At 44.2% G+C, this 576,716-nt stretch overlaps 1 protein-coding gene across 4 annotated transcripts; it reads right to left on the reverse strand.

Moving 5' to 3' along the window:
- Window positions 1-71,897: 71,897 nt before the first annotated feature.
- CMKLR1 (chemerin chemokine-like receptor 1) lies at window positions 71,898-389,871 on the reverse strand. Of its 4 annotated transcripts, XM_086943086.1 has the most exons (4): window positions 389,651-389,871; window positions 196,300-196,388; window positions 121,355-121,435; window positions 71,898-76,168 (listed from the first exon to the last, which is right to left on the reverse strand). In XM_086943086.1, the coding sequence occupies exon 4, from the start codon at window positions 76,163-76,165 to the stop codon at window positions 75,038-75,040; it is 1,128 nt and encodes a 375-aa protein (XP_086799212.1). In that variant the 5' UTR covers window positions 76,166-76,168; window positions 121,355-121,435; window positions 196,300-196,388; window positions 389,651-389,871; the 3' UTR covers window positions 71,898-75,037. The 4 variants fall into 4 exon arrangements, with proteins under 4 accessions (XP_086799212.1, XP_086799211.1, XP_086799214.1 ...); XM_086943085.1 differs by lacking the exon at window positions 121,355-121,435; XM_086943088.1 differs by lacking the exons at window positions 121,355-121,435; window positions 196,300-196,388.
- Between the last annotated feature and the right edge of the window lie 186,845 nt (window positions 389,872-576,716).

Consider the following 576,716-nt stretch of genomic DNA (forward strand, 5'->3'; position numbering starts at 1 on the left):
CATTTGCTGTGGTCTGGGCGCTGAAGAAGCTAAGACCCTACCTGTTTGGGACTCACTTCCGGGTTCAGACAGACCACAGGCCCCTCAGATGGTTAATGCAAATGAGGGGTGAGAATCCAAAACTGTTGAGGTGGTCCATTGCTCTACAGGGGATGGACTTTACGGTGGAACACCGCCCTGGCACAGATCACGCCAATGCTGATGGTCTGTCCAGATTTTTCCGCCTTAGTGATGAGGACTCCCTAGGTTAAGGGTAGTTCTCCCCACATTTCAGCTGGAGGGGACACGTGTTAGACCTGACATCATTGGCTTGAGTCTCTCCTCCATTTTTTCTGTTTGCCTCTACTGTTTTACGATGTTTAGCTGGTATATGCTTTGGGCGCCGTGTCACTGCTGATCAGTGCCATAGCGCAAGTGCTCCCTCTGTTAAAATGATGTATCTATTGTATCCATGTTTGGCTTATTTGGTTTACTGTCAGTCCCTAGTCTAGTGCACCAGGAGTGCCGGGGCTTGTAAATGCAAATACCGCTCGTGGGCTTGCAGCACGTGTTGTGCCACCCACAGGAGCGGCCTTGTAAATGAATGTCTACGGGTCGGTCATTGCGAGACCCACGTGCAGTCTTGCACTGTCACGTCAGCTGCGCAGGTATACCTACCTGCCAGCCCCTCCAACCTTCCCTTAGCTTCATGTTAGTCACCCCTATGGTAGGCCCGTGGGCAGGGTGCATTGTAAGAGTAAGGTAGGACAAGCCTGACCAAGTTGGCATGTCCTGATAGTGAAGTACCGCCATCTTAGGGCTTCACTATTGCGAGGTAGCCTGCTCTCCGTTGGATAGAATGGGCCGCCGGGATTATTAACGCTATAATCCTAGCTGGCTCGGGGAGCATGGTGCAATGTCGAGTTCGGTATCCCTGAACTCAGGGTTTAATTACGCATCCGTTGGTATGGATGGTTTTTGGACTCTGGGTTCGAAAATAGCACTTTTAGAAAGTGTCTATTTTCTTGTCTAACCATATCTGGTCTCTGCTGGTCTGCGTGTATGTGACAGGAGCTGGGTGGCTCCGAGAGGTCTGGATGAGTCAGTGTGGGATGAGTGGGACATTACGTCGAGAGTAGGGGGAGAGTAGTTGTTGATAGCCTGCCTTGCCTGATACAATGCTGGCTCCACCTCCTGCCGAGCGACGGATGGCTCTGTACCTGCCATGGACGAGGCTGAATCCACCTCCTGCGGGGCGTCTGAGGACCCGGCCCGGCTCAATGAATAGGCCAGGTGTTACTGCCTAGCTCCACCCACCATCGACCGAGGGTGTTGGGCAATCCCCGGCATAGACAAAGGGATCAAAGACGAAAAGGGGTATAAGAGAAGGACCCCTGAACTAGGAAATCAGATCACTTCTGACCAGGAACCCTGTAACCAAGGACAAGAAGCCCGCTGATCTAAAGGACTGCCTACCCCTTCTGCCGGTGTGCTGTTGTTGGGGGAATCCTGCCGTGCTTCTTTATTTTTGCCAAGGAACCAGGAGAGAGGAACTGTGTGTGTACTCTCACGCTTGCTAAGAAAATCTCCAAGGACTGGAAGAGTGCCAGTCTCCTGCCGAAGTCACAGGGCCAAAAGACTTCACCTGCTAAAAAGTGCTATCCGCTGGAAGTTTGAATCCAGCACCTCTGAAAGGAACAGCAATCACGACGACCGGACGCTGGGCCCAACCGACGCCAGCAGCGACGCCAGTGAGTAGGAGTACGGCTCTAACTCCAGAGGACCTCGTGTCTGCCCCGCTGCTGATCGCATCCACCGTGTGCCCTTCGACGCCGTGAGCGCTGCTCACTCTGTGCAACTGCATCATCGACAACGCCTGCTGAGGCCTGATCGACACCGAAGACGCGCCGCCGGATTGCTCGACGCCGCTGATCATCGTGTGCTTCATTTTCCTAAGGTACTGTGTTGTTGGGGGTCCGTGTGGCTCCAGGCCCGACGCAGCGCTCCTCGCGGTCGACGCCGAACCTTTGGATTAACTTTGCCTCGACGTTGTGTAGCTCCCGTGTGAGTTACCCTGTTGCTAAGAACTTTGTTTCCAAGAAGAAGATTTGCTTGTTACTAAAAGACTTTTGTGCTAAAGAAGAAACTACCTTTGAACTATCCTTTTTCCTTCCCGATTGTGTACAGTTTTGCCGTTATTTGGTCTTGTGCTAAGTCTTATATAAAAATACTTATTTTTATAATACTACTGTGTCGTGTCCATTTGTAGTGTATTCACTTTATTACTGTATGTGGTCATAATTGCTTAACACACAGCCTCTGAGATAAGCCTGTTCTGCTCTGCCAAGCTACCAAGGGGGTGAGCAGGGGTTATCAAAGGGTGTGATCCCCTTGCCCTGACTAGAAAAGGAGTGTCCCTATTTGTCAGAAGTGTATACCTCTGCCAACTAGAGACAGCCGGGTCTAACAGTAGCCATTTGTAGCCTTTGTAAGGTTCGAGTTGGTCGTGGTAAGCTTGGTTCTAACTATGGTACCGGAGGCCAGAGAGGTCATCTTAAGAGAGCGCACCCTGTCCAATGGCTTCCGCACCTAGAGGCGTTTATGCAAGCCAGAATTGCACGTAATCAAAACGTTGATTTTTCATCTGATGATGACGAGGAGGAAGAAGACGATTCAAACACTTCACTTACACCCAGTACCCCTGTCAGCAGCACACTCCTTGTGAGCCACACTAAGAGTGTGGGAGAGAGTGAGACATCAATGCGGAAAAGTTCATCAGCGAGCGTAAGTGGGTCGAAGATATCATCATCATCCCGTAAATCCTTGGTCCAGGGCAACATTAAAAAGATGTTGTTTACAGAAGCGCAATATGAACGCAACCACCCAATGACGCGTCTGTATAACACTAAGCTGGCTAAAATGCTAGCTCTGGACCTTCTCCCTTTTTCTTTTGTAGAAGGGGTTGGTTTTCTAGAATTAGTGGCAGCGCTCTGCCCTAAATGGAAGGTTCCTAGCCGGTTCTATTTTGCCCGAGTTGCGGTTCCAGCACTACATGAAGATGTTCTGAAGGTGATTGGGGCAGCTTTGCAGAAGAGTGCTGTTCACACTATACATCTGACAACAGACATGTGGACCAGTGGCGCAGGCGCTGATTACATGTGCATCACTGCACACTGGGTCTCTTTTTCAGGGGCTAAAGCAAAGCTAAACACAGGTGTTGACACGGACATTGTTTTTAAAGCTGCTCGGAAACATGCAACACTAGCCATGTTTGGTTTGGAGAAACGTCACACAGCAGAAAACATTTTGGATGTCTTTAACACAAAGGTCCTTAACTGGCTGTCCCCACTAAAACGCAAGGTTGGTTATGTTTCCACGGACAATGGCGCCAATATAGTTAAGGCCATGAGGGACGGTTACTATTTCAGAGTGCCGTGTTTGGCGCACTGTATAAACCTGGTTGTCCAAAAATTCTTGGGTAATGAAGGCAGTGCAGCGTACAGTGTATTGGACACCTGCCGAAAAATGTGCAAGCATTTCAGCCATTCTTTTAAGGCCCGGAAGCAGCTGAGGAGCCTGCTATATCAACGTCAAATGCCGGTGAAAGCACTCATCCAGGAGGTGGTAACACGTTGGAACTCAACCTTCTACATGCTTGAGCGTCTGTATGAGCAGTATACGGAACTCGATCAATATTTCCTTACAGAGGGTACAGAGGAGCTGAGGATGGGTGGGCCTCAATGGAACATAGTTCAAAGCCTGACACGCATGCTTCGTCCTTTTGAGTTCTTCACGCGTGCAGTCAGCAAGGAGGACTCTAATTTGGGAAAAGCTATCCCATTGTTGTACATGCTGGAGGACCAACTGAAGGAGGTGTGTTCTGTGTTTGAAAAAGATGACAAAAACCAAGACTCTTTGCTTCTGGCTGAGCAATTATTAGAGCTCCTACAAGGTGATGAACGTCTTAAAAAGATCCACTCAGAACAGCATTACATTTGTGCTACTATTCTGGATCCACGCTACAAAAAGGCGCTGGCAGGCCAAGCATTCTTTCCTTTTGATGATGAACATGTTCCAAAGTACAAACGTTGGCTAGCCTTGTCAGCCAAGAGGTGTGAAACAGAACGGCTGGAAATTGAAGGAAATGGCAGTACATCAGCAGGCCATCCCCAGTCAAAACAATCCACTTCTGCACCTGTGGCTGTGGCACAAGTGACTTCTCAGCCGTTAAAGACACCGGCAACCGGATCATCTGCACGAAACACAACAGAAACATTGGAGGCTGAAGAGGATTGGCTAGCTCTGCGTGGGTTTGGTTCTCAAAAGGTCAGAGGCACAGCAAGAGCTAAGCAAAGTGGAGGAACCTTGGATGAGGATCTTGAGTCGATGGTGAAGGACTATCTGAATGACTCAACAGAGGTCTATGTTAATTCTGACCCATTGGCGTATTGGCATGGGAAAAAAGAATTGTGGCCACAGCTCACCAACCTGGCTTTAAACTACTTTTCTTGCCCACTCGCAAGCGTGTCTTCTGAACGCGTTTTCAGTGCTGCTGGTGGCATTGTAACTCCCAAACGGAGCCGCCTCTCGCCCAAAAATGTGGAGAGGTTAACAATGATCAAGATGAATCAGCACCTCATACCACCAGAATTCAGAGTACGAGAGAGCGTGCCGGATGAAGAGGAGGTGGCCAGCAACATAGATGAGGGAATTTCTACTCTGTCAGGTGACACTGAGCTCACCCTTCCTGAATTCGCAGAGTATGATGACGAAGCCTTATTCTTATTCCTGGACCGTGATACCGAGCCCTGAAAATGAGACAACGAATCAATAACTTTCTTTTTCGTCCCTATTCACTTTTATTCCTGTGTGTCTGTCTTTCTTTGTTGTGCACAGTTAATATATTTCAAACTTTAATCAGACAATCACAAAATCAAGCCCATCAGCAGAACTGTCTTCGCTGGTTTGCTAATTGATTTGAAGTTGCCGCAGTCTGCATTCCTCAGGTTCACAAGTTCAGAAGAACATGCTCCTCTATCCTCCTCCTCCAGACTCCTATTTCCATCAAACCAGAGGGCTGGTTTACGCCCAATGAAGAAAGACTCAGCACTTGTGGGGGTGTTGTTGTACCTCTTTGCAGGTGAGTTGACGGCTCTGGGACCATTGTTGGGAAGCTCTAATACCGGATAAAAGTGTTTTGGACCAAATCCCAGGCGGAAATTTTTTTGTGTTTTTGATGACATGCTTGCCTTTGAGGTGCTCTTAGGGGGGGTTCCGTCTGTTTGTGGGTGAGTTTCGTGGTCTGGGAGCACTGCTGGGACACTCTAATCTTGATTGCATTTGCTTTTCAGGAAATCCGTCGTGGCAACCCCGACTTATGGCCTAGCTACGCAGTGCGTTTGGACTGAAGGCCGAGAAATATTGCAAGTATGAGATTTTGCTTTTGGCCTGTTTGGGGGTGTTATGCTTCTTGGCGGGTGGGTTGGCGTGTCTTGGGGCATTCCTGGGAAGGTCTAATACCGGGTAGAAGTGGTTGGGACAAAATCCAGGCCGATTTTTTTTGGGCTATTTCTGACATTTTGCTCAATGTAGCGTTTTCGGGGGCCTGTTTGGGGGGCTTCCTGGTGTTTGTGGGTGAGTTTCGTGGTCTGGGAGCACTGCTGGGACACTCTAATCTTGATTGCATTTGCTTTTCAGGAAATCCGTCGTGGCAACCCCGACTTATGGCCTAGCTACGCAGCGCGTTTGGACCGAAGGCCGAGAAATATTGCAAGTATGAGATTTTGCTTTTGGCCTGTTTGGGGGTGTTATGCTTCTTGGCGGGTGGGTTGGCGGGTCTTGGGGCATTCCTGGGAAGGTCTAATACCGGGTAGAAGTGGTTGGGACAAAATCCAGGCCGATTTTTTTTTGGCTATTTCTGCCATTTTGCTCAATGTAGCGTTTTCGGGGGCCTGTTTGGGGGGCTTCCTGGTGTTTGTGGGTGAGTTTCGTGGTCTGGGAGCACTGCTGGAACACTCTAATCTTGATTGCATTTGCTTTTCAGGAAATCCGTCGTGGCAACCCCGACTTATGGCCTAGCTACGCAGCGCGTTTGGACCGAAGGCCGAGAAATATTGCAAGTATGAGATTTTGCTTTTGGCCTGTTTGGGGGTGTTATGCTTCTTGGCGGGTGGGTTGGCGGGTCTTGGGGCATTCCTGGGAAGGTCTAATACCGGGTAGAAGTGGTTGGGACAAAATCCAGGCCGATTTTTTTTTGGGCTATTTCTGACATTTAGCTCAATGTAGCGTTTTCGGGGGCCTGTTTGGGGGGCTTCCTGGTGTTTGTGGGTGAGTTTCGTGGTCTGGGAGCACTGCTGGGACACTCTAATCTTGATTGCATTTGCTTTTCAGGAAATCCGTCGTGGCAACCCCGACTTATGGCCTAGCTACGCAGCGCGTTTGGACCGAAGGCCGAGAAATATTGCAAGTATGAGATTTTGCTTTTGGCCTGTTTGGGGGTGTTATGCTTCTTGGCGGGTGGGTTGGCGGGCCTTGGGGCATTCCTGGGAAGGTCTAATACCGGGTAGAAGTGGTTGGGACAAAATCCAGGCCGATTTTTTTTTGGGGTATTTCTGACATTTTGCTCAATGTAGCGTTTTCGGGGGCCTGTTTGGGGGGCTCCTGGTGTTTGTGGGTGGGTTTCGGGGTCTGGGCGCACTGCTGGCTATATATACTTTACTTTGCAAGAGGTTTGAAGCAAATCCATGGTGGCAGAGGGGAGTTAGGGCCTAGCTGCAGAGCGCGCGCGGAGTGATTTGGGAAATTTGTGAAAAATTGACTAAGTCCCCATTTTTGTACTTTTGCTCTTTGGCTGTTTGGGGGTCTTCTAATCGTTTTCTCCTGGGTTGACGGCTCTGGGGCCATTGCTGGGAAGCTCTAATACCGGATAAAAGTGTTTTGGACCAAATCCCAGGCGGAATTTTTTTTGTGTTTTTGATGACTTGCTTGCCTTTGAGGTGCTCTTAGGGGGGGTTCCGTCTGTTTGTGGGTGAGTTTCGTGGTCTGGGAGCACTGCTGGGACACTCTAATCTTGATTGCATTTGCTTTTCAGGAAATCCGTCGTGGCAACCCCGACTTATGGCCTAGCTACGCAGCGCGTTTGGACCGAAGCCTGAGAAATATTGCAAGTATGAGATTATGCTTTTGGCCTGTTTGGGGGTGTTATGCTTCTTGGCGGGTGGGTTGGCGTGTCTTGGGGCATTCCTGGGAAGGTCTAATACCGGGTAGAAGTGGTTGGGACAAAATCCTCGCGGAAAAGCCTTTTGGCACTTTTTGTAACTTAGGGTTCGTTAGGGTTAGCCCTAGCAGCAGGATTGCATGTGTTTCGGGGTGTTCTAGATTTTTGCAACTGAGTTCTGGGGTCTTAGAGCACTCGTGAGAATGTGTAATTTTGGTTGCAAGTCATTTGAAGAAAATCCATGGTGGGAAAGGGGGGATTTGGCATAGTTAAAGAAAGCCTTTGCCACTATTCTTAACTTAGGGTTCGTTAGGGTTAGCAGTATTTCTATTGCATGTGTTTGAGTGGGGGGGATTTCGAGTCTTGGAGCGATGCTGGCTATGGCTACTTTTGCTTGGTTGCTTGCAAGTGGTTTGAATGCAATCCACGGTGGGTAAGGGGTAATTAGGAAGGGGGTACTTCGGCCTACTTTTACTTTCAAAGTAAGTTTTGTCACCAGTTTTCTGCTAGGCCTCGTTTTTTGAGATTTGATTGGGGGTCTTCTACATTTTTGCGACTGGCTTTAGTAAGGGTCTGGGTGGGAGCACTGCTAGGAAGATCTAATTTTGTTCTAAAACACAGTTTACAGTACACCTAGCTTGAGGGGCAAGATCCGCTACATTAATTTGCCCATACTTATATATCCTTCAAAAGGTGACTCAGAGTACGCACTTTCAAAAATATTGTACTGTCTACTAGGAAAATCAAATTGTGACTTTTTGCACTCCACAGCCTACATACCTTATATTTATTTATCAGTGGTGTTGTAATATTATATCACTTCCTGTTTTTCGTTGAATAATTACAGGCCGGGTTTCAGTCTCTGCAATGGGGAAAAAAGGATGGAGTCAGGCTTCACAGTAGCGAGCCACAATTCAGCATCAGGCAGGCAGTGGACAGGGTGTCTTCTGGTGACCAACATCGATGGACGAAGCGTCGGCTGCAATGGAGGAGTGCCGCTAATAAGAGGATTTTTTTCCTGCAGGCAACTTACTTACCACTTCCAACAGGAGCACTACAACTACATAGATACAGTATCCCTTGCCTTTTTCTCTGACTGTGACTGCATTTCTTGGATCTCTCTCTGCTTCTAAATTGATCCCTTAACACATCACTTAGTCCACTCCACTATCACATCTGCACCACACATAGTCATTTGTAAGTGCTCCTATGTAATTCGCAAGTCGCAGCACGCCCCAGGCCGTAGAGGACTGGGATGGCCCCAATGATGAAGCATGTCACCAAGGGGCAACCCTGGTGAGTGAGGGGACACCTAGAAAAAAAGCAATTTCTCCTTTTCTATCTACTATACCTTCCAGACCAACCCCACTGAGTGTTGTTGTGAATGGATTTATAGTGACCAGCAAGGCTCTCGGGTATCTGGCTACAGAGACCTTATGTTGAATATCGTTATCAATAATTTATTCCACACAGGCCCTGTACTGTCGCATTCTTTCTTCCACAGTTGTCGAATGTACTACTTACTTTTCACTGACATGCATGCAGTAGTGCATGCACTTTCAAAGATTGATGGATAGGTTTGTACCCAAAGAATTGTTTATGTTCAATTGTTTGTCTATGCTGTGCTTTTTTTTACAGGGTGTCTTCTGGTGACCAACATCGATGGACGAAGCGTCGGCTGCAATGGAGGAGTGCCGCTAATAGGAGGATTTTTTTTCTGCAGGCAACTTACTTACCACTTCCAACAGGACCACTACAACCACATAGATACAGTATCCCTTGCCTTTTTCTCTGACTGTGACTGCATTTCTTGGATCTCTCTCTGCTTCTAAATTGATCCCTTAACACATCACTTAGTCCACTCCACTATCACATCTGCACCACACATAGTCATTTGTAAGTGCTCCTACGTAATTCGCAAGTCGCAGCACGCCCCAGGCCGTAGAGGACTGGGATGGCCCCAATGATGAAGCATGTCACCAAGGGGCAACCCTGGTGAGTGAGGGGACACCTAGAAAAAAAGCAATTTCTCCTTTTCTATCTACTATACCTTCCAGACCAACCCCACTGAGTGTTGTTGTGAATGGATTTATAGTGACCAGCAAGGCTCTCGGGTATCTGGCTACAGAGACCTTATGTTGAATATCGTTATCAATAATTTATTCCACACAGGCCCTGTACTGTCGCATTCTTTCTTCCACAGTTGTCGAATGTACTACTTACTTTTCACTGACATGCATGCAGTAGTGCATGCACTTTCAAAGATTGATGGATAGGTTTGTACCCAAAGAATTGTTTATGTTCAATTGTTTGTCTATGCTGTGCTTTTTTTTACAGGGTGTCTTCTGGTGACCAACATCGATGGACGAAGCGTCGGCTGCAATGGAGGAGTGCCGCTAATAGGAGGATTTTTTTTCTGCAGGCAACTTACTTACCACTTCCAACAGGACCACTACAACCACATAGATACAGTATCCCTTGCCTTTTTCTCTGACTGTGACTGCATTTCTTGGATCTCTTTCTGCTTCTAAATTGATCCCTTAACACATCACTTAGTCCACTCCACTATCACATCTGCACCACACATAGTCATTTGTAAGTGCTCCTACGTAATTCGCAAGTCGCAGCACGCCCCAGGCCGTAGAGGACTGATATGGCCCCAATGATGAAGCATGTCACCAAGGGGCAACCCTGGTGAGTGAGGGGACACCTAGAAAAAAAGCAATTTCTCCTTTTCTATCTACTATACCTTCCAGACCAACCCCACTGAGTGTTGTTGTGAATGGATTTATAGTGACCAGCAAGGCTCTCGGGTATCTGGCTACAGAGACCTTATGTTGAATATCGTTATCAATAATTTATTCCACACAGGCCCTGTACTGTCGCATTCTTTCTTCCACAGTTGTCGAATGTACTACTTACTTTTCACTGACATGTATGCAGTAGTGCATGCACTTTCAAAGATTGATGGATAGGGTTGTACCCAAAGATTTGTTTATGTTCACAATTGTTTGTCTATGCTGTGCTATTTTTTCTTGTCTCCCAAAACCTTTCCCTAAAACCCCCGTACCCATCCATTTTTCAAACCCTAACCCTCTTCCCCCGGGCTGTGTGGTTTTGATTGATGTGGGACTAAATGACAGCAATAAATCCACACACTTGCTGGGGAGGATAAGGTGATAGCAACAGGCTGGTGAAGAAATCCGAGGATATTTTCTTACTCTGCTTGACAAAGAACCATTGCTAATGTGAAAGAACTTCAACCGAATTAGTAGTTATACTTTACCATTTGTTAGGCTACAATGTGGCACTGTTCTACTGTACTTCTGTCACCTGCTATATTCTCAGTTGTACCGTTGAATTGCTCAGGAGGACAAACCAGATTTCATTTTCTTTTTTTTCATAGGCATGCAACTGCCACTGTGTCACACCACTAGTACCACCGCTATGAAGAAATTTTATCCGACCAAGATTGCCAACCTTATTCGCTGTTTCCCGTGGAGCCAGCCCTGGGTCTAGCCCTACTTTCAAACACAAATTACAGGTAAGATAAGCGTTTGGTGGTTTAGGGGTATAATGGAGTATTAGTACGAGAGACGAGAGACTGAAGGTAGTACTACTAAAGTCCTAGGACTCTTGGATTCACTTCACTTAGTCTGTTGAAAACATTTGGGCATTTACACTTAAAGGAAGAAAATGGAACTAAACTTTCAGGAAAACAAAGTCAACGTTAAACCCCCACCCAACAGGCAAGCAGTAAGAAACGGGTATGCTCAGATAAAGTTTGAAAAAGTATATTTATATCCCTAACAAAATAATCTCCCGCAAGACCCTCCCTAACCCCAACGATTGTCCTTCAAAAGTCCCCAAAAACCCAACTCCCAATTCCCACCCCCCAAAAGTCTCTAAAAAAGGGGCAAGGGACACTATGGGTGGATGCTGTCAACTTTTTGGGCCAGGGCATCATGCTCCTGGCGGAGCAAGGCGTGCTCTACGCGGAGCCCCTCCAACTGGTTGGAAAAGTGGTGGAGCTCCTGCTGGAGGCGGGACACCATCAGGGTACTGCGGCGCAGGCGTGCCTTCAATGCCTTGTAGGTGCAACGGCTGTGAGAGGAAGCTGTAGCTGTTGTCCTTGCTTCTCGGCGGTGGCGTTTGGCTTTGGCAGCCCGGCTCAGTCTGGGTGGACCACTGTGCTGGGTGGCACTGGCAGCCCGTGGGGGAATGGAGGCCGATGCAGACGACGTAGTTGTTGTGGTCGACTGCACACTTTCTTCGTCCTCCAGGGCCACCTGCCGCCGATATTCTGCCACAGTGGCATCGATCCTCCGTTGCCGGGCCGCTCTAGCCAGCTCCTTCCTCCTTGTTCGTTTGGAAGGAGAACCTATATGAAGAAAGAAAGACATAGTCTGTAACCAATGCTCTTTAAGATTAACTCAATCATTCAGCAGAAATTTGTGTTGCACTACAACTAGCAACTTGCAAACGCATTACATAACTTTTGAGGCCAGTATCTATCTAACCTCACACTTCTTCATCCTTGCTCTAACATTAGTGGGAGTTTAAGGAACAAATTCTACGAGCACTATGGACTTCCATTGGAGTCGACTATGAAAGTACACCAGTCTTATTCTTCTTCTTGTCTCTTGTTTTGGAAAATTGGTACGTTATCTTCTGCAAGCCGGCATAATGCCAGCGCAGTAAACTTGCACCCGAGAAAAAGAGACGCACGCCATGAGGAGTGACCTAGACTTGCGTTGCGTTACTGTACCCGTCCAGTACATGCAGGTGGTGAAGCTCTTACTTTTCTATTACGGGTGGCACTGAGAATACTCTGTTACAACTCAAGGGCTACTGCTTAATTAATTTAACTTTCACCCTACAGTGGAAATGAGTACTAGAAATGGAAAATTGAAGAAGATAAATAATCTGATTATCTATCACTTCACATGGGATGTTTTTGCTTATATATGGGATGACTTTAGGTGCTTTGCTTTTTATTGAGTGACCAGTGATACATCCACACATGAATGACTGAGTACTACTAAACTTATTAAGAGAGGTAGGGAGTGGCCACCGTAATAACCGGATCTATGCAGTGCTTGCAATACAAACTACTGCTACTTATGATGGTAGTATTTGGACAAAATTAAAAGTTCTTTTCCTTGCCTTTCCTACACTGGAACGGACGTGCGGGTGCAGTGTTACATGCTCTTCAAAGTTACACTTAGTTCATCCACTGACCGTCTACTCTCTCTAGATCATGGGTACTCACAAACTTTCTCTCGGGGGCTACATTTACAGTGTAGTTTGGGGCCGAGGGCCGCACTGGTGGGGGCGGAGTCAGAGGGGGCAGGGCTAAAGCAAAACGATAACTTGTGACCATGAGGTTGCACACAGGTCCCTGCAGCAGATGCCCTCATCCACTGAGCCACCAGACCCAGCATTTACATACATCTCTCTCCCTCCTGCTCTCCCTCCTGCCCTCCCTCTCCATCTCTCTCTCCCTCCTGCCCTCCCTCTCCCTCCCCCTCTGTCATCTCACTGTGTGTGTGTCTATCTGTGTCAGCCTTCAGCCCGGGTTGAGACCGCTTCCTCAACGCGCATACACAGACAACAACACCAAAGTACTTAACAGGTCTTTAAAAGACCATTACATATTATTGAGGCTTTGTTTGTTGTAGCGCCCCTGCTTCTCCACCCTGACAATCACTGCTTGCCCGGCCCCACAGAGCAGAGGCTTTGTTCTATTTCACCTCTTTGTGGCCTTGCATCTCCACTCTGCTCTGTGGGGGCCGGGGGAGCAGTGATTGTCAGAGTGGAGATGCAGGGGCGCTAACAGGTGAAATACAAAAAAGCCTCTGCTCTGTGGGGGCCGGGGGAGCAGTGATTGTCTGCAAGGTCTGCGCACCGCCAAGGAAGGCTTGCCGGGCCACCACCGGCCCGCGGGCCGTACTATGAGTACCCCTGCTCTAGATACACATATGCTATCTAAGAGTCAGATAGTAGCATGATCCAGGTATATGGACACATTCAGTTTCTGTGTCACCCACCCAGGCTGTTGTCCTTCCACCCATCATTGCTTCATCATTCACCCAGCCATGCATCTCATATTCTTGCCTTCCCAGCTAGTCTTCAATCTCAATAAGTAAGGAATATATAAGAGCTTACCTCTGGCCGCCACCACCACCGTCTCAACTCTCACAGCCGCCGCCTCCTCCCCTGAAGAATCGCCCTCCGCCTCCGTGTCGAGCACCACCACCTCCACACTGGCCCCGCCACCAGATGTTCCACCTACAAAGTACATTTAAGAATGTTAGAATAAAGCACTCACTAGTCTTTGGTCTAGGAATGAAGACATGTGAAAACAATGTAATTTGTGACTGTCTACGTTAAAGTTAAAAAAAATGTCCCTTTTTCCAGGGAAGGTTGTCTTGCTGCACTTTTTGGCACAACTGATGAAGGCTGTTTTTTTAACACGCACCATTTTTCCCCACACAGACAGAAGATGGACTTCTAACAACAAGATCAAGTTGAAACCAGGTGAGAGCTCGGCTCGACCACAAGAAATGTCTTCAATTAATCGTCAGCACTAACCACTTTTCCATTATCAGTTAAACGTTTAGTTTTATTATGACTTCATTTTAATAAATGTGTTTACTTTTAATAAAGCTTTTAAACTTAAATACAATCTGTGTATTTTGGTCCAGACTAGAGTGACTGAGCGAAAGGTTTTGTAATTTTTGCAAGCATGAGTCCAGATAGAACACTTCAAAAGACATTATGGACAATCCCAGAGGACTGCACTAAGTTGATAGAGCTATTGCTGACTAGAATCATGGGAGTTTCGCCAACCGTGCAATCTTAGTTAGCTACACAGACAGACTAATAAGAATAATCTAGTAATACCGCAGGGAGTCATAGTAGAGGCAGGATAAGAATTTAGATACAGTCTACAAGAAGAGCAAAGACAATTTTGAAAAAAGTCAAATGAGGAACGCTAGGAAAAATAGGTACTAGTCTAAAATGAAAACTTACTGGGGCCAGCAGAGGAGCCCTCGCCTGCCCGATCCTGGCCCTGTTGAACAGCATCCGCCGCCTGCTGCTCCTGTGTCCTCCTCTCGCCCCTGGGGGGAGCTGACGTACAACATGAAAGAAAGAACAGAAAACATGGATGATTGTTGCTTGTCAATGTCAACCAAATCAAACATTTCAAAAGAACAATAACAAAATATTTCCGCGAAATTATATTGATTAAGGTTAGTTTTCATTTATTTGCGGACCTGTGACTTCGAAAGTCACGTAACTCACTAAACAAAGTACTGAAACGTTCACCTAGGACTGGCAGGCAGCAGTCCGCAGGCAAGACGCAAAGTGACAGACAAACTCCATTGTGATTTCAGTCAGATCAGTGACAACACTAACAGTTGCCTGCTACATTACCAGTCATTTAAATAGTCTAACTATCAATCCACCGCCACTATTTTTCTTATTGTCAGGGGTACAAAGGAAGGGGCAGATTTAAGCCCCTTGCGGCTCTTTTGCGCCGTTCTTGCGTGACTTTTGTGACGCAGCAGCTAAACAAAAAAGGGCGCCATGGTGCGGCGTATAATATTATAACAACGTGACGCATTTGGGAGATGCATCCCGTTATAAAGCCCTGCGCCATCAGGGGGCGTTCCGGCGCAAGGGAGGGCATTCCTGCGCTGGAACATATCCTAATAGTGGCTGAGGGAAATCTACAAAATTTCAATCAGTCACCTTTAGGACAATGATGCGTCACACAAACCCTGCACCTGCTTGAAGCAGACGTACGGCTTGACCCAGCATTGGGGAGATAGGGTACCCCAGAGCATTGCTGGAGCTGCGCCATCGTTGCGACGCAACTCCAGCAGTAAAGCTTCGGTGACGTTTTGGGCCCATGGTGCGCCGCATTGCAAATACGGCGCACCATGTTTGGTGGTGGTAGCGGGCCGCACAATTAATGGCGCATCCCTGCTACTTTGCAGGGATGCGACGGTAATTGCAATTCTACCCCTTAGGGGCATACTTACTTACGCGTTCTGGCGCATCTCCAGAGATGCGCCAGATCAAATGCGTCACGCAAAACTACCCTTGCGACACGGCAGATGCGCCTCATTTACAATGCGGCGCGCCCTGGCGCAAGGGTAGGCACTTGCGTGACGCATCTCGTCACGTAAGAGCAGCGCATCGCTGGAGTCACGTCGCCAACGCAATGCAACTCCAGTAATGCTCAGGGCCACCCAATACTTAACATGCTGTGTCAGTCCTTTCGCCTGCTTCGAGCAGACATAAGGAATTGAATTGACGTAGCAGCGTCGCAGAAGTGCCTGCGTTAAATCTTGTAGATTTCACGCAGGCAATTTTGCGAGGCGCACAGCCGCCGGACCGCCCACCCTGCGTACTAGGAACGCACCCATTGTGGTGCAGGCCCATGGCTTTATAACGTGACGCATCTCCCTAGATGCGTCATGCTGTAAATGACTCGCAGGGATGCGGCACGTTTACGCCGCTGTTGCGTCACGCAAGGCAACGTAAGCGTGGCGCAAGGGGCTTGTAAATGTAATCTGCCCCTTAGTGTCTAGCATTACGCAGTTCTGTAAAGTACACTCATACATAATAGTTACTCAGGCCAATGAGACCACGAAATAGAAAACAAATAAGCATAGTAGCAACGCCACTGAGAAGGAGAGCAGTGCACCTGAAATGCACAGAAGATTTTGAAATATAAGTTAACTACAATGTAATAGTCATCTGCGGCATTATTGGCTTGCTCCATGTAAAAAACAAATATTTGCAATACAACAACACAGAGCAGGAGAAAACATCATAGTAGTGAGTGATTAAATGGCTACTACTACTCACCAAGCCCGGGGATCTCCAAGCCGAGCTGGTCCAGCAGGTCGCGCTCGCGGTCCAGGAGGTCCGTCCAGCGATGGGTGACCTGGCTGTAGGTGCGCTGGACCCCGTAGAGGTGGGATATGGCCCAGCACACCTTCTCCCACCGCTTCCGGCGCTCCCGCATGTTGTAGCCGCCGGCCGCGATCCTGCCGCCTCCCGCGATGGTCCTGGGCAGGCGGCGCTGGACGAAGTAGACCAGCGCGCCCACTTCCTCCGGGCTGAATATCTCCCGTTGCGTCACCTGCTCCCCCCTCAATCTCCCGCATGCTGTCCTGGCACTGGGTCCAGCACTACTCCCCGCCGCCGCTGCGGCCCTCAAGTGCCTGGGCAGCTTCACGGCGCCTGGCTTGACCATGGTCTGGGCAGGTAAGGTAGGAAGAAGTAGAAAATTAAGAAAGAATAGGATAGGGAAGAAGAAAAGAAAAGAGTTTTAAAAAGTAGTTTAAAAGTAAAGAAAAATAGCAGAAAAGACAAAAATATACAGCTAGGAAAAGAGAGGGATAGATAAGAAGCAAAATCGTAAAAAAAAAACTGAAAACAAGCAAAGGATGGCAAAGATACCAAGAGGATTAAACACCATGCCCAGACACAGGAAATGAATGAAAAACAAGATGGCCGGCGCCCGTTCACGAGCGCGAAAGTAAGTTCGCGCGAGATTTTCCTCGCGATCTCGTGCGAACCTCTAGATTTCCCGCGCGATCTCGTGCGAACCTCTACTCGCAATGCGCTTACTGCGCGAGATTATACATAGCGGGCGGAAACGGAAATACGTCACGCTAACAAAATGGCCGCGCCCGTACTCGACCTTAGGGTAAATTCGCGTGTTGCGCTGCAAGCGGCTCGCGAATACTGCAAAAAAACTCGCGAAACAACAAGCCGCAAAAAAATAAAATGCTCATTCGCACGAATTGGCGGCTTCCGCGGTCGGTTTCGCACGACGCCGCGCCCCGCAAATAGCGCGAAAAAACCGAAAAACAATTTCAGCAAAAGCAAAAGCAATAAGCAGGTGCAAAAGGTCAACCTCATGATTTGTTACGATTCTCTGTAGTGCTTCCTGACGGGGCCCTCCAGAATTCGGTTGCCTGCTTGCAACTATTGTGTGACCCTGCTCTGACCTTAACTGTATGCCACAAAGGTCCTGATTTACAGCTAAAGGAGCAGACAAGCAGGTGCCAGGCTGGAACTTGAAATTCTTTCAGTGACACATTAATTAGCCCCTAATTCATTATTGTCAGTTGGGGCAGGGCAGGTGTTGTTAATAAACTAACCCCAAATTAATTCATGTCAGTTCAAGCAGGGCAGGTGGGCTTGCTTTTCCCCCCCCATCTTCTACAGTGATGATGAACCAGAGGGTGGCCTTGATGTAACAGAGGGTGGCATGGGTCAAAGAGAGGGTGCCAGTGGTGAAACAGAGGGTGCTGGGAGGCTGTGATGATGAACCAGACGTAGAAACAACATAGTCGCGACCGTTGCGAGCCGACAAGTAAGTTCGCAATTGCAAACTAGTACCAAATCCCCGCGAACTGGCAGAAACCCTTGCGAACACAAAAAAAAAAAAATCCGCAAATTCGCGGGAATTCGCGGATTTTGCGGATTGCGAGTTCGCAAATCCGCAAAATTCGCGAACGCGAGATCCGCAAAATTCGCCCATGCTTAATGATGAGAGACCTGTTCAAATTCCTGCTTCAGAATACCGGACTTTACGATTGTATACAGAAGATCCTAGGTTTCGACAATGCATTCCCTATTTATTTCATCTATTGTTTGAAAGGGATCTCTCTGGATTGTCTTATGCAGTGAACCACATCTTGAAAAGTGGTATACAACTGCGAAATATCTCGGCAAGGGACTTTATGGATAAAGTCAATGTGCAAGACAGTATTTTGGATTCTCACCTGATTAATCTCATGGCTTGTCAGCGTGGTACTAATGAGTATTGGTACCGCCGTCATGGTGACTTAAAATGTATGTTGAGGAACTTAGGAACTCCCACATGGTTCCTCACTCTCAGCTGTGCTGAGTATGGCTGGGAAGACTTACTTGAATTTCTACGACAGGTAAATGGAAACATTGAAAATATTTAATTTAAGACACCCGGAGAACTGTGCTCTTTGGATCCTGTGAATGTTTTCAGGTACTTCAATCATAGATTTGAAGCTATGATGTCTTTCTTCACGAACAAGAAAAATCCACCTCTTGGAGAGGTGTTGGATTTCTTCTGGAGAAAGGAGTATCAAGCAAGAGGTGCTCCTCATATACATATGCTACTATGGATCAAAGATGCACCCAAATTTGGAACAGATCCGGATGACTTAGTGATGAGTTTCATAGAACAGTATGCTACGTGTGCTGTTCCAAAGACAAACGAAGACAAAAGTCTAAGAGAACAAGTTTTACGGTTTCAAAGCCATCGTTGTGGAAAGTACTGTCGTCGTAAATTCAGAAACAAGGACAAATACTACACCAAATGTCGTTTTGCATTTCCACGGTCGGTGTTATCAAAAGGAAGAGTTAACAATTTGATGTCATCGCTGCGACATAATGTGACGAGGAAATCACCCAAAAACACATACAATTTGAAAAGAAACGAAGAGTCCAAGTACATCAACGACTACAACCCAGTGATTTTGTCCATGTGGAATGCTAACATGGATATACAGTTTGTGGCTGACAACTGTATGGCTGTGGCTCGGTATGTGACGTCTTACATCACTAAAAAAGAAAAGACAGAACTGAAGGATATGTGGGAGGATATTTGTACAGTTTCAGTCTGACGATGTTGTCACATCGAGAAATTGGAGCTTACGAATGTTCTGACCGGTTATCTTCAGCAAGTCTCTATGCCAAATCTAGGAGTATCATTTGGGCGACTCTTGGTCTTGCTGCAATGCGTAATCGAGTTCTGAAACCTGTACGGGAAATTGAGTATTTGGCGGAGAAGGAGCCAAACAGTACAGATATTTTGAAGAGCAACATGTTGGATACATATTATCCAAATAGAAGCAGTCACCTGGAGAATGCTTGTCTGTATGAAGTTCTTCAAAATTACGTTTTCAAGAGGAACATCAAAGAAGATATTGATAAAGGTGTGTATGCTGTAATTGGAAGTGAGGGATGTCTGGTCAAGCAAAAAAAATGTCAATTGATAAATCATCGAAAATTGGATTGCGAATCTCCCGAAAGAAAAGAGTTTTTCTATTTAGCTCTTTTGCAACTTTTCAAGCCTTGGCGTGCAGAAGAGGAACTGCTTGGGGATTTCCTCTGTTACGAAGACTCTTTCAATGCAGCCAAGGAGTCCATAGAATGTCCTGTTTTTCCAAAATATCTACAAATGTTGAATGCAGAAATTGAGCAGGAAGCAACAATTGCAGCCGAGATTGCTAGAGACAGTTCTCAGGACAGTCAGAGTTCTGTTTCATTGAGTCAGGATCCACTAGGAGAACCAGTTATTGAAAATGAAGCTGCCACTGCCATGATTGAAGTGGAAAGAGCCATGGCACATGCTCAGAAGGATGCGGTTAACTTAGAAGAATTGGAAAGACAACTTAACGTTGAGCAGAGGAAAATATATGTCGAAGTTACCAACCAAATTGAGCATGGATTAAGTCATGAGAAGAAAGAGTGCTCATGTACGTCATTGAAGCCTGTCCGACTGTATGTGAGTGGAGAAGCAGGAACTGGAAAAAGTTTCCTTATTAAAGCAATTTCATGTTATATGCAGAAAAGGACTGATTCATCACTGTCTTGTGTTGTGACCGCTCCAACTGGACTGGCAGCTCATAACATTAAAGGGATTACTTTGCATCGGTTACTGATGCTGCCAGTGGAGCATGATAACAAATTACAATACCACAAGTTATCTGGAGATGCTTGTTGTGAAGTATCTCGAGTTTTGAAGAAGATGAAACTTCTTATCATTGACGAAGTAAGCATGGTTTCCAATCTCATGCTTGCTTTTGTGCATTTAAGAATGCAGGAAGTTCTTAAAACAGAGTATGATGTGTTATTCGGTGGCAAACACATCATTGTTTTTGGTGATCTTCTGCAGCTGACACCAGTGAAAGGACAACCAGTGTTTAAACTGCTTACACATGACAAGATACCAAGAAGTGCCTAGGGAGCATTGGCAACGTTAACATATGGTTAAACTTCAGTTATGCTGAGCTGCGTGAAAATATGCGTCAGGCGAAGGACGAAGATTACAAGAATATTCTACAAGATATTAGAATCGGGAGAGTGACTGAGCGTGGTAAAGAAGCTTTACATGCACGCTTACTGTCAAATTTATATCCAGAAGAAGACGTTTTGCCAGAGGATATTTTTCAGAAAATTACTGTGAAGAAATATGGAATATGTTTGATGCCAACTCTTGCAGAATGTTCCATCTTCAACAACAAAATGTTGAATTTAGAAAAACAAGAGATTGTGAAACTTGAAGCTATTGACAAAATAGAGCATATGGGAGCAACAATTATTTTGTCAGAGAATTTGAAATCTAAATTGGATTCATTAGAGAAGACTATATCTAAAACTGCGGGTTTTGAAAAGACTTTGAATGTGTGCTTAAATTGCCGAATCATTTTGAGAAGGAATTTACATGTTGAAAGAGGTCTGGTAAATGGATCAATGGGTAATGTTGTTGATTTTGAGAAATACAGAAATAGAGATGGAATTGAATTTTTAAAAATTAAATTTGATGGCATTGAGGAAGTACAGCTAATTGGTCGTTGCTCTGCTAGGTTTTTGCTTGTTAAAGACTTATATTTTCGCCGTAAGCAGTTTCCTGTTTGCTTGGCATATGCGGTGACAATTCATAAATCGCAAGGTTTAAGTGTAGACACTGCTTTAGTGAATATTGGCAGTTCTGTATTCAAAGAGGGTATGGCTTATGTAGCATTGTCACAAGTCAACACTTTATCGGGTTTGTACTTGATTGACTGTGATGTCACAAACATTTGTGCAGATCTAGATTGTGTTAAGGAATACAATAGGTTAAGAAGAGAGTATGCGCCACATTTGCCTCAATATCCTTTGATTGAGAAACGTGTGGTAGGCCGGAAACGAATAAATATCAGTAATAGTAGGGAGGTTGTAGCAAAAAGAGCAAAAGTCGATGAACCCAAAAGTGGAAGCAGGAATAAAATGAATTCTGTTGAAAATGTTGTTGGTTTTAAATTTGAAAATAGTTCTGGTGTCAACTGCTATGCTAATGTAGTTGTTAATGTTCTCTTTTCACTAGAGACTTTCAAAGAACAGATTGTGATCAATTCGGAACAAAGTTTATGCTGTTTGTTGAATTCTGTGTTAGAGAAATGTAGTGCTGATAAAACGAGAGTAGAAAGTGTGTCTGAAATTTGTTTTCTGTTAGCCGAATGTTCAGGTCAAACAGAATTCTCTGAAAATATTCAGCAGGATTGTCAGGAGTTTTTAATGTATATGCTTGATGTATTGCAAGATGAGGGTGTAGATGTAGATTATCTATTTGGCCTTTCTTATCAATGGCAGCATGACTGCGAGAACTGTAGGCTATCAAGTACTACTAGTGTAGACTCAGAAAGATTTATATATTTAACTTTGCCTGACAGTAAATCAGTATCCTTCAATAAGCTAGTAAAGGCAGCCGAACAAAACATGGAGTGCAGCCAATGTAAGTCTGGAATGCTGTCCTCGTTAATTTTACGAAGTTATGGCCAGTATGTCATTTTAATGTTCCAACGATGTAGGCCTGATGGAACTAAATTGACAACTTTAATTAATAATTTTGTGGCTTCGCAGTTGTCAATATCAGGAAGGACTTTTAAAACTACTGCAATTATATATCATAGCGGTCCTTCAACTAATTCAGGACATTACACAGCTTATTTGAAATCTGGAAACGGATGGTCATTTTGCAATGATTCTGTTTTATCTTTTAAAAAAAGATTGCCTTTCCACCTTCAAAATTCTTACCTGGTGTTCTTACAACCAAAATTTTAGGAAAGGAAGCTTGGGATTTGTTTAGAGGAATTTACAGAGGTTCTAATGGCTCCTACTATATATGGCCTTGTGGATAATTGTAGTACAGAGCGAAAACTATTTGTTTTTATAAGCAAAGTCAAGCAGCAGTTCAAAAAAAGGAGTAGAGGAAATGTAAGTCTGCAATGCTGTCCACATTATTTTCGAAAACTTATGGATGAAATGACATTTTACAATTTCAACTACATAAACTAGAAGAAAATAAGTTGTCCAGTCTAATTAAAAATGTTTTTGCTACACAGTCATCGATTTCAGGAAGAACATTTGCAACTGCACTTATTACATAATATGCTGGTCCTTTGACAACATCTGGATATTACACAGCTTATTTAAAATTTTAAAAATGGCTATTCTTTCAGCAAACATTACTAATTGAGTATGAAGCAATGTTGCCTTTTAACTTGATTTTTGAAGTCAGAATTTAGGGTAGGTAATTGGACGACAATGATTCTAGGTGTTGCTGTAACTTAGTGTGCTGGTTCAAATTGCTTTGTATGTCTCAGTTTTCTTAAAACAATTGAGTTTATCTTTCAGAAAGTGGCAGGCAGAAAATAGTAACAGCACAACTGAGTATAAGCTGTTCATAGGATATCCTTTGACGTCATAGAAAGTAAGTTACTTTGGAGAAGTTCCTATTTCTGCTTATTTATATTATTTGGGTTTTTTAAACACAATCATTTTGATTGTGTTTTTTTCCCCGCTGTTATATGATGAATACCTTCAACTCACTGTTTTCAGTGAAATTAGATTTTTTCTGATAACAGCAAAAATAAACCATTAAATATGTTTAATTAATTTTCTACTTTGAATTGTGATTTTGTAATATGTATATGGATTGGTGTGGCTCACTGATTAGAGGCGGTAGACCCAGAAGCAGAGGTCGGCCTGGGACCAGGGTTCAATTCCTGATGTGGCAGGATCTTGGGCCTTGGTCAGCGGACTCGATAATTTTTGCTTCGGTGCCTACTCCAACCATGGGTCCCACTCAGCAACTTTGGGTAATAGCTTGCCTAATCTCAACTAACAGCCCCATCAGCGCCGGGGATGCCTGGCATCACCTTGGGGATGCTCAGGAGGGTTTGTCTCACAGGGAAAGCCAGGATGGGTTCCCCAGCAAAATACAGCGCCGGGACGCTTCTTTGCTGGGTCAGCTGTACGCTTTACTAGTATACCACATTTAACATTTAACATTCATTTTGTCTTATGCTCACTCTTTTTTTACCATCTTGTATTAATTTAAATTTTTTTGTTCTTTCTTACACAGATAAAAAGTATGAAAATGACAATACAGTACGGTAATGACAATTATAAGGTAAGCGTTTAGTACTTTTTATGTTACATGTCTATCAGATTTAACTTTTATTAGTTCCTCTGCTTCTTTTTTTTAACCCTTAGTTTCCTGTCTTTGCTACTTCCTTCATTTTTTTTCTATTACTTATTTATACTACTCTTTTCACTTCTTTTTTCAGTCTGTCTTTCAACAGTAACTGTGTGTTACTCACTCTATTTTTCTTTCTTTTCACATTACTCTCTGTTTATTAATTCGTCTTTTTAAAAAAAATATTTTTTTTACTTCGCTCCCGGTTCGCGTACTCGAACGATAACCGGGAAGCGTATCAATAGAAATAGAGGATGCTAGAGTGCTAAACATTCTTGCAATTTTTTTGGAAAAGGGAAGGTAGTTCTGAAAATAACTTTTTTTTGTTATTTTTGATGTTTTATATTTTTTTTGAATTTTTTTTGAGGAAGGAAAAACAAAAATGATTTACTTCAAATGGCTCAACAGGAGCAACAAAAAAAAAATTACTTTCTAGGACGTTTTGGCCATTGATGATTTTCAAATGATCTATTTATTAAAGTAATACTCATTTCTCCGCATGAAATTAATTTTCCACACTGTACACAAGTCAATCTCATCTGCCCAAAGTTCTTTTGCAGATTTGGAACCGTTTCCCTTGCCTCTGACTCACTTATTGTAAAGTCATTGGTGGATGTTTTTGCCGGTCGGGGGTTTTCCACCAAATCTCGAAATTGCGCTTTGGAATAATTAAGAGGGTGCCAAGTCTCCATGTGCCGATGCATGGTATGATTTCCAAAGCTATATTTTTTTTCGGTCCCTCTCGAGAGTGTTTTTTTGCAGATGAGGCAGGTAACGTACCTGGCATTAACTTTCTTTTCATGAGAAGGAAAAGAAAAAAATTGCCAGATAAAATTCACTTTCACACGGGACGTTCTTGGCATTTCTTTCAGAAAGCCACCTGTCCCTTGCTCCTGTTCCTTGTCTTCCTCTTCTTCTTCTTCCTGGTCGAAGATGACCTGGCTAGTCGGTCCTCTCTTCTTTGGTGGTGTTAGAGGTGGTGGAGATCCACCAGCTGCAGCTAATAGAAATGCCATGTCTTAGCAAACAAAAACAGGTCTTTCTCTCATAAAAATGAAAGTCGGAGTGAGGAAAAAAGGTGGGACTTTCATCATTTGAGAAAACAAAATGTTCTAAACCAATGAAAAGTGTTTGTTTTACGTCATATGATCAAGCGTTCCATCATTAGGAAACTAAAAGTAAAATCAACCAATGAAAAGTTTTATTAACTAGTCACATGACCTGTTATGCTTACGTTCCGCGTTCCGCGCCGCGCCTCGGATCGATTCCAGGGTTTTACGTTTCGCGCCTTTGTTCGCGTTCCAGAACGCTTCCGGGTGCGCTAATGCAGCACGTCATAAGGGGCATTACGTAGTAACGCAATATGTTGCGTTTACGGGACGCGTCACGATGTGCCTTTCTAACGCGGTATTTGCACTAACGGAACGTTTACCGATTCGCGGACCGGCAACGAAACAAGAAAAAATAATTTCAACTATAATATAAATTGAATTAAAAAAATATAATACAAATATATATAGAAAATATTTGTGAATTCGAATAAAAATATATGTTACAGCTATAGATATTAGCTTTTAAAAAACCAATGAAATTCACTGAAAAAACCATAGGTTATAGACCATATATAGTTAGTGATTCGCATTTACAAAACCTTAATTTACTCGCACAAAACCATAGAAACTCGAATATATAGTTAGGTGCAATAACTATATATCGCGCACCCGCAATCCACTGCTGATGATGTCACATATTACATCATTCATGACATGGTCAGTGACATCACTGATGACATCACTGATGACATCTCAAATGACATCACTGATGACATCTCAAATGACATCACTGATGACATCACTAATGACATCTCAAATGACATCACTGATGAAATCACTGATAACATCTGATTTGACATTACTGATCACATCACTGATGATATCATTCATGTGATAATACGATCAACCTCTTCAGACTCTAATATAACCTTAGATACAATCAGTGTAAACAGACACTCACAGACTGTCACTCATCCATGGAGTTACTCACACACCTAGTCAGTCATTGAAAGAATCAATCACACCTCCATTTCCTCAACTATACAGGTATACACACCTTACTTAATCAAACATATACTAACACATATTTACTCTCTTATACAATCAATGATACAAGTTCACAATGATCCATACAGCCACTCACACATTCACTGGCTCTTATGCACAGTTATTTATATATGTCAACTCTCACATGGACTGTGTTTTACATATGTACTTATCAATCCAATCACTCACCAATACACTCATGGAGAGAGTCAACCACCCATACAGCTGTTTCCACATGCACTTTTGAACCCATACATCTAGTGAATCAACTGCTCACACATCTATGCACAGAGTCACACACCTCCCAGCCACCCCCACACACACACTCACTCTCCCATACAAATATTTGGGCAACCAATCAATAACCCATATAGTTACTCATATAGCTACTGATCAACACATGCAGCAGTTTACAGAACAACAGACATAATGATGCACAAATTAAGACAGTTTAGTCACTAACCCATGCACTCAGTGAGACTCATTTAATCATTCTCTCATACAGTCAGTCATGCACCTACTAAATCCTTCATCCAGACACTTATACATCCACTCATTCTTCAATATGTAAGACATATTTTAACTTTACAGAAACATACAGTCACTGGATGTTGTCATCAGTGATGTCATCAGTGATGTCATTTGAGATGTCATCAGTGATGTCATCAGTGATGTCACTGACCATGTCATGAATGATGTAATATGTGGCATCATCTGCAGTGGATTGCGGGTGCGCGATATATAGTTATTGCAACTAACTATATATTCGAATTTCTATGGTTTTGTGCGAGTAAATTAAGGTTTTGTAAATGCGAATCACTAACTATATATGGTCTATAACCTATGGTTTTTTCAGTGAATATATATATATATATATATATATATATATATATATATATATATATATATATATATCCACAACAAAGTTTGCCTGGTATGAGTAAGCCCACTCGAATGAAAAGTTGTAACCTTGTTTATTCATCGAAGGAATCAGCGTTCTGTTGACAGCACACTTGCCTCGCACAAAATAAAGTCCTGAAAAGCCCGACGCGTTTCATGCCGGATGGCATTTCATCAGGAGCTGCAGGCTTGGAGAAGAAACAACGCTTGGCAAGGATGAATCACCTTTTAAATGTTAGTTTCCCGCCCTTGTGGGCGTGGCCACACTGTGGCCTTTTGCATGGTGTTGCAGCCCCGCTGGGACGCCAAGCGACGCCTCGGCATCGGGGCGAGTGAAACCTATTGAAGGAAATAAAGGGTGGCTGTGAGCAACGCACAATGACTATCGCAAACCCACTGGGGTGTTTTATTTGGGACACTTGACGCTGATTCCTTCGATGAATAAACAAGGTTACAACTTTTCATTCGAGTGGGCTTACTCATACCAGGCTGACTATCGCAAACCCACTGGGGTGTTTTATTTGGGACACTTGAAGACAAGCATTGGCAAACTCACTGGAGCAATACTATAATCACCACAAGATCCAGAAGGCCACAGTGTGGCCACGCCCACAAGGGCGGGAAACTAACATTTAAAAGGTGATTCATCCTTGCCAAGCGTTGTTTCTTCTCCAAGCCTGCAGCTCCTGATGAAATGCCATCCGGCATGAAACGCGTCGGGCTTTTCAGGACTTTATTTTGTGCGAGGCAAGTGTGCTGTCAACAGAACGCTGATTCCTTCGATGAATAAACAAGGTTACAACTTTTCATTCGAGTGGGCTTACTCATACCAGGCAAACTTTGTTGTGGATGTTAAGGCGGCGCAGTCTGAGTCGCGAGTTAAGCCCCACTGCACGGTGTTGCAGCCCCGCTGGGACCCCAAGCGACGCCTCGGCATCGGGGCGAGTGAAACCTATTGAAGGAAATAAAGGGTGGCTGTGAGCAACGCACAATGACTATCGCAAACCCACTGGGGTGTTTTATTTGGGACACTTGAAGACAAGCATTGGCAAACTCACTGGAGCAATACTATAATCACCACAAGATCCAGAAGGCCACAGTGTGGCCACGCCCACAAGGGCGGGAAACTAACATTTAAAAGGTGATTCATCCTTGCCAAGCGTTGTTTCTTCTCCAAGCCTGCAGCTCCTGATGAAATGCCATCCGGCATGAAACGCGTCGGGCTTTTCAGGACTTTATTTTGTGCGAGGCAAGTGTGCTGTCAACAGAACGCTGATTCCTTCGATGAATAAACAAGGTTACAACTTTTCATTCGAGTGGGCTTACTCATACCAGGCAAACTTTGTTGTGGATGTTAAGGCGGCGCAGTCTGAGTCGCGAGTTAAGCCCCACTGCACGGTGTTGCAGCCCCGCTGGGACGCCAAGCGACGCCTCGGCATCAGGGCGAGTGAAACCTATTGAAGGAAATAAAGGGTGGCTGTGAGCAACGCACAATGACTATCGCAAACCCACTGGGGTGTTTTATTTGGGACACTTGAAGACAAGCATTGGCAAACTCACTGGAGCAATACTATAATCACCACAAGATCCAGAAGGCCACAGTGTGGCCACGCCCACAAGGGCGGGAAACTAACATTTAAAAGGTGATTCATCCTTGCCAAGCGTTGTTTCTTCTCCAAGCCTGCAGCTCCTGATGAAATGCCATCCGGCATGAAACGCGTCGGGCTTTTCAGGACTTTATTTTGTGCGAGGCAAGTGTGCTGTCAACAGAACGCTGATACCTTCGATGAATAAACAAGGTTACAACTTTTCATTCGAGTGGGCTTACTCATACCAGGCAAACTTTGTTGTGGATGTTAAGGCGGCGCAGTCTGAGTCGCGAGTTAAGCCCCACTGCACGGTGTTGCAGCCCCGCTGGGACGCCAAGCGACGCCTCGGCATCGGGGCGAGTGAAACCTATTGAAGGAAATAAAGGGTGGCTGTGAGCAACGCACAATGACTATCGCAAACCCACTGGGGTGTTTTATTTGGGACACTTGAAGACAAGCATTGGCAAACTCACTGGAGCAATACTATAATCACCACAAGATCCAGAAGGCCACAGTGTGGCCACGCCCACAAGGGCGGGAAACTAACATTTAAAAGGTGATTCATCCTTGCCAAGCGTTGTTTCTTCTCCAAGCCTGCAGCTCCTGATGAAATGCCATCCGGCATGAAACGCGTCGGGCTTTTCAGGACTTTATTTTGTGCGAGGCAAGTGTGCTGTCAACAGAACGCTGATTCCTTCGATGAATAAACAAGGTTACAACTTTTCATTCGAGTGGGCTTACTCATACCAGGCAAACTTTGTTGTGGATGTTAAGGCGGCGCAGTCTGAGTCGCGAGTTAAGCCCCACTGCACGGTGTTGCAGCCCCGCTGGGACGCCAAGCGACGCCTCGGCATCGGGGCGAGTGAAACCTATTGAAGGAAATAAAGGGTGGCTGTGAGCAACGCACAATGACTATCGCAAACCCACTGGGGTGTTTTATTTGGGACACTTGAAGACAAGCATTGGCAAACTCACTGGAGCAATACTATAATCACCACAAGATCCAGAAGGCCACAGTGTGGCCACGCCCACAAGGGCGGGAAACTAACATTTAAAAGGTGATTCATCCTTGCCAAGCGTTGTTTCTTCTCCAAGCCTGCAGCTCCTGATGAAATGCCATCCGGCATGAAACGCGTCGGGCTTTTCAGGACTTTATTTTGTGCGAGGCAAGTGTGCTGTCAACAGAACGCTGATTCCTTCGATGAATAAACAAGGTTACAACTTTTCATTCGAGTGGGCTTACTCATACCAGGCAAACTTTGTTGTGGATGTTAAGGCGGCGCAGTCTGAGTCGCGAGTTAAGCCCCACTGCACGGTGTTGCAGCCCCGCTGGGACGCCAAGCGACGCCTCGGCATCGGGGCGAGTGAAACCTATTGAAGGAAATAAAGGGTGGCTGTGAGCAACGCACAATGACTATCGCAAACCCACTGGGGTGTTTTATTTGGGACACTTGAAGACAAGCATTGGCAAACTCACTGGAGCAATACTATAATCACCACAAGATCCAGAAGGCCACAGTGTGGCCACGCCCACAAGGGCGGGAAACTAACATTTAAAAGGTGATTCATCCTTGCCAAGCGTTGTTTCTTCTCCAAGCCTGCAGCTCCTGATGAAATGCCATCCGGCATGAAACGCGTCGGGCTTTTCAGGACTTTATTTTGTGCGAGGCAAGTGTGCTGTCAACAGAACGCTGATTCCTTCGATGAATAAACAAGGTTACAACTTTTCATTCGAGTGGGCTTACTCATACCAGGCAAACTTTGTTGTGGATGTTAAGGCGGCGCAGTCTGAGTCGCGAGTTAAGCCCCACTGCACGGTGTTGCAGCCCCGCTGGGACGCCAAGCGACGCCTCGGCATCGGGGCGAGTGAAACCTATTGAAGGAAATAAAGGGTGGCTGTGAGCAACGCACAATGACTATCGCAAACCCACTGGGGTGTTTTATTTGGGACACTTGAAGACAAGCATTGGCAAACTCACTGGAGCAATACTATAATCACCACAAGATCCAGAAGGCCACAGTGTGGCCACGCCCACAAGGGCGGGAAACTAACATTTAAAAGGTGATTCATCCTTGCCAAGCGTTGTTTCTTCTCCAAGCCTGCAGCTCCTGATGAAATGCCATCCGGCATGAAACGCGTCGGGCTTTTCAGGACTTTATTTTGTGCGAGGCAAGTGTGCTGTCAACAGAACGCTGATTCCTTCGATGAATAAACAAGGTTACAACTTTTCATTCGAGTGGGCTTACTCATACCAGGCAAACTTTGTTGTGGATGTTAAGGCGGCGCAGTCTGAGTCGCGAGTTAAGCCCCACTGCACGGTGTTGCAGCCCCGCTGGGACGCCAAGCGACGCCTCGGCATCGGGGCGAGTGAAACCTATTGAAGGAAATAAAGGGTGGCTGTGAGCAACGCACAATGACTATCGCAAACCCACTGGGGTGTTTTATTTGGGACACTTGAAGACAAGCATTGGCAAACTCACTGGAGCAATACTATAATCACCACAAGATCCAGAAGGCCACAGTGTGGCCACGCCCACAAGGGCGGGAAACTAACATTTAAAAGGTGATTCATCCTTGCCAAGCGTTGTTTCTTCTCCAAGCCTGCAGCTCCTGATGAAATGCCATCCGGCATGAAACGCGTCGGGCTTTTCAGGACTTTATTTTGTGCGAGGCAAGTGTGCTGTCAACAGAACGCTGATTCCTTCGATGAATAAACAAGGTTACAACTTTTCATTCGAGTGGGCTTACTCATACCAGGCAAACTTTGTTGTGGATGTTAAGGCGGCGCAGTCTGAGTCGCGAGTTAAGCCCCACTGCACGGTGTTGCAGCCCCGCTGGGACGCCAAGCGACGCCTCGGCATCGGGGCGAGTGAAACCTATTGAAGGAAATAAAGGGTGGCTGTGAGCAACGCACAATGACTATCGCAAACCCACTGGGGTGTTTTATTTGGGACACTTGAAGACAAGCATTGGCAAACTCACTGGAGCAATACTATAATCACCACAAGATCCAGAAGGCCACAGTGTGGCCACGCCCACAAGGGCGGGAAACTAACATTTAAAAGGTGATTCATCCTTGCCAAGCGTTGTTTCTTCTCCAAGCCTGCAGCTCCTGATGAAATGCCATCCGGCATGAAACGCGTCGGGCTTTTCAGGACTTTATTTTGTGCGAGGCAAGTGTGCTGTCAACAGAACGCTGATTCCTTCGATGAATAAACAAGGTTACAACTTTTCATTCGAGTGGGCTTACTCATACCAGGCAAACTTTGTTGTGGATGTTAAGGCGGCGCAGTCTGAGTCGCGAGTTAAGCCCCACTGCACGGTGTTGCAGCCCCGCTGGGACGCCAAGCGACGCCTCGGCATCGGGGCGAGTGAAACCTATTGAAGGAAATAAAGGGTGGCTGTGAGCAACGCACAATGACTATCGCAAACCCACTGGGGTGTTTTATTTGGGACACTTGAAGACAAGCATTGGCAAACTCACTGGAGCAATACTATAATCACCACAAGATCCAGAAGGCCACAGTGTGGCCACGCCCACAAGGGCGGGAAACTAACATTTAAAAGGTGATTCATCCTTGCCAAGCGTTGTTTCTTCTCCAAGCCTGCAGCTCCTGATGAAATGCCATCCGGCATGAAACGCGTCGGGCTTTTCAGGACTTTATTTTGTGCGAGGCAAGTGTGCTGTCAACAGAACGCTGATTCCTTCGATGAATAAACAAGGTTACAACTTTTCATTCGAGTGGGCTTACTCATACCAGGCAAACTTTGTTGTGGATATATATATATATATATATATATATATATATATATATATTACCTACTGGCGTTCGCCAGAAGATAGTTATAGTCAGGACCTAGTTTCCATAGGAAATCCGCAACATTCTATTTGGAATAACTTTGGTGCCAATCGACGAATCTTCACGAAATTCTCCAAGAAAATGGCCAGCTGCTTCCATGAAAGTTTGTGGGTGATTCGTGAAGCGGGGGCCGAGAAAAAAGGAGGGTCCCAAAACATGTTTTCCCCATGCAATTTTCCATAGGGACCTTTAGCCAGGGCTACAGCTCGAACGACAAAACAGAATTACACCAAATTTGGCAGAGAGGTTGAGTTCGGTTCGCAGATTTAGCTTTTTGTTAAATGGTCTAAATCAGTTCAGTAGTTTCTGAGAAAATTACAAGTAAAATCATAGCGATATCTAGAGACAGAGTTCAACACACTGACTGAGATCCGTTCAATTACGAGCGCGAGCTGCAGGCTTATTGGCTGTCAAGTGTCTTTCAACACTCGAAACCAGGAAGTGTTGGCGGCCATCTTGTACCTCGGTAGAACCGAGTCACAAGAAAACAGTAAAACAAAGTTGAGAAATAAGGGAAGGGGGCAGGCTAGAAACATTCTGACCCTCTAGGCTTGCTCAGGTGGTCGTACATGGATGTTTAGGCACTATTTTTTAAAAAGAAAAATTGCGGCGCACGCGTAGGGAAATCCGAACAGTTACGAGCACGAGCTGCATGCTGATTGGCTGTCAACACTCCCAACCAGGAAGTGTTGGCAGCCATCTTGTTTGTCGCGAGAACTGAGTCACAAGAAAACCGTAAAACAAAGTTGAGAAATTAGGAAAGGGGGCAGGGTAGAAACATTCTGACCCTATAGGCTTGCTCAGGGGGTGGTACATGGATCTTTAGGCTCATTTAAAAAAATAATTTTTATAAAAAATCGCAGGGTACGCGTGCAGTACTCGTACGCGGTGGAAAAGGTGGAAAAAAAATAGAAGTCCGCTTTATTCATTAGGTCCCAGGGGGCAAATTACGGGGGCATTTTCGTTCCATAATGGGGGGCTTGTAAGGTGCCCCGAGCACTGGGGAATGCCACTTGTCTGGTTTTAAGTTGAAGTATGCGGGGGTTACGGTTCTACTCCCCGGAGTCTCGGGGAGCGGCACCCCTTGGGCTTTTAAAAAAAATACATGTTTTGAGCCACTCCTCCCTCTCTCCCTGTACACGTGGCGGGGAACGCCACCTTTCTGGGGCAGTAATATGTAAAATGACCTTCCAGCTCCGGGTACCTGCACTGTCTGGGGTTTTTTGTTAATGCTGGGAGGGCGTCGCGCGGCTCCCTTAGTAGAACCATTGATGGTCCTGGGGAGCACCATTTCTAAGGTGTGTCGGGTGCGTACTCCTGGGACACTGCTGTTATTATGGTATTGCCGTACTGTCGCCGCTCCCACTTTACCACAGCAAACAGTTTTTCTATTTGAAAGAGAGAGTAAGTTAATCTGCTCTCTATTTCAAGTAGGAAAGGAGATTGGTAGGACGTGGGGAGCCGTCTGGGATCGTGAGGGAATTGGGGCTAAAAGAAAAAAAAAGAGGGCTATATTATCAAGCAAGGACGATACATAATCGCCGCTTTTATCCGCAGGAAACTGCAGCTAAAGCGGCGATAATGGGCTTGATAATATGGCCTTGTGAATTCCCATAGAAGGCCAGGTTAACACCATAACCTGGGCTTCTATGGGAAGTCACAAGGGCATATTATCAAGCCCATTGTCGGTGCTTTATCGGCAGTTTCCTGCCGATAAAAGTGGTGTACCTTTGTAATATATTAATACTCATATTTTATCAATATTTATTTGAAACGTAGTGCGGAGGCGCCAAACGTTGATTACGTCCTCCGTCCACCGCCATTTCAGTAGTTTTTCACTGTCATTTCTATTTTATCTGTTACTTTCATTTTACAGGCCTCCTATTTTCTCTGTGATCAATGAGATTTCCTGCCACAGACACCAAGGTGTTTGTCCTTGGCTTCTGATGTTATACTCCGTCCACCGCCATTTTAGTAGTTTTCCTCCGTTCTTTTTATTATATCTGTTACTTTCATTTTACGGTCCTCCTATATTCTCTTTGATCGATGAGATTTCCTGCCACAGACACCACAGTGTTTGTCCTTGGCCTCTGATGTTATCAGACTTGGTCACACGTATACGTAAAAACTAATTTGAAGGACGTAAGCCACAGCCATTACATTGCGTGTCCGTGAACACAAAGACATTATTAAGATTATGTGTTTATCATGCCTGGTAAATGCATAGTAGTTTTAAAAGCATGCGTGGTAAAGCTATATGCGTGCTAATGGCTTAGTGGTGACGATCACGCGTGCTTATGACCGCATTGTAATGGCTGTTTCCCCCCAGGACACTGCAGCAACCGGGTCTTGGCGTTGTGGACTCCAGGGCAGTAGGCCGTGGGCCAAGCAGCTCCTCATACAATATAGAAATCTTTGTGGGGTGATTGTTTCCGTGGTTTGAGGGGCGTGATTGAGGTCCACACATTTCATTTTGTAGTGGGGTAAGTTTTGCACCGGAAAATGTGGCATGAGGTTTGTAAATGTGGTACACATTGTTTCGTATTATTTTGATTTCTTTTGTAAGTAATAGTCTATCCAGAGGAAATATAACTCAGTAGTTTTCAATCCTAGTCTTGAACATCTTACTATAGTATTTCAACATTTTTTTATTGTGGACTTTCATACCCCCCCCACAAAATAAAAGAAGTATGTAGTTTTTTAATTAACTTTTATTAAAACAATAACTGTAAATGAAACTTAATTATAACTATTAGAAGCAACTAGAAAAATAACTTTAAAAAAATATATTATTAACAAATTGTGAAATGGACTCCAAAAGATGTCCGATTGGTAATCTGCAAAACAAAAAAGAAAATTAGAGTTTAGAATTATGTAGTTGTGAGTAAATGAGCTGAAGCATTACAAGTCAAGGTAACTCTACGGTTTTACGTGTGCAGTGTGCCTGGTACAATTCACTTCTGTTATAATGCCGCCTTTAAGTGGTGTCTATATGGAAGTGCCTACTGCGTTACTGACAGAAAAGTGGCACAACTGGATTGTAAAGATGCAGACTTATTTCTAATGCATTGCAATGAAGGCTTTGTAGATCTAGGCCTCTGTGTTACCGTTGTATAAACACTGCTGCCAAACACTTCGGCCAGTTGAATTCACAACTTCTTTTGAATAATTCTTCTACACGTCCAAGCAGACAGCAGTGTCTATAAGTTTAAGAGAGAAAGAGAAATGATGTCACAGAGAGTGAGAGAAAGAGATAAAACAACATTAAATCTGCTTTGCAGAATCTGGAGTTTACATTTTTTCTTGAAAAGTCAGATGTAGATTTACAAGCTCCTTGCGTCACTTTCCCCATGTTAAAAGTGACAGAAAAGTGGCATTATAAGCTTGTAGATCTGTTTGTCAGACTGTTGTAACCTATCTGTTGTCACTTGTTGGAGGTAATTATACATTTCTACACTGTGAAGCTGCTGCAGACTATTTCGTCTTTTGGCATGTTGCCCCTCTGCCACACTAGGGCCCTGGTCGACTTTCTTTATGCCAGGCTAATGCATTTCCAAGCTTTTCCTTTCGCCAAACTAACCATCCTGTCCACGCAGTGTTTTTTATTTGTTTAACTCTCTGCATTGCTGGACCTCTGTCGAGCTAACACACTAGTGTGATTTCCTGCATGACTGCCCCAGGCCACAGTGTCTGTCATCTATACTTACCTTTTACTGGCCTTCAACCTCACCACCAAGCAGTCTTTTTACAACTACTGTTATTGTTGTGAACACCAGCTGGGGATAGTTTTGGGTGGGAATATGTTGCTAGTAGCCCAGTTTCCACAAGTCAATTAAGTGAAGGAGTAAAGGTGTTTAGGAATTACGGTCTAGTTTCAGAACTGGAAATTGTTAATTGGCAATTTTGTTCTCAATGTCAGACAATACGGAGACAACTAGGCAGATAATGTGTGTTCTAGTAAGAGGAGTCAGTTACCTGCAATTATTTTTTAAACATTTCTAAAATTAGTGATGTAACATTCTGGGATTGAGCTGCTTCTCAGGTCCCAGTAGTAATTCCTCTGGTGCCTGTGGTAATTCCTCATTCTCAGTCCTCTAGGCAGTGCTGCAGCTGTGTCTCTGTTCATACATCAATACACTTTAAACCATAGCACATAAGTAAAAGACTCATGTAGGTGAGGGACATTTACCGATTCTAAAATACCCAATTTTACTGATTCGGTATTTTAGAATCGGTAAATGCTATGTAGGGAAATATTCGGTAAGTATTACCAAATTGTTAAGATTCGGTATTTACGGAATTGGTATTTCCCGATTCGGTATTCCCCATTCATTCCTATGGGCCTGGAGGCCCATAGGAATGAAAGGGAATTACCAAATCGGTAAATACCGATTTGGTAAAAGGGGGAAAACATTGAAGGGTGGCAGGGTGTCACTTTGACACCCTGTTGCACCCCTCAATTGTGTATGGGTGCACATGTGGCACACATACATGCCCTAAGGGCATATACGTCTGCCACAAGGCACTGAAATAATTTGCATGAAATTGCTTTTTTGGGGATTTCCGTTATTTACCACCAACTTGTAGTTGGTGGTAAATAACGAATCTTAACATGGGAAAAGCACTCATTTAAGTGCTCCCTACATTAAGAATTCGGTAATTTCCCGAATCGGTATTTAAGAATTCGGTAAGTTACAGATTCCTTAAATTACTGATTTGGTAAATTACTGAATCCTTAGATTAGGCCCCTACATCAGAAAAGCCTAATACCCGCCGGTAAAGGCCGAAATTCAGTCATTTCGGCCGTTACCGACCGGTATTAGGCTTCCTACATCTGGCCCATTGTCATTTACATCACCAGTAGATCTAACTCTGACAAATGCAAGACCTATTGCATTGCAAATGTTTGTTTGATTTGACATCATTAATCACATTGTTTAAATATTGACAGGACTTCTGGATTAAATGTTAAGTATAGGTCAGGTTGAGTGAAGTCATTTAGGTAAACGAGGTTTTGAAATGGGCAAACGCAGGAAAACCTGGGTTTTTATCTCAATGCCTATCCACTGTTCCACGTGGGTCTTTTTGTTTGCTCCACCCCATCCTGCCAGCAGAGATGATCACATTATTCCTCTCTGTTATGTTTCTCTGCTCATGTTCTTTCTGCACATTGCACTCTCAGCATGGAGCTGCCCTCTGCTCCCTTCTGCTCCTTTCAGGCTCGGCTGCTTTGTGCAGCTTATAGAGCTGCTGCTTGTGAAGCAACTGCGTGTGTGTGTGTGTGTCTGTGTCTGACATATAGAGAAGCTGTGCGCAAAAGGGAGGCGTCCCTTGCATCTCTCTACTGTATGTCTTTATGATGTGTGCACTGCTCCAGTTAGAGATCTGTCAGTGCTTTGTGTCTGCTGCCCTGCCGCTGACACTAGAGTGTGTTCTGGCTCTGCAGGGGGAGCGGCGCGAGACGTCTCCCCCTGCGGATTTTTGCACAGATGGTAGGGTCCAGGAGCGCGAGGCAGGGAGAGCGTTTAGGGCAGATTAGACGGCGTTTTTTAGTGAGGAGAGCAGGCGTAGGTAGATAGAGAGGGCGTTTGTCAGTAAAATCAGAATCCCACCCACCCACCCCTTTTTAAAAAAAAAAAAAAAAATGCATGATGTACTTGTTGGAAGGCTGGTACATTCATGAGTTAAGATTTCTAATCTTAGTTGCCACTTCAGGATGCGTTTCCCAATCAGATGGCTGCGGCATAAAATCCCCAGGGAAGAGAAGCCTAGATCGGGCTCCTATAGTTATTAGTTAGATAGGGGGAATTAGACACAACAATGGAGGGGAAAAATGGAAGGAAAATGTTGGGGAAGTTATTGATGATTAGTTGATGGTTTCGGTATAAAGTCCAAATTTTGAATGAAATGAGATAAATAAATAAATAAATAAATGGTTTGCGTTCAAATGCCAAAGTTACATGATTGATGATCTGTTGGGAAATTTTATGATTATTTATATCCTGAATAAAGTGGCCTTTTCTGCTATAACAAAGCGAGTGGTCTGAATTCATGGGCAATTTATGTGTGTCTTGTTCTCTGTCATGGAGCTCACCACAGCTCGATACTGAGAATCGTTGTGTCATTCATTTGGCATAGATGCTAGTCCTAGTTACTAACATGCCTCACGAAAACATACCGAGGAAGCAGATTAATAGAGATAGAATTGCATTGTAGCTTTCTGTGCTGAGTGTGTTTGTGTAAATGTGTGTGGAGACAAGCGTGCACTGCTGCTTATGTCCATGCTGCAATTGTTGTGTTTGTATGAGAGACGCTTGCGTTGCTGCTTCTGAACTTTACCCAAGGTATTATCCATAATGGACCACTATTCTTCTTGCTGTGCTACAGCACCCTTGTTTTTGAATGCAAGTGCACTGCTATTGTTCACTCAGCGCCCGCATTAAGCGTATGCGTGTGCGTGTGTACGCATGTATGTTAAACTTGCAGCCACTGTGGGGGGTGGGGGCATGCACTAAAGCTTTAAGTGCACGTTTTTGTGTTGTGAGCATGAGGGAATCCTGCAATGATGTTGTCTGCGCAGATCCTGACCAGTGTGTGAAGCAACCTTGTGTTGTAGCTACCTTGTTGTACTTGTATACGTGTGTTGGGAGAGGGGGTTATCTGTGTACCAGCTGTGCAGTGTTGGTATAGCCATGTTAGTATGCAAAGCATGCATCAGAAGCGCCAGAGTGCCCGCTTGACCCGCCAACAAAAGTTAACGTATGACCTATACGTTGTTAATGGCACTCCAGCATGTGTCTCCAGAGTCAGTAAATGTGCTCCTTTGCATACCTGTAGCTCTCTGTCAGTGTGTGTCTGCATGAGCCTCCTGCCACTCCAGTCATTGAACTCATGCCAGGCAGAGTCTGCCTGTGCCTTTCAGCAGCACTCAGTTTTCACATTCTTCGTAGTGATATAACAATAAGCAAGCAATGTGTGTCAGCACAAGCCTAGCTCCCACTCAGTTTGCAAGTGACTTTAGTGTACATCTACAGCTCGCATCTCGGTACTCTCCTCCCTTTTCTACAGTCTACTCTCTCTCGTTCTCCGCACTGCATTTTCTCTCCTATCTGTGATCTGTCTTACATTGTCAATGTAAATGGCTATGACTCATAAGACTGAAAATGAATCTTCATTGATTGGTTGCAGGTGTGCATTCGCCCATTGCCTCCTTTTTGCATTCAATCACTCTCTCATCCATGTTGTCATATAACTCAACTTACTGATGTAATCTTTGTCTTTTTCTGCTTATGTACCCATCTATGTTTCATATAATTTTATATCCAAGTGTCTGAGTGCACATTTTTCACCTTTAAACATGTATTGTATTTAGTATTGATTGCACATGTACAACTTAAAACATTTGGTTTATAGTAGTCTGATATTGTATCAATGGTTCATATATATGTATTTATTTAATTTATAACACGTTATAGAATTCAGTGAAGGTGTGACAAGATTATTACAGTTATTTCTAGTATTTGACATCATTCATCAAGAAACCTGCCCTTTTTAAAATACTTTACAAAGCGTACTTTAGCTTGGTACAGCCTTGTTCTGGGCAGAGCACAAACTTCAACTTCCTGGGAGATGAAAAGGTGAGTTTTGATTTCCTTACATTAATAATGAGCCTTAATATGGTAATATGGCAGTAGTGGCAAGCTAGGCATCATTGCATCTGCATGTATTCTGTTATGATTTTTGGCACAGCATTCAGGGCCTGAAGTAGCTTGAACTGAACAGGATTGGCCGCTTATGGCAGGATGAAATAGTTTAAATTCAATTCAATTCAAAAACTTTATTTCGATCACTGTAGATCATAAAAGTACTACACAAAACAAAGCACTTACAAACACAAATGATACAACATAAAACTTTTGAATACTCTTTTGTCGGTCTATTACAGTAGCAGCAGCGTTTAAAAAAATCATTTAAATAGACCACAGACATTCACCATAAAATACTTTTGTTTTAAAAATAAGATGTAAAATACAATAAATATCTTCTATAAATGCTAAAAGACATGTCAACTACAGTTTGTCTAAGTGGCACAATACAGTATGAATGGACCCTACAGAGGGTGGCAACTTACGGACTACCAAGAGATCACTTGGCACGTCTGATCCACATTGCCATTAGGAACTTGGCAATACAGAATACAATAAAACAAGAAGTGCTTGACTGCTGACTGCAGTATTCCAAACGACTCCTAATGCTTCCTAACTTCCAGGTTTCTGCAAAGTGAAATTATCTGCTTAGCTTCAAACTGTCTATTCAGAGGGCAAAAAAATAAAACGTGCTTAAGTGTCTCAGATCCTCCTTGGCAACAAGTACAGTTTCCATCCATCATGTCCATTTCTGTGTGCCACGTAGTTTTAAAATTGTTGCAGGTTGGCACCCATACCTGAACTGTAGAGATAGCTTCCTTGCTAGTGGAGGAACAATTTCATCAATAGTGCTCTCAAATAAGGGGGTCCGTTTAAAATCAATAAACAGAGAGTGATCCTTTACAATTTTGTATATTATCCATTACAACACTACCCCAATAAACAGGTTTAAGACTGGGTTTTTGGATCTGACACAAATACTCCAGAGAGTTCCAGTATGTGCCAAGGCTTAACCTCAGTAAAATGGCCTTTACAGTGCCGAGCCACAAGAACTTACTTGCATATTTTGTTGACATTAGGTAACAAAGGCTCATCCTGTAAGACACAAATACTGCAATAGACCATAGTCGATGCCAGAATATGAGCAATCTGAGCTCAATTTTGTGGGTAATGTTTTTCTGGACCAAATCCAAATAAAGTGGAGTCAATGGGGTGCTCTCAATGAGGTTTAACAGAGATCTAAAAAGATGTATGTTCTATTGCTAACAGATTGTTGAGTTTTGTGCACCCTCATATCTCCGCATCATGTAAAACCGATCCTAGAGTTTTAACAGTGTAAAACTCTAGGGCGGGAGCCACCCTGCTGGATATGGTTTTCCTGTGCATTTTTGCTTTGTTTACCATTTGTTGTACCAGGGACAGCTGTGCCCTTTCCACCTGTGGAGACCAACATGGGTTTCTTGCAAGATTCATACCAAGATAGTCAAGCTCAGCCTTACTTCTTCTACAGGGATATTACCCACAAGCAACTGCCTCCTATGCTGGGTTGTTCGTCTGGTGGAATAAATCATATTTGTTGGTCTTCGTTATAATGTGGGGCCATCCGTGATAATATCACCTCTATACTTCTTTGAGGCAAGGCTGCAGCAGCCTGCAGTTACGTGTGCAGTGTGCTCCACTGGCCCACATCACCTTGACTCAGGATTCTCCTACTTGATAGAGTGTGGATTACTGTCCATAAACCCCACACAGGGAGGCTTAAACAAATATTGTTTTTAGACACACCTCCCAATGTTTACAGGGATCTTTGACCGTCCTCTGATTCCTGAGTCCCACTGTTTCTGTCGTATCAAATGACACCAGGTTACATGCGCCGAACCAATTTCCCTTTTTTAGCCTTGAAAAAGTCATAGTACTTATTGTTAGTACTGACGAAACACGTGTCGGCTGTTTCCTATCAACTGTGATTTTATGGATCTACAAAGAAAGAAAATACAAATTTGAACCCCTTTTCTGCTCCTTTGTTTTGTCCAAAGATTGAAAACATTTAATACAGACAACTTAAGTGTTGTGGACACTACAAGTTCAAGACCTATTAGTCTTTTTCTTTACATGTGCTCTAGGATTGTGCTCTTTTTTGACCTTCTCTCTCTAATTGTACATTTGCCAATCTTTTGATTGTCATTGGTCCCTCTTGGTAGTGGGGGATAGTGGTCTATGCAGCACTCCGTCTTTATAAACTAAAGATTTTCTACTTATCCAGTATTGTTGTTCATCTCATTATTGCTTGTGTATGTGTGGTCTTTTCCAATTTGGATACACCACTACTGTTCTCCTTATTTCTCAATGTGCAGACACTATTGAACCACCAGTGAATCTCTGCCAACATCGCCGCCAACCACCAAGGCAATGTGCATGATTCATTCACCTCCGACAGTCCATCATCAACCAGCGCTTCCAAGATGGCACCCACGTAAATGCACTGCCCGTTGTCTAATACCAAATGCACACACCACACACCTCAAATCCCCAATCATGCAACTCAGAACACAGGAAATGCACATGTCACAAGCTTGCATACAACATTCACACCCACCAGACACAAAAGCTTAACTCACTGTGGGAGCGTGGCCTAGCCATGGACATTAGCCATCAACGGCATGGCACCTCAGCCACAAATTAGCAGAATTTAGGAAGCGGTGTAGACCAGGCATGTGCAAAGGAGACAAGTGACTGATGAATGAGAATGTACACAATGCCAAATGTGGCGTGAATGTGATGAACAGACTGCGGTATGCAGACCGCACACACATATCCATGTGGACAAACACTGCTGGTGTTTGGAGTGTAGTGGACAGTGGATCTAGTTTTGTATTGGGCAATGATAATCAGTTGTTGACTCATGTATTAATATATGTATGATAAATCACTATAATTAGATATGTCTATGCTTAAAAATTTGCATGAATTGTAAAAAAAGTATACTGATTGTTATTTATATATATTTAAAAAAAGTGACAAAAAGCCACATTTGTGAGAAGAAAAAATAATAATTAAAAAGAAGTTTTATGAAAATACACATCATGCCATCTCAATCTATTTGATAACAATGTGTGACAGATTTTTTTTAAAAAATACACACATAACCCGGTGTATAGGCCAGCTTTCATAAAAAGTGGACAGTGGAAGCAACCATGTCACCCCTGCCAATGGGGAAGATCGTGGGACTCTAGCTTGTTACATTCCCCAGAAAAGCGTGAGTGGAGTGGGCTAGCCGGGCGTACACCAAGCCAGCCTTGGGGTATAAATAAAAGGCTTGCAACTCTGGGCGTGGTCCTCTTCCGGAATGCCCAACGTCTCTGCCAGGGCGGTGTCTCTCACCCAGCTATGATACAGACACCGTCACCATGAGTGGTGTTGCCTGCGATCCTGTGCGCCTGCTGCACCCCGGGCCGCTGGTCCCCGAACCTGTCTTACCCGCCCATGAGCATCCAGGCATCAATGCCCACCTGCCAACACCGGTGTGTGTCGAAGTGGGCCCACCACGTGCAGGCATAAGCTCCAAGGCCGAGGCCCGCGACCCTGGCAACCTGCTACGACCATCACGCCCTCGGCCAGCAATGCGGCAACACAGCGGACTAGTAGGTCACACATTTGGAACTGAGTCTTGATTACACCATGGCCAAGCACAATAATTATGTCACTATACAGCCTTCAACAAGGTGCCAACAGTTCTTAGTCATACATCACAACCGCAAGATTCTGGGGGCCCATGCAGACTACTGCTCTCGGTCTACACTGCGCTTGAGTAGGTCACTCAATTGGAACTGATCATCGATTTTTTCTAAGGCAGAGTACATAATTGCACACAAGGAGAGGCTTAAGAGGATGACACATTGCATTTGGGAGGAAAAAAGGATAATCGACACGTGGCTGTGAGCCACCGCTGACCGCTGCACTGCAGTCTAGGAAGTCACACATTTGGGACTGAGTCTTGATCTAGTAAGGCGGAGTACATATCAGTGTACCGGCATCTTCGAAGCTGCATCCCTTCTCAGCCCTGGTGCCATTAAGTCTGTTCTACGACATTCATGGACACTCTTCAGTCGTACATTGGTGGGTTCTGAGTCTATGAACTAGGGGATAGTTTTCATCCTCATGTACCTGATACCGAATTGGTGGTGCCAACGAGGCTATCGCTTTCTACTCCTCCATGTGCTGCTTCTGGATAACATGAGACCTTTGCATCATGCCCTGGAGGACACCTTCCACTGTCCCACGCAACCCTCCACCACATTCAGCTTCGACATCAACGAGGACCCGCTCAGTCTGTGTGGCCCTACCTCAGTGGACTGCAAGTCACCGTCCCATGGCAGGCTGCCTGCACCGGCCACTGTGCTTCTGGGGCCACTAACTATGTGCTGCTCAAGTCAGGGACCCTTTCTTCTATTATGTTGGATGACCTCTGAGAAGGTGGTCTTGGGGTCTTCGTCACCATGTGTATGTGGCCCTGCACTTTCCGCTGCCTCCGGCCTCAACTGCGGTCCAACCGGGCTCACACATCCAATCGTGTCCTGACCAGCCCGGACGTGGCATCACTGCAGGAGGCACATGCCACCATCGCCAGGACATTTCCAACCGGCATCTGCCAGAGTCGAAACAGTGGTACTGGCAGACTGACGGAGCTGCTCCCACATGTCATAGATGCCATCATCTACCTGTTACCCTGCTCGGCACTCCAGGTGCCACTGACTCAGTGCACCATCCGCAATCCATGGACTTTTGCTGATTGAGTTTTGTGCTGTGGAGAGGTTGCGCAGCAATGCCACCTCAGGCAGTGTGGGAGACCTGGGACATTGATGAGGAAGAAGATGCAGGTCTAACACACCCCACTGCATCTGCATCATGAATATCCTGAATGGACACATGCCTAGTCATTTCCATCACATGAGCGTGCTCAGCTCTAGAGCCCCAACCTCAGTACACTGCAACTCATGGACACTTCTGTTTGCATGTTGGGTGACCTCTGTACTTGCTCCGGCTCTCTCCATGTTGTCCTGCAGTTGACTCAGTTATGCAGGTGTTTTCAGTTTCCTTTACACTGGTGTCCACTGTTCAAATTGTTGCCAGCACCAAGCGCTCTTTGCGGTCTGGCTTACACTCACCCCACACACATCCAGCACAGGCGTCACTGTACATGTGGCCCTGCCAATAAATGGGCCGGGCGCACATGCCCATAGCCAGTTCAACATAATATCTGCGTATGTCCCTGTGGTCTTGTTGTATGCATGAGTGCCCTGGGCCCTACAACATTACATTGTGCTTGCACAGCGGGTACAGACATGTCACCGCAGGCAGCGGTTAGGAGCTTGGATATATAGCTTTGTTGTCACCCACTCAATTCATAAGGGGAGTGGCCTGGGCCATCGTACGCAGAGCCAACGTAGGTGTGTGACTGCTATTTTCATGCCCCTGGGCATGGCCTGCACTGTGACTGTGCATCTGCCTCTATGGCAGTGTTGGTCTCCTTTGTGGTTAGTAGGTGGTCCCTGAAGGATAATAAACACCCACGTATGTGATCTAGTTTGCCTTCCATGGGTTCAGGCCCCACCCGCACCTATTCATCCACCTCCGTTTGGCGTTCTGACACCTGGCATTGGGGTGCCATATGTGGCTCAGTGAAGTGTTGTGATCCAGCTGTGCTTTCTTCCTGCTGTGTGGTCTGTTGCAGGGTCTGTGTTCTCCTATAAGTAGCTTGGCTGCCCGGATCCTGGTGGTGGGATGCGTGGGATTTCCACGGGCTGTTGTAGGGTGTTGGTTTGAAGGTGTGGTGGTCCTCTCCGGCATCTCAGATGAATGGTTTTCTGTGCTCTGCTGGAGGTGTTGTGTGTCCTTCCTCAATGTGAAGTGTGAGATGTATATTAACATTGTGTTGACATGTATGTTGGCGCATTGTTCTTGTTTACATGCAGACTGTATGATGATGTACATTGTGATTGTTTGGCAGTTGCAGGGTTTGGATGCGGGACCGTGTACATTTGGACTACATGACGGATGTGAGGTTGTACGCGTACATTTCCATTTCAAAGTTTCCAGCTCTGTCAGATGTAGTAAGCCTGTTTCTGTGTGTGTGCGGAGCCAGTTGTGTCCTCTATTCTACAGTGTCGGGTTTGCACCTTGTACCATATTGTGTAAATGTGGGCGTGCTGTTACTGCTATGTGTGTGTGCTGCAGTGTGCCAGGGGGATCAGGGACATGATCCAGGGTCATTGTGGGTGTGCTACACCTCATTGTGCATGTGTGCCATTGTGCCCATCTCCCGCCGTCCCCCCAGTCCCTGGTCGGTACTCACCCTGTTGATGCTGTGTCAGATCCTCTCGAGCTGTGTCTGTACTCCCTACTCCTTGCACTGTCTCCAAACTGATGACTGTGGCTCCCTTATCCTCTTGCTCCTCCTGTGGCTCAGGACTCCCACCTTCTGTCGCTGTTGTTGCCTTCCTGTTGGCAGCGGGTTTGTGCCTGGTTTAGGTTATCACGTCATTCCAGCGCCACTTGGCCTCCCCGATTGGCCTCCTCGACACTCCAACTGCATTCCCAGTGTGTGGGTCTGTTGATGGTAGTGTTCTGTCACCCTCGTGACGCAGATCTGGTTAAGCTGCGGACTGCACCCTGTCTTCCTCTCCCTCTTCTCCCTGGCAGTTCTCGTTGTTCCTTGCTGGTGGTCTGTGGGGGTTGTGGAGTTCGCGTTGGCCTCTGTGTTTGGTCAGGGTGCATCCATGTTGCTACGCGCTTTGGATTGTTTCTGGTGTGTTGTTTCTGTAGTTTTAATTGTGCATTTTCCCACCAGACGGGTGGGATTTACAGGCCTGTCGTTGGTTTACACTGCTTTATGTACAGCGATTGGCCTCATTGCAAGATTTTTTGCATTCTCATTTCGCATTTTTGCGGCAGGCGCTGATTTTAACACAGACATTTGAAGCGTTATCTGGAGGCTATTGCATGGTAGCGCCGTGTTGAGAATGCTTTGTTAACACAGAGTAATTTTCCAGCGATAGGCTGCTATGTTGTAAGTTGTGTAAAGTTACTTTTGCGATGGTTATCACACGTTCTTGAGAATGTGCCCCAACATTTCTTGTTCATTTTGACATTTTGTGATGGTTCTCAAATCACCCAAACTACTATAAGCCTATGAAACCTTTGCTACATGGTCCCAAATTCGTTAACCCACAAAAAATTGTCAAAACTTTCACAAAGAGAAATAGATTTATGAAAACTGTTTTTAATTTGTTTGGTACAAATCTGCTCCATAAGTGAACTTGCACATTGTGCATTTTGGCAGGAATTTTCACCCAGGACTAGTACTCTGATTGTGCATATGGCTAACAAATGCTCTTTTATCCTAAAGAGCTCTCAAAACAGGCAATATGTGCAGGAATACTAATGTTTTAGCAACTTACATTTATTGAAAAGTATGGGTTGTTAATGTTAAGGTCAATGTTAACTGGTATTTATATAGCGCCTAATCACCGGCAGGTCTCTTAGCGCTTAGAGAAGAGTGGCGAGAAACTACTAAACGGTGTCATAAACAGTGCATGGATGGGAACTAGACCGTATTCAGGGCCTCTCTGAACAGGATTATTTTGAGCTGCATCCTGAATGGGAGGAGAGTGGATTCCTTCCAGAGGTGTTCAGGTAACTGGTTCCATAGCTGTGGGACCAGGACGGAGAAGGCTTTGCCCCCTTTTGATGCGGTATTGTACCGTGGGAGGGACAGACGGCAGGCCTCAGAAGACCGCAATGTATGGGCTGGGACATAGCTCTCAAAGCGTTCTTTAATGCAGGTTGGAGCTTGGCCATAGATTGCTTTGTGGGCAATGCAGAGGCCCTTGAGGTTTGCTCTCTGCCTGATGGGGAGTCAGTGCAACTTGCACAGCAGCGGGGTGGCATGAGACCTTCTTGGAATCCTGAAGGTCAGCCTGGTTGTGTCGTTCAATACCACCTGTAGTCCGTTAATAAGTTTCTGTGGAAGGGCGATATATGAGGCATTCCCATAGTCCAACCTCAAGACAAAAGTGGCTGACACTATCATCTGTAGTGAGGTAGTGGAAAGAAGAGGGACAAGTTTCCACAACTGCTGCATCAGGGCTGTGCAGGTACCAACCACTGAGGTGACCTGGTTGACCATGGAGAGCTCAGAGTCGACTTTTATGCTGAGGCTTTTCATGACTGGCGCAGGTAGGGGGTGGCACCTAGCTCTTGGGGCCAAAAATGGTAATTCCAGGGGTTGCTTTTGGTGGGGATAACAAGGACTTCTGTCTTATCCGGGTTGATTTTCAGTGAATTGGCTGTCATCTAATTCACTGTAAATCTGAGAATGTTTTGTTCTAGATTATGTGCATGGGAGGAATTGTCAATACAGAGGATGAGTTGGATATCATCCACGTAGTTGAAAACTCGACAATCCAAGTTCGCTAGGGCCGCTACCCGTTGCTGCAACTATATGTTAAAGAGAAGTAGGGACAGGGCAGAGCCTTGAGGGACGCCGCAATTAAGAATGCCTTTGTCCGATACCAGCTCGCCCAACTGAATTCTCTGGGACCGGCCTAATAAGGAGGATTCGAGCCATCGGTGTGCCAGTCCGTGGATGCCCAGGGCAGTGAGTCTGGCCAGTAATTGTGCATGGCTGACAGTATCGAACGCCGCTGATAGATCTAATAAAATCAGGGCGCTGGGTTTTTTACTGTCAGCTATAACTCTGAGCTTGTCAAGTACTGACAGCATCACCAGCTCAGTACTGTGATGGGCTCTAAAGCCTGCCTGGTAACCCTGGAGGAGCTGGTGTTCCTCCAGGAAAGATGAAAGTGTTTTAAGGACATGTTGTTCCATAACTTTCGCCAAATCTGGTTCCCCCCTGGATACTTGCCCACTGAAAATCATCAAGCAGTGTAGGGAGACCTTCCTACCACCGCTGCTAGAAATAATGAATCTAGCCATGAGAGACGGTATCTTCCCTTCGGAGTGGAAGAACGCAGTAGTGAAACCCCTGCTAAAGAAGGCCTCCCCCGATCCGGCGTCCCAAAAAACCTCCGTCCAATCTCGCTGCTTCCTGCTCCAGCGAAGATGCTCGAGGCACACCTTAACAAGCATCTCGCTGCCTTTGTGGAAAGCTCGGGCAGCTTGGACTCCTCCCAGCACGGATTCAGGAGGGAACACAGCACCGAGTCGGCCCTCACCATCGTACTCGATAAGATCCGCACGACAGTGGATGGGGGCCAGACCACCCTCCTGGTCCTGTTAGATCTAACTGCGGCCTTCGATACCCTCTCCCCCTCAGTACTTACATCTCGCCTGAGGGATGTGGGGGTGAAGGGCGCAGCTCTAGATCTATTGACTTCCTTCCTTGTTGGGAGGGAACAAAGAGTCAAGCTGGGTGAGTTCCTATCTCCATCCCGACCAGTGCTATGTGGGGTCCCTCAAGGGTCGGCTCTTAGTCCGACCCTATTCAACATCTATGTGACCCCACTGGCCAGACTAATAAGAACTTTCGGGATGGAGGTAGTCTCCTACGCAGATGACACCCAAATACTCGTCTCTCTTTCCCATTCAGATGTGCAGACCGCCTCCAAGTTTAGATCTTGTATGGAGGCGGTTGGTCACTGGATAATTCAGAACTCACTTAAACTGAATGGGGAGAAGACTGAGGTGATGGTGTTTGGAGGGAACGAAAACATCTGGTCAGCCAGCTGGTGGCCTGACTCGCTAGGAATGTGCCCTTCCCCCACAACATCTTCTAAGAATCTTGGGGTGATGATAGATCCTGCCCTGGATATGGGCAGACAGGTGAGTAGAACCATCTCCACCTGCTGGGGCTTGCAGTCCAGAAAGCAAATAGCTGTCGCACTCATTGGCTCACGCCTGGACTACTGTAATGCGCTGTTTGCGGGGCTAAAAAGGAGCCTCCTGCAGCGCTTACAGGTAGTTCAGAATGCCACAGCCAGATTTGTTCTGGATGTTCCCAGACGCTCCTCGGCCACGTTGGCCAGGAAAACGCTGCACTGGCTACCGGTAGAACACCGAGTACGGTTCAAAGTCTTATGCATGACCTATAGAGCCATTGCAAAAAACAGCGACATGGGAGTGGGTTCCATCATCTCCCACTACTCTCCTGGAAGGAACTTGCGTTCCTCCGGGAAATCGCTCCTGACAGTTCCTCGCATACGAAGAGCCAAGTGGGGTGGCAGGGCCTTCTCCACCCTAGCTCCCAAATGGTGGAATGGTCTTCCTCTGGATCTTAGGTCCCTACCCTCCCTTCAGAAATTCCGTAGTGCCCTTAAAACTCACCTCTTCTTGCAAGCCTATGTGTAAGGATGTATGTTCCAATTTTCTGATTGTATTGTTAGGCTCCTTGATACCTGCGGGTTATTGCTTTGCGCGTTATACATTTTTATCAAATCAAATCAAATCAAATCAAATCAGGAAGGTAGTTGGGGAATGGGCCTTTAGTTTTTAGGGTTAGCCGCGTCTGCCCCTGGTTTCTTTAGCAGGGGAATGACTCTAGCCTCCTTTAGGTTAGATGGCAAGTAATCAGTCTCCAAAGAGTTGTTTAACATGGTGAGGAGCTGTCTTTTCAGCCCGGTAAGGGCCATTCGAAAAATCTTAGGAGGGCAGGGATCTGCAGGGGAACCTGATTTGGTCCGATTCATCAGAAATGCTAAAGAAGCTGAGTCTAGTTTGGGAACAGTGGTAAGCAGCTTACAAGTGGGGGGGCTTGGAACTGAAGTAGGGAGCTTTGATTGATAGGAGTGTTATCAATCTCAGAGAGGATGTCCCTGACCTTCTGAAGGAAGAAGGATTGGAAGGCATTGCAGTCAACAGACTCAGCTGCCGATTTCTGTTGTGACTTTTGACTGAGTTCTTTCAGGATTCTGAAGGTCTCTTTCTGTTTGTTCACTGCGACAGAAATTCTAGTCTCATAGTACTCAGCTTTTGTGGTTGTGATCGATTTTTTGTATGAGGTGAGTAAAGTCTTGTAAATTTCCAGCTTGCCTGGGTCATTGGTTTTACTCCACCGTCTCTCGGCTTGGCAGAGTTTTTGCTTCCTTTCCCTCATCAATTGATTAAACCAGGGAACCCCTTTACCCTTGTTTCTGACCCTATCCCTTTGCTCTGGTGCCACTTGATCTATGGCTGCACGCAGACTACCAGTGAGGGTTTCGCTTTCCTTGTCTAAGTTTCCAATTTCAAATTTAGGGTTGGGGAGCCTAAGTAGCATTTCCACTAGATTCACTGGCTCAATTTCTTTCCAGCTCCGCACCCTTTTATTTTCTTGGGGTGGCTTAGACAGTTGGCTTTCCATCGGGACCAGGCAGCTAATTAATGAGTGGTCAGACCAAGCACAAGGGCTGATGTCTATTAGACTAGCCGGTGGTTGCGAGTCCAAACGAGGTCCAGGATGTGACCTTTGGTATGGATGGGGCCATCGACCAGTTGACGGAGCCCCATCAAGCTCAATGTTACCACAAATTGGCAGGCTTGGGTCTCTTTTGGTACTTTAACCCAGTGATAGTTGAAGTCCCCAACCACAAGCAGTTGTTGATACTGTGTGCAGAGGTCAGTAATAATCTCCGAAAAGAGATCTTTGAAGCAAGGGGTTGACCTCGGGTAATAGTACGCTACCAAACGAAGAAGGCAGGAGTTTTGGAATTAGATTTTAACCCCAAGAATGTCTGCATTATCAATATTCTCTGCCATTATTTTGGTAACAATTACCTGCTTTTTAAAGAAGATGGCCTCACCCCCTCTTCTTGATTTATCTCCACAGTTATGCCACAGGGCATCGAAATCTCCCTGTAGGGCTGTGATAATGTCTGAGACTGAGATGTCACCTAACCTGGTTTCTGTGAGTGCCAAAAGGTCTATGTCCCCATCCTGAAGGAGTGAAAAGACTTCAAGGTGGTGTTTTTGCAAAGAACAGATATTAACCTCATCCGTGCGGTGCCGATTTACCCCCGGTGCTGGGCCCTAATGTAAATAGGTGTGAAGCTACTATCTTGCTGCTTAGAGCATAAGTACCTGAGGCTAAGGACTGTAGTTCTTTCGTAGAGTACAACAACAATTGGCCAGGGGTCCTGTCCCCTAGGCCCGGTCGGATGCGGACGGGCGCGGATGGGCCCGACGGGCTTGACTTTGGCATGGCTTTCAGCGTGCCAGCGGTGCATCCGCTGCACGCGTCTACTCCAGGATGGCAATACTTATAAGGCACCCCTAAGGTAGGTCTAAAATGCCCATAAGGAATTTTAAAGTAGTACAGGTACATTTAATGTTGTCCATATCCGGGAAATGAGAAACCTCCAAAGCATTTTTTTTTTGCTGTGGTAAGTTTGACCTTTCCATAAGCTAACAGTGGTTTACACTATTATTACATTTAGTAAGTACTAAATTCATTTTGCAGGAAGGACTCATTTTAATAGTGATTTAAAATCCAACTGAAGGGTCAAGCCAGATTTTATATTATTATATTGAAAATTGCACTTTTAGAAATATGTAATTTTTCGGCCTAAACAAAAGAAGCCTTTCTTCCAGTGTCGCATGTCACCTGATTGATATGACTCCCCTGTGGCATGATAGGGGTTGTTCCCAGACAGTGGACAAAGGGCTTGGTGAAATTGGCAGTGTTTCACTATCAGGACATGTCACACACACCAGCACATATCCTACCACTGCACCCTACCCATGGGGGTCTCTTGGGCCTATGATAGGGGTGACATACATGTAAAAAAGGGAAGGTCATGGCCTGGCAAGTAGGTGAACTTGCCAAGTCGACATGGCAGTTTAAAACTGTGTGCAGACACTGCAGTGGCATGTCTGAGATACCTTTTCAGAGCTACTTATGTGGGTGGCACAATCAGTGCTGCAGGCCCACTAGTAGCATTTGATTTACAGGCCCTGGCGCACTTAGTGTACTTTAATAGGGACTTGTCAGTAAATCAAATATGCCAATCAGGGAGAACAAATTGTAAGAACAATTTACACAGGGAGCACTTGTACTATGACACTGATCAGCAGTGGCAAAGTGCCCAAAGCATCTAAGCCAGCAAAAAGGAAATCCAGCACACCATTACAAATACAGGAGGTAGAGGCACAAAGTCAGGGGAAACCAAGCCAAACATGCCAAGTCCAACAAAAGACTTTCACTGAGGATACCTTCTTTTCAATAATGCCAGGACAAAGACTTCAGATTCAGTGAACATTTGATAGAACAATTTTAAGGCTCACAAAGTATCCTGTTTTGTAGTATTAAACCTGCTAAGATCTCAGCAGTAGTAGTAAATAAAGTTTTTTGTATTAGTCAAAAGATTACAATAACACGCATAAAACAACACCGTCAGCATACGTTTTAAGTGATTGTTAAACAGTTCTACACACCTGATTAAATATCACTGTATAAAAACAGTTTGCTTAAATTTAGTCCCATGAGTTAAATCAATGTATAAAAATTAAGCATGTGCGGAAAATCCGTTACGCTCGCGGATTTTGCGGATTTTCGGTAAATTCGCAATCCGCGAGATTCGCAAATTTCCCGCAAAATCCGCAAATTCGCACGCAGCGGATTTTTTTTCTTTGCGGTGTAAGTTCGCATTTGCGAACATGTAGGTGCGGCGGGCAGCAACAATCTCGCACTCGCGAAATTACAAAAATTGCAATTCCGCACAAGAAATCTACTAGCAAGCAGCATAGACCTTCTGAAAATGATTATTTTTATCAGAATAACTCCTCAGGTTGACATTTGCCTGCACTTTTTTAGATTTGAGGCCTTTTGATTTTCTTTGGATAACTTTTGGATTAGAAATCAACTTTCTCATATAAGCTTGGTGGGGCATTAAAGTTGATGTAATGCTGCTCTGCAGAAAAACGAGTTTTGCAAAAGTGAAAGCAGGGTCAAAAGTTCAAACTCATCATTAGTAACCGTTCCCTGTAGTGCTTCCTGACAAGGGCCCCTCCAAAGTTCAGTTGCTAGTTGCAACAATTGTTCAGTTGCTAGTTGCAACAATTGTATGACCCTGCTCTGACCCTCACAGCAGGCTCATAGAATAGCTACAAGTAGGCCACAAAGGTCCTGGAAAAAAAAATTGCACTGCAACAGAAAGCAAATTACAGATAAGGATGCAGGTGCCAGACTGGAATTTTAAAACAGTGACACATTAATAAATCAACCCCAAATTAATTCATGTCAGTTGAAGCAGGCAGGTGTGCTTGCTTTTTCCCCCCATAATCTACAGTGATGATGAACCAGAGGGTGGCATAACGCATTGATGTACCAGAGGGTGGCATGGGTAAAACAGAGGGTGGCAGGGGTGAAACAGAGGGTGCTGGGAACCTATGATGATGAACCAGACGTAGAAACAACATAATCATGACCGTTGCGAGCCGACATGTAAGTTCGCGATTGCGAACTGTTACAAAACCCTCGCGAACTGTCAGAAATCCTTGCGAACTGGCAGAAATCCTTGCGAACACAAAAAAAAATCCGCAAATTCGCGAGAATTCGCGGATTTTGCGGATTGCGAGTTCGCAAATTCACAAAATTCGCGAACGCCAGATTCGCAAAATTAGCCCATGCTTAATAAAAACAGTGTGCTTCATTCCCAAAATTAATACTTTATTGGCCTGGTCAAAGAATTTCATTAGCATTATTATTGCACTATTGCCACGGACACTAAAACAGTGTGTAAGTACCTCCACAGAAGATCTTATTTTTGATTTTTTTTAAATTGATTGCAGATACTTTTTTCCTTAGATACAAGAGTTTGGGGCAAATGGAAAACATGTGCAGAAGGGTTTCTGTTATGAGTCCACAGAGTTGGGTGCTGAGTTTCAGATACCCTCGAATTCATAAAAAGGGATATAAAACCGTCGGAATCTTAAAAAGTTAATTTCAAGGTAACTTGGCAAATTTAACCCTAGATACTCTTGGCTCTGTAGGGAAAAAGTAACTAAGTCTATGTGATTGTATTGTTTAGATAATGATTATGCCAAGGCAGAATCCCTCTGTCTGAAAGTTCAAGTCCCACAGATTAGATTTTTCCAAGCCAGTCAATTTAACTTTGACAGCGATTCCAGATCGGGTAATTTGTCAAATTCTATGTTTGAGGATAAAATTTACAACTCTAAGGGCCACAAGAATGACCATTTCTTTTTGCTACTCGCAATTTGAGAATTTTAGCGACTCACAATATGTGGCTCACAAAAAGAATAGTATTAATATATCTCAGACACATTTTGTGATCCCTATTGGCGTTGCAAATAACCTGTCTCATCAATATTCATGAGGCAGGTCGCACTTTGTGACCCATTGGGAATGCGCAATAACCTAGAGATGGTGGCATGCTGGAATTAGCACACCCCTATGTCTGTGTTAACTTTTTAAATGAAGCAATTTTAATTTTAAATGTGGCCATAAGTTCTTATATTTTGTATATCTTACTTCCTGACGGATTAAGGATTTTAAAGTTGATGGATCCGCTCTTGCACATTCACAGGAATAATTCAGAGTGCTTCTATTATGAAGTGACATTAAAGATTTTAGGTTTAGTTCAAGCCTGATAGGGGTGTGGAGTAGTTGGGTGGAGATGAAGGAGATTATGTACATGTTGCATAAATGTTTTATCAAGACTGGCTATGGCATTATGTTTTAACGCAGGAGATGCATAAAGCAGATATGATATAAGATTCATGTTTAATGCTTTGAATGATGGCCGGATTGATCTACCTCCAAACAGCTTTGCACATCTTCTAACATGTTTGTGATTGTGGCTGATGTGAGCTTTCTGATGCTTAGATGGTTGGTCTATGATTTCTTGCTATCGAAGGTAGCCCCAAGATAATTGTATTGAGTGACTATTTCAATTGAAGCATCTCCTAAGAGCCACGTCACAGACTTAGGTTTCTTCAAGAAGATCATAAGTTTTGTTTTTGACAGATTAGCAATTAGTCCATTCTTTGAGTTCAACTTATTTAAATGTTTTATCAGGTGTCGTAGACGTTTTGGAGTTTGCAACAGTAACACCAAATTGTGGGTGTAGATGAGATAGGATATTCTTCTACCTACCAACTTAGGGGCCTATTACGATGTCATCCAGAAAGACGCCAAACGGGATTCAGATTTGGCAAATCTGATTCAGAACCTATGTTTCCAACTGAATCTGACACTTTTCCGGACAACCGGTTACGATGCAAGGAAACCGTTTGGGCTGTCCAAATCGGTTCTGAAAGGCATTCAGACAGCCCGGATCGTTCAGGGCCGATTTGTACAGCTCTATAGACACAATTTCCAAATGAGAAATTACTATGACCTTTTAGGACAGCAGTTCCGATTCAATATGCCCAACACAAAACAACTGTCAGAATCAGACTTTGGGGGCCGGTAGCAGGCACCCCTTCTCCTGTAGGCCTCCGGTTGGGACCCATGAAGGTACCCATGAGACCCCTCCTACCAACCATGCACAGTGTGGCAGGCACCATGGGGTGCCTGTCACAGGGTGCATAGTGTTCCCTAACCACCCCTTTTTTCAATGGGAGCCTGTGTTCTCATTCTGAACACAGGCTCCCATTGAAGTCAATGCGAGCTCGACCGAACGATACATGGGAGCGTCGCAATCAGATGGTCGGACTCGCATAACAGGAGTCGGTCAGCAACTATTCCAAAACCGATTTGGTCGGAAGAGTTTCCGAATGACATCCTAATTGTCCCCAAAGGTGGAATGCCCAGATCTGAATTAAGGAACTCAGTTAAATCAGCGATGTACATGGAAAATAATAAGGGGGCCAGAATGCACCCTTGTTTGAGGCCATTCTCAGAATTAAATGTAGATGTCAAGACATTATTGGTAGATAACTTTACCTGCAAACATGTGTCAGTATGTAGTTTGACAAGGAAATGCAATAAACATGGGTCAAGTTTCCACTTCTTAAGCTTTGCCTATAGTCTTTGCCGATTCACTTTGTCGAACGCAGTGCAATAATCCACAAAGCTGGCACATAACGTTGTTCATAGCGCTTCATTATGCAGAGCGGTGCAGCATGGTGTGATCCGTTGAGCACCCTGTTGAGCACCAGTGACTGATGCAACTACAGAGGCTCTAGCACTGAAATCCACTGCTGAAGGAAGCCGATTCTGAATTTTTCCTCAGTGGGCGGCTAAAGGCAAAAAGCAGAAAGGCACGCCACTCTCTGCATTCCGCTATCTGCCTCAACCAGCTCGATTCATCTCTCTCTGCCTCTTGATCACGTGCTACCATGCTTTGAATCACTAGAAGTCCCAGATTTTCCAGCTCAGCTCTGATGCTTTCCTCCAGCCTCAGGACGGACGACAGATAATGAGCTGATTTTACTAGGTGTACGATAAATATTCCTCAAACTTTTAGTGAGATATACTTTTCTGGAGTTTGCAAGAAATATTTTCTACATATTGTAATTGGGTGTGATGGATGCTGACACCTTTATTAATGTTCTGACATAAATATTGTTTGGTGAATCCTGTTCCATAGACGCCACCTAAACCTTGGTCCTACTGTAGTCATGTTTCGTTCTAGGCTTTCAACGCTCTCACAGTTTTTTCTTCACCAACATTATTGTATCATTTTAAAGAAAATGTGGGATGGTAAGTACTGGAACACAACAGTGGAACAAATAATAGGCTCAGGTGATTTTTATTTTTATTTTCATTTTAGCTTTTTGTTGTTGTAGGGTACCTGAGTGGGGGGGCAAGGGACAGAGCAAGACTTAGGCAGGTGTAAGGGCTGCTGATTGCTGGAGTTTTAGTTGCCTCATGGAAGCCCTTATCCTTAGGATAGGTGGAGTCATTTTCTATGTGCTACATGTTTTAGGTGCTCACTTTGTCCATTCACATTGTCATGTGTTATCTGTATTTGGTTACTAAGTAACAAACAGCATCACATTGCTCAATTCTGACTTCCGTTTGCTTAGTCCCTTTTTATTTTTCCTGCTTTCTTGTGTATAAGCACTGTAAATCTATTACTATTTCTGTTGACTTCTCTCTTACATTACACTCTTTTCACTGGCTTCTAATTGAACACTTTCCCTTTACAACTTGCACTTTAAGTTGTATGGTCTTGCTTTTATTCATATTCTCATAGTTGTAGTATACTATGTTGTTCTTTTCTGTGGTGAAACCAATTTAAAAATTCAAAGAAGATAAATGAATTGACATTCATGTGCAGATTTGGTGTTTGCATTACATTCTGGTTGGACCTTAATATCAGAAGCAGTCATTTGCTTAAAGTCTGTGGTCTTTCTGAGCTAGGATCAAGCATTCACTTTCCTTATCAAGCAACTGTACATTATCTTATTATTGCTGCTAAAATATAATTGGGTACAAATTTCATGTAAAAATATCATGATGCAAAGTATTTTGTGGAACAGGATATTACAAGTAAGAATATGTTATTAAGTGCTTCATATCATTTTTACTATAGTTCGACATGAGGTGTTTTTAAAATTCTTTTGTTCTGTTTTATTACTTTTTGAGTGATAAGCTTTTATTAATTTAGTGGTAATTATGCATAATTATTTTTATGTACAGTTTATTTTTGGTTCATTAATATATGTAAATATGTGTTTGTGATTTTTTTCAATTTATGTATTTATATGCAGTTGTTAGGTTTGTAGAGAAATTGAGCGGGCATTGTGTTGAAATATACTTATTTTATAATTGTTAAGAAATAGTTAATTTCTTTCATACTTTTGAATATTGTTAATTTAATGTCATTGCATAAGTTATTTTATGAAACATTATTTAATAACATAGTTTAAAAAAGTTTTAATTCTTAATTGGTTCATTAGATTAATGATTATGTCAATTATTTAATTTTTTCAATAATCTAATATTCCTCAATTGTAATATGATTTAGTATTTTTATATCATATTAATAGTATATGTTTATAGTATTATTATTCTTTAAATTAATGTGTTTTATTATTTGTTTAGTATTTTTTTATTTGCTTTTGTGGGTGTTAGTACTTTAGGATAGTAGGGTGTGTGTTTTTTTTTAATTTATTATGATTTAATTTATATTTGTTAAAATATATGGTATGTTTATTTTTAAACTATATTCATTTTTCAATTTAATTTAAGAGTGGAAATAGTTAATGTGACCCTTCCAAAACCCAACGTTCTTCCTACTGTTACTTAGGGTGGAATGGGAATGGTACATCTGACCTCTCCAGTGTCCCACCTTTCACCTTCTATTGCTCTGGTTAGAATGCGAAAAGTAAACATGAGCCCACCAAATCCCATCATTTTCTCTACTGTTACTCAAGTTGGAGTGGGAATACTAAATATTGTGTTTATAAAGTCCAACATTTTCCCTACTGTTGCTCAGGTTGAAATGGGAAAAGAAAATCTGACCTCCCAAGTCAACCACTTCCTCTACTATTGCGTATGGTGAATTGGGAATAGTATATCTGACTCGTCCAAAGTCCCAGACCTTCGCTACTGTTGATGAGGTTTGAGTGGGAATAGTAAATGTGACCCCTTCAAAGTCGAACACATTTGCTACTGTTGCTCAATCTGGACTCAGAAAAGTAAATAAGAACCTTCCGAAGTTGGAGTGGGCATAGTGATTTTGACCCTCCAAGAGAGGTAAGAGAAGCTGCACTGGCTAGTTCTTAATCCTGATTTTTGCACATTGGTTTAAAAACTGAGCACCTTTGATTCAAATTGTCACATTTAGCTCTGTGTTTTGAGGGAACTGTGGTTATTGTTCTCGCCCTGGGGGGAAATTGAAAACTGCCATTGCTCTATCTGATTGGATACGGGGAAACCAATCAGGAGAGAAGTAGGCAGAGCCTATTAGAGTTTGCAGACTATTTTATGCCAGCAGCGGTGTGGACACGCTGCGGACACATGCAGCGGGAGTGCCAGCAATACGTTAAAGGTTCACCAAAGGCAAGCCCATCTGCACTCGTCCGCAGGCAGCTGGTTCCAGAGTCCAGTCATAATGCCCATTTTATTTCTTAATCATCAGACGTACTTACAAAGATGAATTCTAAAATGTATCAACCAGTTGGGTCTTGGACCAAAAGACTCAGAAAATCTGGGGACACAAGGAACCACCAGAGGTAAGTACCCAGGAAACCCAGAGAGGCTGTGTGCAGAGTGGAAACACAAGTCAATGGGAAAGTTGTGGTTGCAGTTTTCAAGAAGAAGGGCCCTTCCCAGTGGGCTCGGAAGAAACCCAGTTAAAGACAGAAGGTTGGAAAGTCATCCCACCCATGGATACCCCAGGAACCAGGATACCAACACCAGGGAAACCAGGGGCATAGGTGTGAAGTGACATCGGATTGGAGGACTTCAGGAAAGATGCAGGTGGCGAAGAAGGTAAAAGAGTCTGGTAGAATCCAAGGGTGGATTCTTGACCAGAAGAACCTGCAAGCAGAGGTGACAGAGTCCATGCCACTCAGAGGTGACCAGGCGGCATGGAAGAGTAATGACCTCCGACGACAAAAGATGTAGGAGTGATGACGGTGAGCTTGTGGGTCAGCTGTGAGGACCAGGTGATGCTGTGGAGAATCAGGAGCCTTTCACCAGCTGTCCCACGTTGGAAGTCGAGAAACAGGGGGTTGGTATCCGGAGGGAGCACCAACAAGCCTTGGCAGCAGCAACAGGTGTGGTTAACAAAAACAGAGCAACATTGGGACCAGCATTGTCCAAAGGCCTCCCCAATTGTGGGAGAGTCATAGCAGGCCGCGAGCAAGCAGGGGAGCCCACTGGTGCCAAATAAGACCCTCAAGAGGACCCACAGGCTGAAAGCACATGAGTTGCAAGAGGACCTCAACCAGCTCACCAAAGATGCAGGCCCACGGTGCAAAGGATGCTGTGAGGACAATAATCTTGGCAGGAAGAGAGGCTGGAGGCTGGCGCTTCTTGTAGCTGGGAGTTGTGGTAGATGTCTCCCTTTCCATGATTCTGCAGGTCTCCAGGACAGTGGCCACCTGCTTCGGGCTTATCCGGATCGTAAGGAAAATCTTGGTTCCTTTCATTGGAAGCTCGTAAAAAAGTGGTGTTGCTGTAATACTGTCTAGACTGGATTATTGCAATGCCCTTTATTTAGGCATCAATAAAGGTCAGCTGTGACGTCTACAACTGGTGCAAAATGCCGCAGCCAGGTTGGTGATGGACATTCCTAAACATCATTCGGTCTCTTCCTCCCTTAGGTCACTATACTGGCTACCGGTGGACCGCAGAATCATGTTTAAAACTCTCTGCCTCACCCACAACGCATACTATGGCCGGGGCCCGTGGGATTTAAAGACCATTTTTCAACATTATGTGCCTTCTAGAAACTTGAGGTCTGCAACAAAGAACTTCCTTGTTGTTCCTAGGGTAAAAAAAGATGAGATGGGAGGGCCTTTTTATTTGCTGCTGCAGGTGCTTGGAACTCTCTCCCGAACTCTCTCTCTTGGGGCAACAGGAACACTTACTTTTTCGTAAAGTCCTCAAGACATGGTTGTTCCCCTGAGGGTTGGTTTGAGTGGGAATCAGTTTTGCCTGCATGATGTCTGTTCTTAGCGCCTTGATGCCCTTGGGCTAAGTTCACGCTCTAAAAGTCGCACATTTATTCATTCATTCAAGATCTCTGGAGTACAGAGCCAACAAGACTTGGCAATGGTGCACAGGGGCTCTACTCCAGCGATTCTGACAACGGATACTGGCCTCAAACTTGCTGAGAGGACAGGTCAGGGTTCACGGAAGTTGCGCAGTCAGTGGGACATAAGGAGCAGCAGACCAGTCAGCTTTGTTGCTGTGCCTGCAGATGCAGGGGAGTGGCTCCTTCACTCCAAAGGAGATAACTTCTGGTGTTGTGATGCCCACAGGCTTTGAGAGTAACTTGGGAGAAGCACAGGCACAGATGTTGAAGAAGACTTGCAGAACAGGGAGACCAGGAGCAGCAGGAGTCTTCCTTACTGCAGTCTCGGCTCCAGGCAAAGTCCAGCGAAGCCCAAAGGTAACCAGACAGCCAAAGGTGAAGTGGTTTCGGGGTTGAATCTTGTCCTTCAAAGAATCTGAAGAGCAACCCACAAGTAAGCCCTTAAGTACCCTAGGGAAAAGGTTGGAACAATTCAGGGTTCCTTCCCAGAAGAGGGGCTGGACGTATGGGGGGATACTCCCATGTCCGTTGTCCAGTTGTTTCATGCCAGAGCAGGAGCCAAGGGCTCCCTGAACTGGCTCAAACTGGAGTATGCACGAATGGCACCAAATGTGCCCTTCAAAGAAGACTGGTGTCATTGGCAAGCATCCCAATCCCTGCCCAATATACTAAGCCCTGTGAGGGAGGTGGCAAACCTCCCTAGAATAGGAAACCTATTATTCTACCTTCCCCTGTTTGAGCTCAGCTCAGCGGCAGGAGGCCAGAATGGTATCTGGGGTCAGTAGAAGCACTAGCTTACTGGCAGACCCTGGACAGCTATTACCGGGAGTACTGGGGGCTACCCGGAGGAGCCCCCAGGGCATGGAATCATACCTCCAACACTTGTAACAGTGTTGGGGTATGATTCCAACACGTTTGATACCAATGATGTTCAGGTTCGGCACAGACAACATATAGCGAGCCAGTGCGTAATGACGAATGGCCATTAATTATATAAAAATGGCTGACTTCACTTACAAAGCCTGGAAAATCTACTCCAGGGTTTGTAGGGGGTGTCCTGCTCATGCAGGGCACACTCACACTTATAACATAGCACCCTGCCTTCAAAATTGAAGGGCCTGCTTTAGGAGTGATTTATAGGTTTTAAGTAGGGGTGGGCAGAATTTGCGTAGTCGCACTACGCAAAGTTCCGCGAAACAGTGAAAAATCTCCGTGAACAAGCAGAAATTCCTCAAACACGCGGAATTGCTTGTTCGCAATGCTTTTTTCCTGTTCGCGATCGCTGTTCTCGGAGAGAAATATCTCGCGAACACGCATTTTGAGAACGCGAAGAAGCAAAAAATTCTGCAAAGCAGCGGAACGCAGAATTTTGGGTAATTTTGCCTTCTCCGCGAAACGCGAAATTACACGAATTCTGCAAATTCCGCAAGCGGAACGCAAATTACCGACCAGGCCTAGTTTTAAGTGCAGGGACCTCAGATGTAAGAAAACGTATAGCTGTCATAAGTGATGCTTACACATGCTGCAAAGGCAGGTCTGTAGTCACAGTTTGAGCGGTCTCTCATGGGTGGCCTAATACATGCTGCAGCCCATGGGAGATCCATGGTGTACCTATGCCCTGGGTACCTTAGTACCATATACTAGGGACTGAGAAGGACATACCAGTAGTCAATTGGGCATGTACCAAAGTACTTACCACTATCAAATTTAAGGAGAAAGCTCAGTGACTGGGGACCTGATTAGCAGGATCCCAGTCAGACTAGTCATAAAACAGAATATCACCAGCAGAAAATGGGGGTAATCATGAACACAGATCCTACTTTCCTACATTTACTGTGTACAGCTGATTCCTTGGAGCACATATTCAGCCAAATGTCTCTTTCTCATAACACTTTGTGATATTAATTTCTAATAGTGCCTGCTGGACTTGGCCATTTCTGCAGAGTCATCCCCAAAAGTTTTGCCTTCATCTTCCTGGTTTCTGAATCTGTTTTCTTTTGCTTTTGGGACTATGCACACTTTACCACTGCTAACCAGTGTAAAAGTGCTTGTGCCCTCTCCTTAAAACATGGAAGAATTGGCTTATACCCAATTGGCACATGTATTTACCTTGTAAATCCCTTGTAATGTGGTATTGCCTGTACTCAGGGCCTGTAAATTAAATGCTACTTGTGGGCCTGAATGTGGTATCCACTTAAGTAGCCCTTTAAACATGACTCAGGCGTGTCATTTCAGCGTGTGTTTTAAACTGCCATTTCGACCTGGCAAAATAATACTTTTCACAGGGTCTAAACCTGCCATTCTAATACATATAGGTCAACACTAGCAGCCCAGGGTGTACGGTGCAGTGTATTTAAAAAGCAGGACACATACTTATAAAGTTTTTCAAGTCCTAGAAGTGAAAATACTGCAATGCCTACCTCTCCCATAGGATAACATAGGCGTCACTTTACTACATTTAATACGCTGTAACTTCCAATTGGAAACAGATAGGAAATTAAGTCTGGTGTCTTAAATGTTTTATTTAAGAGCACTCTTTAATGGTAAGGTTGTATTTATAATCACAATTCTGAAAATGCCACTTTTAGAAAGCTTGCATTTTCTTGTCCTAAATAATTGGTGCCTGCACCCTATTTGTAGATCACTTGACTTGCTCTAGCTGGCAGTTGGATTTTGTGTATTGTCCTCAGACAGTGATTTAATGGGGAGATAAGTGTTGGAAGGATGGGCTACTCTGAATTAACGAGGGGAAGGAGCTGTCACTTAACACACTTCCACATCATAAAGGCAATGCCTGACCACTCTCGTAAAAGGATTGTCACAAGTCTATTGTGACCCCAGACAAGCTGGGACCAGGAGGAAGGGAATACCGACACCTTGGGTGGGAACCTCTAGAAGCTTCCTCCACTTCTAAGAAGTGTAAATGCTGCACCTGAGACCCCAACTCTTCAGTACACTCCCGGACCTGTGGACTCTGCCAGGAAGAAAGACTGCTGTGCTTCTGAAGGGACTTCTACTCTGCGGGGCTTTTGCTCGGGAGGACTGCTTCCCTGCTGTGCTGACCTCCTACCTGCTGCCCTCTTCTGTAGGTGAGATGGACTAAACCAGTGACCCCAGATTGACCCCAACAGCTGGTTGTCTGTCCTCCTGACTACAGCCTCAGAAAGGGAAGGCTCCAATAACTTTAAACCCAGCACCTGGACTCTGCCATCTGTGAGTCTTATCCTGCAATTAAAGCCACGGCAGTCCTAAACCCTTGAAAGTGGGCTTGTAGGTGCTCTGTATCTCCTCTGCTGCACTTGGTAACCTGAGCAGAACCGACACATTGCCTCTGTTGCATGGACTTTGCCTACGCAAGCACTTTGCATAGCAGCCCCATCAGAACTACTGCTGAAGTGTGACATATCCAGGATGCAGGCCCTTGCATCGCAAGCCTCTCATCAATGGCAGCCTCGACAAAGACACAGGCCTGCACATTGCAAGCTCTGCAGCTTCTTCGGAACCAGCCAGTGACACCCCCTCAGTGCAGGAACCTCCTTAATGATGATGCAGGACCTCGCATCACAGCCTTGCAGCTCCTCAGAATGAGGCTGCATCATGTCTCCCACCAGGACCCTGCATAAACCCAGCTGCGCAATGCATCCTTGAGGCAGCACCGCAACTCTTCACAAGCAAGATTACAGACACTAGTTTAGCGGATGTAGTTGGCTCCCTTTAGCCGGCCTGTGCTCAAACGCGATTTGCCTGAACTTGTGACTTTGTCCCAGTCTGGTTTGACCAGATATTCACAGATTTTTGGCGATATAGTCACTGAAATCTTTAAACTCGCATATCTCTGGTTCTACTGATTGGATTTTTGTCATTGCAGTCTTGATTTATTTATTTATTAAAATGTACTCTATTTTCCTAAATTGTTGTGGGATTTTTCTTGTGTTGTATTTTCACTTTATTACTGTATGATGTGCTGCATAAATGCTTTACACTTTGTGTTGGAAAATGGCTCTCTATGCATGGTCACCTCCAAATATTTTGCATTTCTCTTCCCGTTTTTATGACAGCGTTTTTGTTGGCTTTAGGACTCTAAGCACTTTACCGCTGCTAACCAGTCCTGAGATGCATGTGCTCTCTACATAAAACATGGAAACATTGGATCATACCCAATTGGCTTATTTAACTTACTTATAAATCCAACAATTAAAAACACTACATGTGCCCAGGGCCTATAAATTAAATGATACTAGTGGGCCAGCAGCACTGCTTGTGTCCCCCATTTAAGTAGCCCTCTAACCATGTCTCAGGCTGCCATAGCAGAGCCTGTGTGTGCAGATAACCTCTTGCCAGACCTAAACCTTCCCTTTTTATACATATACGTCACCCCTATGATGGGCACTGAACAACCCACAAGGCAGGATGCAATGTAGTTAAAAGATAGGACATGTACTTTTCAGTTTTCATGTCCTGGTAGTGAAAAACTCTCAAATTCCTTTTTATTAATGGAAGGCCTATCTCTCCTATAGGATAACATTGGAACTACATTATTACAGTTTATAAGTATAATTCCCATTTGAGAAGTGAGAGACTTTCCAAGTTTGGTGTCTCTGGACTCAGAATTGAAAATCACAACATATGTTAAAGTCAGATTTTGAATTGCACTTCTAAAAAAAGCCACTTTTAAAAAGCAGGCATGTTTGTACTTTGGACATTTGGCGCCTGCTGCCTGTCTCTAATCACTTGTCTGGGGTTAATGACAGCTGGGTTTAATGTATTTTCCTTAGACAGCCACACACAATGGGAGCTTAAGTATGACTTATTGGGCCATCCTGGGAGGGTAGGAGGGAAGAGCTGGACTCAGCCTCACTTACACCAAAATAAGCTATGTTCTGTTTCTACCCAAAGGGCTTCATACACCCTGTAGTGCATCTGGTGACAGGGCAGGAAGGGAGAACTTATTTGTACTTCAAAGACCTGTCTTTGAAGTCTATCCACTTCAAAGGCTCTACTGGGTATCAGTACTGGACCTCTGACACCAACACTACAGTACACGTCTGGACTTGTGTAGACTCTGACAGGAAGAACAGCTGTGCTGCTGATGGACTGTCTCTCTGCTAGACTGCTGCTTTGCTGGAGTCCTGCCTTGCTGCGCTGCCCCAATGCCTGCTGTTCCCCAGGCTTGGTGAGAAGGATTGGACCTGCATCACTTAAATCCAGAGTGACTCCAAGTGGTCCAGAACCGACGCAGTGCTGCCTTTGCATGGATCTAAGACTTCACTCCTCCTACGGACCAGCACAGCGTGCCGCTCTTATCTCCACATCTAGGTTGATGGTGGCTTCAACATCGATAATGAGAAGTTCACATTGCAGCTCCTGCACCCATTGGACACGACGCATCGTCGCTGTTGTGTGGATAAGAACAATACATCGCCACCCCTGTGAGGATTGATGTTGAATCATCCCGCATCTTCCTAGATGTTGATGCAATCTGGATCAAAAAACATGTATTCAGCGGACCTAACTGTGTTCCTCTATCTGCCCCACGCTCCATCGCGGTCAGCCTGCACCTTTGACTTTGTCTGGTCCTGTGCGATATCCCACATTCCAAGTGCTATTTTACAGTTTAGTCATTAAAATCTCAAGTTCCACTTATTTGATTTCTGTTATTTATGTCTTTTTTATTTATTAAATTAAGTTCTTCTTTTCTAACCTGGTGTGGAATCTTTTTGTATGGTGTTTTTACTGTGTTAGTGTTTAAAGTGTTGCACAAACACTTTACAAATTGCCTCCAAATTAAACCTCACTGCTCTGTGCCTTGCTAATAGAAGGTGAGCAAAGGTTAATTTTTACGTTTGCCTTACACTTACTCTTACTAGGTTTGTGGTTGCTGCCTGACTTAATCTCATATCATAGTCAACCAACAACCCTATTTCTAACACATTGGCTCTGAGTTAAGCCTGACAGCTTTGTGCCAAGCTACCAGAGGGCTGATGACTGGGTAATTTGGGGTTTGACTTGCCCCTCATCCTGAAAAGGATTGTGGGTGTTTGAGTAGAGGTGTTATCACCCCCTCCATATAGTAACCCAATTTCTTACAATGCCCTTGGCATCTACTTTGCATTGTCTCATTACCCAGTAAACATCTCATTCCTATTTCCAGTTGGCTGCTGGCAGAAAATCTAAAGGAACACCCGGGAGAAATATTTTCTAATTGAAAAGAAATGGGACGTTGGCGTTTGAGCTGCCAAAGGACCAACCCAGTGTGGCTTAGGCTGTGTTTCAAACTCTTTGATTCTTTGTATTCAATAACTCTAAACTGCCCAATAGGGTGAACGTGCTGGGCCACAGGTATCATTACAGGAAGGGGAAACAATGCTTCTTTGTTACAGAGGCATTTTGGAGGAAATGTTAGATTATGAGGGTGTTTTAAAGGAAACACCACTGAAGAGGTAAATAAAAAAAAACCTGTAGCAACAACAGAGAAGTTTACTTTTGATGAATGCTGGTGATTCAAACTATCTCCAAATGCAGGGGTGCTTCTACTCATTTGATGCTGACCCATGAGGGAATAAGAAAGATGGGAAAAAGAGATGCCAAGAAAGTATGGTGTAACTGTTGTCCTCCTTCAATCAATGGGGGTGGGGAGAAGGAAATTTCTGATCCATCCAGTTTCCTTTGGCTCAAATCTTTCAATCAGTAGGGGGGTGGATCACTTGTCCTGCCAACCTGGATTCCTCAGGTATTCGGTACGTCCCTTGGTAAAAAAGCCCTCATGCACTCGAGATGGAGTCGTAAATAGTGGTATATCTTGATTCTCCGCTATGGTACTCGAGTGTCTGCATAATCACGGGGTTATATTGTATGCAGCCTCCACCAGGAGGTAGTCTTCCAAGGTTATGTGCAGTAGTGTCCAGTGATTAGTGGAAGTGGTGAAGTTTAAAATTACTCGGACAGCCAGAAAGTAAATTTATTGTTCCGGATTCGAGTTAATAATGGTGAAAATATTCTTGGTATGCGTTCAGAGAGTTACTAGGGTTCTCTACGCTACCTATTTTCGTGGTCTAAAAGGTCGACATGTTTCAGCCCTTATTTGTCAAAGTGATCATTGAGCTTTCTTCAGGACCGGGGTGTGAAGGTGAGAAGGCGACGTATTAATCCTTTCTTGTTGGAGTCAATTTTTGTGCCTATAACATAGAAAATGTGTCACCTTGGGGGAGGGTTAAGGGACTTGTTCTATATACATTTTAAAATAAACAGCCAGCTCTGTGCTGGAAGTGAATTAGCTACATCCCCATGCATTGCTTAGCCCTTGTCCTGTCTAGAGTAACCACATACCCAAGCCCTACCTTTTGTAACTGTTGACCATGAAGATTCTATTTTTAGTCCTGCAAATAAATTGGAAATGTTAATGATGAAGGACGCAAATGTGGTTTTGTGGCCAACTAACTGATATTGGAACCCAGAGATCAGATTTTAAAACCAAGAATTAGCACATGCCTAAAAATGTTGATGTGCTTGGAAAAATCATTGTCTGTAGTGAGCATCAATATTTTGGGCTCCTGTGTAATGAAAAATGTTTGTTCGATCCTTCATTGTTTAAAGACAGCAAATGTCGAAATAGGTAAGATCCCTTCTCCTGTTTATGACATACTCTTGACACCACTGTAACAATTCTCTTAGGTACATCATGAGCCCAAGAACGGAGGACACACTGGCAGAATGAATACATATTCTATTTTCCATAGGTCCTGTTGGAATCCATCGAAATTCAAACACAGTTTTCTCAAACAATGTGTTTTGGAGGAAAGTGTGCTTTTGTGTGATTATCCACACATTTCAGTTTTTTTTACTGATTAGGTGACATATTTGGACATCTCAGCACAGATTTGGCTGCTAAACACCCCTCAGTACAAATGTTCTGATCACCCTAAACATGCTGTTTAGATGGATAACCATGATTGGTGAATTTGACATTTAATTAAGGCCTCAGTAAAGGGCACACTAACTGCATTAGTAGCAAAACGTCACCTGCTGCATGTGAAATGCTGTATATCTTTGAGTTACCTAAATGAGAACTTTCCAAACATGTCACCAAGCCTGTCCTAGAAGTCCTGGTCTGCTGTAGGCAAAGCTGGTGCAAGCACGTCAGGATGAACTTCGTTTAGATTCTTACAAGCCTATCTCTAACAAAAAGTAGGTTTCCTATTAAACATCCTTGGTAGATCTCAAAACAAAGGTGCACAATATTTAAAAGTGAGACATGCCAAGAATATAGATGACATGCTTTCAGTAACATAATTCAGAAGTGCTTCTTATTTCAAAACTCTGCAGGCTGAAACAGTATTTGTGTGTGCAAAGGCTTGCTTTATGTATGAAATCCTTATTTTTAATAACTTGGTCCAGGAATAAGCCAGATATAAAAATCACATCCTTTGGTGAACTTAGATGTTTAGTATTATTGTCATATAGATGAGTTTTAGAAAGGTCACTATATCTCTCCCTAAGCCCTGCCATGCCATAATCTCGTTCTGTAAGACATTCGCCTCCTCTAGAATTGTCAGCTCTCACCAGGATCTGCCTGGAAAGCAAAGGGACCTACTGAGATGCCCTGCTGGGAGATTCCTATCAACAGGACATGTTAAAGGTGGTTATAGTGATTCACACAACAAGGTAAATGTGCCTGCATTTATCAGGGGAATATTAAGGGAGGGGAAATATGCTGAGCTTAAGTGACACGCAGAAAGCATAAGCAGGAACTTCTAGAGAAATATTGGTATGTTTTAGTCTATCTTCGAAGCCAGCTTTACCACAGAAACATTACACTTTTCACAAATGGTGTTACCAGAGGGTCGGACGAGTATGAAGAGGTTTTACACTGCTGAGGATGGAGGTACCTCAGTGTAAAAAAAAGCACCTAGATGAGAGTTTTTGGATAGATTTAGTCACAGGTAAAGGACAAATGCCAGTTTAAGGACACAGAATTGAAAATCAGTGGAGACAGAATTATGGCCATCCATCAATACCTCCCAGTATCATGTGGCTCTGACCACCTGGCAATCAGAACACTGCATGGAAAATTTAGAAGCTCCGGAAATTAAGACTGCTTGCCTTAGTAAGAACTGAGACTTTGGATTCTTCTTCTTTTTTTAATCAAAAGTGCTCATATTATGTTGCAGTGGGTCATGCAGGTTGGCCTCCTGATGTGCATTGGGAAATCAACAAAAAGAGGGCATCTTGAAAGAGTGATAAGCAAGCCGAGTGAGTGTGTACGTTAGGTTGTGCCTAAGAAAGATGGGGGTAGGAAAATCTTTCTCTCCGCTGGATCTATGGCTTCGAGCCCTCAGAAAAACTCCTGGAATTTAAAAAGCCATCAAAATGTACTTGGAGGAGCTATCTAACATTAAAAAAATGTGGGACTTAGGTTTGGTGTTCATTCTCTATGGGCATGAACGATCTGCCAAAGCTACCTGGGAAAGGCGTGATATTCTGGTTTGTCTTGCTCAGAAGGTTTTTGTGCAAGAAAACACAATCTCCAACTGAACTTTCTGCAGAAGTTGTCTGCCCTTATGAGGCAGTGCTCATCCAATGCTGCGGTGCTTGCCTTGTACGTTTATGGGTACCAGAACATTGACTAAGTCTTGCTGTACTGTGAAAGGGTGGGCAAAGGCAGACAAGTGACTTCTGCAGTGAAATCTGTTCAGTGCTTACAGTTTTCAAGATTGCTCCGCTTGCACCTTCTGCCACCTAAACTTAAAGTTTCGAAGGGACCTCATTTTAAGGGCCTGATTTAGATCTCTGCGGATGGGTCAATCGGTCACAGCGGTGACCGATATCCCTTCTGCCGAAATTTAAATCCCATTATGACCTAGGGGCTTTTATATTTCAGCGGACGGGATATCCATCACTGCTGTGATGGAGTAACCCGTCCGCCAAGATCTAAATTGGTCCCTAAGTCCAAAACTAAACTGCTGACGGGTGTGAACAGCCAGGCTTTAATCAACAAGCACTCTATCATAGACAGCCTGAAAGTGTGGCTATCACCCAGTCACACACACATTAAAGAATAACATTGGCATTGGCCGATCCTATTTATTTTTTATTTAACATTTTGTTTATTATTTAAACATTCATGACTCCTGATCCCCTACACAGATGGTTGAAATTCTGATTTCTTTTGAATTAGCCATTTCTTTCTTTTACTACATTGTTGTATTATACATGTAGGGTCCGATTCACAGAACTAACGTAAGACAAAATCCTAAACGTACTACTTTTGGTATTCACAGAAGTTAGGATTTTGTCTTAAATTTGTCTTAAGGCAAAATTAAGAGACTTAAGACAGACTTAGGACAAACTTAAGACAGACTTAAGACTGACTTAAGACAGACTTAAGACAGACGTAAGTTGGGATTTTGTCTTAAGTCTGTCTTAAGTCTGTCTAAAGTTTGTCTTAAGTCTGTCTTAAGTCTGTCTTAAGTATGTCTTAAGACAAACTTAAGACAAAATCCTAACTTTTGCGAATACCAAAAGTAGTAAGTTTCGGATTTTGTCTGAAGTTAGTTCTGTGAATCGGCCCCGTAATTTTTTCACTTTAATGTTGTGTTAGTACTGTTAACACATTTTATAGCCATTTCCTCTTTAAAAAACCTGTTAAATTTGAGTTACAGTAAATGGGCATAATAACAAGATTTCCGGTTGAAGCATGTTTTTATATTTATTTTGTATTGATTCAGCTAATTTAATGCAATCTTAACCATACCTGCCCCCCCACTTACCCCAGTTAACAATCCCTATTTTCACCCTTAGATTTAGAGTGATGGATTTTTTTTTTCAACCTATTTGCCTCTCAAATGCACCAACAAACATGTTCCTAAACAGGTTTCACACTTCTAATTCAGTACAGATTCCGGTTTCATAGATTTTTCTGTTTCACAATAAATAAATGGGATATATTCCACGTAAAATAAAAATCATTTAAGGATATGATTTAATGCAAATCCTGTTGGAAGAAGTGCAAAGATATTGAGGGTAATTGAATCTGAAACAGAATTTTATAACCATTTATACATTTGATCTGTTAAGCAGAAGGGTCTTCTGGAAAGTTCTGGGTTCTCCTAGCAGTCCATGCTTCAGAAAGGTGATTGGAGGGTGTGCAGAGGCAGGCAATCACAGAATTTCCTCATGAAAGGCTTTCAAATTGATGTCAACTTATTTGTGGTCCTCCTGGAAATCCGTGTCATTAAAAGGGCGCTTGTGTGGCATCTTGCTGGGTCTCCCATGACTTTATGTCTTCATAATGGCAGAGAGACCAGAATTCCACAACCTGCCGACTTCAATTTCAAGCACATATTTGATGCACTGATCTCCATTCATTGGCTTCACAGACTTAGAATTTTGGTTCACAAGGCACACCTTTGCTGACTAAGAAATATAACAACTACTCTCCCATATTTCCTTTTTCCACTTCCAAACTTCTACAACTCCCTCTCTTCAGGGAGACATGGACTGGAGAAAAGACCTTCATCATGCTGTCTCTCAGGGACCCTGGACCTCAAAGGAACTTCCACAAGACCAGGGCACAAGTCCTAAAAAAATTGGTGGAGGGACTAACCAAGTCAGGCAGCATGCAAGCAACATCATGACACGTGCTATCAAAGCACATGACGTCATGATTCATAACATTTCACGTGACATCACAGGAAGTGACCTCATTGGAAGTGATGCTCTGATATGTGTATGTTATAACATATGCCAAGTGAAAATGCAATAAGATATGTTTTTTAAAAAGTTGTCTCCTGCAAAGAATATCATGTAACATGCAGATCACAGATTTTTCTTTTATGTAGAGAGGTAAGTGGATTACTGCTTTGACCACAGAGATCCTTTTGTTACTTGCAGTGAATACATTGTAATCCTTCCAGTAGACCACAGTGAGCTATGAAGGGTATTTGACTCATACACCTTCTAACCCAGACTGTCTCATGTAACACATCTTGTACATTAATTTACATACATATGATTTATTTGGAATGGATAACGTGTATGTTATATAAAGCGCTCTGACACTCTTCATTGGGATGAGTAGCGCTATAAAAGAAATAAAATAGTGCTATTTAAATTGTTATTTGTTTAAATAGTGAGATAGACCAACTCATCTTACATTCTTAAAGTGCTTACACTTATATACAACAAATTAAATGCAGGCATCTCTTAAGTGCCTGTGAAGAGAAATAAGGAGTGTGCTTTTGTTTCCTCGCCGGTGCCTTTGCAAGGTTCCAGGACGCCTCCAGTCCCATACTCGATCAAAAGGAAGCCTGCTGGCCCCTTAACCTCAGTCTTTATCATTGCTCAGCTTGAGGTGAAAAAAAACCCTTGCTGCATGCACTTTGCTGCTGGAAATCGAAAGCAGACATTGTGCAGGAGCTGATGAACTTGTCCTGGTGTCTCAAAATTACACAGGGACAATTTCAACATATTTCTGTGGGGCCCAACTTCTTAGCAGGGTGTACGGTTTCCACCCTGTGAAAATAGTGAGTGGATGCCATGTACGAGCATGTACCCCCGACTTGTGCCCTGCTCAAGACCACAAAGAAGTGCGATTTTGTGCATACTCTCTCCCCCACTTTGCACGGCATTCCATCCATCTCAGCACCATCACATTCTCAGTGACGAGAAGTCACATTGGTGTTGTGCATTGTGATTCACAAGAGTTCAACATTTCTTAGTATTAATATCAGGACAGCGAATTGGTCCTTTAACCTATAAAGCATGAGAAACCTGCACAAATGGCTTTGTAAAGACGTACAGATCTAAGACTATTTCAGTTGGAATAAAATCTATATTTTTTGTATAGATCATGTACAAAATCGCAATAATTAACATTTTATTAAATATTTTCAGTCTTCTGCTGCAATACATCTTTACATACATAGCCTTTGGTTTGATGTTGTGGCATATTACACTTGAATAATGAGTAGGTAATCATACCCCATCTCATCAAATTATTACCTCATTTGAATTAATTCTGGTGAAAAAGTTTATCCCTACGGTAAGCAGCCTTTACAACACGGGTATTACCACGCGCTGCTATTACTACGCTGCTTTTACAACGCAAGTGCGCTGTTGTAATGGCACCCGTGGTAATAGCCCGTGTTGTAGTGACATACAACCATCCCTACATATTTCCACAAACATTGCTAATATATGTCAACATTAGTAATGGTGAACTGTAATGCAGCTCATGAACTAAAGCCGCCACCACAAAAAGTGAAGAACAGGTTAGAGAGTTGAAAGATTGCAATGCTGTTTCTTGATAAAATGAGAGCAGCTTGATTATATCTTGTAGCCAGTAAACATTAATGGAATTTTGTGGCAACGATAATAATTGATTCTCCTATCTTACATATTGTCCTTCCATATGAAAACAATTTCAAAGTAGTCAAAGTCCTCTTAGATATAAAATGCTGTTACAGTGCTTGTCTTGTGCCTGCAAAAAGCAACTTTGTATCTGTAGTCAAATACACCTAAAACTAATGTGTTATATAAAAAGAACGTAAAAGTCCAATAAAAAGAATGCTTTATACATCACATGCATCAATAATACCAAATAGAAATATTTAAGTCATTCATTTCAGTTCTTTGGATATAAGTATTTGCTTTTTCTTTACTTTAAGACACCCTCTTCCTTCCTATAGCTTGGCGGATCACTTGCATTCTATCTAAACGCGGTAAGTCATTGGATCTGTTATTCAATGTACATACATCCCTCTAACAAGATCAGAGTAGCACTGTTTCTTTTTCTGTAAGTGAAGACATCTTTGAGAAGCTTCTGTGGGAAATCCGTGAGTGCATCACCTCCTCACTCAAAGCGTGTTCCAGCCTTGATAATATGTTCATCTTAAATTTCTTGAAATCCTGACCCATAAATACGTAAAGTATTGGATTCATGCAGCTGTTGGCTGTTGCAACAGCAGTTGCAATGGGGATCCCAATGCTTAATGCAGAAAGTGAAATACTGGCATGCTTAATTTCCATAATATTAAATATATGATATGGAGTCCAGCAGATGAAAAATGCCACAATGATTGTTAGAATAATTTTGAATGGTCTCCTAGACTTTGAAAGTTTGTTTCTTCTTAGTCTGAGTACAATTGTAATGTAACTACCAGTAATGATGATCACAGGAATAAGGTACCCACAGATGAATCTTGTATATACCACAGCCGTATGTCTCATTTCCTGTAGACCATCGCTCCTAATAGATAGGGAAAAGTTATTGAAGCACCGGGTTTTATCCTCTCGATATTGAACATCACGGAAGAAAAGTGATGGTGAACTCAAAAAGAAGCTAATTGCCCAAGCAACCAGGCAGACGAAATATGCTAACCTTGGGCTGCGATGGTTTTGCGACCAAACAGGGAAGATCACTGAGATGCAGCGATCAAGACTAATGATGGTTAACAAGAGCACGCTGGTGAACATATTCAAAATCATCACAAAAGAGTTCAACTTACATAAGGCCACTCCAAATATCCAATGGAAATTCATGGCTGTATATACAATAGTTAGCGGGAGGAAGAACGTGAATAGGAAGTCGGCAATGGCCAGATTGAGAAGCCAAATTGTGTTGACTGATTTTTTCATCTTGAACCCTATGATGCCGATGACCAAGCTGTTTCCGAGGACCCCCAAAATGCAGACAACACTGTAGATCACAACGGTAAATATCTGCATAGCAATCTCGTGCTCACTTGTTGACTGTTGCGTGTCATCATCAATATCAGGAATGGTAGGATAGTCAGTGTCATTGTATGTAATTTGATAAGATGAGTTTTCATATTCATCCGTATACGCAGCTTCATCATTGTAGTCAAATGTGAATAAGGTTCTGCTCTGCCCATGCATTATCTGCAAAAAAAGAAGTACATTTTTTTAAAAATACGAATTATATAGGACATTCACTGTACATATCCTTAACAAAACATGATTTTTTTAAAAAAAACAGCTCAATGTGTTTCATTATGCTCATACATTGTGGTTTGGTCTGGTTTATTTATCGCATATCAAGGATAGAATATGCGCATATTCCTCTCTAAACCACCTACCGCACAACTGGAAGAGGCTTGAGCAGCCATACAACCCACACACACACTGAAGATGCTGCAGAGGCCATGGCCAGAATCCTGCTTTGAGCTTAATACTGGAGAGACCAGTCTGGAAAAACGGAAGACCATGGTCCCAGCTCTGGATAATTTCTGTTAGATTCAACAATCTCCTTTCTCTCGTCTCCTCTAAGCTGCATTATCCTCCTCTGCAGCCCTGACCGGTGTGATCTGTTCAATGGAGGCAATAGCCTCAGCCTCCCTTTAGGCTCAAGAAACAGAGAGCTTTCCTGAGGTATTATCACATGGCTGGAGTCAGATCCCAGACCCATGCAGCTCAGCTTATGTCGAGGTCTAGAGGTACCAAGAACATCTATATTTTCCTCTGTCCCCCCAAATCAATCTTCCAGTCTGGGTTTAAACAGACATCACTGTACCCAGTGCCAAGCTTTAGGGCGACGTCATTTGCGTGATATGCTGAGACAAATGAGGAGCAGTCTGCAAAGGTCTCTGCGGGCCCAGCATTTTTCAGTGGAAAATAATAATGATAAGATGCCTCTGGTGGTTAATGCACTGAAGAGAGAGATCAGTGACTTGTCTAGTCACAATGTTGTCTCATCTTAAGTAAAGTAGCGTTGAGCGTTAATGTTCCTGCTACAAAGCATAAAGCGTCACATGCCCATCACAGATTTCTATTTTGTGTAGATAGATAGGAGGGTTACTACTTTTGTCACAGAGATCCTGTTGTTACTTGTCGTGAATAAATGCAATCCTTCTGATATAGCACAATGAGCTATAAACCTGCAAACAGAGCTGCAAACAAACTGCAAGGCACAGGGTTAGAACCTCACGTTTGTTTTCAATTTTCGTTAGTCTAAGCTTTCTAGAAGGATTCGTTTGCGTAGTAATACGTTCCTATCACAATGAAACCATGTTGTAAGTTTTAAATCTTGAGTTTATGAGGCAGATTTACTGGGGCAAAGTTTTGTCTTGGAATCTACTTTCTAAAACAAATTCTGATTTGCAGTTGAAAGTAGTTCTATAGTACGGCAAACTCGTGCCATGAGATACTTTATCCTACTTTATCTCAAAGATTTTGATGCTAATCCCTATCTACTAACATTGATAGAAAGGGACTTGCATCAATAAACTTTACCTCCTTGAAGAAAGCATAACTTTAGATAAAAGTTTTATTTCATCCAAACTTTCCACATGCAAAGTTGGAAAAATGTTTAACTTTTGTAAAGCACAGTATTTTGTATTAGAAGCGTACACTCCCAGTATAACACCTATGCTGGATATCACGCACACCACATTACATTATGGTGCAATGGTGTTTGTTTTTGGTGAAAGGCAGAATAAAGTATACCTGCACTAGGGGAGAGTTAAACCGAACGATATCATAGTGCATATGGTGCTGATGTGATCAATCCCCTTCATGCAACATGAACAGGAACTTTTGTTACTGCGCTGTGCTGCAAAGAAACATAGTCGATTCGCCCCTCCGTTTCTCCAGAGCAGACATCATTTTTCTTTTTGTTTATTTAATTGAGCAGAATTAAACCTTACAATGAGCAACTTTAACAATACAAGCAATTATTATTAATTTGTACAACTAAAATTCAATATATCATTTTATCTTATAGCTGAAATCCATTTCCCTCCTTTCTCATTGCCTATAGAAATATCCCCTGTACCTATCAAATAAGGTGCAAAGAGCAAATAATCTATACTAATATAATAAAGAGAGAGCCGAAACCTTTGAGGTGGGTAATCTCAGGAACCACAGCACTAATCACAACACCCAATACAGCATTGGAAAGGACAGTTGCAGCACAAGGACATAGGATATACGGCTGCCCACCATATACATTAGAAACGTAAAAGAACCTTAGGCATTTAGCAGTCCTAAAGTTAGGACTCCTAACTTCTGTGAATACCAAAATGAGTAAGTGCCTTCTGTGAATACCAAAATGGTAGTAAGTTTAGGATTTTGTCTTAAATTAGTTATGTGAATCGGACCCTATGTTTATCAACATTTAGATGACATCTTAGCATGTTGTTCCTGTGCATGGAGGATGTAGCCAGGAAAAATGGTGAGACCTCAATAAATATATGCAACTAACTTAAGACAAAATGTACACTTGTACATTTAACTTTTATTTTGGGCTTAAACAGTACCCATGCAACATTCGACACCGAGGTGCTCAAACTGTTTAAATATTTCACCATAGTGTTTCAGGGTGTGATTGACCCATAATGTTAACAAACTGTGAGTTTTCAAAATCTTTCTAATTCAAACAACTTCATTTCATTCATTGGTGTTGCAAATTTCCATCTGAATGTAGAAATAATGAAACACATTTATGTGGGATTTGCGTCGCGCTGGGACCACTCAAGCTCAAAATGCAGTTTATGAAGCCATGCAAGGCCTTGCGTGGTCCCGAGTTGCTTCATAAATCTGGAGTTACGCGAAGCATTACAAATCGCTGAATTGCGGTACTCTGCCCAGGGAACGCATTCTATGAAAATTGCATGAGTGTTCCCACGCAACGCTCATGGCGTTTGAGGCATTCCCTGATTTACTAATGCACCAAACATGAATTCCCAGGGGAGGTGTAATGAGAAATACGTTTATTTCTTCTTGTTACTTCCTCTTTCTATGTGTAGTGAATTCTGCACACATAGAAAAATGAATATGCCTCTCAGGATTGTTTTTGTGCAGGAAGATGCCCTTTCTTGCACAAAAATATTCCGGCATGCAACACAGGCACCCTTGCACCATGGTGTAGGGTGCCTGCATTGGCGCTAGGCAGCCAAAACAGCGCCAGTGCAGGGACAAAGGCAGGAATGCACCATATTATTTTTTTTTTAAATCTCTGTCAGGCAGCGCAAGGGACTTGCTGCGCTGGGTGTCTTTCCCCTAAATATGCCTCTATATTTAATAACACCAACATATTTATTCTCTAAGGTCTATGGGGCCTATTCATGAAGGATTTGAGGGGCATCTTTGATGTCCAAATCATATACTGAAGATGTATTATCTGTCATCAAATTCTGCATCACCAGGCTCTCCGCACATATGCAATTTTTGAGAATATACATGATAAGTACATTTGCGTAATTTGCTTTTGCGTAGTTACACAACATTTCAACAAAATTAGGTGTAAGTAAACAAAACAAAACTTCATCATTTAGCATTACATTTTAACAAGAAATGCATCCTTGCATGAATTGTTAACGCAAGGACACACTCTTCTCTCGGGGATTTACCAGCACCTTCAGAACCAGGGGCATACCTTGCAGCAGGACACGCTGTGAGGGAAACAGCATTTAGCTCCCGCCAGACGCCGTGAGGGGAACGGCCTTTGGACTACAGAGCCTTCATTGCGGACTACTACTCCCAGAAGCCCCAGCCCCGGGGCCCGCCAACAGCGGCATCAGGCAGCACCAGGGCCCTATTAAGCCACAGCCGGTGCCCCGCAGCGCGGGACGCGCTCTTCTCTCAGGGGTTTACCAGCACCCCCAGAACCAGGGGCATACCTTGCAGCAGGACACGCCGTGAGGGAAACAGCATTTAGCCCCCCCAGATGCTGTGAGGGGAACAGCCTTCGGACTACCGAGCCTCCATTGCGGACTACTACTCCCAGAAACCTCAGCCCCGGCGCCCGCCAAAAGCATCATCAGGCGGTGCCAGGGCGCTATTAAGCCACAGCCGGTGCCCCGCAGAGCGGGACGCGCTCTTCTGTCGGGTGTTTACCAGCACCCTCAGAACCAGGGGCATACCTTGCAGCAGGACAAGCCGTGAGGGAAACAGCATTTAACTCTCACCAGACGCCGTGAGGGGAACGGCCTTCGGACTATGGAGCCTCCATTGCGGACTACTACTCCCAGAAGCCCCAGCCCTGGCGCCTGCCAACAGCATCATCAGGCGGCGCCAAGGCCCTATTAAGCCACAGCAGGTGCCCCGCAGTGCGGGACGCGTGCGGGCGGTGCCAGGCGAAGCCCGGGCATAGGGCAGGCCGTCTGTGGCCATCCGGGGCAGGACGTGGCTGGGCTGGGCCACCCCTCTAACATTTGCTTCAAGGAAAGGTACTGTCTCCCACCAATCATTTTGTTAAGTAATCGTGGGAAAAAAAGAGAACCGAGGTTTGTAAACCCAACGGAGGGGGAGTGGCGACTCTGGACTCTTATTTGGTGAAAGTTTCTAGCATGCTCAATGAGGAAATCGAAAGAACCGAAAGGAGGCTTTCCTTGGACCCAGGCCGTCCTGTTGACGCCATGGTACATGACATTTCAGAGGGTATTGCCTCCCAGCTATTGACTCCATCCCCAGGTCTATCACGGGATTTGATAGACCCGGTTGAACCACCCAGCATATCTCTGAGTTGTCACAACCAGCCCCAAAATGTATTCCCCCTAGGTTGCATTGAAGATGCCTCATCCAGTTTTTCCCCCTCGCCCACCCCACCCATGAGACGATGTACAAGGGCTGGTGGGTTGGTACCCCTTAGCAAGGTTAAACAACAGAAGGGGCAAGGATTCCAAAAGCAAAGCCTAAATCATCCAGACAGCTACCTTTAAACATCCAGCCATCACTGGAGGATTTATCTAGTTCACTCTGGGTAAATCTTAAACAGAAATTAGACTTTACTCTGGCTCCCATCATGTCCAGGCTAACTTCTATTGAAGACAGGGTGATTGCTTTGGAGCAGAATAGTGGGCCAATACCGCAGCATAATGTACCTTCCGCAAGAACAATATTAGTACTCCAGGAGCCTGTTGGGCAGTCAACCATCCCAAAGGTGCAGATCCCTTTGATGCCCACAACTCAGTCTATATTTGATCTTCCTCTTGATGCTGAGGGTTTAACCAGCAAGGACCTAGCCCTTGAATGAGCTGCCCCAAAACACCCTAGCGAGCTGGCAAATCTTGAGAAAGGGGCCCCTCTTGTTACCCTTGCAACTTGCCCGACCGTCCCGATAGCCATTCACAAACCCTTACTAGAAAGAGAAGAATTCCAGTTTATCCCTGAGGCCCTTCCATTAGTACTTGTCTTGGCTAATGCTCCTCCTCTGGGTCCTGGTCAAGTGGAAACTGCAGCCACTTTAATTGACAAAGCAATGTATTGGCTGACCAATAACATGAGGATATCTGTAAAGGGCAGCCAGCAACTAGCCAGGGAAATTATAATGGCTAGAAGGGTGACATGGTTGGGCAATCACACAAAAAGATTTGAAGGCGATTGTATAGCTATGAACTTTTCCAGCCCACAAGTGCTGACTAATGTGCTGGGAAATCTACACCCCCCCAACAAAGGGATTCGGTGAAAATACCACTAACCCTAGAATTTTTTTATAATAGATCTTGGTGTGCAAAGAGCTCCAGCAGGTCTAGGCCAAAATGCCCGCACGCATACCTGCCATTCGGGAGGATGACCCCATCCCTGTTGGATGGGATTAGTCTGAGGAACCGGTTTGGGGCCCTCACCGATATGCAGGAATGCGATTGACTACAGGGTGACTCTAACAATATTTTGAGAAACATTCCTTCAAATGGGCGAGTGAATGACCATCGGGCACAGGGTAATGCAGTTGTCTGTCAAGATCCCATGACACCGGCATGTCCTTTTGTAAGATTGCTGGCCAATGCAGGGACCACTCATGACACTAATTCCCCCCTAGTGACATGTTTTAATTCCATCAGAGAGGGTGGAATTTGTACAACGAATAGTATTTCGCAAAATTCTCAATTAATTAAGTCTAATACTGTCAAGCACACATTAGTGAGGGAGAGTGACATGCTGGGAGGAATAGAGAGTCCCTTAAATACGAGTATAACCCTGCAAAAAAAGGAAGGCTTGTCTCTGCTTTCATGGATTCTTGTGGGAATTGGTAACAAGGTTTTGTCTCCTGAATGGTGTTGTTTCATAGATCAACAATACATTAACATTTTTCAGGAGTCTTAGTCAGTAGCCCCAGTCTTTCGCGTGGGATTTCTTAATTTCTATGTCACCGCAACAAAAAAATCAAAAGGCCGGCCTGCAGGCGGACTGGTGATTTGGGTTCGCCAGAGCTTACGATGCAAGGTGCAACAAATTGGGTCTCTAGTGAATGATATCGTGATGATTAGACTTGAATGGACCCATGGTTATAGCGTGGCTATTTTTAATGTCTATGCCAGGGGGTTAACAGGGGGGCATACTTCTGAGGTAATAGCCGCTCTTGACACTCAACTTGAGGCTCTCCCGGAGCAGATTTTTCCGATAGTGGGTGGAGATTTTAATACCACTTATGAACCACTTGGTCAAGAGGACCAGGATCTCTCGGCAGACCAGGATCTTAGATGGGGAATCCCTAAACTTGATGTGCCTGGTATAAAAAGATGGACAGCTGCAGCCATTCAACTAAAAGCCTTATGCTTTGAAAGAAGCCTTAGAGCAGCAAACGGGAGAACCCCCTCAGACCTGCAGGGAGCGAACACATTTGACAATGGACGGAACAGCAGCCGCATTGATTATCTCCTGGTTGACATAAGACTATGGCATTGTCTAGTACACATGGTCATTAAACCCCGGCTGGAAAGTGACCATAACCCTCTCTGTTCGATATTCCAAGCCCAAAAGGGGGCAGAGATGAGCCTCCAAGAGGAGGGATAACCACACTAGACATTGTTGCTTCAAATAATATGTGCCATGTCAAATGGAATAAACTTATTGAGAACCCTGCAAATTTGGACGCACTCAAAGCAGAGGTCGTGAGCGAATTGGCTTGACTTAATCCCCAAATTAGTAGCCCAGATTTTCCCCTAATTATGCTAGAGGCACACTCCCACCTCTTTTCTAGGCTTAAACCCTTTTTTATTAGGGCTCTGAACCCATAAAATAGAGGCACAAAGCCGTCAATGGCCAGGTGGTATAATGAGTCATGTAAATTTGCTCGTCAAAAATTGAGTGTGGAATTAATAAGGACAAAGAATCCCACCAGAGTGAGAGAGGCAAGGGATTTGTATAGATACGCCCAGAGGGTGGCAAAAAGACAGTGGGATGAGGATAGGTGGTGGGACTTGAGATATGCTTGTGAAGCTAATGATTCCACGCAATTTTGGAACATTATAAAATGGGACAGGGGAGGACTAGCAGAACCTCCTCAAAACAATGTTGCTCAGTCCCAGTGGCTAGAATTTTTTAAGTCCCAATATGCTCTGCCATCTTTTACCAAAGCCAGATTTTTACCATCAAAGATGTTAGTATAGCATTAGATTGTGTGACTGTTGGCAGAGTTCCAGGCATGGATGGCATCCCGGCCGACATTTTTTTAAGTGATAGACCGTCCTGGTGCCAATATTTCGCACTTCAGTGGCCAGGGGTGCTTCCATTCCATCTTCGTGGAAGGGAGCTGAAATAATTCCTGTTTTTAAAAAGGGTGATAAATCCCTCCCAAATAATTACCGGCCCATTAGTCTCATAGACTCAGCACAAAAACGTATTGGTCGATTAGTACAAAACAAAGTTCAGACTTGGGTAGAGGAACACAACATTTAATCTCCATTTCAAGCCGGCTTCCATCCCTGCACTAGCTCTATAGACCAAGTCTTCTATTTTATTACACTCTATTGGAGGAACGTGGTCTTGACTGAAGGGTTACTTTATGCAGTCTTTGTTGACTTGAAATCGACTTTCAATTTAGTCCCCCGCTGTAAACTTTGGAAAGTTCTTGCTGAATTGGGAATGGCCCCTAAGCTACTGACCATCCTCGTTCGCTTACATGAGAGCGACTTTGCTGGAATCAGAAGGGGGGCACAGGGTGAGGTTACTGACTCATTCCCTGTCGAGTGTGGTGTTCGGCAGGGATGTGTCTTGGCCCCCACCCTGTTCTCGTTATATATAAACAGAATAGTTGACCATCTTTGTAGTTCCCCCACTGATGCCCCTGTAATAGCTGGGGTTCATGTACCTGTCCTCAAGTTCGCGGACGACACGTTGATTATATCACGGACTCCGAGCGGGCTGCAGAAGGCTGTTAACGCTTTTGGGGACTTTTGCCAACTGCGCGGATTTGAGATTAATACAACAAAAAACAAGGTCATGTCCCTCAATCAGCACAAATCTTTTAAAGGTAGAATTTTTCTGAACAACACACCCTTAGAGCAGGTGGAGGCTTTCACCTACCTAGGTATTCTACTCCAGAGTAACATGCGTTGGAAACGTCACACGGACATGGCCACTTTAAAATTTCATCAGCTTGCAGGTGCCCTATTGTCTAAACACAAATCCTCTCTCACAAAGCCAATAACACCAGCTTTGGAGATATACAGTATGAAAGTGTTAAGTGCTACCCTGTATGGATCCGAGTTATGGGTTTTACCAAAGCACCCCTACTGTTCCGCTTTTACTTGATTTAGGTAGGAAAAATGTTGTAGATATAGCGAGGTTACGCCCACTTTTGTACTGGAGGCGAATCTGGACCACCCCCAAACTCACACACTATGTTCAGGCTCTGAAGGACGTGATCTCGGTAGATCACTTTCATAAAATCCATTGGCTCAAAGAGCTTAGATCTCTTTTAATAAAGTTAGATCTAACCCTCTTATGGGATGAACCGGACTCATCAACCTTTCCCTCAAAAAAACAATTGAAAGTAATATACTGGGAAATAGTCTTGACATCATCCCATAGAGCCAGTATGAACACTAATTGTTATGTTATGTTATGTTATGTTATGTTATCCTGATTTATTGAGTGCACAGCTGCCCCAGCAAAGGGGCGTCCTGGCGCTAGTGCAGAACAAAAACCGGACAGGAGATGGAAAACACAACACAGCATCAACAGAACTAAGGGGCTATGGGGAAAAGAAAGGTTTTAACCGCCTTCCTAAAAGCAAGGAGCTCATCAATGGCACGGATGTGGACGGGCAGAGAATTCCACAGTTTGGCGGCAAGGATTCGGAAAGAGCGGCCGCCAATCCTGGATCTCTTGAATTTAACTGGTCGCTTTTTAAACTATAAATCACTGCCTTTTTGTGAAGCATATTGGGATATCATTGAGAGCCCTTTAGATCGTAAACTGTTTTTTCAGTTTAGGGTAGGATCCCTACCAGTCAAAGCTTTTACCTACAAATGGGCGCAACCCCCAGATAACAAATGTCATAAGTGTTTAGACATGGCTGATACAATAGCCCACGTATTCTTTGTATGCCTCCTCTATGCTGGCCCACGACGCAAATGGCTGAGACCCACTTGCTTAAACCTGGGCACCCGGAGGCACATAGAAGCTCTAAGGATATTAGAGTCAGATTGTACTCCGTGTATAGTTGTTGTTGTAGCCACATTTTTAAGGTGGGCTTGGATTATACGTACACGTTCTTTACTGCCACCCGCTGCTAGCTAGCACAATGAATGATGCTATTAATGCTCTTCTTATTTTTATGAATTAATTTTTATTGGATCGTATATGAATTTTTACTTGTTTTTTAATCGACAGTAATCATTGGAATTTAATAATTTCTTATCTTGTGTATGGTTATGTACTATTTATTGTGTCTTGTGATAGATGTATTGTGCGTGCTTTTATGACTCACTGTCGAATAAAGCTTTTTGGAGCGGACACATTTAGTGCTGAAAAAAGGGCAAAAGGGGAAAGCACCACAAACTGTAGGCACCCACTGTCTGTTTGCATGTGTTTGCAGTAAATATTTTACAGTAAAGGGCACATGCACAGCACATTTGTACAACAAATGGTGCTTAATTATGAGAAGTAGTGTAATCCTGTAATTTCGGTAATTTTGCATAACACGTGTAACGCATATTTGCTGAAATTATGCGTATTACACCAACAAAAATTAAAAAATTAACGAAGGTCTACTACACATGCCCAGACTTCAGATTCCCAAGTAGGAGAATGAATGTGGGACAAACGTAAAATAAGTTGAACTCTCCAATGAGGCTTATTTCTTGTACACGCCTAACTAATGGGTGTCTTAAAATCCTAAATGGCTTAGGGTAGCTTTAAAGCAAAGTATTTGTTTTAGCTTTCCCACCTCTAGCACGCGCAGCTCAGCTCACTTCAAAAGGATTTTAAACTGATGAGTTGATTTGTTTGAGAATTACCTTTTCATAACAAAAAGAAGCATGGCTTCAGAAGTCTTCCAGGCAGGCATTCTCTTAACACAAAAAGGAAAGGGGGAAGCAAGCTACAGCACATCTTAAATCATCAACCACAAATGAGCTTCGTAGCTATGTCCAGAATGAGAATGACTGTATTCCTTCCGATGAAAAAACAGATGCAGGTCCAATTTGGACATTCCAGAATTCTTATCTAAGTGCCAAGGGAAGGGGAGATCATTCTTATCATTGAAGAGGAATCCTCACACACAAAATTGTGTCCTCCTTCATCATCTTCATCCTCTCCCCACCACAGTAGGACAATGCCACCAGTGCGGACTCAACCTCCTGTTGGAATCAGGGTAGGAATGAGTTCTTAGATAAAAAGCTATTGGACAAATATGGGATCCAGATCAGTCTGTTAAGAATGCCTTGCAGTTCCCCTGCTGTATAACCTCATTGAGTGAGGACTGCAGGTATGGTTAAAAACCATGGCAAGATGGTGTATTTAGAACAATGGTTCAAACAGTCGCTATGGTTAGGCCAACATGTTTCGGCCCAATAAAGTAGCTGTAACGGCTCTAGGGCACTCTTCAGGGACAAGAATCCACAGGTATATCCTGGTGGCCGCTTTTACGAAATATGTGATGCTAAAAACATAGGATACACCCAGGTGAGTCCTACCTGTGGTGGGAAATCTATTTATGGACCGTAAATTTCAGTAGATACCAGCCTCCTATACAAAGAGGGGGAGGATAGCCTTTATATTCACACATACCCCAAAAGGTACGTCTTGCCTTTACACCTAAATATACCTACTCCTTGCTTCTGGTACCACTAAGTTGTTAGCTGAAGTTGTCTATCCCTCCAGAGATGTAAACAGTGAAAGGGGGTTTTAAGGTATGCATTTCATTAGCCACAGGAGTTAGATGAAGCACACATTATCGCATGTCTCAAAATCAACATATTAAAATGGATAGCTCATGTGTGATTAGACCAATGTTTAACAAGAGATGTAAATTACTTGAAAAGTAACCATTTCACAGCCAGAAAGTGTCAATGCAGATATATGAGAAAGCTGGAGGGATGACATAGCCTACATACTAACTTTGGAAATCTGGCCCATATACAGAGAAATAAGCTCCACACAGTAACAATTCTGACTTAAAAAAGAGGGAGTTAGTAATAGATTGATAGAGTCCAGTATAAAATGATTTTCAGAAAAGAAATTGTGGGGCAAAAGCATATCGAAAAGAACCGATGTAAAAAATTGCATCTGCTGAAAAACAGAATAAAACACAAATTGTGGCTGAAAGTAAAAATCAAACAATGTTGTGCCTTATAGGGCAAAGCAGGTTGCCTGGGAACAGGGACAAGAGGGGCATCCTCCTGCTGAAGCAGAGTGGATGATGTACAGTGTACAGTGATGTAGTTGTTAGTCCTGTCAGCCTTAGGGTGGTCTTCTTCAAAACATTTTACCTTACTCCTCTATATTTTTTGTAATCTCGCTTTTGTTGGCCTTGGGCTCTGTTCACTTTAGCACTGCGAACTAATGCTAAAGTGCTTCTGCTCACTGCTTAACATTGGCTTATCCCCAATAGGCATATTTAATTTACTTATAAGTCCTTAGTAAACTAGTACTGCATGTGCATTGATTGTACCACCCACATAAGTAGCCCTTTAAACCTGCCTCAGCACTACTATTGCAGCCTATGAGTACAGAATTAAACTGCCATTGCAATCTGGCATAATAAACCCTTTGCAACACAAAAAGATGATGGACACAAAGCTGAACATTGTCAAACACCCACCCCCAGTCACAGATCTGGGTTTAATTCATCGTTATTTTGTTCACCATACCATTCCAGTTTAGACCCAGCCGAATGCAAATCAGCCTTGACCTTGCTCCTTATGGGAACAGTCCAGCCCGAACAGCCAGGCCACCTATCTATCTATCTGTCTATCTGTCTATCTATATGTCTATCTATCTATCTATCTATCTATCTATCTATCTATCTATCTATCTATCTATCTATCTATCTATCTATCTATCTATCTATCTATCTATCTATCTATCTATCTCTCTATCTCTCTATCTATCTATCTATCTATCTATCTATCTATCTATCTATGTGACATTTATTAATCACATATATCACCAGACGGTCTCATAGCGCTGCATTAGCAGTTACCATAGGTCACAGGGAGGGCGAGCTGAGGGAGAGGTGATTAGAATAAAAAGGTTTTAAGGGACCTGCAGAATTTCTTGTGGTCGCCTTCTGTTCTGAGAGGGATGGGCAGTGTGTTCCAGAAAGTAGGGGCAATTTTGGAGAAAATTCTCTCTGCACCGGAAAATAAGCATCCTGGGACCAGTTTCAGCATATGCAACTCAATCTTGACCCAGTTCCTCATTGGAACAGTCCAGCCCGAACTGCCAAGCATGGTCCTCCCTTGACCAGAAACAAGCATTCTGGGACCATTTTTATAGCATTACCCCATATCAGCCAGTGGCGCAGTGAGCATGGGGCCCATGTGTGGGCATACCCTTTCCACTTAGGGTGATAAAAGCAAAAGGAACAAATGATGGACTGAATGTTTAACAATGCAAACATTCACCCCCAGTCACAAAGATCTGGGAATAATCCATCATTCTTTTGCTCACCATGCCACCCCAGCTTGGATCCAGCCATATGCAAATTAGTCTTAACCCTGTTCCTCATGGGAACAGTCCAGCCTGAACTCCCATGCCAGACCAGAAACAAGAAACCTGGGACCAGATTCGGGGCATCACCCTCATTAGCCAGGCTAGCTTGAATCCAGTGGTGCAATGAGCACTAGACCAATGTCTGGGCATACCCTTCCCACTTATAGCGACAAAAGCAAAAGGAGCAAAAATTGTGCGGAATGCTGAACAATGCAAACATTCAACCCCAGTCACAAAGACCTGGGTTAAATCCATCATTCTTTTGCTCACCACACCACCCCAGCTTGAGACCAAGGCATATGCAAATCAGTCTTGATCCTGTTCCTTATGGGAACAGTCTAGCCTGAGCTGCCAAGTCAGGTCCTCCCTGGACCGGAAAAAGCATCCTGGGACCAGTTTCAGGGCATCACCCCTCATCATCCGGGCTAGCTTGAACCCAGTGGTGCAGTGAGCAAATGATCCACATCTGGGCATACCCTTCCCACTTAGGGCAACAAAAGCAAAAGGAACAAATGATGGACGGAATGCTGAACATTGCAAACATTCCCCCCAAGTGACAAAGACCGGGAGTGAATCCACCATTCTTTTGCTCACCACACCACCCCAGCTTGAGACCCAGGCATATGCAAAGCAGTCTAGCCAGTACTGCCAAGTCAGGTCCTCCCTGGACCGGAAAAAGCACCCTGGGACCGGTTTCAGGGTATCACCCCTCATCAGCAGGACGAGCTTGAATCCAGTGGCGCAGTGAGCACATGATCCACGTCTGGGCATACCCTTCCCACTTAGGGTGACAAACGCAAATGGAAAAAATGATGGACGGAATGCTGAACAATGCAAACATTCACCCCAGTCACAAAGATCTAAGTTTAATCCATTGTTCTTTTGCTCACCACGCTACCCCAGCTTTGACTCAGCCATATGAAAATCAGCCTTGACCCTGTTCCTCATGGGAACAATCCAGCCTGAACTGCCAAGCCAGGTTCTCCCTGGACCAGAAACAAGCATGCTGGTACTGGCTTCAGGACATCACACCTCATTAGCCAGGCTAGCTTGAATCCAGTGGTGCAGTGAGCACGGGACCCACGTCTGGGCATACCCTTCACACTTAGGGCAACAAAAGCAAAAGGAACAATCATGAACATGTTGCTGAACAATGCAAACATTCACCTTCAGTCACAAAGATCTGGGTTTAATCCATTGTTCTTTTGTTCACCATGCCACCCACTCTTGGACCCCGCCTAATGCAAATCAGTCTTGACCCTGTTCCTCATGGAAACAGCAAAAACAACAATTGATGGACGGAATGTTGCACAATGGCAAAACATTCACCCCCAGTCACAGATCTGGGATTAATCCATCGTTATTTTGCTCACCACGCCACCCCAGTTCAGATATGGCCATATGCAAATCAGTCTTGACTCTGTGCCTCATGGGAACAGTCCAACCGAATTGCCAAGCCAGGTCCTCCCTGGACCGGAAACAAGCATCCTGGGACTGATTTCATGGTCTCACTCCTTATCAGGCAGGTTAGCTTGAATCCAGTGGCGGACTTAGCACAGGACTCATAGGGCTTTATAGGAATCTCTACTTAGGTTAGTGAGTGGCACAAACTTACAGTCATTTGTTTTATTAATGTGTTGTTATATTTTGTGTTGTGGTATATTGTATTAATGTAAAAGTTGAGAAGTTTTCTTTTTCATGATATATTGAAAGGGCATTGATTATGACTACAGGAACAGTAAAATAAATGCAAGTGCCAAGCAAATGTATTCACTTGACTTGGCTTTCTAATGAAGAAATGTAAACAATTACAGCCATTTTTCTGTTTTGTGCAACTTGATAGCAGTCCAAAGTGGCTATGGAAAAGTCCAGAAACCATCAAGTTTGTTTATTTTTAGAAAGTTGGCATTATCCTGCCTTGGCCATTTAGTGCCTGTAGCCTGTCTCTGACTAACATGACTGGGAGTGGTTACCAGTCGGGCTTTGTGCATTCCTCCCAGACAGCCATACACAATAGACTGCTTAGGTGTACCTGGTTGGGCCTTCACTGGCTGAACAGGAGGTTGGAGCAGGGCACAGCCCGACTTTACAATTGAATGGGCTTTATCCTGCCTTCGCACAAAATATGGAATACCTCCTGTAGTTAGTCTGGAGCCAGTGGAAGGGAGCCAGAAAATGTGTGCACTTCAAAGGGAAACCTCCAGAAGCTTCTCCCTCTTCAAAGGAGAAAGCAGGTATGAATATCGAACCTAAGGCAGCAACTCTTCAGTAAACCCAGGCGACAAACCATTCATGTTGATTTTCAAGCGCAGAACAAACACCCGAGGCTAAAAATTAACATGAAAAGGTATGACTAAGTGCACTCTTTTGGTCACCTTGCTGAGTTCTGCTTAGCAAAACTCTGCAAACTCCGCCCAGGCTTACTCTTCAGTACACTTCTGGACGTATGGGACATTCTGAAAGAAAGAAGAACTGCTGTGCTACTGAAAGGACTATGACTCTGCTGGATTTATCACGAAAGGTATACTGCTTACTGTGCTGACCTGCATCCTCTTGTGTTGATGAGAAGGATTGGTCCTGCAACCTGTATGCAGAACCACCAGAATGAATCAAAGGGCAAGTCACTTGAAACTGGCACCTGGACTCTGCAACTGTGAGTCCTACCCTGTCTTATGGTGCTACCCCAGTCCCGGACCTTTGGAAGAGGGCCTAAAGATGCCTTGCCAGCCCATTTCTGGATCCAGAAGAACAGCAGCATGCTGTGTGGCTCAACCATGCACAACCGATGCCTCGCCTCTGCTGTGTGGACCTTCCTGGCACCAAGAGTTCGCACCACAGCCTTGCAGATCCTCTGAACTGACACATCACCTCAGCTGCAGGAAGCATCTTTTATGCTGGACTCTGCATTGCAAGCCCTCATCAACAAGAACTTCCATAACAATGCAGGACCTTGCATCGCTGCCTCGCAGCTCCTTGGAACCCATGCATCGACCTTGGCTGCAAGGTACATCCTCAATGCTGGACTTCACATTGCAAGCCCTGGATTAAATCCTCAACGATGATTCAGATCCTCACATCCAACTTTGCAGCTCCTCATAACCTATGCATCCGCTTGACTGCAAGACGCATCAACAACGCAAAACCTTGCTCTTCAACCAGGATTTGAGGTATTCTTATTCAGGGAGCCTAACTAGGTACCTGTAGCCAGCCCTCACTACTTTGCGACCCTTCTGAACTTACAACTTTATCCCAGTCCGGCACAACCAGGCAGCCACAGTTACCACTTTACGCTTTTTGGTGCAATTTCTGCTTAAATATTTATAATTGCATTTCCCTAGTTGTACTGATTGGATTTTTGTCATTTTGGCCTTGTTTTATTTATTATTCTTTGTTTCTAATCTGGTGTGGGATTCCGTTTGTTGTGTGTTTTCACTTTCTTAATTTTTGAGGTGATGCATGTATACATTACACATTGCCTCCAATTTAAGCCTGACTGCTCTGTGCTACGCTAACAGAGGTTTCTGCACAGGTTAATTTGGGGTTTGCTTGTGACTTCACCCTGGCAGGAATTGTGGTTCCTGCTTTAGTAGGAGTTCGCCCACCTCAACCAGTAACCTGATGGCCTACAATGGAGAAGTGGATTAGGACCTAGTAAGGGTTATTTAGGTTTCAGGGAACGTTGGCATTAAGGGGTTCTAAGGGGTAAGTAGGATTTAGGGAAATGTAGGCATAAGGGGAAGTTATGGGTTCAGGGATTGGTTGAGTAAAAGGGTAGTGAAGGGGTTTTCAGGGAAGGATATCATTAGGGGAAAGTAAGGATTTTATAAGGTTCGTTCATGGAAGGGTACTGGTAATTGGTAGTAAGGGGGAATTTGAGTTCAGGGTTTGGAAGCATTTTGGGTACTAAGGGGTTATTAGGTAACTGCTGGATAAATTAAACAATGTATGTGAAAAACAACTTTTAAAATTCGACATTTCCGGTACTGTCAAAGCTAATAATGAAGGACGCATTATTACTTTGACAATTTCAAATCATCTTTAATGTAGTTGACATTGTAAAAGTCAACTTTATTACATACAAGCTGAAAGCCCAGTGTCCTACTAAAGGTATAGTGGACTCATTATGGTGGGACCTCTACTTAAATTCCGTATTGGTAAATTTAAAAAAAAAGAGATACAAAGTCAGTTCTCTAGAAGACTATTTGACTTGTCCACATGGTACAAGATGTAAAGCATCTTTTTTTACCCCTTAAAAACTTTTTGGTTCGGGTGAATAATGTTCAGTGAAACATCAATGTGCTGCACAATCCAGGAAAAGAGGTCCAATGTCTTATTCCAGCTTATGCTCCTAGATTAAAGCTTCAGCAGTGCACAGTACAAAGTTCCATATTTTCACATACTGTACATACAACATCCAGGTAGGAAACACTGCATTGCACTGCAGTGTACGTTCTTGTACAAAAGTGAAGAATTCACAGGGGAAACTGCTGCAGTAACCCATCTAAACATTGTAAACAGATTTACTGCACTTCATGCAGTTGAGTGCTGTGTAAAAAATTGCAGTACAGTGTTGGAGCGAAGGACAGAAAATAGCACTGCGCCAGATTTAGCAAGAGTCACGCACAAAACATCGGACTGCTCTGTGTAACACTCACATGGTGCAAAGGCGAGCCAGTAGTATCTAGCCTAGGATTTGTTCTGAACTTGTACTGGAGGTACAGTAGGTGTAAAGCACACACGTTACCAATTTGTATATCATGGGGTACTCGCTGGAGCCCCTTGCCTGCGCCTGATTTTACATGGCATTAGGATTTGGGATAAAGCCAAGTCAGGCCATTTTAGTATAACTAGTTTGGTGCCAAAACCAATGCTTTTTGTTTTTGCCCGTACCAGAAACACCTCCTTGCCAACATTAGCTGGAAGAAAGCACAAAGGTTTGGGCATTGGGCGAGGGTCAACTTTCAGAGCAAAACAGTGTTTGTGTCCTTGTTTATTGCACTTTAAGACACGTAGCATTTATTTATTTATTTATTTATTTATTTATGGGTTTATAACACGCCGGCATCACACCCGAATGTGTATCTCCGCGCAGTGCTGTCTGAGTGTGGTAAATTTAAATTACCTATACTTAATTTATGCGGTAAAGTTCAATAAGAATAACTCAGTCAAAAATAAGAGGCAGAGTCTGTGGCATCTGAGTTTATGAAGGTTTTAATCCTTAAAAAGGAATTGGTTCGACCAGGTAGCATGATCCATCACCACAAGGGTTCAGGAAGGGAATGGATATGGACATGTACAATGCTTTATTAACAGAACATCATATATATAGTAAATGCATTACAATAGTGATAGATGCAGAAGGCGTAACAGCTGAGAGAAACGAGATAAGAACACATGTACGTAACAGAAGGCGTGCATGAGGGCGTACACGGAGGTGTATGCTAGACACGTCACATAGAGGTGTCACAAGTGGGTGGATTCATAGGGGAATCCTGCAGTGTCAGCAGAAATACATGGCAGAGATGCGCGCGCAGCAGCATGACGTGTGATTGACGTGAAACCGAAGGGTGAAGGGGACTTGACATTTAGCCCTACATGAGGAGACAGAAGTCTGGGGTGTCAGAACAACCTAATCCCAAATCATATCTAATATCTTGTGTTTGAGGAACTGTATTATCTAGAAGGAAAGGTCTCTCGGGCAGAGGCTATTCTATACTGACTGCTAGTGCGTGCATATGTGACTATGTGTCTACGTGTAAAGCAAGGGGCCATGGGCCTACCATGGTAACAGGAGCAGGAAATTACTTGCATGGAGACAGAGAGGCCGGGCCCTTTGCTCTGCAGCTGGGAAGGATGTTTTCCTAAACTACTAGACAGGAATGTATTTTCGAGGAGCGGAGCAGATAACTTGAAGGCTGAATACAGTCTTGGCAGGCAAGCAGGTCGAGCCAGGCACCGCTCGCCGCGCAGGGAGTAAGTCAAGGGTCAGGAAACAGCAGACTGCAGCTTTCAGAGACAGAAGGCAGAAAGGGGTTCGATGGCAGGAATCAGGGCCTAACTCACCAGAGCTAGTGAAACATGAAAGTGCACCATGTAAAGACGTTGGCAAGGCACACTTAGGAACTGAATATCCGACCCATTCATGGTGGATCTGAAAGAGGACATGTTAACGTTGGACGCAAATGTATTTGCGTCTTCATAGCTGGAAGTGGAGGGAACATACATGTACTTGAAGCACGTACATGGAGCCGTTGGGGTCTACGATAGGGGACACAAATTACCATAAAAATTCATATTACCTCATTCCCTCCTTGTCCCCTACGGACCCTTCATGAGATATCAATCCTCATTAATCTATCAATCTGTTCATGTAACATCATTTGCTCTTCTTTCTTCTTACGGTGTTTTGAACGTGGACTTGAATGAGGAATACATGATGTGGCGCACAAGCCGCAAATCGCTGGCCCACATTGTAGACATAGACAGCAACTGAATACTATGAGAAGGGCAATACCTAGGAAGGATAGGACCTTCCATCCCCAGGCTGACAACACGCTCCAGAACCAACCGGACCAAGTCCAGGTGCCTGGATTCTGGTGTATCTGACTCGCAATCTTATGAAGACGGGTTATGGCTCTATATACTGATGGCGCGTTTTCTGGAATGAAAACACAGCAGCTCGATCCGATGACTCTACAAGCTCCGCCCCTATCGGCCAGGATGACGTCAAGGACAAGACGATTTTGAAGAACAACAATCCGCATAGCAGACTGCTCCTCTGTTAAGTTACCTAGGGCGGAAGTAGTTTCATTCACTACTGCTTCGAGGGTTCTGGTTAATTTTCGTATCAGTTTACTATTAAAGACAGCACCTAAGTAGGGAAAGAAACCTTTATTGAAGTCTGTATATTGCTCCCATGCCGTTTCAGTATAGTCGACAATAGGGAGATCTCTCTGGGGTCTATTGTGTACTAGATGGGAGTCCCTATGATAATCAGGAGGGGCTAGGAAAACAGGTGGCAGAAGGAATGCAATGTAACAGGTACCATCCCAATCGAGAGGTAAGCGTATATATGCGGTATGACCACAAATGAAATAGGAATGCCGGGAAGCTTTAAATGTAGACTTGCCTTTATCACTGAATTCGATCACAGTAGTACATTTACTATGACCCAGGTGTACTGAACCATTCTTTCTGACACATAATTCACCTTTGACTGGTAATACGGACATAGCGGGCAAGACTGGTGCAGTTTCAGATTCAACGTTCAGAATCATGAGGTTAAGTGTAAAGTTGCCTAATCCATATACTTCATTTTCTAGATCAGTCCCTGTCCTTTTGGGAAGACCCTCCTTGTCAGGGAAACATACTTTATGCAAAACGGTGTTCAGATTTCCCCATACCCAGTTGCCCTGGTAAACTACGGAATTTGAATCTAAGGAATTAATCAAACTAAACCATGCACCACAGGAACCATTGTGTGTGAACGGGTACGGAAAGAGGGGCAGAACTCCCTTGTATTTCTGATAGGGAGGGAGTCGGCCACATATCCAACAATTGGTAGCATTGCTGGTCTGATGGGAATGATGTAACATACTAATGAATGTGTTGTTGCGCAGCGCAAGTCGGTAAGATAACTCATGCGGGGGCAGTTCACTGAAAGAGTGCTCGGCAGTGATATTGAAGGAAGAATGTGTACGCTTGAAAATAGGATAGTATATATGCAACAGTATACTTGCAGCAATAATCAAAAGACTCAGAAAAAACATAATCAATAGTGTTGCGATACAGTGGCTGCGAAGTGATTTACAATATTCACGTTTCTTGAGCTGTTTCTGTCTATCTCTCTCTCTATTGGGGTCTAGGGGATACATGTCAGAGACTTGTCTAACCAATTCACCTAGGGGAGGACTTAAACAATTAAACTGTCTGACTTGCTAGACCTCAATTTAGATTTATACTCCTGAGAAGAAGTTTTCTCAACCAGGGGGAGTTTTGAGTCAGTCTGTGGAGGAGGGCAGGGCTGAGAGTTCAAATCTGGCGGCAGTCCATGGTATTTCTTTACATGACTCGAGTGAAGCCAGCCCTTGCGGCCCTCCACTTTTATCGCGGTCCTTGTAGTCAAAAGTACTAGCTTCGGCGCTTGCCAACGGGGCTCCAGCGGACTTCTCCTGTCGAAGTTCCTTATGAATACGAGGTCCCCCGGAACAACTTCATGTGGCTTCACCTCGGTGTTGTCGGGAAAGGCTGCAGCAACCTGTGAACGACATGATTGTAGTGCAGACATCAAGGAAGCAAGGTAATCTGTCAGCATGTTACAATCAACATTGGTTATTTTTCTCGGCAGAGGCGTCCCCCACATATTCGGTGGCCTACCAAAGACCACCTCGTACGGGGATAGCCCTGTTCTTGAGTGTGCGACCATTCTCATAAAAAAGAGCGCAACTGGTAAAGCTACTATCCAGTCGACGCCTTTCTCTCTACAGATCTTGGCAAGACGAATTTTCAGAGTCTGATTATGATGTTCCACGAGACCTGCTGCCTCGGGATGTCGGACACAGTGGAACTTCCATTGATAGCCGAGCAGGAGAGATACCTGCTTCATAAGCTCGGACGAGAATGGCTGACCGTTATCTGAATATACGATGCGGGGTAAACCATATCTGGGGAAGAATTCACGAACCAGCTGCTTGGCAGTGGTCGGAGCAGTGTAATCTGGGACTGGATATGCTTCTGTCCAACGGGAGAGTGCACATACAACTACGAGGACATATTTGAATCCTCGACAACGTTCCATCTGGATATAATCCATCTGGAGGACTTCAAAAGGGTGATCGGGAGGATGAAATCCACCTTGCTCTACGGGAATGCTTTTACCCGGGTTGAACTGACAACAGATCATGCAAGTACGCACTTTCTGTTTGGCTGCTGCTCGTAAATGTTTATTGAACCAGAGGTTTTGAATACTGCCTTACATGGCTTTTTCTCCTAAATGTGCAGGACTGTGTACTGTGTTAATGATTACTTGGACCATAGAGTCAAGGAGAAACCATGTAGATTTTCCCTTCGTCATCCATCCCTGTTCTGTCTGGACCCCTCCTAGTTCAATCCATTTCTTGATTTCGTCTGGTGTAGCATGTGTCTGTATATCAATTACATCTAGGGCGGGATCCTTAACTGTCATACAATGAGTCGGTGTCTGGACTATTGTCTTTGTCAGATCAGTTGCGTGAGTCTGAGTCTGAGCTGTATGTTTTGCTGTTCGGTCTGCCAGGTCGTTCCCCTGGGAAATTGTATCTGTAACTTTCGTATGTGCCTTGCACTTCATGATGGATATTGCTGTAGGCAGATGTATTGCATCTAACAGAGTTTGAATGAGGGGACCGTGCTGAATTTTGGCACCGTGAGAGGTCAAAAAACCTCTCTCTCGCCAGAGCACTCCGAAGTCGTGTACAACTCCGAATGCATAACGTGAATCTGTGTATATGTTAACTCTTTTGTTCTTGGCTTGAATACAGGCTTGAGTCAGAGCGATGAGCTCTGCTGCTTGAGCCGACAGGGTGTCAATACAATTTGTTTCTATGACTTCAGTTTCTGTCGTGACTGCGTAGGCGGCCACTAATTCTCCTGTACTTGTTCTCATGCATGAACCATCCACATAAAGTGTCAGGTCCGGATCTGGTAATGCGGTGTCTGTCAAGTCTTGTCTGGGTTTCGTCGTAATGGTAATGACTTCAATACAATCATGTGCCAATGGGTCTGTCTCACTTAATGGCAAAAGTGTAGCAGGGTTCAATGTGTTGCAACGTCTGATTTCTATGTGTGGCTGAAACAATTCATAACCTGTCAGTCGTGCTATCGTCAAGTGCTGGGTCTGTGTTCGGTTTAAAAGAACTTCCACGGAGTGTGGAACTTGTACTGTCAATTGTTGTCCTAACACTATGGAATCGCTTTGTCTGATTGCTAGAGCTGTTGCTGCTACAGATTTCAAGCACGCGGGCAACGCCTGGGCTACCGGATCTAATGTGCTAGAAAAATAAGCACACGGTTTGTGTGAACCTGCTTGTTCCTGAGTGAGTACTGACAATGCAGTACCTTCACGTTCTGTAACAAAAAGTGTGAAAGGCTTACTGTAATATGGTGTCGCTAAAACTGGTGCTTGACATAAGGCTTTCTTTAAGTCGTCAAAAGCTTGTGTATGTTCCTGAGTCCAAGGGAGGGCAGTCGATGTCGCTGCCTCCTGGGTTGTCAACTGTATGAGTGGTTTCGCTAGAAATGCATACTGAGGAATCCATTGTCTACAGTAAGAAGTGAGGCCTATAAAGGCTCGTACCTCCTTTTGTGTCTTGGGCTGTGACATGTTTACAATTAACTGAATGCGATCAGGTGTTAGCTGTCTCCCCCCTTTGGACAGCAAGTGCCCAAGGTAAACCACTTGCTGAACACAGAATTGCAACTTCGAAGGGGACACCTTGTGTCCCTTGTCAGCCAGGAAATGCAAAACCGTCAGTGACCCTTGCTCACATAGTTGTTCGCTGCGGGCGGTGATCAGTAGATCATCGACATACTGTAACAGGGCAGTGTTGTCAGGCATGTGTATACTGTCTAGTTGTCTTTTCAGTGCTTGGCTATAGATGCTGGGGCTTTCTGTGAATCCTTGAGGTGCACGTGCAAATTTGAAGCTTCGACCATTTAAACAGAATCCGAAAAGGTATTGGCTTTCTGGATCAATTGGGACACTAAAGAAGGCGTTCTTCAGATCAATTACAGTAAAGAACGTCGCTTCGGAATCAATGGCAGTCAATAGAGATGAGATGTCTGGAACCACGGGATACTGTGGTACAATGCATTTATTCAATTCGCGCAAATCGATGACTAATCGATAAACTGGGGGTGCATTTGGATCAGTACGTTTAAGAATCGGAATGATAGGGGAATTACATAGATTCGAGTCAGTTTCAACAACCACTCCTTGTGCAATGAGCTCGTCAATGATTTTCAGTAAAGCCGCTACAGCATCTGGGGGTAACTTGTATTGTCGGATTCGTGGTAGTACTACTCCTGGCCTGAGTGTGACTCGATATGGTGTAATGTGCATACAACCTACATCAGTGGGGCCTTGTGCCCATAAATGTGCAGGAACATTCTGTAATCTGGGATCAATATCTCTCAACACATAGTGACCCTTAAAGTCACGTAAGAACAATCTTACTCCTTCCGGAGAACAGCAAATAACAGCTCCTAGAGCTTTCAGTGTCTTGATACCTAACAAGTTTTCTGGACATGATTTCGTCAATAACAAATCGGTAGTGCGAGACAACGGACCAACTAAAAGAGGTACTGGTTTCGATACTTCATTCACAATAGGTTTGCGTGAAAATCCAAGGGAAACATTCTGGGAGCCTGAGAGGGGTGCCCCTGGAACCTCGTCATGACTTATAGTTGTCCTGCTTGCCCCTGTATCAATCAAAAACTTTCTATCTTTCCCTAATACTTGACTATGTACGTAAGGACCCTCTTGATCTACAGGAACCTCAATAAGAGGCAAGCCAACTTCCCTCTCTAGGCTGTTTCATGTGTATCGCTGATAATCGGGATAATCTGTTTGTGCATACTGGTACATCTGTTGCGTTGCATGTTGTGTTGCGGCAATGGGCTGTGGCTGTGGTACCGCTACGGTCTGCACTGTCTGTTGTGAAGCTTGCATAGGCTGGATATTCTGTGATACTTGTTGTTGGGCTTGGTCCTGTCTAGGAGGACGCGGTCTTTCTTTAGTTTTACCTGTAGTTATATTGTGTTTCAATACTGCACAATTGTTTATGTAGTGACCTGGCTGCTTACAATAGTTGCATGTCCCTTTAACAGGAGCTGCTGAATTATTGGACTGTGTCATACCCTTTTTATTACCGTCAGCTGGAACTGACTGAGCAACTAGCATTTTCATTTTCGAGTCTTTCATACGTCTTTGTTCATGCTCATGTTCTTCCGTAATTCTATTCTGGTGATACTGTAACATTTGTAACATTTGTGAAGGCGTGTTTGCTTGCCATGTACTCTCGACTTTCAGTACTCGGTTCTTAACCTGGGGCAGGGAATTCTCGACCAATTTGGATACAAAAAGATATGGATATGACTCGCTACTTGCTTTCAGGCCACTATTAATAACAAAACATTTCTCAAATCGGGAATAAAAATCACTAGTGTCTTCATCGGGTTTCTGTTTGCAGGCTGAGATTGCATCCCAGTCCTCCTTTTTTGTTGCTAACAAACGTGGCAAAACCTGTACTAATAATCCTGGTAATGCTTTAGTTTTGTCCCCAAGCCCTAGGCCTGGGGTTCGAGTATTTTGTCGTTCTCTAATGCAGCCCAATCAATCTTTTGCTCTCCCACCTCCCATTCTTTTTCTTTCAGTTTCTCGTAAATACCGGCAGGCAGTAATACTTTTAATATTTTCATAATGTCGGGATAGGTATAATCACCCATGAGTAACATGTCTTTTATTTCACGGTGAAAACCTGCAGGGTCTTTGTCGTGACTAGGCACCAGTTTCTTCATTTCTAATAGTTCCATTTTTGTTATGGGCGTGTACACAAACACACGTCTAAAGGTATTATCATCATTCCTAACTGGATGCACTTCTCGCAAGGGATTCTGTCTGTCTATGTAATACATTTTTCTTTCTACGGGTGGAGCTGGAACAAACTGCGGATTCAGGAAAGCACTATACTTGTGTCGATGTTCTAGAATTACTTTAATTAAGTCGGTACCTAGACCTCTCCATTTATTCATGAGTAGCTCTATTAGTATATCCGGTAGGGGCCCCGGATCAGAATGTTGGCTTTTATACAATATAAGGAGGTGCTGTATCATGTACATACCAGCTAGTCGCTGTTCGTCTGGGGAAAGATTTAAAAAGGTCTGCGCTAATGTGTCATTACTATATTTATCAGAATTGTCAGCCCATTGTACGGCTGACCTGGCTAGTTCTTGTTTGTCCATGGAATTGAGTACATGGTACCCCATTCGTTCTTGAAGTATTCTATCAGTAGCCTGGAATAGATGTTCAGGAGTCTTCGGATTTGACATAGCAGTGTGAAAGAGTCTCTTACTTTCTGGACGTATCGGTTTATTAAACGGTCTACCCCTCCCTACATAGGCTATTGTTCCTCTATCTTCTGTCTCTTCCTCTGGTTCCTCCTCTGAGGATTTATTTGCATCGGATTCTGCTTCCCTTTCAGCTTTCGCTTTTGCATGGAATACTACTATTTCTTTACGAATCTTTCTGTTCATGGCCTCTATACAATTTTGTTTATCATGTTTTCCGTCTGAAATATTCTGGCTCCATGCAGTTAGTACCTTCATCTCTTCTTGATTTACACCAGGCCTGTCTCGTTCTCTTATGAAACAGTTTATGAGGAATCTTAGTATTAGGCTCTGAATATCGACTTTCTGATGCGCCATGGCCTCGTGAACACATTCCGGACCCTCCCCCGTCTGGACGAACTGATATATCCTGTCTAGATTAGCTTTTATTCCTGGAAACAGAACTAAAAAGTCGGCAGCACGTCTTATACGTACTGAGGCTAATAACATGTAACCATCTTTGCCTGGTATGGGGTCATATCTACAATATGTGATAAGTTCTTTCGCTTTTTCACTGGTAATCGGTTTTGGAGTACGTTGCATTGCTAGTTCTCTAACATCTAATCGATGTACTGGTGGCGGGGTCTGGAAACCTCCTGATGCACCTCCTGAAGCGGAGGCTTGAGCATGATCTGTCGGTAGGGCCGTGTCAGGCCCAAAAGGATTTTGCGGATTAATAGGGTTAATGGGGTTTGCAGGAAGTGGTGGAGGAGTGTCCTGTCATTGGGGATAGCGGTCAGGGGGTGGTATGCGTGCAGGCGGAACATTGGTATATTCGGGAGCTACATCGTCTAAATAGGAAGAAAGGAAAATATCTTTTGTGGTCTTGTGACGTAATTTAGTCGGAACCAATGGAGGGGGCAGATCCTTCGGTATTTCCGGAGTGGCCTTAGGTAAACCCTCGGCCAGAAGAGGATACATACCATTCATAAGAGTGTTTCGTTGTCGGTCTACTTGTTCTGCTTTTACTCATATCCCCTCTTCAACTAATACGTTTTCTCGGGCTTTGTCTGAATCCTCTCTACTTTTCTCTGCTTTTCTGAGTGCTTTCTCGGTCCGTCTGTGGGATTCTTTACGCCATAGTTCAATGGCATCTTTCTGTGACTGTCTGGCTTTCTTTTTCCATAATGCTTCTTCTACTCTCATGATGCACTCGGCATCCCATGTCCCTGTAGCAGGCCATCTCTGATTCTCTGCTAAATCTTTGGTGTAATCTACCCACAAATCGAGATATAATACAGCATCTAAGCCGTGTTTGTGGTACATAAAATACCCTGGAGTGTCCCTGGGTGGAATGGGAACAGCTTCCTCTAGTATCCCTTTTCTAGTTCCTATCTGTTTCAGTTTGGAAAACAGCGGCATGTTTCAGCCGTACTACTTGGTACTTGATACTTACTTGGAGCTTGGACACAACTAACACAATAAACACGATAATGTAGATCGAACAATCACTCATACCACGACATTAAAACACATTTTAACATTTGAAAAACAAACAACAATAACTAGAATAAAACTAGCTACCTGCATACTCGATATACTGCTAAACAGTACAGATACACCGCTAAACAGTGCAGACCGGGTCTGCGTACCCAAACCCGTCTTGACCGGGCACCAATTAATGCACCCGTCTAGATGCGTCCCCAGCAACGGTACTCACCGGGAAGCACGGAAACGGAAGGCCTCGGAAACTCGACACTGGACTGGACCGGACTGGACTCGACTCGACTCATGACGTAGGTACTTCGGAACTTCGGAACTGGTGGGCCTCTGAATACCTCGGACTTTGCTCTCTCAGCTAGGCTCAGGTCGGGATCCTCCGCACTCCTCACCGCCTCGTCTGGGTGTCGATCGCAGCCTCAGTCACCTCCGTTGGCCTGAGGGAGATACAGGAAATCCTGCGGGTACGCGTAGTTGTCCGTCCGGCTGTGGCAGGGGACCGGGCCTGCAACGCACCGCCGGCGCGTAAGGTGGGGGAGGGGTCCCTGTTCGGGCGCCAATTATGTGGTAAATTTAAATTACCTATACTTAATTTATGCGGTAAAGTTCAATAAGAATAACTCAGTCAAAAATAAGAGGCAGAGTCCGTGGCATCTGAGTTTATGAAGGTTTTATTCCTTAAAAAGGAATTGGTTCGAACCAGGTAGCATGATCCATCACCACAAGGGTTCAGGAAGGGAATGGATATGGACATGTACAATGCTTTATTAACAGAACATCATATATATAGTAAATGCATTACAATAGTGATAGATGCAGAAGGCGTAACAGCTGAGAGAAACGAGATAAGAACACATGTACGTAACAGAAGGCGTGCATGAGGGCGTACACGGAGGTGTATGCTAGAGACGTCACATAGAGGTGTCACAAGTGGGTGGATTCATAGGGGAATCCTGCAGTGTCAGCAGAAATACATGGCAGAGATGCGCGCGCAGCAGCATGACGTGTGATTGACGTGAAACCGAAGGGTGAAGGGGACTTGACATTTAGCCCTACATGAGGAGACAGAAGTCTGGGGTGTCAGAACAACCTAATCCCAAATCATATCTAATATCTTGTGTTTGAGGAACTGTATTATCTAGAAGGAAAGGTCTCTCGGGCAGAGGCTATTCTATACTGACTGCTAGTGCGTGCATATGTGACTACGTGTCTACGTGTAAAGCAAGGGGCCATGGGCCTACCATGGTAACAGGAGCAGGAAATTACTTGCACGGAGACAGAGAGGCCGGGCCCTTTGCTCTGCAGCTGGGAAGGATGTTTTCCTAAACTACTAGACAGGAATGTATTTTCGAGGAGTGGAGCAGATAACTTGAAGGCTGAATACAGTCTTGGCAGGCAAGCAGGTCGAGCCAGGCACCGCTCGCCGCGCAGGGAGTAAGTCAAGGGTCAGGAAACAGCAGACTGCAGCTTTCAGAGACAGAAGGCAGAAAGGGGTTCGATGGCAGGAATCAGGGCCTAACTCACCAGAGCTAGTGAAACATGAAAGTGCACCATGTAAAGACGTTGGCAAGGCACACTTAGGAACTGAATATCCGACCCATTCATGGTGGATCTGAAAGAGGACATGTTAACGTTGGACGCAAATGTATTTGTGTCTTCATAGCTGGAAGTGGAGGGAACATACATGTACTTGAAGCACGTACATGAAGCCGTTGGGGTCTACGATAGGGGACACAAATTACCATAAAAATTCATATTACCTCATGAGAGTGCAAGGAGAGGGGGCTCTAGTGCTGAAACAGAGTGGTCTTGAGACTCTTCCTGAAGATTGAGTGGCTGGTACACTGCCTAAGGGAGAAGGGAAGGCTGTTCCATAGACGTGGACCCTTAACAGAGAGGGCACGTCCTCCCTGTCTGGTCTTGCTGAACCGGGGGATCTCCAGTAACAGCTGGTTACTAGAGTGCAGGTTGCGCGAGGGGCAATGATGGACAAATTTTTCAGCTAGATAGGACGCGCCTAGATCGTGCAGACTTTTGTGCACCACACAGCAGGTCTTAAATTCCACCCGTTTCCGGATGGGAAGCCAGTGGAGCAGTTTAAGAAGGGGCCGGGATGGAGTTCTGGGGGGGGCATTTGTCACCAAGCGTGCTGCGGTGTTCTGTACCACTTGGAGCTTGTTTAATACGCCTTCGTTGGCTGCTAGGAGAAGACCGTTACAGTAGTCCAAGCGACTCAACACAAGGGCCTGAACCAAGGTCTTCCTTGAGCTGTCGGGGAGGAGAGGAAACACCTTCCGAAGGAGGCTGATGACATGGAAGCAAGACCCCACTGTGACGTTGACGTGATGTGCAAGAGTGAGGTCATGATCAAGGCGGACCCCCAGATTTTTCACCACCTGTTTAGGGGAGGGGGCCGCTCCCAAACTAGTAGGCCACCAGTCAGGGGTCCACAAGATTTTAGCTTCCCCACGTGTGCAAACCTTTTGTATCCTGAACCAGCATTTCTTACATGAACCTTTCTACAGGTAATGTTCTCTGCTTTTTCACTGCAGCGTAATATTCATATGGATTTGCATACATTGCATACATTGCAAGACTGAAGGCATAAGGGAATAAGCTACCTATACTTGTGTAGACCATTGCAATTTTTCTGCTTTACGCTCAATAAAAAGAAGAATGCAGGTGTAGCTGATGCTCATTTACTGACAACTAGCAGCGGCCGGCACAGGTAAGCGCGGTAGGGTGGTGAGGCGCAGGGCAGGGAGCAGCAGTGGTGAGGTGGGGGGGTTGGTGCAGGGCCGGACCGGAAACCAAAACTGGCCCTGGCAAAGTGTTCGGCCGCCCCCCCACGGGGGGTTGGCGGTGCCGCCAAACTCTTTGCCAGGGCCGGTTTTCGGCCGAGTCTGTTACAGGGCCGATTTTGCAGCTATGCAAAATTGGGCCCAAAACTGGCCCCCACCCGTGCGGCCCACTGGGGAATTGCCTGGTGCCCGCTACGGCCAGTCCGGCCCTCTGGGGAGCCGGCACATAACTGATTAGGTGTTATTTATTTACTTAATTATACCTATTCCTTCATCTGTCAACTTTCCCTGGCACCCACCCATCCCACCCATGGCCACCACACCGCCCTACCACTTTTACCTGTGCCAGTCACTGCTGATGACATCCGCACAAGACATTCAGTGTGAATTAACATTCATCCTTTTCGCATTAGTGACGATTACCGAAAATGAATACAGCTTTAAAACTCTTGCCTATTTTTTCCAGTTGTTCTCCCAAAAAAATGCTAAAATAAGATGTAGTAAAACGTTAATGTAAAAGACAGGTTTATGAAGCTACAGAGCATACTTGTCCACATACCCAGTTTAATGGCTGTAATGTGCACTGATTAAAGAATTCATGTCATTCACTTCCGGATTCCACAATGATCAAGAGGTTACATTTGTGCAGCCTAGAAATAAGCATTCATTGCACATCAATACCACTGGAAATTATATCTGGGATAGGGGCATGGGCCGACTCCTGGTTGGGTCACTCATTCTCTTAGGTTCCCTTTTTTCCCTGTTGTCTAGTGGTCTGTTGTGACCAGGGGGAGTACTTGTCCGTGCGTCATTCCCCAAAAATAAATGTTGCTGGTGTCTAGTGGGGTGGACTCCCTGTCTGGAGATGGCCCATAGGAGCTCTGCCTAGGATTCCAAAGCTGCGTTCTAGCATGCCAACAGCACTAGAAAAGGGTCATATGGCCATGTCTAAACTGGGGTGGTGGAGTGAGCTAAAGAACAGTGATGGATTAAACCCAGATCAGTTGACTGGGGATGAGTGTTTGTATTGTCAACGCTCCGTCCATCATCACCTTTGGTTTTTCTTTTTCGCCCTAAGTTGGCAGGGTATGCTCAGACATGAGTCCCTTGCTCACTTTGCCACAGGAGTCAAGCAAACCCGGCTGAAGACGGATGTAATGCCAGAAACCGGTCCTGGGAAGCTTGATTCCAGTCCAGGGAAGCCATGGCTTGGCAGTTCGGGCTGGACTGTTCCCATGAGGCACAGGGTCAGACTTATTTGCATATGGCCATGTCTGAATTGGGGTGGCGGAGTGAGCTAAAGAACGGTGATGGATTAAACCCAGATCAGTGGACTGGGGGTGAGTGTTTGTATTGTCAACGCTCCGTCCATCATTACCTTTGGTTTTTCTTTGTTCGCCGTAAGTTGGCAGGGTATGCTCAGACGTGAGTCCCTTGCTCACTTTGCCACTGGAGTCAAGCAAGCCCGGCTGAAGACGGCTGTAATGCCAGAAACCGGCCCTGGGAAGCATGATTCCGGTCCAGGGAAGACATGGCTTGGCAGTTCGGGCTGGACTGTTCCCATGAGGCACAGGGTCAGACTGATTTGTATATGGCCATGTCTGAACTGGGGTGGCGGAGTGAGCTAAAGAGCGGCGATGGATTAAACCCAGATCAGTTGACTGGTGGTGAGTGTTTGTATTGTCAACGCTCCGTCCATCTTCACCTTTGGTTTTTCTTTGTTCGCCCTAAGTTGGCAGGGTATGCTCAGATGTGAGTCCTTTGCTCACTTTGCCACTGGAGTCAAGCAAGCCCGGCTGAAGACGGCTGTAATGCCAGAAAACGGTCCTGGGAAGCTTGATTCCGGTCCAGGGAAGACATGGCTTGGCAGTTCGGGCAGGACTGTTCCCATGAGGCACAGGGTCAGACTGATTTGCATATGGCCATGTCTGAACTGGGGTGGCAGAGTGAGCTAAAGAACGGCGATGGATTAAACCCAGATCAGTTGACTGGGGGTGAGTATTTGTATTGTCAACGCTCCGTCCATCATCACCTTTGGTTTTTCTTTGTTCGCCCTAAGTTGGCAGGGTATGCTCAGACGTGAGTCCCTTGCTCACTTTGCCACTGGAGTCAAGCAAGCCCGGCTGAAGAAGGCTGTTATGCCAGAAACCGGGCCTGGGAAGCTTGATTCCGGTCCAGGGAAGACATGGCTTGGCAGTCCGGGCTGGACTGTTCCCAGGAGGAACAGGGTCAGACTGATTTGCATATGGCCATGTCTGAACTGGGGTGGCGGAGTGAGCTAAAGAATGGTGATGGATTAAACCCAGATCAGTTGACTGGGGGTGAGTGTTTGTATTGTCAACGCTCCTTCCATCATCACCCTTGGTTTTTCTTTGTTCGCCCTAAATTGGCAGGGTATGCTCAGACATGAGTCCCCTGCTCACTTTGCCACTGGAGTTATGCAAGCCCGGCTGAAGACGGCTGTAATGCCAGAAACCGGTCCTGGGAAGCTTGATTCTGGTCCAGGGAAGACATGGCTTGGCAGTTCGGGCTGGACTGTTCCCATGAGGCACCGGGTCAGACTGATTTGCATATGACCATGTCTAGGGTGGCGGAGTGAGCTAAAGAACGGTGATGGATTAAACCCAGATCAGTTGACTGGGGTGAGTGTTTGTATTGTCAACGCTCCGTCCATCATCACCTTTGGTTTTTTTTTGTTCGCCCTAAGTTGGCAGGGTATGCTCAGACGTGAGTCCCTTGCTCACTTTGCCACTGGAGTCAAGCGAGCCCGGCTGAAGACGGCTGTAATGCCAGAAACTGGTCCTGGGAAGCTTGATTCCGGTCCAGGGAAGACATGGCTTGGCATTTCGGGGTGGACTGTTCCCATGAGGCACAGGGTCAGACTGATTTGCATATGGCCATGTCTGAACTGGGGTTGCGGAGTGAGCTAAAGACCGGTGATGGATTAAACCTAGATCAGTTGACTGGGGGTGAGTGTTGGTATTGTCAACGCTCCGTCCATCAGCACCTTTGGTTTTTCTTTGTTCGCCCTAAGTTGGCAGGGTATGCTCAGACGTGAGTCCCTTGCTCACTTTGCCACTGGAGTCAAGCAAGCCCGGCTGAAGACGGCTGTAATGCCAGAAACCAGTCCTGGGAAGCTTGATTCCGGTCCAGGGAAGACATGGCTTGGCAGTTCGGGCTGGACTGTTCCCATGAGGAACAGGGTCAGACTTATTTGCATATGGCCATGTCTGAACTGGGGTGGCGGAGTGAGCTAAAGAACGGTGATGGATTAAACCCAGATCAGTTGACTGGGGGTGAGTGTGTGTATTGTCAACGCTCCGTCCATCATCACCTTTGGTTTTTCAATACCCTGCTGCCTACAGAGAGGCTCTAGTACTCTCCCATTGTTAGTAATGCTCCCCTGCTGAGAAGTTCTGGTACTCTCCCTGTGAAGTGCCTGCACTTTTTTTTGTGTGGAAACATGTCATTGATATTATCATTCAAAGCTATCAAACCAAATGGCAAGTAAAGCAGTCGCCATAGAGTTACACTTGCTCGGCCCTGTGTCTTCTTTCCACCTCCCTCCCACTATCCGATTCAGATCAGTCTATTTATAGGTTTTATAAAGTGCATGGCTACCCAATGACAGGTTCCTAGCATGGCAGTGCCACAGGATGCTGGTACAATGACCCTCCTAGTCCAAGTGGAGCCTACGTTTAATGCACTTGGGCCGGGTGTCTTCACTTTACCCCCATGGGTGCTCACTGGGTTTCATCCGTTCACCATTAGACAAAATAGCTCTTTCCCCCCTTGACCAACATTGTAGGTCCCCCAGCCCATCCTCCCCATACTTTGGTGTATTTTCTGGTATATACTCTGCCCTCATATGCCAACTTTTCTCTTATCCTGCACATTTATATTCCCTCCAACCATTCTTGTAGTGTAGGGCAGGTTGTGCTGCCCCATTGCAGGACAAGTTCTCTCTTTGCTACCATGTATCCCAAGTTATTCAGCAGTTTATTGTAGGATATTGCATCAGAATCTGCCCAAATGCCCAAGAATGCCATTGGTGCTTTAGTGCCTTAGATTTTCCTGTGCTACCCAAACAAATGATGGACGGAATGCTGAATAAATCATACATTCTCCCCCAGTCAAGATATTGCACAGTAATTTGGTGTTCAGGATGTATTTATGTATCCTTTTTCACCAGAACAAATTAAAACCCATACCCCTGCAATTCTGTGTGTCACCTCCACTACCCACGCAACCTTTTTAGTAAACAAAGGTTTCATCTCACTTTACAGGGATTTCCTCCCCAGACACGAGAGCTGGTGAGGAGAAGCGGATATGAAAAAAGAAGGACCTAGAGGAAAAAATGCATTACGTGGAGGCTCGCCGGGAGCTGAAACATCTAATCTTTTAATGAAAAATTGACAAATCATTTGTTGGCATGTATTGCTATTTTGGCCGATGGCCCGTGTTTTAGTCTGTCACCTCATTTTCCAGCACAGTTTGTCCGAAAGTAGATTTCTTGAACTCAGAATGCATATATTGGAGTCGTAGAGTGCCATCAACTTTAGACTGTCGGATTAATAAAATACTTCTGCATCGTTTTTTCAATATCTAGCAGTATAATTTAGTGTGGAAATTCGAGCTAGCAAGACAGCTCAGTGTGTTGAATGCTCACTGCTGAAATCATATGTGTTTTGCAGGTGATACGTACTAATCCAAGATAAAGTATTCCATATTTGCTTCCTTCCATACTTGAGTACCTTTAAATTTGCCAATAACAATCCTGGAAACCTACAATATTTAGAAAGAGCCAAAAATGTGGTATTAATTGGCATACATTGCAGGTTGAAAATAGTGTTGAACTTTTACATAGTTTAAATAGTTGTGTGACATTTTGTTTCGCTTTTTTAAATTCTGGGTTTAGATTCTGATTTTGATTATTTCAGTTCATGTTCAATTGCACATTCTACATTTACTTTACTGCTATCAGCAATGAAGTCATGAGGGATGTACTCCTTGTTATCACTTGAGATACTGCCAGTTGTGCAATAAATTGTGTGATTTCTTATTTCATATGTGTCCCATCTCCAAAATGAGATAACATTATCTAGCAACTTTAAAGGGACAACAATCATCATGGCATGATTATCTTTCCTTTGGGAATCGCCCAACTTTCCTCATTAATCATCAACAGTACATTTGTAAAAAATATATATATTTCCCAGGATTTTGTAACACTGATTTTGATAAGTTAGAAGCTCGTTCCAAATTGTTGACAAAAAGATTTCCCTGCCCCATTGGACTCCTTTCTCTAATCTGTATGTCTACGTTCCACTTAATTCAATTTGTTAGCCACTCGTGTAACAAGAAAAGATAAGAGTGTAGTTGGTGACACATCACTGGCACTTCTCGCTCTCCTCATCCACCCTGGAGAGGGGTGAGCAGTTATCGGGTGTCACTGTACTTTCCAGCAGTTCCGGTGCGGAAGGATACTAAACAAGAGCCAGAATGGCAGCAATCAAGAACAGATCACGGCCACTTGAGAAGGTAAATGTGGGCGGAACCAAAGCACATTTACTGAAAAAAAAACATTGGCAAAGACAATTGGTCTGCCATTTTGGTAAATGAAGCGCTTCTTCCTTGGTTGGTTACCTTGTTTGTGTGGTTGGGTGAATTACTAAATATAAAGTCAGAAAGATTTGTGTCTGACATCCTTGGTGTACTCCTAGATTACTAGTGAATCATTTAAGGGGAAACAAATTGTAAGATAGTTGCCCACGTGGGCACATTTTGTCATCTTGGAGTGGTTTTTTAAACAGCTAAAGAAAGAGCATTCTATGATGGTCACTATGCAATTGCTCACATGCATGCTTTAAGAAAAACGTTTCAAGATGGATGATATGTGAGCACAAGCAGTGTGGCCGTCTTGAAATAGCTTTTCATAAAGAATAAGAAAAGGCATTCTCTCTGTGTGTGTGTGTGTGCACATGTGCACACAAAGGCAGTCACTTTGGAATGGTTTTGAAGAGCATTCAAAGAAGTCTGCATACTGATGATTGGTGGAGTGCGGGCACCAAGTAAACTCTTGGGGCAGCCAACAATTAAAAAAATAAAAAAATAATTACAGCGGGGTGTAAACGGGGATAGAGAACAAAGAAAACAAGTAGGACTAGAACAAGATAAACAATGCACTGAAATGCAAAGTCTTAAAGCCAGCAGTAGAAAGATCCATGTCATCCAATCAAAACACAGGGAAACCAAAATGTCCCTTGGGAGGGATTCACATATGAATTGCAAGGAAACCATTGAATCAGGAGGTTAGAAATGAGTTTGATGCGAAAGTCATCCATTTATAAGTATGGGGTTAACCCTAAGCTCAATCTAAAACAATATTGGGTACACTAGTCCTGATTGCCAACAATAGCCAGAGCTGTCTGTAGGTGAGATCTAAAAAGACATCAAAGTGTTATAAGAATACATAATTTGAAGGCCTCCAGGGGGCCCATATAGGTGGCATTTGTGTTAGCATGACCTTGAGGTATACAAATACATTTCACAGTGTATGCTTGAGGTAAGAGCTGGGGGAGAGGGATAGTGGTTGGTGATTTAGTTTAATCTCAAATTCCAGGTGATGTAAAAATATTAACAGATAAAGATTTCTCCTGAAGATGTGCCACCTGATCATTACAATTATATTAGTTATATAAATGTACTTATATGTAGGGGAGATAAGGTGCTTGCAGCTTTCCTTCCCTCCCACTCATAGCCACCAGCACCGGTCAAGTGGTCCGCATCATATATAAAGACGTCAACCATAACAGAAGGTCCACCCGCTTGCTTTATGCATTTAGTGGCAAAAAGTTACATAACACCTTTGTAGCGATAGTGCTTAAGACATAATTGAAGGAATTTCACCTAGAAACTTGAAAGTAAGTCTTCTGTTATGTTTGATGATGTGATGCATAATGTGAGCAGCTGAGGCCTTGCTCGTAGCAGTGATAATTATTCAGGATTTAAAATGAGTACAATATATAAACTGTAAAAGGGAAGACTGTTCTACTAATTTATGTAAAGAACATTGTTGCACCCTTTTCAAATGTTAGATGTTAATAATGGCACACAGGGCAGAGAAGGGAAGCCTATCTTGGGTCTGATGAACATAGCCACTATTCTTGTGAGGCCATGAGAGAAATAGAGAGGCCAAGGTCAGACAATCAAACTGAAGAAACAGAAACTGTCTGGTAGAGCCAAAGGTTTTGAGTTTAGAAAGAAATCTATGATTAAAACAAAGTTGTTTGAGGGCCAGCACCACAGCAAATTGGATGGAAAGTGAGTGGTTACCATCAAAGAAGCAGTTTGGTATCAGTTGTGCTGGTAGTTGGCCAACCGAGCGAGTATGAGTGAAACCCCCCAAATTATGATTTGAGTCATATATTAGTATTTGACTGCTCTAGACCTCATTAAGCTTGTGTTAAACAGTCCCAACACCAAGCAAAGTGTTGAGGTCTGGACATCTTCAGTCTCAGAATCTCATATGAAGTTTGATATGAGGAGCTAAGCTGATCTAGCATTGTATAAAGTTGTACAAAGCACCACTAAATAAGTGCAGCTTGTTTTGATCCCTTGTGGACTTCAAAGAGTGCCAACAGCTTACCTATGCATGTGTGTTTAGGAGGCAGGTTCTTTAGTGTTACATCATATGTGCAAAGCATTCCATACTACCAGGTGGAATATTGTGCAGACAAGTGGCAACTAGTATTCTATGGGTGTCTGCGCTGAGTTGGCAACAGTGAAATCAGAACACTTGTATTGGGCGTGCTGAACAGAAGAGGCTCAGTGGCATTGCACGCAATGCAGAAGACTTGAGTTCAGACCAAATTACTCCGTGGGTTGCTTGCGTGGATTTGATGGCAAGGTTGATATGGCTGTATGTCAGGCTAGTTATTGACGATTTATATATACTGAGGTTAAGGAATTTAAGGTTTATGTTTCTCCCAAAAAGGGTATGAGAGCGTCAGAACGTGCATAAAGGAGCAGTAAGGGAGAAGTCTGGTCATGACGTCCATAAGACAAACATGTCACAGGAGAACGTGCTTGTGTTGTTGCTTGTTCTGACAGGGAAAGAGACTTTGGATTACAGAAGGCTAGAATTGAAAGGATTAGCAACAGGTCAGGACTCATATTTTCAAACTCTACTAAGTAACAGCAGGAAACAAAAGTCTGTTTGAGTTGGAGCTTGACACTCAAAGTTCAAATAGAGGTGATGTAAACGTTGTAGTGAAGATTAGATCTGTCTAAGGGGGTGCATTCCTCAGTGAGCCTACCCTTATGTGCAGGGGGACTGTTAACCCTGTAGAAGGAAAGGCTGGCAACATCTAATCGTTTTGGCCAATTAATGTGATCTAGGTGAGGTGGATCCACCTTTCATATCAGGCGAGGTGATTAATATTATTGGTTGTTTTAACCCTATGAGCTAAACATAAGAAGGCTGTTAGAGTATGACAGGCATGGTGTGTGGAGCGACAGATACATGTCGGGAGTGGGAGAACCAAAAGCAGAAGCAATAAGATAGGACATATTGAGCAATTGCATACTGAGCAAGTCAGTTGATTGGATGAGGTGGTGATGAATGAGGAGGTTAGATCCTAATCGAGCATGGCAGCATCTGCAATGAAATGGAGAAGATCAGGGGGTGCTGCCTGTGTTGTGAACATGATGTGAGGAAAGGTTTGAAAATGTAGTAATATTTAATTTAAATGTTGTCGATAGGGTTGGGGGTTTAAATTCAGATTCAAATGTTATTAGAAGGGTTGGGGCCTGATTAGAATCACAATATATTGAATTTAAAATAAATTAAATAAAAATATTACCATGACAGGGTGTAACTGCATCTGCTTTGAGCATTTGGGGAAGTCCTGAACAGCAAATGATGGAGATGGTTTACTTTTCCTGAAACACCATTTGAATTCTATTTCATTCAAGTAGTGTGGTCAAGGGTGTCAATGCAGACATCAGATGTGTCAGTATCGAAGATTCATACTACTTTTGACCTAAGCAGTTAAGACTGAATAATGATGTACACATGTTTAATAAACTCTGAAGGGATTTAAAAAAAAGGTTTTGAGAAGTGCATTCCTGATGAAAGGGTCAAGGGGCGTTGCTCTGGAGGAAGAGTACACCACTGATGTCAGTAACCAAAGTGAAGAAATGGTTCCTGACATAGTGTTAGACAGTATATTGGCATGCTAAGTAAGGAAAAATGAAGACATGCTAGAAGTGGAAAGGAAAAGAAGTGGCAGGAGTGGAAGGAAATGCACAGAAATGGGAAAGTGATTCTCTAAGAGAATTGTATCCATGGTTCAACAGCATTTGGAGATGATCAAGGAGTTAAGGAGAGAGACTAATGTATTCTTCTTGCTTAGATGACATATAGAAAGGATGGGGCTGAGGGGTTACTGTCTGATGTCCCAAAGTGCAAAGCTACTACATGCCTTCTGAACCTATAACACCCTACTCCCTAGAGCATCTACAGAGGTGGTAGGCTTGGAACAGGTTGGATGGGGTAAGCCAGTGGGTAAGAGATTGTTGAAATGGTTAAACTAATTATTTTGCTCTTTATCAGGGAGGTAGTTTCTACGGTGGGATGAAACTTTATTATAAACAGAGGTGGCAACAAACCTGTCAGGTGTGGGTAAATAGGGACATTGGTGTCTGTATGAACGAATGTTGTTATATTCTTTGATGGTAATGAAGCAATGATGGTGAACCAAAGGGGGGCTGAACAAATCAGAATTAATGTTGATTATAAAGCCTGTACTGGAGGTACAGTAATATTTATATTGACTGATGACAGTAATGAAGTGTGAGCATATATTATGTCAATAACAGCAATTATATAAATAGTGACTGAACTGAATGCATAGGACACAGTAATTCAAGCATCTCAAGGCTTTAATTACAATCTGATCTGAGCTGGGATTTGTCATGACAAAGGGGTTGGTAGAATTGACAGTTCTAGAAATACTATCTGATTCAGCCGAGACTTTGAGCAGCTGATTTCTGTCTATGCCCTTGACTGAAGAAAGCACATATTTACAGCATGTCAGTGAGAACAAAAAGGGCCTCATTTTGATGCTGGTCGGAAAGCCTCCAATCACAGGTCAGAGGCTTTCCGACTGACATCCAGTATTTAAACTCAAACCGCCTTAATACAAAGGCGGCAGTCGGAGAATGTTGCCTGCATTTCGCCGACGAGTTTCGGAGTTAACCTTGGTCCCAGCTTGCATAGCTGTTTAGAACAGCAGTGAGCAGACTGATCAGTAAAATACTGGACATAGACCCACCTGTGGGCGTAGCACAATTGCCTGTTGGTCCTTGCAGTCCGTTAAATATTAATCCCAGTGGATGCCGCCGTTCTGTAAGTGTGTCAATTCCCCAGTGGGTGAGTTGAAATAGGCAAGCTGATACCGCTGTCCCTCTGCACCACAATAATGGCCTCCACAGTCTGTTCATCGCTCGTTTTTCCATGCGGTGCAGATCCGCCATCTATGCCGGCGGGATTCCTTCGCGGCTGAGCAGGCCGCTAAACATCAAAAACAAGGTTTGCCAAGGTGAAGGAACCACACCAGCAGAGTTAACACACGTAATCCCAGTGGATGCCACCGTTCTGTAATTTCCGCCCTATCGGGTTGAAATTTTAACTTTGTTTGTGGAGGCAGCGCACTTGTGTAAAAGGAACTCTTTAAGTCTGATGGGCATACGAAGGAAAACTACTATATCCAGAATGCCTGAGTGTGACGCCCACATGGGCGGGACTTGTAATTGATTAAAAGAGATGTTCCATACTCACCTGCTTCCTCATTCATTGCGCCAGTGATCAAGAGCTCTGTTATAGCTCGAAACGCGTATGGCAGTATCGAAAGGCTTGAAGACATGCTGACACCCCTCCACCTGTGGCATCGAGTGCAGTTACCCCTGCGTGAGTGTCAAATCCTCAAGGGCAACTTTGGTGGAGAGAATTAATGCGGCTAGTCCAGTCGCGGATTTGCCCCGCCGCTGAACAAGCGGATCTGTGGTGCTCTTGCTTGCGAGCATTCCCAAGAACGTGGGGGGCCTGAGCCATAGAGAGATTGAGGGAGTGATCAGTGGTGCCCTCGGGACCTTCCGCCCTATTGGGTTGAAATTTTTGACTTTGTTTGTGGAGGCAGCGCACTTGCATAAAAGGAACTCTTTAAGTCTGATGGGCATACGAAGGAAAACTACTATATCCAGAATGCCTGAGTGTGACGCCCACATGGGCGGGACTTGTAATTGATTAAAAGAGAGGTTCCATACTCACCTGCTTCCTCATTCATTGCGTCAGTGATCAAGAGCTCTGTTATAGCTTGAAACGCGTATGGCAGTATCGGAAGGCTTGTAGACATGCTGACACCCCTCCACCTGTGGCATCGAGTGCAGTTACTCATGCTTGAGTGGCAAATCCTCAAGGGCAACTTTGGTGGATAGAATATATATATATATATATATAAATATATATATATATATATATATTATAAAACGTGTCAGCATTCATTCAGTCTGAAGCATGGAAAGCACTCTGGTCATCCAATTTCAGCTGTGTTTATTGCAGACCCCCAGCACCCTCCAACAGACTCGTTTCACCTTGCAGCTTCGTCAGTGTCGGCGAACAGAAACCATTTTATCATCTATCGTTCTCACATGTCTTCAGTAGACAGTGAAAAAGGACTTGTCGTATTTGTCCCAATACGGTGGCCATTTTAAAACATGTTTATAGTAGGACAAGCCTTTCAACAATAAATGGTTACAAAAAGTGCAAGTGCATAATTAAAAACAATGACTTTTTACTATATTACGTGAACAATTCATTCAGCATCGAGGGTAACACCAGGGAAAAAATAGAACAATGCTATTTCACTTTTACGGGCTGCTCTTTAAATTCTTTTTTATCACATTAAGAAATTATCAAAAAAATGCGCTAACCTTTAGCGTCTACCACATAGTGTTTCTAGTGGGAAGAATTTTGAATGTATCTTCTGTTGGCTGCCATACCCAACAGTATCTAAGAGAATCTGTGTTCCCCTCTACGTTGCTAATAGTGCCCTGTATGGGCTAACTCAGCTTTTGTCTGGCCCTGTATGGGCTGTCCTGAGTGTGTTAGTTTCATGAAAGTAACCAGAGGTGCGTTAAAAATAATAACAACAATCATGACGGAATCTACTCTAGAGGGAATGAGAGAAATACTGAATACATCTATCTTGTTGCTAAATGTGTGATCCTACACTTTAGGAGATGGTCTTTCCCTCTCTTTCCCTCTATTGGTAAAAAAAAAAACAAATTAGTTAGTTGTTTCTCGTGTGCTACTCAAAGGTGGACAACCTTGGAGCGATCATTTACATGCGGCCGTCCAGCCGCAGAGTATGCACCACCCCGTTATCCTTGGGGGTCACGGCAGTGAAGCAGCAGCCGTACATGGAATCGAGGACGGGCACTCTTGCGGGGTCCATACTGGACTTGATTGGTGCTTTCCGCTCCACACTTCCCATAATGCACAGTCATAGGTTTCAATAACGTTATATTAAGTTGGATATTTCACTCATACAAAACGATAGAAATTCCCATTATAGTTAGTTCAGCTAACTATAACTCGCGCCCCCGCAATGCACTGTTGATGATGTCACATATTACATCATTCATGACATGCGACATGGTCAGTGACATCACTGATGACATCTCAAATGACACCACTGATGACATCACTGATGACATCATCCAGTGACTATGAGTTTCTATAAAATTTGAATAATTTGTATATATATATATATATATATATATGCAAAGGTGTATTAAAGAATGAATGGGTGTATAAGAGTCAGGATGCATGATTAAGTAGGTGTCTGATTGACTGTATAAGTGAGTGATTAATTGTGTCTTACTTAATGCATGTGTTAGCGACTGATACAGACACACAGTTTAGGTTTTCAGATGGTGGTTAACCTCTTCGCCGCTAATGACAAGGGTAACTCGTCATGGACTTTCCATTGATTTCAATGGAAATTATATGTGAAAGAAGAGTAATGCCTTAGCAGCCAAGTGGTTAAGCAGTTGCATTGTTTGGTTAGCAGCTAAATGAGGATCTATATGATTGTTGGGACGAATGTTGGATTTACGCCTCAATGAACAAAAATCCAACATTCGTACCAACAATCAAAAATCAACTGTAGCAAGCCATTCCAATGAAATGAAACATTCTGTCTCACAACTCAAATACATGATTTTGGAAGTTATCAATAAATTTGAGGGGCGTGACAACAACAAATACTTACTCCAAAGAGAGAACTACTGGATCTATAGACTTCAATCCATGAAACCTCATGGGTTAAATGAACGGATCGAATTTTCCTGCTACCTATAACACCTTTGATGAACCCCCTGGACGGGGACATTAGTTCTGGACAGTCTCCTTTTTGTAGCATTAACGCACCTATTATATTTTCCCCATACCTTATTATACCTTTTTGCTCAAGTTGCATTTATCACATGTAACATTCACTATTTGTGCGTTTATTTTATTTCTGTACATATTCGTAAGCACCCTTGGTTTTCACTCACAGAACACAGTATTTTTAACTCCATGTTTCTGATCACGTGACCGGCACATCGGGTTAGATTCACACTTCCGCATTAACTTTACACGCCACTGCCGAGCGTTTCTCGACCCAGGGTGAACACGTTTGGAATTCCCCATTGATTATCTTCTTTAAACGTAAGTTACCACAGCACCGCGTTGGATTACCAACAAGAGCCGAGCACATTTGCACGGACCCCGTTACATTTAGAATAAGCAGTGCTCAGCGCTCGTTTTTAAACATAGAGGTACATCGAGCAGCATTGCTTTAGAAACTTTTGTTTTACCTAAGTAAACTCGGCATTAACCAATCACGAAACACCACTACCTGTGTCTCACCTGTTATAGAGTTGCTCTTTTCACGTACACGAACGGAAACCATCTAACAGCACATTTTAGTTTTTTATTGTGCACCCGCCCATTGATATCATGCAAAAGTTATCGTATTTTCAGGATATGTATTATTATTGTATGTATGATGGTATATTTGTTTAACATTGAGGAGGAATATACATAGGTGTTTTCTTATGTCGTTTTCTTTAGATGCTCCCAGATGAAGGGCAGCAGCCCGAAATGCATTGGAGCTGGAGGAAATAATTACTGATATTTATGATTCACACTGAGTATGTGGGGAAACATACTTCAATGACTTTATTGAATTGAAATATTACCTACCAAATTTGAACAAATTCGTGAAGATTGTTTTTTCAAGAGTGTCGAGGTACATAATCCGCTGATACCAGTGTGCCCTAAGGGATGCAATCAATTTTCAATTGACAGCACCTCGTTTCTCATATTTTTATGAAACATAAAATTGTTATTATTGTTGTAACTTTTCTGACCTATTGTAAAGGGCTCTGAAACCTACGGGGCTAGCCAGCACTATATAAAACTCTTTAAATAAATAAATAAATAAATAAATAAATAAATAAATAAATAAAATAAATAAATAAATAAAATAAATAAGATTGTTATTCAGTGTTCTTTTCCACTACCAAGAAGAATTTGGTAATTGTACTAAACCTATAACTCATCTAAAAAAGTTCTTCAGGCAAGTATACAAAAAGGTTATTGTGTATATTTCAATAGACGCTGTAGTTACTTGACTACTGGATTCTGTAATTAAACAATCACCACTAGATCTGAATTGTGAGCCCTGCTTACCGTAGTGTAGGTCACGGTCAGTAGTCATTAAAGTCTCACAATCACGTACCGTTGGATTCGAAAGCATGGAGTTGGTTGCACCTAATCAGAGGGAGTACACAGAAATAATCACAGACTTTAAATTCTGACATCCTCAATCATAGAATCAAGACCCCGTTTCACTGTTAAGTCCTGCTGAACCATGGTGTACATTTAGCTACGGAAGCACAGAGTCTGATGCACCTCAAAGAAGAGAGTTGTGTAAAAGCAAGCAGCAAGTAATATCGGACATCGTCCATTGTGGGAAAAGACAGCGTACCACTGTTGAGACCTAGAGCAGGTTGTACCTGGTCGAAGGGAGTACCTTCATCTCCACTCTCAGATTCAGTTCTAACATCGTCCATTGTGGGATCAAGACACCGTTCTACAATTGGTACCTGTTCGACTACTGTGTTAGTAGTATACAGAGCACTCCATGCAGCTGGGCCTCAGGCTGTGTTATTAACAAGGGGTAACCCAATTGGAGTCAAAGGACCTGGGAATCAAGTCTTATAGAAAAAATTGGTCCTTGATGTTAATTCAATATATGTATTGTAAACATAAATTAGATATTCATTCTACTTCTGATCAACCTTCGATTGAATCTGTTATGGTTGATAATAATCAAAACAAAACAAACATAATTAGCCCGAAACATTTGTTGATGCAGAAAAGCCACACCTGAAACAAAAAACTCTGTTTCTCACCAAGTTCCGGGAGACTCTCTTATTTATTATACACTTTGAAAAAATATGATAGGTATTTACAACGTAAAAAATACACAGTTATTTACACAAGGGATTCACTGTCAAAAATTGACATGCAAAGATAAGAGTGATAGTAAGTGCTTGTGTGTGAAAAGCGACCAAGGAGGTCAGTGAGAAAATAGGTTAAAATACAGTAAAGCTTTTTGGACAGAGACTAAGGTTCAATCCTTAGTGTAGGACATGAGCGAGCCTGCCCTTGATGTTATATTCGCAAAAAATGTAATTCTTTCTTGCTGGCACGTAATTGAAAAATCCTCCATATTCTGATTGGTACAAGGGAGAGGGGCTTAGGAAGAACAATGCAGGTACAGGCTCAGTAGAAGTGTGTTGATGTTTTGACCCAAAAACGAACATGGTAACTTATTTTCTCAGGGGCGGGTCTTCATCAGGACGGGGGAGGTGGGAACCCAATATGCACGAAAACAAGGTAACCCCAACGTGAGTGGGCACCCTTCAATGGTGTGCCACTAAGTGCGCAATCAGTCAGCACCCCACAGCTATGGTATAATATAAGCGGTTGCAATGTCAGCACCACGATCGATATCATGCCCAAAATCCAAACGGTAGATAGATTTAAGGATGTAACTTAATGTACATTTAGGAAACGTGAGCCATCAAACTTCGCTCTGTCCGCACACGCTGCCTCTAAAGTCGTGACTGTCAGGCTGGGCGCTGTGTGCCTGTGTAACAATAGCCTACGTTGATCCCAGGAGCCTTCCGACGTCGCAGACCTCAGTCCAGGAGCTTCTGCCAGCACGTGGTGGGCCCTCTTTCACATACGGCAGTGTACCAGTACGCTGAGAGCATCATTTACGCAGCCACCTTTGCTCACGGCGTCAACCTCGTGGCGGTGTAAGCTACGCAGACCCAGCAGACACGTCCGCCATTCCGAAACAAAACCACACCCAGAGAAACATTCCTTTTATTCATACCCCTATGCTAGCCTTGTGTACCTCCAGCCAGTCCACTACGCTAACAATTTGGGGAGGAGGGGACACGTACATGCTATGTTTCCGTAATCTTCCCCACTGACTGCACTATCATGGTTGTGTCCACTGTCTACTTCACTCGATAGACCATCAGTGTATGTTGACATGCACATGTCTGTGCTCTGCATACTCAAGTCTGTCCGGCACATCCCCTCAATACTTTGCATTGTATACTTTTATAATCGAGAATCACTTGCCACCTTCACACATACTTTTCTCCCACCTCTCCCTGCATTCTGCATTGTGTGGCAGAGGTGCGATGCCATGTTTGGTTTATGTACATGACTAGACATGGTTCCCACAGTACATAGTGTTGTTGTGTCTGCTACATGTACATGTTGTTTGTCATGTTGTATGTGATTATATTGGGTAGCACGTTCATTCACGAGCAGTGGTTTCTCTCACTTACATATCACTGTCTTAAAGAAGATACAGAACTTTTTCTCACAGGTGAAAAGTGCAACCACAATGGCTGTCATTCATTACTATGCAAGAATGTCCAACTGGACGACGCTTCTGAGCTTACAGCCCCCAATCTTGCCTGCTTTCTTAAAAGTACGCCAACTCTCACAATCAGACCAACATTCACACAGTTTTCTAATGGCAGTTATCTGCCTCTCAATAACATGCACTTCTACGGAATGTAAGCTGGCACACCATATGACCTTATTGTTTCAAACAAGTAACCTCCTGTGGCAATGTCTATTCCCACACACAAAGTAACTCCCAAACTTCAACTTGGCCTTCAATCCTACTTTGAAAACAGATTTCATTAAACTGACCAAACTGAAAGCACTTTTGTTCAGATCAGAAGTGTCCCTCACTTCTGCAAAATAAATGTATCAACTGCAGATAGCATGAACTTCAAGTAAAATACAGTCCCTTTTAAATACGAACCTCCCAACTCTCAAGGTCTGGCACACTTTTTTAACATGGTGTCCTTCGGCCTTGTCACAGGCTTTCAAACTGTTTTCGGTATAATACCAGACTTCATTCATTCGATCATATTCGGAATAACAGGAACAGTGCCCATGAATCTCGCGGCCATCCTACTACTTTTTTGCTTGTAACAAATGGCTGCGCTCCCTGTGGTAACAACCATGTCTGACAGAATACGCCTCAACGCAAAGCTACATCAATACTGTCAAAAAATTGAACAACTTTCTGGCTGCCTGCCTCTATCTATTATCGGAGCCAGCTACAACATGACATTTATTTACACATATGCAATCTGCGTGCAGCCATCTTTTTATTGCAAAACTTGCCCATTAGACTGCGTAATGGATGCATGCCTTGCCAACATCCCAACAATCGCTCCAGATATCTAGCAGGTAATGGAGTATATGGAAAACCATGAACTTGATTGTCCGGGAAGTGGAGAAATGGCGGATGCAACGTAAAAAGGTTTTCTGGCGGAATGGGATTTCTGCACAGCCGCGAAAGATCTCCTGCAACGTGCAACCTTTCAACCATTTCAAATTGCCGCTCCATCATTCGAGGAACATTACTGTCTCTTCAAGGATATGACTTGGATCGCTTTGCTTTTCTCACACGGCAACAATGGCCTCTTGGAACATTGCGCATCTCAAGTCGCTGAAGAACTTCCGGACTGCAATCTCCAAGACTTGTAAGAAACTCACGTTATTCTTGGATTGATTTTTTCCATCTTTTTTTACTTTTTCCTTTAAATGTTTTAATACACTTCAATTGAACTACTTTCACATAATAATTTTCTAAGTATGCTGAGACATTTGAACTCTGTTTCCATCATTGCCCCTTACATCTCCACTTTAACCAGGGAATGTATGGCCTATGCAAATACGCCATTTATGCCTGCATGTTATCCACAAAGCCATTTCACACAAATTTACTCATCCTCAGCCTCTGCTCACAAGCTGGCGATCAAGATAAAAAAACACGACATTGTTTAGGAACTGGTTGGCACAGTCTGGTAATCGTATCCTACCCTTATTTTCATTATAGAATTTAGTCAATCATGTCTAATAGCTATTGTTTATGTCACATGGAACGGTAACATATAATGTGGAATTCACTGATATTGAAGCTTCGGTTTGAATACAACAGAAGTGGTTCGAGTTTGCCTCAGCTCGATGCCTTAGCTCTAAGCAAAGGAATGTTTTTTTGAAACAGCTGAAGACAACAATGTATGGATTGACGAGAAGTGTACCGAATGTGCTTCTGAGAAGCGCAATGTTTGTGTTCCTCCTCAAAGTTCTGGTGTGGGTAGAACTATTACCAATTCTGACATGCACCAGATTGAGTCTACTGTAGAAGAGATTGCTGACTGTTCTACTGTTGATAATATTGTTCTACAAAAAAGGAGTACCAGGGTACATAAGAAGCTTAGGGCCATATGTATCCACACATTTCCCCATAGACACAGAATAGGCAAAACCCTTTGATACATCTGGCCATTGATGATTACATTTTGCAATATTTTTTTGTTTTCTTAAAGGATGCATGTGGTAATCATATCCTGCCTTTATCTTCATAATAGAATTTAGTGTCATTCAAGTCTAATAGGTTTTGTTTATGTCACATGGAACTGTAACATGTAATGTGGAATTCACTGATGCAGGAGCTTACATTTGAATACACAGAAGCGATTGGAGTTTGCCTCAGCTGGATGCCTTTGCTCTTACATCAGTGAGTCCATTTATGGCACTTAAATAAAGACACTTTTTATATAACTTTCAGACTCCATCGCTTTATTACACACAGCCAATTTCTTAGACACACCTGATTTCACCATTTCTCTTCTGTGGCATGGCAACATTCTGCATTATATTCTTCCCAATTATTTCTTTATTCCTGCTTGCTAAAATACTGCATTCGAGTCTTCAGACCGGTAGGGGTGAGTAGTTTGCTTCCCACTACCTGTATACTATAAACGCATACTCGTGGAGAGGTGTGGCTCACTGGTTAGAGGCGGCAAACCTGTAAGCAGAGAACGGCCCGGGACCAGGGTTCAATTCCCGACGCGGCAGGGTCGTGGACCAGGGCTCAACGGACTCGATAATTCTCGCCTCAGTGCCTACCCTAACCTGGGAAAACACTCAGTAACTCTGGGCATTAAGCTTGCCTCATCTCTACAACAGCCCCCCACAGCCGCCGGGGATGCCTGGTTTCACCCTGGAGATACCCAGAAAGGGACCATCTCACAGGGAAAACCAGGACGCGGTCTGCAGCGCCAGGATACTCGGTTAGAGTAACAGTGCACTTTACATGTACCCCACATTTACATTTACATTTACATACTAACACTACTTACACACATATGCTACAGCGCCCAGTATTCTACACTGCCCACAACTCATCACTTTACAGCAATCAGCTCATGGCTTAGACTCACGGTTCCATCCCTGAGTCTTCTGGTCGGTAGCAGTGAGTACTCACTCACGCTATATTCTAAATGCACACTAACACCACCTGAATAGCTATGCTACAATGGCAAGTATGCTACAGCGCCCAGAGCACATCAGTTTACAGCACTCAACTCATGGTTTAGGCCTACACTTTCATCTCCGAGTGTACCAGCACCTCACCTCAGCACCATCTCACTGTGGCAAAACAGCACTTTCACACCGGTAGGGGTAAATACTTTGCCTCACACTCCCTGTATAGCACACACTAACCACCCCACAGAGCTCGCAGCACTCCTACCCTCCTCTTTCCTATATTTTCACCCTTTTTCCCCTTACTTGCTTCAAAGGAATCACAAAATGGCTGCCAACACTTCCTACTTGCCACCGTTTCGCAACGAATAAGCAGCAAGCTCGTGCTCGTAACGCCTCAGCCAATCAAATGGCAGAATTCCTAAATATCAATATCTGTAAATTCTGATATTCTCCAAAACTACTGAACGGATTTACACCAAATAAACAGAAACGTGCTTTCTAGACCAAGACCCTTCTCCCTGCCACATTAGGGGTAATTCCGTTCAACCTGTAGTCTTGTCTAAAGTTTCCTATGGAAATTGCATAGAGAAAACTCGTATTGGGACCGCCTTTTTTCTTAACCCCCCTTGATGAATCACCCCCAAACTTTGAACATAAGAGCTGATATGAATAAAGAATCAGTTTCATGAAGATTCATCAAACAACGCCAAAGTTATAAGCAAAACAAACAATGCTCTTCCTATGGAAACTTGGTCCTAACTATAACTACCTACTGGCGACTAAACCTGATTTTAATCTATGTGGTTTTTAACTTAAATGAAATTTAGCAATACTGACATAAACTTAATAATGGTGATCCAAATAGTGTATACAAACACAAATACTTTTAAGGTGTCACTTGTAAATTAATGTACATACACTATGTTTTCTTTCCTTTTTACTTAGTGGGGTTCATTTGAAAAAGGTCTGCTTATGGGGGGTATAAGAAAGACCTTGTAAAGATTTTATGTTAGAGGGTATCACAGGTTATATACACAGGTAATGTAAACATTATATAATAGCTTTAATTGAGTGAATTTTGTAGACACAGTAGAGCTTTTCCTAATTATAGATTAGGAATTTAATCAAAGAACTGCGCTATTTTGAATTTAAGGTGACAGTAAGATGCAAATTAATGTCTGGTCAATGCTAAGCAGTATTCATAGTACTGGTAACAAAGGATGTTATACTATGCAAATGATATTGACAATATGAAATTATATTATACAATGCGAGTATATTCATTCCACAATTGTTAGACAAATTTGAAGATGTTGCATTAAGCAGATATTAGAAAATGTCACCGAAAAGTTTTTTTAAAATGCATTTTATGGTTTATTATAGATATTTATTGCACTATTCACTTTGTTCAAATACATTTATATGGGTTTCAGCATTCATGCTGCTAACAATGAATTATCCGTTTTTCTACAGTTTTTCAATTTTTTGTATATTTCTATATTTATTGTTAGGAAATATGTTTAGGTTATATAATGTGTTGATACAGCCAAATAACTCGCTTTAAATATATTAATGCATATATTGTTTCCACGCCTTAAAAGAAATCCTTGTATAGTATGTTTTCAATGTCTATGGAAGAGGACATGTGACTCACAGGAGGAAGGTGCATTTGAAAAATCTTTAAAAAGTAAAGCTGGCGCGGTGCTCATTGTGTGATCAAGAGCACTTGATGCTTGAAACACGTCATCTTTGAGAGGTTGCAATAATAAAATCATTGCCTAACCTGAAGCCGTGGGGTCTGTCTCTTCATTTCGCTGTCTCTGTTTACCTGAGGGTTGATTGCAATGCGTAACTGTATGGACTAAGGTACTTTTGACATTAAAGGGCTGAGTGCTCTACGTCCCCAATGTGTGCAGCCGCCCACGACATATGTATCCTGCATAAAGCATAATATTCTTGATTAATATTCACAATAATGTGCTCTCATGACCAACGCTTTTCTTGCTAATAACAGTCACGACAACTGAGTTATCTTGGGTTACATAGGACTGCCAATTATCTATGAAGTAATACATATGTCGTGGGCGGCTGCACACATTGGGGACGTAGGGCACTCAGCCCTTTAATGTCAAAAGTACCTTAGTCCATACAGTTACGCATTGCAATCAACCCTCAGGTAAACAGAGAGTTGATTATACACGCACGTGTAATCACGAGCGTCAGCAAAGCGATATTGTCCCTGTAAACTGCGGACACGCTTTCCACATGCAGTAACGTAAATCAGCGCCACAATGCTGCAAAAACCCACGACCCCGAAAGGTATAATTGTATTGGCAATAACATCAATTGAAACTACATGTCCCAGCATGCCCTAGTTAACCAGAGGGTGTGCTCATAGGCTGAATGTATTGAAATAATGAAGGGACTAATCACCTAAGCTACCGTGAACAGGAACTACGGTTCGAAACGCGTAGGGGTGTTTGTCACGTTTTGAAATAAAGAAACTGCAAAATCATCAAGGTGTGTGCAGCGATTCCTTGGTATTCCACGAAATTGGGACACTGTCCTGGTCCCATCGCTGGCACCTACTGATCTGTGCTCCCGCTGCGACAGGACAACTCGTGAGATTATATATATATATATATATATATAGATAGATATGGATATATGTGTATATACATATATTGCATGATATCAGTGTAAAGCAATATATTTTTCTGATATTTTTGTACTTACCATTATACATATCGGGAAACAATATTTTTTGTAATCAACATTTTTGGATCAATATTTAGGCATCTCAATATTGTTGGAATCGATATTCTGTCATGGATCTTCCTGAGGATCAAAAATTTCATTATTCATATATTCAGTTAAGGAGAAAGTCCCATTGTATAACATTCTATGAAAATTGTAATGTCAATGTGATGAAGAGCAAACTAAGGTGTTTGGCTAGCTAAAGAAAGACATAGTACATTCCTCTGCCCTACCTGGTTTGTGCCCTCATTTGCTCTCTTTTCCTAGGGACATTGGTGACTGTCAATTTAATGGTAGCAATCCTGGGCCACCAGTTTAGAAACACACAAGTTGTTCCTGCTTATGCATGCATCACTCCACCCAGTCTTTAAAGGACAGTCTCCATGAAAATGCACATAAGTACAGTGTAGTTTATATATCTAAGGAGACCATCCATTGTTAGGAAGAGGCAACCAAATCTTGATTTGTAGCAATAGTGACCTCTCCATATGAATTGGAATGGACTATTTACTTAGAAATGTGATAATGTGAAAATCTGAGCATCATTCAGCCAAAAGATGGCAGAATGATGCACTGCATTTGGTTCAACGTTGAATTACTGGGCAGACAATTATTATCGTGCATGTTCTTAAGGACCAAGTATTTTACCTGCCAAGAATAATTTGCTCTTCAAGACATAATCAGAAGCAATTGCATATTTTTACAATTTGAAAGTTCCTAAATTATCATTTCGGATAAAGCATCTTTTCATCAATGTAATGGCAAAGGTGTAATGGGACGTATTAGTTTGAGATGAGATCAGAATGTGCATTTGAAGACATCAGGAAATATGACAAGTTGAACCCATTTCTATGGACAGGGATGATGAAGACGATTGAAGCTAATTTCAATGTGTGAAATGAGGCCTTAGTCTTTGTGCACAAAGACAGATGCATAAGGTGCTATTCGGCTTTGAATTAGTGAGGGACAGAAATTTGGGGTGAAAAACGAGGGCTGTCCAAAAACGCGGGTAGTAGAAAAGTGTAAATATAAGCAAGTTTACAACTGAAACACTCATATAATCATGGTGGTCATGGCTGCTGATCTACTGTTAGTGTCTTTGATGCAGGCATCACTGGAAGGTGTTCAGATGCCTTACAAAACCCTATTGTCAGTCGAGAATGAATTGAGAATCCTATACCAGACCAAGGAAAGGGATGTGCCGCTCTAAATGGCAAATTGTGTGCTCTATCTGTATGCAGGCATATGAACTGGTGCTCTATGGTCTACACATACCAAAAAGATAAGACCCCAAACAAGTATGCTGATTAAGTATGGCCAATCTGAAGAGCATTTTAGGTTTGGATGGGGAGAAGCAGTGCCCATTGTGTACCTGGGAGGAGAAGTTGTATAAAGAGAAAATTAAATGGATGATTAATGCGTTCCACTCTCTAGGAGAAAGCTCCCAAAGCATTAGGGACACCGGTTCATCCTTTTTGTCTTTAGAAAAAGAAGCACCTTCTGGTCTGACATGCTTTCATGGAAAGGATGTCAGGAACCGAATGGTATGACAAGATCTCCTTCTATTCCGATGATATTCTGTTATATTTGGCTAGGCCTCCCTTTTCACTTATAAGTGTCCTCCATATCTCTGCGCTATTTCAAAAATATTCCAGATACACTATTAACTTGGATAAAACCCTGATCTACGTCTTGAGTGGTGATCCTCCGAGTTTACTGGTGGGATGTGATACTCAAATAGTTACAGACGACTTTCAATATTTAGGGATGTATATTACACCGGACTCCTCCATATTTTATGAATGTAACCTACTGCCCCCCTTACATCGCCTTAAGGCAGATATAAGTCAGCGGAAAACACTACCCCTCACGCTTTTAGGTAGAACAGCCCTCTACAAGATGATGCTGCTCCCACTTTTTACGCCATATTCAGTCCCAGTGAGATACTTCCAAGTAATCGACCCAGAGGTTAAAGCCCTGCTCTGGAACCAGGGCACCCCTTGTATTGCCCGTACAAAACTGACAAAGAGAGTTGGTACAACGGTGGCATTGCTCTACCTTATATCATGATGCACGATCGAGAATCCTTCCGCTACCTCCAGGCCAGAAATACGTTATATAAAGTCATTCCCAAGGGTTCGGAAGTGCTAGTTTTCTAGCCTCTGGAGGAAAGCTTGTTGGATGACATACTCCCTGAGAAGGCCATCTCATTGACCTACTGCAAAATCTTCAATCATACTCTAGATGCTCAGGAGAAAACGGGTGCAAAGTGGACTGATGACATAGGGGACCAGGATGATGACGACTGGAGAGATGCATTGGCCTCCCCGTGAAGTAGCAATCCGATTATGATTATGGCTAATACAACTCAAATAGATGCACTGTACATATTACACTAGCACAGTTCTGGTGAAAATGGCCCTGTGGGTGTGGCCGGGAGGGTACCTATATTCATCAATGGTGGCACTGCCCTATCCACCAGGAATACTGGAAAAAGATCATTGCTGGAATGTCTCTTATTTGTAACTCACCTATAGATGGTTCCACCCATAAACATCTGGGATGCCACGGATCTGTCACGATTTGAGAAGAGCTGAGTTACTTTGGGCTGTATAGTCGCGAAGCACAACATAGCTAAATCATGGAGGGGAGGAATTCAGTTACATACAAGGATTGGGCGGCGGAAATGGATTGGTGAATGCAGGCAGAGAGGGTGGTATATGAAAGTAGGGGTTGTCTGCAAAAGTGGGCTAAAATCTGGGGCCCTTGGAATGAAAGTAGAGGTCTGTTGGGTACTCCTGTTATACCCCCTTCCTCCCTTGTGGTAGCTGATGAAGATAACTAAATGTGTTAATGTGGAACGATGTTACCTGCCTTTTGTACAATTACCCAACGCCTATACATGTATCTACACTATGTATTGTGGTTATTGGAAGCCTAGATGCAATTTAATGCTCTCTGGTTTTTTCTTTGTTGGATTTGTATGTTTTGTGTATTATTTAGAATAAAAAGATTTCAACAAAAAAATAAAATATGCTAACAATAGTCACTAAAGTCAAAACGTGAATCACATATATGTATAGAAACACAATATTTGAAGTTTGTATTTTGAAATTAGAATTTTATATTTTTTTATTTTTGTAATTTTGTATTTGTGAGATTTTGGGTTGTTGTTTTGGAAAGGTGAAACTCTCCTCAAGCAATCGCCATAGATCCGGGGAGGATGAACCACAAAATGTCTTTCTAAATTAACCTGTGCTTATTCCTCTGGTAGTTTGGCACAAAAACCGTCAGGCTTAACTTATAGGCAATGTGCAAAGTATTTGTGAAGGACATAAACAGCAATAAAGTGAAAACAAAACGCACAAGAAATCTCACACCAACTTAGGTAAATAGAGTAAAATTATTAGAGACCAACATGCCAAAAATCCAATCAGTAGTAGTGGACATAATACATTTTAAAGATTTCAATACAATTAGTGCCAAAAGGGGCAAAGCACGAACTCAGGGTAAGTGGTCATTGTGACCCAGGACACAGTCACAAGTTCAGGGTGACTGCAATGTAATACTTGCAAGGAACAGGACCAGGTTTGGCACACTGGGAATTGTACCTTATGTCCTTGGTATGCAATCTGCATGGCATTGCTTTGCAAGGCTTCACATTATCTGGCTTTGGTTCCAAGGAACTGTGAGGGCTGCAATGTGAGGTCCTGTATCAAGATGAATCACTATGAGTTGGTTCCAATGAGAAGTGGAGAGAGCTGTGTGGCAGCTGGGCCAGTGTATCTGAAGTACAAGTGTGGTAGATGACAGGTCCACCACCCATCCTGCCAGACATTGCCCATCCTGCCAACACCCAGGCTGTCTGAAAGGACAACACAAAGGCAAACTGCCAACTACACCTATGCATGTGAACCAGGAACAGGCTGCAGACACTATATGATTAGGGCAAGAAAATTCCAACTTTCTAAAAGTGACATTTTCAGAATTTACTGCAAATCTGACTTTACCACTAAAGACGGTTTTAAATTAAATTTCTCAGACACCAAACATGACATGTCTGCTGGCTCTAAGTTATCACTTATTAAATGTAATAAGGTAACACAATCTTATCTTATGGGAGATGTAGGCCTGTGAACAGTGAAAAATGAATTTGTGAGTTTTCACTATCAGGACATGTAAAACTTAAAAGTATAACTCCAATTATTTAATACAACATACCCTGCGCTATGGGCTGCTTAGGGTCTACCCTAGGGATGTCTTATATGTAATCAAAAGGAAGGTTTAGGGCTGTTAACCTGTTGCCTGCGCCGCAAATTCTGCGCTAGTGCGGAACGTTCCATTGAGCGAATGAGATAGGAACGTTCAGCGGACGCGCCCAGCACTAGCGAGGTAGTGCACGCGACGTCTGTTGAACGTTCCCCGCACTTAAGGGGTTAAAGGTTTATTTTGCCAGGTCAAAATGGTAGTTTAAAACTGCACACACAGGCTGCAACAGCAAGCCTGAGACAGGATTAAAGGGCTATGTAAAATAAGTTCTTAATCCCCAGAAGAAGCACTTTCTATGCCAGCCCTAAGTATATGGTATTCCACTTTGCTAGGGACTACAAGTAAAATAATAGTGCCAATTGGGTGTAAGCCTATTTCACCACGTTTAGAGAGAGCACAAGCTGGTTAGCACTGGTTAGCAGTGGTAAAGTGCTCACAGCCCAAAAATTCTACAAAACAGGTTTAGAAATAGCAAGGGTGAGGCAAAACGTTTGGGGATGACCCTGCAGAAAGAGCCAATTCCAACAGTTTTGAAGTTTGTATTTTGGATATTTGAATTTGAAGTAAATTGATTTCAAATTGTGCATGTCGATATTATATTTGTAATTATTATTATTTTATGATGATGATGAAAATGTTGAAAGTTATATTTTTCAACAAAACAGCTGGAAACATTCAAGTTATTGATGCCATGTCTATTCTAGGGTGAATAAACTATGTGGGGGGCCCATAATCAGTAAAAACCTAGTAGTTCACCAAACAATTCTGTGCGTAAATGTTCCAGGCAAGTGGCAGCTACGGCTAAGCTCATTATTATCATCATCAGCATTATCATCACCATTGTGTTAATGTTAATATACGCAGTAGTAAGTTTTTAATTGCTGTTATTATTAATATGTACCATAGAACTTTTTAATAATTATATTTTGTTAAAATTCTATTAATAAATGTGTTCCTTTCTCATTAACATGAGTTGTAAAGAGCTCATCTATAGCCATGTCCCTTTTGATAGGTATGTGACTTATTGTCTTCTCTTGCAAGATTGTCCTTCCACTGCCAACTTTTAGATATGAGGAATGCTTTTCTCGTAATCATTTTCAGAATGACACTGTTGGTATGGGGTCCTGGAAGCAACAAATACTCTGTCTCCTGGAACACACTGATGGATGAAAGAAGATTATGTTCCAAACTGTCTAGTCATGTCTAATCTACAAAACGGTTTTATGGAGTCCCCCATTATTTCCTTTGAAGACCTTCAAATTATAATATGATGTGATGTTCAGACTAGAAAATAGCATTTTACAACTTGTTTCGTGTTCGCCATCACAAATTGATTGAAAGCAGGATAGTGTCAGATATTTTGAAGCTGATTGCAAAGTGCATTCTTTTTTTGTCCTTCGTTTGTTTCACTCTAAAAGAGTACAGCCCTTTCCCATTTATTCATATTTAGACCTGCAAGTACATTTTATCACTCATAGGTAATCTTGCATAATCAGAAATGTATTGACCTACCTCCAGCTCACATCATTTTTAATTTATTTAGGCTGACGCCATCATTTTGACGTGCGTGTGAATTATTGGTTGGGATGGATGGTATTCCACAGCAGGTAATAATTAACTTGTTAAGTCCAGTTAAAGTTGTTAATTTAAACCTAAACGTAGGGCCTGGTAGATATGGTAGAGACAAACAGGCTTCACTTTGAGAAAATGTGCATCCGTTGAGAAGTGCCAAAACTGTTAAAAAGCCAATAAAAGAGCATCAAAAAATCCCTCCCCAATTTAGACAATAGAGTTACATTTCATAAAAAAAATTCAATAAAGGAAGCCAGAGATATGATTTGTTACAGAATAAGAAAAAATGTTGCCAAAAGCAAATGGTACTTACTGATTGTGGTAGACATATGTTTTCAGGCTGACTATAATGGAGTGCAGGGGGATACACTAACCAAGTTTAAACAGGTAGGAAGTTTTACCTTTTTTTTGGAACTCAAAATCTCTTAGCGGGATCAAGGTAGCAGGCTGTATTTGAGAAGCGCTCATGAAGCTGTTGGTTTTGGCTGGAAAAGCTTAGGTTGGGAGAAACTCAAAATTCATGCCCAGGGAAGTCCTCTTGCTGATCAGGTACTTTTAACGCCTTCCCTGGGCATAATTTTTATCTTCAACTTAGGCCCTCATTACGATGGCATGCGTACTGCCACCGGCAGGCCATTGGTAGTCGTCTGCCCACCATCTAGGGCATCAGTCCGATCGCTGCATTATAATGCAGCTGGTTGAAATGCAGAGATGGGGGTAGGACCACCAACTCCAAAAGGATCAAAAATCCCGTCAGAACAGCGGTCGGATTCCTAATCCCTACAAAGGGGGCAGTGCCTGCACAGGCAACACCATTTAGGATATCCCTTTCCTACTGCCTGGTCATGACAGCCCCAGGCAGCCAGAAAGGGACTTTGGCAGCCCCTAGCAGGTTCCCATCATCCCTCAGCCTCTACTATGAGGCCTGGGAGACACATTTGGTGCCCCCCCAAAACATCAATGCATCGTGTGTCAGGCACCACATGGTACCTGGCGCACAGTGCATGGATGTTTGAAAACATCCTTTTTTCAGCCGCAGTACAAGCCGCATTATAAAAAGAGATGTTTCCAACTGCCTGCACGGCGGTCTCATTCTAATATGGCAGGTGGGACTGCAGACTACTTGTCAGCCAGTCCCATTCCTGCTGCAATGGCCGACTGACCGACATTGTAATTTGGCCTTAGTCTTTTTTTTGGAGCTCAGAATTCTTCAGTCGGGCAAAGGTGCAGCTGTATCCAATATTGAGCGCAGAGCAGAGAAACTTCTTTTCTCACCCCAGTGAAGACACGCCTTGGGCCGATATGCTGAGGTGTTTGGTCCTGGTCCTCCAGTGGTTGGAATACAACACGTTTTTAAGTCCCAGGATAGGGGAAGTTGATGTAGACACAGTCACGGGTTCTAGGGTCTCAAGAACAGAAGTTAGGGATCAAAATTATTTCCAGCGAAGGCCACAAGCGGGGTCCAGGGCAGGTCCAGTTAATACTGGCCATCTGGGCACTTCAAGGAAAAGGCTTCTTTGAGCATGTTGTGGACCAGGAGCTACACAGGAGGTCGGCACACTTCATTGTTCGATATTAAGGAAATACTCCAAGTGGCAGCCTTTCTACTTAAGGAAATTCAAGCAAAATCTACTTTAGTCTGATCATCTGAAATCTTCATAAGCGTACACATGAAATGTTGCCTGGATAGATTATGAGGGAACGTTAATTTCTTGGGGCCTCCTCTAAATTTCTCTGGCAGTGCTAAAGGTATTATGGGTAGAATGTGGGTGTATGTCTACACATTAGCCTTCCAGTCTTTTATAAGAGATAGAAAGGCCCAAGGGTCAGTAACAATAGGTTCTGTAGTTAACAATACTTGACTAGTGTCTATCTTGTCAGGTTTAATATATAACCAGTTTATTCTGTATTAATTCCTTTTGTAACCTTGTTTCTCAGACCCTATTATACTAAGCTGTTTGTGCCTAATTGCCTCATCTAGATTCTGAGATGCATGATATCATCACAGTCCCTGAATGCACAACCTGACTTAATCTGGATTACGGAAGCATTCATGTCTAAAAACAAAATAAAAGTTTCATAGATATTGTATATGATATACCTGCTTTCACACTCTAATTATTTTCAACTTTCTATGCTGCAATAAAAAGTGATCTTTATAATGATCTGTCATATATTTAAAGTTGATAGAGTAGTTGTGACCAACATTCTGAGTTACATGCTGCTTGCTAAAGACAGCCACCATCATCTACATTATGCAATAACTTTCCCTAGTTCTGCGTATGTTAAATTTAACAAATTGATAGCTGAAATGTGAAAAGAATTCATTATTATCATATAGATCAAAAATAATTTTCATACCATATGTGTCGCAACAAAAAGTTATTTCTAATAAGAAAGCTATTAAATGAATATTGGGTTCTTAATTCCAATGAATAAACCTTTGTGGAAATAAACAACATGCAAAAGAGAGTGTGTGATGCAAATAGATGACTTCTTGTGATAATAAACAAAGTGCAAACATGGAGTTTGTAATCATAATGGAGGACTCCTTGTGTAAACAACAAAGTGCAAGTCTATGTCCTCTCTGATTCCAATGATGATTTGTGTTGACCTCTCAGAAAAGCAGATTATACAAATTGTAACAGCAAGTCCTGCCTGACCATGAAGAACCTTTACTCTAGGCATTCAAGATGGTCACTACCATTTGCAAATGCCTGTGGTTCCATGGGACATGTAATCTTTCTTTCCTTCTCTCAGGTGTTCATCATAGTGTGTCTCTCTGAGAAGCGAGGTTTCTGTCCAGATGGCACCTATATGCTGTACATGACTCCAATCTCTTCTGCTCTTCCACAGGTTCAGAGTAGAGCACCATGATGAACATGAGTGCAGAGTTAACTGTGTCCTGTGTTGCTTCATGACAACCACTGACACCTTTCCTCTGTAAGGTATTTTGGGTGACAATGAAGCTGTTTTTCAAAGCGATTAAATAAAAGACATCATGGAGAAAAAGTGCAATATTTTTTAAATCTGTGTATAAATGATGAAAAGTTAGATATTGAATTAGATAGTATTAAACGTATTTTTCACAAAACCTGGTATTGAATTTGAATTTATGAAGCCACAGATATAGGCAGACGTGTATCACACAATTATTAATAATGGGATCCCCGAACATGTTAGGAGAAGTGGGTTAGGGAACTGCTACCTGTCAATCAAGTATTGGAAAAGAGTGCAGGCATCACATACATCAACCATCTGAGAGGCAATTGTGACCTGATTCACAAAACAATCTATTTTTGATTACATGATTTGTTATCATACCAGCTGTATGCCTGTCTATGACCTTGGGAACTTTAAAGAAGTAATTAATAATATTAAGTATATTTTGGGGATATGCATAATGGTCACAAACCTACCAGTGCAAAATGTCCACATTTCAACCAATCTGCATTTGTTGAGCTGCACATTCAGTGAAATCCCTCATAACACTGGCAGAGAATGCTGGGGAGGTTCATGAAATTGGCCAAACATTGGACACCCCTTACAAATAATTCACTTAGGTGTGAGGTTAGTTGTGCAGGTAAGTTTGGGAAATATTTCCAAATGTGTATGCCTGCATTTAAAGTTTCCTTGTCCTCAGTTCCATGGGTCACTCCTCTGACACACTTTGGACAAACCACTACTTAACTCGTAATGCTTATGTTTGACCCTTAACAGACATTGTAGAAGCTTGCAGCATTACTCAATTTTCACATGCTGATGACAACCAAATTGTGTTTTACTTGTCTTCTACAGAGGACAAAGTCAGTCCTGTGCTGAGACCATGCCTAACATCAGTGGCCCTTTCGATGAAAGAGAATTGTTTAAAGCTGATTGGCAATACAACTTAGGTTCTGGTGGTTGGTACCCAAACTCAGCTCTAGGGGCTGTCAGACTGGCAGGAGGTTTTAGGTAGGGGAAGAGGTGTTGCGCTGCGGACAGGGCGACTGACACCAGACGCTGGGGCTCATGGTTCGATGCCCGGCTCCGGCGGCAGGGGTCTGCCCAGCACCATGTGACTCTGGGCAATAGTTTGCTTAATCTTATCAACGCCTCCCAGCACCGGGATGCCTCCGCGTAGCTGTGCGCTTTACAAGTACTGGATTTACCCTTAAGCAGGTTTTTAAAGTTCTGGCCTGCTCCTTGGATGGGAGACTCGGGCTGGGTTCCCAGATCAACAAGGTGTCTGATACGTGTTTTGGGCTCCTTCAATGCATGTTTAAAATTTTGGGCTTCTCCCTGTTTCTGCTCAAAGAACTGTTATGCATGCTTTAATAACTTCACATCTGGACTAAGGAAATTAGTTGTATTGGGGAATTTTGAAGTCCCTTTTAAATAGACTGCAAATTGTGCACTGCCGCCAGTCATCTTCGCCATGTTCCTTGGCGTGTGTTTCAGTTTCCACCCATCTGCATGAACATCACTGACTGACCGACCATCAATAAACAGGTCAAGTTCAAAGCACTGTGTTGTATGTAAAAGGCTATGGCTCAGAAGGCCCCTAATTAAAGAAACAGCCTGTTCACCCCGTATATCTCTTAGCTCGTGTGACACTCATGCAGCGTGGGCCTCGCGACCATCCCTCCGGTGAAATTGGCATAGCAGGGAGGATGTTCTTTCAAATACCCAGTTCCCAAACTCTGGAATACGCTTTCCCTCTGAGTCAGAACTGCCACCTCTCTTGACATCCTTCGTAAGAAATTGAAGCCCTGACTCTTTTAGTCAGTGGTTGGTGCCCTTTATCTTTATAACCTTTCTGTGTTAGCGCTGGTTAGCCCTCTGGGCTGCCATGCACACTATAAATACATTAAATAATAATACATGCAGTAGCACAGTAATGAAACAGTAAGCATTCAAATCATGGATGCCAACCTTTCATAATCCAACAGGACACTTGCCCTTGGACCCAGATTCTGATTGATCTCCCAGCTGCATGAACTGCATACCATTCCATCAGTCATAGATCAATATTTCCTTATAAGACAAGCAATTGTGTGACAAGGCACAATGCTTGTTCTCCTATTTCTACATGCAATATCAACTCATCTACATAGTCACCTCCAAAATCCACATGACACTGGTGACATGACAAATGGTCCAAATACTACTAGCTGTGCTTGAACTAAGCACACACAGAACAGAGACAGCAGCGCAATCATCCTTCAAAAACACAAAACAGACACAAGAGAGGGTCAAGACTTGTGTGAGGCCCTGCCTCTGGCAGCTGTATGCTTCTAATTATTATGGCGGCTCTGGCACAAGTTCACTGTAATACACTGAGTTATTGGTTAAGGGGGGGTGGATACCCCACTCATGTAACAATCACAATCCGTGCCAAGGTAAAACAAAAAAGTAGTTAAATTAACCTGTGCTTACCACTCTGGTATCTTGGCACTAAACCAGTTCGGCTTATTTTAGAGATAATGTGTAAAGCATTCATGCAGCACTCAAACAGTAATAACGTGAAAACCCAATATAAGAAAAATCCTCAACCAATTTAGAAAGCATAGAACACATTTTAATAAATAAAATGATACCATAATGGCAATAATCCAAGTAGTGGAACTGGAGATATTCAATTTTAGGTTTTAAGTCGATGTAGTGCCTAAAAGCACAAATTTGCACTTGTGGCCATCTGGTCACGCTAAAGCAGGGGAAGGTCACAAGTTCAGGCTACCCCTGATGAAGTGTGGGCCGCATACAGGGACCAGGTTAGTCCCGCTCAAAAAGTTACCTTCTCATAGTCCAGTGAGAAGAGTCCTGGTTGTGATAGAAGAGGCTGTGCTTAGCAGGGAAAGCATCACAAATGGTTCTCACTGTAGCATGAACAGCAGGTCTGGTGTAACGGAAGTCATAGCTGTAGCCCTAAGATCGGTTTGAGCATTGCAGATGGTCGTTGCTGAAGCTTCGCATTGGCAGTCATTGCGGACTGTCGGTGCTGGAGCCAAAAAGTGCAGAACTCTTGTTGCCGGTCGTCACTGGAGGATGCTGTAGTGTGAAGAATCAGGTTCACCATGGCTTTGTGTTAGCAGTCTTCACGGGCGGCAGAGTCTCAATGCGAACAGGTCTGCTTGGGTTCATGGGGGCTCAAAACATCAGGATTTCACCTTTCATCACAAGAGGATCTCAACAGATGCCAGACAAGCATCCAGGACCTAGTGTGGCCCCCCTAATTATCTTGTGACAGTTGTTGTGCATGGACCTTGCTATATATACACAGAAGGGAATGGAAAACCCTCTAATTTTAATCAAACCTTGCTTTGAGAGGTCTCTGGTCCTGTACTTTCTGGGACTCTGTGGACTTTGTCTCCAGGGCCAGTGACACTGGCCTCCCTACTCTCTCTGGGGATAGTAAACAGTGGACATGCTGGGAACCCTTTTACAGAGGCTTCCCATGGACCTCTGTGGATCAGCTCTGGCTGGAGGTGCCCCGGGAGGTAGAACCCTAGACTGCTGAAAGACACACAGGTGCGGTGATAATGGCCCGGATGCTGGGATAATTGGAGTCTAGACAGGCATTGTAGTGTACCTTGAGATCTGCGGTATGCTGCTTCTTGAAGACCCATAGTCAAAGAGCTATCAAGAGGTGAGGGGCAGCAGTGGGGTCTCTAATCCTCTCTCTCAACAGAGAGAATGCAGTTTAAAATAAGCTCCTGGAAAATGGCTACAAATGTAGAGGCCAGGAGGCCATAGCTGTTACTGCTGGTGGCTGGAACACACTACTAGGTGGACAACCTCAACAAACCCCAATGTAAAAAGACCCAACAGGCCTCAAGGTAGTAGATTTTGTTTCTCTCGCTCTTGGTAGAATTTGCTCGGTGGGTTCCTGGTGCTGCGGGATAGAGAAAGCCTCTGCGAAGTCCTGTGATTCTTTTCATTATTTCACTGGCGAGGGCCAGTGCCCCATAGAATGAGCTAATTGGATGTACCTTCACACCCAGGATTTATTTGTCCATGCTCCCTGAGAGGACCAGTGACCTGGATGACAGTACCATTGATCTTGCAGGCCTGGGAGAAAGGAGCATCTTCACAAGCTGCAAGGGAAAATCCCAAATCTTCCCTGCCCGGGGGAGTCCTCAGTCCTCACTACAATGGCCCTGTGGAAGGGGAGTTCCCTAAAGATGCACTGACGCTGCCTACCTCTCTCCTTGCTCTAGCACTTGAAGAAGGAGTAGCGCAGAGAGTGAAAAAAGGGCGCCAGAACAAAAGCTACCTTTGATGCTTGACGTATGAGAGGTGCCAGGCAGGTAGGGAGACAGCCTCAGTGTGAAGGCTGGGCTACTGCAAAGTCCAAAAAAGAAGTACAGGTTGCCTAACTGCACGGGTGTCCCACAAGTGGGACCAGACACACTCCTATAAGAAAAAGAGAATGGACTTTTTCTTCTAGAAAAAGGAAAGCAAACCTTTCCAGGGCAGTAGTATGACCACGTAGAAGCTTAGAAGGTATGAGGAAGGGGAATTATTGCATCAGCTGAGGGCGCCAATACAAATAATTGAAGCACAATGAAAGATCCTTGAGTGAAAAGCATGCAGTTCCGAGGAGCTGGCCATATATTTGCTCCACTGTCACCAATGTCGCTTCTCTAAGTCTTGTATAGGAAACGCTTCAGAGGAAGAGGTAAGATTGAGAGCCGCAATGCTGGACAGGTTCAGACCCTGTCTGGAAAACAGATACTTCGCCATACATCGGCTTCTGTGGAAGGTATGAGCCATATAGGCAGGTGCTACTTTGAGCATCCATTGATAAACCCCATCTTTCCCCAAGTTATGCACAAGTGACCGGAGCCATCTGGATCTCTCAGTTGAGTGGAAGAACAAAAATGGACGATGTGAGCAGATAAAAGTGCTCTATATAAGTGGCAGCATCTAGGATCCCCTTCTGTAAGTCTGGGTTCTCTGCACAAATACTGAAGGGTTCCAAATAGCGTGCAAAGACGAACATGAAATATCTTTGATCCCAAAATAAAGAAAACATTTATCCAGGATTATTTCACCATTAAAAGGACATACCTCAGTATAGCCCTGAATCAGGCACCGAAAGGAAATAGAAGGGAAACAGAACAATGTGTTCTTGATCGATAGCAATACAAGGAGGTCCCATTAAATACAAAAAATAAACTCAATGGGGCAGATTTACAAGCCCCTTGCGCCACTTTTACGCTGCCTTTGCGTCACTTTTGTGACGCAGCGGCGGCGCAAAAGATGCACCATGGTGTGGGGTATTTACAATGTGACGCATCTCCCAGATGCGTCACGTTGTAAAGCCCAGCACCAGAAGAGGCGTACCATCGCAGGGGGAGGCGTTCCTGTGCAGGAACGCCTCCCAAAAGTGGCTGAGTCACTTTTGGGCCCATTCCACATCAAAACCCTGCGCCTGCATGAAGCAGGCATAAGGATTGACGCAGCATTGTACACATAGGGCCCCCCTGATCATTGCTGGAGCTGCGTTGCGATTGCGACGCAACTCCAGCAATGACCCGCTTTTACGGCACAGATGCGTGACGCATCTGTGCCGTTTTTGCCCCATGGTGCGCCGCATTGTAAATGCGGCGCATCATGGGTGGTGGAGCTGCGGCGCACAATTACTGGCGCATCCTTGCCGATATGCAGGGATGCGCCAGTAATTGTAAATCTGCCCCAATGAATGTACAGTTATTATAAGAAGAGAACAAGTTCCATATCCTCTTCCATCCGGCCTCGGGACACCCCTCCTTTGAACACAACCTCCTCTACTTACTACATTAAAAATCATTGCAAATATAGCAGAGATCTCCCGCCCGGCACACCGTCACTTTTTTTGCCATTTTTCTTTATACCCGTCAATGACCTGTTGCATCTGAAGTGGGAGACAGGTGTGTTGGAGTCACCTTGCAATGATGAGTATAGTATACTAGTCGGAAGCTTAGCGATGCTGCTACTACTCTTGGAATAGAGAAGACATCAACTCTATTTAATTGAACTGAACTGAATTTAAAGAGGTTCGAACACTGCACCTCTCTAAAACGGATATCATACCAACGTAGATCACCCCCACACCCTCGGCTAACCAAAACAGGAGCATGGTAAGTAGCCCTGCATGAACTGCAAAGACGGATGTCATTCACTGTGGCTCCGAATGCTTAAATGCATTTTTTTCAACTCTGTTATGAAAAAACAAATATTCTTTCAGCTTGAGGTGCCAGTGAAGCAGTTAGCACAGATACATGCTATGAAGAAATACTGCTTCACTGAATCATAATACTGAAAGATTGCTCTTTTGGGAAAGATTACCTTTTTCATCTCCATGACCCTGAAGAGGCTGACCTTCAAGGCGGGAAGGAAGATTGATAAAATGCCTTTCAAAGCCAGGCATAGATATTTAGCTAGTGCTTCCAGACTGTGCATATGCATTAGCCAAGGCTATTTTACAGCGCTGATCTACACGGCTTTGGCTTGTGATGAGTTTGAAGCTTTGGCCTTCGTGGGATGCCTTCTCTCCCTTTACAGCTTGAAAAATGTGTGCAGGCACTAGTTCAGAAAAAAAGTCAGTGACAGCGACAGCCATCAAAAAATTGTTATGCTACACTCTGGCAGGTGCAGCCGGCACAGGTAAGAGTGGTGGGTTGGCAGGTGGGGCAAGGTGGTGGGGGAGTAGACAGATGACTGGATAGGATAAAATGAAAGAAAAAATAAATAAAACCACTTGCCATGCAATCGCCGCACTACTGAGTCAACAAGTGCAAGGTAAGTCGTTTTATTTATTTTTGTATTTAATTTTACCTATTTTGTCATCTGTCGACTTCCCCTCACCCCGTCCTGCCTCACCGCTCTTACCTGTACCTGGCCGCGTCTACACTGTGGCATGACTGGTCAATGCAGTGTAAAGGGAGGGAGGGAAGGACAGGTGGTATAAACGGAGGGAGGGAGCTAGAAAAGAAGGAAGGATTTTGCATACTCACTTTCTGATAATATAATCAATTTTGGAAAGAGACCTACGTTCTAAGAGGTCCGTGCACAAAATACTGAATTGCAGGGGGCCACAGAATCACCTGCTTTATTATTATTCATTAGGCTGGTCCCAATTTGTGACCCCCTGTGAATGGCTGTGATGGCTGGTGACCTGCAAGGATTAACAGACTACCAACCCTATGATTGCAGTCCTAAATGGAACATTTTCTTTTTTAAAGCAGCAGGTATTCCTTGAACAAACAGTGCTGTTTCTAAAAAATGAATACTTTTTTCATTTTGGAACACTTCAAAAGAAGCAGGCAATAGAGCCGTGGACCACTGTCTTACCACTAGGGCTGCCAACATGATCCAAGAAGCATTGACAAAGCAAATAGGTCTTGGATACAAGATCACCCCCATGGATCGCATCAACGGAATCGGAGGAGGAATAGCCCTCGTCCACAAGTCCACCCTCAAGATCGCCACCCACACAGACGACACCCTCAACACCGCCGAACAACTGCACTTCCGGATCCACACCGACCCAACATCACCCTCAGAGGAACACTCATCTACAGAACGCCGGACCCCGGGCTCAGTTCAGCGACTCCATTGCCGACCACGCCAGCACCCACGCACTCGCATCCACGGCCTACATCCTCCTCGGGGACCTGAACTTCCACCTCGAGAACAACGACGCCAACTCCACCACCCTGATCAACACCCTTGCCAACCTCGGCCCCACACGCTGGATCCCGTCTTCTCCAAAGGCTCTCACGTCGCCTTTGAGCACACCACCGAACTCCACTGGACCAACCACATCTGTACCGGGTTAGTTATATACAGACACAGCTTAGATCAACGACATAGAAGAGGGACTAGCATGATATGAAGCAGTGACCGAGTTGGCTAGATCAACAGGCTAGAAAGTAAGAAGAAAAAGTATAGAGCACACCGAAAAGATGGAAAATTATTTGTCTGCTATTGGCCATATCATGACATGCACATGGTTATTTTATAAATGTTGTTGTCATCTGCAGATGGTATGACAAACTTTTAACCTCATAGCTGCTATTACACATTCCTCCCCAGTGCTGCGCTGTCCATTAGAACTAGTGCTGAATGGACGTTCAATGGTCGTGCGCAGCACTGGGGAGGTAGCCCTGCTGACGACCATTGGCCGTCAGCAGCACTTAAGGGGTTAAATCACAATAACAAAACGTGTAGTTTTGTAATCCTTGCAGAAAGATGAAATGCTAGATGCAATCGTACCTTAGTCCTAAATCAGACTAAAAGAGCATACAATTTAAATCTGACTCTGCTCTGGGTAGCACATTTATTATTATTTACTGAAAATTGAACTTTTGCTGAACAGAACATAATGCACTGCACTAAAAACTATTTCTCCTCTAAAAGTTTTGATGACTATTAGGTGTAAATTCAACTTTGCCAAAATGGCCATTCCACCGCGTTGTACATGATAGGGTCTGAGTTTAGGCAAAAGTGATAGGCTGAAAGCCATTGCATGATTTACATATTAGGAGTTGCCAGCTATTATCAGTTATGATGGTAAAACTCTGCAATTTTCAAATTGGTAGGGTGTGTCTTATCCATTATATATCACGAAAACATCTATAGTACATTTCCACAGAATAAAAAAAATGAATATATATATATATATATATATATATATATATATATATATATATATATATATATATATATATATATATATATATATATATATATATATATATTTTTCACCAAAATAGAAAGGAATGTCTGCACACATCCATTGCTTTATGTTTGGCTTTATTCACGAGACTCAAGAAGCCCCATTCACCTACGCGTTTACTGTACAGGCTTTACAGTTAAAGCATTTAGTAAAGCCTTTTTGTCTGGAGGTTAACCCTCTTTTTTCTTTTTATTTTCTTTAAAATGACTGTTAACCAATTTGTCTTGCAATGAGGGGGTTTTCTGAATGTGACCAAAGGATGCTCACTCATTTGGTCACCAATGTCTGGATCTTTTTTGATAATATTCCAATATTTATTGAGGATCCTTCTTATGTTTTGACTCTCCTTACTGTAAGTCATAATCATTCTGATCGGTTCTGATTTGGTTCCTGATTCAGTTTGTTTTTTATCGATCAGTGTTTGCGTTCTTGTAAGTTTTCTGGCTTTTAATTCTTCTTTTTTGACATCGTTATAATTATATCCTCGTTTCAGGAATCTTTTCGTTGTTTCCTTGTATTTTAGATTCATTTCTTCTGGATTTGAGCAATTTCTTTTCATCCGGATGAATTCTCCGTAGGGTATACTTTTTTTCAAAGTTGTAGGATGAAAACTGTCACCATGTAAAATACTGTTTGTTGCAGTATTCTTTCTGTGGACAGTAGTCTCCAATTGACCATTATCAATGTATACCTTGGTGTCTAAAAACACAACTTCATTTTCACTGATGACTGATGTAAATCTCAATCCCTGGTCGTTGTTGTTAAGTATGTTCAGATATTCGGAGAATTCGCGATCAGTACCGGTCCAAATAAGGAACAGGTCGTCGATAAAACGGAGCCAAATAACTACCTTTAATGTGTAGTAGTCATTCTCTTCATCCCAGGCTATAGTTCTTTCCCAGAAGCCCATTGCCAAATTCGCCTAGCTCTGTGAAAAAGCCACGCCCATTGCAGTTCCACATCGTTGGGCATAGTATATTTTATTGAAGAGAAAGACATTGTTATTGAGACATAGTTCCGTCATATCTTTAATCATTTGCCAGTGTTGATGTTCTTCCAATGGTTTCTGTTTTAGAAAGTAATCCAATGCAGTCAATCCCATTTCATGAGTGATGGACGTATAGAGGGAGACTACATCGATAGTAGCCAGTTTGTATCCATCTACCCAAACAATGTTCATTAGATTACGTAGGAAATCTCCTGTATCTTTAAGATATGATGTTAAGGTGGGGACAAAGGGTGCCAGAAATGAATCCACGTAAATGGAAAGATTTTCGTACAATGAACCACAACTTGCTATGATGGGTCTGCCCGGTGGTTTTCTCAATGTCTTATGCGCTTTCGGCAGAAAGTACATAGTGGGCATAACAGGATCTTCATTCATCAAAAATTGTACTTCTTGGTTGGTTAGTAATCCCGAGCCACGCAAATTTGGCAATGGGCTTCTGGGAAAGAACTATAGCCTGGGATGAAGAGAATGACTACTACACATCAAAGGTAGTTATTTGGCTCCATTTTATCGACGACCTGTTCCTTATTTGGAACGGTACTGATCGCGAATTCTCCGAATATCTGAACATACTTAACAACAACGACTGGGATTGAGATTTACATCAGTCATCAGTGAAAATGAAGTTGTGTTTTTAGACACAAAGGTATACATTGATAATGGCCAATTGGAGACCACTGTCCACAGAAAGAATACGGCAACAAACAGTATTTTACATGGTGACAGTTTTCATCCTACAACTTTGAAAAAAAGTATACCCTACGGAGAATTCATCCGGATGAAAAGAAATTGCTCAAATCCAGAAGAAATGAATCTAACATACAAGGAAACAACGAAAAGATTCCTGAAACGAGGATATAATTATAACGATGTCAAAAAAGGAGAATTAAAGGCCAGAAAACTTACAAGAACGCAAACACTGATCGATAAAAAACAAACTGAATCAGGAACCAAATCAGAACCGATCAGAATGATTATGACTTACAGTAAGGAGAGTCAAAACATAAGAAGGATCCTCAATAAATATTGGAAAATTATCAAAAAAGATCCAGACATTGGTGACCAAATGAGTGAGCATCCTTTGGTCACATTCAGAAAACCCCCCTCATTGCAAGACCAATTGGTTAACAGTCATTTTAAAGAAAATAAAAAGAAAAAAGATTGGTTAACCTCCAGACAAAAAGGCTTTACTAAATGCTTTAACTGTAAAGCCTGTACAGTAGGACTTTCTTGGAAATCGTTAAAAGATCCACAAGGCAAGATCTTTAACATAGAGGACACCATAACTTGCAAAACTACTCATGTGGTCTACATCCTAACATGTGCATGTGGCAAGAACTATATTGGAATAACCACTTGTCCACTACATAAAAGAATTTTGGAGCACATTCGAGCGATCCAAAATGGAGATATGTCCTATGCCATTGCCAAGCACATGTCACTACATACTGGAAAAAGCTGGAAGGACATACGCTATAGTGGCATAGCAACAATACTCCCCAATGAAGAAGGGGGCAACCGGAAACTACATTTGAGGACACTGGAGTCGCGTTTAATTATACAATCAATCAATCAATCAGTGGCACTTATAGAGCGCGCTACATACCCATAGGGTCTCAAGGCGCTGGGGGGGGGGGGTGCCGCTACTGCTCGAACAGCCAGGTCTTCAGCTTCTATACGCTTCTATACGCTTCCAAACTAAGACTCCGAGAGGATTGAACATGGATGATGAGATGCATGTGCATCTCTAATGACTCTGCGAAACTTGAGAAATCTAACAGACATTATTCACTCGGACTTCATAAAAATATGTAGAATATCACGAAATTCATTGTGGGCACTTAGCCCTACATAAGATATATTTGAGGACTGGACTCTCTATGAGGGGTTAAATAAGGCACTAAGCCAATACATGAAGAATCATAAGCATAGATTCCAAACTAAATTGGTAGTTGGTGTTCTATGCGTCGGTATAACTAATATATCAGTTATATGGAAGCATTCCATGTACTAAAACCGACATTTATAATTCCTGAAATGATTGTCTATTGCCTCAAATATTTTGTTGATAAAAAAGTAAAAGTGATAAATATTTGAATGGGTTTATACAAAGAAATGCAAAGCTTAAAACGTTTCAAAACGTCCACATGTATTTGTTAAACTACATCTCCCAGGATGCTTCATTGTTAGCTGATGGGTAGTGAATGTATAAATAAGGAACATAGAAAAAAGACAAGTGGCAACACTGTGATCAAGACCTGCGGTCGAAACGCGTAGGTGAATGGGGCTACTTGAGTCTCGTGAACAAAGCCAAGCATAAAGCAATGGATGTGTGCAGACATTCCTTTCTATTTTGGTGAAAAATATTTCGTGGGGACACGTTCATCCCTGCTGTCTGGCACCGACTGTAATGGTGTGCGCTGTCTATGGAACGAATTGGTGATTAATTATATATATATATATATATATATATATATATATAAATATATATATATATGTTACCTAGTAACATATATATATATAACAACTATAGTTATAGTTAGGACTTCGTTTCCATAGAAAAATCGCAACATTCTATTCCCAATAACTTTGGAGCCGGATGACGAATCCGTGAAATTTTAGAAACTCGTGAGGCGCTCCAGTCAGCTCCTATCCTGAAAGTTTCGGGGTGATTCGGCAAGCGGGGGCCGAGAAAAAAGGGGGGTCCCAAAACATGTTTTTTCCATGTTCATTTCCATAGGATGTTTGAGACAAGGCTACAGCCCGAACTGCTGAATGGAATTACACCAAATTAGGCAGAAAGGTAGCCCTTGGTTCAGAAAGAACTCTTTTTGTTAAATGGTGTAAATCCGTTCAGTAGTTGCTGAGGAAATCAAAATTAAAAAAATATCGCTATATAGAGGCGCGCTGGATCCGCGCACCCTGCCCATCACGAGCTACATGCTAATTGGCTGTCAACACTTCAAACCAGGAAGTGTTTGCAGCCAAAAAGAGAAAAACTAAGGCGCAAAACAAGAAAAGGGGCAGGGTGGAAACACCCTGATCCCCTAGGCCTGCTTAGGGGTCTCATAAGGACCCCCAGGGCCAAAAAAAGAACAGATGACAGGATAGGATAAAATGTAATAGAGAATAAATAAAACCACCTACCATGCAATCGCCGCATTGCGAGCTGGCAAGCGCAAGGTAAATAATTTAATTTAATTTTGTATTTAATTTCACCTATGCTGTCATCTGTCGACTTACCCCCACCCAGTCCTGCTCACAGCTCTTACCCATGCCGTCCGCGTCTACACTGTGGCATGACTGGTCAATGCAGTGTAAAGGGAGGGAGGTAAGGACAGGTGGTATAAACGGATGGAGGGAGCTAGAAAAGAAGGAAGGACATTGCACACTCACTTTTTGAGAATATAATAAATGTTGGAAGCAGACCTATGTTCTAAGAGGTCGGTGCACAAAATACTGAATTGCAGGTGGTCACAGAGTGACATGCCTAAATAATATTCATTAGGCTGGTCGCAATTTGTGACCCCCTGTGAATGGCTGTGATGGATAGTGACCTGCAAGGATTAACAAACTACCGACCCTATGATTGCATTCCTAAATGGAACATCATTTTTTTAAGCAGCTGATGCTTTTTGAGAAAACAGTGCTGCTTCTAAAAAATGAATACTTTTAACATTGTGGAACACTTTAAAAGAAGCAGGCAATAGAGCCGTGGACCACTGTCTTACCCCTAGGGCTGCCAACATGATCCAAGAAGCATTGACAAAGCAAATAGGTCATGGCAATCCGAGAGCTATAGGCATTGTCAATGTTAATGTGTTTGTGTACGGCATACGGCGAAATGAGCGATGGATCCACGGATCCGGCCACAAAAAAAATAAAAAAAACGAAGTGCTTCTTTAATAATTAGCCCCCGGGTGGTCCAAGCCCCGGGGGCATCTTCAAAAATATATGCGGGGGTCCAGGGGGACCCCCACAGCCCGGGGGACCACCACACCGGGGCTTTCTAGAAATATTTGCGGGGGCACATAGCCCTCCCGCAGCCCGGAGGACCGCCACTCCCGCCCCGGGGCTTTCTCTAATTATTGTGCAGGGGGGCACACGGCCCCCCACTGGCCCGCGGACCAGCATCCCGGGGCTTTTTTTAATTTAAATAAATACCTGTGTGGAGGGGCTAGAACCCCCCCACACGCCCGGGGACTGCCACGTCCCCTGGGCACTAATATGTAAATTTGGGGGTCCGTTAAGGACCCCTGAGCCCCGGGGAGTGGGGACCACCGCCTCCCCGGGCTCTGCATGTAATGTGAGGGGGGCTGAATGGCGAGCTTTCAAGAGCCCTTGATGGCCCTGGGGTCCGCCACCCCCCTAGGGCTGGTGCCTGCAGTGTCCTGTGGTGCCCACCCATGTGACACTGATGTTTGCTATGACAGGGTGGGAGCATAAATGGCCTGAGGAGGGGGGCCACGCAGCCCCCCTCCAATGTTTCATTAGAAAACGCTCTCCTGGCATGTTGCAAGATAGGGAACTAATTCCCCCTGAATACTGTGGGGTCCCAGGGGGCCAACTACCACACCAGGAACCTCCAGTATGCGCTAGGGAGCTGCGTTGCAGAGAGGTGTTCAGAAGCCAGGCCCTTTTTACACCTCTCTGCAACGCAGCTCTGTGGTGCTTAATGGAGGTACCTGGTGGGCTAATTGCACACGAGGGACCCTCAGGATTCAAGAGGACTTGATCCGCCAACTTAAAATGCGCCACAGAGCACCTTTGCACAGTGATGAAGGGAGGGAGCGGGCCTGAGGTGAAATGTGTGCAAACACGCCCTGTGGCACGTTTTAAGTTATCCCTGTTCAATCCTGAGGGTCCCTGGGGGCCAACTAGTCCACCAGGTACCTTCAATAAGCACCACAGGACTGCGTTGCAGAGTGTTGTAAAAAATGGCATGGCCTCTGAACACCTCTCTGCAATGCAGCTCCCTGGCGCATACTGGTGGTACCTGGTGGGCTAGTTGGCCCCCAGGACTCTCAGGATTGAAGGGGAATTAATTCCCCAACTTAAAGCGCGCCACAGGGAAGTGTCCAAATGACCCGTTTCGGCCGCCAGACTTGCGGCCTTGATCACATGATATTTATATATATATATATATATATATATATATAATCCACCCTTAGTTACTAAGTAGCTGAAATAGAGTCAGATATAAAGGAGCAAGGGTGATGGTTTGCAGAATTGAGGAAACTCATAGCTAAGGTCACATGCAGAAATGCATCTGTCACTGGGTTTTGAGAGAATGAGCCCGGGTTGAAGAAGAAAGAGCTGGTAAAAGCACGAGCACTGTGTAGAGTGTTTAAAACAAATAAAAACGTTCTTAAAACAGCTACTAAAATAGGAGCCATGGATGGATATTAGTACTTCGTCCATGCTCTAGAGAGGGCTAAACACAAGAAGAGGCATTATATATGAATGCCAAAGACAAATGAGGAGAAAAAATAGGAGTGCAGCGGTGGAGCGAGCAAATGGTAAACCTCTGAGCAGACTGAAGACCATGGATTGAAAACAAAATGTGTCTTTGAGACAATGCATGCACTATCTAGCGAGACCTAAAAAGAGGAAGAACACCAAGGATGCCCCTTTCTCCCTGCAAATCAACTTGTTTTGTGATCGCAATTGTGGTTGTAAACTATTGAATCATTTCTTTCAGTATTGAAATTAGGAGGGAGTGGCCCTTTCTATTTGAGATGCAGAATGTATTGCAATAGTCCCTTTATTATTAATGAAATTTTTATGCCTCAGAAAATAACGTTTACACATCAAAAAAACCCTTTTGCAGTCGCAAACGCTGTTAGTTTGCATTCACGGGCTTTATGATCACAAAAAGGCATATGGCTCACATTTAACCATTTTTCTGGTTATGCTTTCAACTCAGGCGTTCTGGGGTCTATGCATCCGTAGAAAAGGATGGACCTCCACAGAGAATCTTAAAATTGTAGCAATTCAAACATGTTTTTCCTGGATTTGTCAATCCTTCCAAGGGGATGTTTAATGACCTAACACCGCTATAGCCCCCAACATATACAGTTAAATCAACAAAATGTAGCAGTGGGTCACAAGAAAGGATTGACGAACTATGTATCTGAAAAAACAGGAGAAAGTACCAAAATTAGTGGTAAATTTAAATCAACTTATTACGTGACTAAGGGCCCGATGTAGGTAATTCTAATGTATCACTTCTAAAATACCGAATCATACCAAATCAGTATTTAAGAAGTGGTTAATTAGAGGGGGGGACATGTAGGTAATTCTGAATCGGTAAATACCGAATCTGTAAGATTCGGTATTTACCGATTCTGTAAATACCGAATCGGTATCCCCCATTCATTCCTATGGGCCTTGAAGCCCATAGGAATCAATGTGGAATACCGAATCGGTATTTACCGATTCAGTAATTATTTATTCTTGCAAGGGTGCAGGGGGTGTCACTTTGACACCCTCTAGCACCCCAATTACAGGCTTGTGTGCCATGTGGCACACATACATGCCCTAAGGGCATGTCTGTGTGTCAAATGGCACAGGTGTGCATGCACAGATGTGCATGCACACCTGGATTCGGTATTTTACCACCCAAATGGATTGGGTGGTAAAATACCGATTCTGTAAGGCCTGTGGGACTCAGAAGAGTCCCACCTACATCAGGAACTTACCGAATCGGTAAAAAAACCGATTCTGTAAATTTACCGAATCTGTAAAATAGGGCCCCTACATCACAAATGACCATTTACCGGTCGGTAACGGCCGAAATCGCCCATTACCAGTTGGTAAATGGCCACCAACATCTGGCCCTAAGTGACATTCTACTAATCAGCCGGGTACTCTTTCCATGTGAAAAAATACCCATCAGTTGTCAATCGATACCGGCCTATTCATCATCTGGGATCCTTCACACCAGGAAGGTAAGATTTTATACCCACTGCAGATTTGAAAGATGTATGTAACTCATCTGACCTGCGAGGCCCAGTGATTTCTATAGAGTATCTGTGTGTAAAGTGACAACTGTAGAGCAGTGCAAAATAACGTGAAACAAATAAAAAGTGAAGAAAAGTGTGCTTCAGTAGCTAAAATTTGATAGTGAAGAGGCCAGGAAACTTTAGTAAACACCAAGTCGATAAAAGAGTGCGACAATAGTAGTTTCAACAAATAACTACTACTCAGTGTATAAGGTCAACATGTTTCTGCAGACTAAATGGCGCCTAAAAGGTATCCTGCTGCTTTCATCAGGACCATTATCGCTACTGCTCCAATTTTTAGGTGAAACAAAGAGATTTATCACCTGGGTATCATGAAGGTCATCATTCTCCTGGATGGAGGGCAGGAGAGAACAACTCCATCTCACCTGGCCACAGCGCAGGTAAATGGAGTACCGCTCTTCCTGTCAGTACTCCTGACGTCCTTCTGGGCTGTCTCGGGGAGGACGTCCTCCTCCTTACATCATTTGTATGAAGAAGAAGAGTTTTCTCCAAGGATAACCCGTCTTTTCAGATCGAGAAACAAACAGACCACCCAACGTGATTTCTCCTATAATGAAACTGTCCTTTATCTACTTTTGAAAATTGCATTCGTGCATGTGCACTCATATTCTGCAAAGATGGAAATTCAACCTTGCTGTTACAGAGCATGCCTCAAAACTTTGTTCAAAACAACATCAATGCCTTTTCATGAGCTGTGTTCAACCTGAAACAGCAGCTATCTGATTAGTTGCATTTAAATGAGATTTTAAGTTGTAAGAATTGCTAGTCGATTAAGGAAGTTCCCCAGCAAAAAAGCAGCACTTTGATCCTGCACTGAGCCTATTTACAAATGTATTTTCCTTCCACTACGCCTATCTTATACTTACACTTAAGGACCTCAAAATATTTTATTGAGCCACTCATCTACACATCCATGATCAGCAAAATACCCTTCAAAGTCACCTTTACCGACGATATGTTGATATCCTTTTTTTAGCTGAATTATTCCATAAAGCAGACTTATAATCTTAATAAATACCCTGAATCACCTTCATTATTTTTTTCCTCATCTTGGTAGTATTAGTCATTTTTAGGATACATTTAGCTAATCAATATGTATGTTTCATAAAAAGCAGAAAGTCTAATGGAGAAGACTTGGATATAAAAAAATCAATGGTGCTTTAACTGGGACATACAGGGTCTCTCAATTTTGTCAGAAATGTAAAATCAAAAGCCCCTATAATAGCTGAAACCGTACGTTGTAGAAGGTTTATTCTGAAATATCCTTTCTGTAGCTTTTAGACCTACATCAGCTCAGACTGCAGAGGAAAATCTGAAGCAATACTTTTAAATCTTCCAAGCGGTTCGTGCCAATCCTTTTATGTCTCTAGCACTGCTTCATGCACATCTATATCATGAACTCAGATAAAGATCAGACATGCCCATCAGGGTTAACCAATTATTCTTCACAGTTAAGGGTCAGGAAGTACATGTGGGAGGTGTTCAACCCCCCGCCATTGTACAGAATCAAACTATGGCATACAAATAAAAAAATAAAAATAAAGAGAGATCACACGAAAAGGCGAATCCCTTCAAAGCTCACCATTGATTTGTATTGCTCTTCCTTTACTGCATGAAGGTCAGTTCTTTCAAGGCCTCTGTACCTTCATTCACATGTGAATTCTCAAATGCTAAACTTCACCTCTTACCCCATCGATATTAACATGTTCACTCTCTTCCTCCATTAAAAAAAACATGTTCTTATCTTTCATTCATAAGGAGAGGACACAAAAATCAGCTATGCCTTAAGATACACTGAACACCATCAACATATGATAAATGTCTACTGGAGAGAAAAGGGGACTAAACCCCCAAATCAAGCATTCTAAAATGAAGTTAAACTCCTTTTGTCTCGCAAGTCTTCACAAATGTCCATCTATGTTTCCAACTTCTCTGACGCTATTTAAACACTGCACCCAACAAATAAAACCAATCTGGGATTTCACCAGCACAGAGGTCTATCTATAAACGCTCAGCTCAAGGTCACCACGTAAAAGCAAATTTGTAATCATTGTGGAGCTAAAACGAGTGCTTCCGTTATCTCTTTCCACTACTTCAATGTGATGACTGCTTTTCTTTCTCTCTATTCCACTCCAGAGTAGGCTACGCCAGTCCTTTCTGCTCCAGCATCCTGAATAATAACTCCCTTGTTTCAACAAGAAAAAAATAGTTCTGTTTTCCTTCTTATTGGTTTTAATTGAACGCATTGCACCTCTCTGTTTCTCAACTCTATGCATAGGCCACCTTTCTATGCTAGGATTAATTTCAAGATAACTCACCCTCCATCCTCCAACTACACCATCCACAGTCACATCATTTTGCTGCCACAGATTGTAAACTCAGGAATCAACTTCTAAATCTTTCAAACGCAGTCTTAAATACAACCCGAATGAGCATAATACAGCTGGCAAGTGTAGTAGTGTCTACAATTATATTTCTCTAGGTGAAGAATACCAGTGATAGGATTTCATGTGACGGGCAATGAGTTAATCTATGATCTCCATATACCTTTAAAAGACAAGTGTGAGACCCACAGGTCAAAAGTATCCCATTATTCTGTACAGTAATGGAAAGGAAAAAATGAATGAAATATGTTACTTGATGACCCCATACACTGTGAGATGGCTTGCTTAATGATACTGCTGTTACTGTGGACTTTATACACATTGTCACAAGTGAATTGACCAAGCGTTCCTTTTGCTATGCCAACAAACCAAACATATATTGTCACACATACCTCGCAGAGGGTACGCATAGTGAACAAATAGTAACTATTCGATGATAGTTAAAATGTACCCAGGCCAGTGCAATAGTGGATGGTCCTTTGACTCAGATCTATTGAGAATTCAATGATATTACCAACCTCCAAGACAGACCTTTGTCCCATTGTCTTTGGTAGTATCACACAGAAAGATTATCCACATTTATGGATTATAACTAAATATAGTTATTCTATGACCATGGCCTTCAATGGTCATGAAAGATGGTGTCCCCCCAATGTGAGTCATATGCTAGAGGTAGGAGCACACTACCCACAGCTGTACCTTGATGCTCTTGATGCCTTGAGGTCACAGCTGGTGTCCCAGATATTAGTTATACTGACAATCATCTGAATTTTTAGAATGGACTATCAGAATGTTTAACTTTCCTATCATCACAATAAAAAAAAGAGAAGAACTAAACGAGGAGTACCTGCCGCTTGGCACAGCAGAAGGCTTTTATCCATCCATCCATCCACATAACCCCTATACACAGTAATTCATCCACATACCGCACACTCTCACCCTCAACCCCCCCCCACACTTCCATACTACCGATGTGCCCATCCTTCTACTCGTAGTCATGCTAACATCTATTCATTCCCATTACGTACGTTTGAACTTTTGAAGCATACAGGATGATCCATGCGAAAGACATTTAAACTCTCAAGATCGATACAATAAACGCGTGTTTTTTCTTTTCTAAATATTCATTAGGGGTAGAATTTCCTACAAGGTCACATTTTTTTCAGATTTATCAAGGTAAACAGCAAGCTCCATGATTTTCCAGCTGAAACATTCTGTTTCAAGGATCCCAGAAATCCTTGAACCAGGCCTAAATATATTTTTCTCCCTTAAAAGCATGCCTGTATGCCATACTATTTGCTGTGTTTGCGCACACGCTATATTTGGATTTGGAAATGGTCTGACAACCAACTGGAGGAATACTGTACACTAAAATGTGGTCATTACAGTTTCATACCCTAATAAGGACATTATTGTAAGGTTTTACATAGTTATTGCAGTATATATTAAACCAATTGAGATTCGACTATTTTCTAATTTTATATACATTTTGGTGTCTTTGATTATGGAGGTATACACGCTAATCGCCATTAAGTATGCTAAATGTTTGTGTCTGCCTTTCCTTTGAGTTTACGGTTTAAGAGTTTGTTTTGGCAGCCCGATTACAAATATTTATCCACTGTGGAATGGGTCAAGGACAAAAGTTTCCACTTGCTAAAGACATATTTCTTGGAAGCTCGATCAATGAATCGACAAATGATAAAAACAAAATGCAATTTAAAAATAAATCATGTTGTCGCTGACTTGTGCAAATAGTAATTTGGAAAATCATAAAAAGGCTATCTGAAGAACTTGAACGACATATTTTTTTAACCATGATTGTTTAAAAAGAATGTAAAAACAGCAGCCTTTTGCTTCTGAGGAAATTTGAAAGGAAAGATCAAAGATTCAATGAGGAAAGAAAGAAGAAGTAGTAAAGGTGAACAGATAGAGGACGGGAAAGAAAGAAAGAAAGAACGAAGGAAAGAAAGAAAGAAAGAAAGAAAGAAAGAAAGAAAGAAAGAAAGAAAGAAAGAAAGAAAGAAAGAAAGAAAGAAAGGAAAAAAGAAAGAAAGAAAGAAAGAAAGAAAGAAAGAAAGAAAGAAAGAAAGAAAGAAAGAAAGAAATATCATGCAGAGAACTTAAGGAAATGTGGCAATCAAGAAAAGGAAAAAAGGAAATCAATAAGGTACTTAAGTCACTCCTCTATCTTTTGTCTGGGCTCCATGGATCTGCAAGAAATATTCTGTGAAGAACCAAAATTGTATGCTTTGTATTTGTTTGGAGAGTGTTGTAAAGAATTGCCAATTGGTGCCAATATTATTAGCAAAACAAAAATTACTTTTCACGGTAAATTCTGAACTAAAAATAATAGCATAGGCACTATATATATATATATATATATATATATATATATATATATATATACATACAGATATAGTTACAGATATAGATATGCAAATACCTACACAAGGTTCAATAGTGCCTAAAATGTTTTGCGTTCTTAATGACTTTGGCACCGTTCGACAAATCTGCATAAAGCTTTCCAAAAAAGAGTACATAATTTTTGGGTCATCGTGATAAGTTTTGTGCAGACCTGTCAAACCAGAGCAAAGAAAAATGGAGGAAAGAAGGGGCATATCAGCAAGGCGGCGCTATGAAATTATCACCACTTTTGCGTCCTTTTTCGGGCAAAAAGCGGCAATAATTTCATCGCCTTATCAGCAAAGACACGCAATCTCATGTTTTACTGATTTAGCGCCCCTTACAACAATGCCCAGTGGGTGTTCCGTGCCAAAATAAATGGAGAAATGTCGCTAACCGAGTTTCTCCAATTATCAAGCTGAACGCAAACAAGCAGAGTGATAAGAAAAGTAGTGCTTACACAGTTATTGCTACTTTCCTTACGCCTGCTTGTAATCTGATTTAGCCATGTAATCCAAAGGGAGGTGGATTACATGGCTAAGACCACCCAGCCCTATCAGCAAGGTTTCGCTGCAATTATCGCTGGATTTCCAGCAATAATCACACTGTTTTCCAGGTAACACATGGATTCCTATCGCTTGGGAGATAAGTGTTGCTGATAGCAATCTATCTCCGCGATAGAATCCTGCGATAACTATCCTCACGCTAAAAGCACTGAGCGATAATTATCGCAGGCCCTTGCTGATATGCCCCCAGATCTCGAAAATCCTGTTTCTCATTTTAATTCCCAATTTTCAGAAAAAGACGGCAGAATAGAATTACACCAAATTTGGTATGAAGGTTGAACTTTACACGAGGAAGTGCCCTTGGCCACTCAATCATTTCAGAGAAAGCTACGTTTAAAAAGGGTCCCAAGATGTGCAACTCCGGGTTTGCTGAGTTCCACAAATCCAAATTGGCTGAGGGAGACTTTTTTTTGTTTCTGTCTGCCATTTTGGGTTGTCAGATCTGGACTCTTAGCCACAAAATAAAGAAAATACAAATGTCTTGCTGCAACATAAGGAAAGCGTGATGTTTCTGCTATTTAAACAGGAAAGGGGGACTAACCGCCCGATTCATCAAAGAAAATAGCGCTCGCAAAGGGCCAGATTCTGAGAATCTGGCCCTTTGCGAGAGCGATTTTTGCATTTGGGATTCAGCATCCCAAATGTAAAAATCGCTAATTGCGATCTCGCAATTTTGCCAGGAATTACATTTAGGAATCTCTATTTGAGATTCCTTAAATGCAATTCAACATCCAATTTCATTTTGCGAATTCGCAATTTCTTGCCGCAATTTACCGCGAGGTCAGACCTCGTGGTAAATTGCGAAAACTCAGAAAAATGCATTTAAATGCATTTTTCTGAGTTGCATGTTACACACACACATGTCCTTTGGACATGTGTGTGTGCAACACCTGTGTAAAGTTTCATTTGAGGGGTGCTACAGGGTGTCCTATGGACACCCCTGGCACCCTTCAAATCGCTATCTTATTTGCGATTAGCAAATTGCTAATCGCAAATAAGGAATACTCCCCATTCATTCCTATGGGCCTTTTGGCCCATAGGAATGAATGGCGAGTTATTCCTTATTTGCGATTAGCAATTTGCTAATCGCAAATAAGGAATATGTAGGAATCGCATTTCTTCATGCAATTTCTACATGAATCCCGTTTTGCGAGTCCTTAATAGCTATTCGCTATGAATCGCTATTAGGGCCTCGCAAAACGGGAGTATGATGAATCAGGCTGTAAATCCGGCATTCTGAAACAATGTGAATGGGCACCTATTGGGCAGGGTGCGCACATCCTGGCCTTTGTGGCAGTGCGCCAAAGAGACTCCCCAGTATTTAAAATCGAAAAAGGTCAGTCGCTTTTGCAGCAGGTTCCGCTGATTCCACCATTGCCGGTTTTGAGGTGCCCAGTGCAGTTCTGTGGATCACAATGAACTCATGAAGAAGTTCATTAGGTCAGAACGATTGGTATAGAAATCTATAATATAAGGAATAGGGCTTTTGAAGCCCTTTGGAAAAAGTTTAGAGAGAATCTCAAAATTGTAATTGCAAAAAAGTTTGGGACAACAATGAACACAGATGACACGCTTCATGTATCACTCAGTAGCCATGGTTACTTGCAAATAAACCAGGAAACCCAAAACAATGTGATAAAGCTGGTGAATGTGGGTAAAATAAATACGGGTGAAATTAAATAGGAGGCTATGATGACCAGACTTAATAACAAAATAGATAAAACAGATAAAACTGCACAAAGTAGTCATTCTTCAGACAAACCAGCGCAGCAATAGAAACAGAAGAAATACTCAGGATCTTCATAAGGTATCAATGGTGACTCTCATACAACAATGCAAATGGGGAATGTAAAACACTGCTGTCTGTCCCGAGTCTTCTACAGTGCTCAGTCCATTTGATATGGAGTCCATATGCTCAAGCCTTTTGAGCTCTCTTCTTGCCATCAGATTAGAGATGTCCTTCCCTTTCGAGCCGAGTCTTATATGCTCCACTACTTACCAGCAGATGTCCTACAGTGCGTGTCTCAATGACTCGAAATGGTACCCGGGAGGGCCCTGGTGACTGCTCAATTGATGCGACTCCTATAATAAGGGGTGCGATTCTTGATGATCTATGTAGTTTGACCAACACATATAAAGTCACGCGGGCACCAAATTGCATAGATCACGTTTCTAGAATTACAGTTCTTGAAACATTTCAAATTATTTATCACACTCGGATGGATGAAGGTTGTTGAATTTTGTCACTATATTTGAAAGATAGGCATTGCTCACATTTGTGGTGTACCACTAGGGAAGGTAAACCCCATTGTGAATTTAGTGTTGTTTGACTGCTTTCAATGGAGCAGCACTCACTCTATTATCCTTCAGGTGTGTACCTCTTTCGAAAGGCTGTTTTTTTCTGCACATGATAGTTGGTCTTTTACTTAGTTCCAGAGTTAAAAACAATATTTTTGAAATCACTGTACTGAATGTATTTGCAGAGATTATACATATCACCCCTCCCTCCCGTATTCAGAGCTCTAGGAGTTCATCCCTGGGATTATACAACGCTCTCAACCAGGCTTGCCACTCAGCCTCTTGAGATAACCTCGGTCCAGCAGAGGTAGTATGAGAGTGTCTGATTTGTTGAAAAAATCCTCCTTCCTGCTACAGTTCCTGTAGATATGTAGAAATCGGCCAAAAGGGAAGCTGCCTTTCAAATTCCGGGGTGGTGACTTTGATATGGTAGTAGTGAATTTTCTTTCTCTGTGTTTCGTATAGATGGATGTAAAGATATTGCCTTCATCAGGCTTTATCTTCAAGTCCAAATGCCTCAATCTTCAGCAACCCAACGTCAACGAACCCATCTCCGGAGCCAGCCTGCAGCCCGACTGTCTATGACCTTGTCAACGAGACCTACTCACATGAAACAGGACTTTGTTAGAATTTAAACTTTCTACCGGGACAAACAAACCTGGTACGTTCATTCTATCCATGCCCCATCACCATTGTCGACCTTAACTTTTGGCTTTCACCCAGTCTACTGCAACCAGATAATTGCGATTGACCTCTGGTTATACTTATTTGATTTTAGTCATTTTGGGGTCACTTTCTTTGTTAAAATATCATTTGTTTGACATTTTCCATGTGTTTTGCTTTCGCTATATTACTGCATGAGTGCTCCATAGACACTTACACAGTTCCTCTATATTAAGTCTGAATGACCAGAGGGTTAAGCACAATTTTATTTAGGGATTTTTGTGGATCATCCTGACAAGTATGTGATTATTACTTGAGTGGGGCTCTCACCCATGTCAATTAATAACCAAATTTCTCACACTATATTTCACAGGAAGTTGTGAAATACGGAAAATATGTTATAGTTAATTGTGAAATATTGGATGCATCGTCACAATGGCAGCCTCCAAACCAATCTGCCGAGCTTTGTCATTGTCAGCCCCATTAGGATTTTGGGGCTTGTTTGTCTAAATTAAGTGGTAAATTTAGCTAAATTAGGTGGCAATAAAGGTACATTCTCTGTCAGTAATATTGTCTTCCAGTTTAGATAAAACTTTTTTGTGGAATCTGAAAATTATATGGCAAATTATGCATTAGATATGGTAATTCCATAATTATGGACAAAACAATGGCACCACAGAATCGTATTAATCTATAGTTGTAGGAAAAAGATATTCATGAAAGGTGAACAGTAACATTCTGATTTAAATCAAACAGGTTCATTTTGATTAAATTCTGTGGCATATGGTCTTATGCTGTCATATGTGGGCTCTAATGACATTTATAAACCGTCTGCTCATAATGTACAATATCCCCAGAACCTCTCAATGTCAACATTGAACCACATTAAACAATTGTAAGTAATCTATCTATCTATCTATCTATCTATCTATCTATCTATCTATCTATCTATCTATCTATCTATCTATCTATCTATCTATCTATCTATCTATCTATCTATCTATCTATCTATCTATCTATCTATCTATCTATCTATCTATCTACCTATCTATCTATCTGTCTGTCTATCTATCTGTCTGTCTGTCTGTCTGTCTGTCTGTCTGTCTGTCTGTCTATCTATCTATCAATCTATATTACATATGTCCAAACAATGCATTTTCAGGCATAGAGTGGCACATACATTATGTAAAAGAGGAAGGAAGGATCTCTGGGTAAGTCCCAAGTTTTAGGTGAGGAGCAATTCCTTTATATTGTACACATTATCAACAACAATCCAAAACTGCTGGCCTCATATGTCTATTTTGCTAGAGTAATTTTCAAGGACAATATAAATATACATATAATAGCTTTTGTATATACCTCTATATAATTGCCACAATGTTCATGAATGCACTTTTGTATTTAAAATATGTTGTCTATGTCTATGCGCTGTAATGACTAGCCTCTGATTGCACACACTATTTAAACACTGTTATTGGTTCCTAATGTCATGTGAACAAGGCTACTGTGATGTGCCGAAATGCGTCATGCTGGAGACGATGGGACAATAAACCACCTTTGCATATAATTAAAGCGTTTTCGTGTGGTCTGTACCTGTGTTGACGTTGGCATCCAGGACCAATAGGCAGTAGTTGGAATCGAGTTACATTTGGGCGGTACGCAGCCCTTGCCGCCTTTACAGACCCTCCTTTCACAACGGGCTGCCGGCTATGCGGTCGAGCGCGGAAGCGAAGAAACAATTGACCCAGAAGGAGAAACTGAGCTGACAGCCCCCCCATTGGTGTATCAGGAAGACTGACTAATCTACCGGTGGACTTGAAGGTATCGGTGTAATGACCCTGCTGGAGTCTGACGACGCCGGAGGTAATCAGCCGAAGACCTCAGGGGTAAGCCGGGGTGAGTACGTTAGCCCACATTTGTGAGCCCAACCATTTGTGCGGCAGAAAGGATTTACACGCGCTAGTTATTTCAGCTGGCCGAGATACCGTAACAGAGGCGGTCTCGGCTAAGGAATTGGTACATTATCCCACTTAATATGTCTACATCAGCAGAGACCTTAAGGAACCGGGAGGCATTGGCGGACGCCATGTTTGTTAATTTACCTGCATTGAAGGTTATAACGGACACTGCTAAGACCAATAAAACTACTATTGATCTTAAAGGCAAACTGAAAAAAATAGATAAATTATTAAGGACTGAGACGACCAAGTGGTGGGAAAAGCGCTCATTGGAGAAATATATGGAAGTGGGACGCGTGCCTAGGGGGTTGAGGGTTCTCATAGCGCCAACTTTTGAAAACCCCAACCCCCTTATGCTAAAAGAATGGGCATCTAACAACTTGGATGCTTCGATGAATATGGTCTGCTTGTTAATCAAATATGCGGAAATTGATCGCAATGACATTTTGAAAGAAATAGAACAACTAAACAAAGAACTGGATTTGTTTTGAATAAAATAAAGAGTAAAAAGCCCTGTAAACAGACCCGGTCCTGCTCTTCTTATGACCCTGCTGCAGAAGGTTTTTCAGCAAGGACAGCGTGCAATGTGGGCAGAAAGCATTACTGTAGAGAGCCATTTAAAAAACAGCTGAAGAAGCGCATGTTATGTCTGCAGCAAAAGAAACTCATTAAAGAAAGAAAGGATGTGAAGTAACGGCCAGAGCTGCCGATGTTGGAACTAGGGAACCAGGTTCGAGTCTCGGCATTGGTTCAACATCGTGTGATTCTGGGAAAATCACGTAATCTCACTGTTTCTACGAAAAACGTAATGTGTTCTTGTGTAACCTAACTGGGTTCATGTAAAGCGCTTCAATACCTTCGGGTTGAATTCGCGCCATACCAAACTATAAAAAAACAAAAACAAAAAAAACTGCTCCTGGCCAAAGGTTCCCAAATGGCATTGCCATTCCATTCAATGCTTTATTTCGGCAACTTGTGTCATAAAAGCTTCATAAGATATTTAACCATAAATTTACAAAATACAGATATGAATTAAAAAAACATAATGAGACAGACAATGTAAACAATTGTTTTAAAACTGTTCTCAGAGGTGCCATTATGGATAGTATAATTGTCGAAATTACAGTTTACATTTTTTGTAAAAACATCTTGAATAAAAAAAGGTATAAATAGTTACATACCAGATAGTTTAAAAATCGGTAAACAGTCTAAATATCCACTTTTTTATTTCGACAGGCAAAATTTCGGAGGGACAGAATATCGAAATAAAGAATATCGACGACCAGAATATCGAACTGATGGTAAGAAATATCGGGGCATATTATCAAGGACTGGTATTAAAATTATCGCAGTTTTATCGGCAGGAAACTGCAGATAAAACGGCGATAATGGGCTTGATAATACCCCCTTGTTAATTCCCATAGAAGCCCATGTTAACACAAGAACTTGGGCTTCTATGGGAATTAACAAGGGTGTATTATCAAGCCCATTATCGCCGTTTTATCTGCAGTTTCCTGCCAATAAAACGGCGATAATTTTAACACCGGTCCTTGATAATATGCCCCATCATTTTTGTTAATATCGAAGTTAGTAATATCGGTAGCAAAAATATCGATGTTACTAATATCGATATTAATATTAGTGTTATGTATTTTATTTTGTATGATTCTTTTTATAATTTTTGTTACTTATTCTACTAGTTTTAAAATATATGTATTACATTTTTGAAGTTAGTAATAATTTATTTAAGTAAATTATGCGATTTAGTACCGTAGCGGGTTGTGGTTTTATAGGGGAATAGGATGGAAAGTAATTTATTTATAGTAAATGAATTAAAAAAAAAATAGGAATTTTTCAATATTTTTAAATACATTTTGCATTTTAGTTCTGTAGCGGGTTGTGGGTTTATAGGGGAATAGGGTCTTAAGTAATATAATTGTAATTAAGTAAATATGCAATTTTTATTTATTGGTATTGATAAATATTTTTATGTTAATTAATTATTAATTGGTAATTATTTTTAATAATTGGTAATTCATTTTTATTATTTGCTTAATTGGTAATTATATAAAGTGTTTTAATGTATTATTGAAGTGTGTTGTGAGGTTATAGGGTAATAGGGTGGGAAGTAATTTAATTGTAATTAAGTAAATATTTTTCTTAGTGTTGAGCATTGATAATTAAATTATTGTTAATCAATTATTAATTGGTTATACATTTTTACTAATCATGTTATGTTTTTAATCGTTTCTTGATTATGAATTGGTAATTACATTTTATTTTCTATAGTTTATTGGTATTCATCAATAATTTATTTTTAATTCATTATTAATTGCTAAATGTTTTTTAATAATGATTGTTTTTTGGTATTGAATGTTCTTTTGTTGTTATTATTTGTTAAGAAATGTTTAATACTTATTAATTAATTGTATTTATTTTAATTGTTAATTAATTATTAATTGGTAATTATTTTTAAATAATTATTTATATGCATTGTTAATTTGTTGTAATATAATAACTAAATTTTTCTTTTCTACCCCAAAATTATTATTTTAATTATTAGTAAGTTGTTTTGACCCCTATGCTTTCCAACACTTTCCCTACTGTTGCACCCTCTGGAGTTGGAGTAGTTTTAACACTTACGCTATTCAACACTTTCCCTACTGTTGCACCCTCTGGAGTTGGAATGGTAATTTTAACCCCTACGCTATGCACCCTCTGGAGTTGGAATAGTAATTTGTACCCCTACGCTATCCAGCACTTTCCCTACTGTTGCACCCCTTGGAGTTGGAATAGTAATTTTAACCGCTGCGCTATCTAACACTTTCCCTACTGTTGCACCCTCTGGAGTTGGAATAGTAATTTTAACCCCAATACTATCCAACACTATCCCTACTGTTGCACCGTCTGGAGTTTGAATAGTAATTTTTACCCCTATGCTCTCCAATATTTTTTTGTTTTGTTAATGTAGTGTTTTATTTAAAAAATATACATATATTTGTTCTAGTTTTGATATATTTATTTATATTATTGTTGTATGTGTATGTATGTATTTATAATTTATCAAACGTTTTTAACAATTGATAAGTTATTAGAGTAATTAAGTATGTATATTATATTTTATAGGTATATGTTTTATTTGTATTACATTATAGCTATTACTTATTATTTAAAATATATTTTAACTATGTTTATTTCAATTATATGTATTATTTATTTAATTTTATATTATTTTTAAACATTAGAAAGAACGTTCTTTTTTACAACGATATTTTTTCTCTCGATATTTTTGTTCTTACATTAATGTATATAGGACTTCGATATTCCTGAGGTCGATATTCCACCTCCGATATTTTTAACGTCGATATTCTGTCAGTGATTCTTAAAAATCATTAAAAATATAAGAACTTAACATCCTGCCTTTTGTAATCGTTTTGGGAAGCTTGATGTGGTGCCTATTTGAAACCTTATTGTAGGTGTCGGGTAATCTGTTATACAGTGTCAGTGCGTGGAGTGCAATCTTGTTGATGGGTCTGACAGTCGTTATATGTTTGGCGGGTTGCTAGGCTGCATCTCATACCCAGTGAAGTTAAGCCTCCTTCTCTCAATGCTTTCTGCTTTATCAGCCAGGCTTGGCCAAGAAATGTGGCCACACTGCACAAAAATAGTGTTCTTGGGTCCGACCTAAGAATACGCAAGGCTTCCCGATGGTTTGGTGGGCCCAGTTGGCGGCAAATAGGTTTTAACCATTTGCACCTTGGTACTTTGTATGCTGGGCAAACAAACATAACATGGGGGGCACACTCTGAGAAGGCGCCACAACAAGGACAATCTGCTGGTGTCTGTTTCGAGGAGTGCCACTTTGTACTTGCTGCTCCTATTCCTGGGTACCTGAGTTAAGTCTAAGTAAGGCTCAAGGCCTCTAGTTTGCTTGTACTGGAGGAAATGTTCTGTTAACTTCTGTGTAACCTAACTGTGTTCGTGTAAAGCACTCCAATACCTTTGGGTTGAGTTCGTACCATAACAAACTATAAAAAAACAAAACAAAAAAAAACAGCTCCTGGCCAAAGGTTCCCAAACGGCATTGCAAACTCGAGGGCAGGTGGGGCATGGGGTAAGATACCAGGGAATTACCTGGTGACCCTCCAAGCCCCTACAAGGGGGCTTCAGTTGTTAAAAAATATTTATTTAATATTGTTCATAGAATCCTCCATAAATATAAGTACTATGTTTGAGCGCTGTGTTTTTAGAGTCGAGCTGCTGAGACACAAAGGACGAGCAATGAAGGGGATCTTATAAAGTCAGCTTCGTGAATTCCGCCAGTTTACCTGCAAGGTATGTCAAACTGGTGGCTCTCATGGCTGGTAGGGCCAGGGTACTGCCCAGGATATGCACAGCATCACACACTGCTTCCTCCGATGGGCTGGAAGTGTCATCAAAATATGAGTAATTAACAAGGCATGTTGGACCACTGCCTACGAGGAGCTTGGAGGTGAGGAGCTGGTGCAGTTAGATATTACGGTATCTTCAGGGCTGGGGACGAATCACCCCCAGGACACCGTCTGATTTAGAGATATTTGTTATGATAAATTGCAAGACATCATTTTCCAGAAGAGCCAGTATGCGGGGAGTCCATCAGACATGAAAAATTACAATAGTTTATAATTCAGTGGTAGTTGTTTTATCGTCAATGTAGGTAAGAAATGCTGCTTGTTCCCTGCTGGAACTTATACCTGTAATAGCATAGCAAGGTTGCAATAGGTCATGTGCACAAAAGGAAAATGGGCCTTCTTCTGACAGTTTGGTAAAAGCCATCTATGTTTGGAGTCCAGTGGTTCGCTCACACCCCTGAGGCCCGGTGCTGCTGCACCTACAGCACTATCGATAGCTACACTCCTGTATACCTTTCAATGCAGTTTACACATGTTTCTCAAACGATGGTAGTGACCCCAGTTATCTATTCAAGCTGTGTAAGGACCTGCTGTAACAAACAAGCAATTACGCGAGTTTGAGCTATTCGCATTGCAAATGACAATGCCTTATATTTATATTTTGTTTTTTAAAACATAATTAAAAGGCATTGTTTCTTACAATGCCAATAGCTTAAACTTGCATAAATGCTAGACCTATAACATTGCAAATGCTTATTTAACGTGGGGATTGTTGTTTGGAAACTCCTTTCATTTTCCATCAGAGAAAGAAAAGTAAAGTGAATTGTTAGAAATGACTGAAATAAAGCACAACAGTGATTCAATCATATCTGTTTGCAGTCCTTTGCTACTTTTCCTCGGTCTTCTGTCCTGTTTCTCCGAATACTTTTTATCAAATCAGTCACGAATCTTGCAAATTCCAAGATGTTTGCTTCGAACTGATGTACACCTCCTCCAACAGCTGATAATAAATAAACTGCCCGAGGTCAAAATTAAATAGTGCTGTCACCATTGTAGAAGATGCATAATGTTAAGATGAACACAAAGGAAATATAAAAGTGTGGGCTCTCAGCTATGTAACAGGACATGTTGTGCAAATAAAGCTTGACCTTGCTCTGGTTGTTACTGGGACGGAGGCCAATTTTATAATCTTAGTAGTCTTTGCAGGCAGCTGTGTTGAATCAAGAAAGAAAACAACAGTTGTCGAGTTTTTTTAGAGGGTAAGGGTTACTACCTGTTACCAACATTTCCCCTGTTCCCTCTACAGCAAACGTCTCTATTGCAGGGGTCTCCAACCTTTTCTGTAATAAGAGCTACATAGGTTCAATGAAAAATATCCTGAGCTACTAATGCTAGTGATAGTGTAGTGACCCCGAAGGATTGTCAACAGTGGTCGCTTCAGTGTATTTGGTGGGGTTGCCAGCGGTAAAGGTATAAAAGCATTGTCAATTTTGAATGCATCTATGTGTAATACATAACCGGTATATATATATATATATATATATATATATATATATATATATATATATATATATATATATATATATATATATATATATATATATATATATATATATATATATATATATATATATATATGTATTATATAGACCCCCAAACTCAATGTTCCCTATGTCCCTGAGTGACCAAATTGCCAATTTGGCACTCGAACATCCCAGGGTCTTTCTAGTAGGAGATCTAAACTACTGGTATAAAGATACCCTCGAGGGCCCTCAATCGGCTGAACTGACTGATCTTATGACTAACTTGAACTTCACTCAACTAGTTCTTTCCCCTACCCATTGCAAGGGTCACATCTTAGATCAGGTGTGGTCTAACACCACCTGCGTAACTACCTCTACCATTGTGCCAGGCCTCTGGTCAGATCATCTCTTTCTTAAATTCAAACTATGCACTATCCCTGCTACAACTACCGCACCAGCGGCTGGCGGGTTAGCCAGGAACTGGAACGCAATGGACAAAATAATAATAATAATAATAGGGGCATTTGTAAAGCGCTGAGTTACGCACACCGGTGTGTCCCCGCGCTAAGGTGAGAGAGGCGGAAGCAGGGATTTTAACTGAGGGGCGGGCAGTCTACCTGACATATAGGTAGGTTTTTAATTTAGCACAGAACCTAGTTTCTGCCGGTTCTAGACGTAGCTCCACCGGAAGTTTGTTCCAATGATTTGCCGCTGAATACCTGTACGATCTACCTCCCATGCGGGCTTTCTTCACCTTGGGGATTTTTAGCAGCCCCCCCCCGCCGATCTTAGTGCTCGAGCAGGTTCATAGGGCTCAATCAGGCTCTGCAGTGGCCGAGGTGCCCTGCCATTCAAGATACGATGGCAGGTGCAAAGGGCCTTGTACTCTACTCTGCTCCTCACAGGGAGCCATTGTAGCCTCTGCAAGGCCTCCCTCGAGGGCGCCCTTTTGGGCAGCCTGAGGATCAGGCGTGCTGCCGCGTTCTGCAGCACTTTTCCCAGGTGCCCCCAGGTACAGCAGGTTCGCATAATCCAACCTTGCGGTCACCAGTGCTTTTTTACAGTCATTAGCTAATACCATCCCACCGTCTCAGAGTGAGATTAACTCCTCAGTATCCACTCTTACTGGCTGGTTACAAGCGGCCAGTGATCTTCATGCCCCTTCTAAAAAAGTCAGACTGGCAAGGCGGGCTAATGCTAACAGATGGTTCTCCTCCGACCTAAAAATCATGAAACTAGCTTTGCGACAGTAAGAACGCCAATGGCGCCGCAAATATATGCCTGAGTTAAAACTGAAATATACAAGGGCCAGGAAGGAGTATATGATTGCCATCTCCGCTGACAAAGCGGCTTACTTCTCGTCCCGAATCCTAGAATCTTCAAATAAATCTAAGGATATTTTTTCTATCCGTAACGAACTGACACATTTGGACAACGTCCGCCCCAAGATAACTCCCACCCAGTCTCTCTGTGATTCACTCAACACCTACTTCACTGATAAAATCACAGATATCAAAGCTAGCATTCTCCAACCGTCTTCCCTTCTTACCACGGGTATGACAATCAAGCCTAACAACGGCACCCTTAGCTGGTTTTCACCTATAACCCTGGACCAACTTCAGGAACTTATGACAAGAGTAAAATCTGGTGCACCCTCAGACAGCTGCCCTCCCCACATCTTGAAAGAGTGTTTCTCCACACACCCGGCCCCTGCCCTTACACTCCTGAATGACTCCTTGTCCTCCGGCGTAGTCCCTTTAGCGTTTAAAGAGGTCACGGTCATCCCGCTCCTAAAAAAACCCGGGGCTGACCCAGCGTGTAAAGCTAATTACAGACCCATCTCTTTACTGCCTTACTTGGCTAAAGTCCTGGAGGCTCATGTGGCTAAATGCATCTCCAACTTCCTTGAGGAGTCCTCCTGATTTGATTCTCATCAGGCAGGTTTTCGGCCAGCACACTCAACTGAGGCAGTAGTCACTACAGTTCTGGATACGCTGTGAGATTGTGCTGATAGACGCTCCCCACAGGCCTTGGTGCTCCTGGATTTGTCGGCCGCATTCGACACGGTCGACCATAACATCTTGATCGACCGTGTCGGACAGGCCGGCATACGGGACACGGCGGCTTGTTGGTTGAGGTCCTTTCTGGAAAACCGCAGTCAAGCAGTACGCCTTGGAGACCTAACAGGTGCTAAACAACCCATCACATGTGGAGTGCCACAGGGCTCCTCCTTATCACCTCACCTATTCAATTTATACATACTTCCTCTGATTCAGACCCTTAGAGACGAAAAGGTGAGGGTTTTTAACTACGCCGATGACTTACAACTACTGTTCACCATTGACAATACTGAAAACTCCATTCTGCATTTTCAGTCAACCATGCGATTCATCAAATCTTGGATGGACCAAAACCAGCTGAAACTGAACCCAGGGAAAACCGAGTTGGTTCTTACTGGGGACCGCTCCAAGCATTGGGGCCCACATTATTGGCCTTCCGATTTAGGTCCAGCTCCCACACCCTTTTCATCGGCCAAGACACTCGGAGTCATCGTTGACTGCGAACTCTCACTGAAAGCACAAGTAGGCCAGGTGGTCTCCAAGTGTTTTTTACAGCTAAAAAATATTCAGAAGGTCCGTCGCCTACTCACGCCCGAGGCAATCACCCAGGTCGTGATTTCCACCATTCTGTCCCATCTGGATTACGCGAATGCCATTTATCTAGGTCTTCCTAACTACTTATCTAAACGTCTCCAGATGGTACAGGACTATGCAGCGAGGCTAATTCTAAATCAGCCAAGGTGGCAGGCAGCCACTCCCCTACCTAGGAAATTGCACTGGCTCCCAGTCACTCAGCGCTGTGCCTTTAAAACTGGCTGTCTGATATTTAAATCTTTGTATTGTAAAAGCCCTAAATTCATTGACCAATTAATCATCAGATACACACCATTGCGAAACCTACGCTCACTCCATCAGAGCCTCCTGCTGACGCCTCCCTTCAAACTTAAGCGCGCTGGAGGCCGCAGGTTCGCAACACTTGCCCCTCGCCTATGGAACACCTTCCCTCTGGAGATTCGAAACTGCCAAGACCTTCTCTCCTTCCGGAAAGCCTTGAAGACCTGGCTCTTCAGACAAGCACTTTAATAACTCTCCAATACTCATCCACGCTTATGTTACTGTTGACTTTAGCGCCAAGAAACCAATCGTTGATAGAGCGCTCAATAAATATCTTAATAACATAACATAACGTATAGCTGGAACCCCCTGGCACCTATGTAATGATACGATCAATACATCTCTCCAATTCAAATGATAGTTTTACATTCATTTTGAAAATGTAACCATTTTTCTCCAACCATCAGCTTATGAGTTCTAAAAACATACATATTTTCATCTCGAATATATGCTTTTTAATTTTGGCACACAAATAATAATTCAACCAAGCAAAAGTTTTATATTAGTAAGCTGCACACAGAAGAGCTACTTAGAGGTAACTGTAGAGCTACTGGTAGCTCACTAGCTACTCATTGGAGACCCCTGCTCTATTGGAACAATATGGTAACATTTTGTTTCATTTATTAAGTGTACACCAGGGGCAATATTATGAAAGTTGCCATTCAGCAATGCACTGCATTGACCAGGGGCTTCAAACTTTTCTGTAGTAAGAGCTACTTATGTTCAATGAAAAACTATCTGAGTTACTAATATTGTTGGTGTTGTAATAGTGACCACAAGAGACAAGTTTACAAAGTTACACTAGAGACCACCATTTGCAACATAACACATGATCTCCTCCGTTCATCAAGCATGGTTGCCAGCAGTAATGTAAAAAAAAGTCTTTGTCAATGCGGGATGCCTCTGTCTAGGTAATACATAAATTCCACTGGCTCGAAGGTAATAATATCAGTAATAAGGCTCCACAGTGCCACATGATTTATCAATTCTATAACAGCTATTTTATCAGTTATATATAAGCTTTAATTATATTTTGAAAATTCAACCATATTTATCCAAATCAATCAATCCGTCAAGCATTAGTTTTGTTGAGTGTTTGGTTTCCCCTTGAGGGAATCCAGGCACAGTCAGGCAAAAGTCAGCTTCATAGATCTACGAATACACACATTTATGTCTTCAATACTTGTTTTTTAATTTTGATAGGCATACGATAATTCAACCAATCAAAAGTTTCTAATTTAGGATGTTGAGCTGAACAAAGGAGAGCTACTTACAGGTTGCTGGTGTGGTACAAATAGCTCAAAACTACTTGTTGGAGATGCCTGATATAGATATTTGCAAACTGTAGCTCACTGTACAAGCGTGCCACATGCCACATGTTTACCAAACAATACAGATTCACTCTGGTGTGAACACTGGCCACTAGCGCTCCACCTAAGGAAGGACTGTGGGGCACAGTTTGGGGTGACAATTCCACTGTCCCATTGTTTTTATGTTTTGTGACCATCTGTAAATGTGAGGAATAGGGTAATTGGTTGCTGGGTTGAAACCCTACTCAATTAACACAAACAATTCTTGCAAGGGTGAAAAGCAAGCAGTCCCCAAGTTATCCTGTGCTTAACTGTTAAACCTGTTATCCTTAGGGTAGTCTACTTACAAAACGTTTGCCTTCACCCTCATATTTTGCTGAACTAATTTTGTTGGCTTAAGGACTCTGTTCACCTTTCTGTGATTGTGCTCACTCCCTAAAACATGGTAACATTGACTGACACCTGATTGGCATATTTATTTTACTTATAAGTCTGGTCTCTAGTAACGTAGCATACCATATACCCAGGGCCTGTAAATTAAATGCTGCAAGTGGGCCTGCACCACTTAAGTAGTTCTTTAAAATATGTTGAGGCCTGCCTTAGCAGCTGCATGCATGAATTTAAAGCTGCATGCAGTTTTAAATTCGACTTGCCAAAAAAGCCTTCTTGCCAATCCTTAAACTCCCCTTTTAATACATTAATGTCACTCCAAAGTAGACCCTAGGTAACCCATAGAAAAGGGTGTATTGTAATTAGAAAATCAGTCATGTACTTTCTAGTTCTCATGTCCTGGTAGGGAAAATACCCTCAATTCATAATTCACTATTTTGAGGCCTACCTCTCCTGTAGGAAAACTTTGTGTTGCCCTATTGAAGTTAATAAGTACTATCGTTTGATTGGGAACAGGTAAACATGGTATGCTTGATATCTGAGAAATTATAATTTAAAATCCTCTTTAATCTTAGATATAGAATTTAAGTGACAATTTTAAAATTCACACTTTTAAAAAGTTGACATTTTCCCGACCTAACTATTTGGTGCTTGTAGCCTGTTCCTTGGTCACATGACTGGATGTAGTTGACAGTTGGACTTAGAATATTCCTCCCAGACAGCCACACCATAGAGGGATTAGATGTGCCTGGATGAGATATCACTGGCACGATGGGGTGACGGAGCTGGTCAGAGCGCAACTTGCAACTTAATAGGTTGTACTCTGCATTCAAACAAAGTGCTTGTCACCACTACATTGTTCATGAAGCCAGCAGGATGGACAGAATACTTCAAGAATCTCAAAGGAAATTCTCTCTAAACTTTTCTACTTCAAAGAAAGCACTAGATATAAAAAAGGACCCTCAGACCTACTCTTCTGTTCACTTTCTGGACTTGTGGAAGGACTCTCAGAAATCTGCCTGCTACTGTTGTCTCTGGTGAACCTCAGAACACTGCTTTGGTGCACCTGGAAGGACTGCTCTGCTGGCTCTAGCTTGCCTTGAACCCTCAGAGCCCTGCTGCTTGAAGCCCTGTTCCACTTCTTTAAATCAGGACTACCAAATTGACTCCAGGGACTAGTTGGCTGCCCTCCTGATCAGAGCCTCAGGGAAGGCAAAGGCTACAACCATCTGAAACTCACACCTGGATCCACCTTGAGTCAGTCCTAAGCCCCCAAGTGGTGCCATATAGTCCTGGGCCCTTGGTGGTGGTGTTAGAAGTGTCCAGATAGCCAAAATCTAAAACTTGGGATTCAATTATTATTTTGCCTAAAAACGAGACTTAGAACTGGGAGAAGACCAAGGCCAATCTGCTCGTCTAGCCATCCATGGTACACCACCAGTCAGCTTGACGTTGCGGCAGCTTCCACTAAATTCTTCTCCACAGCAGCACTTCCTGGTCAGCGGTCCTCTGCTAAAGGGGTACCTAGCCATGTGCAATTCTTGTCAGCTAGGCCTCCAACCTTGTCCCACTGGAGAGTTTTGAGTGCCAAAAAATATACTTAGTCCAAATGTCGAAAATGTCACTGTAACTCCGTCCAGTGGTTCCCCGTCAACTATGTCATCTCCTGGAAAAACCCCTGCACCTTTGCCCCGCTCAACTTTACCTTCTTAGGCAACTTTTTAGTGAAATTTCTTCTAAGTCTAAAGGCTAGCATCGACCAAGCCCAATCCACTTCATGTATCTGACTTGAACTCCATCACGGTTGGCCATATTTATCAACTTTGACCCGGTCCCGTGCAACTAGATATGTGCTTTGATCTTTTAGGGACAAGATATTACCTTAAACTTAAAAAATAAATAACTCAGTGTCTCCTAATTGGATGTTTGTCATTTTGGTGCCAAATAATTTATTAAAATGTAACTCTATTTTTCTAAAGGGGTGTGGGATTTTTCATGTGTTGTGTTTACAGTTTGTTTGCTGCATATATTCCTTACACATTGCCTCTAGGTTAAGCCTCATTGCTTTTGTGCCAATGTACCAGAGGGTTAAGTACAGGTTAATTTAGTGACTTAAGTGGTTCACCCTGACAGGAATTGTGGCTGTTGCTTGAGCACCCTTCAGACCCCACTGAACCAACAACCCAATTTCTCACATTAACCCTCTGGGAGCTAGGTATAATGCAGTAAGGTTTAACATAGAGGCAATGTGTAAGTATTTACGCAGCACTACAAACAGTAATAAAGTGAAAACATGACGCAAGATAAACCCCACAGTAATCTAGAAAAATAGATTAGGCTTTAATAAATAATTTCGAAAAAAAACAATTAGTAGAAGATGAGATATGAAATTTAAATGTTTTGAAGCATGAAACGCCTATTTTGGTTATTTGATAATAGTGGACCAGGTCTGTCCTGTTCATATCTAGGACCCTAATTCTATATTCCCGATTTATGCCCTTGTGAGGTTATAATCAATAATATCCTGATAAAGGCATAAGAATCAGATCCATATTCAGTAATAGCCTATGCAGTCCAAAGCACAGCACGGCTACTCCCATCGACTCCTAGAAAGCACAACGCGTTCTTTAAACAAACCAAGCCTCCAGCAGCCCGAGAAAACCCCCCAGCTTTTTTTTTGATTTGAACAAGAACTCCTGAAGTCCAGAAAGAACTGTTAGTTCTTAGTGACGTCTTATGTCCAACCTTACGTCAAACCCGGCACTTTCCAAGTATAAAATACCAACAGTTGCCTTAAGCAAACACACAGTGGTTTGGAGCAGAGCGGCCATCTACTTGCCCGAGAGCCCAGCTGATGCGAGTGCCCACGGAAGCCGCCCCTCCTGTTTGACGCACTGAGAGAGAAGCTGTCTTTTTCTCCAGCCGAGAAAATCCAGCTCCGGTGTTTCCAGCCTACCCTTGCGGGTTGCTGGAATATCGAGTCCTGAGGAAAGAGATACCAGACCTCCCACATTCTATTACCAAGGTACAGAGCTGACTAAACCCTTGAGAGAATTCTTGATGCAGATTCTTGGCAAAATAATCTTAACCAACTTAACTTAAACTGCTACTTGCTCATCCCTTCCCACGTATTAGGCTTAGGTCAGGTACACTGGGGTAGGCCTAGTTAGAAGCACCAGTTGAGTACGTTAGTCAATGTATCTATGTATGTATATATTTTATCCATTTTAAAGTATCATAGGGCTAAGAAACCATATCAATGCTTTTACAGTATTATTTCATAATACTACTTTTCCTGTACGCACTTTACTTTACTTTAAGTATTGCAATTGTGGCAATTCACTTCTTTTGCATGAGAAAGAAGACTGCTCAATAAAGAACACCTTTTTATTGAAAACGGCCGTCTCTCTATTTCTCTGCACTCTGGTGAAACTTGGGGGCAGATTTATGAGGCCCTTGCGCCACGTTTACGCCGCTGTTGCGTCACGCAAGGCGGCGTAAACGTGGCGCATCCCTACGAATGATTTACAACGTGACGCATCTAGGCAGATGCGTCACATTGTAAAGCCCTGCGCCGCTTGTGGGCGTTCCGGCGCAGGGTGGGCGTTCCGGGGCAGGTGCGCCTCGCAAAAGTGGCTGAGTGAAATCTATGAGATTTTACTCAGTCACTTTTAAGCCAATGCTGCGTCAAAAGCCTGCGCCTGCTTGAAGCAGGCGTAGGTCTTGACGCAGCATTGTTAAAATGGGGCACCCCCGAGCCTTGCTGGAGCTGCGTTGCGCTTGCGACGCAACTCCAGCAATGCGCCACATTTCCGGCACAGATGCATCTGTGCCGTTTTTTCACCATGGTGCGTCGCATTATAAATGCGGCGCACCATGGCTGGCGGAGCTGTGGCGCACTGTGGCGCATTTTAACTGGCGCATCCCTGGGGATGCGCCAGTTACCATAAATCTGCCCCTAAGTATGCACTGCTGACTGAGTGAAATAGGTGTCTATTGTTTTCACACGACTCTAGAGATATACTATTATTCTGAGGGAGCAAAGTTGTCATGTTTATGCAGTTGTCGGAAACTGAATCCCTTCTTGTCTGAGCCAGGTGAGGTTGTCCCTCCCTTTTCATTCAAGAAACTTTCCAGTGACCTCTGAGCTAGCTGGCGCAAACCTAAATTAAGTTTAACATAGTCAGTAGAGACCTAGATGACCTCAGTCCTACGTCTACACTGCTGTTTATGTTATTCCAATGCGCAGAGCATTGTGGGAAAATAGGAACTACACTACAGGTCCAAGTCACAAAGTTAGACCATGATGGAGCGCAGGCCGGATACAAGACTGAGTTTAGTCTGCTGTTAAAGTACCTTGTGTCTGGGCAGCAAAGAACACAAAGCCCTTTTGTGAGCCTGAGCGACAGAAGCGTAAAAGAGCCATTGATGGGAGCTTGCAGGGCAAAGTCATGCATCAAAATGTGTTGTGCTGCGTCAGTTCCCTGGGAAGCCGCTAATCAGGAACTGCAGTGCAGGTGTGGAAATTCATAACGCTGCATCGAAGGTGATGAAGCCACTGGTACTGCAAGGACTTTTGTCTAGATGCGTTGTGCTGAGTCAAGATGGACTGGTTTGTCAAGATGCATAGCCCTGGGTCGGTATTTATGAAACCAACAAACAGGAGCTGTAATAAATTGTCTGGAATCGAGGTGCATCGAGATGTGTTGAATTGGGCTGGTTGTTGGCATTGAGATGATTTGCAAGAGGTTGGCTGCCTGAAGAGCCTCTGAAAAGAAGCTGTGATACACAGTTATGAGTCAAGATGCATTGAGTTGCATTTGAGCTGAGCAGTCTGTTGTGTCCCTGTAGCTCAGAACAGGAAGTTACCCAAGTGACCCTTGGAGACATTCTGGAGGGTCTAGGACCTAACAGGCAAGGTGGCCTTAGCAGGGCATTCCACAGCAGCAAAGCAGACCTTGGGCAGTAGGGCAGTCCTTCGTCAGTGGGGCAGACTTCACACAGCTGTGCAGTCTTTTTTTGTAGAGGCCACAGGTCCAGAAGTGATCTGAAAAATGGGTCTGTGGGTCTTCTTTTTAGTTCGAGCCCAGGCAGCACACAAGCACTGTCTGCAAGACCTGCTATATTTGATAAAGGTCTTTGCTCCCGCCTGCTGCTTACCATTGGTTCAGTGCAGTGTCGCTCTTCTTTGCTGCCTCATAACTGGTTTAAGCAGTGATATGTCTCTTTTGTTTTTTGCAGAGAAGCTGTACACTCCTCCCAAACCCACTGCCTGGTTCGGGAGACTGCGCCTACATTATTGGCCAGGCTCAACCTCTCCCTGGATCACTTCGATTGCCACAGGGGCCACAGCGATCAACTGCTGAGCCGGGTTCAGACATACCAACCTCCCACTCTACTCGCACCAGCTAATCTACCATCGCCTACACTGCTCTGCAGCATGCAAAATGGCAGGGTCACTGGTGCTCAGAGCCAGCCATCTGGCAATAGTAGGTGTCCATCATGCCAGTACCGCTGTTGCTCTCACTAAATGTAGGAATAACTAAAATTAGTCTGGTGCCCATCATCGGCAAACATCGGCTCAAATTCAGCACTGCTCTTCCCAGACTTCGCTACCTACTCCTCCCTGTTCTTCCTCTTCCATCAGTTCCTCTTGCCATCTCTCCCATAGGCTTCTCTTCCCATTCTCTCTACTCCTTTATGTCCCTCTCTCACGTTCTTCCTCGACTTCTCCTACCCACTTTCTCTTCAGTCTTTTTCCTGCTTACATCTCCTCCCCATCAGTCTCAATCGCTCCTCCTGTTGTCCTCAGTATCTAGCCCCTATTCTTTACTCCCATCTTCCTCCTCTTTCCCTGTCTTTATTACCATCCTTCTCTTGTCTCCCTCCTAATATATGTACTATAAACACTCAGTAAAGCTCTTTATATGTTTTTCCGCCTTCTCTATAGGATTTCCAGTGCTCTCATTACCATTAAGCCTCTTTCTCTTCATATCTCACTACTCATAGTTTTCCTCCCTCTTGCATCCCCAACACTCTAGCACATCCCATCCCTCTTCTACCCTCTTCAACCTCTGCCTGATTCTAGTTTCAACCATTGCACATTTCTTCCTTCTCTTTACTCTCTTATTTTTTCACTTTTCACATTTTTCTCTTTCCACAAAATAAAAACACATTCAAGTACATCTCGTGCACACAAAACACAAATGTGCAGTCATCAATCAGATAGACTCACGTACACACAAACACACAAGGCCACTCTAAATATTTCTACATTAATACATTTTAAAGCACATTCCTCAAGGTACTCAAAATCTCATTAAAACTTTATGTAGGTAGGTGAGGTAACCACATTGCACTCCGCCCGCACTCAAGGGGGGTTTGTCTGGTGACGTCACACAATGCCATCACTACAAACTGAAACAGTGTAGGCTACACCTGTGCACACATGCGCAAACATACACACACCTGCATACACAGACACAATTTCTCCTCATTTGTTCTTTGGGTGATCAAATAGCATAAAGGCAAATTCTGGGCAGTGACTATAAAAATTCAAGGAAAAGGTTAAAAATTCAGGACAAGCATTGAGGTTAATGGGTCAATTTAACAGGCACATCTTACGAAGTCACACAAAGGTATAAAAGAAGGTAAATAGTTTGGCGGCAAAATTACGAGTCAATAAAGATGTATGTTTTTTTGTGTGTAAAACACACAAAACTAGGAAACCGACACACTGTGCAGAATTTAACCGCCAACATACGGGATAGCTTCATGCACATTACTAAATGTGTGCACATAATATTATAGGGGGAAGTGATGCCAATGTGTCAGTCGCCCTGGCATTTGCAATGTAAGTTACAGGCAACAGAACTACTTGCAGGGATGTGTAGGCTGCAAGAGAAAGACCTGAAAGCTACTAAGCCATCCTTCCAGGTCTGTTGCCTATGACCCAGGCTTCAACGTACAAATAAAGCTCAGTCACTGGCCTACAAGGTTTTACCTCTGCACTTCCATTGGGGCTGCTGTGATGTGCACAAGACAAGACAACCCTCCGAGCTTTCTGGCTGCTCGTGCCAGAACAGATACAGTGTGCGTAGCCCGTCCTGGGTCCTTGTTGTAGAGGATCATGCAGAAGGGGGTGGCAGGTAAAATGCACTAATGAATACAGTGGCATGGGTGCATTCTTTTTTCCTCATTATACCTGCACTGCTTAATGGGGTAGAGGAGGGGGAATCAGCATGGGACAAATGCTAAAGGATGCAATAACCTGGCAAAATTGGTAACAGCTTGAAGGCAGAGACTTGGCATAATATTACATCAATAAACTTTCAATTGAACCCTCTCCTTTCTTTCCTTCAATTGACCGAGTCCTTCCCCTCCACCCTCTGCAAGCCTCCTCCCTCCGAGTCTAGGTTTCATGCCTGTCTGCTTTAATCTCTATTATTGCACTCCTTCAACTTGCCCACACCTCCTTTCAAAAATCGCATTTCATTCTATCAAACTATAATCCCTGCGCTTAACATTATCTAATATTCTCCAGCCTATTTATTCATGCCATGTAAAGTGATAAATTGAGTGGGTTTGATGAGGGGCGGAACTAGCCGCGCTAGGAAATGGCCGCGCCATAGGCGAGCTCTCCAGATCAAGCTCCTATCCTGCAATAATCCTGGGTTACTAGCTGTTAGCTGCTAATAATTTTTAGCCACCCTGTAAGAGGAAGGTGTGCGCTTTCCATCGATACCTTTCTTGAGAAGATCGGCCGACGTTGACGGAAGAGCTCCAGCACTCATCGGGAGCTTCGGAGACCTTGCCCTGCTGTGTGTGACGGCGCTAAAATAATGCAAGCCCGCGGCTTCGGCATCGGAGACAAGGCCGCGTCGAGCCTCAAAGGCCCAATCCCCGCTGCTGATGGCTGCTGCAAGAGAAAACCAAACTGTACCCCCTGACTGGCCTGATTGCGCTGTGGAACAACTGAAACCCACTAAGGTAGGAAAGGCGGAGTGCTACGGGGCCCGACCGGCTTGTGAGGATCGTGAGATGGCGGCAGTGTGAACCACATGGAAATGCCCGGTCATCAGATCTCCATGAACCTCCTGATAATGGGTCGTGACAAACACTGAAAGAACCGCAATTCAACTAGAGTATACCTTTGCACGACGTGGGGCTACACTCTGTTACCTGCAGCTGGCGCAACTAATTTGACACTAGAAGTTAGAGGCCTACTAGGCCCTCTCCATGCGCTGCTCCTGTGGTTACCTCTCCTGAGGCACTGGGATCGCGCTGCTGGGGTGCAAAGCGCTAGACACCGGCAGACACCATCTTAAATATTGCCAATAAACAGAGCAAGCATATGCAAGCCGGAGAAAACACAGTCGAAGCTTCCTTTTGATAAGCAGAGGAGAGTGACTGCACCACCTGCTGACCGGCCCACACCGACTCGAGATGCCGCGTCCTCCCCGACTACACAGTCTGCGGTGGATGTACAGGCGATGTTTGCTACTATTCAATCCACCCTAACCGATATCGATGGTAAGATTGACTCTTTAGCATATAGGGTGGACCGCATGTCTGAGCGACTGGACAAACACACGGAATGCATAGGCATGGCCGAACGTCACATATCTGACTCAGAAGATGCAGCGCGACAGCTTGAATTAAAACAGAAAAAAGTAGATAAGCTTATGCAGAGTCTGGCTGCCAAGACGGAGGACTAGGAGGCGAGGTCTAGGCGCTGCAACCTGCGCATTTTGGGCATTGCGGAGACCACCCACACAGGCAATATGGCGGCTTATGTCGAAACTCTCATGACCACCATCCTTGGTAAAGAAACCTTTTCTCCTGTCTTCATAGTGGAGCGAGCACACCGCACGCTGGCACCACGACCGGCGGTCGGGGCAAAACCACGTCCAATTGTGGCCAAACTATTAAACTATAGGGACAGGGACGCAGCGCTATGACGAGCCCGTGAACTTGGAACCCTCACGCATGAAGGCATGAACATTTCCATCTACCCAGACTTTACCTCACAGGTCCAAGAGGCGAGGAAAGCATTCTTGGATACCAAGCGGAAGTTGAGGGAGAATGTTGTCCAATATGCAATGATGTACCCAGCTTGCCTGAAAATAACTTTGGAGGGGAAGAGTGTGATCTGTAACACTCCTCAGGAAGTGATAAAGTATCTGCAGGCAAATCACCCCCATGTACTGAGAGGCAGATCTCCACGTGGCCAACAGATTGAGCAAGGCCACCTCTCGGATGTAGAATGAGGATCTACCTTTCTTGGATTTAAAATACTTAGACTGAGATTATTATTGCAAAACGAATGCGAACAATCTGTGGAATGTTCTTTTCTCTTCACTATGTATCCTTTGCTAACTGTCTCTCTTCCCTCCTGCATTTGACTCTGGCAGTGTGTTAGAGAAATGTGAGACATGATCACATACCTGCATGGTGTGGCAAGAACTCCTGACTGAATATGTAGGCTTATACGCTGTACTAACCTGTAACTATTCACTCGCTATGTAGCAAGTAAGGCTTTATCACCCAGCGTCTCGATGCTGGGGTTTATGGTGGGCGGCTACCGGCCCCCCTTGTGTGATCCACGTTGGTTGCCCTACTTGAGGGACCCATGAATGGACAACTTGTAACTATATGGGTACTCACTTGTTTTTCTCTTAGTTTTGGGCAGAAGATCGGGGTACTAGGCTTTGTCATGATTGGGATGGCGGAGTGGGTGGGAGGAGGGGGCAGGGTTCTGGTTGCGATCAAAACAGTCACTGCACGTTATTATCACATCACTACTTATAGTTATAGCAGATTCTATACCCGTATAAAATGCACAAAGTGTCTCTATGTTGCACGGTGGTGGTTCAGCAGTGATGGGTAAGCGATTGAAACTACTGACGTGGACGTGGAATGTTCGAGGTCTTACCAGTCCCAAGAAAATCTGTCAGATATTAGCATACCTAGATAGGCATGGTATAGACATAGCGCTTCTACAGGAGATGCATTTGCTTCCTAGTAAAGCTAAGACAATTGGGCATAGTTGGGCAGAGCACTCAATATCGGCCACATACTCCTCCTATGCCAGAGGGGTGACACTCCTTATTCACAGGGGGGTCCAATTCCAACTAGATCACACTGCTCCAGATCCACAGGGCAGGTTTATAATCGTTACTGGCACACTGGGGGGGACGAGAGTGGGTATCGTAAACACATATGGTCCTAATATAGACGACCCGGATTTTTACATGTCCTTATTTGACAAGCTACACGATCAACGGCCTGTAGAATGGATCTGGGGCGGGGACCTGAATGTTGCTTTGAATGCCACTCTAGATCGATCACATGATACGATTGAACATCACAAGTGAGTAGTAGATGCTCTTCTCAATGGCATAGATGAATTTGGCTTACATGATGTCTGGAGAGAACAACATCCCACACTGCAAGAAAGCATACACTCATCCACTGCACACAACAGTTGGTCAAGGCTTGACTATTGGTTGCTAGCTGACCGAATGTCCACATGGGCTACTGACATATCACATCTCCCCAAAACGTTGTCGGACCATAAGACAGTTCTCTTGACATTGGATATCCCCACATTTGTGCCACCTCCCTTTGTATGGTGCTTTAATGTGATGGCACTGCTGGACCCTTTGTATAAAGAAGCATTACATACAGCTGTGGAGGATTTTTTTACCATCAACAGTAAATCGGTGGATAGTGCATGCACACAGTCGGAAGCATTCAAAGTAACGATACGCGGGGTATGGGCATGACTGCAGGAATATTAAAGGACATACGAACGCAAATACAGAACTGTGAACATGACATCAAAACGTTAGAAGACGATTATGATATCACGCATGATGCGGCTACACTAGGGGCGATACGCGAGGCAGTCACACGATATAATGACTTAGCGGAGGAGGAAATACGTTACACATCCAAGCGTTACAGAGCACGCAGATTGGGCAAGGGTGGGAGGCCGGGTAGAAATCTAGCGCAGAAAATACGCACCAGCCACAAACACCACGTAATTACGCAGATTGAGGATAATGAAGGGAAACTACATTATGACACCCCGGGGATTCTATCCATGTTTGTTAAAATTTATGGAGATTTTTACACTGCCCAACACACGGCCACAGAACCTAAAATTTTGCAATACATTAAGGACATAGCGCTGGTATGGCTCTCTGGATTCAAGCAAGCCTGGCTGAAGACGGCTGTAATGCCAGAAACCGGTCCTGAGAAGCTTGATTCCGGTCCAGGCTGGACTGTTCACATGAGGCACAGGGTCAGACTGATTTGCATATGGCCATGTTTGAACTGGGGTGGCAGAGTGAGCTAAACAACGGTGATGGATTAAACCCAGATCAGTTGACTGGGGGGGAGTGTTTGTATTGTCAACGCTCCGTCCATCATTACCTTTGGTTTTTCTTTGTTCGCCCTAAGATGGCAGGGTATGCTCAGACGTGAGTCCCTTGCTCACTTTGCTACTGGATTCAAGCATGCTCGGCTGAAGACGGCTGTAATGCCAGAAACCGGTCCTGGGAAGCTTGATTCCGGTCCAGGGAAGACATGGCTTGGCAGTTCGGGTTCTCATGAGGCACAGTGTCAGACTGATTTGCATATGGCCATGTCTGAACTGGGGTGGCGGAGTGAGCTAAAGAACGGTGAAGGATTAAACCCAGATCAGTTGACTGGGGGTGAGTGTTTGTATTGTCAACGCTCCGTCCATCATCACCTTTGGTTTTTCATGGCTCTCTGATACACATCAAGAATACCTAGCACTACCGATAACAGAAGAGGAGACACTTGCGGCCATTAAAGCCTTACCGAACGGAAAGGCCACGGGACCCGACGGGTTTACTGGAGAATTTTATAAAGCTTACGCAGAAGATGTAATTCCCCATCTACTCGAAATGTATGAAGAGGCACATAACACTGGCGCCCTCCCATAAACGCTTAGAGAAGCGCTCATAGTGGCACTTCTAAAACCCGATAAGGACCCATCAAGGGCGGACTCATACCGACCTTTGTCCGTAATTAACACAGACGTTACAATATTAGCCAAAATTATAGCCACAAGACTCCAACCACTTATGTCCACGATTGTCCTGCCAGACCAATCGGGCTTCATCCCAGACAGATCCACCACTCATAACTTGCGAACGATATTTGCATTGCTACATCAGTTAAATCCAGAGCCGTAGCTGTACTACTGGACGCAGCCAAAGCATTTGACTCGGTGGAGTGGCCATACATGTTCGTTATTTTGCGACATATTGGCCTCCCCTTGCGACTGTTGACATGGCTTAACCTACTTTACACAAACCCCACAGGCCGTATTAAAGTGAACGGCCATATATCCGGACCGATACCCATCCAGCGAGGTACACGGCAAGGTGTCCGCTTTCTACCTTGCTATTCTCAATAGCTCTGGAACCCCTTGCTTGCAAAATACGCCAAAAATATGCCCATACGGCACTCCGATTCCAACTGCGGCCCATTAGTGTTTCGCTATATGCAGATGACATGGTCCTCTACATCCGGGACCCAGAGGCTAACCTCTCCCCTGTACTACGCGAATACGTGAAATTCAGTAGACAGTCAGGCCTACATATAAATTGGAGTAAATCTGCAGTGCTGCCTCTGACTATTAGCAGCAGCGCACCACAACTAGACTTCCCTCTGGTGTGGCAAGCTCACCCAATTAAATACTCAGGAATTTGGGTACACAAGGATGTAGAACTAGTGATCAGGCAAAATTATGGCACGACTATTGACCGCGTGGAAGAGCAGATACAGAGGTGGATAGCACTTCCCCTTTCCCTGGCTGACCGGATCTCATTGCTAAAAATGGTGATACTTCCGAAATTATTGTATTTATTTGTAAATATACCGATCACTCCTCCTGTATCAGTTTTTGCTAGGCTACGCACGATCTTTGTGTGGCTGATTTGGGCAGGGAAGCAGGCTAGGATTGGCCTCCGCACGCTTACCCTCCCTTATCATGCAGGTGGTTTCACGGTCCCAGACATATATCTCTACTATCTAAGCGCACAAGCACAGTTTGCATACTACTGGCACCACCCAGTACCGTATATGCCGCATTTAGCAGTGGAACATGGAGATGCGTATCCGATACCACTCATGAGCATCATATCACATACTGGACCTCACCTCACACTGCAGGAGATAAACACCGTACGCACCACATCTCAGGCATGGGAGAGACTCGGGCATCTGGCACATAAAAGTCCTATTTATGCCCCGACTCTTCCGTTAGCTTATCATTCTAGATTATCAGTTACGATGGAAAAGAACAATATGGCGCTCCTGGAGCAAGTGGGCATATCGCTGCTAGGAGACCTGTACCCAAATGGCACATTTATCACACAAGAAGACTTAGCATATGTAAGCCACCAGACACCGATCTTTCGCTTTTTGTACTATAGAATACGAGCAGCTGCTCGTGAACTGTACACCTCCTTCCCTGATGAACCCCCTACTCTGCACTCGCTACAATTGCTGCTAACTTCACCAAGTCATGCACACATCATATCCAGACTATATGAGCAAGCACAGGCGGAGATAGGAGCTGATACAGTCCGAATGCGAAACAAGTGGTCGGCTATGCTGGATGAACCTCTCTCAGAGGATGACTGGACGGCGTGCTGCACACTGATCACACTCTTGACACACAATGGGAATCTACGTCTTATTCATTATAAATATCTTCATCAAGTATACCACACTCCTCTGAAATTGTTCAAACTTAAGCTGCGTGATGATACAAGGTGCAAGCGATGTGGGATAGATCAGGCGGATTTCGCCCACCTTGATTGGTGCTGTGAAAAGGTGGGGAAGTACTGGGCCGCAGTGATCAACACTGTCACTAATGATGTTGTGTGGTATCTCATGCACACCCAGGTTGTGTTTGCTTGGCCTGGATGGGCCGCTAAGAGCAAAGAGAAAGAAATTGGTGTCCATACTATTATTATTAGCGAAACGTAGACTATCCATGCACTGGGACAACAAACGCACTCCAACGATTAGGGACTGGTTAGTTGACACAACCTATTGCAGAGATAACTTTCTACTGTATGCTGAGGAACTGCCTACAGGCTCTAGACCATCTGAAATCTGGGTGCCGCTATCTGACTATTTACGTAGCAACCCAGATCTGTCAACAATGGTCTCTGACACCACGTTCCAGTCCTAGACCTTACTATCTGTTATCATCGCTAAACATGACTGAACTGTCAGGATCAATGCTTGTGCTATAATTATGACATTGTGCTAACTTTATATGTTACATAATAGATCTAAAGATGGAACTCTGAGATATGTGTAATTGGTGCTCATAACTGATGTATGATCTGCTTTTTCTTGTTGTATAAGACAAAATCAATAAAAAATAAATAAATAAACAAATAAATAAATAAATAAATAAATTGAGTGGGTTTTACCATCAGAAGCATAAAGTCTGCCCCTTCAGACTCCCGACACCTGCAGCTTTAGCCACTACATACCACTCTACAGCACAAAATACTACTCCACATACATAGACTCCATGGCGCACAATCCTACTCCACATCATTCCAGTATACACAATACCACATAATTACTATCCACATAATTCCACGGCACACCATGCCACATAATTCCACTAAACAAATCCAATCCACACCACACAATTCTTTTAAACACTATTCTACAACTAACAATTCCAATCCAACACATTCCATACCACATACATCCACTATACTACAAACGAAAATACATGGGTAGAAAACATTTTAATTTACAATGCCAATAGCTCTAACTTTCACAAATCCGAAACCTATTGCATTGCAAATGTTTGTTATATCTGGTTCCCAATTTGAAGTGAAAGAAGCTTCTGGGGTTACCCCCTGCAGAGGTGTCTGGAATCTTCGGCCTTCCTGCCTTGGTCCCGGTATGTCTGGGAACACAATAGTCTAGTGTGAAATCCATTGTGTGTGATTTCGGCCAGAGCCTTTTAAGTGCAAGTATGGTAGGTGACAGTTCCACTGCCCATCAAGTCAGCAGGACCGGACTGGCCGTCGCGGGCATCGGGCAATCCCCCTGTGTGCCACAAGGGTGGGAGACGGTTTTGGGCACCTAGGGGCCATTTTTGGTACAGTGCCGTTTTTGCAGCAAAGCTGCAAAATCGGCCGTGTAACAAAATCAGCCGAAAACCGGCACTGGCAAAGAACTCGGTCGCACCCCCAACTGGGGGCTGGTCCAGCACTTTGCCAGGGCCGGTTTTGGTTCCCTGTCCGGCCATGCAAGTCAGAGATTGCCCATCTTGCCAAAATCCAGACCCTCCTTTGTGACACCGTCTAGGAGGTATATACATGGGCCAAATACTAACGACACCTAGTCATGTGGCCCAGGAGAGGTTGCAGGCACCAAATGGATAGGATACGAAAATGCCAACTTCCTAAAAGTGGCATTTTCAATTGTATCTCAAAATCTGATCTGATTTTATCATTAATAGGGTTTTAAAATTACAATTCCTCAGACACCAAGCATGACTATCTTACATGCTCCCACAATAAAGTTATCACGTATTAAATGTAAAAAAATAACCCAATGTGATCCTATGGGTGAGGTAGGCCTCACAGCAGTGAACAATAAATGTGTGGGTTCTTTATTATCGGGACATGTATAGCTTAAAAGTACATTTCCAACGTTTTAAATACACTGCATCCTGCCCTGTTTAGGGCCTACTCTAGGGGTGACTTTCAAGTAAATTTAGTATGCTAATCGGGTACAAACCAATTTCACCATGTTTAACCCTTTCGATGCTGAAGACGAGCTCAGCTCGTCATCACCCACGGGTGGCGTGTGCTGATGACGAGCTGAGCTCGTCATGTATCGCGGAAAAGGGAAAACAGCCGCACAGCGCAAAAATCGCCGCGGCAGCGATGCGGTTAAGGGAGAGGGAACAAGCACTTTGGCACTGGTTACCTTAAAACCAGCAACAACGGTTTCAGAAAAAAGGAGGGTTGAAGGCAAAATATTTGAGAGTGATCCTACAGAGAGGGTCAGGTCCAACAGTAACCTTTAGGTGAGGGGGTTTACCGCGAGGGATGAGGTACACATATGCACAGAAAGTTACAGTGGGCTGATCACACTAACTGGATTGTATGCTTGCCAACCACTGGCCATTTCAATTGCTGACCAGATATTTGTGGCCATGCATACATTTCCATTTGCAGCAGAGGGAGTTGAAAAGAGGAATCCTTCCCTTTTCAGGAACATGTCCCATGTAATTTAGAGTATATATCATTTGGCATGCACAGACACTAGACAATTCACGTTTCATAGTATGAAAAGGGTAGTGAACAAGGACATTACCTGTTCTGTAATATTTGAATGATCCCGTGCCGTGCAGTTCTGTTAGCAGTACAGTCAAATGTACTTCATCAATTCCCACATTCTGGTCAATTATGTATGCATTGCCAAATACTTCTGACCTGAAACAGATTCTTGTGATGATAATGTTACTGCCAGGCTATTTGTTTTTAATGACTGTGATTATGCATATAACGGAAACCACATAACTCAAAATTGCATGTTAATTAATTTCTGAACATTAGACAGAACAAGTCTGAAACAGTGAGTGGCAATATCTCTTCACTTTTTTCGACTTGTTCTGTTTAAAGTTGGTGTATTAACTTAGAGAAAGTTTGTGCTAACTGTTTGCATCTTAAACTAGACCTGGGCAAACGTTTTATTATGCTGGAGTAATCAGAGTAATTTAAGAGTAATTTCAGTAATTCTGTTTTACCCTCGTGATGCAAAATGACTGGAAATTACTTAAATGTTCCCGTTCCCATAATTTTTGGCAAAAATGACAAACCAAGAGCACAGGAATAGAGTGCAGGTGCCTGCCAGCTGCTGCTCTTCCTGTTCTGTAACATTTACCGCCATTAGTACTAAATGCATCCTTGGGTGCATTTTGCATTAAGAAAATAGCGTTAAATTTAGGGTTTATCCCCCTTAATCAGTTTCAGCTTTAATTTCCGACAACACAACTCTGAAACACTGATCATAGTGTATCTGTTTGGGTTCTTTCTTTCTAAAAGAATGCACTAACTCAGAGAAATTTCGAGTTAAATGAATTTACTTTACACACTTCAGGCACATAAACAAAACTGGACACTAGGTTTTGCACTGAGCCAGTGAAGCAAATGATGATAAGGCTCTTCTTAAACTCAGTGCAAGAAAACCTGCATAGGACCTCAAAATGCAAGACTTTTAACAGTAAAATAGTTTGCCGGCCGGCCGTTTAGTAAGTTTATCTTATAATCTGGGAATAATATGGAAGTAGAAAAGAGTCTAGAATGTACTAACTTTAAACTTGAAAGAAGTCACAAATTACTCAAAATGTATCTATATTATACTCACTGCGGATGTAAGTCATTTACTTTGATACAAGTGGCATTGCAAGAACAAAGTAATAGGAAGTGACAAACTGAGATGGCATAGTGTGCAAAAAAATAATAGTTTGAAATGCCACCCAAAATGATTGCCATTGATGAGACATATTGAAAGCCTCCTCCTATTAACTTTTGCATGTTTGTTGGAACTCCCTAAGAGGTCCAGGGTATGCGCAGACGTGGGTCCCATGCTCACAGACTCCACTGACTTAAGAGCCCCTATCAGGGTGAAAACAGTCTTGGGTTGCTTGTGTTCCAGTTCAGAGAGGACCTCGGTTAGCCGTTTGGGCTGGACTGTTCCTATTGGAGCAGGATCAAGACTGATTTGCATATAGGTGGGTAAAAACTGAGGTGGCATGGTGGGCAAAAGAGCAACGCGTTGGAATACTACCTCAATGGTTAGACTTATTGCAAGCATCCTCTCATCACCTTAGGTGTGTTTTCGTTTACTAATTCAAACAATTAAATATCATCCGTCTGCACTAAAGATGAACAAAAATAAGGAAACCAAGTACTACATTGAATGTCTGATTCTATAGTGGACTTGAATGTTTTAATTCTAAGCACTCATAAATGTTGTGCAACAAACTGCAGTTGATATTCTTAGGAACTATCCCGAATGATTAGTTCCATATTGTACTCCTTTTGGGAGTGAGGCGTATTGTTTGTAATATCCCTCCTGAATTATAACTAATATATTTAATAATGTATGCCCCTTGATACTGATGTGCGACTTGAACATACCTACCACCAGCATTGAAATACACATGCTACATTGCCCTGTCCACTTTTACTCTCCATCTCCCAATCTCTTTCGTCTTTCTGCCATAGCTCTCTCTCCTTATCCCCTGTTCCTCCACCTTTTAAAAGTACCATTTCGGTTCCCTCTGTACTCTCACCCTTTGCCATCACTTCTTTCCTCCCCTGTCATTTTCTCCTGCCTCTATCGTTCTCAATTGACCGCCTGATTGTTTTTTATACACCTCATTTCCCTTGCCTTTCGCTTTTAAAGTTTCCCAGCCATTATTGTTACACGTTTTCCATTTAGCACCTACAATCTATACTTAGTACCTCAAAGGTAAAATGTCCAAATGCAGTAAAATATAGAACTCTATAACCTATTAACATCTGACTTTGGAGAAATTCATACCACTGCTTCCAACCACCACATCCCTGCCTCTCCAAGTCTTTATCTCCCCCAATTTCTCCTCTGCTCACCCGTTCCTTTGCTATAGGACTCTTTTCCCTTTTCTCTCTGTCTATCCATTTCCGTACTTCTTTCCATCTCATTCTATTTCTTTCCCTTTCTCCAACTTTTTTTCATTCTATTCTCTTTCTTAACTCACTTTCCCAGTCCATATGTTCTCGTTTGCCATCTATCATACCACTTTACCATTCATCTTCCCCAGGGATTTCAAGTTGCCAAATGTAATGTAAGAGACGCCAATGCATTGCTTTTCTTGTGTCTTCCAGCAGTCATACTTTTGAATTTCGCAGATAAAATGCAAAAAATAGAAATGCCAAAGAAATTCAGGACTGGTGGACTTTTTGAATTGGACTAGACAGGTGAATTCTTGCATCCACCCCTTTCGTCTCCTCACCTCTCTATTTTACCATCTCTGAACTGTTTCCCTCATATAACGTCTCTCCCCCTTCACCTTCTAGGTCGTTGTTCCTGCGAATGTTTGTTCTGATTCCAGTTACAAGCATTAGCATTTTGAATATATACGTCCACATGAGAAAACAAAGCAATTTTATTGCTTACAATACTAAATGAAAATCCAAAGAGGAGACAGACACTCTTAAAAAGTATTCAAAGTTCATTTAAAGTCCCAAAAAACATTTGCTATCCCCTGTGTGGGTTAGAAACCATTTAAAACTGGAGAACATCCGTGAATGATGACTATGAAGCCCTCACTAAAAGGTCTTTTATTTCTCAGGTAATTATGTAGTAGTCTACAAGATAAAGAAACATCCCAGATATAGTTAGATTCAATGTCTTGTATGTGGACGCAATATGCACTTTCTGTCTTCTGACTGTGAACTGAGAATATCCCATGATGTTTCCCCCCCGCAGACTCTTGCCTAACTCTGCCCGGTAGTGACTCAATCAGTTCCATTTAGTTGTAGGAGCAGCCAGTTAGTCAGTGACCAATGAAGGACACAGTTCACTACATGCATGGACATGCTATTTTACTTCAACCATTTCTGTGTCAGTATAGTCATACACACCTGTAACATCTGCATCACAGCTGTCACGGATCCATAAAAGGTATCATTACGGCTACAAGCTGTCTTCGTATCATATCATGAGGGACACCGTGTACGAATCCTAAACATTCATCTAACCAAGTAGTGGTGCATTCTGGGAATTGATGGCATGCTGATACTTTACATAAATTGAACGAAGAGATCTACAGTTCTGGATTACAAAGTTACCTAAAAGAAGCAACTTAAATGAAGAAAAAATGTTGTCCCTGAAGACATGGAGCCATCAGTCAAACTAAAGTGTCAATGTCACAGAAAATCTATCATACCTTTAAGCAAAGTCAAGGCAACTTGACATATAGCACCGTCAACCTATGCCACAACTGGTGCAGATACAGTACAAATGAACAACAGCGCAGGTCAGAAACCTTTACATTTTATCAATTAACTGCAACACAGTCAAAATCAGCAGGAAAAAAAAAACTGGAGCCCAGCCATGTTATGAGAGGGCAATCGTGTTTAGTAACTTTGGTAAAGCTGGTAGTACATAAGGCCTTAGATATTGTCAATGCATACAATCAGCGCCCAGCAAGTAGCCAATATTTAGAGGGAAGGTGAAAAGTAAGTAAAATTGTATAAATTGTGTACATACCAGAGGCAAAGCACAAACAATTGTTAAACCCGAATTATGAATAAAAGTGTCTCCATCCCACCGCTCGGAAGTGACTCCGTTCGCCGCAGCAGCCTCCTGTTTCCTATCACTGACTGCTGGACCGGAGGTACCTCAGCTCTAACTAATGAAACTCCCACAGTGTCTGCTCAGCGTCAGAGCCCTCCAGGAGCATCGGAGCTACGTCAAGCTGCAAACACGAGGAGACTTACTTGCAGGAGGGGCTTTGCTCCAGAGAGTTGTCCTGTTTGCTAGCAGCCTCTGACCTTCTCCGAGTATCTGTCCTGTTGCCGTCTTCCTCCTACAAAGAGGGAAATGCATGTTTGTGTTACATTCTGTGCTGGCAAGCGGCTCGGTAGGGAAATAGCTACAGATGTTTTGCTTCTGCTAACAAATCTTGGAATGGAAATCTGTTTTTCTGCACAGAAATTTGTAATGGGAACGCTGAATTTTGCAGCGAAACACATGCTTATTACAACAGGTGCAAAGGGTTTTTTGTTTCAGAGTTAGCTGTGTTGGTAGCAGTAACTCAGAATATCAGAGTGAAGTTTGTGGTAGTCGTTTACAGTAGTGAAACATATCTGTGCTTACTGTATAATATTGTGTTGTTGTCTAGCCTTATGTATTACTGGTGACACAATAGCAACGCGTAGATAGTTCTGCCTGGGGAACTTTCTGTGCCTTAGTTTGGTTCGGCGACATTAGCTCCCCCTTCTGAGCTCTGCAGGTCGGAATGGGGGTCAATGTAGTCCACGAGTTTTCCCCAGTTTTTAAAGTTCGGAATCACACACTTTTCCCACACAAATTTCCTTGTACAAATGTTGCTACGTAAATCCTGGCTAAATGTGTTGTAGGGGGAAACCTCTACGCCAGTGCTTTACTTCTCATCAGTCTTACCCTGATGCAGCCAAAATCAGGAGAGTCAGGATTACCTAGGCCCTCAGAATGAAAGTCATCAGTAAGGGCAGTACATTGATTGTTGATGGCCAAGGGCATGAATATGTCCGAGACAGTGCATTGATGTGCAACCACAATCCAGAACCTGCAATAAAACAACAGGGATACAAGGAACTAGGGGGCAGATTTACAATAACTGGAGCATCCTTGCATATTAACAGGGATGCACCAGTTATTTTGCGTGACTCAAAAAATCCCTTGTGCCACCATGGATGCGCCGCATGCGTAAGGATAGACAGATGCGTGCCGCATCTGTCGGAGTAAGGGTGACGCAGTGCTGGAGTTGTGTTGCAAGCGCGGTGCAACTCCAGAAGTGCTCAGGGGTGTCCTATACCAAATATGCTGCGTCACTCCTTACGCATTCTTCAAGCAGGCGTAAGGATTTGGCGCAGCGGGGATGTAAAAGTGACTCAGTAAAATCTCGTAGATTTCACTGGTATAATGTAGCACAGGCCTTTACAACATGACGCATCTAACTAGATGCGTCATGTTGTAAATATGTCGAATAGAGGCGCATTGTTTACAGCACCGCTTTGTCACAAAAGTGATGCAATGGTGGCGTAAAGGTGTTGCAAGGGGCACTTAAATCTGCCCCTTGGGCCCTACTAAGGTACTGATCTACCCTCAATAGAATAACGCCAGAGTGCAGCCGGATTACAAAAAGAATCAATTTCCGTTCGGGCAAACAATGTACCCGTCCTCCCAAACCTACCTGATTTCATTCATTCAAACCATCCAGTGGAATGAAGTGTTGAACTGATCCTTTGCTGCTGGGACGCCCTCCGTGATCTGCTCGACAGAGGTAACACGTGTTTCTTATGATTTGCAAAAAGTATTCTTATTCTGGACAGGTGCCCCCCCTCTCAGTGCTGGTGCTTTAGGACTACATGAATATTCAGCATGAACCATGTGATGGGGGTGCACTGCTTTGTCATGGAGCACAATCCCAAAATCTGCAGTTCAGGATGTCATACAGATGTAAGCATAGACAATTGTGAGCCTCAAGTTAAACCCAGTCGGCTTCATTGAGCCCATGGGCAAAATGTAGACCACATCTGGGAAAACTGCCTCAAACTGCCTCATAGGTGCTTCTTACTTACAATTTAAATTCATAATGCATTTATATGGAAAGAAACTAGGATTAATACACAGCTGTTCTTTATAGCTCTGACACTACTAATTAAAACAGAGAGTGGACTTTGGGTTAGCCGCCTTTGTCCATTGGTCGCTTTGTGTCAGCATCTTTATTCATTGCTTAAAGGCATCAACAGTCTTAGATCTGTCCTAAGAAGTATTTTGCCCCATCACAACATTGGCTGCCCCCGACTATGGAGAGCTACTACTTCAATGTATGGAGAGTATTGCTTTTAGGAGCATCCAACACTATTTAAGGAATGCAGAAGCCATCTTGAAAATAAGGCTTCTCCCGGTAATGTCCACACATTCTAAATAATCAGCAAATCCAGACCTGGCAATTTTGAGAAAACTCTCACCATGTCAGAGTTGGAGCTTAGGTAGTGGAGTCTGGTGAGGGGCTCAGGGCCCGAGTCCATTTCTTTCATCAGCCATTAGGGAGCTTCCAAAGGGACAGGGCCATGGAGAGGGGATTCTGAGCACTGCCTGAGAGCCACCCTGCCAGCCACACCCCTGACCCCAAACAAGACAAAAGCTTTAGAGGCTTCCACTGATGCCCTGCCCTGGAGTGGTTGAAGAACACTGATGGGCATCAGACAAGGACAGCCTCCACGCATGAGTTGAAAACTCACTCTGTTCAGGGTTTTCTGGCTCATGTTGTCTACCAAGAGGTGATATTAGCTCTTCACAGGGAGACCTTGTAAAGAAAGCCAATGCCTTGTGAGCTGCCAGGTCTGTCTAAACACTTACTGAAAGCAAGATGCATTGTAGACAAATGTTATACAATAATGAATTAATATAAACCATTGCTCACGGATAAATATATACCTTTACTTCGCATGCCTTACATCGCATGCCTTTACAACACAGTCGTCACAATGACTGCATTGTTACAATGTGAACTATTACATCGCAAGTCATTTTAACGACTTGCTGTAGGGGGCGCGCTGGACATAGGAATAGTATAATATCCCTACTCCAGTTTGTTTCCAACAGAATGGAAGGCGTTGGATTGTAAATCCATCACCAGTGCGCTCCCTACAGCAATTCGTTGAAACGACTTGCGATGCAATGGTTCACGCTGTAACAACGCGGTCGTTTCAACGACCGCGTTGTAAAGGCATGTGATGTAAGGCATGCATTGTTATGGTAGTTTCCCCTCCGGGAAGCACATACTATGTTACCTCGGTTCCTAAGAAAAAAGCATTACTTCCGTTTAGTTATCCACAAAAGAAAGAAAAAAGAAACGATTTTATTCAAAAAAATGAAAGCTATCAATTATTAAAATGTGTGCGTTCCATAATTATTTGGATGATACATCAAATAAGCATTTTCGTTTATTTCTGCAGATTGTAATGTACTTATTATGTAAAGCTGACTTTCTAAAAGGGTTTATTAGGCCATTGCTTGCTTCTAAATGTGAACCATCGGGACATGGTAAATAGTCTTTGGGAACAGAAACTTGGAAGTTGATTTCATATATTTATGTGTAAAATACATGTATAAATTCCCGGGTTTTGAGTGCCATACATTGTTTTTGCTCCTTTTGTATGCTGGCACCAGGCCACCTCTGTTACAATGCATGAGTTTGATTGATTTAGTATCAACATCATCTGGTTGGAACTATTATGTTGAACATACAAGCCATCTTGAAAAGTTGACTGGAAGTATAATGCAATTAAGTATGTAAATGCATCGTAATGTTTAGCAGGTATTATTTTGAGTGAAAATCATTTGTTGTTTTGCATGAAAAATGCCACCTGAAAACCAGAAAATAAATTAATATTTATTATAATGTATTTGAAAATGGCCTCCTGCTGCAAGGGGAGCACCTCTCTTGCACTAATAGTTTTTGGGTGAACTATTGCTTAACACTGTAGAAGCACATTTCATTCATGTTTGCTTTTGAAATCTATGTTGTGCCATTGTAATATTGCATGCAATATGTTTAACATTCTCCTTAATTTGTTTTTGAAAATATAAAGTGGTTATGCAGATTTCATGAAAGCATTATGGGTATGCGCCTGTCTGATCCTGCTGACATTTTCCTCTCAGACCTCTATCCCCCTCTCTAAATTTATGGTCAGGGTTCCCCATCCTTTATTTCAGATAGGATTATTAGAAAGGATTATAGTCGTCATATAACGTGCAATTCGTCGTCAACACTTTTATCCCCCCTTTTCCCATCACAGAAACACTTTACAAGTGATTGGTGTTCACTGCGTAGCTTTTAATATTTGTCAAATAACACCATCTTTATTTGTTGATAAACCTTCAACATTTTGAACAACTTTTATTAAACCAAACCAACACACATAACTGAACATAAGGTGGCGCGGTATACAGGTACGCCACAGGTTACCATGTATATACAATTCGGCATCACTAGACCAACTCTTGAGAGGTGTTGTACCAGCAGGACACAATCCAACCCCTTTTTCCACTACTTCCATTTGAGGTAACTATCCGTCGTCTACCCTTTTGACATGGCCAACAGAGCACTGCTTAGCGCATTCCTGGCACAACCGCTTTCGCTATCTTGTTTCCTCCAAGCACCGGCTACTAGGGTAGGGCCGGAGAGTCCAGGACCACCAGCAGGACAGCCCACTCTCCCGCCAGCCCAGAGTCCCAATGACTGCCTGCATGTTGCAGGGTCAGCCCATTTCCGCCAAAAAGAATTCACCGCCCTTTCCCTCCCCTTCACCACTTCATAGGAAACAAAACTGTTCCCTCTTGCCTGAAATCCCACTAGCGGCACTGTTAGACCTGGCCCCATTGGCGTGGGTCTCCCTTCCATTTTAACTGTTGCCTCATGTGTTTTTGCTGGTGTCACATGCTTTGGGCACTGTGTCACTGCTGTCCAGTGCCACAGTGAGAGTGCTCCCTACTGTAAATTGATGTATTGATTAGTGGTTCCATGATTGGATGTTTGGTTTACTTGTCAGACCCTAGTACAGTGCACTGAGTGTGCCCAGGGTGTGTAAATACAAATGCCAGTAGTGGGCTTGCAGCACTGGTTGTGCCACCCACAGAAGTGGCCGTGTAAAATGTATCTAAAGGTCTGACATTGCAGAGCCTGCGTGTAGTCTGGTACTGTCATGCTGACTGGGCAAGTGCACCCACTTGCCGATTCCTACACCTTCCCTTGTCTTCATATTTGTCACCCCTATGGTAGGCCCATGGGCAGGGCGCATTGTAAGTATAAGGTAGGACAAGCCCTGATGTGTGTGGCATGTCCTAATAGAGAATTACAGCCATTTTTGTTTTTCACTATTGCAAGGCTACCTGTTCTCCATAGGCCAGAATGGGCTGGTGGATTAATACATGTTTATACTCCTAGCAGACTCAGAGAACATGGTAGAAATTCGAATTTAGTATGCCTGTATCTTTTAGTGACGTTTATTTTAATATTCTGTGTTTGTAAATACCACTTTGTGGGTATTTGCTTACCTAACCATTTGAGCCTGCCTCTGCAAGGTTGTGTATTCCTTTGTCTGGGTTTGTGAGTTACAGGGCAGGAGGATTCCAAGAGACAGGCTGGGGCAGCCCAGTGGCGAATAGAGAGATCTGCATCTAGATGGGAGGGAGGAGTTGCACCTGGGACCTGAATAGGGCTGGGCCTTCCCTCTACAATGCTGGCGCCACCTCCTGTGGTGCGACTGATGTCTCTGCCCTGCACACTGAAAGAAGAGAAGCAAGACTGTCAACAAAGTGCTCCAGGACTGTACTTGCCTTCCACAATGCTGGCTCCACCTCCTGTGGGGCATCTGATGTGCTTGCCCTGCACTGTGAAAGGAAAGGAGAAGTCTGGTAAACAGAGTGCTTAAGAACTGGCTTGAACTGGGCACAGGCCCCTCTCCCCTCAGAGAACAATGGATTTTTGGGTATAAGTATTGGGACCCTGATCCCATGAAATCAGATCACTTCTGGACTTACAAGACACAACCTCTGCTGAGGAGAAGGAACCAGACGAAACTGAGGAGAGACTATTCCCAAGCTGAAGTGCTGCTTGGGGGATTGGCCTGCAGTGGTTGCCTGACTGCCAAAGAGAGGAGAAAGAACTTTGTGGACTTTTCTTTCAACTTGTGCCAAAGATCTCCAAGGGCTTGGAAGAGAGCTTGCCCCCTGACCGAAGTCCCAGGACCAGTGGACTTCACCGGTCTTTGTGAATTGCTGCTGGAAACGCAGTTTCAGTGGCTACAGAGGCAGGGAGCTGTGACCGACTCTCACGACTGGTCCGGTGTCCTGTAGGCATCGCATCAAGCAACTTCCCCATCGAACAACGCAAGCTCTGCGCTCACCTACTACGTCCTGAGGCAATCACTGAGCTGTAGCCTGCACCATGACTGGTAGACACCGCGACGTGCAACGCCTCGCTGCACTGACCGAAGAGGTCCCAGTTGCTGACTCCGAATCCAGTGACCACACCGGAGTTGGGCACCGCCTCGCATGCTTCGCGACGCACTGCCTGACTCGCACCGCTGTCCGGACTGATCGACACCAGCTCCCGAACTTCGGCTCGTTCGCCGCACCGCAAGCTGCAAGCACCGCAACAAAGCAGTGTCTCGCCCTGCACCTTGGATCCACTGACTCTGTCAACGGGCCGCTGCCTACACCGCATTGAGGGACAACACGTCCTGCAACGCTTCCTTTCTGCACCGCGACAAACCCCTGGAACCAGCTCGCACATCAGTGCCGGCCGCCTCAAGTAAAAGGTACTGTGACTGAGTCTGTCAGCATTTTGAGTGGGCCCGTACCAACGCGGTCTGCTGGATTTGCCGGACTCTGTGTTATTTTCAACAACACTGCAGCCGGACCAGGGTACCGACTCACACAGAACCTTGATTTAAGCCTTTTAACCAGAATTCTTGAAATCTAATAGTACTGTGGATTTTTTTTTGTCGTTTATTGTTCTTGTGGTAACTCTATCTAAAATATATTTATTTTTTATATAAAACCCTGTGTGGTGCCTATTTGTAGTTTTGTCACTGGGTTACTGTATGTGGTCACAACTGCTTAACTTACAACGCCTCTGAAATAAAGCCTTGCTGCTCGTGCCAAGCTACCAAGGGGGTGAGCATGGGTTATTTTAGGAGTGTAATCTCCTTATCCTGACTAGAGGAGAGGGTCCCTATATGTCACAAGTACCTACCTGTGCCAACTAGAGAGCCCAAATTCTAACATTGATAGTCAGCAGAAGGAATTCCGAATTTGAATTTGTACAGTGATTGGTGAATACTACTTAGTGAGTGCAGACCATAACACAGCTACTTACTTCGGATACTTGTTTTTGCCAGAGATCTCCATTTTTTAAAAAAGATCATGCCTGATTCACTCATCGTGGAGGAGACAGCCTCCATCGCATATGTTGACTGTGATTGGGAGGAAGAGAAAATAGAAAGCTACACCAACAAGCAGCCCAGGAGCTTTGGCAAAAAGTTAAAAATTCCCCTGACCGGAATCACCAGGAAGGAGCAGTACCACAAGGTGCTGAGGGCCTGGATGGTGGCAAGGAATGCCCCTGGTGATTTAGTGGATTATGAGGATGCAGAGCAGCAGCTTGGTGGGCCACTGGGTCCTGAGAAGAGGGATGCGCCCTCCCCAGTGGGTAGCAGTGTTTCTGCCCAAGGTCTGTCCCCAGAAGAGTTGGCAGACAGGAAAGAAAACAGGATGCATGAAATGGAGATGGGTAAGCTCAAATTGAATGGGCAACTGGAGCTATAAAGCAAGAAAATTGCTCTAGAGGTGGAGCTAGAAAGCAAGACGATGGCATCAAAGGAAAAGAGATTACAGTTGGATCATGACAAAGTTTTGAGGGAGTTGGATCTGAAAGCCAGGAGCCTAGAGATTACTCCCTCTGGAGGCAGCACACGATCAGCACCTGCGGAAGGAAGAGTATACATCCCCAAAGATGTGGTAAAGAAGTTTTTAAAAAATTATGATATTGGGCAGTAGTTCAGAGCCTATGAGGTAGCCATGTCTTCCCACCGGGTCCCTGAGAGAGGTTGGGGAGCGGGGTTGTGGGAAAGGTTCCTTAGTGAAGGGCGGGACACGCTCTTGGACTTGCCTTCTGAAGTCCATAATTCCTATAGACACATTAAAGAGGCTCTCATGACTAGGTATGGTTTGACTCCTGAAGTATATAGGCAGAGGTTCAGGAAATGCAAGAAGATAGAAAATAGTACCTGGGTAGAATATGTCCCTTTCCTTTGCAGAGCACTGGATGGTTGGGTGAGGGGGCATCAAAGTTAATAATTTTCAAGGTCTCTTAGATTTGATTGCATGGGAGCACTTGTCTGATCATTGTTTTCCAGGGCTATGCCAGCACCTGATTGATAGCAAGCTGACTAACCCTTGGAAGCTTGCTGAGGAGGCGGACCACTTGGTCAGTACCAAGGTCCACAAGGGTCACGTGGGAGACTCAGCCAAAGGTGGGCAGGGTCCCCAGCAGAAGAGTGGGGGGACAGAGGTAAACAGAAGGAGTGCTGCAGAGGCCCCAAAGTAATTCCCAAGGGAAAGGTTCCCAGCCTCCCCCTGAGAAAAAGCCAGTGGTCCCGACAAAAAAACCTGTTCCACAGGAACTCCTGAGATGTTACAGATGTGGGGGCCTGGGTCATAGGGCGAATGATACCAGGTGCTGCCTGTTTGGTAAACCAACACCCACTGGTGCTCCGCCTCGGCAGATGGCTAGTGTAGCATTTGGGGAGGAGGTGGAAGTCCAAGGTGGGTGGGGCCCGCAGAAATGTCCCTTGTCTCTTTAGGAGACTGTGAGGTGGTCCCAGAGAACCAACTGCCCCAGAACACTAAGAAATATGGGTAGTTGGTGACCATCAATGGTCAAAAGGTGGTGGCTCTTAGAGACACAGGAGCCAGTGTGACAGCTGTCAGGTGTCACCTGGTGTCTCAAGAGCAGGTTGTCCCACATGCATTCTGCCGAGTTGTTAACGCCGACAACACAGAGTCATTGTCCATTGGCTCAGGTTCCCTTTGAGTCATTGGTCTCTGGTACTCTTCAGGTAGCTGTGAGGCCCACCATGCCTGCTGAGCTGACCCATTGGCAGCAAGAAGGAGTCCCCTCCAGGGAAGAATTCTGCAGGGAGCAGAGAGAATGCCCTTCTCTTGAGGGCTTGCAGCAGCAGGCTGCAAGCCAGGCAGCAGGTGATCAGTCTGGGTCACATTGGATCTACTGGGAGAATGGTCTCATGTACAGCTGAGCCAGGGTCAGCCCGTGTGCTGGTGGTACCCCGAGCTTCAGAGCCTTCCTACTGGGGCTGGCTCATGATGTGCCATTGGCAGGACATTAGGGCCAGGGCAAGACCTTTGAGAGGCTTTTCACTCACTTTCATTGGCCCCAAATGCGCAAGAGTTCAGATACTGATTGCAGGACCTGTCAGACTTGCCAGGCAAGTGGAAAGAGTGGGAGGAAGCAGAAGGCTCCTCTCCAGCCATTCCCTGTGGCCAGTACCCCCTTTGAGCGGGTGGGTATTGACATAGTGGGGCTATAATGGACCCCAAGACAGCCACGGGCAACAGGTTCATCTTGGTCTTGGTGGACCATGCCACCCGGTACCCGGAAGCCATACCTCTGAGGACAGTGACGGCCCCTGTGGTAGGACGAGCACTGATTGGAATTTTCTCACAAGTAGGATTCCCTCGATAGGGTGTGTCTAAATGGGGCACCAACTTCTTTTCCAAGTATATGAAGTCACTGTGGCAGGAGTGTGGGGTAACTTACAATTTTACCACTGCTTACCACCCCCAAGGAAATGGGATGGTTGAAAGGTTCAACCGAACCCTAAAGGGCATGATTATGGGTCTTGAGGAACCCATGAGGCATAAGTGGGACTTCCTCTTACCATGCCTGTTGTTTGCATACCGGGAGGTGCCACAGAAATCTCTAGGGCTCAATCCCTTTGAGCTTCTCTATGGGCAACAGGTCAGAGGACCTCTGAGTCTGGTCAAGGAAGGCTGGGAGCAATCTCCCAGGAAACTTCCCCAGGATGTGTATAGCTACATGCTGGCCTTCAGGAACCAGACTAGGCGTTTCAGGCAACTCGCTGAGGCGAATCTGGAAGCCAGCCGGGAGGAGATGGAGCAGTGGTACGATCAGAATGCCACTCTGGAAGAGCTTCAACCTGGTCAGAAAGTGTGGGTCATGGCCCCAGTGGAGCCCTGTGCACTCCAAGATAAATGGACTGGACTATTTGAGGTTGTGGAGTGCAAGAGTCCAGTTACCTACTTGGTGGACTTGCGGTCTCTCAGGAACCCCTTGAGGGTCCTGCATGTCAACCGCCTTAAGCCCCACTTAGAGAGGTCTAAAGTGGGCATGCTCTTGGTGACAGATGCTGGAATGGAAGAGGAGACTGAACCTCTTCCTGACCTCCTGTCAGCCACAGAGCAAGATGGATCAGTGGATGATGTTAACCTCTCAGCAGATGTTAACTGCTGGGACAGTTTTCTGATCTGTTCTCCCTGGTTCCTAGTATCACAGATTGGTGCATCCATGATGTGGATACCGGAGACAGCTTACCTGTGAAGCACAAGTTTTACAGGGTAACTGACAGGGTAAGGGCTTGCATCAAAGAGGAGGTCTTAAAGATGCTTGCACTAGGGGTGATTGAGTCCTCCAGCAGTGCTTGTGCCAGCCCAGTAGTCTTGGCACCAAAGGCTGCGGCGCAGGGTGCCACATCCGAACTCCGGTTCTGTGTGGACTACCGAGGGCTCAATTTGGTCATGAACACCGACGCGCACCCCATCCCCAGAGCTGATGAGCTCATTGATTGGTTAGGGGCTGCACGGTACCTCAACACCTTTGACTAGATGTCTGGGTATTGGCAGATTGCCTTGACTGATGGGGCCAAGGAGAGGTCAGCATTCTACACACCAAATGGGCATTTCCAGTTCCTTGGTATGCCCTTTGGGATGAAGAATGCCCCTGCCACCTTTCAGAGGTTGGTCAGCTAGGTGTTGGTTCGACAACATGAGTTCAGTGCCGCCTACCTGGATGACATAGCAGTGTTTAGTGTCACTTGAGAGGAACATCTGCGCCACCTCTGGGAAGTGTTGTTGGCACTGCGGAAGGCAGGCCTCACGATCATGGCAAGTAAGTGCCAGATCAGGCAGGGTTATGTGGTGTACTTGGGACACCAAGTTGGGAGCAGCCAGGTGGCGCCCCCCTAACCCATGATTAAACCATCTTGGCTTAGGAACCCCCAAAACACAGACAGAGCTGAGGGCCTTTTTAGGACTCACCGGGTACTACATGAGGTTTGTCAAGGGGTATGGCAACATTGTTGCACCCTTGACAGAGCTGACTTCCAGGAAGCAGCCCAAGAAAGTGATTTGGACTGACACCTGTCAGAAATCTTTTGAGGCCTTGAAAGTTGCCATGTGCACTGCGCCCTTGCTCTTGGCACCCAACTTCTCCACAGAGTTCATCATTCAAACAGACACTTCAGAGCTTAGTGTGGGGGCTGTTTGGTCACAGATAAATGAAGAGGGACTAGATCAACCTGTATCCTTCATCAGTAGGAGGTTACTTCCACAGGAACAGAGGTGGAGTGCTATTGAGCGAGAGGCATTTGCTGTATTCTGGGCACTGAAGAAGCTGAGACCATACCTGTTTGGGACTCACTTCCGAGTTCAGACAGACCACAGGCCCCTCAGATGGTTGATGCAGATGAGGGGTGTGAATTCAAAGCTGTTCAGGTGGTCCATTTCCCTACAGGGTATGGACTTTACGGTGGAACACCGCCCTGGTACAGAACACGCCAACGCTGATGGTCTGTCCAGATTTTTCTGCCTTAGGGATGAGAACTCCCAGGAGGTAGGATAGTTCTCCCCACATTTCAGCTGGAGGGGACACGTGTTAGACCTGGCACCATTGGAGTGGGTCTCCGTTCCATTTTTACTGTTGCCTCATGTACTTTTGCTGGTGTTAGATGCTATGGGCACTGTGCCACTGCTGTGCAGTGCCACAGTGCGAGTGCTCCCTACTGTAAATTGATGTATTGATTATTGGTTCCATGATTGGATATTTGGTTTACTTGTCAGAACCTAGTACAGTGCACTGAGTGTGCCCAGGGCGTGTAAATCCAAATGCCGCCAGTGGGCTTGTAGCACTGGTTGTGCCACCCACAGAAGAGGCCTTGTAAAATGTGTCTAAAGGTCTGCCATCGCAGAGCCTGCGTGCAGTCTGGTACTGTCATGCTGACTTGGCAAGTGCACCCACTTGCCAGTCCCTAAACCTTCCCTTTTCTTCATATCAGTCACCCCTATGGTAGGCCCAAGGGCGGGGTGCATTTTAAGTATAAGGCAGGACAAGCCCTGATGAGTGTGGCATGTCCTAATAGTGAAATATCGCCATTTTCGTTTTTCACTATTGCAAGGCTACCTGTTCTCCATAGGCCAGAATGGGCTGTTAGATTATTACATGTTTATAATCCTAACTGTCTCAGAGAACATGGTAGAAATTTGAGTTTAGTATGCCTGAACTCAGAATGATAAAATACATCGTTTAGTGAAGTTGGTTTTAACATTCTGTGTTTGCAAATACCACTTTTAGAAAGTAGGTATTTACTTTCAAGCCTGCCTCTGCTATGATGTGTATTCCTTTGTCTAGTTTTGTGAGTGACAGGGATCGGGGATTCCAAGAGACAGGATGAGTCAGCCTAGTGGTGAATAGAGAGATCTGCATCTAGATGGGAGGGAGGAGTTGCACCTAAATCTTGAATAGGGTTGTTCCTGCCTTCCACAATGCTGACTCCACCTCCTGGGGAGTGGCTGATGTCTCTGCCCTGCACACTGAAAGAAGAGAAGTCCTGTACACAAAGTGCTCCAGGACTGTACTTGCCTTCCACAATCATGGCTCCACCTACTGTGGGGCCTCTGATGTCCCTGCCCTGCGCTGTGAAAGGAAAGGAGAAGCCTGGTAAAAAGAGTGCTTCAGAACTGGCTTGAACTGGGCACAGACCTCTCTCCCCTCAGAGAACAAAGGAATTTGGGGTATAAGTATTGGGACCCTGATCCCATGAAATTAGATCACTTCTGGACTTACAAGACGAAACCTCTGCTGAGGAGAAGGAACCAGACGAAACTGAGGAGAGACTATTCCCAAGCTGAAGTGCTGCTTTGGGGATTGGCCTGCAGTGGTTGCCTGACTGCCAAAGAGAGGAGAAAGAACTTTGTGGACTTTTCTTTCAACTTGTGCAAAAGATCTCCAAAGGCTTGGAAGAGATCTTGCTCCCTGACCGAATTGCTGCTGGAAACGCTGTTTCACTGGCTAGAGAGGAAGAGAGCTGTGACCGACTCTCACGACCGGCCCGGTGTCATGTAGGCACTGCATCAAGCAACGTTCGCCTCAAACAACGCAAGCTCTGCGCTCACCAACTCCGTCCTGACGCCATCACCGAGCCGTAGCCTGCACCGCGACTGGTAGACACTGTGACATGCAACGCCTCGCTACACCGACTCGTACTGGTCTGACCGAAGAGGTCCCTGCTGCTGACTCCCGAGGCCTGTGACCACACCGGAGTTGGGCACAGCCTCGCACGCTTTGCAATGCACCGCCCGACTTGCACCGCTGTCCGGACTGATTGATGCCAGCTCCCGAACTCCGGGTCGTTGGCCACACCGCAAGCTGCAAGCACCGCAACGAAGCACCGTCTCACCCTGCAACACAAGCCTTGGATCCACCGACTCTGTCAACGCGCCGCTGCCTGCACCACATCGAGGGACAACGCGTCCTGCAACGCTTCCTTTCTGCACCGCAATGAACCCCGGAACCGGGTTGCACATCCGTGCCCACCGCCTCAAGTAAAAGGTACTCTGACTGTGTCTTTCGATATTTTGAGTGTGCCCATACCGACGCGGTCCGCTGGATTTGCTAGACTCTGTGTTATTTTCAACAACGCTGTAGCCAGACCAGGCTTCCGACTCGCACAGAACCTTGATTTAAGCCTTTTAACCAGAACTCTTGAAATCTAATAGTACTTTGAATTCTTTTTGTCGTTTATTGGTCTTGAGGTAACTCTATATAAAATATACTTATTTTTTATATAAAACCTTGTGTGGTGTCCATTTGTAGTTTTATCACTGGGTTACTGTATGTGGTCACAATTGCTTAACTTACAACGCCTCTGAAATAAAGCCTTGCTGCTCGTGCCAAGCTACCAAGGGGGTGAGCAGAGGTTATTTTAGGAGTGTAATCCCCTTATCCTGACAAGAGGAGAGGGTCCCTATTTGTCACAAGTACCTACCTGTGCCAACTAGAGACCCCCAATTCTAACAGGCACTCCGCCCCTATGCGCGGGGGGGGGTGCCTCTCATTGGCTGTGAGTTGGTAGCTTTCCTTCAGGCATGGCTAACTGTTATGCATTTGTCGTCTTGCATTCCCTCTTTCATCCAGAAACATATATTGAAAAGGGCACAAGCGTGCATGCTGACACAAATGACGTAAAGCACAGCCTAAGAACCTGAATGCAGCACCTATTTAAACGCTGCGTCAACCTTCTTCAGTGTACCTGCTCCAAGAGCCCCTGATGATCCCTATACTAGTTAATAAGGGCTTTGCTAGCTCCTCAATCCATTCTTTCCAATAGCAGCACTATAGGATCTTTTATTAGCTGTTTTTATTAAGGCAAAGAACACAACATATGTTTTATGCAGAAATGGTTTCTTGGTACAGAACTATCCTTACAATGTGACAAGAACAGGACACAAAAAAGAAGGAGCATTGTTATCTTCCTGCAGAGGAGTGGAATGCAGGAAGGAAGGCAAGGCTTATAAGTACACAAGACATCTGATATAGGAATATGGCACTAAACCCTTCTCCTAAGTTTGGATCGATGTCTAGTACATACCTGAGATAATGCACACTCTTTGCCTTCTTTAAAGGGACATCTAGTAACAACCTGTAACTCTGCTCCTGTGTGAAGCTGGCAGCATAAGGAGAAAAGATTGGATAAACTTAGTTCCTGTTGGGTATCGATGGGAAGGACGTAGTATGTTAAGCATAAATGTTATGCCCTTTAAATATGAAAATGGCTTAGTATAATGTTTGCAACTCTCTGGTTTCCTTTCATAGATTTGCAAATGGAATGCGCCAGTATTACAGTGATGTGGCGCATATCGGTTTATTCTGACGATTTGTGAGTGATAGTAAAAATCTCAACATGCATTAATGATTACTGGGGACTAATTTAAGCACATACACATTGATACTGTTGCGAATAATGAGTGGAAATGCAAACCTTAGCATGCATTAAGGATTACCGACTGATGGGGTGAATCTGAAAATGTGTAATGGTGATAATTATTGACATTTTTGCCATGATAATGCCTCCTTCTGCATTATCCTTGCACTTGCTTAATGATTGTTATTCTTAACATATTGCAGGCGCTCTTGGAATAATGTTGCCTACCCTTGGTGTAATATTTAAGCTGCCATATTGTTGGTGGCTTTTATTAGATCAATGTGTACACTCTTGGCAAATGGTGCCGAGTCACTGTGTAAGGAATGTTATGGCCTAATATTGAAATATGTTCGTATTTTTATAGTACTACTACTGATGTCTGAGACTTCCTCCTCATTTTCTGTATCCACTCACATGCCAATTTGTTATTACATTCTTTCTTGCACCATCCGGTTCATACAGCCATCCATCAATGCATGCATCTAAAAACACACCCTGTATTTATGAATGTACTCGTTCACTTAGTCATCATCCAATAACCCACACACTCATCCATCAAATTATTGATTCACTATCACATTCACCCACACATCATTCCATAACATCACAAACAAACATTTAGCAGTCAAAGAAGGAAGCAGACAAATATATGTTTTGTCAATGCTTGTTTGAACCTGTACACAGACAGCTTCATTAAAATGTGTACTCTATGAGGATAGGTCATGTTCTTGCACTAGAATTAAAATATTCCAAGAGAAAGACATACACTAGCTTTTCCATGAAATACATTTGTTGCATAGGCCCATTTTAGCAAAAAAACATTTTAATCCACAAAGGCTTAAATACGCAATCGTTTCCATAAGAACATTGGCAAATGGTTCTGTGCTTGGGCGTGGATTTGAACATTGTCTTGGCTTTGCTGAACAGAACATTGGAATTTGGGGAGGTTAAAAACAGTTTTCGCAATGCCAGTGATTTGGAGTCAACATTATTGTAACTAGGCTCAAATAATCTCACGAGCCTCCGAACTGAAAGCATTGTAATTCAAAAGACGCCAGGAATATGACTTCCTCTGTGATTCATTTATCAAGCCAGTTCCTAAAGTACTGACAGAAAAAAATGTACAAATATGATGATGGCCTTTCCTTCTACATCCAACAAGCCTATATTTTGTTTACGTTGACGATTATTTCCCTCTTATTCGTGCCCTTATCTCTCTCCTACATTTTAAAAATTGCTTTATTGATTTGGCTTCTGTTCACTTCGGGAGCCTGTGATTGATATATTTGTATGATTTTCAATCTCGTTTGTTATTTCCAGGTGAATATACCTTATATTGATTTGCATGCTATATATCCTGTCTATAAAGTAATGTATGTGTCACAAACTCGGCGTGCATGACTTTATTTTCTGAAGGAATAGAAATTCCTGTGTCTGATTTCAGAACTGTTGTCCAATCCATGGTAATTTCCAGAGCTAAAGGTGGCTAGGCTGTTTGAATTCTTTGGCTTGCCTTTTTCCATCTCCTTGAAGGTCACATGATTTGACATTTATTGCAAGTGTTTTGGTGGGGTGTTCAGGGTCATATCTACCGGAAATAGCAGAGCCCGCTCACCCAATCAGGATTTCTGAAAGTGAAAGCTATGTACTACAGAGAAGAGGACGACCAAAGGAAACTGGCTGGAGGATAGTTCAGGGATTCCTTGGCGATATAATAAAGAGTTTCCATAAAGGACTCAATGGACACTACAGTGTCTTAAAAGCAAGCATCACTAAACCTCTTCCAATAATCTGCCTCCACAACTAACTAACCATTGGATCCAATATCTACAACCACATGCATTCTGTTCGAAATTCCTTTCCGTGAGGTCCTATAGAAGTAAAGATGTATTAGTGCAGATAGGTAGAGGTGGGATGAACCCAAGAACCAAGAGAAACATTGCAAAACAACTGTGCACGTCTTTCTAATTTAAAAACTGATCCAGTTTACAGACTGTGGGCATCTGATTTGCTAATGCAGGAGACTTTACTTTTGGGGACTGGGCTACTTTCTGTTCCAGCCTACCCTGGAGAGTGGGCAGATCAACGCATGGTTTGCCTTGAGAGTTTATGAGCACCCACAAACTCTTGGCTTTGGGGCAGAGGCAGCTCCTCTTTTAAGGCTGAGTAGCCTCACCCCACTAAATAATTGCCCCTAGAGATAAAAAATAAAAGAAAATGTACTAAAGTTCATTTTACACCATTTTATTTTTCAAAACTCTGTCCTGATCCTAGCATCAGGACGTAGGACGTGGCAGTCATGCAGCAGCAGAAAGCAGTGATAGGCAGGGCACTTTAAGATTAAAGTGCCATTTCTTTTTGGCTGGCCATCTTGCGAGGGCCAGCCAGACATGCACATGTGATGTTCTCTCCTTTTCTTGTTATTCTTTTCCTTTCCCTTTAAGACATGTCATTCCCCCCCTTCATTCTTAATTCTCAGAATGTACCTGCTTGAAGGATTCTGTATTTGTCAGTTACTTGTGGCTGTTCATGGATGAGGTTTTAATAAACCCACTCTGCTTATCCTGATAGACTTTATCTTCATTTTATTACATTTTATACCATATTATACTGGCGACGATCGGAAACTACCTCAACAGAACAACACAACAAGCTTCCTGACCTGCTTTCTCCTCCAGCGGCTGTTCATGCGTGATTCGAGTGAAGCGAAGACTTCGCGCGTAAAAGAAGAACTCGTTTGATGCTCGCACTCCGCTCCTAAATTGCTGATGTCGAAATGCGTTTCAAGCGTATGCGTTCCAGTTAACGGAAAGAATGCACTACGCGCTGACGATCTGTCAAAGCTGACGCTCACGCTATAGGCTGACGATCTGTCAAAGCTGACGCTGACGTTTTAATTCAATAACGCTGCGCTTCAGGAGACCTGTGCTGCGTTCCAATGAAACGTCCTTTGTTTCAATCTCATAATACTGCATTTCAGGAAACCTACACTGCGTTCTAATAGAACGTCCTTTATTTTATCGTTCTGTTCTGTCAAACAAGCATTGAAAAAGTAGAACATTCGAATTTTTCAATTGTTCGACGCTGCCTCCTTTCTTCAATTGTTCTGCGCAAAGACTGCTATATAGAACCTTGAACAATTGGTATTTGTTTTCTTCATTCTAACACATTAATATGTTGGTACAAAGGAAGAAAATGAACAATTATTAAATAAACATTGCGTAATTAGGGAAAAATAAACCTTAAGAGGTGATTAATTACAGGATACAAATTTATTTTAAATATAAAAAAAAAAAATTACTTATCCTTTTAAAAATGCAAAATGTAACACAACCTGCATTTTTCCTTACGAGTCCAGGAGAGCCTAACGTAAAATGGAAAAAATGGAAAAAAATATTTGCAAATTACGCTAGAGTCTGCGGAACCAACTTGAGTGCTGAAAGAAAACACTCACTTCTACTGCATTTTCTTGGAGGTGAAGGACAAGATGTTCTTGAACATTTACCAGACTTGTCAGCTGCTTAACAAAGAAGCCTAAATGAATACGAAATAGCCATTCTTCAACTTGACAGGCATTATTTACCTAGACTTAGCACCCTCATGGAAAGGTGTCACTTTGGCTTGCGTGAACAAAAAAAGATGAAACAGTAGAAGAATATGTATCTTCTTTGAGAAAACTTGCTTCGTCATGTAACTTTGGTCAGACACTTGATGAAAGGATACGTGATCAGTTCGTTTTAAGATGCGCACATGACGATATAAGAAAAGAACTGTGGCTGAAGGATGAGCCTCCTTTAGAAGAAGTTTTAACTATAGCAAAACAAGTTGAACATATGACGAGATGTGTCGGTGAACTTAAAAAAGAGAAAGAGAAGCCATCTACTCCTGAGTCAAAGGATGAAGTAAAAGTAGATGAGACTGTTTATCAATTAAAGAAAGTAGAAAATGTTATCAATGAAGAGAAACATGTTAGGTCATCTAATCCTTCTTTCTCTTCCTCCTGTAACAAATGTTCTTGTTTTAGGCGTGGTCAAGTTAATCATTTGGCTAATTCACCTAAGTGTCCTGCTTTAAAGGTTACATGTAATTTATGTAATAAGAAGGGTCATTTCGCTAAATTGTGCAGAAGCAAAACATATAATGGTGATAACTCAAGAAGAAGATGGTCTCAACTTCACGTAAGATCAATTTGTTTTGAGGTGAATGATGACAAATCAGACCATCCTTCTCATTTAGTTAGTGTAGAAGGCTCAATGATAAATTTAAAATTTGATTCCTGCTCAAAAATAACTATAATTGATGAAAAGTTGTATAACGAGCTATTTAAAGGCAAAGTAAAACTATTCAAATGTGATATTTTTCCTTTGGGGTATAGTGAAAAACCTATTGTGATGCTGGGTTATTTCATGGCTGAGATAGAACTTGGTTCAAGGATCACTGTTGGTAAAGTCTATGTGTCAAAGAAAGGTGATGCACTATTAGGATGGTTGCATCAACGCTATTTAGGAGTAACATTTGATCCCAATGCCTCTGCCCAAGTTCAAATTCATGAAGTATCTAACCCTGTACGTAACAACAAGAGTGATGAAAGTTTGTCTTTGTCTTTAGCAAAACAATTTCCAGATGTTTTTAAAGAGGAATTAGGGTGTTTGCGTGGTTACAAACATCATATTAAATTAAAAGTCAATGCTCTTACTGTTGTGGCTAAAGTAAGGAGGATTCCCCTTGTAGAACAAGCGAAAGTTCAGGAAGAACTTGACAAACTTGTGAGAAATGATATTATCGAACCCGTGGAGGCAACAGAGTGGCTTGCTCCAGTGGTTATTGCAAAGAAACCTACTGGTGAAATTCGTCTTTGCATTGACCTAAGGGCTCTAAATAAGGAAGTAGTTGTTGACAGGTTTCCCCTTCCTAATATAGATGAGATAGTCAGCACTTTGGAAGGTGCAAAGAATTTTACCACTCTCGATTTAGCTCCGCGTACCATCAGGTAGAGCTAGATAGTTATTCTCAAGACCTGACTGCCTTCATTACACCTATCGGTACGTTTAAATTTAAGAGAATGCCTTTTGGTCTCGTCTCAGCTGCCTCTGTCTTTCAACGAATCATGTCAAAGATCTTAAGAGGCTTGTCAGGTGTTAAGTGCTACCAGGATGATTTGTTAATCTATGGAAGCAATGTTCTTGAGCATGATGGTCGTGTGTCTGACGTGTTAAAACGATTGGATGGTGCTGGTATGACCTTAAAAAGGTCTAAATGCAAATTTAGAGTTCAGGAAGTTAACTATTTAGGTCATTGTATCACTGGTGATGGTGTTTTTCCAAAGAAAGAACTTGTGGAATCTATTGACAAAGTTAAAGATCCAACTTGTAAAGATGAACTTCTCTCATTCTTGGGCATGGTGGAATTTTATGGCAAATTCATCCCCAATTTCGCAGACAAAACCCATAATTTAAGGAAATTAACTGCAAATAATGTTGTGTTTGACTGGTCTTGTGAATGTAAGGCTGAATTCGAGTGTATCAAGAAGGAGTTGAATAAAGCTCCTTCTCTTCATGCGTTTGTTCCTGGACTGCCCACTGTTATGTTTACAGACGCTAGTGATAAAGGCCTGGGTGCCGTGTTGGTTCAGAAGAGAAATGGAAAGGATTATCTAATTTGTTGTTCTTCTCGTTGCCTTAGAGGATCAGAGTTTAATTACTCTGTAATAGAGAAGGAAACTCTTGCTATTTTCTGGGCCTTGAGAAAGTTCAAGAATCTCATTTGGGGAACGAAAGTGTCTGTGTTATCTGATCATAAGCCTTTGAGAGAAGTCTTTTCAAAGAAAGGTCTTGATGCCATTTCCTCAAGAATTAGGAAATGGATTGTTTCTCTGCAGGAATTTGAGTTTGAAGTACAGTATATTCCTGGGATAGCTAACAGGTCGGCTGATTGTTTATCTAGATTGGTTGACAGTGAGAATGCTGATCAGGATGATTTATGTGAACCTGATGAGTGTACTAATGTGTGTGAAATTACTGATGGTGCAATTGATGAAACTGAATGGAGGTTGGAGTTGGGCAAAGATGAAGAAATATCTAATGTAATTCTTTCTTTAATGAGTAAATCTCCTCTGTCTAAACCTTGGTCTTTGGTTTCAGATGAACTCTCTGTAAATAATGGTCTGTTGACTCGAGGTACTAAACTTGTTCCTCCCTCTTCTCTAAGAGGAAAGTTGTTGACTCATGCCCATTGTGGTCATTTGGGGATTGTGAAAACCAAAGAGTTTCTGCGAATGCAATTTTGGTGGCCAGGTATGGATCTTGAAATTGAAAGAATGGTCAGAGAATGTCCTGAGTGTTGCTCTAGTGATAAGATCTTGAAAACAAAACAAATGCCAATGGTTAAGAGGGCTTTACCTGGTCATCCCTGGGATGAGGTTGCCATTGACATTCTGGGTCCTTTATCTGGTGTTTCCGATACTCCTTACCTCATTGTATTAATTGATCTCTACTCTAGATGGATCGAAGTTTCTGCTGTCAGAGAAATTACCTCTGATTCCATCATCAAGTTTTTGGAGCCACTGTTTTATAAGGAAGGTTTTCCAAATAGTATGCTGTCTGACAATGGTCCTCAGTTCTGTTCCTCCGTATTTGTTGATTTTCTAAAAAAGTGTGGTGTTACTCATAAAAAGTGTTCACTATACCACCCGGAGACAAATGGTGCCGTAGAGAAGGTCAATAAAACGCTGAAGGAGTCAATTCAACTTGCTCGTGCTTCAGGTTTAAATTGGAAAACCACTCTCCAGGACAGGATAAATACCTATCGTTTTGTCCCTCATTCCTCTACTGGGAGGTCACCGTTTGAACTGTTCAAAGGGAGGATTCCTAATACTTTGTTGTGTCCTGGGTAGATGTGCTTAAACAAAGGTCTGGTGGATAATGACATAGGTGATTGGAGGGCAAGAGAACTGCTCAAGCAGAATGCACGTAAAACGTACTTTGACAAAAAGAAAAGTGTAAATTTTCAAGAAGTCAAAGTGGGTGATTTTGTAAAAATAAAGACCCCGGTTGGACGAAAACCGTCGTCCAAGTATACTGATGTTAGAGCTGTTATCAAGATTTTCAGGAATGCTGTTAAGACTGAAGATGGAAGAATCTGGAATAAGAGTCGTGTTGTGGTTGTTAATCCTAATTTGGCTGGTGACTCAACTCATAATGATATTGGTTTGTGCAATAATTCTTACCTTCCTTCCAACTCTTCATTTGACAGGTTATCGTCTCCTTCTAAAAGAAGTCAAAGAATTCGTAGGGCCCCGTGCTACTTAAAGGATTATGTTTAGCTCGTTTTCCTTATGTTTATACTGTTTAACTTGTTCTCATTCTCTTATTTATAAAGAAAGGGAGATGTGTGATGTTCCTTTTTTCTTTTTGTAAAGGAAGGGAGATGTGTGATGTTCTCTCCTTTTCTTGTTATTCTTTTCCTTTCCCTTTAAGACATGTCATTCCCCCCTTCATTCTTAATTCTCAGAATGTACCTGCTTGAAGGATTCTGTATTTGTCAGTTACTTGTGGCTGTTCATGGATGAGGTTTTAATAAACCCAGTCTGCTTATCCTGATAGACTTTATCTTCATTTTATTACATTTTATACCATATTATACACATTTTAAACCTCTTTAACCCCTCCCATGCTTGTGACAGAACCGCTCCGTCACAAGCCACGGGTGAGCTGTGCTTGTGACGGAACGGTTCCGTCACAGCCCGCTCGCCGCGCCTGCGCGGCGCTGATTTTGCGCCTGCGTTGACGCTATGATGGGCGGGCGGGTTCGTGACAGAACCGTTCCGTCACAAGCACAGCTCGCCCGCGAGCCGTGACGGAGCGGTTCCGTCACTAGTATGGAGCCCCTGCGCGGGTGCCCCACCCCCTTAGCGCTGCGGCAGAATAGCTGCCGCAGCGAAGGGGTTAAACCAGCTGTCTATGACTGCTGGGTTAGAGACAGCATAGAGCTTCAGCATCCTCGGGAGCGGTGAGAGAGGCCGCTCCCTTCAATCCTGACACTGCTTTCATGCAGCATGAGAGCAGCACCAGGATCAGTTACTGCACTTTCCGGGAGCCTGCCTGCCTGGAGAGAAGGATCATGTTGTGCCAGGAAATTGGAAATTGGAAATATTTGTTTTTACTTCTTTTTTGTTTATATCCCGCACCTCCACCAAATCCAGTCTGGCCCTTTTCCTCCTGGGAAATTGCGGAGGGTTTTCTCCAACCAACATTTGGAACAATTGTGACTTGGGGAGCAGCACACCACCAAACTTCATGGGATCTAGGGCAAGGAACTAAAAGAACAAAAAGAAAGCAAATGTGTGTAATTATGCATACACACGTTCTTTCCGCACCAAAGAATGTTACTATGCATTTTCTCCGTTGGGGAAATAGCAGTGTGTAAAAATGTCATATGTCATTGTCAATAATACGCATAGGAGCCTGTGATTGGTGCAGTTTTTCAAGCATACTACTGGCTATTTTCGGTGCATTGCGAAAAGTAAACAGTCTGCTCCAGTTTGTAGGAGCAGATTTACTCCTTTTTTGCAAATGAGGTCCGATGGTCCTCTTCTGCCTTAAGCCTCTAATTTATCCTGCAGTCGCAGCTGCTACCGGACCTCCCCTTCATCTTCATTCTTCCTGCCGTTCGGCCGGCAACAGGAAGCACCTCGCACACAGGCTCCCCTGAGCAATTCACAACACTGTAATGCAGCGTTGTGATTGGTCTGAGCTCTGTGGATCGGCGCTGAGACGCGAACAGGGAGCCGGTGCACGTTCCTACCAGGATGTGTAATGCAGCCTGGTAGTAACATGCAAGGTGCTCATTAACTGTTTGGTGGGCCCAAGAGGGCTTGCCAAAGAGTTCATACGCACTTTGGGAGTGCAAACTACTCCTCCTCTGCTCTGGCCTGCCCCGCCCCACACTGTACACCTGGTGCGTGCAATAGGGAAAATGACATGACAATAACAATATGTTATTGTCATTCTCTTTTTTCTTTTCGCGCAGTGGGGCGATGCTTCTGCGCCTTAGCGGAGGAGCTGCCACTGTTATCCTGACCAATGTTGCCTCATTGCTGCCCCGTCCCAGCTTTATTTATGATTTGTTATGAGCATTTTACTAATTGTCTGTCCAAGGAATGGTGCATGTGGTGCCATTCAGTCTGTTCCACGCAAAGGAAAGAGATGCCCTGGTGGCCGACTTCTCACAACGCAATTTACAAATTAATTAACAAAAAACTTTCCATATCATCTCGCTATCATGAACTGTGTGATCGGAAATTAATAAGAGCTCTCTCTGTTCTTTGCTATATAGTGCCTTGATGCCACTCATTCATTTCACTCATTTGTTGGGTGTAATTGACAGCCTTGTTTCAGGGGTCGGGAGAGCACATTTTACATACCAAAGCCCACATTCATGAACAAGACAAACATAGACCAATCAATCTATTTTAGCACAAAATGAAAAGCCTTATTTATATCTGATTTTGATACCAGCCACAGCGCTGCCTCTTGGCGACTTTGAGCCCTGTGCATGTGCGATGAGGATTGTATCAAGGATGAACCAGGGACTCAAAAGAGGGAGGGGCTGGGAATGACAAACAGCCTTAAAGTGTTAGTTTATTGCGAGCCTTAAATTGCAGGGAGTTCACTCAATGCATCCATCCAGCCCGGCCCTTCCAAGGGGAGTTCGGGGATGACCATACTCGAGAAACGTTTGTGAAAATTGACCCTAGCAATATATTTTACAGCACCGTTTACTGGCTGTAAAATGCAATTTTGCAAGCAGTCCTGAAGGAGAACTATTCAAATAACGCCATAGCGAGGTCAGTTTCACAATGCATGAGCATTTAAAGCACGATTGTCAGGTCAGTTCTCACAATCCCTATATGTATAGCCCATTAGCCATATCCGTTTTGCTCCAGCATGTAAACAAGCCTTGGTAATGCCAATAGGCGTAGGAGAGCGCGATTCCGCAGTTGCAGATTCCGAAAAGGATGTTAGGGATGGATTGGTCAACTGGCAGAGCAATGTCTCCCAGCCCTGTGCCATCAGGTGGCAGCACAATCCTCTGCCATCTTCTCTATGCAGTGCCACGACTTCGGCTTTTCCCCTCTTGGGTGAACATGTCTAGTCATTCTTCTGGGCTTGGCAAAGCCAAACGTTTGCGATGCTTAGTGATAATTTTTATGGGCAAAATAAGGGCTAGAACTAGGAAGCACGCTGTGGAGCCAAAGTTTGCATGGTCTCGCATATACTCACATGGCCCCAGCCTTCCATGATGAGACACCAGTGACCCCAGTGACGTGTAACAAATTGGGGCCATATAATGTTTCAGTACGTCCATATCTGTGGGAAATCCCACAGCATATATTTCTTGTCCCCTCCTGGTGTGCTGCACCTGGCACAGGTATCTGGAGCTCCCGAAATACTTGGGCCACCAATTTAGGTGAGAGATATGCCCTATGAAGGATGTAGTGTTAACCAGTTTCAGACACAAGCAACGTGACACTCTCCATGGGTATGCCAGGGCCTTTGCCCATTCCCTGTCATGGAGCTGCTTGTCAAATTTGGTTTTCCTTGTTTGCCTCAGGGATTGTAAGGAAATCTGTGTATGTGTGTTTGGAGCCTTGGTCAGTCAATTCATTTATTTTCAGTTGCCACCCATGGTATGCAAGTTGGTGAGTGACAGGTACGGTCTCGTGGGTTGCCCAGGTGTCCCCTATTGCATCCCTCAGGGAGACGTAAATGAGAATTTGGCCTTCAGGAGTGTGTACTGTTTAGTTAGCCTCTCAAACATCTTTATGTGACCGTTCTAATAGAAGTACTCCACGCTAAGCAGTCCTGCGTCCTGCCGCGCATGTATCTGTTGGCTGGAAATGGGACCCCTCCTAGTCGGAAATCCAAGCAGCGGAACCGCTGTGGCTTAGTAAGGCAGGTGATTGGTGAGATGGATCGCCATCATCAAGCAGAAGAGGGCGCCCTACAAAAGGAGAGGTGAGTCTAGGGGTGGGCTAGCATTGGGGTGTAGGAGTCAGAGAAGAGCACTATGGGATAAAAGAGTGGTTTCCAAGCATGGGCGGCTCCTCCATTGGAGTGGAGGAGCGTCGCCCCACTTAAAATTCCCCCAAAGCCCCAGAAATGAAAAATAAAATGGTGATTTATTACCATTTAATCTTTCCTGCCCTGTCTCCCGAGACGAGTGCAGGACAGGGGTGGAGCCCAGTGGCGTAACAAGGGGGGGGTCCACCCCAGATGGCACGAGTTTGGGGGGTGTGGCCTCCCCCAGCTCTTACCTGTGACTGTCGCGGAGTAGCAAACACACAAATCACCAGCACCCCCCTCTTACATGTGCAGGGACCGCTATTTGCGGACAAAGGTCTAGCTATGGGGGGGTCGTTGCTGAGTGACAGCAGCAGGGAAGAGGGTGGGCTAGCTAATGCACTGTTTAAAGTGCACATGTCTTTTTGTTTGGCTGTTTTGCAACGGCCAGCTACACATTCGCACTTTAAACCTCTCAACCCAGCTGTCACAAGACAGCTGGGTTGAGAGTGCAAACTTCCAGTGCACAGATGAGCGCTGTGCGTGGCTGCTCCCACCAATCCTGGTGCTGCTCACATGCTGCATGTAAGCAGTACCAGCACTGGGCAAAGGAGTTACAGCATCCAGTTCCAGTAAAGAAGAGGTCCGGAGCGAGCACGTCGTGTCAGGTACATTTTAGTTTTAAATATTTATTTAATAACATTTTCCATGCTGCCCCGCCCCCCTCTCCCCGTAGATGCCAGCCACCACTGTTTCCAAACATGTTTCTTCTAAGAACCGGCCCGCCAGCCAGTATGATAGACTTGTAATTGGGCAGTTAGGCAGTAATATTCACAATTTGGGGCCCCCGAGTTCTAATGGGAGCTGGAACTTGTGCAATGCAACTCATCTCCAGGAATTATGCCATCAGAGTTCACTCGAGAGGGCATTAAGCTCTAGAAAGAATGATCGAGGTTGGAGCACTGGGAGGTTTGTGAAGCAATAGAGTGGGCAGAGTATCATCATTTTGGTGACGGCTTTACAGCTTACCACCGACAGGGGGCGGGGGTTCCAAAATGACAGATACGATATAATGAAGTTGACTGCTGCCGACAGAGCGCCCTCAAGAAGGTCTGGGACTGCATGGTATATCCGGATTCCCAGGTAGAAGACTGAAGAGGGTTCGCATCTATTGGTGCCTGTACACAAGTTGGTAATCAGTGGTTTGGCTCCGGGCAGGAGTGGAACAAGCAAGATTTACTCCAACTGACTAGTAGGCCCAACACTACGCCAAACTCTGTCAGGAGAGAAACGTTTGAAGTGAGGTTGCAGGTGATGTCACTTAGATAGAGCAAAACGTCCTCATATAGGGAAATTGTTTGAGGGCCATCGGCTAAAGCACTGCCCCATTCCACTCATTGCACCGACATCCTGGCGGCTAGTGGCTTCATCGCCAGGGTGAACAGGAGAGGGGGCATCCCTTTCTGGTACCTTGCCCGGCCAGTACATGGTCATTCAGGCACCCGCCCACCCAAGCGAATGTGTGTTGTCATGGAGATGGATAATAGACTGATCATCTTAGTGATGTATGATCCAAAGTCAAGCTTTGCCAAGACTGGAACACATATTCCCAACTAAGGGAATGCAATGATTTGTGAATGTCCAGCACTAGTGCAATTATTCTAGGCCATCTGTTTTGGACAGCTTTCATTATTCGTTACAGCCAGTAAATACACATGGAGGTGCTCCTTCTGGGAATACATCAGACTTGGTCCTCCCGGTAGAACCTGCTGCACTTGTTGGGCTAGTATAGCACTCAGACTTTTATAATCTTTATTCAGTATCTCAATAGGGCGTAATGAAGCCATGTCTAGGGGGTCCTTACCCAGTTTCAACAGAGACACCATGGAAGTTTCACAGAGTGTGGCAGGAAGACTTCCAGTTGCAAGCGCAGTCTCATATAGCTGGTGTAATTTGGGAATTAACGCGCCCTGGAAAACCTTATAGAATTCAGCCTGAAGACTGTCAATCCCCGGGGGTTTGCAGGTCCACGTGGTCGTTTTCTCAGCCTGCACCTCCTGGACTGAAAGGGAGAGTCTTCTTGAAAGAGTCTTGGGAGGAGTGACGGCTCTAGACATGTTTGTAGGTCAGAGGCGGAGAGATCCAAAGAGGGGCCATAGACATATGCATAACAGGAGGTGACAGATCTTAGTCACAGATGGCAGTCTAATGTCTCTATTGGCTAGCCAGGCCAACAGTCTGCATGATGGAGAAGTGTGGCTCAATGGTTAGAGCGGCAGACCCTGATGCAGAGGCCTAGCCCGGAACCAGGGTTCAGTTCCCTGCCTCGGCGGGTCTTGGGCTCAAAAATTCCACGGACCTGATAATTCTCGCCTCGGTGCCTATTCCAATCATGGAGTCCCACTCTGCAACTCTGGGCAATAGCTTGCTTAATCTCCACAACGGCCCCCACAATGCTATGGATGCCTGGCCTCCACCTTGGGGGTGCCCGGGAGTGGACGCCTCACAGGGAAAGCCAGGATGGGTTCCACAGCGGTATTCGTACAAGCTCCTTGAGACCCTTGCGGGTGAGTAGTGCGCTATACAAGTATCAATTTACATGATCTGTCTCCCTCTGAGTGGGCCCTAGTGGAGAGTGCTATGTAATTCAAACAACAGAGACATTCTAAGAGTTGGGCCTCAGTCTCTTAAAGTGGAATCAGTGTGTGGAGGATCCTTGGCTGCCTGTCTCTCTGTGTCTATACATGCGCTCGCTGTGCTGCCTCAAGGTCACAGAAGGTTGTGGTTCTGACCCCTACCATTGATTATATACTGACTCTCTCCCCAGATAACAACTTTTAACTATGGTCTCCCATTCCACAGTCGGGGAGAAAGCTGTGCATTCATTTCACTCATAGAATTCCTGAATCTTTCTAGCCAGGGTAACGGTGAATGGTGGGACATCGAGGGCGGAGGGTTGTTGTTGCCAGCTGATAATCGGGGATGGGGTCCTTCCCCTCTGCAGGCCTAATAATAAGGGACTGAGGTTAGAGAGCTTCCTTCCCAGATAGCCCGGGGAAGAAATGGAGTAAATAGACTGTAAAGAAGTCGAGTCCACACGGAAGGTAAGTTGGACCTCTGTTTATTCTACGTCCAGCTTCAGCAACTCCCCGGCAGCAACTGCCAAGGAGAGAATCAAACAAGTGTTCCACGCAGGGAACATTCTGCATGGAATGCGAGGAGAGGGAGAAGTCCCAACACACCTCCCTTTCTTCACAGAGAAAACAAAAGAAAAGAAAAGGAAAGGAGGAAGAAGAAAGCCAAGGAAAAGGAAAAAGAAGCTGGGGAAAGAAGAGAACAAGGGAAGTAAAATACGTCAATTATCAGATATAGCATGCATAGTAAGAAAACACAACATAAGCAGAATTACTTCATCACATAGTCCTGAAATTTGGCAGGTACAGATCTGACCCTGGAGGAGGACTCTCTCCGCGGAAGGTTTCCCTCAGGGTGCGCCACACCGCCCACTTTGGAGTTGGAAGGAGAAATGGAAGGAGAAATGCTGACCCCCAACCGCTTCCCAACACTCTCAACCATGGGCCCAGGAACAATAGAAACCATGCTCTTACTCCAAACCCTTCCATCCTCCAACACCACCACAAAATCCCTCACAGCAGCCACCTTCTTGGGAGAATAAAACCGAGACTCCCCTTTACGGAGAAATCCAGGTTTCCTTACCCTCACCCAATCGCCAACCATCACCTTGCAGGAAGATGACACACCTGATCTGGTACCATAACTGTTCTGAAGCGAAGCCCTGACATCAGCTACTCTAGCTAAATTAGTAGCATCCACAACCTTCCTGGACATCCACTCCTTGTTCAACTTGGTACCAGCGACTCTCCCACGCAACAAGGTAAAAGGAGCAACACCAGTTGAAACATGCGGAGTGGTTCTTACAGCCCATAACATGTCGGCAACCGCTTGACGCCACTGCAAACCATTCACTAAAGCCAGTTGAAGATGCTCTTTGACAACACGGTTGAAACGCTCAACCAAACCGTTGCTGCGAGGATGATAGAGCGACGTGCAAACGTGTTTGATACCAACTTCTTTGAAAAATGAAGACATCTCAGCAGAAACCAACTGCGTACCATTGTCCGAAACTATCTCCTCAGGAAAACCCTCCCTAGAGAAAACATCACGTAAAAATGAAATCACTACAGAAGAACTGATGGAATCAACAAATCTCACCTCAGGCCACTTGGTCATGTAGTCAATTAATACCAAGATAAATTTGGGAGTCGAACCAACAAGACCGTACGGTCCAGCGATGTCCAAAGCTAATTTTGACCAAGGAACATTCTTCACAACAATAGGTTGAACAGGCAGAGGACAAGTGACCTGTGACTTGTCACTGACCATACATTCACAACATTCACGAACAAAATGCTCAACATCTTTGTCCACGGACGGCCACCAAAAATCTTGCCTCACCCTGCGCTTCATGGAGCGAATGCCTGGATGGCCTTCATGAGCCAAACCAAGAATCTTTCCACGAATAGAAACCGGAACAACCAAAAGCCCACCCCGTCTCAAAATTCCATTAACAAGAGACAACTCATCCTTGACCCGCAAATAAGGAATAATAGCAGCAGGACAAGCTTTTTCACACGGCCAAGGTTTAGAGAGAAGATTAATAACAGACTGCATGTCCACATCAGCGGCAATCCCCTCCAACCACTCACACTCCGAAAGAGCACACCCCACAGAGTCACACAAAGAACCAACAGCACAAACTACTTCCAAATCGTCACACACGACACTGTCGTCACCATCGGAAAGAGGTAGTCTGGATAAGTAATCAGCAACCAAATTCTTCGCTCCGGCCACATATTCCAGCTGATATTGGAATTCCTGCAATCTGAATTGCCACTTGGAGATCCTTGGAGTCGCCCTACCACCACCCTTGGTCGTGAATAGATCAATCAAGGGCTTATGGTCGGTCCTCAAGATGAATCTATTGCCCCATAAAAAAAATTTTGAAATGCAAAACTCCCCACCACATCGCTAGGGCCTCCTTTTCAATAGTAGAATAAGTCTCCTCAGCACCTCTCAAGGTTCTGGAGGCAAAAGCAATGGTTTCTTCGCGACCATCACTCCTTTTCTGCATGAGGACGGCCCCCAAACCCACATTGCTAGCATCAGTGGAAAGAATGCACAAGTCATTTATGTTGAACAGCTTGAGAGGGCGAGCTTCAATAATCTCTTGCTTGATGACATTGAAGTTGCTCTCACAATCATTATCCCAGACAAACTTGACATTTTTCTTGAGCAGACTACGCATAGCAGCGGTTTTGGTAGAGAAATTCTTAACAAACTTGGAGTAATACTCCACCAAACCAAGGTATGAACGTAATTGATCCTTATTCGTAGGAACAGGAGCATTTTGAATGGCGTCAATGATCTTGACTTTTGGTTCAACCCCATTTTGGGAAATGTGGTGACCAAGATAGTCTACCCCATCTTGAAGAAACTTGCATTTATCCTCCCTCAAGGTTAACCCACTAGATCTTAGTATGCTGAGAACAAGTTTAACACGCTCATCATGTTCAAGTTCGGTTTTGCCATGAACCAGAATGTCATCCTGGAAGAAGACAACACCAGGAATGTTCTTGAACAGGTTATTCATTAACCTCTGGAAAACAGCCGAGGCTGAGGCTAACCCAAAAGGCATGCGGATGTAACGATAGGCACCCTCCGGGGTTACAAAAGAGGTAAGGTGTTTGGAATTGGGACATAACTCAATCTGATGATAAGCAGATGATATATCGAGGGAGGTGAAAAATTTTGCACCCTCGAGGGTGGCTAACATCTCGTTGATGTTAGGGAGTGGTTGCCGGTCAATCCAAATATTGGCATTGAGATCGCGCAGGTCAACACACATCCTCAAACACTTGTCAGATTTCCTTGCTAAAACTATGGGGGCAAGCCACTCTGAGCCTTCAATTGGCTCAATCACACCAGCAGCGCATAACCGCTCTAACTCTTTCTTTAGCTCTGCACGTAAGCTCAAAGGCACCTTGCGCACCTTATGGGCAACGGGAATGGCACCTTCTTTCAAAATTATTTTGTGCTGGAAACCCTTGAGTTTGCCTAATTCCCCACTAAAAACTTCAGGAAACATGAGAGCCCATTTGGTGTTGGACATATGAGATACAGCAAGAGTCTTTGGTGATGCTAACATTGCAGAGTAAAATTCACACAATTCATTGCGGGAAATTACCATGTTGGGATGGTTGGGATCTAAAACAATGTTCAAATCTCCCTGTTCATCCCACCCCAACAAATTAGTACCATCCTTAACTATGAACACAACACAAGTAATGTGATCACCATGAAACTCAAGTTGGACAGTACATTTCCCCAAAACCTCAACTCTCTTGCTATTATAAGCAAAGATCTTGATACTTGAAGATTCTAAAAGTACATTGGAAAGTTTGCTAAAGTCAGTGAAATTCAATAAAGTAAAAGGAGACCCAGAATCCGCAAGAAATTTGCAGACAATACTATTTACAGATATTAAACAAGAAGGAGATTTTCTTTTCCGACGGCCAGACAAGGCGGACAGTTCTACCACCCCGGCCTCGTGCAAAGTAGAAGATAGCATCAGTAGTTCATAACATTCTTCATCAGATTCTTCTGAGATATGCTTCACAGAGGGAACGGGCTTGTTCGTGGAAACAGCTCTGCACATGCGGGAATAGTGACCTTTGTTCCCACACTTGTAGCAGGTTTGATTAAGAGCAAAACAAAATTTAGCAGAACCTAAGTGTGAGCTACTGCCACAACGAAAACATATTAGTTCTTTTTGCACAGGTCTGTTTCTGGAAGAAAAGTTAGATGGGACAGAACGAGGAACATTAGGGAAAGTAGGTGCTTTTGATTTGAAAGGAGGTTTGGAATTCAATAGTTTGACTTCAGTAGAAGAAGAGGTCGATGGTGAGGAAGATGAATTCATTTCTTTGACGCAAAATTGAGAATGCTCAATACTTTTGGCTAAACTGAGAGCAGTCTCTAAATCAGGATCACCAGAAGCAAGAAGTTTTTCTTGAATTTTCTTGTTGGAGGTCCTCTCAATAAGTTGATCACGTATGATCTCATCTCTGAATTCCCTGTAATTGCAATTGATAGCCAAGATGCGAAGAGCTGCCACAAAATCATCAATTGATTCGCCAGGGGTTTGGGCACGTTGAAGAAATTTATGGCGTTCAAGGACGACATTTCTCTTGGGAGAGAACCTCTTGTCAAGAGTTTTAATCAAAGTAGCATAATCGTCAATGAGAAGTGATTCTCCAGCATCACCACCACTAACTGTAATGCTGACAACTTCAAGAGTCAACGTTTTTAAAATGTTCCTCCCTTCGTTGCCTAGGTTATAGATGAGTAGGGCTTTTTTCTTCTTGCCAGTAAAGGTATCGCCATCGATAGCCTCTAAATACGCCTCAAAAGTGTCTTTCCACTGCTCCCACGGAACAGGGGGAGTGCCGGCAGTTTGTAAGAAAGGAGGAGGAGCCAAAATATGATCCATTGCGTGGGTGAGTTGCTGCCACACTACACACAATAGTAATTAAATCAAACCTTTTTCCTGCTTTTTTTTTAGATACACACGCAAATGTCATATGCAGAGGAATGCTGCGCTCAATAACCCAAAACTTGTGCTAATAAGTAGATCAATACATTTAAGAATTGCGTTTATAGTAATTCAATGCATTGAAGCAACATAAAGAAAGTTAATATGATTCATGGAGCTGTGCGCATCAGCGAAGGTAAAGGGCATTAGACAGAGCTGTGCGCACTAGAGATGAATTATGGCTTCGAAGACTGAGCGCAAACAGTATGCTGTGCGCATCAGCGGAGCGTTGCTAGCATTTGGTTGCTAGGATACATCTCAAAATGGCCGCGGTACGTAACGTGATGTGTCCCAAATGCGCCGTCAGGCAGGTCAGGCACGTTCGCGTGTTAGCGCGAGAATGGTGCGCAGGGGAGTCGCGCTGAGAAATTTGAAAAAAGTACCTGAATTAAGAAGAACTCGGGTTTTTGTAGGAAGTGGGACACAGCAGGACCGCTTGTGGAAGCCTTGCCACAAGGAGACGTCGACCTTGTCCTAGAAGAAGGGCCGTTGAGCCGTTTTTCACATGGAGCAAAGAAACTCCACTTGAGCGCAGAAATCTTCGAGGGGGGTGGAGAGAGGCTGGAGACTGGACCCGATCGTCGCCACTGTAAAGAAGTCGAGTCCACACGGAAGGTAAGTTGGACCTCTGTTTATTCTACGTCCAGCTTCAGCAACTCCCCGGCAGCAACTGCCAAGGAGAGAATCAAACAAGTGTTCCACGCAGGGAACATTCTGCATGGAATGCGAGGAGAGGGAGAAGTCCCAACATAGACCCTTTGCAGTGGAGAGTAAAATAAGTAAAGATTAGTACCTGGATTGTGATTACGCCAAGCATCTGTCCGGATCCAAAGTTGCAGCCAGAGCTGCAATCTCTTGGTTTTGGTGATCTTGAGGGTGCCAGGGAGCAGCAGCTAAAAGTGATATAGAATGGGGACCAAAAGAGAGTTAAAGCCGCCCCGCTCCAGTAGCCGTGGGATATGTGTCAATTCAGAAAGACTGAAGGAGAGTCATTATAAAACATTTTATTGTTCTTTATTTGGCTCATATATGCTACCAATAAGGATGGGGTTGCCATTCAGTCATGTTTCGAGGAGGAAACATCTGCTATCTGGATCCACTTCTTGCGATAGGGCCTAAAGTGGGGCTCCAGCTCTCACTCAAAAAAGCACGCCTTTAGCATATGCCTGAAAGTTGGTCGTGTAAATCTGACCCCTCCACTATTTCTGAAGTCTGATCCTCTCAGTCTGAGTTTTGTGCGACTCTTGTAATAGTGCAGGATGTACCCCCTTTTGCTTGAGGTACGTATGGATGCAGTCGGGGTATGCATCCAGCAAATCTTCAAGGAAAGCACATTATTTGTCTGTATTGTCATAAACCCAGGGTAGGGTCACCTTCCCCCAGTTCCCATGAGGAGTCATACATGGTTTGGGTCTTAAGGAGGGGTATGGTGTCCCACCTAAGAGGGAGAGCATGATAGCGTAATCAACAAGAACCACAAGGTACATATTAGAAGAACAAACAACAAAAAACTGTAATACTACAGGAGGCTTGGCAACGGCCTGTCGCGTGTAACCAGCTCATCATATGGGAGCGGTGGGACAATGAGAAGAGTGTCCAGGAATTTCTCATGACTAGGCTCCTGAGAGTGGGGATGGATTGAAGGAGTGACCCCAGTTCAAGAGAGTATCCAATCCCCGGGGCTAGTGAAGTCAATATTCTAAGTTCAAGCCTTAGCTAAGTCGCCATATAAGTGAACCCCATCTGCCTATATATTCGCATCTGCCATTTGGGGGGCTCTCTGTGGGTGAGAGCCTGAGTGTGATAGCAAAGAAGCCCGGGAGCTCCCGCTCTCTGATATGACTGACAAGTGATCCCCCTTTGCGTCCCGAAGGGTTACCACTAACCCCGGAGCAGATTGATAGCTGTCCTGGATTTGCTCTGGAGAGGGTGCCCCCATACCAGGGACTGTCTGGGTCAGTGTCATCTGATGTTCCAGAGGCGACTGTACTGTCGGTTAGTTTGATCCTGTCGGTATGTTGGCTTGATCAAGAGCGGCGCCATGGCCCGAGCCAGTCCCAGACCTCAGATAACTCTCAATTTAGAGGGGAATAGGAGGGCATATCTGAGGCTGAAAGTTTCTCAGATTGTGTCTGACCCCAAGGAAGGATGCCCATTGGCATTGGACTGCCAAGGTGTAGTCCAGAAACAGAAGAACTCAGTGGTTATCCTGGACTACCGGGTTTGGCTGTCGAGCGACCATAAGGATTGTATCAAATGAAAGATCATGGCAACAATTGGACGTGGAGGAGCAACCGGAAGGGGGTGGATTGCCGGAACTCAGTGGGCTGTCTCAATGGAGAAAAATTGGGTGAGTACCTCTGCTGGCACCAGATCCCTAAACCCCTTTTACAAGTGGGCCACCATGTTGGGCCCCTTGCTCCCCTCTGGAAGACCAATTATGTGTATACTACTGCACCGGGCTATTACCTCTGCATGATCCTCTAGGAATTGTACCTGCTCATGCAGGTCCCACAGTTTCTTTTGTAGGTCTGATGTCTTGGGCTGGAGGCCAGCTAGAGATCTTTCTGTGAGAGGGACTCCTTCAGACAGTTTTCCATGGTCGTGTTGTGGTAGCTTTATGTCCTCAGCCACCACATACACTAATATTTACAGGTGAACCCGCAAAGTCTTGATTGCTGATAAGATTACGTCTAGTTTACCTTGGCGTGGTGAGTCCTCTGCTGTCTGTGGATCTCAGTCTAAGGATCGTGTTTATTGTGCCAGCATCGTAGTTGATTTTGTACACCCCATCTTGTGGTCCTGGGTTGTGTTAGGGCATAGCTCGGGCCCAATTTCCCCTCCAATAACAGTGCCCAGGCAAATGAGGCAGTACGAGCAGCCCAGTTCAGTAAAATTCTCTGTTCCTCTCCTTTGGGAAGAGAACAAGGGGACGTGTCTTCCATATCTGTCCCTCAAAAATGCCTTCATCCTGGTGAGGTTGTCTGGTCTGTAGGCTGGGTCCCCAGTGAGGCATGACCAGGGGGGGTTGAGTCAGTGCCAACTATGGGGGCAAAAAATGTGCGTCTCACAGGGGGCCACTAGCACAATGTTGCAGGACAGATCAGCACAAGCAGCCCTGAATGGTGCAAGGGGGAAATGCCTACGTGTGGGTGCCAAAGGTCTATCTTCTCCGTGTTGTGGGTGCTCTCACATTATAAGAAGTCCCCAGCGTACCATCTGTCCAGCACTGCCCCAATGGCAGCTGAGTCCAGGTTGAGGCGCTGGCTGGTCGGCGTCTCCTAGGTGTCCCTGGGCCCTCCCCTGAGGAAGGCCTTCTAGAAAATGTAAGGTTCCTAGTGAGTCGTCGCCTGGGCTGGCCGCCATCAGAAGGAGAAATACCATGCATGCACTGAGCAGTCAAGCGCCTACAGCCTCCTACTCCGGCTGGGATCTCTGCCCCGGTAGTCAACACCCAGTCAGGTGTTCCCTTCTGTTGCTCAAGGCCCAGAGGATAGGCGCTGTCACTATTTCCGGCACCTCAGCTACTGGGCATCTCAACAGTGCACTGCCTTGACTGAGCCATCTGAATATTCCTCCATGTGATGGGTCTCTACGATGCTTGTAACCTCTGTGGGGATTTCTAAGGTGATTCATGGTGTCCCCCCTACAGGATTCCTGGGTTGGGGTCACACGTCTACAGAGCACAGCAGCTGATCACAGAGCCAAAGCTGGGATCTCATTCCCTATACGTCCGCCATGTTGCACATCCCCCCCCCGTGCCCCCCCCCCCCCTCCCACAGTTGGCTGACCTGTTAAGCTACAGGAACACAACAAGCTGCACAAAGCCCCATATTCTGAAGAGCCCAGCTGACAAATTTCAACTGGACCTGCCCCGGGACCATTCTAGTGGCTTCTACTAGAGTGAGTCTTGACTCCCAATTGCTGCAGAAGACATAGGACCCCTGACTTTATTAAAGTGTACTCCATCTTACATTCTGAAGAGACCTGGGCCTTAGAAACTTTCCACACATTTTTTACCTAGAGAACGACGAGAAGATCGCAACCAACATGTTAAACGAATCAGACAAGGGTTCATCGCGGTTGAACCTGACTTCTACATAACTCCAGCTGTGTTCTTCTTTTGCTGATGGAATCTGTCAATGCTGGACACCCCCTGCTATGTTCTTTTCTCAATGCTAGAATACATCGACACCAGGCCCTCCTTAGCTCCCAACTTCAGCTTGACACCAGCCCACTGCCAGCTTTCTCTAGAGGCTGTTGACAATGGTATGTAGCTAGGTATCTTTTCCACCAGGGCGAACCTGGTCCTAGTATCTGGAGGACACTTCAATTCGGTTGGGCTGAAAACCTACACTTCACCAGGATATTTGTTAGGCCTGTCTGATTGAGGGATTAAGCTCAGGTATACATTACTGAAACCTTTCTGGGCCTAACACGAATATTTTCATCATTACTTGTGTGGCATACAATCCACCCCAACTAATAATTCACTTTCTCACAACCCTTCTTCTAACATGCCTATAATCCTTCCATTAATATAGCTGTGTTTTTACTGATGTCACACAGTTAACATGGCTACTCCTAAGCTACTTGACTGCTCTTTGTGTCACTGCTTCATGCTCACCCTAAGGGGTCGAGATCTAATGATGTGGGCAATCAGTAAGAACTTTATTTTTTAGGGAGTTTATTTCAGGTGTTGAAATAATATCAAAGATTGAATGTCTTCTACAGCATACCATAGACTGAAAATGTCTTGTGGGCAGGAAGCTATTTGGTGGAGCAGAGTATTGCCAGCATAAAGATGTTATCTAAATGGGGGGATACCTGGAAACAGAATCAATGAGTCTAGGCAGTATATCCCCATTAGATAGCATGGAATACAAGCTAAACTCCCCATTTGGGAAATGCCCTGCTGAATATATAATTAGAGGTCTTTTTGCACAGGTTTTTCCTGATCCTGGATCTGGAGTTTAATGCAGAAATTTAACACGCTCTTAGAGCAGGTGGTGAATATCTGTGTGGGCATGTGTGTCTTAGATGGCATTGAGGTTGGGCAGTCACTGAGTTTGTAACTTATCACAGGGGAGCACTGTATGATCCCCTTGTAGAGGAGGAGGGGTAGGTTGGAACTGAGCTATGCCTTTGTCTGCTGCCCCTCTTCCAGCCACTGTTTTTTTTACCTGTGAATCTTGACCAAATTGAAAAAGAGTCTGTTGTGTACAGAATAGGAAATTTCAGATCTAGAAATCCAGACTGACGAGCGGTATGAACTGTGGGAGTACTGTACTTGGCAACTCATAGTGGAGGCCTACATGTGATAAGAAGAGTTTTATGGGAATTCTCTCAAGCACATTCATACGAGTAGGAGGATAAATAGACTCAAAGCACCACAATTTGATTTGAAAAATAGCTGATTCTGTGCTACATCAGGTTACTAAACTATATTGTGGCTTATCAAAGACAATATGACACTTCATATTTCCAGTATTTTTGCTAAGAATTACAAACTTTCTACAGGATGAAAATTAGTTGGGTCTTTGTGCTTGGCTCCTTTGCTCCTGTAAGAGCAAAATGACCTGTCCCCTTATGAGGCAGAGGCACTTTATGTTTAGCCATAGATGTTTTGATAGAACTAGTCCAGAAAAAGATATCTGATGCGCTGAGTCTATTTTCGGTGAAGCAGATATCATCAGATTAATAAAGTCTTAGGGGCAGATTTACAAGAGAGTAACGCATTTGTAGAGAAGCGTCACTTTCCCTATGCCACCCTGAGAACACTTGCGCCACAATGGATGCACCATAGTTACAATACAGAGCACCATGCTCAAGTAGTAACAGATGTGTCAGAAATTCTGACGCATCTGTTGGTGCAAAAGTCATGCATTGCTGGAGTCGTGTTGCAACACAAAGCAACTCCAGCAATGCATGTTGAGGCCTATCCTCATTGTGCTGCATCACTCCTTACATCTGCTTCAAGCAGGAGTAAGGGTTTGACGCAGTGGCATCCTAGAAGTGGCGCAGTTTCCACTTCGTCAGTTTTACGAGGCTTTCCTGCATGGGAACGCCCACCCTGCATACATTATACCAGACGCAGGTATAATGTGAAGGAGGGCTTTACAACGTGATGCATCTTCCTAGATGCATCACGGTGTAAATGGGCCGCATGTTAACGTCACCACCGCATCACAAAAAGTGACGCAACGGCTGCGCAAAAATAATGCAAGAGGTTTGTAAATCTGCCCACATAAGATTCTCTCAGATTAGGTATAGCCTTATTGAATTCACTCTTAGGGCCAGATTATGAGTAGGTGGTGTGAGAGCGGTCCACCACCGACTTGCTCCCACATTGCCAAATTACAAGTTACCTCGTAGTTTGGTGGGTAGTCCTTTGGTGTTACGACAACAGTTCCTATTAAAAAGGCACCACAAAGGGAGTCCTAAGCCCGTTCATGCTTGGCATGGACTGTACAGTGCATGCAGACAGGTTGGCACACCATGTGCCCCCTGCAAGTATCTTATGGCCTGTAGGGCCCCCGTTATTTTCTCACTGCCACAGTTTTCATGGCAGCCTCACTGCCATGAAAACTGTGGGGGTGAGGAAACTCCAGATATGCTTGGCTGTGCCGCAGCGGCACCGCCAAGCATATTGGAGCATCTGACTGCCGCGCCATCGCCAGAATTTGCGGATCCCTGTTGTTTTCGGCAGTCCTATGGTAGTTGGACTGCTGGCGCATTGGCCCCAATGAACACTGCACCTCCACAGCAAGTTTGCTCTCCGATGGACTGTCAAACTCGTAATTAGACCCGAAGTCATTTCTCTGACATTTTTCCAAATGCCATTATATTCTGAACACCTGGATATTGTGTCTGGTCATCAAGAAATTACATGGGAGAGAGTGTTCTACCTTTTTGACTTTCTCCTCAAAGAACTCAGATTTTTTCATAACTTCTTTGGTGTTGTTGTCATGTAACGTAGGGAGTGGTTTACCACTCTGAAACCTTTTGTAGCATTTCTTTACAGTACTATTGCATGGACTTCTTGGCTCTCTATCTTTGTAATATCATGGATGCTACTTTGTCCATAATTCCCTTCATGGTATCATTGTGATGAAGCACTAGAAAGTACGACCCTCGCACCTTGGAAGAAGGTTATACCTTTGATGATACTTTCACTCTATGAGTGTAGATATCAACATGTTTAGAGTTTCTGAGGCATTGCTTTAATCGTTTTACTTTTCACTCTGTGACAATATTTCCACTGGCCACTAAGGGGCAGATTTATGTTAACTGGCGCATCCCCAGGGATGCGCCAGTTAACGTGCGCCTCAGTGCGCCACAGCTCCGCCACCCATGGTGCAAAAACGGCACAGATGCGTGACGCATCTGTGCCGGAAATGTGGCGCATTGCTGGAGTTGCGTCGCAAGCGCGACGCAGCTCCAGCAAGGCTCGGGGGTACACCATGTGCAGAATGCTGCGTCAAGACCTGCGCCTGCTTCAAGCAGGCGCAGGGTTTTCACGCAGCATTGCCCTGAAAGTGACTGAGTGAAATCTCATAGATTTCACTCAGCCACTTTCAGGAGGCGTTCCTGCACAGGAACGCCCCCCCCCAGCGCAGGAACACCTCCTTATGGCGCAGTGTTTTACAACGTGACGCATCTCCTAGATGCGTCACGTTGTAAATAGGGCACATTGTTTGCGCCGCAGTTGCGTCAAATAAAGTGATGCAATTGCGGCGCAAAGAGGCGCAACGGCCTCATAAATCTGCCCCTAAGTACTTATGGTTCTTCTGCCTGCCACAATAGGGTTTTTTGTGTGCATTTTACTTTACAATACCACAGAATTCTTTGCACTCATTACTACTCCTGGAACGGTATATTTCTTGAATATTTTCTTGCTATGGCTCGTTGCTGCGAATTATATGATTCCTGAAATCGTTTAAACTTCTGCAACATTTTCTCTTTGGGAATGTACATGTTTTAGGAATGCGAGGAACAATGCATATGGAAAACATGTGAAAATGTTTATCTCTATGTGTGAAAATGCAATTTAGGAATTATATCTGGACCTCAGACGCCCCTTACCATTTCACTAATCGGGTGTCGCCTATTTCGTACACTCATTCCTTAAATTGGATCTGGATTTTTCACAACTTGCTATGACTTTAACAAAGTGATGTTCTACTGTTGTTAGTGGCCATGAGCGTACACGTCATTGCCGGTAGGTTTGTCTGTGATCTGCTACCCATCATCATTAAAACATTGTCTGAGTGAGGATTCCTTGACCTTGAGCCTGAAGGGCCAGCGGCCATGGGATTTCCCATTTTAAGGACCAGCCTCACAATCATTAATTCGGGAGAGAGGCTTATCCTGCTCTGAGAGCCTTTCCGTTTAATTTGCATACGTTCATACGAGTAGGAGGATAAATAGACTCAAAGCACTCTTGTCAGTTATGACTGGTTTGTTTTCCACAATTTGATTTGAAAAATAGCTGATTCTGTGCTACATCAGGTTACTAAACTATATTGTGGCTTATCAAAGACAATATGACGCTACATATTTCCAGTATTTTTTGCTAAGAATGACAAACTATCTACAGGATAAAAAATAGCTGAGTCTTTGTGCTTGGCCTCTTTGCTCGTGTAAGAGCAAAATGACCTGTCCAATATGAGGCAGAGGTACTTTATGTTTAGCCATAGATGTTTTGATAGAACTAGTCCAGAAGTGGATATCTGATGCGCTGAGTCTATTTTTGGTGAAGCAGATATCATCAGATTAATAAAGTCTTAGGGGCAGATTTACAAGAAAGTAACGCATCTGTAGAGATGCGTCACTTTCCCTGTGCCATTCTGAGAAACCCTTGCGCCACCATGGATGCACCATAGTTACAATACAGAGCATCATGCTCAAGTATTGACAGATGTGCCCGAAATTCTGAGCATCTGTTGGTGCAAAAGTCATGCATTGCTGGAGTCGTGTTGCAACACAATGCATCTCCAGCAATGCATGTTGAGGCCTATCCTCATTGTGTTGCATCACTCCTTACACCTGCTTCAAGCAGGAGTAAGGGTTTGACGCAGTGGCATCCTAGAAGTGGGGCAGTTTTCACTCCGTCAGTTTTACAAGGCTTTCCTGCATGGGAACGCCCACCCTGCATACATTATACCAGACGCAGGTATAATGTGAAGGAGGGCTTTACAACGGGATGCATCTTCCTAGATGCATCACGGTGTAAATGGGCCGCATGTTTACATCACCACCGCGTCACAAAAAGTGACTGCATTTCAGTTTCACTTGTGTTTACTTTTATCATTTTATTCTTGGTGTTACCAATAGGACTGTAGAGATTGTCCAAATGGAACAAGGTTGGAACAACTCCGTTTTTTCCAAAAGACTGTGGTGCTACATTGCTGAGTTCGCGGGAGAAATGAATTAGCTAATAGTACCTTTGTGAAATTGCTTGAACTAGTCCATCAATACATAAACTGTATTGGTACTGTCTTTCCTTGTTTTCGAAAGTTACCTTGTGACCAGTTAATGATTTCAAATGCCATTTGGTGTTTATTGGCACGTCCCTGGATGTATTACTATATTGTATTACAATACCATGTATTGTGTACTATGTTGTGTGTGTTTATAACAGTGATCCCCTCTCTGATGTACAGCGGTATCATCACTCAACTGTGGTACTTGTGTTCCTGTACCTGGACTCAACCCTATACACCCTCCTTTGAACTAGAGTGTACTGCCACCTGCATCTACCTAGAGAGTCAATGGTGCACAGAAGGCTTATTTCCTCTCACATACTGAGTACCCAGTGCCATGGTTAGCAGGGCACGCCAGCACTCTCACCTTAGGCAGGACTTGGTGGTCCCTGCAGCTGGACGGTTCAGAGAAAAGCCTGACCGTTTTCAATTGCGAAACTCGCAGAGTCCAAAATGGTTTAATGACTATGGGCCAGATGTAGGTACCCTAATACCGGTCGGTAACGGCCGAAATTACCGAATTTCGGCCGTTACCGACCGGTATTAGGCATTTGGGATGTAGGTGGCTACATTTCAGATTCGGTAATTTACCGAATCGGTATCGGTAAATACCGATTCGGTAAATTACCGAATCTGAAATGTAGGAAGCACTCAAGTGAGTGCTTTTCACCTGTAAGGATTCGTTATTTACCCCCAACTACAAGTTGGTGGTAAATAACGAAAACCGTTAAAAAAGCAATTTTGTGCTTTTTTAACAATGCCATGTGGCAGACATACATGCCCTTAGGGCATGTATGTGTGCCACATGTGCACCCATGCACTATTCAGGGGTGCAACAGGGTGTCAATGTGACACCCTGCCAACCTTGTAGGTCTTCCCCCCTTACCGATTCGGTATTTACCGAATCAGTATTCCCCATTCATTTCTATGGGTTTGGAGACCCATAGGAATAAATGGGGAATACCGATTTGTTAAATACCGAATGGGTATTTACCGAATTTTACAGATTCGGTAAAAATTACAGAATTAATACCAACATACTATTTACCCATTCTAAAATACCGAATCAGTAAAATTCGGTATTTTAGAATCAGTAAATGGTATTTACCTACATCTGGCCCTATGTACCTTCTACATATTGCCCATGCTAATGCGTGCTTGTGTATGCAATCAGTAAACTCACCCATAAGCTAAGACGCTCCACAAACCACACATGCAAACCAGGCATGCATCAAACTAAGGTGGCGAGAGGCTTGCCCAGTGCCAAATCTGTAAAAAAATAAGTGCCAGGATCGTAGGTTTTGCTCAGAAGCCTGTAGCCAGTGCTACCAAAGGTTGGGGTGCCAATTATCATGACTTCTAGCCTTAATTCCACCTCATGCAACTTTAATTCACCAGCAGATATTGTCTACCTCATTTTCTCACGTTTGTGGATTCTTGTTTTTCTCTGTTTTCTTCTTATTCACTGAGTTCCATCTTTCTCTTCCCCCTTCTGTCCCTTTGTTGTGTTTTTCTCTCTATTGTTCTGGATCAAAGCCTGTTGTAGAAAATTAATTGTCAGTTCCTGTAAGAAATTAGGTTACTGGTTGAAAGGAGTGAAATGCTTCTCCAGCAGGAACCACAATTCTTGTCAGGGTGAAGTCACAAGCCAACTTTTGCTCAGGGCAGGGCAGTCAGGCTTAACTTAGAGGCACTGTGTAAAGTATCTATGAACTCTCACACATTACTAAAGTGGAAACACAACATAAGAAACCAATAGAAAAAAATGAAGTAACATTTAACACCTTCGCCGTGGGGCTAATTCCCCTGCGGCGCTGGGGGGGGGGGGGGGGGGGGGGGGGGGAGGGGGCGAGAGCAGCACCACGGTGCTCTTGACGAGCTCGGCTCGTCAGGCTGCATGGTGGCGCTGTGCTCAGCTCGTCATGACCACGCCCGTTTCATAGAACACTGAGCAACATGGGGAAATTAGCCCCGCGTGTGAGCGCCGCGCGTGTCATGACGAGCTCAGCTTGTCATGAGCACACGGCCACCGTGCCTTATGACGAGCTGAGCTCGTCGTGAGCACGGAAGGGGTTAACATATAATTTGACACCAAACAACAAAAATCCAATCAGTAGCACCAGAGATATGCAGTTTTTATTGCATCCAAAAAACCCAAAGCGCCAACTTTGGGTATCTGGTCATGCCTGACAAGGACAAAGTCTGAGTCGATGGAGTATGGGCCGAATACAGGGACACATTTATCAGTTGGGACCGGCATGGCTCGCGAGTGGGGGGAACGGGTGGGGGTGGTGTCGCGCAGGGAGAAGGGGTCACCGGGGAGGTCATATGGGGGGGTTAATTTAATAATTTGAAAAATAATAATAATTTAAACTTACCTTTCCACTGGCTGGGCCCTGCGTCTTCTCGGCTCCTGCTCTCCTGAAGGGGTCACGGGGGAGGTAACATGGGGGGTTAATTTAATAATTTGAAAAATAATAATAATTTAAACTTACCTTTCCGCTGACTGGGTCCTGCATCTTCTTGGCTCCTGCTCTCCTGCTATCCTTCCTCCAGCAGGAACAGGGAGCAGGCTGCGATTGTGATTGGTCGGGACGACGCCTAGCCAAGCGCTTATGGGGAGGTTATGTTCTCCATTGAGGCTGCACTGCAGCCTGCATGGAGAAGGGGAGAGTGCTCATGACTGGTTTGGGCGGCCCTATAGGGCTGACCAAATAGTCTTTGCACACTGAGGGCAGGAGTGGGCACACCACTCCTCCCCTACTTGCAGAGCAGCCCTGCCCACCTGCACAACCGCAACTAAACATAACTTGGTAATAACTGAAAATTATTACCATTTTATGTTACTGCTTCTCACACTGCAAGAAAGCAGTGGGGCGACACTCCTCCGCCCTAGTGTCAAGGACAGGCTACAGGCACTGAATTGCTGAGGCAAAAAAATGCCAACTTTCTAAAAGTATTGGAGGGGTTTGGCCCTTTGGACAAGAGACAGGTTGGGCCATAATACTTAGCAAAAACAATTGGGGGTACCTGACTCCTTTGATATTTTTTGCTTTAATCTCTTTATAGCAACTATCAAACAAAACCTTTTTTTTAGGTTATTTATTCAACCAATTTGTTTGAATTTTTTGTAAATTTTTTTTGCAAAACGTTTTCAAAAGTAGGAAAAGAAGAACCACATATATATGAACAATCAAAAATAATTAATGCATTAACCAATTCACGAAATTAAATTCATGACAAAAAACTTTAGAAAACAAACAATAACAAAGTGCGACAATTCATAAACGGAGCAATTGTTTTTTGCACCATGTACATTAAACAAATAGCGAGCCTCCTGGCTTTAACTTAAGCCAAAAATCAAGACAATGCCTAACACGGGGAACTTTTTTGTATGTTTGGAAGGGGAATTTAGTTTTCAGTCCAATTCCCTCAACCGCTGGAAGTAAGATTATGGCAGTTCCTCGGTGTTGTTAATAAAATGCCAACGCTTTTCAAAGCACAGGTCTCAAGTTCTGTGCCTATTATTAGGGCTTATTCATGTGTGTTTCATACACATCTGCAAAACGAGGCAACAAAACAAAGTATGCTTTCTTAGGATTTGCTGGCCAATGCTCTGATTTTTCTTCATGGCGAACAGTGGCTTCGGACGAGCGCATTCCAGGCTTTCTAACAAATGCCAGTTCTTTATTATGATTTGCTTCAACTTATGTGTAACCCTGGGCGAAGCACTACGCTCCGTTTGCGGAGTTTGCGGAGTTTTGGCAACTCCGCGTTCCGCGGAGTTCGCGTAGCTGCCGATAACTCCGCTATCCGGTGCGGAGCGTAGTTGTCGCGCGCTAAATAACATTGTCGCGCGCTAAATAACATTATCGCGTGCGCGGCAATGGCTTACCTTGGTTCTGCGTTCGCTTTTTCCCGGTCGCGTCGGCCACCATGTTTGTAAACCCTTCCGTGCAGCTGTGCGAACGCGATAACGTCATTGGAAGCGCGATAAAGCCATAAGGACGCGCGAGTATGTTTGTTGGTAAGATCGAGTTGCCGAACACGCAGAACCTGCAATCTTGCACAGAATAACTCGCGAGCATGTTAAAAGTTAAACCATAATAATAAATTACCATTTTGGTTAGCAAACAAGTGAGAAACCCCTCAAAGTTGTACCTTTGGATGTATTTTTTGGGGGGAAGGAGTCCTCTTTCTGTTTCTACTGTATTTTTGAATATTAAGGAGGAAGGGCTCTGGAGTTTACAACTTCCTGTTCCTGTCCACCAGGCTCCTCCCAGTGCTTTGTCCATGAGGTGGTCACTTTCATTTGGATTTTGAGCTGGCAGGATCACTTTCTGTGTGTGTTGGCTGCATTACTGCTTTTTTTGAATCTTACTGAGGACTTTTGGATTTTGAATTCTCTTTTTCAAGTAAGTTCAGTAATGTATGAGTGAGTATGATGTTGTAGACTTGTGTTTGTTTGATTTAAAATGTTTTAACTACATTATTCATTCCTTGATTTAAATTATTGATGGGTGCCTACTTTTATGAGGTCCCAACTTGTATTTCTTTTTAAATTTCATCCAGGCTACATAGAGAGGTACCCATGGGTAAAATCATAATTCTGTGTTTAAATTTTTATTCAAGTTTGTAAACAAACATCATGGCTGGCATTGGATTATGGTCATCATTATGCAATAGCAATGTCTGCTGTGGAATTTCTGTTTGTGTAATGAAAAAGTTTTTTTATTTTTTTAAACCAATAGCTGACCCTAGTACTCCATGTAGTTAGTGTGTAGGCATGTTTGAGTTCATTGTAATAACTTTCTGTGGTTGGCCTGGCCATGTGTTGTTGGCGGCCATTTTATGTTTCCCAGCCACTTTGGTCTTGCCATAGGCCTCCAAACTTGTGGCCTACTCTTCCAGTAGGCCAGAGGTACTAGTCATAGGGTCATGAAAGGTAATCAACTGTTTTTCTGGTGTACCTCTAATTAGGAAATCATGGATGGACTGGATTGATTTAGAAAATCTTATGTTTATGTGTGGGGTATGTCAGGTTTCGGGTGTCTGTCAATTTCTGCCATTAGGTAACCCTAGGAATACAGCTCGGGTAGTTTTGGTAACGTCGCGCCGTGTGGGAACGCGACCTTACCTTTTTTGTCTTTTTCGCGCGCTCAATGTACTGGCTCGGGAACGCGATAACGACTTTTTACTCGATTCGCGTTGCCGAACACGCCGATTTTGCATTCTCGCGAACAATATGTCCCGAGTTGCATAAAAGTTCCTCGAAAATGTTTAATGTGTCCCCTGTGCTACCAAAAAGTCCTCATTTTTTGTGTTATTTACTTCTTTGGTTGTAGCTTTGTCTTCCTGGAGCATGGCCCACTCCCAGTTCCTTTCTGTCCTCTATGTAATGATTTCTGGTTTATGGTTGGGGTGACCAATTTGGGGGGTGGTGTCTGGTGTGTTCATTTTGTGAAGCAAAGCATTGTCCCTTTGGCATAGGCATTTATTGTCTGTCCTCTCTTTCTTTTCATGTAGTGGTGAGGGCCATTTTGTGTGTACTTCCTTTGTGATGATTCTGCTATGTTGTTGTTGGTGGGCAGGCCTTGTGGTGGCGGCCATTTTGTGTATGCTTCCTTTGTGACTGATTTTGCCATGTGGTGGAGGCCATTTTGGGTGCATCCCCTTTCCATGTTGTCTTTGGGTGTCCCTGTCCTCCTGGCCCTATGGAGGCGGCCATTTTCTGTGTCCTTCCCTGGTCCTCTTCTTTTGCCATAGCCATCCAAGGCTTTTGTAGGTACTACCACTCAAAGCCATAGGTGCATTCAAGTTAATCAACTATTTTTGTGGTGTAACTTTAATTACACCGTGTATGGCTTTGGATTGCTTCACATTTTTTTGTAATGGTGGTACTTTTAGTTTTTTGGTTGCTTGTGTGTAGCTATTATGGCACTCCCTGCCATTAGGTAACCCTAGGAATACAGCTCGGGTAGTTTTGGTAACGTCGCGCCGTGTGGGAACGCGACCTTACCTTTTTTGTCTTTTTCGCGCGCTCAATGTACTGGCTCGGGAACGCGATAACGACTTTTTACTCGATTCGCGTTGCCGAACACGCCGATTTTGCATTCTCGCGAACAATATGTCCCGAGTTGCATAAAAGTTCCTCGAAAATGTTTAATGTGTCCCCTGTGCTACCAAAAAGTCCTCATTTTTTGTGTTATTTACTTCTTTGGTTGTAGCTTTGTCTTCCTGGAGCATGGCCCACTCCCAGTTCCTTTCTGTCCTCTATGTAATGATTTCTGGTTTATGGTTGGGGTGACCAATTTGGGGGGTGGTGTCTGGTGTGTTCATTTTGTGAAGCAAAGCATTGTCCCTTTGGCATAGGCATTTATTGTCTGTCCTCTCTTTCTTTTCATGTAGTGGTGAGGGCCATTTTGTGTGTACTTCCTTTGTGATGATTCTGCTATGTTGTTGTTGGTGGGCAGGCCTTGTGGTGGCGGCCATTTTGTGTATGCTTCCTTTGTGACTGATTTTGCCATGTGGTGGAGGCCATTTTGGGTGCATCCCCTTTCCATGTTGTCTTTGGGTGTCCCTGTCCTCCTGGCCCTATGGAGGCGGCCATTTTCTGTGTCCTTCCCTGGTCCTCTTCTTTTGCCATAGCCATCCAAGGCTTTTGTAGGTACTACCACTCAAAGCCATAGGTGCATTCAAGTTAATCAACTATTTTTGTGGTGTAACTTTAATTACACCGTGTATGGCTTTGGATTGCTTCACATTTTTTTGTAATGGTGGTACTTTTAGTTTTTTGGTTGCTTGTGTGTAGCTATTATGGCACTCCCTGCCATTAGGTAACCCTAGGAATACAGCTCGGGTAGTTTTGGTAACGTCGCGCCGTGTGGGAACGCGACCTTACCTTTTTTGTCTTTTTCGCGCGCTCAATGTACTGGCTCGGGAACGCGATAACGACTTTTTACTCGATTCGCGTTGCCGAACACGCCGATTTTGCATTCTCGCGAACAATATGTCCCGAGTTGCATAAAAGTTCCTCGAAAATGTTTAATGTGTCCCCTGTGCTACCAAAAAGTCCTCATTTTTTGTGTTATTTACTTCTTTGGTTGTAGCTTTGTCTTCCTGGAGCATGGCCCACTCCCAGTTCCTTTCTGTCCTCTATGTAATGATTTCTGGTTTATGGTTGGGGTGACCAATTTGGGGGGTGGTGTCTGGTGTGTTCATTTTGTGAAGCAAAGCATTGTCCCTTTGGCATAGGCATTTATTGTCTGTCCTCTCTTTCTTTTCATGTAGTGGTGAGGGCCATTTTGTGTGTACTTCCTTTGTGATGATTCTGCTATGTTGTTGTTGGTGGGCAGGCCTTGTGGTGGCGGCCATTTTGTGTATGCTTCCTTTGTGACTGATTTTGCCATGTGGTGGAGGCCATTTTGGGTGCATCCCCTTTCCATGTTGTCTTTGGGTGTCCCTGTCCTCCTGGCCCTATGGAGGCGGCCATTTTCTGTGTCCTTCCCTGGTCCTCTTCTTTTGCCATAGCCATCCAAGGCTTTTGTAGGTACTACCACTCAAAGCCATAGGTGCATTCAAGTTAATCAACTATTTTTGTGGTGTAACTTTAATTACACCGTGTATGGCTTTGGATTGCTTCACATTTTTTTGTAATGGTGGTACTTTTAGTTTTTTGGTTGCTTGTGTGTAGCTATTATGGCACTCCCTGCCATTAGGTAACCCTAGGAATACAGCTCGGGTAGTTTTGGTAACGTCGCGCCGTGTGGGAACGCGACCTTACCTTTTTTGTCTTTTTCGCGCGCTCAATGTACTGGCTCGGGAACGCGATAACGACTTTTTACTCGATTCGCGTTGCCGAACACGCCGATTTTGCATTCTCGCGAACAATATGTCCCGAGTTGCATAAAAGTTCCTCGAAAATGTTTAATGTGTCCCCTGTGCTACCAAAAAGTCCTCATTTTTTGTGTTATTTACTTCTTTGGTTGTAGCTTTGTCTTCCTGAACAGGCCATGTGGTGGCGGCCATTTTGTAGGTACTTCCTTTGTGCATTTATCATTGGCCTCCCTGCTTTTGGTCTGATCTGATAGTAGGACAGACTCCCAGAGGTGGTAGTTACTAGTGAGCGGGGCTGCTTTATGTAGCTGTTTCTATTTGGTCTATTTAATTACCATCATTACGGCATGTGTGTATGCCATTGCATTTCCAAGTTGGTTGTCTGGGCAGGGGGGTAGGTAACTTTTTTGTGTGTGGAATAATTTTATGACTTGTATGTGTTTTTGCCGTGAAGTTTTACAAACTCTTAGCCATGGTGTATTTTGATTTTCCTTGCATTAACCTGTCATGACTCATGTGTAGCAGGCAACCTCCTTTTTCTGTCCATGTTGGTATATGATAGGCCTGCTTGACTTTATTATTGGTTATTTCTAGCTGGGAGCTGTGGTGCTCGTACTATTAGTCTTCTTTTTTGTGTTTTATACATTGCCCTGTGTGTCTTTCAATTGTTCATGTGTTGTTGGCTTACTGCTTGTTTGACTGACGTTTTCTGTCTTCTTTGCTTGTAGGTGCACAGAAAAAGACTGAGGAGGTGCTGGCTGTTTTCATCCATCGCCCGTTCAACTGCCAGACGGACGTCCTTCAATTGTACGCCACGTGTGGGGTGTGACTCATCTGACCACACATCTCTGCAATTTGTGCTACTGAGTGCTGCTGTGTGCTGCTGACATCAGAAGAAGATGGGTCCTAAGAGAGCAGTTACCAGGTCCTCCACCACCAAGAAAGTTGCTGAGAAGAAGGTACAGAAAAAGGAAGTGTCACTTAAGGCTGGTATGGACCCCCAAACCTTTTTTGGGCCCCCAAAACGTACGCCTGCAGCAGCGGTGTCCATGGTGCAAGCTGGAGCCAGCACATCGGCATTAGCGGGGGCAAGCCACCAACCCAGGGCCAAGCACATGAGGGTCGAAGAGGTAGCCGACATAGTGTTACAAAGCAGTGATACTGAACCTGAACTTAACTTATCGCTGTCTCAAAGTAGCACACAATCTATGCAAGCTGAAAGTGCTGACCAACCGCCGCCAGCAGTAGATGTTCAACAACCACAACCACCGCCCGCAATAGTTGTTCAACAACAACAACCAAATCCCACAGTAGTAGTTGTTGAAGAACCACAGCACGCTATAGTACTTCCTCAAGAACAACAACCACCGTCTCCACACGCAATAGTGGAAGTTGTTCCTCCCGATGTCGGGGCAGTTCAGGAAGTAGAGCCTCATTCCGAGCAAGAAGAAGAGGAAGCCACTTCTGGAGGTGATCTACTGTCTTTAAATTTACGAAAGGAAAGGAGGGTTAGTGGCAGTGCATCGAGTTCTTCGCATAGCATCCCTTCAGATGACCTTGATGAGGAGTATCATCCACGACGAAGAACTGAGCATTCAAAGAAGAGGCATCAAAAGACCAGGCTGGGAAAAAGGAAGGATCCGTCAAGGCTTGAACTTCCGGAGTTCGATGTAGGTGAACAGGATGCTGATGGTGATAAAGACGGGTCTGACACTGACAATGTCATCATCACAAGCGTTATTCCTGGTGCAGAGGATGTAGAGACCAGCATTTTCACCCTATCTAGAAGGGCTGCGATTAGTGATGAGCAGGTAGCACGTGTAACTCCTACACACTCAGCGCCCAAAGTAACACCAGCTCCCATTTTTGCATCAGCGAAGGCCCGGCAGCGTGCGACATCCAGCGCAAGCGCCACCTCAACAGAAGGAGGTAGTGGCAGTACTAGTACTGAACTGTCACATAGGGAAATGCAACCAAAAGGCTCCAGTTCATCCGGGATTGGAAGTGGGTCCTCCTCTTCCTATGGCAGGAGACAAAAGTTTAGCTCCCCAGTCTGGGATTTTTTTACGGTTCACCCACATCAGGAGAACATTGCTATATGCTCCATTTGTCGCACCAATGTTAGTCGTGGTAAGATTGGTACAAACTATGGTACTGGAGGCCCAACGACCCATATGAAAAAAACACACACAATTGTATGGGAGAACCACCTTGCAAGCTTACAAAAAGATGTAAGCACTGGTGTTGGTGGGGAGGATACAGTACTACAAGGTCCACTCATGGAAGAAGAGGGAGACGATGACCTTCTATCTGGGAGTGGTACACCAATGAGCCCTGTCGCCAGCACTGGAGTGGTGCAGTCCAAATCCTCAGCATCAGCAACTTCTCAGTGGCACCAGAGTCAGCCGGAGACACCAAGGGCAAGGAGTGAAAAGTCTGCGTTGAAAGGTGGTCCGTCTAGCAGAACAGACAGAATTACCAAGCAGCTTACCATTACTGGCATGTTTAGGCAGGAGGGAAAGTACGAGCGGAACCACCCAACAGCACGTTTGTACAATGCGAAACTTGCAAAAATGTTGGCACTGGACCTTCTCCCATTTTCATTTGTTGAGGGAGTGGGATTTCGGCAATTAGTGGCAACACTCGCCCCAAAATGGGACGTTCCCAGTCGCTACTATTTTGCAAGAGTTGCTATTCCAGCACTACACCACGACGTGCTGGGATTGATTGGGAAAGCCTTACAACAGAGTGTTGTCCATTGTATCCACCTGACAACCGACATGTGGAGCAGTCGCGAAGCCACAGCAGATTACATGTGCATCACCGCACACTGGATCTCTTTTGCAGGTGTGAAAGACAAGTTAACATCAGGCCTTCTTGATGTTGCTGGGATTTTCAATGACACTCGCAAACATGCAACTGTAGCCATGTTTGGTATGGAGAAAACTCATACTGCTGACAACATTTTGTCTGACTTTAACAGCAAGGTCTTTGAATGGCTGAAACCAAGAGGCCTTAAGATTGGTTTTGTTGCCACCGACAATGGCAGTAATGTAGTGAGGGCAATGAAAGATGGACAGTATTTCAGGGTACCCTGTTTGGCACACTGCATTAACTTAGTCGTGCAAGACTTTCTGAAACATGAACAACAAGTCAGCAACATACTGACCATCTGCAGAAGAATATGCACGCATTTTAACCATTCTTTCAAAGCGCGGAAGCTGCTACGCGTCATTCAGCTGGAGCATAATTTGCCAGTCAAAGCACTGATCCAGGAGGTCCCAACACGTTGGAACTCGACTTATTTCATGCTTGAGCGTCTCTTTGAGCAGTACATACCACTGAATGCTTATGTAATGTCAAGAAGATTAGTGGATCCTACTGTTAATCTTAAAAGCCTGACCGTTGAGATGTGGCAGTGGGACATCATTAAATGCTTGACAGAGATGCTACAACCTTTTGAGGTGTTCACACGTGCAGTTAGCAGGGAGGACTGTACTATGGGCCAAGCCATCCCATTGTTGTACATGCTCGAGCAACAGCTGAAGGAGGTCTGTGAAGCATACGAAGGTGACGAAGAAAAAGTTGATGCATGTACCTTGGCCAAGGCCTTACGCAACCGCTTATCTGTAAATGCAAGGCTTAAAATGATTGTGTCAGATCCAAATTACATAACTGCAACAATCTTGGATCCACGGTACAAATTGTTTGTCAGCAGTAGCGCAGTCATTCCTTTTTCAGATGGGGATGTTGCCAATTACAAAAGTTCCATAGCTGTGGAAGCTAATGATTTCGAAACTGAACGGCTGTTACTTAAAGGCCTGACAGTGCCAGCCCAGGACAGTCAAAGTACTCCAGTCCATCCTCCTGAGGCAACTCTGGCAAGTTCATCACAGCATGAGAGCGGTGCGTCCGCTTCCCAGCAGGCACCAACAGTACCAAAAGCAGCACCTGCACGATCTGATTCAGCAGACACAACCAAAAGCATAACTGCTTTTTTTCTACAGAAGGGAATGGGTAAGTCCGTTGCTGTTGCAAAGGGGAAAGAGGAGCAGCAAAGCCGAGCACCATTGAACACTGAGCGGATGGTTCAGGCCTATCTGGATGACACAACAGAGGTGTTCATGGAGCAAAGCCCATTGGTCTATTGGTATGAAAGAAGGAGACAGTGGCCAGTGCTGAGCAGGCTGGCGATAAAGTATTTGGCTTGTCCTGTAGCCAGTGTCGCCTCTGAGCGGGTTTTCAGTGCTGCTGGTGCCATTGTGACATCGAAAAGGACCAGTCTCTCCCCCAAAAGCGTCGAGAGGCTGACAATGATAAAAATGAATCAACACTTCATACCACCAGACTATACTGTACGTGAATCAGAGCAGGATGAAGAAAGCGAGCCCGAAGAATTTATCACTGCTGGGTTACATGACCTACTGCTGTCCGGACCCGCAGAGTTTGAGGACGAGCACCTCTTCCCTGACCAATAGGCTGTTAAATTGTGACTTTTTCCCTTCTTTTATTTGTGTTATTTATTTTCTTATTAAAAATGACTTTCTGGTGCATAACTGCTAATCTTAAAATAAAAAGCTCAACCAAATCCATCCCCACCACTCATTCTTTTAATGTACCTACTGGAGTTGCACACCTGTGCATTTTATTTTCGCTGTATCTTTTTTAGTTACCTCCTGGAGTTGCACGCCTGTGCATTTATGTTCCATGTTGACTGCACTCCTCAGAGTCTTGCTGCATCTTCTTGACTCCCACTCAAGTCAATACAATTCCATCTTGGCAGCCATACATTTGATGTTGTAGATGGAGTATAGTACAATAACAATAATGTAGCCTCTAACAGTCCCTCCATAATAAGTGAACCGTACATGACTACAGCCATCCTCTATTTCATTTGAAATCTGCAACTCATAATAACTGCCTTGCTGAGTCTTACTGTTAAGGCTACCACCTCTGTCTGCAGGCATTCAGAGACGACTCTTCTGTGTCAAAAGAAACTTGAGCAGGCATCCACAACTGAAGTCAACTTGTTGTGATGTTGACTCGCATTACAAAGGCTCGGCAGCATCTGTGATCAATCTTCTGACAGTGAAAGAGAAGAAGAGCAAAACAGGTATAAAAATGAATGCCATGCATTGCATGGGATGTATTTTTTGGCTGACTCTGAGCTAATGTGCATGGAGTTGAAGTATATTAGTAACTTCAGTTCAGACTCACGTGATAGCCAATTCTTCCATGTTATTTACTAATAATAGAAATTATTTACGCACTTGTGTTCCTACTACTACAGATGCAGTCAGGACTTAATTTATCTTTGCTGTCCGGCGGTTGGATCTGAGCTGATTGATGCACGATGTTTCTTGGAGTGGAATACAAGGTAATAAATAAAATACAAATAAGAGTCACAGCACAGTAGACCCAGGCTACTACATGTTTGTGCACAGTGCTGTGGTAGAGTACAATAGTGGTATGATTGATGACTGAGAATGACGCATTGATTTTGTTGATTAATTTTGTAAATGCTAGGTTGCTTTTTCAATTTCATTCACCTTTCTGTGGGTCTGAAATTTTTAGGGAAATGCAGTTTGTATAACGGCCAAACCTGTGTCGTCGTGGGCCTGTTGTTGTGTGCTTGCTCCTGTCTTTTTTTGTACTTCTACATTAAAAATGATATGCAACTAGTAGACTTATACAAATTGTATCCAAGCCGCCTCAGTCTGAAAGTCCTCTCATACGACTACTCCTCTTGTTTTGTATTGTTTTTTTATCTTCACTGTATTACAATTTGTTTAGGTCATTCACATTCTTTTGTATTTGCCTTTTCTTTTTCAGGCTGGACATCTTTCACGGTTCACCCACTGCTTTATAGTATGAGCATCAACTCTCATCCTTACCACAGATCCTCATCATCAAGCAATTGGATTGCGGGAAACCAAGAATCATATTCAGCGTGTCCTTTTCTTACGTCCATTGCTTACAATCATTAGCTAGCTGATCAACATCATAAATCATCGTCTTCATTGTTTTGCTTTTGTTGTCTCCAATCTCCATGCGTACTGTTTTTCTTTCTCAAACCTTTCCCAAAACCCCCGTACCCATCCATTAAACAATCCCTAACCCTCTTCCCCCGGGCTGCGTGGTTACATTGAGGTGTGATGTTTCTTACATTAAATATACACCAACAATTTGATCACGCGCTTGCTGGGGCAGATGTGGTCAAAGCAACAATAGTGAAATGTCAACAAGGCATGGCCAGGATCTTCTGCGGCTTCCCAACTCAAGCTCTGTGTATAACGCCAAATAATTTACCATTTAACATCAAACAACGAATGCATCTAATGAATTGGCGTAATTTATTTTTTGGGTTTAAAGTGTAAAGCATTTATGATTTAGAAAAGTTTGACGTTGCCGTGAGTACTACAAGTAACGTTGAACTTCTTATCTTCTCTTGCACTTTGTTTCCAGTCCCCAAAACCATTGTTTTGTTTCAGTTTAGCAGTTGCAATATTGGGTCACCCATGCAATGTACTGTACTTACTTATACTACCCCCACATTGTCTGTCACGCGAATGACTGTCTCTTTCTTTTTGTCGCTACTGGCAGGGTCTGTCTACTATCACAGAAGTTCTGATTCTGAACCACAGATTCTTCGCCATTGTCTTGGAAATCAAATGCAGCCCTTGCAGTGCCACACTTCATGATAAATCATCATCATCTCATCAGCAATCACAGGTAAGATAAGTTTGCAGTGAGGTATAACGCAAGACAGACTGGTCGTTCTTCTAATACTACCAATATAACTCGGTGAGGGTTTACTGCATCTATCTGTTTGCATGTTAAAGATGTGGGCAATATATTTTATTATTAAAAAGCACTGTCCGCCGACCTGCATGGCCAAATTAAACCTTGCGAGGTTGCACAACGTACATTCTTTGGTGAAACACTCCCCCCTCCAACCCCACAAGAAACGCAAATGAACTTCAAATGTTTTCTTTTTACAATAACTTTGTCTCGTTTATTTTAACATAATGTAATATATATATAACTAAAGATGATACAAAAATAAAATATATATAAATCCTACACCAAGCTGTCCCCCTACCCGCCTCCCCTAACCCCAACCAAATTCCCACGCTCAATGTCATGTAAAAAAAAAGTAAAAACCCAACACCCAATTCCCACCCACCAACAAAAGGATTGAAAAAGGGGCAAACAGGGTCCATCTTATAGCCGGCGGGCTTTTAAGTGTTGATCCACCAGGATCTTGACACGCTCCTCTATCTGTTTTTTAGTCTGACTGCTTTGAGCCTCCAGCCTGGCTACCCGGAGGAGAATTTTTCGCTGGAACTGGCGGCACCTACATTGGCAGCCATGTTGTTGTGGGGGGGTGGACGATGCAGGGAAAATCTGGCGGCGGGCGGCTGCCTGAGCACGCCGACGTACTCCTGCAGGCTTGGGGGCCGGGGCATTGGAAGAGGCAGCAGCTGCTGCCGCCGCCTCCTCCTCCTCCTCCTCGGCCTGAGCCACCAGCCGGCGGTAGGCCTCAACGATGGCCTGCAGTTTCCGCTGACGGGCCCGGACTGCCAGCTCCTTCCTGGTTGGTTTAGAAGGAGTAACTATAAAGAAAGAGACAGAATTGTTGTAATCAAAAATCCCAGCAAATAAAGAACGCAAAATGGATCCAACACATAGTGGGCGGCACAGTACAGTAGCAATAGCAAGCAAGTTGAGTACCTAAAATGTTGTTTTATCTATCTTGAACATTCTATTCTACGCCTTATATACTTCATTTGTCTGCCTTTTTGGCACGGCATTATGCCTGCCCTAGTAACATAGTATGGGTGTACTTGAACGGTCACATACGAACACCTGTCTTTTTCATATCTCGTTCTTTTATATCATATACTCTGTGCTTCCGGGAAAAGTGACAGTCTCAAACTAACATTAAATTAACAGTGGCCAGCTAGTACTAATAAATGTCTACTCTAGAGACTATCATTCTTTATATCGCCAACAAACGTTAGGTGGTTTGTGTTTCGCCAGCAACGACCCAGAATGCATCCAGTGGTCCCCTCCTTCCCTTGCCTTTGTGTTTAACCAAAACACCGCTGCCAACACTAGTATCCACTATCCACTAACCACCAATATTGGATGTGTCTCCCACCCACGCAGGCAGCTGTGTTTTCCACTTTCTATGCTTCCACAACAACCCACGCATCCAACTGCTCTCAAACACCTGCATTGCTGATTCCAAAGTATCCTTCTATATTATATGATTAGAGCTTTTTCCTTGCAACTTTCATCATACTTTAGTTAAAATCAATCTCATGTTAATCCATCGCGGTCATGTAATGTTGTGGATAAGACTTTTTTAGTCTGCCACCAACCTTTCACAGCTGAGTTGTAGTCACATAGAAGAGGCATGTATAACTAATTTTATCAATTCTGGCCGGTGGTAATGCTTTTGCTAAGCTTGGTAATGAGAACAGTGGCGTCATATATTGTCCAGTAGAACTTCAAGTTCACTATAAATATCAGAGTACAGTGAGGAAGTTTTCCCCACCCACCAAGTAATGCGGATCACTATTGAATGTAACTTACCATCGCCCACCGTTGTTGTCTCCTCCCCCGCTGCTGCCGGTGCTGCTGTAGGTGCCTGTGGTGGTCCTCCATTCCCCTCCGGGATCGCCTCTGCTGACGGCGTTGCAGCGCCGCTGCCCCCGTCGGCACTGGTGGATGGTACCGGTTCTGCAAAAATAAAAATAAGTAATTAAGTACACCTTTTTAGATGGATGCACAGCCCCCATTGTACTTGTTCACCAAGAACGGAGTTCTGCAAAACAGTTAAGTACAACGTAATCACTAGTAGTCCACATTGCCTAGTACAGCAGAGTAAGTAACACACTACACATATCAGCATTTATTTGGTATGGTATGGTACCCAAGCTCATCTCATCTATTCTATACTGGTACTCTAGTCCTTGGAAAGTTAGACTGAACCATGTAACCTAACCAGTTTACTTTGTACATCAATGACATGTCTACAGTTTTGCGCATGCTACCTCACAGCTTGTTGCGCAGTACGAGGAGACGCCTTTGAGGCCACATGATAGTTCAAAGCATACACCTGAAGAGTTTGGAAAATAGAGGCCCGTATTTACTTTTTGAATGTGGATTGTGGAGTCCAGTTTCCTTACAGCCTCAGGTTACACCTTCTTTTTTGCATGACAGCTAAAAAGTTGAATAAATGTATGTAATGTTTTCATACTGTCTAACGTGCACCACTTTTGTCATTATCTTTCGGCAGATGAGAAGATTTACTTCTACGAAGCAAAGATTTGCAGAGCTTACCAACAAGAGGCATATGCAACCAGTATACGTTCAATGGTGAGGGGTCTCGGACATTTCCCACATTTCCCTATCGTGCACTGGTAGCTGTACAAATGTAGGATACTTTTTATTGAGCCTTTTTTAACTCTGGATTTCTTCTGGTGGCCCTGCCCTTGACGTATTTGACAGAACAACTTAAAAACATTGATGTTACTTACTTAGTTACTTCTAACAAAATAAAGGTTTTGAAGTACCACATTGACTCGGGAGTATATTTTCAGTGTCTGTTGTCTTGTAGACTTACACGAGAGAGTGAGAAAAAGGGGGTTACTTAGGTTATGGATTGTGTAATAAAAAAATCATTTGGCATCTTCATATTGGGGTTCAGGAAAGGGGTAATTGAATAATTGACCAATGACTGAGCCCATATAGGTTGTCGTTCATTGAATTGTGGGTTCCTCTGAGTTCTGTGACTGAGGTGTAAGACTGTAAGTAAGTAAGGTCCAACCTGCCTATCAACAACAACATCCAATTTTGGGGTGCATACATAGTTATGTATGTCACTGCATAGAAGAATACCCGCAAGAGTAGTAGTGGTATTCTTACTAACGCTTACAAAATAGTAGACCATTATCTGCATGCATACTTGGTTGGTGTCAATTGCCAAAGAAGAGACATTATAGAGGAAAAAGCATAAGACAGGAGTGGACCCTGTGCCTTCCGCTATTCGATCACAGATTTTTTGAAAAGATTGATACCTTAACTAAACAGTTAGGTGAAATGTCATTAATCGGTTGGAAAAAAAGCTCCGTTAGAAAGTTAGGGAAATATCATTGTTCCAAAAGAAAACACTGTTGGACTTACTAGGGACAGCAGCAGGATCCTCAGTAGAGGAGCTCTGTGCCTGTGGTTCACAATCACGTTCACCCGCCGACTCGGTCCCAGCCTTCTGCTTGCCCCTGGGTTCTGTGGTTCATGTAAGAAATAATAAAGAAAGAGAAAACATTGAGTGCTGTGAAACATAGACAGCAAGCATTTCAAAAACCACTGCTACAACATTAAAAGAAACAAACATTGGTCTACCAAATGACTACTGCCTTGCATGATTCACTGACTAGTGTACTTGGTGAAAACAAATCAAATGTTCCATAAACATTCTGATTGCAGATTACTAAGTAACACAGAGGCAGTAAGACCTGAACAACACCACAGATTCAAGAATGTAAGTAGCCATTTCTTTTTCATTTTTTGCCAGCAAAATACATAGATCGCAAGGAGGAGACAAGCTTAACTTTGTGCATACTAACTAACACGAAATTGTACGTTCATGGCATCATATTTTGTTTTGCTACTGACTGAATGCTACTGCTGCCCTACCCACTCAATAAACAAACTACATCAGTTCTATGGAGGGCTGAGGCAGGGGCAGCTATAGGCTCATGGTGGTCCTGGACTCCTGGCCAGGGAGCGTAGGTGGGGGGCCCGGAAGAGGAGGTCGGGGCGGAGCACGGAGGCCAGTGAAGAGGGGGGAGTCAGGGTGTTTGGAAGTGGAACAGAGCCGGAGGCACCAAATCCCTGCCAGGGGCCGCCACGCAAATATGTATCCATCCTCTGAGGATTATTAAATTAAGGATATATATTGGTGGGGTGGCCCCTGGCGTTTGGTGGCCCTGTGCAGTTGCACAGCTTGAACATGCCTAAATCCGGCCCTGGCTGAGGTAAGAAGAACAAAGTAACTTTTGCATTCATTGCCAGAGGAGTATTATTCATGCAGAAGAGAAGGCCGTGAAAAAAAGATACAATATGCATTGCAAACACGTACAATTATCCATCAACGGCTATTTCACTGACGGACAAAGGAAGGACAAGACTCTATTAATAGCATTAACTAACTTCAGTTCTCTACAATAAAGAAAATCTCACACCAATAAACAGCAAAAGCTAGCGCCAAATTGAACACGCAAGAGTCAGTGAAGATGAAGAAGCGCAGCATAGACCAGTGTCATACAATTACAGTAGATATAATAACGGAATACATCGGAAATGTAACTAGGAGCACCAGTCATTGCGTTACTTATTCAGCCAAGATTTACAAAGATACAACAACAATACTTATACTACTATAGAGATATAGTACACACACTTTTTCTTATTGGGTAGCCACTCACCAAGACCCACGACCTCGACGCCAAGCAGGTCCAACAGGTCCTGCTCCCGGTCCAAAATGTCTGCCCAACGGTGGGTCAGCTGGTGGTGGGTACGCCGGATACCGGAGCAGCGGAAGACTGCCCGGCGCACCTTCACCCACCGCCGGAGACGCTCCTCAATATGCTGGTAGCCGGAGCCGGGCCTGCCACCTGCTGCCAACATCAAGGGGAGGTGGCGCTGGATAAAAAAAACAAGGGCAGCCACCTCCTCCTCCCCAAAAAGTTGGCGGGGCCTCACCCCTTGGGGGCGCATTCTGCCGCAAGGCAGCCTAGTTTTTTGGGGCACTGGCGCCTTGCCCTTTGAGCCGCCGCTGCTGCTGGCGCCCTTGACCATGGTTCTGGGTGGAGGGTAGAAGAAAACTAAAAGTTCAAGACAAAAAGGTAGGGGAAAGAAGAAGCAAGGTAAAAGAACAAGAAGGAAGTAAAAAGCAATAGAAAAGTTGTAAAAGTAGAAATAAAATGAAAAATATAAACCTAGGCACAGAGAGAAATAGGTAATAACTAAAGAAAGTTAGAAAAAGTGGGTAAAAAGACAAGGATTAAAGAGATTTTAACAGGATGCAAAAGTAGGCCCAAAACCATAGCCAGAGTGTGTGATCCACAAGATGGCTGCGCCCATCGCGACCGCATGGGTAGGTTCGCGCGATATTTAGCGCGATCACGCACTTTTGTAGTGCGAACGAGAAGATGAGTTCCCGAACATGTCTTGCACAACGCGACCACGTTAATTGTGACCCGGAACAGGAAATAAGGGAACGCAAGCAGGCGGGACAAACCTCTGTGGTAATTTAGCGCGCTAGCCATCCCGAGCATGCAGGCAACGCCCCGAACACGCGCACCGCGCTCCCGAAGACGAAAAACGGCGCGCGAACGGGCCCAGCAAGCAACTCCGCATGCTTGCGGAGCTACGCGTAGTTCGCGGAGTGCAACTACGTCTTCGCGGAGCTCCGCGGAGTCCGACTCCGCGAACTACGCCCAGGGTTACTTATGTGTGTCAGGGCCAAATGTTGTAACTCACACTAATCTCTCTATTTGTGGCTTCTCTCTCTTGGTCAAGAGTTCTTCACGGGGTGTGTACCAGGCTTTTTTAATTGCGTGTTTTAGCAATTTCTTTGGGTAACCCCTCATAATAATTTGTTCACAAATGATTGCTGCGTGGTGTTCATAATCAGTTTTCCTTGAACAATTCCATTGGATCCGCAACAGCTGTCCATACAGGAGGTTTTCTTTCAGACTTCTGGGGTGAGCACTCCTATCGTGTAGAATGGTCTTTTTATCAGTGGGTTACGGTGCAAAGATGTAATCAACCTATTTTCATCAGGAGAAACCTCCATATACAAGAATGTCATACATGTCTTACTTGAGTCCACACTGAATTGTATGTCTTTGTGACGACTGTTCAACCAGCCCTGAAACCTTTCAAGTTCTTCCTTGGAGCCCTGCCAAAGGCACCACACGTCATCTATGTAACGTAACCACTGTAGGATTTTCTCTTGTAAGGGATTGTCGCTGAAAATGAATTTTTCTTCATACTGGGCCATGAAGCGTACCGCCATCTCCGGGGCAAAGGGGCAACCCGTGGTGGACCCTTTCACATGGATAAAAAATGAGTCTTCAAACTTAAAGTAATTTTTTTGAACCACAACCTCCGCCATTTGGACAATAAATGATGTGGGCACCCTGTGAGGGCATGGTCCGCCTTCCAAGTATATCTCAATCACTTGTAATGATTCGTCTTGGGGTATCTGCGTGTATAACAAAGTTACATCAAATGAGACCATCCATTGTGATTGGTTATCAAACTCATGGCCTTCCACTTTGGTAATAAAATCAGTAGTATCTCTTAGATAGGACTTAACTTCAGTCAGAATAGGTTCAGAAAGCAATTCCCGTATTTTGAGATGGGCTCCAGCAGGGAATCACTGCCTGACACGATCGGTCTCCCTGCCGGCTCAGTGAGCCTCTTGTGGATTTTCGGCCGAAAATAAATAACTAGAGTGCTTGGAATTTTGTGGATTCCTGCAGATTTCAGAAAAATTCCATCACAGAAATGCAAGAAAAATATGTGATTTCTGACAAAGTTTGAGAGGTGCCTGGCATTGTTGGTAAGAACACCTCAAGGCACACCACTCTGGGCTTCCCAAGCTGTCTAGTTTTCGGAAACATGCTAGATTTCCTTACATGCCACCTGAGCTAGGGTCCAAAATCCACAGCTACACACTTTGCAAAAACACAGATGACTTTAGAGTGGAACAATATGATGTATCTATGTTGCATTTTAGGCCATTTCCTGTTGCAGGCATTAGGCCTACTCACACAAGTGAGGTAATATTTTTATTGGAAGACGTGCTGGGTGGAAGGAAGTTTGTGGCTCCGCACTGAGTACAGAACTTTCTATCACAGAAATGTGAGGAAATGTGTTTTCAGTCAAAGATTGATGTTCGCAAGAGATTCTGGGTAAAACTAAACTGGTGAGAGTCATGCAAGTCACTCCACCCTGCATTACTTTAGGTGTTCATTTAAAAAAATGTATAGGTTTGCTAGGTTTCCTCAGGTGCTGGCTTAGCTAGGTGCCAAAATCCACAGCTACCCATTCTGCAAAAGAGGGTCAATTTTGAGTGTAAAAATGTGATGTAACCTTGTTGTATTTTTGGCAGTTTCCTGTCTACAGAAGTGAGGTATAATTTTTATTGGGATACTTAGGGGAATGCTGGGTGGAATGGAATTTGTTGCTCGGTGTAGATTCCAGAACATTTCATCACAGAAATGTTTGGAAAATGTATTTTTGGTCAAACTTCGAGGTTTGCATGGCATTCTAGTTTTTAAAAAAAAATCTGATGAGAGCCATGCAAGTCACCCCACCCTGGATTCTCCTGTTTGTCTAGTTTCTAGAAATGTACAGGTTTGCTAGGTTTTCCTAAGTGCTGGATGAGCTAAGGTCCAAAATCCACAGCTACCTACTTTGCAAAATAAAGGTCAGTTCTGAGTGGAAAAATGTGACGTATCCATGTTATATTTTCGGCCCTTACCTGTCTCGTATATTAGGCCTAGCTACACAAGTGAGGCACCATTTTTATCAGGAGACTTGGGATATATGTTGGGTGGAAAGAAGTTTGCAGATTCCTGCTGATTCCAGAACTTTCCATCACAGAAATGTGAGGAAAATGTGTTTTATGTCAAGGTTTCAGGTTTGCAAGGGCTTCTGGATAAAAACAAACACGGTAAGAGCTGCACATGTTTCCCCATCCTGGATTCCCCTAGGTGTCTAGTTTTAAAAAATGTACAGGTTTGCTAGGTTTCCCTAGTTGCTGGTAGAGCTAGGGTCCAAAACCTACAGCTACCCAAATTGGAAAAAGGGTCAGTTTTCAGTGAAAAAATGTGATGCTTCCATGTTGTGTTTTGGGCTGTTTCCTGTCGCTGGCATTAGGCCTATCCACACAAGTGAGGTACTATTTTTATCAGAAGACATGTGAGAGCATAGAATAGTAGAACATTTGTTATTATCAATTGGATTTCGCTGCATTTGTGACTTCCAAAACCCAGTGCATAAGAAATCAGATATTTTGAAATAATATGCTAGTATGGATACCTACAAAATCATAGATGTACAAACAACCACTGCTCCTAATCGCCATATCTTGTGCCCATTTTAGAAATGTATAGGATTCTTTGATACCGATTTTTTGTGCTACACATTTCACCTTGATCTAGTATACTTGGTGCACAATAAAAAACATTGTGTGATGTAGCTCAGTTGTTGGATCTGGTTACCTTGGGTTTTTTGAGAACCCACAAACCATGTATAACCCCACAACCAGAAGGGACTAGTGGATGTAATAGTATACTGCTTTTGTAAATCCGCTATTGTGACAAAAAGTTACATATGAAAATGTTGTCTCAAGTGGCCATTTTCCCTACTTATTTTCAATATGTCTTTATTTTAGCAGTTAATTTCTACGAGAAAACTTGAGGCATCTGTACATATGACCCCTTGATGATATCAAAATTGTATCTACTTTTCAGAAATCTATAGCTTTTCTAAATCGCCCATGGGTTTCACACTGGTTTCCACCATAAACTGGAAGTAGGATGAGAGCACATAAAAGAGGAATAATGTGCTACCTCTTTGAAAAATGCATGTTCCTGAAAACTTGGAAGATGGTGACTTTAGCACAGCAAACCCTGTCGTTTGATGCCATTTGCAGGGGAAAAATAGACACTTTTTCCAGAGTACTTCTTTCCTATTTTTCCCCAAAACGCAAGATTTTGTTATATTTTGCCTATTTTCTCGGTCCCCTCCAGGGGAACCCACAAGCCCTGGGTACCTGTCGAATCCATAGAATTTTGAGAAAACAAGGACTCAAATTTGGCATCGATAGCTTACGTCGAAAAAAAACTATGAAGCTCACCTACCCCAAATAGCCAAAAAGAATAAGTTGGCGGAGCTGGAAAAGCAAAGCAAAATATTTTAATAAAAGTATAAAAGGCAAGCCTTAAACATTTAAGGAGGGTGACAAAAATCTTATAGCCCGGTAAATAACTGGATGATAGTTCTATCGATCATAACAAATTGAAGTGTTATCTCGAAATGTTACTTATTAATTCTCAAGGCAATTTATCTAAGCCTAGGGAACCGGTTACCATAAGCAAGCCACTGCAAATGCCACTTCTTAGAAAGCCTTGTTAATGCATACCACTAATTCAATGCACAAGTCTATCAAGAGGAGAAAAGCGCCACCCACTCCGCGTGGTCTATAGGATTCTACCCCTACTCAAAAGAGTGCAGAGGAAATGAGGTGTGATAGCAGTTTTCGCTTTAACTTCCTAAACCTGAATGTAGAAACATTGCTTCCCACCAAGAGAGCTGTTTAATAAGGACCATTAGGCAGGGACATTATTGCCCTACTGAATGACAACAAGATAAGCTGATATTGTTGCTTGCACCGGTACATCAACTTTAATTCTGCCCCCAGGCATTGTGGTATGAAAGGAGGGCAGATTTCCTTCATTTCAATTGAACTTTCAATCCTTTCTGCAAACCTAATTTATTTCGGTCACTTTCAAGCGTCCGTTTAAAATGATACACTGCACAGAACGGAATACAAGGCGGTGATTAAATGCCAGGGTTTTTTGAGCACTTGTATCGGTCTTTCCGCAACAACATTGCCACAGTAGGGACTGTAGCTTTCAAAGTCCATGAAGAGTTGAAAAACATGCCTGCTTTTAGGAAAATGGACAACCGGTAGTTATTTATCATGTAGGCAGACCATGATTAAAACTTGTTTTTGACCGTGCATTTGACAGTAAGTTGTCTAGATTGCTCAGTGAGCGAAGCACTTACTGCTGATATAATTGTGTGACTTGATGATTATGATGTCTAGCCTTAGCAAAGCCAATTCTGCCGTTATTCTTCAGAAATAAATACATTGAGTAAATAAATACCCATTAGAGAACTCATACGATGATGCCATCAAAATGTATTCTTCTACAACACTCAAGAACGACATTAAACGGAAATGGAGCAGGGTAAGTTAATCTTAAAGAGATGTTCTTCACTGGGCAGCTAAGATGTTAAAAAACATTGTCCTGTGTTAACTTAAGTAAACCACAATGCAGTTGCAACCACTGACTTCACAAAATACATATTTACATTGATTATTTGTAATTTAGCTTTATTTCCTCTACATTAGGCTTACACCAACTTAAATGGCAAAGGTGCAAAATTCTTCATTTAAGGTGATCATAATAGATGAACACTCTTGGTGGGTTCATATGCCAACCCTTGTGCAGTAGGACAAGTAATTAGGGACAGACAAAGGGCAGGTCTGGCCTATAACTTCCTCACTTTTAACAACAGCAACTACAGTTCCACCCGGCAATCCGAACCTCTAACAAATAATGGCTGCTCAGGGAGCAACTTCCAGCTACCAAGACTTTTGGAACTGCTAAACATACAGCTATTTGCATTCTCCTCACTTCATTGTCTGGGTCTCCACCCACCAGACACAGGAATTCTGGCACTGCACACCCACTGCCTGGGGAACCATTCTCACCCCTGCTGTGTGTGCCATGCCACAAACAGGGGCATGTAAAATGGACCCAACTTCACATTCATAATTAAAAATGGGAACTGAACTTCAATGGCAAACATTAGAAAACATCCACTCCAGTATTTGTCGAATCTCTTCTTTTCATGTTTGCATTTTTTACTCCAGTATATTTTCTCACAGTCTCATATGAGAGTACCGCTGTCTTTGAGCACAGCGTAAACCTTTCGATATTTCCCTATGTATTCATCCAGCCATTCCTTTCGGCAGGCTGTCCTTAAGTCCATCAGCTGTTCTGGAAAAGGCCGTAATCTAGATGTAGCCTTTCAGGGGACAGACTGCTCACTTGATTCTACTGCTTATCAAAATTACCAAATATAGGAATATCTCACATGCAAATAATGTTTTCTCATTTTCTGGTTTTGCATCCTCAGATTCCATGCTGTCTAAAGAAATCCCATCTTTACTCCCATGAAAATAATCTTGTCTTAAACTTCTAATTGTTGCCTTTTTTCTTTAAAATAAAAACCTCTTCTTAATTTCCATCCTCTTCGTGACTTGTCCTCTAATTACAGCTTATTCCATGTCACATGCATGTTTGCATGATCTTTTCAAAGATCCCAACCTCTCTTGTACAAGCCATACCCCTACAACATAACCATACCTAATCTCCTGTCGCTGATCTATTAATACTGCTAACCGTATGCGTGAATTAAATACCTCCTCCCACTAAAGTTCACACCTAACTCATTCCAATGACCAGCTATAATTAGTGGGGAAAAAACACAAACCTTGGGTTGCAGAGTGGCCTGCTGCTCAGTGTAAAGAGCATCAACACCTCGTTGGGGTAGTAAGCACTATATAACTACAATAATAAATTCAATAAAATTGAGCAATGTTAAAACCTGTAATTTTCAGCACTAAGCAGCTGCAAATACTGTAATTGACAAACTAACGGGAAAGGCAAATGACACTAACAGGAATAACAGCAGACTCTTTATGTTTCCATTACAAATGTAAGACGCCTCCAGCCAATTAGGCAGGACAAAGGGGGATGGTCGGAAACATTAAAGTAATCACAGCCATAGATAGTTTCTCCATTCATTAGTCTTTTCTGTCTATCTTTAGCTTGTATCCTTACTGATAGGGACCGACCACAACCAAATCAATCTTGCCCTGGCATGGCCCACAATGGACAGTACAGCTTGAACTTGAACAGCTGGGGCTACCACCATATCCCCTCTAAATGAAAGAACATGCAAGCAACTGCTACTAGCTGCTACCTTGCTTTAAAGTCTCGGGGCTGCATTAATAATATTTGGTGAACAACTGTGCCATTATTTTGATTTAGGTGTACTTATGATGACATTTAGTGAGTAAAACATGATATTGTGAATTAGGATAGGAATCATTTGTAGGCCTCGGCTACAATAAAGTGTGAAATGACGGCTTTGCATTTCAAGTAATTAAGCATAATTTTGTGTAAATTTGCTGTAAATTCAGAAGTGAATTCCGCAACCCCCAAATAATTTATAAAGGTAACCCATTGGCCCTAGCTTGCATATGTTTTTTTAAAAGTTGGAAATCTGCTCCTTGTAGGTTTCCTCATGTGCTAGAAGGAGAATACCAAGTTTTTTTTCTTTATAGCCAAGTGTTCTGCATTTTTATTTTTGTAGACATACAAAAAATAAATCATTATCATTTGGGTTACAGTTGCACTTTTTAAATAATTAAAGTCTACCAGGCTAACATACATTTTCTGAAAACACAAAATGGGAGCTGGTAGAACTGGGGGTCTCTAGTTGGCAGAGGTAGGTACCACTGTCCAAATGGGGACCCTTGATTCTAGTCAGGGTAAGAAGGATACCCTCTTCAGATAATCCCTGATCACCCCTTGGTAGCATGGCACGAGCAGTCAGGCTTATCGAAGGCAATGTGCAAAGTATTTGTACCAACACTCACAGTAACACAGTGAAAACACCACAAACTGACTCCACAACAGTTTAGAACAATAAAGGTATTTATTCTAAACTACACAAGACCAAAATGACAAAAATCCAACATGCACAGTTCAAGAATATGGTTTCAAATGCGTTCTTAAGGTTGCGTTAAAATAATCCACACTTGCGTCACGTTTTAGCCAACAGTACCTTTAGATGTGACAAAAGTTCCAATTGAAAGCTGTAGCGTTGAAAAGCAAGCGATGCATCACTCCTGAGACCCTGGGGAGGCGATGCGACAACCCCGCTGGAGTACTTTCTACTGACTAATCAGTAAGTGCTACCTCGTTGGGTAAATATATAGTGCTTTTCCTACACTGCAGCTGCGTAAAGGGCCAGAAGATTTGTCTTCACTGACCATGTGTGCCTGTAACTTTGCACCGCGCCAAAAGGCGCCGAGGTCCCTTGAGTGAGCTGTCCATCATAGTTGGGAAAGGGCGGGAAGACGTTTGATACCCCTCGTGTGTGGTGCGGGGCTTCTATGCGCGTTCACATGCCTCTTGCGTATAAAGATTCAGAGAGCGAGCAGGGCAGCAGGTGAGGAGAAAGCAGCCTCCTGGTCACAGGAACGGGGACTGCACTCGAGAAACTCAGGGATGCAAAGACCACCCTCGAGTATTACAGCTAATTTTCGATAGCAGATATGGGGTTAAAGCACACTTTCCCAGCCTCGACCGTGCTCACTAATGTTTTGGGCTGATTAAAACGTTACTGAATTTGAGCTTCAACTCGGGCACCTGCTTTATTTATATCTGTAAGTGCTTCCTGTTGAGGTTTAATTTTTGTGACAAGAGCCTAGTGCAGAATGAATCCTGCCCTGCATACTTATCCACAAATATGCCACCGTTTTGTGCAATACCTCTACTCAACTAGAGTACTTTCTACTGGCTAATCCAGTAAGTGCTACCTCGTTGGGTAAATGATAGTGCTTTTCCTACACTGCAGCTGCGTAGGGCCAGAAGATTTGTCTCACTGACCATGTGTGCAAGGCGCCGAGGTCCCTTGAGTGAGCTGTCCATCATAGTTGGGAGAGGGAGGCAAGACGTTTGATACCACTAGTGTGTGGTGCGGGGCTTCTATGCGTGTCAACATGCCTCTTGTGTATAAAGGGTCAGAGAGCGAGCAGGGCAGGAGGTGAGGAGAAAGCAGCCTCCTAGTCACAGGAATGGAGATTGCGCTCGAGAAATTCAGGGGTGCAAAGACCTCCCTCGGTATTACAGCTAATTTTCGACGGCAGATACGGGGTTAAAGCACACTTGCCCAGCCTCGACCATGCTCACTAATGTTTTGGGCTGATTAAAACGTTACTGAATTTGAGCTTCAACTCGGGCATCTGCTTTATTTATATCTGTAAGTGCTTCCTGTTGAGGTTTAATTTTTGGCCCACAGGAAGCACTTACAGAGTTAAGGCAGGTGCCCGAGTTGAAGCTAACTTGGTAACCATTTTAGAATGGCGCCAGCAAGCACTCTGGCAGCTTTCCGGTGGCATTCTAAAATGGTTACAAAGTTAGCTTCAACTCGAGCACCTTCCTTAACTGTGCTTCCTGTGGGGCAAAAAAAGAAATCCGCCTGCTTGCGAGTTAGCAAATTTTTCGGCAATTTTGCGAAATTCGCGGATCGCGAAATTGCCGAAAATTCGCAAATTTCGCAAGCGGAGCGGATTTTGCGCCCATACTTACGAAGGATTCAACGATTCTGACAACGGCAACAGACGCTGCGACGATCTCGGCCTTCGCGGCAGTGGAAATTTCCTCGCACTGATGGGGATGCGCTCCGCAAGCGAGCGATGCGTTAAAACTTGTAGAAAGTCTTTAAAATCTTGGTTTCCAGCTTCCCAACACATGTACAACTTCCAGAGGCACCACAACTGGCCCAAGCACCCTAGGAAGGACAGAACTCTGGCAGCAGAGTTCAGGAAAGCTGGGGGTAAAGTCCTTTTGTTCCTGGGACTTCTTAACAGGGAGCCAGCTCTTCCTCAGGACCTTGGAGATTCCTTCAAGCAAGGGGACACAGCACAAAGCAAAGTCCTTCCACTCTCCTTGGCAGCAAAGCAACTGTAGGTCAGTCCAGCAAAGCAACAGCAGGACAGTCTTCCTTCTTCAGTCTTCCAGCTTTCTACTTGGCAGAGGTTTGTTCTTGATTCCAGGATGATTTAATTTTCTGTAGTCTGGGGTCCTGTACTTATACCCCTAAATGTCTTTGTTCCCTTTGTGTAGGAGGGCTCTGAGCCCGGTCCAAACCAGTTCTGGGTGTTCCTTGAGCACTTTGTTTACACAACTCCTTCTTTCCCTTCACAGTGCAGAGCAGAAACATCAGACGCCCCACAGGAGGTGGAGCCAGTATTGTGGAAGGAGAGCACAGCCCTGGAGCACTTTATTCACATGATTCCTTCTCTCCTTTCACAGTGCAGGGCAGAGACATCAGACGCACCACAGGGGGTGGAGCCAGCACTGTGGGTGGCAGACACAGTCCTAGTCAGGTCCCAGGTGCAACTCCTCCCTCCAATCTAGATGCAGATCTCTCTATTCGCCACTGGGGGGACTAATTATGTCTCCCAGAATCCCCCAGCCCTGTCGCTCACAAATGAGACAGTCAATTCACAAACAGGCCAAGGCACACAGAAAGGTCAGACAAGAGAACAGCCACTTTCTAAAAGTGCTGTTCTCAAACACAGGATTTAAAAAACACCTTTCCTAAAAGATGTGTTATCAAATTCTGAGTTCAGACTTGTATGTCCTACCTTGCTCCTATGGGAAGATATGCTGGTAGCCACTGTAGCCATCATTCCCCATGATAGCCTATGGGCAAGGTATCCTTACAATAGTGAAAAACAAAAATGGCTGTCATTCACTACCAGAGCATGTCACCTGCACTAGTACATGCACTACCTTTCAGATACACTGCACCCTGCCCAAGGGGGTACCTTGGGCCTTCCATAGGGGTGACCAATGTGCACAGAAAGGGAAGGGTCAGGCCTGGTCAGTGGGGACACTGACCAGGAAGACACGGCAGTTCACAGACTGCACACAGGCACTGCGGTGGCAGGCCTGAGACGCCATTTTAGGGCTACTCATGTGGATGGCACAATCAGTGCTGCAGGCCCACTAGTAGCATTTGTATCACCAGCCCTGGCACACTCAGTGCACTTTACTAGGGACTTCTTGGTGATACAAATATGCCAATCATGGATAACCAATTACAATAACAATTTACACAGAGAGCATATGCACTTTAGCACTGGTCAGCACTGGTAAAGTGCCCAGAGTCCTATTGCCAACAACCACCGGTCAGGAAAAACAAGGGAGCAAGAAGCAAAAGGTTTGGGGATAACCCTGCAAAAAGGGCAATTTCCAACAGGAGCATTGCTCATCAATGTTGGTTGGCATAGCCAACTTAATTTTCAAAAACTTGGCACTAGGTAGGAACAGCAGTACTTTTCAAAAGTAGTGTAAAGACATGGAGCACTGCTGTGCAGCAGCAGTCTTCATTTATGTGCTATGGCCTGAATTAGAGTTTGGTACATGGGTTAGTCAGTCACAAACAATGGATATCCTGTTCACCTTATTACAATTGCCACATAATGTAATCTACTTGTAATAAGGCACACAGGGTGTCAGGCAGGTTTCTGACGGAGTAACTTGACTGTAAAACTCTAAATGAGTCCCAATATCATTCGTTGGAAGCCTGAAATGGCTATGTAAAAGCCTGCCACTAATTTCTTAATATATTCACCTTGTGACAGCTCTAGTAGCCTGTAAAAAAGAAATGATGTAGCTGTTTTACTCTTGTAACTATTTACAGTTGTTTTCTGATGTCACAATTCCTACTATCAGAGCCAGCAGCCATGGTGAAAGGCAGGTCATGAAGCATAACTACAGCTGTAGTTTAAAAAAGGAAAATGGGAACTGTTTTTTCCTTTTTCTAATATCAATTCTCTAAAAAGAAAAAAGTTTTCAGCAGAAAGGGGATAATTATTACAAAATGGTATTTCTTTATCAAGCTGTTGATCATTGCAGGGAAGATAGAATCTCTAAATATTTCTACACAGTTTGAACCATAACATTTTTAACCTGGCCAATGATAAACTGATTCCAATCTTTTTTGGGCAAAAATTACTATGTGGTTTGGTGTGTTTAATTTCACGGTACAGATTCTGCTTTATTTTCCTTGTCTGTGATAAACATGGAATAGTAATACAGCAAGGGTTTAAGCAGTTTGTGGGAAGGGTGATGGTATAAACATGTATCAAAAGAAATAAAGTATTCCCTGCAATACTGTATAAATAATACTTCAGAGTTCCATGGCTTTGTAAAGGAACTTGACCTTTGGCCTTGTTCCTCAATATAGTCATGGAACTCCTCTGTGAGTTACAATATTCTCCTAATACATAGCAGGGGATACTTCATCCCATGTATATTTGACAGGTGTACACTCTCCTCATAAAACAAAGACCTAATCCACACTTCAGTAGGCCTGACAGATATTATGCCCCTCTACAGGCACCACCATAATAGGAACATGAAGAAAGTTTTAACATTTTACACATACCAACAAGAGTGTGTAGGTGGAGTAAAGACAATTATTGAAAACGCAAGAATCTAAAGTATCCATTCTAAGTAGTGAGAAAATCTCGCCCCATCAGTATTCTGAGCTTGGTAACACTTATAACATACCCACATTTTTCCCAGACACAGTTTGCCAGGAAAAACCTGGAAACATTTACCTGGTGAATAATGGGCTGGAAAATAGTAAATACAAAACATAGGGCCCGATTCACAGAACTAACTTAAGACAAAATCCTAAACTTACTACCATTTTGGTATTCACAGAAGGCACTTACTCATTTTGGCATTCACAGAAGTTAGGAGTCCTAACTTTAGGACTCTTAAATGCCTTCTGTGAATACCGAAAGTCTTAAAGTTAGGATTTTTCTCAATTTAGTAGTAGTAAAGTTAGGACTCCTAACTTTAGGACTCGTAAATTCCTTCTGTTAATACCGAAAGTCTTAAAATTAGGATTCTTCTCAATTTTACTACTACTACTAAACTGAGAAAAATCCTAATTTTAAGACTTTTGGTATTCACAGAAGGCATTCAGGAGTCCTAAAGTTAGTAGTCCTAACTTTACTACTCCTAAACTGAGAAAAATCCTCATTTTAGGACTTTCGGTATTCACAGAAGACATTTAGGAGTCCATTTAGGAGTCCTAAAGTTAGGACTCCTAACTTCTGTGAATACCGAAATGAGTAAGTGTCTTCTGTGAATACCAAAATGAGTAAGTGCCTCTGTGAATACCAAAATGGTTGTAAATTTAGGATTTTGTCTTAAGTTAGTTCTGTGAATCGGGCCCATAGGGTGTACCCTTCAAAAGCAGCAGGGGAGGAGTAACTAGTATAAAACAACATATAAGTGTCCCTCATGCATTTGCCAATAGTTTATATGTACATTAATGTATTTAGTAAATCAAAAAGTCAAATGATCACAACCAAACATGAGTACAAATGGAGAGAAATTTCCAAGTAAAAGAATATATATAGTTCAAGAGTATATATCTATGTTGTAAATAAAGGTAGCGTACTACTTGCAATTCATTGTAGTTACTTTATTCATGTAAGATGGTAAGTTAAGAATAAGATAGGGAACCCCCACCAGGAGCAGCCTCCTGCCGCTCAGCCCTCCATCCAACTGACAGTCATACACACTCAACATTCTAACCAGCTTTCACACCAAACATTCTAGGCTGAGCAGCAGGAATAAATACAACAATATATTATATTTATCTGGAACCCCACCGATATTTGTCCTCATAAATAAAGTACACAAAACACAAGATAGACCTTGAAAATAATATTATAAATTAGAATTCCTCGTAATCCTTTTCAAGGACACCCAAAGAGGAAGGAATTCATAGCACTAGATCATCCCAGCCGATCATCTGATGTAACAACATTTCGGTTGCATTTAGGTAGTTAGTCAGGACCACCATCAGGACTAGGGGAAGGTTGCAAATAATTAGAATGAAGGGTAGTGAAATAGAAGAATGTATGTTCTGCAAAACATTCAAGACTAGGTAAACCATGAAAAATGTGAGGAGGCAAGCGTGCAAAGCACTGATCTCGTATTTAATGCCTCAATCCCATACCCGAAACTCGGAATGGCTGCTACTTACTCCACTTGCAATTTACATAGGTTCATAAATTACAAATAAGGGGGCATATTATCAAGCCTGTGCGCTAAAATTATCGCCGCTTTATCGGCCGAAAACGGCCGACAAAGCGGCGATAATGGGCTTGATAATATGCTCTGTGGAATTCCAATCGAAGCCCATGTTAGATGTCTTCACATCTAACATGTGCTTCGATTGGAATTCCATAGAGCATATTATCAAGCCCATTATCGCCGCTTTATCGGCCGTTTTCGGCCGATAAAGCGGCGATAATTTTAGCGCACAGGCTTGATAATATGCCCCACGATTCCCTTAATTTTCTAGGAGGTGTCTGCTCGGCATCAGTCATTTTGTGCAGCCTTGGTTCACCTTCCTGGTGCAGAATCACATAGAGTAGGAATCTAGGACGTGTTCAGTCACGCTGACTTCTTCTGATGAATGAAAACTATCCTGAGCTGTTATATAATATATGGCTTAGCTAGATGTACCTAAGGGAGAATGGAAAGGAGAGGAAGAAAAGGGAAGGTAGGAGTGAAAGGAAGGAACTATGAAAATAAACGAAGGAGAGAAGAAATGTACGAAGTACTGGGAAAAGAATGAAAGATGGAAAGAATATATGAAGAGAGAGAGAAGGAGACAAGAAATTAATGACGAAGAACATCTAAGAAATGAAGGAAGAAAGAAAAGAAACAGAAGAGAAGGGATAGTAGAAAGGAAGGACTAAAGGAGGGACAGAGATAAAGGATGTAGTAAATCAAAGAGAGATGATGAGAAAGGGAAGAATGAATGATTTATGCAGGAGAAAATGAACGAAGGGCCAACGAGTATGGAAGGGAATGAGTGGAGAGGGAAAGGAGTCAAGAGGGAAAGGAAAGAAAGAGGAGACAAGTACACGAATGAAGAATGACGAAAAAGAAGGAAGCAATGCTGAACAGTAAGAAAGTCACGAGGAAAGAAACAGAAAATGTGAGAAAGCAGTAAAAGAACAAAGGAGATAAAGAAAGACAAAAGGAAAATGAGAAATGAGATAGAAAAAAAAGAAACGAAGACAGCCAAAGGAAGAGAAGTTGGAAAGGAAAAGAAAGTAACAGAAAGTTAAAGAAAGAGAAAAAGGAAAGAGAAAGAAAAAAAGGAAGGAAAAAAGAAGAGAAAAATAAAAATAAAGAAAGAGAAGAGAAAAGAAAAAAATGGGAAAAAAGGAGGAACACTCTTAAACGCAGTGATGCTCTCTTTTAGGGTAGAGATTTACAAACAATGTGCATTTAGGTCTTTATTTTCAGGCCTCTAGAGGGGATGCCGCAACACACTTGTTTATTTAGTAAGAGTGTGGGATGAATCTCAATCCTGCTCCCTCAGCCCGGCCTCCCAGTGGTATAGAGTGCAGGATGGCTAGATAGATACAAAGTGGGGTAGTTTGGATTATCAGGCAGCGAGCTACTCTAACCCCCTATTGGTAGCTCTCGACAGACACGCTGGAGAACGCGGGAGTCTTTAACGCTCGTTTAGTGCAGGTCACTGACACCGACCTTCACTGTGCAGACGACCGAGAGAGACTGACAGCCGAGCCTGCCTGTCTTGCACTTTGGCAAGTGTGTCAGCGCCACATAAAGGTTTCATTGCTGTGTATAACGAAAGCAATGATTCTTCTGAATGACGCTTTCTTGACCTTCCTGCTGGCCTGGCACAGGCACCTCAAACATAAATCAATGCCGAGGCTCACGACCCGAAACATTTCATAAACGCAGGAACAAAATAATATGAAACTTTACACAAACGGATGACAAACACGATATGAATATAACATTAGAGTGTGAATGTAATTGGCACCCCAGTCATTATTAACAACGAAGTTGATTTAAAATGAGACTGTATTTTTTTCAATTTCGATACTGTGAGTCAAACATATAATAATATGTATGGATTAGATATTAGGAAAAAAGGTGTTGTTTTGCCGTGATTGTAGAAGTGATCAGGGCATGGGTGAGGTTTCTTTCTGTCTCTTCCGAGTTGAAAGGGGAACCCCTCCTTGAACCCCTCCTTGTGATTTACCAGTGAACCCTCCCTACTCACTGATTAAAACCCGCCCTGGCCGATTGTTTCATTTCTGACATGCTGCTTGCGTTAGCAGCAGGAAGTCGAATGAAGCTCCGTCTGTTTAAGGGCGGGGGACATACGAGTGGGAATAGATTTGATGATCGAGGGGATCCGGAAGGGTGGGGTGGCTGTCGTCGGTTCCAGATTGGACAGGAAACCAATGACTAAATTACGCAGATGCTGAGTCAGGAAGCAGGAGCAGAAATCTGGCAGGGCGTCCTGACACAGACGGGGAGAAAAGGCTAAACCTTAAAAACACACACACACGCACAGATATATATATATATATATATATATATATATATATATATATATATATATATATATATATATATATATATATATATATATATATATATATATATATATATATATATATATATATATATATATTCACAGAAAAAACCATAGGTTATAGTCCATATATAGTTAGGAATTTGCATTTACAAAACCTTGAAAATTCAATGAAAAAACCATTGGTTATAGAACATATATAGTTAGGAATTTGCATTTACAAAACCTTATTTTACTCGCATAAAACCATTGAAATTCCATATATAGTTAGATGCGCTAACTATATATCGCGCACCCGCAATCCACTGCTGATGATGTCACATATTACATCATTCATGACATGGTTAGTGACATCACTGATGACATCACTGATGACATCTCAAATGACATCACTGATGACAACATCCAGTGACTGTATGTTTCTGTAAAGTTAAAATGTGTCTTACATATTGAAGAATGAGTGGATGTATAAGTGTCTGGAAGAAGGATTTAGTAGGTGCATGACTGACTGTATGAGAGAATGATTAAATGTGTCTTAATGAGTGCATGGGTTAGTGACTAAACTATCTTAATTTGTGCATCATTATATCTGTTGTTCTACAAACTGCTGCATGTGTTGATCAGTAGCTATATGAATAACTGTATGGGTTATTGATTGGTTGTCCAAGTATTTGTATGGGACACTGAGTGTGTGTGTATGGGTAGCTGGGAGGTGTGTGACTCTGTACATAGATGTGTGAGTAGTTGATTCACTATATGTATGGGTTCAAAACTGCATGTGGAAACAGCTGTATGGGCGGATGACTGTGTCCATTAGTGTATTAGTGAGTGAATGGATATCTCAGTGCTACATGTCAAAGTAAGTACATATGTAAAACACAGTACATGTGAGAGTTGACATATATAAATAACTGTGCAGAAGAGCCAGTGAATGTGTGAGTGGCTGTATGGATCATTGTGAACTTGTATCAGGGATTGTATAACAGAGTAAATATGTGTTAGTATATGTTTGAATAACTAAGGTGTGTATAACTGTATAGTTGAGGAAATGGAAGTGTGATTGATTGTTTGCATGACTGACTAGGTGTGTAAGTAACTCCATGGATGAGTGACAGTCTGTGACTGTCTGTTTACACTGATTGTATCTAAGGTTATATTAGAGTCTGAAGAGGTTCATGGTATTATCACATGAATGATATCATCAGTGATGTGATCAGTAATGTCAAATGAGATGTTATCAGTGATTTTATCAGTGATGTCATTTGAGATGTCATCAGTGATGTCATCAGTGATGTCACTAACCATGTCATGAATGATGTAATATGTGACATCATCAGCAGTGGATTGCGGGTGCGCGATATATAGTTAGCGCATCTAACTATATATGGAATTTCAATGGTTTTATGCGAGTAAAATAAGGTTTTGTAAATGCAAATTCCTAACTATATATGTTCTATAACCAATGGTTTTTTCATTTAATTTTCAAGGTTTTGTAAATGCAAATTCCTAACTATATATGGACTATAACCTATGTTTTTTTCTGTGAATTTCAATGGTTTTTTAATAGCAAATATCAAAAGCTGTCAAATGTCAAGTACGTGATAGGTAAAAACGTTTTCGTGTTTATGCACGCTGATGTGCTTTGAACGCTGCCCCCCCTCCCCTCTTTTCTCTTAGTAGTACTCTCTCTTTGCAGATAGTGAAGGGTAGTTAACGCAGACCTTTACCCCCGTTGTAATCCGTAGTACCTGCTTGTCTCTCCATTTGATTGATTGTTATCCAAGCATTTACTGTTTTAGAATTGGTTCTCTTTGGATCATTCTCTATTTACAAACAAGCACAAAGTCGCAATACTCTGTTTAGTCTTTGCAGATAGTGAAAAATCATGTAAAAAAATAAAAGTAATCGAGCAAAATCAGTAGACCACTAATTGGATCTCTTTTTGACCTCGCTAAAATACAAACATTAGGAACAACCCTTCATGAGAAATATGAAAATAGTGAAATGAACTGAGCTCCACACCATGAGGGCTGCAAGACAGCTCGACTCCGCCACCCACCCCGCCCAAAATAACAACAAACCCTATGCAAATATTATAAATATAGACAACACACCAGCAAAGAAACAGGGTAAAACATTTTATTAAATAACTATTTACATAACTATTTTATACTTTTTGTTGCCCGATCCGGCTAGCTCAATCGATCGAGCATGAAACTCATGCACTGATAGCAAGCGTTGAGAGTTTGTAGAACGATGGCTTCAGATTTTCTACATACGGTGTAGTGGCGCGAACTGGGAGGGGGCGTTTGGATCCTGCCCCTTCCCCAAATAAGATTTTCATACGTGAGTGTTCGTTCATGCTTTTGGTCCCTGAGTTGCTTCGATGTCACTGCCTTACACAAATGGCATAAGTCCTGGATGTTGAGTGCCATACTTCAGAGTTCTAAGCAGCGCCTGTAACACGGTCTAAACCTTATTTGCACCTGCTGCAGCTTCACTATTCAAAGTAAGTGGGGTCCGTTTGTGGACCTGACTGCATTGGAAAACAATGTGATACGGTGCCTCCCTAAACCGCTTGACGGAGGCCCCCGAGGGGCGGTGAGATGGCGCGGACTGGGAGGAGGCGCTTGGCTCCTGCCCCCTCCCCAAGTCGTGTTGCCCTGGTGTGGCCTGAGATCGCCCCCAACATAGGCGGCCGGCTCCCGTGGTCCGGCGGAATTTTTTGCCTTTTGATGACTCTTCCATTCTGGACCTTGTCTCACAATCCGTTTGACCTGAAGACACGCTGTAGTGGGGCGCCCCTTTACCGTTTTAGTTGCCATTTCGCCCGCTTTTGGTACTCTGTGCCTCTTCCGCCATTCAGCTGTTTACCGCCTGCTCTTGCGACTACAGCGTCTCGCTCACCATGTAGTTGAGTTGCTCCCGCTCTTAAGATTTAACAGAACTGTTTGGACTGCTGAAAGCGGTTGTATTCCGACCGCTGGTTGGTGGAGACATTTTGACTATATTCTGGACCTGCGTTGTCGCGTAATGCGTCATATGACGCGCCGCGTTAGCGCACCCGGAAGTACTCCGGTGCGCAAGGCGCAGCTTCCCGGAAACGATCCAGAGCGCGCCGCGCAGCGCGTAACGTAAGCATAACAGGTCATGTGACTTGTTAATAAAACTTTTCATTGGTTCATTTTACTTTTGTTTTCCTAATGATGTAAGACTAGGTCATGTGACCTAAAAATAACACTTTTCATTGGATTAAAACATTTTTTTTCCCAAACGATGAAAGCCCCACCTTGTTTCTGGATGTTTCAGACTGAAGCTGGCGTCACCATGAGAGCACCACCATCTCATAGCTCCGTCGTGGCCATTCCGCAAGCAATCATGGCAGCCGCTCCCCACCGGAAGCCTGCGGGAGTCGAGGGCCCCCAAGACTTTTGTAGAATCTTCAAGGCTGAGGGGACGCTTTCGAGAATGGGACCCAAGCCCTGGCAGACAAGCGTCCGAGTTCCAAGGTGTCCCAGGGCCATTTTACTGGACAAGGCCCAAATCCGAAGAGCCGGCCGCCATTTTAAGAGTCCTGTGGCAGCCGCCTATCGCTGCACCGCAAGAGTGGGAGCAACTCAACTACATGGTGAGCGAGACGCTGTAGCCGTAAGAGCGGGCGGTAAACAGCTGAATGGCGGAAAAGGCACAGTGTAGCAAAAGCGGGCGGAATGGCGACTGAAACGATAAAGGGGCGCCCCACTACAGCAGACGAGCCTCCGCCATGTGCTTCAAAACTGCATACGTATCTCGTGATATCAAGGTTGGGCAACCAGTACACAACAAGCAGTTACGAGTCCCATTTACACCGGCGCCATTTTGGGCGCGGCCGCGCAGGTCCAGGATCTAGTCAAACATAACAAATGAGGCTGACGTCTCTGATGCAGTTGACGCACAGCAGGACATAGCAAATAAACATGAAGTCTCTAAAGCTGTTAACTCACTGCAGGACAAAACAAGTGAACCTGAAACCTCTGGAATAATTGTCGCTCAAAAGAACAACACACAAAACTCTGTAGAGCCTGAAGAAAGAAAAACAGAAGGGCACTGTAGTTTCAGACACACTTAACACTAATGGCTTAACAAAGATATCGTCTGTTTATGAAGCAGTTATCATGTTCACAGAATTGACAAAGAAGTGTGCAGACACCAATGCTATTAAGAAACACAAGGAAATCCCTAACGCATCAGCATTCTCGGAAGAGGTTGACACAGATAACATCTTAAGGAACAAAGAAAGACAAAATAAGGATGAGGAAGTTATCACTTTAGTTTTTTCATCAGCTAGCGACAGCAAGAAACATATTGTAATGGAGATTAGAGAGGCTACGGATGGATGAATAAATTATCCAAAGAAATGGCGACTCCCCCCCTTTACCAGATTAGCTAAATCTTTGCGTAATTTGGACATTAAAGTTATATTATTGTTGTTGTTGTTGTTATGGTTATAGTTCTGGTTAATTTTAGCAAGAAACACATTGTAATGGAGATTAGAGAGGCTACGGATGGGTGAATAAATTATCAAAAGAAATGGCGACTCCCCTCTTTAGCAGATTAGCTAAATGTTTGCGTAATTTGGGCATAAAAGTTATATTATTGTTGTTGTTGTTGTTATCGTTATAGTTCTGGTTAATTTCCATTCAGAGTGTCCTACACAGCACCACTCTAGGTAAACACTACTTTATGTAAAACCTGGGACATAGCACTCATTGAAACTATAGTTGGTCACCATGGGGTTTAAAGAAGGGCTGGTTCTTCACCTGGGTGCCTTCCACAACTCAGCACGTTGTGCTGCCTTGGGACTATTCGCACAAAAGACAGCTTCTGACCATTGTTGTTTTTTTTAATCAAAAAATGTTTAAATATATTTACAGTTTTTGTTGCGTTCGTTATATTTAAAAGTTAATAAAGTTTTATAATCCAACTTTCTTGGAGTACTATATTTTTTTTAAAAATCGGGTGAATGGGGCCTTGAATCGGGTTATTGTCATGTGTGGGCTTTGCAAGTGTACTGCTACAGGATCGGACATTTCAAACTCAAATGCACGTTCTTTTTCTTACCTTTCCGAAGCATGGAGCGCAATAGCAGGCAGAGAAAGGGTGATGCACGTGTTGAACACTGCCTGGCCTGGCAAGTTGCTGGCAGTGCCCCCCCGCCCGCTCCTGAAAGAGGGCACACACACACCGCCGCCCCGAGTACTTCACAAATCTTTAAAAGACCATGCGCTTGTTCATGAGGCTTAAATGGTTTATCACCCCTTCTAGAACCCCTGCATCGACCCTCTGACGTTTCCTGGAAGAATTAGCACGTAACACAATACCAAGCCCTGTCAGATGAAACCCCAGAGGAATCGTGGGGCATATTATCAAGGGGGTTTATTTCCGCTTTTTTGGCTTTAAAAGCCAAAAAAAAGGAGATAAAATTATCTCCCTATTACCAAGCTGTCGCTAACACCAGTTAGTGACAGCTAAAAGGAGATAGCGACCATCTTGGGCCCCACTTTGCATGTCAGTGATATTTATCACTAATGACATGCAAAGTGGGCGTGCCAAGATGTTAGCGACTGGAAACAGTCCCTAACCATCGCTATCTCCTATTACCAACTTTTGGAGATATTCGCGCTAAGCGCGAATATCTCCAAAAGCTAACACCTGCCCTGAGCAGTTTTTAGCCATGTTATCCAATGGAAGGTGGATTACATGGCTAAGAGCATTTGCTGGATAATGCATGAATATCGCTGACTTTTCAGCGATATTCATGCTTTGCGGCCGTTTTTTATCGCATTTGCGATAAACCTTGCTAATAGCAAGGTTTATCTGCGATAAAATTCGCCGATGTGCGGCGATAATTTTTGTCTCTAAACAAGTTAGAGACAAAAATTATCGCTAGTTGTTGGTAATATGCCCCCGGGTTTTTCCTTGCAGGAATCGGGAGGCGGAAGACTAGCACTGAAATCAGTAGTCTCACGCCTGAATCAGGAGGATTGGTATGTCTGGATTCTCTACAGCTGGGGCCATAAACTACATCCGCAGGGCTAGGTGATAGCCTGGGTCCGGCCTGGACAATCGGACACAGAGGAAGAGGAGTGTCAGAGGGTGCGGTAGTGAATAGGGTGAAAGGGAGGTGTCGGGCGGGCACAGGGTGTGATTCTCAGGGAAGAGCAGCGCAGATGGGGGGAAGTATATGGCCCATGCATGAGAGAGAGAGCGGGGGTGACCAGTGCGTGGGGGAGATGCTTGCGAGGGTGGGGAGCCGTGCTGAGAATCGACGGCGTGCAGAGAGTGGGTCTGGTCAAGGCATCTAAAATGGCTGCCGTGCACGACAAAATTGTGGCATTGGACAAAAAGGCAAGATGGCGCAGACAATGTTTATCAATAAGGATTCATTTATAACAAAATATTTACTCGCAGTGACAAAATGGTGGTCAACACTTCCTGATTTCCATCGAATCGAACGTTAACAGACGTCACGCAGCAAAAAAAAAAAAAAGCTCACGCACAGCCGCTGGAAGACATGTATCAACATATATGAGCCTCCTCAGCCACCCTCAGAAAACATAAGGGGTCAGGATACGTCTCCCGCACCCCCTTATACCTAGTAATTTAATTAAAACGAAACACAAAATGGCGAATTCCCGTTTCGCTACCAGTTTGCGGCCCAGTTCGCGGCCCGGGAAGCGCTTCTACCGTGAAAAATATATATTTTTTTATTTTCCCCACGGGACCCTTTAATAACCCCAACATCATTCCTAGGGGGTCAAGAGAGGTATACCTTGCCCCCTTTCATTAAATTCCCCCTTCGTTTTTCACCTCTTCTTCTCTCTCGATCCTACCGAGAGATAAGATGGCGGCCGCTCCGGACTGTTTAGAATGTTGACAGACACCGGAGAGCCAATCAGCTTTCTGCGCGCAAAGTTCCGTTTCGCGAAAAGTAAGCGGACCGGAGCGCAGCCCGGAGCGCTGTTACAGATATATATCTTGTTTTGAACGTTAATTTCTCAAAAACCACTGGAGCACATATATTGAGACCTAGCAAAGGCACATCGGGCTAACAGTCCCTACAATTTTGCCAAGTTTCGTGCAAATCCATTCAGCCGTTCGAGCTAAAAGTGAGGCCAAAGGCCCTATGGAAAAATGAATGGGAAAAACGTGTTTTGGGACCCCCCTTTTTTCTCGGCCCCCCCTTGATGAAACCCCCCCGAATTTTCAGGGGCTGCTCAGAAACAAAATGTGCCATTTTCCTGAAAATTTCAGCCGATTCCGTCCACAAACGCCAAAGTTATTAGACATAGAATTTTCAAAAGTTCCATAGACAAATAATCCTAACTATATATACCTACTGGCGACACGCCAGTAGGTAATATGTATATATATATATATATATATATATATATATATATATATATATATATGTGTGTATATATATATATATATATATATATATATATATATATATATATATATATATATATATATATATATATATATATTATTTTATTTTTTTTCACTTAAAAAACCATAGGTTTCAGGCCTTATATAGTTAGGAATTAGCATTTAAAAAACCATTGAAATTGCTCCTATATAGTTAGTTGTACTAACTATATTTCGCGCACCCGCAATCCACTGCTGATGATGTCACATATTATATCATTCATGACATGGTCAGTGACATCACTGATGGATGACATCACTGATGACATCTCAAATGACATCACTGATGACATCACTGATGACATCTCATTTGACATCATCCAGTGACTGTGTGTTTCGATAAAGTTTAAATATGTTTTACATATTGAAGAATGCGTGGATGTATAAGTGTCTGGATGAAGGATTTAGTAGGTGCCTAACTGACTGTTTGAGTGAGTGATTAAATGTGTCTTACTAAATGCATGGGTTAGTGACTAAACCTTCTGAATGTGTGCATCAGTATGTCTGTTGTTGTGTAAGCTGCTGCATGTGTAGATCAGTGGCTATATGGGTTATTGATTTGTTGCCCAAGTATTTGAATGGGAGACTGAGTGTGTGTGTGGGTGGCTGGGAGGTGTGTGACTCTGTGCATAGATGTGTGAGCAGTTGATTCACTAGGTGTATGAGTTCAAGAGTGCATGTGGAAACAGCTATATGGGCGGTTGACTGTGTGCATGGGTGTGTTGGTGAGTGATGGATATCTCAGTGCTACATGTCCAAGTAAGTACATATGTAAAACACAGTGCATGTGAGAGTTGGCATATATAAATGACTATACATGAGAGCCAGTGAATGTGCGAGTGGCTGTATGGATCATTGTGTACTTGTATCAGTGATTGTATAAGAGAGTAAGTATGTGTTAGTATATGTTTGAATACGTAAGGTGTTGTGTGTATAACTGTATAGTTGAGGAAATGGAAGTGTGATTGATTCCTTGCATGACTGACTAGGTGTGTGAGTAACTCCATGGATGAGTGGCAGTGTGTGAGTGTCTGTATAGGTGTATGAGTGCATATGATAGTGTTGTATTGATGAGTGAGTTTATGTATGAGTGATTCTATGGGTGAATGAGTGAATGTGTGTGTAGACCTAGGAATCAGTGAGTGCGTATGTAGTAACTGGTATTGGTGTGTCAATGGTTTCAAGAATGGAAGTCTGTATTTAACACTGGGTGTATCAAAGGTTATATTAGAGTGTGAGGAGGTGCATCGTATTATCACATGAATGATATCATCAGTGATGTGATCAGTGATGTCAAATGAGATGTCATCAGTGATGTCATCAGTGATGTCATTTGAGATGTCATCAGTGATGTCATCAGTGATGTCACTGACCATGTCATGAATGATGTAATATGTGACATCATCAGCAGTGGATTGCGGGTGCGCGAAATATAGTTAGTACAACTAACTATATAGGAGCAATTTCAATGGTTTTTTAAATGCTAATTCCTAGCTATATAGGGCCTGAAACCTATATTTTTTTAAGTGAATTTGCAAGGTTTTTAAAATGCTAATTCCTAACTATGTAAGGCCTGAAACCTATGGTTTTTTAAGTGAATTTGCAAGGTTTTTTAAATGCTAATTCCTAACTCTATAAGGCCTGAAACCTATGGTTTTTTTAGGTGAATTTGCAAGGTTTTTTAAATGCTAATTCCTAACTATATAAGGCTTGAAACCTATGTTTTTTCAGTGAATTTGCAAGGTTTTTTAAATGCTAATTCCTAACTATATCAGGCATGAAACCTATATTTTTTTCAATAAATTTCAAAGGTTTTGTAAATGTTAATTATATTAGCAGATAACGTTTATATATGTTATTATCCTTCTGGGACCACCTGAGCAGCCATCTTGTTTCTCAGGAGAAGTGAGGCACAAGAGAGCACAAAACAAGAGTGGAAAACGCGAAAAGGGGGCAGGGTTGAGACCCCCTGACACCCTAGCCCGTCTCAGGGGTCCCAGAAGGACCACCAAGTGCAAAAAAAAGTTATTATATTTTTTTAAATCGCGGGGTATGCGCATGGTACGCGTACCGTACGGATACGGTGCGCGTACCCCGCGATTTTAAATTTTTTTTTTTTTTTTTTGCCCTTGGGTGTCCTTTTGGGACCCCCTGAGAAGGGCTAGAGGGTTTGGGGGGTCTCTACCCTACCCCCTTTTCATGTTTTCCACTCTTGTTTTGGGCTCTCCTGTGCCTCAGTTCTCCTGAAAAACAAGATGGTGGCCAACACTTCCTGGTTTGGACAGTTTGGAATGTTGACAGTCGACTGCCAGCCAATCAGAAACTCGCTCGCGCTCATAAGGGTAAGCGCACGTACGCGTACGGTACGCGTACCGCACGCGTACGGTGAGCGTACGGTGAGCGCATATAGATATATAATTTGCTCAAATTCAATTTTCTCAACAACTACTGGAGGGATTGTCACCAAATATAGAAAAGGCACTACTGCATACTTGTCCCTACCATTTTGCCAAGTTTGGTGTAATTCCGTTCAGCCGTTCGGGCTGTAGCCGTGTCTAAAGGTCCCATAGAAAATGACATTTGAAAAATTTCAAATTCAATTTTCTCAAGAACTACTGGAGGGATTTTCACCAAACATAGCAAAGGCACATCTGCATACCAGGCCCTACCATTTTGCCAAGTTTGGTGTAATTCCATTCAGCCGTTCGGGCTGTAGCCGTGTCTAAAGGTCCCTATGGAAATTAACATGGGGAAAACACGTTTTGGGACCCCCCTTTCGGCCCCCGCTTGATGAATCCCCCCAAAACTTTCAGGGAAGGAGCGGAGCGGAGCTGGCCAAAATTCAGGAAAATTACACACAGATTCCTCAATCGGCGCCAAAGTTATTCCCAATAGAATGTTGATCGCATATAGATATATAATTTGCTCAAATTCAATTTTCTCAACAACTACTGGAGGGATTTTCACCAAATATAGAAAAGGCACTACTGCATACCTGTTCCTACCATTTTGCAAAGATTGGTGTAATTCCGTTCAGCCGTTCAGGCTGTAGCCGTGTCTAAAGGTCCCATAGAAAATGCCATTTGAAAAAATTCAAATTCAATTTTCTCAAAAACTACTGGAGGGATTTACACCAAACATACAAAAGGCACTGCTGCATACCAGTCCCTACCATTTTGACAAATCTGGTGTAATTCCGTTCAGCCGTTCGAGCTGTAGCCTTGTCAGAATGTCCCTATGGAAATTAACATGGGGAAAACACGTTTTGGGACCCCCCTTTTTTCTCAGCCCACGCTTGACGAATCCCCCCGAAACTTTCAGGGAAGGAGCGGAGCGCAGCGAGGCAAATTTAAGGAAAATTACAGGTAGATCCCTCAATCGGCGCCAAAGGTATTCCCAATAGAATGTTCGGAATTTCCTATGGTAACTAGGTCCTAACTATATATACCTACTGGCGACCACCAGTAGGTAATATATATATATATGTATATATATATATCCAGGCACAAAATCACACATTCATATACACCCATACACACTCATGTCTATAATCACAAGAGATCACAACGGCATTACTTTAATTCACACTGTGATGGAAAATGTTGATTATACTATGTACTTCACCCTAGGATTCACACATCCTAATGTATACAGGTAAATCCACCTTAACATCTAACTGTGATATGTGTACATACAAATATTGCATTGTTTTTTTCAGATTTTTTTTATGCTATGTCAGATTGGCAAAAGGGGGTGGTGATGAACAGAGTGTCTGAGTTAAACAGACCACTCTTACCCAGTCCAAAGATCAGGGCTTGATCCATCACCGTTATTTATCTCACTGCCCCATCCCAGCTCAGAACCTGGCTATATGCAAATCAGTCTGTCCCTGGCCCAGTGCATCATGGGAACAGGGCAGACTAAACTACCAAGCCAATTCTTCACCAGAAAGGAGACAAGCTACCGGGGACCGGTTTCTGGCCTTTCAGCCTTCTTCGGCCCGGCTTGCTTGAATCCTGATGGAGCAGTGAGAAAGGGACTCATGTCTGAGTATACCCTGCCACACCTATAGTGGCCGAAAACGATTTACAAAAGGGGGTGGTGATGAACAGAGTGTCTGAGTTAAACAGACCACTCTTACCCAGTCCAAAGATCAGGGCTTGATCCATCACCGTTATTTATCTCACTGCCCCATCCCAGCTCAGAACCTGGCTATATGCAAATCAGTCTGTCCCTGGCCCAGTGCATCATGGGAACAGGGCAGACTAAACTTCCAAGCCAATTCTTCACCAGAAAGGAGACAAGCTACCGGGGACCGGTTTCTGGCATTTCAGCCTTTTTCGGCCCGGCTTGCTTGAATCCTGATGGAGCAGTGAGAAAGGGACTCATGTCTGAGTATACCCTGCCACACCTATAGTGGCCAAAAACGATTTACAAAAGGGGGTGGTGATGAACAGAGTGTCTGAGTTAAACAGACCACTCTTACCCAGTCCAAAGATCAGGGCTTGATCCATCACCGTTATTTATCTCACTGCCCCATCCCAGCTCAGAACCTGGCTATATGCAAATCAGTCTGTCCCTGGCCCAGTGCATCATGGGAACAGGGCAGACTAAACTACCAAGCCAATTCTTCACCAGAAAGGAGACAAGCTACCGGGGACCGGTTTCTGGCATTTCAGCCTTCTTCGGCCCGGCTTGCTTGAATCCTGATGGAGCAGGATTCAAGCAAGCCGGGCCGAAGACGGCTGAAATGCCAGAAACCGGTCCCCGGTAGCTTGTTTCCTTCCCAGTGTAAGAATTGGCTTTTGTATTTTGGTTTGCCCTGTTCCCATCATGCACTGGGACAGGAACAGACTAATTTGCATACAGCCAGGTTCTGAAACTGGGATGGTGCAGTGAGCTAAAAAACGGTGTTGGATCTAGCCCTGATCTCTTGACTGGGTGAGAGTATTCTGTTTAATTCAGAGACTCTGTCCCTCACCACCCCTTGTTGTAAATATTTTTGTCCACCCTAAGCGTGGAAGGGTATGCTCAGATGTGAGTCCCTTGCTCATTGCACCATCAGGATTCAAGCAAGCCGGGCCGAAGACGGCTGAAATGCCAGAAACCGGTCCCCGGTAGCTTGTTTCCTTCCCAGTGTAAGAATTGGCTTTTGTAGTTTGGTTTGCCCTGTTCCCATCATGCACTGGGACAGGAACAGACTAATTTGCATACAGCCAGGTTCTGAAACTGGGATGGTGCAGTGAGCTAAAAAACGGTGTTGGATCTAGCCCTGATCTCTTGACTGGGTGAGAGTATTCTGTTTAATTCAGAGACTCTGTCCCTCACCACCCCTTGTTGTAAATATTTTTGTCCACCCTAAGCGTGGAAGGGTATACTCAGATGTGAGTCCCTTGCTCATTGCACCATCAGGATTCAAGCAAGCCGGGCCGAAGACGGCTGAAATGCCAGAAACCGGTCCCCGGTAGCTTGTTTCCTTCCCAGTGTAAGAATTGGCTTTTGTAGTTTGGTTTGCCCTGTTCCCATCATGCACTGGGACAGGAACAGACTAATTTGCATACAGCCAGGTTCTGAAACTGGGATGGTGCAGTGAGCTAAAAAACGGTGTTGGATCTAGCCCTGATCTCTTGACTGGGTGAGAGTATTCTGTTTAATTCAGAGACTCTGTCCCTCACCACCCCTTGTTGTAAATATTTTTGTCCACCCTAAGCGTGGAAGGGTATACTCAGATGTGAGTCCCTTGCTCATTGCACCATCAGGATTCAAGCAAGCCGGGCCGAAGACGGCTGAAATGCCAGAAACCGGTCCCCGGTAGCTTGTTTCCTTCCCAGTGTAAGAATTGGCTTTTGTAGTTTGGTTTGCCCTGTTCCCATCATGCACTGGGACAGGAACAGACTAATTTGCATACAGCCAGGTTCTGAAACTGGGATGGTGCAGTGAGCTAAAAAACGGTGTTGGATCTTGCCCTGATCTCTTGACTGGGTGAGAGTATTCTGTTTAATTCAGAGACTCTGTCCCTCACCACCCCTTGTTGTAAATATTTTTGTCCACCCTAAGCGTGGAAGGGTATACTCAGATGTGAGTCCCTTGCTCATTGCACCATCAGGATTCAAGCAAGCCGGGACGAAGACGGCTGAAATGCCAGAAACCGGTCCCCGGTAGCTTGTTTCCTTCCCAGTGTAAGAATTGGCTTTTGTAGTTTGGTTTGCCCTGTTCCCATCATGCACTGGGACATGAACAGACTAATTTGCATACAGCCAGGTTCTGAAACTGGGATGGTGCAGTGAGCTAAAAAACGGTGTTGGATCTAGCCCTGATCTCTTGACTGGGTGAGAGTATTCTGTTTAATTCAGAGACTCTGTCCCTCACCACCCCTTGTTGTAAATATTTTTGTCCACCCTAAGCGTGGAAGGGTATACTCAGATGTGAGTCCCTTGCTCATTGCACCATCAGGATTCAAGCAAGCCGGGCCGAAGACGGCTGAAATGCCAGAAACCGGTCCCCGGTAGCTTGTTTCCTTCCCAGTGTAAGAATTGGCTTTTGTAGTTTGGTTTGCCCTGTTCCCATCATGCACTGGGACAGGAACAGACTAATTTGCATACAGCCAGATTCTGAAACTGGGATGGTGCAGTGAGCTAAAAAACGGTGTTGGATCTAGCCCTGATCTCTTGACTGGGTGAGAGTATTCTGTTTAATTCAGAGACTCTGTCCCTCACCACCCCTTGTTGTAAATATGTCAGATTGGCAAGGCAGGTGCTCTGGGCCCTTTGAACCAGCAATGAAACCAAACATTGGTAAAGCCAATAAGTCGGCCTTAGAAAGCTGTGATGATGGTTATTTTTTTAGAAAGCAAATGTCCCAAAAATAAAAAGAAGGAAAAAAAAATCATCACACTGCCTAAACGTGGCTGTCGTTTCCATGAAATAAAAATAATCTGTATATAAACACTTTTTAGGTAACAGGAAAATATGATTCCTATTGTGCTAAGATAGAGTATTATTGGTTTTGAACTACTGTACCCTGAAGATATACTCCAAACACAAACACACATAGGCATACCAGCCCGGCACTAAAATGTTCTTCTTTCTAGCTGGTTGTGTAATGTGATCAGTAAAAATGTCATCACTCACAGTACAAGAAAGACAATGTCTGAAGTTGCCTGAGCCATTGCCCCATGCTGTGGTTATCAGAAGAAAAAGTTAAATGAGAGATGAACAGAGCAAAAGATGATGAGGGCTGACCCATTACTGTTGTGATGACCCCTTGACCTGGGGTCATTTATTGAGTGATGTTATTGCATGCAGCGGATGGAGATTACTAGCCCACACCACCTCTCCTGAATACGCGCCATGCAGGCCTGCTCCCCCTGACATACCTTTAATTTAGAATGTTGTGTGACAGTCAGAAGAAAAATGTGAATAACCGCTTAACAGATCCAAGTATGAAGAGGACTGACACAAAGCCTGTCTGTCAATCTTTCAAAAATAAAATGTATTTTCATACAATTTATGACGTTATACATTGCTCTGGGGCTCACAGTAGTATACATGCTACGATGGTGTCTGTTTCAGCTTCCAAAACTGTGTATTTAAGCATAATGCTGACGTGGGCAATATTGTAATGTGTTTAATAGTTTGCATTGGTGTCTTAGTCATTTCTCGCATGTGTATTAGTGATGCCATGGTTCTACATGTTGCATTTGTTTTATCAACAAGTTTCAGGTGGGGTGCACTGTACCAGTGTGTTCACAGAGCTGTACTACTCGGTGAGAGGTCACTCACAGGCGATGAGTAACAGCTTAAAAATGTGCATACTTATGGGCAAAGATTGTTTGCTTTCTTAAGAGTTTAGCATGGACAAATGTTAATCTTTTCAGTATTGTTTTGTGATATTACAGTTTATGTTCCTTTACGCAAGGGTGATTAATGTTTTGGTGGGTGGTTTCCCATTTCTCTAAGTGGTGTTCACAACTTTACGCTATGTTACTCTCTGTGTTTGGTAATTGTGTATAAGTCGTCATATGCTACGCATCTCGTCTTGTCATTGTTTAGTTGCCTTCCGCATCACCTCATGCGCGTTTAGTGTGCAAGTGGCCATGCGCTACACTTCCTGTTTGTCTTGTGTGCAAGTCGCCCTGTGCCTTACATGTTGTTGTCTTGTGTGTAAGTCGCCCTGCTCCTCACGTCTTATTGTCTTGTGAGTAAGTAGCCCTGTGTCACACGTGTTCTCTAGTGTGTAATCCACCTTGCACCTCACGTGTTCTTGTTGGGTGTGTAAGCCGCCTCAAGCTTCATTTCCTGTACACTTTGTGTGTAAGTCACCTTGTACTACACTTGTACGTTGGTTTCATACCCTTGCACAGGGGTGGTCTTTTAGTTCTTGTCACTTTCACACTTGGTTTTACCAAGAACCTTGCTTTCAGCGCATTAGCTGCCGCGCCTTTTACCTATCTTTTTAAAAGTGTTTTTGCCGTGTTTTATCTCGTGGCGCTTGTAGCTTACTTCGCAGCGCTTTAACGCTCACCTGTCAGCGCCTAATACTTTTCATCAGCGCTTTTTGCTAGAATTCCCTCTGTAACTTAATCCTGTCGGCGTCCGCAGGCCGGGGAAGTTTGGGAGGCTCACCTGCACTTAAAACTTCATCTCCTGGCATTCGGCGAGGCCAGACAGCTTAGCTGGGTCCGACATCTTGGGTTGGGCTGTGAGGCGAGGCACTCCGCGACCATCTTGCGTAAGGCAAGAGGCTAGTAGGCGGTCCTCCGCACTCTGAGGGGCTTCATAAGGAATCCGAGGTAAGGTCAGTTAGAACCTTGCTTTCAGCGCATTAGCTGCCGCGCCTTTTACCTATCTTTTTAAAAGTGTTTTTGCCGTGTTTTATCTCGTGGCGCTTGTAGCTTACTTCGCAGCGCTTTAACGCTCACCTGTCAGCACCTAATACTTTTCATCAGCGCTTTTTGCTAGAATTCCCTCTGTAACTTAATCCTGTCGGCGTCCGCAGGCCGGGGAAGTTTGGGAGGCTCACCTGCACTTAAAACTTCATCTCCTCGCATTCGGCGAGGCCAGACAGCTTAGCTGGGTCCGACATCTTGGGTTGGGCTGTGAGGCGAGGCACTCCGCGGCCATCTTGCGTAAGGCAAGAGGCTAGTAGGCGGTCCTCCGCACTCTGAGGGGCTTCATAAGGAATCCGAGGTAAGGTCAGTTAGAACCTTGCTTTCAGCGCATTAGCTGCCGCGCCTTTTACCTATCTTTTTAAAAGTGTTTTTGCCGTGTTTTATCTCGTGGCGCTTGTAGCTTACTTCGCAGCGCTTTAACGCTCACCTGTCAGCGCCTAATACTTTTCATCAGCACTTTTTGCTAGAATTCCCTCTGTAACTTAATCCTGTCGGCGTCCGCAGGCCGGGGAAGTTTGGGAGGCTCACCTGCACTTAAAACTTCATCTCCTCGCATTCGGCGAGGCCAGACAGCTTAGCTGGGTCTGACATCTTGGGTTGGGCTGTGAGGCGAGGCACTCCGCGGCCATCTTGCGTAAGGCAAGAGGCTAGTGCTCGGTCCTCCGCACTCTGAGGGGCTTCATAAGGAATCCGAGGTAAGGTCAGTTAGAACCTTGCTTTCAGCGCATTAGCTGCCGCGCCTTTTACCTATCTTTTTAAAAGTGTTTTTGCCGTGTTTTATCTCGTGGCGCTTGTAGCTTACTTCGCAGCGCTTTAACGCTCACCTGTCAGCGCCTAATACTTTTCATCAGCGCTTTTTGCTAGAATTCCCTCTGTAACTTAATCCTGTCGGCGTCCGCAGGCCGGGGAAGTTTGGGAGGCTCACCTGCACTTAAAACTTCATCTCCTCGCATTCGGCGAGGCCAGACAGCTTAGCTGGGTCCGACATCTTGGGTTGGGCTGTGAGGCGAGGCACTCCGCGGCCATCTTGCGTAAGGCAAGAGGCTAGTAGGCGGTCCTCCGCACTCTGAGGGGCTTCATAAGGAATCCGAGGTAAGGTCAGTTAGAACCTTGCTTTCAGCGCATTAGCTGCCGCGCCTTTTACCTATCTTTTTAAAAGTGTTTTTGCCGTGTTTTATCTCGTGGCGCTTGTAGCTTACTTCGCAGCGCTTTAACGCTCACCTGTCAGCGCCTAATACTTTTCATCAGCGCTTTTTGCTAGAATTCCCTCTGTAACTTAATCCTGTCGGCGTCCGCAGGCCGGGGAAGTTTGGGAGGCTCACCTGCACTTAAAACTTCATCTCCTCGCATTCGGCGAGGCCAGACAGCTTAGCTGGGTCCGACATCTTGGGTTGGGCTGTGAGGCGAGGCACTCCGCGGCCATCTTGCGTAAGGCAAGAGGCTAGTAGGCGGTCCTCCGCTCAGCGTAATAGTACTTTAGGATGGATGGATCGAAGCGCAGCGCTCGCGCGCAGCGGGCGCGTCGTAGGCGCGCCGGAGGTAAGCCCGTTTGCGCCCGTTCGCGCAACGGACGCGCTTAGGGCCGCTACCTCTGGCCCCTCTAGCTCCCATCGTATCACCTATTCCCGGCCTGACCTACTGAGGCTCAGACCCTGTCAGAATGGGGCCAGACCACTAACTACCAAGCGAATCTCCTGTGGATTGCTTAATGTCAGATCTCTCTGTAAGCACCACATGGAAATCGCCTTTCTTATTGAGTCTGAAAATCTCGACGTCCTCTTTCTTACAGAAACGTGGACCCGGGAGGACTGTGAGGTGGAGTTGGGCCTAGCCTGCCCTTCGGGCTATAAAATCAGTCATACTCCTCGCCCGCTTAACCGAGGAGGAGGAATCGGATTTATCTATAAAGATTCGCTTACTCTCTCCCAGCTAAAGATTCGTGAGGTATCAGGTTTTGAACTGATGGGCTTTACAGTTAAACAGCAGGAGCTGAAACTGTGCTCAGGTGTTCTTTGTTATCGCCCCCCAGGACCAGCACCAACTATGGCACTCCTCATTGACTTGATTTACGAACTCTCTAGTTCTCACTCCAAGTTATTGATTCTTGGTGACTTTAACCTGTGGGCCGGTGGCTCAAGGGACAATGTATTTTATTCCCTCAGCCAAGCCTGCATGGATATTAAGATGGAACAGTTGGTGAATGCCACCACGCATCGTAGGGGTCACATTCTGGACTTGGTATTCGCGGACCCATCATGGGTTTCGATAGAGGATATTAAGTGCCAGTATTGGACAGACCACTTCTTGATCCTGTTTTCTCTCTGGCTGGAGGACCATACCTCACGAGAGGCTGGACTACCCCAAGCTAAATTAGAGAGACCTTGGTCCCGTATTCTTAAAACCTCCCCCCTGCCGAACATCTTAGATAAGGACTTTAAGCTTGGCACTACAGCCGAGGAGAGCTATGCTCGCTTCTGTCAATCAATTTCGAGTTCCTTGGATAAGCTGGCACCCCTTCGGAAGTCACGGGGTAGGGTGAATCGAGCTAGCCCTTGGTATACGAGCGAACTTCGTCAGCTCAAACTCGACTGCAAACGTGCCGAAAGGACGTGGAGGAAACAATACTTAGACTCGGAGAAAACTGTGTTCCGGTCTGCCATACAAAATTACAAGGCTCAGATCAAGTTGGCTAAAGCGTCCTATCTTGAATCCACCTTGACTCATGCCCCTAACAAGGCACAGGCCCTTTTCAAAATTGTCAGAGACCTTGCCCATCCCACATGTGTGGCCAGTTCCGTCCCTGCATCGCAGGACCTCTGTGATTCTATTGCCGAGGCCTTTGAGGAGAAAATCCGCAGAATCCTGGAGGGTCTGCAGGACCCAGTCGATTCTCCTACTGGTTCGGGAGCTCCGGAGCTGATGGCTAGTCGACCCTTGCAGGGGATTTCTCACCCCTGTTTAGAAGCTCCTGCCTCAACTACCAGTCGACCCCGACCAGAGGACCAGGCATACAACTTGGGAGCTCCGGCAATCGAGGCCAGTCGACCCCAGTTGAGTGGCTTTCCCCTCTTCCCCGTGGATCAGGCTCTTAGTTTGGGAGCTCCGGCAAGGGAGGCCAGTCGACCCCAGCTGAGTAGCTTCTCCTCGCCCTCCCCGGACCAAGTCCTCAGTCTGGGAGCTCCGGCAAGTGAGGCCAGTCGACCCCAGCTGAGTAGCTCTCCCCCAACCCCCTTGGTCCGGGCCCTCAGTCTGGGAGCTCCGGCGACGAAGGCCAGTCGACCCCAGCTGAGTAGCTCTTCTCTGCCTCCTGCGGACCAAACTCTCAGTCTGGAAGCTCCGGCGCTTGAGGCCAGTCGACCCCGGCTGAGCAGTTCTCCCCTGCCCTTTTTGGACCAGGCCCTCAGTTTGGGAGCTCCGGCAAGTGAAGCCAGTCGACCCCAACTGAGTAGCTTTCCTTTGCCTTCCTTGGAGGAGTTTAGCAACCTAGCCCTCACGATCTCATCTGGTTCGCATCTTGACCCTCTTCCGCCAAAACTCTGGAGGTTGTTCCAGGAGGAACTTTTCCAGCCTTTACATTCCATCTGCTGCCAGTCATTGGAAACAGGGATTGTACCGGGTTGTTGGAAGAAGGCAGTGGTATCTCCGCTTTTAAAAAAACCTACGCTGGACCCTGCCTGTCTCTCCAATTACCGGCCGATCTCTCTGTTGCCTTTTCCAGTGAAAATCTTGGAAAAGTTGGTTACCCGCACTCTATCCGGCTTCTTGGAAGAAAACACCTGGCTGGATGAGACGCAATTCGGCTTCCGCCCAGCTCATGGGACGGAATCCGCGTTAGTGACCGTGCTTGACAATCTGCGGGCGCGAGTCGACAGTGGTCGGGCAGCCTTTCTTGTGCTGCTCGACATGTCGGCCGCGTTCGACACGGTCAGCCATCCAACCTTGATAGCGAGGCTGGAGGAGTGTGGAGTTAAAGACAAGGCTAGGGACTGGCTAATTTCCTACTTGGATAATCGTCAACAACGTGTGTCGCTCCCTCCCTTCAGCTCAGAGGAGCGGAGAGTAGGACAAGGAGTACCGCAGGGCTCAGCCATCAGCCCTATACTCTTTAACATTTACCTCCGCCCACTAGTCCAGCTTATTAAATCCTTTGGGATCTCTGCATTTAATTATGCAGATGATACCCAGCTGGTCTTTTCGCTGGAGGGACAGGATGCGGTCCCACTGGAGACTTTTCACCGATGTATGCAGGCCACAGCGGATTGGCTCCGTTTGAACTCGTTACAGTTCAACGGTACCAAAACTGAGGTTCTGCATTGTTCCGGTGATCGAATTCCCAGGAACCTCCCAGACGACTTCTGGCCCCCGTCCTTCTCTGAGACGGTGTCTGCCACACATTCGGCGCGTAATCTGGGGGTCACTTTTGGGCCCAATTTACAGCTGGACCTGCACGTAAACAAGATCACGTCTACGTGCATGATGCTTATCCGGATGTTGCGCAAGGTTCTACCTCTCCTTCCTGAGCAAGCCAGGTCCGAAGTAGTGCGGAGCACAATTCTAAGTCGACTCGACTACTGCAACGCACTACTATTGGATGCCCCTGTAACACTACTGGGCAAGCTCCAAAGGGTACAGAATCTGGCGGCTAAACTCGCTCTGTCCCGCCCCTATTACAGCTCGGCTACAGCAGCACTACAGGAACTCCACTGGCTGCCGATTCACCTTCGTGTTCGCTACAAAGCCGCATGCATAGTGTTCAGAGCTATTCATGGCTTGGGACCTATCCCGCTGCAGAGAATGTTTGCTTGGTATCTTCCAGCTCGAGCACTACGCTCCTCGTCATCCAAGCTGTTAGTGGTCCCGCGCTTCCAGAGGGTGAGGATGGGTGGCCGATCGTTCAGAGTAGCGGCGGCCAAACTCTGGAACTCCCTACCACTATCCCTCAGGAGCCTTGAGGCTCTCCCAGCCTTTAGAAAGGCGTTGAAAACCCACCTATTCCCGAGGATAGGCTAGTTGCTGAAGCTGCTGTTAGATCAGGGTTCAAAGCGCCAGGATGCCCTTGGTGGTGACAGGCTGCGCTCTATAAGTATACCACAATTACAATTACAATTACAATTTATAGTTGCAGTCATGGGTATTTGTCTAAGGGTGAGTCGACCCTTTCTACTTAATCTTTTCTGAAATGTTTTTTGGGAAGGATTGATTTATAATTGCTTGCCAATATGTTACCTTTCCTTTCTGATTTCTTAGTGTTCAGACTCCTGTGCAGTTGTATTTGAGTTTTGCTTCTCCGAGTCTTGAACAATTTCTCTGCTTATGTATATTCTTGTTTATAGTTACTCTCATGTTTTATCGCATTAAAATTTTTCATTTCAAAGGAGGGGGATAATGTTATTTCCTGAATGTATTGGTATATGTTTTCCAGCCTAGCTGTTTCCCTGCTGCTCAGCCAGAGTGAGAGTTGCTATTGGAATGTTGGTGTGTCTGTGAGGCATGGAATGCCTGGGTGCTTGTGTGGATGAGTGGTGACAGTTGGAGATGGGCTGAGCAGCAGACAGGCTGCTCCTGGTGGGCTGGCGCATGAGCTGAAGAAGCTGGAGTACATGGATAACCAGACATATTTACAGTTGTACCTATTTACCATCCTGCAACTAAGAAGTTAATAAAGTAATACATGAAAGACAATCCAGTTGTTCATGGTGTTGCTGCTATTGCAGTATGGGTCAAGGGTCTTGCTCCTCTGCATGTTCTGTAATACTACTTTTATGCCCAGTCAAACATGTTGTTGCGGTATTTCTCCTTGGTCTAACCTTCCTCCTTTCCTGAGTTTTGCTCAGGTTGCTGACATAAACGGCTGGTGTCAGGCCTCTTTCTATGTGATTGGTAAAGCTCAATTGAAGTTTAATCAGAGCTGGACCTAACTCCTCCCCAGTCATCCTGTCAGGATGGCCCATCTTTTCCACACCTAATCCCCTTTGTGCACTGTCTGGCTCCAATATGCATTTCTGAGTAGGGGAGCCATCACCAGCCCATGCAACTGGTATCTCCCAGAACCCTTAGGCAGAAAAATTGGCAACTTTCTAAAAATCTTTCTAAAATAATAATTTAAAATCTGGCAATACCATTAAAGAGAACTTTAAACTACATTTTAAAAGAGTGGACGAAATATTTTTCTGGCTGCTACCAGTACGAATTTAGCACTTAATACAAGTAACATAGTAGCCCAATAGTAGTAGGCAGCCTTGCTACAGTGAAAATCATTTTGGGGGATATTTCACTGTAAAGACATGCTCACCAATAATTTCTACATACCCTACTTTTAAATATTTGCACCCTGCCTTCATAGGAAATAATGTCTGAATATGGGGGACTTATTAATATATAAAAAGAAGGCTTAGACCCATCAAAAGAGGTATTTTGATAGGTCAAAGTTGCAGTTCAAAACTGCCACAGACAGGTTACCTGTTTGCAGCCACCAGGATGCGCATGACTGTAGTCCCTCAGGTGCAGTCTGCACTTGTGCGCACACATGTGTGCACACATGTAACCAGCCCAGTGCCTTACCCTAGCTGCATTTCAATCAATCAATAAATCAATTAGGGGATTTGTAAAGCACACTACTTACCCGCTAGGGTCTCAAGGCGCTGGGGGGGGGGGGGGGGGGGGGGGAAGCTGCAGCTAGTGGTTGAAGAGCCAGGTCTTGAGCAGTCTTCTGAAGGCCAGGAGGTCTGCTGTCTGTCGTAGGTGGAGGGGGAGGGTGTTCCAGGTCTTGGCGGCGCGGTGGGAGAAGGATCTGCCCCCGGAAGTGGTTCTGTGGATGCGCAGGATGGCGGCCAGGGACAGGCCGGCAGAGCGGAGTTTCCTGTTGGGGGCATAGAAGGAGAGTCGGCTGTTGAGATAGGCTGGGCCGGTCTTGTGGAGTGCCTTGTGTGCCTGGATCATGTTTTTGAATGTGATTCTTTTGTCGATGGGGAGCCAGAGCAGGTCTCTCAGGTGCGGGGTGACGTGGTCTCGGCGTGGGACATCTAGGATCAGGCGTGCTGAGGCATTCTGGATTCTTTGGAGTCTGTTGATGAGTTTGGACGGGGCTCCGGCGTAGAGGGTGTTTCCGTAGTCGAGTCGACTGCGGACGAGGGCGTGGGTGATGGTTTTTCATGTGTCCGCCGGGATCCATCTGTAGATCTTGTGGAGTATACGGAGGGTGTAGAAGCAGGAGGAGGAGACTGCATTGACTTGGTTGGTCATGCTGAGCTTTGAGTCGAGGATGACTCCTAGGTTGCATGCATGGTTGGTTGGTGCCGGAGGGGGTTCCCAGTGATGTTGGCCACCAGGAATCGTCCCACGCTGAGGCGTTGGGCCCAAGGATGAGGATCTCCGTCTTGTGTTCAGCTTGAGCCGGCTAGCCTCCATCCAATCGGCGACGGCCTTCATACCCTGGTGCAGGTTGGATTTGGCGGTGAGGGGGTCCTTGGTGAGGGAGAGGATCAGCTGGGTGTCGTCAGCATAGTAGATTAAGTTAAGGTCATGTAGTCTGGCGATGCGAGCGAGGGGGGCCATGTAGACGTTGAACAGCGTCGGGCTGAGGGAGGATCCTTGCGGGACGCCGCCGATGGTTTTGGTGGTTCCGGATTGGAACGGGGGGAGGTGGACTCTCTGGGTTCTGTCGGAGAGGAAGGAGGTGGTCCAATCCAGGGCCTTGTCTCGAATCCCTGCATTGTGGAGGCGTGTGTGTAGTGTGTGGTGGCAGACGGTGTCGAAGGCGGCGGAGAGGTCCAGGAGGATGAGGGCTGCTGTCTCGCCGTTGTCGAGTAGGGTTCTGATGTCGTCTGTGGTGGCTATGAGGGCGGTCTTGGTGCTGTGGTTGCTGCGGAAGCCTGACTGGGAGGGGTCCAGGATCCTGTTGTCTTCTAGGTAGCGGGTGAGCTGGGTGTTGACGATCTTTTTGATGACTTTCTCTGGGAATGGGAGCAGGGAGATGGGCCTGAAGTTCTTGAGGTCGCTCGGGTCCGCCTTGGGTTTCTTTAGTAGGACGTTGATCTCGGCGTCGTTCCAGCTCTCAGGGAAGGTAGCGGTCTTGAAGGAGAGGTTGATGATGTTACGCAGGTGGGGTGCGATGAGGCTGTCGACTTTGTTGACGATGTGGTGGGGAAGAGGATCAGACGGGGAGCTTGAGTGGATGGTGCACATGGTCTTGTTTATGTCTTTGGTGCTCATGTTGGTCCATGTGGTCAGAAGGTCGTGTTCGGTGGGGTTCGGAGTCTTCGACGTGGGGGGGTCCGAAGGGTTCAGCCGGGGGTTGAAGCTGTTGTGGATGTCGGTGATCTTGCGGTGGAAGAAGGCAGTGAGGGTGTCGCACAGGGCTTGTGAAGGTGGAATGTCGTTGGTGCAGGAGCTAGGATTGGAGAGTTCGTTCATGATGTTGAAGAGCTCTTTCCTGTTGTGGGCGTTGTTGTCGAGGCGGTCTTTGAATGAGGCTCTCTTGGTGGTCCTGATGAGGTGGTGATGGTTGCGAATGGTGTCTTTGTGGGCTGTGTCGTTGGCGGGCATTCTATCGCTGAGCCAGATGTTTTCAAGTTTCCGGCAGGTGCGCTTGGAGGCCAGGAGCTCCGGAGTGAACCAGCTGGCTCTCTGGCTGGTGTCTCTGTTGGTGGGTTGTCTCACTGGTGCTAAGGTATTGTCGCAGTCTTCCATCCAGAGTCTGAGGGTGCGGGCCCCATCCTCGGGGTCGGTGGGGCTGGTCGGTGGGTTGAGTGCGAGGTGTGTGTCTAGTAGGTCCTTGGTGACTTTGCCCCAGCATCGGCAGGGGATCTGTGGGGTGCAGTGGGGTGTGACGGGTTTCTGGAAGATGAAGTGGATGCAGTGGTGGTCGGTCCAGGTGAGCTCAGAAGCGTGGCTGAAGGCAACGTGTGGGCTGGAAGAGAAGATGGCATTGAGTGTGTGGCCGGCGATGTGGGTCGGGGTTGTGAAGATCTGTTTCAGTCCGAGGATGGCGAGGTTGTCGACCAGGGTGGAGGAGTTGCTGTCATTGTTGTTTTCCAGATGGTGGTTCAGATCGCCGAGCAGGATGTAGTCGGTGGAGGTCAGTGCGTGTGTGCTGATGAAGTCGGCGATGGAGTTGCAGAATTGGGGTCGTGGGCCGGGTGGTCTGTAGACGATGGAGCCTCTGAGGTCTTGGGGTCCGTGTGGATCTTGAAGTGCGTGCATGTGTTCGGCGGTGGAGAGGGTGTCGTCTGTGTCTGTGGAGACCTTGATGGAGTTCTTGTGGATTATGGCGATACCTTCTCCGACTCCGTTGGTGCGATCTCTGCGGGAGATCTTGTGTCCGTCGGGGATGGCCACTGTGATGTCAGGGGCGGAGGCTTCGTTCATCCAGGTCTCGGTCAAGAAGGCCACATCTGGAGATGTGGTGGTGAGTAGGTCCCAGAGTTCGACGGCGTGCTTGTGTGCGGAGCGGGTGTTGAGCAGGATGCAACGTAGTCGGTTGGATTCCGTTGGTGTGGGTGCATCGGCGTCATTGATGCAGGAGAAGCTGCAATTTCAGCAGGAGAAGGGGTCATGAGTGCACTTGGGGGTGGCCTTGTAGCAGCTGAAGGTTCGTCCATGGTTGAGAGCGATGAGGGTGTTGGCGTCGTAGCGGTAGTCCTGGGTGGTGTGGAGGCCAGGGGTTCTGGCACTGGGCACGGTCCAGGCGCGGACGGGCGCAGACGGGCTGCCTTAGGCGCGCCTTCGACGCGCCAGCGGCGCGCCCGCTGCGTGCAGCCGCACCAACGGCTGCCATTTAAGGGGAGATGGGGAGGGGGATTAAGCCGGGAGTCGTGAGGGTAGGACGGGCAGTGATTGGGCACGGGGGGCGGGCCGCAGGGGAGGCAGTGGCAGGAAATACACAACAGGCAGGGGGCATGGGCACCACGTGGGGTTCACAAGAGCAAAGAAAACAAAATGGTGAAAATGGGCAGGGGGCACAGGCACACTGGTCCAAGGGAAAGGCAAAAACAGAGATAATAGGATATATAAAAAATTGCACTGTTCGAAAAACACAAGAATAGAGAAAGGCTTAAGGGAATGTACTGACAATGTGCATGTATAGCAAGAAAATCTGTTTATCCTAGATTAAGGGGGTTAGGACATGAGTGCTCACGAAAAAATGTCTTTTCATGTATTCTACTCGTTTGGTAACTTTGTGTTTTATGATTTTAATTGTTTAGAATCAGTCCTGATGAAGGCATACTAGAAAAAAGCCGAAACGCCGCGTCGACCTCTTGATTCTTTGACTTTTTAATATTGTGGTGATCATATTTATGAAAAATGTTTTTAATATGTTTTTATATTGTGTAAATATGTAATAAAATTTAAATATTGTGACCAAACGATTGTGTTTATATGCTTTTAATCTAAGAGCTTCCCATATATGTGTGCACTTGACGAAGTAAATGTATTATTTTGACTATATATATTTGAATGAATAGCCCATGACATTGTCACTGTCCTAGACCTGTGTTTCTTACGTGCAACTTTCCTAAAACTATTTCAAACAGAAATGTTTCCACACAATAGAACTTTTCTCAATATTTATTTAACATGTTGAAACAAGTATGTACATAGTTTGCCTTCCCCATGGTAAAAAACGCCCCTTATTGTAATTGTGACACCCACTGGTTCCACGCCAAGAGACAACATCCTGTCCCACGAACCTGGACGCGTGTTCTTTCTTTAATGACAATTTCCCCACCGTCCTCTACGTAGTAGAGTGGGGTCCTCCTTATTGCTTTCACTGGCACAGGCACACAGCACACAGCAGCGGGGGTACAGAAAATCAAGAAGGGGTCAGGGGGCACAGGCACACAGCAGCGGGGTACAGAAAATCAAGAAGGGGTCAATGGGCACAGGCACACAGCAGCGAGGGTACCTGTCACGCAGTGCAAGTGGCGCAAGACAGCAGCCAGGGTGCAGGGGGCACCAGGAGCACAGGAGGCAGTATCAGGAGGGAGGCACTGGCGCAGGTGGCGCTGCAGCAGAGGGGGAGTGACCTACCTGGAAGGTCAAGGGTCACTCGTCTAAAAAGGTATACATTGGTGCTAAGCCAGTGCAGTCCAATTTACCATGAAATTACTGGAAGTGAGACTCAGGTAGGGTGACACATCCACAGTAAAGATCCAAGACCAGGTGATCAAGAGCAAATAAATCGTGGCGTACTAGATAGGAAGAATCCATCTGCAACATCCAGCAACCATTTTAATATTGACATTGGTGTTGTGTGGCTATTTGGTGCAGAATAAACAGCCGACTAACAGGATTACCATGAATGGGCTCGGTGGCCAGTTTGAATCTCACGTACATAGAAGTGCTTTTAAAAATTAGATGACTCCAGCCACAAGAATCATTCCAGGTCACAGGGCTGTTCAGCAATAAAATTAATCAATGACTGAGGAACCTTTCACAGACAATGACAAGGAGCAAGCGGGTTGCATTAGGCAACATCACACCTCAGGAGTAGAGGCCAATGGGCCTATTATGACTAGGTCTTGGCTGTACTCTCCTGTCTTCAAGAGCAATCTCCACCACTGTCAGGTTGAATATGTTAGGTGGTGCTATTTGCAAACCTCCACAAATTACTTGCTCAGTTCTTTTCAGGTTTATATATCACTCCCTCATCATATTCGTTCCACACGTAATGAATACATCCCATCTGGCGAGCGTGCTTGCTGGAACTTAATTTAATGAACAAAACAGGACCAAATTGGCAAAAACCCAATATGTAGAACCAGAGTTATGAAGTGCCAACCAGGGCTATCTTGTTACGCTAGACTGGGTCAAATCCCAAAAATTAGGCCGACTGTGATGGAGCATGGGTTGGATACAGGGACCAGCTTGGGCCGCTGCAAAGTACTTTGGCTGCGTTGTCTTTGAAGACGAGATGTGGGGTGCAAGTGAAGTGATGCGTCTTCGTCGATACACACTGGTAGGTGATGCATAGGTTCCCGAGCCATGCAATGGATGATTTGCCGGTTCTGAGTCCATGAGCTGATGGTGATGTGTGGATTCTGCTGGAGCAGCACTTCAAACCTTCTTCCAAAGGCTCAGGACTGGGGTGGCACCACTTGGCAGGGAAGACTCCAGGTACTGTGACAGGTGAGTTAGAAGTTGTCCCTGAGACTTCAGACAGAGGCAAGCCAGCAAGCCCTTGGAGCCACTCTGATTCTGAGTTCAAGTGATGTGGATCCAGTCCTTCTCACCCAGGTAAGAAGCAGCGGCGAGGAGCCCTCACCCAACACCCACAAAAATCAACTCCGGCGAGTACCCCGAGAAGCGAATACGAAAAGGTCTACTCACCAGAACCCGGGATTCTATGAAGAATCGCAACAGACACGCAATCCCAGCAACGGGAGATGTGAGACCAGCTACCTCCTACCTGACCTTAAGATGGAGGCATCCAACCCTAATCAGACTCCCAACTGCAGTACAACCCCCTATTCTCTCTTCACCACCTCCACTAGATGTTTCCTCTCCCCTGAACCTGACATCTATCTAGCACAGACGCGCTGACCTCAGCAAAAGGAGGCCCAGCAAACCCCTTCGCACAACCACAACCCGGGGCCTGTCCCCAAGATGACGGCTCCCCTCCCCTAATCACTCATTCCCCAGTAAAGCCATCTTACCTGCTACCACTTCTATCCTCTCCCCGGAACTCATAGAAACCCTGGATTCTGTGCAAAACCGCAACGGATCCGGAATCCTGGCCACAGGAGACTCGAGACACACTAACTCCTGCCTGTCCCTAAGATGGCGGGGTCTTACCCCGATCAAACTCACATATACAAAACAACCTCCTAATCTAGGTATCTCCGACACCCCCAATCACAGCTAACTCTCGCCACTGGCTCTAAGGCTGAGCACATACGCTCAGAAAGAGTAATATTTCAATCCCCAAATTTTAGCTAGACTCGGGACAGGTTGATAACCCCAAACTCCCTCGATTCTTATCCTCTCAGATCAATAGACTGTACAGAGCTCCACACAAAAACCAAGACAAAATACCACCTCAGACCTCATCCCCCCCACCCCTCCACACCTAATGGATTAAAACGACACAGCCCAAACTCTTTCTCCATCATTTCCCCCCCAACCTCACACCAAAAGCAAAAAGAAACCACAAACACAGACTGATTAAACAACACCCAGAAATACTATTAGCGGAAATATACCACTGCTCTTCCAAAGGCCAGTTAAAATCTCATTTTCCATACCGCAAGACCTATCAACTGGAATGCCATCCTCAAAACATAAACCAAAACAACTAACACCCCCTACAGTTGCAAACTAATGATCACACTCCCAAACTGCCCCATACGAAACGGTAACACCTCTGTGACCATATACACCAATGGCACAGTCATGATCCAAGCCAAGAATGACAACCTAGAAGTTTTTGACTCCCTCTTCCCCTCGCTCCACAATTCCCCATCGCACTTACACAGCTCCCGCCGGTCTAACTCATTATCCCCTGATAGACCGCCCCTCCAGGGCGTCTCACAAAGCAACCACAAGACCTTTGCTACTAAAGTCAACCTCCCCCCTCAAGACATCATCCTCCCCTCTATCAACCCCTCTACGACAGCGCTCTAATCATTCCCCCCAAATCAATTGGAGCCCCATCTCAGATGAGGCTCTTCAACCCCCACCGAACAACACTCACCCCCTCCATCCTCAAACCACCACTCCCAACAAACAACCTGCAAACCTGGCCCGCAGTCAATGACTCCTAAATCTCTCCCTCCACTGACACACAAGAGAGAGCCTCTTAAACCATTTTGCAATCTTCCACACCCCATAAACAGGACAATCCATAGGGATAACATGGGCAACTCCAACACCAAAAGCCAACACCAAGTGCCCAGTCAACACCCTTACACAACACCCTCATTTACTGAGACCAAACACGCAAGGTCTCCAAAGACTCAACAACCTAGCTTGTCCATTACCCCCACCTGGAACCAGACACAGAGACCCACAAGAACAAGAGCTAATGTCCTTCCGGGACGCCCCCACCCCCTCCTCCATAGAAACAACTCAGTGACTTGCCCTGCTGGAAAGAAAGCTAGAAATGGTTATACTGGGCCTCACCAAAATCTTACTGAACCTCCCTAGACCACGAAAGCCCAACCAACACCCTCATACGACACCCACATCCACCAACACTTATCACACAAGGCCTCACAAGACCCAACAGCTAAGCTGGTCCACAACCTCCCTCCGGAACCAGACACAGAGACCTAAAAGAACAAAAGCTGCAATGTCCAAGGACGAAGCAATGGATCTTGCCACCTCGTATGACACATTCACTACTGTCACCTCTAGCTCCAAGATCCGGCTTATCACTGGATTTGGAAGAAACCGCTCCCCCCCAGGTCCTCAAGACCCCCTGCCTTCCTCACTAACATACCCAGGGCCCCCTTAAAGAAGAAACTCAAAAACGAGGGATTCAATACCAACTGCATGCTGATTAACTGCTGATCAGCCACAAAACATGCTCCAGAACTGGCAGAATCCATCCTTACCCACGACATAGACATCACCTTCATTACCGAAACATGGCTAGATGAGTTCTCTTCCCCAATTATGGCCATGCTTGTGCCCCCAGGCTTCGCTCGCAATCATCCATAAAGACAGAGGAGGGGGGATAGCAATCATACACAAGAACAATATATCTGTGACATACACTGACACCCGGAAAATACAATTCTTTTGAATGTCTTACTGCCACCATTAAGACGAGTGACAATAAAACATTGTTCTGTCATCGCCTCTACCATCAACACGGGGTTACACCTCCTCATTTGCAGAACCCCTCTCTTACCTGATACCTCACTACTCACTCCGTGACTGACTCCAACAACCTAATTCTAGGTGACCTCAATCTACACTGGAATGAAGAAAACAACTTGCTAATCAAAACCTTAAATGATCTTCTAATCAACAACAACCTTACCCAACACTGCACAGAGAAGACCCACAACAGAGGCTCAATCTTGGATGCCATTATCGCTCAAGAAGAAATAGCCTCTGTTGACCTCACCCTGCCTATGGACTGGTCTGATCACCATTTAATTCTATTCCACATCAACCAAATGATCCAATGCCAGCCCAGTATGCAGGACACCTCCCCTGCTGAGTGAGAAATCTAACTCAGATTCCCCTTGCAGACCTGGAGGAAAGGATAAGCTCCCTCCTCCCCTTCCACACGGTTGAGCTCTCAACACTTGAACTCATCTCTCATTACAACACCACTATGACTTCCATTATGGACCAAGTAGCCTCCATGAAACTAGGAACAGGAACATACCATTTAGATCATGGTTCAACACAGACATAAACTCCGAAAGAAGAGAACTAAGAGCAGCAGAAAGACTCTGGCGGAACAACCCCCCTACAATCCTACGAGCTAGACTCAAATCAGTAGGCAGGAAATATAAAACACACATAAAGAACTAAAAAACGTCCTTCTTTTGTAATGCCCTTGGCAATGCAAAAAAACAGGTCCAAAGAACTCTTTAATCTCATTAGGCAACAAACTTGCAAGCCCCCTTCGACACCAGTTATGGCCTCCAAAGTCCTGTGTGATAACTTTGCCAATTTCTTCAATGACAAAGTCACAAAGATAAAACTCTCCTTTGACGTACAGCTCAGTCCCCCTGACAGTAAATCACCCACAGGGACTGAAGATATCACTCACAACCCCCCCCAAACTTATGGCAATCTTTCAATCCCATCTCTGAAGCAGAGGTCATCAAAATGATTTCCAGTGCCAAACCTTCAACACACGTCCTGGATCCCATACCTGCCCAACTGGCCAAAAAGTTCAAACTCTCTCTAGCACCACACTGGACCAAGAATATAAACAGCTCCCTGAGTACTTGAGTCATGCCTGACTGTCTCAAAACAAGCCTACTCACACCTCTTCTGAAAAAAATGGACTCTGACCCAAACGATCTGATGAACTACAGGCCCATCTCCAACCTCCCTCTCCTAGCAAAAATCCTGGAAAGATGTGTTCTCCTCCAACTTACTCAACACCTGGCCAGCACCAACCTTCTAGACCCCCACCAATCGGTTTTCAGAAAAGGTTGCAGCACAGAGACAGCAATCCTAAATGTAATTGATGATATGCACAAATATCTTGATATGGGCCAATGTTGTATTCTTGGACCTATCGGCAGCCTTCGACATGGTTGACCACAAACTACTCATTAAAGCACTTCAAGAAAGGGTTGAGCTGGTCTTACATTGGTTCACCTCTTTTTTACTTAACAGCGCCCAAAAGAATAGAAATCAAAAACATATTCATGCACAAAGCGCAACACACTGGGAAACCTGCAGTCTATGGACAAGGTGTGAGCACTACTCGGTTCATGCATGTACGGTGCGTCTGCATACAAGTGACCCACGTCAGATTACATTGGTGTGACTTGCAGACGATTTACACACAGATTTCATTCCCATGGCCACACCTTCAACACCACAGCATGTACCACAGTGCATCACATGGCATGTAAGGCTGCATCACCTGTGTGTGTTTGGGGGGGGGGGCAACATTTCTATTCTTGAGTGGCAATTAGGTTAAGCCACTCCCAGGCTGGGCAGGGGTTCATGGGGACAGATTAGTTTTGGTGTGGTGCACCTCACAAATGTAATGTCCAAGTGTTGGCTTATGGGCATGAGTCATGGACACAGTCCCAGTTTGGAGATGTGTATGACCTGTCACATACACCATGAGTACAGGGTTGAAGCCAAACCCATGGCCACAATCATGATGTACCCACACAGTCTGTGTGCATGTTGTTTCTCTGATGTTTGTGGTTCCATGTGCCCAATGTGAGACAGGTTCCACCATGTGCCTTGTTCATCCACATTTATGCTGTGTGTGTGTCTCAGGGACCCCCAGGTATGGCCTGCAGGGACCACAGGGGCCATTAACTGTGGGACTCATGATTGGTTGTGGGATGTCTATGATACAACATGTCATTCCAGTGCACATGTGGCAATACAGGGACCATGGCTATCTTCCTGACATGGAGTTGTGATGCCTGTGAAACATCAGTCCTCACTTGTCACTGTGTTGTGTGTTTTGAACGTGACAGCAGTCCATACGTCCATACGTACTGTGCCACAGCCCAATGATTTGCCATTGCACCCCAAGGAACTCATGTACATGTGTCATTGATATGTGAGATAATGGACATGAACGTGACATATGTGTCCATAATCAACAGCACACACCTCAGTTACTTGTGTATTGCTATGATGTATCAGGTGATGTTTTGCAAGGTGAGTGCCACATGGGTAGCTGAAATTATAATGTTACTTTACCCAACTCTCTGTACTGCAGGGCGCCAGCAGTCTATAGACTGTTCCCTGACCTCAAGACCATGGTGGAACACGACAGAATCCGACGTTACTGCTTCACCATGAGTCTGATCGATGAGTTGGCGGAGCAGTTGGCGCAACATCTGCTACCTGGCCGCATATACCCGACAGCACTGCCACCAAAGGTGAAGGTGATGGCAGCCCTGCACTTCTTTGCCACCGGTACCTTTCAACACACTGTGGCTAGTGTTGGTGGTATGTCACAAACTATGTTCAGCTGTGTGCTTCGAGATGTCTTGGAGGGGATGTTGATCCACCTAGACTCCTACATCAAGTTTCCTAGACCGGGTGATTAAGGATGCCTTTTATGGACTGGGGAGGATGCCCCACGTGATAGGCTCAATCAATGGCACACATGTGGCCCTGATACCACCATGGGCACAGGAACAGATATACTGCAACCGGAAACATTTCCACTCTATCAACGCTCTGGTGGTATGTCTGGCGGACATGGTGATTACACATGTGTGCATACGTTTCCCTGGTTCGGCGCACGATGCGTACATCTTGAGGCGGAATCGCATACAGTTGATGATGTCACAGATGCCAAACCAGCGGGTCTGGCTTGTTGGTGTGTACTGTTCACCATTGTGTGTGTCTTGCAATTGTGTCTCTCACCCCCTTGCAATACTCAACTAATGTGCGATTCTTTGTATGTAGGTGACTCTGGATACCCCAACATGCCGTGGTTGCTGACACCCCTGAGGAACCCTGTGACAGCTTTCGAGAAGAGCTACAATGAGGCACATGGCAGAACCAGGCGAGTTATTGAGCGAACTTTGGTCTCCTGAAAAGCCGCTTCCGCTGCCTGGACAAGACCGGAGGCGCCCTCCCATATGAGCCTGCTAAGGTGTACAAGATCATCAGCATCTGCTGCATTCTCCACAACATGGCTGTGCGGAAGAAGGTGCCTCCCATCCTGGACAACGACGACCAACACCCGCTACCTGTGGAGGATCCTGGCCTGGGCCACGAGGGCAGTGATGATGATGATGTGGGTGACGTCCGCACACAGCTCATCAACAACTTCTTCAGCTGAACTGAGTTCACAGGGTTGTCATGTCAATGTCCTGAGTTAGCCTGTGATGTGTTTGTGCAGCGCAGTTGTGGTTTGAGTATGTCCGTGTGGTACTTGACTGGATGCGTGCAGTGATGTGTCCTGTCAGATGGTCTGTAGTCCACAATGGTGTTGACATGCTAATTTGTTACTGTGTAGGTTTCTTGTGACATGTTTATTGCAGTTCCATCCTGTTCTGGTGTGCTCCTGACTGTGTCTCATTTCTGTCCCTCCCAAGGTACTTTGGCAGTTGCTTGGTCAAGTTTGACACCGACAACCAGAATCCAATGCCAGGGCGGGACTTCTAGTATGCCATCATGTGATGTGCCTGACACCCCTGAAGCGCCATTTGACGACACTTGGTGACCGCGTGCCCACATTCATGTGGATTCACCTTGATACTGTTGTTTAATAAACTTGTTTCTGATTTGTATTGAACCTGTTCTTCACTTAGTTAAGTGTGTCTACTTCTTCACACATCTGACTGACATTTGGTTACCTCACCTGTGGGCCTGTTAGCGGAGACTGTGGAAAGGTGTGGTGCCTGTGCATTCCACCATATATCTTGCAAACATTTTTGTAGGCAATGTGTCACATGTCCATGGTGAGTATGTATTGTGGTGCCCTATTGGTGTGTCTCCCTCATAGGTCAAAAAATCAAGAGGGGGACGGATCACTTGTCCTGGGTCACCAGGGTTTCTTCATTCTTTCGTTACATTGTACCAATAAAAAACCCTCAATCACGTGCCTAGGCTCGGATGGCGGGATATCTTGGTTCTCCGCCTTTAAAGGTTCATGGCCGCATCATCTTTGGGTTAGTGGTTATGCTTCCTCCACCCCGAGGTAAACCACTGGTTGAACCAGTAGTGATCAGTGATGAATAACAAGTGTTTAAAAAGCATGAGTAGCCAGATAAAGTAGAAATATGTATCGAGTCTGGGTTCAGGCTGTATTAAAAATTCCGGTGTGCAATGAAAGAGGTGTTAGGGGTCTTCCTCCACTGATATTAGTCCATAAAAAAGGTCGACATGTTTCAGCCTTTGGTTGCCCAGGAGGGGTCTGTTAGGCTTTCATCAGGACCAAGTGTTAGTGAAAAAATAGAAATATTGACCTTTGTTTTAGGGTTTCTATTTAGACTAGGTATATTAACCTGTCTTACGGTCTTTAACTCAGTAATTTCTGACTTCGTCAGGTGGTTCCAGAGGGATATGCATGCTCGTGTGCAGGGTGCGCACGACTTGTGCTGCCTCTCCCTCTAGATCTCCGGAGGTGTCACATCAACATGAGTCACATTACGGTAATGTCATTACTGTAGTAGTCGGCATGCACTGTGTACTTTGACATTTCATCCTCTCCATGATACATACCAAGTTTCAATCACAACATAGGCAAGTATAGGGTAATAGTGAGTTTATTTACATACATGTGTGGAGATAGTGCTGTACATGAGGTTTAGAATCCAAAGTTCCCAGGTGAGTTTGAAGTATTGGTAGATGAAATGTCCAGAGTGAAGTCCCCATTCATTTTCTACATTAGTACAACATGGACCCTCCATGTCATGTTGGGGAGTTGTGTTATGTGCAACAAGGTGAACGCTTAGCACACAAAGACCAATATCCAAAACAGGTTCTGGGTTCCTGGGGGATATGCTGGGACATTTGAGGCTCACTTGTCCTTCTTCAGACGACCCCTCTTCTTCTTCTGGGGGGGATCCTCAGGGGCAGGCGTCAACGTTGCATCGGACTCTCCACCAGATTCATCCTCCCTCCCTGTGGCATTTGCAGATGTTGTTGCAAGAATTGTTGTGGGCACACAGGGAGGTGTGGACATATTGCTGCTGTTCTGGCGGAGACAAGTCAATATGTTGCTTAGCACACCAGTAACTTTGTCCCACTTGGCCTCCATGCATGCATGATGGCCAGCCTGTTCTTGTTGCATGTCCTTGAGGACCCCCACTACCTGGCTGAATCCTCCGGTGCTATCCTGGTACGCATCTATGATGCGTACCTGTTGGGGTCATCAGGCCGTCCAGCCCCTCTGCAGACCGTGACCTCTGCCTAACACCACTCCCACCACCCCTAGACACACGGGCTGGACCTGTGGTGGCAGGCACAGTTGACCTGGGGCCCCCATCGGGGTTTCATTGTTCATAGCTTCCTGGGTGGCCGGTGGCCCTGTTGTGTTAGAACTTGGTGTCCTAGGTCTATCGGTGTTGGCGGTGGGGTTAGGTCTGTGGCCAGATGTTGTTGGCGTGGCTGCAGGGGTTGCAGGTGTTAGTGAAGGTGAGGCTGCATGATGAATCACACCGGAGGTGCCAGGTTGATCTTCGTCATCCGCAGAGGACCGAGCCAGATCCACACCAGGGAGCTCACCCTCCACCAGAGTCTGGGACAGGGAGTCCTCTTCAATTGCTGCTGTTTCCCCGGTAGCACCTGTGTTTGGATGAGAGAGCCATTGTCAGTTATGTTACTACAGATATCAATGGTTAAACTATGTATATTGCAACAGGGAGAGAGGGAGATGTACTGATACAATAATCTTGCAATGGGTAGTACTAACAATAAAGGAGGGGGCAAGGTATCACTCATCCTGTGCAGCCATGGTATGTACATGATTTTATTCCTTAGTAAATTCCATCCTATACGTATACAGGAATGGGGCGGTGCTTCTTGGATTGCCGCCTCAGTGCACTGTAGCAGCATTTCATTTGGATCACCATTACTGCAAATATTATGTGCCTCCACCTGGAGGTAGACTGCCTGCTTTCCCAGTAGTGTCCAGAGGAGATATTAGCTCTAGGATCACATGGGGCTGCAACATGTTCACCAACAGTGACCGACCCTGGTGCAGTGGATGAGTCGCTGGATTGGAGAACCGGGCCTTACGGGCTTGGCGGCGCTGGGCACGCCTTAAATCCCCGAGTTCACCTGCCTTGTCGAACAGAGACAGGAGACACTCTGTTGGGCGTGGAAACCAGGTTTATTAGCTGCAGCCAAGCACAGTTATCCCAGAAGTTACACGCAAGGTGGGTTCTGAGGAGACTGCTGCTTCAATCTGTGGCACACAATCTCTTATACTACACATATTTACACAGTTTACTCCCAATACATACAAAGTTAGCCAATAGGAAAAGTTGGAAAACAAGCTATCGACTGTCACTAATACAGCCCTCTCTCAAACCCTGTGTGTTACTCCTCCCAACAAATTTAATCAGTACTAGCATCAACAATCCACTTTGCAGGTGACAGGACGTATTTGTGTGCCTTAAAGGATAGATGTGTAACAAGAGAACACAAGGAGAGAATAGCGAAGGCCAGTCGGATAAGATAATGTAGGGAAAGACTAGGAGAAGGCAAATAGTTAGTTGAGACAGGGATCAATCAACCCAGACATGGATTAATGAACTCGGCCAGGCCCTGACATCGGTTTCGTAAACAAGGACAGGGAGGTTACTCTTTAACCGAAAGGACACGCAGCAGCTGAGAAAAGTAAAAACACTCCGTCCGCCGTGCTGCCTGAGTGAGGGCAACACAAAATGGCGGCGAGACACAAAATGGCGGCCGAATACAGGATGAAGTCAAAAATCGAAGAACCTCAGGATCCACACACGTAACACCTTTTTTTGTAACTTCATACATCACAATGTTCAACATTTTTCCTTTGCCTTTGTGTGTTGTGTGTGATTTTAACTCACAGCACTTGAGCACAGACACACGCTCTCAGTTTTCATCTCTAGGGACTGCTGGTGAACCAGCCAGGTTACCTCCAGGGGCAGGCACAACATATTTGCAACAATGGGAAGCCAATGATGCTGCTGCTACAGTACACTGATGCGAAAAAGCATGATATCACGCACTACGCATGTGTACATATGTGAGGCTTTCAATGGGAGCAACATAATGAGTAATGAACCAGGTTGCACAGGAAGAGTGGATCATTCAACCATCCTTGATCTTTATAACTATGTTTGATATACATGACATTTACAACAGGACGTCAGGATGCATGCCTGAACACTGCATTGTCTTCAGTCGTCACAGACAGAGATTGATATTGTGGTAGCACATTGTCCTGCCAACATGAGGCCTTTCAGTGTGCATGTTGATATATGCGCATACCCAGCTCATGTATGGATGTCAATGTACATGGTCATTGGTACTCGAGGGCCATCAGGTGGCTGACACAGGAGTGTGATCCCTGTTGACATTTGACTCTGCTTCCCTGTGAGGGGGTGTGCCTGTACTGACAAGATGTCTGACAGTGGAATCCTGGTGTTTGGTGATGGCCAATTCCCAGTAGAGGTTTGTGCTCCTCACAACAGTGCCCAGTCACAGTGATCTTGTCAGTCCTCCCCATGAGGTGAGCATGGTTCAATGTGAACTTGCTGGGCCATGTGGGTGGATGGGTATTGTGAGTGACTGCAACTCCCAACATGCTCTGGGCTACACCCCCTTCCCAGCATGCCCTCACTTCCCTCCTCCTGACTCTGCTTGACTGTGAGGGGGTGTGCCTGGGCTGACAGTGGAGTCCTGGTGTTTGGTGGTGGCCAATTTCCAGTAGAAGTTTGTGCTCCCCACAAAAAGTGCCCACTCACAGTGATCTTGTCAGTCCTTTCCCCCACCCCCTGTGAGGTGAGCATGGTTCAGTGTGAACCTGCTGGGCCATGTGGGTGGATGAGTATTGTGAGTGACTATATCTCCCAGTATGCTCTGGGCTACACCCCATTCCCAGCATGCCCTCACTTCCCTCGTTCTGACTCTGCTTCCCTGTGAGGGGATGTGCCTGTGCTAACAAGATGGCTGATAGTGGAGTCCTGGTGTTTGGTGGTGGCCAATTCCCAGCAGGGCCTTGTGCTCCCCACAACAGAGGCCAGTCCCAGAGTACTTGCCAGCCCATTTCAGGCCCCTGTGAGGTGAGCATTCTTCAGAAAATTGTTTATGGTGCAATTGTGAGGGGACAACAACCCCATCATGCTTTTGTATACACTCACTTCACCAGCACACCCACTATTCCTTCCTGTCAGTCAGCTTCACTGTGAGATAGTGGTCGTGGTGGCAGGGATGTCTGACAGTGTTTACTCAGATTAGTGCTACTACCTTACCCTATTTGTTGGTATGTTTGTACATGTCATGACACACTTACAAATCACTATGAGGTGGCCATTATTATGTTTGTGGGACTAGCATACACTTCTTGGTCTAATGGACTTTGGTTTATTATGCCTTTGCTATCAGTGCATGGTTTTCCCGTTAACGGTGATGTGTGTATATTGCAACACAATATTCAGTATATTTGTTGTGTACTCACCAGGCTCTGGTATGTCTGGTAGGCCATGGATGCCCTCTGGTGGTAGGATGTCCCGCACCTGCTCCTCCCAGGACCTGAAGTAGACTGGATTAGCAGGAGGGCCACTGCCAGTGATCTGGCTCAAGGTATGTTCCTTCTGGAGGAGCTTCTTGACCCTCCTGCGCACGTCATACCGCCTGTTCTGGATGCTGGTATTTGTGCGATATGCTGGTGCTTGTGCATTCACCTTGTCCACGATCCTGTCCCACATCTTGGTTTTCTGTGACATGGGGGTCCTTTGTACCAATGTGCCAAAAAATGTAGCTCCACTCTGAGGATCTCATCTACCAATATTTCTAACTTAGGGCCAGATGTAGGTAACCAAATACCGGTCGGTAACGGCTGAAAATACCGAATTTCGGCAGTTGCCAACCGGTATTTGGATATTAAGATGTAGGGGTCAAAAAATGTTCCGAATCGGTAAATTTACCGATTCGGAAAATTTACCGGATCGGTAAATAAGAAATGGAAAAAAGACTTTTGAGATGTAGGTAACCTCTAAAATACCGAATTTCCATTAAATTCGGTATTTAAGAGTCTGTATTTACAATGCATTGAAAGCATGTGGATACCAGGTGCAGGCTATAAAAAAGGCCCTAAAATGCAACACTTTGACCAGAATGGCAGCATTCTACGTCATAGCGAGGCGCCTACGGCTACAGGCAGATGGAGAGAGGGTCTGGAGAAGGGACGAGCAGGTCTACTGGCAGAGGATCACCCTATACCAACTAACTGAGGCAGAGATCCTACAAAGGTACAGGCTACACCCCCAAACTATCCTGGACTTGATCAGGGACCTGCACCCACTTTTGGAGCACCCAACCCCAAGGTCGTACGCCATCCCACCCCATGTGCACGTGCTGTGTAACATACACCTGCTTGCCTCTGGGAGTTACCAGAGTGTGATTGCTGTGGTAGGTGGGGTGTCCCAGAGCTGCCTGTCCTGTTTCTTTAGAAAGTTCCTAGAGGCCATGATGCAGAGAATGCATCATTACATCAGCTTCCCTGAAACGCACGCAGAACTACTCAGGACCAAGACAAACTTCTAGCAAATAGCACATTTCCCCAACATCATCGGCTGTATTGATGGCACCCACATCCCAATTTGCCCTCCTGCTGCCGCAGAGTACATTTACAGAAACAGGAAGTCAATCCACACAATAAATGTACAGGTAATCTGTGATGCAAACTACATTATCACAGACATAGTGGCCAAGTTTCCAGGAAGTACCCACGACTCCTTCATCTTTCAGAACAGTGGGATCTACACACGCCTGACAGCGGGGGAATTTGGTGAAGGATACCTGCTAGGTAAAACACTGTGACACACCCTGATAGATATTGCAGATGTATGTGTATGTGTGCATGTGAGTAATGTCTTTTCTATTTTCAAATAGGGGATAGTGCATATGCCGTCCGCTCGTTCATCCTGACACCCTACCTCAACCCTTCAACTCCCAGCCAAAGGCGATACAAAAGGGCACACAAATCAACCAGGAAATTGTGGAGCTCACCTTTGGCCTCTTGAAAAGCAGGTTCCGCTGCCTTCACAAAAGTGGAGGGGCACGCCAGTATACACCTATCACCTGCTGTAAGATGATTGCCACTTGTGCAATGTTGCACAATCATGCGACTAAGAAGGGCACAGAGGTGGAATTGAGCGACTATGAGGACCTTGATGATGATCATGCACTGCCAGACCCCAACACAGCAGGAGTTGCTACACTAACAGATGGCAGACACAGACGGGCAGAGATCACACACAACTACTTTTAAGTAAGTAAAGAGACCCAGACAGGTGGAGTATGCACCCAACGTAGTTTAATATTTGGCACTACGCAGGTATTCAAAAGCACAAATGTGCAACACAAATGTCATCCATGTAATAATGGTAGTCCTGGGTCAATTCCCCATTAACTGAGTCATTTTCGCCCATGCCTACCAGTGCCAGATGTAAGTGGCTGGCTTTCTTCACTGTGCGTTTGGGCTGTTGGCTCACTCGGCGCATGCTGCACCTCCGTGTCTCCACAACAAGGGGGCTTGTCATGCTGCTCCTACTGGTGCTTTCCTCACTTTCTGGGACGTCCAGGGCAGCAGTTTGTGTTGTCTGTGCATTCATCATCAGCTCTACAGCACCGGTGTGACTAGCAATGCCCCTAGACACCTTATTGCTATTGTGTGTGAGTCCCTCTTGCATGTTAATGAAACGTCAACATAGCAGGGAAGTGGCTGTGGCCAGACTGTTTATTGCTTTACTTTGCTGATGCGCACGCTGCCTCTCCTTGCCCCTTGCTAACATGTCCTGGTCTAGTTTGCTGCACAGGAGCTGCACTGATTGTGTCATGTCCTGCATCCCTGCAGCCATCTCCTTGTTCACATCGACCAGTTCTTTAATGCCCTTCCCTATATCTTCCACATTTGTGGTCAGGTTCCTCATCTGGCGTTGCACAGACAGGATGGCCTTCCCCTGCATCCTTCGGATTTTCACCATGCTACCCTCAAGGCCACGGAAGACACTGGGACCCTCCACATCAGCTGCTACAATGCTTTCTCTGTGCCTGCGGTGTCTGCTACCTGTACGGACAACCTCTGCACTGGACTGCTGTGTGGCAGGGCTACCTTCCCCAGGCAAGGTTGGTGATGCATCCCCCTCCATGTCACCCCTTCTGGTGACTCCATTTGGACAAGTGGGGCAACTACATGCCTCCTGCTCTTTTGTGAGTTGTCAGAGGCAGTGATGCAGGCAGTTCGGGTGAGGAAGTAGCAGAGGGGAACCTGAACGTTCTGGAGACGCCTGCAGATGTGGAGACATTTCTGGGTCTTGTGATGGTGGCTGTGTAGTTGGTGCACCTGTGTCCTCTGTGACATTCTCTGCACTTGGCCCTGGCTCCTGGCTGTCATCCCTCTCTGGTGCCGTCCTTCTGTCTCTCTGGTACGCCTGCGTGATGTCTCGCCTGTGGACATATAAGCGTATATTAGCTTGGTGCAACTGCCTCACAGCCACTACAATTAAATAATTTTCACTTGTACAATGTACATGTTGCCTGCACTTCACTATGTCTGAAATGATTAGCCTAACTTGTTGCTTGCTGTGCTGTATGACATGGTTCTTCATTTACTGACTACATGTCCCATAATGCATTGCTCCTGTATAGTGCTACCTCTACTGGACAGTGGTTGACTTTGCCACATAGGGTAAAGGGAAGGCTGATGGGGTGGGGGTGATTGCTGTGCATGCGTCTTACCTTTTCTGGTGGCAGCTCTGGCTGAGCTGTCTGCATCTGCCAGTCCACAGATGCTCTCTGGTTCAATGGTGGACCCTACCAGCTCCTCCAGGTCAGTCAGGGGGGGTGCACGGTTCTTCCCTCCTCCAGTTTTGTTTGCTTGTTTGTGGAGCTCAGCAATTTTTTTCTTTGTCAGGCTCCTGATGCCATACCACCTCTTTTTCAGGTCGTCTACGTCCCTTGGAGTCACTCCTAGTGCATTCACTTTTGTTTGAATGTTCAGCCAAATCTTCCTTTTGGCTGATTCAGCCACAGTCAGGGACAGCTTGCCAAACAATTTCTGGTGTTCCTTCACCACCTCCTCCACAAGGACCTGCAGCTCCATGTTGCTAAATTTTATTTTCCTCTTCCTCTCTGGCTGTTCCTTTTCAGTGCTGCTTGCCATTTTCACAGTTTAAAAGTGCAAAACTTGTTCTGTGGCTCAGGGACTCAGCTCAGCTCCAACTGCCTCTACAGAAGCTTCTAATTACTTGCAGCTGCCTGTGTAGCCACTTCCTTGTAGGGAGGGGAAGGGTGGTAGCGCCTGATTGGCTACCTGATTCAGTTTCACTTTTATTTGCTTTCCGATTCGGTATTTACCAAATTGGTATTTACCAAATCGGTATTTCCCATAGGAATGAAATGGAAATACCGATTCGGTAATACCGAATGGCAGATTCCGAATTTTACCAAATCGGTAAAAAATACAGAATTTTTATCTACATTGCATTTACCGATTCTAAAATACCGAATCGGTAAAATTCGGTATTTTAGGGCCATATGTATCAACAAACCCATTTGCGATTCCTAAATAGCGATTTTTAAGGAATCGCTATTTTGCGAAATAATTCTCAAATTGCGAATTTGCAATTTCCTAATCGCAATTTGAGATTTATTTCAAGGGTGCAGGGGTGTCTCAAAGACACCCTGCTGCACCTCTGAAATGTACATGAGTGTGCATATGGCGCACATACATGCCCTATGGGCATGTGTGTGCATCACATGCCACCTACAAAAATGCCAAATTGTGCATTTTTTGAAGAATTCGCAAGTTACCATCAACTACAAGTTGGTGGTAATTTGCGAATTCTTAACTATAATTCGCAGCCCAAAAATGCTACATACATAGCATTTAAGGAATCGCAAAATTGCGATTCCTTAAATGCTATGGCAAAATAAGGAATCGCAAATCTTTGCTATTCCTTATTTTCCGAATATTTCATACATCCCAAAACATGCAAAAAGGCTGTTTGCGATTCGAAAAGGCCGAAATTCTGCGAATGTCGGCCTTTGCGATTCGAAAAAGGCTTGATATATATGGCCCTTAGAGTCGGTAAATTCAATTTACCTACATCTAGCCCTTAGTGTCTGTGATCTGTGGATTCTTCTTAGGGGGCATGGTGATGGGTGGTGGCGAGGAGTGATGTGGGTGGGTGGGTGTGTGGGTGCAAGTGAGGGTGGGTGGGTGGGTGTCTGTTTTGGTAGGTGTATGTGTGAGAGCTTTTGGAGGGGTGCTGATGGTCTGTGGGTTGTGTGATGGGTGAGTTGTGTATGTGTCTGTGGTTGGTGTCTCAAGTTGTTCTGGGCTGGCTGCTCTGTTGTATTTGCAAAGGGTCATGGTAGTGTTTTTTGCCTTTTTATAGGTGGAGTTGTGGGTGTGCCTTTGGGTTTTTTTAATTTATTGACTTTGTCATTGCTTGTCTGGTCCTTTTTTTGTGTTTTTGCCATTGTTTTTTGTGGGCATGTAGGAGACGTTCTTCTGACCAAGTCGGACGCTCATGTTGGCTTGTACAGGCTACTCCGTGCCTTTCACGCTGGTTGTGTTCTGTGATGCATGCGAGTCGATCGCAGTGGTCTCTCGCTTTAGATACGTTTTTGGGCCGTGTCGGTCGTGAGACTTGGGCTCCGTGCGTATCGGTTTGGTTTCATGCGTTTTGCATCGTCCTGTGCGTTTCGGACATTGCGGGTACATATCGGTCGGGTTCATTACGGGTTTATGTCGGTTGGTGTAGCTCGTGTCCATTTTCTGGCCGGATAGCTGATATTTGTACGGCTCGGTCGTACGGCTTGTTTTCCGTACGGCTCAGTTGTAGGTCATGGGCTTTACATCGTACTGCACGGGTCGGACTGTGCCTGTTGGTGTCGGTCAGACTCCATTCCCGGTGCGAGTCGGTCGGGCCGATTTCCGAATGGAATCGGAATCGACTCCTTAGTAGTAAAAAAAATTCATTATTACTAAGCTTGAGCTTTCTTAGATGGGGGACCATATTGGCTGAGTTCTGTAACTAGTAAGTGGTTTACAACACAACTTAATAATTATAATACTAAATATCTTTAACAATTAAAGAATAATGACTTAATATTAGTTACATTTCTTCATAATACAGTATTGTGAAGTCACTGTGCTGGCATCTCTATTCATTTGCATTCACAGACTGCCAAAGAAGTTAATTGAATTAAAATGATATATATAGCTCTCCAAATTTACTGATGTCGTTTAGATGTTACACCTCTTCCTACAGAATTGCCATGCAACACAATAGCTCTGAATCCACTAATTTCCACAAAGGCCAGAAAATTCAACCTACGACAATAATCTCTAATTTGTTCCTGTTAATTCATGTATTTGAAATGTAGGAATTTTTGGCTGGAGTCCTATTTAGTGCTTGGCGATAAAGGAAAATTATCTAATTTGTTAAGGAGGTGATAAATTCTTTGTCATTCCCTCATTACTAGCTCAGTTGAATTTGGTGTGGGAATACCAATGAGATGGAATCTCTGATTCCACTGATATTTCCGCACCAAAATCTTCTGATTCCAAGTTTTCTTACTAAAATGGGCAATATTCGCATGGACATGGCAATACCAGCCCTTTTACCCTGCATTTTTTCCGAACCCGGGAACAAAACCATTGATATTTTTCATCTACCTAATCAGAGCAGATGCAAAATATCAGCAGGAGGACTTGGGAGAGGTGCAGCGGAGGGTTGGGGGCTGCTGGTCACGAAGGGTGTGTGCCTTTCTACGGGAAGACCCTGCACCTGCACACTCTGACTGATCCAATATCCAGAATTAATAGCTCCAGAATTGACAGACTGAGTAATTCTGGGTCCAGAGACACTTGTAATGGAATGTCACCCAGGATTTTTGCTTAGGGTGAAGTTCCAACAATGATAATAAGACTATAAACGTGAGCAGAATGCTGGCACTTTCTTCAAAATTAGAGTTTTTCTGTTTTAAATCAGGCCATAAGATTCTCCCCACACATACTTTGTGCTATGTGCTTTCATCAGTCAATACACTGCCATCCATTCTGGAAAACAGTGTGTAGAACGATCACAAGGTTTACAATGATGGAACAACCACTTTATTTTACAAAACATAAAATGTGCCAAGTATATACTTACTCAGCATTACTTTTGCAAACACTGCTTCCCAAGTGCTAAATTTGTAAAGTAATGAGTGCCAGTGAATGAAGGTCCATGGCTTTTGCAATGAAAAGGTGGCACACAAATGTAGGAAGTGGATTATTAGTAGGTGGGGGTACTCGCCTTCAGCTTATAATAATACCACAATCACTAATAGGTCCAGTCAAGTCTCAATACATTAATCCTTGCTCAACCCTTGGTAGTGTGGCAAATGAGCAATTTGGATTCACGTAGGAGACAGGTATGTGTAAAGCCTTTAATATCACCAAAACCGTAAATAAATAAAAGGCATAACACAATAAAAACTCAATACCAATTTATAAAATTAGAGATTTTTGTTATCTTTAAAACAACACCAAAATTACAAAAATCCAACGCCAGGAACCAGAGCGCATTTCAGATACGCTGAGTGCTAGGTCCCAATCAAAAGTTTACCTTTAGACTTAGGGCCTGATTTAGACATTGGTGAACGGGTTACTCTGCCATAACGGTGATGAATATCCCGTCTGCCGAAATATAAGTTCCATTAATCCTATAGGATTTATATTTAGGTGGACAGGATATCCATCACCATTGTGATGGAGTAACCCGTCCGTCAATATCGAAATCAAGCCTTCAGTCTTTTTTTGGAGCTTTCTTCTCATCGACAGGCTCGTGGGCAGGTACTTAGGCTTCTTAGATCCGAAGCTCGATTCGACGATGGCGGCCTGCTGCAGTGCAATGCCTCGGCGGGGAGTCATTAAAAGTCTTTGTTCTCGATGGTCAGAAGCTCCAGAGCTTTCAGCAGGATAAAACAGCATGGTCAGGCCGATTGGTGAGTCGACAATGGTGGCTTGACTCTCGACTTCGAGCTGGTCTCCTCCTGGAGCTTTTCTGCAGAAGTTTGCAGAAAGTTTCTAAACTTTTGAATCTTGAAGTTTCTTAATTCCTTTGTGGGAAATAAGAGTCCACCAGCTCAATCCAGGAATTCAGAGACTTTGGGTTGCCTTTTGAGGGCTAGGACTCAATTCCCACAGTGCACCTGCAGAGCCCAGCAAACGTTCTGTTACAACTGGTCAGATGAGGTGATCCTTTCTTTCGGAATATATGTGACTTCTTCTGGCTCTGTTGCAACTGTTGCAGATCAGGGAGTCCACTCCTTATCTTTTGAGTCAGGCACAGTTCTTTATTTGTGGAGCCTTGACCATGCAGCCCTCCAATATTTATCCTCTTTTCTGGGCTGGCAAGAAGGGGGGCACCGCAACCTATAGGGGTAAATCTACCTCAATTTACTATTACCATTTCCAGCAAAGTAAGGCATATTTGTGACCCAGAATGTACTGTTCTCCAAAAATCAAAATGTTGAAAATCTCTCCTTGTTGTGTGTGTCTTTGTAACCATCCCAGAAGGTGTGGCTAATATCTGACTACACTCCCCTTCCAGTCCCTCTCCTACTCTTAATAGGGGGCTCCCATCTGGCTGGGAACCAAAGAAGTGGGAATGGCCTGTATCCTATGACATCTGTTCTCCTGCCTTTATTGTCTAGCTCATCTCTCCAAGCCCCTTCCCCTCTATTGCTTCTCCAGGAATCACATTTCCTCCCACCAAATTGCTTTATTGTTTCAGCCCCATGCCTCTTCACACATACTCAGGTAGCTTCTTGGCTCATGCTGTCAAAGATTGGACAATCAGAAGAGACTGCTGCAGGGCTGCTTTAGGTAACTTCAGGATAGTAAGTTCTAAAACAACTTTGCTGAAAAATTTACATTCAATCTAACCTTGCAAAGTTGTTGGATTTAATGTGACCATAAATTTGATACTTTGAATGATATTGTTAACTGGTTCCAAAGCAAAGATAGACTTTATAAGTTTAATAAATCCTTCCACCTTTGGGGATAGCAGCACTACAATAGGAAACACAACGTTGACTGTTTTTCCTTACCAGGGCATCTAAAACACCCTTTATATTGTCCCTGGTTTTATAAAGAGGCACCCCACCCTTGGGGTACCTAGGGAAGACCCTAGAGGTGACTAATAGGTTATAAAATAAGTCATTTTGGACTTAGGAAGAACTTTTATTTCCAAAGTCAAATTTTATTTAAAAACCAGCCTGCAGGGCTAGCCTGGCTTTAAAATTACACCAAACACCACAGCAGTGTACACCTAAGTGCATTAAGTTCACAAGGGTCTCTAAACCAACATGCCGTACCATATACTAGGGACAATTACTATATACCTTTAGAGTACAGAGCACTGGACCTGGGTCTGGATAACAGAGCCCATGGCACTTTCATTGTCAGTAACCACCAGCATCAGTCGTAAAGAATGGGGGTGATCAGGGTAAAAATGATGACTTTCCAACACATGCGGATTACCGATCCTGAATAAAACACATGATGCCTCTTTCATTCACTACCAGAGACTCCTTGCCCATTTCTCTCACTCTTGTAGGTTCCTGTTTTCCCTCTTGGGACTGTGTTTCTGTCTTTTTTCTCCCTTCTTCTCTCCCATTTGTGTTTTTCTCTCTTTTTCCCCTTGGTCAAATCTGATGTGTAAAAATAAGTGCTGGTCCCCAGAAATGAAAGCTGGTGGCCCTGATTATGCACTGTGCCTACCAATATAATAGTTTTCTCCTCTTCTATTCCTGATTTGCACGCCTTTTCCACAACTTCACATATCCTTTAGTAAATGATCTATTGTAACCGGACAAATTAGGCATCGACAAATGTTATAGTTGTTGTCATGGTATCAATATAGGCTTAATGAGCTACTTTACTAATCGCCACATCTCTAGAGCCAGACGGCTAAACACCATGTAGCTGTTCATTTCTTTACACATCAAGCCATGCATGACTGGACACGTATTCAAGGTTATTGGGTTTGTATGATAACAAGTAAAGTAAGGAAGTGACAGAAAAGTAAGAGACTTGTCTCCTGATTTCATTGAGAACACAAAACCCTGCCTTCAATAATAAGTTGGGGATTAGCACCAACTGTATCTTATTTAACTATGATTTGGAGACCAGAACTAGACATGCATTCTAAACAGTAGCATAGTCTCATGTAAATGCATCACATATAATATTCAATTTCTGGTATTATGGTGAATGGACTCAAAGCTATGTCAGCAGTATTTATGATCCATGAACATATATATATTTTTTAAATGTACGAAAGTATAAAGGATATACTACACATATTTAAAAATTCAACTACAAAAAGCCTTTCAATCAAAGGAAATCAGGTTTTTACCTGTGGACAAATGATAAAAATCTAAATTTTCGGAAGATTGGCTTGAACATGGATGTCTACTTCAGATTCAAATTATGATAGTGACATACCTAAAGAATTAGTTTGAATGAAGAGTGTTGGACTTGGCCCTTTTTGCAGGGTAATCCCAAAACTTTAGCTTGTTCCTCCTACTTTTTCCTGAACTGTTCCTGTCGGCTTTAGGACTCTAGGCACTTTACCACTGGTAATCAGTGATAAAGTGCATATGCTTTCTGTGTAAATTGTGAACATGATTGGTTCCATGATTGGCTATTTGATTTATGATACATCCCTAGTACAGTGTACTATGTGTGCGAGGGCCTTTACATTAAATGCTACTAGTGGGCCTGAGACTCTGATTCTGCCACCCAAATTAGTAGCTCATAAATGGTGTCTCAGACCTGCCAGGGCAGTGTTGGTGCGCAGTTTCTAAACTGCCATGTTGACCTGGCAAGTGCACTCCTTTGCCAGGCCCTAATCTTCCCTTTTCTTACATGTAAGACATCCCTATGGTAATCCCAGGTACCCCCATGGGCAGGGTGCAGTGTATGTGAAAGGAATAACATGTACTGGTGTGTGTGACTTGTCCTTATAGTGAAATACGGCTGATTTTGTTTTTCACTATTGAAAGGCTATCTGCCCCATAGGATAGAATGGGAAATACTTTGTAACATCTCACAAGTATAACTTTCCATTGGGGCAAGATGGAGAAATAACGTTTAGGCTCTCTGAACTCAGAATTTAATAACACATCTTTTATTAATGATGGTTTTTAAATTGTGTGTTTAAAAATGCCACTTTTAGAAAGTAAAAAGAACAATTGATGTACAGAATGATGCACAACGTCAAACATTCACCCCAGTACAGAAATCTGGGCCTAAATCCATCGTGTTTTTGCTCCTGTGCCATTCCAGCTCAGACCCAGCCATATGCAAATCAGTCTTGACCCTGTTCCCCAAGGGAACAGTCCAGCCCGAACTGCCAGGCCAGGTCTCCCTTGAATGTAAACAACCATGCTGGGACCAGTGAGGCATCACCCCTCATCAGCTAGGCTAGCTTGAACTGGTGGGGAGCCCAGGACCCACATCTGGGCATACACATCCCACTCGGGTGACAAATGAAAAAAGAACAATTGATGGACAGAATGATACCAATGTCAAACATTTAACCCAGTACAGAGATCAGGGCCTAAAGCCATTGTTTTTTTGCTCCCCAAGCCATTCCAGTTCAGATGCAGCCATATGCATATCAGTCTTGACCCTGTACCCTGTGGGAACAGTCCAGCCCAAACTGCCATGCCAGGTCCTCCCTGGACTGTAAACAAGCATCCTGGCACTGGTTCGGGGGCATCACCCCTTATCAGCCAGGCTAGCTTGACTTCAGTGGCATGGAGAGCACTCGATCCCCACATATGGGCACACCCGTCCTACTCGAGACGCTTCCCATTTCTGCGGCTGTTTGGCCTTGTGAATTTTGACACATCTACAGGTACTTTGTCAGAAATTATGCATCCATAGTTTTCTACAGATCCAGATGCTTGAAACCTTTGAAAAGTGATATTCTTATTACATGTATGCTGACTTTTTGTAGTTTTGCTCTTGTTGTGTTTAGATAAAGATTCGTTATACTTCTAAACTGGTGTGATGGCTATTTGTGGTGCTATCACTGTATTACCGTGGGTTTTGAGTACAAATACTTTACACATTTCCTTTGGGATAAGTCTGTCTGCTCGTGCTAAGCTACCCAAGATGTGACAGGGGTTATCTAAAGTGTGTATCCTTCTTACCCAGAATAGAAGCAAGAGTCCTTATTGGCACAGTGGTACCTACCTCTGCCAACCAGATACCCCCATTTCTAACAAAGGGCATCCTGTTTCTTTTTTTGTTTGTACAGAATTATTGTGCTGGTTGTGAGAAGTTATATTGGCATATGATGTCCACTAGTTCTAGTGGGCACCTTGCACCGGTCTAATCGACCCTTATTGATGATGGTTGTAAAGTAAACCTTGTAGAAAGCTGTCCTACTGGTAGCATGAACCAGCAGTCTTCAGGCCAAGACTTCAGTAGGCGAGTTAAGCAAGTTGTTTTACCAATTATAATCCCTTGAGTACCAAATGAAAGGACACCACACAAGGTATATATCAAATATATTTGTATTTAATCTAAACACAACCGCTCTGCACTCTTTATGAGGTCAGAGGTCAAAATACAATACAAGTCACACAGTTAACATACGATAAGTTGCACAGTGTGCGTTATGCCCTATGGGCCTCACAAACCATATACTAAGAAAGTGGTATAAGTACCACAAGAGAATTAGGAAGCAGGCCTAGGGCCTGTGGAATCACTGGGGCTACACTAATCGACCAAAGGTTAGGAAGTAGGAGGCTCACGGGAGCGGCGTGCAGTGTCTAAACACAGGTGCCGGTTACCATTGACTTTCTATTGAGTTCATAAAAGTTACAAATATGCAATTTAAGGACACTTCCGGAAGGACTAGGATGGAACCCTTTTAAACTAGGACATTTAGAGAGTCAAGACCCACGGGAGCATCGGAGTACTCGTGTTACCTCACCCAGGGAAGCTGGGTGCATTGGTATCTTTTCGTGTCGGGTTTCGTCGTCATTTTCTATGGAGAGCTGCAAAGAAGTGCTGCAGGTGACCAGAGGAAAAGTGTCCGGGTGGATCCAAGGGTGGATCGAAGATCTGAAGAACCTGAAAGCAGAAGGTACAGAGTCTGGGTCACTAGCCAGTGACCAGGAAGGAACCAGACGATGTTGGGTGATTTCAGGTGAAGAAGTCGAGTTTGTCTCTTCAGCCACGAGGTCCAGGAGGCATTGACGATGACCAGGCGCTGAATTTGAGCTGTACCACAATGGATCTAGATGAATGCGCTGTTGGTATCCGGATTGGACCCAACAAGCCTTGGCAACCACAACCCATGCAGGATGTCAAGATTGGCTCTGTTGCAGACCAGCAAGGTCTGTGGCACTTCTTCTTTTCAGGGAAGCTGGAGCAAGCCTGGAGCAATCAGTTTCAAAATGAAGTCTTCAGGGGGCTCATTAACAAGGAACCAGGAATATACATCAAGCTGAAATGCAAAGATGGGGCTCACAGGACACTCGTGGAGTGTGGGGGCCTGGGCTTCGGTGCAAATGGTGCTCGGCACTAAGGCTTCTTGTACCCCAATGCACAACTTACTGAGGCTTCAGGAAAGGAGTGCAGGTAGCAAAATGCAGGATGTGCAAGATGTCCAGTCCCACATCTCTCGTGTCCGCCATGGGTCTCAGCTTTGCTGTGAATGTGGGTCAGGGTCAGAGAAGACTGGAAGTCTAGTTCTTGTGTCACAGAGTCTTCAGGTTCTGACAGGAGCCTTGAAACTGCAGACCAGCAAAGTTGCTGATAGTGCCTGTTTGCACAGGGTGGTCATTCCTTGACCACAAGGGAGATATCTTCCATATTCTAGTCAGAATGGAACGTCGAAGGTCCAGGATATGTCTTTCAAAGATTTGTCCAGGGTAATCTAAAGTCCTAGGGACTCAGCTCCTATACTTATACTAAGGATGGGGGCTGGACTACCTGGCTAGGTCGCTCCTATGGAAGGACCTGGGCAGGGGGTGGTTACACCCCCTTCCCTTTGTCCAGTTTTGCATCAGAGCTGGAGCTGAGTGCCCCAGCAACTGGTTTGAAACGGGCTATGCATGGAGCACCTTGTGTGCCCCAGGCAGTGTCTGGAAAAGCATCTGCTGATGCAGCACTACCTGCCCCAATACACAAAACCCTGTCTGGGGAGGCGCTGACACCTCCTTGGACCAGAAACCTATTACCCAGGCCTCCCCTGCCGGAGTGTCGTCCAGTAGCAGGAGGTCAGACTCGTGTCTGTGGCAGCATGATCCATTTTGTGATGTTGAGGCTCTGTTTAACTTTAACCGGGTAAAGCAGTAACTACATGTCTTCTCCCTCTAGAAGGGTGGAATGCTACCCCCGCCACCAGGACTGGCGGGGGGGTAGTATTTCATAGTGTTTGACACCTTACATAACATGTTTTGATAAAGCCAAACCAAAATTAGCATTTACCGCGAGGATTATAATGCACTTAAGAGTATATGGTATGACTATGTCATAGAACAGCTATAAGGAGATGGTTCCGCAAGCTGCAGCGGGGCTCAGCTCATGCTAGGGCATCCTCTCACATAAAATCAAGCACTCTGCCTCCAGGATTGTTAAGGCCTGCCATAGGAGTGACTTATAGGTGTATATGTGTCTATATATATATATATATATATATATAGATATAGGGATACTATATCTAAGTAAGTGGTGATTACACCACCTTACCCAGGCTGTGTGAACAGACCTGTGGTGTCAGTTTGGAAGGCAAACCAGGGGTGGCACAATACATGCTGCAGCCCCTGGTAGGCCTAAGGTGTATCTATGCGTTGGGTACCTATGGTACAATATACAGGGACTCACAAGGGTGACCCAGTAACCAATCGGGTTTGTACCTAAAGTACATGGTAGCAATTTAGAGAGAGAGCAGCTGGGCTGTGGGTCTGATTAGCAGGCCCACAGCCACACTAAAGTTGAAAAACCAGAGAATGGGGTGACCATAGGAAGCAGACCCTACTCTCCTTTACTGGTTCCTATAACACATTAAGACTTAGAAAAATAAAAAAAAAGAATTCAGAGCTTGAATTAATGTCAGCCAGTAAGGCCAATGACAAGCTAATAATGAGTTAAGTGGCATCACAGAGCAGATTTGGTCCCTCATCAGAACGTTGCCTGAAAGTAATGAATAGCAGCGCTTTTCCATTCTTTGCTTTACTTTGCATCAAGGGAGCGTTTCATGAGTGGTGCGTGGGCACTTCCCTTACAGCCTTCCATGCTTTTTGATGCAAAATCCTATCTCCTAACAACAGAAGGATGGGTTTACCACCAAAGAATAATGCTTCTTTGAGGAAGGCATAAAAAGGAAAAAGGAGAAATCCTTTTGTTTTATCAAATGGGGGTCTCTAGTTGGCAAAGTTAGGTACCTTTGTCCAAATAGGGACGCTTGCTTTTAGTGAGGATAAGGGGGCTACACACTCTAGATAACCCCTGCTCACCCCCTTGGTAGCTTGGCATGAGCAGACAGGCTTATCCCAAAGGCAATGTGTAAAGTATGTGTACCAACACTCGCAGTAACACAGTGATAACACCACAAATGGACACCACACCGGTTTAGAAAAATAAAGATTCTCTATCTAAACTTCACAAGCGAAAAACAACAACAATCTAACATACAAGTATTCAGAAAAATGACTTTCGAAAGGTTTTAGCAACTGAGTCCATAGAAAACTATGGACACATAATTTCTGGCAATTTACCTGTCGTTGCGACAAAATTCACCAAGCTAAACAGCCGCAGCGATGATAAGCATTGAAAAACAAAGAGATGCGTTGATTTCTGAGATCTTCGTGGATGCAACAGTTCCGCTGGACACAGGTGAGCGGTGCGTTGGGTCTGGTCTGTAGGGGCAAGCAATGTGTTGATTCTGGGACAACTCCGATCCGCAGGTGATGGGTCGGGGAAAACTTTTCAGACAGAGACGATGCGTGGAAATCCGGGATGCGTCAGTGAATGATGCAGCAGCGTCAAGTGGCTCTACATTGCTTTCTTAGGCCGCGATCCCTCGATGCGTAAATTTTTGCAGTGGCGACAGCTGCTGCATCGGTTTCAGCAGCGGCGCGGCAGTGCGAGGAAATTCTTCACGCACCACAGCATTGCATCAGAAAAACTGTAGCAAGAAGAGGGATGCGTCGATTTTCTTGTTGTTGCATTGCTTTCCAGCTCCCAGCAGCAGAAACAACCTCCAAAGGCCCCACAGCCACAGGCACTCCTGGCAGGTCTGAACTCCCAGCAAGGAGGTTCAGGGGAGCTGGGGGTGAAGTCTTTGTGTTCCTGAGACTTCAAAACAGGATGCAAGCTCTACTCAAGCGCTTGGAGACTTTCCTCAAGCAGGGGACACAGCTCACAGCAAAGCCCTTCTCCTTTCCTTGGTAGAAACAGCAATTGCAGGCCAGCCCCAGACACACAGCAAGGGCAATGCCTATCAGTTTCTCCAGCTCTTCTCCTTGGGAAAGGTTCCTCTAGATTCCAGAAGTACTCTAAAGTTCAGGGGTTTTAGGTCCTATTATACCCCAAACTGTATTTGTGCTCTTTGTGCAGAGAAGCCCTGTGCCCAGTAAAAACTAGTTCTGTACTCTCTGCTGGCAGGAGGTGGAGACAGCATTGTGGAAAGCAGACCAGACCCATTCAGGTGAAAGGAAATCTCCTCCCCCTACTCTAAATGCAGCCCAGGTCTATTCATTCAAGCCCTGACTCATCAGGCTCTCTGGAGCCACTGCTCCTCACCAGCCCCTGACACTCCAAACCCAGACATTCAATCCACATCCTAGCAGAGGCACACTGGATGGCTAAACAAGAAAATACCTACTTTCTAAAAGTGGTATTTTCAAACACTAAATGTAAAAATCACCTTCATTGAAAGATGCATTTTAATATTGGGAGTTCAGCCATACTAAAGTTTAATTTCCCTCCTTGTTTCCAGGGTCAGTTATGTGTATAAGAAGTTATAAACAAACTCCCCATTCTGTAATATGGGAGCAGGTAGCGATGCAATAGTGAAAAATGAAAGTGGCAGTAATTCATCATCAGGACATGCCACACACATCAGGGCACGTCCTACCTTTCACATACCCTGCACGCTGCCCACAGGGGTACCTTGGGCTTACCTTAGGGGTGACTGACATGTAAGAAAATGAAAGGTTAGGGTCTGGCAAGTGGGTGCACTTGCCAAGTCGACATGGCAGTTAATAACTGCGCGCAGACACTGCAGTGGCAGGTCTGAGTTACTTTTTCAGGACTACTCATGTGAGTGGCACAATCAGTGCTGCAGGCCTACTAGTAGTATTTGATTTACTAGCCCCGGCACACTCAGTTAACTTTACTAGGGACTGATCAGTAAATCAATTATGCCAATCAGGGAGAACAAATCATAACAACAATTTACACAGGGAGCACTTGCACTTTGACACTGATCAGTAGCAGCAAAGTGCCCAAAGCATCAAAGCCAGCGAAAATAAAATCCAGCACAGCATCAAAAATACAGGAGATAGAGGCAAAAAGTCAGGGTAAACCATGCCAAAGATTCCAAGTCTAACAATTCTTATGGCCATTTGTTACTATAAAATACAATGTTCTCATTTTAAAGTTAGGTATAGCTTTCACTGTGATCAGGCTGTACGTATATAAGTGTCTATCAGATGTAGGATCTTCAGTAGCTGAAAACAAAGGTACATGTGAATTGATGGAGAATAAAATGATGTGACACAGAATGCGGTGGTTCCCATCAGAAAGCATTGCGATATGGATGATGCATAATGGAGGACATGGTAATGTAGAAGACATATGAGTGTCTGATCCACTCCTGCTTCTTTCTTTGTATTTAGGGACTATTTTTCAAATTATAAATGCAGGTCTAATAAAACCAGTATTCTAATGAAATCTCTTTGAACCAGACTCACTACTCATGCATGACGTTTTGGAAAACAAAGGAGAATACCTTTACGATTTTCTTCAGGTGCATGGAGCTATTTCTGCACAAAGGGCATGTTAAAAAAAGCCTGTTTCATACACAAATAAAACACAGACTCATACATGCAGGAACATATAACTCATTGACAGTTATGCATGCACACCTGCATATATCCGCTCTAAGACACTCGGGACAGATTTACTAAAGTTTCATGCAATGCAACATAGCGAAGGAACTTGTTGCACTGCACTGTATGAAATGGAGAGAGCACAAATGTGCCACAGCTATTAACTCTTCCAGTGTAAAATGCTATGCCTAAACAACTTTAAATATTTTCCCACTTCCAATGTGTGCTGCACAGTTAAGCATACATGCAACATGGGAACGGTTAGGTTAGTAGATAAGATTTTGCACCAAATATCATGAATGGTTGCATGGGGATACCACCTATAGAATGCCCTCTTGATGCAGAGTAATGCGAAGCAGTACTTTTGCATTACTTTCATGCAATAAGTTTTACACTGGAATGTACATTTTTTAAAACATTTTGCGCAGGTTTGTCTCACTTTTGTGATGCAAACCAAGAGTCTATATCATAGTGGTAAAATAAATTTTAGAATGCAAAATTCTATTGGTTAAAAAGACACAACTATATATATATAAATAGTCTGCATGTGTAAATAGGTGTTAAAACATCACTAGGATTTATCATTGGGATAAATGAGTGTAAGATATCCAGGGATCATAGAATATGAAATGTACTTTACCATAGCGTAATGATTCAGAACCTGCAAACAACCATGTTCATCCCAACTGACACATTTATAGCTTAAAGACATTGCTTAGAATCCTAGATGTTTATCATTTGGAGGTCATGAATTGACTTTGGGAACTGTAAAAAAAGTGTATATATAAATTGCACCATTATTGCTTACTAATAGTAATATAATCATGTCTGAGGGAGAGAACTCTGAGAAGATGTGTAAACACATCCAGGTATGATCTATGTTTAATCCTCATAATCATAAACACAACACATGATGAATATATAAATTACATTTATATGAAATATCTGGTTCAAAATTTGGGCAAATTTTCATCATGGTCAAGAACAATGTTGAACTCCACTAAGGAGATATGAGGAACACTAGGTATGTTTTGATATTGCATGCCATGTGTGTAAATATGTAGATACATGTATATATCTGTACATAAGCCCAGAATTTTTGTTTCTAAAATGTGTACTTCACAGGAATGTTGAGTCTTTACATTAGCCTAGACTTTTTGTTTATATAATGTGTACTTTACAGGAATGTAGAGCAAAAATGGTGCTCAAAATAAGCCAAATGTAATGAGCAAGGTTGCTGGTCTAGATTTTTAATAGACATGGAAAAGGGTACTTTCACTTTGCACTATAAGATAAGGTCTAGATCCCTGGGACTCTATGGTCCAGTGGAAGGCTAGAGTAGCTGAAACGCGTAGGCTGTCAGTTTTTGGATGAGCTGCATCCTGCACATGGTGTGTAAATACAGAATACGTTTTGAAAAACTTACTGCTGCTGTGCTGTGACTTCTGCCGACAAATGGGGGGCAAGGAGAATGGAGAATCCAGATATATATATATATATATATATATATATATATATATATATATATATATATATATATATATATATATATATGTATATATATATATATATATATATATATATATATATATATATATATATTACAGGTAGTTATAGTTACGATTTTTTTCAATGTTGAATCTCAAAATTCTATTTGGAATAACTTTGGCACCGGTTGACGAATCTGCCTGAAAATTTCCTGAAAATTTCCTCAAAATGGCCTCGCGGCGCCCTGGTCCTTCCCTGAAAGTTTGGGGGGGATTTGTCAAGCGGGGGCTGAGATAAAAGGGGGGTCCCAAAACGTGGAAAAAAGAGAATGGCAGAGTTTAAAAAATTAAGTCATTTTATATAAATGGGAGGTAGTTCTGAAAAGAACTGTTTTTTTTTCTTTTTGTTGTTTTATATTTTTTTTGTTTTTTTGAACATTTTTTATTTTTGTTGGATTTTCAGAACAATTTTATATTTTTTTGTAGTTTTTCTGGGGTGAAACAAAAGACAGGGAATTGCAAACAGCTCAACTGGAGCAAAAAAATTGAAAAAAATTAAGGTTGCTTGCTGCAGTGATGGTTGTCTGCAGCTCGATTAAGTAAAGTGATGCTCTGCTCACCATAAGATGTAGTTTTGTTGCAATATATGCAAACAAATTTAAATTTGGAAAACTTAGTTTGAACATTAGGGACCATCTCCCTAGCCTCTGCACCCGATGGAGTGGGTTGGTTGGAGGTGCCTGAAGTTGAAGGTTAGGGAGGGTTCTTGCTCAGTTGCCTGACTTCTTCTCTTGAGTAATTGTTTGGGTGCTTCCTCTGCATGTGCCTTATCATCGTGTGGTTCCTAAGCTAATATTTCCTGTTTGGGTTCCCTCTTGACAGTTCTTGTTCACAGATCAGGCAAGTCACCTTTGCTGCATTTACTTTTTTGGCACCCCTTGGCATTTTGAAAAACTCCCAAATAAAATGTTCTTTGGGTTTGTATGGGGGAGTGTCCTCAGGCAGATATTGCCTCTCCTCCTGCTCCTCTTCGTCCTCCTCTTCTTCATGACCACCAATGTGGTCTTGTGGTGGTCTTTGTGGTGGTGGTGGAGGTGGTGGTGGTCCAGATGCACCTGCAGCTGCTACTACTGAAGCCATTTTTCACAGTCCTCTTCACTCAAACAACAAATTGAAAATGAGGAAAAAAGCTGGGGTCTTTCATCATTCGGAAAACAAAACTGTTGTGAACCAATCAAAAGTGTTATTTTCAGGTCACATGACCCGACGCGCTTACGCTACGCGCCCCGGGGTGCGTACCGGGGCGCGCCCAGGGGCGCGTCGCGTAAGCGCGTCGAATGCTTCCGGGTGCGTTTACGCCATGCGTATCACGCGGACACCGCTACACGATACGTCACGATGTTTTCGTTCGCGACATTGGCGCTAACGGGACGCTTCCCGGTTCGCGCAACGGGGCGCTTCAAACGAGTATGCTCTCCGGGGCGCTCACAAGGGCGCGCACCAAGGCAAAAAAAAATAAAAAAAATTTTAAAAAAAATTAAAAAATGGGAAAAATTGTAGGGACTGGTAGCCCGATGTGCCTTTGCTATACTCAAGTGGTTTTTACGAAAATTAACTTTCAAAAAAATATATATTGTGCTACATTGGGCTATATATATGTTAGAGCCCAAATGTAGCCCGAATGTAGCCCAATGTAGCCCAATGTAGCCCAATGTAGCCCAAAGATGGCCACCAGAGACAAAAAAAAACAAATGTAGCCCAAATATCAGCCATATGTAGCCCAACTATAGCCCAATGATAGAATGTACCAGAGTGTTCTAAAGAACAACTAGAGCATTAACAGTCTTACTTATAAAGTGTGACTTATAGTTAAGAATTAGCATTTAAAAAACCTATGAAATTCACTGAAAAAACCATAGGTTTCACACCAGTTATAGTTACCTGTAAATTTTAGTGACATAAAACCATTGAAATTCCATGTTATAGTTAGTTGGACTCACTATAACTTGCGCGCCTGCAATGCACTGCTGATGACGTCACATATTACATCACTCATGACATGGTCAGTGACATCACTCATGACATCACTGATGACACCATCCAGTGAATGTGTGTCTTTCTGAAAAATAAATATGTTTTATATATGTATATGTAAAGGTCGATGGAAGAATAACTGGTGTGAAACCTATGGTTTTTTCAGTGAATATATATATATATATATATATATATCTATCTATATATATCTATATATCTATATATATATATATATATATATATATATATATATATATATATATATATATATATATATATATATATATATATATATATATATATATACATACATATATACATATATATAACTACCTACTGGCGGTTGCCAGTAGGTAGTTATAGTTAGGACCAATTTTCCATAGGAAATCCGCACCATTCTATTTGCAATAACTTTGGCGCCGGTTGACGAATCTTTGCGAAATTTTCAAACCTTATGGCCCGCTCTAGTCTGCTCCTATCTTGAAAGTTTCATGGTGATTCGACAAGCGGGGGCTGAAAAAAAGGGGATCCAAAACATGTTTTCCCCATGCAATTTTCCATAGGAACATTTAATCGCAGCTACAGCCCGAACTGCTGAACGGAATTACACCAAATGTGGCAAAAAAGTAGCCCTTGGTTCAGAGTTGTGCCTGTTTGTTAAATGGTGTAAATCTGTTCAGTAGTGTTTTAAATATTAAAGGAAAAGAAATATATATATATATATATATATGCACGAACTCCGTTCCCCACACGCTGCAGCTTCCCCAGACGTGGGACAAGAACAGACACGGACCACAAGATAGTAGATGCCGGTTTATTTCAGTGCTGTCGCCATAACGTTTCTGCTCTCAACGAGCCTTGATCACATGACAACGTGAAGGTAGTGCTAATTTCCTTTTAAAGTGCTAGTGCCACATTTCAAATACGTCACATGGGCTGGACATAGATAAAAGACTAGTAAAAAACATATAATGTCATTGTAAAAAAGCAGTACATACTTTAAAACATGACAGTTGAATAAAGGCTATTGTGGGGATATAAGTATATGTTAAAATAAATTCATACATATAAATATCTACAATATTTGTCCCTATACATTGCTAAAGATATATATGCAATATAAAGCCAAAATGTAAACATAAAATCCATATGTAAACATTTAAATGTCAAGGTATTCAAATTATTACCATTGAATTACTAGTCCTGAAACAGATATCAATCACTGGATAAATCCCTATGTATAATTACACACCTAAGTAACATATACCCAAAGTTGTGCTGAAAGATAAAGTGCATGGTGCTTTGTGCTATAGAAAAAAGACTTAAGACTAAAAATGAATCTGGACTTGTTCCTCTGGATCAGACTGAGCCCAGAATTGATCACAGAGGAACCGACCTCACTGCTGGTTTTTATATCAAATAGCTGTTGATAGTGAGAATTATAAAGGCAAGAACTAATACTCGAGATTCAGAGACATATGATAGCTTTAACTAGATACCTGAGTGCAAGTCGCCTAGCAGCATAAACAGTTCATACAGTACAATGAAAACATGTGCAAATTGTTGTGCAAAGTTTTTAAACAACCCTGAAATATAAAACAATAAATAACTAGCAAAAGTTAAAAAAACGTTTAAAATTCATATATTACAACAATGTATTTTTGCCTTGTGACTAAGAAGCTTTTAAATTTATATCTGGAGGCCTCAGTGTAAACACGTATACATATCTTCCGTAAGATTTAAACCGTTAGGTTGTTTACTATCTAATTGGAGAATGTATTTAGTCTCAAGTTTTCTTAATTCGGCCTCTCTATTGCCACCTCTTCTACTTGCACATATGGAATCAATCACATAGTACTGTAGCTGATTACTGTTACTTTGGTGGAATTCCTTAAAATGCCTTGCTACAGGATACGTATTGTCCTGATTTGTGATAGCCCTAAGGTGCTGTAATATACGTTTATGTACCGGGAGTTTGGTACTCCCGATATATCGTAGAGCACATTTACATTCGAGAATATAAATGGCAAATTCTGTTTTACATGTTAGGACCTTATTGATTGTATGACCCTTATTGCCAAAACCATCTCTAAAGGTTTTTTTGTTGATGCCATGTGCACAGGCCTTGCAAGTTTTGCATTTAAAGAAACCTTTGTTGGTCTGCCACCACGAGGTTTTGTCGAGTACTTCAGGACTAGTATGTACCAATTTGTCCTTCATTGAGGGTACACGGCTATAAGTAATAGATGCCTGACTGGGAAGTAAATTACCAATTACGGCATCCTTCAATACAATAGGCCAATTTCTGTTTATAATCTTACGCAGTTCTGTATGTTGATTGCAAAAGCCCATTATGTGTCTGAATGGCTCTATTGGCACAGTACTGGAGCTTGTAGTTACCAGCTGCAAGTTAGTTGTATCCTGTGTAGTACAATATTTACTAAGCAACTGAGATCAAGTTATCAACATCGATTTCTGTATAGCCTTCCTGATGTTTTTTTTAGGATAGCCTCTTTCCAAGAATCTGGCCACGCTAGATTCTTGTACCAACTGTAGCTCCTTGTCATTGCTACACAATCTTCTTAACCGGATCATTTCCCCATAGGGAATGCTTGCAATTAAATGAGCCGGATGTGCACTGCCTGCATGTAGCGTGGTATTGCCTGCCGTGCTTTTTCTATATTGGCATGTTTCAAGACCATTCTCAGTTACAAACACTTTCGTATCTAAAAAGGCTATTTTTTCTTGGCTCAAAGTTGCTGTAAAATTAAGGTTACAGGAATTTATATTGATATTAGACACAAAATGTAGCGAGTCTATCTTGCTACCTCTCCAAATTACGAATAAATCATCAATATACCTGTACCATGTAGTCACATTGTTAGTCATAATATCTTTATGCTCAACCAGGAGGACCAGTTCCTCCCAAGCTCCCATGTGTAAACATGCGTAGCTTGGTGAGAAACTGGCTCCCATGGCTACTCCCTGGAGCTGTTTGTATAATAAATTATTATACATAAATACATTGTGATGCAAACAGTATTCCAGCATAGCAATCAACATTTCATTATGATTTTCAAACATTTTATCTCTGCGTGATAGATAATATTTGATTGCGGCTACACCGTCTCAATGTTTAATGCTAGTATATAGCGATGAGCCAATCCCCCTCCTGCCACACAACATTGCGTAATTTTGATAAGAAATCCCCAGTATCGTGGATATAGGAATCCAACGATTTTACAAAGCCTTGTAAAAAATAGTCAATATAGACTGAGGTGTTTTCCATCAGACCACCCCTGGCTGAAATGATGGGCCTGCCAGTAGGATTAATACAATCTTTGTGTATCTTGGGGATGTGGTATAGTTTGGGAATCACTGGATAATCATTCCAAAGAAATTTAAACTCTGCCTCACAGAGTAATTTTTTGTTTCGCCATCCCCATAGCTTCTGATGATATTCAACTTGCATGGCTTTAGTGGAGGATGCATTGATACGTTCATAATGTTCCCGATTATTCAGTTGAGCATAGGCTTCCTTATCATATGCCGCTTTAGTCTGTAATACAATATTGCCTCCCTTATCACTAGGGCGTACTACAATATTTTCGTTGTTGCTCAATTTACTAATCAGCGCTTCATAATCCATAGTAATTTTATCATAATTAAATTTTTTCATGCAGGTTTTACTGTGTAAACTTTTAATTTCATTTGTTACATTTTCATGAAAAATATCTAAATTGTCACGTGGCATAATGGGGATGAATGTAGACGGTGGCCTAAAGGGAGTGATTGGATTTGTCAGATTCACTGTTCTGGTTTCACCTCTGCCAATTGATGCTACATTGTCAATTCCTTCATTATTCCACATGTCTTCCATTTCTTGTGTCTTGAGGTATTCGACCAGGGTATATCATTGGTAGTTTGTAGTAGATGGAACTTTTTTAATTTTAATTTTTGGACAGCTTTATAGATATCAGTCCTAGTTGCAGCATAGTTCATATTTGTTTTTGGTGCATATGATAAGCCCAATTTCAAAATATTTTCTTCATCTGATGTCAAAGGTACGGTGGTTAGGTTCACAGTAGTGAGTTGGGTCTTATTATTAGCATTTATTTCTTGGACCATTGTCCCCTGCCCCTTTTCACATTTTGTCCTCCTCTGCCTTGCCCTGTACCTCTTCCTCCACTTGTAGTTCCTGTATTTTCTTTGTAGTTCCGATGCACCAGCGGTCTTAAAGACGCCGTGCGATCTTGGCACATAAAACTGATTTCTTCCCCCGAGGAGGGAATTTTTTGAATGCTAGTTACTGCTGTGTTTCGCATTTCTGACTCAGATTCACTCCCAGGACCGGAGCAGGCAGCAGAGATTGTAGAATCCGTCTGATTTGCATTTTTCTTTTTATTTCTCCATCCACCTGTTGGATTCGATTGTTTACCCCCAGCCGCTCCCCACCAGGAATCATATTTTTTAGAAAATGTAAAGGTTTGTCCAAGTTCATAATCCTGCCTATCGCGCTGGAACTTGTAAGTTTTACGCTCAATGATTTTCTCTTCCTCTTTTTTTAGTCTTGTCTTCATTTCATTAGTGAGTTTAAGTTTTTCATCCACGGAGCGTATAGCTTCAATCTCCTCATTAATGGTTGCAATTTCAGTGAGTAATTGGGCTCGATCAATATCAGCATATTTAATAAGGATTAACACTAGTTGCCTAGAAGCCTCCAAGTTACTCTCTGCCCATTCCCTCATCAACTCGGGGTTGGGATTTTCGTAACTCAGCGCTGTGAGAATCCTTAAGCCACGGGGAACTGCTGAACGGAATTACACCAAATGTGGCAAAAAGGTAGCCCTTGGTTCAGAGTCATGCCTGTTTGTTAAATGGTGTAAATCTGTTCAGTAGTGTTATATAATAAAGGAAAAGAAATATATATATATATATATATATATATATATATATATATATATATATATATATATATATATATATATATATATATATATATATATATATATATATATATATATATATATATATATATATCCGAGAAGTGTTGGCAGCCATCTTGGGACGAATATACATGATAGCACCTCATTAAAAAGCAATGCAGTTAATAGAAAATTTTAAGACTTTAGTTACATTATAAATCATTTGTTGATGGTACCATACTCATATTAGGAATTGTGGTGTGTTCTAAGGTGATTTTACCATGTGAAAAAGCCTTCTGCTGGGATATCATGAATCATGTTTGAGAGAAAACTGTTTTCTCATGCTTTTCCCACAGAGGTTTGGAAGGTGATCTATAAGCTAAACTGAGACCATATTTTCTGTAAATTCACATTATCTTTCTCAGTCATGTGAGAATGAAGTCTGACATTCTTAGTAAAACATGCACATCCACCATGGGCAGAGACTGTCAGTTGATTGCTTTGTGTTCTACTGCAGCTTCCCAGAGTGTTCTAAAGAACAACTAGAGCGCTAACAGTCCTACATATGACAAACGTATGGCACACCTGAAGCCATCTTGACTGAAATAAAGTGGTAACTCTTAAAACATTTAATTAAAAAAGGAACAAAATGAGGGGGTTCATTTTGCCATTGAAAGTATGTTTAGTGCTGCAGAAAGAAAAATTAGGGCACCCTTTGGGTGACTTCTCAAATCCTCTTCTATTTCATTGAAGGATTCTGACATGCAGACTGAAACATGCACTTTCAATACCAGCAGCAGACTTCCCTGGTGAGCAGTAGCTTTACTACAGTGATCGAAAGAGCAACTCGAGTGCTAACATTCAGAATTCATGGCAAATGTGTGACACATCTGAATGCATTCTTGATGGATTCAAAGTAAACAAGCATTAAAATGCAATAGGTCTTGCCCTCGTTTAAGTTAAAGCATTTTGTAATTAGGTGACTTTTTAGCTTGTATTAGTGTTTTTCAAACTTTCATGTACATAACATGCATATGTATGCATATATGTATATTTATGCATGCATTTGTATTTGTATTTATATAGATCTTTCCGGGTTCTGGCTGCTCAGAATTGGAATAGGCTCCCTCTCAATCTAAGGCTTGAATGCTCTGAAACTAAATTTAGAAAGTTGCTGAAAAACCTACCTGTTTACTGCTTAGCATCATGTTGGCCCTCTGTTTGCGGTAATCTGCCATCTCCTTCTCATCTAGCACAGGGACACGCCGAGATGGCGTAACCATGCGCTTTATCATTTTTTTTAATATTATTATTATTATTATTATATATGCAGATTATTTATATGTTTATATATATATATATATGTATATATATATATACACATACATATATATGAATGCTTATATATATGCATATATATATATATATATATATGTGCATATGTGTGCGTGTAGAGAGAGGTAGAGAGGTAGAGGTGTAGAGGTAGAGAGGTAGAAGTAGAGAAGTAGAGGTAGAGAGGTAGAGAGAGGTAGAGAGGTAAAGAGTGGAGAATGAGTAAAAGAGAGAAGAGAGTGAGTAGTAGAAAAGTAGTAGAGAGAGTAGCAGAGAGTAAGTAGTACAGAGTGAGTAGTAGAGAGTGAGTAGTAGAGAGTGAGTAGTAGAGAGTGGTAGAGAGTGAGAAGTAGAGAGTAAGTAGTAGAGAGTGACTAGTAGAGATTAGTAGAGAGTGAGTAGTAGCGTGAGTAGTAGAGAGTAGTAGAGATTGAGTAGTATAGAGTAGTAGAGAGTGAATAGTAGGGAGTAGTAGAGAGTGAGTAGTAGAGAGTAGTAGAGAGTGAGTAGCAGAGAGAGAGTAGTAGAGAGTGAGTAGTAGAGAGTATTAGAGAGTGAGTAGTAGAGAAAGAGAGAGAGTAGTAGAGTCATAGTGAGTGAGTAGTAGAGAGTGAGTAGGAGAGAGTAGTAGAGAGTGAGTAGTAGAGAGAGAGTAGTAGAGAGTAGTAGAGTGAGTATTAGAGAGTGAGTAGTAGAGTAGTAGAGAGTAGTCAGATAGTGTCAATCAGTCAGTGTCAGTCAGTGTCAGTCAGTCAGTGTCAGTGTCAGTCAGTCAGTCAGTGTCAGTCAATCAGTGTCAGTCAGTGTCAGTCAATCAGCGTCAGTCAGTGTCAGTCAGTCAGTGTCAGCCAATCAGTGTCAGTCAGTGTCAGTGTCAGTCAATCAGTGTCAGTCAGTGCCAATCAGTCAGTGTCAGTCAGTCAGTGTCAGCTAGAGCAGCTCTGCTGGCCTGGTTCTCTCTCTCTAAAGCAGCTCTGCTGACCTGGTTCTCTGGCTCTAGAGCAGCACTGCTGACCTGGTTCTCTGGCTCTAAAGCAGCTCTGCTGACCTGGATCGCTCCCTCTAAAGCAGCTCTGCTGACCTGGTTCTCTTCCTCTAAAGCAGCTCTGCTGACCTGGTTTCTCTGGCTCTGCAGCAGCTCTGCTGACCTGGTTCTCTTCCTCTAAAGCAGCTCTGCTGACCTGGTTCCATTGCTCTAAAGCAGTTCTGCTGACATGGTTCTCTGGCTCTAAAGCAGCTCTGCTGACCTGGTTCTCTTCCTCTAAAGCAGCTCTGCTGACCTGGCTCTCTCCCTCTAAAGCAGCTCTGCTGACCTAGCTCTCTGGCTCTAGAGCAGCTCTGCTGACCTGGTTCTTAGGCTCGGGAGCAGCTCTGCTGACCTGGTTCTCTGCTCTAAAGCAGCTCTGCTGACCTGGTTCTATGGCTCTAAAGCAGCTCTGTTGCCTTGGTTCTCTGGCTCTAGAGCAGCTCTGCTGATCTGGTTCTCTGGCTCTAAAGCAGCTCTGCTGAACTGGTTCTCTGGCTCTAAAGCAGCTCTGCTGACCTGGTTCTCTCCCTCTAATGCAGCTCTGCTGACCTGGTTCTCTTCCTTTAAAGCAGCTCTGCTGACCTGGCTTCCCTGGCTCTACAGCAGCTCTGCTGACCTGGTTCTCGGCCTCTAGAGCAGCTCTGCTGAACTGGTTCTATTGCTCTAAAGCAGTTCTGCTGACATGGTTCTCTGGCTCTAGAGCAGCTCTGCTGACCTGGTTCTCTCCCTCTAAAGCAGCTCTGCTGACCTGGTTCTCTCCCTCTAAAACAGCTCTACTGACCTGGTTTCTCTGGCTCTACAGCAGCTCTGCTGACCTAGTTCTCTGGCTCTAGAGCAGCTCTGCTGACCTGGTTCTTAGGCTCTGGAACAGCTCTGCTGACCTGGTTCTATGGCTCTAAAGCAGCTCTGTTGCCGTGGTTCTCTGGCTCTAGAGCAGCTCTGCTGGTCTGGTTCTCTGGCTCTAAAGCAGCTCTGCTGAACTGGTTCTCTGGCTCTAAAGCAGATCTGCTGGCCTGGTTCTATGGCTCTAAGGCAGCTCTGCTGGCCTGGTTCTCTCTCTCTAAAGCAGCTCTGCTGACCTGGTATCTCTGGCTCTACAGGAGCTCTGCTGACCTGGTCTCTGACTCTATTGCACCTCTGCTGACCTGGTTCTCTGGCTCTAAAGCAGCTCTGCTGACCTGTTTCTCTCCCTCTAAAGCAGCTCTGCTGACCTGGTTTCTCTGGCTCTACAGGAGCTCTGCTGACCTGGTTTTCTGGCTCTAGAGCAGCTCTGCTGACCTGGTTCTCTGGCTCTACAACAGCTCTGCTGACCTGGTTCTCAGGCTCTAGAGCACCTCTGCTGACCTGGTTCTCTGGCTCTACAGCAGCTCTGCTTACCTGGGTCTCTGGTTCTAGAACAGCTCTCGAGACCTGGGTCTCTGTTTCTAGTGCAGCTCTGCCTACCTGCTTCTTAGGCTCTAGAGCAGCTCTGCTGACCTGGTTCTCTGGTTCTAGAGCGGCTCTGCTGACCTTGTTCTCTGGCTCTAAAGCAGTTCTGTTGACCTGGTTCTCTGGCTGTAGAGCATCTCTGCTGACCTGGTCCCTTGGCTCTAAAGCAGCTCTGCTGACCTGGTTCTCTTGCTGTAAGCAGCTCTACTGACCTGGTTTCTCTGGCTCTACAGCAGCTCTGTTGAACTGGTTCTCTGGCTCTAGAGCAGCTCTGCTGACCTGGTTCTCTGGCTCTAAAGCAGCTCTGCTGACCCAGTTCTATGGCTCTAAAGCAGCTCTGCTGACCTGGTTCTCTGGCTCTAGAGCACCTCTGCTGACCTGGTTTTCTGGCTCTAAAGCAGCTCTGCTGAACTGGTTCTCTTGCTCTAAAGCAGCTCTGCTGACCTGGCTTCTCTGGCTCTACAGCAGCTCTGCTGACCTGGGTCTCTGGCTCTAGAACAGCTCTCTTGACCTGGGTCTCTGTTTCTAGTGCAGCTCTGCCTACCTGCTTCTTAGGATCTAGAGCAGCTCTGCTGACCTGGTTCTCTGCCTCTAGAGAAGCTCTGCTGACCTGGTTCATAGGCTCTAGAGCAGCTCTGCTGACCTGGTTCTCCGGTTCTAGGGCAGCTCTGCTGACCTTGTTCTCTGGCTCTAAAGCAGCTCTGTTGACCTGGTTCTCTCCCTCTAAAGCAGCTCTCCTGACCTGGTTTCTCTGGCTCTACAGCAGCTCTGCTGACCTGGTTCTCGGCCTCTAGAGCAGCTCTGCTGACCTGGTTCCTTTGCTCTAAAGCAGTTCTGCTGACATGGTTCTCTGGTTCTAGAGCAGCTCTGCTGACATGGTTCTCTGGCTCTAAAGCAGCTCTGCTGACCTGGTTCTCTCCCTCTAAAGCAGCTCTCCTGACCTGGTTTCTCTGGCTCTAAAGCACCTCTGCTGACCTGGTTTCTTTGGCTCTATAGCAGCTCTGCTGACCTGGTTCTCGGCCTCTAGAGCAGATCGCTGACCTGGTTCCATTGCTCTAAAGCACTTCTGCTGACATGGTTCTCTGCTTCTAGAGCAGCTCTGCTGACCTGGTTCTCTTCCTCTAAAGCAGCTCTGCTGACCTGGTTCTCTCCTTCTAAAGCAGCTCTACGGACCTGGTTTCTCTGGCTCTATAGCAGCTCTGCTGACCTAGTTCTCTGGCTCTAGAGCAGCCCTGCTGAGTTGGTTCTTAGGCTCTGGAGAAGCTCTGCTGATCTGTTTCTCTGGCTCTAAAGCAGCTCTGCTGACCTATTTATATGGCTCTAAAGCAGCTCTGCTCACCTGGTTCTCTCACTCTAAAGCAGCTCTGATGACCTGGTTTCTCTGGCTCTACATCAGCTCTGCTGAACTGGTTCTCTGGCTCTAGAGCAGCTCTGCTGGCCTGGTTCTCTGGCTCTAAAGCAGCTCTGCTGACCTGGTTCTCTCCCTCTCAAGCAGCTCTGCTGACCTGGTTTCTCTGGCTCTAAAGCAGCTCTGCTGACCTGGTTCTCCCCCTCTAAAGCAGCCCTGCTGACCTGGTTCTCTGCCTCTAGAGCAGCTCTGCTGACCTGGTACTCTGGCTCTAAAGCAGCTCTGTTGACCTGGTTTCTCTGGTTCTAGAGCAGCTCCGCTGAACTGCTTCTTAGGTTCTAGAGCAGCTCTGCTGAAGTGGTTCTCTGGCTAAAAAATCAGCTCTGCTGACCTGGTTCTCTGTCTCTAGAGCAGCTCTGCTGACCTGGTTCTTAGGCTCTAGAGCAGCTATGCTGAGCTGGTTTTCTGGTTCTAGAGCAGCTCTGCTGACCTGGTTCTCTGCCTCTAAAGGCTCTGACCATCCAAATGTTTCGCTTTTTTGATATGTACTACTGTCAAGATAAGATTAAGTAATCCAAACACTATCAATGCACAATTACATTCAGCTGTGCCCTATATATATATATAAACCTTTCAACCAGCTACTTAGTAAAGTACTACTCATGCAACCTAAGAATCCTCCTGTCTGTCCCATGCACTTCCGCAATCACCCATCCAGCACTATCTACGTATCCTATCACTCCGCAATACCTAAGCACTTATAAATTATGTACTCTCTTTGCAGCACTGAAATCATTCTAGTTACTAGTCATGTGCCTAAGGAATGACCAAGCTAGTAAAACTAGTACAGCTAGTGTATTATGTGCACTATGCATGCAGGCCTCTAATCAGCTACATTGCATTGAGAAAGTCTTTCAAATACTCAGTTAGTACTTATGCAGTCTAGGAATCCTTCTGTCTGTCCCATGCACTTATCCATTCAACCAGTCAGCACTATCTACATATCCTATCACTCTGCCAATACCTAAGCACCAATACATTTAGCATGTACTCTCTTTGCAGCACTGAAATTACTCCAGTTATTAGTCATATACTTAAGGAATGGCCTTGCCACTAACTCAAGTGCAGGTACAATATTTTGTACACTATGCATGCAGACCTCTTACCAGCTACATACTATTGATAAGCTCTTCTAAAGACACAGTTAGTACCTATGCAGTCTATGAATCCTTCTGTCTGTCCCATGCATTTCTCCATACACCCAACCAGCACTATCTACTATGCTATCACTCCACCAATACCTAAGCACTTATAAATTCAGCACGTACTTTCTTTGCAACACTGAAATTACTCAGTTATTAGTCGTATACTTATTGAATGGCATAGTCACTAACACAAGTGCAGGTACAATATTTTGTACACTATGCATGCACACCTCTAACCAGCTACAAACTATTGATACGCTCTTCTAAATACCCAGTTAGTACATATGCAGTGTAGGAATCCTCCTGTCTGTCCCATGCATTTCTCCAATCACCCATCCAACACTATCTTCTTATTCTATTACTCCACCAATACCTAAGCACTTATAAACTCACCATACACTCTGTTTGTAATACTGTAATCATTCTAGTTACTAGTCATGAACTTAAGGAATGGCCTAGCTACTAACACAAGTACAGCTTTAATATTTTGTGCACTATCCAAGCAGACCTCTAACTAGCTACATACTATTGATACACTCTTCTAAATACCCAGTTAATACTCATGCAGTGTAGGTATTGTCCAGTCTGTCCAATGCACTTCTTTGATCACTTATCTACCACTATCTACTTATCCTATCACTCCACCATTAAGTAAGCACTTATAAATTAAGTGTTCACTCTGTTTGCAGCACTTTCATCATTCCAGTTACTTGTGGTACTCTTATAAAATGACCTAGGCACCAACACAAGTACACATAAAATATTCTGTGCACAATCCCTTCAAATCTCTTAGCTGATACATACTATTGATCAACTCCATTAAATACTGAAGTAGTACCCATGCAGTGTAGGATACCTCCTTTCAGTTTCATGCAATTCTTCAATCACCCATCCAGCACTATGTTCTTATTGTATCATTCTGCCAATACCTAAGCACTTATGGGGCAGATTTACACGCACCCTGCGCTACCAGTACATCACTTTTTGTAACGAAGTGATGGCGCCAGGCACTCCTTCATGTTTACAAGGAGAGGAAACGCCACCCTGCGTGGTTTTTCCTCTCCTTGTAAATACGACCCCTTCATATACAGAAGTTTGCGTTGAAGGGGCGTTCCATAGGTGTTGCTGTGGGTGTTCCTACACAACACCCACAGAACAAGACACCTCTCCAGATTTATGACAAATCGTAAATCTGGAGATGTGTGTGAATACTCCGCCATCCTAGAGTTGGTGTAACAAGGCGCAACGAGGAGAATTGTTTTCATTTCTCCTCCTTTTTCCTCTTTCGATGCATGCTGCATTCCACAGCATACATTGAAAGAGGAAAAAGCCTTTACTAATTGTTTTTGTGCAGGAAGGTGTTCCTTCCTGCACAAAAACAATGTCCGCACAACACAGACATCCTTGCACCATGGTACAAGGGTGCCTGTGTCACCAAATGGTTGCAGTTTGTGCAGCAGTGTAGAGGGAAGCACAGAGTTGCAACATATTCATGTATATATATCACATCCCTGTGTTTCGGAAGTGCCACAGTGCAGTGCAGCTAAAGAGCTTGCAGTGTCATGCTGCAGTACTTCCTCATAAATCTTCACCTATAAATTCACCATACACTACTACTGCATTCTTTCAGTCAATAATGCTGTATACATATATTCAACCAAACTTTCACACATTACCTTACAATTATAGTTATTTCCTTAACCAGATAAGGTTAAGGTAGTTCTGATAAGAATTTTTTTTCTTCTTTTTTCTTTTGTATTTTTTTTCTTTTTTGGGGTGTTTTTTTCAAAAAATGAACAAAAAAGAACGAATAAAACAGGAAACTTTTGGACAAACAAAAATGAACAACGATGGTTGCGTTGCGCAGCACAAACTACATCCACCGACTGCTCACCGAAGCATATGTTTCTTACACTTCAGGCAGTGTTGCTCGAGAAAGGCGAATTCTGGCCTAATGTCCATTGCAGGTGTTCCTGAGGACGCTCCAGACATACTTGCCACAGCAAGTGAGGGGTTCAAAGCAGCTCGCCTCATTTCCTCCTGAGCAAGACTGAGAGGGGGAACCATCCGTTACAACGCGGATGTTTCAACGCGGTGCTGTTATGACCCGTCCGTAACAACGCAAGTCGTTACCACGACTTGCGCTGGAGGGCGCTAGAAGATTAAAAATAGTAAATTTACTATTCCAACACCTTCCCTAGTGTCCACGGGGACTGGTGTTAGAATAGTAAATTATACTATTCGATATCCGCGCCCCCAACGCAAGTCGTGGTAACGACTTGCGTTGTAAGGGACGCGTTGTAACAGCACGCGTTGTGACGGTACGCGTTGTACCATCACCAATCCCTGAGAGGATGTGTGGTCCAGACTGATGCTTGTACATAGAACCAGTGCCACAAGAGTATTTTTTTCACTGCCTCTTGACAGGGCTCGGTCACAAATTTTACACGTCACCTTTCTCGCATTTACTTTCTTCTCTCCAGGTTGAAAAGTGAAGAATTTCCACACAACAAATTCTGGCCTCTGTGGATGTGGTGCCTGCTGCAAGAATTCTGCTTCAGAAGATACTTCCTCCTGCTGCTGTCCAGATACCATTTTGTTTGATAATTTTTGAAAAAAAACAAAAAAAACAAGCAAAAGGGGTTTTTGTAGGAAAAGAGAAGTCTCTCTAAAGATGCTCCAACAATAATGATTAAAATGGGTGGGGTTCTTCAATAGTTACAGTGGGAAATGTTATGAACCTATGAAATCTTTTTTTTTAGGTCACATGGGACCCGCGCACTCTGCGCCCATGATGCATGCACCCGACTTCCCACGAATATATCAAAAAATAATATAAGTTTATTATATGTACAGATATATTATTTTTATGAATATCTTAGATAATCTCTTGCCCTAATATGTATAATAAAGACACATACATATAATTTTAGAACATAATTTTTTTTTGCGGGAGTCGCGCATCCAGCGCGCCCCAACATGTATATGACATCACACGGGACCCGCCACCGCGCAAGCGTCTCATATCGTAATGCACATGTGTCACGAATGCGCAGGAGCAGGAGTTGCGTGCAGGTCACATACCAATCGCGTGCATCACGTAATATTAAATGTATGTGATGTAACTGAAAAACACGCAGCCGTCACACACCGTACGCGGATCCTTCACTACTTTTCCAAAATGGCCGCTAGAATCTGCGCATCCACCGTGATGTGTGCTCTTTGCGTGCACGACTCCGAAAAAAATTTGAAAACTTATTTTTTTAACCTCTTCCATGCTCATGACGAGCTCAGCTCGTCATGCAGCACAGTGCTCGTGTGCTCATGATGAGCTGAGCTCGTCATGACCACACCCGTTTCTATTGTGGTCCAGCACAGTAGAAAAATAACTCAAGCATCCAAGAGGTTAAAGAAAATAATATAAATATATTAAAATAAAAAATGAAAACAAAAATGTAATTAATATTTCAGTTTGAATTTAAAAAAAATGTTTTTTGCAATTTTCAGAAAAATATATAATGCTATTTAATGAATAAAATATTTATAAACAAACAGGTAAAAAACTGTAGAAAATCAGTACAAAAAAATTGGTATAACTACTATCACACGTAAAAATTAGCATTTAAACAACCTTTAAAATTCACTGAAAAAAAACGTAGGTTTCAGAGACGTTATAGTTAGAAATTTGCATTTAAAAAAGCTTTGAAATTCACTGAAAAAAAACATAGGTTTCAGAGACGTTTTAGTTAGAAAATAGCATTTAAAAAACCTTCAGGGGTATTATAGTTAGCTGGCCATTTGACTCGTACAAAACCATAGAATTCCTCTGTTATAGTTAGTTCTGCTAACTATAACTCGCACTGCTGATGATGTCACATATTGCATCATTCAAGACATGGTCAGTGATATCACTGATGACATCACTGATGACATCTCAAATGGCATCACTGATGACATCACTGATGACATCATCCATGTGACAATCTGATACACCTCATCATACACTAGTGTAACCTTTCATCACTCACTGTAAAATACAGAGTACCATATTTGAAACCATTGACACACAAATACTAGTTACTCAATACCCACTCCCTGATTCCTAAGTCTACACACACAACTACCCATTCAACAACTCAATTATTTATACATTCAGTCACTAATTAATAGAACACTATCAAATGCACTTATACACATATATAGGCATTGACACAACAGCAGTCATCTTAGTCGGTTATGCAGTCATCCTACTCACTCATGAAAAAAATTAATCACACTTACATTTACTCATGTACACAATTATCCAACAACACCTCATTTATTCAAACACATAGTAACTCATAGTTAATATGCTAAAAAATCTCCATTACAATTATACACACATTCATATAGTTACTCTCACAATCACTGACTCTTACATATACTTATTTATATACACCAAATCTCACATACAATGCCCTTTATTTACTTTGTTGAAAATGTACAACTAAAACTTATATTCGCTCACCAACACACAAATAAATACACTCAGTCACTAAAACAATGGTTTTCACATGCACTCTTAAACTTATACACCTAGTCAATCAACCATTCACACATCTATGTATAGAGTTACACACACCCCATCCAACCACACACAAACGCAGTGTCCCATACAAATATTAACCTAACTAATCAATAACTAATATACACACTCATGTAGTTAGTGACCAACTGATGAAGCATGTTATACAACAGAGACAGTGATGCACACAGTCACATAGTTTAGTTACTAATCCATGTATTAAGTGAGACACTTTTAACCACATCAATGCTGAGGCAATTCGCCCCTGGTGCTGAACTTTTTCAAATCCCATTGTTCATGACGAGCTCAGCTCGTCATGAACACACGACCAGTGTACTGCATGACGAGCTGAGCTCGTCATGAGCAGCGAAGGGGTTAATTACTCACTTAAACAGACAGTCAGGCATCTACTAAATCCTCCATCCAGACAGTTATATATCCACTCAATCTTCAATACAGATTGGTATATATATAATACATATTTAAACTTCAAACTAAACCACATTCACTGGATGATGTCATTAGTGATGTCCTTTGAAATGTCATAAGTCATGTAACTGACCATGTCATGAATGATGCAATATGTGACATCATCAGCAGTGTATTGTGGGTGAGCGAGTTATAGTTAGCAGAATTACCTATAATGGAGACAGTTTTATGATTTTGAACGAGTGAAAAGGCCAGCTAACTATAACACCCCTGACACCTATGGTTTTTCTGTGAATATATATATACAGTGACCCGGCGTATCCTGTGGCTAGACATTTTAAACAAACTCATGACAATGATATTAGTTGCCTCTCATATTATGTCATAAATGCTGATCCTAAAAATAGAAGAGGAGGAAACAGGGAACGTTTATTGAGGCAAATGGAGACCAAGATTATTTTAGAGTTTGATAGTAAATGGCCCAATGGATTAAATAACACGGAAGACATGTACAATTTTTTATAGCCTTGGGAAAGTAAGCTGAATTAATTTGCAAGTCTGACCCTTCAGTATCTTGTATATATTTTATCCTGTGACTGGTTTTACCATTTCCCTTCTTTTTCATAGATCTGATTTTAGTATAATGATGAATTTCTTCTTTTTTAATGCAAGAAAATGCTTTTTATATGAAAGTTATACAGTATAGTTTTTGACTTAGTGAAATTGACCTGTGATCAATATAATAGCTTTTTTTAATAACTGAATTGGAGATATACGAGAATAGATCTATGTATTTTAATATATTGCACTTTACAGCTCTTTTGCACATTTTTTGCACCCATTTTTGCACAATGATTAATTTATGAACTTATGGTAACTTATTGCACAGGTATAATTTATTTCACATGGTCTGATATTGGATATATCCCATGAAGAAATTGTAGGATGATATATGATGATTATAGATGCATTTTATGGATTTATCCAGTCATATGTTTACATCAAAAAAATAGGAAAAAAGGGAATAAGAAAAATATATTTTCTTGCTTTCAATTGCACCTTAAGAAAAGTTTGCAATATTTTGCACATTTCTATAATATATTTATGTGTTTTTAGCCAACTTTCCTTGTCTTTTAAAAATGAGACATTCAAAAATGCATTTTGAGTTCGTATCTCCGAAACAATGACAGTCCACTTTCTATGATGATGACCATGTGATAGTGGAGGGGGTGGTCACTACAGTTATAAAAATGTAATGGCGCAAGTTTAGGACTACACCTGAACAAGGGCAACTTGCTTGAAACGCGTCATGTTGAGCGGTTGTAACAACAAATAAAAACAACTTGCCTGATTTCCCACGGGGTTTGAGTCCCTTCTTCGCCGTCGCCACTGTCAATATGGGGGGTTTGAAGTGTGGGAGCCAATCACTGTGGATATATATATATATATATTGGTCATGTGATCAAGGCAGGGATCTGCCGAAACGCGTCATGAGGACTGGTGGTGTTGAATAAGAAAATAAACTAAAAACTGCACAAAGCTGGGTCTGCCTCGTCTTCTTTACTAACCCTGCTGGAGTTGGTGGCTGGAGCAAGTAACATTGGAAAATATATATATATATATATATATATATCACGCTCCAAAGGTCGCCCCTGCTAAAGCAGCACTCAAAGCGGCAGCATGCTGTAAACAGTCTTTATTGGTACGAAAGGGAAGCTCCGTTTCATTACAAAAGCGGCAGAACGTCTTTAGTCCTTACGCGTTTCGAAGGTCTTGCCTTCTTCTTCAGAGGATGACACACTGCTGTGTGCTTGCAGGTTTCAGGTTCCACGTGTTAGCAGTTCATGGCACGCCCCTTGATTAACAGTTCGTAATGGTGCAGTGCCTTGTGGAAGTTGTATTCCTGCTTAAGATTTCTTCGCATTTGCACTCATGACGCTTTTGGATTTCCCTTTCTTAATCCATTGTTGCCGCTCCACATACGAGGCTCCGTGTCTCATGAGTCTCATGGCCCTCGTCTTGTTAAGTTGAGGTCGGTGCAAGCTTGGCGGCGGGACAGCCGCCTATACATCACGCTCCAAAGGTCGCCCCTGCTAAAGCAGCAATCAAAGCGTCAGCATGCTGTAAACAGCCTTTATTGGTACGAAAGGGAAGCTCCGTTTCATTACAAAAGCGGCAGAACGTCTTTAGTCCTTACGCGTTTCGAAAGTCTTGCCTTCTTCTTCAGAGGATGACACACTGCTGCGTGCAACTTAACAAGACGAGGGCCATGAGACTCATGATACACGGAGCCTCGTATGTGGAGCGGCACTGCACCATTACGAACTGTTAATCAAGGGGTGTGCCATGAACTGCTAACACGTGGAACCTGAAACCTGCAAGCACGCAGCAGTGTGTCATCCTCTGAAGAAGAAGGCAAGACCTTCGAAACGCGTAAGGACTAAAGACGTTCTGCCACTTTTGTAATGAAACGGAGCTTCCCTTTCATACCAATAAAGGCTGTTTACAGCATGCTGCCGCTTTGAGTGCTGCTTTAGCAGGGGCGACCTTTGGAGCGTGATATATATATATATATATATATATTCACTGAAAAAACCATAGGCTATAGACCATATATAGTTAGGAATTAGCATTTACAAAACCTTGAAAATTCACTGAAAAAACCATAGGTTATAGACCATATATAGTTAGGAATTCGCATTTACAAAACCTTATTTTACTCACACAAAACCATTGAAATTCCATATATAGTTAGTTGCACTAACTATATATCGCGCACCTGCAATCCACTGCTGATGATGTCACATATTACATCATTCATGACATGGTCAGTGACATCACTGATGACATCACTGATGACATCTCAAATGACATCACTGATGACATCTCAAATGACATCACTGATGACATCACTGATGACATCTCATTTGACATTACTGATCACATCACTGATGATATCATTCATGTGATAATACGATGAACCTCTTCAGACTCTAATATAACCTTAGATACAATCAGTGTAAACAGACACTCACAGACTGTCACTCATCCATGGAGTTACTCACACACCTAGTCAGTCATGCAAAGAATCAATCACACCTCCATTTCCTCAACTATACAGTTATACAAACTTTACTTATTCAAACATATACTTACACATATTTACTCTCTTATACAATCCCTGATACAAGTTCACAATGATCCATACAGCCACTCACACATTCACTGGCTCTTATGCACAGTTATTTATATATGTCAACTCTCACATGTACTGTGTTTTACATATGTACTTACTTTGACATGTAGCACTGAGATATCCATTCACTCACCAATACACTCATGCACACAGTCAACCGCCCATACAGCTGTTTCTACATGCACTTTTGAAACACTACATCTAGTGAATCAACTGCTCACACATCTATGCACAGTCATACACCTCCCAGCCACCCACACACACACTCAGTCTCCCATACAAATACTTGGGCAACCAATCAATAACCCATATAGTTACTCATATAGCTACTTATCAACACATGCAACAGTTTACAGAACAACAGACATAATGATGCACAAATTAAGACAGTTTAGTCACTAACCCATGCACTCAGTGAGACACATTTAATCACTCACTCATACAGTCAGTCATGCACCTACTAAATCCTTCATCCAGACACTTATACATCCACTCATTCTTCAATATGTAAGACATATTTTAACTTTACAGAAACATACAGTCACTGGATGTTGTCATCAGTGATGTCATCAGTGATGTCATCAGTGATGTCATTTGAGATGTCATCAGTGATGTCACTGACCATGTCATGAATGATGTAATATGTGACATCATCAGCAGTGGATTGCTGGTGCGCGATATATAGTTAGTGCAACTAACTATATATGGAATTTCAATGGTTTTGTGTGAGTAAAATAAGGTTTTGTAAATGCGAATTCCTAACTATATATGGTCTATAACCTATGGTTTTTTCAGTGAATTTTCAAGGTTTTGTAAATGCTAATTCCTAACTATATATGGTCTATAGCCTATGGTTTTTTCAGTGAATATATATATATATATATATATATATATATATATATATATACATACATAAACATATATCATCTGTATATCTATACAAACATAAATGCATGCCTACATATACTTATATGCATACAGATGCATGTTATTTACATGAAAGTTGAAAAAACACTAATAAAAGCAAAGCTAAAAAGCCACCTCATTACAAACAGAATGGCTTTAACTTAAACGAGGGCGAGATCTATTGCATTTTCAATGCTTGTTTACTTTAATTCCATCAAGAAGGCATTCAGATGTGTCACACATTTGCCATAAATTCTGAATGTTAGCACTCTAGTTGCACATTAGATCACTGTAGTAAAGCTACTGCTCACCAGGGACGTCTGCTGCTGGTATTCAAAGTGCATGTTTCAGTCTGCATGTCACAATTTTTTTAATGAAATAGAAGAGGATTTGAGAAGTCACTCAAAATGATCCCCAATTTTTCTTTCTGAAGCACTAATCATACTTTCTATGGCAAAATTAACCCCCTCATGTTGTTCCTTTTTAAATTGAGTGTTTTCAGACTTACCACTTCATTCCAATCAAGATGGCTTCTGGTGTGCCATACTTTTGTCATAAGTAAGACTGTTAGCGCTCTAGTTGTTCTTTAGAACACTCTGGGACATTCTGTCATTGGGCTATACTTGGGGTACATCTGGGTGATATTTGGGCTACATTTAGGCTCTTTTGTCTCTGGTGGCCATTTTGGGAGACTGCATGTCAGAATTTTTTAATGAAATAGAAGAGGATTTGAAAAGTCACTCAAAATGTGCCCTAATTTTTCTTTCTGCAGCACTAATAATACCTTCTATTGCATAATATACCCCCTCATTTTGTTCCTTTTTAAATTAAATGTTTTAAGAGTTACCACTTTATTCCCATCACGATGGCTCCAAGTGTGCTATACCTTTGTAATAAGTAGAACTGTTAGCGCTCTAGTTGTTCTTTAGAACACTCTGGGACATTCTGTCATTGGGCTATACTTGGGCTACACCTGGGTGATATTTGGGCTACATTTGGGCTCTTTTGTCTCTGGTGGCCATTTTGGGAGACTGCTTTTCAGAATGTTTTAATGAAATAGAAAAGGATTTGAGAAGTCACTCAAAATGTGCCCTAATTTTTCATTCTGTAGCACTAATCATACTTTCTATGGCAAAATATACCCCCTCATGTTGTTTCTTTTTAAATTAAATGTTTTAAGAGTTACCACTTTATTCCAATCAAGATGGCTTCAGGTGTGCCATACCTTTGTAATAAGTAGGACTGTTAGCGCTCTAGTTGTCCTTTAGAACACTCTAGGAGGCTGCAGTAGAACACAAAGGAATCAACTGACAACTGACAGTCTCTCTCCTTGTTGGATGTACATGTTTTACTGAGAATGTCAGACTTCATTTTCACATGACTGAGAAAGATAATGTGAATTTACAGAAAATATGCTTTCAGTTTAGCTTATAGATCCCCTTCCAAACCACTGTGGGAAAATCATGAGATATTAGTTTTCTTTCAAACAATATTCATGATATCACAGCAGAAGGTTTTTTCACATGGTAAAATCACCTTAGAACCCACCACAATTCCTAAAACGAGTATGGTACCATCAACAAAGGATTTATAATGTAACTAAAGTCCTAAAACCCTCTATTAACTACAATGCTTTTTAATGAGGTGCTATCATGTATATTTGTCCCAAGATGGCTGCCAACACTTCTTGGATGAAGTGCTGACAGCCAATCAGATCAGATGTGTGGTTAGGCTCCGCCCAGATATATATCTTTTTTTGAACCATAATTACTCAAAATCCACTGGAGCACATATATTGAGACCTAGCAAAGGCACATCGGGCTAACAGTCCCTACAATTTTGCCAAGTTTCGTGCAAATCCATTCAGCCGTTCGAGCTAAAAGTGAGGCCAACCGCCCTATGGAAATGAACATGGGAAAAACGCGTTTTGGGACCCCCCTTTTTTCTCGGCCCCCCTTGATGAAACCCCCCCAAATTGTCAGGGGCTGCTCAGAAACAAAATGTTCCATTTTCCTGAAAATTTCAGCCAATTCCGTCCACAAACGCCAAAGTTATTAGACATAGAATTTTCAAAAATCCCATAGAGAGAAAATCCTAACTATATATACCTACTGGCGACCGCCAGTAGGTAATATATATATATATATATATATATATATATATATATATATATATATATATATATATATATATATATATATATATATATATATATATATATATATATATCAAACACCAAAGAGTCGCCCTCTAGAGATCACCACACATGAAGGATCAGCGCTCACAGCACAGCAGGTAGCTTGCTCACAGCCGGTAGCAACCCTCTCAAAGCGCCATACGCTTTAATTGGAATAAAATCCGCTTCCTTTCTTCCACCAGCCAGTGATCAAGAGCGTGAAGCTCGAAACACATATGGCGCTTTGAGAGGGTTGCTACCGGCTGTGAGCAAGCTACCTGCTGTGCTGTGAGCACTGATCCTTCGTGTGTGGTGATCTCTAGAGGGCGACTCTTTGGTGTTTGACATAATGCGGCTGGTCCGGCTGCAAGAAAGCCCCACCGCCTGCCAGAGCGGGTTTCTGGTGTTCCGAACTTGAGCATCAGAGAACGAAGGTGGCTGCACTACAGGGACGCACTGCTTGCTTTACTAATGGTCTGCGAGCCCCCCACCCTACAGGGTATGACATTAAAGAATGGAGGCAGCGGAGCCCACTGGGGGAGTGAACTGTGTCAGTCAATGGTGGCGTATTTTGAACTGCAATAACCAGAATGCCACTGTGCGCCCATTTAAGGCGGGACTGTTAATTGGAATAAAATGAGTTCTTCTAAATCCGCTTCCTTTCTACCACCAGCCAGTGATCAAGAGCGTGAAGCTCGAAACGCGTATGGAGCTTTGAGAGGGTTGCTACCGGCTGTGAGCAAGCTACCTGCTGTGCTGTGAGCGCTGATCCTTCGTGTGTGGTGATCTCTAGAGGGCGACTCTTTGGTGTTTGATATATATATATATATATATATATATATATATATATATATATATATATATATATATATATATATATATATCCGTTTCACAATATTGAAATTGTTGCTTTTCTATTCTTTGATGTGCTTTCTGTTTTTTTGTGGCCTGTACTCTGAGCAAAAGGAAATATGTCTTAAGTTAAACGTTCACTGATTTTCTCTTGGGCACCTCTCAGACCTATTCACAGCATGTGCTTATAGCTCAATTTGGGAATGAAAGGGTCCTAGTAATAAATCATTGTAATGAAAGTGTGAAAAAAGGAGGCTCATTTAACCTTGTCACCCTCAAGCACTGTACTCAAATGAACTCTCCCAGCTCTGACTTTTTTTCAACAGTGCACTAAAGAAACATGCAATATTTGCACAGTTAAGAGAGCAGATCCCACACTCCTGAACCAAAAACCAACCGATAAATACATATTGCTCATTATAATACCTCCCAGAGGATTAGGAACACACATGCCGTAAATTACATTCATAATGCTCAAAAGTAAAATTATACACTTGATACATAACTTAATTCAAACAGCTCTTTTGGGTATGAATACATTGTTTCTGTGGGGAACAATGTATGCTCCACTCCTGTAGACAGACAAGCTCACCACTGATTCTGAATCCCTCATTGCAAGTGGCTCTGTGTTAGGTGCAATATTTATCCCAACCGATTATTAGTCAGGTGTGATAAAAAATCCCTCTTACAAATGTTTCCTTTAAAATTGGTGTTATCCTGTAGATTTTTGTCCTAACCACACCACAAACCACAAGGCCCACTATTTTTCCTGCCTTTTTCTCCCTTTAAATTCAGTCAGATTTGATCTCTTCAAATGTAATGGGGGATGCACTTTTTTACTGGACCTAGAATGTTCCAGGTACGATATAAAACACAAAACTCATCACTTCGATATATGCAGTAACAGGAGATACAGGCAGTGCTTAATTTGTAAAAGATAAAGGGCCAGGGCCCTCGACAGCAGGTAACTGCAGTTTGCAACACCTACTGCCCTTGCCAGCGCTGTCAATGACAGTACCAACATAACTGCTAACCAGCACACTGCTACAAGTGTAACAATTCAGGCAATTTCATGCCCCCAATGCTATAAGAATGGGTTAGGCAGCAGGTATTAGTCATTTTTATGTTATGTTAAACAAATAGGCAACTGCTCTTGCCCTGATTTCTAAATGAGGTATACAGCACCACCATGTGGCAGACGGTCAAGAGTCCTGGTGTTTACTATTAAGTGCTGGTGGCGAGCAGCAGAAACCATCAGCCAATCATAACGAGGAAGTAAAGGGTTTGTAGAAAGGAGGTGCAGGCAAATTTATTATTTGCAATTAAATGTGTCTGCAATCTACTGTAACATGTCAATCCGGGAAGAGGAAAAGGTGCAATGTACACAAACAAGGAATAAATGACCTCATTAGCTTTGCACTAAACAACAACGTGTATCCAGAGCATGGATGTTGGATTTGGTCTCTTTTGCAGCGTTATCCCCAAACCTTTTGCTTCTTGCTCTTATTTTTTCCTGATCTGTTGTTGTTGGCCATAGGACTCTGGGCACTTTACCACTGCTAATCAGTGCTAAAATGCATATGCTCTCTGTGTCAATAGTTATCATGATTGTTTATCCATGATTGGCACAGTTGATGTACTGGTAAGTCCCTAGTGAAGTGCACTGAGTGTGCCAGATCCTGTATATCAAATGCTACCAGTGGGTCTACAGCACTGATTGTGCCATCCACTGGAGTGGCCCTGAAAAGGTATCTCAGACCTGCCACTATAGTGTCTCTGTGCAGTGGTAAACTGCCATGTTAACCTGGAAAGTGCACCTACTTGCCAGGCCCTAACCTTCCCCTTTCCTATATGTAAGACACCCCCATGGTAGTCCCAAGGTGCCCCCATGGGCAGGGTGCAGTGTATGTGAAAGGTAGGACATGTACTGTTGTGTGTGACATGTCCTGATAGTGAAATACTACTGCCAATTTCGTTTTTCACAATTGAAAGGATACCTGTCCCATAGGATAGAATGGGAGATATGTTGTAACATCTTACAAGTATAACATCCCAATGGGACAAGATAGAGAAATAAAGTAGTAATTTCCTTGTTTAACCATTCTGTGTGCCTCTGCCTGTTTGTGGATTGGCTGTCTGGTTTTGGAGTGGCAGGGGCTGGGGATGTGCCTTCACTATAGACAGCCACTGGGGGGGGGGAGGGTGAGGTGTGTCTGGCCCTTTCTGGATGGCTCAGAGCTGAGCTGAATGGGTCTTGGCTGCATTTAGAGTAGTGGGAGGAGATTTCCTTGCACCTGAATAGGACCTGTCTCCATTGTAGAATGCTGTCTCCTCCTCCTGTGGTCATACTGCACCAGTGAGGACAGAACTGGTTTGGATTGGGCACAGAGACCCTTGAACAAAGAGAACAAAGACAAAATGGGATATTTATTTATTTATTTTAATTTTATTTTTGACATTTATTAAGCGCAAACAAATGCCCGTGGGCGTCTCGGCGCTAGAGATTCAGAACAAGATTCAGGCCGATTACTGGCTGAACAGCCATGTTTTCAACAGTTTACGAAACTGCAAAAGAGTTTGGCTTAGGCGAATCTGGAGAGGGAGAGCATTCCAGAGTCTGGCTGCTGTGACCACAAATCGTCTGTCTCCCCAGGAGACTGTCTTGGTGCGTGGTATCACTAATTGACAAGCTGCCGCAGATCTAAGTTGTCTTGAGGGGCAGTAAGTGGTAAGCTGTTCCGCAAGAAACTGAGGGCCCTGGTTGTGTAACGCTTATAAGCAAGGCATAAGGTTTTAAATTTAATGTGATTCTTTATGGTCAACCAGTGATAATTGCGTATGGTAAGCGAGATTGGTTTAAATTTGGGCCTCCTGGAGAGCAATCTTGCGGCGGTATTTTGTACTGTCTGCATTTTATTGATGACCCTAATTTGTGCGTTTGCAAATAAACCATTGCAATAATCCAATGAGGAAAGTACCAGAGTGCTGACAAGTGTTCTACCAGCACTTTCAGGTAGATAAGGAATGATTTTTATCAGTTTTAGTTTATAAAAGGCAGTGGATGCCATCTGGTTGGCATGGGAGAGGAAATTTAGGTTGTCATCAAAGATGATTCCCAAGTTCCTAACCTTTGGGACCGGGATAGGCAAAGATCCCATCGATGCTGGCCACCAGGAGGGAGACCAACCTGGGGAAAGTTTACCAAAGATGATGACCTCTGTCTTCTCCGAATTTAATTTAAAGCAGTTACTGGCCATCCACTCCTTGATGGCCAGCATGCCTTCTTGGAATCGTTCTGCCACTTCTTCCCCATCATTGTTTATGGCCAGCACCGGCAGGGTGTCATTCGCGTAAGAGGTAAGGCTCATCCCATAAGATTTGATAACTCCAGCCAGGTCTGACACATAGATGTTAAAAAGTGTCGGACTTAGGGATAAGCCTTGAGGAACCCCACACGGTAGAGACAATTCAGCTGACTGAAAGGGTCCCAAAGTAACTGCCTGTGTTCTTCCAACCAGGAAAGAGGCTAGCAGGTTTTTAGCTCTACCTCGAATACTCATATTTTCGACACGGTCGATCAGAATGGAATGATGGACCGTGTCTAAAGCCGCAGATAGATCCAGCTGTACAAGTACCGCTGTCCCACCTTGATCTCTGATAAGTCTGATATCCTCAGTGGCTTTTATTATAGCGGTTTCCGTGCTGTGAAGCTTACGGAACCCGAACTGGGTATCGTCCAACAGGTGGTGTTCTTTGATATATTTAGAGAGCTGAAGATTCATTGCTCTCTATACTATCTTGGCCATAAAAGGTAAACTGGCTATTGGTCGATAGTTCTTTAAGTCATCCTTGTCCAGCTGTGGGTTTTTTAGAAGTGGTTTGAGAAGGGTATTCTTTAGCACATTAGGATATATCCCTGAAATGAAGATAGCGTTACATATTTGCGTGATCACCGATGTTATTGAATCGATTACAGGAAATAACACTTTAGAAGGACAGGGGTCTAGACCCGAGCCAGGTTTTATCTGTTTGATGATATCAGTTATATGTGACTCATTAATTTCTTTGAAGTACTCTAGACTGTGGAGAACAGGGGTGTTGCTGACCGACATGATGACAGGATTGTCCTTAGATGAGAAGTCGGAATATATATCATTCACTTTTACATAAAAGTAGTTGGCCAAGGCATCACATAAGGCTTGTGAGAGAGTGGGAGCAATGTCTGGCGCTTGCCCTGCTAACTGCTTCACTACTTCGTATAACTGCTTATTGGAGTTCTTTGCAGTTTCTATTTGATCACTATAGAACTTCCTTTTAGCCTCGACAATCATTTTTTTATATTGTGCGAGTTCTTCCTTGTAACGCGTTTTATTTTCTAAACTATAAGTCTTGCGCCAGTGTCTTTCGTGGTTCCTACATTTTTGTTTTTGTTCTTTGAGAGTTTCAGTATACCAGGGCGCAGATGGCGAAGACTTGGTTTTTTAAATTGATTTTGTAGGTACCGCTAAATTGGTTGTGCTGCTTATCCATTTCATGTATTGATCCATTGCTGAGTTTGGATCAGTGGAGATCTCTGGGCATGTACTGTTCAAAAGCGTTCTCAATTGAGTATTATCAGTGTCTTTCCAGACCTTAAACGGTCCTAGACTGGCTACAGCCACCTTCTTTGCAGGGGGATGATTGATTAATATTGTGCAGGGAATAGCATGATGGTCAGACCATGTGAGCGGGAGAATGTCTTGTATGTAAACCTCTTTTAAATTGGAGAAAATCCCATCCAATATATGGCCAGCATCATGCGTGGGTGAAGTGGCCAACTGAGATAGACCTAATGTTTCCATGTCTGTTAATAAGGCTTGTGTATCGTTGTTGTCGGTTTTTTGTAAATGAAAATTTAGATCGCCTAAGACCATGAAGGAGTCCTCAATCACTAGGGACTCTAATATGGTGTTCAGGTTTGAAAGAAACTCTGAGCAAGCCCTCGGAGGTCTATATAAGAGTACTCCTTTTAGATTGTAGGAAGGAGTCAGCATGATGGAGAATTGAAGAGCTTCACAAGTCGGGGAAGGCACCAAGGAGGTCCGAACTTTAAATAGATTACGAGAGATTATGGCCAAACCACCACCCTTCTTTCCCTGTCTATCCTGTCGATGAACCCTGTAACCTTTGGGTACTGCGATCACTAGGTCGGGATCGGACGCCAAATACATCCAGGTTTCGGTAACAAAGAGTATATCTACGTTCCTGTCGGTAATCAGATCTGCTATATCTTGTCTGTGTTTACCCAGGGAGCATGCATTAACCAGTGCAATAGATATATTCGTATGTTTAATGCCGTTTGCAAGCCCGCAGTATTCAACAAAGGGTAATTGAGACTTACAATAAGGGCAGCTTATTATTGGGTTCTTTAAAATATTCTCCGGTTCTAGCCTTATACAGTTATCACATAAAGCTGGTCTGAGCTGAAGTAAAAAGCATTTAGAGTAGGGCATCTGGGAGTCTATTCTGCCTGGGCCAGGGGTGGTGGCCCTAGGCATGGTACCGGCGCGGACGGGCGCAGACGGGCTTGCCTTTGGCCCACCCACCCGCTGCGCGGATGGGATGTGATGACCATTATATAGAAGACTGAGGAGGACGTGAGGCAGCCAGCAGCTGGACCGCAACAGTTCCCTCACCCAATATGGCGGCTAAACCCAGTCTCCCACCGCGTCAGCACCTAATCGTCTGCGCGGGGAGCTGGGTTGAAGATGCAGGGTGTAAGGTATATGCAGCAAGATCAGCTGTGTTCCTTAAAATTATGAAAGTCAAATATTAAACCACAAACTAAAATACAAATGCACACTTTTAAAAATTATCAGGCTAGTCCCCCGGCTTTTCGCCTCAGGGGTGAATCTTGAGGTAATCGGCTTGCGGGCGCACTGGCGCTGTTTAAGTATGCTGGGAGGACGTGGGCAGCCAGCAGCTGGACCGCAACAGTTCCCTCACCCAATATGGCGGCTAAACCCAGTCTCCCACCGCGTCAGCACCTAATCGTCTGCACGGAGAGCTGGGTTGAAGATGCGGCGTGTGCGGTATATGCAGCGAGATCAGCTGTGTTCCTTAAAATTATGAAGGTAAAATATTAAACCACAGAGTAAAATACAAATGCACACTTTTAAAAATTATCAGGCTAGTCCCCTGGCTTTTCGCTTCAGGGGTGAATCTTGAGGTAATCGGTGCGCGGGCGCACTGGCGCTGTTTAAGTATGCTGGCAGGACGTGGGCAGCTAGCAGCTGACCGCAACAGTTCCCTCACCCAATATGGCGGCTAAACCCAGTTTCCCACTGCGTCAGCACCTAATCGTCTGCGCGGGGAGCTGGGTACCTCTTGCAGCCACTGCATCGATGGCCGGCGCATCCCGGATTTCCACGCATTGCACCTGTGCAGTATGTTTTCCAGACGCATCACCCGCAGACCAGAACTGTCTTGGAGTTGCTGCATCACTTCTCCCTACAGAAGGGGGTCTGACATATCACTTCTCCTGCATGCAGCAGGACTGTTGAATTGCCTCCCTAAGGTCTCAGGAACTGACGCATCTCTTTGTTTCTCAAGGCCCCAATCTCTGCGGCTATTTGGCCTTGTGAATTTTGACACATCAACAGGTGCTTTGTGAGAAATCATGCATCTATAGTTTTTTTGGACCCAGTTGCTTGAAACCTTTAAAAAGTCATATTCTTAGTACATGTAGGTTGGATTTTTGTCATTTTTTTGGTCTTGTTGAGTTTAGCGGGCCTCAGGGTCCCCATCCTGATGTTCGCTGATGATACGTTAATTATGTATAAGACCCCTTCTGGGCTACAACGTGCCTTAAATATCTTCGATGGGTTCTGCCTGGAGCATGGCCTCGAAGTTAATGTTGGTAAGATCAAGCTGATGGCTTTTTCCTCAGGATGCAAACCTCGTCCTAGGATATACCTGAATAATATCGAGCTTGAGGTAGTTAGGGAGATTACCTACCTGGGGGTACAAATAGCAAATTGCCAAAGTTGGTCCCATCACATAGAAAAAGCGGTTTTGAAACATCAGCAAATTTCAGGGGCACTACGGGTGGAGCATAAAAAATCAAAAACAAAACCCATAAAACCTGTCCTTGCCGTATATGATGCTAAGGCAATAGGGTCGGCCCTATATGGGGCAGAGCTGTGGGGTTTCGAAAGGCTTACTCCCCTACAGATATCAGAGAACAGGTTTTTCAGGGGAATTACGGGACTTCCCTAGAGCACCCCACTAATCCCGCTTAGGCTTGATCTTGGTAGAAGATCTGTTAGTGATCGAGCTCGATTGCGTCCCATCTTATATTGGAGACGTCTTTGGACCACCCCCGAGATCAAGCACTATGCAGATGGGTTTCTGGCAACGATTAAAGTTGACACCTTCCATAAAATATCTTGGTTGAAAAATGTAAGGGCTATGTTGGGTGAACTTGGCCTCCTTAATCTTTGGGACAATCCCGTGGGGGAAGTTTTTCCAAGTAAAGATACCCTTAAGACTTTATATTGGGATTGGATAGATGGTAGGCTCTGGAGGGGTACAAAATCTGATTCAATGGGGGGTCGTTTTCTGGAAATCAAAATGTGTCCCGTGTTAGAACAGTACTGGGACAGTATAACTGTCCCTATGGATAGGAAGTTATTTTTCCAGTTGAGATCTGGTTCCCTCCCCCTGAGATATCTAACAGGCAGGTGGAACAGTTCGAACACCCTGTGTTGCCCGGCGTGCGGGGCAGCCAATGAAAACATGGGCCACTTCCTATTTGTTTGCAATGCCTATGCCACCCCAAGGAGGGTATGGTTAGCTCCAGTGTGCAAGAACCTTGGGACATCTAGTGGTATTGAGGCAATGAGAATCATTTGTACCTCCACTGACGAGCCTTTTGTTCTGGGTATATCCAAGTATTTGGGGTGGGCCTGGTCCATTAGGCGGAGGGCCCTTTCTACAAATGTGACTTGATCCCTGTTTTAAACATGTGTTAATTTTTATACTGATTAAGCCCACACAACTGTTTTAAAAATATGTATTTGTATAAATGTGATTTAAATAATTAATTGTGATGTATTTAAATGTGCTTTTATGAGAATATATCTCGAATAAAGCTTTTTCAATCAGTTTAGATAAAGATACTTTTTTTTCTAAACTGGTAAGGTGTCCATTTGTGGTGTTATCACTGAATTACTGTGTGCTTTGAGCGCACATAATTTACATATTGCCTTTAGGATAAGCCTGTCTGCTCATGCCATGCTACTCAGGTGGTGAGCAGGGGTTATATAAAGTGTGTATTCCCCTTACCCTGACTGGATGCAAGGGTCCCTATTTGGACAAAGATACCTACCTCTGCCAACTAGAGACCCCCATTTTTAACAATGGACAAAAGTGTTCTAAATGTCATTTATTCCCCTTTACTGGGGACAAAAATTGGTCGTGCTCACTAAACTTGAGTCAAGTCTCAGCATGAACACTGATACACCAAAATCCCAGGGGTAGTGGAAGTGACATCACACTCTACACATACCAACACATTCACATTTACACACTGTCTCTCACATAAACACGCTCTCACTGGCAAGCACACAAACAACATACATTTAAAAAGTATTTTTACTTACCTCTTCTGCCTGTGAGGTATATATTTTAGCTAATTATACTCCATTCTTTATTACACTATTTGGTTATAACATATTATTCACTATTAATGAGAGTAAAACATTTACAAGAAAACAAGGAAACTGGAGCCCCAACCAATGTTCATAAGGATGAGTTCAGGGGTCACAAAGGCAGTGCCAGGGGTCGAAAGGGAAAGTCAGAGGCACAACTGGGACCCCTGCAACTCCAAAATGATATCCATAACTTTCAGTAGTCCCAAATATGACTTGCAATTAGACATTCGTGAGTCTGGCCTAATTTAAATTATTGCATTTATTGCTTATGTAAAGGGGCCAAACCACACATGAACGTCTGGAAAATTAGAAATATAACTTACTATATTCTTTAATAAATAAACTCTTAATTTCTTTAATTTCTTTTATGCTCTTGCTACTGTTTGACGGATTTACAATTTAAAAAAAAGTTATTTCGTGTGACTTTGGTGCCCTTGATCACATTAGTGCATATGATAGAAAAGATACCCTTCTTTCGACCTTCTTCTATGTTCTCTGCATAACTGCATTCTGCCTTAGTTTGCTATTCTGCTTCCTCAAATTGATGTTCTTAAGTCATTTAATAAACGGGTGTGCTGGAAATGGCCCATTGGATATAAAGTGTTCCTTAAAACTGCTATTACTTTGATTGGTGGGAGTAGTGATAACAGTAATTTTGTTTAATTGCGACCATATATAACTGCATATGATTTTTCACTATACTAAAAAAAACTATATAGCTCAATAAACCAAAGTTACTGCCTGCCAGGAAGAGTTAACATGGCGACGTGTATTTTATTAATTTGTAGAAACAACACATACAAAGAGCATACGCAGTAACTGTTATGAAGTCATTTATAAAATATGCTTAATGGGCTTATCAGCACAAAATGCGTTTTAAAAAGAAGAAGCTAATTGCTCTTAGTTCAACCTGTTTATCAAACATATATTACATCTTCCCCCTTCTCTCCCTCTTCTTTTTGTTTGTCCTTTATAATGTGAAACATCTCAGGAAAACAAAAACCTTGCAGCCTCTCAAAGCAAGGACTAGGGATCCAGATTTAATAAACTTTCACAAAATGCTGCAATGGAACTTGCTGTGCTGTGTCATGTGAAAGGAAGAGGGAAGAAATGCACCATCTTTGCTGACATAGGGCATACTTCTCCTATTTCCTAGCATTGGTACACTTCAGGCAGCCAAACGCCACTGCAGACACTCTTGTGCCACAACACAAGCGTTGCTGTGTTGTGCTTACAATTTTTTTGTGCAGAAAGAGGTTCCTCCCTGCACAAACACTCTTCTTAGAGGCGTATTCCTCTTTGAATGTGTGCTGCAGAATGCAGCAAACATACAAAGATGAAGCATCAAGGAGAAATAACGTTATTTCTCCTATTTACGCCAGCTTTGGGTAAGTGCACCATGTTGGTGCAAACCCAGGTTTACAGACTATAGTAAATCTGAGTTTGCGTGAAAAAACGTGGGTGGATGCACGGGAACTTCTGTGCTACAACCAGGTAACACCACCCTGATGCAAAGTAACGGACGGCAGTGCAAATTGGAATTTGCGTGGCTTTGTAAATTCCAAAATAGATTTTACGTCATGTCTGAGCGGAAAAGTTGCACACCCACGACGCAAAATGTTAGTAAATCTGTGCTTAGATTTCTTAGGAGTTGTATGTCAGTGTTCAGTTTTGCACATTGTCCACAGGCCTTTTTAATGGTAAAGAAATAAATGCAGTTCTTTGCCTATGCAAAATACATTAATAAATAGCCCCCTAAATGTTTAGAGCCTAGTAATGTGACCCTGGAGGGCCTCTCCACTTCTATAGTTGCGCTGTAAGAAGTGTACCCCCTTCAACTCTTATTGTATCTGTCTCTTCAAGAAAAAAAGTCTACAGCAACTAACTGAGGGGTAGTGATTAATTTGAAGTGGCCTCATTATAACACCTTGAAAAACAGCCAAAACCAGGAAGCCCAGCTTTTCATACCTGGTTTTTGACACTGGTGAAAAATATCCTAGTGCATGTTTGGGGGCACCTGCCTCTTCATACGATACCAAGCAAGACCGAGGGTGCATGATATGTAAAAGTTGAACAGATAGAAAAGTAATGTTACCACTTCCCTAGAGTGAGAAGGGCCCAAAATCTATTTTCACTGTGGCAGGTCCAGCTGTCCTATCTATAAAACCAGAGTGCAGATTAAAATAGCCCTACTGCTATTTCGGAAATTGTACCTGGTAGAAAAATAATGAAATCACTATTTCTAATAAATATTAAAAAGCCATTTTAAAGTTGAAGTCAGATTTTTAATAAATATTAAAGAAAAGTAACCTGCGCTTTCAAGAGGCTTATTAGCTTTAGCCTCTGACAGCCTGTACGTGGTCTGAATGAGTTGTGACTTAGGTGTGAACTTCTTCCCAGGAGCTAAATAATTGATCAGTTTGATTGAAAGGTTATCCTGAATGAGCAGTGGTGACTCCTCTGAGCTTAGTAGACTATCCAGAGTGGATCTGGGGGCACTTGTTGGCTGGCACAATAGTGTCTGATCCTGCTTGACAGGTCTGCACTTGTAATATATTTGCACCTCTGAAAGGAATCAAACCGGACCAGAACACAGTTCTTGTGTATTCCCTGTCTGGTTGCTAAAGAACCCTGTTTTTGTCCTACCAAACATCTGTCTCCTATCGAGGACCGTCTTCAAACTGGATTTTAGTGTTAGATGGGGAGATACTTGTTATTTCCTTAGTACATTTGCATGCACACTGTCAGTTCTCAGAGCCCAAGCTTAGTGTGGCTATAGTCTTCAGCCATATTTGCATTGCCCTGCAACATGGCATTTTGTACATATGGCCCTTGGTCATTATGTTTTAGGCATGGCATACAGGATCGACTGAAACATTAGATAGCCAGGACCTAGGAACCTTTACTTCATTGGTCATAGCGAGACTAGGAGTGTCATAGGGTGCCACACACCTACAGACTGGAGAAACCTTTCAGCCATTCTCAGAAATGGACTGGCCTGGCTGTCTGTGACCTGAGAGGAGTCCTGAAGGACTAGACCTGCTCCTTATTGTATTCAAGGCAAAGAAATGGACTCCAAGGGTCAGTTGGCTGACCTTCTCTGTGGCACAACAGGCAGCAAGAGGCTTTTTCCTGGAAATGCCCAGCTGACCAAGAGCAACTGGAATGGGACCGGACTTTGCGATTGGCCTTTGACTGACACTCTGAGGATCTCTATTTACCCCCCAGGAGGTATTTATGGTCTTAGAAGTTACTTCTTTGGTTGATTGGGTACCAGAAGAAAGTCTGTAAACTTTTGAAAACTCTTCCTCCAGAGCCTCAGTGGACGGCAGAAAAAAGTATCCAACCAGCAGTTCCACTGTGTCTCACTAAATTTTAGCTTTGCCATGCTCAATGCTCCCAGCTCTGCTAAAATAAATGACTTAGTCCCATTCTGCTTTGGGACTTAAAAATATAATACAAAGCTCTAAAGCTCCAGAGTTCCAGGAGGACCAACCTGCTTCAAGTATCTGGCCTTTCACAGTGGTTTCTGCAAGTTGAGCAGTGTCCCGCTCAGGGAGGATCTGTCTTCTCAAAAAGTGACAACGTCTCTTCCTGTGTTATTACTTAGAAGTAATGTCAATGCTTCAAAAAGTGATAATGTCCCTTTCTGAAGTGGGAAAGATTCTTTTTTCTCACCCGAACGAATCCACTTGATATATACCACCATGTCTCCATTGCAGTCAACCTTATATTGAGCATAGTTGCCGGTCTGCAGGCCAACCATTAACACAGACTATCACTGGCACTTTGTGCTTTTTGGCACTGTTTTTACTTTAACATTTTGAGATTAATTTCTTCACTTCCACCTTTTGGATTTTTGTTGTTTTGTTCTTATTTTGCTCATAAAAATGTTGATTTTCTTTTTATGTGACTTTTTCTACTGTCTATGTACTCCTTAAATACTGAACTCATTGGCTCTAATTTAAGCCTCACTGCTCCATATCATGTTAAACAGTGACTGAGTACAGTTTTATTTCATTACGTTTTGTGTGACAGCTAGCAGATGGTGGCCTTATCCTTTGAGGTGAACACTTGTCCACCCCAAATAATATTTCACTTTCGTACAGTTATTTTGTTTTCTATTGCTAGCATATGCCCTAAAAAGGGAAGAAAACATTTCACCTAAATGTGGTCATCCTAATCTTTCAGTAAACATTTTAATTTAACACAGTTAACTGTTGCATTTTAATACAAGAATATGGGTGCTTCCCAGCAGTCAGGAGTCCTTAGATCAAGCATAGGTTACGTTTAGTGCATATCAGAGGAAAATATGTTGCTTGTATATACAAAGATTACCTACTGTAGACTTTGAAAGACTGTAACCAGATCATATAGTTTAAACACACAGGGGTTTATTTACAAGCCCCTTGCACCACCATACGTCACTGTTCCCATGTTAGAAATGATGCAAAAGTGTCGGAAGGCGCTTATAAATGAACCCCACAAGCATTACTAAAAATCATTGGCAAATTAAAGTATTTGCCAACCAGCACTGTACTTCCTTTTAGATAAATGTGCACACGTGTTCAGGCAAAATTAAGTTAGTCAGAGTGAAAGACACCCAGGGGCTTATTTTTCAAGCCCCTTGCGCCAACAGTACGTCTCTTTTCCCATGTTTAAAATGACGCAAGCGTGACGCAAGTGGCTTGTAAATCAGCCCCCCAGTCTCTAAAGTGGGATGATTCATTGCCTTATGGTGTATACTGTGGTTGGAGGAAGCATAATGTGAATGGCAAAGGCCCTCTAGGACTCTCTATGTAAGTATATTTACTTTATGTGTTTTCATGAGGTTAGTGTAGCATTACATACTTTCGCTTTCCCGGTTTAAAAAGTAAGGATGTCATGTTTTCTTTATAAACAGAACCTCCTGAGCTACTGTCCACTGCACTGGGGCTTACTTATCAATGATGCACTATACGGTAAATATATAGTACTATTTCACAGATCAATTAAAAGTTGGATATCCTACGATCACAGCTTTCGTCTCGCACTTCGCACACTGTTGCACTTAGATTAAGCATTACATGTATTTTAATGACTATTTTATCTTGTGTATATCTTTTATGATCTCTCATGATCGAAATAAAGATTTGAAATTGATTAAGCAAAGGTGGTTCAGTCAGTGTGACTCACAGTAGTTATCATTTATTTGTAATCTATAAAAAATGTATAAAGCCCACTCAACACAGGGTGTCAGTGTAATGTTCATCCGAGCAACAAAGGTCTATGGCAGTGTTATAGGAAACAAAAACATCTAGGTAACAATATTCATAATTAATATGATATTAATGTTATGAACATCAGAAACTAGAAGAATGAGCAAAGAGAAACCTAGGGGGCTTGGGGAGGAAAGAAATAGATCGAGAGAAGCGAGAAAGGCTGTAAAAAGTATTAAGGAGGGAGAAACGTAATAAGTGAGAGCATGAGGGGAAGAGGACAGAGTAAAGAGGGAGAAGTGAAAGGAGTCTGGATGGAAGTTAGTGGCATCATTACAAGCACTGAGTGCAAACTGAAGGGCAGAGAGCAACCATATTAGAAACCGATCATATCATAAGTGACACACAATAGAAGACTTAAAGGAAATTAATGGCACATATACAAGAAAGAAGAGCAACCTAATGTGAAGAGTGTATCCATATCCAATGCTCCTAAATATGCTATACTTTAGATTCTAGACAAACCCAGAAGTAGAGGCAAGGGAAGACAAACAAGTGCAGTAGAAGAGTAGAAGTTACAAGGGGATAAGGGGATAAGTGGACTGTCTACATGAGAGTAGAGCAGGAATAGTGTAGAGTGGTAGAACATGGAGGTCAACAGGAGAGAGAGATTTGCGTCCATTGAGCACGGATTAGCATACCGCTGGTGCATGCAGTGTAGGTACTCCAGATAAATCTTGAGAAAAAGAGTTTTGAGTTTTCCACAAAATCGGAGTAAAGATTTTGCATATCTCAGTTTTACTGGAAGGGAGTTCTTAATTGCTGGTTCTGCATCACTTGCAGGGATTGAAAAGTTTAATCAAGTCACAAATCTTGACAGGAGTGTGCCTGCTTTAGGAATCTATGTCAATCTACAAGTCACATTACTGCTAGGGTCAACCTGACAATGTATCCTTTAGATTTTTGTAAAATGTGTACCTGTGAGCTATTAAAATAAAACTAGTCCTTAATGCGCCGCGAAAGGAGTGCCCATGTATTTCTGCATGGGTGGTTTAATATTGCATATTAATTACACTTCTGCAATACTGTCAAGGCATCCAGTAGTCCACCTCATGAACCATCGGTGCTAGAGTGCTAGAATTGTTTGATGCCACAACTAAGAAATAATGACCAAGAGTCATATGGGCAAAAGCTTTTTTGTGGTAGGAAACGTCCCGATTTGTAGAATCAGCATGTTTCCATCGTAAAACATGCTTTTACATAGGTACAGTTAGCATACAGAACAGTGATGGATATAATGCGCCACCTGTAATAACTCTGGATCGCATCCCAATCTATCATTATTTTGAACACCGTGCCAGCTCAGTTTGGACCCAGCTTTATGCTAATCAATCTTGGCCATGCTCCAATTGGAAGAGTCCAGCTGACACTGATAAGCCAGGCACTCCCTGAACTGGAACACAAGCAACCCATGATCGGGTTTGCCCTAGTTATTGGCTCATCAGTCGGGTACAGCTTGGTTCCTATGACACACTGTGCATGGGTCCCACGTCTGGACAGACCCATCCCCTCGCCAGAGGTCTGATCGCTCCTCTCGCCGCGCAGCTCCCCCGGAGTGCTCTTGCCCATCCCTCCTCCCGAACGCTACTGCCGTGAGTTTGCGCCCCCTTAGCTGCCCGTCCTGCACGCTTGCACTGGTTTCTCTTTTGCACTGTGCCCACTGTTCGGTTTTCTGTGCCACATTTTGCCCCTTTTGCTTCCTCCTGTTGCCCTTTTGCCGCTTTTGCTTCCTCTTGACGCCCGCTATCTCATGTCCCCCTCGCCGTCTCCTGACGAGGCTCCCCTGCAGCCTGCCTCCTCGACAGCCCATTGGCCACCCGCTCCCGCCTCCCAGCTGCTCTTCCCTCCCTTCCCGCATAAATAGTGGCCCCTGCACGACCATGGGCGTGATTCCTGACCTCGCCAGAGGTCTGATCGCTCCTCTTGCCGCACAGCTCCCCCGGAATGCTCGTGCCCCTTCCTCCTCCCAAACGCTACTGCCGAGAGTTCGCGCCCCCTGAGCTGCCCGTCCTGCGCGCTTGCACTGGTTTCTGTTTTGCACTGTGCACACTGTTCGGTTTTCTGTGCCACATTTTGCCCCCTTTGCTTCCTCCTGTTGCCCTTTTGCATCCTCTTGTCACCCGCTATCTCCTGTCCCCCTCGCCGTCTCCCGCCGCTGCTCCCCTGTGGCCCTGCCACCTCGACAGCCCATTGGCCGCCCGCCTCCCAGCTGCTCCTCCCTCCCTTCCTGATATGCCCACCACTGCACGACTGCGCAGTGGATGCGGGCGCGCCGCTGGCATACCCATCTGCGCCCGTCCGTGCCTGGACCGCACCTAGCGCCAGGACCCCTGGACCCCGCAACCGGTGGACCAGACTCCGCTACGATGCCAGCGCTCTCCACGCTCTCAACACCGGCCGAGACCGCCGCTGCTACCAGGCCACCCCGAAAGGCACCCACGGACCTTTCTCCTGCCGCACCTGCAGCTTCTCCTGCAACACAGCCGCCACTTCCACCAGGACAGGTGCCAACTACCTCCGGTGCATACTCCTCAACACCCGCTCTGCATGTAAACACGCCGTCGAGCTCTGGGACCTACTACACACCCTCGCCCTAGACGTCGCCTTCCTGACCGAGACCTGGTGGAACGACTCCTCGGCACCCCACATCACCATAGCCATCCCGGATGGCTACAAGGTCACCCGCAGAGACCGCAACAACAGGTCTGGTGAGGAATAGCCATCGTCCACAAGTCCACCTTCAAGGTCTCCTCCCACTCAGATGACACCCTCAGTACCACCGATCACTTGCACTTCCGGATCCACACCGACTTAAACACCACCCTCAGAGGAACACTCATCTACAGACCACCTGGACCCCGGCCTCAGTTCAGCGACTCCCTCGCCGACCTAGCCAGCACCCACGCACTTGCCTCCATGGACTACATCCTCATCAGGGACTTGAACTTCCACCTCGAGAACAACAATGACACCAATTCCTCCAACCTGATCGACAACCTCGCCAACCTCGGCCTCAGACAACTCGTCACGGCTCCAACGCAGGCCACTGGCCACACGCTTGACCCTATCTTCTCCACAAACCCACACGTCACCTTCAACCACACCACCAAACTCCACTGGACCAACCACCGATGCGTTCTTTTCACCTACAATAAACCACCTAACAGCCGCACCAGCAAGAAAGCCACCAGGTTCACCGAAGAACTCCAGACCTCCAAATCGGACGTGTCGTAAACTGGAAAAGAAATAAGAAATGGCTACACAAATGAACACCAGACAACTGCGCAGCCCACAAGGACACCTCTCGCAGACATCACCACCTCATCAGACTAGAAAAGAGAGCGACCTTCAAAAGCCACCGAGAAAACAACGCACACAACCATAAAGAGCTCTTCAGCATTGTGTAGGAATTCTCCAACCCCAGCGCCAACGCAAACGACATCCCGCCCTCTCAAGAACTGTGCGACTCACTGGCCACCTTCTTCTACTGGAAAATTGCTGACATCCACGCCAGCTTCCACAACGCAACTGCTCATCCCACACTGGACTCCTCTGCCCCAGCAAACACCACCCATGGCAACCGCCTGACTTCCTGACCCAAAGTCACCGTCAACGAAACAGGCAAGACCATGAACTCCATCCACCCAGGATCACCAGCAGACCCCTGCCCACACCACATCTTTAACAAAGCTGACACTGCCATCGCCCCCCAACTACGGAATGTTATCAACATCTCCCTGGAGACTGCCACCTTCCCGGAGAGCTGGAAGCACGCCGAAATCAAAGCCCTCCTGAAGAAACCCAAGGCGGATCCCAAGGACCTCAAGAATTGCCGCCCATCTCCCTGCTCCCGTTCGTGGCAAAGGTCATCGAGAAAGTCATCAACACGCAGCTGACCCACTACCTCGAGGAGAACTACATCCTTGACCCATCCCAGTCTGGATTCCGAAGAAACCACAGCACCGAGACAGCCCTCATCGCAGCCACAGGCGACATCAGGACTCAACTAGACAACGGAGAAACTTCGGCCCTCATCCTCCTGGACCTATCAGCCGCCTTCGACACAGTCTGCCACTGCACACTAAAAGCACGCCTACAAGAAGCAGGTGTCCAAGAAAAGGCTATGGACTGGATTACATCCTTCCGCCTGCAGAACACAGAGCGTGCGCCTCCCCCCTTACGCTCCGAAGCCACTGCCCTCATCTGCGGCGTACCCCAGGGATCTTCCCTCAGCCCAACGCTGTTCAACATCTACATGGCCCCCCTCGCACAAGTCGTCCGCCAACACGACCTCAAAAATATCTCCTACACAGATGACACCCAACTGATCCTTTCCCTCACCAAGGACTCGACTACCACCAAAACCAACCTCCATGAGGGATTGATAGCAGTCCCCGAATGGATTAGGAACAGCCGACTGAAGCTGAACTCAGAGAAGACAGAGTTCCTCATCCTCGGCCCCACACCGTCAGTCTGGGACGACAACTGGTGGCCAACCACGCTAGGAAAAGCACCTACTCCCACCGACCACGCACGCACCTGGGAATCATCCTTGACTCCTCCCTCACCATGTCAAAGCAGGTCAACGCTGTCTCCTCCTCCTGCTTCAACACACTCTGCATGCTCCGCAGAATCTACAAGTGGATTCCTGCCGGAACAAGAAGGACTGTGACCCAGGTCCTCGTCAGCAGCAAGCTAGACTATGGCAACGCACTCTACGCAGGCATCCCGGCCAAACACCTGTGACAACTGCAAAGCATCCAGAACGCCTCCGCCCGACTGATCCTCAACATCCCTCGCCACACCCACATCACCCCCACCTGAGAGACCTTCACTGGCTCCCCGTCGAAAAGAGGGTAACCTTCAAACTACTTGCCCATGCACACAAAGCCCTCCACAACACCGGACCAGCCTACCTCAACGACTGACTCAGTTTCTACACCCATACCACCAGCTCCGCTCAGCCAACGTCACCCTCGCCGCAGTCCCCTGCGTCCACCGGGTGACCTCCGGCAGCAGATCATTCTCCTTCCTCGCCGCCAAGACCTGGAAAACCCTCCCCACCCACCTACGGCAGACCCAGGACCTCCTCACCTTCAGAAGACTCCTCAACACCTGGCTCTTCGAGCAGTAGCAGCCCCCCCCACACTCAGCGCCTTGAGACCCTCGCAGGTATATAGCGCGCATTACAAATATAGTGATTGATTGATTGATTAGGGCAACATAATTAGTATAAAAAACTGGAATGGCATGGTGTGCAAGAAAGATAGATTTAGGCCTAGAGCTCCCACTGGGGGTGACTGTTTGACATTGTTCAGCTACCCATCCATCAATTATTATTTTTGTGTTTGTCAACCCCTGTGTGACGGGTTTGCCCAGATGTGGGTCCCATGCTAGCCATGCCACTAGATTCAAGCTATCCTGGCTGACGAGGAATGATACCCGGAAACTGGGTGTTGTTTCCAGTCCAGGAGTGAGGACCTGGCCTGGCAGTTCGAGTTGGACAACATTGAACCTCCATACCTCAACTACCGCCTGACATTCCACCAGCCCACCAGAGGGCTCCACTCCACCTCCTTCACCCAGGCCAAAATCTCACACATACTTCACAGATGCTGCTCAGGTTGTTCCATCTCCTACATTGCTGCCAAGTCCTGGAACGACCTCCTGTCTACTTGTGCACCTGCCCATCCCTCCCAGATTTCATGAGGAGGCTCAAGACTGGCTCTTCGATCAAGAGCAGAAGAGCCCCAGCACCTGGAGACCCCTGGGATGACAAGTCACACTGTATAAGAACTTTCTGATATTAATGTCACTGGTCTGGCAGGGTCTGTGGGAAGCTGTGTTGGACTGGCCAATAGGACAATCAGGCAGTGCCTAATGCGCTTGTTTGACATTTCAGTGTATGGGACAGTCTGTTGCCTGTTTGTGGGTGAGTTTGATGTTTTTTACAGTTAATTTGGATCATAATAAGACAAGTATTGCTACTGCATGCTTAAATCCATGCATTCTTCTATACCTGGCAACACCCTTATACCCAGTATCTTTACAAGTTAAAATTCGCCTCAATTTGCAAAAATTGGCTACTTTTTTAGGTTTTGAATTCACTTATGGACACCACTTTTATTTTGGTTCCCCAAGCGTATTTTCTGTCCCAGTCCAAACTTAGTGTGAAGAACCAATGGAGACACTCCAATTGCAAAAGAGACTGCATTTCGAAACTACCCAAACTTTGACTTTTCAACAGCGGGTTGGTATAAGACAGTGATATTTCAGGGAAGATTTTAGGCACAGGGGAATTTATACACTGAAGAAAGGTTCTTAGTATTCGAGAAAGTGGAGGAGCTATATGGAGTGCATACACTGCAGTTTCTGGTTTTACAGTCCAATTGTGGGGGCTAAGAGAAAACCCCCAGGGAAGCCGTTACTGGGAAAAATTGTGTTATACAAATTTTTAAAGGTGAGCTGTATATACCCATCAGTAAATATCATGTTGAATTAAAAATATCAACTGGACCCAAAAGCTACAATTAGATATCAATAACCAGCCAGTCAAAAAACCTTTATTTTGCTTAAAATAGCAGCCATAAAAGTGCAATCATTATTTCCAACAGCAATAGATAAGACAAATACAATACAGGTAAAAAAAAGGAATAACCAATACATCCAAAATGTATTAGTGAAATCATTAAAAATGTAAAATGTGTCTAAAAAGAGGCATTGAAAAACATACAATTACATACATTAGGGGTGAGCCTTTTAATTCCAGAGAAACATAGTGCTTCCTTAGCCATTTATCACTTAGAATTGAATTCATGTAATTCACACATATCTTATCAGAAGAGAGTTGTTGCAAAGCTCTTAATGCTTGCTTAGCTCTCCTTATCTTAATGTCGCGTAATAAAGGCAAAAGAAAATGCTTCCTAGGTTCAGAATATGTATTACAAAATAAAAAAGAATGCAAAGTGCTTCTTACAGAATAATTACCACAAAGGCATTTAATAAGATCAATTACTCAAGATCTGCAATTTGGAAAAGCCACCAAAAAGTGCACCATGTTTAGCCTACCTCACGTTAAATAGAATCTATGTTGGGGTTCATAACCCTGCACAAATGAGGCTCCATCCATTCCCCAGTGAGAAAATCAAGATGGTAACGAACTGTAGTTTTATTAACTTTCTGGGATAAGCTGGACTGCTCTGGTTTCACCCTGTAATAACCAGTTACAAAATGCATTTGACCCAACTCCATATTTTTGAGTAGTAGCTGTTTATTATAAGTTGAAAATCGACAAAGCAAGAAAGTAGGTCTAGCTAGCAGAAACAATTTTCGACAGGTCAACTGGAATTCTCACCAGAACAAGCGACCGACACTCGAATTGACAAACCAAATTAGATGTTTGAAGTTGAAGTTGAAAGGAATTTATTGAGCGCTCGATGACCAAGCGGTTTCTTGGCGCTAAGGACAAATGTAAGGGAGGAACTACTCACTCAGCAAAGGTTTGTGAAAATAGCCAGGTTTTCAACAGTTTGCGGAACTCCATGTAATAAGCTGAGGTTCTAAAAGTAAACGGTAAGGAGTTCCAAAACGCAGGGGCCAGACAGGAAAAGCATCGACCACCATCTTTCTTCCTTTTAAAGCGGGGGACATGTAGTAGGTTTTTAGTGGAGGAGCGTGCTCACTTTAATAACTACATGGTATACAGATCCACACAGTGTGTACTAAAAACTGGTATGTGTTTTTTTATGTGCAAACCGTTCATTCTTTAGATGTTCAATCAGAGACAATACAGAAAACAAACCATATTTTAAAAGGTACCACCTATCACAGTCCAGTTGCAAGGACATGGCACCTTTCAAATTAAATTGGCCACAATTAGTTTAACAGCAACATATAACAAGGAGATGTCGGGATCGAAGCTGATGAATATTAATGTTCCTGAATCTCTCTTGACTACTTCTGAAATGAAGTGTCAGACTTTGAGGTCTAAGGATTAATTAATAATTACACAGTAAAGCTTGTATGGTTGAGATTCTTGTTAACATATATAAAACGGATTGGTTGAATAATATGCAGGGCAACCTTAGATTATTTGAAAGAGGAGATATGTGATAAAGTCTGTAACAAAATTGCAATGAGTCAAAGCAGATGTGGTTTAAGTATTAGCTGTTAACCGAGTAAGATTTCAGATTGTTAACACAAGCATTTGGGAGCCAATAAAAATATAATCGTAGAATTCATTATTTGAAGTTGACAGTAAGAATCTTAAATAGCTGAGGCGCTTTTATGGGGAATGCAACTGGCTGCAACTGACCTGCATTGTCGCAACGAGAAATAAGGCAACAGCCTTATAGAACTACCACAAATGGGGGTCTAATTTAAAGAAAAGTACTGAGCATGTTAAACTTTGGAATGGCAAAATGCAGCTTTGCCTGGAAGGCTCAAAATGCGTGCATTGTTTCAGGTGATATGCCAGATTGGAGGTTATGTATATGCTATATCAGTGGCCAGTTAGCACCCACAAAGAATTGGTAACCAGATGTATGGTATTGGGAGCAGTACAATATGGTGGTAGAAAAACACAAGCATTGTGCATACAGATAGGCTCAATGAATTCCCTTGAAGCTCTACTCTGCCAACTCCAAGATGGCGGCCTGCCTCTATTTTGTATAAAAAAGGCTGGGATCAGATCAGGTTCCCTTCAGAATATTCCACTTGCTCCAGTGAAACATCTTTCCTGAGGCTAGCAGGCGAAAGAGACCCTGAAGGCCCTTGCTTGGACAGAGATGCAGTATGCGTCACAAGTGAGTTAACTCGGTTTTAAAACGCACTTACTTACAGATTCTTGCTTTTCAAACGCTTTTGCAAATCATGGTCAATATACCCATAACTGACATGAAAACGGTACACACGATGACGATAAAAGCAGCTATAAATAACACCCTCAGGAAACGAGAAGCAGTTTTCACAAATAGGCAAGAGGCCAACATTCTGAGAAGTGTTGAGATGCCCTGACAAGCGCCTTGGAGTGGTGCTTGAGCGCGCAGGCCCAGATGCGCATTTCGAAGATTTTTATTTGCACTTTGCATATTAATGGAGAAACTGACAGTCGGGAGCAAATTTCAAGAGACAAGACGGCAAAATAAATATAGCACTTCTGTTAATGAACTGACCTCATTACAATTAACACCCTTCATAGCAAAGAAAAAGAGGCCATGTCAGGAAACGCCGCCAGCCTGCCCATTCCGGCCACTTATCATTAAGCGACTGAACTGCACACATATACATCACCCCGATGGAACGAAGCCAGGAGGCAACTTTTGCGGTGACAGCCTCATTTCCACTTCAGCACATTTTGTTTTCAGGGAGAAATATGAGATCAGAGAAGTGCACTCACATCAAGGGGACGATTGTTTGTTTATGGCCTGCAGTTTGCCAAAATCTGTCTCTGAAAAAACGTATGACATTATATTTCTTGTTCGCTTTGTTTAAAACCCTTGCACATACCACTACAGTCTATGGGTGCCTGGGGCACCATTCTCCACCTGGCTCTCAGACAGCAGATTGGTACTTACTTGTATGTTGCCGAGGGACTCACTGGCGTTAGGGCTTCTACTCGCCTAATAATATACACGTCTTGGCAGTAGTACAGACTTCTTTGCCTGCTTCCTATTACCAGGTTGGATACCAACACTTCAAATCCTGATAATATGGAAACTGTATGTGCAACTTATTCAATTATTACTAATGTTGTGCTCGTTACCTGGGGTTACAAATGTACCCTTCCTTTCAAAATTAAGTAGTTCTTTTTTCCTAAGGAAAGGTTTTAGGAATTTTACAAGTAAACATGCAGCACAGACATTTTTAGCAAGATTTTTAAATTGTTTTTTGCCAGTTCACATAGATTTGATAAGCAGAGTAGCACTTTACAGATATATTTTTATTGCATCTACAGCATCTATTCGTTATGCTCTCCCCTCATTTCCCCTACACACCTGGGGGCAGATTTATGAGGCCCTTGCGCCACGTTTACGCCGCTGTTGCGTCACGCAAGGCGGCGTAAACGTGGCGCATCCCTACGAACGATTTACAACGTGACGCATCTAGGCAGATGCGTCACGTTGTAAAGCCCTGCGCTACTTGTGGGTGTTCCGGCGCAGGGTGGGCGTTCCGGGGCAGGTGCGCCTCGCAAAAGTGGCTGAGTGAAATCTATGACATTTCACTCAGTCACTTTTAAGCCAATGCTGCGTCAAAAGCCTGCGCCTGCTTGAAGCAGGCGTAGGTCTTGACGCAGCATTGTTAAAATGGGGCACCCCCGAGCCTTGCTGGAGCTGCGTCGCACTTGCGACGCAACTCCAGCAATGCGTCACACATCTGTGCCGTTTTTGCACCATGGTGCGCCGCATTATAAATGCGGCGCACCATGGCTGGCAGAGCTGTGGCGCACTGTGGCGCATGTTAACTGGCGCATCCCTGGGGATGCGCCAGTTAACATAAATCTGCCCTCTCATACCTAACACCCCCTAGTTTTATTGAATACTATACTAAGGGGCAGATTTATGAGGCCCTTGCACCACGTTTACGCCGCTGTTGCGTCACGCAAGGCGGCGTAAACGTGGCGCATCCTTACAAACGATTTACAACGTGACGCATATAGGCAGATGGGTCACGTTGTAAAGCCCTGCGCCGCTTGTGAGCGTTCCGGCGCAGGGTGGGCGTTCCGGGGCAGGTGCGCCTCGCAAAAGTGGCTGAGTGAAATCTATGAGATTTCACTCAGTCACTTTTAAGCCAATGCTGCGTCAAAAGCCTGCGCCTGCTTGAAGCAGGCGTAGGTCTTGATGCAGCATTGTTAAAATGGGGCACCCCCGAGCCTTGCTGGAGCTGCGTCGCGCTTGCGACGCAACTCCAGCAATGCGACACAATTCCGGCACAGATGCGTCACGCATCCGTGCCGTTTTTGCACCATGGTGCGCCGCATTATAAATGCGGTGCACCATGGCTGGCGGAGCTGTGGCGCACTGTGGCGCATGTTAACTGGCGCATCCCTGGGGATGCGCCAGTTAACATAAATCTGCCCCTAAATATCCATGTTCAGTTAACGATGCTGCAGATGAAAAAAATGCAAAGTTTTAAAGTCATGTACAAAAACCTACGAAGACATTAAAGCTGCCAACAGGACGGCAAACCTTTGCAGATGCCTTCTGTTTCTGCACTAGCTGTTAAGGACCTGCCAGTGGTACAAACATTTCTTCATGATTTATGCACTAACATTAACTGGCCCATTTAGATGAGTTGCTTTTACCCCTTGGTGGAGCTTACACCCTCGTTTACCAGCTGCTTCTGGCTCATCCCATCTATCATCACGTGATTCCAGATGTCTAATGTTGCTACTAAAATGCATTGTTTTTATAATGCATGTATCATGTAGACCTTTGTTACAAATACTGCTGTAACTATGGTGCTGTAGTTTTCACAATGGTATTACTGTTTTCACAATAGTATACCTGATTTCAAGTTGCAGAATTGCCCTTAGGCTGTATATGCTTCCCAATTGACCCTCACAATGAAATCGATAATAACATCCAGAAATCATTGTTATTGCGCTGATTTCGGAAAGTTATCCTGCAATTCTGGACTTTTGGTGCAGAGAAAGTTGTTCATGATTGACCTAGAGGATGCATCTCTGGTAATATAGTATTCCTATATATTGTCAATTCCCCCTAGATCAGTCCTATCCCAGAGTTCACCCATCTCCGACAGTAACCAAATGGACAAGAGTATAAAATGTGCTAGAACATCTTGCCAACAAATCGGATTCACTGCCTCTCACAAAACCTGTGGGATATCATTTTCTCTGGCCTATCTGAAAATGCAACTACATATCAAAAGGATCACAGCCAGACTGCAAAATCTGAATTATGTCTTTCTTACAAATGTTTCACTTCCAGGTCTGGAGAATTAAAAACAAAAACGAGGGCCCTATTTACAAAGATTTCAACAAGCTAAAGTATCTTTCACTTTTCAATAAATGTACAGCTTTGGGCTATTCTGCAATAAGGACAGTAAAGTGACTCGGAAGTGTAGACTTACATTTTCCACGCACAGCGCCTTGAGACCCCCATAGGTGAGTAGTGCGCTTTACAAATCCCTGATTGATTGATTGACCCTGAAGCAGGGAGTGAAGTCAGTAAAAACAGCAAATAAGACTGTTACATTACTTCTAGCAGGGAATTTATAAACCTCTTTAACATTCTGCATTCTGCATACTTGAGTCTCCACAATTGGGGAAGAGATCTCCCAGATGGCACCACTTGGGAGGGTAGTACTCACAGAAGGCAAAGTTCAGGCACTAGATGTGAGGTTGTTGAAAGGCTTTTTTGTCCTTGAGACTTTAGATCAGGAGGCCAGCCAACTAGCCTCTCAAGTCACTCTGGGCTCATGGGTTCAATCAATCAATCCAACTGAAAACACACCTATTTTCAAAATAGCTGGGTTCCTTCCCCTACTGCCACTCTTGAGTGCTTCAGTTAGTGCGGGGACACGCTTTTAGCGTAACCATGCGCTCTATAAATTTCCCTTAATAATAATAATAATAATAATCTGGGTTCTTATGGTGTGTGGCTAATCACCCATTAGGGTCTGAATTTGCTGGGGATGGGGTTCTGCAGTTCAGTCAAAGAGCCAGGTCTTGAGGGCCATCCTGAATGGAGGCAGTGAAGGGGATTGCCTGAGATGTAAAGGTAGCGAGTTCCAGGTCTCCATAGCGAGGTAGGAGAAGGATCTTCCTCTGGCCGAAGTCTTGCGGTTCCATGGGATAGTGGCCAGGGCCATTTGGGCGAACAGGAGATGTCTAGTGGGTGTGTAGAAGGAGAGTAGGTGTTTGAGGTATGCAGGTCCTGTGTTGTGGAGGATTTTGTAGGTGTGAGTGAAGAACTTGAAGGTGATTCTTTTGTTGATCGTGAGCCAGTGAAGTACTCTTACCTGCACAGGCCACGGTTGCAGTAAAAGCAAAGTCAGCAGAACAGGAGGGTTGAAGAAAGAAATGTAGGGGAGAACCACAACGGGGAAGACAAGTCTAACAAAAAATCTCTATCCCTACACTACTAAGAAACTCTGGACATGATCTTTTCCACTTGCTATCCTGGAAGGGGAAATATTCTAGTCTTTAGCTGGAGCAAATCTCTGACTATTTCAATGGTGGGCTTGAGTTTGGGAATGGACACAAATGTACATGTTTGTTGGCTTTCCCAAACTTCCAGGTCAAACCAAACTGGGGAATGCCTCTTTCCAACACCTTGAATGGGATTTATAACTGTGGTAGTACATTTATTTGTGGCCACCTAGAGCCCCTTGGTGAATTCCTGGCAGCTGTAAATGTAGCATTTTCGGAAACAAACTTAAATTTACAACTGAAAATACTTTTGCTAACAGAGCCCATAATGTTCACTCAGATGAGACCACCAAATGGTTGTCTCTCCTCTCATCCTTCTCAAGATTTTGTAAATGTAATAAAATCCCCCCTGGCACAAGGATCATCACATAGGAAGCACTATATCAGATATGTCACCTTCATATAATAATTAAAGAAATCTCTGCCAGGCTCTGCAAGCAGAGGAAGATTTGTCATTATGGAGGAATGTCCTCAGAAGGGGTAGCCGAGTAAAATAAGCTCTGATATGGTGGACCAACTGATCTGCTGCCAAACTTTAAATAATGTCAAATGGCTTTAGTCCTGAGATTAATTTTACCTACCAATCTGTTTTATTTTTGTGGATGTAATTATTTAAATGTAAGCAAATTAATTCCACAACACCAAGAATTCATTAAGTTAGAACTGAAAAATACAGGATGGCTAAAAGAATAGGAAGTTACATGTCAGGAAGTGGGCACCTTATGGCATACATATAAAAATCAACAACTTAACATTGCCTAAGAAATGTTAAAGAAAAGCACTCCAACGAGTGTACAATGTCTTCGAAATACTTCCTTTCATGTAACCACAGCACATTTTATTCTCTCCTAATTTTTGGTGACCGGAGCATTGTAGTTCATTTTTTACATATTTGATTTTAATGCAAATCCTTGTTGGGCTTTCCAGATTTCGCACTTTAAGAATTATTACTTCCTGGTCTGTTGCTCTGAGGACATTTTAGTGTAGTGCCATAAAATACCTGCAAGCTGTTGATGTTTGATGCGACATAACGTGAGAGTCTAGAGCTATAAGTGTATTTTTAAGTTACATGTACGTTTTGTACGGTTTAAGAGTTGGTCAAGATTTTACATTTTACTCATAACCAAACAATTTCAAAATAATTTTTTTATGTTTTCACATTTTACTGGCAATATTGGAATACATGTGACACGGTTGCTCACATACGTGTGGTGTATGGTTTGCCTTATCCTATATGTATTGTTCGGGTAAATGTCTACGTTATTATATGGCAATATTAATATTTCAGCAAAACATGTACCTTTTAGTAACATTTGTGCTTGAGCCTTACCTCAGATTTTGCAAAGTAACAGCCATTTGGTCCACAACCTCTCTAATATACATTCCATTCTCAGCAGAAAGAACATCTTCCATGGGTTGATTGTTGAGTCAGTGTGTGAACGATTTGGCTATTTTTACTTTTTTCCCTCCAGAACCGGTGTCGAGTAATTTTTTCAATGCATCTGCTTGCAGACAACAGATTCAATATATGGGCGGTGCAATACTTGTTTTTCAACTGAGAAATCTTTGACTAAGGCACCATGGGCAGGCAGATGTTTCAGATAAACGTCAGTGGTTCATTTGTCATAACACCAAATTCTAATTACGGCGGGCTGTGTTTTATGGCAGAGGACGGATGAACCACCGATCTCTGACAGCTCATCTGCATCCATCAAATTCTAAATAAGGCTTAAAGTATTCTTAATTGCATGCGAAAACAAAATCTGCATAAGAGATTATTTCACAGACTTTAGTCACCATCCTTAAGACTCTCTTCGGGTTTGCCATTGTTGAAATGTTCTAAAGGTGTCAGCTGTGGTAGCTCAGTGACTTAAAAGCTTGATGTTGAAATGTAAATGTTCAAATCCAAAAATTAAAATATCAGCCTTAAATCTCTCCATGATTTACGGGTGCAGAACCATTCAATTGGTTACTCATTACACTTGATTTAGAAAATTGTACCAAATTGCAAAAACTGAGGTTTACAGTGCCATGTTAAAAATCAGTTATTTTATTCCTATTGTTATTTTAATTTAAATGATTAAGAATATCATTTCATTATTCATGGAGTGTTTGCACACCACGTAAAATGTAAGGTTTGTGTTTACAGAACAGTAGCAGGTTTTCCTCTAGAGACAATACATTTTCATAGATAATCACATTTAAAATAGACCCTGCTCTTTAAATTCGTGTTACCTGGTTGACTGGAAGGGAGCTCAGTTGCCGCTGGTGAATGCTGAAATTCTTCAAGACTTTCAAATTCTGGTGCTTATCGGAGCTGACAAAATCGAGCAACCTTCTCAGACATCATTTTCACAGAAGTAAAAAAGCTATTCTGGAATAGGAAATAGGGTTGGCATTCGTGGTTTGCCAATAGATGAAAATACTGTGCTCACGCTTCTGCTTTTCGCTTAACATCATCAGATTGTTTGATTGCTCTACTGGGAGTTTGTGTGTCAGCTCTATACCACCAAATGTTGCGAAAATATTTTCTAGCTTCAGAAGGAGGTACAAAAATATGATAATTGCCTTGAGAATGCAGTTTTGTCAAATTACCTAAAACGTTCACATTGCAAAATAACACCAAATAAAGTCGAGCCTTCTCTTCCCCTCAAATAATAATTTGCGAAGGGCATAGCAAAAAAAACAAAAAAACACTGTTGTCAGTTGTCAGATCATGCTAACAGAAGTGGCGGCCTGTGTGAAACAAAAGTGGTGGTGCAGCGCAGTTGGAAGTAGGGGGCAGCACGGGGGAAGAAAAATACGAAAAAATAAAAAAGCACTTACATGCTGGCAGTCCCCTTGGGTCTCTTCTGCACCTCTCCTCTCGACTCCCAGTAGTCAATGCAAGGTGCTCAGTCCCCTACACCGATCCAGAAGCTGCTCTCATGCTGATAAAACTGTTTACCAGCATGACAGCAGCGCTGTGGTTGGCCTGAGCGGGCTGGTTTGATGCTCTTTTAGGGCCTGGGAGCCTATGCTTTGTTGAGCAGCACAGCTCAGATGGAGACATCGAAGTGCGCATGTCAGTTTGGCCAAACTAAGACGGCTGTCCACACTGACAGGCTCTCTTGCAGCTGTGCCCACCACCCTCCCCCCCCTTGCTGCTGTCAATCAGGATTGCCCAGCCCTCCCCTTGACTCGTCTCGACTCAGCAAGGAAAAATAAAATGATGTTACCCAGTGATATTATTTTATTTTCCATGATTTCACTGCTAAGAGTGAAGCGGGGCAACGCTCCTCCGCCTCAACGGAGAAGCCGCCACTGGCTAACAGTTCAGGTCAGACCCTCTAGTTTTTTGCAATTTTGCGATCTGCACATAAATTGCTAGACTAGGACTTCTGTGAACATTTCACAATTTTTACAAAAACCCACTGCAAACTCTTTAAAAAAAGATTTGGAAGCTTATGTGCCCATCCTTTTATTGACGATTCACCGCAGCACAGGGTCAATAAAAGAAAGGTGGGCAGTGCAATGGCACTGTGAGCCATAGCTAACAATCAAGCTACAGCTTACAATAAACTGTGTAAAGACTATGCTTCAGTTAATTTGGTAATATTAAATGAAAATTGAGTATAAACTGTACTTATGTATTTTGTAAATATTCCCAGTATGCTTAGTTTAGGAATAGTGGTGAACGTGGAGTCATGTGACTCAGTGGGCATCCAAAAATAAATAGAAATTAAATTTGTAACAGAAATGTTCTATTATTCTGTTTTCCACATTCTCCAGAAAAATTGGATCCAGACTATGTGGATGGCCATTTCGATTTTGATGGGAAGAGCTCCAAAATAAAACTTGGAGACATCAAATCTTGCCATCAAAATTGACAGATTTTGGCAATGTAAGACGCAGCAATGTTTGGGCCCAGGCTCACCTGTCACCCAGGAAAACTTACTTAACCCAGATATTTCTGAAATCCAGAGATCCCAGGAATTCCAGGGTGGTGGGACCTATGTGGTTCCCATTGGCTTCTCTTATCCAGCAAGCCCTGCAAATCACAAACATTTCAAAAAATCATACGTTTTCCTCACATTTCAGTTAGAAAAAGTTCCAAAATCTGCAAGGATTCAAAAAACCCTATCATTCACCTTTCACACACTTCTCCAGATAAAAATGGTACACCTCTTTGTTTGGCTGGGTCTAGTGTCTGTGGAGGGAAGACCCCAAACTGCAACACGGATATATTACATTTAAGCTATCATAATTTACCCATGTTGGCAATGTGGGAAGTAGTGGTATTTGGCCTAGGTTATGGCCTTTAGTCAAGTAAAGTTACTGAACCCAGAAGGTTAAGAAAAACATACAGGGTAGTCCAGAGTGGTGTGACATGCATGGATCTCACTAGCTTACCAAGAATGCCTAGCATACTTCAAACTTAGGCAAAAAACACTTTTTATTCACAGGTTTGTGTGGAGAAGTTCTAGAATCTGCTAGGATCCACAAAATGCCTACCTCTCAGCAATCCTTTCCTACACCTCTCCAAATACAAATGGTGCCACACTTGGGTGGCTGTGCTTAATACTTGGGACACTTGCGCTTTCATTAGTGTGAAATCAGCATGCTGGACACTCTGCACATCACACTAATTAAAAAAACAACCTTAGGACACGAGTGAAGATCTTCCCTCATATCTAAACTTTGTTTTTTGAAAAGAAAATTCCCTGGCACTTATACCAAAAAGATTTTCTTACACAATGTGGGGAACGAGCTGTTCTCATTCCCCTCACTACAAAGACAATGTGATGGGCTTGAACATTCGTCCACTACAGAGAATACAATAAATTGGGATGCTAAAATATATGCAGTGGTGCTAACAGTAAGGCTGGCAGAGGTAAGGTGGATTTCTACTGAACAAACAAGCTTTATCAATAAAGTGACAGTATATGTGTGTTGGAAATGGCTCTTTTTGTGGGGTTACCCCAAACCAACTTCCTCCTCTGTTTTAGACTTTGTTTTTGCTGGTTTTAGGACTCTTGGCACTTTTACACTGCTGACCAGTGTTAAGGTGCATGATCTCTGTGTCCAGAATGTAATGGCCTTTGGTTTCTCCATGATTAGCATATTTCATTTACTGATAAGTCCCTAGTACAGTGCACTACATGTGCCCAGGGATTGTAAATCAAATGTTTCTGGTGGGCCTGCAGCAATGACTGTGCTACGAACATGAATAGCCCTTCAAACCTGTCTCAGGCCTGCCTCTACAGAGCCTGTATGTGCAGTTGTAAGCTGCCATGTCGACCTGGCACGTTCATCTACTTTCCAGGCCCACACCTTCCCCTTTATTGCATGTAAGGCACCCCTAGAGTAGGCCCAAGGTAGTCTCATGGGCATGGTGCTATGTACTTAAAATGTAGGACTTGTGCTGTTGAGTTTTACATGCCCCAGTACTGTAACACTGCTAAATTTGTGTATCACTATAGCAAGGCCAACCTCCCCCATATGTTAGCATTGGAGCTGCCTTGTAACACTTTACAAGTGTAACTACCAATTGGGAAAAGATGGAAAGATTAAGTTTGGTGTCTCTGAACTCACAATTTAAAAAAAACATCTTTGAGTGCAGTTGGTTTTTAAGTTAAAGGTCGTAAAATGCCACTTTCAGAAAGTTGGCATTTTCCTCACTTTTATCATTCTGTGCCTCTGCTTGTCCATGGAATGCACGTCTGGGTTGGATGACGGCTGGGCTTTGTCTATTCCCTCTAGACAGTCACACACAAAGGGAGCTGCGATGTGCCCTGCATATCCTGATGGCCCATCACCAGCCTGATGAGTCTTCCTTAGCTAGGGTGAGAGGAGGAAGCTGGCACTTGCACCTGAATAGGGCTGTGCTTGTCCCCACACAAAGAGCTGCATACTCCACTGTAGTGTGTCTGGGGCAAGGGCTAGGAAAGGCAAGGTCTTGTGCACTTCAAAGACCTTTCTTTGAAGTATCCCTACTTCAACGGCTCAAATGGGTATAAGAACTGGACCGCTGACATCATATACTCAGAACATTTCTTGACTGAGGGCATTCTACCCGGAAGAAGAGCTGTTGTGCTGCCAAGGGGAACTGCCACTCTGCTGCTTGCTTTGCTGTTTTGGCCTGCTTCTTCTTGCCTGGCAGTGAGAGGATGGGACTTTACACTCTCCATCCTACATCTGAAAGGGTTCTCCAAGGGCTTGTTTGGGCTTGCCTCCTGTTTTGGAAGACTCAGGGGTATCAAAGACTTCATCTGCACCTTGCTATCAGCACCTGGACTCCTCTGCTGTGAGTCCTGCTCTGCCACGTGGTGCCAAATCCAGTCCTGGGCCCTTGGAGGTGAGTCTTTGGTGCTGCAACCCAAGAAACCAGGGCATTAACTCCAAAGCGTCATTTAGATCTGGCCCATTTTCAGTGAGGGTGACACATTGCCGGTGGATGCACCTAAGTCGTGGGCACCACTCGCCGACGCAACGTTCTTGACGTGCAATGAAACCCCGACTTTGCCTCTGCATCACTGCTGCTGCTTAATTCTCGGACAATGCCATCTGTGACACTCCCCCTTTCACTCCGACGAGTTCCCGTCCCAGCGTGGCATCTATCTGACATATCGCTTTCATTCCAGTGTTTTGACATTGATGCTTTGAAACCAACACACAGTGTTCTCGACATCAATCAATCAATCAATCAATCACTGTCTAAATAAAGCGCGCTACATACCCGTGAGGGTCTCAAGGTGCTGGGGGGAGAGGGGGCTCCTACTGATCGAAGAGCCAGGTCTTGAGGAGTCCCCTGAAGGCCAGCAGATCCTGAGTCTGTCGTAGGCTGGTGGGGAGAGCATTCCAGGTCTTGGAGGCGAGGTAGGAGAAGGATCTGCCACCGGCGGTGGTTTTCCAGATACGAGGAACTGTGGCGAGGGCGAGGTTTGCTGAGCGGAGGCTTCGGGTGGGGGTGTGGAAGCTGGGTTGGTTGTTGAGGTATGAAGGTCCGGTGTTGTGTAAGGCTTTGTGTGGATGAGGAGTTTGAAGGTGATCCTCTTGTTGACGGGGAGCCAGTGCAGGCCTCTCAGTTGCGGTGCGATGTGGCTGCGTCGGGGGACGTTGAGGATCAGTCGTGCCGAGGCGTTCTGGATTTGTTGTAGTCGTCTCAGGAGCTTGGTTGTTGGTCCTGAGTAGAGGGTGTTCCAGTAGTCGAGTCTGCTGGTGATGAGGGCCTGGGTGACGGTTTTCCTCGTGTCGGGAGGGATCCATTTGAAGATCATGCGGAGCATGCGGAGGGTGTTGAAGCAGGACGCGGACGGAGACGGCGTTGACTTGCCTGGTCATGGAGAGGGTGGAGTCGAGGATGACCCCCAAGTTGCGTGTGTGGTCTGTGTGTTCCGGGGCTGTGCCTAGCGATGTGGGCCACCAAGAGTCGTCCCAGGCTGATGGGGTGGGTCCGAGAATGAGGACCTCCATCTTGACTGAGTTCAGCTTCAGTCTGCTGTCCTTCATCCAGTCGGCTATGGCCTTCATTCCTCTTGTTGTGTAGTTCCTATATTCCCAATAGGCTCTGCGCATTGGAATAACATAAACAATAGTTTAGACGTAGGACTTAGGTCGACTAGGTCTATATTGAATATGTTAGACTTAATTGTGAATGCCAGCTAGCTCAGAGGTCACTAGAAACGTTCCCGAATAAACAAGAAGGGATTAGTTTCTGACAACCATATAACATGACAACTTTGTTCCCCAAGAATAAGGAATATATCTCCAGAGTCGCGGAAACAATAGATGGCTATTTCACTCAGTTAATCATGCATGCTTTGTTTCACCAGAAGTGCAGAGAAATAGAGAGACGGGCATTTTCAATAAAAAGGTTATGTATTGAGCAGTCTTCTTTCTCATGCAAGAGAAGTGAATTGCTACAATCGTAATACTTGCTATGAATTAAAGTGCGTACAGTAAACAGAGTATTATGAAATAATACTGTAAAAGCATTTATATGGTTTCAAAGCCTTAAGATACATAAAATAGATAAAATACATACAATGATAAATAATGACTAAAAGTACTCAACTGGTGCATCTAAAATACGCCTAGCCCGGTGTACCTAACCTAAGCCTAGTACAAGGGAAGAAGTAAGTGAGGTGAAGCTTGAGTTAAATAGTGTCTGCCAAGAATCTATCCAAGAATTCTCTAAGGGTCTAATCAGCTCCGAACCTTGGTTATAGAATGAAGGAGGTCTTGTATCTCTCTCTCAGGACTCGATCTCCCAGTAACCCGCAAGGGTAGCAGGGAAACACTGGAGATGGATTTAACGGCAGGAGAAAAGACAGCGTCTCTCACAGTGCGTCAGCTGGAGGGTCGGCTTCCTTCGGCACTCGCTACAGCAGGGCGTCGGGCAAGTAGTTAGTCGATCTGCTCCAAACCACAGTGTGTTTGCTAGGGCAGATGTGGGCATATTTATACCAGGAAGGTGCCGAGTTTAACGTAAGGGTGGACATGAGAACGTCACTAAGAACTCGGAGTTCTTTACACGCTCCAGGAGTTCTGGGACAAATCAATACTGAAGCCGGGGGAATTCCCGTACTGCTGAAGGCTGGTTGTCTTTAAGAACTCGTTGTACTCTGGGAGCTTAGTGGAAGTAGCCATGCCGTATTTCGACTGCATTGGCAGTGCTTAAATATGGTTATGATTCTTATGCCTATATAAGGATATGATAAGTTATATCTATATAAGGGCATGAATCGGGAAAATTACACTAGAGCCCTAGATACTTTACAACACCCACTCCACGTAGAATGTCCATCTTTACTAAATACTAAGCAGTTATAACATTTCTAAGCATGTGTTTACAATCCCACCGCAAAAATACATAAAAATGCATTCGAAATGGTTTGTACACGAAAAATAAGTTTTGTACTGTGCGTTTTCTAAGTAGTGGTATCATTCAAATAATGCATATAGTTTTACATTTGAAATGCTGGCTGAATGATTCACGAAATTTACATTTATTAAATGGCTCTTAATACAGAAGAGAAGGTCGAGACCATTTCATCACAGATTTATATAATACTGTACATGTGCTAGAGGCTAAGTTTAAATATTGTCTCTAGGTATATAAAAATAGAAATCTTGTTCTCTAAGAATAGTTCTACATTAAGCAGATTACTCTGTGCCAAAAAAAGTAAATATTTTTGCATAGAGAAAAAATAATTTCGTTGTAGTATCAAAATAGTTCTAAATTTTTGAAGTTCTGTATCAAAAATGAAGGCCAAAATCAAAGTTCAGGGAACACTGTGTGCTTGTTTCTCAAGAGTTATTCTTGTTGTTAGGAGAAAACATTAACTCAGATAGGCTGCCAAAGAATTCGTCTACCACAGTAGGTGAAAGTTGGGCCATTTCCGAAAAAGTAGAAATAGTGCATATGTGAGATGCATTACCGTCAGCATGATCTGGATCAGTAATGTTTACAGAAAGTTGTACCTGTGTGCCGCTTTCATCTCGTACCTCACCGCCACCTAGTCGTAATGGTGAGGTATCAACGAATGCCGTCATAAGAAATGGTAGCCGCTGGGGACAACAAGTTGCATGAGCCGTTACCAAACCAAGCAAAGTATCGACATCCATAGGTACTGCTCATGGAAGTGAGAGACAGATGTCTAACACGCATTCTTCTCTGCGGAGCAGGCATCGTAGAACAGGTAAGATGCAATCTTGCCAGATTGGTCTGAATGATAGAAACCATGTGGTATTCAGATCTCTTAGACGAGCCAAGCCGAGGACCTGTGTTATCCTATTTCGGTACCACAGTGCCTGGATTGCTTGTTCCATGGTAACCTGGGTATCGCTGGTGACTGGACTTGCCATATCGGAGCAGAAGGAAAAGTCCCAAAATGAAAGGCAGGCCACCGAACACAGAGTGAGCGAAATTCGGGAGAATGCTCAGGACTGCTTCAAAGGGTGCTAACAGTCCCGAAAAAAGTATCTTAAATACATATGCGATGCCACTGGTATCTGACATGTTCAAAATTTGACCTAACATTTCTACGAAATGTACAGGGCAGCTTGTTGATACTAATGTATGTATCCCTGCTGAGGTCCTTGCAACTTGCAGACCATACGTTTCTCTAGACGAGGTCAAAGGCACAGTTTTTTATCAAAGAATGGCTTTCATTCTGCTTAATGTATCAATTCGAATAGAAGAGATGTTCAATGACGGCAAATTGCTGCCTCCTTGTCTGGCTTGCTGTTTGGATACAATACTTGCATACAACAAGTGACCCTGGATGTAACACTGACGAGATAGGCCGTTCCTGGCAACATGCCACAACAGCTGTGGTCACTTAACATAACGTAGCTATCGTTAGAAAGCTGCCTGAAAACAGGTTCTATTTGTGTTGCTGGAGTGCCGTGCAAGTGGCAAGAAAGATCATTAGATGAACCCTCACAGGCTCCATGTAAATTAATTTCTTGACATAGAAGTGTACCACTTAGCGATTTTTCACAATTTTTTCCAGTAAGTAATACCTCTTTGTTACCCCGTCTCCAACATCTATGTGTGTAAGGAAATTCCAGGTCGACTTAATGTATCCTTTACCCAACCTTTCATACAGGCCCGCTGGTATATGCTGTAGGCAGTATTGAAACTGGAATCTCGTTATTGGTGTTGTTATGGTACCATGTATTATCCATTCAATGACAGGTTTCTCTGAAACTGTTAATGGTAATTGTTAGACCTGACATCATTGGCCTGAGTCTCTCCTCCATTTTTTCTGTTTGCCTCCTCTGTTTATGATTTTTTTGCTGATATATTGCTTTGGGCACTGTGCCACTGCCGATCAGTGCTACAGTGCAAGTGCTCCCTATGTTAAATTAATATTGATTGGATTCCATGTTTGGCTTATTTGGTTTACTATCAGTCCCTAGTATAGTGCACCAGGAGTGCCAGGGCTTGTAAATACAAATGCTGCTAGTGGGCTTGCAGTACGTATTGTGCCACCCACAGAAGCAGCCTGGTAAAATGTGTCTAAAGGTCTGCCATTGCTAGACCTACGTGCAGTCTGGTACTGTCACGCGTACTGCGCAGGTACACCTACTTGCCAGTCCCCAAACCTTCCCTTAACTTCATGTTAGTCACCCCTAGGGTAGGCCCAAGGGCAGGGTGCATTGTAAGCATAAGGTAGGACAAGCCCTGATGTGTGTGGCATGTCCTAATAGTGAATTACAGCCATATTCGTTTTTCACTATTGTAAGGTTACCTGCTCTCCATAAGTTAGCATGGGCTGCCAGGGTTATTAAGAGCTATAATCCTAGCTGGCTCGGGGAGCATGGTACAATGTCGAGTTTGGTATCCCTGAACTCAGGCTTTAATAACGCATCCGTTTGGGTGGATGGTTTTTGGACTCTGGGTTTGAAAATAGCACTTTTAGAAAGTGGCTATTTTCTTGTCTGACTATTACCGGTCTCTGCTGGTTTGGTGTGTGTGTGACAGGAGCTGGGTGGCTCCAGGGTTCTGAATGAGTCAGTGTGGGGTGAGGGAGGCATTTGCATTGAGAGTAGGGAAAGAGTATCTCCTGATAGCCTGCCCTGCCTGACACAATGCTGGCTCCACCTCCTGCTGGGCGACGGATGGCTCTGCTCCTGCCAGTGGCAATACTGGCTCCACCTCCTGCTGGGTGGCTGAGGACCCTGCCCTGCACAGTGAATAGGCCAGGTGCCTCGGCCTGGCTACACCCACAACAAACCCAGGATGAGGGGAATTCCCCTGCATGGACAAAGGGATCAAAGCAGAAAAGGGGCATAAGAGAAGGACCCCTGAACCAAAGAATTTAGATCAATTCTGACAAGGAACCCTGAACCAAGGACAAGAAGGCTGCTGATCCAAGGACTTGCCTACCCCTTCTGCCAGAGTGCTGTTTGCTGGGGGGAATCCTGCAGTCACTTCTTTATTTTTGCCAAGGAACCAGGAGAGAGGAACTGAGTGTGTACTCTCAAGCTTTGCGAAGGAAATCTCCAAGGGCTGGCAGAGTGCCAGCCTCCTGTTGAAGTCACAGGGCTAAAGGACTTCACCATTTGCTGAAAGTACTTTTTGCTGAAACCTGAAAGTCCAGCACCTCTGAAGAAATCCAGCAATCCCGACGCCGACGGACGCCGCCGAATCCAGCTCGACATCGTGAGTGCAGCTCCCGTGTCCCGCATCTTCGACGCCGGCCGCCGGGCCCGATCGATGCCAGTAGCGACGCCAGTGAGTAGCGAGTTCAGCTCCAGCTCCAAGTGACCCCGTGTCGACGCCACCGCTGATCGCATTGACCCCGAGCCCTCTAAACGCCATGAGCGCTGCTCACTCTTGCAACATCATCATCGACATCGACGCCGTATCCTGCTTCACCTCGTGAGCGCTGCTCCTGCCTGACATCTGTCGACGCCGCTGCAGGTCGCCCCGACTCCGAGACCCGATCGACGCCGAAGACGCGACGCCGGACATCTCGACGCCGCTGATCATCGTGTGCTTCGCTTTTCCAAGATACTGTGTTGTGGCGGTCTGTGCTACTCCGGGCTCGATGTAGCGCTCCTTGGGGTCGATGCCGAAACTTTGGATTAACTTTGCCTCAACGTCTTGTGACTCCTGTGGGGGTTACATTGTTGCCAAGAACTATGATTTAAAGAAGAAGAGTTGCTGTTGTTACTAAAGACTTTGTGCTAAGAAGAAAATACACTTGAACTATTATTTTTCCTTCCAAGAGTATTTATTAAGATTGTGGTATATTTTTGTCATTATTTGGTCTTGTGCTAAGCCTTATATAAACATCCTTATTTTTATAATACTACTGTGTCGTGTCCATTTGTATTGTATTCACTTTATTACTGTATATGGTCATAAATGCTTAACGCACTGCCTCTGAGATAAGCCTGTCTGCTTTGCCAAGCTACCAAGGGGGTGAGCAGAGGTTATCTAAGTGTGTGATCCCCTTGCCCTGACTAGAGGAGGTGAGTCCCTATTTGTCAGAAGTGTATACCTCTGCCAACTAGAGCCAGCCAAGTCTAACAGTAATCTTTCTAGTTTTTCAATGCTCAGCACCGTATAGTCTGCTCCTTTTTGTGCCAAAGAGATTTGTTTATCTGTAAGGTTAAAGATAGAAAATAATGACGTTGTGTTGATAATAAGCCAAGGCACATAGCCTGAACACAGATTTTGTAACGTCCAGCCTAACTGTAAAATAGAACGTAATCGGGACTGGCCATGTTGTAACATTAGCATATCCTGTTCTATTATATCAATAGCAGATGATACAATGCTGTCCAAAGAATAAATTCTGGAGGACAGAGTCGTTAACCCATTGTCCACTACAGACAGTGATTTTTCCAAATTAATACAATCAATTTCTCATTTTTTTTCAGCAGTTTCAATTTGCGTTTTTTCCAAGCTTCGTTTTAAGCAGCATATATACCGGCGTATATGAAACGTTTTTGACGCTGTTTGTGAGGTCCCAATAAGAAATCCTGCTAGTCAGCACCTTCTTTAAGTAATGTCAAGTGTTGCTTAATTTCAGGTAGTGTGGATTTCTGCAGGAATTCGAGGCATAGTTTTCCTACACTGTATGTTGTTATTATCCCTGGATGTTGTCTCTGGTAATATCTTGGGTCTGGCCTGTTCTGTTTGAACCCCTGTGTTTTGTCCAGGAATTTATCTTGACAGTTATTAGTGTCTGTGGGCCAGATCAACCATTTTTTCTAATCAGGATTAGTTCTGTTTTGGTGTAAAATATGGGACACGTCTAACCCCTCATCTGTAGTGCTATTTCTATCAGGCATAGGCTTTGGTATAGACGGGTTGGTTAAAACTAATATTTTAGCTAGGCCAAGACAGGTCGTTTGTTGAATGGTGTCTTTCAGGAACATTATTTGATCTGGGATCATGCAGGCTCTGAATAATCGTTCTAATCCCTGCCCTTGCCAATCTTTTGAACCCCAGATTGTTTTTATTTTAATGTTATCTTTCCAGAATTCAAAACCAAATGTAGACAATTGTTCATAAAATTTTGCAGAATATATCTGTTTTGTATTGGTTAACATATTTTTCATTCCTGTCTTATTCACATTTTTGAAATAAAACGTTTCTGGATTTGTGACATTAAACCCTGAGAAGTATGGAAATGTATCATAAAATGTTTTTGAGCTACCTTTTCGCGGTGTTGGACAATGTTCCCATAGATTATAATTTAAAACATTTCTAGGTTTTGCAGATTTATGCAAATAGTGGTGGCCAAAATGATTAAAGCAATACATTTCTTCATAATCAGATGAACCTTCTAAATAATCATGATCTGTAAATTTTACTGACATTTCTAAATCAGACATCATATTATTATTATAGTCTCAAAGTCCCAATCATCAGAGAAAGTGCTCGGTGAGACAAAGTCACTTAATGAAACCTTGAACTGGTGTGGATACTTCAAGAGTTCAACCGGGCCATAGATGTCGTAATCAGTAGCGTCCCTTGCTACATCACCAGGTAAAGGAATGGCTGTGATGTTTACTGATGACAGGTCACTTTTAGGTTACGCCTGGCGTTCACTGCGCAAGCAGTGTCACGCAGGCGACATTTTTTGTTCTTCAGTACGGGGCTTTAACCCGTCTCTCTCTTCCATTGGCTAGCTCTATAAATGGAGGCTAGCCATTGGAAGAGAGATATGTCAATAAATCTCGGAGCAGATTTGTGGGCGTTCCACTGTTTTTTTTAAGCTCCGCCCCTTTTTGAACATCATGCAGCGGTGGTCGGTGTTTTTTTTTTTTTGCAAGTCCTGTTTTTGTCATTCCCTACGTGTCTGTGCCGGGATGGAAGTGTCCGCTCTCCCCCGCAGCCCCGCAACCCCCTTTGATGTTTTTTTAATGATGAGAAAGGCTGTGGAGAGCTCCGTAAAAGAAACAATTAGCCGAAGTGTAGGGGAGTGAGGCGCAGAGGGAACCTCTCTCTTCTAGCTCCCACAGTTAGCTCCCCACCTCGCATGGCCTGTGCTGCTTCTTCTGTGCCGTCTGTTCCAGTGCCATGCGAGGACATCGAGACAGAATTATTTATTTATTTTGCGCTGCGAGCTACCGGATCCCCCTCTCTCCGCTGCGCCCGTTGGTTTGGCCTGAGTCCCTGGCTCATTGTGCTGTATCCTCCCTCACGCCGGTTCCAAGATGGCGTCGGGGAGCCGCCGAGTGTGAGAGGCGTTTAGGGGAGGAAGGAGGAGGACAGCGAGTAGGAGGAGTGTGAAGTAGGGCAGTCTCCCCGCCCCGGTGTAGGAGAGCACGCAGGCCGCCCCCTCCTCCCGTGTAAGTTGTGATACGGAATACGCTCTGCTAATATTTGATGTTTAAGGGGAAGCAGTCATCGACTGGGCAAACAGCAGACGCCTCTGGCATCATCTCGGTGACACGGCTCAGTGAGTTCAGAGACAGATGTCTGATGACCAGTCCTGGCTTCCAAACTTCGGAGCCTGTGAGGTACCTTACACTGTGTAATATTATTAACACCTATGATTTTCAAAGCGCATGCGCAGAGAAGGCCGTGGCGCGGTTTTAGACACTTATGAAAAACAAATCCTTGCTATTTGCCCGTGGTTGTCATCCGTAAATGCCTGGAGCTGCTGTCATCTCTTAGCCACAGCAATACAATGCTGCCGTCTGGCTCCTGTCGGACGGTGAGTGCTGCTCATCCTAGCCATGCCGAGAGCGCGGCCCCCAGGTCTGTCTCTTCTGCCCCCCCACCCACACACACACACACCAAAGTCTGCACCGTGAACTTTACCATCTTTACAGCCCTCCTTCGCCCAGTGTGGGCGGGATCTCGCGCCCCCAGGTCATGAAATAACACACCCAGGGTTATTAAGACACCACCTTACCCCACAACTCCTATTTAGGATGTACAGGACGACTAACGCGCCGCATTGTTTCCATTTATGGCTGTTGCCATCAGGACCAATCTTGTCAATCGCCCCCGTCACTGGTCTCTGGCTACGGTCAGCCCACGTCATCAGCGGTCCGGAAACCGCCTCTTGGGGTCCAGTCCCGGATCCGCTGTACAGGTCTCAATGCTGCTGCGTCTACCGGTACCTGAGCCACCGAGGGCAGTCCATCACGTGCGAAGGTCTCCCCGAACCCTACCTAAAAAGTCTCCGTCTTTAGCATACCTTGTCCTGACCTCCGGTCCCTGCACGAGCCCGGGATCGTGAATATTTCTTAGCTATGTTCATTCATTTTGGCATGCACAGTAATTCACTTTTACCGTAATCTGATTTTAATCTCAGTTAACGACATACACATCTCCTTAAATGTGTGCCAAAAATATGAGAACACTCGAGAATTAATTGCCGAAATAATAACGTGAATCAACATAGTTATTGCAACAGGGGTTTTCCATTCTGTAGCAGCATAAAAGCAATCATTATTATTGCACAGCCACAAACGCTCAGTTTATGGCCATCGGGAGAAGTGACTGCCGGTTACTCTGGCTTTCGTGAGTAGCGCAGGAAACCAGGGCAGCGCTAGAAAAGAACGGACATGAACAACAGTGATGGTTGGGACACTTCAGCTCATCCCAGCCACTGTTAATTACCTGGGGTCGCACCACAGTCCTTCGCTTTTTAGGTCGAAGCCTGGCGTTCACTCCCCCCCCAATACATTTCCTCACCCTCTGAGCAGGGGTCATCCAATGATTGAGAAGAGGTATCGTGGGAAAGCCATACTTATAAAAATGTCTCCTGCTGCCTCACTCCACATTGTGAAGTATTAATGATATCCACCCTCAAAAATATAAAAATTATACATCACATCCTACTGCAAACCCCCCACTCCCATCCTCCATCAGCATTCTTCCACTCATGAAATAAGAAATACTATCTATTGGCCTAACAGCCATGCCAACTCTCTAGGCCTCACTAAGAAAGGTCTCCTGCCATCCCACTTTAACTTTTCTCTTCTTCGCTATGACTTCCATAGACTTCCCGGGGTTCCTGCAAATCTTTGGGCCTTTTACTCCAAATTATTCATGTGCCTCTACCACAAATATGACTGTACCACCTCTTGATGTTACACCACTATTTATTAGTCTGTAAATTACACTCTTTCTTACATTTATCAGGGTGATTATTGTATCATCTTCATTTTCATTAAACCCTGTAACGTCTGAACCCGGTTGATTCGCATCTACTGCAGCTCCACTGGTTGCGTTGTTGTCGCCGTTAGTTGACATTGTTTAATGAAAGTTTGCAGAGCAAGTTTCAAGGAAACAAAGATTAGGTGCACAATATTTTGGAACACTGTATCCTTCAACATTGAATAAACCTAAAAACTAATACATAGGATTCTCGTCCTACTTAGTTCTGGCGGATACTAACCTTTTACCCACTCCAGATGTCTATTGGAGTTTTTACGGAAAAAGGGGTCTGTGTGAAAAGTACGACTGAGTTACTCTAGTATCTAGCGTTAAATTATCGCCTCACCAAACTTGGGCGCCATGTAGTATAGTTCCTATATTCCCAATAGGCTCTGCACATTGGAATAACATAAACAATAGTTTAGACGTAGGACTCAGGTCGACTCGGTCTCTATTGAATATGTTAGACTTAATTGTGAATGCCAGCTAGCTCAGAGGTCACTAGAAACTTTCTCGAATAAACAAGAAGGGATTCGTTTCTGACAACCGTATAACATGACAACTTTGTTCCCCAGGAATAAGGAATATATCTCCAGAGTCGCGGAAACAATAGATGGCTATTTCACTCAGTCGATCGTGCATGCTTCGTTTCACCAGAAGTGCAGAGAAATAGAGAGACGGGCATTTTCAATAAAAACGTTATTTATTGAGCAGTCTTCTTTCTCATGCTAGAGAAGTGAATTGCTACAATCGTAATACTTGCTATGAAGTAAAGTGCGTACAGTAAAAAGAGTATTATGAAATAATACTGTAAAAGCATTTATATGGTTTCTAAGCCATAAGATACATAAAATAGATAAAATGCATACAATGACAAATAATGACTAAAAGTACTCAACTGGTGCATCTAAAATACGCCTACCCCGGTGTACCTAACCTAAGCCTAGTACAAGGGAAGAAGTAAGTGAGGTGTAGCTTGAGTTAAATAGTTTCTGCCAAGAATCTATCCAAGAATTCTCTATGGGTCTAATCAGCTCCGTACCTTGGTTATAGAATGAAGGAGGTCTTGTATCTCTCTCTCAGGACTCAATCTCCCAGTAACCCGCAAGGGTAGCAGGGAAACACTGGAGCTGGATTTCTCGGCAGGAGAAAAGACAGCATCTCTCTCAGTGCGTCAGCTGGAGGGTCGGCTTCCTTCGGCACTCGCTACAGCAGGGCGTCGGGCAAGTAGTTAGTCGATCTGCTCCAAATAACCGTGTGTTTGCTAGGGCAGATGTGGGCATATTTATACCTGGAAGGTGCCGAGTTTACGTAAGGGTGGACATAATAATAACGTCACTAAGAACTCGGAGTTCTTTACATGCTCAAGGAGTTCTGGGACAAATCAATACTGAAGCTGGGGGAATTCCCGTACTGCTGAAGGCTGGTTGTCTTTAAGTACTCTGGGAGCTTACTGGAAGTAGCCATGCCGTATTTGGACTGCATTGGCTGTGCCTAAATATGGTTATGATTCTTATGCCTATATAAGGATATGATAAGTTATATCTATGTAAGGGCATGAATTGGGAGAATTACACTAGAGCCCTAGATACGTTACAACACTCTGTGCAGGTTGGCTTTGGCGGTGTGGGGGTCTTCGGTGAGGGATATGATCAGCTGGGTGTCGTCGGCGTAGGAGATGATGTTAAGGTTATGTTGTCGTGCGACGTGGGCGAGCGGTGCCATGTAGATATTAAACAGTGTCGGGCTGAGGGAGGATCCCTGTGGGATGCCGCAGAAGATCACGGTGGATTTCGAGCGGAAGGGTGGGAGGCGGACACTCTGGGTTCCGGAGAGGAAGGATGTGGTTCAGGCCAGGGCCTTCTTTTGAATTCCGGCGTCATGGAGGCTTGATGATAGGGAACGGTGGCAGACTGTGTCAAAGGCTGCTGATAAGTCCAGGAGGATGAGGGCGGTTGTTTCTCCTTTGTCCATCAGGATCCTGATGTCGTCAGTGGCGGCGATGAGAGCGGTCTCGGTGCTGTGATTGCTGCGAAAACCGGATTGGGAAGGGTCCAGGATGTTGTTGTCTTCAAGGTAGCGGGTTAGCTGTTTGTTGACAATCTTCTCTGTCACTTTTGCCAGGAACGGGAGCAGGGAGATGGGCCGGATGTTCTTGAGGTCCTTTGGGTCCGCCTCGGGCTTCTTCAGAAGGGAGTTGATCTCTGCGTTCTTCCAGCTTTCCGGGAAGGTTGCTGTCTCGAAGGAACTGTTGATTGTTTTTCGGAGGTGGGGCGCGATGGTTGTGCTGGCTTTGTTGAAGATGTGGTGAGGGCAGGGGTCAGATGGGGATCCGGAGTGGATGGAGTTCATGGTTTTGATGGTGTCTTCATCGCTGACGTTGGACCAGGCGGTCAGGCGGCTGGTGCGGGTGGTGGTCGCAGGGGTGGAGGACTCAGTGTTGTGTGCGGGGGTGTCGAAGTTGAAGCTGTCGGGGATGTCGGTGATCGTGCAGTGAAAGAAGGTGGCCAGGGAGTCGCACAGGTCCTGTGATGGTGGGATGTCGTTGGTGTTGGAGCTGGGTTTGGAGAGCTCTTTCACGATGCTGAAGAGCTCTTTGGTGTTGTGTGCGTTGTTGTCTAAGCGGTCCTTGAAGGCGGTCATCTTGGCGACCCTGATGAGTTGGTGGCGTCTGCGGGTGGTGCTCTAGTGGGCTGTGTGGCTGTCAGGTGTTCGGTCATGGAGCCATTTCTTCTCCAGCTTCCGACAGGTGTGCTTGGAGATCCGGAGGTCTTCTGTGAACCAAGCAGCTTTCTTGTTGGTGTGGTTGGTTGTGTCGGTCTTTAGAGGGGCGAGGGTGTTGGCGCCGTCAATGATCCACTGTCTGAGGTTGGTCGCGGCGGTCTCTGGGTCGGTGGGGTCGGCAGGTGGTCTCAGGGGGAGGGTGGTAGTCAGTTGTTCCTAGGTGACCTTGCCCCAGCAGCGGCGTGGCATCTGTTGGGTGCGGTGGTGTGTGGTGGGTTTCCTGAAGGTGAAGTGGACGCATCTGTGGTCGGTCCAGTGGGGTTCAGTGGTGTAGTTGAAGGTGACATGGGGGCTTCGGAGAAGATGGGGTCCAGCGTGTGTCCAGCCGTGTGGGTGGGTGTCGTCACGAGCTGTTTGAGTCCGAAGTTGGCGAGGTTGTCGATCAGGGCGGTGGAGTTGGCTTTGTTGTTGTTCTCGAGGTGGAAGTTCAGGTCCCCAAGGAGGATGTAGTCCATGGAGGCGAGGGCGTGAGGGCTGACGAGGTCGGTCATGGTGTCGCTAATCTTTGGTTGTGGTCCGGGAGGTCTGTAGACAAGTGTTCCTCTGAGGGTGGTGTTGGGGTCGGTGTGGATCTGGAAGTGCATGTGCTCGGCGGTGGTGAGGGTGTCGTCGGTGTTGGTCGAGATTCTGATGGTGTCTTTGTGGATGATGGTGATTCCCCCTCCCACTCCGTTGGTGCGGTCTCTGCGGGAGATCTTGTAGCCCTCTGAGATGGCTATGGCGATGTCTGTTGCTGAGGTGGCGTTCAGCCAGGTCTCCGTCAGTAAGGCAACGTCGGGGCGGTAGAGTCTAGGAGGCCCCAGAGTTCGATGGCGTGTTTGCGAGGGAAGCGAGTGTTGAGGAGGATGCAGCGGAGGTGGTTGGGTTCTCTGGTTGGTGGTTTGGTGGGCTGGATGCTGGTGAATCTGCAGTTCCGGCAGGCGAAGGGCCCTTGGGTACGCTTCGGGGTGGCCCAGTAGCAGGAGTGGTCTCGTCCGGTGTTGAGTGCATGGAGGGTGCTGGAGTTGTAGTGCAGTCTGGCGTTGCGGGGCGAGCGATGACAAGGAGTTCTGGCACTGGGCGCAGTCCAGGCGCAGACGGGCGGTGAGGGGCTTGCCATTGGCGTGCCTTCGGCGCGCCCGCTGAGCGCGGCCTCCATAACAGGCGAAGTGGGAGGAAGGTGCAGCTGGGAGGTAGGAGCGGGGGGCCAATGGGCGAGGGCAGGGGATACAGAAGGAAAAAGGGGGAGGGCCGCGGGGGAGCAGCAGTGGGAAGCAGGGAGCAGGGGGGCATAGAGGGCAGGGGCATAAAAGTAGCGCCTAAAAATACAAATGCAAAAAAAACAAAATACAGTACACAGCAAAGGAGAAGGTTGGCAGTACAGAGGGTAAAAAACACAGTTTCCAGTTACCAGGGGCAAACCCTCGGCAGTGGTGGTGCAGTGGGGTAGAGACTCGGGCAATCAGGAGGAGCTGTGCAGCGTGGGGAGTGACCTGGGGTCAGGTCACACTCACCTTCACCGCACAGCCTCCATAAGAGTCCAAGTGGGAGGGAGGGGCAGCTTGGAGGCGGGAGAGGGGGGTCCAATTGGCGAGGGCAGGGGATACAGAAGGAAAAAGGAGGGGCAGGCCCTGGGGGAGGAGCGGCGGGAAGCGGGGAGCGGGGGGCACAGACGGCAGGGGCATAAAAGGAGCGCCTAAAAATACAAATACAAATACAAAAAAACCAAAATACAGTACACAGCAAACGAGAAGGTTGGCAGTACAGAGGGTAAAAAACACAGTTACCAGTTACCAGGGGTTAACCCTCGGCAGCGGCAGAGCAGTGGGGCAGAGACTTGGGCAATCAGGAGGAGCCGTGCGGCGTGGGGAGTGACCTGGGATCACATCGATGCATCAACAAGTTTGCCCAACTTTGGAACCAACGCATCACCTCTGATGAGATGCATCACCTCTGTATTACACAGCATTGTCCCAAAGCATCAATGCATCCAAGGTACTGTCAGAGGTCTGAATGACTTCTATATCCATCACACACTCCATCACAGTCAGACTGAATTTTTGGATTTGCCCCGGTCAAGTCCAACCAGATAACCACAGTTGGAGCATTTGACTTCTAAGCACTGTATTTTGATTTAATCTTGCAAAATTCATATCTTTACTTGTGTATGTTGGAATTTAGTTGTTTTGGTCCTGATAACTTAGATCAATATTGGCTATTTTTCTAAACTGGAGTGGAATACTTTTGTGGTATTTTCACTGTGTTACCTTGTGTGTGGGTGTGTCTGTGCACAAATACGTAACACATTGGCTCTTTAGTTAAGCCTGACTGCTCTGTGAAAAGCTACCAGGTGGGTGAGCTCAGGTAAACTTTCACTCTGTACTAAACTTACCCTGACTAAGACTGTGGTTATTGCTTGGGCAGGGTGCATACCTCAGCCAACCAAAAACCCACTTTCTAAAACGGTACCACTTTGAATGCTATTCAAATGAAAACCTAACAGAAAGTGTGGTTCATCCTTATGAGACCTGTCAGCCTTAGGGTGGTGTTCCCCCAAACCTTTTGCTTTCCTCCTCCATTTTTGCTGATCTAATTTGTGCTGGCCTTAAAACTCGGTGCACTTAACCTTTGCTAACCACAGCTAAGGTGCATGTGGATTAAATGCTGCTACTGGGCCACACAAAAGAATAATTGATAGACAGAATGCGGAACAATTTCAAACATTCACCTCAGTACAGAGGGCCCGATTCACAGAACTAACTTAAGACAAAATCCTAAACTTACTACTTTTGGTATTCACATAAGTTAGGATTTTGTCTTAAGTTTGTCTTAAGACAAACTTAAGACAGACTTACGACAGACTTAAGTAAGGATTTTGTCTTAAGTTTGTCTTAAGTCTGTCTTAAGACAAACTTAAGACAAAATCCTAACTTCTGTGAATACCAAAAGTAGTAAGTTTAGGATTTTGTCTTAAGTTAGTTCTGTGAATCGGGCCCAGAGTTCCTGACCTAAATCCATTGTTCTCTCCATGCCATTCTAGTTTAAACCCAGCCATATGCACATCAGTCTTGACCCTGCTCCCCATAGCAACAGTCCAGCATGAACTGTTAGGGTTGGTCCTCCCTGGACCAGAAATAAGCATCCTAGGACAAGTTTCGGGCCCCTCATCAGTTAGGCTAGCATGACTCCAGTGACATGGAGAGCACAGGACCCACATATGGGCACACCCGTTCCACTTGGGGTGACAATTGCAAAAAGAACAATTGATGGACAGAATGCTGAACAATGTCAAACATTCACCCTTGTACAGAGATCTGGGCCTAAATCCATCATTCTGGGTGACGTGGTGAGCACAAGAACGATGGATTAAACCCAGATCTTTGTGACTGTGGTTGAATGTTTGCATTGACTGAAGAGCTGGGTATGAGGGTCCACTATCCTTGCTGCCAGGTTTGAAGTAGGAGAAGTTTCTAGAGGGTCCTGCCCTATATGTATTTGGAATTTCCTTCCTCTGTGCCCTGGCCCCAGCTTGTCTGGGGGCACAAAAGACAAGTGTAAAATCCTTTGTGAGAGTGCAGAGACTTTGTGATGAGCTAGTGTGGTAGGTGACAGGTTCACATTCCTTTCAAGTCAGGGATGGCACATCCTGCCAACACCTGTTCCCCCTTTATCTCACTGTCTGGGGCATACAACTGGCAGCTAAACCTTGTCATGTGACCCACGATACATGCAGCAGGCACAAAGTGGTTGGACAAGAAAATGCAAACTTTCTAAAAGAGGCATTTTCAGATTTGTGATTGATGTTTTTAGAAAAGTTTTTTATTAGGTGTTGTACAAAACAAAGCAAGACAAAGGGCAAGCTTAGCATACAACATACAAGAGATAAAAACACATCAGCATCATTATACCACACATCCAACGGTAGTGGCATAGACGCGCCCTATACGTCAGAAAGGGTATTCCAATTGGCCACAAAAGACAAAGGGGCTGGAGTAAGCCAAAGAGTCAGTGCATCAGCTTCCCAAATTTTCTACCAGAGACGAGCTCAAAGTAGAGCAATGCTTTGTAGATGCCCCAGGACCCGGGCGGGAATGGTTCTATTCGAATCCCTTTGTGGACTGCCCAGTTCTTCCCTATTTTAACATATTTATGGGGGCATCCTGTTGCCTGGTAGATCAAGCACTCCATGCCCCTACTGAAATCCATGCCCTTTGCCTATCCCTCTCTGGATGGGGCATCTGCTCTCTACCACACCCATATGATATCTATCCTGGCCACCAGCAGGCCCAGCCAAAGTAACACCTGTTGATATCTGTTGGGCCCCAAGTCATCTGCGACATGTATCAGGACCAGCTTCGGCTACCTGGGGACCCTCCATGCCAACACAGTTCCCATAGTTCCCAGCACCCCTTCCAAAAAAAGTGATAGTGCGGGTTGCCCCAAAAGGTGTGTACTAAATCCCCATTGTCATTATAGTGTAAACAGTGCCAGGAACTAATTAGTCCCATACGAGAAAGTTGTTTCTGGGTAAGGTATGTGCGGTGGAGTATTTTGAGTTGAATGAGGTGGAATTGTGAGGCTATTACGGTTTCCCTTGCAGCCACCGCTGCCTCCCTCTAGTGCTCCACTTCCAGCTGGGCTAAGTCTCTCTACCAACCCTCTCTCGCTGTCTCCATGGGGTCAAGCTTTTGGTGCAGCCGTGTCTATTAAATAGCTGATAAATTGTGTGCACTAATTTTAGTCACCAGAACCTTCACCTCCAGGGACACATAGGCTGGGATGTTAGTGTGTGTGGGTAGATATTTGGTGAGGGCATGACGGGGCTGAAGGTAATGAAAGAACTGGGATTGATGGAGTTGGTACTCTGTTTACAGTTCTGAATTGGTCTTAAGAGACCCATTCTTAAGAAGGGCCCAGAGTACTGTGACGCCGATAACATCTTATTTGGCAAACCCACGGAGCGCTGCCACCTGGACGTTCTAGTCCCTTTCCACAGTGTGGTCTCAAGCACTAGCCTGCCATTTCATCCTGTTGTCTTTATGACTTCCTTCTATGTGACTAGTACCACTCAAGCATGGCCCAGCAAATTGGGTGGCTCTTCGCCCCCATACAGCAAGTGTGGAAGGCAGTTGTGACCTAAGACCCATCCTTTCAACGCATATATTCTAAATCCCTGAATCCCTTGAACCACGAGTCGCTGAGAACCAGCAAGTGTGTCACCCTATAATATAATGTGACGTCTGGGGTGGAGAGGCCTCCCTCGAATGTATGTCTGCAACATTTCACAAGGGTAATTCGGGATTCACCGACTTTCCACAGGGGTTCCCGTAGCAGAGCATTAGCCCGCACAAGGAATGTTTTCAGTACTCACACCTGGAAATTCTGAAGTTGATATAATAATCGCGGCAAGGTACCAACTTGACAATTGCTGAATGGCCAAGCAGAGACAGTGGAAGAGAGTTCCAGAATCAATGTCTCTAGCCAGCCTCTCTGGTTGAGATCAGAGGTTACGGTCATATGTCCTGGTCCTGTCTTCTGTGACGTACAAGCCGAGGTACTTAAACCTCTGTGGGAGTACTCGTAGTTCCATGGCCCAGTGCATTACTGCTGCATGGTGTGAAACAGGATATATAGATGATTTATCTTTAATATTTCACTGGCCTGAGTAGGACGTCGAAAATGTCTAAGATTTGCAGTGCTCGTGGCCCACAGCAAGGGAGGTCATCTAGGAAGAGCATACAGTGGAATTCTATCGCTCATCGTCCCTGACCAATGGAAGCTGCGGAGCAAGGCATCTACTCTCACCCATGCAGCTAGGGGCTGCATTGCTAGAGCAAAGATCAATGGGGAGAGTAGGCAACTCTGCTGGGTGCTCCTCTCTATGGGAAAACAGGGGCAGATGATGCCTCCTAACCATAGCCTAGCTTGAAGTTGAGTGTATAGTAGTCAAATGTAGCCTATGAATTTGGGGCCAATTTATAGATGTGTTATTAATGTGAAAAGAATCTACCAATCTACTGAATTGAATGCTTTTTGGAAGTCGACCCTAAGTAGGATCTGCTGCCCAGGTATGTTGGCACTCATCTCAACTGCATTGGGGACTCATCTAATACTGTGTGTGGTAGCTCTACAGGGCTCTACAGGGCATGAATATGGATTGGCAAGGCTAGACCAATTTCTCGAATACCCCCAAAAACCTATTGGCCAGCACATAAGCCCAGATCGTTACCTTGGTTTTTAGCAAAGAGATTTGGCCGATATTCCTCACAACAAGTCTCAGCATGGCCCTTATTTGGCATTAACAATTTGTCCGCTGTCAGAAGATCCCTGGGAAATCGGCACTTCTTCAGCGCCTCTTAGAAGGTCTGAAGTAACAACAGGCCTCCCTAAGTCCACACTGGCTTCCAGAATTTTGCTGGGTAGCTATTGGGTCTGAAAGTCTTCCCTCCTCCCATGAAGATGAGCATCATACAGTTGCTGGTAATAGAAGGTATGCATGATGTCTGTGCTGCCTGTGATGTGCAGGCCATTTTCTGCGTCAATATAAGACATAGGGCACTAGTAGCATTCAATTCACAGGACTTCGGTACATGTAGTACCACTTTACCTACAAGTAAATTAAAAGTACCAGTTTGGTGGAAGCCAATATTATCATGTTTTATAGAGAGAGCACAAGCACTTTAGCACTGATTAGCACTGCTCTAAGGCCAGCAAAACTGAAGTAAGGAAAAACAGGATGATGGAAGGATAAAAAGTTGGGGAAACCATGGCAAGGATGTCAGGTCCAAAAATGGAGTTCTAAGGTTGTGTACCTTAATGTTACAGATAAAGCTTTCTGGAACATCTACCAACGCATTTATGTACTATAAGTGTAGACTTGTGATTCTTTCTATTTATTGTGAGCAAATAATAATCTCAAAGGATGTGACTTGAAAAATATTCTAAGGATGCAAGTATTGCTTTAAAATGTTTGTCATTTTTTATTAAGGTTTGACAGATTTACCTTGAATTTCTTATCAGCATGATGCAATAAATATGAAAATTATCCTGAGAATAATCTTAATAGTATTTTATGAGTGCTTTGTAACATAGATCGTGTTGCTTAAAACTTTTAAAGAAAGAATATCTAGGAACAATATAATGCTCAGTATCCTTCTTCATTCTTCCAGGAATTGAATACATGCTTGGGTGGCATTTACATTTACATAATGATAAAATGAAAGAAAGCTGAAATACTAATTTGAGTGAAAGAAAAGTTCAGGGGTGATTGGACCTTTGAAAGTAGTCCCAAAGTCATTTATTCTGGTTTGCCCACTAGTTGAAATTCCACTGCAAGCTTTGAGAATACAGCTGTGCTGTTGGGACAATGAAAAGCAATGAAATATAAGTGGAATACAAAGCCTGTTCGAAGGAGCATGACAAATAATGGCATGCCAGCACACTGACACAAGCCACAGCTGCTCTATAACTATGATATAGTCCTTGCAGCCAACACTTCATTCATCTTTTCTTCTGGGGCGTGCATTGTTGAGTTTATTAAAATGTATTGCCTGGATCTAGAGGTTGCGAAGAAGATGAGCCGTAAACTTCATATTGGGGCATATTATCAAGAGGGTTTATCTCTGCTTTTTTGGCTTTAAAAGCCAAAAAGCGGAGATAAAATTATCTCCCTACTACCTAGCTGCCGCTAACACCAGTTAGCGACAGCTAGTAGGAGATAGCGACCATCTTGGGCCCCAATTTGCATGTCAGTGATATTTATCACTAATGACATGCAAAGTGGGCGTGCCAAGATGTTAGAGACTGGAAACAGTCGCTAACATCGCTATCTCCTATTTCCAACTTCTGGAGATATTCGCGCTAAGCGCGAATATCTCCAAAAGCTAACACCTGCCCTGAGCAGTTCTTAGCCATGTTATCCAATGGGAGGTGGATAACATGGCTAAGAGCATTAGCTCGGTAATGCATGAATATCGTGGACTTTTCAGCGATATTCATGCAATGCGGCCGCTTTTTATTTCATTTGCGATAAACCTTGGTAATACCAAGGTTTATCTGCGATAAAAATCGCCGCAGTTCAGCGGTAAATTTTTGTCTCTAACCAAGCAATAGCGATAATTATCGCTATTGCTTGGTAATATGCCCCCATATTATTTGTTTCATTGCCAAGTAGATCCATTATCCAAAACACTGACTGGATAGTCTCAGAACAGTCTTGCTTTTATTGTGTCTCTGTCCTGAGATTGCTGGATGGGCTCCTACCCTGTGGATCCGCTGACAGATTTAGCAATAGTATCACAATGGCAGTGTCAGACGGGAATAAAAATGAATAGCTAATCCATTCACAAAATGTCATGCAATACATGTACATAAACGCTGGATTGCATGTCTCACGTGGTCCCCATCACTGACGTTGTATTCATCATAGCTGACTAATGCTGCATCTTCATTCTGCAATATCTTTCAAAACACGTGGGTGGCGGTAAAATGAGCCGTCAACTTCTTTTCTTTTATTATGATCTTTTTTATTAAGCACTTCAGAAATAATTTTACAGAAGTAAACAAGAGGGTATCCATAAAAGGCAAATACATGTCACAACATGGCCCGACAACGTACAGCGAGAGAGAGAGCACGATAAAGTGCATAGTGCATTGCAGCAATCTGCTTACCAAATGTTCTTACATACATTTCACAGCTTTTACAATCATTGACCTTTATAACATCAGAAAAAATAAAGTGCAACAGTGAAAAGGGCAATTATAACAAAATAGTACCTAAATTATCATAAAAATAAAAATGTCATCCAACAATTTATAACCACCTCCTCATTTGGATCATATACCATACAATATCATATGTGCAAGTAGAGGAAATAAAACCCAATACCATTCCTACTATATTCACATTAATTAATTTATAAAAAACGAGAGAAAAGCTTTCCCATATTAACCTAAATCTTCGAGTGGCACTAACTCTCTTTGCATAAGCTTCCTCAAATCTATATGTCCATAGACATTTTACTAATACAATGACACATCTTTGGCTGCTCAGTTGTACGCGTATTCTGTAAGATAAGTGATCTTGCCACCGTAAGCAATATCAATATAACATACTGCTGTTATCTAAGGCATTTAACCTCCCCAGAAGAACCAAATAGAACCCATATACCTGACGGGATAATTGCAGTGGAAATACAACGAGAAATAGTTTTTAAAACTTCAGTCCACAATTGCTGTAGATGGCTACATTAAAAAAATATAGGTACCCAACCACCTGCGTGTTACATCTAAAAAAGTAGCTACTCATAGTGGGAAACATCTTATATAATTTCAACGGCATATAATACAGCAAACATCTTGATACAAAACTCTTTTTTTTTAAATTGGCTCCCCTTAACTCTTTTTAACTCAGCTCGCAGAGCGATGACCATTCTTTAAATTAAATTTACATCCTGTGTCCGAATAAATTTTCTGCAATTTGTTCAAAATATCTTTTTCCCCTTTTTTGCTGTGGTGTAACAGACGGTACCATGTACCTATCCCCAATGTCGTGATTGCCATCTGTCTAGCAATCTGATATACGGACCTATTCAGAATACTGTAATTACTTTTTTTTAAAATTTGCAAACTGGAAACAAAGTAAACATAAATTCGTACTTTCATCACCGGCTTGCATTTGAACCATATCCCATGTGGTTATTTGATCAAAATTTTTTAATAAATCCAAATCGAACAAATCCCAGTTTTTGCCAGGATTCCATAAGTCTTTTAGACAGAAATAAACCACCAACATGTGGGCGTTTTAATTGACTACCAACTGTCCATGAAGCCGCAAGCAATGAGAGTAGACTCTATTTGCTTCCCAATCCTTGGATTGCTAAAAAGAATCTTATGGATTTTTCCTCCTCATACCCAACGTACTGTGGTCCAGGCTCTCATCCCTTCTAGACTGGACTACAATAACATTTTGTACTTGGGTGCCACCAATGATGTGTTACACAAGCTTAAGTTAGCACAGAATGCTGCTGTGAGGCTGTTTTGTTAGATTCCTAAAACTGCTTCCATCTCTGGATAACTTTGAGTTCTCCATTGGCTCAGGATTGAGAGCCGCATTAAGTTTAAGGCATTGAGTCTTATGTTTAAGATAAAATCTGGAAAGGCACCTCCCTACCTGAAGACTCTTGTTCACCCCTACGTACCATCCCGTGCGCTCTTCTCAGCCATTCAGGCCAAGTTTATTGTTCCTAGGACAAGACTAGTATGCATGGAGCGATCGCTCCTTTTCGCAACTGGGTCCTTCTTTATGAAACTCCCTTCCTGTAGATCTCTGAAGTGAACTTTCTTATAAGAATTTCCAGAGGGGCATAAAAACGTGTCTATTTAACATGTAGAGCCCCTCCCTCTTGCTTGTGGCTCTTTTCAGGCGATGTCCAGGAAGCCCTAGGGTAGCTGTGCGCCATACAAAATCAAAATAACAGATAACAAATACCAAATCTGCGCAATCCTGAATAGGGGTATAGGCATGATAGGTAGAAATATTTAGAGAATTAAAAAACACCTGGGTTCTCCCTGACAACGGCAGTAGAACCTCATATCTCATTTTCTAGGGGAGGTTTGCTACACGTAGGAAAGTTGGCAAACTAGTTACACTTTCATTTGATCATATGGTTCAAAGAAGGTTACCATAAACTGAGTTTAACTCACCTATTTGGCTTATCAAATTGACCAGAGATGCCTTATAATATCTTGCAAAATGGGGTAATGCCAGGCCCCCGTATGATGTATTCAGTTGAAGTGTAGCTAATTTCACTCAAGGTTGTTTATTATTCCATACAAATGCTCGAATCAGACCATCCAGTTCTTAAAAAAAAAGAATTAGGAACTTTCAAAGAGAGATTAATAAAAAAGAAATAAGAGCAGTGGGAGAACTGACATTTTGACCATAGATACCCAACCTACTAAGGACAGATTCAGTAACATACATTCATCTAACAGTCTCTTCACCTTTGCAAACATCCTTCCGTAATTAGATTAGAACAGCTTTGCATATTGGTCTGTGACTAGACTCCTAAGATATCTAACAGGGCTGGGTGATCACATGGTAAGCGTGCTGGAGTCTCTGCAGAAGTCAAATTAATTGTAAGAATTTCTGACTTTGTTTGGTTCACATTATATCCCCCAATTTTCCTAAAGTTGTCTATTTCATCCAACACATTCTTTATATTTGAGGCCTCTGCTTTAAGATATAAAATTATGTCATCTGCATATAATTTTATTTTCAACATCCCTACCATATTGGGGTATGATCTGTGCATTAGCCATACTAATTCACGAATCAGACCGTCCAGTTCTTTAAAAAAAGAATTAGGAACTTTCAAAGAGAGGTTAATAAAAAAAGAAATAAGAGCAGTGGGAGAACTGACATTTTGACCATAGATACCCATCCTACTAAAGACAGATTCAGTAACGGACATTCATCTAATAGTCTCTTCACCTTTGCCAATATCCTTCCATAATTAGATGAGAACAGCTTTGCATATTGGTCTGTGACTAGACTCCTAAGATATCTAACATGGCTGGGTGATACACATAGTAAGCATGCTGGAGTCTCTGCAGAAGTCAAATTAAATATAAGAATGTCTGTCTTTGTTTGGTTCACCTTATATCCCCCAATTTTCATAAAGTTGTCTATTTCATCCAACACATTCTTTATATCTGAGCCCTCTGCTTTAAGATATAAAATTATATCATCTGCATATAATTTTATTTTCGACAGCTCTATCCATATTGGGGTATGATCTGTGCAGTAGCCCATATTTCAACTGCCCTTGGCTCAATAGAAAGAAAACAGCAGGGGAGACAATGGACATCTTTGCTGAGGGCACCTATTAATATTTACCCTTCCTGCTTCTGTTCCATTAATATTAATCTTGGCTTCGGCTTGGCTATAGAGCGTTTTGACATACCTATCAACTGCTTAGGAAAACCATACTTCCCTAATATAAAAAATAAGGCCTGCTAATCCACCAAGTCAAAAGGCTTCTCGGCGTCAATCATCAGTATTGCTGCCTTAATCTGAGAAGTAGCCAATTGCTTGTAATAAAAGATAGGTATTGGTTGCCAAATAATTTTCCCAGCAAGAAGCCATTCTGATCTATGTGAAACACTTGTTGGGCTGACTGTTCAATTCTCCTTGCCCAGATTTTCGTAAATATCTTATAATCTGTATTTAACAGACTAATCGGTCGATATGAATTAGGATCACAAGGATCTTTATCTTTTTTAAGAAAAATAAACACTACCAACTCATTGAATCCCTTTGGAACAGTTGCTCCCTCTTTTATTTGATTGAAAAGATTGAATAAAACTGGAAGGAATTCATCTTGGAACCTCTTATACACTTCTACAGGGATTCCAACACAACCACAAGCTTTAGCATTGGGCATATTTTCAGTGCCTCTTCGATTTCTAGTGATTTTATGGTAGAGTTCAACTGCTGGATATGTTTACCTGATACCTGTGGCAGCTCTATAGAATCAAAATATGTGCTTTGATCAAGTTCTGCTATTATCTGCGTTTCTGTAAACATTTATTTCAAAATGCGAGAGAAAAATATCCGCAATCTTCTGATTATCCTCTACTAATTGATTAGACATTGGATCCCTCAACTGGTTTATTATTTGGGAGCTCCTATGATTTTTGGAAAACCAGGCTAAAAATGTGCTAATCTGCAGATTTTCCTCATAGAACTGTTGTTGGTATGCTTTACTCCCTATGATTTCTTCTACCAAAAAAAAGTCCCTTAGCTCCTCCTTAGTTTTAGATAATTCCTGCTGCCATATTTTTACCGATTGCCCCTCAATTGAGGCTACATTTATCTTTTGTCTGGCTTTGTCCACTGTTGCTTGCTTAAACTATTTAGCAATCCGTGCTTTATAGGAGATAACTTGTCCTCTAAAGGCGGCTTTAAAAGCCTCCCAGACCGTGAAAATAGAGGCAGTATTCAAATTATATTTGAAGAATTCCTTCATAAAAACTTTTGTCTCTTTTAACCAAGTAGGATCCTCCAGCAATCATTTGTCAAACTGCCATCTTACTTTCTTCTTAGGGATAAATTGAAGGGAGAATATAAAGGAGACCACTGACTTATCTGAAAATGAGTTAGCAAAAAACTCAGTCCTACCATTAACTAGCAATTTGTCTACCAGAAACAAATCCCGTCTCGAAGCCTTTTTATATCTGGAGAAGTAACAGGTGAACTGGGTAAAGCCCGGGAGTCCCGCCCTCCATGGATCTACAAGCGCAAAATCTTTTTTTTAATCGTATTTATTAACCTTGCCGTTTTAGGTTTCAATTGGCCCTTAGTTTAGTTGGAGGTGTCAAGTTTAAGATTTTGAATACAATTAAAGACGCCCCAATAATCAAAGCGCTTTCTGACTGTATTGCCGTATCATACATTTGTTCTAGCACTGCAGTATCATCCTCAATAATAATTCACCAAAATTTAGCCCTGTTTCCTCATTTTTAACTTGAACCCAAAGCCATCTTCCTGTCTTGTCCCGAACTACTTCCAAAGCTTTCAAATCAATTGAAATTGATAATAAAATCCCAATTCCTCAAACTGCTGCAGTGGTAGAAGAAAAGTATGCGTAAGGATATTTCTTTGGAAGACACCTCCTGGGAGTATTAGTACTAAAAAGATTACTTCTGGAGCAAATGTGTCTAACCATTTCAACAAAGCACCCTCTTACGTGCATTTAAAAGCCCATTCACATTGCAAGAAATTATCTTCATCTGTTTCTTCTATTTTCAGAAATGAAAACCTGTAACCATTGTACCAGCAATATCATGGCCTCCCTCTTATTTTTCTTCTTATTCCACTGCATATGCATTGTTGCACATTAGCTCTTGCCCCTACACACCCTCAAACTATTTCCCCCTCCTCCTTCCCAGTGCTGAGGGCCTCCCAACCCAGCAGCCCTGGCACCTCCCTTCACCAATAGGTGCCATGATATTGCACCAGAACCCCCATAGAACGCTTCCCTTCCAATGAAGAAAAGAAAAAGAAAAATTTAGGCCAGGGCCTCCCACTTAGTGTATATGACCTGGGCTCCATCGTCGTCAGCCTCAAACTTTGACTTTGACACCGTCAAGCACGACCAGGGCCTGCATTCTACAAGATGCCTCGGGAGAGCGATGGACGTTTATGTCCACTTTGCACTCTCGGGGCACTTTGGTATTACATGAGGGGCTGCAGTCATTTCTATGGCCCCTTCAGTAAAACTGAAAGTGCTGGCACACATAAAGCACTTTCTCAAAAGGGCATTCCCTCATTTGCATGGGGGCTTGGCCCCATGCAAATTAGGGAATACCATTTTGCGAGACCTGGCATCATTGATGTGGGCATCCCCTGTATTTTTGCCTCACCTTCTATTATTTTTCTGTCTTTTAGACTTTGTTTTTGCTGGTCTAGATGCTTTGGGCACTTGCCACTGCTGTTCAGTGCCAAAGTGCAAGTGCTCCTTCGTAAATTATTGTTATGGATTGGTGATTCCATGATTGGCATATTTTATTTACTAGTCAATACCTATGACAGTGAACTGTGTTTGCCCAAGGACCTGTAAATCAAAAGCTGCTATTAGGCACCCACTTGCCAGGCCTTAACTTTCCCTTTTCTTACATGTGAGTCACCCCTAAGGTAGGCCCAAGATACCCCTGTGGGCAGGGTGCAGTGTATGTGAAATGAAGGACATGCCCCGATGTGTGTGTCATGTCCTGATAGTGAAATACTGCCAATTATGTTTTTTATTATTCCCATAAGATAGAATGAGAAGTTCGCTTATAACATCTTATAAACATACGCCCCCCCCCCCCTGAACAAGGTAGGAAAATAAAGAATACAGTTTAGCATGCATGAACCCAGAATGTTAAAATGCATCTTGATTTTTACATTCTGTGTTTGAAATACCGCTTTTAGAAAGTAGGTATTTCCTTGTTTAGCCATCCAGTGTGCTTCTGCTAAGATGTGTATTGACTGTCTGGCTTTGATGTGACAGGGGCTGGGGATGTGCAGTGGCTCCAGAGAGCCTGGATGAGTCAGGGCTGGACAGAATAGACCTGGGCTGCATTTAGAAAAGGGGAAGGAGATTTCCATTTACCTGAATGGGCATAGTCTGCCTTCCACAATGCTGTCTCCACTTCCTGCCAGGAAGCTGTACCAGAGAGGACAGAACTGGTTTTGCCTGAGCACAGAGCTTCCCCTGCGACCAAAGAACACAGGATTTTTCTGTATAAATTTTGTGGCCCAGACCCCAGAACTTTAGAACACTTTTGGACTTCAAGAGGAACCTCTGCCAAGGAGAAGAGCTGGAGAAACTGCAGGAGGAGTACTGCCTCTTTTCTGTGTGCTGTCCGGGGTTGGCCTGCAGTGGCTGTTTCTGCCCAGGAGAGGAGCTGTGTGTGCATCCTGCTTAAGAAAGTATCTCCAAGGTTTTGAAGTGGAGTTTGCCCCCTGTGCAAGAGGTCTCAGGAACAGCAAAGACCTCACCATCCTTTTGGGCACAGTCTCCGGTTCTGATGGTTCCAGTCGCCACTGAAGAAAAGGGCCATTGACTCCGTCACCGAGTCCGTTGCAGGATTCCTTGTCCTGAAGGCACCGCAGAAAGCCCCACCTCACTTCACAACGTAACCCTGGTCTCACCGACTCTGTCAACGAGCCGCTGCTTGCACCATGTCCTGTGGGCACAGCACTCCTCACTGTTCGCCACACATTTCACAGATGTCAACGACTCCATCACTGCCCGACTCACACATCAACCGGCTCCTTTACCACATCATGACATGCCAGCACCGCATTGAGCACCATCTCACCCTGCAACAGATGCCTTGGTCTCACCGGCTCTGTCAACGAGCCGCTGACTGCACTGAGACACGAGCCACTGCAACACTTCCATCTCATCTCCAACAGCGATGGCTGCTCCTGACCGGCTCTTACCATCGTGTGGGCCACAACGAGAAAGGGTACTGTTTTTAGTCTGTCTTCACTGTAGCTGACCCCGTGCCGACACGGTCAGCTGGATTTGCTAGAGACTGTTGTTTCCAGCATCGAGGTAGCCTTCGAACAGAGCTACTGACTCAGAGGAACTGTGTTTTTCAACTATTTCCGAAATGGTATGGTTATCTTGCAAGGTAACTATTTTTATAGTATTGTATTGTGGATCTTTGTTGTATTTGGTCTTATTTTGGTTTAGATAAAGATTACTTATTATTCTAAACTGGTGTGGTGTCCATGTGTAGTGTTTTCACTCTATAACTGTATGTGTGCACCAATGCCTTACACACTGCCTCTGAGATACGCCTGTCTGCTCATGGCAAGCTATCAAGGCGGTGAGCAGGGTTTATTTTAGAAGTGCATCCCCTTTACCCTGACTAGGAAGAAGGGTCCCTACTTGGACAAAAGTACCTACCTCTGTGATTCTTTAGGTTATTGAAGAAAGCGTGCAGGTGGTGTGACTGTCTGCATCATGGTTATACAAAGTATGTGTATACCTATCTACAACAGTTTTTTAAAGAAAAAACTGGCAGTAACAAAACAGAAAGAAGACATAACAAATACCATATGGCAAAAAAAAAACACAATACAAGGTTAGCACAGAAAAGAGCGTGCCAATCGCTGCAAAGACGTAATCCAGAGAAATGATGAAAAGAATCTAGACTTGAAAGCCTCTAGCATGGTAATCGTTGTTAGCACCTCCAACCATCAGATGACAGACTTGGCGAACCAATCGATGAAAATTTACATAGAGCGTACTCATCGCCGTCGGCACTGGAAGAATCCACACGAAGTGTGAAGGCACATAAATCACCTGCAGGTGAAAGGTTGTAAGCTTGCCCTCAGCGCTCAGTTATACCATAGAAATGCAGATAGGAGAATACTTACAAGCTGTATGATACAGCAGTGTACACCGTGTAGGTGTACATGTGATCGCTCAAAGCCAGGGAGACAGCTGGACATTAATAATCAGGGTAAGAGCACGCAGCTTAGGCTGAGGAATGTGTGCGTGCAGTTGTCAGTCACCGCCCTGATCCAATAGTGACTTTGTCTCGAGTCCGCTTCGTGAACGTAAGAAGGCCTGTCTTGAGAATGCTCCTGCAGGGTTAAGGGCTAACAGTTTGACAAGTCTTAAGGCTGTAATAGGCCAAATAAAATGTTATCTAATACACCTCGGTGTTGGAGTCAAAACAGGATACAGCGATCACTCTCCGGGGCTCCGTGTGTGGCACCGCTGAAATCCTTATAGAATCCACATAGGGCCCCAAAGTACATCCTCATAATCAATGTGGAATTAAATCACCAGTTCTACTCAGAGTTGTAGTTTTGAATGCCTTATTGATGATGTCTGGTATCAATAAGTTATAGTACATATGTGCCCAAGAGCCGATCACTCATTCCAATCCTCTTCTGTTAGAATTAGGGGTCTCTAGTTGGCACAGGTAGGCACTTTGTGACAAATAAGGACCCTCTCCTCTAGTCAGACTAAGGGGGATTACACTCCTAAAATAACCCCTGCTCACCCTCTAGGTAGCTTGGCGCGAGCAGTCAAGACTTATTTCAGAGGCAGTGTAAGTTATGCATTTGTGACCACATACAGTAACCCAGTGACAACACTAAAAATGGACACCACACAAGGTTTTATATCAAAAATAAGTATATTTTATATAGAGTTAAATACAAGACCAATAAACGATATAAAGAATCCACAGTACTATTAGACTTCAAGAGTTCTTGTAAAAAGGCTTAAATCAAGGTTCTGTGTGAGTCAATAGCCTGGCCTGGCTACAGCGTTGTTGAAAATAACACAGAGTCTAGGAGATCTAGCGGACAGAGTCGGTACGGGCCCATTCAAATGTCGACAGACTCATTCACAGTATCTTTTACTTGGGCGGCCGGCATGGATATGTGAGCCGGTTCCGGTGATCGTCCCGGTGCAGGAAGGAAGCGTTGCAGGACGCATTGTCCCTCGATGCGGTGCAGGCAGCGGCACGTTGACAGAGTCGGTAGATCCAAGGCTTGCGTTGCAGGGCGAGATGGTGCTTCGATGCGGTGCTTGCAGCTTGCGGTGCGGCGAATAAGCCGGAGTTCTGGAGCTGGCGTTGATCAGTCCGGACAGCGGTGCGAGTCGGGCGGTGCGTCCCGGAGCATGCGAGGCGGTGCCCAACTCCGGTGCGGTCATAGGACTCGAAGTCAGCAACAGTGACTGTGTCGGTCAGACTAGTTCGATTCGGGGTAGCGAGGCGTTGCACGTGGCGGTGTCTACCAGTCGCGGTGCAGGCTATGGCTCTGTGACGGCACGTCAGGACAGAGTCAGTGAGCACAGAGCTTGCGTTGTTCGAGGTGGACGTTGCTTGATGCAGTGCCAACAGGACACCGGGCCGGTCGTGAGAGTCGGTCACAGCTCCCCTGCATCTGTAGCCACTTGTTTCCAGCAGCAATTCACAAAGGCTGGTGAAGTCTACTTGTCCTGGGACTTCGGTCAGGGGGCAAGCTCTCTTCCAAGCCCTTGGAGATCTTTGCACAAGTTGAAAGAAAAGTCCACAAAGTTCTTTTTCCTCCCTTTGGCAGTCAGGCAACCACTGCAGGCCAATCCCCCAAGCAGCACTTCAGCTTGGGAATAGTCTCTCCTCAGTTTCTTCAGGTTCCTTCTCCTCTGCAGAGGTTTTGTCTTGTAAGTCCAGAAGTGTTCTAAATTCATGGGATCAGGGGCCCAATATTTATACCCCGAAATCCTTTGTTCTCTGAGGGGAGAGGGGCCTGTGCCTAGTCCAAACCAGTTCAGAAGCACTCTGTTTACCAGACTTCTCCTTTCCTTTCACAGCGCAGGGCAGGCACATCAGACGCCCCACAAGAGGTGGAGCTGGAAGGCAAGTACAGTCCTGGAGCACTTTGTTAACAGTTTTCCTTCTCTTCTTTCAGTGTGCAGAGCAGAGACATCAGACGCACCACAGGGGGTAGAGCCGGCATTGTAGAGGGAAGGCCCAGCCCTATTCAGGTCCCAGATGCAACTCCTTCCTCCCATCTAGATGCAGATCTCTCTATTCACCACTGGGCTGCCCCAGCCTGTCTCCTGGAATCCCCCAGCCCTGTCACTCACAAAAACCAGACAAAGGAATACACAACCTAGCAGAGGCAGGCTCAAATGGTTAGGCAAGCAAATACCTACTTTCTAAAAGTGGTATTTGCAAACACAGAATATTAAAATAAACTTCACTAAAAGATGTATTTTATTATTCTGAGTCCAGGCATACTAAACTCTAAGTTCTACCATGTTCTCTGAGTCTGTTAGGATTATAAACTTGGAATAATCATTCTGGTCTATGGACAACAGGTAGCCTTGCAATCGTGAAAAAAGAAAATGTCTGTAAGTCACTATTAGGACATGCCACACACATCAGAGCTTGTCCTACCTTATACTTACAATGCACCCTGCCCTTTGGCCTACCATAGGGGTGACTAATATGAAGACAAGGGAAGGTTTGGGGACTTGCAAGTTGGTGACAGTACCAGACTGCATGCAGGCTCTGCAATGGCAGACCTTGGACACATTTTACCAGGCCGCTTCTGTGGGTGGCACAACCAGTTCTGCAAGCCCACTAGCAGCATTTGGAATTACACGCCCTGGGCACACTCAGTGCACTGTACTAGGGTCTGATAAGTAAACCAAATATCCAATCATGGAACCACTAATCAATACATCAATTTACAGTAGGGCGCACTCGCACTGTGGCACTATACAGCAGTGGCACAGTGCCCAACGCATCTAACACCGCAAAAACACATGAGGCAACAGCAAAAATGGAAGGGAGACCCACGCCAATAGTGCCAGGTCTAACATCTTCTCTCTCTCACTCCCTGCTCCACTCTCTCAACATTCTAGAACCCACACATGTCACACACCATTGTCAGCTGCATACTGCACCAGACCATACCACAGTACAGTATGTATATATTTCTACACAAATCTGGCCACAATGCAAATTAATTCTGCCCAGTTGTGAGGGCCACAACGAAGAGAATGTTGACTTAGGGATAGGGGTTGCAGAATGATGCACAGAAAGGGGTAATCCAGACAGAGAAAGAGAGAGGGTAAGAATGACTGGCCTGTGCAATGCAGCATAAGAAGACTGAGACAGGGTAGCAATAGGAGATTGGCTACATGGGACTTGGACATTGGAAGAGAGGGCATAAGGTTAGCAAAAGTTTGGTGAAGAGAGGGTTGATACTTGAAGATGGAAAGAAAAAGGGGATACAAGCAGAACATAGAGGGGATGTTCATCCACTGATAAAAGGGATCCCTTTATGCAAATAATTTTCCAGGTGTAACCATATGTTTTCAGCTTAAAAGTGCTACATTTATGTCTGTTAGGAAGAAGGATATCTGGAAAGCACAAATGATGTTAACACTGTAGGTTTCTCTTTCTGTAGTGCAGTGAAATCTGTAGAAGTAAGTCTCACGGAAGGACTGGGGTGCGCATGCAAATGTGTGATGTGCTGTAAAAGCTTGCAATGGTCCACAAACTCTTGAGTATGTTGCCATTCAAACTCCAATCTGACCTGTCCCACCCGGAAACGTTCAGACCTTTATTCCAGCACATGGTTGAAGTAACTACCCTTCCAAGGTGAGAAGGGGAACAGATCTCCTTTCTCCAGACATAAGGGTTTGTACTATAAGGATTTTCGTCATGTGAAAAACATTTTCCCTGTATAGAAAGAAACAAAAAAGAAAAGAATTATCATGTACCCACAGGGTTGCATTTTCTCAGGGTGGAGTTGAAGACTGTGCTCAGTGCTGTATTGGGGTGGAGGGAGCCATTGGATCGTGTCTCTTGGCTCTGCCAATGATATGCTTGGAAACCAGTGCCTAGTGCTGCTTTCCTGGTTCAACACAGGGAATGTTTGTGAATTTCCATAAGCAGTAAATCTTAACCATTCATAGGAGTATTACTACAGGTGCATCATTTTTCTTGGGTGAGTTTGGCCCATGGCCTTTCACACCCAACCAAACCTTGGTCAACAAGGAAGAGAGAATTAAACCTGAACAAGTATCTCAACCCAATGCACCGCCAAGAGAACAACAGATACCCTAAACAAGGCTTCTTGTGCCTGCAATAGATCATCAGAAAACAAGTACACCCAATGACATTTGGGAAACTAATAGGAATCTGCCTCATGCTCCATTGGGTGCTCATAAACCGGATGCTCTTTATCTTAGACAACCTTTACGAGGCTCACCATCTCAACTAATCAGATAAGTAGCTGCCAACTGAAATGCAATAACATATGTGTCTTGAAAATACTGAAGCAAAAGGAAAGTGTAATTTGCTTGTTGACTATGTCGCCATCAGACAGACAAAGAATGCAAATTAAACACAGTTATATGAGTGAGCGCAAAGAGAAGTACTCTAATCATTTCTGTGGACTAGATTGCACTCAGATATACTAGAGCTACATAGGCATGCCACTTGAGCCACTCAGACAAAACTTCTCACACCATAAACTGCATCCACTGTAGGAGGTAATAGTGAACGGTAAGAAGAAGGGACAACTACCTCTAATGAGCAGTCCTTCTAGCAGTTTCAGAGGGAACAGACTGGAATTGATATCTGATTAGCACATACCTTTGCTCTGACCATCCAATGTGTACACCTGTGTGGAGCTCACAGTTACACGCATATTTAAGTGATTTCTATCTTAATGTAATACTTAGATACATAAAGGACCGCCACTCTTGCTATGGCCTGCACCATGTAAACTCATGGGAAACTTATAGTATACATTGCTAGCATCAATCAAAAGTAATGAACCTCGAGGGGCGTGGCTTGGATGGCCAGAATGGCGGACGCAGCTTAGTTGAGCTCCGTTCCCACTAGCCGTGTATCCGCCGAACGATCCTGCTTTCCCCACTCCACAGTTACCCCGAGGGTGGCATCCTGTACCGGAGGTCTGCGGGCCCCCACCAGCGACTTTTTGGCTGCTTTGGTGTCCCGGGGGCTGGGGGACGGCAAGCGCCAGCAGAGAGGCCTATGTGGCCTGCAGCAGCTGGGGTGCTTGAGTTTGGCGACCCCGGCCGGAGGAGTGCGGCGGCACCCTGGGCACGGACGAAGGCCGGCGGGCCAGCAGCAGTGGTGGAGGACCGTGCTGGACCCTGAGAAGTTTGTGGGTGCCTGGGGTCCCCGCCGGCAGGTGTGACCATTGCCTGCTGGGTCGGTGCTGCATCATAGCGGTGGGGAGGTGCGGCACAGTCGGGCCCTGGAGAGGAGGCAATCCCATCAGTGCAGGGCAGCCCTCCCCTCATCGATCCCGCAGTGGGGCCTCCCCCGACGGAGCGAGCAGCTTGCTGGGCGGCCCCCGATGCTGGAACACCACAAGGCCCTCTGGGAGACGGCAGAGGAGAGTTCGGCCTGTGCCCTTGGAAAGAGCCAGGGACCTCGATTTTCGCGTGGCCCGGCGTTGGACTCGAGGAGGCGTTGGGGGCTTGGTCCTGATGAACACTGACAGGGGGCCGTTGCTGGACCATCGTGGCTCCTGTTACATCCCCGCCCCGCTGTCGGAGCGGAACCCAGGGGGGCTGACAGGCCCCTGTTTCGGGTGCACGGGCGGAGTTGGGTCATCCGACCCGTACGGAGAGTCGGGGGCTGGTGCTTGGTGTGCTCCCTCGGAGTTCTGTCCGACCCTGGTGCTGGAGGCGGACCGTTCTGAATGGTGTGGATACTGTGACATCCACGGTAAGGAGGTGTGCTGTGCCCGCATAGCGCCGAAGTGAGGGGAGGTCTGGTGGCCAGTGTCCGGTGAAGGGGCCTGGGGCGCGATACACGGCGGCTAGATCGAGTCGCAGCGATAGTTGTGGCGGAGACGACGGCCCCGGGGCCCCCCCTTGGATCAATTTCAGATTGCCTCCATGCGGGTGAGGGGACGGTGGTCACGGGAGGCCAGCTGTGGTGATTTTGGCCCCGCTTCTGTTTGTGGTTGGTGGTGGAGCGGTGACTCGCAGGTGTCCATGCAGGCAGTCGATAGAGTGAGAGTAGCCCTTGGATTGGAGTGACCGGGCAGGACGTGTTTTTGGTCGTGAACATAGCGGAGGGACTCCTGGCCAGACATTTCGGCAGTCAGATCGGGCCGCGGTTGGAGCTGGGGCGGACCTGCTAGCTACGATCTGGTGGGTGCAGACGGCGGGCCTCGGGGCAGGGCAACTTGGGCGGCCATGACACGCGGTGCAGGTGGTGGAGGAGCCCCTAAACACGGCCTGATTGACAAATTCACAGGCCCAGTGGAAGCACGGGGGCCTCCGGTGGATCCCATGATGCAGGCCCGGATAATGCGGCACTTATGGCGGCCATCACACAATCCCGGGACATTTTGGATGCAAAGATGGGGCGGTGGGGTCAGATGTCACTATGCTGCGCCAGGATTTGTGGAATGCAGTATCCCGTATTACCGAGGCTGAGACACGCATCTCTGGAGTAGAGGACGATGTTACCACTCTTAAGTGCAAGGTGGCCAGCATGGAATCTGTTCAGAAGGGCCTGGCGCTTCGGGTGGAGGATGCAGAGGGGCGCGCCAGGCGCAATAACCTCTGTTTTGTTGGCCTGCCAGAGGGATGTGAGAAGGGGGACATGGAGGGCTTCTTGGAGCGGTGGCTCGAGAGTTGGCTTCCGCCTGACACTTTATCCCGTTGCTTTGTAATAGAGTGGGCGCATAGGGCCCTCATGCAGAAGCCGCCGTTAGGGGCACAACCGCGGCCTGTGATAGCTAAGCTCCTTAATTACCATGACAGGGACATGATCCTAAAGCAGGCCAGAGGGAAGGAATCATTGCTATGCGAAAATCATTGTGTCCTAATCTTTCCAGAGTATACCCGCTTGGTGCAGCAACAACGACAGCCATTTGCTGCGGCCAAAGCCCAGTTGCGTGATTTGAAAATACAATACGCTCTTCTGTATCCAGCCTGTCTGAGAGTCGTGTATCAATCCCGCACTCACTTCTTTGACTCCCCGGAGGAGGTATTTACTTGGACTGACGAAATTTTGCCGGTGAGGGTGCATACGCCTCCGGGGTTGGACTCGGACTCCTCTCATGGTGGGCCACAGACGCAGCCCCCCCGGGAAGCAAGGCGCAACGACAATTGGAGATCCAGGTCACGGCAGTGGTCTCAGTCACATGCGGCCTCGGAGAAGGAAGCGGGAGCAGCCGGGAAAAAGTCTAAGGGCACCTGAATACTTAGAGTGACATGGGGTTGATGCCTTTCTTTCTGTTTTGCCTTTGCCTCCATGGACTAAGGGTCTAGCCCCGGTAGAAGTGGGGGCCCTGTCAAATTGGGGGGGGGGATAGCGTGTTGGAAGTGCCTGAGTGTTCCTGTGAGTGCCTTGTGGGTGACTGGGGTGGGGGAGGGATACCTATGGGCGGGGGACCCCCTAGTTGTGGGTTGGTAGTTGACAGTTTTTGGGGGCATGGGTAGTATTATGGGGATCCATTGGGGTGGAGGGTCATCGACCTCAAGTTGGGGGTGGAGACTCTGCTACACTGCAACAGGTGCTTCATTGTTCTTTGAGGTATGGGGTGGGGGAGGGGGTAGGGGTCACAGGGGAATGTTTGATGTTGTAGTGGGGGGGATGCACGGTCCTAGTGGTGTCACAGTGGTGGCTGAGTGTGTGCATTTAAGGCACGTACGGTGGCTCTTTGATACGAGAGGTTTTTGATGTCGGGCCCGGATGATGGGGCCGAATGGCCCAGGGGCACACTTTGTTTCCTCAGTTGGAATGTGAGGGGAGTATTGGATAAGATTAAGCGGGGGCGGTCTTGAAGCAGGCCAAGCGAGCAGGGGCGGATGTAGTAATGCTTCAAGAGGCACACCTTTTAGGAAACAAAACCCTTTGCCTACGACGATATTGTTATACTCAGGTCTTTCATGCTGGCTTCGCTAGGGGCGGCCATTCTTATACATCGTAGGGTTCCATACGTCCATACCACTCAATGGGTAGATGCGCAGGGTCGATACATATTTGTCCAGGGCGCCCCAGTGGAGGAGCCTGTTTTGTTTGGTTGCGTCTATGCCCCACCCCCGTTACAGTGGTCCCTGGTGGAAAAGATAATTGCGGTGTGGGCGGATATCCCAAATTTACTAGCAGTGGTGGGTGGTGACTGGAACGATGTTGTAGACAGTGCACGAGATAGATACAGGCCTGGGGGGGACATTGGCAGCCAGTGGTACCAAGCTGAGTGATATGATCAGGAATCTGGGCTGGGTTGACAACTGCAGGCACGTCCATGGTTCAAGACGAGATTATACCTTTCTTTCCGCAGTCCATAAATCCTTCTCTAGACTGGATAATTTATTTGTCCCTACTGTAACTCAAGGCAGGGTTGAGTCAGTGGATATACTGCCCCGTGGGCTGTCGGACCATTCCCTCAACGACCGTTACTATTCGCCTTTTTAACCTGTATCACTGGAGTGAGACCTGCAGGCTCACTCATTTTTAAAGTTCCAGTTTGGTGTGCTTAACTCACCCTTGGCCAATTTGCTGTTAAACACTATGCAGCGCAGTAGTGGATAATCTGCGTTGGGTGTATGGTTGCCTGGGAGGAGTACTATATAGGGATTAAGCAGTGCTTGGATGGTGAGTGCATTTGCTAGGTGTATGTGTGCCTGTAGATGGTACAATACATGGAGGATGTAGTGCTGTGCAGTGCTTTCATGGTAAATGCATGTGTTGGGTGCATGTGTGCCCATGACTGGTACAATAGATGAAGGATGAAGTGCTGTGCAGTGTGAGTATTTTAAATGTTTGTGCTGGATTTATGTGTGATTATGAGTGGTGCAGTACATGTATGCATGCACTGGGTGTAAATGTGCCTTTGGATGGTACAATACTTAGAGGGCCCAGGGTTCCATTTTGGGGAAAATCAGGCCTGCATAGTGAAATATGGAGAGGAGGGAGAGAACCCCCCAGACAAATGTGTGTATTGCTGCATTCCTGTAAGAGGGCTTATGTCATACACTGGAGGGGGCCAGGCTTCACCTGCACGTTTCAAAGGGTGTTCTTTGATTCAGTGAGCATTCACAAGCAAGGGGCCTGGGCACATCTCAAGAAGGAGATGATGCTGATAAGAGAATAATAAGCGGTAGGGCGGGGGCTCTGGTCTAACCTTATGACACACATATCACTGTTGCTTACATCTAGGTGTGAATTTTAGTCACTCTCATGGACTGTGTTGTGGGGCAATCTCTTTAGAGTTACACCTGCTGTGACAGACTGATTTCAAGGGGAAGACTAGGGCAGAGGAGTGGGCTTTCCAGAAGAGGCAGACCCCCAACATGAACTTTAAAGACTCTAAATTACATTTGGTGTCTGGTAATGGGTTATAAGAGGGCCAGTTTGAGACCCCAGAAATTATCATCTGCCAAGCAGCCGGACAGGGTGTGTGAAGAGGGGAAGCTCTGCAAGACTTCTGCCTGTGACCAGGACTGGGGACCAAGGCCTGCAGGCCTCCCAGCTGGTAAGGGGCCATCAGCCACAGAATACAAGACCACCTACCCTGGAGACTGGAGCACCAGCACCAGCCTGCTTGCCAAGACCAGTGTGCCTTGTGAGAAAGCGAAGTCCATTGAGGTGCCCTATAGAGTGTACTCCCTCTGTGAGGGTAAAGGAGACAGCTGCTGCACCGATTGGGTCATTGTCCATATGCAGAATGAAGCCGGCAACATCCCTATGCCAGAGTAAGGCCACAATAGATTGAGCCATGCGCATCGATGCGTTGATGGAAAGCAGCAACACTAGGTGGCAGGAATGGCCGTTGTGAAAAGACTGCCATGCGGTAAGGGGCGTCGCCCATGTGTTGTGGTTGGCTACCACCCCGTATACCAGGAGGGGCCACCGCAAAGGACTTCACTCTGCTTATTTGGGCCGGAGCCCAGGTACTGTGAGCATATGGTGAACCCATATGTCAGAGGATGTCACCAGGACCACCAAATCATGCGACCTGGTCAAAGTTGTTGCCCAGAGGAGTGAGGCCGCTGTGGTTCCTGCTCACCTGCCCGGGATGAATGATTCGCACCAGAAGTTACATATCATAACCTCCTCCCAATCATGGAAAGAACCAGAGTCTTACCCAGTGACGAAGTGCTGTTGAGAACCTCCTGTCACTGAGAAGCACAACTGCGTGTGAAGACTTGCCGACCACTGAGTGCAACCTACTTGGGACTGCATTCAGCTAACTCACGTAAATCGATTGCATCTGCTCCAGCACCCACTGGAAGTGATGTGCTCAGGAAATCCAGTCACTTTGCTCCTGCGAGGTCCTGGTAAGACTGATATATGGCCAGTCTTTCTTTCCTTGGGGGATCTTGCTTCTAATTAGAAATTTGGGGCTGGAACACTGTTCACTTTAAGAATAGAGTTATGATGGACTCTTGGGTCTTGTACTACAAGTGGGACATGCCCTGGATGTTGCAAATAGTAAATGGGGAATAAACACTATTGCTAATGCAAAGAGGAAGCAGGACAGGGAACCGCCAGAAAACACTAGAGCCTCCAAAATGAGTATTTAGCTGGATAGCGATGTATTGCTGCTGCATGTATTTTGTGTTGTGAGCCTGTGTTAACTTCCCTGTATGCAGACCGCTCCTCATGAGAGAGCTCTGGAGTGCTCGGACTACGTTTACCCCGAGAGTCAAGTGCAGAATGGGTACTTGGTTCTCTTGCTCAGAATCCACAGCGAGTGGGGCCCAAGGACATCATGAGTAAAAGGCTTCAACCCCCACGTTTGGGCCCAGTAACCCCTACTTTCCCCATGACTTTCTGAAAGGGCTTCTGACAAAGGCTCATTCTAAAAGCCCTCCAAGACTTAATAATCAATATTCACTTTTCACCTACCTACAAGTGGAAATGACATCCAAATGCTAGACGTTAGCTTCTTGAAAATATGAATATGACACAGTCCTACTAGCAAGACATCAACCTTGAATGTTTGAAACAATTATGTGCTCCTTCAGAAGCAGCCAGTGTGCTTGTAAATTGTTACAGCACACATACGTGTCTCCAAACAACAGGCACATTTCGATTATTTAATGAAGAAAAGAAAAAACACAGCATGAAGGAAATTGTAAAAACAGTGCAGAGTGCAACTTTTAAAAAGCTATGTTTTTAATGCAATTTGTCTAGGCCCAATTAATTCATTTTGCAGCTTACTTTTGTTCACTCAAGTAACACTATTATATACTGAAAGACATTTTCATTCACAGTGCACAGATAGAAAAGCGAGAAAGCACATTTAAAGTGCGCAATGTATGACATTGTACATAAATCTGGCGCCTTGTCTTGTCAACTTTAAAAATTCATTATGAAAAATACAATCCATTTACTCAGTTTGACTCATCCATGTTTAGTTCAAAGGATAATTTTATTAATATTTGTTAGAAATAGAATTTCCGGTTGGCTAGGGCTTGCGCCTAAGCCAGGTAAAAACCACCACTCTAGTCAGGGCAAGGGAGTTACACACTGATTATAACAGCTGCTCACCTCCTTGATAGCTTGGCACGAGCAGTCAGGCTTATCCCAGAGGCAATGTGTAAAGCGTTTGCGCAACACACTCACACAGCAGCAACACATAAGGCCACCACAAAAAGGAACTCTACACAAGGTTATATAACAAATAGCCTTTGTATTATCATAAACACCTTAGAAACGTAATCACACATTTACACTGTGCCAACTGGCACTAGGTAATATTCACAGGGGATTAATAGTGGAGGATTTTTCTGAAATAGTAGACTTCATTGGTAAAACCCTTTACGTAAACTCAAAGAAGAAAACCCTTCAAAATAAAGGATGGTTTGATTCTAGTTGCTCAAAAGCCCACTCCAAACTCAAACTTGCACTGCATAGACAGGTTAAAAATTATGAAGAAATAAAAGAAGCCAGAAGGGCTTATAGATGTACCTTAAAAGCAAGGAAACATTTTTTAAGGAGGTGGCATGGAATACCCCGAGAGCTGCGTCAGAATTGAAAGATTCTTCAGCTTTCTGGAAAGTGGTCAATGCTCCCTTTTTAGCTGATCCAGGGAGGGCAACTATAGAGATAGCGGTTTCTAAGGGCGAATGGTTTGATCACTTTTCTAAATTATACTCTGCACCCTGTCCTGAACCCAGTAGTAATGATTTAGCGGGGATTAGGGTGGAATACCAGACTGTAAATTACCATTCACACCTTAAATTATATCTTAATGAAATTGAGGAGGCTATCGCAATGAGCAAGGGTGGTAAAGCCCCAGGCCCTGATGGCATCCCGTGGACCTTTTCAAACATAATATTACTTTTTGGGGACCAATTCTAACAAACGTTATTAATGCCTGTATCTCGACCAGCGGGTATTTAGGGACATGTAGATTTGACATCTCTACAGAGGGCCGAAAACAGATTTCTTAGATACCTGCTTGCTGTCCCGGTTAGTCTCTCTACTTTCAATTGCCACTCGGAGTTAGGTATATCTTATATAGAGGATGTCATTGGCATCAAACTAATTCTCCTCCGGCATCATACCTGGACTTCAGTGTGGACTGTTTTAAATTGACAAATGATTATTGATTGCTGTGGGTTAGATGGGGTATCACATATAAGTTGGCTCAGGTTTGTCAAGGAATTCTTTTGTAAATTAGGACATCAAGAATATTTTGATAACCCCAATACATTGACTAACGTAAATAGGAAAGTTTTCAAACTGAGCTGTTTGCAGTATCTAGAAAACATTAGATTAAATACAGAGATATTAAAAACCTCTGTTCTGTCACATCAAAACATCCTGACTACTTTTGAGATGCAGTGGTATTTAACTTTAGTATCCTCCGATTTTGAAAGATTTTTATTTACACGTTTCAGGATGGGCATTGTCCACAGGTCGTTTAGTTTTCCAGCAATTAAAGATTGGTCTAGGCAGCTGTCTAATTGCCCATGCGACGATTTGTCAGTACAATCCACCATGCATGTTTTATTCTTCTGTAATTTTATACAGTCCAGAGGAAAAGATGGATTCTCCCACTGCTTAGAACACTAGGCCTGCGACAATGCCGTCCTGCATTCATAGCCATACAACATGCAATCCCTTGGGGAAGAATCTGCAATTTTATCTGTTTCATTGTTTTTAAAGTCTGCCTTTTAATGGAAAAGATCTATTCTGATGTAAGATTTTTTACTGAATAACTTATTCCATAATTTTTTGTGGTTTCCTATCTTTCTGTAACAGGCAATTTTATTGGTTTATAAATATGCTTTTATGATTATTTTATAATCGAATAAAGCTTAACTGACTGACTGCACTGGGGATTGTATACAGAACCAGGCCCATCAGGTCACGGTCAAAACCATCAGAACAGGTAAGTAAATGTAAAACACAACCAGTAACTACTGATACACTAATGACCTAACCATTATCATATTAGGATTAGACACCATCCTAAAAATATCGTAACATAACATTAGGCAATAAATCACATTAGGCCCACACCTCATTAGCATAAACACATTACGCAATAGGCCTCATCAGCATAAACACAGTATGCGATAACCTCCTAAGCATAAATACATTACGCATCAGTCATGGTGTATAAACACATTAGGCATAAACATTCCTAGGCATATATCCGGCATTATCAGTACACCCCAGTAGCATTTGTCATGGATACATTATGTAAAATAACATTGGCATCAACACATTATGCACCACACATTTAGGCATACATACATTAGCTCTAAACACTGTGCACCACAGTATCACTGGTAGGGTGCACATAGCTTGTTAGCCCCTCCTGGATATCGCTGTCACTGTTCACGGGCACCAAATTCCCCCAGGTCCCCTAGAGCTCACTGGCCCTCGCGAGGCTTTCACCCTGGCCTCCCTGGCTGCCGATGCAGCCACAGCAAATGTGCCACACAAGAAATGCCCTCATCGGTGGAGAGACTTCCCTCCTTCTCCTTTCCATGTAAAAAGAAGAATGACCCAACGGCAGGCGCCCACTGCTCCTCCTGGTGCTCTTGATCAGCACTGAAAATGCCCAACACGTCAACCCCCTCTCACCGGGACTCTTCCACGCCAAATGGCGCATCCAGGCATCAGCAGGGTTATTTGGGGGACCCCCTCTCACCGGGGCTCCTCCAGCCAGGAACTGAGCAGCGACTTGTAGACACCGACAGTGGTCCCCTCTGTGGGCTCTGCAATTTCTCGAACTGTGCCTTTAGCCACACGCGGGGCTCCTCCCCTTTCCTCATGGGAAGCTCTGCCCACAGCCAGGCTTCGACTGACAACCGGAGGCTCCACTTCTCCCTCCACCGGGCCTTGAACGTCACTGCAGGGGAGCCGCAAGGACTTCTATCTCTTAGCGTCTCACTCCTCTCTTGACTCCCTCCTCTCTCAGCCCCCAAGGTGATCCAATGCTCCCTATAGCAGGGGCAGAATGCAAAGATCTGTGCACCTGCTGCGGGACTTCCGGTGACTTCCTGGTCACGCCCCGAGTCAGGCGCTCCTCACCTGGCTTCCAGGCTAGCTATTACTAAACGGCGATCCCGGCGACTCATTTCTCTGGCTACCAAGTGTGGGGTTGGCACCTGCCGGTAAATGCACAAATGCGGGGTGGGCTCTCGCTCCTTCAAAATACATTAAAGCAGGATGGGCACCCGCTTCCCAAAACAGCACAAATGCGGCATAAACGCGGGGTGGGCACATGCTGCGCCATGAGCGCATAAGCAGGGTGGGCACCCGCCAGCAAGCACAAAATGCGGGGTGGGCTCCCGCCGTCTCCCTGCAGCTCGGGAATCCCTACGCCGGGATTCCCTCTGGATCACCATGCAGCCCAGACAAAATCAAAATATAGCGCTCACAAGGGGCCAAGTCCTGGACAGTCCAAGGTAAAGCTCTAGGGGCACAGCTGGGCCCAGGGGTGGCCAGCACACAGGGACCTCCAGCAGGGAGGTAAGCCCTTGAGGCGGTTCCTCCTGGGCCCCCAGCAGCAGCAAGTCCAGGAACAGCACACCCTCTCAGGGGGTCACAGTCCCTATATTTATGTGGCATTTCACATGTATCTGCAGCACAGGGCTTTAGGGGAACCAGATGCAACTGGTTCAGGGGGGAATAGAAGCACTTTGTTTACAAGGCTCCTCTCCCCCTTTGTCAGATGGGTGCTCATCATTAGACACACCACAGGGGGGTGGAGCCAGCATTGTGCAGGCTAGACACAGGCCTATTCAGGGTCTACTCCTCCCACGACTCCAAATACAGATGTCCCATTCAGCCTAGTCCTGACTCACCCTGCCCCTCCTGGAGCCACACAGACCTCACCAGCCGATGTCACTCAAAAGCCAGACATGCAATTCACATCAGGCAGACACATAGCACACAGAAATGCCAACTTCTAAAAGTGGCATTTCTAAAATAGCTATATTAAATGTGCACACACCATTGCACAGTTTTTATCATCACAATTCCAAAAATACCAAACTTGACCATGTAGGCCTCTCATATCAAGAATTACCACTGAAACACTTATCAGGGATTCCCAATGCATTCCTATGACAATTCAGCCCCAAAGAAGGGAGAAACGAAAAAGGCTGTTTGTCACTACCAGGACATGTCACACACTTAAGGTACAGGTCTTATCCTTTACCTACAATGCACCCTGCCCATACAGCTTGTTAGGGTCTACCTTAGGGGTGACTGACATGCAGTAAAAGTGGGGTCACAGACATAACACATACTTTTGGTTCCATGTCACAGCGGCAGTAACACTGCGTGCACAGGCCCTGCAATGGCAGAGGCCTGGGATAGGTTTGAAAGGCTACTTTGCATAGTCACTACTCACTGCATAGGCTACTCACTGCATAGCATATGCGCCGCGCATCCGGCTCACAAACAGCACCTTGGTTTTTGTCTCTGTCGCACGGCCATTTTTTCCAATCACTTGGTCTTTACTTACTTGGTGCTCTCTTCGCCAGAGCAAGACATTTATTCTCTGGCTCTACTCTGTCCCTGGTAATTTCCCCATTCCGTCATAAACTTCTTCACATGGCCAATTTCTTCACTCAGTCCTTTGCATATTTTGCACATCACAAACTGCACCACTATCATGATAGAACCTTGATCAGGACTGTATGGACTGTCATTTGCCCTCTTTAATCACATGTCCCTTTTACTTTCTCCCTATTTTTTCCATTCCTTCCATGATTTACGCAATTACAGTTTTATGTATACAGGCTTGATTTTTTAACTGTCCTGAAGATTATCCCACTATTTATTTAAGGGATCAAAACGCTGTTGACATAAAGTACACCATATGCATATACTATACCGCTATGTTAAATATGTAATGGTGTTTCCACGTTATTCCAACTGGTTTATTCTCAAACTTATATGCAGACTCGTCTCCTATGCCTGAACCCTTCCCTTAATGTTGTTTGTTTGTTTATGTCAGTAGGACGCCAATTGTGTCCCACTTGGATCTCTTTCTTTACTTTATACCATACATTTATTGCATATTAAAAACCTGTCCGGCTGGACAGAGAATATAGCACTGACTGAGTCTATATTGATTTGCACTATACCAACTGTCTAGGGACCACTGTCTGTAGAAATAAATCAGAACTCTGACACAATGAATGCACTGAAATATACCTAGCCTCATCCTGAAAAGAATACTAGGCTGCTGCAGCAATACATATATGCCCATATGCATGGTGATGCTGGGGTCCCTGTAGCATTACGAAGCATAAGCGCATATGTATGGTGATACATATATGCTTCTGCATCATCAAATTCTTTTTCATTTTGACGGTGCTGTTCAACATTGGCAATACAGAAATAACTCTTTTTTTGTTTCTGCGGATGCGGCACAAGATTAGCAAAAAGTACTGCTAACTTTGATAAGTTTGCTTTGGAGGGGCAGGATGCAAGAAATTGTTCCTTTGCAATGCTTATTTTTATATAGCGCTTACTGCTTGTTAGCGCTTTAAGCAACATATGTCATGGCTACTTAGTACCTAACCATATGGTACTCATTCTACCAATATCCACACGAGCATGTAAGAAGGAGTCTAAATACACAACTTGTATGACCATATTAATGTGATTGTCCACCTAAGGGTATGTTTACAACCAGGGCTTGAAGTGGGATAAAAAAAACTGGGGGTGTCTGCAAGGGGCGTGTCTGATGTAATTAATGGCGTGGCTTAATAACAACTTTACCAAACATCTGTGCTTAGCATAGTGTGCCGCCCAACTGGTATGTTGCTGCTTGCTCCTGTTATTGCATCCAGATATGTAATGCAACAAGCCAGGACTATCAGCGTTCTCAATGGTTGTTAGTTGCATAAGCAACAACCATGGCTTCGTTGTATAGAATATTGAAAAGGCTTCAGTTCTGAAATGATGAGACTGTGAAAGAACTGTAACAAGACTCTTTGAAGTTACATCAGAAGCAGTGAAGGGTGGCACTGCTGCAGAGTTAAGATTTTTGTTCTCACCTAGAATGGAGGCGAAAATGGAGAACCCGATAGGGAGCCGTCCCGGCTCCTGCTTTTAAGAACTGCCTGCGGTGACCACCAGCAGGACCCGGCCCACTTAAAGCCCTGTTTATCACAACTGATCGCAAATGTTTGGTCCGCAAGCAGACATGCAACAACCATCCGTGATGCTGTGCGATTTAGACACAATGCTAGGTTTTTAAGCGAGCTGATAGATTAGAGCTTCAAACAAAAATACGGTTATCGAGGAGCTGCTGTGCATATCAGATTGTGTTGCTCAAAGAATGTCAAATAGCATAAGACTGCAGTGCCGAGATGGCAGTTTCCTTGCACTCAATTAAGGTGGAAGGAATTCGCTCCCCGTTACTTTAATGGATGTTCAATAATTAAAGTCTGGCATTTTAGCACTTTGGAATAATGTCAACTATGTTATTAAACCTTTTTCACACCTGCTGTCTAATATTGACATTTCATAACTGTTTGTTTGGTTTGTACTAACCCGGAAGAAAAGCATACTGAATGGAGTATGGGGCTGAATTTGCAACTCGTACTATGCCGGCAGATCTCAACAACGTGCTGCTAACTCATTGAGCTATCTGTCCAGGAAAGATAACAACCCGTGAGATGCCAGGATGGGCAAACTCGCCTCAACAAAAAAGCGAAGTAGTGTGCGCCCCCCAAAAAGCATACAGAAATGGCCGTATTTTAAAACTATGACTTTGAGGGTAGCATGAAAACAATTGTTTTGAAATTTTGTGGTCATTTTGTACTTCAAAACAGTAGAGGAAGTATAGAGGAATTGATAGAATCTCCCTCCTTGTAGATCCACATAAACAAAAAGATTCTATCAAAAAAGTGCAAGTGTTAAATTTATGGTTTTTATAGTTTTTCTATGAAGTGTAAAATAAGGCTCTTCCTCAAATTGGTGAGATGAAGGCACTATGTGCTTTTAAAATACCCCTCACACACTAAGAATCCCTTAGTGTCATGCTTCATCATGGGGGTCTTCCCGTCCCTCTACGGGGCGGGGCGTGCTACGACCTACGAGCTACGCGGGAGCACTATTTTAGTGATGAAAGACTATGTGTTAGTGCACTGTGAGTGAATTTTAATGAAGTGTAGGGACCTTATGATGTGAATAAAAACATTAAAAATTCCCTGGCTAGTGGAAAAAATAATTGTATTCGCTTCCCTGGCTGGGAATGTTAAAAAGGGGGTTGTGAGGTAGGGCTGTTAGCGCCTACCAGGTCGACATGTTTCACAGACAGTCCCCTACTGTCTGCTCATCAGGACCTCTGATGGTCCCTACTAGAAGGTACTCAGTTCTAAAGTTTGCCTAGAGTCCTACAAACTAATAGCAAAAATAAGCTGTCAGTTTGTGCTTCGGGGCGTGAGTTGGCCCAGAGTGAAGATAAAAAATGTTTTCAAAAAAGACACAATGGTCCCTGAAAGAAAGAAAGAAAGAAAAAAATAACACAATGGATGTATTCAGTTGTAGCACATAGTTCACAATTGGCTCATTTTCTATGTTGTCATTAAACAAGGAATCATGCACATGCTTTTCAGCTGTATTAACAATGCCACTGAAGCTCTCGCAACCACAAATAGTATAATCAAAGAAAATAGTCTCAACAAAGTAATGATCCGTCTTTCGAAACACGGCGACCGGGAACACACTGAGGAGGGATACCACAACCTTGTTCGCAATCCACAGAGGGATCGAACCTTAACTACCTTCTTGAAACCTTTAATTGGATCCCCTCCCGGTACGGCTTGGTACACACACGTATCCAGTTTACTTTTGCGTTCATCCACCATACTTGGTTTGGAGAACTTATATACAGATGAGAAAAGCACTACAATTACCTTCAATGATGGCACAAAGTGGGAACAGAGAAGCTTCAGCAAGTTGTAGTCATCAACTTTCCATCTTTTGGGAAGATATTTAGGTCCAGGAAAACGAAATTGCTCTTTGAGGTAGTACTTGAATATTTTAGAAAATCGTCCTGTAGGTTCAACCATGTTAGGAATTGTTTAGAGGTTTTTTCATCTCCATCCCAGATGATAAGGATATCATCGATGTACCTCTTCCAGGTTCTGATGTTGTCCCTGAAAGGGTTCCTAGGGTTCAGGATCCTGGTGACCTCTAGATGGTGAACATAGAGACCAGCTATGCTAGGAGAAAATGTGCTCCCCATGCTGGTCCCATGTTTTTGGAGGTATATGTTACCCTCATATTCAAAAAAGTTCTCTTTTATTGCCAAGGAGCAACACTCCATAATGACATTGGTAATCCCATTCTTCCTCAAAGAGCACGTCTTCAATAATTGTCAGGGTCTCATGGTGTGGTAGGCTCATGTAGAGGGATTCTACGTCACAACTAATTAGAAGCTGGGTTTCAAGGTTGAAAGTCCGATCTTCAAGTAGGTTCAGTACATCCTTAGTGTCTTTAAGGTACGTGGATGTCCGTTGGACCATCGGTCTTAGAAAAGCGTCTGCGAATTTGGACACAGGTTCCAAAATCGAACCTATCCCGGAAACTATCGGGCGTCCAGGGGGATTTTGTAGACTTTTGTGGATCTTTGGCAATGTATACAAGTAGGGGGTCTTCGGATTTTTTTGGCATAGGAATTCCCCTTTTTTTTCGTGATCCAATCGTGAGCCAAGGCTTCCTCAACCATAGTGGTGATCTTTCTTCTTATTTTCTCAGTTGGATCTTCTCGAAGGATTTCGTAGTTTTGTTGGTCTATCAGAAGTCGCATACACTCATTGTCATATTGCTCTTTGCTTTGAATTACCGTGGCAACCCCTTTATCTGCTGGTTTTATTACCAATTCTTTGTTGTTACTTAGTTCATGCGGGGTAACTTGCCCTATGGTCAGTTCCTGCGACTCCGCAGGAACTGTACAAAGATCAGCAATTTCAAACTCCAATCCCAAGACCTAAAGAAAAAGCTAGAAGAACGACACTACCCCAAAAAAATCATTGACCAAGCCTATAAACGAGCAAGAAATAACTGCAGAGAAAGTCTTCTTGAAGATAAGATCCATAAAGAGGAAGAGAAAAGACCAATTTGCGTTACCACTTTTAATACTAGCTCCAATCAGGTGACTAAGATCATCAATAGGAACTGGAGAATTCTGAATAGTGGCAACCTCCAACTGCCAAAACCAATCTTCTCCCACAAAAAAGCACAGAGCATTCGATACTTGTTGGTTCATACAAGACCAAAAACCAATCACAGCAATCATGCAAAGAATGCAAATTTTGTACAAGGCCACCATCCTTGTGGAAATTGCAAGGTCTGTTGCTTGACCAAGAAAAGCACTACAATTACCTTCAATGATGGCACAAAGTGGGAACAGAGAAGCTTCAGCAACTGCAATTGCTCAAATGCTGTGTACCTCATTAAATGCCCATGCAACCTGGAATATGTTGGTATGACCAGCCGGGCCATCAAGATAAGGATAGGTGAGCAGAAAAGTACCGTGAAATGCAAAAAATCTAGCACAAAACTGACCAACCACTTCTTAGAAATGGGTCATGAAGCGGAAGACATGTCCTGGACAGTAATCGAATTGGTCGCAAGAGAGGAACAACTCCTAGAAAAGGAACAGAGGTGGGTGTTCAGAATCAAATCCAACAAAAACGGCTTGAACGATGACATTCCATGGGGCCGACTATAAACATGTGCACCTAATCGCTCAAGAAACAGTTCCAATTTCGTACTAACTGGCCTTTTTATTGATCTTCCAAATCACTAGTATTATCCATGTTAGGTATAACCTATTAGGAAACTTACTACAGCCTGTGCAGTCTTGGAAAACAGAATATAATCTGTACACTTTACTGTTGCGCTAAACTAGCTAGGACCTTTGTCCCCATTACCTGGTCATAATTGCTTTTGACCATGATACCCCACCTTTTCCATATTTTTATATTTTTATATTTCCATATGGAGTAATATCATAGACCAAATGTTGCCAATAATTAACAATTAAAAATTAACAAACAAATTTTCCAACGACCGACAGAAGAAATACTGTCGTTTTGTGCACCAACCAGGAAGTGTTCCAAAACACGCGGCCATTTTGGGTAGCGTACTAGTGTTTGCAATCAGTCGGAGGACGATGACATCGCGCAACCGGCTTTCATTAAATGGTGACTGCGATGCTCAGCGTTTGTCTTCCTCGGAGCGGCACGAGGGCAGGATTGAAGCATTGGACATTTGCGGTTACGTAAGTAAGAGACTGTGACCAGCAGTCGAGAGAATCAGGTCTTCTCATAAAAACGAGGTAAAAACTGCTCTCCCGAACAATGTTATTTGACGGGAGTGTGCAGCTCTATTTATTCATTCTTACAGTTGACCGCGTTGAAAAACCCTCGGTTTTGCCGGCTCACGAGGCACGCAAACAGAACTTGAAAAGTATGTATATATGTATATATTTATGTTCATTTCTAGCCAATTATCATTTGCATTCGCAACTCGGCCAACGAGTAATCCGATTGCAAAAAACAAACGCCACATATATAAAAAACGAACAGGTGTCTGCCTTAATGTATGAGTCATATGTGTACGTGTGTCTTGTCAAGATTATATGTGTCTCAATATAAAACGGACAGGCTCCAAAAGATGGAGCTTATTACCTTTGGTAAAGAATAAAAGCCCAACTTCAGTGGCATTGTTAATACTGCTGAAAAGCATGTGCATGATTCCTTGTTTAATGACAACATAGAAAATGAGCCAATTGTGAACTATGTGCTACAACTGAATACATCCATTGTGTTATTTTTTTCTTTCTTTCTTTCAGGGACCATTGTGTCTTTTTTTGAAATTTTTTTTAGCTTCACTCTCGGCCAACTCACGCCCCGAAGCACAAACTGACAGCTTATTTTTGCTATTAGTTTGTAGGACTCTAGGCAAACTTTAGAACTGAGTACCTTCTAGTAGGGACCATCAGAGGTCCTGATGAGCAGACAGTAGGGGACTGTCTGTGAAACATGTCGACCTGGTAGGCGCTAACAGCTCTACCTCACAACCCCCTTTTTAACATTCCCAGCCAGGGAAGCGAATAAAATTATTTTTTCCACTAGCCAGGGAATTTTTAATGTTTTTATTCACATCATAAGGTCCCTACACTTCACTAAAATTCACTCACAGTGCACTAACAAATAGTCTTTCATCACTAAAATAGTGCTCCCGCGTAGCTCGTAGGTCGTAGCATGCCCCGCCCCGTAGAGGGACGGGAAGACCCCCATGATGAAGCATGACACTAAGGGATTCTTAGTGTGTGAGGGGTATTTTAAAAGCACATAGTGCCTTCCTCTCACCAATTTGAGGAAGAGCCTTATTTTACACTTCATAGAAAAACTATAAAAACCATAAATTTAACACTTGCACTTTTTTGATAGAATCTTTTTGTTTATGCGGGTCATTTTGTACTTGCCTTTCATTTGCCCTCAGATTGAATGTGCATCAGGAAGTTATCCTTTGTGTAGACTACACAACACGAAGGGCTGCATGTCTGTTTATGAAAAAAATGGGTGACATGAGTCTGAGTAACAGGCAGGGTCAAATGAAGTCACCAGCAGGACCCAGACCACCGCAGTGAAAAGAAACAAACCTTCCTAAAATAATGTTCAACCCCAAAATCTACGCAGAAGCAAAAAGGTAGTTGCAAATTAGGCAAGTGGCAAACTCTTAATTTTTAAATTAATAGAACATGAACATGCGAGCCTCAATTTTCCAGCTTTCACAGTTTCTGCCCAGAATAAATTTTCCTTACATTAGAAATTATTTGTAAAATAATTGGCCGCATTATTTATTTGTACCACAGTTGTGTTTTATCCCTTTGAACCCTTTCCAAGTACCTGTCTTGATTTTCAATACAAACAACAACGTCGAAGACGCTGCATAGATATGGGACAATTCAGCTGTGTTTGAAAATCACAGACACAGGTCTTGAACACACTTTCCAAGTTTATTTATAAAAATATCTTGCGCGCGACACTTTCACACTTTGCCAGTAAATAGTTATATTGTTTCGATCACTGTAGGAGTAGACTTTGCATCTGGACAAACTTGTGCCCTCCATTTATACAGCTATTTTATTTAAAAACGATATTGTAGGGAGAGAATTTTCCAATTAGCTATCATGATGCATTGCTATATGTGGAAGCGGTTGAACAATCTGACATTTCAAACGTCAAAACATGATGATGCAACTATGAGGATCAGAGACTTCCGACGGACATAACCATAATAGTCCCAAAAAGTGCTTGCCCAGTAATTATAAAGCACACCATGTTACTCCGCCAGCAAAAGTTCCAGTCCGGGTGAGCTGGACGAGAAGGAGACAGAGCGGTAACAAGGTGCAACTAAAAAGCCTCACTAGCAATAAAAAGCCAGTGTTTGAACATAAACAATGACGCAAGCCTATGAAAAAACGAGGCGGAAACAACACTCCACTTCTGAATGTTATCGGTTACAAGATGCCTCGCAAGCAGAGCGAATAGCGCATGAGTGCTGCAACGCCAGGCGAGACCTAAAAAGCGACGTTAAGCCACAAAAAGTGGCTTAGTGATGCTTTGTAAATTTGGAGCAGGGCATTGCGACACCGGATCGCCGGTAAAAGTGATCTTCCTGTTCCGGTTGCCCAATCCCCTCGCAAATCTGCCGCTCAATATGAGGGATGTGGACATAAACATAACAGTCATTGAGATACAGTGCAATATGAGTGAAATGTGAATTGGTGAGGTTGTTAGGTCTGTGAATAGAAGAAGCACATGGATGGGGCCGTTGCATACTGCAATATACCTGTACCTTCTTCAGGTCCTTGTGGTACAAGATGGCACAAGATGGCAGTATTGGGTCAATTACTCACTCACGTAAAGGACGGTTCTCCAGACAATAGTAACAGGGCATCCGATTAAGCATAGTCTGTTAAAATGGCTGCTCATATCACAAAGCACAACAGAATGGTCCTGTGTGCAAGGTGTATATCTAAACATAACAAGATCAATGCATGGCTTTTATTACCACAGTTTCGTCCATGGAACCCTGGGATATCCATTTCATGCTCAGTAATATAAAGAGGTCTGTGTCCTGCCCATCTGTAAACTATGTAATGTGTGTTAGATCGACTAACACCACAATGGCTTTGAAACTAATTGTTAGCTTTCCGTAGGTTGAGAAAATTCCTGTATTCCTTCGGCATTCCTCAAATTATTTTTTTCCCCATCATTTTCTGTTATAACATATAAATATTCTGCACAAATAGCTGAAACGTTTTTTTTGCTGCCACCGGTTGTGAGAACGTATTTCGTGAAAATGATGAAAATGCGTTTCACTGACGGGAACCTCATAATTTTAACATCTTCTTGTAAGTGTTATTGTTGAGCTGGAAATGGACCTGCTGTTTTCTTTTGAATTATGGTCATTTCAAGTGACACTAGATCATCTATGTGCTTTCTATAGCTCAGGGTTGATGTGCACATTATTTTTATTTAAAAAAACTTAATTTTTCGGATTTTTTTAGATTAATTGCAGTAAAAAAACAAAAAGTACAAACCTGTAATGCTTGTCAATGAACCAGTACTTTTTATTTACCCAAAGGAAGGAATGTAGAACCAGCAGGAACTGCAAATAACCAACTTCCGCTTACTGCCTTATTGACTACTCTCTTGTTAAATTTGGACTGCTTCATATTAGAGGTGGGTAGTGGCGCAAAAACATTACAACATTTTCCTACTACTATTATACATACATATACTAGGGGCTTCAGGTCTCCGGAAATCATCCATGATTAGTTAAACTGCCATTCACAACCCATCAGAGCATAAGGAAATAAACTGGTCCACTTTACCCATTGGCTTCCTTCACATGAGAGACTGTATAGAGTCAGTCAGTCAGTCAAAAATACTTTTATTGATTCTTTAAAAATCGTAAAAGGATGGCCAACCATCATAAAACACAGATAATTAAATGAACATATATATATATATATATATATATATATATATATATATATATATATATATATATATATTTTTTTTTTTTAAACATAAGAGAGGAGAAAAAAACCTTGAAGTCATTACCACAGTTAAAAGGCTAACAAGTAGTGCAATATATTTAGGAAAAGTCAGCAGGCAGGTTGTTTATTGACTGCTTAGCTTAGTTAAATTTTCCCAGTTCCTTTGCTGCTATTTTCCTGAATTTTTATGGCATTACAGGAGAGGGGAATAGATAGCCCTCCGAGACACCTGATGACTGCAGTTCTTATGCGTTCATTCCTTAAAATCTCCCGAAGAATGGATTTACGGGTTTTCAGTAAAAAGGGACATATTCATAGTAGATGTAGTAGTGACTCCTCACCTTGAACCAGAGACGGCATTTCTCAGAAGGCCATATACATTTCCATTTTTGGGTCAAATCTTTTGAAGGGAATGATCCCATTCGTAGCAACATAAGGTAATGGTTTTTGTGGTAGGAAAAGTGTTTGGTCAAATACTGTTGCGGTTTTAGCCTCTGGTAGGCCTGTATCACAGCCCAGGCATGATTTTTTTGCAAAAATCGTTTTATCGGTTAACAAGGAGATCCGCTTGGTTGTGGCGTTCACCACGCTTTTGAATCCAGAATACGTTACTGGTGTAGACCAGGCCGCCTCTAGCTGTAATGCCGACAGAGATTCCTTCAGGATTGTCGTGGTTGAGTTAGCTTGTCTTCCTTGATTTTCAATCTCAATCCAACAGCGGTGAGCTAAAGTATGATCTTCTGCCTCCTTCATCCTCCAATAGAACTTTATTAGGGCGCCTTGTCTGGCCATAATCTGATTTTTTAGTCCAAATTCTAAACGGAGTTGTGTAACGGTAATAGAAATTGTCTTTTGAAGAATATGGATTGTGTGGTATTTAGTATTGTGGCATCTTTGGTATTCAGGATTTCAGAGCCTTACGAGATGGAGGGTAGAAATTTTGCGACGATCACTTTTAACAGATGACCAGTAAAGCAGCCTATAAGCTTTTTCTTCAGAGTTTTGAAGGCGAATAACAGTTGCTTTGCTTTAATGTGTCCTTGCTCCATCTGTTGCTTAAAGTTAAGTTTGCAATCTAGCAGAAAGCCTAGTGGCCTTATTTATGAAGCACTTGCGCCGCCGACGCGTCACTTTTTCCCATGTTAAAAGTGACGCACCGGCGGCGCAAGTCCTTCATAAATAAGGCCCTAGATATTTATAGGAATCTACAGGGGCCAGTGGTTGTTTGCCCAATTTCCAGGAAAAGGTGCGCCTATTCAATGTTTTATTGTGTTTGGAGAAACTCATGACTTTTGTTTTTTGGTGATTGATCGTAAGTTGGTTTGAAGTGATGTAGGTTCCTAATCCCGTGATCAATTTCTGCAGACCAACTGGTGTTTGTGCTAGCAGCACAATATCATCTGCATATTGGAGGTATGGTGACGGTATTGTACCCAATTTTGGGGGGGTCAACTTGGATTGTCTGAAGGCACTTGTCGAGATCTGACGTGTAAATGTTAAACAGACAAGGCGCTAAAACGCAGCCTTATTTGAGTACATTTAAAGTTGGAATCAAACAGGCTACGCTGGACCCATCTCCTTTCTTGATTTGGGCACATGTGTGGGAGTACAGATTGATAATGGCATCCAGAAGTCTGGGCGGGACCCCCTAAGCTTGCATTTTTACCCTTAAAGAGGCTCTTGGAACTTTATCGAAGGCCGCTTTAAGGTCTACGAAACAGTCATACAAGGGCCTTGATTTTACAAAGGCTTGGTTAACTAAAAGAGTTACCGCAGACTGTATAGAGTCTGTGCACATGGTTCAAATCCACCTTAAATTTTACTTTCTCTTCAGTGGCAAAACAGGTTCAAATCGTGCTTTTTAAATTATTTTGACATGTAAATGATTTACTACTAGAACTTTAGGTATTTGAGAATTTAGGGTGTCTAGAGTATGAATGGCTCAGCTAGCGCTCCTGCACCTGGCGCTCCTGCCACCTGGAAGGGCTTGCATTGTTTTTTGACAAGGGCCACAGAAAACAAACTTCTGACTTGGGGATGAAAGTGCAGTTAAGAAGCTTCCGAACGCTGATCTCGCTGCAAGAACATCTGTCTTTCTGCTGGATGCCTGCAGGGGTGGGGAAGTCACTGAAACTAAAATCGCAAACCGCTCAGATTCCGACGGGGGGCTTTGGCGTCCCTCTCTTTCCCTCTCTTAATAAGGATTCGCCCAGAACAGCCCAGACCCCAACTGAAACAGACAACATCACCTGTAGCATAAAAGGCCACTTTATTCATAAGATCAGGCAATTTTCTAATATCAACTTATTAACTCTATATTATATATATATATAATATCGAAACCATACAATTTTGCACTTTAAGCCAAAACCATACATTTCTTTTAATCTTTATTCCTTGTAACTGTTATTTTCCAAAACCAAAACATAAGCGTCATTTTCTGAATTCACCCCATATTTGAACATATTTCCATTTCCTTGTTTTTCCTTCCTTTTTCCCCCATCCTGATCCTCCCCCCACCCTCTCTCATGAAGGACGGTCAAGTCCGCTCTAGACATTGACCCCCCCTATTCCGCCTATGCACTATAACAGAGTAAATTGCCTGTCCTATTAGTGGCAGATAGACTTTTATAGACTCCTGGTCTGTTTATTGTTTTTTAAAAGGGGTTGGGTGGGTGGGCCTCGCAAAAGACCCTCTCTGACTCCCGTCAAACTGCGCAACAATGCGCTTGCGCCTTCTCAATTATCGCCCTGCCTGTCTCGCGCTCTGCTCCTTGCCCTTGACCAATCACGTTGATTGGTCTGGACCATCCGGGCGAAAATCCCCGGGGGGGGAAACACTTCGCGTTCGCCCCCCGAGGATCCCATCGCCCAGAACAGCCCAGACCCCAACTGAAACAGACAACATCACCTGTAGCATAAAAGGCCACTTTATTCATAAGATCAGGCAATTTTCTAATATCAACTTATTAACTCTATATTATATATATATAATATCGAAACCATACAATTTTGCACTTTAAGCCAAAACCATACATTTCTTTTAATCTTTATTCCTTGTAACTGTTATTTTCCAAAACCAAAACATAAGCGTCATTTTCTGAATTCACCCCATATTTGAACATATTTCCATTTCCTTGTTTTTCCTTCCTTTTTCCCCCATCCTGATCCTTCCCCCACGCTCTTTCATGAAGGACGGTCAAGTCCGCTCTAGACATTGACCCCCCCTATTCCGCCACTCAGGAAAAACCAAGGATTTTTCCTGACCCCACCCCAACTTGCACTTATCCTGGTTTTTTTTGTTGTTTTTTTTTTTGTTGTTTTTTTTTTTTGTTTTTTTTTATTCTGCCCACCCCTCTCGCAGAGACCCATAAATCCACCTTCAACTCCTTAGATAACATGTCTCATATTTCAAGAATATAATAAGCCATTCCCAATTGAGTCAGATGCACGCCATCATCCCTAAGTAAATGGCCTTCGCTACCCGCGATGTTGTCATGCAAAATGGTCTGAATACCCATAGCCACCCAAAAATATTTCATGTCCCTATTCAGTGTTTTCCTGGCTTTCTCCATTGCCGCTTGGTTTCTCACATTCCTACAGTGTTTTCTGAACGCAAATTCAGACTATACAATTCTAGTACCCCGGCCAGTTGTTGTTTAGCACCGCTAGATCCAGCTGCATCTTCTTTATTAATGCTAAACCAGACAATGCTATTAAGTCATTTTCTCCTAAATGTAGGAGCAAACAGACGTAGGTCGCCTCCGTCATATCTGATTTTTTCCAAGCAAAGGGAATAAATGTTCCAACCTCATTCCAACTTTACCGCACCAGTAAAGTTCGTGCCCAGATTTCGCTCGCAAATCTGGTGTGCAGCAAAAATCGCGGCCTACTTGATAAATGAAAGGCCTATAATCCATATTCTTTGTTTCCTCGTACTCAAGCCCCTTACGTCACCTAAATGAAAGAAAATGAGTGTTAACACATGAACCTTTAATTAAACCACGTTTTTTTTTTTTTTTTTTTTTAAATTTCCGGACATATCTCGTACAGCACGCTGAACGCCATCTGCCTATCTTTTTAAATGCTCCCCAACCCAAAATCAATCTCGCCGCTTTCGAAGCTGCACAAATCCTGAATGAGTGAGTAGCAAATTCGGATGGGTCCCTACCTAGGAGTAACAGAGCTCTTCGTAGTACTTACAGCAGCTGATGGCTAGAAATCTTGTCCCTTGACTCGTGCACAAAAATCAGTCCATCCACAAAAAACTTGTGCAGGCTTAAAAACCCTCCACTCACCCACATGACAGCACCCTTCTGTGTGGCTAGTATGCAAATGTATCCGCGTAACCTGCCCTAGCTAATCTGTTTTTCACTTCTTCAACCAGATTTTAAAAACCTGCCCTTCCCAGAAAAACGTCAGAGCTCTCTAAAACAGGCCCCCCCCCCCTTAAACCTAACAATTCAGAAACCCGGAATGCTCCAAAAATTAACCATATCCTGCATAATCTGAACAATCTGACTACGTGGGAGTCATAACAAGAGCCCGGTAATTGAAACAGCACGTGCTGCAACAACTCAGACGATATGGGAGCTCTTACATTAATCTGTTTGGAACCTCCTCATTGCAAACCTTTAAGCATATATATATATATATATATATATGTATATATATATATTTTTTTATTTTTATTTATTTATTTATTTTTTTATTTTTTTATGACACTGTTGACTGGGTCAAAACCCCAAAAAGTTGCCCATAAAAGGGGACCCCGCTAAGTTCCCTGCTATCGACGTATGTAAAAACCCTTTATTAACTAACTCCAATATGAAGCCTAAAAGAAAAGGGGGTAAACATCGGATCATTGTGCATGTGCTGTATTCTTCCCCACACCCCAAGCCCCCCACCACTGCAGCTTACCTTTTGTAATTGCTCTGCTCTCCTCCGGAGATCCGCTTGAGATATCCGCTCGTGATTCTCTTGCTGATCCGGGGGTGCCGCTTCATGCAGATCGACCTGAAAATATTTAGCAGATTTCGTTGACCCACTCCCCCACCCCCTTCCCGCTTCCTTACGTGTGACCACCTCCCCAGATCCCCAAGCACCTTCCGCACTTTCCCCTTCCCCACATTCACTTCAACTTCATTGTCTCTGTTCCACGCACTCTGAGGGTAAATAACTTGTTGGCTTCCTCCTATACACTCGCCATCCCCCCCACCCCCCATCATATGCTCTCCAAATTTAAAAACAGGCCTTCGCTCTAAAAACCTGTCCGCCTGAGAGGAGTCCGCTGAAAATTCCACATTTTAGCCACTGTGCGCAGCAGCCGCCCTGTTATTGTCCGCTGCTCCGCTATCTGCTCCTGCAATACCAACCTTCTTCTTCTTCCTGGGATCAGTAAGCCTGTGCAGGGCACTCCCTTCCCAACTCCCCACTACCCCCTCTCTGCTATCCATGCCCCCCTTGTTGCTGTTGCCACGATGTTTGTCCTGCACCCAGGCGTGCTCAATCCATTTGTCCACTCTCATTGGAATAATCCACTAATGGTAACGCCTGCGGCACCTCTGTGCCAGCCTCCATTCTAACCTCCACCTGCTTAACAGCCTCCGGAGGGTGCACCGTGCTCGTAAACTGGGGAAGACTGAAAAATGCCACTGGCCTGGGCCATCAGTCATATCCCTTCCCTATGTATATAGAGATAACTCTAATCACTAGTATATGCAGTAGACTGTTGTGCTCTCTACCATTCCTATGTGACTCTTAGAGTATATCCATTTGTATCCCTCCCCTATGTATATGGAGAAGGCTCTAGTCACTAGTATATGCAGTGGACCTTTGTACTGTCTGCCATTCCTGTGTGGCTCTTGGAGTATATCCATTTGTATCTCCTTGTGTGACTTTACATCTTGTACATTTGCAATGTTTTTCTGTTTGTATCCATTATGTAACGCATGTAATCCTAAATCCTTATGTTTTTCAACTGGTCCCTATGTAAAGCGCTCTGACACCTTCGGTAAAGTTCGGGACACATAAAATCGCATAAATAAAATAAATAATAAATACCCGCCTATCTGTGCCTGCAAAACAGTTTGGCTGAACTCCTGTACAGGCCACTGTCGCAGGAACCCGCCCCTCCCAGAGACAGCCCTGAAACTCACCCGGCAGCCTCGTGGACCAGCCAGGCCCCCTCAGATAACCTGAGGAAAGCGAAACGCGCACTCCGGCTCCCCAACGCAGTCAGCTGGTTGCCTCTCACCGTCGGCGCCTTCCTTCCTCTCGCTGCACGCGCCCTCAGAGGCCCTCTGCTCTCCGCCGGCGGCACCCTGCATGCGACCACTGCTCGCAGTACTCCTTTCGCCCCATTCCTTCTCGGCGGCCTGGTTGGGGGGGGGGGGGGGGCGACTGCATCCACAGTTCCTGCCACCAAGAGGTCATTTCTGCCAGTGTCCGCATTCACTTGAAGCGCCTCTCTAAGCCCCTCGTGCGACATCCTTTTCCCTGCTCCTCGGGAAAAGCTTTGGGTATCCCTCCTCGCAAAAGACCCTCTCTGACTCCCGTCAAACTGCGCAACAATGCGCTCGCGCCTTCTCAATTATCGCCCTGCCTGTCTCGCGCTCTGCTCCTTGCCCTTGACCAATCACGTTGATTGGTCTGGACCATCCGGGCGAAAATCCCCGGGGGGGAAACACTTCGCGTTCGCCCCCCGAGGATCCCATAACCGGAGAGAAAATTCGCTACGATACGATATGGCTGGAAAGAAGCAGTGGGGAGTGTGAGCTGTAAAAGGATTTAAAATGAAGCTTTGAAAGGAAATAACGCAGTTGAAAAACCGTTGCTTTTCAAAAATGGTATGTGAATGCTCCGGTAATTACTCTCACCTGCGGCGCCGGTCGTGCACAGAGGCTGCATTTTGCAAGTACGTGGGTAGTGGAAGTCGCATTTTGGAATGGAATGAAGTTTGGAAAAGTAAAAACTGGGAAAGGCTGCTACTTTGTGGTAAGTCACCTGAAGGTGTTTGGCAACTATTTTCCACTACTGAGCAAGTTGAGTACAGCGGGGACTGTTTGGGCTTGTTTGTCTTCGTGCCTGCCTGCCTGTCTCCACAGGACCACAGCATTCACAACTCCTAGCGTGGACGTGCTACAAAATGCAAGACGGGCCCGTCCACGCCCGTAGGAGCCTGGAGAAGGCTGGGCTGGGCCCACCCTCTTTACATCTGCAGCTATTGAGATACGGTTGATTTCATCTATTGCTTCACATCACAGATGGTGAAAGCAAAGGGAACGAAAGAGAAGTTAGGAGGAGGGGTCGGAGCCACCTTGGACTCTTTTCCAGTAAGAGCAGCCAGCGTCCTCTCGCATGAGTTCGAGCTAACCGAAAGGCGTCTCTCTATGGAGCCATTCCCTCTAACACAGGGCGCGCCCTCAGGCCTTGTAAATGATATTATTCCAGACACAAATGATACAAATGCCATTGCCCTAAATACTCTAGTCTGTACACAAGGCCAACATGGGCCTTTGCTCTTTAACTCGAATACAGGGAGCACCCCAAGCAGAGGTACAGGGCACTCCTTCTTGAATTGCTCATTATTGGATTCTTCACCTATTCCACCAGCTAAGCAGACCAGAGCAGGGGGAGTTGTTAGAGGAATAAAAGAAAAACAATCAAAAACCACTCATGTGCCCAAAATTAAAACTGTCCAAACAAAAGTGCAGATTACGAATTCCAAAATACCGGCAGCTCCAGTGCCCCTCAACACACCATCACTTCAGGCACTGCAGCCAGACTCTTTCTGGACAGAAGTCTCTACACGGCTAAACAATATAATGGCTCCCATCCTAACCAAATTGTCTTTAATTGAATTTCGGCTGGGGGAAGTGGAAGCGCAGAACTGTTTACTACTTGCCTGTATGCCCCCGTTGAATGTTGCTTCTACGATAGCACCTAGGAATATTGAACTAACACTATCAGTAGAAGCACGAGGGCCGCCTCCATCTTCAATAATGACATTGACATCGTCTATACTCCCTGGAGACTCCTCCAGTCCTGCAGCACAGCCCTTAATTCCCCTCCTGAATACAAATGTAACAAGGGTTACTCAGCCTGGCCAAGGGCTAACTGAAGGGGACCTAGCTCGCCAGCAATTGCTACCTAGAATGGAAGCTAGAGGAGTTATACACCAGGCACGGCTACCTGAGAACTCCACTGGAATACTTAAGCACCAGCCACAACAAACTCTCCATCTCCCCCCTGCCGCTGCACCACTGGCCCTGGTTTGACAAATGTCCCTCCCCTTCGAGAAAATCAAAGCGAAACCACAAGACAAATAATGGACAAAGGGCTTCATTGGTTAATAAGAAATGTCCATATGACCGAGGGGGGAAGGAGGCAACTGGCTAATGAAGTTATTATGGCCAGGAGAGTGGGATGGGTGGGGGGTTCAAGAAAATTGTTTGGTGGCGATTGTGTGGTAATTAATTTTGACAATGCGTACACAAGTGCCTCTCTTTTAGCTAACTCCCATAGCTTTTCTCAAAGGAAGTCCCAAATAATACCATTACCACTGGAATTCTTTTATAAATGCCAGGGTGCAAATATGGGAGGGGAATACAGGGGCAGACAACTGAAAACGCCCTCTGGTACGAATGAGGGACCCCTTTTTAATCCTGGGATTAGGCTATATAATAGATTTGCACCACTGTCGAACTTGGAGGAATGTGACTGACTTCCTACATTACTGCCCAAACTACTAAGTAGGGCAACTACTGTGGCCCTTGTAGAGGTTACGCAGTTGAGTATTCCAACGACTGATATTAAGGGAACCAGACCTAATATGATCTAGTGGAACGTGGCAAGTCTACCTTCCAAAATAGCCAATCCCGAATGGACAAATAAGTGGCAATCTTTGGAGGTAGCATTTTTTCAAAAGACTTGGGCTATAGAACCAATTTTCTTCTCTGGTTTTCGCACCTTCCATTCCCCAGCTGTTCCGACAGTCTCTGGAAGGGCGAAGGGGGGTTTACGTACTCTATTCTCAAATACTTTACCACTTCAAATCAAAGAAGTTGGTCCTAAGCATACTCACTTTCAGATCTTTGAGTTGGGTAATAGGAAAAAGGGCATCTGGACAATTGTTAATTTTTACAATAATGAGTTTGGGAGGAACTTGAGGCAAGTGGCAGATGCACTAGCATTAGAGATTGAGAAAATGTACCATGGGAAAAATGGGGGTAGTGCAAATCTTGTATGGGTGGGGGATTTTAATGCTCATCTTTGTAAGTTTAATGGTACTAGGGTATGCGGAGTAGAAGACTCCCACAATAACCTCTTTTCACACTTCACACATAATTAGTATGGTGAGGTTTTGAATAGTTTGTTATATAAGTGGAACTTGTCCTTAATAAATGTATCAGAAGAGGGAGGGCAAGGGTCCACTTTTAGAAGGGGTACCCAAGAGGCTATTATAGACCATATTTTAGCCTCAGCAAGTTAACATTGGAAAGTTGTCCACACAAGTACCCGATTCTCTTCTTATAGTGATCACGCCATGTTATCTATTTACCAACGTATCTTATCTGAACCTAAAGAGTACGATAGGTTGTAGAAGGTGTTAATTTGTCTAGAAAAAACGGTTATCATCTGAAGTGGTCACAAACACAAAGATTAAATTTAGACCCTGAAATTATAGCTCAAATAAAGGAGGAAATATTAGCCTGTCTGGAAGAGAATTCATCACCTCATCTCTTGGTCACCCAGTTTATTGCTCTTTTGGAAAAAGTAAAAACAACACTCACATGGGTTAAGTCCGCTAATGCTACCGTCAAAATCGGGTGGTTTGATACAGCCTGCACAACAGCAAAAAAAGCCCTTGTAAAAACTCCAAACACGCATCCTAGAGATTGCTCTGTAATCTGTGCACTACGCAAAGATTATAAATTAGCGAGGAGCGAAAGGGAAAAAGATCTTAGGGCACAGGCATGGGCAGATATCGAGGATGCATCTATGTCAGGCAGTAGTAAAGATTTCTGGGAAATCGCGAATGCCCCACATTTTAAAGACATCAATGATCCTACATTAGACGTGCATGTAGAGGAAGAGGCATGGGTGAGACACTATGAAGAAATATTTGGTTTAGCAACCCATTCAATTTCACTGTTATCCTCCCCAGCGATTTTACTACAGGGAGGGTTTACATTCTCCCTATTAGAGATAAGAAAGGCGTTGAAAGCCTGCACCCCAGGTATGGCGCCTGGGCCAGGTGGAGTTCCAATTGACCTCTTTCAGCAGAATTATAATATGTGGGTGCCTTTACCTACAAACATTTTTAATAGCCTCTCTCTTGGAACCTGAGTCTAATTGTGCCTATTTTTAAAAAAAGGTGACAGGGGATCCCCAAAGAACTATCGTCCCATATCCCTCCTTGATACTACTGCCAAACTGATGGGATGGGTACTCTTGGCCAGATTGGAGGACTGGGCTGAATTGCACAATATTTTTATGAAGGCGCAATACGGGTTTCATAGAGGAATGGGGATCGTTGATCAGTGTTTAAACCTCTCCCTAACTATAAGGAAATACACAAAGGCAAAAGTCGGAAAACTGTGCATGGCCTTTATGGACCTAACCTCAGCCTTTGACTGTGTGTCACACCCAAGGTTGTGGTTCATTATGGAGGGCATGGGTATCGATCCACCAATAATTGGTTTCATACACCAGTTGTACGCCAATGCCACTGCCTGTGTAAGGTATGGCAGGAAGGGGGAGTGCACTCGCCTCTTTAAAGTCGAAAAGGGAGTAAGACAGGGTTGTGTGCTTGCCCCGTTCCTTTTTTCAATCTATACAAAGGGGGTAAAGTCCGCCCTGTCTGCTCTACCGGTGGATGTGCCTAAATTTGATCGTATCCCCCTTCCAATTCTGGCATACGCTGACAATGCGGTATTGATGGCCAGATCGGGCTTAGCCCTACAAACGCTAATCACAGCCTACTCCGCCTTTATGGCCTCCATTGACCTAAAAGTCAATGAATCGAAATCATTTATAATCGTGTCTGGAGCCGCAAGAAGTGAGAAACATCCCCATTTCCAGTTGGCAGGCAAGAAAATCAAGACAGTCCACTCCTTTTCATACCTTGGAGTGCTTTTTGATAAAGACCACTCATGGTCTAATTTAGTGGCAGCAAGAGCCCAGGGCATGCAAAGGAGTGTTAACACTGTCAAAAGATTTGCTACGAAGTTGGGAGGCAGCCCACTGGATGCAATTAAGAATATATATTCAGCTAAAACAAAGTCCACTGCACTATATGGGGCAGGAGTGTCGGGTATGGCTAATGTTGCACCGCTACAACAAATAGAAGACTCCTTTTTTAAAAACTGTGTGTCCTTACTGCAATCAGCTCCAAATCATATTTTACACTGCGAAGTGGGGCTTCCTTATTGGAGTGACAACATGAGACTGCCTCCAGTCTTGTTGTGGCTATCAGTATGGTGGAGGTCTACAGTGGATTTGACACAAATCATTATTAAGGACTGTTGTAAATTAGATTATTATAAAAGAATTGGATGGTTACATTACCTAGAGGTTCATCTGAAAGCGTTAGGGATGGGAGAATTATTTCAGGACCCTGAGTCCTGCAAAAGGGTTTAAAAGGAAAGAATAACTGATGTATTCATTAAGAGATCAAAGTATGCAGGAAGAGAAAAGAAACGTATTCATCATTCCTCCATTCTTTATGATGTGGTACCACCAAGATCAGGGGAAGGTTTTCAGTATTTATCACGCATAAGTAATGCGCAACACAGATTTATCCTTTTGCGTTTCCGCATGAACATAATCCCGTTACTCCTGGGATACCTCCAAAATAAACAAAAGTTAGCAGACCTCTTACCCTGTCCCTGTAACAACTACGCAGTGCTTTCAGATCTATACATTGTATTATTTTGCAAGACCTATACAGAGGAAAGGAAAACATTCATACTCCCAATCCTGAGGTACCACAATTTTAGGCAGTGCCAGGTGGCCATGTACTTTTTAAAATCTCTACCGGATCTATTTGTATGCTGTTCTGTTGCCTCATTTTTTTGGGCTTGTCTAAGGAGAGGAAAAAGGTGGGACGACATTTTAGTAGCACCAACTAATTAATTAATTTTAAATTCTGAACTGCTTTTTTCATAAACGTTTTTATTTGAATTTACCTGGATCACTGCAACTGTTAAATTCTTATTTTAAATGTGGATATATGTGTATATATTGTGTTGGAATTTTGAGATAACTTGTGTTTTTATGATCGGTTTTAAAAAGCGAATAAAGCTGTGTGACTGACTGAGTATTTAGGGTTCCAAAGTGTGGCCAGGCTTCAAAACTTTTACGCATGGTGGGGCAGATTTACATGGCCCTTGCGTCACTCTACCCATGTTAAAAATGACGCAAAAGTGTTGCAAGGGCCTTGTAAATAAACCCCGGTGTGTATATATAACGTCTCTGCTCGAGGAGTTTAGAAAGTGCTCGGTAACTTGCGCATCTCCGTTTCATTGGTTTTGTTGTTATTGCTGCAACTTCTCCCTGAAAATATGGGCTAGCCGTTTTATCCTCTCATTTCAGTCTATCTGGGTAAGGCTCATGTTTGTGCAGGAGTTGTGTGTTCTCTGTTCGGTCTTCTGCCTTGCAAGTAGTCAGTGCTAGGGTGTCGTGAACTGATGCATTTTTTCATGGTTTTGTCTGTGTTTGAAAGAATATGTTTGGTCTGCATCAATGCAACCTTGAATTTACTAGAGTCTCAAGTATGAGACGTGTATGTGCAGCTGATTCAGTACTTGGAATGTGCATTGTTTTAGAGTGTGCACCTCTGCACTGTTTTCCTAATGCAGTCCAGTCATAGTTTAAGTTTTGTCATGGTGATGGGCCAGTCTCAATATTTGGTGTCACATGGAAAGGCATACTGTCATTAATGAATTCACGAGGGTGTGTTTCACCCATACTCGCTAAGACTTTGTTGTGATAATGATGTCTTTACTTGCACCTCAAGAAGACTTTGTGCATAATTTACAGTTTGACGGCCCAGCCAACAAGCGGCGTGTGTAGCTGAGCACTTCTTCCATCACACCAGCTACCACGAGGTCACCACTTTTAAACATCATGGGAGCCAAATCAGGGGGGAAATGACAGTGGTGGAATAGAAGTGATGCTGTCATGAATTAGTCCTAGACATGGACTATATGTGGTCAAATTGTGTCAATTTTTCCAAGCACAGCATGCATACATAAATTATGGACTTGATGAGTCGTATGGTATGTATAGGAGGTCATCAATTTGAACATTTCTTGCAATGTTTTCCTCTACATTCAAAGGTTTTACAAAATGTCAGCCAGAAATGTATTCTTCATCTAGTGTCTAAAAATCACATAGTGAACATAGCTGGTGCAGGAGGGGTAGCAACGAGACATATGCACTTACACAGTTGCCTTGATATATTTTCTGCTTCAACAAAGTCTAACATGCAGGAAAATTAGTGCAAACATGAAGAAAACAGAAATTAACGTAATACCATAACCCAACAATCAGGGTTTATGTGATATTCAGCTCAGTTGAAATAAATTACATCCTAAAGCGGGCTTCTAATGTGAGTTTCTTTTCTAAGACCTACTTAAATATTGCCCTGACATTGTGTACCTTTTAAAGCATTTCTCATCTGGGACATCTTAATTTTGTTGCAGTCTCACACATAATAAACATCAGTTGAACACAGGTCACCCTAAACTGGGTAGCCATTTGATGACTTTTTCAACAGCATCAGGACTGACAAATAGGTGCTTCCACTGATGGAGCTGATGGGGACCTTGCCTTCATGGACACTTCCTACCACCACCCTCTAAAATAAGCTGCATAACAAAGAAGATAGCAACCAATAAATCTGTCTTTTTTGACAGATGTCACATTATAACATTGTTCCAAATCAGCTTTTTAGCCATTAAGCTTTTTTCTCAAAGGACGCAGTCACATTTGCTATGATCTGTTATGTCGTTTCTTGTTCTGCTTGTGATATGGTTTTTACTGCTTGTACCTTCTTAACTGCCAATATGTAAAGCGATCTGATACCCATATGTGGTCTTGTTCGTGTTATATAAAACTTTTAAATGAATTAATGAATGTCTTAAAGTTCATACCCTCCTCCAGTAACCACAATATTTGATATTTTTATGTATTTGTGGAGGGAAATAAGTTGCTCATTCACGTTATTTTGCCATTTAACTAGATGAACTTGCATTGAATTTTACATTATTGATGAATATATATTTATTTCTCTGTGTGTTTCATGTCAACATTATTGTAACTCAAATGACTAGTTAAATAAAGCAAAAGAATACATTTGGCTGTGTTATAATATAACGTCTCAACCAGAAGGGTGCAATCTGACTAATTTCAAAGCTCAAAGAAATCTTGGCCGTTCTATGGATCATGTTGAATAAAGTTATGTGGATTACAAGCGATGCATAGCAAAAATGAATTACATCGAGACTATACATCTCAAAATTGAGTTTCCTTACTCTCCTATCTAGGGATCAAGGGAAAAGGTCATTGAGATTAGTCAGAGGATTGACATCTGTGATACCACAGCAACGTTTGACACAATTGACTATTGGCCGACTAGTATCACAGCTGGAAACACACAAGATTATCATAACACGGTCCTAAACTGACTTACCCCATTACTTATCAACTTAGTTTAAATGGTTGGAAGAGGGATTTGAGACATAGATGTATTTTATATGAAATCCTCCTGAATCAATTCTCTTCCTCTGAAGTTTTATTTCAAAACATTTTGTGTTCTCAAGACACCAGTGTTTGGTTCAGAGAAGAATAAGGCTTGGTTAGCAAATCCTTTTTAGGTCAAGCCTAGGCAGCGCATGTGCTGTCTCTTTGAGACAAGCTGTATTCACTCTGTGGGCTTATAGGCCGCCCATTGCCTTTTTATTCGTCCCTTCGATTGTCGTTCAAAAATGCTTGCCAGCTAGTGGTTAATCTTTCCTTTTTGTCCCTCTCTTTCAGGTTTCACCTAGCGCAGCACGCATGCACTACTCTAGGAAGAGGGCATCTTGGAATCACTTCAAACTTCCAAGAGACTTCCTTGGCCTAGGGGTCTCGGGAGAGAGCAGCTGCGTGCACAGGGAGGCGTCTGCATTCCTGTGCTCACCCCCACCATTTGTTTTGAGCGCATTGCCGCCACGCTTCATTGACGTACATAAACAAATGCTCCATGTTTGCACCCCTCCCACTGAGCTCCCCCACCCAGCTGGTTCGACTGCTTGTTTTAATTAGCAGCTTATTCTCTCATGTACTTGTTTACTCCATCCCACTTTTTAAGTCACCTCGCTCTAACCCTCTCCTCGCCTTCCCTTTCCCACACCCTGACCCATCCCCCCATCAGCGCGTGTACTGAGTCTCAAAAAGACAAGCGAAAATCAGCTTTATTGACATGCTATTTTATATCAGTAGCGGTGCCTGCTGCGCGAATACATATCAATTCTGAGTTTTGACACAGTTACTTTCTTGCCCTTCCTTCTCTTTAGCCCTATGCCGCATTGATTCACCCCTCACTCAGCAACCCACCCCCACCTTTGTTCAGATTGCCTCTTCTCTAAGGCCCTCCCTTTCGCTAATTCCTTGCCTTGCAGTAAATTAAATTGTTGGGGAATGACAAGTTATACCCAGAGTTAAAATATGCTAGATAGCCAATAAACCTGCTTGACTAGCTCACTTCGATCAGATGTTTGATTTCGTTTCTTCTGCTATTTGTAGTCCTGTATGTATAATGGGATAAACAGCATAAAAAGTATGACAACTTCTCGCGCACTAAAACCCAAAGAAGGCAGTGTTATTTTTTATTTTTCACACACTCACATAATCTCGTGTAATAAACAAAAGCTCCATGTTTGCACTCCCTCCCACTGAACTCTCCTGCACAGCTGGTTCGGCTGCTTGTTTTAATTAGCAGCTTGTTCTCTTATGCACCCAAGCTCTCGGTTTCCTGGGGCCTGGTATCTGTCTCATATCGCCCCTTCTGTCATTTGCTCTTTCCCTTTACCTTCATTTCTCTACTACCGCTGTTTCCTTCTAGCCGTCCCCTCTCGCTTTTCCGGGTTTCTCTATCCGGGACGGGGTTGTTGTATGGATTCGTTTTTCATGTCTCCCAGGATATACAGCAGGAATATCGACGTGGAAATATCGACAAGCAGAAATATCGAGGTAAGAATATCGACTGTGTTAAATATCAACGAATTAAAGGTCAATGTAGTAAATATCGTTTGTTTAGAATAGCAGAAATATCGACATTGTTAAATATCGTTGTAGTAAATATAGTTGATATAAATATTGATGTAAATAATATCAGTATTATGTTTTTAGTGTTATAATTTGTTTATTTTTATTTATTTATGTTAATTTTTATTTATTTGTAATTTTTTTATGTGAGTAATAAATGTAAATTTTTAATATTTTTAATAATTTTTTAGTAAATATTTTAGGTGCCGGTTCTTGGTTTTATAGGGGATAAGGGTGGATATTAATTTAAAAATTTTGTGTTGAATTTTTATTTAAATTTACAATTTTAAGGAACAAAAAAATTTATTTCAAAATTTTAAATTTGAAACTCAAAATTAATTAAGATATTTTAAAATGTTATATTAATTTAAGTGTGTGAATGTTTTAGGAGCGGGTAGTTGCTTATGTAGGGGATAAGGGTGGGTAGTAATTTAAACATGTGTATTCATAATTTTTTTAAATTTATAAATTTAACGAAAAAAATTTTTAATTTCGAAACTTGAAAATTTATTTTTGTAATTTGAAATAAATAGGTATATTAGTAGTTTTTAAGTATTATAAAATGTGTAAATATTTTAGGAGCGGATTGTTGGTTTTATAGGGGATAGGGTGGGTAGTAATTTTAAAATGTGTTGGAACATTTTATAAATGTAACACATTTTAAGAAAAATTAATATTTATATTCAAAATTTGAAATTTGAAATTATGTAATATATTTTAAAATTTCATATTTTCTAAAATTTGTAAATGTTGTAGGAGTGGGTTGTTGGGTTTATAGGGGATAAGGGTGGGTATTAATTTATTAAATGTTTTGGAAATGTTATTATAAATGTAATATTTTATGGAAATACAATTGTAATTTAAAAATTAAAATGTGAATGTAAGTATTTTTTACAAATTGAAATAATTATATATTATAAAATGTGAAAATATTTTAGGTGTGTATTTTTGGGATTATAGGGGATAAGAGTTGTTAGTAATATTCAAAATGTGTGCTGAATTTTATAAATTTATACAAATTTGAAGGAAATAAATTATTTAATTTAGAATTTTTACAATTTTTTTAAATTTAAACATTTCAAAATGTTTAATTTGTACTGTTCAGCATTTTATTTGAATTATATTGGTCTTGGAGTTAGAATAGTAATTTTTGATGGTATAATATCCAGCACTTTCCCTAAGTAATGTTATATTTGGAGTTAGAATAGTTTATTATTATGGTTTACTGTCCAGCACTTTCCCTGAGCTATGTTGGATTTGGAGATAGAATAGTAAAATATTATGGTTTACTGTCCAGCACTTTCCCTCAGTTATGTTGAATTTGGAGTTAGAATAGTAAATTATTATGGTTTACTGTGCAGCACTTTCCCTGAGTTATGTTAGATTTGTAGTTATAATAGTATATTATTATGGTTTACTGTCCAGCAGTTTTTCTGAGTTATGTTGGATTTGGAGTTAGAATAGTAAATTATTATGGTTTACTGTCCAGCACTTTCCCTGAGTTATGTTAGATTTGGAGTTAGAATAGTAAATTATTATGGTTTACTGTCCAGCACTTTCACAGAGTTATGTTGGATTTGGAGTTAGAATAGTAAATTATTATGGTTTTCTGTCCAGCACTTTCCCTGAGTTATGTTAGATTTGGAGTTAGAATAGTAATGTATTATGGTTTACTGTCCAGCACTTTCCCTGAGTTATGTTGGATTTGGGGTTAAAATAGTAAATTATTATGGTGTACTGGCACAGGCCCTCTTTAAAATCGTCAGGGACCTTGCCCACCCTACGTGTGTGGCCAGCGCCGTCCCCCCATCGCAAGCTCTTTGTGACTCGCTTGCTGATGCCTTCGAGGAGAAAATCCGTAAAATCCTGGAGGGTTTGCAGGACCCAGTTAATTCCACCACTGGTTTGGGAGCTCCGGAGGAGATGGCCAGTCGACCCCTGCAGAGGGTTTCTCACCTCTGTTTGGAAGCTCCGGCCACGCCTTCCAGTTGACCCCGACAAGAGGACCAGGCCCTCAGCCTGGGAGCTCCGGCGATTGAGGCCAGTCGACCCCAGCTGAGTAGCTTCCCCCCTCCCTCTTCGGATCCTGCCCTCAGCCTGGGAGCTCCGGCGATTGAGGCCAGTCGACCCCAGCTGAGTAGCTTTCCCCCTCCCTCCTTGGATCCGGCCCTCAGCTTGGGAGCTCCGGCGATTGAGGCCAGTTGACCCCAGCTGAGTAGCTTTCCCCTTCCCTCCTTGGAGGAGTTTGGCAGCCTAGCCCTTACGATTTCATCCGGCTCGCCTCTTGATCCTCTTCCTCCAAAACTCTGGAAGGTGTTTCAGGAGGATCTTTTCCAGCCCTTGCATTCCATCTGTTGCCAGTCGTTTGAAACAGGGACGGTACCGGACTGCTGGAAGAAGGCAGTGGTATCTCCGCTCTTAAAAAAACCTACGCTTGAACCTGTTTGCCTTTCCAACTACCGGCCAATCTCCCTGCTTCCTTTTCCAGTCAAAATCATGGAAAAATTGGTTACCCGCACTCTGTCCGGCTTCTTAGAAAGGAACACCTGGCTGGACGAGACGCAATTCGGTTTTCGCCCAGCTCATGGGACGGAATCCGCGTTGGTGACCGTGTTAGACAATCTGCGGGCGCGAGTCGACAGTGGTCGGGCAGCCTTTTTGGTGCTGCTCGACATGTCGGCCGCGTTCGACACGGTCAGCCATCCTACCTTGATTTCGAGGCTGGAAGAGTGCGGGGTCAAAGATAAGGCCAGGGACTGGTTAATCTCCTATCTGGACAACCGTCAGCAACGGGTTTCGCTCCCTCCCTTCAGTTCAGAGGAGCGGAGAGTAGGACAAGGAGTACCTCAGGGCTCAGCCATCAGCCCTATACTCTTTAATATTTACTTCCGCCCTCTAGTCCAGCTCATTAAATCATTTGGGATCTCCGCATTTAATTATGCGGATGATACCCAGCTGGTCTTTTCACTGGAGGGACAGGACGCAGTCCCATTGGAGACCTTCCACCGGTGCATGCAGGCTACAGCGGAATGGCTCCGTTTGAACTCGTTACAGTTCAATGGAACTAAGACAGAGGTCCTGTACTGCTCCAACGACGCGTTCCCCGAGATCTCCCAGATGATTTTTGGCCCCCGTCATTTTCAGAGACGGTGTCAGCCGCACAATCGGCACGTAATCTGGGTGTCATTTTTGGGCCCAACCTGCAGCTGGATCTGCACGTAAATAAGACCACCTCAACGTGCATGATGTTGATCTGCATGCTGCGCAAGGTTTTACCCCTCCTCCCTGAGCAAGCCAGACCCGAAGTAGTGCGAAGTACCATCCTAAGTCGACTCGACTATTGTAACGCACTACTTCTGGAGGCCCCGGTAACACTTCTGGGCAAGCTCCAAAGGGTGCAAAATATGGCTGCCAAACTCGCCCTCTCCCGCCCCTACCACAGCTCTTCCACGGCAGCGTTACAGGAACTCCACTGGCTGCCGGTCCATCTACGCGTTCGCTACAAAGCAGCGTGCATTGTGTTCAGGGCTATCCATGGCCTGGGCCCAATCCCTTTGCGGAGAATGTTTGCCTGGTACCTTCCATCCAGAGCTTTACGTTCCTCTTCATCCAGGCTACTAGTAGTTCCGCGCTTCCAGAGAGTGAGGATGGGTGGCCGATCGTTCAGAGTAGCGGCGGTCAAACTCTGGAACTCCCTGCCAATATCCCTGAGAAGTCTTGAGGATCTCTTAGCCTTCAGAAAGGCGCTGAAAACCTACCTCTTCCCTAGGACAGGCTAAGTTGCTGAATTTGCTGGATCATGGGTCAAAGCGCCAGGATGCCCTTGGTGGTGACAGGTTTGCACTATATAAGTATACCACAATACAATACAATACAATACTGTCCAGCACTTTCCCTGAGTTATGTTGGATTTGGAGTTAGAATAGGAAAATATTATAGTTTACTGTCCAGCACTTTCCCTGAGTTATGTTGGATTTGGAGTTAGAATAGTAAATTATTATGGTTTACTGTCCAGCACCTTCCATGAGTTATGTTGGATTTGGAGTTAGAATAGTAAATTATTATGGTTTACTGTCCAGCACTTTTACAGAGTTATGTTAGTTTTGGAGTTAGAATAGTAAATTATTATGGTTTACTGTCCAGCACTTTCCCTGAGTTATGTTAGATTTGGAGTTAGAATAGTAAATTAAACTGCTTTACTGTCCAGTACATTCCCTGAGTTATGTTGGATTTGGAGTTAGAATAGTAAATTATTATGGTTTACTGTCCAGCACTTTCCCTGAGTTATGTTGGATTTGGAGTTAGAATAGTAAATTATTATGGTTTACTGTCCAGCACTTTCACTGAGTTATGTTAGACTAGCAGCCCGTCCCGACGTTGTCCAGGTATGAATTGCTGCCGGCCAGTAGTATATTGTTCTGTAGGATATCGTTTTGATAGCATTTCTTTTCTGTGACAGGCCTGTGAAACGCTCCGATTCACAGTGCACTGCTGATGCACTTAAGAGTGCGCATTCAGTAGTGTGTGAACTCGAGTTTCCCTACTTTATTTTTCCTTGCAATATTATATAGCGCGAACCCTGACAACATGGCATGAGCACAATTTACATTACAGAAGAACACATTAATTTGTGGTAGGCACGGGGAGACAAAGCAATTTGCCTGGAATCACAGGATGTTGACCTGATGCCGAGATTCGAACATAGCTCCCCAGCTCTATAGTTCGCAATTCGAGAACTTGTGGCGGTGGGTGTGTCTAAAAGTGTATGTCAATGCTGGCCTTTAAGACCTGTGCATTTTTCAAATCGGTGGTGAAAAAATATGAGTATGTTGAGGCCGCCGTGCCACCAATGTACTTACTGGTGAAGGGTAAACACCCATTATTCCGCAACTTTCTTTCCGCAGACCATCACTCCACATACTTTCATTATGAAAGTACCATGACTCCGCAATGCCATTATAACACATGGCATTACATTTTATATGCTTTTACCACGCATACATTTACAATGAAATTTGTTGTAAATGCATGAATAGTAAAAGCATGTTTTGTTTTTTAATGTTTGGATAAGGTAAGTATGGGTGTAGGGGTATATGTTTTGGGGTACTGAGGTATATGTTTTGGTGTGTTTGTGTATTTTAATGGTTCAGATATAGTTTTGGGGTATGTGGTACAGGGGTAGTTTTAGGATTCAGGGCTAGGTTTGGGTTTTGGGGTATAGGGGTACTTTTAGGGTTCAGGGGTAGCTTTGGGTTTTGGGGTTCAGGGGTATTTTAAGGGTTCAGGGCTAGGTTTGGGTTTTGGGGTACAGGAGTATTTTTAGGGTTAAGGGCTAGGTTTGGGTTTTGGGGTACAGGGGTATTTTAGGGTTCAGGGGTAGGTTTGGGTTTTGGGGGTACAGGGTTATTTTTATGGTTCAGAGCTAGGTTTGGGTTTTGGGGTACAGGGGTACAGGGGTATTTTAGGGTTCAGGGGTAGGTTTGGTTTTTGGGGTACAGGGGTATTTTTAGGATTTAGGTATAGCTTTGGGTTTTGGGGTACAGGGTATATTTATAGGGTTAAGATGGGTAAGTGTTTAAGGGTGTTGGGGTATTTTAAGGAGTAAGGGTGGGTTTTGATTATGGGGTGCAGGGGTATTTAGAGGGAGCAGGGTAGACAGCCGGAGCGGGAATGTACAGAACCTGGGAAGAAAAAACAATGAAATATTTGACACAACGCGCGTCCCGCTCACGCCCACACCCCCATCACATGATATGAGACATGGCATGAAGGGCGGAATGTAAAACAACAGTTGATGGACAGAATGCAGAACAATGTCATACATTCACCCCAATACAGAGATCTAGGCCTAAATCCATCCATTTTTTTGCACTCCACACCACCCCAGTTCAGACATGGCCATATGCAAATCAGGCTTGTCCCTTTGCCTCATGGGAACATTACAGGCCAAACTGCCAAGCCATGTCTTTCCTGGACCAGACTCAAGCATCCTAGGACCGATTTCTGGCTATCAGCCGTCTTCAGCCAGGATAGCTTGACTCCAGTGGTATGGAGAGCATGGGACTCACGTCTGAGCATACCCATTCCACTCGGGGTGACAAATGCAAAAACAACAGTTGTTGGACAGAATGAAGAACAATGTCATACATTCACCCCAGTACAGAGATCTGGGCCTAAATACATCGTTTTTTTGCCCTCCACACCACCCCAGTTCGACATGGCCATATGCAAATCAGCTTTGACCCTGTGCCTCATGGGACAGTCCAGCCCAAAGGGCGGAACGTACCACACGCCCCCAGCATTTGTCACGCCACCCCAGCACAAGCCCACAGCACAACGCAGACAAGCCCACAAGGGACTACTTTTCTGACATGGTTCTTTTACTTTTTAAATGTATATGGTGGGTGTCTGCATTGCCTATGTCCTTCTGCTGCAACTGCCCTTTCCAACGCTGTATTGGGTGTTGTGATTGGTGCTGTGGTTCCTGAGATTACCCGCCTCAAAGGTTTGGGCTCTCTCTTTATTATATTAGTATGGATTTGGAGTTAGAATAGTAATTTATTATGGTTTCCGTCCAGCACTTTCCCTGAGTTATGTTGGATTTGGAGTTAGAATAGTAAATTATTGTGGTTTACTGTCCAGCACTTCCCCTGAGTTATGTTGGATTTGGAGTTAGAATAGTAAATTATTATGGTTTACTGTCAAGCACTTTCCCTCAGTTATGTTAGATTTGACGTTAGAATAGTAAATTATTATGGTTTACTGTACAGCCCTTTCCCTGAGTTATGTTGGATTTGGAGTTAAAATAGTAAATTATTAGGGTTTACTGTCCAGCACTTTCCCTGAGTTATGTTTGATTTGGAGTTAGAATAGTAAATTATTATGGTTTACTGTCCAGCACTTTCCCTCAGTTATGTTAGATTTGACGTTAGAATAGTAAATTATTTTATTATGGTTTACTGTACAGCCCTTTCCCTGAGTTATGTTGGATTTGGAGTTAAAATAGTAAATTATTAGGGTTTACTGTCCAGCGCTTTCCCTGAGTTATGTTTGATTTGGAGTTAGAATAGTAAATTATTATGGTTTACTGTCCAGCACTTTTCATGAGTTATGTTAGATTTGGAATTAGAATAGTAAGTTATTATGGTTTACAGACCAGCACTTTCACTGAGTTATGTTAGAATTGGAGTTAGAATAGTAAATTATTATGGTTTACTGTCTAGCACTTTCCCTGAGTTATGTTAGATTTTGAGTTAGAATAGTTAATTTGGAGTTAGAATTGTTAATTATTATGGTTTAGTGTCCAGTATTCATATATAGAGTGTGGAATTAGGTTAGTATTTTTAAATCACTATAGAGTGTTGTATTTACTTTATTAGTATTTGGAATTATAATATTGAAAATAATTTTTATTGGTTTATTTTTTATACAATATTAAAAATCTAAAATAACTTTTTTTATTATTATTTTTAATATTCTGTAATGTATTTTGAAGTATTTAAGATTATATTTAATAACATATGTATAAATGTGAATTACAATTTTTTTAACATCTTTTTATTTATATCACATGCATGTAAAATTATAAAGTACTAATAATTTCTGATACAATAAACAGTCTTTTTTTGTGTTATTCTGTTTGTAGATGGAAACATTTATACATTTAAAAAAAATTACATTTGTATTTAGTGATGTATAACATTGCAGTATTTGTAACATATACATTGTAATGTTTTATTAATTAGCATATTACATTTTATTTTATTTTAATGAAATTTAATATGTTAATTAACGTGCAAATATTTTGCATTTACAAAAGTATATAAATAAAATTGTTAACATTTGTCTATTATAACTAAATAAGAATGAATTTTATAAACATATTTTTAATATACATTATTTTTTTATTATATATTTTCACATAAAATAAGTAATGTATATTTTACAATATTCATATGTTCATTTTTAAACATTTTAAAAATCATAACAATTTTTTTTTAAATGTGCATGATTTTTTATTTTGTTTTTATTCATTTTTATGGGGATTAAGTCCTATTTTTGTTTTAATTATGCTGCCATTTTGTTTTCTTTAGTTCACTTTTTAGACTATACATCGTTGTTTGAGTCATTTGTGAAGACGGAACCTCGCGGTTGGGAGCTGCTTCGTGTTTGTTAATGTTGGTTTCATTTTAATTACTTTAAAGTTACTTTTAATGAATTTTTTAGTTAGTAGTAGTCTATATGTGTTGCTATGTGTCTTATTTAACTGTTTATGTAAAATGTACGTGTTATTTAATTACGTTAGTGATCGTGTACTTTGTTTACTATCTAATATGAATGTAATGTTAATGTTTTGCATTTAAGTATAACTTTATGTATTTTAGTACGTTTTATATGTTATTTATTGGCTTTGTGGGTTTATTATTTGTTTAGGGTGGGTTCTGTCTGTACTTTACTGGTGCGTTTTTTATCGTGAATTATTTTCGGGTATTTATGGTTCCGTTATCGAGAGGATTGCTATGTTGGAATCTTTTTATACAGTTGTATTTTTTGCATTTTTTGGGGTTTGTTTTCAGGTTCAGGTTCAGGTTTTAAAGTCTTTATTTCGATAATAAAATCATAAAAGCCATTTTTTTAAACGTGAAGTTTTGGACATACAGATTATTATAAAAAGTTGGTATTTCAGCAAACACAATTATAGTTTCAATTACTGTATACAAATTCGAATTTCATGAAATTCATACATATAGAATATAACAATTTTTTAAAATTACAATTAAACAGCCTGGCAATACAAAGACAGACCTGACCTAAAAATTAAGAAGATTAAAAAGGTTGGAATTAAAAAAGTTGGAATTAAAAAAGAGACAGGATCTTAATCATTTCTGCTTACTTCTCGTTCTGATCACTGATGCCCACCCCAAGAATTTGGTTTGTTTTCACTATGTGGATTGTTTTTTGCTTGGATTTGTTTTTAAAGCATCTATTTCGGAAGATTCTACAGCTAGAGCACCGTAAGTAATTATTTATTTAATTTTTGGGGTGGGTCATGTTTTTTGGTAGTTTGTATTTTAATTAGTTATATTATGTCTTGAGATATTAAATTCTATTTTACATTACATGACATAATGTAACTAATATAAAAAAATGGTCTGTGTTATATATGTTTTTGTGGTTTGCTATTTGTATTTATTAAAGGATAGATTTTGCTATTAAATCTATGTATTCTAGATCTTGGATACTTGGGTACATTCTTGTTTTTTGTTGGAGGTATTCGTACATATTTATTGTTTGTTTGCTTAGTTTTGGTCCTATTTTTGATAGAGATTGTTCAATTCTTAGCTCTTGGTAGCTTTGTTCTTTTTTGATGCATTGGATTAGTTTATGAAGTGTTGGTTGTGTTCTTCCTATTGTGGCTTGGAAGGCATTATGCCATCCTTCTACTGCATTGTTTATTTTGGCTTTTTTGTGCTATAGTGCTGGCGTAGACATTCCACCAGGGAATTTGGAATTTAGGTTGTCTGCGGTGACCTGAACGATGTAATCTTCCTACCCAGGTGTCTTCAAAATAGTCTAAGAAGGGAGTTAATTTTTTTTCATGACTGCGGTAGAAAGGACTGTCAATTAATAAATTGTAGTAATTTGCCACTTCTGTTTTTGGGACATACGCTAGTGCTATTACTTTTTTTATCTGGTAAGCAAAGTTGCTGTTTGTAGAGTATTCTATACTTAAGGTAGATTTTTGTAAGTGTCTCCATATACTTTGATTGTAGTGATAATAACACCCTTGTATTGCATTGTGTGGGTATATTTTTAGTATAGCTTGTATCATAGCTATTTCAAAGTCTATTATGATTCTTTGGGGATAGTAAGTATCTGTTAAATCTTTGATGATTGTTAAGATATCTATGTAGGTTGCATTTGTTTTATTTGGCAGCAATGTATAAATTAAGGGGATATTAGTTTCCTGGTATTCACCGTGGATGGTGTAAAGTTGATAAAAAGGTTTTGGACACACTGTAAAAGTTCCGTCCATCATCCATGTTTCACAATTTTTTCCTTTTTGCAAGTTGTTATTTGTTGCAAAAAGTAGAATTCTTTTTATCATGGCTTTGGTTATCATACATCAAGAATTTGTCTTCTTTATGGGTAATAGTATTTTCTGGATATATTTTAATTTCTTGAAAAGTTTGAGGTGGAGGTGGAGTTGGATCAGATGCTCTTTTAGTTTTAGCTATTAATCGTTTCAAGTTGGGGATTGAGGGTAACTGTCCTGTTACGTGTTCTGGGACTTTGGTCAATACATTTTTTTAAATTGTAGTGCTTGTTTGTTGGGAGCCTGTACTTGCTTCTCTAAGTGTTTCTAATGCTTCCCTTACTTCTACTTCGGTCACATTGGGTGGGTGGTTATGCTCTCGTACATTTACAGCATTGTTATCTACAGTTGTAGCTCTACCATAGCATGCAGTTGAATAGTATTTGCTACATTTCCAATGTGTTTTGCTATCTTTGACTTTTTCTTGGGTGTAGGTATAACCCATGTAGCTGAGCATTATTTTTCCTTTTTGAGATGGTATAAAAGTAGCTCCTTCTGCCATTTCTAGGGTAGATCTGTGAAGACATATATATGTGTTTTTAGTAAATATGTAATACATTTATTTCATTGTCTAGGTTTAATTAGTAATTTTATAATATACTTACAATCGTGTTTTTTCTGTTTTTCTGATGTCTTTATTTCTTTTAATTGGAGTTTCACTGTTGTAATTCCTGTAGTTGTGGTAGAGAACAGTAGTAATTAATAATATTGTTTGATACTTATTTGTTTCTCTTTTCTTATCATATATTTAAACTGTGAGTATACTTACTTAATTTTGTAGAAGCTGTTGTTTGCGTAGATGTAGTTTGGTAGATGAAGTTTGTTGAATCTGAAAAAATAAGTATTTGTATTGGTTCTATATTATATTTGTATATATTTATAGCTCATACAATATTATGTCATTTTAAACTTTAGTTTGCTATATCTTTATTTATTTGTTACATTTCTATGTAAGCATTGATAAGGCATCTCATTTTTTTAGTACATTTATTCATTGTGGCTGTTGTTGGTAGGAATTTATTGTTTAAATAAAAAAGAGAGAGCATTTATTTAGTTTAGGGAGTTTAGCTAAGTTTCTTGAGGCTTTTATAGTAAATAAAATGGGAGTTTACTTACTTGTCTTGTAGTATAATGTGTTGTAGTAGTTGTTCTAGGTGGGTATTCTTTTCTCTTCAGTAATCTGGCGGAAGGACGTTCGCATACAACGCGTCCAAGACTTGGAACTCTCTGCCACTCCATCTCAGAGCTAACCCTAACCTCACTGTGTTCCGCAAGCAATTAAAGACCTCTTTGTTCTACTAACTGTCTGTCTCCCCTCCTCTGCTCATCGGTAGGTTCTGGTTATCTTAGCGCTTGGACGCCTCCGGGCAACAATTCGGGCTCTACAAATCGGCAAGTTTACAAAGTAACCGTTTATCTTCGAGTTTGTTCCAAAAATGGTAATTTTAGTTAAGTATGTAATTGTTTTTATAGTAGTCAGTTAAGTATTTCTGCATTTTGATTGGTTTGACGACATTTATTTTAAATCCATTGGTTGAGAAGTTTAGTTTGAATTTGGTATCCGTTATTGTTAAATGAGGCTGTTTTATTTGTTATTTAGTAGTAGTATATAATTAAAGATGTTTTGTATGTGTTTTATATTTATGGTTTATAATTGTAAAAATGTTTATACATGTATGTGTTTTTAAAAATATTATTTAGTGAGTATATTTGAATTATTAAGTATGTTTATATTTATTAGTGTATTGATAAATAATTTATACATATTTCAGGTATATAGTATATTTATAAATGTTTATTAAGCATTATTTAAAAGGTAATAATAATTAAATTGTTATTTTGTTGAGAGGATTGTGTATTTAATGTTAAAGAAAAATGTCGATATTTTTTGTATTTGTAAATAGGCTGTAAGTAAGTCGATAATAGTGGTTTCGATATATTTGGTGTGTTTAATATTATTTAAAGAATTTTCGATAATTTTGTCGTCTATATTTTTGTAGTCGATATAATTTACAACAATATTTTTTTAGTCGATAATAAAATATCGATATTTGTGTAAATCATTGTTTAAGTATATGGTGACGATATTTTTGTTGACGATATTTTTGCGACGATATTTTTGTAGGTCGGTGGTTTTGTAATCGATATTTGATCAGGGATCCGTCTCCCAGGCTACACGATCATGAGAGGTCCGGACTCCCCTGGGTCTGCTGGAGTTAGTCATGCTGCAGGTGAAGGGCTAGGTCACTGCAGTTCAGCACGCTTGTTGATAATATTTACCAACACCGCTCAGCGAGGCACTATTCCTAGCGCAGGCGGAATGGAAAGAGACACAAGGCGTCCTTTCCTGACACTTACAACTTGCCCGCTCATGAACGGTGACCAGTTTTCTCTTTTGCTTCTGCAGACCACCCTGTGGTACGTTTCCCTGCTGTGCCTTGCCCCAGGGCCTCCCGCCGTCAGGGTCTCACGGGCTCTGATGCAATCAATGAAAACGCGCCCTTAGGCACCCTGAGCTGAGGTTAAAATACGAGTGTAATTTGGTGCCAATGGGTCCCTCACAACCATGGATACCAGGGTTGGGCTGCCCTATAGGGTCATCAAGCCCCATGGGCTGATCTGAGCGGCCAGTATGTGGGGCGTTTATTGGCTGTTTTTGCCCTTTTTTCTTAAGCACTAATATTAGGTGCATCCCTTGTTACAGGTTTACAAGTTCCTCATTCTGCCTGTCTTTCCTTGTCTCCTTACTTTCCCTATCTCTTTCCCCTCTCATTTTGTTCATCCCTTTCAGGGTTTCTCCTTCCTAATCATTTTCTATGCCAATCTTTTACCTTCTCCGGTCTCTCACTTGCCCATATCTCCTTCTCTCCCAGGCATCCCTATTCTGACATATTTCTCTTCCTCATCGCTTGCCTCTTAGGCTTCTCTTTATATCCTTATTCTAGTTATCCCTTTCCCCTGTTCTCTTATTTTATTCTCTCTTCTGCTTCCTTTCAGCCCCTTTTTCTTTTCTTTTATTCCATTCCTCTCTCTACTATATTTCTTGCTTTTCCTCTACTTCGATCCACGATCCACCCACTCAAAAGAGTACACACAGAGCTAGGACGAGATAAGCGCTGTGTTAAAAAAAAGCCTTTGACCCCATTCAACCGTCGCTCTCTGGTGCCACTCCACCTGCCGCACCATAGATAGCTGTGTCCCTGCTCTGCCAGCCTTGTGGCATTCATACTCTGTGCACACTTAGGATCTCTTAGGGTTCTGTCATACTACACCTCCCAGGCTCTGTCAGAGAGGGGGGGCTTCCCATTCTTTACACTACTGGGTCTGCATAAGAGAATTGACTGCCACATTCTGCCTGCTAAGGCCTCTCATTCTCATTCTATGGGCACTCGCAGCTTCTCAAGAACCGACAGATCCTCCTTTTGTGCGCTATAGGGAGGGCTGGACTGGGAACCTAAAGCAGCCCAAACAACAACCATTGGCAAAGCCAATAGCCGTAGCTTGTTGAACGTATCATTTTACTTGGTTGGGTGGCACACTATCTAAGTACAGATTTTTAGCCTGCGTATATTTAAGCCACAACCTTAATTTCATCTTCTCCCCACTCACCCTTTTGCTTCTCCCCTGCAATATTGCCAAAATGTTGACTGTGTGGGCATGCTAATAGGGGATAATCTGTTGTATGGCTAAACTTTTATGGTCCCAAAGGCGAGACCTATTGGCTATGCCAATGCTTCTTATGCTTGGTTTTCTCCAATTCCTGTTAACATTACGCTTTTGTGTTTATGTGTCGATTTGGGGGACTATTTTTTCTCTGATTCCTGCTCGAGACACTGTTTGCCCATCTTTGGTGGTTCCGTTTTGGCACACCTCACTTAATCTCCCTGTCCTTTTCAAATGGCGAGATGAAATGTCAGACGCTGTTTTTGAAATCGCCTCTTTAATTTTCTCTGACTTCTAAGTGCAAAGATTTTTCCCAAACCCCTGCCACTTCACTGCTTGTTGCTTTAGCGCACCTCAGTCACCAGACTTTCAGGAGCCGAACTTTGCAGCACAGTTAAGGGCAAAGATTGGGCAACTCCTGTTGCATTTTCTCTGATGCGTGTTATATAATGTAAACTCAGATGACCCGAAGGTGTTGGAGAGCTTTACATGAGCACTAGCTACAATACACAATTGCAGATTAATTTTGGTGGGCATTTTTATGGAGCACGAACCCGACTAACCCGAAGGTATTGAAGTGCTTTACAAAAGCAGTAGTTACATTACAGAATGTGAAGATAATTTATTTTCTTTTTAGGTGCGCAGTGATTAAGTGATGCCGACGCCGCCCCTGTTCATTCATTATTTCCCTTCTACCTGAGAAATGGGTGCAGCGTTCGTCCCTCCAACATCGCTGCAAGCCCACCCTGATGCCTCTTCATGTCGTCATCTTCCTCTCAGAGCTCTAATTTCAAAACACATTCATGGCAGCTCAGAAGGATTGTGAGACATTGTTTATTATATAATGTGAAGGCGAGTGACCAGATGGTGTTGAAGCTCTCTACATCACTCAATCAATCTGGGGTTTATACAGCGTGATTACTCACCAGTGAGGGTGTGAAGGCGCTGTTGGGGAGGGGCTGCTGATCCGTCTGGGTGCAGGGGTTCAGTCGAAGAGCCAGGTCTTGAGTTCCTTCCTGAATTGGGTCAGCGACAGGGATCACCTGAGGTGGAGGGGCAGGCTGTTCCAGGTTTTGGTGGTAAGGTAGGAGAAGGACCTTCCTCCGGTTCTGGTCTTGGGGATCCATTCTGAGAGGAACGGAGGTATTCTGATTCACTGTGTTCAGCCGGAGAGGAAGGAATGGTTCCAGTCCAGGGCCTTGTCATAGATGCCAGCTGTTAGAAATAGGATTTCCAGTTAGCTAAGGCATGCACCTAAGCCAATCAGAAACCACCACTCTAGTCAGGGCAAGGGGGGTAGCATTTAATTTACTGGCCTAGGCTATCTGAGATACCAGTTTACAAGGGACTGAAAGGTAAATTAAATATGCCAAACAGGTGTAGACCAATCTTACCATGTTTACCACAGAGAGCATACACACTTTACACTGGACAGCAGTGCTAAAGTGCCCAGAGTCCTGAAACTACCAACACCATGTCAGAAAAAAGGCCAGGAGGATGGCAAAAAGTTCAGGGATGACCCTGCAAAAAGGGCCAAGTCCAACACTTGCGTGTGGAATCTCGTGGTTAGGGTGTGGTGTGAGACTGTATGAAAGGCGGCAGAGAGGTCCAGCATGGATAAGAGTTGTGGTTTCACCCTTGTCAAGGAGGGCATGGATGCCATTGATGGCAGCGTGGAGTGCTGCCTCAGAGTGGTGGTTGCTTCTGAAGCTGGATTGGGAGATGTCCAGGACGTGATTCACTTCAATGAACTCAGAGAGTTGGGCATTGATGGCTTGCATGATGACCTTGGGAAGGGGAGCAAGGTGATGGGTCTGAAGTTCTTGAGGTCTGTCAGGTCGGCAGATGGTTTCTTCAGCAGGGAGTTGATCTTGGAATGTTCCCAGTCTTCAGAGAAGGTGACGGTCTTGATGGAGCAGTTGATGGTGCGACGAAGCTCGGGGCAATGGCAGTGGCTGCTCTATGGAAGATGTGATGCATGCAGCGGTTTTAGTGTGTTGTCTGTGGTGAGCGGAGTCCAGTTGAGCAGGATCTTTTGGGGTGCAGTGGTATCGAGCACGTGGGAGGCTCTTGTGCGTCAAAACTGTCAGGTCCGTCTGCTCTTGTGATGGAAGAAGGTTTCATGTTTGTTGCAGAGGTTTTGGGTGGGTTGGACATTTGTGGTCTTGCTTTTGGGCCTGGTGAACTTCTTGACTATGGTAAAGAGTTCATTGCTGTTGTGTGCATTGGCGTAGATTCGTAGTAATGACAGTTTTGAAGATTGAATACATTTCCGGGGTTTTGTTGTTCCTCCATCTTTTCTCAAGGCGTCTGCAGTTGTGTCTGGACTTGTAGAGAGAGGTAGTGAATGAACTAGCTTTCTTGGAGTGCTGCTTGCCAGGAGCCTTCTTGAGTGGAGCCAGGGTGTAGTTGGAGATCCATTGGTGGAGGTTGTGAGCTGCGGTGTTAGTGTTTACTCATGTCGGCGGAGTGGTAGTGCTGAGAAGAGTGGTGAGATGTTCTTAAGGGGCCTTGTTCCAGCTATGATGGGGAGGACTGCAAGGGCGATGGTATACAGTGGAAGAGGTGAAGGCGAAATGCACGCAGTGGTGGTCGGTCCAGAGGAGTTTTGATGTTGTGGCTAGCTACATTACACAAGGTCAGATTAATTTGGGGCATTTTTATAGAGCACACACTCGACTGACCCAAAGGTATTGAAGCGCTGTACAGAAGCGCCAGTCACATTGTACAAGGTCAAGTTTATTTTTGTTTTTAGGTGAGCAGAGATTAAGTGATACCGATGCCGTCCCTGTTAGTTCATCTTTTTCCCTCTACCTGACAAATGTGAGTGTTTTGTTGTTGTTGCTATGTCCAGTGCTCCCATACCCAGGGGGTTGGGACAGAGAGTGAGACCGGGGCTTGCTGGTAAACTGGTACTACAAGCAGTATTTTCAATGGAGTATGCTAGAGAAGGGTACCTGGTGAATATAGGCCTGGGGAGGAGGGATGTGATGTCTACGCCTTTGGAAAGTATGTCACTTCTTTTTTTCATAGGCTGTTCAATACTCTAGTGATGCAGTCACACACAGAATGTTATAGTGCTGTTGACATGCATCAAATCACTTGTCTTTCTGCCTGTGCGTTAAAAAGCAATGGATTGCGTCCATATATGTTTCCTGAAACTAGCATGTATTCCTGAATCACACTGCATGACCCAGTGTGTAGTAATTGTATAGCTCTTCATTCCTCGGCAGAACAGCATCCAGGATAATGTGCTACATGGTTAAACACTTATAAGATCCCAAAAGCGAGACCTATTGACTATGCCAATGCTTGTTATTGATGTATCTTAAAGAGGGCTAGGTGGTTCTCTTTTTTTAAATGCAATTCTTTATTAAACATAAGTTACTGGATACAAAGTAAGATCCAGAAAGAGCATATTTAACTCTTAGAAAGTATCTAATGTACTGTTATAGCTGTTCATAGAAGTTAGAGAAAATGCACAAAAGAAACAAATTGTGCACATTATGCAGTTTATATTGTAACAAAAAACAGCCCCCACTCTCAGCTTCTTCCCTATAGCCTTTCCCAGAGTTAGTGTGGATTAAACTAATCAACATCAATAACTCTGTAGCTTGGCCCCCAAATCATTGGCACTATCATCATCATTCTAAATTGTGTCCATTAGCTCGTGGTTAACTAGGATCCATTTATAGATGCTCCTTCGATGAAATCCTGTCGTTTAATATGATCCAGGTATTGCAGCAACATTAGCTTTCCACTCCAGCCCTCCTGTCTATCTCAAGTTGTCCCATAGACCCCCTAGTAGTACATCTTCCATCCAACATCCAAACTTCAGATCATTTTCATGGCCACCCAACAACACAATGTATGCTTGCTTTAAGAGCCTTCTTTGACTCTCATTGGAAGCCAAAATACAGATTAGTTACTAACTGGAAACACACTGTGCATGTGTGAGTGGCCTCTCTTTTAGGGGACATGCTTCATGGTTTCTCCCTTGCCTCACAGCTATTTGAGCAAATCCATATCAGGTGCTGAATGAACTGTGCTTAACAGGGCTTCTCAGGGGACTGATCTCCATGTTCTGATCTCAGGGATGGAGTTGTGCTGTGCCATGTAGCCTGCATTCACAAGCCGGATACAAAGAAAGTTAAAGAAATGCATATTCAAAGAGCAGATGTAACTCTTAGCAAGTATTTAATATTGTTTTGTTATTGCTGTTCGTAAAAAGTTATTGGTAGAAGGTTGTTCGTAGAAGGTGTGGTGACGTATGTAACATCACTTGAGCCTGGAGCACTGAAGATACTCATGGTCTGGGACCCCAATATTAAAGAAGGTGAAGTGAGCTGTTGAGATTATCATCGGTGGGTTTTGTGTAATGCGTGCATGTTTATGCAGAGGGTACAAACGTTATTGCAGTAATTAAAAATTAAATCTGGAGTTTAAGGAGAAAAAGTGTCCATTTTCTATTTTTATTATGGGTAAAAGTGTTTCTCTTTTTAGTTAATTTGAAAACTGGGATTTGGGTGATCAAAAATTAGTTATTAAACAATAAATATATAAGACAGAATTCGGGCACAAATTCATGTATTTTCCGAAAAAGGACTTGATGTCCGAAGGAAAATGATGCAACACAGAAGAATACAGCTAGTATCGTGAGACATAAAACGACTACTCTTAGGAAAACATGTGTGCCCATCCCAAGTAAAATAATGCTAATTTAATAAAACATGAAAAACTGTTGACATATATTGTGGATTTTCAGAGAATGGCAAAACTCAAAAGTTAATATGAAGGTATTTTCAGAAACAGACCACCGGATTGTTGAATGGTTGAATGAAAGCCCACTTTAAGTACAGTAGATACAGTGGGCCTGTGTGAAAGCTATGCTGTCAGAACTAAAAACGGTTTCCTCTTGCAAACATCCGAATTCATAGGAAAATGGTGCCCTCCCTGAAAAAGACATGTAAGAATGCAATTACAATTGCCTTTGTGAATCGTCCCTTTGATTATGGGAATTTGCAGTACTTCAGCAAGCCACTGTTACAACCTGGGAGGAGCATATGAAAGGTTCAGATGAACGGGCTCTGATGCTGGTCCACCCTCTCTCCCAAAAAGAGTCTGTGGGGTGAGACGAGTGAATTAAAAACGACAAGTTTTTAAAAGGGGTTTAGGGCGGTAGGGAGGGGAAGATGAAGACATTGGAGGTTTGTCTCCCTGGATTCTATATCGAGCTCATCTCTCTAGCTCTCTCAATGAATTTACAATTGCAGTGGTGATGCACAAACCATGGTGACAGCAGGTCTGAATATAACAATATGTTTGAGTATTCGAATCACTATAAATATACAATGGGGATACTTTTGCCGTCCTTCTGCAGAGTGATGGGCCAGAGCGGAGAAGGAGACCATCAGCAACTGCTTGCCGCACCCGCTTCGCGGGTGCCGCATCGCCGCAATTATCGGGACCAGCTTTCTGGGCAGACTCGAGGAGCAGTGTGTTTGGCAGGAAGAGAAGCGCTGCAGGGACTCGCTCTCCCAGGAGTCCCTGCTTGACCGTTTACACCTGGTCTGCACTCCCTGCCCGACACGCCCACAGCCCGTCACACGCTCTATTTGTTGGACACAGGCCACCACTGCGCGGGAGTCCAGGCAAAGGGCGGGCCCTCTGAGGCCCTCAGAGGCACGAGGAGGCCGGGCCGGGCCTATACACTAACATGTTGTGTAAGTTCATATCCTTTTTACATTTGTTTACCTCCTGAGTATTGCTGAGATACGAGAAAAACCCACCTCTGGAGGCATTGTTGGGAACATCAAGGGGACCTTGGAAAACTATTTCTTCAAGACTGGCATTGATCTTGATAAGGAGAGTACTTTGGCTGAGCGCAGAGCGGAGCGGCGTCGCTCTATTGAGTGCCTGAAAAGTAGACCTCTCTTGGATGGGGTGCCCTGTATTACACCAGCTGGCTCTACTACCCACACAGAGAACGAGGACATTCTTTCTATTGACAATGTTCCTATGCTTTCACGTGATACGTCCCTCTCACTTGATTCCCCCAATAGTTTATCTATGAACATTGTACCCCTCCTGGCGATCCCATTGCAGGCACGGATGTGTTAGCTGAGCAGCCCTTGCCTGTACTTGGAACCGTTAGGAATAAGAAGGCTAGGAAACCAGCCATGCCCAAAGTTCATGGCCCGCCACCCAATAAGAGAAGGAAAAGGGGTGGAGAGCCGCTTAGAAGCAGGATTCACCACTCTGACTTCGGCAAAATCACCAAGGGGAACACAATACCTACATCTACACTGAAGGCCACTGTACCAAACGTCCAAATTTCAACGGCCCCTACGCATACTGCGTTAACTTTAAAATCCCCTATACAGACTGCACCAACTCCCTCTGGTTTGGCTACCCCTCTGAACCCCCCGACTAAGATAACAGTGCCGGCTGTTCCTCTCAAAGGCTTTGAACACCTAATTAGGTCTTTTGCTTTACCTATAATAGAGAGGTTGAAGAAGGTAGAAGAAAGGCTAGGAGTTTTAGAAATGTCCGTTAACAAATATGCTGCACCATCCAAGGGTTCGGTGAAGCTAGCCCCACCCCCTGTAGCAGCACTACTACCTCCTGCTCTTGCTGTTGAGACGGGTATAAATAAAACTAGCAAACCCACAAACATAAAAAAAACAGAGGGCAATACCCCCTAAACCGGTCCAACAGTTATCACCTCGTACAGCTAGTAAAGTTCTGAAGGAAGGGAATAAATCCCTCATGGGAAATAAGCGAGAGGAGAGGGGAACAACTAGTACAGCTAGGACGGAGAAGGGTAGGGGGCGCCAGGTTGAATTACCCTCTGAAGCGGCCCCTTTTGTGGTTGTTCTGACGGGGTTCCAACATTAGAGGTGGGTAAGAGAGAGGGTTTTTTTCAGCTGAAAAATAAAACCATATATGGGCTTAACCAAAACCGACCACTGCCCCCTAATGTTCTTCAACTCTCTTGGCTGGGAAACAGAGTGAAAAATATAAAGGGGGATGTAATCATCATCAACTTTAGAGATCCTGGGGCTGTAAGATATATTTTAGAATGGATCCCTGGGAGCATTGGTAATTCCATTGTTCCCTGTGATCTGACTTACTTTTACCCGAGATCTCTTGTGAACCCTGTATTCCATCCCGGGGTATCGGCGTACCCGCAGATCAAACCAACTATACCATATAACAACTGGTATATGATGCAGGCACCTGATCCCATGATTGCTGAAAACGCATCTAGGTGGGAAACTGTTCCTTTCAGGCGCCACATAAATGGAAACAAGAGGCTTGATCACTCGGAAGGAAACGGGAGGATGGATCACCTGCTACCCTTCACCCCGTTGGAGGTTGTAAACAGGTTTGATGCTTTCTCTGATCTTGATGATTGCAATTGACAAGTGGGACCTCCCATCTATAAGCGAGCCGCAAATGTAAACCAGGACGCCAATGTCACACCTAGCCCCCCATTGCAAGCTTTGATACTTGAACAAACTATCCAACCTACTTTTGGCAGCTCTTTTGATGATAAATCCTCACTGAATTGTGAGTCTGAGTTGAGGCGAGTCCCTAGTACTTTTACTAGCACACCATCCGCCTCCATAACTGGGACCTTGCAGGAGGAGGACAAAGCCTTATGCAAATTCCTTAGTTGGAACGTTGCAGGCTTGAGAGCTAAAAGGGAAGATCCTTTATGGATCAATTTTATCTCTTCCTTTGATGTGATAGCCATCCAAGAATCTTGGGAAATTTCAGCAAACACTTGGTTAGATGGCTTTGCCAGCATCTTTGTACCAGCGACACCCAGCTCAGCGGGGAGAGCTAAGGGGGACTTATTTTTCTTTTTTCCCTACATCTTGCGGGGTCTTTTAAGCAACTAGAGTCAGGCTCCCCTAATCTTTTGATTGTGAAATGGACTGTTTCACCGATCTGCACCATCCTACTAATTAATTTTTACAACTCCTGGGAGAGGGCAATAGACACTGATCACATTGCATCCCTAGAGAAATTTTTACATAATTTCAGTCTTAATAAGCACACTGCTTTTGAGCTCATCGTGTTGGGCGATTTTAATACCCATTTATGCTATTTAGGTGAACACGCAGGACCTTTAGGGGCGTCTATTCCCCACTTTGAACATACAAAATCAGGTCGAAGCACTGGAAGTACTATTGCCCAGTTTTAATCTTTATGAATCTTTTAACACAGGTGGGGGGGATAGAGTCCCCACCTATAAAGGCACGGCGCAAGGGTCCATAATTGATTATATATTTATCACCCCTGGGCTAAATACCAAGGCGAAAACCTATAGGACCATTCCCTCATCCTATAGTGACCATGTGTTGGGGAGACCTTAAACGTGAGCGCTTGGGCCGCCCCCATGTGCAGGCGGTACTTGTGCCTACTGATCAGGGTAGGAGGCTCAAGTGGGGCAAGGTGGTCCCAGATGATTTTATGGCAATCCTATTGCCTGAAATCGAGGGAGACATAGAGACATGTTTAAATCAAGAGGCCTCCAACCGTACAATCACACAGGCCTTTGAATCTATATGTGCCCAAATATTGAGGAACCTGATGGTCAAGCCCACCAAGAGATTGCCTAGGACATCTAAGTGGTTTGACGCTGACTGTTCACCAATACACAGTCGCTTGAAGCGCACGTTAAAAGCCATACCGAGGGACAAGGCTCTTATTGCCAACTTGAGGAGGGAATATAAATTGACCTTAAAGTGGAGAAAAGATGAAATTAAAAGTGAAGAGTGGGACAAACTTCTCTCTATCGACGTCTTGCGAGACAGTAAGAAATGTTGGGAGATCATAAATCACCCTTTCTTTGCCGGGGCAGATAACGCAGCCACTGACTGCGTTATTCCGGACGAGAAGTGGGTCCTCCATTTCAAAGACGTCTATGGTGACAAGAATAGCCCAGCCCTGCGCGGCCAAACGGTTGCTCGGGTGTCCCCCCCGGTAGCTTTTTCTGAGGAGGAGGTGTTGAAGGCCATTTTGGAGACTTCTAAAAACAAGGCTCCGGGCCCCGATGGTGTACCTGCAGACCTATATAGACATTCCCCGATAATTTGGTCTCAGGTACTAACTAAAGTCTTCAGGGTAGCAAATGATAACGTGTTACCCAATACCTGGGCGACCTCCATTATAGTGCCAATTTTTAAAAAGGGACAACGTGAGGACCCGGGGTGTTACAGACCCATTTCCCTCCTTTACTCTGCCATCAAAATCTTAGGCAGAGTCTTATTGTCTAAACTTAGTGGAAATTTGGAGGTCTGTGGGGGGCTTTCAAACATACAATATGGGTTCAGAGAGAAACGAGGTACTCTGGACCAATGTTTGAATTTGCACCTGTTAATTGCCAAATATGCGGTGGCCGGGGAGGGGTCTCTTTATCTGGCTTTCATGGACCTCTCCTCAACCTTCGATTTGGTAAATAGGTCCAAACTGTGGTCAATCCTTCTCGAGATGGGGATAGATCCTTCCCTGGTCACATTCTTGGCCACTTTGAACCAGGAGCTATTTGCCAAGGTAAGGGTCACAAATGAGGGGAGGTGTACGGGCACTTTTAGGTCGGAGAAAGGGGTCCGCCAAGGGTGCATCCTGGCCCCCCTCCTTTTCACCATTTACATAAACTGGTTGGGAAAACATCTAGAGGAGGGGGTGGCAGACGTTCCGCGTGTGGGAGGACTGCAGGTTCCGGCCCTCCTATACGCGGACGCCGCCGTACTGATTGCTCGCACAGGTATCGGTCTACAGACACTATTGGATCGTTTTGGTTCCTTCATGGAAAACCTTGACTTGAGAGTAAACGCCAAAAAATCTCATTCCATGCTAGTGGGTAAACAGAGAGGAAAGTTTAGATCTAAAGCCTTCATATGTAAGGGCGAGGTGGTTTCCAGGGTTCCGGTCTTCCCTTACCTGGTGGTCCTTTTTGACGAAAGGGGGTCCTGGGCACCCCAGATAAAGGTGAAGAGTTTATCCTTGGCTTTTTCGACATCTGCACTGTTGGGTTTTACAAAAAGGTTGGGGGCTAGGCCGATGGAAGCGCTTTTAAAGGTTTCTAACACCAAGTGTATTCCCATTGCCACCTATGGGGCCACTTTGTGGGGCTACGCTACCCATGATAAAATCCAAAGGGTAGAAAATAGGATAATCAGACAATTGTTCTCAGTCCCCAAATCTACCGCCACCCTTTCTATCCACGAGGAAGTGGGGTTGCCTTACATTGCAGACAAGTTGAACCTGGCACCCCTCTTATTCTGGGCAAAGATATGGCTTAATTCAGAGTTAACCTTGAACCATCTTATCCTGGATGATGTTATTTCTTTGGACCACGCCATGAAAATACCTTGGCTGAAGTATTTAAAAATCACATTTTCTGTTCTAGGTAGACCGGAACTGTTTTTATCTCCATCTAACATCAGGAGAGAAGATGTAAAATGGATCAAGGTCCATTTTTTAGAGAGAGTGCGTCTTAATAGAGAGGAGAAGGAAATAACGAAACCATCTGTAAGAGCACACTCTATGTTAATCACCACTCCCACCCTGGAACCATACCTGAAATTTGTTACAAGACCTCTTAATAGATTCTTATTAGCAAGATTCAGGTTTGATTTGATTCAATTTTCCTTAGGTTGTTATCCATCATGGGCCAATTCAGAAGATGCCCCTCCCTGTGAGTGTGATAACTTTTCAAAACAAGATACCATGCATTTCATGATGCTTTGTGGGTTTTATACCGCCGCTAGGAAAAAACATCTGTTACCTGTTTTGAGGGAGGCTGGCTTTATTCAAGTCAGACCCGCATTAATCTACCTCCAGATGTTGGGCAATATTCACATTACTTTTAGTGTTGCCAGTTTTCTAGCGGAAGCTTTTAGAATTAGGAAGAAACGTGTATCACTGAACATTTCATTGTAAACATGGTATTGTTTTAACAGATTTTAATCCTATGTGCCAAATACGATGTAGAATAGTCTAATTATGGCCTGCACTGATTTTGTACATAAATGAACTGTGATTTTAATGTATATGTATTGTATGTGCCTTTTATGGTTTTTTTAAAATCGAATAAAGTGTACTTTGACTGACTGACTGACTGACAATGGTACTGAGCAAACCCAAAAGGCATTTGGCTCACCTGTTGGACCGAGAAGGTAGCACTAGTAACAAAACTAGGAAGTGCCATGAGACCTACCAGGAGACGCTGTTGCTCAGGGCAAATTCCGATAAAAACAAGGCCCAAAACAGACAGAGGAGGCGTCATCATAGGCAATGCATGTAACCAAAAAGAAACAGTTTCCATTCTTCTGGTTAGTCTTTCTTCTCTGTCTGAAGTGTAGGACCCGCCCCTGTAGCCCAGCTCCTGCTGCTACTGGCCCAGTCTTCCACATCCTCAAGGTCTCTGATCTTGATCTTTTCTTGTGTATCCATGTTCTTGTTATTTCGTATCTGGTCTTATGCTTCCTGCTACATTGAGACATTTTTCGAGTCATGACAGCCACTCATTAATCATACCAAGTTCAAAATGGAGCAGCTCCTCCAAAAGGATAGTTCTAAACATGACCTTTCACCTTATCATATTCAAATCATGCATTGGCTTCTCATTGAAAAGATGGTTGTTTTAAAAGTCCATGCTTAGTACTTAGGTATGTAGGTATAATTAATCAGAAGTCCCAAATTATATTGTTTTACTTGCTTTACTATACACACCACTTAATTTGTGGTGTAATGAAGTGTCCTTGTTTCTTATTCTTAAATTGCCAATTGTATATGTCTGATACTAAAATTGAATGGTGTTCCTTAACTACAAAGCAATGCATTTGATTGATAGTACATAGGTGTTGTATGGGAATACATTTGTGTATTTGTGTTGCAAGATTCGGGTGTTTTGTAGCGTTGCAAATATTTATTGAGCCAATGCTATCATGCTGGTACTAGCTCGTATCTAATGGTAGTGGGAGGAGGTTGGGGCATGTTTAGTTCTGATCCCAACATTGTGAATCAAACCACTGCCCTCTTTATGAAGAGAGAGCCATTTACTTAAAAAAACGTTTTTCCCACTTATAAACATAGTTCAAGCACCCTTCCATGAAACCCCGGAACGGATGTAAAGCCCCACTTACAACGACAGAGCTCTCTTCTTTCAGCAAGCTTCTTTCTACAAGAAACATACTTGTCAAAAGCATTGCACTTTGGCATTTGGCGTCTATTGTACTTTGCAATTAGGCCATAGCTAAAGAGACTGTGGAATAAATACCTTTGTGAATGGCATTGGACATAGAAAGCAGGTAAAGAGTGGACAGGTGGTTTATTTCGGCCTCTAGGTCTGCTCATTGTTTTCCCTCGGTTATATAAACCGAGTAGAGAACAGTGACAGACCAGAGAGACGAGCGCATTGTACAATTGAAGCGTAGCATTTTATGTATAATGCTGATAAAATCGCTGCATGATTTCACTCCAACAATAACTTGCTAAACTAGCATTCCCTTTGAAAAAAACATGTAATTCCAAATTACAGTGAGTGAATGAATTAATGAGCAGCAGCAAGCATTTGTAAGGACTTTAGAGCAAGGTCAAGGGGCCAAAAACTAATAAGGGATGTAGAAAACTGCAGCAAAAAGCAGGCACCAGCTAGAGATGCAGAGATGCAGGGTAATCCCAGGGGCTCGGGCCTGAAGCTGCGGGTCTTAAGGGATCTTCTACAGTTATCGGAAACTCGGAAGAGAATGTTACCGTCGTGTTCCTGATGCCGAGAATAACCTGCCGGGCTTAGGTGAACAGAGCTGATCGCCAGCACTCCGAAGGAGGGATGGGGGGTGATGGACAGATCAATGGAAGTCTTACAGACTCAGCAGAAGGATTTGGGCCTCACTGCAATCTCTATCTGGATGTCTGGATGTCCATGGAGTGATTTTAATGCAGACGCTTAAATAGAACATTTTCAGTACAAAGTAACAAACTTCAAAAAAGCATGACTTCTGTATTCACAAAGCAAAAAATGGCACATTCCTATCACCCCCTACCCCCCCCCCCCCCACACACACACACACACACACAATTGAAGGTCTTTTCATATGAGAATGCAAAAGGCAAATGCTGAATTTAAGGTTTTCTAAAGATTCAAGGGGGCTCATTTGTGGGGTTTTGCCGCAGGGAAGTGCAGCAGGCCTTCCTGCTGCGCTTCCCTACTGCAAAAGAAAAGGGCAGGAATGCGTCATATCTATAAGATACGGCGCATTCCTGTCCTCAATGCATTATTAATTTATTTGTCGTATTTCCTGGTGAAAATCAGGCCTAGAAGTGTGTCAGAGCGTTGTGACAAGGTCAATACAGAAAGCAGTTGAAAACAATACAAACAACAACAAACAAGGTCGTAGAGCACGAGGCCTTAGAAGCAGGCAGGTGAGAGACGTCCCTTAAAGAGGGGCCCTGTTTTAATTACTGCAGAAGCGACCAAAAACCCTGTGGGGTAGGACTCCGAGTCCACGACAAACAGTCTGAGAAAGACTGTGCCAAGGTCCCGGGCTTCTTTAACCTGTTGTTTCAGTTCAGGCCCTATAGGTTAGCTGCGAGTATTCGCTTAACCTCTCTCTATATTCAGGCAATAAAAAAGAGGGAAATGTTAAACTAGTTTTTTTTTTTTAGTGTAGCAAAAGCAGTAAACCTGTTTTTAAATATCAGCAAAAGTACTTTTCTTTATGATATTATTAGGAAGAAGAGAAATCTGCAAAAGAAATGGATGCTGAACGTAGGATCCAAAAGAGTGAGTGGTTGCAATCAGTTAAACCTATTTGTCAACTAGATACTTCCCATAAAACGGGAAGGAATGTGGAGTTTTAAGAGCTCAATATGGAAGTGAGTATATTCACTCCCCTTTCCCTCTTCCCAGATTTTGCCTACATTGCGCATGCGCTGTCTTCAAAAGCTATTGTTTCTTTAAAAAAAAAGGGGTTTAAAGTCCTCCCACTACTCACCTCTCTTTACCATTGGTTGGTTCCTACGTCACTTGTGTTTCTTTACTTCCCATTGGTCAGCACCTCCTCCTCGCCTAAGCTTCCTCTTCAGATTTCACTGTGTGTTCCTGCTGTGGAACATGAACCAAGTACATCTTCCTGAGACCAATGTTCCTCCACTGGATGCAGACTATTGCATGCACTCTTTTGTTACTTTTGAACATCCATCCTTATTTGTAGCATGTCCAAAGTAACTCTCCTACATCCTGCATGTCACCACCCTTGCACTGTATTGTTTTTCACTCACCCCTCCCTCCCTCACTCACCGAAGTGTTGCCCCCTTCCCCTAAACACACCCCTCTGTTTTTATACATGTTGCACAGCAGCACAAACTGCTGTGCAACATGGCTTAAAAGGGAAAAAAGTGCTATGACATAGTCAATGCTGGCTGCCTCATAGTGCTTTTTTGAAACATAGGTGAAACCTATTGACTTTGCCAAAGCTTGTTTCTCCCTCTTTGCCCCAGACGTCCGCATTTGCTCAGGAGAGTGGATTGGGAGGAACATGAATCAGTCACCTCCTTCTTAAAAAAAAAGAAAAAACAAGGCATTTTGAAGAAACTAAGATATGCTTCAATGGACTCATGAAAGGGTTTCACTTAAGTTCAGAAATTGATCATATAGGATGTATGAGGACTTTAAAACAAAAACCTTTTGACTCAGAGATCTGCAAATATTAAACACCTCATAGGATGTATATGTTTAGCTTTTGCGCCAGATACTGAATGTGAGCATGATTTTATGAACCTGGCAGACATTTTGCAAATGCACCTGGTATCCTTAGGTAGCCTTTGCAAGCTCACGAAAGTGATGTGATCCAGTAATAGAGACAATTGCCAGAGACAAGAATGGCTGCATCATATACATCAGTGATCAGGTAGAAGAATATGGACTTAGGGTCTTCCATCAAAAAGAGGAAGAAAGAAAGCTTGAAAGAAACTGGGTTGCTGGTTGAGGAAGGTGGATCCCTACCCAAGGAGGAACCACAATCCTTGTTAGGGGGAAGTCGCAAGTAAGCCATAAGCTAACCTGTGCTAAACCCTTGGGTAGCTTGGCACAGAGCAGTCAGGCTTTACTCAGAGGCTCAGAGGCAATGTGCATAGTATTTTTTTGCAACACTTTAAACTGTAACACAGTAAAAATACACCAAATAATTATCCCTCACTAAATTAAAAAATAGACACATTTTTTAATAAATAAAACCAGACAGAAATGACAAAAATCTAATAATTAGAACCTTAGATATGAGATTTTGAAGAGTGAAAATAGGCCCAAATAGCACAAATGGAACAGCCTACCTCAAGCACCACCTACACTTCTACCAACTGACCAGATAACTGCCATCTTCCTCTCTCTCTCTCTCTCTCTCTCTCTCTCTCTCTCTCTCACATATAGCCACACATCCACAGGAGCATAACTGAAGGTCGTGTTTTTTCTTACATTGCTGCCAAGACCTGAAACAACCACCCCATACACTTTGGGACCTCTACCTCACTACTTGACTTCCGCAAGAAACTGAAGACATGCCTCTTGAACGAACCCCACGGATCTCCTTTAGATGACTCACTCCTACTCTTGCTTGACTTATACACCTGCTCAATCACCTGGATATCTTCACTGGTGAAAAGCGTGCTTAACAAATCCACATAACATACCATCCTATACCAAACCATAGCATAACGTAAAATAACATAACATATCACATTAGTTATGCTACATTGAAATCTCTCTTGCACTATGCTCATCTGAACAGGAAAAGATTCCGCTTGTGCTCTATTCTTATAGGTAATGAGGAGTACTGAGGAAGGTGAGAATAGAGGACTGCCAAGACTCCTCCTTAAAGACAAACAAAACAATCCAGACTTTCTAAATACAGTTAGGGTGAACAAATTCCCAGATGTAAATGCAATTGATAAAGTAAATATGATGTAACTAATTGCTTCCACCCATTTAACCAAGGGGAGAACCCTTATACAATATCTGGAGCTGCAACTTTCTTTCTACCCCAGACTTCATTAGGTGCCATTTTTCTCTTAACACATTGTCCCTGAGAGACTACAATGATGGACAATTTGAACTGTCTGGAACATTTGCTTTCTTCTGAGGGTCACATTATGAGACGTATGCTAATTTCTGATATGTGTGATACCTATTGTTATGTATTACTGTTGGAAATGGGGTTTCTAATTGGCTAGGGTATGCACCTAAGCCAGACAGAACCCACCTCTCTAGTCAGGGTAAGTAAGTTATTCACCTAAGATAACCCCTGCTTCACCCCTTGGTAACTTGCCAGAGTGCAAAAGCTACAAAAGGACTCCACACCAGTTTAGAAATATAGCCAATATTTATCTGAATCAAACAAGACCAAAATGACAATAATCCAAGATACACAAATAAAGATATAACTATTTAAAAATGATTTCTTAAAAATAAAAAATAGCTCCAACCGGGGCTATTATGTCACGGATTACATTGGCAACTCCACAAATTCAGTCCGATTTCAATGGAGCGAGGGCCGGTTATGGAGTTGGGCAGACCTCAGTGCAGTACCTTGGAGGTGTTGTGAAAACAAAGACGATGCAAAACACAGAGGAGGGTAGGCGTAGCAGAGGCAGTCAGTTCCTTGCTGTTGCAGGGAAGGTGATCCGTCTGTTCCTTACTGCTGCAAGAGAGGTGATACTGTGGTTGCTGGTGCAGTACCTCAGTTCCTTACTGTGGAGCGACATCGATGAGGAGTCAAGAGTCAGTTTCTACACCAACAATGTCGGGCCAGGCCACAGTTTCAAAGTCGGAGGGGTGTGCCAAGGACCTCCGACTCTGACGCTTAACATGCAATGGTGTAATAAAATGCTAGTGGGCATGATAAATCAGCATACCTATAACAATAAGCTGATTTATCGTGCCCATTAGTATTTTATTGCACCATTGCATGTTCATGATTTGGTCACATGCACTTTGGTAGCACTTTTTGTTTAAGCATGTTGAAGCATATAACGGTACACAGGTTTCTTTTGCTTACAACCTTGATACAATATTCACATCAGGTCCTTTCTCGTGCATTTAACTTTTCCTTTTGAGCACTTTGGTTATCTAAGGTCATTTTCCATGTTTTCAGTCTGTTCACATTTAGTACATTCGCCCTGCCCTCCAATTAGCTTTTCTCATTCTTTACTTATCTTTGATACTGCATGACTCATTAGCAATTATTGTAATTGATTCAAATGTTAATGTTTTGAGATCCGCCTGACAAAGGGCTAGTGAAAAAGCCCAGAATGCATTGAGAGAAATCATTCTGTTGATCATCTTGCTGTATTTTAAGCAATTTTTGAGTTTCCTTCTTGGACTTGATTTAATCTGCAACATACGGAAATAAAAGCAGATTGAATAACTCTTATAGTTAAGTGACTTATGTGTAGTGACTTAGCATTGTCAGATACATATATGGGTTTGGTAGGTTTAATTTTTGAAGTAGGTGGCTGGCAGAGTCCCTAATTAGGTGCACTCTTTACTAGTATGTATTTTGGAAGAAAGTATAATTTTGTTTGAACAAGTTTAAAAGAGTGCATTCCAGCTGCAGATTTCTTTTGTTCTGCAATTTCCCAAAAGTGGCATTTTGAGACCTGCATTTTAAAAAACAACTTCACTAAAAAATGTGTTTTTAAATTGTGAGTCCAGAGACACTAAACTCCTATTCTATGTCAGGAGATGGAGGCTTCGGATTATGCTTCTCTTTTCTTTACTACGTAATACACAGCAGCCAATCACATTTTAATAAAACGAAAAACTAAATTTCCCAAAACTGCACTTGGAGACACTGCCTGCAATGGCAGGCATGATACAAGTTTACAGGTTAACTCGTGTGAGAGGTGCAACCAGTGCTGCATGCCCAATTATAGCATTTGACTTTCATGCCCTGGGCACACACAGAGCACTGAAAAAGGGTCTTTCTAATATAGTCCAATCATGGAGGAACCAAGGGGCATATTATCAAGCGATTTAACTCCGCTTTTTTGGATTTAAAAGCCAAGAAAGCGGAGATAAAATCATCTCCCTATCAGCAACAGGGTGCTAACACGCAAATTCGCATGTACGACCCTTTTTCTCTATGCTTCCCCTTGCATCTCTAATGAGATGCAAAGGGGGCGTTCCAGAGAAAAATAATAGGAGAAATGTTGTTAAGCGACATTTCTCCTATTATCAAGGATTTCGCTAACCCTGTTAGTGATAAAAAAAAGCAGCGCTAACCGCGGTTAGCACTGCTTTTGTTAACACCTGGGGGCATATTACCAACAATTAGCGATATTTATCGCTAACGATGCTTAGCAACGAATTTTTTAACGCTAAGCATCGCCTGAAATAATCGCAGAGATAACTTGCTATTAGCAAGGTTTATCTCAGAAGTGATAAAAATCCTCACGCTAACTGCCAAATGAGAGATTATCGCAGGAAAACCTACGATAATCACCCGAAGTTTGGCGTTAGCTTGATGATAGGGGCTCACTGACTTAGCCATGATATCCACCTTCCATAGGATATCATGGCTAAGTCAGGAAAATACCAGGTATAAAGAAAAGCAGTGCTAACCGCGGTTAAAGCTGCTTTTTTTTATCACTAACAGAGTTAGCGAAATCCTTGATAATAGGAGAAATGTCGCTTAACAACATTTCTCCTATTATTTTTCTCTGGAACGCCCCCTTTGCATCTCATTAGAGATGCAAGGGGAAGCGTAGAGAAAATGGGTGCGAACATGCAAATTTGCGTGTTAGCACCCTGTTGCTGATAGGGAGATAATTTTATCTCCGCTTTCTTGGCATTTAAAGCCAAAAAAACGGAGTTAAATCGCTTGATAATATGCCCCCTGGTATTTTCCTGACTTAGCCATGATATCCTATGGAAGGTGGATATCATGGCTAAGTTTGTGACCCCCTATCATCAAGCTAACGCCAAACTTTGGGAGATTATCGTAGGTTTTCCAGCGATAATGAGATAAACCTTGCTAATAGCAAGTTATCTCTGCGATAATTTCAGGCGAAGCTTAGCGTTAAAAAATTCGTTGCTAAGCATCGTTAGCGATAAATATCGCTAATCGTTGGTAATATGTCCCAAAATATCATTACATTTTAGACAGGGAACGCTTGCACTTTAGCAGTGGTCAGCAGCGGTAAAGTGCTGAGGGTTATAAAACAAGCAAAATCTAAATGCAGCACAAAGTCAAAATCAGGAATGTCAGATGCAAAAAGATCAGGGAAACCATGCCAAAAGATGCCTGGTCTAACAATCAGAATTAGTATTGTGATACAAATCACACACCCCTGATACATTTCGGAAGGAAAATGCAGGGGGAAAGGCTGGATAAGCACATTTTGGTGCAGTAAGCAATAAGCAACAAATCCCTATTGTAGCCCATTCTTCGGTACAAACTTGTAATTGCGTGGTATTTATCGCACCTGATGAATTCTGACCCAGGAGAATCAGATATTTTCAGGTGCAATAAACATTGCACCACTCTACGACCCACTCGTAATAAGGGTCAGAGGAGGGCAGACGCATTTAGGAGGACATTTTGGTTGCAGCCTGTATAGACAGAGCAAGCCATCACCCGCACTGATGCTCTAGGCCTCACTAAGTTTTTAGACTTCATCTGAGTGCAAAAAAACATTAGGTTATAGAATAGTGCATGCCCCTTGTCTATGAACACCTTGAACAATGACATTGAATTGCCATCCATCTGCGAGAGTCCATATGCTGGATTCAAGGAGAGGGTCAGTGTGACTGCTGGAAACCAGAGGTCAACCTGATAGGGGATATGGTTTATGATAAAAAAGTTTGTGAAAGAGCGCATACAGCACTCTAAATTGCATTGGTGCATTATGCTCATGGTTTAAAAGCACTCACATGTATTTTTATTGTTTGCGGTGTTTTATGTTTATCAAGACGCATTTATTTGCGCTATATAATTATTGAAATGTAGTGTACACATTCAAGCAGGATTTTACATGTATTACAGATACTTATAATTCCTGTATGTATATTTTGCAGGATCACATTAATATCCATATAAATGTAACTGCGTTTTGTAGTTGCCTGCACAGTAGGCCAGAATTGCAGGTTGTTGTTGGTTTCAAATCCTTAGTTACTCAAGAAATAATTAAATGAATCCTTGTTATGTGTGAAGACAGTATGTTCTCATCCTACTGCAGGTGCAGGAATTCGACCTCGTTGTTCTTAGATTTGAGGAGATACCCAAAATGTCTTTGAAGAAGACTGAAAGGCGAGAAGGGAGGATGCCTTCCGTGCCTGGACTATCTGAAACCCAAGACCACTGGAAGACAAGAAGAACTTAATTAAAGCTTCTATGGAAAAATATTACAAGTGAAACAGTTCATCATATGATGCATTTGGGGGGGCTAAACTTTGTCTTTTTGTATGATGCACAGGGAGACTTCTACATTTTTTGAAGGAGGAGCATCTTAGAGCGAGCTCCATAGCCTTAACCTATTGGACCCATTTAACATGAGTACTTTTTAGGAAGTCAACCCGTGCTGACATTTTTGGGGTATGATATAAGGGAAATAGGCAGGACCCTCAGTGAGAGCAGTGTAGGTAAAGATAAATGTTGTTCTCCTTCCTCATGAAAAAGGACTTGGACTCCGCATCTATTCTGTGTTGCATTTTGGATTTGTAGTTCATCACATTATGCCTTTTATGCCGAATGAATTAAAATCGTAGACTCGGCTCTGTATTGATTTTCATGTACCTATATTCTCTGCTCTTAAGGTGTGCTTATATTCAATTATTTTTGGCCTTATAATAAAATCCATAAACGGGAATTCGGAGTCTGCAGTCTTTTACGAATTAATACATTGTAACTATAATCTTGAATTGTTTTCTCCTCTCAACCCCTTTCAGCAGGCAAGTAAAAGACCATTTGTGCTGAATTTAGTAGAGAAGGCAAGGACTAAATTTAGTGTAATTAGTTGCCCTGATGTAATTATAATTGAGAAAACTATCTATAAAAATATCTACAAGTACCGGGAGACCCTTGTTGGGTAGCTGTGCGCTGCACAAGTACAAAAACATTTACATACAATTACAAGGTGGTATTTTGGTGTTAGAACCATTAACACCTTCAGCACGACGCAGATTCCTGTGCTGTGCTGAACGTTCTAATGAGCCAACGGGCTCATGACGGAACGGTTCCGTCATGGGCACAGGCCAACCGACGCTCATGACGGAACCGTTCCGTCAATAGCATTAAAGGGGTTAAGGACTAGATAGATCTCTTCCATCCCAGCAAGGGTTCTTATAAGGATTAGGCAATAGTAATTACCCAACCACATACTTAAAGAGATACATATGGGCCGTGAGTACAAGTGCCTCAAATCCGTATCCCATGCATACAACGGGTGGGCGATGAATGACTTAGACAGAACAGTCAAATTTTTCTGTGATGCCTTTTCGCAGATCAAACCGGCTCGTATTTTCCAGATAAAAAATGTCCACTAAGAATCAGGACAGGAGGACTTTGTTGAGGGAATAACCAAAATCCCATATTATTTCCCTTTTGAGAGGGAAAACTGGTTATAGACGTTATATATTGCATCCATTGAATGATGGTGCAAGAAATAACACCCAAATACCGAGATACTGGTGATCAAAGTATTAGATGATCAAACTAAAAGAGACGAATCCTACAATGGAGGTGGTGGCATTGACTTTCCTGACAAAAATGCATTCTATTGCATAAACTTGGTAAGATCAAGAGTAAAAGACAACAAAATAAAACAAAATGCAACAAAACTGCGAACGTATACAATTTTTGGGGCGAATTAAAATCAAGAATGCTTGCAAAAATCTAAAAACGGTTTTTAAAACATTACAGGAATGCAGTATGACACACTAAAAAAGTTTAACTTGCTTTTAACTCTCTTGGCTAACTTTATAATTAGTGAAAGTAGTAATTTTGCCCATGGATTTCATGTCAGTTCGACGGGGCGAGGGTGGGAGGTATGTATGCAGGCTGGCATAGTTTGAACCTGTGTCAGACAATTTTGGACCAATGCTGGTGCGAACTTGAAATCTTCATTCACCAACTGGTGCAAATTGTCATCAACAGCAACTTTTATTTTTGCAAAGGTTTGCTTTTGAAAGGACGGTGCATGAACACACTGGTGCAAAGTTACCCAGTACAGGTGCAAACGTTGTAATAATTTTTCATGGTTTTTGGTGATTTCTAGGATTAATCATATATGAGTGTTTATTGATTCCTCGTTAACATTTGTTGTTGTTTTCCAAAGTAGAGTATAAGAGTAAAAGAAGAAGAACGCCTTCCTATGCAAGACTTGCATAACTGTGTGTTTACTTCCCTAAGAGCCTGTTCTATCTCAGGTCCCTGTCTCCTGTTTTCAAAAACCACTTCGTGGGTAATATACCTTTTGGTAATTGCCATTGGGAGACTGCGAAACTTCAGATTGCTGATTTTACAATCAAGACTTTTTTGTGTACCAGGAATCTAGTTATGCAAGAGAGCAGAGGTGACTGGCGAGAAGTGGACACATATAAGCCCATCTATGACTTGTGAACCAGAACTCACTTGTGAACCAGAGCTCTGATGCTCATTGAGTTGCGGTGGCCTAGGCGACAGTCGAACCGTTCCTCATTACTTTCATGTGATTGTGGCAAAGAAGGAACCGTGAGTCACAAACAGATATTACCCACAAGTTTTTCGTGGCACACTGCCACTGACGAAAATAAAATGTCAGCACTAGTCGGTCTGAAAGACGTAAATACAGCAACTCATTGATGTCAATTGGACGTATTCAAGGGAAGAAGTTTCATCATCTGCCCCTTATGTGACCAATGTTATGTTATGTTATGTTATGTTATGTTATGTTATGTTATGTTAAAAGCATTTTTACCGCTCACGTTCACCAAGCGGTTTCATGGCGCTCCTGACAAAAACGGAAACTTGGGCGGAGGATTTACTCGAATGCTGAGTGAAACAGAAGGGTTTTTAGCAGTCTACGAAAACAATCGTAGCTGGGACAGAGACGAAGTGCCGTTGGGAGGGAGTTCCAAGTGGTGGGGCCATGACAGAGAAACTCAGACCTCCATGCTTTTTCTGTCTGGATTTGATAACGACAAGTACATTAAGAGATGCTGAGCGGAGATCTCTGTGGGGAACATAACGTGTCAGGCAAGAGGAGATAAAGGCAGGGGCTAGATCTGATAAGGCTTTGAAGATAGTACATCCAAGCTTGAAATTGCAGCGTTTGGTAACAGGGAGCCAATGGAGGCTACGCAGAAAGGGGGTGACGTGCTGATGTTTCGGCTGGTGGAAGATCAGGCGAGCTGCCTGATTCTGCACCAGTTGTAGCCTGTGAAGATGGAATGCTGGAATCCCGACATACAGGGTGTTAGCATAGTCGAGTCTGGAGGTAATAAGAGCTAGGATGACAAGAATTAGGGCATCTCTGGTGAGGAACCTGCTGATTTTACGGATCCTCCTTAGATGGAAAAAACAGGATGAGGTGACTGCGTTGATTTGTGGCCTCATAGAGAGGTCGCCAGAGATGACCACCCCCAGACTCTTCACAGTGCTAACAGGACTAGGTGGCGCCCCCAGTGATGAAGGCCAAAAAGTGGAATTCCACGGATTAGTGGGACCCCCCACCAGTACAAGCTCTGTTTTTGTGGGGTTCAGTTTCAATTGGCTATGAAACATCCACTCTGTGATGCCAAGCATGGTAGACTGAAAGTTAGAACGGGAGGAGGGAAGAGAATCAATGGGAAAAATTAACTGAAGATCGTCCGCATAGTTGAAAATAGTGACCGGGGTATTTCGGAGAGAGGCTAAAAGGGGCTGTAGATACAAATTAAACAATAAGGGTGATAGCGCGGAGCCCTGAGGGACCCCGCAGGTTAAAGACGAGTAGGGTGCAGAGAAAGTAGACAGGTGCACTGCCTGAGTCCGGTGGTCCAGGAAGGATCTGAGCCAATCGAGGGCCACCCCCTGGATGCCGGCATTGTTGACACGGTCGATCAAAATTGTATGATCGACCGTGTCAAAGGCCGCCGACAGGTCCAGAAGGACAAGGGCCTGAGAGATGTTATTATCGGCACCTTTCCTAAGGGCATCCATGACGGCCACTATGACCGCCTCGGTGGAGTGGAGGGGTCTAAAGCCCGCTTGTTGGGCATCCAGGAAGGAGGAGTCCTCAATAAAGGTGCTCAGACAGCGGGTGACATATGTCTCCAAGATTTTCCCCAGATAGGTCGGTAATTGCTTAAGGTTGTGGGATCAGCATTAGTTTTTTTAAGGATAGGTATTACAGCTGCCTGTTTGAAGGAGCACGGGACCTCCCCAGTGGCTAGAGAGTTATTGAGCAGGGCTAATGGGGGGCCAGGGCATGCCAGAAAGGCCTCCCTCAGAATCTGAGGGGGGCAGCAATCATTAGGGGAACCTGATCTAACTTTATGAAGTAGCGAAGAGAATTCTTTTAGAGAGATTGGAAGGAACTCTACCAATCGGCTAGGGTTCATAGAAGGAAGAGGGGGAGGAAGAGGGGATGAAGGGGAAGGGATGTTATTTTTGATGGTAGTGATTTTGTCTACAAAGTAAGAATTAAGGGAATCACACAAAATTTGGGTCGGTTGGGGTTGAGGTGTGACCCTATCAGGCAGGGAAAGCTCGTTAACAATGGAGAAAATATCTTTTGCTTTAGTGTTGGGGTCCAGTATTTTTTGGGAGAAGTAGGCTGTTTTAGCTGATAAGATGGATTTTTTGTAGGTGTTCAAAGATTCTACATAAACAAGTCTAAGCTGGGGGTCATAATTGCGCCTCCAACGGCGCTCTGCCTGCCGGAGAGCAAGTTTATCCACCTTAAGCTGGTCGGAAAACCACCGCTGAGCGTCATGAGGACGCTTAGCTTTTATGGTTTTGTAAGGGGCAACTTTGTCACAGGCGGATAACAGCCATTCTTCGAGATGGACAGCCTGGTCAGCCACCGAGATCGAGGGTGTGGGGACGGTGGAGGCCAATAAGGCATGAAAATCAGTGATGTTGGCTTTCTTCCAATTATGAGCGGATAGGTTGTTAATAGGAGGAGGGGGACGGGATATAGAAAGATGAAGAGAGAAAGATATAAAGCAATGGTCGGACCAAGGACAGGGAAGTACGGAGGGAGGGGAGATATCAATATTGGCCGTCCAGACTTGATCTAGAATGTGACCCTTACAATGAGTTGGAATATTGATGTGCTGGTGAAAATTCATACCTGCTAAAAGGTCAGTGAACTCCGCAGAGAGATGGCTTTCGCGGGCGTCGGATGGCCAGTAATTGAAATCTCCGATGATCATGATATTAGCATGATTGATCGTGAGTTGAGAAATGAATTCACCGAAGAGTTGAGAGAAAAGGGGCATGAAGTCGGGGGGCCTGTAAACAAGGACACAAACAAAGGCGAACTTGGGTGAAGAGAATTTAAGAGTAAGACAGTCGATTTTGGGAATAGGTATCATAGTCAACTCTATAAATTTATGTTTGGAACGAATGATGGCCGCCACCCCGCCACCGATCTTCCCAGCAGGTCAGTTAGCTTGCATGATATAGTAACCAACAGGGATTGCTGCAAGGATGTCAGGGGCTGAGTCCTCAGTTAGCCACGTTTCGGCTAAGAGGAGAATATCAATGGCGCTCTCATGCAGTAATTGGAATATTTCTAACTGATGGCTCACTAAGGAGCGGGTATTAAGATATGACACCATCAAAGGAGCAGGTTTCAGGGGCGTGGAGGAGGGAGGGGATGGCGAGGGTTCATCATGGTAGGAAGGGGTTTCCAGGACAGGAATATCAGAAAGAACAAAGGGGCATATTATCAAGGGGGTTTATCTCCGCTTTTTTGGCTTTAAAAGCCAAGAAAGCGGAGATAAAATTATCTCCCTATTACCAAGCTGTCGCTAACACCAGTTAGTGACAGCTAAAAGGAGATAGCGACCATCTTGGGCCCCGCTTTGCATGTCAGTGATATTTATCACAAATGACATGCAAAGTGGGCGTGCCAAGATGTTAGAGACTGAAAACAGTCCCTAACATCGCTATCTCCTATTACCAACTTTTGGAGATATTCGCGCTAAGCGCGAATATCTCCAAAAGCTAACACCTGCCCTGAGCAGTTCTTAGCCATGTTATCCAATGGGAGGTGGATAACATGGCTAAGAGCATTTGCTTGATAATGCATGAATATCGCTGACTTTTCAGCGATATTCACGCATTGTGGCCGTTTTTTATCGCATTTGCGATAAACCTTGCTAATAGCAAGGTTTATCTGCGATAAAAATCGCCGATGTGCGGCGATAATTTTTGTCTCTAAACAAGTTAGAGACAAAAATTATCGCTAGTTGTTGGTAATATGCCCCAAAGATACCACAGTCCTGGGCTGCCCTGGCAGCACAAGCAGAAAGAGGCCCTGGGCATTTGAGTATTTGGAGGTCGGCAGACGAATATGTAAAGAATTGGGCATTACGACTGAGCCCTGGGCCCGGACGGCCGCGGACGGGCGCAGACGGGCTTGACTTATGCGCGGCTTCGGCGCGAAGTCGGTGCTCCCGCTGCGCTCGTACGCTGCGCTTCCGCCAGACCGCCATTTTATACTAGAGGTGAGGGAACACTAGACCGCTAACCTGCGATGAGTAGGTGCAGGGCGGAAGTAGTGTCACGAGCAGGAAGTGACGCTCCTCTAGATGACCCTCCGCACAAACGGCACAAAGCCGGGGCGGAACGGGGCCACGAGCGAGTCAAAATGCAAGTAAGTATAAGCGCTACAGTATGCACAACATAAATGCAAAAATGAGGATTTTTAAAGTAAAGTTTCAAAAGTGCTATTAAAATCAGCAATTTTAAAATATAAGCAGCATCAAGAGCATACACACAACCGCAGCCTAGCTCGCCGCGTTTGTCACTGGGCGGGTGCTGGATTTGTGGGATAAATAGAGACAGGCTCGGCAACACTAGACCGCTAACCTGCGATGAGTAGGTGCAGGGCGGAAGTAGTGTCACGAGCAGGAAGTGACGCTCCTCTAGATGACCCTCCGCACAAACGGCACAAAGCCGGGGCGGAACGGGGCCATGAGCGAGTCAAAATGCAAGTAAGTATAAGCGCTACAGTATGCACAACATAAATGCAAAAATTAGGATTTTTAAGGTAAAGTTTCAAAAGTGCTATTAAAATCAGCAATTTTAAAATATAAGCAGCATCAAGAGCATACACAAAACCGCAGCCTAGCTTGTCGCGTTTGTCACTGGGCGGGTGCTGGATTTGTGGGATAAATAGAGACAGGCTCGGCAACACTAGACCGCTAACCTGCGATGAGTAGGTGCAGGGTGGAAGTAGTGTCACGAGCAGGAAGTGACGCTCCTCTAGATGACCCTCCGCACAAACTGCACAAAGCCGGGGCGGAACGGGGCCACGAGCGAGTCAAAATGCAAGTAAGTATAAGCGCTAGGGTATGCACAACATAAATGCAAAAATGAGGATTTTTCAAAGTAAAGTTTCAAAAGTGCTATTAAAATCAGCAATTTTAAAATATAAGCAGCATCAAGAGCATACACACAACCGCAGCCTAGCTCGCCGCGTTTGTCACTGGGCGGGTGCTAGATTCGTGGGATAAATAGAGACAGGCTCGGCAACACTAGACCGCTAACCTGCGATGAGTAGGTGCAGGGCGGAAGTAGTGTCACGAGCAGGAAGTGACGCTCCTCTAGATGACCCTCCACACAAACGGCACAAAGCCGGGGCGGAACGGGGCCACGAGCGAGTCAAAATGCAAGTAAGTATAAGCGCTACAGTATGCACAACATAAATGCAAAAATGAGGATTTTTAAAGTAAAGTTTCAAAAGTGCTATTAAAATCAGCAATTTTAAAATATAAGCAGCATCAAGAGCATACACACAACCGCAGCCTAGCTCGCCGCGTTTGTCACTGGGCGGGTGCTGGATTTGCGGGATAAATAGAGACAGGCTCGGCAACACTAGACTGCTAACCTGCGATGAGTAGGTGCAGGGCGGAAGTAGTGTCACGAGCAGGAAGTGACGCTCCTCTAGATGACCCTCCGCACAAACGGCACAAAGCCGGGGCGGAACGGGGCCACGAGCGAGTCAAAATGCAAGTAAGTATAAGCGCTACAGTATGCACAACATAAATGCAAAAATGAGGATTTTTAAAGTAAAGTTTCAAAAGTGCTATTAAAATCAGCAATTTTAAAATATAAGCAGCATCAAGAGCATACACACAACCGCAGCCTAGCTCGCCGCGTTTGTCACTGGGCGGGTGCTGGATTTGTGGGATAAATAGAGACAGGCTCGGCAACACTAGACCGCTAACCTGCGATGAGTAGGTGCAGGGCGGAAGTAGTGTCACGAGCAGGAAGTGACGCTCCTCTAGATGACCCTCCGCACAAACGGCACAAAGCCGGGGCGGAACGGGGCCATGAGCGAGTCAAAATGCAAGTAAGTATAAGCGCTACAGTATGCACAACATGAATGCAAAAATGAGGATTTTTAAGGTAAAGTTTCAAAAGTGCTATTAAAATCAGCAATTTTAAAATATAAGCAGCATCAAGAGCATACACAAAACCGCAGCCTAGCTTGTCGCGTTTGTCACTGGGCGGGTGCTGGATTTGTGGGATAAATAGAGACAGGCTCGGCAACACTAGACCGCTAACCTGCGATGAGTAGGTGCAGGGTGGAAGTAGTGTCACGAGCAGGAAGTGACGCTCCTCTAGATGACCCTCCGCACAAACTGCACAAAGCCGGGGCGGAACGGGGCCACGAGCGAGTCAAAATGCAAGTAAGTATAAGCGCTAGGGTATGCACAACATAAATGCAAAAATGAGGATTTTTCAAAGTAAAGTTTCAAAAGTGCTATTAAAATCAGCAATTTTAAAATATAAGCAGCATCAAGAGCATACACACAACCGCAGCCTAGCTCGCCGCGTTTGTCACTGGGCGGGTGCTAGATTCGTGGGATAAATAGAGACAGGCTCGGCAACACTAGACCGCTAACCTGCGATGAGTAGGTGCAGGGCGGAAGTAGTGTCACGAGCAGGAAGTGACGCTCCTCTAGATGACCCTCCACACAAACGGCACAAAGCCGGGGCGGAACGGGGCCACGAGCGAGTCAAAATGCAAGTAAGTATAAGCGCTACAGTATGCACAACATAAATGCAAAAATGAGGATTTTTAAAGTAAAGTTTCAAAAGTGCTATTAAAATCAGCAATTTTAAAATATAAGCAGCATCAAGAGCATACACACAACCGCAGCCTAGCTCGCCGCGTTTGTCACTGGGCGGGTGCTGGATTTGCGGGATAAATAGAGACAGGCTCGGCAACACTAGACTGCTAACCTGCGATGAGTAGGTGCAGGGCGGAAGTAGTGTCACGAGCAGGAAGTGACGCTCCTCTAGATGACCCTCCGCACAAACGGCACAAAGCCGGGGCGGAACGGGGCCACGAGCAAGTCAAAATGCAAGTAAGTATAAGCGCTACAGTATGCACAAAATAAATGCAAGAATGAGGATTTTTAAAGTAAAGTTTCAAAAGTGCTATTAAAATCAGCAATTTTAAAATATAGGCAGCATCAAGAGCATACACACAACCGCAGCCTAGCTCACCGCGTTTGTCACCAATGCTGCCCTTGGCTTCAGAGGTCATATAGGCAGCCTCAGGAGCATAAAGAAGCAGGCCATTTTGCTTTCTGTGCTGTCCACTGTCATCCTAAATCTAGTGTCTCTACAACAAACAGGAGGCGGCCAAGAAAAAATGGGTGGGAAAAAGTGGTCAACTCTGTGTGATGTTATAAGGGGTAAAAGAAGGGTGATGTCACTTCCCATACTCTAACTTGGTGGATTGATAGCAAAGAAGCCAATAATAGTACTTGCAATGCTTGTTTCTTGACACACACAATGCAGTTCAGTTTCCTGTTATTTAAAATAGAACCTCATTTACTGTGCTGAGGTAACAATGCAATTGTCAAATTTGCAATCACTCACACAATGGAGGGCAGCATCAGAAATTGCAGCACTGCATTTGTGAATTAAGAAAATTGGTCCAGCACCAACTCTAGAAGGAGTCACATGCCAATTGTGTAATTGCTGGTTGTGTTCATTCAAAAATAGAGTTTAAAATGACGCTAAGCAATGTAGGGTGGTGCAAATGTGAAGTGTTGGTGTAATTTGTGGAAAGTATACTCAGGGTGCCCCCTTGACTAAAACTTATGTGAAGATGACTGACAAGGGGTAAGCCATGTAAAATAGATAAATGTCAAGGAGGGGAGAAGCATTCCACAATTAAGACAGAACTAGTTCTACAGCTGCTTTATGGTAGATGCAGTTTAGTAGAAATGTGTGTGCCACCCTTGATGCACAGCCTTTGCGAGCATCTCTGTTCATGTGTTTCAGGGTTTTTTCAGCAGAAGGTAGGTTTCTGGGTCCTTAAAATGCCTCTTGAAGCTCATACCTCAGGCATGTCAATGGGGATTATGTGGGAAAGTGTGAGTAGCTAAATAAGCAATTACATTTTAGCTTGGTTTGGTCTTTAATTTGAAAATTCAGTATGCAGTTTATTTGGGAAATTGAGCACGATAAGAATATTTTTTTATTCTGTTGGAATAGTTTCTCCTGTTTTTACTCTAAACTATAAAGTTTCTGTTTTTTTAGTAAATACTTTGAGGTTTAATACAGAATGGTGAACACTCTCTGCATGTGTCCTGTGTTTTTATTCATAATTAATTGTTCATAAACAAAGTGATGTTATTTGGGTTCCTACTTTTATTTTAGTAGATTTTGTTAAGTAGAGGGCTCCATATTATCTACATGGACCTAAGACTTAGGCCCTTATTTAGATCTTGGTGGATCTGGTTTCACTGTCACTTTTTGAATGGTTTCACTGTCTGCCTACTTGGTGGTCTGTCCGCTCTATTTAGATGTTAGCAGGTTCATGAACGAAAGACCGCCAGAGTCACACTGATTCTACCAATAATTTTCACTCATGTCAACGGTGTCAAAGGCAGAAGTGGTTGTCAGTGGGAGTCCAGCCAAGATTACTGCCGGGCCAAGCATGATGTGCTCTTCAGTCACGGACACTGGCAGGGATACCTCCTACTGTGAGTTGGTGGAATCAAATGAAATGAGGTAGAAACTTACCTTTTTTCCTGTTTCCCACTTCTGTTTCCATCTTGAACCTTATTTTCCAGTTCCTCCCTTTGCTGCCACTACATAAACATGATGCTAATCAACTCCGCTGTTGCCGGGATATAAGGTAAGCTTCTTTTACACTTGTCAAACTATGAATAGTGTGTTGACAATTACTTTAGTCTTGTGTATTTTTACATTGCTGTTACATGCATTTATTTTATGTGTAGTGCACTAGTGTACATTTTACAACTTTTCAAGGTACAATCAACACACCTGTATTGAAACTTTAAAAAACGTATGCTATTGTGGTGGTTGTGGGTGTTGTGCTTGTGGTGCCTGTGGGTGCTCATTCAGTAGTGTGTGTGTTGTTTGTCTGCTATGACGGCGGTTCAGCCAGCACACGTACAAATACGGCAGGCAGGATACCGTCAGCTTGGCAGAGTACTTGGACACTCCACCACGGATGGATAACGGGACTCCAGTCAAGATCTAAGATCTAAACCAGGCCCGTAGTCAGTTTCTAAATGTATCTTGATGATATAAGTGACTGAATTCTTGCATGCTTTTACTTTTTTTCTTCAACCTTTAGGAAAGTATGCCATACTCCACTTTGCCTTCTATTTCAAAATGTTTATTTTAAAATTTCTGTTATCTTCTTTATTGTGTTGCTTCTTAAAGTCCTATTGAAGCAAAGTGAGTTTATCTGCCTCTTAGGTCTTCATTATGTACATTGATATACTCTAGATGCAGTAATTTTTTATCTTAAAATTATTATTCCATCCTAGACTGTTAAATCCTATTTTCAAAATGATATCTGCATTACATATTTTCCCATTGAAATGGAAATTAACAGAGAAAAATGTGATAGCTTCCTAATTCAGGAGGTGATTTCTAAAATCTAGGTAATTTCTACTATGTTTACCTGCCAAAACTTGTCCTAAGAAAACCGGGAATCGTAAGACCACATTCAGTACACATTTCTTATTAAGCTGACTTGTTTACAAACTGAGGTTTAAACCCAAATGTATGCCACATTCAAAACTTAGATTGAAGCCTTTAACGTGAAGAAAGCGCCACAAGAAATGTGTTCTCGACTAATATCTGTATATACTGTGCCTTTATTTTTAATCATATGCAAGTCAACACAGGCTTGCTAGGTCTCTGCTACTGACAGCTTTAACAGTCTTTAGATGTTCCTGCTGGATAAACTGTATCCTTCCACTGATTCCGTTGAAGGAACTCTTTTTTGTTTTCCTTACTGACCTTCAGGAGAATGCATGTCTATCCGTGGTTGCTCGAGCTGACATACTAACCCACCTGAAGCCCAGCCGGTCTCTGTTTATTCCCCTCCAGCTCCCATACACTTCAATTGCTCACTGATGACCCCGTCATGATTTCTCCTCCTTTCGCCCTTCAGCTCTCTAGCTTGCCCCAGGTCGCTGCCTGTTGTTAGTTTATTTTATTTTATTCACTTTGTACGCAGACCCGACACTTTTGTTGTGTCCTAGCAGACACAGTCTAGTTGTTCTGCCTGAAATGAAACACTTAACAGCCACCCACCACTGATGTCACGACATCACGTGACACAGTCAATAAAGAGAGCTGAGCGCACGTGCTCGAAGCTCATTACCCAACTATCTATACTGGTGTCTGAGTCGCAGTCATTATTACCATGCGGGCCTAGGGCCCCAACATAACAATGGCAATGAGGAGTGGTGGCTGTGTCCGCGCATGCCACAGCCATTTTCGTCGTGGGTGAAAGGGGGAAAGAACAGCAGGGCGACATTGTGCCCCCTCCCCGCCCCAGGATTGGTGCCAGCCTGCCGAGTGGCCCGCGGGGCGTGTGTCTTGCCCCGGGCCCAGAGGTCCACATCGAGGTGACCAGGAGCTCACCCCGCACCTAGACCCCCAGCGCAGGAGGAGAAGCGGACCGGGCAGTGCCCACCTGCACCGGCTGCAACTGTGCCCCAAGCGGTCCGACCGGAGCCCACCCAAATCGGCTGCACCAGCAGGGACCCCCACTGGAGTGGAGTGCTGGCCGGGCGGAGCCCACTCGCCACGGCCACAGCTGAAGAATTGGCCCGTAGGCCAGAGATGAGCCCGGGTGCAGGGAATGGCCCCAGGGGTCGTGGATGCCAGAAGCGACCCCCCTCATGTAAGCGCACCAAGCGGAGCCCACCCGCATGGCCATGGCGCCCTGCCGCGAGAAATGCAGCCGAAAATAAACTTTAAATAAAGCAAGGCCAGCGGAGACCACACGCGGCCTGCTAGGAGCGTCTCCTGTCCCCGCCATGCAGCGTGTGTAGTATGAGGCTGCTGGGGTGGGAGAATATTGAAAGCGGAGCCCACCCGCTGTGCCTGAAAATGAACATTGAATAAAGCAGCGCCATTGGAGCCCACCCGCTGCCTGCCTGAAGCGTCACCTGTCCCCCACCCCGCACAGCAAGTAAGCAGAGGACGTGCCGCGGGCGGGGAGAGCAAAGGAAAGTGCAGAGCGGCTCCCCTCCTGACTGAACAAAAAGCAGAGCCTACCCGCATCAAGAGTATACTTTTGCCAACCGGCGCGAGTGAAGCTCCAGGCCCCGAGAACAGCGCCATCCAGCCCCCCCGTGCAGCGCATGGGCCGAGAGAGCCTGCGCGAGGGGGCAGGAAATGCCAGTAAACACTGTGTGCGGCCAGCACCACGAACTTCATACCAAAGCAACTCACCCGAAGGTCAGAGGGAGTTGTCCTGCGGTCTCCAGCCGCCCGCATGTGTCTGGGAGACGGTGAAAGCAGCTCGAAGGAGTCGGGGGGAACAGAGGGCTGCAACTGCCATGAATCGCCCTCCAAGCCTCCAACCCTAATGCCGCCCAGGAGGACAAGACCAGTGGCAAACCAGAAAGGACCAGAGCAGGGCCAGTACAAAACATGAGGCTCGCAGCATTTGAGCAGCTGCCGTGCTCGGCATGAGATCAAGCCACAGCGCCACCTAGTGACAATGAAGGTGCTCCTCTCCCGATGGCAGCAAGCATAACACCGGCGACAGGAGAGAAACTGCCAAGGACATGAAGGCAGGCCTGGAAAAGAAAGCAACACTGCTATCTAGTGGGAATTCTTTTGATCAAGCAAACAAACCCCAGACAATCCAAAGAAAGGACTACTAGTCAAAATAAGCACAAGACAAAGCAAGGGAAAGCCTACAGAGGAAGAACAAGCCTGCAGTGATGCGGACGTAGACGGAGACCCATCACCACTGCAGAAGTGACGCCTGTGGCCACAGGTGCTCACCGCAAAAGCAGGAGAGAAAACAACCTCACGCTGGACGGCGAGGGAGAGTCAATACGTCTACCGCAAGCAGCAAGATTCAAGGGCAACCGACTGGAAGCGCGCAAGTGTACCCCGGACGTGGACGGTACAGGACAGCGCCTAACAGAGAGGAAGCCACACCCAAAGCACCAGAAGACGTGCTAGGCAAGTACCCAAGTGTGAAGAAGAAAAGTGCGATACGCAAGTGTAGAAGAGCGACAACGCCAAAGAATCTAAAGAAGCGCAAGGAACAAAGCTACACTGAAGATGTACCGCGGCCGGTACCAAGTGAAGCAAGAACTTGTGACCGCAATGCACACTGACGTGCAATGGAAGAGTGACGCAAAGTTACCCCGCAGCCAAAAGGAGGCGAAGAAATCACGCACGGTTAACACCCCACGAAGTTAAAGAGTCTCACCGGCATCGCGTGCGAGAAGTGCGCCCACCGGAGAAGGTTCAAGGAGAGGTGACGTAACCCTCCGGTACCTGCAAAGCATAAGAAGAGCACAGAAGAAAGTGCGCCGACGCGCAGACAAAAGTGCGCCATTGCAAAAGCCGATCACCCAGATGATCGCCCGTGAAGGAGAAGATAAAGCCGACCTGCCAACAGGTCGCCGGAATGCTGACCCGCCAGAAGGGCGCAGCAAAGGTGTTCTGCCAAGAAGTCAAGGATGAAGATGTCCTACCAGAAGATGTCCGTGAACTGAGAAGTCAGGAGAATATCCGGAAGAAGACCCGGAGAGACGGACGCACTATCCACAAGAAAAGAAGTAATAGGAGGCAAGAGAGAAGATCGCAATGACCGGTCCAGTCACTGAAGAGTGGAGAGAAGATAGTGTCCTAAAGACAGGACAAGACCAGACGGAAACAGGCGGTAGAGCACGCTGCTTGAAGAAGCCTGGTCAGCAAGACAAAGGAAGAAGGGTGACCGCCCCGTGTTGTGAAAAGGATAAGGGAGAAAAGAATGAAGAAATAAGTCATGTGGCATGACGCCAAGAACAACATCTGGAAAAGGTGAAGGGGAAGAGAGGTGACACACCACAACATCGTGTACAGTGAACCACACATCCAGGAGAACACTGATGGCACCAGGAACAGATCAGGCATCTAGTCACAAGACCCCGAAAACCCGTCGACTACAGGAGAGCACAGACCGGACCATTGGCAACACCCACCTTTGGGATCGAGCAGAAATCTGGATGCGGAGGGAGCTCAGATGGCCTGAACAAGGAGAACTGACCATTCCACACCAGCCCGTGGAGATACAAGGGAAAAAGGCCTCAAGGACACCGGTGGCAGAGGGTCTCGACACGAGAGATGGATCCATTGCTGTCTAACCTGCATGTCCCCGGAAGAAGAGGAACTTGTCTGCGAAGGCAGGAGTCAACAACAACCCTTCTGGTGGAGCTACAGACTTTGTGAGGTAGTACCCTCATCATCTCCTCCATTCACACGCAGACTGTGGAGTTGGAGCAACGCTGTGGAATAATACCCGGCCCAGTGGAAACCTGATGAAAAGCTCCTCCGGGACATCGGGTGGCAGGAGAACACCCGAGAGAGAGGTGTCCTAGTGAGAAAAATTTCCTTCAATAAGTCCATCCCTCGCAATGTGAAGCCAAGCTGCCGACAGTGAAGAAACCGAAGAACCAGCAGAAGACAGCATCATCCAAGTCTAACATCTGGTCATCCTGTTAGGTGTCATCCTCAAGAACAAGATCTCAGTGGACTGACCAACACACTTCCACGGCGTAAGTCAAGAAGAGCACACCCACCGAGAACCAGGACGTCAAGCCCAGAAGAACTAAAGTTTCAGCAGCAATTTCCATCGTCGACTTCAAGCAAGCAGCTGAAGAGACTCAATGTAAATATTAATTATTGCATATTTGTATATTTTCTCCCACAGGTTCGGATTTTTGTCTTTCCTTAATTTTTATCAAATTTTGGGAGGAATGTTGTGTCCTAGCAGACACAGTCTAGTTGTTCTACGTGTAATGAAACACTTAACACCCACCCACCACTGATGTCACGACATCACGTGACACAGTCAATAAAGAGAGCCGAGTGCACGTGCTCGAGGCTCATTAACCAACTATCTATACTGGTGTCTGAGTCGCAGTCATTATTACCATGCGGGCCTAGGGCCCCAACATAACAACTTGCAAAGTTTTACCGGGCTGCTTGCTTTCGTTTTTTGGTGCTCCTGAAAACTATTTGTTCCACTTGTAATTTAGCATTCTAAAATGCCTGTAGGCCATGTTGCAATGGTTAAAAACAAAATGGCAAAATTGCTGTGGGTGTATCAGAATGCTTTGGTGGCCTTCTTTGAATGGCTCATGCAACCGCATTATGTTGTCGCAATGCTCGCATGCGTCAGTACGTATGTATGCAAATTGGTGTACATCTTGGAATGGCTTTTCTTTGAAAAAAAAAGAAAATTCTAAGCTGGCTGCTGCTGTGTACAAAGATGGGTTCTTGCACATTTGTTTTAACACACTGGCAGATACTTTTTGGCATGAGCTAATGCCAGTGCAAAGAAGCACTGGCAAAGCAAATAGCTTCACGTATTAAAACCGAGATTTAATAGATTGACAGTGCTTGTTTCCCTCTAGGTCAATGAAATGATTGCCAAATCTAGTTGGGGTAACAAAAATCATATGATTTGATTCGGCAAGAGGTCCATATAAATACTATGTCATTATTAGGTTAAAAAAATTCTGTTTGAATATACAGTCAAATAATAAAACATACTATTTAACATTTTTCTGTTCAGATAAAGACAGATTGCCAACATTGCAACTCGTGAAATTGCACTTTCTTGTGCTTTTAATGTCTCTCCTTTAAAAAAATTGAATATGCTCATAGGTTAAAAATTAACTCCTAGTTCATGACCAGACACAACCAACACTCCCTGACACTCTCCATAAAGCAGCTAGCTCCCTGCAAAATCATCCCACTCCATTACCGCAAGCCTTAAATCATTACCATCTTTTCCAGCTGCAGATCTGAGCTACTTCGAGCCCTTTCTACTGCAGGCAAACTCCAAAGCCTGATTAAACAAGGAATCCTGCTGTGTCAACCAAATTTACAGGTGGAGGCTGAGAAGGCAAAGCGTAGCGTGAAAGAGAATAGGAATCGATAATTACTTTGGTGGCCGCATTCAGCGCGTGATCGGGGCAGGCCTATAAAATCACCGCAGATGCGCGGCTGGAAATTTATGCTTGCCTGTTGTTCTCTCTGAGCTGATGCTGGGAAATACTGCGAAGATTAGAGGCAATTGTGTAAGAAAGACAGACATAAAATAGGGACTGTGCATCACTCCTGGTTTATCTTTGCATCGTATGCCTCCTATCCGGTGAATTATCGCTCCCGGCTCCTTCTAATTCTTATGCTGAGAGCGCTCAATTGTAGAGCAGGCTGCTCTCCCATCGACCAGCTCTAGGGAATGCGCTGCGGCTATCCACCGTGCTCGGGATGATGCTACTTCTGTATGTTTATAACTATGTTATAAAGGTAAATGTAAATGTAGCGCAAATAGTGTTACTCAGCATAGCTGTCAACTGGTTCTGTATCATGCGGATGACCTTGCAGCACTTCTTATTTATCTTCCAACAGCACTGAGCACACTGGGCAGGGGCAACTCCTCCGTGAGAGCCGAGGAGAGTCGCCCAACTTTAATGCCCCCCAAACCCGAGAGATGAAAAATAAAATGGTAATTCACCACCATGTCAGGACGGGGTGGGGCCTGTGGAGTGGCAGCGAGCAGGACTGGTGGGCAGAGGGCTGCCTGTGCACTGTTTAAAGTGTGTGTGTCTCTTTGGCCGGCCAGACATGCGCACTTTATACATCTCAACCCAGCTGCTTTAGGACAACTGGGTTGAGAGCAAGTGCAGCCTCCACTGCAGTCGACGGAAGAAGACGTCCATGGTCCGGAACGAGAAGGACGTGTAAGGAAGTGTTTTTTTTTCTTTTTCCTTTTGCCCACTCCCTCCATAGATGACAGCCACCCCTGACCCTCGTGCTTGTATTTCAACTATTCCTTTTAAAAGAATGGACCTAAAAGCTCCAGTACACTTACTGCTGTGTCTCTTTGACCTGGCTGGATCTAGGTCAGCCTGATGAATTGGATCATTTGACAGGACATACTTGCACTAGGCCAACATATCAGCAGAATACAAGGTCACTGGATGTTATACTTGAATTAATCACAGCCACTGGTAATTATGCTTGGCAAACCACATATGCAGGTAGGATTTTTAGTAAGAGACATCTTTAGCTTTTGTGGTGGTCCCAGAAGAAATAAATTGCTCAGTTCAAAGAACATTTTCCTACTTCAAGAATTGTTTAGAAAGGAAAGCATTAGGGGAGATTGTGAGCTGACACGGACATTGCTTTTAAGGTCAGTTTTAATATTGCCAAAGGAATTCAACATTAACAACAGTGTGTTCAGAGGATAATCCCCACATCAAAAGCAACTATTTTGTCCAAGAAACATGAAGCCTACCAGTAGTAAAAATAGCATTGAGAATGCATTTAAAGAAAAAAAGATAAAACATTTGTTTACAAAAGGGTCAGGGCTGATCATTCTGCGTCCTGTCATGGTCCTTGCAGGCTATGCAATAAGTATAAAAAATAAGCCAATAAAGTTTGATGTTCAACAAAGTTGAGGGACATAAAGTTAACATGCTTGGTGTAGAATAGTAAAAATTTGTATTAATAATCCCACACTGATTCTAATGATGAATTTATTAATACATGCACCCACATGGTACCTTAGAGGTACTCCCCGAAAACCTACTTGTCCACTAGTGTGATTGCTGACTGGTACAGTCCTGCCTTCCACAACAGATGTGCTTCTGACCTCATAGAGGGTGTGACCCAGCTCTCAGAGGTCAGGAACAATGCCTGCTCTGGCAGGAGGTATTTACACCTCTTATAAACAGGATGGCTAACACAATCAGCATACCACCTTTGATATGCGACCCGGCATCCTCCAGACCTCCATGATGCCACTGTCTGCCATGAGGCCCATTTGGCACTCGGAAATGTGGGAAATTAGTGTGCAAACAAAATAGGTGTGGAGCACCCTCAAGTCAGACCAGAGGTGAGCTGCCTGATGTGCCCCACACTAGGAAAATTCCACCACCTTGGTGATGGCAGAATTTAGGAAACTGGGACAGGATTATGGCCACTTCCCACAGGATGTTGTCATATAGAGGTGTGGTGACCTCAGGGTTAAGTAGCCCATTGGCTACTACTCTCCAATCCCCCATACCCCCAACTTTAGTATTCAGGGGGCTCCCTGAACCCAGAGCATCAGATTCCACTGACTACAGAGAAGAAGAGGACAATCAAGTGCCGATCCCCACTACAACAGAAGACTGCTTTGGACTTTTTGCACCAAACCCTGCTTGCTGCACAGAAATTTGATGATTACAAAAACCCGACTTTTCCTGCAGCTGTGCATCATCCACAAGCCCAAAACTGTTGCCAGCACTCCACCAAGCAGCCAGAATCTCCCTTGGAGTAGAGGAACAACTCCCCTGCAGCCACCGACTGAAATGTCCAGTTTAAAGAAGTTGCTGTCCACTGGGTCCACTGAGCTGTAGCCACCCAGGAGGTCAGCGCACTCAAGGAAGTCATATCCATCTTCCTGCCAAGCCTGAAGAAGCCTGGCCCTCCATAAGCCCTCCTGCACCAATTCTGGGGTTCCTTGACCCTTGCCACGATCAAAGCTTGTTGAAAGTCCACTGCAGACTCCAATGACATCACAAGTGACCAGCCGACAAGGGACATCAGCCCTGCAGAGGCCAGCACCAAGAGAGGCCCAGCTGTCCTGATTTTCTCCCCCTTGCAGGTCTTGATTGACAACAGTGAATGCTTTGATGCTCGAGAGCCAGACGACCACAAACATTCTACTCCCGAGCCACCCAGCCCACCCCTAAGGAGACTGACTGCTCCCTCATGGTCCCAGAACCCTCACAACCCAAGGTCCCCATTGGAAGCTCCCAGCCTTTTACCAAAGTTCCCCTTTGCAGCCTATTTCTTAGTGGTCCCCCTTCACTTCTGCGTAATGTGCAAGGCTACCAACCTGTCAAGCACCTCTGCACCCGACTCATCAGTTAACAATAATAATGGAACAACCCTGTGTCCCTCCGAACCTGGGCATTGAGCAAAAACACTACAATTATTTCTGTCGGATAGCACAATTTCTTAGTATGATATAGTTAATAATTGAGAGATATAGTTAAAGCACTCCCTAGGATAGTCACAATCAATTTCAATAAAGCATATCATTAATGTTGGAACATAATACAACAATATATGTCACAATTATCTGTTGTAAAGTAAATAAAGCGTGTTCTAGTAACACAAAAATTCTCAAGGATTCTAGTTTTGAGGCGAATAAAGCGTGTTCTCAAAACACACAGTTTCTCAGGGATTCTCCACAACAGATGAAAGCAGAGCTCCTTTATTTGTATAGGGCAAATTCCCGCAATTTTATCGAAGCCAACACGTGTTTCCACTGTACAATGTTAGTATTCAGACTTTTTCAAGGCAAAATAGAGAGTCAAGTCTGCATTCCACATCGTGTCACGTTTCTAAAGTGGGTGGTGTCCAAGTAAGGAGAACAAAATAGTCAAACGACCCTGACGTAGTTGGCCAATCAGCCAAACTATCAAAAACGTAGCAAGTAGTTGGTGTCTAATTACAGTGGAGTGAACACCATCCCAAGTCTTGACCCCAACCAGAACACTGCAATCCTACACGTAGCACCCAGGCAGACACCGCAAACGAAGCCAAATATAAGTATCTATATTGCACAGGAATCCAACCTTGATAAGTCGGTCCGCTAGAAAGAAAGGTGAATACAATCTTCCTCAGTCCGCGTTTCGGTCAGTGTTATTCTGATATAGTTAATTTGTACAAAGAAAGAAACACACCGAAAACAGTTATTGAATGATTCAAACCAGTGAACACATTGTTGTTTGTATGTATGGCTGTCACAAGAGCATTTCAATAAATTGCAATCATAAGTGAGGGGCGTTTTAGAGAGTAATTAAATAAAGTGAACAATTGATATGTTGCGTAAAAATATGTACAACAAGGGAACAATGGAACCAAGAAAAATGAGCGACTCAATTAACAACTGTCCTAAGTAAATTATTTTCCATGTATTTTCAAACACCCTGACACAAGTCTTATTTTGATTTTGGGGTGAAGAAACTGTAGGACATCGATTGGTGTGGAGCGTCGACGTTTCGACCCAGGAAAGTGCATTATTGGACAAACGTCACAGCAGGTCTTCTTCAGGACATGAGGTGAGGAGGGACAGCCTAGGATGGGCACAGTAATTCAAGAGGAAATTAATTAGCCGTGTTTCTCTGACTTTCTTTTAATACAATTTATTAGCAAGGTGGCAGAAAAAGGTGGTCTAGATATTGATCACCTGAGACAAAATGCATGATCAATGATGCTACAAGGAGGGGGAAGACAGGGTTGTTCTTGTCACCAATATTGTTTGAAATGGCCATTGAGTTCCTGGCATCACAAGTACAATACATGAGGGGGCTGATATTTGGCACCAACACCCATCAGATCTGCCTCTTCATAGAAGGTATTTCCTGACTCTAACTGATCTACAAAGCACCATGTCAGCGATTATGCGAGAACTAGACCCTTTTGAGAAGGCATCTGATTCTAAAATTCTCACAACAAGAAAAGGCACTAACATTCCAACATTCTATTCACTGGACAATTGAAACCAATACAATTTCTGACTTAGGCCTCCATTACAGGTTTCCTAGACAACTCTGACTGGTCCACTGTTTTTAGACCCTACATTTCCGTGTGCGAAACATCGGACCAGTTTTACTGGGTCAATATCTGTCCCTGGAAAAACCAAGGCAGTGGGTGCAAAGAAGAGGAAAAGGCTTGCTCCCACCCCTCAGGCACCACAGACAATGCTACTCTCTGACAGCCTACAGCCTCTCCACATCCCAGGTGCGGTCTTCCCCCCCAAACTACATCCTCTGACAACCCCATATATTTTTCACTTCTGCTCAGACCAGGTGGTAAATATTTGAATTAAACTTTCAGGAATCTGTAAAAACCTGTTCAAAAGAACACAGTATTCCCAGGTCCAGCGGCCAAGTACCCGTTTGAGAGGCTTTCACTTGTGTTTCTGGTATTCTCATTGGGAGATACCAGCTGGAATTATTCATTCCGACCTTGCCTTCTCCCTGCAGAGACAACAGAGATGTGTAATGGATGCCTAAGCTGAGAGGCGAGTGGTACGGCATCAACTAGCTCAAGTTCACTGAGTACATAACTACAGAACTGGTCAAATGGAAATCTCATTCTCTCATCTGGTTTGAGAAAATATATGTCACAAAAATGAATGTCCTTCCTTGACTTCCGCTTTTAGTCCAGTCACTGCAATTTGTTATTCTGCAACTGGAGTTACAAGATGCAGAAAATATAATTCAAACTTGTTTGGACAGGAGGCAGTGAGAGAATATAAAGGAAACTACTAACTACCCCTGAAAGGCAGGGGATATTGTCATGCCTATATTTTATGAAAATATTACCAGGCTGCACACCTTTGCACCCTTAATGAGTGGTCCAAGAGACCATCAAAAAATGTGGCAGTATTCAGGGGGGCCCTATGAGATTTTACATGGCTAACTAAGGATCAGTGACTCACAAATCTAAATGACTGCCAGTTTACAAAAATGGCTCTAGAGACATTGGATGAACTGTCACTAAGGAGTTGGCCCACAAGATTACCCTCACCTCTCCCCTGTTATCCCTAGTTTCACACTGGCAACTATGGAAGAGGCATTTAAACATAGTAGAGTACTATATGATATGTTAGAAAAAGGCAAAGTCAAGTCCTTGACCCACGCAAATGGAACTATGAGGTAATTTATAGGTGATTGACTATACTATGTTCATATTCAGCCCAGGGTACGTCACCCACCTATTGAAAGCACAGCCATCAGGTACCCCACGACTTCTCATAACGTTGCCAAGAAAGTGGGGTTCTAGGAGGATAACATGTAGTGCATCCTTTCCTAAGAACTCTTATTGTAATGGAGGAGATATCAACAGAGAGGTGCAAGGGGCCTCCATAGAGCGATGGAAGAGGAAGAGCTGCTGAATATAACTATGGGGCATATTCACATGGAGCTTTCACCAAATTAACGGCACTTTAACGCAGCCAAAGTCATGATAAATTTACCTCTCCAGTCACAAGCTGGTGTTAACAGCCCACAGAGCCAGTTTACCCAAGATAGCATCTGCAAAAAACATTGCCACAGAGGACACCCGCAACTATCGCTAATGAGATGCAAAGTAGGAGTTCCAGTGCAAAATGTTGCGACAACACAACACCTCAACATTCTCAATGACCAGCCAGATCGGCGATAAGAGCACAAAACACATGATAAGGCGCGTTAGAAGCAGGAAATTAACACCTGCTCTGACCTGGTGTAAAGTGGGACCACTGACTGCACCACAAAAGGGAGCACAGCCCAGAGCCACACCTGAAGACAAACAGATGCCATTGAGCAACTGAACAAGCAGCACGGACACCAAAGAGGGCCACAACACTCACCGACACCACACCCAGGACTACCCCTCCCTGGTACCCCCGACCAAAGGCATGTCACATCAGCTACACCTAAACATGTACGAAATAATCCACCTGATGTCGCACAATCACAACTGGTGATCTGACTGTGTCATCACAGAAATGAGCATCACACATTCACTTACGAAGCAACCAATGAAACTTTATTGAAACTAACACTGAAATGAAATGAAGACACATGGAGGCTCCCCTCGGGAAAATCCATAGGTCACAGCCTGTAAGACAAAAAACATGATGAGAAGGTGTGTCCTGCACACATCAAAGGACAGAGAGAGAGCGAAGGAGAGAGAGCGAAGAAGAGAGGGGGAGAGAGAAGAAGAGAAGGGGAGAGAGAGAGAGAGAGAGAGAGAGAGAGAGAGAGAGAGAGAAGAATAGATGGGGAGAGAGAGAGAGAGAAGAAGAGAGGGGGGAGAGAGAGAGAGTGATGCCCCCGCGCACCAAGGCCACACTGCTCCCCTGCTGCCACTAGTGTGTCTCCAACCACTTGCCGGTATGTATAGCAGTACAACAGGTCACACATCAGAGTCAGAGCTGTCATATGAAACAGAGTCCAGATACATGAGTGGCACAGTACACACACTTGCACAAGGCAACATCGCCTGCCTGCCCATGCACACCCCAGCAGAGGCACCCAAGCCCCTCCCACTGCCCATCGGAGCATGCCTGCCCATGAACATCCGGGCCTCACTGCTCACCTCCTGCCACTGGCGTGTAGACAGGAGGTGCCACCATGTGCCGCTGCAAGCCACAAGCCCGGGGCCCATGGACATGGCACCCTCAACACCATGCAGCCACGCTGCGCAGGCCACCAGGTCTCACGTCTGGTCCTGGTTCTTGATTACTCCATGGCATAGGACATACCAGGGCACTCGGCACCATCGCAGGCTGCACACCAGCGCAGCCCAATAGGTGCCACTTACTCTGTGATCCCAGAAGCGAGCCCACGTGGCAGTAGGCCCGCACTGCCCGCTGGCTCAGCCTACACTGCGGTCCATCAGGGCACACAAATCCTGAGAAGTACGGACCGCCGGGACGGGGCATCATCGCAGGCTGAACACCCGCTCAGCAGCTTAAGGTGTCAATGACTCAGTGCACCCAAAGTCTCCATCCCTTGGTGGGGTGCCTGTGCTGGCCGCAATGCACCGCGTGCCACAAACCCTGTTTAACCCCAGTCATCGTCCCGTGGCGGGGTGCCTGTGCCGGCTGCAATGCACCGTGTGCCACAAACCATGTTCAACCTCAGTCAGTGCCATGTGGTGGTAGGCCCATGCTGACCTCAAGCCTCAGGTCCGTCATCTAGTCACCACCAGCAAAGTGGTATGTGACGTCGTCAGCCCCTTATATTTGCGGGGTCACATGGCCTGTGACGCCTGTTCCGGATGGGTGTGATGTGCGTGCAAACCTGCCCTCAGGGAGTGGCTGGGACATGCTGACAACTAGACCTGTGACCTGCACACCACCTGTGAGTACGCTTGCGAATGGGAGCAATGAGGCCCCCCCTCCGAGCGTTAGTGGAGAGGTCTGGCCTGCCGTACGCCGGAACAGCGCTGGGCTTGCACAAATGGCCCGTGGGCACAAGGCATGGTTCCGTCCATGTCCAGACAAGGAAGTGGCTGATGCGTGTGTCCCTGTTGTGGTGTCTACAGGACCCGTTTCACAAATTGCAATATAGCACCCTCTGACTCGCATCCCACAGGATGAGCATCATTGACGTAAGGAAAATCACTGATCCTACATTCATCCACACATACATACATGAATGATGAAAGACATGTCACAGTAGGGCGTCACTGGATGTTTATTGCACATCCTGTGCAGTTCTGCAGCTGGAGCGGTACAGGCCAATGCCGAACACACTACACAATATGGGCTTGTGGAGGGCCAGCAGAGTCCATCTGGGGATGACAAGTACTCCGGGAAAGGAAGGGTACAGTCCGCAGTCTGGTCGCCGTGTCATTGGTCATCAAACAGGATGTGGCAGTCCATGTCGTTGTCCAAGGTGAGTAAATCTGAGTGAATCGTGGGTCAGTCGAAGGTCACGAGGCCATGTGCGGGACCAAGCAGAAACAGGCGAAGTGGCGAAAATGAATGCTACTGAGTCCTTCTGGACACAGGCACAGGTACATCCACGTCCTCGTCCCCGGATGAGTGCTCTGCTTCACCTATGGGTGTTGCTTTCCTAGCTGCGGCACTGTGTCCCACTGACACATCAGGGGCTGGAGGTGGATTGGCGGCCGCACTGTGTCCCACTGACACATCAGGGGCCGGAGGTGGATTGTCGGCCACACTGTGTCCCACTGACACATCAGGTACCGGAGTGGTTAGGCCGGCCGCACTGGGAGGCAGAGACACACCAAGGGGTGGAGATGTGGATGGTGTGGGGGCAGCAGCATTCATCATCACCACGCCTTGTGGCAGCAATGCCATGATGAGGATCTGCAGGGCATGGTAGATCCCAGCTACATTCCCCTGATGTGCAGCTGTGACTGCCATCCTTTCCGTCTCCATCCGCACCATGTCCTCCATGAGCCTTCGCATGTGTGCCAGCTCACAGCTAGTATCGCTGGAGCCACTCTGAGCGTACAGGTGGTGGTGGTGTGGCTCACTGGTTAGAGGCGGCAGACCCGGAAGCAGAGAACGGCCCGGGACCAGGGTTCAATTCCCGACGCGGCAGGGTCGTGGACCAGGGTCAACTGACTCAATAATTCTCGCCTCAGTGCCTACTCTAACCAGGGAACACACTCGGCAACTCTGGGCATTAAGCTTGCCTCATCTCTACAACGTCCCCCCACAGACACCGGGGATGCCTGGTTCCACCTTGGAGATACCCAGAAGGGACCATCTCACAGGGAAAGCCAGGACGGGTTCCCCAGCAGTCTTCAGTGCCAGGACACCCCGAGATGGGGTAACAGTGCGCTTTACAAGTATCATCATTTTAGGTGTTCTTCTCTCCGGGTCATGACTCCAGCAATGTCAGTCAGGGCTCATTTGAGACCATGGAGCAGGCCTACACACCCAAGGATGGTGTCAAGTTTGGTTGTCATGATGCCGAAGCCCAACCGCACCTGCTCTGCAGTCCCCCTCTGGCACTCCAGCACACGGCGTTGGAAGGCCATGTGTTGTTCCTGGGAGTCTTGTTGGAGTGCCGGGGCTGTTGGTGCCTCCTGCTGGGTGCTTTGGGTAGTGGGTGGGGTCTCCTCGATGTAGCTGTGCTGCCCTGATCCTGGAGGTGAGTGGCGGATGAGCTCAATGATGTCTTGGATGGTTTGGGTGTCGATGCTGGTGTTGTCCTCCTCGTCATCAGTGAAGAGTGGCTAGAACTGCTCTTCAGGAGGTGTTGACGGTGCCCGTGCAATATCAAGGGGAGATGTTATATTACAATGTGTCCACATCTATATAGCATGTCACAAAAAGACCTTGAAACCCAAAGACTGCGTGTCGCACAGCTTATTGGCTACTGAAAGCCTATTGCTTACATCAGAAAGTTCTCAAAATGTTATCAAAAAAGTAATCCACAATAATCATGAACATTTTGTTTCATTAAGTTCATTTGCTTTTGCTCATACAAAGTAGAAAGTTAACATACAAAAATTTCAATCAAAGTGTCAAAGTCAATGAACATTCGAAATCGCTCCCTTCTTAATTCGTAATGTCCAAACCAATGATGAAACAATTGCAAAATTCTGAATTCAAATCATAAATTGATGCTTCAAAAGAAATTTCAAAAGCAAAATTTCAAAAGCAAGACCTAATGCATTTCGGGTTCATACAGAACCCTTCATCAGGGGGTATTAATAAAGAAAACATTTTGCATATGAGCATTCTCAATATGTACAATATTCAAATATGTTCAGTATTCAAATTCTTCTTGAGTATTTGTATCCGAATCTACAACACAAAACATGATGGTTTCAATATACAGTTGCCTGTAGTAAGTACAATAGTTACCGTATACCGATGGTGACCAGGCTCAAGGTTTGCATGTGAAAGAGAAATAGTTATTAAAAAAATAGAGATAAAAAAGCTGAAAGGAAGTGATTAGTATCAATGCCACCTACAATAGCGAAGTCATGCCCAAAGGGAATATTCCTGCAACAAGTGCCCTTAGTGGCTGTGTCGATATATAAATGCTGCCATGCCCGTTGTGGTGAGAATAGTGAAGTGCCATGATAAATGATAAATACCTATGGAAGAAGTTCAAAGCGACTCCACCTGAGATGTAACAAGAATGTGAAAAAGGGTTACATCCCTATGTAATTTAACAGGAGAAATTAACCCGCCTCTATGAGGACATATGGTTGCCATCATACCTGTCGAATATCACTGTCTCGTAAAGAGTGTTCGCGTCTGTATTCATCCAAGGGAACAACGTTCTGTAAAAGTGAACAATATGACCAAATATAAACTCTCCCGAAACCCAAGTTAGTGAGTTTGTAACCACAAATTACCCAGGCATCTTACCTGGAGGCAAGAGCAGTGTTTTCAGACCCGAGTAATATGCTGGAGAATCCATATTCCACAAGTCTGGGTCAAAAAGATAAACAAAAGATAAAAAGGTACGAGGTAGAATCAAAATTGCCTAGGAGTGGAAAGGCAGAACCGGAGGTTTGTGGCATAGCGCTACTCACCCGAGTTTTTAAAAACAGCGTCGTCCCTTCGCTGGGATTCACACAGTAGTCACGTGTGAACTCCCCGGCCAATCCCTGTATCTATACTCCAAAGACTAAACACTGAAGACGGCTAAAAAAGATCGATAGCGAGCCGATCTGTAACATAGAAAGTGGACTATGCGCATCCTTGTGATACTACCGGCCTAAAACTTGCCTCAAAAAAACGTTATTGGTAACAGGCATACATCCTAAGGGAAAACGATCCTGTCTCCTCTGTAAAATAGACCTCAGGTGACTGAAGATTACACAAGTCACAAGCTTGTAGTGCATCTACACGAGTGCCAGAAACACAAAAGAAATGGAATTATAGAAATGCCAAAGCAATGGAAACTTGTATAAAAGTAAAAATAAGATGAAATAAGATAGAATAAAAGTAATAGAATAAAAAGGTGCAAGCCCCTTACCGTCTAATATGTACAGCATTATAGTGTCATTATAAAAAACATAGTAGTTCGTAATGGTCGTTGAGGCCCCCAGGGATTATGGTCCCTAACATCTTTATCCAATGTGTCTCTCTACGCGCTAGCGCTGTATTCAAGTCCATGCCAGTGTGTGTGGTGATGTGTTCCAGAATGGTAAAACGTAATTGAGGTATGGTGTGTGAAGTGTTGATCCAGTGTGCAACTAAAGAGGATTTCATGTTTTTATTGCGAATACGGCTCTTGTGCTCCACAATCCGTGTTTTGATCTTTCGGCTAGTTCTGCCAACATGTATTAGCCCGCATGGGCACTTGATGGCGTAAACCACGCATTCCATCGTGCAATCTGACGTATGTCTCAAAATGATTGATTTTCCAGTCTGAGGGTGTCTGAATTCTGTCCAAACCATAACATTTCCGCACTGTCCACAATTATAACATTTCCTCATGCCTTTGTAGGCTATCTTTTGATCTACTCTGGGAGATTTTAACATCTCACATAGGTTGTGTGAACGAGTATGTGCAAACAGGGGAGAACCATGAAAAATACCTTTAAAGTCCGGTTCGTTGTCTACAAGTTCTTATCGGTTCCGTATGATGGCCTTAATTTTAGGGGCTTGTGCTGAGTATCTTAGCACAAACACTTCTCTTTTAGTAGATGGTTTGATTTGTTTGTGTAGTAGATCTTCCCTTTTCTTATTGGATACTATCCGTTCAGCTTCCTCCAGAGTAGCGTCAGGGTAACCTCTTTTTCTGTATCTGACTACTTGTTCCTTGATAGATTCCTTGCATGTGGCTTCATCAGACGTTATCCTTTTGATCCTCATTATTTGCGAGATTGGTAAATGTTTTTTGAGAGCTATTGGGTGAGCGCTGGCATAATGTAACGCATTATTCACATCAGTGTTTTTTTTTAATACACTCTGGTCATTAGACCGGAACTGGTTCTTTGAATCTCAATATCCAGAAAGTGTATCCTGTCTGTTCCAATTTCATGAGTGAATTGTATGCAACTATTGTATCTGTTCAGTTCTGCTATGCAAGTCTCTAGTGTCTCTCTTGACCCCTTCCACACCACCAGAATGTCGTCGATGTATCGTAAAAACATTATTACATGCTGTTGCCTGTCAGGATGATTCAGTATGTGTTGATTTTCAAAGTGTGCCATGAATGTATTAGCGTAGGCAGGTGCCCCGGGAAAACCCATGGACGTGCCCGTCCTTTGTACATAAAATGCATTTTGCCAGCTGAAATAGCTATGGTATGACTTAAAGTGAAACAATTCTAGTAAAAACACACTTTTTTCCAGCGGTATCTCAGAGTGTAGGAGTCTCCATTCGACTGCTTCCAGTCGCTCGTTGTGGGCTATGGACGTATACAGTGCTACCACGTCGATGGTGCACAAGAGAATATCTCCAATGAAGTGATCTTTTATGGCTTCTAATTTCAATAGACAATCCGTCGTATCTTTAACATAAGTTATCCATGATTGTATAAGTGGTTGAAGGTGATAATCAAGAAAGTGGCACAATGATTAATGAATCGATTCACATCCTGCAATGATGGGACGAAACGGAGGGTGTTGTCTGTTCTTGTGTACCTTTGGTAACGTACATAAATTGTGGGAATGTTCGGATACAAATTCTGCAGAAATTTCCGTGCATTCTCATCTAAAACTGACATTTCATCCCCTTTCTGTAAGATGTTACTGAGAGTAGTCTGAAATGCATCAGTTGGCTCTTGTTCCAAACGGATGTAGGTGTCTTCATCATGAACATGTGTTTTCACACTCTTAAGATAAAATTCAGTGTCTAAAACTTTAAGATAACTTTATTTCGGTCATAGACCATAAAAGTGCAGATAAAATATGTACATAAATAGCAATAAAATGCATAAATAATTGAGGACTTTAAGTTAAAACGTTATTAAATTGAAAGTTATCAGAAGTGCACATCACAATTTTAAAATGATTAGTTAATTAATTAATCAGGGAAGACTAAAACCACCAGGGCTTTCCCCTTGTCTGCCGGTTGGAAAGTGATCAGAGGGTTCTGTCGAAGTTTGTTGAGGATGCGTCGTTCTTTTGGAGTCAAATTCAAATGTGAAGGTGTTGTGTATTTTATTAATTCCAGATCCTTCTTTACCAAAATCTCAAATGTATCCAGGGTCTTATGTGAGATGGGTGATATGAATTTACTTTTGGGTTAGAATTTTTGTTGCGACCCAATTGGAGATTCTGATGTGATGTTGGTTGAAAAAAAACATCTCAGTCGCATACATTTTGAAAAGTGAAACTTCTGTCTCCAATACATTTGATGTGTAAGTAGGGACAAAGGACATTCATTTATTTAAGATGCGAAGTTCTTCTTTACTCAAGGTTTTTTTGTGAGATATTAATGACAAGTGAGTCTATTTCCTTGGGTTCCTCTGAGGTCTGCCCATCTCCGTGGTTGTTGTTTTTTGTTTTTTCCCCTACGAGTCCTCGGTTTGCGGATGTCACTTTGTCTGGAGGAGTTTTGTCCCCAAACCCACCCCTAAAAAAGGTTGTTTAGTAGATGAAGTAGTAGGAGCATCCTCTGCAGCTCCTCCAATATTCTGAGATACTGATGCTGCACTTGGTCTGTGCAGGGTGAGATCTTGGTCTGTTGCTATGCTTTCCTCCGATGAGGTAGCACCTGGTTTCCTGAAGACTCTTTTCTGGGCATATGCTTCCGCACATTTATAAACTTCGTCGAGTTTATAATCAATGGTGTCCCATCTATGTAGCGCCATGGTGCATGTTGACATTCAGACAGCATGACATTGTGCATTGTGACAGTCGGTAGATCTGGGCGAGGACCCTGAATCTTTGTTGGTGTGCACTGTGCTCTGCTTGATTGTGCATGTGTGCAATCCTGCCCATCTCCACCCGTCGCCCCAGTACCTGGTGGTCACTCACCCTGTTGCCGTTGTGTTGTGTCCCGTCGAGCAGTGTCCGATCACCCAGACTCTGGCCACATTCTCCACACTGAGGTCTGTCGACACCAGCTCCTCGATGCCATCCAGCTCGACCTGTGGCGCTGGGCCCCCATATCTAGTCTGCGTTGCTGCTTTCTGGTTGGCGGAGAGTTTCTCCTTGGTCCTCTGCTTGATGTTATTCCATCGCCTCTTGCCCACGTCCATTGTCCTCTTGTGCTCTCCGCCGGCATTCATCTTGTCCACGATGTCCCTCCATATTCCATTTTTGGTGCCCAATGACACGTTGGAGGTGACGAACAGTTGTTGATGGTGTTGCTTCACCTCCATGACTATGATCCTGTTCGCCTGCGGACTGAACCTCGTCTTCTTGTCCTTGCCTTTCCCTGTCCCCGAGGTCCCGGGCTGGTCGTCTGGGATGTTTGTGGGGTTGCGCTCGTCCACTGCGCCTGCTCCGGCTGCCTCCATGGTGCTTGGGTGTTGGTCAGTTTGTGTTTGGGTGTTTTTTCTACTTTTATGGTGATTTTTTCCACCTGCCAGGTATGTGTTGCAGACCTGGCTCGCTGATTTCCTCATTGCGCTTTGGCCCATCGCAGGTTTTTTGGTGTTGTGTTTTTGTCTCCATCGAGGTGGTTGTATCACGGACATTGGCCGCGGTTTTGGCTGACTATCGCATGCTACCGCTGCATTGTGAATTCCACATTGACACAGGGTTATTTTTCTGCGATAGGCTGCGATGTTGAAAGTTGCGTTACTCTACTGTTGCGATAGTTATCACACATTTTTGTGAATATACCCCTGAGAATTTGTATTGTGTAACATGTGCTCATACCTGGCTCTTGCAGATGGCAGCAAAGGTTTCTCACATAGAAAACCCTCAACTTACACTCCCTATGAGCTCCAGCTTGCAAATCTCTTGGGCAATGAACCGGCGCACATGGGCCACACAAGTGGCACCTCCACACTGCACGAATGATAATAGCAAACTAAGGCAATTTGACCAGTCACAGTGGCCTTTTAAGGAATTGTTTGTGATATTGTGTTTTTTTTTATTTTGCCTTGGAGGCATTTACATGCTATTTAAAAGGCACACACGAATTTGCTGTCAGAACCACTCATTTAACCTTTCACTTCTTAGATACCTCCCAATTCTTATAGCCATCTGTCAGAACTACCGACCTGCCCATTCACTCCTTAGACACCTCCCAATTCTTACAGCCGTCTAGTTTGGAGGACTACCTTCTGCATAATGTCATTTTAGAGTTACACTAAGAATTCGACAGGAAATTGAATATTCCGTTGTTTGGTTTTCTTAATTTATTGCGTTCTAATTTACATTTTAATTATATTTTTCCTGTATGAAGTAGAGTCAAGGAATCTGCTCAAATGGCCATGGTTGCAAAATGTACAGAACAACATGCTCTGATTTTGTTTATTTCCAAAGTTGACCTTATTTTTATCCTCCTGTAAATCATCATAATCCCACAGCCATAAACAAACACATCACTAAAAGTTCTTTGCCTGAGTAATGATGCTGCCAACTGATCCAGATGGCACTGAACACCTGCTTACTACGTGAAGCTACGAGCACTGTGGCATTATTTAAAGGTCCCTATTTATTCCAATGTATTAATATTAAAGATTCATAAAAAAGAACCCTAATGCTTTCATAAAATATGTAGATGCACTTTACTGTTCCCGGTCTCGGTTTTCATTTTACAGTCCACTGCATTCTATGTATGTATGTCATATTTCTATAGCGTGAACCTAACCAAAGCGCAGCGAAGCGCTGTACTGGGTCAAGAATAAGCATAAAGTAACTGATTGATAGAGAGGTAGCTGGTTTATGGACAGATAAGGTGAATGTTCTTCTAAGAGGTGAGTCTTCAACTATTTCCTAAATTGGGTTGGATTTGAAGTGGGCCTGATGTTGTTCCTGTCCCTCAGATCATAGAGGAAAAGGGACTGCAGCCTTGGGGCCTCATTTATGAGGCCTTGCGCCAGTTTTGCGCTGCGGATGCGTCACTTTTTGTGACGCATCGGCAGCGTAAAACATGCGCCTTGTTGCGCCATATTTAAAAAGTGACGCATCTAGGTAGATGCGTCACTTTTTAAACCCCTGCGCCACATTATACCTGCGTCAGGTATGCAGAGGGGGCGTTCCCCCACAAAAAGCCTCGTAATAGTGAAGCAGTGAAATCTATGAGATTTCACTGCGTCACTTTTAGGATGCGGTTGCGTCAAAATCTTGCGCCTGCCTCACAGCAGGCGTAAGACTGACGCAAGCCCTTTCACATGGGGCTCTCCCCATGTGAAAGGACGCATTGCTGGAGTTGCGTCACTTTTGTGACACACTCCAGCAATGCGTCACTTTTGCGCTTACAGATGCGTCAGAAATACTGACGTATCTGTAACTCCTTGCGACATGATGCGTCATACATTAAATATGACGCATCATTGGTGTCGCAAGGAGTGCGCAGTGAAAAGTGACGCATCGCTGTTTTCACGCAGCGATGCGTCACTTTTCATAAATGAGGCCCTTGGTTTTTTCTTCTTTTTAACAGCTTTTTGACTGCAGTTTGAGGATGTCCTGGCTGTGGTTGTGCCAAGAACTACAACAGATTGTGAGCTTTTCTGCATGATAAGTGGGGTGCTGGCTGTGAAGGTTTTGTAAATGAGTTCTATGAGTTGTTTTCATGGTTAATTTCAAACAAACTCATTGGATGGATGAAAAATGTTACAATAATTTGTAATAGGACATCCCTAAAATGGAAATACGGTGACTGTTAACATTTGGTTATCTTGCAGACGAAACAGCACAGCACAAAAAGTGCTCCTTGGCAGGTAGCATCTAAGACATTTAACAATATTTTAGAGGCCTTGCCCATGCCTTTTAGGATTGTGGGGCATATTACCAAGCAATAGCAATAATTATCGCTATTGCTTGGTTAGCGGGAAAAATTTACCGCTGAGCTGTGGCGATTTTTACCGCAAATAAACCTTGGTATTACCAAGGTTTAACGCAAATGCGATAAAAATCGCCGCAAAGCATGAATATCGCTGAAAAGTCAGCGATATTTATGCATTACCGAGCTAATGCTCTTAGCCATGTTATCCACCTCCCATTGGATAACATGGCTAAGAACTGCTCAGGGCAGGTGTTAGCTTTTGGAGATATTCGCGCTTAGCGCGAATATCTCCAAAAGTTGGTAATAGGAGATAGCGATGTTAGCAACTGTTTTCAGTCGCTAACATCTTGGCACGCCCACTTTGCATCTCATTAGTGATAAATATCACTGATATGCAAAGCGGGGCCCAAGATGGTCGCTATCTCCTACTAGCTGTCGCTAACTGGTGTTAGCGACAGCTAGGTAATAGGGAGATAATTTTATCTCCGCTTTCTTGGCTTTTAAAGCCAAGAAAGCGGAGATAAACCGCCTTGATAATATGCCCCCGTGTCTTTTTTATTTTTGAAGAAAGTTACAAATACAGTCACCTACATCCAACGGTTGGCGATGAACGAAGGAAAGGGAGAAGTGGACGAAGAGGCCAATATCATGAATAATAGACATTTAAATAGACACAGTAACCACACCATGCCCGTACATATAATACCTCTATTAATTCTTGTCCCCCTCCCACCATGCAAAGGTCTTATGAGTCGGGCTCCCTACCTGTGCTAAGGTGTAGCACTCGCAAATGTATTGGGCAGGAGAGCTCTCTAAAGATGGTAGACAAGTATTTCAGGCACGGTTCCTACATTTTACAGTTAAGCACTGTGTTGTCTACCACTGCTGTCAACTTCTCCATGACCAGCAGATCCCAGAGTTTCTGTGTCTAATCTGCAGGTGTGGGTATGAAATCTGGCCCCATCGTGACAGCAAAACCTGCTTTGTGGCGCACAATGCCGGTGATATTGCTCTCCCCCGAGCGGAGTGTAGTGGGTACGTTAGAGCATTAGGAAATCCCAATAAAATATAGCTGGGGAAGCAGGGCAGTTCAAAGTGGCGCAAAACCCACAAAAAACCACAACTGAAAAGAGATGTTCAAAATCGTGAAAGAGCTCAGCAACCCATCTAGCACTTCGCAAACCCTCACCCCCTCAACAGAAGCATGCGAACGGATTAGCACTTTCTTCTCCGAAAAAATCAACAAAATTTATTCCACCTTCACCCCCTCCCATCCCACCACCCCTCACGACAACCCTGATGTATGTCCATCTACATCCGACAACGACAACGATCACCTAGACGTAAGCAACTCCCCACGTCTAACCAATTTCCAACCACTCTCCGAAGAAGAGGTGTTAACAATTCTTAGAGCAATAAAATCCGGCTCTCCTGCAGACCCCTGCCCGCACTTTGTGTTCTCTGAAATTGCACCGACTCTCTGCCCCCTCATTACCAAACTTTTCAACCAGTCCCTCGCCTCCGCGTCCTTTCCAGACTGCTGGAAACATGCATCTGTAACCCCCCTCCTGAAGAAAGCTGGTTCCGATATCCTCAACCCCGAGAACTATAGACCAATCTCACAGCTCCCCTACCTCTCCAAGGCACTGGAGAAAATGGTCAACCTACAACTGTCCAAATACCTGGAGGACAACTCGCTTCTGGACCCCACCCAAACCGGATTCAGATCCAACAACAGCACCGAGGCTACGCTACTGGCAGTGTCAGACAGTGTCAGATGCATCACTGACCAAGGGGGATCGGTGGCTCTGATACTGTTAGACCTGTCGGCAGCGTTCGACACAGTGTCGCACGAATGCCTATTAAACATCCTCCGGAGCAAAGGAATACAAGACACAGCGTTACAATGGATTGAATCCTTCTTGAGCAACCGCACCCAAGCAGTGCACATGGGCCAATTCCATTCAAAACCCCGTCCCATTGGCTGTGGAGTCCCACAAGGGGCCTCTCTAAGCCCCACTCTCTTTAATGTCTACGTTTCATCTCTGGCCGACATTGGAAGAAAGTGGGGCATCGGCATTTGTTCCTATGCCGACGATACACAGCTGATGGTGACCATGGACGAAAGATCGGAAGGACCGGAAACAACCAAAAACAAACTCCACAGCTGCCTCTCTGAAATGGCAGATTGGATGCGCAACCACTGCCTTAAGCTCAATGCCGGAAAATCCGAAATACTACTGTTCGGAGGAGCCAAACTATCGTGGAACGATACGTGGTGGCCACCGTCACTGGGAACAGCCCCCACCCCGAAACAATGCACCAGAAACCTTGGCGTTATGATGGATGACACACTATCCATGAAGGATCACGTACGCATACTTTGGGGTAAAGGATTTGCTATCCTGAAACTCCTAGCCAAAATCTTCACTTGGATCCCACTTGACTGCCGACGTACGATTACCCAGGCCCTCCTAGTCAGCCGCCTGGATTATGGCAATGCCCTATTCGAGGGAATGAACGAGCAACTGTTCTCCCGCCTACAGGTCCTGCAAAACCAGGCAGCCAAACTGGTATGCAACAAAGGCAAACGAGATTCGGCATCAGCATGCCTAAAACAACTCCACTGGCTGCCAATGCGCCAGGGTGCCACATTCAAATTACTCTGTCACGCGCACAAAGCCCTCCACAAAACAGGCCCTACAATCCTGCAAGGGAAAATTGAGTTCTATATTCAAAACAGGAACTTAAGATCCAATAACTCAGCCCTAGCAAAACCCAAGCGCATCTACAAAACAAGGACAGGTGGACGAGCCTTTTCTAACCTGGCGGCCAAACGATGGAATGAATTACCTATGGATCTGAGACACACTGCAAACCTCCTCCAATTCCGAAAAAAACTCAAAACCCACCTTTTTCCCAAAAACTAACTCCCCCCCGCACAATCTCAGCAGTCCCTTTTTCTTTTTAGCGCCTTGATATCCCTTGGGATGAATGTCGCGCTCTATAAATACTAGAAATAAATAAAAAGTTAAACATAATATTGATATCTGTGAGGACCTCGGACCAGTAGCATTTTAATATAGGGCAGTGCCACAATAGATGGGATAGTGTGCTAGCACCTGTCGTCACTTCCCTTCTTCCACTTAACTAGTCGGTAGGGTTTATACTACCAGTAGCGGGCAATTTTGAGAAGGGTTTCCCTGCCCCAAGGCGCTACCGGCCAAAGTGTGAGCCTGCTGTAAAATATCAGACCCTTCTTTGTCCGAGGATTGGCACTCGCATTCCAACTCCCACGTGTCCTAGCCGGTGAAAGCAAAGATCTCGTTGAAGTGTTCAAGAGGGCATAAATACCTGACAGCAGACACTGCTTATCCCTCCTTGATAAGAGCCAACGTTCAAATGGGGTGAGTTGCCAACTAGCACATGGGCGTATTAACGAATGAGTTACCCAATGGAGGATTGCTACATAGAGCCAGTGTTCGGAGTCCGGCAACCCAAAAATCCTGTTGCACCTGTGAAAATTCCAGCAGACCCCGTACAGCAAACTGATCCCCAATGCGTTTGAAGTTCCCCTCCCCCTAAGAGTAGGCCGGGCCATGTAGTGCCAGAGGGAAATCTGCATTCCCTATGTTTGGGGTAAGGGGGGAAATGGGGGTGAAAAGTTGCTTGGACACACAAAGTTTATCCCATGCCCCAACTGCGGCCCAGACCACTGGGGAGATATATACTCCCGGGTATCGGTTTAGTTGTGGAAGCCATGAAATCTTACAATTGTGAATCCCCACCAAGGCCTGGTCAAGGAAGCACCAATGTTTCTCTGTGTCTGGAAGTTGCCATTCCACCAAAAATCGCAGCTGAGCTTGATAGTAATTCAGGAGATGAGGTATGCTAAGCCCGTTGTTGGCCACTGGGAGACATGTGCAATCTTGTGCCATACTAGAACGTTTGCTACCACAAATGAAGGACTCCAGGGAGTGTTGGAGTGTATTCAACACGGAGGGTGGCACTTGTAGCGGTATCGCTTGCATCCAAAATAAGATCTTAGGTAGCAGAGACATGTTGATGGTAGCTACTCGCCCCAGCAAAGAAAGTGAGCCCCCCATACCAAGATTGTATTAGGGAGCATGCGGTACCTAACAAAGAGGAATAGTTGTGTGAAATGTCTCTCTCTATGGTTGAGATCAATTGAATGCCGAAGTAGGAAAATCCCTGTGCGGACCATGAAAATTGAAAGGTTGTGGCCAGGGATGCCTGCTTGGCCTGCAGAATGGTGAGATTCAGTACCTAGACCCCGGTCTAGGTCCACTCTCTCCCTGCAGCTCTGCCGTGCCGTAGCCTGCTTCTGTCCTCAGACCCGACCTCCTCCAGTGAGATTTGAGGCTGCTGTTCTTGCCACAACTAATTTCTCCAGTTTCTCTGGTAAAGTGCTGTGCCACCACTGTATATGTCATATTGTTTTTCTTTTTCCCACTACTGTTCGTTAGTGCCTGGTCATAGTAGATATCTGTTTCCCACCTCTGTTTTTGTCTGTAATTCTGCTCCGCCGCTGCTGCCCCTGCGACCCCTCCCCCCCCGGACAGCCCCCACTCTCACCTCTCAGGCTCTTATCCCTCCCCCTATATAATGGCGGCAGCGCGCAGTGGGCGCACGGCCAGTGCACCGAATGTGTGCCAAAGTCAAGCCCATCTGCGACCCGATCACGGCCAGCGCCAGGAACCCTGGACCTCCCATCATCCATTGCTACGACACCGCCACCCTCCTCGCACTCAACAGCGGGAGATGCAGAGAGACCCACAGCCAGTTCTCTTGCCTCCACTGCCGCCAGACCTTCATCACCACCCTCGCCTCCAACACCACCGACACCACCACCAGCGACACCCTACGATGCATCCTCCTCAAAGTGTGCTCCGTACACAATCACACCATGGAAATCTGGAACGTACTCGACTCTCACTTGTCTGACATTGCCTTCTTCACGGAGAACTCGACCAATGCCTCCTCCTCCCCCGACTTTAACACCGCCATCACGAACGTATACAAGGTCCAGAGGAAGGACTGCCCCAAGAGCACCCTCCGCCCGACCACCTCCAGTGAAACCTCCCCCTCCACCGATTACCAGCACTTCCAGATCCAGACCAGCCTCAATGCCACGCTCCGAGGAACCCTCGTCTACAGACCCCCCGGCCCTCAGACAACCTTGGCCACCTTCATCACCGACTTCATCGCACCCCACACCATCACCTCAATGAACTACATACTCATTAGAGATCTGAACTTCCATCTCGCCAACCCCAGCGACCCCAACTCCACCATCCTTCGTGACAACTTCGCCAACATCGGACTTAAGCAACTGAGCAGGACACACCCTCGACATCTTCGCTGCAGGAAACAGCGTCCACTGCAGCCACACAACGCAACCACCATGCACCGACCACCACTGCGTACACTTCATCGTCGACAAACCAAAGGCACCTAAACCAGCCCCACACCCACCACGAATTAATTGGAGCAAGGTTACCGATGATCAACTCATCTCCATCCTCACCTGACACAACCCCGCCTGTGCGTCAGATGCTAACGTCACAGCCAGAGGACTCCACACCTGGATCTCCAACTGCACAGACGAGCTCGCCCGCTATGTAACGCAGACAAACAGCATCCAGGAAAGGCTCCTAGTTCACCACCACTCTCCAAGAAGCCAGACACACCTGCAGACACCTGGAAAAGAACTGGAGGAACGCCAAGACAACAGAAGACTACACCACCTACAAGGATGCCATGACGGACTACCACAAACAAATCAGAACCACCAAGAGGAACTTCATCCACAACAAAATCTGCGCCAACTCCACCATCTCCAAGAAACTCTTCAGTGTCATCCAGGAATTCACCAACCCACGCAGCAAAGCCACAGATATCACCCTGTCCCAAGACCTCTGCAACAAGCTTGGAACCTACTTCACACTCAAGATCAAAAATCTCTACAACAACCTCTACAACCACCAAAGCAGATGCCACAGCCATACCCCTGCCTCCCAGAGACACCAGCCAGCCCACCATCACCAACTGGACACCGGTCACAGTGTAGGACACCGCCTTGACCATGAAAGGCATCCACTCTGGGGACCCCACTGACCCCTGCCCTCCTCATATCTACCACAGAGCCGCAGCCGCCATCGCACCCGAACTACAACGCACCATCAACTCCACATTCAGAACAGGCACCTTCTCAGATGACTGGAATCGTGTAGAAGTCAGGCCCCTGCTAAAGAAGCCCTCAGCTGACCCCACCAACCTCAGAAACTACCGGCCCATCTCGCTCCTCCCCTTGGCAGCCAAAGTTGCAGCAACAACAGTCAACAGGGAACTGACGCGCTTCATCGAAGAAAACGCTATCCTCTAACTGTCCCAAAAACGCTATCCTCTAACTGTCCCAATATGGATTTTGAAGCAATCACAGCACCGAGACTGCCCTACTCACTGCCACAGATGACATCAGCTCCCTCCTGGACCAAGGCCACTCTGCAGCCCTTATACTACTCGACCTATCAGCGGCTTTCAACACTGTCTTCTATGGCACACTAATCTCTAGACTATACGATAATGTCATACAAGGAACAGCTCTGGACTGGATCCGATCATTCCTCACCAGAAGGAGCCAAAGGATCAGACTACCACCCTATCTCTCGTGTCCAATGAAAATCACTTGCGTACTTCCACAGGGGTCATCACTGAGACTGACCCTCTTCAACAACTACCTGGCCCCCCTCGCAGCCATTTTCCGACAACATGGCCTCAACATTGCTCATCCTCTCCCTCACCAAAGACCACACCACCGCCAAACTCAACTTCCAGAAGGGAATGCAGGATGTCGAAGCCTGGATGCCCAACAGCTGCCTGAAACTAAACTAGACATAAGTCCTCGTCCTTGGAACCACCCCCTCAGCATTTGACAACACCAGGTGGCTGGTGGCCCTCAGAAGCCCACCCAACCCCTCAGACCAAACCAAGAACCTCAGCATCATGCTCAACTCATCTCTCACCATGAACCGACTGGTCAACACCGTCGCCTCTAGCTGCTTCAACACCCTCCGCGTGACCTTCTAAATTGATCCCCCCTGAATCAAGGAAGACAGTCACACATGCACTAATCACCAGCATACTGGACTACGGAAACGCACTCCATGCCAGCGTCAACATGTCCCTGCTCTGCAAACTCCATACATTACAGAACACCACTGTTAGACTCATCCTTGGCATCCCCCGGCACGAACACATCACCCGTCACCTACGAAGACTCCACTGGCTCCCTGTGGAGAAAAGAATCACCTTCAAGATCCTCACTCACGTCTACAAATGCCTCAACAACAACGGACCCAAATACCTTAAAGACAGAATAAACTTCCACGTACCCAAAAGAAATCTTTGATATTCCAAACTCTCACAGGGGAAACCCCACCTGCCATAGAACCAGAGCAGGCGGAAGGTCTTTCTCTCACACTGCAGCCAAGACCTGGAACAGGCTACCAGCAGATATCAGACGTGCCCCCTCCCTGAACACCTTCAGTAAGATCCTCAAGACCTGGCTCTTCGGCTAACAGATTTGCAGAACCCCCTCAACGCCTTGAGACCCTCACGAGTGAGTAGCATGCTTACAATTCCACTGATTGATTAATTGATTGAGATTTTGTGGTGTTCACCTTGAAACCTGAGGCCCTCCCAAACAACTTAAGTTCCTCCAACAAAGGGGGCAGCGTTCTGCACACAAAACTATTTTGTAGGACCCCCATCCGAACCTCCTCAATAAGCGGGTGACCCCGCACGCACGCACATACTCTGCTAACGACTCCATCAAAAGTGCAAACAGGAGCGGAGAGAACGGACACCCAGATTTAAGTGTTTTTCTGGGTTCTAGCCACTGGGAGGGCGCAGAGGGACCTCAGAGTCACAAGGGGTCATCCTGCTCCAAGTCCAGTCCCAGAATCATTGCCGCCGCTGACGGGGTGCAAACCATATGTGTCTCTCCCTCCCAAAAAAAGATGAGACAGAAGGATGGACCCCACCTGTAACGGACCCCTTTATCTCTCAGAACGGCGGTCACTGCTTTCATTGTTCAACGGCGTTGTAACGTGATTAAGGAGTGATCTTGGTAAAGGTGCACTTTGATCCCCTCAAAAAGGACATGGGGCTTATCCATGATGAATTCCTTCTGTCGAAAATTGTGGAGACACGTAGGAATGTGACACACAACAATCGAATACTTCAAAGAAAACCTGCCCAAGGGAATGGTGAATAGGATACAGCGAAAATCCACTGTAATCACTTAATAGGGCAAAAGCTTTTTTTCTAGATACCCCTCACCCACCAGGGTAGCCCCTAGGTGGCATGCTTCATCATTGGGATTTATTCCAATCCTCTACGGATTGAGGCGTGCTGCGACTTAGCGATTACGCAGCAGTTCTTACTGGTGTGTTTAAGAAGTGAAGTAAGGGGGATGGGAAAAAGTGAAGTTAAAAATACCTAACTAGTAGGCCACTATTTTATTCCCGCCCCTAGTCGTACGGTTAAAATCAGGGGTTATTACTGAAAACTAGGACCATATTGAGTCCGATTTTCTCAGTAATAGGTAGTCAACATGTTTGGAGCTGTTCCCCTATTGGCTCTTCCTCAGGACGATTAGCGATGCTGTGTAGCGGGCATCGTAGGAAAAGATAGGTGTAATGGGTGTGCAACGTCATCAGTGACGAAGCAGCAGACCCTGAGAGTCATCTGTGGATGACTTAAACTATGGTCCGGGAGTGCCTTTCATCCCGCAGACTGCAGGGGATATCGGGACATGGCTCTCTTCAGACAGCGCAACGATTGAAGAACAAATTAATATATCAACCGAGTGAATACCCATCTACGGACTGCATAACACTGGACCATAGTGTAACTCACCCACAGACGACTCTCAGGGTCTGAGGCTCCGTCACTGAAAACCTCTCATACCCATTACGCCTATCTTTTCCTATGATGCCCGCTACACGGCATCGCTAATCGCCCTGAATAAGCCCTTGTTGGGTTAAAAGCGTTGGCTGTTTACAATGAATGCAAACCAAGCGTACCTGAAATAAAACTACATAAAGATTTTTACAAACGCCTTTTCTATTGCTTGTCAACTTGTAAACACTGTAACTCTTTACCTGTTACTCGTTTTTTTTATTGCCTCTCAACCACCCTCTATTTATGTTTCTATTTATGGTCAAGGGGCAGCTTATCATTTGAGGTGGGCAATAATAGCACACCACGTGACAGACCCAGGTAGTGCAATCTCCTACAACCCGGCTGCTTTTCCTTTTTTGCAGACTCTAGTGGTATGTTCACAAGGTGGGTGAGGTGTTTTGCCCATCTTGGGTAATTGGGGCATTTGGGCATCTGCAAATTGTCTTGTTCCTGCCCTGGGTCTATCAGGCAGAAGAAGCCAGCAGAACTACGCTTCCCAAGTCAAAAGTTAAGAGTCCCTGTGTGAGTATTGCCAGGGGGTGGCCCGCAGTTGCTCTATGTCCCCTGAAAACACTCTCACAGGGCCAGGCCATCGTCACCATGCAAACTCATACAAGAAAGCCGCACTCTCTTTGCCTTCCAGTGAGCCCCTCGATCAGTGTGCCTAGTCCCTGCAACAGGGCGACACAGTGAGGGTCTGTGGGGGGCCTGCTCTCTCAGCAGTTCCCTGCAGCAGCCAGTTCAAATACCCAGGGTCCTCACACGGGCTACCACCTGTAGGGCACTTTTGTAATCACTCTATCTCCCTGGGGCTCACCGCACATGGGGTCTGGTTATCGTCTCCACCATCGTCATTGGCGCAGGTAGGAGATGCTCTCCTTCTTCTCCCGCCGGGGTCTTACGTGATCCCATCACGGCATGCTGCTTCCCCTTTCACAGTGGGCCCAGCTCTAGTCTCTCAGGTAATTTCTGTGCTGCGCCTCTCAACTTAAATCCCAGATCAAATGCCCAGGCCCCGCATTGGCCACCCCCCCGGAGGGCACCCTGCAACTGCCCTATCTCTCCCAGGTTCACTGCTCATGGGACTGCCATCTCCACAGCTGGCTCATGTGCAGGCAAGTCACACTCTCCTTAATTTTTCGCTAAGGCCTCTTGTGTTCCCCGCTGTAGCGGGCTGCGTCCCCTGTTGTGGCGAGCCTAGCACCGGCCTCTTAAGGAATTGGCGGGCTATCTGGGCCTCAGCTCAAAGTGGGGCACTGCTGTCTCAGGCCAGGATCCAGAAGCTCTGTCTTCAAGGATGGTAGGATTTCTCTCCGTCGTGAGCTCCGGGAGACAGGCCCCATGACCTATTCTACTCCTTCTGTGATGGCTGCTATCATGGCACCCCGTCGCTGCTCCTTTTCAAGCCGCAGGGGCCAGAACTTCACTTCCCAGTAAGAATAAAAGTGGATGCTGTTGCACCCTACCCCATGGCCTCTTGATGTCTGCGGTCCAAAATGGTCCTGCTCCCCAGACCTGCCTTCCTTGAGTGGGTGCAGTGGAGCGCTGCAAAGCTGTTCATACTCGGAAGCCATGTTGAACACGCCCGCCCATGCTTTTTAACTACATAAAGCCTGAGCAATCACACTGGAAAAATTCTTGATTGCCCAAAGATACTCTGAGGAATTGTTTCTTATTCTTTATTGCTGAGTTTACTGTCATAAGTCATACCTACAGATGAAAAAATAATGTTTGTGAATTAGGCTTGTAGTGAGTAGTGTATGTGAAAGACTGTACTACTGAATATCAAGGCTAAGAATATTGAGGCTAAGAATACCGAGATATAACAGTATCTGGACAAAATACTGAAAACTTAAATATCAAAAGGTAAGTGCATGTAGAGAAAGTATAGATTTACTATTCTTGACTCCACATCTGCCCTTCCTCGATATTTGTATATCTCAATATTCTAGCTTCGATAATCAGGAGGCATGTCATGTGAAAGTCATAGAAAGGATAGCCCGTAAAGCTTGGTGAGGAAGACCTGTAAACTAAACAACAGGACAAACACAAAGCATGTGTGTTAGATGTTGTCTGTTATACTGGGCTTTTTCAGCAGGTTTATTCCCAGACTTTTTGCTTTTTGGCCCACTGTTTCTGACCTGTTTTTGTTGATTTTGGGAATCTGGGCAATTTACCACTGCTGATCAGTTCTAAAGTGCATATGTTCTCTGCGTAAATGATTATTATGGATTAGCGTTTCCATGATTGGATTGTTTGTCTTACTACTACGTCCCAAGTACAGTGCAAGGCAGGACATGTACTGCCGTGTGACATGTCCTGATAGTGAAATACAGTGTATTTAGTTTTTCACTATTGAAAGGCTATCTGTCCTATAGGATAGAATGGGAGCTTACTTATAACATATTATAAGTATAACGTTCCATTGGAACAAAATAGAAAGATGGAGTTTAGTATGCCTGATCTCAGAATATAAACATGCTTTTTAAATGAAGATGATTTTTATACTATGTGTTTGAAAATGCCACTTTTAGAAAGGGGTATTTTCTTGCTTATCCTATCTGGGTGCCTCTGCTGGTTTATGGATTGACTGTCTGGCTTTCCTTGCACCTGAATAGGCCTGGTCTGCCTTACACATTGCTGTCTCCACCTCCTGCTGGGAAGCTGGACCAGAGAGGACAAAACTGGTTTTGTCTGAGCACAGAGCCTCTCTGCCACAAGAGAACACAGGAAAATGCTGTATAAATATTGGGGCCCAGACCCCAGAACTTTAGATTACTCTAGACTCAGGAGGGATCTCTGCTAAGAATAGCTGGGAAAACTGAAGGAGAAGTACTGCCCCTTTGCTGTATGCTGTATGGGGTTGGCCTACAGTGGCTGTGTCTGCCAAGGAGAGTATAAAGTCTGTCCTGTGTGTTGTGTCCCCTCCTTGAAAAAGATATTCAAGGGCTTGAAGTAGAGCTTGCCTACTCTTCTGAAGTCTTAGGGACACAAAGACTTCACTACCAGCTTTCTTGAACTTCCTTGCTGGGAGTTATGACCTGCCAAGAGGTGCATGTTGCTTGTTTGGGACTCTGTAGGTTGTTCCTGCTACTGGGAGCTGGGAAAGAGATGCAACTAAGAGAAGCGTAACGCGTCCGTATCCGTTTCTGATGCATCACCGCTGTAGCGCTGAAGAAACCAATGCAGCGCCTGCCCACGGCTAGCAAAATTGCTGCACGCTGTATCCTGTGCACTGATCTCTGAAGTCTAAGATCACTGCACCGATTCCGATGCAGGCCCTGCTCTCCGGCTCTGAGAACCAACCCATCGTGGGACCATGGTTGGAGAGACCAATGCAGCGCTGTTGCCGCAGCTGCCGCATCGAGAACCAACGCATCCCCAATTCCCACGCATCGCGCGAGGGCGCCAAGTTTATAGGAACACCGGGCTTGCAGTAAGAAGCCGACTCCTCGCCTCCCCGCACAGTAAGAAACCGATGTACCACCCCCCCTTCAGTAAGGAACCGATGCATCACCCACCCTGCATGGCAGTACTTAACCAACGCATCACCTCCCCATAAGTGGGGAACCGATGCATCGCCTTCACTGGGTGTAGGGAACCGATGCATCGCTTTCCCTGTGGCTGTTTTTGTTCATGATTTTGATGTATCCAAGGTAATTTGTGTTGAAAGTGCAGCATCTACATTACTATGGACAGAACTATTTTTAGCTTCTAAGAATCACATTTTGATTATTGTATGTTGGATTTTTGTCATTTTGGTCTTGTTTGGTTTAGATAAAGATTACCTATTTTTCTAAACTGGTGTGGTGTCCATTTGTTGTGTTTTCACTGTATTACTGTACAAATCTTTACACACTGCCTGTGAGATAAGCCTGCCTGCTCGTGCCAAGCTACCAAGTGGGTAAGCAGGGGCTATTTTAGAAGTGTAACCCCCTTTCCCTGACTAGGAAGAAGGGTCCCTACTTGAACAAAGGTGCAAACCATTGCCAACGAGAGACCCCCATTTCTAACATTGCCAATTTCAGCCTGCATTTGGTAATATTGAGTCTGGCATTAAAGAGAGGGTAAGTAAGAGTGAATTGGTAAAGAAGGACCACAAAAGAGCCTAGAAGGAAAGGATAAGAGAGGTAGAGTGTGCCAAAAAACTAAAAAGAGAAATATGCTCATCATCATGTAATATATTTATTTATTTTAGAGTTTTATAAAGAGCTGTGCCTCATCCCTCTAGCCACGTTTAGAACTCTGAGTTGTCTGTAGTTCTTTTTAGCAAAAAGGGCAGGATGATAATTAGAATATAGCCAGTTGGAGGCAGTGCTTAATACGAGCTGGTGCTTACTGGTGAGGCACTCATTTTTGGGGACAGGCATTTATATTTCAGCATCAGACATTTACCGGGGGCAAGAGAGGAAAGCACACACAAACCAGAAGACAGGAGAAGAGGAAGATGGAAAAATCACCACAAAGGGAGAAAGCAGGACCCTGCAAGAGTGAGATAAAGGGGCAGGGAGCGCCTAATGGGCACTTAAGATTAGCAGCCTTGGTATTTGAGACCCTGACATTTAATTTCACCCGCTGCGGACTTCTGAGCTCAGCTTTGGACACCGGCATTTATTGTTTTGCAGAGTGAGCACTGGATGAAGGGTTAGACAGCTATTTGAGGTTCCTGATTTGCTTCAGCATCATCCACACTGACTCAATCACTGGTCATTCTCAAATGTTGCATTTCAGGAGAGGCATTTGTGGTTGCCACGAAAAGACTGACAGTCCATGCATGTCATGTATATTGAGGAGAGTCAGGGGAAGGCTTCTGGCACATGCTGTTTTAATTCATGGAATGATTACCCACTTCTGAAGTTGGGTGGTAACCATTGGCAAAGCCACAGGGGCTCATTCCAAAGAGCCTCTATGGTGCACATGTAATTAGGAGGAGCAAGCAAGTCCCCCTGATGTCTCTTTCTCAATGCACCTCTTTTGGCGGCATTGTAACTTATGGATTCTCTACCCTTAAGGCACAATGGCTGAAATACAAAAACATTAGAGATCTGTTGACTCCTGCAGGCCCCTGCCCCTTTACTTGCTATTGTGTGTAACTAGATACCAGCGGGGGCACCCAGCACTTCTTCATGAATGTTAACCTGATGCCCTATGCACTCCTTGTACACAGCCGCTTGCCCGGCACCTGTTTTGGACATCCGCGCGCCGCACGGCCACCAGCTGCTGCGTGTGCGCCTCCCCGCCTGACTGCCTCGCTGCCCGGCTGCCACCGCGTGACCACGCCCCCTTCCTTCGAGCGGCGTGGCCCGTGCTCGCCTGACGTGCAGGCTCCTGGGTGCCGCTTCTCACCCTGTGCCCCTGTTGTCAATCTGTTTTGAATTGTTTTGAATTGTTTTTCCCTTCTGTATTGCCTGTTTTGCTGGTAGTAGTTGCCCTTCGTCTTCCCTCCCCGCTCCCGGCTTCCCGCCACCGCCGCTAACCCCGCCCCTTTTTTTACTTCTGTACCCTCCCCGCTCCCACCTCCCAGCAGCTCCGCCCCCCCCGCGCACTTGGCCATATATGGCGACCGTGCGATGCAGGTGAGTGTGACCTAGTTCTAGGACACCCCCGCGCCGCACGGCCACCAGCTGTTGCGTGTGCGCCTCCCCGCCTGACTGCCTCGCTGCCCGGCTGCCGCCGCGTGACCACGCCCCCTTCCTTCGAGCGGCGTGGCCCGTGCTCGCCTGACCTGCAGGCTCCTGGGCGCCGCTTCTCACCCTGTGCCCCTGTTGTCAATCTGTTTTGAATTGTTTTGAATTGTTTTTCCCTTCTGTATTGCCTGTTTTGCTGGTAGTAGTTGCCCTTCGTCTTCCCTCCCCGCTCCCCGCTTCCCGCCACCGCCGCTAACCCCGCCCCTTTTTTTACTTCTGTACCCTCCCCGCTCCCGCCTCCCAGCCGCTCCGCCCCCCCGCGCACTTGGCCATATATGGCGACCGTGCGACGCAGGTGAGTGTGACCTAGTTCTAGGACACCCCCGCGCCGCGCGGCCACCAGCTGCTGCGTGTGCGCCTCCCCGCCTGACTGCCTCGCTGCCCTGCTGCCGCCGCGTGACCACGCCCCCTTCCTTCGAGCGGCGTGGCCCGTGCTCGCCTGACCTGCAGGCTCCTGGGCGCCGCTTCTCACCCTGTGCCCCTGTTGTCAATCTGTTTTGAATTGTTTTGAATTGTTTATCCCTTCTGTATTGCCTGTTTTGCTGGTAGTAGTTGCCCTTCGTCTTCCCTCCCCGCTCCCCGCTTCCCGCCACCGCCGCTAACCCCGCCCCTTTTTTTACTTCTGTACCCTCCCCGCTCCCGCCTCCCAGCTGCTACGCCCCCCGCGCACTTCGCCATATATGGCGACCGTGCGAACGCGCAGCGGTCACGCGCAGCGGGCGCACCGATTGTGCGCCGAAGGCGCACCAAAGGTAAGCCCATCTGCGCCCGTCCGCGCCTGGACCGCGCCCAGTGCCAGGACCCCTGGCCCTCGAGGACCCCTGCCCACCCGCCTGACGTACACCGCCGCCACCCTCAACGCACTCAACACCGGCCGAATCCCAGGATGCTACTGAGCCACCCCACGACACACCCACGGACCCTTCAGCTGCCACGCCTGCAAGTTCACCTGCATCCGGACCTGCCCTGCACCAGCACCCGCCAAGCCGAACACCAGCAGCAACCACCTCAAGTGCATCCTGCTCAACACCCGCTCGTCCACAGGCACGCCATCGAACTCTGGAACCTCCTCGACACCACAGCCCCTGACGTTGCCTTCCTCACGGAGACCTGGATGAACGCCTCTTCAGCGCCCGACTTCGCCATCGCCATCCCAGAGGGAAACAAGATCACCCGGAGGGACCGCTCCGCCAACCAGATGGGAGGAGGCATCGCCGTCATCCACAGGGACACCATCCGCATCACGACCTACACCGACGACACCCTGACAACCGCCGAACACCTGCACTTCCAGATCCGCACCGACCCGAAGACCACTCTCAGAGGCACCCTGATCTACTGACCCCCGGGACCACGCACACAATTCAGCGAGGACATCGCCGACTTCATCAGCCCGCACGCCCTCCCCTCCGCTGACTACATCCTCCTGGGGCACCTCAACTTCCACCTGGAGAACAACAGCGACCGCAACACCACCACCCTGCTCGACAACCTCGACAACCTCGGACTCAAGCAACTGGTGTCCACCCCCACCCACCTCGCCGGACACACACTCGATGCCATCTTCTCATCCAACAAAGACATCGCCTTCAGCCACACCACTGGACTCCACTGGACGGACCACAGCTGCGTCCACTTCACCTTCAAAAGAACGACGATCCACCACCACCAGCAACAGGTTGCCCGAAGAAGCTGGAACAAGATCACAGCCGACCAGCTCGCCGCTTCCGTGAGCCAGCACCCTCCTGCCAGCTCAGCGAACCCCAGTCAGGCCCCCGACAACCTCACGAAGTGGATCAGCAACTGCGCGGACGAATTCGCCCCTCTGAGGACCCCGCCCAGCAGACCCGCCAGCAAGAAAGCCCCATGGTTCACCGACGAACTCAAGAGCTCCAAGAAGAACTGCCGAGCCCTCGAGAAAGTCTGGAGAAGGGAACCAACACCGGACAACATGACCACCCTCAAGCATGCCACCCGGAAGCACCACCAATTGATCCGCGCCGCCAAGAAAACTGCATTCAAAGACCGGCTGGACAACAACGCACACAACTGCAAGGAACTCTTCAACATCGTGAACGAGCTCTCCAACCCCAACGCCGGAAACAACAACATCACCCCATCACAAGACCTCTGCAACTCCCTCGCCTCCTACTTCCACAACAAGATCGCGGACATACACAACAGCTTCAGCATTCAACCGACGCACGCCACGACCACAGCAACGCCGCCCACCACCACCCTCCGCGCCTGGACACCGATCAGCACCGAAGACACCATCCGCATGATGAACTCCGTCCACTCCGGATCTCCGACCGACCCCTGCCCTCACCACGTCTTCAACAAGGCCGACGCTGTCATCGCACCCCACCTGCGGGACATTATCAACACCTCCTTCGACACCGCCACCTTCCCTGAGAGCTGGAAGCACGCCGAACTCAGCGCTCTACTCAAGAAACCTACAGCAGACCCCACCGAACTCAAGAATTACCGCCCCATCTCGCTCCTCCCGTTTCCAGCCAAAGTCATCGAGAAGACCGTCAACAAACAGCTGGCCGCCTTCCTTGAGACGAACGGATCCCTCGACCCCTCACAGTCTGGCTTCCGAGCCAACCACAGCACCGAGACCGCCCTCATCGCCGCCACCGACGACATCCGAGCCCTGATGGACAACGGAGAAACAGCGGCCCTCATCCTCCTAGACCTCTCCGCGGCATTCAACACTGTCTGCCACCGCACCCTAGTGCAGCGCCTCAGCAACGTCGGAATCCAGGAGAAGGCACTGGAATGGATTGTCTCCTTCCTCGACGGAAGAACACAGAGAGTCCGCCTACCACCGTACAAATCAGAAGCCACCAAAGTCATCTGCGGCGTCCCTCAAGGATCCTCGCTGAGCCCCACCCTCTTCAACGTCTACATGAGCCCCCTCGCGGCCATCGCACGCCAACACAACCTCAACATAATCTCCTACGCCGACGACACCCAGCTGATCCTCTCCCTGACCAACGACCCTGCCGCCGCCAGAGCCAACCTGCACGAAGGGATGAAAGATGTAGCCGAGTGGATGACGACCAGCCGCCTGAAACTGAACTCAGACAAGACGGAGGTCCTCATCCTGGGCTCCTCGCCCTCCGCCTGGGACGACTCCTGGTGGCCCCCCGCCCTGGGCACCGCACCCAAACCGACGGACCACGCATGCAACCTGGGCTTCATCCTGGACTCCTCCCTCTCCATGACCAGACAAGTCAACGCCGTCTCCTCGTCGTGCTTAAACATCCTGCGCAGGCTACGGAAGATCTTCTGGTGGATCCCCACGGAGACCAGGAAGACCGTCACCCAGGCCCTCGTCACCAGCTGACTGGACTACGGCAACGCCCTCTACGCCGGAACCACCGCCAAGCTCCAGAAGAGACTCCAGCGGATCCAGAACGCCTCAGCCTGACTCATCCTCGACATCCCACGAAACAGCCACATCTCCGGACACCTGAGAGACCTTCATTGGCTCCCCGTCAACAAAAGAATCACCTTCCGTCTCCTCACCCACGCACACAAAGCCCTACACGATCAAGGCCCGAGCTACCTCAACAACTGAATCAACTTCTACGCTCCCAAACGCCACCTCCGATCAGCCAGCCACGCCCTCGCCGCCGTCCCCCGCATCCGAAGAGCGACAACAGGAGGAAGGTCCTTCTCCTACCTGGCCGCCAAGACCTGGAACTCCCTCCCTCCCGACCTGCGCTTGACCCAAGATCACCTCTCCTTCAGGAAGAAGCTCAAGACCTGGCTGTTCGAGCAGTAACGGCACCCCCCCCCCCCAAGCGCCTAGAGACCCCACGGGTAAGTAGTGCGCTCTATGAATGTCTTTGATTGATTGATTGATTTTGTGCGTCAAATAAAGGCAAAAGACTGGTCTTCTCACTGTGACGCAGTGTGTAAATTAGTACAAATCTGCAAGATGATCAGGTTTGGCTCCTGAGTTTTAAAGTTCTTCAAAAAAGGTGAAACAATTAAGGGATCACTTAGATATCTATCTGCATTCAAAGTTTTGCATCAGCCCCACAGATTGATCTAATTACATTGTTTGACATTTGTTGCCAGGTGAGATGGAGAAGGCAATTGGAAATACCTAAAATGTACAATGTCAATTCTCTCTAGGTCCTAGCTCGGCCGAAAAAAAGATACAAACCCATACGGGCTCCTTGAACTAGACAGAAAAAAAGGAAATGGATAATAAGTATGCAAAGTGTTAAGAGGTTTGAAAATAAATGGTGAGAGAGCGCAAAACTGTGTTAGAAATTGTAGGGGTGCATCATATTCACAAGTAATCCGTACCCGCATATATAGAGGTTTATAATCATGTTTAAGTGTGACACAAAGCTATGAACGCATGTATCAGAATTTCCCATAGCTGCAACATAACGTGTTTCTTGAAGTATTAACGTCATGCAGTCTAGAAATGTATTTGTGAAATTAATGTTAGTCCAGTTAAAGTGTGTTTAATGAAACATCATGTATTCCAATGTATGCTTAGAAATTCATTATTGTATTCATGTAAACGACATAGAAGTGTTTAGTTGTGAAATGTATTCTTTTCTTTTCTATAATGATGCAGGCCAAATGAGTAAAACTGTTTGCCAAAGTTAGGGGGTGACATCTCGAAACGTGCAGAGGCCCAGGTGGGGATAACGGGTTGTGTAGGCCGAGTCAGGAATGTGACTGCTAACTTTAAATCAAGGAACTGCCTTTTTCCTAGAAGGTTGCCTTAAAGAATTAATTGCAAGTAGCATGAACCAATTTATGTGCGTTCCTTTGCAGGTGCAAGGTTAGCCAGAGATAGTAAAGAAGGGCCCATTGTATGTGAAAGTAGGAAAATAGTTGTAGACCTGGAGGAGTGTATGTGGAATTTTAGGGAAGCAACTTCAAGAGGAGACGACTGTGAGACCAAGGCCGTTTTTCAACGAACAAGGATGAAGACATCAAGATGACGACCCTTTGAAATCCAACTCTCCAAGGGGGGCGTCTCTTGGGGCGTGTCAACTGAATTGTGGGTTTCGTATTAGGGACAGCACCCCGGGAGGAGAGCAGAGTGGAAGAGCACAAGGGCAAAGAAAGATGCTGGGTAGGCAGAGAGCTGCTTGCGAGATGAACTTAAGAGGCTAAGTCCGAACTGAGTGAGTGAACTTCTTTGGAAGTCACCACGGCTGACACCTTTTGTTAGGGAAGATCCGGTTGTAGGGACGATACATAGTATAGTGTAGGGACACACTTATCCTGATGTATTTCTTCTTTTCTTCTATGCCTACCAGGACCCAGATCATAGCAATTATCGCAAGCTTAGTGGTCCTGGAAATCATATTAATGCTGTTTCTCAGTCGTTTGAGATTTTTCCGTAGGATTATGTTTGTATTACTACCTGTGTATTTGCTGAACCTTTTACTGAGGTGTTTATATACACAACTGCTTTTGGCTTTATAATAAATCTTCAAACTTGACCTTTTGTCAGTGGTTCTTTGGGGAAGGAAAAGGAAGTGACCCGAATTGATTTGTTGAAAAAGATTGCCTTCTACACTCTATGACAGATACAAAGGTCTAGTCGACCTGTGACGGGATTCTAGAGTTGAGGTCCAAATTCTAGATTGAATTTTCCGCCTTTCCAGTTTGTAGCAGAGTAGGATGGTTTATCTTCTGGAGTGAAGGTAATCCACATAGGTTAAGGTTTCCCCAAGGCCCATAGACATCCGAAGATGTGCGTCCATAGAGCGGTGGACGGAGAATGGCGATCCACGGAAGATGACGGAGAGTGACGGTGCGGCAGAAAGCAGCAGGTCATAAGAGTGTGAGTATAAAAAGGGTCATGCGTGTTAGATTGCGGTGTGCATTGTGTTGTTGTGTTGTGTTGTCTAGCGGAGATTGAATGCCTGTAGTGTGAAAGGAGATCAGGTTGTGAGCGCGCGCAACCGGTGAACATCTTAAGCTCAAGGAGAGTTTAAGTGGTTCGGGTGTATCGAACACTCACAGTAATTGTCGACCATTGATAGGGGATCATGAGGTACCATTGATTTCCCGCAGGACCGAGATAGGGGGAACGAATGTGTGAATGCGTGGGTAATGGACGCTGGTCGGAAGTTACTGTGTGTATGAAACCTATCAGAGAGGCGATTGTCTGCTCTTTAATTGGACAGACATTTGCCAGTCGGTGACAATTACAGTTAGACTGTGGACGTACAGTCAGAGAAGTGATTACTTGGTCGGAAGTGATCATTTCAAAGTGTATGATTGGGACGCATGCATGACCGAGAGACGAGCAGAGAAAGGAACTGCTGCAAACGGAGGAGAGTGACGTCAGGAAGCGCCGCGCTGGGATAGGTCGGTTAGTGTGAAGCCGCGCTGAGATAGGGTGGTTAGCGGGAAGTGAGTGACATCAGTGAAGAGCCGCGCTAGGATAGGACGGCCAGAGTGAAGCCGCGCTGGGATTGGTGGATTGTCATTGTAAAAGTAAACGAGCATAGTAAACAAGAAATTGTTGTGGATTTCATCATGAAATGTTTTAAAGGATTGCAAAGTTGTTTTTTGTTTTTCCGGAGAGAAGAGTTTAGAACCTCGGGGTGGGGAAGAGGCTCCACCCGAGGATACGCCAGCTCATTACATGGCTACAAACGTTGGGTTACATACTATATTGTGGCTTGAGAACTGGTGTAAGATGACTGAGGGGAATGAGGAACTAACGTTTCCTAAGTACGGGACATTCAGATTAGAGGTGTTGTATCAGCTCAAAGCGATTATGTCTTCTTTGCGACCTTTGCCTAGGCCAACACAGTTCGAAGCATTAAATGCATGGATCAGGGCAGCCCACGAAAAAAACAGGGACAGAAGACAAGAAAGAGTGAATAGATCAGTTAGAGCAGTACAGGACGCGAGGTGGGACGCACTAGCCAAGAGATGGAGAGTACAAACCATAGAAGGGGATAGGTTGTACCCATTGTTGGTTAGTGAGAAAGAAGCACAGAAAAGGAATACAGAAGACGATGACAGTGAAACGGAAGATAGTCTGATAGAGAGGCTATTATCGGACAGACCGCCTCCATATAATCCAGAAGTAGAAGGGACCTCACCACCACCAACAGACAGGGGAACATCGGCAGTGGACGGTGGTATCCTAAGAGAGAGCGACTTAGGTCCGGTAGGGAACAGGGCCGTCACGGTGGGAAGCGGGGTACCTCAACTGGCCCCAGAAGCAAGAGTAGTTGGAAGATTCACGGTACAGAAGGTACACTGTGAAGAGGGGGCCAATGCTCAAAGGTTACCAGATGCCCTTACGGTACCTGTTACCATAGGTCCTATAGTGTCAGTGTACAACCCAGAACAGATCCAAAGCGAGAGTCTACCACAAATGGACAGGGAAAGAAACGCCAGTAAAATCAGGGATAACGTGGTGAATGAGTGGAACCAATGGTCCAGACCGATAGAAAGGAGCACCCCTTTGGCAGCATCGGCAGACTCCTCAAGAGAACAGGGGGGCTTAAGAAGACCGATGGATCTGAGAGGACCACGGCCCCGGCTTATTAGAGAATTGAGACCAGATTTGAGAACCTGGGAGACCGTTGCGGATAACCAGAGCGACAGGTCAAGGGACGATTGCAGACAGTGGGGTTCAGAGAAGAGGGAAATATCCCAGTGCAGGTCAAATGGAAGTAGACAAGATGGGGACCATGGGAGTGAGGAAAATGGAGGTATGCTTACCCCTGGAACTGCAGAAAGGTGACAAGAATGGGACTGTGAAAGATGGGAGAGAGGGAGTGTTCCCCATAAAACCCCTGAGGAAGACAGAAGAGTGAGTCAGGAATGTAAAGGGAAAGATCCAAGCGAAACTTCTAGCCAAGGCACATTGAGAGCAGTGATAAAGGCCAGGAGAATAGATGTACTAAGACTGAAGTCGGAAGTAGATGAGATAGTGGAAGGTACAATCCCTCTTGAAAGAATAGAACTTTACGATCCAGATGAACTGTTGTTTGTCGCGAAGGATGTTACTCGTCGAGCTAGGGCAGCTCACGAGAAACTAACAGAATTAGCGAACAAATATTCAGTGGACTTGACCAGAACAAAGGCGATCCAAGGCGGCCATAGGTTGCAATATACAGACCAAGATCTTGACGAGAAAAGAGTAATCGGATTAAAAACCCACATCAGAGAACTAGTAGTGGGAATTCGAATTTGGGTACAATTGGAAAAATGGGAGGAAAAGTGGTCAAAGAAAAAAAGTGTTAGACGAAGCACCATAGAGACTCCCACAGGAACTGGGCTAATGCATGCAGAGGCATACCCCTTGAGGGAGGTAGCCCATGGAGGATATGTGCACGTACCCTGGAGTAGGGGAGATTTGGCTGCCTTTACGAACACTTTTCCAAAATTGAGGGACAACCCAGTGGAATGGTACAAGCAGGTTGAGAGGTTTGTTAAGATCTCAAAAGTACTGTGGGTCGATCTGAACACACTGTTCGACATTGTGGTTCCGGGAGATCTGTGGGTAGCGTGCAAGGTCAGTGTCGAGTGGCCCACAGAGGAACCAGAACGGGATGAACACACGAATGGACCTTCACCAAGAGTGATGGTAAAATATGAACAAGTGATTACGTGGCTGAAAACCAAGGTGCCAGCACAAGACATAGATTGGGTGAAAATAGATAGAACTAGACAAGAACCAAAGGAGACGGTTCATGAGTATTATGAGAGACTGCTACAGATATTCAAACAGTGCAGTGGTCTGGATGTGATGGATCCGAAGCATATGGGACAGTTTGTGTCCAAGTTTGTTTTGGGCTTGAGACCCGAGATCTGTCTAATGATACAGCAACATCTGATTTGCTGGCAAAACAAGCCTCTAGATGAGATCCTGAGATATGTGAGATACTGCAGAGATGAGATAGACTCTAAGACTAAGAAACTTAAAGATAAACTGATGCTAGTCCAAATGCAACCGGGAGGACAGGGTCAGTCAGGAAGTGGAACGCTGGGGAGAAGATCGAACAGCCAGAAAAGGGACAGTGAGGATGGCTCAAGGCCAAGGGTGGATCTGGCGACTCTGAAAAAGACAACAAGGTGTCATCAGTGTCACAAGATCGGGCATTGGAGGCGTGAGTGTCCCCATAACCCAGAGAATCAAGTACAGGAAGAGGAAGAGGAGAGCCAGTCTCCCCAAACTCCGAGGTCCACAGTAGTCAAGCTCAAAGTGGAAAAAGGGGGGACCTCCGCTCCTAGAGCCCCCGTTCCCCAGCCACCGAGGATCGGAGCAGGAAATAGGATATACCAGCAGATGCCCCTCCTGATAGATGGAGATGAATACTATGCTTTCAACCCAGTAACAGGAAGGTGTCTGAAAGGGGAGGAAGAATGCACCTTAGGAGCAGCCTTAGAGATAGACCAGAGAGGACCCTTTGTATATGCGGAGGTAGCTGGACACCCTACTACCTTTCTGGTGGACACGGGTGCGACTCGTTCTACTGTGTGGTCCGCAGTAGTTCCTAACCTGCCTCTGTCAGGTCAGACCATTCAAGTTGTGGTGTGGCGAATAGGAAGATGACGAATCCACTGACCGAGCCAGTTCCAGTGAAAATAGGAAACTTCCGTGACAACCATCAATTCGTGGTATGTGATTCTAGTCCTGTGTGTCTGTTAGGAAAACCGTGTATTAACATGGTGTCGTATCCCACAGGGGTATACAGAAAGTCCATCGATCTTTAATCAATTATTGAAGAAGAATCTTGAAAGTCTAGTACTGCCCCAGAACTCGGTTCTTGTACAGTACATAGAAGACCTCCTTGTTGCGTCAGAGACAGAAGATGCCTGTAGAATAGACACCCTTGCGTTGTTGAACCATCTGGCAGAGAATGGTCACAAGGTATCTCCTAGCAAGTTACAATACTGTCTTCCAGAAGTACAGTATTTGGGACACAGGATAGAGAAGGGGATAAGAAAAGTGTCCCCAGACAGAATAGAGGCAATAATGAAAATGATGGTGCCTACCACACAAAGAGAAGTTAGAATGTTCCTGGGAATGGTTGGCTACTGTCGCCAGTGGATTGCCAACTTCTCACTGAAAGCGAAGCCTTTACAGAAACTGACGCTCAAGGACGTGAGTGATCCGGTACCATGGGACACAGACTGTATGATGGCTTTCCTAACGTTGAGAGAAGACTTATGCCAGGCTCCGGCCCTGGGAATGCCTGATTACACTAAATTGTTTTCACTGTTTTGCTGCGAGCGAGAGGGCTGCGCGTTAGCAGTTTTGACCCAAGATCACGGAGGTGCCCGTAGGCCAGTTGCATACTTCTCGGCTACTTTAGATCCAGTGGCCGCTGCGTTGCCCGGATGTCTCAAATCCGTTGCTGCAAAAGGTGTCAGCATTGAGCGTTGTGAGAGTATTGTGATGGGGCATCCATTGGTGGTACACGTTCCGCATTCAGTAGAATTACTAATGACAAGGACCAAAACGCAGCACCTGACTAACAACAGGCTCACACGTTATGAGCAGGTCATACTTGCTGCAGAGAATGTGACCCTAAAAAGATGCGCAGTTTTGAACCCTGCTACATTGATGCCATTGCCAAATGTTTTAGATGATGATTGTGAAGACCATGACTGCCTTGAAGTGACTGAACTATGCACCAAGCCACGACCAGACATTGTTGATGAGCCTTTAGAAGACACAGATGAAGTTCTCTTTGTAGATGGCTCATGTATAAGGGACAATGCTGGACAGTTGAGAGCGGCTTTTGCCGTTTGCACAATTCATGGAATAGTCGAAGCTGCCTGTCTGGAAGGAGTACACTCCGCTCAGGTGGCTGAGATAGTTGCGTTGACGCGTGCCTGTCTGGCAGCCAACAAGATTCGAGTCACCATATACACCGACAGCAGATATGGGTTTGGCGTGGTTCATGACTTCGGCCAGTTATGGTCTCAAAGGGGTTACATGACATCATCAGGTTCTCCTATCAGGAATGGAGAATTTGTCAGATTACTGCTGGAAGCTCTGCAGGGACCCGCAGAGATTGCAGTGGTAAAATGCACAGCACACAATAAAGGTGCTGATTTTGTGTCCCTGGGTAACAGATATGCGGATGAGGTGGCACGTTACTGTGCCGAGCAAGCTTACTCCTTCACAGACCAGGTTGTTGAGGGAATGCACAGAGGGACCGAGCTAAACATGGTACTTGAAGTGGCAGACACTTGGGACGAATTGAGAAAGATGCAGGAACAAGCGTCAGATTTTGAGAAAAGAGTGTGGGTGACTTCTGGCTGTACGAAAGGGGATCTGGATTTGTGGATTTCGGCAGATGGGAGAGCGGTGTTGCTGAATGAACTGGTGAGCCCGATGGCACACCAGATACATGGTTCTGTACACTTGGGAAGAGATGCTATGATACGAGTGTTTAGGCAGACTTGGTACAACCCTAAGTTCCGAACGGCTGCGGAAGCGGTGTGTCAGAGGTGTGTCACGTGTCAACAGATGAATGTTGGAAAGAGGACACCAGTTACGTTGAGTCACGTGGGAAGATCTGGAGGGCCTTTCAAAAGAATGCACTTGGATTTCATTGAGATGCCGAAGTGTAACAGCCTCAGATATGTCTTGGCCATTGTATGTGTGTTCTCCAGGTGGGTCGAGGCATATCCCACTCGTAGGTGCGATACACTCACAGTATCTAAATTATTGTTGAGGGAGCTAGTACCTAGATTCAGGGTCCCGACCTCTTTGGAATCGGTCAGAGGAACACATTTCAACAGTGAAGTTGTGAAGATGCTCTGTTCTGCACTGAATATTGATCAGAGACTACATTGTAGCTATCGGCCAGAGGCTTCTGGCATAGTGGAACAAATTAATGGAACGCTCAAGGCACGAATGGCGAAAGTGGAGAAGTGTGGCTCACTGGTTAGAGGAGGCAGATCTGGAAGCAGAGGTCAGCCCGGGACCAGGGTTCAACTCCCGGCTCGGCGGGGTCTTGAGTCCTAATATGTCCATGGACTCGACAATTCTCGCTCCGGTGCCTACTCGATTAATGGGTTCACACTCTGCGACTCTGGGCAATAGCTTGCTTAATCTCCACAACGGCCCCTCGCAGCGGGATGCCTGGCTTTCACCTTGCGGATACCTGCCGGGGTTATCTCACAGAGGAATACCAGGACGGGTTCCCTAAGCAAGCGCTTAGAAACCAGTGGTGATTTGCGCTATATAAATTCATGTACATTTACATTACATTTACATTTACATATGGAACTTTTAGATTACCTTCTCTGTGCACTCGGAGAGAACCTGATCATTGATGCGCAGTAAAGACTTTGTAAATAAGCTATAGAAGATACTTAGGGCCGAGTGGAAGAAGAAGAAATTCAGGGACATCCCTTAGAGGACGGAGAAGGGTAGGGTCACCTGAACTCAAAATGGACAATGAAAATTTGAAAGGGGACCTCTGCTTCTAGGTGTGGTTCGAGAAAATTCATAAAGCCAAGCAAGAGACTGTATATTGCCGAGACTTTGTGTTGCTGCTAGAATCGAATCACACTGTCCGAGATCATGGAGGCTGGGAACCCGACTCGTAGGGCAAAATGTATTATAGGTACACTATTAGGGTTAGTGATTTTCTTTATATTTGTTGTAGTTTTAGTTTCTTATTTAGCACCACAGGAGCAGGAAGTGGAGGTCAAGGGAACTCCTAAACCTACCACTCCTAGCCAAAAAGAGGTAGACATAAGAGCCAAGAAAGCTTTACTAGCTGAAGAAAGTCGTAGATTACATGCTGATCTGTCCAAAGGAAACTTTGGGAATAATGCTTATGCTAAATTGCTGTATGAGTACATTGACGCGATGGATGCGAAAGATTGTTATGTGTGTATGCAATTGCCTGCTTCAGTAGATGAGGATATTAGATACCATCACTTGCCATTAACTTATGGAATCACATGCAGTTTATTGCTTAGTATATTTTATGGACGCGATAGCTTTGAGTATTATTTTTCGAATTATGATGCTGTTTTACCAGAAGTCCCAAATTATAAGCATTTGAACAAGTGGGATTATTATAAGAGTGAAGATCGATTAAGGAAATGTTTCATTCCTTGGAGAACGCTGGATACTTCATATGCCCGAAGAAATAATTTGACTTGTAAAATGTCAGAAATTGAGAAAAAGTTTATAGGGCAGGTGGATGATCGATATAGGAGGCAGAAGATCCTAAAGGCTTCGGGCCAATGGAAAACAGATTGGACCGAGGAGGAAAAGTCACACAAAAGGAAGGGTAGTAATGGTCCAATAGCTTTAGATCGAGTGCAAAAAGGGAAACTATGTATATACAGGAGTAAAACCTACTATGAGAATGTGTTTGTGGGAGAAGTAAGTTGTGAACATGCTTTCCATTAGAATACTATACAAAGGATTTCTTGAAGGGAATGCAGGTGATTCCGAATGTGTATTTTGTCTGTGGAGAAAATGCATACATGAAACTACCGGATAATTGGTGCAGATCATGTTATTTAGCAATTGTCTTCCCCAAAATATACCATACTAAGGATCTAGAAATCATAGAGGGTGGCAAGTTGACAAGAGTGAAGAGAGGAGAAAGTGCTGCTGCAATAGTGGGAGATATATTTGGAGCTGCGATACCAATGTTGGGAATGATTTTGAATGATGTAAAGATACGAAGATTGGCAACAGTTGTAGATAGGTTGTCTGCCAGTACTGCTAGATCACTAATGCTGGTGGAGGGAGAAATGCAATCGATAAGGGCAATGGTTCTCCAGAACCGCCTTGCCTTAGACGTCCTATTAGCAAAAGAGGGCGGAGTCTGTAAACTTTTGAAGGCCCAGGAATGTTGCACTTACATTCCAGACAATTCAAAACCTCTTGAGAAATATATACGCAACATTACTGCTATCCACTATGAGATTAATGATTTGACACAAGAGAACACATGGGAAAAGGTTGGCAAGGGTCTTGGAGGTGTTGGAAGTTGGTTTGCTAACCTGGGTAGGAGTTTTCTTGAATACATTCTGGAGCCCCTCCTCATCATAGTAGCCTGTGTAATTGGAATATGGGGTTTGTTGAGACTGTACAAATGCTATGGGTCCAATAGGTTGGAGAGAGCAGTGAGGGGACAGGCACAAAGAATGGAAGAGTTACAGGAAAATCAATACCGAAGATTAGGAGCTTTGGAAATGCTCAGGCGAGGAAATGTTGCCACAAGTGCTGTTTAAAAATCGGTCCCTACCCTAAGGAATGTGGGATGGTGGTGATGACACAGGTCATCAAAGGGGGGACTGAGAGAGCGCAACACTGTGTTAGAAATTGTAGGGGTGCATCATATTCACAAGTAATCCGTACCCGCATATATAGGGGTTTATAATCATGTTTAAGTGTGACACAAAGCTATGAACGCATGTATCAGAATTTCCCATAGCTGCAACATAACGTGTTTCTTGAAGTATTAACGTCATGCAGTCTAGAAATGTATTTGTGAAATTAATGTTAGTCCAGTTAAAGTGTGTTTAATGAAACATCATGTATTCCAATGTATGCTTAGAAATTCATTATTGTATTCATGTAAACGACATAGAAGTGTTTAGTTGTGAAATGTATTCTTTTCTTTTCTATAATGATGCAGGCCTAATGAGTAAAACTGTTTGCCAAAGTTAGGGGGTGACATCTCGAAACGTGCAGAGGCCCAGGTGGGGATAGCGGGTTGTGTAGGCCGAGTCAGGAATGTGACTGCTAACTTTAAATCAAGGAACTGCCTTTTTCCTAGAAGGTTGCCTTAAAGAATTAATTGCAAGTAGCATGTTGTCGTGAACCAATTTATGTGCGTTCCTTTGCAGGTGCAAGGTTAGCCAGAGATAGTAAAGAAGGGCCCATTGTATGTGAAAGTAGGAAAATAGTTATAGACCTGGAGGAGTGTATGTGGAATTTTAGGGAAGCAACTTCAAGAGGAGACGACTGTGAGACCAAGGCCGTTTTTCAACGAACAAGGATGAAGACATCAAGATGACGACCCTTTGAAATCCAACTCTCCAAGGGGGGCGTCTCTTGGGGCGTGTCAACTGAATTGTGGGTTTCGTATTAGGGACAGCACCCAGGGAGGAGAGCAGAGTAGAAGAGCACAAGGGCAAAGAAAGATGCTGGGTAGGCTGAGAGCTGCTTGCGAGATGAACTTAAGAGGCTAAGTCCGAACTGAGTGAGTGAACTTCTTTGGAAGTCACCACAGCTGACACCTTTTGTTAGGGAAGATCCGGTTGTAGGGATGACACATAGTATAGTGTAGGGACAGACTTATCCTGATGTATTTCTTCTTTTCTTCTATGCCTACCAGGACCCAGATCATAGCAATTATCGCAAGCTTAGTGGTCCTGGAAATCATATTAGTGCTGTTTCTCAGTCGTTTGAGATTTTGCCGTAGGATTATGTTTGTATTACTACCTGTGTATTTGCTGAACCTTTTACTGAGGTGTTTATATACACAACTGCTTTTGGCTTTATAATAAATCTTCAAACTTGACCTTTTGTCAGTGGTTCTTTGGGGAAGGAAATGGAAGTGACCCGAATTGATTTGTTGAAAAAGATTGCCTTCTACACTCTATGACAGGTACAAAGGTCTAGTCGACCTGTGACGGGATTCTAGAGTTGAGGTCAAAATTCTAGATTGAATTTCCCGCCTTTCCAGTGGAATAGAGGCCATCTGCCAGCAGGTAGGTACAAACAAAAAAGTGTCAGCTGTAAAATGTCACTCTGCAGATGTTTAGACTTTATTTGACTTATTGCAGCTTTAATTCTGAGAACATACAATGCTTTGTCTCTTGGAATTTCCCAGCGTCCTTCTTTGCTGTAATGGCCAGTATAAAATGATGACTTGAAAGAGTATTTTAACATGAAGAAAAAATACAGCTTTACACAAAAGGCGTGTACAACACAATAACATCTGAAAAGAGAAACTCTGATTTATATAAAGAGGTAATGTCTAACTGCAGCATCATCATTTCTAACAACATAGCATTACCGATTAAATGGTGGGCAGGAAGAAATCTTTGGAGGAAAAATGGATCTATGAAAAAAACAGCATTCATTTCAGAGCTGGACTATCACTTCCTAGCAGAGCGATATTAAGAGACAGTAAGAGCACACACCAGCCAAAAATAAATGCATACAAATCAACAGTTCAATGTAAGTCTCAGCAGCAAACCCGAATTTAACTGGTCTAGAGATCAGAGCATTTTGGTGCACTCTGCCCACTCTTCCGGGTCACACCAACATTGTTTTTCATTTCTCCTTACAAAAAAGTCATTATATGTTATCAGTATTAACAAAACATATATTATGAGTCGTAAATACTGAAAGTTATTGTTAAGGTATTTGAAATGTTGCTTGCCACTCTTCCTCAATGCGGACACTATGTTCTCCTTTCTGCAGAGAAACTATATTCACCCTATATCACATTAATACATTTCAACGTAAATGGAGAGCAAACATCCTGTATTTTTTTTGTTTTGTTACTTTAAGACGATTTCGCTGGGTCTCCCTTTCCTTTGAGATACGCCATTGGCACATGCATTATCCAATAAGTATTTGAATTGCGGTGGTTGCAATGTGTTCTTGACCCAGGCACAGACAATTTCAGCTCCATATGAAATTCCTCGAAGTCTTTCCTCTACTGTTTGTTCAGCTATGAGAAATTTGTATGGCGTGAGGGTCGAGCGTACACCTGGAGAGAGTTTCCAGGGTGGGGGGTAACAGTCCTGGGTAGTAAAGTGGAAAGGGGCACTTTTATCTTGTTGAGATGTGTTGTTCTTTGAAGGCTTGTCTTCAGTTCTTTCATGAATGGATGAATGATTGGGTCATCCTGCTGGGCGTGGAGATGTGGTTTCATATCCCAGTGTGCAGATAGTGGGGGGAGGCTGTTTCCAGGGTTTTTTCGAGTTTGCACACTTTATCTCCATGTGTGTGGTCTCCAGGCTCCGGGTATCCTGTTCACCACTTAAGATGGTGACCATGTCACCCATATATGGGAGGCAGCTGCTTATGGTAAACCAGGAAAGTTCCTTCAGGGCGGGAGGGATGTGATTGAGTTGGCTCAATTCTGTTTATTTCATCATCTGCGTCAACATACAAGAATACAACTTGGACTGCATTTCTTTTTTTTTATTCAAATCGTTTTTATTGAATAATAACAAACAAACAAATGACAAATAGAAAGTATAATGAATCATACAATAAGACAAAGACCTAAGTAATCATACTAATATTAACAAAAATGACAATAATAATATTAGTAATAGTAATAGTAGTAGTAATAATAATAATAATAATAATAATAATAATAATAATAATTTGCTCAAGTGCCAAGTAGGACATTCGCAGCAGAACGTATTCTTAATAGTATACAGGTGGTCCCACAAGACATATTTCCACATGAGAGTTGATAAAAGGTACTCTGTAGTAGAGGAGTACAAAAGGACTTGGACTGCATTTCTGATGTCGCTTTCCAGGAGGAAACATTTAACTTTCTTTAGGAGAGAGAGCAGGTATCAGGCTACTTATGGGTAAGTGTATTTGATTGCTTTTCCTGTAACACTTTTTTTGATACGGAAGAGCACATTGAGCTATAACGTCCATTATTCTTGTTTATTTTGTCCTATTCTAAACATAAACCTTTTGAATTGATTTCACTATACTCTCCAATTGTCTATTTTGTCACTCTTCTGTATTTTTGTCCAAAACTTTGGCGCAAGCATGAGCTTTCTCCAATAGCTGCTAAGTGGCTCCAGGACAAGTTGCATTATGGGATTTTTATTTTTATTTGTAAAAACGTATGTTAGAGCACTAAAAGGCTAGTATATAAACTGCTTTGCTTCAGGTGTGCCAGTAATATGGTGAAAGAACACAGGCAAAGGTGTTACTGCAATTGCATGGGGCCCCATCACATGGATAAGATGTAACACTCTCTTTATTTTGAACATGAGTAAAAGGCCACCTTACAAAGAGTATTACAAAGGCGGTCTGCACAAGTCTACGCTGTCACTTATGTAACACAGAGATTGCAGAGTCCCCAGGGGCGTGAAAAGTGGGCCCAAATCTCCTCCAACACTCTTAGTCATTGTGCTTCCAGAATCATAATGCAGCCTGAAATCTCTACATATCTGGTAATTTTGTCCCAAGAATCTAACCAAAGGCAATGGAGCAGCGAAATAACCACAATAAAGTTTAAAGAGGCTTGCCTCCATGCCACTAAAACCTTGTGTCTCCTTCCTTATGAAACCGATATGGTGACTTAGAGTTCCTTGTCTGTCTCTTTCAGTGTGCCTAAAGCATCAAAATAATTCTTCATTGTCAGACAGGCCAGAAGTATTGGCTCACAAGTTGGATGAATAGCAGCAAGTTTGGTTTGCTCCCTGAAATCACACCGGTTACTTGAGTATGATTTTTAAGTCGAGCCTGAGCCAGCGCACCAGCACTTGTCTGGCGATCAGTTGTGGGAGGAGAAACCACGCCCACATTTGTCATTGGCTTGTGTCTTTGTCCTACGTAACTGCTAGCGTCTGATTCCTTAATAGGCTTGTTAGTCCCTCCTTAGTATGGCCATGTCGTAATTTAGATCCTCCCATGGCAACTGGCCCCTTTACTTGGTTGGTGCACGGGGTGTGTTCTATTTTCTTTATTGAGTTCCTACATTAGGCAAAGCAGCCGAGACTATGGCGGCCGCTTGTTTCCAATGCCATAGGCCTCACATTTAAATGCGAGACCTATTGCATTGCAAATACTTTTTTATTGTTTCCTGCTTCTGCTTTGTTTACTGCCTCGGCTTGTGTTCTGGTGTACATGTTTTGCACTATACATTCACCCAATGGGAGTTTGTTTGCAGGCAGTTTCCGAAAGCAGCGTGCTTCAATTTTTGAATTTCTACGCAATGAAAGTCTACCATCACAGCGTGCTTTTGTAATTTATGTATTTTTTTCACTTTGAAACTGTTTCTTTATTTCTTAAACTGAGCAATGTTGGTTAATTGTTTCCGAATTATTTTTCTGTCAGCTAGATTGTAATAGGTTTTTTATTATCATTGCACTTATGCTTTTAAAATAGGAATGCTTACTTTTTATTTATGTTTAAATTGGATGTGGAATGCAGCGCTGCACACAAGTCCCACCTCTCCCATGTCCACAGCTGTGGACATCACAACCCCTTGCTGCTCGCAGACAACTGTGTGATAGGGCGCCAAATTTTTGAAAGATCCATGAGCCTGCTAACGCTGCTCCATTTGACGACTTGGATAGTTGATCCCCGGATTGGTTCCGCATTGATAAAAGCTGCACTTGGTAAACAGATCTCCCGAATGGCCACCCGCCAATATCCGTGTTAAAATACCCTCCATGCTGCCTCCCACCCCGCAAAATAAAGTAAGTGGTCAGGCATGCCTAGCGCAACTGCATTTTATCAGGCCACGCCGCTGTTATCCATGTTGCCCCCTCATATGCCCTGTTTTTCCTCCTGAGAGAGCGCAAAACTGAGTTAGAAGTTGTAGGGGTGCACTATATTCATGAATAATCAGCACCCACATATATAAAGGACTATAATCATGTTTAATTGTGATGTAGAGCTATGAAATAATGTGCCAGAATTTACATAGAGTAACGTAAAATGTTTTGAAAGTGCTAATGCCACGTTAACCTTGAAATATTGTTTGCAGTGAAGTATTTATCCAATTAGAGATGGTCAATAAGTCATTAGTGTATTAAGCTGCCCTATTAGAAATTCATTATTGTATTCATATAACAAGATAGAAGTGCTTAAGTTAGAAAAGGTGCTTAGAAAATGTATTTTTGCTAAATCCGATGAAGGCCTAATGAACAAAAATGTATTGCTCATGTTAGGATGTGATACCCAGAAACGTGCAGAGGCCCAGGTGGGGAAAAAGACTGTGTAGGCCGAATTGAGAATGTTTCACTTGACATTAAATCATGGAAATGTCTTCTCTAGAAGGTTGCTTTAGAAAATTAATTGCAAGTAGCATGGAACTGTGAACCGATTTATGTGCGTTCCTTTGCAGGTGCAAGGTTAACTAGAGATTGTAGAAGAAGGGCCCATTGTGCATGAGTGTTAGGATGGTAGTACCAGACATGGAGGAGTGACTGCGGAATTTAGGGAAGCAACTTCAAGAGAAGAAGGCTCTGGGACCCAAGGACGTTTTTCAACGGACAAGGATGAAGATGTCGTAATGGAAATTACTGAAAGTTAATACTTTTGAGAGGGGCGTACCTTAGGGCGTGTCGTCCATATTGTGGGGTTTGTATTAGGGACAGCACCCCGAAGGAGAGTCAGAGCAGATGCGCACGAGGGCGAAGAAAGATGTTGGTCAGGCAGAGAGCTTTGCTATGCAAGAGGGGTTCTTAGGCTAAGTCCGAACAAAGTTAGTGTGCTTCTTTGGAAGCCACCACGGCTGACACCTTTGTTAGGAGGGAACTTTGTTAAGCAGGGATATCACTTAGTATAGTGTAGGGACAGATTAACCTGGATTAATTCCTTCCTTTTCCGATACTTACTAAAGCCCAGGTTACAGTAATTCTTGTTAACCTGATGATTTTGGAGTTGATGCTTGTATTGTTTCTTAGTCGAGTAAGACTTTTTCCGTAGAATTATGTTTGTATTAGTGCCTGTTTATCTTCTGAATCTTTTGCTGAGATGTTTATATACTCAACTGTTGTTGGCTTTATAATAAACCTTTAAACTCGATCTTTAGTCAGTGGTTCTTTGGGGAAAGCAGTGGGGGACTGTTCAGGTTGATATTACATTGTTAAGTTAGATTGCCTTCTACACTCTATGACAGGTAAAAAGGTCTAGTCGACCTGTGACAGGATTCTAGAAAATGCTATTCTGATTCTAGAGTAAAAATCCCGCCTTTCCAGTTGGTAGCAGAGTAGGATGGTTTATCTTCTGGAGTGAGGGTAATCTAGGATAGGTTAAGATTTCCCCAAGGCCCATAGAGATCGGGAGATGTGCGTCCGCAGAACCGCGGACGGAGGATGGCTTTCCACGGAAAATGACGGAGAGCGACGGCGCGGCAGAAAGCAGCAGGTCGTAAGAGAGTGAGTATGAAAAGGGTCATGCGTGTTAGATTGCGGTGTGCATTGTGTTGTTGAATTGTATTGTCTAGCGGAGTTGAGTGCCTGTAGTGTGAAAGGAGATCAGGTTGTGAGCGCGCGCAACCGGTGAAAATCTTACACTCAAGGAGAGTTTAAGTGGTTCAGGTGTATCGAACACCCACAGTAATTGTCGCCCATTGTAAGGGGGTCATGAGGTACCATTGATCGCCCTCAGGACCGAGATAGGGGGAACGAATGTGTGAATGCGTGGGTAACGGACGCTGGTCGGAATTTGCCGTGTGTATGTAACCTATCAGAGGGGCGATTGTCTGGTCGTTAAGTGGACAGACATTTGCCAGTTCGGTGACAATTACAGTAAGACTGTGGACGTACAGTCAAGGAAGTGGTTGCTTGGTCGGAAGTGATAATTTCAAGTGTATGATTGGGACGCATGCATGACCGAGAGACAAGCGGATAAAGGAGGGAAACTGCTGCGAAGCGGAGGCGAGTGACGTCACAAAGAGCCGCGCTGGGATAGGACGGTTAGTGTGAAGCCGCGCTGAGATTGGGCGGTTAGCGAGAAGCGAGTGACGTCAGAAGAGAGCCGCGCTGGGATAGGGCGGTTAGAGCAAAGCCGCGCTGGGATTGGTGGATTATCATTGGGAAGTAAACGAGCATAGTAAACAAGGAAACATTGTGGGTTTCATCATGAAATGTCTAAAAGGATTGCAAAGTTGTTTTAAGGGAGAAAAGAAACTAGAACCTCGGGCGGGGAAGAGGCTCCACCCGAGGATACGCCAGCCCATTACATGGCTACGAATGTTGGGTTGCATACCATATTGTGGCTTGAGAACTGGTGTAAGATGACTGACGGGAGTGAGGAATTGACTTTTCCTAGATATGGAACGTTTAGATTGGAGGTGTTGTACCAGTTAAAAGCGACTATGGCTTCTTTGTGGCAGTTGCCTAGACCAACACAGTTTGAAGCATTAAATGCATGGATCAGGGCAGCCTACGAAAAGAACAGAGATAGGCGACAGGAGAGAGTGAAGAGATCAGTTAGGGCGGTACAGGATGTGAGGTGGGATGCACTGGCCAAGAGGTGGAGAGTGCAGACCATCGAAGGAGATAGGTTATACCCATTGGTGGAGAATGTAGGAGATGCCCAAAGAAAGAACACAGAGGATGATGACAGTGAAACAGACGACAGCCTGATAGAGAGATTGTTGTCAGAGAGACCACCTCCATACAATCCTGAGATAGAAGGGAGGCCCACATCACCAAGGGGAAGAGAGACATCTGTAGTAGACGGTGGAGTCTTAAGGGAGAGCGACTTGGGCCCGGTAGGGGACAGGTCCGGCTCGGTAGAAGGAGAAGGGGTATCTCAGCAATCCCCAGAAACGCGAGTAGTGGCAAGATTTACGGTGCAAAAAGTGCACTGCGAAGAGGGAGTCAGTACCCAGAGGCTACCAGATGCTCTTACGGTACCTGTCACCATAGGTCCCATAGTATCAGTGTACAACCCAGAACAGACACAAAGCGAGAGTCTGCCACAAATAGATAGAGAAAGGAATACCAGCGAAGGTAGAAGTAATGTGGCGGACAAGTGGAACCAATGGTCCAGACCTATAGAAAGGAGCACCCCTTTGGCAGCATCGGTAGATTCATCTAGAGAACAGGGGGGGTTTAACAGGACCGATGGATTTGAGAGGGCCACGGCCAAGGCCGATTAGAGAACTGAGGCCAGATTTGCGGACTTGGGAGACGGTCGCGGATACCCAGAGCGATATGTCGAGGGATGGTTATGGCAATGGAGGTCAGGACAATAGGGGGGTGTCTCACTGTACGTCTAATGGAAGCAGACAAGAATGGGACCGTGGGGGGGAGGAGAATAGGGGAGCGTCCCCCCCTGCATCTACAGATAGAAGACAAGACTGAGACCGTGAAAGATGGGAGCAAGGAAGTGTTCCCCATAACACTCCCGAGGAAGACAGACGAGTGAGTCAGGAATGTAAGGGGAGAGACTCTAGTGAAACCTCTAGTCAAGGCACATTGAGGGCAGCGATAAAAGCAAGGAGAATAGATGTGCTGAGACTTAAATCAGAGGTGGAGGAGATAGTGGAAGGTACAATACCCCTGGAGAGAATAGAACTTTACGAACCAGATGAACTGTTGTTTGTAGCGAAAGATGTTACTCGAAAAGCTAGGACAGCTCACGAGAAGCTAACCGAACTAGCGAACAAATACTCGGTGGATCTGACCAGGACAAAGGCATTTAAGGGTGGCCATAGGTTGCAGTATTCAGACCAAGATCTAGATGAGAAGAGAGTGATCAGATTAAAAACCCACATCAGAGAATTAATTGTGGGAATCCGAACGTGGGTCCAACTGGACAAATAGGAGGAAAAGTGGTCAAGGAAGAAGAGCGTTAGGCGAAGCACTATAGAGACAGCACCGGGAGCGGGACTGATGCATGCAGAAGCATACCCCTTGAGGGAGGTGGCTCATGGGGGATATGTGCATGTACCTTGGAGTGGGGGAGATTTGGCTGCCTTTACGAACACATTTCCTAAATTGAGGGAGAGTCCAGTAGAATGGTACAAGCAGGTAGAAAGGTTCGTTAAGATCTCAAAGGTACTGTGGGTTGATTTGAACACGTTGTTTGACATTGTGTTTCCAGGGGACCTGTGGATAGCATGTAAGGTCAGCATTGAATGGCCCACAGAGGAACCAGAACAAGATGCAGCCACGAATGGACCCTCACCTATGGTGATGGTAAAGTACGAACAGGCGATTACGTGATTAAAAACTAAGGTACCACCACAGGACATAGACTGGGTGAAAATAGATCGAACTAGACAAGAACCGAAGGAGACAGTCCATGAGTACTATGAGAGATTATTGCAGATATTCAAGCAGTGCAGTGGATTGGATGTGATGGATCCAAAGGACATGGGACAGTTTGTGTCCAAGTTTGTTCTGGGACTGAGACCCGAGTTATGTCTCATGATACAACAACATTTGATTTGTTGGCAGAACAAACCTCTAGACGAGATCCTGAGATACGCAAGGTACTGCAGTGATGAGATAGACTCTAAGACTAAGAAGCTCAAGGATAAGCTGATGCTAGTCCAGATGCAACCGGGAGGACAGGGTCAGTCTGGAAATGGAACATTAGGGAGGAAATCGAGCGGTCAGAAAAGGGACAATGAGGATGGCCCAAGGCCAAGAGTAGACCTGGCGACTCTGAAAAAGACAACTAAGTGTCATCAGTGTCATGAGATCGGGCATTGGAGACGCGAGTGTCCTCATAACCCGGAAAATCAGGTACAGGAGGAGGAGGAGGAGAGTCAGGCCCCTCAAGTACCAAGGGCAACAGTGGTTAAGTTCAAGGCGGCAAAAGGGGGGACTTCCGCTCCTAGAGCTCCGGTTCCTCAACCACCGAAGATTGCGGCAGGGAACAAGGTTTACCAGCAGATGCCTCTCATAGTAGACGGAGACGAGTACTATCACTTTGACCCAGTGACAGGACGGTGCCTGAGTGAAGAGGAGGATTGTACCTTAGGAGCAGTACTGGAGATAGACCAGAGGGGACCCTTTGTAGAAGCTGATGTAGCTGGACACCCCACCACCTTTCTGGTGGATACAGTTGCTACTCGTTCTACGGTACGGTCTGCAGTAGTTCCTAACTTGCCACTTTCCGGACAAACTATCCAAGTTGTAGGGGTCGCAAATAGGAGGATGACAAACCCACTGACTGAGCCAGTCCCGGTAAAAATAGGAAATTTCAGGGACAGCCACCAATTCGTGGTATGCGATTCTAGTCATGTGTGTCTGTTAGGAAGGGATCTGTTGTGTAAACTTAATTGCACCATCTACTGTACGCCTAAGGGAGTAGAGTTAGAGACAAATGATGATGATGCTGCCTTTATGGTTGCAAACACACGTGTGTGCACAGAACTGTATCCTGTACTAACGGTGGAGGAACTCCCTTGGGATTTGAGAGAGGCAGTCAGACAGGAAGTTTGGGACTTTACAGGAGAGGAGATTGGATTGATTAAAGGAGTGGAGCCAGTTAAGATTCAAGTGAGATCTAATGCAGAATTTCCAAGAACACCCCAATACAAGTTGACACCAGAAACGATTGTGGGAATAAAACCTGTGATTGAATCCATGATTAGACAGGGCATTCTGAAGGAAGTAATGGGCAGTCCATGTAACTCTCCGATCATGGGCTTGCAGAAGCCTAGCGGGAAGTTCAGGATTGTGCAGGATTTACAAAAAATGAACGACATAGTTGTTCCATGCTGTCCAGTGGTACCGAATCCATCAGTGATATTGTTTCAGATTCCAGCACAGGCTGAGTGGTTCACAGTGAATGATTTGTGTCAGGCATTTTTCTCAATACCATTACATGAGGAGAGCCAATTTCTTTTCGCTTTTAAGCTGGAATATCGCGTGTTAACATGGTGTTGTATCCCTCAAGGGTATACAAAGAGCCCATCGATCTTTAATCAATTGTTGAAAAGGAACCTTGAGAGTCTAGTACTGCCCCAGAACTCGGTTCTCGTACAGTACATAGACGACCTCCTTGTTGCGTCAGAGACAGAAGATGCTTGTAGAATTGACACCATCGCCTTGTTAAACCATTTGGCGGAAAATGGGCACAAGGTATCCCCCAGCAAGTTATAGTACTGTCTGCCAGAGGTACAGTATCTGGGACACAAGATAGCGAAGGGAAAAAGGAAAGTGTCTCCTGACAGGATAGAGGCCATAATGAAAATGATGGTGCCCTCGACTCAAAGAGAGGTTAGAATGTTCCTGGGGATGGTTGGCTACTGTCGCCAGTGGATTGCCAATTTTTCCCTGAAGGCGAAACCCTTGCAGAAACTGACGCTCAAGGACGTGAGTGATCCGGTACCATGGGACACAGACTGCATGATGGCTTTCCTTGAGTTGCGAGAGGACTTATGTCGTGCTCCGGTTCTGGGAATGCCTGATTACAACAAGCTGTTTTCATTGTTCTGCTGCGAGCGAGAGGGTTGCGCGTTGGCAGTTTTAACCCAAGATCATGGAGGTGTCCGTAGACCAGTTGCTTATTTCTCGGCTACCTTAGACCCAGTAGCCGCAGCGTTGCCCGGATGTCTCAAATCCGTTGCTGCAACAGGTGTCAGCATTGAGAGATGTGAAAGCATTGTGATGGGACATCCATTGGTGGTACATGTTCCACATTCAGTAGAACTGTTAATGACCAGGACCAAAACGCAGCACTTGACCAACAATAGGCTCACACGCTACGAGCAGGTTATACTTGCCGCGGAGAATGTGACCCTTAAGAGGTGCTCGGTTTTGAACCCTGCTACGTTAATGCCATTGCCAAATGTCTTAGATGATGATTGTGAAGACCACGACTGCCTTGAGGTGACTGAACTGTGCACTAAACCTAGACCAGACATTGTCGATGAGCCAATGGAAGACCCAAGTTATGTTCCCTATCGTGTGCCCCACCGTCTCCATGTACGAGTTAAAGTGCATGTAACTTCCCTCCTGTGCCAGCTATGAAGACGCAAATACATTTGCGTCCAACGTTAACATGTCCTCTTTCAGACCCACCCTGAATGGGTTGGATAGTCCGTTCCTAAGTATGCTATGCCAACGTCTTTTTGTAGTGTACTCTACATGTTTTTCAGCTCTGGCAAAGTAGGCCCAGAATTTCTGCCATCGAGCCTTTTCCTTCCTTCTGACTCTGAAAGCCTCAGCCAGGCTGCCCAGGCTGCCCCCGTACCCGTGAACTCTGCCTTACTTCTAGCGCGGCCCACCACGCTCAGCTCAGCCTGCTG

This window comes from Lissotriton vulgaris, chromosome 11, assembly GCF_964263255.1.
Source record: "Lissotriton vulgaris chromosome 11, aLisVul1.2, whole genome shotgun sequence".
In the NCBI taxonomy this organism is placed as follows: domain Eukaryota; kingdom Metazoa; phylum Chordata; class Amphibia; order Caudata; family Salamandridae; genus Lissotriton; species Lissotriton vulgaris.

What these genes read in the sequence shown, in the direction of transcription:
- CMKLR1 (XM_086943088.1), bottom strand. Translation starts at nt 76,165, where the DNA reads ATGCATGGGCAGAGCAGAACCTTATTCACATTTGACTACAATGATGAA.